Consider the following 565,408-nt stretch of genomic DNA (forward strand, 5'->3'; position numbering starts at 1 on the left):
TGGTGAGATCTGAGGGAGGGCAGGTGAAGGAGCCTCCCTGGGAGTGCTCAGTCTCCTGCAGCTGCAGCAATTCCCCTTTCAGGGGTGCCCTGCCACCCCCACCATGTGAGAGATGAATTTGTAGAGAAACCACTGCTCCACCAGAGCAGGGGGAGAGGCTTTTAACGAGGCTAGGCTGCAGCTGCTCCTCCTCAACAAGGCTGGGATGGGGCAGGGAGAGGAGCTTGGAGCTGCCATCAGCAGGGAGAAGGATCCCAAATGCCCAGGAATAAAAGGCAAGACAGAGGTTTTGAGGCAAAAAGCCTTTTCCCAGCAAAGCTTTCAGCGGGTGAAGGTACAGAGCACCTGCCAGCTCCCCAGAGGTGGTGGCTCCACTGCCAGAGCTGGGAGCAGGGCTGGAAATAGCCCATGCTGGGCTGGAGCAGGGCTGTTCTGCTGCAAACCAGGCTCCTGTCCTGCTCCTGCCTCCTCCTCCTCACTGCAAACTTCCCTGTGATTTGAGAGTTGCAGCCCTGAGCCCTGCCACAGCCTGATGGTGCTGTGGGATGGGCTCAGAAGGGAGCCCCAGCTCCCAGCCAGCCAGGACGGGGGTTTGGCCAGGGAAATTCATGGATTTGGATGCTGTAAATGGTTGTGAGACCCCTCCTCTTGCCCAGGCTGGCTCTGGGTGCAGGGTTCGTGCAGGAGGCACTGGTGTCTGCAGGTGCTCCAGCTATCCAGGGAGGCCACAATGATAACCAATTATTATAAACAACCTGCAGGTGGTGTTTTTCTAATATCTGTTTTCTTGTTATTCTCATAAGGTTGTTTACAAATGGGTGTCCTGTTTATTAGCCAATCAGGTGAAATGTATTGATTAAATCACCAATCAGGTCCACCTGTATTGATCAGGGTGCAAAAGAAGCAGCTTGGATAAAGCTGGGTCCTTGTGCCACTCAGCCTTCTGATGACTCTGTGTCATTTCTCATTAAACAGTGACATCACCTCGTGTTGCTCACAGCTGGGATGGCATCAGAAGCAAATACCAGCCCATAAATGCAGCTTTATTTGTCGTTTGGAAAAGTAAAATCCTTGTCTCTGTAGCCAGAGACGCCAGAAGTGCTGACTTTGCTCCCGATGCGAACAAGCTCCTCTCCAGTTAACTTCAGAAATAACAACGACAGAGCTCCTGACCACTCCCAGGAGATCAGTGCAGGTTCTCACTTTTCCCTGCACCTTTGTCCCTCTGTGCAGGCCAGGCAGAGGAGGTGACATGAGCTGGCTGTAGTGACACAGCTGTGGTGGCAGGAGGTGCCTGGTTCCAAGGCTGCTGTGGGTGATGCTTTCCCCATCCTTGCTGTTTGCTGCCCAAGCCCCCTGATCTGCTCAGCTCTCACCATCCCTCCTGCCCAGGAGGAGCAGCTCAGGCTGTCCCAGCCTCGGGTCTCTGCTGTGCTGCAGACACAGGGGAAGGGGAGCTGCCGAGTTTGTGGGCAGGCTGCAGCAGCCCGAGGCGCTCTGCTCCGCCCTGCTCTGCCCCGCGGGGTCCTGCTCCTCCTGTGAGTGCTTGTACTGCCTGAAAGGTGCCTCAGGGCTGCTGAGCTCTGCCTCGCTGTGCTCTGCTTGAGCAATGCCAGCGAGGCTCAGCTCTGATGGCAGTGAGCCTCACTGTGCACTCCCTGTGCAGAGGGGCCATCCAGGGGGCCCTGCAGCCACCCCCAACCCAGTTTGTGCGGCTTGAGATGCTGCAAAAGCCTCCTCTCCTTATGAGCACCTCAGAGATGCTCTGCAGAGCCCCAGTGCCTCCCTGGTGACCCTGGACCAGCTCTGGAGGAGCCACCTGCTCCTGCTGGAGAGGGGTTCCATGGACAGGCAGCTCAGAGCATTTTCCTGCAGCCCCAGGGCACTTGGCACTGCCCACCGTGGCATCCTGGGTTCTGCAGCATCCAGGGGAGCACAACAGTCCCTGGCAGCTTTAAGGATCCATGAGCCCTCCCCATGCCTCAGGGAGCCCAGGCTGAGACAGGAGGAAGGGTCAGTGGATGTAAATTATTGGGAGCTCTGCTGGCTCCCTTCTGTGGCACAGAAACCCCTTGGCTCAGTGCTTCCCCCAGCACTGGTTCTGCTCCAGGCCATGCTGGTGGGGAAGGAAAGTCTGGGAAGTGTCCGTGCAGAAACATCTCCATGGCTGTGTGCAAGCTGATATATGGATCCAGATATGTGTGTTTATAAAAATGTCCTTCAGAAGCCAATATTTGATCCAGCACAACCTCCAAGTGTTAATCATAATAAATGGCAAAGGGAAATAAATGGAAATAAATGGGAAGTGGCTGTTAATGAAGAGGTGTTGTGGTGCTGGTGGGATGAAAGGTAGTGAGCAGATCCCCACTCTCAAGCCCCCTTCTCCACCCTTTCCTGAGGCCACTGCAGCCCTTGCAAGGCCCCCATTCCCCAGTTCTGCCCAGGCTGGGGGGGATGTGCCCCCAGCCCTCCCTGTGGACACTGCAGACATCCCACTCCATTGGCAGGGAGTGATTTTAGGACTTCTTAGTGTTCCCCACTAATGCAGCACAACCAGCACCTTTCACTCTTTCCCCTTTCAGCCCATGAAACAGGTGCTGACAGAATTATTGGGCAGGCTGGGGGAGGCAGCCCAGGGCTGGCTGGGTGGCCCCATGATGCTGGGCTGTGCTGCCACGTGTCCCTCACAGCCCCACAATGCCCGACTGTCCCAGCCCATGACCCTGACAGCTCCCCTGTGATGGAGCACAAGGAGTGGGGGCCTTGCTCTGGCACAGAGGGATGTGTGATTTTATCACCCTTTACAGCATTTTGCCCTGGCAGCTTGTCACCAGCCAGGCTGTTAAAATCCCCTTGAGAAATGAGGGATTCATGGCACATTACTGTTTATAGGATGGAGCTTTAACCCCAGACCCAGCCCAGCCCCACACGGACACTCACTCCTTGTGTCTGGGCTATCCTTGGGCTGGGAAAGGGACAAGGATGGGGCTGGGGCCAGCAAAAGGGAAATTCAGACCACCTGTGCCACACCTTACTGGTGCCAAGTGCCAGCAGGAGCCGTGTGTCTGTCCTACCCCTTCCCCAGAGCTTTTGGGGGAGCAAGAACAGGGATGGAGGGTGGGAGCTGCAGGAATTGCAGTGCCTTTCCCTGGCTCTTCCCTTACATCCCCTCCCACCGTCAAGGAGGGGCAGCAGCCAGGCAGCTCAGTGGAATGGATCAGAAGGGGAGGGCAGCCCTCGGAGATGTTGAAGCAAGTCAGGAATGAGGAGGCACTTGAGGAAATCCAGCGTGTCTGCTTCGTATATTTGACCACACCAATTCCTAACAAAAGAAAACCCGAGCTCATTACACAGAAACATCAAACCAGCCAAGATAATTATCTCTAATTAGTGCTAATTTAAAAGCGAGGTCTGTTCTAGAGCTGAATTGTTGCATATTTCATTAGTTCATTAGATGCTGAGCAGACAATGCAGATAAGAGGATCAGTTCACTGGGATGATATAAATTTCATCCTCCCTTCACTGCAAAGACCTTGGGGGTCCATGTTCACAGCACACAGCATGTGAGGGGCCACGGAGCCCAGACAGCCCCCCCAGATCACTCTGAGCTTCATCTGCTGGGGAAGGCCCCTGGAATGCTGCATTAACTGCAGAAATTAAAGAGACACAGAGAGAAACGAGCAGTTTGTCAGTCAGTGTTGTCATCTCACTGTCTCCAAATATCAGTCAAATCATTCTGGGTCTCCTTCGGGGCCTGGGTGGGGAGGAAAAATGTTGGGCCCTTCAGAGAAATGTTGGGCCCTTCAGATTCACCCCAGGACAAGGAGAAGCCTCCCAGGTGGGGAGGGGATTCCAGTGAGGGTGTGCTCTGGGCTGTCCCATCCTCCCTCAGGCACAGAGAGGGGGCAGAGTGATAACTCAGGGTGAAGTATGCCCCTGTCACCTTCAGTGAACTGTCACCCCCTTTCCCATCTCTTCTCCATCCTTTTTTTTCTCTTTTCCACACTGTTTTCCATCCCTTCTTCATCCCCTTTCCACCTCTTCTCTGCCTCCTCTCCCATTTCTTCTCCGTGCCTTTTCCTCTCTCCTCCCTCCCGCAGAGCACTGGAGGTTCCTGGGCAGCAGCTGTCCATGCTCTGGTGTCACACCAGGAATCCTGGCTGTCCCCTGAAGAACCCCTGCAGCAGCCAGTGCCAGGATGCTGCTGTGGCCATCTGCCCCCTCCAGCTCCAGCAGCCACATGCCCAGCCCAGCTCCCATCCCTGCCCCCTTTCCCTCCTGCCACAGCCCTGCCTGGCCCTGGGCAGCCACTGCTGATGAGATCAAGAGCAAAACTGGGCACTTGAGTGGTGATGTGTGAGCAGGAATGAAGGATTTGGCTTTCAGATCCACTCCAAGATTGCAGGAAAGTAACCCTTGCATAGGCAGGATCCTTGGGAGACTGGAAAACAGCCCCTCTCTGCACACTGCAGGGTTTTAGTCAGATTAACCCAAATTTATGGCTCCTTCAGCTGTAACTGCCAGTGGGGCCTGGGCCTGGCTCAGAGCAAGATTTTGTCAAGTGAAAGGCAGAAGAAGTTTTAATCCTCGAGAAGTTCCTGAGCAGAATCCTGGTAATTGAAGGAAGTTACTGCAGGTGTTTGAAGCTATAATTAATCTCTGAGAAAGAGAGGAAAGCTTTGAGTCCTTTGAAGGAGCAAACCTGGGAGCTTTAGAGCATTTCAGAAGGGAAAATTGAACAGGGATGAGCTATGCAAAGGAAGGAACAGTTACTGGTGTCAGCTTTGGGGAATGAGAAGCTGGAATGGGGGGGACAGTGGGAACCTCCTGGCAGGACCTGGGTGAGGGAGCCCAGAGCAGGAGTACAGGGGGGAAAGGGGAGGCAATGAGGGCACCTGGATCACCCCAAAGTACTGGGATCCCATTCCAGGCATTAGACCCGAATCCCAGACCTGGTTAGTGAGGTTCCTGATGCTGAAATGCCCCTTGTTTTCCAAATGATGCTGCAGAGGCTGGAGATAGCCAGGGGAGGAGAGAGCAGGGTGTCAGTGGGAGCAGCACCAAAGAGCCTGGGTACAGCACCCAGAAGAATCTATTAGCTCATGGCTGCTTTTCCAGATGGGAATGGTGATTTAATGAGCACAAAACTGATTTATTGATGACTCAGGAAGCTCACCTTTCTAAGGAGACAGCTCATTGCTGCCTGGTCCCTGCTCTCCCTCACTGCCAGCTGGGCCAAAGGGCAGGAATTTGGGGAGCAGGAGCTCGGGGAACTGGCACAGGAACAGGCTTGCTCATGTCTGAGCATCCTCTGAGTCCCATTTCTACAACACCACCCTGAAATCTGCCTTGTTTCTTCTGCTTTAACCATGTGTGTGCTGAGGATGGAGTTGGAGATGCTGCACTCTGAGAAACCGCCACTGGTGAAAAGGTGCTGAGGTTTGGGATGAGATTTTGGGGAGGTTCTTTGCACAGGCCACTCTCCCAAACCATTCTCCAGCAGCATCCTCTGGCCTCACCTGACCCAGATTCAGGAGAGCTCGAGGTGGGGCTGGGAAGTGACCACACAACCTCCTGGCCAGGCGAGGTGGTCTGTGGTGCACATATTAGTGAGAGCTCTCTCTGACCATCCCTCACTGGTGGGTTCCTGCTGCCTCCACAGGACACAGGCAGCACAGCTCAGGTGGCAGAGCCCTGGGCATGATGTTTGTAATACAAACATCAACATCATCAAACCCTAATCCAAAAAAACAACATCAAAACAGCTCAAAATGTTGGTTGGTTGGTGCTGTGCCCTACCTGCAGCCCCCCCTGCTCTGAGTCTCCCTGGCCCCCTTGGTCCTCCTCTCCCCCAGGGAATGGTAGAGGCTCCTCCGTTATCCCTCATTGTGTCTCCCTCAGCTGCCACCAGAAGGAATGTTTGGATTTCATGCTCAATATTCTGGATGCAAGCTGAACATCAAAACCTCAGCAGGGTGCCTGGGAGCATCTGAGGGAGAATATCAGAGGAATCTGTTTCTACAAAGGAAAGGAAACCAACAAAGCCTCTGTTTGGGGATGGTCTTTTCATCCTTGCCTGTACATACAAGTAATAACTTTAGACATAGGGGTTTTTTTATTATTATCACCCTTCCTGATATCAATCTCTCTTTTTCATTATAATAAATATTGATTTGTGCTGCTGGAAAATGACTTCCCCAATCAGCTGCTGATCCTCCCACAGGCACAAGGATGGGATGGGGACAGTGGGATCACAGTGGAATCACCATCCCCAGGAACAAACATCCTGCTTGTGCCCCCTCCCTGCCAGCAGCACTGGGGATGCAGCTCAGGGGCAAAGGGGACCATGAGTGGTGACATTTGGGCTCCTCTGGGTGGAGGTGGCTGTGACCTGCTGTGGTGGGAGATGGCTAAAACAGCCCCCCCAAATCCCACTTCTCCCTTCTCTCTCCTGCCACAAGGCAGGACCAACACCTTCATAAACCACTAATGACAGCTTTTCTTGTCAGTGAACATTTTCTTACTCCCAGGCATCTTCAGGGCTCTGGCCTCATTCCTCTGCCATGTGTGTATCATTCCCAGCACAGCTCTGGGGCCACATTAATTCTCTTCCACGTGGAATTTGTTTTGTGCCTGCAGAAATGTGCTTGGGCTGGTGTAAGAACTGAAATAAAAATAGCTGCTTTCCCCAGAAGAGCTCTCTGGTTATCCAAGATGGATCAAACCCTGGAGCAAAGGGAAAGGTAACACCAGGGGCTGGATTGCAGAGTCAGCCCTCCCTGAGCATCCCAGTTCAGCTGTAACTCAGGATGGATTTGGAAATGGGGACAGTCAGGGAAGCCAGGGAGAGGAGCATTGCTCGGGAAGAAAGCACCAGGCAGCTGGGAGGAGGAGGAACAAGAGGAGGAGGAACAAGAGGAGGAGGGGATGCAGGCAGTTGGAGCAGGGTATCACTGAGCACTGGGCTTGATCTGTGCCCTGTTCAGATGGGAGAGCCACAGCATTGTGAAATCCCAGATTCATTTGCAAAAGGTTGGAAAAGCCCACGGAGTCCAAATGTTCCCCAGAGTGCCAAAGCCACCACTGTCCCATGTCCCAGGTGCCACATCCACGTCTGTTAAAGCCCTCCAGGGATGGGGACTCCACCACTGCCCTGTGCCAGGGCTGGGCCACCCTTTCCATAAAGGATGTGTTCCTATTATCCAGCTAAAGCTCCCTGGCTCAGCTTGAGGCCATTCCCAGCACCACACACCCACGGAGCTGGGGGGACTCTGCAAATGACAGCCCTGTCACAGGAGGGGGCACAGGAGAGTCCAGCCCCATCTTCCAGGCCAAGCCCTGGCTGGGATATGAGTGGGAAAATGCAATTTTCCAGCCCAGCAAGCCCTGCACCACCTTTGCCTGAGGCTGGGGAGGAGGGAGAGTGAGGAGGGGGTTTGGCAACCCCAACATTTCCAGTCTCTGCTTGGTAAAAGAGCAGGCTTTGCCCTCAGATGTCAGAGCTCCCAGCCTGAACCATGAGTGCAGCCAAAATCATTTTCATGAGATATCAACAGGATCTACAGGAATAAAGGATAACAGTGTTTGCTTCTAATGCAGGGAGCCCATTTGAGAGCCAGAGCCTCGGCTTGGAGCACCTGCCAGCCCTGGAGCAAACCACAGGCAATTTCTGCCAGGGAACAAACCCACAACCTTCTTGTTTCACACCCTCCCTGTGCCCTCAGGCCCTCCCAAGCAACGCCTGAGCCTGGGGGGCCACGGGGAGGGAGGGAAAACAATCGTGTTGCATTTTAAGAAGTGATTTTTATCAGAAAGCTGCTATTTATCAGTTTTATTAAAGTGCCATCTCCCAGACTCCGGGGTCATGAGTTAATCTCGGCTTTCATTAACTAAAAACACACGTTTCTCACAGTGGGAGCTGAGAAGTTGGCTGAAGTGAGGAGAACCTGGCAATGATTTCTGCTTCCCAGGACCCTGTTTGGGGGAGAAAGTGGCTCTGGAGGCTTTGCAGCTGATGGAACAACATTGGGCAATCAGCTGGAGCTCCCAAAAAAACCTTTGGGGTGCTGTGCCTGGTGCGGATGCCTGCCTTTCCTGCACACCCAAAGGGACATCAGCCTGTCCCCTGGCCCGGGGGCAGTGCCAGCTCTCTGGGCAGAGCCACCCAGCTGTGAACAGCTCCACCGGGGCAGTTTTGGCCCTGCGAGGATCCCTGCAGCATCCCGGCGGGAAGGCGGCCCCATCCCCGGCCCCCATCCCGGCTCCCCTGCAGGATTTGCAGGCTGCTGACACGGACATCCTGCGTGGGTGAGGGAGGCTCTGCCGTGGAGCAGAGCCCTCCAGCAGCCGCTTTCACTCACAGATTTATTGGTGCTGTGAGGAAAACGAAACCATGTGGAGCCTCTGTGCGGAGCCGGGCGAGGAGCTCGCGGAGCAGACGGAAATTTCCTGAAAGGTGAATATGGCAGAGCATTAAAAGACAAATAAATACAAAAGCTTTGCTTTATTCCTCTGTCTCAGCTGTGCTCCAGCTTGCCCCAAAGCCCAGGGAGTAGAAGAGCCCAAGACTTCACAGTGGATGAAAAGCCAAACCAGAGCTCCCTGCACCCCAAACACCCCAATGTCCCCCAGTGCCCACAGCCAGAGGCACATCCCATAAAGGACATTGATAGGACGGCCTGTCCAGGTGGGATAATCCTACCCAGCCCCAGGGAGTCTGGGGATGCCTTAGGAGTGGAGGGGGGAAGGTTTCTCTGCCCCGTATTTGTCTCCTGGCAGCAGCAGGAGATTCCTGGTGGATCCGGAGCACAGCTCTTCCTGAGCACTGTCATGGCATTTATCTCCAAGGTGTTCTCTCCTGGAAGTCACTGGGAAGCCAAATCTCTCCTCCCTGCAGCAAGTCAGGGATCCTTGGCCACAGATCCCCTGTTCCACAGAGCCCCTGGCACTGCCAGGAGGGTGGGCATGTCCTGGCCCTGGCCCAGCCTGGCACAGGGCGAGCTGCCCCATGGATCCCATGCAGGGACGGTGTTTTTCCTGCACATACCTCTCCCTGAGCCCATCCCCACTCTCCAGCCTCTCCCCTGCCTGCCACGTTGAGCCCAGATGTCTCCTTTAAAGGGGAACAGCAAAGTTTTGTTTAAAATAACACTATTTAAAAAAAAAAATACAGCCCTTCCAAGATGGCCAGCAATTAATCAACTCTCCGTGCAGGCTCCGAGCTTGCACACGCATTTGAAAGCAAAGCCCGTGGAGCTGAGCTCCCTGCTCACCTGCCAGCCCCCACCTGGGATTTCAGGTGTCCCCTGCCAGGATCTGATGGAGCCTTGCTGATCCAGACCTGGGTCCTGGCCCAGGCACAGCTCCAGGAGATGCAGAGGGAGAATTCCAAGGCTGGAGCTACCCTGCTCCTGCATTCCTTGTGCACAGAGCTGTAGATGCTTAACTGGGAAAGCAGGGAGAGCTGGATGCCCTGCTTGCACATTCCCCCCGTGCTCCACTGCAGCAGGAATTTTAGGTCAGAAAAAATGAGATTTGTGTCTTTTTCCCTTATGCATCCCTGTGTGCCTCTCCTGTGACACCCTAAACCAGCCCTGCACAGGCTCTGGTGTGGGAGGCAGCAGAGACCAGGTCCTGCAGGGCTGTCCCAGCTCCTCATCCCCAAGGGGGCAGGCCCATGGCCCCATCTCAGCCCGGGACAGCTTCCCAAGCCCCAAATCTCTAAACAACTCCCCTCCCCCATGACCTGCTCCCTGTCCCCCCACCCGAGGTTTTCATTTATCAGGAGAATTATTAAAACAGCCATTTCTCAGCTGTCTAACGTTTCAAACCCCGCTCCCATTCATCTGATAAATATTTACAGAGCTTGACATTGTCTTCAGCTCATTCCCTTCTGCAGCAAACAATCCCAAACTCCAGCTTCCCTTCTCCTGGGGCTCACAGAGCAGCACTGCCCACCCCAGCATGGCCAGGCCTGTGTGCCCCCTCTGCTGCCCTGCTCAGGGGTATGGGGGGGAATTGCCACCCTCCTCTGCTGTGCCTCTGCACAGTGCCAGAGCTGCAGGGGTGCCCAGCTGGCACTGGCCACCCTGAGCCCATCCAGCCCCCTCAGTGTCACCAACTCCTGCCCACCATCCCAGAGCCACCACCCTGACCCTGGCAGATATCCCAGGTGGCTCCAAACCCCATCCAGCCTTGCCTGGGACACTTCCAGGCATGGAGCAGCTTCTCTGGGCACCCTGTGCCAGGGCCTCTCCACCCTGGCTCAGCCGTTTCCCCTCTCAGAGCCCATTTTCTGTGGGGCACAGAGGTTTTGTACCTTCCCAGCTACTTCTGCCACCCAATATCTGATCATTCTGCAGGCAAAGGAGGAGGCACAAGAAGCTGGAGAGATCATTTGTTAGACATCGTGTAGAAACCAAAATCCACCAGGTTTATCTGGTGAACTGTGACACAGCTGAACCCAGCCATGACCACAAGGAGCCCCCTGGGATCCCTTCACAGCCCTGATCTTGACCAGGCATCACCCAGGAGCCCACCCCAACCTGTCCTTGCAGCTCCACGGGCATCACCTCCATCCAACCCCAGCTGCTGCCACCCCCCATGGTCATTAACTCCAGACAACGCCCCCTTACCCTCCCAGCCTGCTCAGCCCGTGAGTGACAACAAACACGGCCACGGTGGCAGCAAAGCCATCGAGTGACACAGCTTTAGCTGCAGCTGGGGCTTTGCAGCACTGAAGTGATGTCTCACTGCTCTGCTGCGCTGATCCTGTTAAACGCCAATTGAAACCCTGAGCACAAAAGAGCCCAGCCCGACATTCCAGCCCGAGGAGCGATGGATGGCAGGGAGGGAAGGGAGATCTGCAGCCTGCCCTTCACTGCAGTGCCTGGAGAGCAGTGAAAGGGGCCTTTTTATCTCTCACCTCCTCTGCCCAGGCCAATACAGGCCCTGCATTAACCTCCAGGGCTTCCCCAGCCTAAATTCAAACAGCTCAAGGTTTCCAGCACTCCCTTTAGGATACTGCTCTGCAGCCTATGGAGCTGCTCTGCTCTGTGCAGTTTCCCTGGGAGTCAGCCTAAATACATCATTTCTCCCCCCTTTGTCCTAATTAGAGCTAGCAAAGTAATGAGAACATTATTTACAAATTATTTGAAGCTGAGGTTTGCAGACAGGATCCCAAGCAGCCAGAACACGTTTGCAGGAAGCACGTGTGCCACCCTCGGAGTGTGGCATCCAGTTATCACCCACCTGGACCTGCTCAAGCTCATTGCCCAAGGACCTTCCCAAGCCAGTGGGTGCTCACAGCCTCCCAGCACTCAGGCAAACCCTCAGAAACTTCTTTTCCACCCTCTGGAGGCCAAAACATCAAGCGGAGCATGGGGGAACAATGCAGGGTGCCCCTGTCCCACAGGGTGCTGCCCCAGGATACAGGGGCTCCTTGCCATGCACTGAGCATGGGGTTTTTTGGGAGCTGCTCTGTCCTAGGATGAGTCTGGAGCTACATCTCCTCTCTCCCTGGTCCCTTGATGCTCCCCCCAGCCAAACTCTGCCAGAGGAAGGGTCCCTGCCTGCCTGGAGCCATCTCCAGCAGGACACAGAGAGCAGAGCAGGGGTACACTGTCCCTGTCACAGAAAAAAGCCTTCAGAAGAGGCCGAGCAGGATATGAACACATTGCAATCCCCCATGTGCTGCCCTTGAGAGGAGAGGGTCTGTGGAGACTCCAGTTTTAAGCCCCCCTTTCAAAGGCTTTTATTACAGACTTAGTCATAAAACTCTGCCTGGGGCGGATTTGGCACTCGGGGCCTCGGCCCGGAAGCCAAACCCTTTTCATTTTTTAATAACATTTCATGAAAATCCATTTGGCCCTTTGTAACTCGGACAGGTGGGAAAACAATAGAGGTTTCTACTCCCAGCCAGCTCAGCCTGGGGGCTGCTCCCTCCCCCAGGACCCTGGGGGACCCCACAGCCACAGCCAAGGGTGGGACAGGGCTGGCTGTGGTGACAGGGACCCTTTGGCAAAGCCTTGAATTATTGAGGGGGGTGTGAGAGCTGCACATCCATCCCTGTCTCCAGGTCCATCCCTGTCTCCAGGTCCATCCCAGTCTCCTGGTCCATCCCTGTCTCCAGGTCCATCCCAGTCTCCAGGTCCATCCCAGTCTCCTGGTCCATCTGCTGGAGGCTGGGGATGTTTTATCCACCCTAGAGCTGAGGTGAGGGGATGCTGTTGCCCCCCATTGCTTTGCCCAGGATGGGAGCCCCTGGCAGTGCCAGCACCAGGCAAGCCCTGTGCCCTGTGCCTGTCCCCACATGTCCCCACAGCCCTTCCTCCAGCCAGGATCTGGATACTCCAGCTGCCCACCACGCCAGAGCCACTGTCACCCTAAAGCCAGCATCACTCAGAGCCACTGTCACAAAGGCTGGAGATGCTGTTCGGGGGAGGGAGGTGAAACCTGAGCCCTGGAGGGCGACATCAGCCTCGGAGCCCTGTGCGAGGGGCTCCTGGCGTCGGGCTCTATTTGTACAGCTTGTACCTTAATGCTCCCGAAGTTTAGACAATCCGGAGGGAGCAGCAGCTCTGCAGGGAAGAACGGGCCGGGTTTAGCACAGCCGGTGTGAGCTGAGCCCTCGGGGAGGACAAAAGCCCAGGTGCTCCCAGCGCAGCACAGCAGAGTCCCCGGCGGGTGGGCACAGCCTGGGGACCAGGGGACAAGCTGTGCCTGCTGCCTGCACCTGGAACAGGGATGCTGCAGCCCTGGGAAGGGCTGGCAAGAGGGGTCTGGGGGCACAGGAGTGCCCATGCACCCCGTGCAGAGGAGCAGTGGCCCCAGGCAGGCAGAGGGAGCAGCCCCCCAGCATCAGCCCCATGATGCTCCCCCTGCCCTGGGTCACTGGAGTCCCCTCCTTGGAGGGCTGCAGGGGCAGTTTAACACCAGATCTGTGTTTGAAAGGTTGGAATTATGAGTCTGTCAGCATTTCCATTATGAGCCCTGATTAATTTGGGGGTACAGGGTAGGGTTAGGAGTTGTCATTCCAGATGTGAATTTTTGCTTTAATTCCCCTTAAAAAAAAATGGAGGGGGGGGGGGGTGGGTGGTTTGAGGGTGTTTAAATCCTTTAACTTTGTGTTTTCCCTTTCAAAGGAAGGAAAATATGTGCCGTCTGGGTCTGCTTTGTTTTTGCTGCAGAGCTCCAAATGCTGTTTGCCAGGTTCATGGCCATGAGGGATTTCACTCCAGCCGGGATCCCCTCTGTCCTTTATGGAATCACCACATTTTTATCAGGGAATCCTAACTGGGTGATCTCCCTGGAAACAGCCCAGAAGTATGGGAAGGGACCCCTGAGCCTCTTGGTGTGATGCTGAGGCAGTGCAGTGAGTACCTGCTCCCAGAGAACAAGCTGCAGCTGGAAGAGGTGGGTTTAGATGGGATATTGGGAAAAAAATCCCTCCCTGTGAGGGTGGTGAGACCCTAGCACAGGCTGCTTAGAAAAGCTGTGACTGCCCCACCTCTGGAATTATTCAAAGCCAGGTTGGACAGGGCTTGAGCAAGTGTCACCATGGCAGGGGTGTGGAGCTTTAAGGTCCCTTCCAGCCCAGATTTTTCTGGGATTTGGTGATTCCCACCGTTGGATGGAAGCAGTGTGCTGGCAGCTGAGAGCATGCTCTGGCATTACAGCCAAGGCAGAGCTTTCCATTCACCAGGCACAGTCCAAACCCTGTGGAGGGGGCTCTCCCCAGACTGCTCCATTGCCCCTGGCTCTCGTGCACGTCGGATCCTGCTCCCAGCCACGTGCAGCAGCAGCAGCAGCACTGCAGGAAGCTGCCATCCCTCCCACCTCTGCTGCTTGGAAACAGCACTGAGAGCTGGTGGGCTCAGGATGCAAGAAATGGGCCCAGAGACAAGCACAGCACACCAGGACTGGCTGCAGCTGCGTGGGGAGGTGGGGGCTGTGCTATGGCCAGGGCCCTTTTATTGCCATCTTTTCACTGGAGAATCTGCCTGGCAGCTTTTCAGCTCCTTGCAGAGACATGGTTGCTGTTGTTGCTGTTGTTGCTGCTGCTGCTGCCAGGAGAAGACTCACAAATAAGCTCCCCATTAATGCTGCCTTGTATCAAAGTTGGGATCAGCGTTTTGCAGTGAGGGCTGAAGGAGCTGCATCTGCTCACACGGCCTTGGGGGCTCTGGGGCTGGCAGGGAGCTCAGGGCTGCCAGCACCAGCCCAGCCAGCCCCTGCTTCCCTTGTTCCACTCCCTCTCTCTGTGACAGGGAGGGGAGAGGAGTCAGAGGCAAACCAGAGCTGGAGAACCAGGGTATCCCAAGGAATACAGAGCTGGGAGCGAGGGCAGCTGGCAGCAGACCCTAAAACTCCTCAGTCTGTAGGGGCCATTTAACAAATAGCTCTAAAACCAATGGCACTGTAAGGTGTGTGACCATGCAGGGTCCTGCATCCCTAAAAACCTGCAGTATCATTGTCCCCAGTCATAACCTCCATCCCACAGGCAGTGTCTGTGCTTGTGGGGACCCTCCCTGCCACCAACCCCTCACATCCCATATGTGCTCCTGCCCCCTTCACGTGTGACACAACCCATTTACTTTCTTCCCAGGGAAATTCATGTTTCCTCATGAGGGACAATAGATTAATTGCTGACATGAAGAAAAGCTGCAGGAAGAGCAGAGTTAAAAACCCAAGAGTGATCAAGGGAAAGGAAACCCTGTGCAAACACAGGGTATCTCTGGCAGATCTGGTGCTTCCCCTGCACTTCAGCCTCTGTTTGCTGCAGGTCCCAGCAGCAGCAGCAGGAGCCCATGTTCCAGGAGGGAATGCTGATGGATAGGGGGCTGCCAAGTGGAGAAAGGAGGGAGAGGGGAACTCACCTTGCCCTGGGGACATGAGCATGCCAGGGCCCACATCCACGTGCTGCTGTGCCACAGGGGCTGTTCCCCACTTCACCCCAATCCCTGACCCCTGTTCCCAGCCCCTATCCATGTCCCTGACCCCTGTTCCAGCCCCAGTCTTGGGTACTCTTCTGTCCCCTTCCCCTGCAGGTGTTCAGCAGCCAAAACCCCAATATTCCAGCTCTGCACCCTCCCAAGTGCCAAAGCAACTCACAGGATGATCCCCACAGCTTCAGAAAATCATTCCTTTGGTCTCTATGACCTGATATGATTTAGGAGCCTGGCTGGGAGAATGAAAGTTCCATGTACCCATCGTCCCCAGCTCCAGGCCACAGGATCCAGCTACAGATGATGCCACAGGCAGGAGTGCCTGGAGGAGGAGTCCAGTGGAGAAGTGGGAATGGCTCTTGGGATCAGCACAGGGAGTGCAGGGAGCACTGGGCCAGAGGGTGCTCGTTCTGCACTCTGGAAATGAATACCTGTGCTCCTCATGGGGGAACAGGGATGGGATCAGCTCACCTCCTTGCTTGGGGGGAAGCCACAGAGAAAAGGGGGTGAGGTAACTGGACACTGAGGGCTGATGGGGCTCCCTGACCTCCATCCTCCCCCAGCATCAGGGCATGAGCACAGACCCACATGGAATGTTCTGATCAGGTCCTGGAGAACCTGCCTGGAAGGCAGTGCTGGGTGCAGTGGCAGTCTGCTGCCTTTTCCCATCTTTTCTTCCTCTTTTCCGCTGTTTTTCCATGTTTTTGCTGTCACAGCTCGGAGTGTGGGGAACAGATGGAGGTGGTAAAGGGTGAAGGGGAGGGGGCTTCTCGGTGCAGATGAAATTAGTCATGAAAACACAGTCAGCATGTGCCTTTGCACGTCAGCCCGCAGTAAGTGTGTGGGGGTTTATGCTTCCCAAATGAGGTTGGGAAGTGGACAAATAATTGTTTCAGGGTTTGGTTTAGTTAATTGATTTCTTCTTTTTTTTTTTTTTTCCCAGTGAATTCTCACAATGTGGGAAGCTGGAGCAGTGGCCAGATGAAAGAACCCTCAGTGAGAGCAGCACTGCAGCCCAAGGTGGGAGAAACCCACACCAGGCTCTTGTGTGAGCCCATCCCTCCTCCACTGCCAAGCTCCCACAGCATGGGCAGCACAGGGCAGTGCCCCTGCCACCCCAGCGATGTCCCAGGGCTTGTGGCATGTCCTGGTGTGAGCAGGACCATCTGTCAGCCCCGGCTCCCTGGGATGTAGTTGTGACTGCCCAGAGAAGCCCATTAATTAGCGGGCAGGCCGGGCAGGAGGAGGCACCAGGCAGGCAGAGAAAAGGGGTCATTTTTCAAAGTGATGAATGGGAGGAAAAGAAAGTGGAAAGGCGGACAAGGGGAAGAGAAGGGAACTGATTTCCAGATAAAGTTTTCAGGACACTTAAATAAACATCTCAGCCGGCAGAGCAGGGGTGGGGGAGCGGGGGATGTGTGCGAGCTGGGCAGCTCAGGGAGCACTTCAGCAGGACACTTCAAATAAACAGCATTTTAAACCCTGTGTGCTCTCCCTCCAGGGGTTTACCTCCGAGATTATCTCTCTGCAATTCCCACTGTATCTTCAGCTTGGCCCAAAGCTTGACAGCATTTCTAGTGCTACTTTGCCCCCTCAGCAAGGCAGGGGGACCCTTGCCACGGCTGAGAGGTCTCTCCTTGCTCCCAGCCCTCCTCTCTGATGCGGAGAAGAGTGGCTGTGGATCCCTGGGGATCCACATTCCTGGAGGAGAAGGAGTGGAGGAGGCAAAGCCATCATGCCCATCACACTCCACTGTGTTCTGCTGCCTCCTCTTCCTCCCATCAAGAACAAAAGAGTGAAGGAGGGAGAGCAGGAGTTGCTGAGCCATTAAAATCAAAAATGAAAGCCCATCAATGAATTAATACAGCATTAAATGTTAATAATTAGGGGATCATAAACGTTTATGGGAACAGATTAAAGCCAAGTTCTGCTCCATTAAGCTGCTCATGTGGTCTCTGCCTCCCACCCACCTCAAGAGAGGAAGAGCCACAACAGGAGAGGAGCCCTGGAGGTGCTCAGTGCTCCGGGGGTCCCAGCAGCTCCAGCTGCCCCAGGGGCATCCCTGGGAGCAGGGAGGGTGGATCCCATGAGCTCTTTGGTGGGATTAGCTCCGAGAAGCAGATCTGTGTGTGCTGGGAGCACGGCGGGATGTGGCGAGCACCCCGAGATGGGGATGTTCACCATGGAAATTACATGGACTGAACATCTGAGGGGTGATGGCACCACGATTAATCATCCACACTGAGCCCAGTGCTGTTCATTGGGCTTATTTAGGAAGCATTTGGAGTCAGGAGAGTGGGGATGAGGTTGTGAAACACCAAACATAGGCAGAGTATCCCCATGGCTACATGTGCCTCCGAGCCCTTCTGCTGTGTGTCCCTGTCGGAGTTAAAGAGATTGGAGATTTCTACTCCACAGAGAAAATAGATGTTTTATTTTTATCCTTTGAGTCTTTGTTTCTTGGGGAAAATTTTTTTCACTGGCAGGATCTTTAAGGACCACTTTTTTTCCTAATCATTTTTTTAATACCAAACCTTTTCTGAAAATACAGTTTTTCAAGCGGTTTCATTTACCAGAAGACCCACTGAAATTTTTGTCAACAGCCAAAAAAAGAATTTATTTTTCAGTAAAATACTCTTGAAATAAAGGAATGTCAGTAGCTCCAAGGTCTCTGTGGGGCTGCCTCTGCCAGATCTGATTTACCTACCAAAATAACCACTTCCAAGCTTGTGGTGGGATCACAGGAGGAGCAGGAGGGATCTGTCAGCCATCAGAACACCTCCTGGTGATTCCAATCAGAGCTGGCAGTGAGAGTATCCCTGGCTCTGTGATGTTTGGGGGGGAGCAGGGCAGCTCTGTCAGAATTCCAGCCATGGGGCAGCAACTGGGGAAGGAGGAAGGTTCCCCACACTGACACAGCTGGAAAACATCCCAGCTTTGGACTGAGGCCACGCTGGTGGGAAGCTGGAGCAGCCAGACTCCGGGCTGCTGGAGATGGGCAGCTTTGCTGGGGCTGTCCCTGTCCTGGCAGGGATTGGAGTGGGCAGCCAGAGGAGCCCTTTGCTTCATCCCTTGGGAAAAGCCCCATGCAGGGCTGCGTGTCCACGGGCAGGGAACACATCTGGGCCCCCCAGAGCCCATCCCAGCGGGATGATGTTGTTGTTGGCTGTGCTGGGGGCTGGGGCTGGGGGTCCACGGCAGCGGGGGCCCTTTGCAATCGAAAGCTTCCTGCTGGGGACCCTTCAAGGGCAGCCCTTGTAGCAGATCTAATTATACAAACAATTTTGTTCTGCTTCTCCAAATAAACACAGTGAGGTCTGCGGGACACGGCACGACGGGAAATTAGAACGGAGAACACTTGCTAATGGGCTCCTTAGCTGCAGGGGTAAACAGATTATTTGAAAAGGCCCCAGCCCCTCCGACAGATCCACTCACTCTGCTCCCCTCTCCTCCCACCCCTTGTTCCCCCCTCCCCGTCGCACCAAATATTAACCAAGCTTGCAATTTAATCAGATCTCTGAACTGTGAAAGGAGACTTCTGGAGATTCGATTTCAAGGCTTTTCCCTGTTAAGATTTGCATTGAGAAAATTAGATTAAAATCCTGCATGGAAAAGGAAAAAGGGTCTGGAGGCGGGGAGCGGGCATGGAGGGAAGCAGGGAGGTGGAGAGGGGGCACAGAGGGGACCTCAAGTCTGGCTGAGGAGTCAGGAGATGACTGGATGCCCTTCCCCACCCCAGTACCCAAAATTTGGGGCACAACCCTCCCACTGCTCCCCTGTACTCCCAGCTGGGAGATGCTCCAGATCACCTCATACAGAAAAGTAGCTTATTTTGAGCTGGGAATGGGTGATGCCAGGAATGAGGCTTGGGAATGGGGGACACCACTGGCATCCAAGGATGAGAATCCCTCAGTGCCAGTGAAATGGGAGAACATGATCTCATCCCAGCACAGCTGCTCCCAGAGCTCCCAGAACAGCCATGCCCTCGGGATCTGCAGCACTACCAGATCCTGGTGCTGGGGTGTTGTGGATGAGCCAGGGGTCCTGGCGTGGTCCCCAGTGGTGGCAGTGGCACAGGATGTCTGTGTCCCTCCTGCTGTGTGCACACTTTATTGGGGTCTATCAACACCCACCACCCCAGCACCTGATGGGAGCCAGAGCCCTGCGAGGGCGCCTTGGCAGGAGCAGCTCTTGGCCCAGACTTTGCTTTCATTCCTGCTCCATGGAGTTTCTCATTTTATCAAAGAGCTGATTGCTGTGCCCACCCCAGCCCTGCCAGAACCACCACACAGGAGGGCTGCTCCCATCCTGGGCTGTGGGACAGAGCATGGGCAGGGCAGAGCCAAGCACTCCCCTGGGATCAGGGCTGCCACAGCCCCAGAGCTGCCACTGGAGCCTCCACAATGGGAAATCATCCCGTTGTGTACAAATCTCCTTGGGCAGCTACTCCAATTCTGCTCTTTCCGCCTTCATTTCAGTCACACTGAGATCTTGAAATTAAATTTTCTTTTTCCCAGATTAGGAACCTCCCTTTGACATTTCGACAATGGAATGTGTTGATTTTGCTCTCCAAAACCCCTCACTTTTTTAAAACACCCTTCAATCCTACTTTTTAAAAAACAGTGCTTCAGAACAAACCAAATGTTTCCCTGCGACCAAAATGTAACATTTTATTAAATTTGGATCAATTCCTTTTTCTTTTTTTCATTCCCTAAGGCCGAGTTTTTCCCAGCAGCAGCTCTGACCGAGTCCCTCTGCTCTGCCTGAATCACCCCAGCACAGGAAGCTCCAGGAGCAAAATGTGTTAGGGACACCCAGGCCAGCAAAATTCAGTGAGAAAGGGGGGGAAAAAGGAGGGGAAATGGGCTGAGGGAGGGAAACAGGAGCTGGTAAGGGAAGCCCAATATTCCAAGCACACGAGGGCAGGCACTGGACCTTCTGCTTCTCGGGCGGTTGAATCCCAGAGCTGAGTGGTTTCCTCTCCACCTCACCAGGGAGCAGCTTTTATGTTGCACTGAAAAGGTATCCTGCTCAGACAGGCAGAGGCATAATGGGAGAGATCCATTAACCGGGAGGAAACGAGGGCATGTTAAACATGAAATATGCATGGGGGCTCTCGCCAGCTTGTTAATGCATTTGTGTTTGCAAAATACCTCTGGCTGGGGAAGCGGGGAGGGAGAGAGGGATGAGGCAGGTCGGGGGCACCCTGGGCACGGCGTGGACAGGAGGAGGGTGTGGAGAGCAGGCTGGAGCAGGGACAAAGGCAATTTGTGCCTGTGGGAGAGCAGTTTGGCCATGAAGACCTGCTCGATTCTGCAGAGGGAAATAAGGGCAGCTGCCTCAGCCTAGCTCTGTCACAGGGGTCCCTGGTGCTGGGGTTTGGGGGAGCAGGCACTGCTTTCCCTTCTCTTCACACCCTTGAGCCCCAGCATTTGTACAGGGACCTCAGTGTTCCCACAAAACGCACTTCCACACATTTACTGGGATGTTATGAGACAGTATCAATAATTAAAAATAAGCTGCAGCTGTCGAAAGGGGCAATCCCAGCGCATGAGGTGATGGATGACCCCGGCTGGGGGACAGGACTCGCTGAGCCACAGATTTCATTACCTCACCCTGGGTCCCCCAGTCATTCACTGCAGATTAGGGAAGCTCAGTTATTATTCCAGTTGTTATTATTGTTCTCTAACACAGTCCCCTGGGTGAGTATCACTTGCCAGAGATGCTTCCCTCTCCAGGGAACAGATGCAGCAGAGTGTTCTCAGGAACAGGGACAAGCCCCAGCAGCACCAGCCTTGGAGCATCTCTGAGCACTGCAGAAAGCTCTGGAATGGGAATTTGCCTCTTCCCAGCTTGGGCAGATTTTCCAGGTCTCAGACCACAGCTGTTCATCCTTTCTCTTGTATTGCCATCCTTCCATCCTTTCTTTCCAGGATGTTCTTGCCAGTGTCAGTGCTTGGCAAAGCTCCCCAGAGGATTCTGTCCCTGTTGTGGGAGGCTGCACCCCCCTCCTGCCACCAGTTTTGGTGACAGGTTTGGAGGTTTGGAGGTCAATCCCATGTCCCCTGTGGCTCCTCTGTGGGAAGAGGAGCTGGGGAGAGGGGAGAAGGGAGGAGGGACCCAAAGGGGCTCTACACAGAGCAAAGTAATGGGAGCAACGGCAGATGAGAAGGGCAGAAGAGACAAATTGATAAAGAACCAGTTTTAATGGTTGTTATTTTCCTTTCCAAATTAGTGAAAGCAGGTTTGGGATGCAAAAGCAGGAGCAGGGCAGAGTGGACTGAAGTGGCTTTGTCACTGATGTCACTGAAAGCAGCTGGTGGCTCCCAGCCCATGGACCTGGGCTGAGAGGAGTGGAAAAACCAGCATGAGACAGAGCTGTAAACATGCTGGTTGTGCTGCTCTTTCACTCAGAGTAGGAGGCTGGGGAGGGCAAGGGTTCCACTGGACAGCCAGAAGGCTGAGAGTCCCCAGGCCACTGGCAGGGACCCACAGACCAGGTGACAAACCCTTCATAGGCTGAGCTTCTCACACCTCGAGACCTGGGAAATGGGACCAAAGTGTAAAGGGGAAAATGTTGATACAGATCAGGTTAATGCTGTGCAAATACATCCTTGCACTGGTATTTGGGAAATGCAATCCCAGCCATGGCCAAGGAGGGATTAGCAGCAGGTTCAGAGGCAGCTCAGGCTGAATATTTGATCAGAAATTGTCTGTTTCTGCCTGCTTGGCTTTGCTCCCTAGCCCCTGAGAGTGGGAGTCCACCTGAGCCCAAGGCCATGCTCTTCCCAGGCTCATACTGAGGTACATTCTGCCAAAATCCAACTGGAATAAAAGCCAGAGGGATAGAAATGGCCTGTAGGGCCCTGAGGGGCCAAGAGCAGCCCCTGTCCCAGCAGGGGACACCACATGTCCAGCCATGCTGCAGCTCCAGCTGGCCACAGAGCTCGTGAAGACCCCAAATCCATCCCCAAGGGTTTCCAGCCAAGCTGAACCTCAAATGCTGCTCACAAGCCTGGCCTCTTCTTCAGACACAACCACATGCTTGGCCCAACACAAACTTCTGAGCTATCAATTCATCTCCCCATTGCAAACTTCCCAGGGATTTGCTTTGTGAAGGGGAAGTGAGCTGATCATTCCAAACTGATGTTTGGGTTCACCAGCCGAGCTCCTTCCCACAGACAGGAACTCCAACCAGCTCCTGCTCACTCCATGGTCTGAGCTCCCACCAGTCCTTAGAGCTCTGACATCCCCAGGATGCAGTGGGATCCCTGCACCATCCCGTGCAAACAAAAACTTGATGGAACATTTATCCAAAATTTCTCTCCCTTTTTGATTCCAAAGTTCAGGGCAATGAACTCAGTAGCTGCTTGGAGCAGACCCCAGCTGAAGGCATTAACAGTGACTGGGGAGTGGGCAGGGAGCTGCAGGCAGAGCAGGGAGGATGGATGCCTCCACCCACAGAATATGAGGATCAGGACTGGGAGTGCAGCAGAGGATGGGCAGGATGTGGTGACCCTGCATCAGGACAAGCCTCTGGGCCATCCCTGAGCCTGAGTCTCTGCTGAGCCCTCCTATCACTCCAGTGTCCCCATCCAGCCCAAGGCATGTCCCAGTCCCCTCCTGGAAGAGGCACCACCCTGAGGCCTGGTGTGCCTGGACACCCCTGCTTGGACCTCAGATGGGGCTCGCTGGGAAGAGCAGCTCCAGATGTACCTTCAGATCTCACCCCAATTCCACCCAGGCCCAGTTATTTACCGCAGGGCTTATACTTCTTTTTTTTTCTTTTTTTTTTTTTTTTTTTTTCCTTCTTTTTCTTTTCTTCCACTGGCATTAAGAGCCTAAAAATAGCCTAAAAATAGCCAGGCTTCCCAGTGCAGCCAGCAACACAAAACCAGGTTACCAGTGCTGCACAACAGCAGCCAGCTCGTTTGCTCTGAAATCAAATTTGTTAAGGCATTAGTCTCCTGTTCCCTCTCTCCTCCTGCTCTCCCTCATCACAGCCAGCCCAAGCTTCCCTGCAACCACTGCCACGGCTGGCTCTGGGCACAGGGGGGATGTCATGGACTCAGAGAGAGAGACAGCCACTGCCAGGGGCTCAGCATGTCCACCCATGGGCACCTCAGGAACCTCACTGCTGGCCATGCCCCATCAGAGCTCACCCCTCAGCTCTGGGAGCAGCCTGGGACCCAGGGATGGATGGAAAAGGGTGCTTCTCCCTCAGGCTGCAGCAGGGAAAGGGTGAGCAGCAGTGCCCAGCAGGACAGCTTGGGCTGGGGGCTCCTGCCAGCCCCACTCAGGACACAAGGAGGAAACGGCTCCAAGGGGAGTGACCCTCAGGATGGGCAGGGCAGAAGGGAGCTGGGCAGGGCAGAAGGCAGCAGGGCAGGGCAGAAGGCAGCTGGAGCCTCTGGGGCTGGGAGAGGCTGTGGACAAGGCTCTCGGTGTGCTCTGACCGCAGGTCGTTACAGACCAGTGGGATCCTTCATGAATTATGAGCCGATATCGATCGTCTTTGCCAGTAAACACAGAGTGACCTTTATTAAAAATACACGAAAAACTCACTTAGGGAAACTCACCGACTTCTTGCTGCTGACAGATTTACACAAAAAGCAGATTTGTCCCACAACAGGAAATGTGGTGAATGAGGCAGGAGGGGGGAGCAAGGCTCCAGCACAGCAAGCACCACATCCCTGGCAGCTCCTGCACACCAGGACCAGCTGCCTGCTCATCTGGCACAGCTGCCCACCTGAGCACCACCAGGGCAAGGGTGCAGGTCTCTGCCCTGGGGGAAGATACCAGTCCCTGATGGATGCAATTATTTGGGACAAGAGAGGGACAGTATAAATCTGGGAATTTGCTGGGAGCTGCCCATCATTGGTCAGGTCTCTTGGGGTTAGAAGAATTAATTTTGTGCAGTACAATAGCACAACCATTCCTCCTGGCCAAGGTTAAACATCCCAGTGCTGCAGAACAGGCTTTGTGTTTGCCCAACATAAACCCCTCGCACTCCCTCAGGAATGCTGCTACTCCTGATGTCCTGTCCATGGATTAGAGAAAGGAACAGCTGTGCTCAGAACTGGATGGAGATGAAGAGCTCCTCACCCTTCAGCCACTGCTTAAGCTGTGAGTGACCCCTTGGACCCACCTGTGGGCAAATCACTCAGGATCCACAAGGATCACCAAGTCCAATTCCTGGCCCTGCACACAACAGCTCCAAAATCCTTCCATGTGCCTGAGAGCACTGTCCAAATGCTCTGTGAACTCTTGGGGCCATGACCATTTCCCTGGGGAGCCTGTTCCCATGTCCAGCCACTCCCTGTGCTGCTGAGGGTCAGAACTGCCTCATCTCCAACCAGTAGATCCCACCAGCCAGGGAGCCCACAACAGCCACAAGTGCATTTGAGATCTAATTAATTTATAAATTGGAACACATGGCACCACCAGCTCAATGGTCTTGGAGGTCTTTTCCAACCAAAATGATTCTGTGGTCCTGTGATCCTACCCAGAGCATCTTCAGGATGATGCCTCAGGAGCTCTCAGCATCCTGGCTCAGGAGTGGGAACCACAAACTGACCTGCAGGTTTCCCCCATCTTTTTTTGTAATTCTCTTTTCTAGACATCAGCAAGAATCTGGCTTTTAAGGCTTGTGGGTATTTTTCAGACAGATAAATAGAAACCAATTGGTAAATGCACACAATGATCAATCAATCAATGGCTCAATTTGCACTTGTTTTTTACCCAGGAGAGCTGAGTGTAATAAATATGTACGGAAATGGAAATGATGGATCTGTTCCCAAACCAGCTCAGGTGTTTGGTTTGGGAAGCTGTGAATACCTGGGGCCATGTTTGCTCCTCACCTCCATGACCTGTGCTGTGCTGGGATCCAAGCCAGAGGGACAGGATTTGCATTTTGAGCAAATTTCCCAACTTTGCAAGTTGACTGTGCTCAGCTTCCTGCAGACACCTCTTGGCAGAAGGGCTTTCTGGCAGACAAACCCCCCCCCCTCTCTAGAATCCTCAAAATATTCCATTTTGGAGCAGCCAGAGCAGATGATGGAGGAGAACAGACTCTCCAATCAGTGCCGGGGCAGGAGGGCTGGGAGCGAGCGGATGCGACACGGAATGGGATGTGCAGTGGGATGAGATAAACTCCCCAGCTTGTTTGGGCCCATTATGGCACATTATTCATCAAAACACTCAGCTGAAATCAGCCAGCTCCGGGGTTTGTTAATTTGCTCTGTTTCAAAAAAACCTCAGGCTTCGGAGGAAAAAAGTGCCCAAAATATCTCTTTAGCAGACTGCAGCCAAGTGGTCCCAGAGAGGAGCCCATCATCCCCAGTTATTGACTTGCCTATATGACTGACTTCCATCCCTGTGGAAATTTGGGAATGGTTTCTCTGAGCCGAGAGGGGAGGTGAGGAGCTGGATAACTCTCTGCCTTGTTAAAACATTCAGGATATTTTCCTGCATGGGAAGAGGCTGCCAGGATTAAGTCATCCCAGGCAGTGTTATTGCAGCACGCCTGGGTGAATTCCTTGCACAGACAAAGGTGATCCCTGTGTCCCATGGGAGGGGGGCCCTCCCTCTGCCCTGATGCTGCTGGTCAGAGATAAATGAACCAAGAGAGAAAACCTGGGGGCTCATGAGCAAATCTGGGGTCTGTGAGCATACCTGGGGTGTCTCTAAGCACATCAAGGGCAACTCTAAGCATATCTGGGGGGTCTCTAACCACATCTGGGTGGCTGCACCCACTGTCTCCCTGCCTGGAGAGCAGGGATGCTTTCCCAGGGAGGGAAGGCAGGGAACAAGCTGGGGTCCTGCACCAGCCTCCTCCCTTACCCCCCAGTCCTGTTACTGTCCCATCAGGGGCAGAGGGACAGTGCCAGGTGAGATGGTGCCTCTGATTTCCAAGTGCTGGTGGTTTTGGGTAGGTTGGACCTTGCTGGAGTTCCTTAGCAACACGAATGCTGACGCTTTCCCTGCCCAGGAACTGCAGAGGCAAACAAAGCCCTTCCATCAGCCCCTCCATGGCATCCACACCGGGACCCTCAGGAATGGCGTGGGACCCCCACCATGCCTCAGCAGTGACTCAGAGGGTCCCACTGCAATCCCCCCAATCTGTAGCTCCTCCTGCTACATTAAAGGGCAGTCTGCCATGGCTGGAGGGTTTTATCCTGTTGCCCTCCTCCCTCCATCCCTGGGGGCAGATGAGCTCCCTTGGGGACCCCATCAGAGTCCCCTGGACATCCAGAACCTTCCTCGAGGCTCAGTCCCAAATCCAGGTTTGTGAACCAAGAACAAATCTTTGTTCAGACTTTCCAGCCCTAGCAACAAGTGTGTGGCAGCACTTGCCAGCTGCTGACATCATTGAGCCCCTGTGTGAACCTCTCTTGTCTCTGCTTGGCTCACCAGGGCTGATTTCCACCAGCATGGAATCTCCAGGCTTTGCAGCATTTCCAGGAGAAACCCAGTGTTGTCCTTGCACTCTCTCAGTCCAGGGATGCTCCAGTGCCAGATTTCCCTATGCCACCACACAAAGATAAGGGATCCCAGGTTTGGATGGTTTTACTTATGAACTCACCGTGGAACAGTTTCGGTTGTAACCTTTAGGATGAACCTGGGCTGGGACTGCATGAGAACCATGAGGGCTCCAAGGAGCCCCTCCAGATGCAGGCAGTGCCTGATCCACCTTCTTAAAAACATGTGTCCACCTTGTGAGTGTGGGCAAGGCTGGTGGGAAGGTGGCCAGGGCCTCTCCTGTGTCCCCCTCGCCGCTCCCCTCGCAGCTCCCAGGGGCTGCTGGACGTGCCGAACCCGCGGCAGCAGCGGCTGCAAGATGGAGCTGGTGATCTGGTTTCAATAAAATCAGCAGATTGTTTCATGGCTGGATGGGAAAGTTGTGAGGCTCCAGGATTTGCTCCTCTGGCAGCTGGATCCTGTTTGTCCATCGCTGCAGCTCCCACCCCACATGTCCGGAACAGGCTTCCCTGGGAGGGGGTCAGTGTCCCAAGCCTGTCAGGGTGTCAGAGGCATTTGGACACTGTCCTTAAAGTGCTTCAGCTTCTGGTGATTTCTGAAAGTATCAGGTGGTTGAAACGGTTATTTTGTCAGTCCCTTCCAGCTGAAAATATAATATTCTATCTTAATCTTAGTCATAGTCTTAGTCTCTTATTTTTATTTTTATTATTATTATTATCCTTATTCTTATTTCTTATTCTAATTCTTATTCTATTTTCATTTTTATTATTATTATCCTTATTCTTATTCTATTCTAATTTTTATTATATTCTATTTTATTCTACTCTATTCTGTTTCATTCTGTTCCATCCCATTCCATCTATCCCACTCTGGGTGCTGTGCTGCTCAGAACACAGTGCCTGCCTTCAGTCCAGGTGGAGGCAGCGCTTCAAAATATTGCTGTTTTCTAGGTTTTCTCTATATCTTTAAATTCCAAAAGCACTGTGACTTCTAAGGGAAACCCAAGCCTTTAAAGCTGTAAACAGCTGGTTTCCCTCTTCCTATATAAGAGCAATCTTTAAAAAAAACACTAAAAATTTAACAACCTTATTGTTTTTTGAAGTACTTTGTGAAGCTAGGCCATTCCTGGGCTCAGTCTGTTGTCCAGGTGAACTGGCTAACAGCAGGACATATCCAGGACAGCATCCCCAAGAGCCAGCCTGGCCTTTCTCCTTTGCCTGGCTCTATTGCAGTCCCCAGACCGGCCCAACAGGAATTTCTGCTCCACATTGAAATGAACTTGAGGCAGTAAAGTGTAAAGAGACAGGTGAGCACTCTGTCAGCTTGGTGCAGTGGAACTCCTTCACTTACAGCCCCTTTATCTCCTGAGTTCTGGCAGTGGCAGAGGCACTGACTCAGTCCCAGAGCCCCCATCCTGCAGCGCCGTGAATCCCAAACCCGCGGCTGCACTCTCAGCGTTCTGCTCCTGCCAGGACAGAAAAAGCGCAGAGCAGGACAGAGCAGCTGCGTTTCGCGCCCCATCAGCTAAATTTCGATGAAATCATTTTGATGAATTGTTTAGGAAGGGAAAAAGCCCCATTAACTGTACATTTGCTGTTAATTAATAGGCTGCTTTTTCCTCCTCTGGCACAGCACTTCTGAGCTGCCTCACGCTCCGCTCTGAGCGCAGCATCCTGGGGGGCACAGGGAGCTGGGGAGGGGGATCCGGGCAGGGTGGGACCTGCAGCAGCCTGACCCCGGGGACAATGGCTGTTCCCAGCTCCATGCCCTGCTCCAATCATCACACATGAGGATGGGAAAGCAAACAGCCCCATTCTTCTCCCAAACCTCTGCAGGGCTGCCCCATCCCAGTCCATGGGCAGCCCCCCGGGTACTGTGCAATACCAGCAGGGCAGGCGAGGAGTTCCATGGCTTCTCAGATTTATTATTTTTAGTAAATTCTCTTTTTGTGTATTTATTTTATGTATGTATCTTGTAAACATCTCTGGAATGCTATTCCAGGGAAATGTTGGGTGATATCCCCCAGGAACCAGATGCTGATGCTGCCTCAGGGCACTGGGTACCCAGGGTTTGCACCAGCCACAGGCACAGCAGGGAGCTGGGATGGGTGAAAAGTCCTGGAAAAATCATTTTCATTCACAACCATTCTGTCAAAATGCCCACAGGATGCCAAAACACAGGGGAGAGGAGGGAGCAGTCACACCTGTCCATGTCCCACACAGGCTCTGGCAGCATGGGCCAGGGGACATCCACAGTGTCCCCAGCACAGGCAGAGCTCCAGCAAAGAGTTCAGGCTGGGAGAGCTGGGGGTGTTCACCTGGAGAAGAGAAGGCTCCAGGGAGACCTCAGAGCCCCTTCCAGTGCCTACAGGGACTTCAAGAGAGCTGGAGAGGGACTTTGGACAATGGATGGAGGGACAGGACATAGAATTACTTCCTTCCACCCCAACACACAAGGAGAAAGGTCAGGTGGGAATTCTTCCCTGTGTGGTGATGCCTTGGCACAGGGGGCCCAGAGAAGCTGTGGAAGTTCCCTGGAAGTGTTCAAGGCTGTGCCACTTGCTTCACTACCCAGGCCAGAGAGAGAAGCCCTGCAATTTCTGGTCCCAATTAAAGATGGTTTGTTTTGAGATGCAAATAGTTTGTAATCAGAGGGGGAAAGGTGGAAATAGCCACAACTTAATTTCTACAGTCTAAACTGAATCAGGCATCTGTGGGTTTTTTTAAAATATGTATTTCTTTTAATAGGGTGAGTAACTTTTGTGTGGGCTGAATTAGCTCTAAATGAAAGCAAACAAGGCATAATTAGAAACTGGTTCACTTTTTTCCTGGTTTCTTCCCCTCTGGAAGGGCAGCAAGGTGTGCATCCAAGGTGTGCATCTGAAGGGATGGACGAGCTCAGCAGCAGGGTCCAGCTGGGGGGAGGTGAGGAGGGGGCAGCAGGAGCTCCCAGCATGGGAGCTGGGCACACACTGGGGACCATCCAGTGGCTTCAAAGCTTCTGGAGGTGCAGGATGAGGCCCCCTCCCAGCTGCCAGCCCCACCAGTGGCCATGGCACTGTGGCTCCCTGTCCCCACAGCCAGACATCCCTGCTGTGGGAACCTGCCTCTGCCCAGCAGCTTTGCAAAGGCAGCTCCACGTGTAAATCTGGGAAGCTCCCACTTGGGAAGTACATGAGTTTCTCATTTAACATGGTACCACACTGCATTCTTTCTTTATAAAGAGCCCTCATTTAACTTTAGGCGTGTTTGTATATCTAATTTAAAATGGGTCATGTTTAATTGATTTCATATATCACTGCTGCTGCCGCCAGCACAGCCCAGTGATGGTGGCAGTGCTGCATCCCTGGAACAGGCACATGGCTGGGTCCCAGATGTTCCTTCCGCTCTGCCCTCGTTCCATTGGCATGGCCACAATGCCAAGTGCCACCATCCCCAGGGAGATGCCCCTGGCCAGAGGAGCACCAGGCTGAGCAGGGCAGGGAGAGCCTCTCTGGCTGTTCCGTGGCTTCCCTCCAGCTCCATGGTGCCCACACACAACCTCCGTGGGCTGGTGGTTTCCAGATCCTCGGGCTGGGCTGGAGGACACTGCTCTCAGGGCAAGGCAGGAGCTGGAGAGCTCTCTCCTTGTCCTGCCACCCCTGCATGCATGGGTGCTGGGGCTGAGCTGGGGTTGTGGCACTGCCTGTGCTTCCCATCACCCTGTGCTCGATGTCGCCAGTGTCCCTGCTGTAGCACCATGGCAAGGGACACACCAGCTCCTCGGGGCAGGAGCCTCTCCAGAACACAGGGACAACAGGACAGCAGAGAGGGGGACAGCACTGGGGGACAGGGAGCATCACTGGGGAGCCCAAGCCTCACAGGACATGAGCCCAGTGTGTTTGCCCAGTGCCTGTGCCCACCCTGCCAGCCCCAGAGCTGCAGCAGTGACAGGCACCGCTCATCCTGCTCCTGTCACAGCTCTCCTGGGGAACTGAATCCAAATGTCAGCAAAGAGGGGATGATGAGTCAGCTCCCACCAAAGGCTACACTGTTACCTAGCAGCTTAATAATGAAAACTGTCATCATTCCTGCAATAAGGAAAGATAAATAAGTTATTAAAAGAAGAGCCTGCCACCCTGCCTGGGCAGGGCACTGTGCCAGAGGGATATTAACTGCTGGCCACAGCCTGTCTGTTTGGGGAACAGAGAGGGATACCCTGAGTGCTTTGAGGAAGAGCTCTTTCCCCTCCAGCTGGCTTGGAGAGAGCTCGTGTGCCTGGCACAGCAAGAGCCACCACTCCTGCTCCAACCACCACTCCTGCTCCAGCCACCAGTCCTGCTATAGCCACCACTCCTGCTCCAACCACCACTCCTGCTCCCATTCCTACTCCTCCTCAAAGCCACAAAGACAAATACAGCCCCAGGAAGGGAGATGGAGCTGGAAGGGAGGACTGAGGGTGAGGAGGAGCCAGAGCAGGCTCTGAAGATCTGCTCACCCCCAATGCAGAGCAAGGAGTGCATTAATGAGAGCTTTGCTGAGCACTGTCAGTGGGACCCTCTGCTGCAAGAGCACCAAGGGACCACCCACCAGAGCATCCCTGTGGCAGTCCCTGCAGCTGATGCTGTGCAGAGAAGGGGCAGGTGCAGGTTCCACACTGGATTCTGCTCAGCTTCATAACCAAAACCACTTTCCCCTCCCTACCAAGCTCCCCTGCTTGGGCCTCAACTTTAGCACCTGTCAATATGTGACACAGCAAAAGGCAGCTCTGATGGGGTGAGAGAAAGGTGTGAAACAGTAAAGGAAGGAGGAAAGTGACCTTCCTTGCCCAGCTGTATTTTACTGGGAGAACATCCATGAGCTGCTCCATCTCTGGCAAGGAATGGTGGGGCCCTGGCTGCTCTGCAGAGCTGAACAGAATAAATGACCTTCATAACACTTTCTCTCTGAAATCCTCCAACTTTCCACTAATAAACAATATGGTTGTCAGGGCAGTCCAGTCACTTTATCTGAAAATTGCTCCTTCCTTCCTCCCTGAACAGTCAGAGAATCTTCCCTGGACCCTACAGCAACATATTCTCCTCCCTGCTGTCTTTTGGGGGTGTCATCCCCAGACCTCCACGCCCTCCCACATGTGTCTGTCACCTCCTGGGGGCTCAAAAAAATAGAACAGCTATTGTGGCACCCCCCTGTCTCTCTGGGCTACCTCAGTGCCATTTTTAGCCTGAGCACAGCCCCTGGAACCGCATTTTTTAATCGCTGTGTTTACATGCATCTTCTGCAGCAGCTGAAGTGTCCTGACAAGCCTCTGGAATCAAAGGCTTGGAGCTGCCCCAGGGGCAGGGAGCAAAGAGAAAGAATCACCTGGGCTGCCATGGAGATGGCCCAGGAAGGGCTGCAGGAACACGCCTGGCATGGATAGGTGGGCATGGCCCGGGAAGGGCTGCAGGAACACCCCTGGCACGGATCAGGGGGGATGGCCCGGGAAGGGCTGCAGGAACACCCCTGGCATGGACAGGGAGGGGGATGGCCCGGGAAGGGCTGCAGGAGCACGCCTGGCATGGACAGGGAGGGGGATGGCCCGGGAAGGGCTGCAGGAACACGCCTGGCATGGACAGGGAGGGGGATGGCCCAGGAAGGGCTGCAGGAACACGCCTGGCATGGACAGGGAGGGGGATGGCCCGGGAAGGGCTGCAGGAACACCCCTGGCACGGATCAGGGGGGATGGCCTGGGAAGGGCTGCAGGAACACCCCTGGCACAGACCCGGGTGAGCTCTGGGCCACAGCCCTGCCACCCACAGTGGCGGCGCAGGCCCCAGCACGCCGCGCTCCGGCAGCACGGCCTGCAGACACCACAGGGATCCACAGGCAGGTTTCCACTCTGGGCCAGGAAAGAGCCCGTAAAGTTAGTGAACATCTTACAAATTAAGAATCTAATGAGGCCCATGGTGCAGCCAAAGGCCGGGTGCCAGCTGGGCGCTGGCTCCACACCGGGCCCTGCCTGTCCCACAGCATGAATGCCACAGTGTGGGGCTGTGGGGACAGGCCCAGGACACGGCCACTGTTTAAATGGCCCGGGGACACTGAATTCTCTCACCAAAGCCCTTTGCTCTTCCACTCCCAGAAACATTTCACTTCCTGAAAACCCATTTTCAGGTCTTGGTGCCACTGGTTCATGTTCCCTCAGCCACCAAGGGGTGGCTGTCTGGGAAAGGTCAGTCTCCTGTGCCCTCAGGTTGAAGCCAAGGGTTTGTCTGCGGTGCCATCACCCTGATGCCATGGTGCCATCTCCTCTGTGCCATGGTGCCATCTCGTCCATGCTGTGCATCCTCCCTCCCAGAGCTGTGCAGCAGCACTCCCACCCGTGGCCATCTCAGAGGGATCTGAGGGCTGGGCAGAGGGCAATTTGTCAGAGCTTTTTTTCCCCATCCCTCTGTGCTTTTCTGGCTGTGAATAACACAGCACCCAGTATGTGGATGAGAAAGCCCTTGGATGCCTCAGCTCTTGCTGTAGGAGGGGACAGCCTCATCCCAGCCCATGGTACAGGATTTCCTCTCACATCCCACAGGGCAAAGCTGACCAGGGTCATGCCCCCTCTCCAGCCACCCCTCCCTGCCCCTGCTCTGCTCTGGCCATGCTGAACCAGACCCATCCCTCCTCCAGGTGCTGCTACCTCTGCCCCAGCCCAGATCCTGCTTCCAGGGCACTTGCCCACCTTGGTGCTCCTCTGGAGACTCTTTCCCCCAGCCTCCCTCCTCCTGGCCAGCCTCCTGCCATCCCTGCCTTCTACTGCTCTCCTGCCACCCATAAAAATATATAGAATATAGAACATTATTTTATGATGTACTATAAAAAAAAAAAAACAACCTGGAACTAGGAGACACGTGCCAAACCTCAGCAGCACATGCAGGAATGCCTTTGTCCCAGCTGTTGCTGGATTGCCTGAGTCTGAAGGCTTTTCAGGACAGGAACTTTGTTTTTCTTAATTTATTGATTTTTTTCCTGGCACTGGGCAGCAATGGTGGCTGTGCACGGTCAGTGATGCCATCTGTCCTTTGGGTCCCATCTCATGAGGCTCTGCCCAAGGCTCCCCAAACCAGAGCTGGGAGGGTGGGGATCAGTGGAGCTGCAAAGTGTAAGGAGGGGCAGGAGCAGGGGCCTCCCCTTGTCCCGAGGATGCTGCTGCAGTTATTGCTCCTCAGCTCCTGTACCTGTCAGAGCCCTCTCCCTCCTTCCTCATGGCTGAGCCTGTGCCCATCTGGGACCCCTCAGCTTTTCCTGGGCTTTCACTGAGCTCCTGGTTCATGCACATTTGGGGCACCCATGAGCAGGGAACTGCTTGTCTTTCCTATCAGGGCTGACGTCAGACCCTACACAATCAAGGGATTCCATCCCACACCCTGAGGTGCCAGCCCCACTCCCTGAGGTGCCAGCTCCTGGTCCTCCCTATTTCCTTCCCCTCCTGGGCTGGTGAACTCTCCTGCAGCCCTTTCCTTCAGCCCCAGCTCCATAAAGCTCCCGATTCATTCCGCAGATATTTCCTGCGCTGGGGCTTTCCGCAGCATCTGCTGGTTTGAAGTGCTCCATTTATTCGTCCTGGGGGCACCATTACTTTCTGCTTTAGCAGTTCTGCCTGCTCTGAAGTCTCTGCCAGGCTCCATCCACAGGAGAGAAAATTGATGAAAGAATAATAATGATGATTGTTATAAATATATATTTCATTGCGGTGGCCCTTGGTGCACGTGTTCGTCACTGATGAGGAGACCAGAGGGTGAGGGGGTGCTCAGTTCCCAACAGGCTCCCAGCAGCAGATGTGTGTCTTCACCCTGCTGCCCTCCTCCTCCTCCCCTTCCTCTTCCTCCTCCTCCTCCTCCTCCCAAGGCACCCCTGTCTGTTCTCCCCAGAGGGTCTTGAGCCAGTCTGGTGGCCAGAAGAGCTGAACATCTCCAGAGACAGGATTCTGGTGGTGCCTGTGGGACATGTTCTGGGCAGGCTGGAGCCATTTCCAAGCACATCCATCCATTGGGATGGCAGGAACAGGGATCAGGGGAGAGCAGCTGAGCTGGGAATAGAGACTTGCAAAGTGGGGCATGGGGAAGAGATGCCCAGCCAATTCTCCTGGCCTGTACCTCCATTTCTACATGGACTTCTGCCCTCATCCAGCTCACTGGAAACATAAATCACCAAAAACTTCACTCATAAATGATCCCCATCGGCACCAGCAGCACATTGGCCCTCTCCTCAGGGGACTATCCAGCCAGGGATTCTGTGAGTGACTGCAGAGAATCTTTCCCCTTCTGTTAAAGGAAACCTTTTTCCTTTGTTTCACCAGCTGTGGATAATCCCTTTCCCTCCACATCCTCAGCCACAGCAGACTGAGGATGCTCTGGGCCAGTGTCCCGGCCCTCACGGCCACTCAACCTCCTCCACTTCCATTTCCTGCTGCACAGAGTTTCAGGTATTTCCTGTAGACACTTTAAAATTCCTCAAGGGCTTCTCCGTTTCACCCACAGTGGGATGGGCTGGAAGCAGGACAGCAGGAGCTGCATGGAGTGGGGTACCTGGGAAGGCTTTGTACAGATCAGCATTCCTTGGCTCATTTTCCTGCTGGTCTTCCCACTCAGAGCAGCCCTCCCCTCCCTGCAGATCAGTCCAGAGAGTTGTACATGGGCCCTCCTGGGTCTGAATATCAGTAAATGCAATTCCATCTGCAGCAAGGATAAGGTTACCACTGCTGGCTCATCCCTGCTGCCATCTGCGTGCTGGGGGCTGTGCTGGGGACACACACGGATGCACAGAGAGCACCAGCCCAGGGGGGTACTGTTACCTACAGATGGAAATTCATCTCCAAGGTACTTGATCTCCCCTAAACTCCTTTGCTGTAACTCTTCCAGAGGACATCTGTTAAATCTCTCCAGGGATGGAGACTGCCACTGCCCTGGGGAGCCTCTCTCAGGGCCTCATCATCCTTCTGGGGAAGAAATTATCCCTAATATCCAACTGAGCCTCCCCTGGCACAGCTTGAGGCCATTTCCTCTTGTCCTGTCCCTGTTCTCTGGGAGCAGAGCCTGATCCTGACCTGGCTGCACCCTCCTGTCAGGGAATTGTGCAGAGCAAGAAGGTCCCCCCTGAGCCTCCTTTTCTCTGAGCCCCTCCCAGCCCCCTCAGCCACTCCTGGTGCTCCCAACCCTTCCCTAGCTTTATTCCCTTCCCTGGACATGCTTCAGCCCCTCAGCATCTTCCTTGTCTTTCCAATCTACATCTTGCAGCCCAGGAAGGTGGGAAAAAGAGATGGAAATACATCAATCTCCAGAGCTTGCACAAATGTAGATGCAAAATCTGGAATTTTTTTATTCCTTATCTGCTGTTAGACCAGTCATAACCTCTGCTGGAGCCCTCTCCCAGCATGGTCAGAGGCAGCAGAGCTCTCCTGTGCCCTCAGGGTCACCATCTCCTTCCCCATCCTGCAGAAGGGAGCAGCTCCGTGCAGAGCCCCTGCTGTGGCCATCCCAGCCTCATGATTGCAGCAGATCCTTCCCAAACACTCTGAGATCCAAATGTAAACAGGCAATTCCTTGGAAAACCCACAGCTCAGCTCAAGCAGCAGGTCAGGGTTGTTGGCTGTTTCAGAGCCCAGTGAGACCATGCAGCCCAGAGTGTCTCAGCTTCCCTTGTTTGCTCCCGAGGAAGTTGGTTCTTATGGCAATTTGTGCTTCAATAAACGTGAAATAAAATCCATTCTGCCCTTTCCCTGCTGGCGTCATCCCCATTTCCCTCTGTTTATCACATCACATCCATTGCCCCGGCAACCACGGCAGCCCAGGCAGGGATGGTGGTGGCAGGTGGGGCCTGTGCCAGCCCCACACCCTGGCACGAGGATCCCAGTGTCACACGGGTGTCTCCAGTGGGACACAGCTCTGGGAGGGAGGGGGGCTGGAAACAAACCCAAGATGGGAGAAAACAGCCCCAGAAGAGGATGCTCTTGGCAACAAACCCAAGATGGGAGAAAACAGCCCCAGAAGAGGATGCTCTTGGCAGGAGCAGGTGCTGGCCCCAGGCAGCACCCCCGGGAGTGACTCTGGAGGTGTTTGCCTGTGGGATCTGCAGGTGTGGACATCCACCCCCACGGCTCTGCCTCCAGGACGGACAAAAACAGAACCCCCAGCTCAGACAGAGTCCGGGAGCACTCTGGGGCCTTGCTCCCAGTGCAGGTCCCTCTCTGCACTCACTCGTGCCCTCACACCTCTCGGGGCCACCCTCTGCCTGTCCCTGCCCTGTCACCCTGCAGGTTCACCCCTTCGCCCCTGCAGTGTGGAGCCCATTCCCGGTGGATTTGTTCCCTTTAGCCCTGCGTCGGTTCGGATTCACAGCTCCTTGTCCCACCGCTCCCAGGGGAGCTTGCGGACCCCACTGAGGGCAGCGCAGCCCGCGGGGTTCCCCGTGCTCCAGGCTTCGCTTCCATCCAGGAGATGTTCCCGTAGCAGCGACAGCCCGGCCGGCCCCACGCTCCTCCCGCGGTCTCCGCCTGCCCCCGCGCGGCGGCTCCGGGCACGGACCCGCACCCACGGACAGACACAGGGACAGACACACGGACAGACCCGCACCCACGGACAGACACAGGGACAGACACACGGACAGACACAGGGACGGAACCGCACCCACGGACAGACCCACACCCACGGGCAGACACACGGACAGACACACGGACAGACCAAGGGACGGACCTGCACCCACAGACAGACACAGGGACAGACCACGGACAGACCCGCACCCACGGACAGACCACGGACCCGCACCCACGGACAGACCCACACCCACGCTGACAGAGGGACACGCACCCACCAGGGAGCCGTGCCCAGACACACGGACAGACCCGCAGCAGCGTGAGACAGACAAGGGTCACCGGGAAGGATGGGAAGGATGGGAGGGAAATGCTCAGACACAGGGAGATGTACTCAAGAGAGAAGACTGAGAGTATTCAGAGGGTGGGGAGGCCCTGGCACAGGTTGCCCAGAGAAGCTGTGGCTGCCCCTGGACCCCTGGAAGTGTCCCAGGCCAGGTTGGACAGGGCTTGGAGCATCCTGGGCTAGTGGAAGTTGTCCCTTAAGGTTCTCGTGCCAGTGGGGATGGGATGGGTCCAATCTGTCCTGGAAATGGAACCTCCTGGAGTCTCCAGAGGCAGCCCCATCTGGATTGACCCTACAGGCAGCTCTCATGTCTCCCTGCCCCACACCCTCTGTGGGCACCAGAACCTCACTGCCACTGCCCAGGAGGGACACAAGGACTGTCCAGCAGCCAAGGGATGAATGCTGGGGTCACCATGCCTTGTGCAAAGCTCCACTGGCAGAGTCAGTGAATGAAGATTAACCAGCCACAGGGAGTTGCTTCACCTCTTATCAAAAAGCTGCTCTCCCCTCCCCTGCAGTGACTCATGCTCTGCTGAGCCCTTCCCACCTCATCTGGGACGTGTTACAGCCCTGGACCATACTCCCTTTCCATACAGATTGAGATTCTCATGGAATGTCTGCCTCTTCCTCCTCCTCCTCTCCAGTGTTTCTGCTTCTCAAGTGTTCCCTGCCCAGGTAACACAGCCTGTCCCCTAAGCAGGGCTCCCTTTGGTCCCCAGTCTGGAGCAAGCCCTGGCAAGGGGATGCTCCCCAAAGGCTCCCTCATTCCAGAAGCTGTTCATACCCGTTTCTGCCTGCTTGGTTGGCTGCCAATCCTCCCCCAGGCCAGTGTGACTCTGCCTTGCACGGGGAAGGAGGCAGACACCCAGATTCCAGGGAGGGAACCCAGATCCTGCTGATGAGCTGCCAGCTGACAGTTCTGAGGAGCTGAGCACGTGCCCCTTGGTTGGGTGAGGTTTAATTGAACCATCTCAGAAGCACACACGTCTTTCAGAGCCAGGGACGGTGGTGACTTGAGGAGGGAACAGAGCTAAATCAGATGTCAAACGCTGATTCCTCCACACATCTCCAGGGACTGACAGCTGGAGTCACTCTCACCATCTGTCTTCCCGCTGAAGCCCCCAGAGAAGACACACTCTGTTAGCTGTTCCTCCAGCTAACAATGGAGACAGAGAGAGAACAAATGTGCTCATTTCCAGGCCTATGGATTTTCCATTCAGGGATTTCAGGAACACGCAGCGTTGGGAAATGTGCTCTGTTCCCAGTAGCAGGGCACAGCTCCTGTGCTGTTACAGGGACACTGATGAACTGTCTCTTCCCCATCCCCTGCCCAGGCCACCCTCTGGGCAGGTGTGTCTGGGCTTTCTGATTCTCAGAGGAAAAACTGTCTGAAAGTTTCTATTTATTGCTCCTCTTGCTCTCGTCCTCACTCCAGGCAAGCTTGGAGACCAAAGGGGTTGGCCAGAATCTTGGGACACATGATAAAAGCATTTTGTCTCTAGATAGGACACATCTTCTTGGGAATGAGTCCAGGATTAATAAACCATCTTCCAGCTGCCAAGTGCATTGTGTTAACTCAGAAGTAATGAGGTTGTGGGGAATCACCAGGAGGCTGGGACACGGGGGGAGAAACCAGCTTGGAAAAACACTGGATTGGACCAAACCTGGATGCAAACCCTGCTTCTTTCTTCAGACTGAAACCACTTTACAGTTTGTGTTCCTGTCACGGCAAGCTCCCAGGAAAGCAGAAGGGGAAAGCCCCAGGTACCACAGGAACCAACCCGGCCCAGGGGATGCAGTAGCTGGCGAAGGCTGGGGGGCTCAGGAAGGTCTGGCCTCTGTCCCCCCAGGAAAGGCCCCCTCGGGGATGCCAGAGCTCTGCCCTGGCCCTGCAGGGACCTGTCCCCACCCTGCCCATGGCCAGGGCTGTGGGTGGTGCTGCTGGGCTGGATGAACCGGGAGGGAGGGAGGGCTGCAGGCTCTGCCAGCCCAATGCATCCTAGGGAGCAGGAGGAGGAGGAGGAGAAGGCTGAGGGCACCCTCCTGCTCTCTCGAGTTGTCCCCCTCCACAGCAGCTGTTCCCAAAGGGTTCCTGATCCTTGGTGGCAGTGCACTCACAAAATGTGAGCAGAGCATCTCTTTGCAGAAGTTTTCCAGGTCACAGGTGTCTGGGGCTTTGGGAAAATGGCTCTGTGGTGAGGTGACATCCAAATCAGGGTTCTCACATTGAAAAGAGTGGGACAAACCCTTCTTCCTAGCTTTGCATATTCATTAATTATGATTTACAGGCTAATCCTGAGCCCCTCCCTGTGCCGTGACAGCCTCAGCACCCACCCATACCTGAATCACCTTTTTCCCCTGCAGACTCTGGCTTAGACCACCCACGGGACAGCCAAGGCCTCCTACCTCTGCCCTCAGTGTCTCAGGGGAGCCACCTCCCTCTGAGAGTCACCCAAGGGTGTGGAAAGCAGCTGGGAGCAAACCCCAGCTCCGAACATTCCTGTGCATGGGGGCTCAGCCTCAAACCCCAACCATGGTCCAGCTGGAACTGGTGTCTGCTCTGCAGTGTCTCTGCCACACTCTTCCCTACTCCTTCTTCCCATGCTTGTGTTCCGGCAGGTTTTCCTCATCTTGCCCATCCAGTCACTCCAGATGTCTCTTCCTTAGCCCCTACAGAGGTGCAAGAAGGTCTCTGCACAGGCACGGTGATGCCTTGTCACCACATTTCTCTTCACAGAGAAAAGCAAGGCACAATTCTTCCCAAGAATATTTCTGGGTTTCACATTCTCGGAACCTCAAAGAAAGAAAAAAACAATTCTTATCTCATTTACTGCTCCTGTGTTGTTCACAAGTGGGATGCATCGTGGAAGATTGTTTACCTGAAGGGAATTGATAGTTGGATTCTGGTGTGAGTGTTTTGATTCACTGACCAATCGGATCCAGGGGTGTGTGTGTCAGGACTGGGGACTGACAGTCATGAGATTCTGTGCAGTGGAGTACAGTGGAGTGCTTGGCAGATTCAGTTTAGGTGTAATTTAATATAATATAGCATAGAATAATATAGTATAATAAAGTAATTCATTAGCCTTCTGATAAGATGGAGTCTTCCTCATCATTTCTCCCTTTGTTGGGGCATTCCCTGCAAATACAATAAGGCCTCATCTTCCTCCTGTCCTCCATATGGATCCCTGACCCACATTCCCACTCCCACCCCAGTATTTAGCTGTGCCATCCATCCATGAATCCCTCAGGCACTGCCTGCAGCAGGGGCCTCATTCCAGGGCTGGTGAAACTCCCAGAGGCTGCTGGACAGAGGGTTCCTGCCCTCACTCCTCAGGAACCCTCTGCCTTTGCTCTGGAAATGCTCTTGTGCAATCCCAACACCATGGAGATTAATCCAGGTTCTTGTGCATGAAAACCAAGCCAGAAGAAGGAATATTTCAGCTCTTCAAGCTGCAAGAGACAGCAAACCCAACAGACCAAGGGTTCAGCCATGCCCCACTCGGAGCAGTGATATTTTAATCAGCACTGATTTGCAGATCTTTGCATTCACAACAATATTGAAACAAGTCTGGTTTCCAACAATGGCAAAACCAGGCTTGGGAGAGACAGGAGGGAGCTCATCCTCTCTGGCAGCTCAGCTCCCTCAGCATTTCACACTAGAGCAGGGAACAATTCTGCAAACCATGAGCTGAAAAGTGACATATCGCTCTCCTTTGCTTTCTCATCCATCAGCTCAAATTTTCCTCATCCCCAGTTCCTGGAAGGAAGGCTCTCTTTGTAATTAACTTCCAGGAACACGTGAGCCCCCCCGTGCTGTGAGTTCCTCAGCAGCACAGGCAGCTGAGCAGGACAAGCCATGGGAAGCTGCTGAGCCTGGTGCTGCCCTCAGCCCGAGGTGTCCCTGGATGTGGGGACAGGATGGGCTCTCCAGGGAGGGCAGAGCCTGAGCACACCCCAGCCCCCGGGGGCTCCTCCTGCGTCAGCCCTGGCGGCTCCTCCAGCCCAGGGATTTCGTTCAATCCAGGTGCACTTTTTATTGGATTTTGTTAAATTAAACATGTGATCCCATTTTATCTGACCCGACTCTGAAGTCTCCCAGGCCCAGGCAAACTCTGCTGCCTCAGCTTTTCATTTCCATGTTTATTTACTGCCTTTCAGATCGCCTGGGCTGCACAGTGCAGCCTCTGATGAATAAATAACTGCTGCCCTTCCAGGCCAGATTGATTAGATGGATTTAATTAACGAGCCCAGCTCCCCTTGAGGACTATCCCAACTAAAATACTGGAACCAGCCAGTGTGTTACAGCGCCAGGACCTATTGATTTACGGGAATATGAACAAGGGATCATTTAGTGACTTCATCGATGCCATAACAAGAGGCTGTGAGGGGTTGGGTCACAGCTGGTTCATCACAGGGAGATTGTTCCCTCCCACTGCTCAGCCAAGTAGTGCCTGCAAATATCTGTCTGTCCATCCATCCATCCATCCGTCCGTCCGTCCGTCTGTCCATCCATCCATCCATCCATCCATCCTTCCCAGCCCGGCTGGACCTGTGTGCCCAGGGGAACAGGGAACTGGAGCAGCCGACTCAGTCTCAGTGGGATTGAGCACACACGGGCGCTGGAAAACACAGGAGGAAAAGGCAAAATCCTCAGGAGAGCACAGCGGGGGTGTCTCCACACCAAGGTGTAACCTGGAGCTTTGCCAGGAAGAGGGATCAGGGCAGGAACACAGAACCCACGCTGGGCTGGGGTGAAGGGAGCTGCCAGCACCAGCCTGAGCCCCCGTGTGCCCAGGCCCGTCCCTCTGAAGGGCACAGCCGTGTGACAGGGCACTCAGCCCAGCTGTCCCCTCCCCAGCTCCGTGGCAGACGGCAGCTCCTGCACAGACCTCACCCTGGAGAAGGTGCCACATGGGTTTATTAATTAGTCCATTAAATTATCACAGAAGTAATTGAGACCCCGCGTTCCTGCTGCAGGTCCCTCCCTGCCAGCCGTGGCACGGGCAGGAGCCGTGACACGGGAGCGGATAATGAGCTGCCGTGGGGAGCATCCAGTGCCACCTGCCCTGTCCCTGTCCCTGTCCCCGTGCCGCCTGCCAGCCTCGTCGCGGTGACAATCGTCAGGTTTTAATTAGTCTCCAACACGACTCCTGTCACAAACACTCTGCTGGGGGTTGTTTGTTTTAATTTGATCAGGGACAGGCACAGAGAGGGGGGGAAGAAGGAAGGTAATTAAATTTGACTAAAAATCTTGGAATGCCATTAAAGCGGATGTCCTCATTTGCATAATCCGCTCCCCGCCGTGCCCTAAACTGCCACCAGTTTGTTGTGACTCTCCCGAGGTGCTCCACGGCAGCCGGGTGGGGATGACCGAGTCCCAGCCAAGGGACAGGGGAACACCGCGGTGCAGGACACCAGGGGCACGGTGACAAGGCAAATATCCAGCTGTGCCTCCAGATCCCAGCCTCGGGAATGCTCCTGGAGCTGTGGGTTCAGGCCCCTGCACAAGGCCAGCCAAGCAGGAGGTGGTGTAGGGTCAGAGCAGGTGTCTCTCCACATTTTGTAGCCTTACACAACAACTTTTGCCCTTTGCTTCTCTTTCCCTACTTGTGTTTCCCTGTTTAACATGGAGAAAATGGTGTTCCCTGCTTGGCTGTCCATAGAGCAATTACCTGTAATTATTTCTGCTCATTGGCAAGCTGTTACTAATGATGTTTGCTAAAGGTTTGATTATTATTGCAAACGGTGCTTCTGCATCTGGAGTTGGGGCTGGGATGCTGGGGAAGTTTCTGGGAAAAGCAGGTTTTCCAGGAAGGGAGATATCTTTATGGAGATATCTTAGTTGGAATCAGAGATCGTGATGCTGTTGGGGTGGGGTTGTTTGGTTGGGGAGGTTTTTGTTATCTTGATAAAATAACAAGTGTGATAAACTCACAGCCGGTGACAAACAGGAGTTTGATGAGAGACAGTAAAAATCCTGCATAGTTTGGGAAGAAACATGAAATGCCACCAGCTCCTGGCAGGGCTGCAGAGGCAGGGAAAACACCCAGGGTGGAACTGCCTTTTCTAGAGGCACTGAGGGAGCAGTGAGAGCAGGGCAGGGCAGCAGGAGCCACACCTGCCAGCTGAACCACAGCACACAACTGCAGCAGCTGATGTGATGTGCTCCTGCCCTAGAAAGCCTCTCATAGCCCCCAGCAGAAACAGGATGTCATGAGAATGATCAGCACTTGGGAGCAGGATCAGTCTGTTGTTACCATGGATGTGCCCTGGGAGTGCCTCGATGCTGCCCCAGCTCTGGCTGCAGCAGCACTGAGGATGAACCAGCTGGGGGAGGATGGGGTCCCCTCCTGACCTCTGCAACCACAACAAGGGATCTGCAGGGTGTCCTCATTCCAGCTAAAAACCATGGGACTGGCACAGTGACTGCCACTAAAAGGACAGCTGGAGCATCCTCTGAGCACCTTACCCAAATATCCTTCCATCCTGTTTTGTAGCTGTGTCACTAAACCATCCCTGCTTCTAAGAAAGACTTGGTCTCCTGCTTCCTTCAGCACCTGGGTCTTCCCCTTGCCACCAGGACTGTCTGACCTCACTTACCTTCAGGCTCTAGTCAGATTTGTGCAATCTGTTTCCAGCATGACTCTGCCTGTGTTGCTTTTTAAACTTTCAAAGTCCCAGTTAAAGCAGTGTTATCTCCCATTTGCCCACTTCCATCTCTTTTCTGACTGAGGACAGAAAAGGAATGCAGAGCCCAGTGAGGTGCCTTGGGCTGGGAGCTGCAGATGGACAATCTGTGTTCTGAAGTGGGCTGAGCCCTGGGGATTCCTGCTGGGACCACTCACCATCCCACAGGACTCATGGCAGGCCCTTCTCCAAGCTCATTGTGTGATCCCAACAGGAGCTGTGTCTGTCAGGGTGCCACTGCAGTGCTGGCAGGGCCAGGAGCACTGCACAGGTTCACAGACATTTTTTTTTTTTTTATGTAAAGATGAATGATTTTGTCCCAAATCTCTGTCAGTGGAGTCAGGCAGGGAGGATGCCTGAATTCCCATCTTGTCCATGACCAGACAATGTCTGTTCTGCAGGAATGCTGAAATCAGAGTGCCTGTTTGTGTGACTGCCAGGCAGGGAAAGTGGTGTGGTCTTCATCCAGAGATGGGAAAAAGCTCCAGGGAAGCCAGGCCTGAGTGAGAACTGAGGGCTCATCCCAGTGGCAAACAAAGCAAGAGGAAAAGCTGGCTTGGTTTGCTCAAACACAAAGTTATCCTGGTGGGAAGGGGCCTGCATGGCTGTGCTGCACTGCCTGGGACATGACTGCAGAGCTCTGCCACGGAGGTCACACCTTTGCAATCCCAGGATATAAATCTGTGCCATGAGGTTGCACAAGGCTCCCCCAAGCCCCTCAGGGTCTGCTTTGTAATATTTGCTGGGCTGCACGACCCAGAGGCTGAACCCGTGGTGGGAGGTGTCCAACTGCCCTACATCACCCCAGGCTTGGGAGGAGATGCAGTCCCAGGAGCTGGACCAGGACTGCTGCCAAAGGGTGGGAAATTCTTGGACCACTAACAAAACTCATGTTGAGAAACACAGCCAGAGTGTAAAGATGCTGTGACAGCAGGGGGAGGGTGACTGGACTGGGCATCACTTGCTTCTCCTGGTTTTATTTCTCTCTCTTCATTAACATTATAATTTTTTTATATTAATTGCTAAGCTGTTCTTATCTCAACCCACAGTTTCCCTTTTCTTTCCCATTGTCATCCCCACATGGGGGGTGGTGGGAGTGAGTGGCTGTGGTGCTGAGCTGCTGCCTGGGGTTAAAAAGCCCAATCTGAGTGCGGGAAGAGAAACCACCTCACTCCTATCCCCTGAGAAAGTTAATCCAGCCCACTGGCAGCCCCCCAGCATGAAGATACTGCTTAAATCCCCTGGGACAAGAGGGTGTCTCCTGGCTGGGGCTGATTTAGGGCAAGGGGAACATTCTGCTCATGGAGACAGAGAAGCTGCAGAGCCACAGGGGCCCTGTCCTGGCACAGAGTGAGATGAATTTGAGAAGGGCAGGTGGGGGTGGGGGGAAGGTAGGTGCTGGGTAGGTGGGGGGTGAGGCAGGTAGACTCCAGCACCAGGTGCTACCTGAGCACTGAGAGCTGTGGTTGAGCCTTTAAACCCTTCTGCCAGGGCTGAGGTAACAGCCCAAAGATCCCAGGGATGGGCAGATGGTCAGGCTGGACAAGCACCACTCCTGTGCTGGGGATGGCCCACACAGCCAGCTGGGATGGCTGCAGCTTCTCAGAATCATTATTAATTTTCCCCAGATGCATATTTTCAAGTACCTGTAATGAAAGACAACTGTGCATGTTCCTCCCTGTAATTGGGCTGTTTGCACTCTAAATACAGTACAGCTTCTACCTGACTGGCTAATAAGGAATGATTTCCTCTCCTTTTATCTCTAATTAAGCCAAACTGAGCCTGGCATTGCTGCTCTGCAATCATTTCCCAATGCAGGGGTTTGTTAAGTTGTAGGAATTGGCTTTTATAAGGTTTGAAAAGATTAATCTGTAATAATGTGCATGGAGAAAACATAAATCTCTGTTAATGAAACTTGGAGGATTTCAGGAAGAAATTGATTTTGCATGTTAGTGTCTGCAAAGCAGGCGTTGGAGGAAAGCAGTTTTGGACTGATCAGCTGATGGTGGTGAGGGGAGTTGGACTTGGGAGCATGGCTGGGGTAAGCCCAAGAGCCCTGGGATGGCTCCAGCCAGCTTTGGGGAGCTTTGGGGTGTTATTCAGTGTTTGCACCCAGCACAGCATCGTGCAGAGGGTGGGGAACCTCTTCATTCAATGTGCTGGGGACTTGGGACCCGGGGATGGGGACGATGGGAGGCAGGACAGGGGTCCCTGTGGGAGTGGGGGTCCCTGTGAGCTCACCCCTCCAGCAGTGGGTGCCTGGGTGGCTCTGTGGTGTGCTGCCAGCCTGCTGGGACCCTGGAAGAAGAGATGCCAGCTTGGCCTCCATCCCAGGGTGGGGAGGGAACCCTCTCCATCCCAGTGCTGGAGCCCTGGCCTTGGGTGGATCTGGGATGAGCCAGGGCTGCCCCAATACTCCTGCCCATTAGTGCTAAAAGCCAGAGCAGTCCTGCTGCTGCCAATCCCAAGCTCAGAGAGGGATTCCTTCCTCTCCAGGCTTTAATCTTGCAGCCTTCATCACCATCATCTTCATCTACTCCAGCATGTTCCACGCCATTCCCATCAGTACTCCAGAACAGCAGCCAGAGGTGTCTGCTCCAGGGAATTCAACAGCACAATGTGATTCTTCTTCATCAGCAGCACTGCTGCTGGATGCTCATCTTCCTCCTCGAGGGCTCTCCCTGCTGCAGCTGGCAATGCCAGGAGAGCCCCAAACCCTGTCAAGGCCCTGGAGCACAGCTGGATGTGGAAAATGCCGGGTTTGAGTCTCTTCACCCATGCAGGGGCTGCCCCAAGGCCACACATTGCTCAGCACGGGGCTGCTCCAGTGCTGGAGAAGCCCTGAACATGGAGGTTTCCTCATCAGCCAGCAGACCTTGTTAGTACTTTATTAATTGCATGGATGGGAAGAGCAGCCCCAATCCAAGTCAAACAACTGCTGCACTTTCATATAATACAAAACAAAAGTCCCTTAAATACAAAATACCAGCTGTAAGTGAGCATCACCTGATCTGAGCTCTGACACCAGAGTTATATATTAATATTCCACCTGTACAAGTATTTATAGATTAAAAAAAAGAAACACTTTAAAAAAATATCAGGAGAAAATTCACTCCCCCACATGTTAGTTGTATTTTTATATATATATATAAAATACATATATATAAAAACACAGACTAGAGGCTGACTTGTGCTTTTCTTTTTGCCAAAAGACAGACAGTTATGGCCAAACTGCCACTGGGGGTCCCCAGCTCATGGGTCGTGTTGCCTTCCAGTTGGAACGACGTCTGGGAATTTGGGTCCCTGCCTGAATGGAGAAACCAGGTCATCTCCTGGGTGCTGACAGCTCCAGTGAACAGTTTCTTCATGAAGGGAAGGAAGGGGTGGAAAGGGGAACGGATGTCTGTGCAGGGAGTAGGTGGGCATGGGCCATGTGTAGCTGCCCAAAGAGGGGTGAATCCCAAACAACTCCCCCTCCTGCCATCCCTCCTCCCTCTCCAGGTATGGCCCTCAACACTGAGGGCAGCACAAAGGGGGAGCTGGTCTGGGGAGTCTCTCCCCTCTTCGATGCCTCTTTCCAGGCATTGCCCCTTCCCAGCCAGGCACAGCTGCTCCAGGGCTCCAGCAGTGTCCTGCCCCATGCAAATAACAGGTCAGCTGGTTGAGGATGGCCTTGGCTTGGAACATGGTCTATCCACCCCTCCTCTCAGTGACACCCAGTGCAGAGAGAGGGCTTTTAGCCAAGGAAGAGCAAGGCACAGGAGTACAGGGCTGCTTCTTCCATGCATTCAGCACCAATGCTGCAACAGGTTCCATCTGCCCCTCGACAGGGGCTGGCACCCATGTATCTATAGGCAGCTCTCTCCTCCTAGAACAGCAGCCTCTTCCAGTACCACACAGTGACTCCCTGGCTGTCCCCACCGGGTGACACCACACACACAGTCCCCCCCTCACTGCCCACCCTCCACTTCCCACCCCTGCACTGCGACCTGCGGACACGGCCCCGCTTTCCCCGCTCGCTCCTCCCGCCTCACTCCACGCTCCTTCAGCCCTGCTGTTGCTCCTGGCTTGTGTGGGGGCCCCAGCTCCTGCCACAGGCTGCATTCAGGGGTCACCCCATGGCCACTCCTTCCCTCTGCTCCCCCACTTCTCCTGTGGGACGCCACGGCTTTTCCTCTGTGGCCACCCTGCCCCGCAGCCCCTCGGCTGTGGCACGGGACTGCCCAGCCCGGGGTGAAAGGGTGTTTACAAATATGTGCCTCTGTCTCCCTTCACAGGCACTGCACCACACCGTGCTTCCCGCTGAGAGCCCCAGTCCGGATCCAATGGCAAGTCCACGTCTGAAAGGACAGAGCTTCTTCCTGGTGCCTCAAATCTTTGTCTCGGGGCCGACGGGACTCAGGGCTGGGAAAGAGTCTCGGATCCTCACCAGCTCCATGGCACAGAGGTGGCCAAAGACCCTGTTATACCACTCAGGAGATCGACCCCTGGAGAAGAGAAGAGAAGAGGCAAGAGGGGGTGAGTGGGCAGGAGAGGCCCTGGCAGTACCATGGAGCAGCACATCCTGCTCCACACCCTCCCCGGAGAGTCCCGTTACCTGAGGTCAGCCCTGCAGATGTGGGTGACCCGGGAGCGGCCCATGGCGCCGGGCTCGATGAGGTACTGGGACGTCAGCACGATGGCCTTGACACCTCCCTCCACGGGCACCTTGTCGTGCTCCACCGAGAGGGAGCTGAGCAGGCAGGCTCCCCGCGGCAGGTCCGTGCGCCAGCGCCTGCGACACAGCAGCCGTCACTGCCCGCCCGCCGCAGGATCACACAGTGGGGACCCCACAGAGCCCAGGAAAGGAGGAGGAGATGGGGCTGGAGCAGAGGGGTGTAGGACCATGTCTGAATGGGCTGTTTGGGTCCACTCTGGCTAGCTATTGACCCCAGCCCACACGGTCTTACATAGACAAAAGGAAAAGATTGAAAGCGCTCTTTTCCACGTGGGGATGGATGTCCTCTGTTTGTTGACTTGCTAGGAGACACCTCAGGCTCTGGTGACTCCCCAGGTGAGAAAGAGGGCGTGGCCTGATGGTGGGAGACTTTTATACCGAGGGGAAATGAAGGGCAGAGGAGGAGGAGGACCACAACCAGTGGGATACCAGTCAGGAATGGTGAGGGGAGGGGTAACCCAGGAAGAGACCCCCAGGAGGTACTGGGGTGGGTGAGAGAAAGACCATGTGATGGGGGAAGAACAAACCATGTGATATAACATCAACTATTCAGTGCAATATAAGGACCACTCAGTGCAAACAACAACTAAATAAACTGTTTGGTGCAGTACAACAGAGGGGATGTGCCCCAGTGAGCCCAAGCCCCCTCACCGGAGCACCATGCAGTCCCTGCGCGGGTGTGGGGCCATGCTGTCTGTCACGTAGTGGTACACCTCCATGTCCTTGTCCAGAGCCTCCACCACCCTGCTCTGCAGCAGGTCCTCGTCCCACAGGTGACGCTCCCGCAGCAGCCGGTGCAGCACCGTGGCAGGAGGGGCCTCGACATCCGTGGAGACCTTCCACAGGCGCAGAGGGTTCCCGTCCCCAACCTGAGGGGATGAGGGGAGGGTCACACAGACTGTCCCACAGGACCCCCAGTGCTAACCCCTGAGCAGCTTCACTGATGGCTCCCACTGCCATAGAGCACCACAGTCCCATCTGCTGGCTAGTGAGGGATGGGGTGGGACCTGCTGTGGCTGCTGGAGAGGTCACCCCATACACATTTCCCTATATATGTTCTCAAGCCCCTCCACAAAAATTTACCTTTTTGCAAGACAGCTCCGTGTTCAGGGGCCCCGGCGTGCTCAGCCATCCTTTGAATTTCTCTGACGACTCTTTGAGCAGGTTCTGGACACTCTGCTCAAAGTAGGAGTGTAAATCCTTGCTCTCCCCCTGGCACACCAAGTCAGCCAGGGGGTGGGGATAAGCATCTGCAGCCATATAGGAGCTGCTCAGCTGCAGCAAGATGTCATGGGAGACCTGCAAGTCGAAAGCACACAGATGTTCAGTGAGGCAGCGAGATCTTGTGGGGACTTTGTGAGTGGTTCTGGACACACAGAGAACCATAACTCATTCCCCAGGGAGTGGGGAGGATGGACATACAGCCTGCATCACCTCCTGCCCAGGACATAGCTGGGCTTGGCTTCAGGGCGAATGGCTGGTGGCTGCTGTCCCACTGAGGGAAGGATGCCCTCAGCTTGCTCTAGGACAAGCACCTGCCAGCAAGGTCACATCTCCCACGGGCAGCGCTGGGCTGGGACCCCATTGCCACCCACCTGGAAGAGCTTCTTGCAGTCGCTGATCATGTGGGAGAGCCCCTGCGTGGCAGCCATGTTCTCATTGAGATCCTTCTGGTCCGGCTTCCCCATGGTGCCCCTCTTGTGTATGGCCCTGTGGGGGATCAGGTAGTGCTGGCACCAGCGGGCACCCCCTCATTTGTGTCACAGAGCAGAGCCAAGAGCCCCCCTGTGTCTCACCATTCCCCCTCCCACGGCAGGCAGGGAAGGAGCACTGGGCAGCTGGGGCTCAGCCAGCCCTTACCTGGGCGATGTGCTTTCCTTCTTGGACACATTGAGGTGGAAGATGGAGGGGGCCAGGCACACAGCCAGGTTCCCAGCTGTCATCTGGTTCTCCTCAGCCGAGGCGATGTCGCTCAGGAAGTAGAGCAGGGTCTGCAGCACCTCCCTGTTCTCGTCCGGCATGAGGATGATGGCGGCCTGCACCGCCTGCAGCCGCTGCTCCTTGGACACGACTGCGGGCACGGGGCGGCGTCAGCGGGGCGTCCCCACGGCCACCACCCATCCCCTGCATCCAAACAGAGGGACCCCTCCTCCCCGAGGTGCCCCCAGCCTGGCCCTTACACTGGTAGATCTGCAGGAAGGTGTCGGTCAGCTTGCTGGTGAAGATGGGCTCGGGCAGGTCGCGGAAGTATTGCTTCAGCAGGTCGGCCACGTCGTACGCTGACTGCCCCGAGTAGTCCACGTGGTCAGGGCTGGTCTCGTTCATGTGCCGGAGCGCCTGGATCCGGGACTTCACCCCGGACTTGCGGAAAATGCCAACCTGCCAGAGCAGAGCGGGGATCAGCGGGCACTGGCCTGGCTGGGCACCTGTGGGACAGGCAAAGACTCCCTCCCCAAAGGGATCATCCTGAACTCAGAGGAGACGCTGAGTGAGGGATGGCCACGGGGATGTTGCTGGGTTCCCATGGCCAATCCCACCCTCCTGCCTCAGCACACACCACAAGAGGTGAACAAAGGACCCCTAAAGCTGTTTTTTCCCCCAAATCCCAGCAGCCACAGCCTCACCTGGTCCAGGCACTGGCTGCGCAAGTAGCGCATGGCCTGCTGGATGCTCTGGGGCAGGGGCTGCCCCGTCCGCTGCACGTTGACGATGGGTGGCACACCAAAAACCATCTTGTCCCTGTAGTCAGGGACTTTACTCCGCTTCATGAACTTGGGGACAGTCCTGCAGAGTGGGACAGAGAGACATCAGTGCAATGATCACTGCCCTCAGCACCTCCCCTCACAGAGGGAGCAGGATCCTGGGAACACACACACAAAAACACATTTCTGCAGTATTTGGAATACAAGCAAGGCAGCTTCCCATCAGGAATGGCAGCACCTTTTATTAAGCTAAAATAATTTTGATACTTGGCTATGTAAAGAAACCACTGTCCTACTCTCTTATGTTGCTGCAGCACTTTTAATGCCCCATCAACACCTGCAGCCCCCACATTAGCAGATGATGCCAGGAGCCCCTCTGGAAGCCAGGGCGATGCCAGGAGCCTGGGGCTCAGCTCTGGCTCGCACTTGCCAGAGCAGACAGCCCTTGGTTTAGCTTTTCCCCCTCCACACCCTGAAGCTGCCCCAGGCTGGGGACACAGCATGAGCTGCAGCCCATGGGCCCCATCCTGGTCCCCCTCGCCCCAGCTCACCACGTCCAGGCCTGCTTGTGGGGCACAGAGTACTTCTCCATGATGGCCGTGAGCCGGAGCAGGGAGCACTTCTGGAGCAGGTTGAGCTGGGCCGATGACTGGCGGTTGATCTCCAGCGAGGCCGAGTTCAGGCTGGGCCGGTGTGAGTTCTGGAAGCTGTGCCAACGCAGCTTTCTGGGGACACAAGGGACATTCCCAGCTGAGGAAACCCCCACTGCTCTCCACTCCTTCATGGTTACTGCCACACCACCCTCCAGCACAGCCAAACTGGGTGAGCAAAGCCAGAGAGCTCGGCAGCAGCCATAGCTCTGCTGGGGAGAGCCCCAGGGAATACTGGCACAGGGGAGGCACGTACCCGCTGCGTTTACACTCGTTATTAATTAATGAAAAACCTTTTAATCGCGGGTCTGTGCAGGCAGACAGGGCCGGCAGCGGTGGCAGTGCTGAAGTGCTGGCAGCGGTGGCAGCGGTGTCCTGCGGCCACCAGAGCGCACCCGCGCCCCGCGCTGCGCTGCCCGCACCGTGCGGCTCCGGCTGCGCTCCCCTCGCCTCCCGCTCCTGCCTCCCGGCGATCATCCAGCCGCCGAGGACGGGATCGGCCGCTGCTCCCCAGACCCACGGGCTGTGCACCCCTCCCTGCTGCAGCAGCCCCGACCCTGGGAGTGTTCACGGCCAGGTTGGACAGGGTTTGGAGCAATACGGTCTAGTGGAAAGTGTCCCTGCCCATTGCAGAGGGGCAGAACGAGATGGTCTCTATGGTCCCTTCCCACCCAAACCACCTCGGGATTCTGTGGTACCTGCAGGGTCTCGTGAGGGATGCTCCTACCCCCGAATCCCGGCGCTCCCGCGTCTCGATCTCTTCAGCCTCGTTGAGGGAGTTCCCAGTGCTATCAAAGTCACTGGCAGAGGTGCCGACATCCGACATGGACTGTTCTTCAAAATGCAGGTTGGAGGGTTCCCCTCCCGAGTCCGACTCCTCCTCATCCTCCTCTTCGTCGCCCCCTTCCTCTCCATCGAGGCCAGGGGAGACGGCTTTACACCAGAGCTCCACCTTCTTCTGCAGCACCCCGACATCATGCAGGATGTCGTCGAGGTTCTTGAAGCTGACCTCCCCGTCCTTGCAGAAATCCTCGCTGCTGCCGAAGTCCGGCACGTTGTCGTAGACGCTGACGCGGCTGCCCAGGGAGCTGCAGGAGCCGCGGCGCCGGCGGGCGAAGCCCCTCGGGGAGGACGAGCCCTCCACGCTGCTGCTGCTGCCGCCCCCGCCCAGCCCCACAGCAGCGCTCCCGGCGCCCCAGTGCGGCAGGGAGCTGCCGGCCAGGGGACACAAGCTCTCGATGGACAGGGATTTGGGGAAGGTGCCGGGCTTGTGGTCACAGGGGATATAGACCAGGCAATCGCCATGGCGAGCCCGGCGCGGGCACTCGGCAGCAGCCCAAGCACCGCCGGCGGCAGGGGCTGTGTCTGTGTCGTAATCCTCCAAATAAACTCCACCGCGTTTGGGGTCAGAGCTGCCCTTGGTGCCCCCGGGGCCGAGCAGGCGGTTAGTCCTGTATGATACCGAGAAGAAGTGTTTTTTGCTGTGGAAAGGGGCAGGTGTCCCTCTTTTAGAGGCGTTGGTCCTGGTGGCTGCAAGGTCCCCATCATCCTTCAGAGAGCCCCATCCTGGCGGGAGAGTGGCGCTGCTGTGCGGAGCCACCCTCCTGTCTGGGCTGGGCTTCTCCTTGTCCTTCCTCCGAAGGGACTCGATCCTCTTCAGGAAGCTTCGAGACCGTCGCTTCTTCAGCTTCTCCTTAGAGGCCTCTCCCTGGCCCGGGGGCTGCTCCGGAGCAGAGCCCTCGCTCTGGCTGCAGCTGGAGGCGGTGGCAGCGGCACGGAGGGGGGACAGGGGCTGGGATGGCACAGCTGCAGTGCCCAGCGTGCCACCCGTGCCACCCACGCTGCCCACACTGCCCGTGCTGTGCAGGGACGTGGCCTCGGGGTTGGTGCTGAGGTCTGTGAGGACGCTCTCCCGGCTGGACACCGGGCGCATGGTGCAGCTCAGGGCCTCCGAGCCCTGGGACACGACATCGGCGGACCCCACCCGTGACCACCTTTTGCTGTCCCTCTGGTAGGACCACCGGCTGCTGATGGCAAAGTTGACTTCCTCCTCAGAGTCTTCATTCTGTGGGCAGTTGAGAAAAGAGGATGATCAATCGGTTGGAGCCATTGGGGGTCAGCATATCCCCCATCTCAGAGGGGCACCAGCATGGCCCCAGGTGGGGAGGAGAGCAGCATGGTCACCCCCTAAACCAGGACCCCTTTGGCCTCCAGAAGCCACTCTGTGCCCAGGACAGTCCCAGAGCTCACCAGGACACTGCCCCACATCGAGCACATGATCCCCTGCACCCCTCAGCCCCTCACCAGCCTCGAGCATGCAGGACTTACCTGTTTACGCTGAAAGTGAACATCCAGCTTCATGGAGGCACAGGTGTTCAGGGTCATCAGCCTCCTGCAAGAAACAGAGTGGCTTTACCCTGGCCCCAGCCCTTGCCCCAGCCCTGCTGCTGTCACAGGGATGGCTTTGGCTTCTTTTGACTTTCCTGCCTTAGAGCCTTGGCTGTGCCTGTCACCTGCTGCTTCGAGTCCACAGTCAGAGGGACACCTGACTAACAAGGGGACGATGCCAGCAGATGGTAGCCCAGGCCAGGCAATGCCCATGCCAGCTGCTGTGGCAAGTGGGCAGGGGTGGTCTGCTCCAGGCTACTAAAGCAAAATCACCTCAGAAGCTCCTGTGCCCCAGACAGGGAATGACTAAAGGACCTGAAAGCTCAGAGAGGGAGGGACAGGCAGAGACCTCCCATCACCTCCTGCCTCACTGCACCCAGGAAATGGCACAGGGATCCCCTCCTGCCCAGCACAGCAGCCTCTCTGCTGGGAAACAAATAGGAAACAGACCCTGTTCCTGCCTCCTCTCTGTTCTGGGTGGGAGGGACAGCATGGAGCCAGCACAGGGACATGGCTGTGATGACCTGTCCGAGAGGCAAGGCAGGGCTGAGTCACAGCACCGAGTGACACACGGCCCATCCAGGCTGACCATGGGTCAGTGCCCTGCTGTGGGTGCCAGCTCTGGCTCGCTCTGAGTCCCCCCCACGCTGCTCCCTGCACTCCAGCCCTGCACAGCTCCCAAACCTGCAGCTGAAGCAGCACCGTGCCCAGGTGGAAACCAACAATGTTGGTTTCCAACACCAGCAATGTTCCCTGATCTGAACAACTGAGTTCTCGCTGCAGAGGGAGTGACAGTGCTGGAGCAGGCCCAGCCAAGATCAAGGCAGGCACCCTACTAAGCCCACCTCCACATCAGGCACCCCCTGAGCCCACCACCCCATCATCCTGGGCCGCTGTCCTTGTCTGTGCCACATCCCCCTGCTGATTCCATGTGACAGGGGGCAAGAGAGGGTTACCTGCACAGGGATTTGAGGGAATCCTGGTCCAGGAAGCTGTGGTCCTTCTTCACAGCACTGATGTCAAGAGGGAATGACGACTCTGGGGAAGGAAGTGACATCAGTGGCAGATCCCAAGCCAGCTGCTCCGTCAGGGACAAAGGGCAGCAGTGGGCATGGGAAGAGGAGGAAAGGCCGAAGTGGCTGGAGATGACCTGGAGGTGGGGCATGCCCAGGGTCCCTGGGCACAGCTCTTCCCAGGTGAGGGTGATAAGGTGCCCAAGGGTCTCCAATCAGTTCCCTGCTCATCCCTGAGCACGGACAGCTCTGCTGGGATCGTGCATGTGGGAGCTGGACCTTCAGCCCCAAGGGTCTCAATCCATCTGTCCATGAAGCCATGGAGTGTGATCACCACGGGAAGGGAAACAGAGGGAAACACTTGGAGGATGTGGGAAGTTCTGTGGCCAGAGGCTGGAGAAGGGTTGGTTGATTCAAAGACTGCAGCACCAGCACCGCTCCTCACTGCCCAGCTGTGAGCACTGTCTGGGGCCAGCACCTGGGGCTGGGTATCCCGGCAGGAACACGTGTGGCCTGCCCCCCAAAATAGGCCCTGGCAGCAAACGGGCTGCTCATGAAGCCATCACCGGGGATGTGCTGCAGGGGGCGGGGGAAGTGCCCGGCCGAACAATGGCCCCGGCTGCGGCCGCCCGAGCCGCGCTTCCCGCTATTGTCCGGCAGGACGGGGCCGCCGCTGCTCGCAGCGCCCGGACCAGCATCCCCCCGGGGCTTCCAAACACACCCAGCTGAGCTGTGTGAGCCACCACCACAGCCACCCTGCCACCGCCCCGGGCGCCTGGCACAGGAGCTGGGAGTAGGAACATGGTGTGATCCAGGCTGAGCGCTCAGGACAGGCTGGAGCAGGGCAGGGCTTGTGGGAGTGGGGAGGGATGGAAGGAGGGAGAACATGCTCGCTCTCCACATTACCTACACTGGCTGCCCCTACGCTCCCACCCACGGCAAACACTCCCTGAATCACTTGAGAGCTGATGGCTCTCCAAAGCTTGGCTGCCCTTGGCCAAAGCAGCCGCCCCAGGATTCCTCAGAGCCCTGCCTGAAGGGGAAAAGTTCAGGAATGCAGGGAAGTTAACTGGCTGGTTCTCCAGGCCGTGGCCAAGGGCTCCAAGTGTAACAATCATATAATCAGTGAGCAATCCCTTCTGTCCCCTCCTCTCCCTGGAGCTGTGGGCGCTGTCCCTGCAGCCCCCCTTGGAATCTGGATGGGATGGAGGCTCTGGGCAGGTACAGAGCAGGGTCAGGGCAGGAGGCAGCTCTCACCTTCGTAGAGCTGGGCATACTGGGGGAACCCCGCTGCCCGCAGCCAGTCACACGCTTTCTTGGCTTCAATTTCTGTAAGAAAGCAAAGAACCAGCCTGAGCATCCTGCCAGCAGCAGCAACGCCCTGAGAACACAGCCCACACCCCCAGAGCCCTGACCCCAAGCCCGTGTTCCATGTGCACAGAGCAGAGGAGATGCATGGCTGCAGAGCCAGGGGTCCTGGGCAGACAGAGCTCAGCTGCAGCTCTCTGCCAGCACTGGGCAAAGAGCAGGAGGTGACAGTGATGCCACCTGAATGACAGGGCCACAAGATGCAGTTTTAACCTTCTGATGAAACGTTTTGTTTCTGAGCCCTCCAAACCAAACACAGTTCTTGGCCAGGCAGGAGAGGAAGATCTTTCTTTGTAATCATCAGTTCAGAGCTTGTCAAAGCTCAGTGCTGATCACTTCTGCAAACATCCCTGAGCAAAGCTGCCAAAGGAGCTCTTCCTCCCCACCTCCTTCCCACCACCCAGCCTTCCCCACCTCTCCTTTCAAGCTGGTGTTCATCCCAGTCAGCACCAAGTCCCTGGTGGGGTTCTCACCCCTCGCCCAGCTGGCTCCCACCCCTCACACAGGGATCAGCCCTCGCCCAGATGAGCCCATTCAGCAGCCAGCAGTATTTCCTGGGAAATTCCTCCAGTTTAGAGAAACTGAGGGAAAACAGCCCAGAGTTCCTGCAGCCACAGCAAGGCATTGCCAAGTGTCAGCACCCATTGGCCCGATGACATTTCTGCTGCTGAGGGTGACAACATCTGACCTCAGGGGTAGAAAATGCCTTGGCAGCCTCAGGGTCTGATCTGTCCCTGCTGGAAGCACTCAGTGGGCTGAGGCCAGACCCACCCAGCACTGGAATACCCTGATTCCATCCCCATCCACTCACTGCCTCAGCCCAAAGCTCTGGCTACAGTTTGCATTCCCAATTCCAAACTTACAGAAGCAAAAAAAAAAAAAAAAAAAAAAAGCTCCAAATAAGCAGCTCAGTTCAGGACAGGACTAAGCCAAAGCCCTGGACTCAAATACTTGCCAAGTTTTGGGAAGAAGTTTTGGAATGAGCATCTGGATCCAGGTCCAAACCACACAGCTGTCATTAACCATGACCTGAGTCCTGCCAAAACCCAGGGATGACCCCTCCTGCCCCCAACAGGGCTCTGACCCAGCAATCCCAGTGGAGAACTCAACCCCGGAGCTATCCTGGGTCAGCTGGTCCATGTGGAGCACCACATCCCTCCCAAAGAACCCAACACCCCACGAGGAGAGCACCCCATGGCTGCCTCTGTCCAGCAGGAGGACACCAAGACTGGTGGTCCCTGGGAATGCTCTCTGGCCATGCCAGCTCTGGAAGCAGATCCCTCCCACATTCCTGGAGTGGGCAGGACCCAGGGACAGCCACTTCCCACAGCCCCTGCCAAGGGACCTGCCAGTTCCCACTCCTGCCCGACTCTGCTCCCAGTGGGAATTCCACGGGGCCAATCCCAGCCAGCAACTGCAGCTCCATGTGCCCCAAGCCACGAGCAAAACCAGCAATGTCCCACCTGTGCCATGGATGCTGCCCCAGGGATGGGTCTGGCGGAGGACAGCAGGAGCAGGGCCGTGGCTGAGCTTACTCCGGCCTGCAGCAGGGCTCAGCTGGTACCAGAGCATGGCCAGGGCCACACCAGAGCCTGGGGACACCCAGTGTGACCCCAGCCCGAGCCCAGGGCTGCAGCAGGATGCTCTCTCTGTGCAGGACTGGGCTCAGCCTCCCATCACGGGGTGGAAATGCGGAGTCAGAGCACGACATTTCCTTCCCTCCGCCGCCTCCCCACGCAGGGCTGGCGGGGGGCCAGGGCCCTAAACCTCCTCCACCCCTCCTCTCCTCTCCTCTCCAGCAGCCAGCTCCCAGGCTCTGCCTGCTCTGGCAAGTCCTGCATCCCCCCAGAGCCCTTCCAACAGGGAGAAGCCCCCTAGAGCAGGGGGATGTTTGACCAGCCCAGGCTGAGCCCTGCTGATGTACAAAGTGCTGTCACAGAAAAGGTTTCCAAGTGTCCTGTCCCAGAGGGAGCCAGCAGCCAGCTTCCTCCTCTTCCCGCCCTTCCCATGGACGTGCTTTCCCAGGGAAGTGCAGGAAAGGCCGGGCAGGCAAACACTCCTGCCGTGGGACGCTGGGCACAGGGTCACCCATTCCAGCCGGGTTCCCAGCCCTCCCTGTCACCTCTCAGGAGCCTCACTGCTGGGCAGGGTGATGGGACCTGAGCACAGCACACATCCCTGGCTGCAGCCTCCACTGGGAATCCACCCTGAGCCCAGGGATTGCTGCCCAGAGACCCTCCAGCCTCCACCCTGCTCAGCCTGAGCCCCAGGCAGCAGTGGCAGAGATGGGTCCCCAACACCCCCAGATGCCAGGATTCCCTGATGTCCAATGCAGGCTCATAAAACACACCACCCACCCTCAGCAGGGCACAAAGGAGGTCTCCTTGCCTCCACTGGTCAGAAAACAATTTCCACGAGCTTATAGCAACACAATATCTTTGAGATCTGTGGTTTAAATGGTGCAGAAATCATCCCACTCCAGTTGTATAGCAGGAGGAGCAGGCAGAGGGTACAGGCAGAGTCCATGCATCCCTGACAAAGAAGGGATAAATCCCACCAGCTTCCTGACTGCAGGCAGGGAAGGCAGACCAGCAGCCCCATTATGTCTCATGCTCCAGAGGAAGCGCTCCATGGGAGATGAGCCCTCAGGAAATGCCTGGAAAACCCCATGGGGGAACCAGCACCAACACCTTCAGTGGAAAAAGCTCCCAGTGGTGCACAATCCTGTGAGCCACCCGAGAATCCTCCCCCAGCAAAGCCTCTGCCCTTGTCCAGCAGCTGCTGAGGCTGGATGGTGTTTCCCAAGGAAAAGGTTTCCACAGTAGCTGTCCCATGCACCCAGCAAGGGGCAGAGCCTGTAACCCCAGGGCCACCATGGTCCGTCAGAAATGCCCTGAGTGGGTCCAGCCCCCCCAGCCTGACCTCCCAACACCCCCAGGAAGGGGTGGAAATCAAAAATGAAGGAAGAGAAGATGTTCCCATTGTTCCAGAAGAAAAGGATGAAAACCGACACTGAAGTGGAGAAAAAAAGACGAAGTTCCCCAATCTCCTTCTTGCAGTGACCCCACTGTGGCATTTCCCTGGGGCAACCACTGGTGACTCCAGCAGGAATGGCTTCTGGCTGTGAGTGTCTGGAGCCTGATATTTCTCTCTCAAGTGCTTTTGGTGCTCCATCCACCCACTCTGGAACAGGCGTGAACCAGGGAAAAAAGGGAAAAGCCCAGGACATTCTATAAAAGCTCTAAAATAAGCAACCTGGAACACTGGAGGCCAGCAGAATTACAGGCAGGAAAGCCACTTCCCAGAACCCCAGCTCTGCACTTTCACTTTAACAATCAAAACTGACAAGAAGTCCCAGGCCAGGCTCTCAGCTTCCCACAGCAAGGTTCCAAATCCCCATAAAATGTCCCACACAGCCAATTAGCGTGTGAGGAGAAAACCCCACCACAAAATTGCTCACATGTTACCTCATGGAAAGCTGGAAGCAGCTGCCTGGCACTGCGGGGGAAGCTTCAGCCCCAGCACCAAGGGGAGAAAATTGCTCTTTTTCCTTTCATGTTGGTGTGATTTCTTTCCATCCTGCCTGAAAGTAAAACTGCCTACGACAGGGACTTTCCTTCCCAGCTATAAGCAGAAGTTTCTTGCCTGCTTTTTATAGGAATGACAGAAAGTCCCAACTCCTCTCCTGAACCAGGGGGATGTGCCTTCACTGCTTGAGAACGTGAGGAGCTGAAGCAGGTGTCCCATGGAAAAGGTGTATCCTACTCATGCCAAAGGGACAAGAGGGACTGACTCTGCCTGCAGAAATCAGAGCTGCCTTCCTGAGCAGGGCATCTCTCCCACAGCAGCCAAGGGCCAACCCCAGACCCTCCCAGGGGGGTTTGGAGGAAGCCCCCAGAGTGCCCTCCCAGCACTGGGCACAGCTGGAACTCACTGCCCACCCAGCTGGGCTCTCGGGGCAGGGGGCACACAGAGCTCCACACAGCCACGGGCACCTCCTGCTTCCAGCTGCCAGCTCCACTCAGCAGAGGGCAGAGATTCTGGAGCTGCCAGCACAGACATGGACAGGGCACATGGACAGGAATGAGGAATGCTCTTGGATGTCCTCCCAGACACGGCGCGTTTCCATAATTAACCTTCACACAGTAAATGGGTCCCACAAGCTTTGGGAACTGCTCCTTGCTATGTCACCAATCAGGAATTGCTCAAATGCCTCCTTCACCTCCAGCCCTGAAATGTCTGCTCCAAGGGCATTGCTCCCTGGGGATGGCACCTGGCAGGAGGGGATGGCAGCAGAGCCCTCTGCCACCCCACTCCTGTCCCAGACAGATGCTGGGAACACAAACACGAGGGACATCCAGGGGTAAAAATGATCCTAGAGGTTGCAGGGGAATTGCTGGATGGTGTCTGCAAGTACTGGCTGGTACAACACACACAGGAACCCCTCTGACCACCACAGGGCAGGGAGATTGTGGCTGTTGGGTGTCTGGATCAGATCTGGATCATAATCCCTGCAGGGTGGGCACAGCGTGCCCCAGCAGCACCATCAGAGCCCCCCAGAGCTCCCCCCACCTTATCTGTGCCCACTCATCCCTCCGCTGGGCTCCAGGGCTGTGTGTAACCACCCTTATCAGCTGAATGTGGTAGCTCTATTTCCTCCCCTCAAACGAACCCAACAGCAGCCTCGGGTCTGGTTTGTTCTGTTCTAAAACCCCAGCAGCCCTTCACGCCTACGGCGTGCAGAGCTTTGTGCTGCACCACGCAGGAGTGCGGGCACCAGGAAACCGAGGCGACGCTGCAGCACCCGTCCACACGAAAGGAGGCACCTGGGAGAGGGGCCCAACCTGCTCAGAGAACACCTCTGCTTCCTCAAACAACACCCAGAACAACCTAAATTCAGGTTTGCAGCCAGTGCTGTCTTCAGTAAGGATGAGAATGAAGCGCTGAAGCAGACATACCAGCCACAAGAAATGACGCTAGGATTATGGAGTCATGGAATGGTTTAAGCTGGGAAAGCTTTCAGATCATTGAGTCCAGCACTGCCAAGGACACCACTAAGCCAAGTCCCTTCTTCACACCAAAACATCTTCACAGACTCCACAGGGCAGGGCTGAACACGGGATGCACCAGAAGGACTGAGTGCTCTGGGACATGCCATCCGATGGACGCTGGCAGCAGGACACGGTGGGGTGGCAGAGACCAAGTCAGTGTCCCCTGGCACTGCTGTGATGGCTATGGGAGTGTCCTACAGCACATTACAGATTCCTGCTCCTCCAGGCAGCTTCTCAGAGTCTTGTAGCCCCTTGAGCCTACAGAACCTTGAGCCTACACCTCCTCCCAGCAACTCCAGAGCACTCGGGAGCAGGAGCTCTGCGGCAGCTCGGGGCTGCACGTCCCACTGCTCAGGCTGCAGCTGCAGAGCAGATGTCTGGGGGGAGCAAGGGATGGAAAAAGAGAGGAACAGAAACAAAGGGCCAGGAAGGTGAGGACCCTGATCCATCCTTGCCTCTCCCACCTGCATTTCTGCAGCTGCTCTGACCCCAGAGGAACAACAGAGAGGGCAGGACTGTCCCACTGTGCTGGGAGCACACAGCAGCAGCCCCACCATGTCTGAGGGCAAGCCCAGCATGGAGGGAACCTGGGGTTCCATCTCTGAAAAGGCAAAGCAAGCTCAGAGCAGAGAGGATCTCTGGCTCCAGCCCACCCTGTGCAGAAGGTCTATCAGTGCCAGCACAGCCACCAGTCACCTCTGTTGGATCCAGGCTTGGGGTGAAGTTTCTTCCTTCTCTTTGGTGTTTGCTGAAGCCAGAAAGAAAAATCCAGAAGAGAATCCCAGAATAGTTTGGGTTGGAAGGGACCTTGGTGATGATCTCATTCTGGCCCTCTGCCATGGGCAGGGACACCTTCTACAACCCCAGGTTGCTCTAAGCCCTGTCCAACCTGGCCTAGAACAGCCATGAGGCATCCACAAGGAGCCAGATGAGAACAGCTACTCGGATGCTGAAGAAAATCAATCTGTCTTGCCCATCCTGTAGTCCACCCTTTCTAAAACTGCACCGTTTTCCTGCTGGCCATCCCATGGACCTCACACGCACTTTGTTTGGACAAACGGACGCCGTCACTCCGAGGGCAGCCAGCGGTGCCAGAGCTTTGACATCCATCACCCGCCACAGGTACCAGCCAGGCTGCACCTCCCGATGAGGAGCTATCACATCTCACTTTTCTTTACATGGACAACAGCAAAAGTTTTCCAGTTTTTCAGTTTTCCCCACCTGGAAGAGCGTTAAACCCAGCATGGACTGAGGTCAGCGTCCGGAGTACTGCACAAGACCCAACACCAGCCACCACCAAAGGCCAAGGAAGGCCAAGCCAAAGGAAAACACCAACAGTTCTGCTAAAAAAAACAGAACCAGCAGCAGCTCTGGCTCTGCAGGGAGCTCTCAGCTCCAATCACCCATTGGAGCATTGCTATCTCCCATGGATGTGACCTGCTGCAGCTGCTCTCCTGCTTCCCACGCCGAGAAACAACCTCCAGCTCCTGCTGCTAAATCCAGGCACTGAAGAACAGTTATTTCCTTAATACACGAGGGAATGCCCTCCTACTTTTATGCATTTATTTAGCATAAACACGTGTGTTACCAGAGGAACCCACGGAGCAGAATTCCCTTGTGGTCTTGCTGCAGCTTTTTCCATGTTGTACAGAATCACAAACCCACCCCGCTGCTGGCTGAAGAATGCTCAGGCTCCAGCAGCTTTGGTGGGAGCCCTACCTGTCCCCAGGGACAGGGAGCCCAAACCATGGCTGTCACACCCAGCCATGGCCACTGCCGCAGCCCTAGCATGGGCACAAGCCCTTGCAAGAAGGAACAAGCAGTGAATTCCCAGCAGAGGCATGAATGGTTACTTTAGGGCTCTCTCCTCTTTTGCAATACAAAAATAACCCCAAATCAAGTATTTCCCAGCTCAGCACATGATCCTTCCTCCTTCCCCACCAGACCCAGCTTTGGTTTATCAACTGATCCCTGCTGCCCAGGGGAAGTACAGGTGCCTGCATGTGCTCCTGAAATCCCATCCCACACCAGAAAGATCTGCAAAATTCAGGAGTTTAACCCCAAGGAGTCCTGGATGTGCAGCCGAGCACAAGGTCCCCCTCAGCCCACGGGGTGCAGGCTTAGAACCCCTGTCCATGCAGGGATCCCTCCAGGCACATGAAGGCATAACTCAAACTCCAAAAATGCAGCCAAGGGACATTTCTCAGGGGAACACAGGTCTGTGTGCCAGGGGGAGGACTGCCACCAGCTCACAGGTCTGTGTGCCCAGGGAAGGACTGCCACCAGCTCACAGGTCTGTGTGTGCCCAGGGGAAGGACTGCCACCAGCTCACAGGTCTGTGTGTGCCCAGGGGAAGGACTGCCACCAGCTCACAGGTCTGTGTGCCAGGGAAGGACTGCCACCAGCTCACAGGTCTGTGTGTGCCCAGGGAAGGACTGCCACCAGCTCACAGGTCTCTCCCATCAGGAGCCCCTTCTGCTGCACCCCACACCCACGGGCAGCACTTGGGGTATTTCCACCTCCACCCCACAGCTCCAAACTCCGCTCTTTCCTCATTCCTTCTTCTGAAACTTCTTTTAAATCAGTGAATTGGTGTCAGCAGGGGATGCCACATCCCAGAGCATGGCTGGCACCAGCACCATCGCACCCCTGGCCATACCTGCCAGGGCCAGGGGGGTTCGGGCTCACAGAAAGGATTTTGGCTCAGGAAACAACCGGAGATCAGGAGGAGCTGGCCCGCAGCACTCGCACCGGCTTGGCTGGCTCTGGCAGAAATAAACCCAAATATTGCCGGGGCTGCAGCTCCAGTGGGGAGCAGAGCAGGGAAGCAGAAGCTCTGGCGGTGTGACTGGGGCCAGCCCGTGCTCTGTCACCGCCACCGCCCCGCTCATCCCCGGTCCCAGCAGGGCACAGGGCTCCTGCACATCCCCGCTCCGGGCACGGCAAAAATGGTGAAGGAAATTCTGGTTTTCGAGAAAAGATTAAAAAAAAAAAAAAGCCCTCCCCAGCAATTTTAACAACAACACAAGCGTCACCTCTGAACCCTGCGCTCGCCCCCGCTGTGTGAAAGCCGGAGCAAAGCGCCCTGCTGCACAGGAAACGCTGCTTCCAAGAAATCTCTAACAAGAAAAAAAGGTCATTTTAGAGCCTTTCCCACCTCCCCCGAGAGCGTTTGCTGGCTGGAGCCTCCGAATCCAAACACAGAGCCGGGACACGAGCAGACTCACCATGGCAGGAGCTGTTAATCCCGGCTTTGTTCATTGGAACCCGTGGATTAAACGCAGAAAAAAATACCAGCATGACCCCCCAGCCTCCTTCACGCCCTCCTCGGCCACCCAGCACCGTCCAGCGGCGGCAAGAGACCTTCCATGGCAGAGCTGCAGGGCTGTGCCGAGCCGAGCCGAGCCGTGCCGAGCGTCCCCGGCGAACAGGACATCCCGGCCCCGCAGGGCTGAGCGCCACGGCGGGGGTGGGAGCGCCGGGAGGGCTCCATCCGGTACCGCTCCCAGCCCCGCCGCCCTGCCCAGCCCAGCACGGACCCGGCCTGCCCAGCTCGGCACCCCGGGGCCGCCAGGTGAGCCGCAGCTTCCCGTGGCAACCCGAGAAATAAAGGGTTAAGGGCGAAGCGTCCCGCATGGTGCCGGCTGCAGGCGCTGGGAGAGGGGCCCGTGGGGAGTCTGTCCTGTCTGGCAGGACACCGGGATGGAGGAGAGGGATGGACACCCCAAAACCCCCCCCTCGTGATCACACTGACCACCCTCATCATCATCAAAGCGCAGGCTGTGAGCCGCAGCGGGGGCTCCTCTCGGAGCAGGACAGCAGGAGCTGCCAGCAGGTTCTGTGTGCCAGGGACGGGAAAAGTGACAGCCAAAGCTGGATCACCATAAATTTCCCAGTACCTCAAGATATTAAAGAGGGGGGAAAAGCTCAAAAAGATGGTTCAGGGACAAGAACAGCAGTTCTTGAGTTCTTTGCAACGTGAGATATCCAGACTAAATCACCCAATTCCCTACAAAATTCCAGTTTGTTCTGAGCCCAGTATGCCCCACCTGCCCTGGGAATGTTTCTTCTCCATGCAGCAGGAGTCTGCTCACCTCTCAGCCCACAGCAGAGGGGTCAGCACAGTCCAAACAACAAGCTGTGGCTGACACAGGATTAGTCTCTGCAATGCAAACCACGTTCCCTGTGCCTGCACTTCCCAAACCAGAGCTTTGGGCACAAATCATTCCAGAATGAGCTAAACATCATCTCCACTTGCTTCTGATTCCCAGTGAGAAACACCATAGGTCTCTCATCCCTATCCAGGAATACAGCACTGGGAAACATCCCACCCACCCTCAGCTCACACCTGGCAGGTCAGACCCTGCAGACCCAGACAGGCTGTGACAATGATGGAAACTCAGGTGACAGGCCCAATATCATCCCAAAAACATGGGGGGCAGTGAAACCTGCAGACAGGAGTGGAAACACAGCAGGGACATCAGGTTTAGGGAGGTCCCTCAGTCAAACAGGGGCACATGGTCTACACCTCTTTCTTTGTCCCCCTTTCTGGAAGGAGATGATGTTGGGGCTGGAGTTGAAACTCAAGGCTGCACATTCTTTATGGTGCTAGCAGGAGGTTCCAGGACAGCAGGACAATGGCATTTTGAAGAAGTCTTAAAGGATGTCACAGTTTTCCAAAGAGACGAAGGAACATTTCAAAAAAATACAGAAGTCTCCTTGCCAGGAATGTGGGGAATGTCAGGGAATATTATAAAACAGGATGAAAAACCTGGCCTCAAGCAATATTAGAGACTCTTACACTGGTCTGACAGGCAAGATGCTGAATCCCAATGGAAGACCAATCATGGGAATGGCAGAGTCAGCTTACATGGTCCCATCCATCTGCCTCCCACCAGAGAATCCAGCACAGGTCTGCCTGTGCCCCTTCCCACAGCCAAGCCCACCCTGCACCCAGGCATAGACTAAAACAGGGCCCTCTATGTAAAAAACAGCATTTCTGAGGAGCCAAGGCAAACAAAGCCTTGTGGGACACAGAGGAGAGCCATGGATCGGGAAGGATCCCAGGATGCACAAAGGGATCTGGGCTGCTCCGTGGCTAAAAGACAATCCCAAATCCAAGATCTTTGCTGTAAGTCAGGAGGAACACTTCCCAGACATGGTTCAAACAACTCTTCTTCCATTTGGTTAATTAACCAAGCACTTCCCAGCCTTCTGAGGGATTTCCAGGCACAGGAGCTCACACCCTGGCACAGCCATTCCGGCTCACGGGAAGTTATGACGCCGAGCACACCGGAGCCGGAGCGGTGGCTGCCAACAGCAGGGTCAGGAGCAGAGGAACAGCTCCTGGGGTCAGGAGAAGGAGAAGCCCAGGGGTCAACAGGCAGCAGGAAGCCCCAATTCCACACATCAACCACTTGCAGTAGGAAGCAGAGGCGAGTTACTGGCAGAGCAGCGCCTTTGGCAGGAACGGGCATGTTTGTTCCAGCTTCCCTTCCATGTGAAAGCCCCTCTGTAAGGAAAAGATTTGTCACAGCAAGGCCCACTTGGGGTTTTTTGTCTGGGCCTGACTGCACAACGGCCTCGCTGGTGCTCACAGCTGGGCATGGTGAGGATGGGGCTGCTCGTGGGTGACAGGTCCCCTCCTGATGGTGGGCTGATGCCAGGGCTGGCAAATGCTCCAGCCTGTTCAGAGCTTCCCAGGGATGATATAAAGAACACTTTGGTCTCAAGACAGTCGTTCTGGAATAGCCACTGCTTTCACACAGGGAGAAGCCTCCCCAGCCAAACCCCCACCACAGCAGCTGTGCATGGCAGGGGAGCCATCCCCAGCAGTCAGGGCTGTGTCTTTCAGAGCAACACTCTAAAATGCTTGTCTTTCCCCAAGCAAATGTTCCTTTCCAGTCCCAGCAGTGTGCAGCAGTTGCCCCACTGGTGTTTCTGAGGAAGCCTTTAGCTGAGCAAAGCTCTCCCCCAGTCCTGCTGGCTGACATGTTTGTGGTCAATCAATCAGCTCAAAACCCTTCTAGAACTTTATCCATCTAATTTTATGACTAATTTTTGACTCAATTGCGAGTTTTCAGAAAGGACCCGAAGCCCCAGCACACCTGAGCATCTTTGGGGACGAGCAGCACCTGCCCCCAGCCCCATCCAAGACAGCTGGTGCCTTGATTTGTGCAAAATCCCAGTGCCTGGACGTGTGGCTGCTCACCCAGCACTGCCTGACTGAGCCACAGCCATGCACACAAGGCCAGCCACGCTCCAGTGCCCTGCCTGGCATGTGACAGGTGACACTGGGCCGTGACCACCGCTCGCAAGGACGCGCTGCTCTTCCTGCCAGCTGCTCAGCCAGTGCTTCATCCATCCCCACCTGCCCACAGCACTGTGGGGTGGCACAAGGCCCCTGCAGCCTGAGAGCACCAGCAGGGCTGTAGGAGCTGTCTTTGCTCTCCTCAGTCTCCAGAGCATTCCCAGAGAGACAGGTGGGATGTGGCATCTCCTGCCCCTTCCACAGAACACCCTGTGCCCATCCCCACCCAGGAGCTCAGCAGAGCTGGAGATGAGCTGAAGGGGGGCAGTGCTGGAAAAACAGGGAAGCACTGACAAAGCCACCACTGCATCACTCTGTGCCACGATGAGCTGAGGAGCCTGGCTAAAAAACACAAATGCTCAATAATCCATGGAACCCAGTCTTACACAAACATCCTCCATGCTGCCAGGAGCCCTTCACGGCTCAGTCCCTGCTCAAGGAGCAGCATGAGAGCAGGTAAATCCCAGGTGAAGCAGCTGGGCAGGTGAGTGGCTCTGCCAGAACAGCCAGAGAACAGCCCAGGAACAGCCAAGATCTCTGTGGGTGCTGGCAGCAAGGAGAGAATGGGATCTCTGAGGATTTCAGTTCCATTCCCAGCCAGCACTGAGCACTCAGGGGGATGTGGCCCTGCCAAGACAGATGTTCTTAACTCACAGTTTCCTTCTGTCCTCAGAGACCACTGATAAAATATCAGTGAACCTTATCAAACACCAATCATTAAGACTCCTGACCTTGCTATCTCTGTCTTCTCCAACTGCTGTGGCCAAAGAAACAGAGACACAAGACTCAGAACCCTGCCTGGGGGACCCCAGCCCAACCCTCAAAGCAAAAACTGACACCCAAAGCAGGGAGGGAGCAGGGGCTGAGGTGGGGGCGGCCACGAAGTGACTTTGCTTTGCTGAGAAGGGCAGGAAGGAAAAGCGTCAACCTACGAGCTCAGCCAAGGGTCCAGCACTGCTTCCTGCCACGGTTCTGCAGAGAACCTCATTAATGAGCCAACAGCTGCAGCTCCCCAGCCCCTAACAGTGTTCACAGAAACAAAAAAATAATTCAAAAACAATCCCTGCTGCTCGAGCAGGTGGGAAGGCTGTGGAGAGCAGGAGAAGAGAGGCACCCTCACAGTGTGGCTGCAGCACAGCAGCCGTGCCTGAGCTCCGGGGACAGCGTGATCCCCACCAGGCTTCCTCAGTGAGAGGAAGAGCTTTGGGCACACCCAGCTCCTCTCAAAGCGGCTCTGCCGGTGGGGAAGGACATCCACCCAAAACTCACCAGGCCCCAGCCTGCTCCTGCTGCACCTCCCTGTGCCTGGGATCCTGCAGTAGCCAGAGCTGGCTGGAGCTGCAGGACACTCACCCAAGGTCAGGCTGGCAGTGCCCAGGGGGAACACGGGGCACAAAACTGCAGCTCACCAGCAAATCTGACTGTTACCATGCTTCAGTCACAGAGAGCCACAGGGATCACAGAATCATTGACTAAAGGATGGTTTAGTTTGGAAGGGAGTTTTCAGCTCATCCAGTTCCAACCCCTGCCATAGGCAGGGACACCTTCCACCAGACCAGGTTACTCCAAACCTCATTCAACCTGGCCTTGGACACTTCCATGGTTGGGGCAGCCACAGCTTCTCTGGGCAACCTGTGCCAGGGCCTCCACACCCTCACAGGGAAGAATTTCTTCCCAGTGCCTCAGCAGCACCTGAGGGTCACCTCTGAACCCTCTCTTTGCATTTAAACACTAAAAAAAAAAAAAAAAAAAAAAAAAAAAAAAAAAAAAAAAAAAATTAAAAATGTGTGCTGCTTCTTTTGTGCTGGGAAGTGTCCTCACCACACCAACCAGCACCACCTCTTTCATTTACCCCCTCTTTGCTGCCTCCTGCCATGCACACACCATCCATCAGTGCCACCTCTGTGCCTGGCCCAGCACACAACAACCCCAGTTTGCAGGTGATGTTTGCAGCCAACCAAACCAGCACTCTGCCAGCTCCCTGCCCTTAACCTGGGGCAGCCCCAGGTGCTTTCAGAGGCTGCCTACAGAGCACCAGTGCTCCCAGTCCAGCCCTGGGACCACCACTCCTGTGGCTGCTGGAGCAGAGCGACACCCCAGCGCTGCGGGGCCGGGAGCCAAGGCAAAACAATGGGAGCCATTTACAGGGCAGGAAGCTGCATCTGCTGCATGAAACGCTATCTTCAAACAAGACGTGTTTGGATAACTCCAGTTTCATAACTCGCCTCTTCCGATGTTAGGAAATCACAGTAATAAAAAGAAAACAAAATGGGGCAGAAGAAAATTGGCACAGGGAACATCAGGGGGCAGCTGGAGCCTGGGGGAGCCCAGCCTGGGGCATCAGGGTCTGGCTGCAGCCCCTGGCCCAGGATCTGATCAAATATCCTCGGGGAAAGAGTTAAATCTGCACTACCCACCCCAGGGGCACAGTGAATGCTGATGATCTGCTGCATTTCCACCTTGGCTTCTTGGACTTTTTCAGTGGCAATCAAAGCCATCCTGGGGGAGGGAAGACAGCCACACCAAGCACAGGATAACAGGGATTCAGCAGCTCTTATCTTCATCATCTTAAAGATAATGGAAGGGATGGCCTGAAAGCAGCCTCGTGGGTGCCAGCTCAGCCTCAGCACAGTGACACACAGCAGCACTGCCGGGGCACAGGGGACCCTGCAGGACCCTGCTCCTCACCCTGCTGTGACAGGAGAGACCCCAAAGGACCCTGCTGTGGCACCAGGGACCCCACAGGACCCTGCTGTGACAGGAGGGACCCCACAGGACCCTGCTCTCACCCTGCTGTGACAGGAGGGACCCCACAGGATCCTGCTCCTCACCCTGCTGTGACAGGAGGGACCTGCAGGACCCTGCTCTCACCCTGCTGTGACAGCCAGCCCAGCCAGCGCCTCCCGCAGCTGCCACCTCCACAATTGGGGACAAGGAGCCAAAGCTGAGGTCACCCGGCTCGGCTGCAGACCCTCCCCAGCACCCACCTCCTCTCCCCACCCTCCCCAGGCCAAATATAAATTTGCTTACAGGAAATGCCTTAAAGAAAAGGCACCTCCCTGCGTCCCGAAGAATGCCCAGAAAATAAACTGTCTCTGGACAAGAAGGAAATGGCTTTTTTTTTTTTTTTTTTTAAATCACATTGCAAAGCAGCTTTAACCCTTTCAGTCCCTGCTGCAAATGTTCCCTGTGTGCCTCAGGGAATCTCAAGGTGTCTGGAGTCTGCATTGGTGATGTGAGAAGAGCCTATCTGTGGCATCGCCAGGTCCTGGAAAAAATGCCACAAAACCCAGAATCCAAACACAAACTCTACCTGGCAAGGAAAGCACGGGATTCCCGAAAGGAATAGCTGGGGACCACTCTTGACTTCACAAAAGCTCTGGCTCCATTCCCAGAGGCACTGGGCAGAACTTGCCCAGCTGTTGGCATTGCTGGAGGTCCTGCACTGCACCAGGGGGCTGCACCTGTGCCCCCCTCCCCAGCCAGACCCTTTCCACAAGGGCCCTGAGTGGGCTGTGCTGGGATCTCCAGCAGATGGAAATGTGGCTCCTGAGCCTGCTGTGGAGGGCAGGGATGGGGTACCCGGGCCCCTGCAGCCCCCCCAGCCCTGCACTGCAGCTGCTCCAGCCCAGCAGGGACGCACGTGGAGGCTTAGGAAGCACAAACGCTGCCTTCACACCAACCTCCTGACACAAGGCACAAGAAAGCAAAAAGAGAAGAAATACAGGAAATCCAGGAGGTGGAGAAGCAGCTGCCTCCAGCAGTCAGTCAAGGAGAGAGCAAAGCCAACAGCCCTGAGGGGAGAGCAGAGAGCTCGCTCTCCTGGGCCCTCCAGCACGGGGCAGCACAATAAATAAAACAATAAATAAGCTCAGTGCCAGGATCTGGCAGTGTTCCCGTGTACTCACAGGTCACAGCCACAGAGAGGGTGATTCCATTCCCTCTGTACAGCAGAGGACACCAAAGCAAGGCCAAGGGCACAGCCAAAGCACTCCCTGTGTCACCAGCCCCCTGAACGTCCCTGAATAAGCAGGCACTTGGTGCTCTCAGGCCCAGAGTGGTTTGATCCAGCTCAGCTGCTGCTGCAGAACGCCTCCATGCCTGCTGGGGTTGGGAATTTCTCAGCAGAGCTGGAAAAGCTGTGGAGGTGTGAGGCCAGGCGTGGGAAAGGGAAGCATGGGGTCAGCTGCCACTTGGCTGGGAAGCAAATGTCTGTCCAGAGAGCAGCCAGGGCTCGGGGTTCAGCAGCAGAGAGATCACCTGCCTGGAGAAGAGAGGCAATCTCTGCCTTCTCCCTGATTTTGCACTTTGTGTATGTCCATTATCTTTAGATGGGAGAGAACCACTGCATCCTACATCCTTGCTGCTACCAAGAAAGCAGCACCACAGCTCCCAGGACTTCATACCAGGAGAATTCACACAGCCACAACCCATGTGTGCCCCCAGTGTGTCTGTCCCCAGGAGGCTCATGCCAGTGGCTCTCTCCATGCAACAGCCATCCTGGGATTTGCTCAGGAAGGTGTCTGGAGGCCGTGGGGCAACCCTCTGCCTGGAAAAACAGAGCTGGAGCACCAGCCCTGGCTGCCCAGACATCCTGCTCTTGCCCAATGACACTGATGACACGAGGTCAGGTGCCCTGTGCGTCACTGCTGTGGGCACTGTCGTGCAGCCTTGTGACACTCCCGCCCAGGGTCAGTTCCAGTTTCAGCAGGAGCAGCAGAGGCCAGCAGCCAGCCCTCTGAAACCCCACAGAGCAAACCCCACCTGCAGCCTCAGAACCACCCCTGCTCCAGCCCAGCCTTCAGCACTGCCAGCAGAGCCTCGTCCTCTTCACTCCTTTTCCGTTTTTCTTCCTTTTCCCTTTAAATGCCAGCTTTCTTGTCCTTTCCCCCTGCACCCGCAGGGCAGGAGATCCCCCAGGCTGGGGCACACAGGACCCCTCAGGTTCAGCACCAGGACACCCTGGGAGAAGCCACCAGCTCCTGCTCTCACTTAAGCAACAGGACCAAGCCTTGGCTGCAGCACCCATGGAAATCCAGATGTTCATCCCAGGACCACGCCAGAAGCCAAATGTTCCAGGGCTCATCCTGACCACCCCACCAGCCTATCTCCCCTGTGGACCCCCAGGCTTGGACACTGCAGCCCTGCTGGGATTCCATGTGCAGTGGGAGAGGAAGTGGCTGAGCCCTGGGGAAGGTCCCTGAGCTGCTGAAGCTGTTCCCAGCCCTGCCGTTAACGTTTGCTCTGCCCGTAACTGGCACGGGTGACAAGTGCCCCGTGCTGATAAGGGTTCTGCAAACAGCCAGGCCAGTGCCCACGTGGCACGGGGACCTGTCAATGATTAACCCAGCAGCTGCAGGGGACAGCAGCAGGCTGGGGACACAGCCACCCATGGGTGTCACAGCACCCAGAGGTAGGGGGCACACGGAGACCCACGAAAAGCCACATCCTGTGGGATCAGGGTCACACCTGCATTATCAGGGAGAGGGTGATGAGCCTGGAATGGGCAGCACAGCTCCACACCAACAATGCTCCTCCTGCAGGACATGCAGGTAACACACGCAGTGAATCACAAGGCAAACAGGTAACAAAAATCCAGAGGCCATCAGCAGAAGAGCACAAAAAAAGCATCCTCTTACTGGAAATGTAGGGACAGACCCTGTCTCTTTAAATCCCCAGCAGCCTGGAAAGGTTCCCATGTTGCCGAGGTGCCTCTGCAAATGGCAGGAGCCAAAGGGCCAGAGCAGCTCAATCATTAACCTGCCGAGACCCCCGGCCTCGCTGGAATGTGCCAGTCCCCTCCAGAGCTCTGCTCCAAGGTTCACAGCAGCTCCTCTGCCCTGGCCACCAGCCCCTGGAGGCTCCAGCCACTTTCCAGCACAGCTTTCCTCCAGGGCTAAACCCCCCCAGACACTCTGTCACACGTCCCTGCAGGGGTGGAACACCACATGCAAAAAGGGAAGTTGAGAAATAAGAAACCCCAAGTTCCAGGGAGACATTCCCATGCTCAGCAAACGTGTGACATGGTTTGGGGAGCTGTAACTCCCCGTGGCTCCTCTTGCCTTGGAGTACCATTGCTGCTGCAGCAGGACCAGCATGGACACACTGTGGGATGGGAAGACTGGCAGACCAGCAGCATCTCAGCTTTTACAGCCCCCATGCCACTTCTAAAGCTTTTTACATGCACAAAACTAGCTCAGCTTTCATCCCTGGGCTCTGGTAATCCTTGTCACCAAATCCAGTGGGCAGAAGGGATGGAGCAACATCTCTGCTATGGGGCTGGGGGGAGGAAAGGAGACCCCCGTGTTAGGGAATGCTCTGACCCCTGGTCCCACCACACCACAGGACCCCTCAGCTCCCCATGCATCAAGGCCACAGCAACTACTCCAGAGGCATTCCCTTCCCTGCAGACCCTGCCTGAATTTGGGGATTAAAATCCCACAGACACCAAATGCAAAAGCCTTTGCAAAGCCACACTGAGGGCAAAGGCAAATCCCAAACCCCTGCAACAGGCAAACTGTCCCAGGCTTTACACGGGGTGATCACTTAAAGGAAGGAGATTTCATTCTTCTCTCTACTGGCAGTGATTTATCCTCAGCACTGCCTGCACCCTTCAGTGCCAGCCAACTTCCAGGCTTGGTCCTTCTGCCCAAAGTCACGCAGCAGCCTCAGCATGCCCTCGGGGAAAGGGTGACCTTTCGTTCTCCCACTCACTTCAATTGACTTTGAGAACCCTCAAATCTTTTTGAAATTAGTAAGGGAAGTACTGACGTGCCCTTGGGCACAACCACATTTTGTTCTCTTACGAAACTGAAGCACTGGCAGCCTGTCCTGTGAACACACACTGGGGTTTGGGCACTGGAGGCGATGCAGACAAGGAATTCTCAACAGAAGCACGGCTGGATTTATGCACTCAGTCTTTTATCAGGAAAAGATTTCTTGGAGGAAGTGCGAGCACATGGCAGGAACGTGAGCTGCTCCTCAGAAGGAGCGTTGATACCTGCTCCGTGCTGGAACTTTGTGTTTTGCCACACACAGAAAATGCTGTCAGGATAAGGGTGGGAGCTGATTTTTTCCCCTGCAAGAATAGAGGGAGACTGATGGGATGTGAGCTGAGCCGTGGCCCCTGCTCCTGTTGGCACACACATGCCAAGAGCAGCAAGGGGTGGCTGCACAGCCACCTCCTCAGCTGGGCTTTGGTGAGAGTGCAAACAGAAAAAGGCACAGCCATTGATAACAGTTCACGTATGCAAGAGGAAAAGAGTGTGGATTTCTGCCAAAAATTCACAATATGCACTCCAACACCCAGGGACTGTACAAAGGTCTTTAAGTAGAAGAGGCTCTGCTGCCCTCGGCACACAGAGCATTTCAGAACACAAACCACAAATCCAAACACACAAAGAGCTGGTGTTTGAGCTCGGCACATCAAAGAGCCCCAGAGGAAGCAGCCTCTCACCTTGGCAGCACGCTTCCCCAGAGCACTGCTGGGTCACAGTGTGACAAATGACACAGGCACAGCAAACCCACCCCTCCCTACAACGACAAAGGGCTCCAAAGGAGCCAACCTGCCACAAACGTGCCCAGGCACTGAAAGCCAGGACTCAGAGCCCAGCCTCCAAAGGAACCAACGTGCCACAAACGTGCCCATGGCACTGAAAACCAGGACTCAGAGCCCAGCCTCCCCCGCTGCAGTGAGAGGGCCTGATGTGGAGTCCCCTGACAGATGGCAAATCCATGCCTTCCCAGCCACCAGGCTGCGTGCACTTATCCCAGGCAGAGGAGGTGAGGAGGAGCCCTGGGGAAAGGCGGGTGGCCCAAACCCCCATCCCTCCTGAGCCCTGCCAGCCGTGTGTGGGTCAGCATTGCTGAGCCGGAGCCGAACGTGCCGAACCCAAACCGGCTGATCCAGAGGCAGCCGCGGATTCTCGCCCCACACACGGCCGTGACTCAGCCCGGGAGGACAGAGGGGGATCCAGTTACTGCACGAGGCTGTCAGGAGCTGCACACCAGCTCCAAACTCCTCATCCTCCCTGCCTGCAGCACAGCCACCTCCTCCAGGCACCGAGTCCGTCCAGACAGGGACACTGGTGCCAGAGCACGCCCATCCCACCTGGGGCATCCCGGTGCTGCTGGAGCCACAGGTGAATCACAGAATCTCATTCGGGTTAGAAAACCCACTGTGACCACCGAGCCCAGCACTGCCAAGGCCACCACTAATCCATATCCTCAAGTGCCACAGCTGCACAGCTGTTAAACCCCTCCAGGGACAGTGACACCACCACTGCCTCGGGCAGCCTGTGTCACGGCTGGACAGTCCTTTCAGAGAAAAAATTGTTCCTAATAGCCAACTAAACCTCCCCGGCACAACTTGAGGCCACTGTATCTCTCCGTCACTCCCTGTCGACTCACTCCACTACACACAGAGCTGGAAGTGATTTCAGGAAGGGATTCTGCCATGCTTGTGCAACAATCGGAGCACAGCCCAAAGACAGCAGATTGCTGGGTGCTTTCCCCCAAAACCCACCTCCTCCTCCTCTGCACTGACCCCCCGCACCCATCCCCAGGTTCCCCATTTACCTCGTGGCTGTGCCCCGTCCGGCCGCGCTCTCGGGGGACCTGTCGAGGGATGGGGAGGACAGCGGGCTCTGGAGGAGATGGGAGGCGCAGGGGGGGCCCGGTGGCCGGGCCCGGCAGTGCCAGCCGGCGCTCCGGCTGTTGTCGGTGTGAGCGGCAGGTGCGGGGCTGTGCCGCGGGACCGCCCGGGATCCGCCTCCCCATCGCCGCGATCCGGCCCCCATCCCTGGGATCCGCCTCCCCATGCCCTGCACCGCCCGCCCCGGGATCCGCCCGCCGCCCCCGGGACCGCCCCGGCCCCGGCCCCGGGCTGGAGAGGCGGGGGCTCCCCGGTGCCTCATCGGCCGCTGCCGGGGAAGGGGGACATGGAGATGGAACCTGGAACCTCCTGGAACCCCTCTGCCATGGAGCCAGGCAGGGAGACCTTGGAGACCCTTCCAGTGCCTAAAGGGGCTCCAGGAGAGCTTGGGACAAGGGATAGAGGGACAGAACAAGGGGGAATGGCCTCTCACTGAAAAAGAGAAGGGTTAGTTGGGGTGAAATTCCTCCCTGTGGGGGCGAGGAGGCCCTGGCACAGGTTGCCCAGAGAAGCTGTGGCTGCTCCATCCCTGGAAGTGTCCAAGGCCAGGTTGGATGGGACTTGGAGCAATGGGATAATGGAAGGTGTCCCTGCCCATGGCAGAGGAGGGAATGAGATAAACTTTAAGGTCCCTTCCCACCCAAACCATTCTGTGATTCTGTGCCACACGTGGAACCCAGTGGAACCCCAAGCCCTGTCCATGTCCCGCAGTGCCCCAGGCCCCTGTGTCCCCCCAGCACATCCATCCCTCCCCCTCCACTCCCAGACTGGCAGCAGCAACTGCAGGGCCTGGCCTGGCCCGTGGGGCTGCAGGATGGGGACACCAACAGCTGCCACCTCCCCGCAGGGCTGAGCACACACAGGGATCCCTCAGGCTGTTCCCCCCACAAACAGGAGCCCCAGGACAATTTCTGGACACACCTGGCTGTCCCCAGCTCTCCCTGTGGTCAGAGCCAGCAGATGGAACAGCTGGAGTGGAAGCCACAGGGAGGCATTGAGAGGAGCAGTGGGGCTGCTCGCAGGGACTCATGTCCCCAAAAATCCCCTTGCACTGCTCTGTAGTTATTACTGTCCCCAAAAATCCCCTTGCACTGCTCTGTAGTTAGTATTCCAACAGCACAGAGTGAGGAGGACCTTCTTCATGGCACACACCTCTCACAACCTGGCTCTGGACCACACACTCCTGTCACACCAGAGGGGCACAGCCACAGGTGATTTGCAAGAGGGAAAAACGGTGCTTAAAATGGAGTTGAAGGATGAAATTTTTGTGAGTAATGAGAGGTGAAAGGGCTGGGGGCCAGGAAGCACCAGCCCAAGCAAGGAGGGAGAGGCAGAGGAGGCAGAGGGTGAGATGGAGACAGGCAGTGATCTGGGATGGGATGACCAGAAAAGCAGGAGACCAGGTACATTGCAAGGATGCCAGAAACCACCTTTCCTCTGGAAATCACTGCTTGGAGGGACGCCCAAGCTCCCAACACGGGAGAATCAAGTTAAAAAACAGGATTTTTCCCCATTGTTTTCATAGTCTGAGAGGCACATCTCCTTCCTTCCTTCCCAAGCTCCTGACTCTCCTCCCACCAACCTCTGCCCCGCCACAGCCCCCCCTGCCCTGGCTCTCCCCGCGGAGGGAAGGGACTCGGCACAGGCTGCTCAATGCGCCCCTTGTTGGCTGCAAACTCCTCCCGCAGCTTTGTGCGTGAGAGCCCCTCGCCAGCTGGACCCGAGGGGCGGCCAGGGGGTGGCAGGGGGTGACAGCAGGCAGCCGGTGCCCCCCGGGGTCAGCCCCAGCGCAGGGACAAGCTCTTGATCGGGGGGGGATCGCTGGGAGGTCATTTAGGCTGTGAGCACCCCGGGCAGAGGAGGGGTCAGGGGGATCCGGGTGTCAGGACCCAGGCGAGCCTTGACCCCCCACAAGTCCCAGCCTCACCACAGTCCGGCTCCTTGGCTCATGGGGAGGGGACAAAAAGGGACAGAGGGCGAGCAGAGGTTCTGGAAACGCAGAGCCTTGGAGTGCTGGCTGACCCCCAAAGGCAGCACCCCGGCACAGCCGGGATGGTTGTTTCACCCGGGTGGCCCCACACGGTGACGGCCACTGGAAAAGCTCCGGGATCAGAGGTTTCAGGCATTTTTGCGCTCGTTCCTTGCGTGAAGCAGGAACAAGGGAGGGTGTGGAGGCAAGAGCAGGAAATCTCGCGGAGACGCTGAGCTGGAAAGCGGCGGCGGGGGCAGCGGGGGCGGCCGCTGCCAGGCGGGGCCCGGGGGTGCCAAAGCGCGACCCCCTCACACCCTGAGGGACACGGATCCCTCTGCTGCCCCCGGTTCATGAAAGCCCCGGAAGAGTCACAGCAAGGAAACGGCGGAAAGGGACAAAAACCCACTCAGAATCCACGGGAAGAGCACATTTGCTCCAGCTGGGAACCCCCCGCAGAAGGGGAACGCAGGCACCCCCCGGACACAGCCTGCTCCAGCACATAACAGCCTTTTCACTGCTGATCTTTCCAACAACTCAAATAAACTGGGGGGAGAAAAAGCTTACAGTTTTCTTTCAGGCATATAAATACAAACAGAGCCCCAAAAGGCACCCATAGGCGATGGGGGTCTGGGCCATGTGTGTCACATCCAGCTGCCAGAGGACTCCTACCCTGCTAATGCATTATCCATGGCTCCTGTTTTTCCACTGCTGTAGACGGAGAACGGGAGAAACTCATGTTATTTTCTCATGAAGGGTGCCACCCCCTGGCAGAGCTGGCCCAGCCTGTACTGGCATCCCTGCCCACCTTGGGATGCCCTATTTATCTCTGTCCAGCCACCCTGGTGCAGAACACCTTTTGGCTTTTCCCAATCCCCAGCCCTAAAAGCATCACCCAGGTCCTGCCACTTCAGCCCTTCCAACCACAGGGTACCCAGCAAATCCCACAGGGAGCCCCAGGCCCACAGGGCATCCCTAACACCTCTGAAAACAATGAATCTGCAGCACAGAGCCCAGAAACCACCTTTGCCCATCCACCTGGAGCTTCCAGGACCACAGGGATGTTCCAGTGCTGGCCTCACACCAGCAGGAAGGGAGCAAACCAGCTCCAGCCAAGAGGAGGATGGCTTCAATGTCCTTCATGAGAGGGAAATCAGGGGAAAGAGGTCGACTGGCACACCCGAAATGGCAGCTGGAGCTGTGCTGCCAGCTGCATGAACACAGCAGGCAGGATCTCAGCAGTGCTGAATTCCCCGGCTTCCAAAGGAGGAGGGCGAGAGGGAGGAAAAGAGAAGCTCAGAGACACACACAACAGCATCATTCATGGAGCTGGGTTTGTGCAACAAGGGTCCTGTGTCTGCCTTGGAGCTCCAGGCAATTAAAACAGCAGCCACAGATCTGGGAGAAACAGCAGGAATTTACCCGAGGAATCTGGATTATGTGGCCACTGCTGGAGCAGAGCAGAAAGCCCCCAGCTCCTGGAAGGCAAAATGCTGGCAAGTGATGAGCAACCAGCTCCATTATCCCACTGTTCCTGCCTCACCCACCCGAGTCAGAGCTTCCTCTCATCACAGCAGGGGTGGGGGGATTACTGCTGCTGCTCCTGCCTCCAGACAGGCCCACCAAGGGGCACAAGGGGCTGCAGGGCTGCTCGGGGGACACACGGCAAGGCAAGTGGGCTGTGGTCCCAAAGATAAAGGTAGTGCTTTGCAAGTCAAAGAATGTGGTTTTCCATTCTGGTCCATCCTTGGAAGCATGCACGGGGTTACCAGCATGTGTGGAAAGAGACAGGATGCCAAGCAATCTTGTGAAAGTCTTCCTGGCAGGGCTGGCTCCTGGGAGCAACCACAGACCCTCCAGGAGACCCCAGAGAGGATCTGTGCTCCCTGCTCTCATGTGGATGATCCCAAAATGATCTCCTGTCCCCTACAGGAGATCCTGTCCCCCCTGATCCATGGGGCAAACAGCCCCTGGCTACAACTTGCCACAAGTGCCAGGTCTGAGCCAGGCAATGTCACTGGCACGGGGTCTGGAAGTGGGAGATCTTTAGAGAACTCCACTTCCCCCTCGCCTACAACAAATTAAGCTTATCTTCTCATCCCTGAGGAATAGCCCCTGTCCACCCTGCGTGATTTGGGCCATTCCTGAAGGGATCATTTATCAGCAGAAAGAATGAATCTCCAGGTGTGAGGTGGAATTGTTCACTAAGCATCACAGCCGATGGAGAAAGCAGGCAGCAGCAGTTCCTCCTTCACGGAACCCAAAATAAATGGCTTTCAAGATCATTACCCACACCCTGTTATCACAGGCATCTTTACAAGCCACATCAAACCAGTTTTAGCACCCGAGTTCCAAATGAACAAGAACTCCTTAAGCATTTTCACAGCCTCGACAAAATGACTGATACAAGCAACATTAAAACGTTATCAAATACAAAATAATGCTCTTTCTTTGATGAAAAGTGGAAGTTCTTTTCACCTGACCGACCCTCGAGAGGATCATTTGCTTTACCTGTCGGCTCAGAACAGTCCCCGCCTCGGCTTTGTGACCGGCATCACTCAGACACGACAGACAGCCGGGCACGGCCCAGAACACCACCAAAACCGCTCGGGTTTGGACGGAAAGCAGAGCCCGCGCCCCTCAGTGAGCTTCATCCCCTGTCTGTGATCTGCCCTTTGCGCCCACCGCACTGACCCGCACGGAGCCCACCCTGCGCCAGCCCCGTCCCTCGCCCGCCGCACAGCGAACGGGCCGGCCCCGCTGCCGCCGCTGCCCGGCACCGGGCTGGCCCCGCAGCCCCGGGCTGATCGCAGCCCCGCACCGGGCTGGCCCCTGCAGCCCCTGCAGCCCCAGGCTCGGCCCCGCAGCCCCGGCCCCGCACTCACCTGCCCGCCCGCGCCGTCTCCCCCCGCACGGAGCCGCGGCCGCGGCGCGGCGGAGCCGCAGCCCCAGGGAGCGCCCGGAGCCCCGGCGCGGAGCCGCGACCCCAGCCCCGTCCCGGCGACCCATCGCTGCTCCGGCGGGACGGGCGAGCTGCGGCTCCTCACCCGCAGGGATGCGGGCACGGCACCAGGGCCGCTCCCGGGGAACGCCCGCTCCCCTTCCGCCCGTTCCCCGCAGCCCCGGCGGAGCCCCCCCGGCCGCGCCTCCGGCCGAGGAAAGAGCTCGCCCCGGTTGGTCCCGCAGCATCCCCGGGACCTGGGATTCCGCTCAGCCCCGTCCCCAAGGCTCGGGCATCACCAGGGGCCGAGGTGAAGCTGATGCTGAGCCACGTGTTCCACCTGCACCCCCCCAAAACTGAGTCACCCCCGCTCCGCTGCCGCCTCCGCTCCCGGGGGCGGGCGGATGTTTCAAAGCCCTGCGGACGCGCCGGGCAGGGCTCAGGGGTTCTTCATTAAGAATGGAAGGAATTAACGTGATCAGACTGGCCTGCCAACACCTCACACTGCTTTTTCCCCATCTGACCTCTCGGCTTTGAAAACAAACTCCGGTGAGCATCACACAGCCCCAGGAGGCTCCCCCAGACCCATGCCTGCCCCCTTTGCACCAGCTTTCCCCAGAAGGACTGAGGGGCTACTTCAGGCACAAGGATTACCTTCCTGTGCATGTTAAGGCAGTTTGCATGTCCAAGTTCTGACCAAAGAAAAACCATTGCCCAGCCAAACCTTTCCACCAGTTTTCGGTGTATTTTCTCATGGTAATTTCAGTAATTTCAAATGACCACACTCAGAACTTCCCTCTCGCTACTTTCAGTCTCATGCAAACCACCCGAGGATGCAGATAGAAATGTACTTTCCTGCCTGCAGTTACTTTCCAGTCAGTCTCAGTCGCTCCTTGCTGCCATGGGAAAAACTTGGCGACACTCCGGGCATGAGGTGGCTAAAGGAGCCTTTTCCCAGCTCATTCCCTGCACTTCCCACGTGCTCTGAAGCTCACCAACACAGAAAAACGTCCTCTCTAACCCAGGCTCTTCCTTTCTGGCCTTCAAAGAAAATCCCCCAACCTGTGAGCGGATCCTGCTGTCCAGAGGGGGGAATCTGTATTTTGTTAGCTACAGGAAATGGGAAAACTTCCAGCCCTGGAATTAAAGCCCAGAAGGAAGGAGCTGAGCTGGGGGAGGGGTCTCTGTCACTGCAGCAGTCATCAGGGGGTCAGAGCTACACAAATTTTATAGGCAGAGGGACACAAGAATGAGAACTGGTGATTCACCAGCCAAGCCTGAACCCAGGAGGGCAGGGAAGAGGAAGAGGAAGGAGCAGCACAGAATCCCCTCATCACATGTCCCACCAAAACCACAAATAATCACATTCGGTTCAGCTTTTCTACTTCCCAGAGCTCTGACCCACACCCAGCCCCATGACTGCCTTTTCCACCATGTAAGAGCAGCAGTTTCTCAAGGAGTCCCAGAAGTGCCCAGAATGGGTCCCTGCTGCTCCATCCAGCGTCCCACTCACTCCATGGGTCCCCTCTGATGCCACAGCCAGAGCATGGCCCCAGTGCTAAGAGCTGCAGCCCCTGCACACCCACAGACCCCAGGGCCTGCCAGCCCCAGCCCCTTTCCCTTCCAACACATTCAGACAATGACAAAATCAGATCCCAGTCTCTGCCTCTGTCCCCAAACCCAGGGAACCACAGTCATGGGATCAGGTCAGGTGAGGGACGGGGCCTTGTGCTCAGCCACAAACCCACCAAGCCAGTGCAAGAGATTTTTGTGCAAGGAGAGAAGAACAGCTCAGCTGTGACAACACATCAACAACAGCTAAATTTAGCAGGTTATTTTCGGTGATCCAGATGCTGAGTAAATACAACCTTATTATTTCATGCAGGGGCAAAAGTTCAGCCGAGTCCCTTGCGCTGCTTTTCCCTATTAGTTCACCACATCCAGCCACAGGAGCCCACCCTGAAATGCTGCAATGTCACCACTGTGACACCACTGTCTGGCTGTGCTGGCAGGAGCCACCAGCTCTGTCCCTGTCCTTGAGCAGCAAGAGGAGCCACTGCTCTGTGACATGGGCAGAGCACCTCCCAATCCCTTTTGGAGGGGCCTGCTGCTGCTGTTGGTAGGAATTTATTCTGAGGATGCAGTTTTCAGGTGCATGGCCAGGCTGTGAGCCTTTCCTTTCTTCAAGCTTTTCCTTTCTGCTCAGTCCAGAACAATACATGGGAAGTGAATGCTGGAGAGGAAACAGAGGGTTAGGAAATCCATGGAAACCTGACCCAGCTGGGATTGTTCCAGTGGTTTAGTCTGGGGCTGTGCAGGGGCTCTGAGTCCCATGCATCCGAGGGGACTGCAGGGTGGGCCAGGGAGGGCTTTGATGCAAAGCAGGGCAGCAGGAGGGAGAGCAGGGACACAGGAGTCCCCATGTGCTCCACGGCTGAAACATCACCTCCAAGAGGGCAGATGAAATCCAAGTTGTTTTCCACCGTCACTGTAGGAGCTGCCATGGCATACCCAGGTGTTCTAATGACCTCATCCAGCCAATGTTCAGGGAAGGGGCTGTGGCAGCACAACCACAGCTCCAAAGAGGGGCTGGGAGTGGGTCTGTCCATGCCTGGAAAACAGCCCAGGGAGTCAGCCAGGTGTGCTGGGAGAGCAGCAGTGCTGCAGGGGGAAAGTCAGAGGCAAGCTCTGGGAATTGATGGAAGAGACACTTCACCAAGAGCTGCTGGGATAAAGCAGAACCATCTCCACCCTGCCTCATGTACTGTGTTGGGAGTCCTCGTGCCACCCATCCAAAGTGACTGAAAATCATCATAAGGGAAGGGAATGGTATCCCCAAGCCCACAGCCTGAATGCCCCCTTTGTTTGAGCATCATCTGGGGACAATGAGTGAAGAGGACAGAAGGACCTGCCCTGGCCCCTTCCCAGTGGAGGGCACAACCCCCCTGCAGGCTGGTCCAGTGTAATCCATGGGAAAGGGAGAACCCCAGCCTGCCCCAGGCATTGTGCTGCTGCAGGTCACAGTGACACCAGGAGCTGCTATGGCTCCATCATCACATCAAGTCACAGGTGACAAATCCCACAGTGAGAAACTCTGCAGCTGCTCAGGACACGAGGCTCCCGCTCCTCCTGCCCCCAGAGCCCATGGCCACCCAGCATCCCTCCAGCAGCCAGAGCTGGGACAGGGACATGTGACAGGCAGGTGTCAGCTGGGGTCATGTGAGTGTCACTGAGCCTTCATCAGGACAGACCTGGATTCTACAGGCAGTTTTAACCAAGGGGAAAAAAACCCTAAAAACATTTTTTGCCCCAAAATCCCAGTCACAGTGTGATCCATAGGAGCCTTCCCTACCCCTTCCCTTCCACAGGGCTCTTTAACTCTTGACTTTTATGTTCTTAATCTCTCCCGTGCAAGGGCCAGAGACCACCCAAGATACCTCTGGGGCTCTCTCACAAAGCACCTTTTGTTACCCAGAGCTCTCCTGTGCTCTGGGCTCTCACCAGCCAGACTCAGAGCTCACTTCACCCCTATGTGCCTGAAAACAAGAGGCCCTCAGTGCACCACCCTTCGGGCAGGGAACTGCCTGGAGATCCCCAGGCACATCCCATGGGCTCCCTGTACAGTGGGTTCCCTTTCCATGGTGCCAGGGCTCCAGAGAGCAGTGTGGGCAGCCCCACTGCACCCACCTCCAACACCAGAGCCATCCACAGGGCATGTCCTGAGCCCTGTGCCCAAAGCAACAGAGCCACCCCAGCTCCAGGTACCTCCACTTCCAGGGCCACCAGAGCCATGTGACACCCTGTATAGGATGGGACAGGTTTGACTCTGGGGGTGTCCCTGCACAAAGACCCCCAAGGCACCAACAGTGGGATGAGGAAAGGCTCTTCTGCCCCCCTGCCACAGCCCCGTCCCCATCCCCATCCCTGCTTCCTGGTGCTGCTGGCACACACACCCTCCCCCTCCTCCTCCTCCTCCTCTTGCTCCCAGAGACCCCCACCAGCCTCCCCAGCCCCACAAACCCCTCATGGCAGGGCAGCCCCATCCTCAGCCTGTGCCCCCACCTTGGCAGAGTTCTGATCAGGGCGGCAGCAGCTGTGCACAACCCCCAGGATCAGCCTGCAGCTGCACTGCCAGTCCCTCCTGCCCCACAGTCATGGCTGAGACACCCAGGCACACAAAGCTGGGGTGTCCGAGCCAGGGGTGCCCTTCCTGCCCATGGCACTGCAGTGCCAAGGCTCTGGAGCTCCCCATGGCATTGTCTGCTGAGCACAAAGCTGCTCACCACAAAGACAAGAGGACCTGAAAAGTAACCAAGGTCTCTTTGCAAATATATTCTCTTGAAAATAACAGTTTTGGGGAGAAATCACACTGCTGGCAGAAGAACCCAGCAAGGGGACATTGTTCTTCCCATGATCCCTGCTCACCTGCCCTTGTTTAACAGCAAGGGCACTCCTGCCCCAAAGATTATTGCTGCAGCTTACCTGCATCTTTTTTATCTTCTAACAACGTGAATTTCTGTGAAAAGAAAGAAAGAAAAAAAACCAAAAATAATTTTTTAAATCATTTTAATTCTCACATTTGTGGAATGCTGCCCCTCATATCTGGGCTTGGTCCCTGCTCCCTGCTCCAGCCTCCCTGTGCCCAGAAGTGACCTGAGACCAGCAGTGCTGGCCCAGAGCTGGAACAAGCAATGATGCTTGGGGCCCTGGCAAAGGCTTCTCCCAAGGGCAACACCCCACTGGTTGTAAAACACCACTGGCACTCCCAAGGGCCCTGAGCACCAGGCAAAGATGGAGTGCCCAGCTGGCACCCACCAACCCGGCTCCCGAGGGAAGCCACAAGAAACGGGATTCAGAGCAGCAGGGCAGCACTTGGGACACAGCAGCACTTTGCAGAGTGGAGGAGCAGCAGAAGGTCCCCATTCCTGGTCCCAAGGTGAGCCCAGAGCCCAGGAGGGTCCCCAGTCCCTGTCTGGGTGCAGACTGAGCCCCTCCAGTGCTGCTGCCCCGCGGGATCACCGCAGGAATGCGCCGCAGGACGAGCCCGGCTTTCCCACGGACCCCAGGACCCCTCTTCCTGCCGGGGCAGCAGGGCTGAGCTGGCCCAGGAAAGCCAGGCTTAACCACGTCCCTGCTGCTGTGCTTCCCCAGCCCTGCCTGCCCGAGGGGTGCCATCACCAGGGCTGGGTCATTGCTGGATCTCACAGCATGCCCCTGTCCACAGCGGGGGTCACCCAGCTCCTCTGGATCCTTTGGCATTGCCCAATCTGTTCCCTCACCTTCCTTTTCCCATGAAATCTTCCACCAGCCACAGATCCACCTCATTTAGCCTGGAAAACTTTAATCCCACAGACAGAGCCCAGCACGTTTCTCCCTGTTTAAGAAATTCCTCAGCAAGGAAGGTGAGAATTCCTCGCCTGTTGGTGGTGAGCAGCTGAGCAGCGCTGGCATGGGGAGGAGAGCGGGTCCAGGCTGAAGCAGAAGGCTCAGCCCTACAGGAGGCCACTGAAGGCAACCAGGAGGGTGGTGCCCTGGCCAGCTGGGCCACCAGACCCCACGCTGGGCCAAAGACACGGGCTGAAGGCAGGGGACTGCTGGGTGCTTGGGACTGAAACCCATGGGCACTAGAATCTGTGCAGGCCAGGCTGGAGCCATCCCAAGCTGCAGCTGTGCCAGTGGCCATGCAAGACCCGGTGTCACTGTCCCTGCCACCACCAGTACGATGGCAATGCCAACAGGCAGCACACAGGGACAAACAGGGTTAATGAGGACAGCTAAGCTCTCTAGAGACAGCGGGGATGAGACAGCAGGGACAAGACAGCCACTAATATTACCAATGAATTTCACAAATGTCATTTTTAGACTCAACTATTTTAAGCATTGCACACTGAAAGCCCGGGGGGACAGCGTGCATTCCACATTCATTTCACCACAGCAGATCCACTCACCCAGCACAGCCCGGTGTACAGCACTGTCTGAAAAGGGATTTTAACACTTTTCCCAATTCTGAAGCTCCTGAAATTCACACTAACTATAACTCCACAATCTCTCCAGCTCACCTCCCACCACACTGCATAGGCTGGGACACAATAAACCAACAGTGATCAGGAAGAGGCAGGGAGAGTTGTTTGTTATTAAGGTGACAGATGAATTAAACGCTAAAGAAAAATCTCAGATGTCACCCCATGAGAACTGCTGCTGCAGGAAATGAAAAGCTGGGAGCCCTTGGCCTTGTTGCTCCTTTGTCATCCTGCTCAGAGCTGCCCTGATCCTCCAGGTTGGCCACGGTCCCACAGCCACGGCACGGGTGACCTGAGCCTCTGGGCTGGGAAGGATGTCCCAGCCCGGCCACACCATGCAGGCAGGCACGGCAGGACCCTCCTGGCATGGGCTGACCACCTCGGGGGGCTGAGGGTGGGCACACGCACACAAAAACACAGACAGACAGACACACAGAGAGCGCAGCTCGCCGGGCACAGCCCCCTGCCCGCCCAGGGCTGTCGCTGCCGGGACACGGTGACCCAGGAAAGGGCAGCGGAGAGCTCAGGGCACAGGGACCAGCGCACCTACACACGGCCCAGCCAAAATTAAACCCTCTCGCGGGCACGACACCCCCGGAGCAGACGCCGACACCGCCGGGGAGCGTCCCCAGCGCCCCTTGCCGAGGCTTCGCAAAGCGGAGCGTGTCAGCGACGGACAGAGCGCTCCCCTACCTTGGCTCTTTTGAAGCAAGCCCAGAAGAAGTCCAGCAATGGCATGATGTGCCGGGGGGCCCGGCAGACCCCCCTAGAGCGCGGGGAGAGCCCCCCGCGGCACCCCCATGGCAGCGCAGCGGCGGCGGAGCCGGCAGAGCCCGGTGCGGGCGGCGCCGAGGGAGGAGCGGCCGGCGGCGGCGGAGGCGGGCCAGCATTCAAACCCTGCACCGTTATTCAGTTGGTTGGGAACGGGCTTGGACGCCATTGAAATTCCCTGAAGATTGCGAGTTTTAAACAGCTCCAGGCTTTCCTTCCTGCCTGGAACGCACCCGAGCTGCTCCCATTCGCAGGCAGTGGGAAGGGGCGAGGGGTGACCGGCACTCCAGAGCGGGAGAAGAGGGGTTTGGGCTGTCAAAGGCACATGTAGGACGTTAGAAACCCAAATCTGGACGGTTCAGATTGTCACTCCGGTCCTGCCTGAGCTGGCTGGCAGCTCCTGGCGCTCTCCTCTGCAGGCACAAGGTGTACCCAGCCGTGGTGCCATCCCTGGTGCTCAGGTGCTGCTGAGCCACGGGCACAGCAGAGCAGCATCACCCAGGGCCATCCTGCTGGGGGCAAACAACACAGGGGAACCCTCCCAGCCATCAAATATATCTGAGCCCTTCACTGCAGCTATTCACAGCTCCTTATCTGCCTTCTGCAAACATCATCACAAGTGCCACAATAACAGATCAAGTCACAAACATTTGTGCCAGCCCCCTACTCGCAGCCCTCCGGGCCAGGATTCTTCCTGCAGGCACACAAGAACACCCCACAAACTGGTGATTTGTGTCAGGAGTTCAGAGGGAGCAAGAGCAAGCAGATCCACAGTGATGCCTGGGCTCGGCCCTGCTCCCAAGGACCCTTGGTGGCTGTCATCCACCCTGGACTGGCATCAGGCTCTCCAGTGGGATTGTTCCTGCCTGCTGCCCATCTCGGGCTGGTGTCAGCTCCACTCTGACAGGACCTGCAGGAGGAACACAAGCCAGAGCACAATGGTTCTGCTCAGGATGTGACACGTCTGTACCCAACCCCCAGCAGCTGGTGCCTGTGGCAGCTGTGTCCAGTGCCACGTGTCAGGGCAGGCCAGGACGGGGTGTGGGGCCCCAAAGCATGAGGATAAGGGAGACAAGGCAAGCACAAAAAGCAGGAAGGCCACGGCATAACCATGTCAGGTGTAGCTGCCTGGAGAGGACGGCGTGAGGCACTGCCAGCATCCAGCATCCAGCAGACCCGAGCAGCACCAGGGCCCTGGACTGGCAGCAGTGCCCTGGTGGCACTGGCACAGCCCTGCCATGGCCCCAGCAGCCATGGAGCTCACAGGCAGCAGCAGTCCCGGCGCCGGCTCCAGCTGCCTCCTTCCATCTCCCTCTCACTCATTCCTCAGCGGGCTCTGGCACCGCTCCCAGCCTTGGCACCAGCTGCAGCTCCTCACCCTGTCCCCTGCATTGCTGGTGTAACTGGGCCACTAATGTCCCCAGCAGGGCTGGGGACACCAAGGCAGCACAAGCTTTGTACACCAATCTCTTTTCTCCTCCCTCAAAATCCCAGGGCTGGGCAGACAGTATCACCTCTGTGGCACGCTGCCCACCAGGGTCACCTCTCCTAGTAGGGATTTTCCCCACGGGACTTAAAGCCCAACGCTGCTGCCCACCCTCAGTAACTCACCCACCACTGCCTCAAGAGCTGCAGTTTTACCCCAAGGACTTGCAAATAGTCCCCTGCAGGGATGAAGGCAGCTGGGGCACTGCTCACTGCCAGACATCCCCATCCAGCTCTCTGGGCACTGCTGTCCTGGGGCTGAGGCTGCCAGGGCACCACCACCGTGGCCAGGACATGGAAGGGCACTGCCAGCACAGGGTCCTGTGAAAGGCTCTGCCATCATCATTCCAAGGAGTCCAAGGAGACTCTTCAGTGATTCCACAGGCTCTGGGACATCTGGGCCTGGGTGAGGCTGAAGGCAGCTGTCACAGGAGGGACTGTCCCTTCAGAGAGGCAGGCACTGCCAGGCCTGGTGGCACTGGGCTCCTGTTCCCATCAGGGACTCACCCTTCAGCACCGTGCATTGTTCTGGATCAGGACAGGCCCTGCTGCTTCAGCCATAACCCTGCCAGGGCCCAGAGAATTGCCCCTGCTGGCTCCAGCAGCATCGGGTCCTTCTCCCACTTCCTCCAGAAGCTAAAAAAGCCGAGCTAGCACAAATAGAAGCAGGCTGTCTCCTTCCCAGGCCTGGGAGACAAACCACAGCGGTTTCTGCATGCTTGTGTAGCTTCTTCCTACCCGGTCATCCCAAAAGCATTCCAGTAATGCTACATCTTGGATCCTTCCTCAGCGTGCCAGGACACTATCCTCGGCAGGAATAGCTCCTGGGGACTGGACCCATGGGGAAGTGGCAGGAGCTGTGCACACCAAATGGGTATTTCTGCTGAGTGGACAGGGGACTGACCCTATTGCTGCATTTGGCTCATCCCAAAATTCCTGATGTACCCACTGTGCAGACGAGCTTACAGGACAAGCAAAAGCAATATCCATTCATTCTATAAATAAATATGTGTGTGCGTGTGTGTGTGTGTCAGTATCCTCCTCAGACCCACATGAGAACCCATTTTAAAACTGAGTTAATTTTAAGAAGCTGATTCCAAGGAGAATGTCACCCTGTAGACATTCCCTAAGAGCTGCCTACAGTGCCCAGGACACCAGGATGTCACCACCAGCCCCAGCACCGCCACATACATCCCGCCTTCTCCGAAAGTCACGGGACAGGGCCGGAATTTCGGAGGGCAGGTACAGCCTCTTCCCACAGCAGATCATTCCCTGGAAGGAGGATCCCGTGTCCAGGGCTATTTCTGAGTGCCGATGAGCTGTTGCTGTGGCGGCTGTCACCCAGGATCAGAGCCAGCCCAGGCCGGGTCCCCGCAGCCACAGAGGCCGCACTGGCACCGCGGGCTGTGAGCGGGGCCTCCCCCGGGCCGGCCCAGCCCCGAGCCCGCGGCACACGGGGATTTTCGGGGATTTTCCACTTTCCGCCGGGCACAGGCATTTCCCGAGGCTGGAAGGGCACAGCTCCCGCCGAGCTGGCGTTTCCCCATTAGCACAGCGGGAACAGGGACCCTTTTCTTCTCCCGAGGCTGGACACGGGGCGGGTGCTGGCGGTGCTGGGGCTGTGACACCATGAGGGCGGTGAGACAGGGACGGGGGAGGGAGAACACGGGGAACTGCAGCCCCCAGGAGCACAACTGGGGAGGCAGAGAGGGCGAGGACAGGACTGAACCCCTCAGTGTGCCCCCGAGCAAGGGCTGTGCCGGGGAAATGCCAGCACACAGAACCCTATGGCACCCCATGGCATCCCACAGCTCCCCAGGGCTGGGGCTGCACTGTGGGGCCAGCCCTGCTCAGAGCTCCGTGCCCAGCTCCAGCCCAAGAGGACAAATGTCTCTGATGCCACCAAAGAGGCACCACCACGAGCAGAGCACAAGAAGGCAGCTGAGAGATGGCCAAGGGCAGCAGAAGACACTGCCCAGCTCCCGGCAGTCCCACAGCTGCCCCACACCACCTGTGAGCCCCCTGCCCCACTTGCCACTGCTGCTTCTCCATTAAAAAGCTCCTCATTTAAAATAATCCTGATGTGCTCCGGTCTCCAGTGGCTCAGGGGTGGGTTGTGCTGGGCATGGACACACTGGGAGGGTTCAGGACACACAGGGATTGCCACACAAACCACAGGCTGCAGCGGAGCTCCAGCCCTGAGGGAAAGCTTCTCTCTGGGACGGGCAATTAGGCAATTACTTAATCCCCACGTGCAGCTCCTGTGGCAGAAGGAAACGCTCGGGTGAGCAGGGCAGTACCCTGGAGAGCCTCCCGGGGCCAAAGGCATCGATCCCCCATCCCACAGGGATGGAGCAGCCAGCCAGGCCCATGGCATCCCCTCAGAATGCCCTTCCCGAGGGCTGGGGCAGCGCAGGGGGATGTCCCCTCTCCCAGCACTGGTGTCCTGCTGAAGTGTCACCTTCCAAAGCCAGTGATACTTTTGCTTAGCCCAGGTGTGCACTGGACTCCCAGAGACAAGCCAAGGGCTGCAGGAAGCCTCCTGTACTCCCTGTCCCCAGAGGGTCCTGGCACAGACGGCTCTGTGCATTTCCCCACACAGGATGCCCAGTTTGCAAACACCAGTGAGAGAATTCACAAACACCAACTGATTTAGCACATACACAAAACCAAACAAACTTTGCAGCTGACTAATCCTCACAGACTGGCAGAACCTCCCAGTTTCACTGAAAAAAAACCCAGTCCAGGACAGTTCTGGGGAATTTCTGCTGCACCAGCTGGGGGGTGTTCCTGCCCCAATTCCCAGAGCCAGAAAGATTGGGAAGCTCAACAGGGGCCTGGGGCTGTGCTCAGCATGGGGCTATTTAAATGCACTTAAAAGAGCATAACTGAAGTGGTGACATTTTTGAGATACTGTAGACAAGATACACAAATTACTAATAAACACAAGCAATATAGAAGGAAACAGATTTTTTGAGAACCATATTCCCATTCAATTTTAACTCCATTTGTATTCAAGCACCCAAGAGTTATTGTCTGGGTGTGTTTACAGAAACTCCCATGCAGGACAGAACTCCAGCAAAAACTGCTGCTACTGCTCTCTAGTTCTCTTCAAGATGCCTTTGTGGAAACAAGAAATATAAATCAGGCTGCATTTTGAAGTACAAAAGGGGACATAAGCAGAATGCTCACCAGGCAGTTTTTCCTACCCCTGGGAATAGCACTGAGCTGCTGGAGCCTGGCTGGGACATTAATCCTGGGACATTAATCCCCTGCCTGCAAGGCAGGCACCAGAGCAGCCCGAGGAATTGCAGCAGCTCTTATTATTAGCAGGAGCAGGGAGGCTCCTGTGGTGGCACGGGGAGGGCTGGCAGCACAAGTGTGCACTCACACTCACACTCAGCCCTGGTACCTGCCACTCACAGCACACTCAGCAGCTAAAAAACAACCACAGGTGACAGGGACATCTCCTCCTCTGGCTGGCACCATGAAATGCCATTTAATAAACTGAGCTCCTTGGGTATTTTTGCACATAGTTCTGGTGACAGCTGCTGTCTGGGGAGGATCCCAGCCCTAATTCTGGCCAAGGGTTGGGATTAACTCCCAGGACAGAGGAATCTTGTCAGGTGCTGTGCTGGCTCCCTCAAGGGCAGGTGTCTGCAAGCTGAATTTCTGGCATGAATTCACATCTCCCCTCACTTGTGGAGGGTTGGGCCATTCATGTACCAACTTTCCCACACCCAAATCCAGAGGTAAACCCTGTCCAGTGCAGCTTCTTGGGCAGAGCTGGGGACATGGCATCAGAACTGGGACACAGGATGGGGGACTCCACAGCTCCTGGGTGCCAACAATCAAAATCAAATCCCCTGATCTCCAAGCATGCAGCCCCAGAGCAGGTGGGAGCATGGAGGTGACAGACCCAGGGGTTTTTGCAATCCCACCAGTGCCCAGTTTGTCACACTGCAGCACTCTGGGGTGTCCAGAGGATTGCCACCATGACCCACTGCCTGGATCCACCACAGTGCAGAGCCCAGTGGTAGGAGACACTCCCCAGGTGCCCTCAGAGCCTGGAGTTGCTGTCAAACCCCACCAGAGCCAGGCTGGTCTTGTGAGCAGTCCAAGAGCAGAGCTGAGGGGGCTCAGAGCACAGGCAGGCAGCAGCAGTGGGGGCTGGCAGAGACGTGGTGCTCCTCTCTGAAAGGAGCATCAGAGCAGGATTTACAGCAAACAGCATCAGGCACATCTTCCTTGACACCTGTTCAGTCAAAACCACTGCCCAAAGATGAGCTTTCCTTCAGGCATGGACAAGGAGAGACATTCCTTGCTCAGGGACACCAAGTGCCCATCCCATGCCCATCCCGTGCCCCCGGGCACCACACCCCAGGATATTTCCAGGCTGGACAGGAGCCACGTGCCACTGCCAGGCTTCTTTGGGGACGCCAGGAAAGGCTCTGAGGCAGCCTCAGAAAACCCTTTATGCCAACCCTCACACACACAAAGCCCCATTATGTGACAGTGAATTCCTTTCGCCCCCTGTGGCCGCAAGGGCTGCCAGGCTGGTCCTGGAGAGAGATCCTGCTCCCAGCGCCGTGCCACAGGGCTGAGCTGCAGCCACCCCAAAGGGAACCAAGAGGTAGAAGAGGTTTTTTGGGGACAGATCCTGGCTGCAGGCAGGGTGCAGAGCAGGCTGTCCCCACACCCTGTGCTGGGCTGTCTCAGGCTCCTGTTCCTGCTGCTGGGAAGAATTCCAAAGCCCTGAGAAAGAAGAGGCAGCAGCCCCAGCCCAGACCTCAGCCCCGTGGGTTTTGCTAAGGGGGGGCTGAGTTATGGGGAGAGGAAGGATTTAAATCAGTGCCCAGGATAAATAATTGCATGTTCTGTTTATGATCCTGAGACAGTGACACAAAACACAAGAAAAAGACTTGAAAAGAACCAGAAAACAATCCTGGTGAATTCCAGCAGTTCTTGCTGAGCTCTGAAATTCACCCTTTGCCTTTCTCCTGTTGATATCAATGAGCTTATCAGGCTCCTGCCTTGCAGCAGCTGTGGGAAGCACAAGAACAGAGATAGGGATGGGGAAGGAGAACACCATGGGAACAAGGCTGCTCCAATGGCTCCACTGGCCCCACAGCTGCTCTGCTCCAGGGCTCTGGAGCCTGGAGCTCTCTGCAGCCCAAATAACCAGGACCAGATGTCTTGAGGGGCACTATGCTCACATGAGTTTCTTGTAAGCACAGGCACTCAAAGGGGTACAGATATGTCATTGGGACCTGACAGACAAACAGGCTGCCCAAGGAGCACAGACACTGCAGTGAGGGAGCCCAGCCAGGAGCCTCTGGGCCCACAGGCACAGGAGGAGCTGAGAGAAAAGCCCACAGTGCCCAGACCAAACATAGAGGAAAACAGCCAGTGCCAGTTCCCCTGGCCAGGGAGGCTTTTCCTCCCTGCAGGGCCTTGGGGGAACATATTCTGCCCTGAACCCCTGGCATACTCCCTGCTCTCCTTGGCCACCACCCCAGGATGAACAGAAATCCAGCTCCCATTTGGGCAGAAACTCCTCAGGGTAGTAAGACCAACTGTTAAAGGATACAAAGGCAACTTAACACAGTGGATTTGAACTGCACATCACCAGCTTAAAGCAGGAGTTTAGAGGAAAAGAGAAGACAAAGCATCCATGTCTGCCAGAGCATCCCGACCTCAGGACCAGCTGGGCACCTCTAGGGAGCAGGAAATGGGGCACAGGGAACAGGCACCCACAGCCACCATGTGGAACACTTACCAGATGTCCAGGACATGTCTTCACTTCCCCAGGAGACACAGGGAAGGCATTAACCTCATCTTCCTTGCAATCCAGGGCGATGTGGGCTCTCCCCAGGTCTGCCCTGAGCAGCCCCACCTGCTCTGTTTCATTGTGCCTGAGCATGTGCCCAGGCTTTGTCTGGGAATGTTCACCAAAGGCCACCACTTCACTGCTGCCGAAAAATTTATTGTGGCCTGTAGCATCCCTGCTGTGCCCTGCAGGTCCCTGCAGGGGGCTGACAAGTCTTGGTTGCTGCCTCCTGCCTTTCCTGGGAAAAGATCCCCAAAGGAAGAGCGAGGATTTGTCAGGGATCAGCTCACAACCAGGCTCATCCTCAGCATTGCACTTGCTGCTCCTTGGACAGAGGAAGCCATAGACAGCTTCCTCATCTTCAGCTGATGAGGAAGAGCATGGGGTCAGGGGCTCATCCTGCTGGCCTGGGGACACTGGTGGCTTTGCTTGGTGCCCAGTGCTCCTCGGCTCCATCGTCCGTGGGTGAAACCCTCACCACCACTGGCAGAGCTGGCAAGGCAAAACCAAAACTCATTAGCAAGAGCCACACAGGAGACTACATTTATTTTGCTTTTCCTCATTTTCCTTTCGATTTCATTTGATTAGAAAGGGTTGTTATGGCGCTCACTCCAGGAACCTCCATGCTCTCCTCACCAGAGCATGCAGACCCACAGTTACAACTCGACCAGCTGGGTTTGTACTCTTCATTTCTCTCTTAAAATACCAAACTCCCCCTATACTTTCAGAGGAAGGTGTGCTTTCCCTCATGCCCTTTTCACTGCTGGCAATGCTGCACTGGGGGAAGAGAGAGGGTTTGGAGGGGGCTCGTTGGGATGGATTTCAGGCTGTCTGAGGTGTGTGTCAGGCTCCTGGGAGGAGCTGCACAGGCTGGGGAAGTTTGGCTGAGGCAGAGAATCACTCCATCTCCTCCCACCTGGGCATAGCTGGGAAGAACAGAGTTCCAGGTGGGAGGACCCTGCCTGCCCACGTGCCCACTGTCCCCAAGGCTCTGACAATGCTCCCTTGCTTCCACCATCAGCATGAGCAGCAGCTGCTCCCACACAGAGGGCTCAGAGCACAGATGTGACAAGGCACCAGGCATGAGGAAAGCTGTGGCACTCAAGAAGACTTGCCCTGTTCCCCTCCCTGAAACGTGGGCAGAGGGGACAAGGTTCAGAGAGAGTAACTGGGGCAGAAACACCAAACCTGTCCTTCCTGCATCAGGAAGTGTACTTATTATTGGTGTTTACTCCAACTAGGACTCAGAATAAATAGAGCAAACCTTCACTCTTGTCTCCCAGAGACCCTGAGCCCCCCAGCACAGGCATTGCCCCAGACAGCAGAGGTGACAGCAGAGCAATGCAGTGACCCTTGTGTCTGTCCCAGCAGCTGCCCCCATGCTGGGCTGTCACATCTGCCCTCGGTGACGCTCCCCTGACATCTCCACTGAGGAACCCCCCGTGCTGGACACAGCCTGTCCCATCCCCCTGGCACTGCCCTTGCATTCAGTACCTGCAGTGTGGAGATTCAGCAGCCTCCAGCCTGCCTTCCAGCTCGTGCAGCCATGTCACCTGCTTGCCCTGCCAACAAAGACAAAGGTCGGGAATCAGGTTCACAGTCCCAGCTGTCAACAGCAGCACTCAGTGGCTAATACTTCCTGATTTTACTGATTTTACTGTGAAAATCCGTCCTTCCACTGTCACCTGCCCCATTTGTTTGCTCTAGGGTATAATTCAGCATGCAGAATATTTGCCTTAAAAGATTCACTTGGGGGAGAAAGATGCTAAATTTGAGCTTTATCTAGACAAAGTGTAACTACAAAGCCCAGAGCTGCACTTGGGAACACCTCTTTTCAGTGGAACAGGGACATTTCCAGGACTGGTAAATTGTCTTAAAAAAAAAAAACAAACACACACACACAAAAAACCACTGCTTGTGGAATTAAAGTGTTTTCTTGCCCATCACTGAGCAGGCAGAAACTCTGCAGCGGGGCCAGGTGAGGCACCACCGAGCTGGTGGCTGGTGCTCACCTGCCGGGGCTACCCGCCAGCCCGGTCCTGGCTGCGGCCCCGAGCACCGGGCTGCGCTCCCCGGAGCTCCCGGGAGCCACGGTTGTCCCTTGGAGGTGACAACCAAGCCGCAGAAAGCTGCCAGGGACAGCGCGGTCCTGCCGCCCTCTGGTGACCGCTGGCCCACGGTGCCTGTCCCCAGCCCCGCAGCCCGTGCTCCGCACAAGGTGTCCCTGCTGCCACCAGCTCGGAGTGTGGCTTCCTGGCCAGGATGGTGTCATGGATGTCCTCCTTGTCAGCAAGAGTGTGGACAAACCCTGGCCACTGCCTCAAACCTTGCTGTGGCTCAGGGATGGGTTTAATTGCCATTGGTTCATTAGCCAGTCAGGGATGGGCCTTAATATCCACTGACCCATCAGGTCCCCTCCTACCAACTGTCCCCAGTGGTCCCTGGCCAGCACCACTGAGGCACACGCAGGTCCCCTGGGGGGCTCCTGAGACCTCCCAGCCCTGAAGCCACTGGAACCCCGATTTTGGGGTACAGCAGCACCACTGCTCCTTCCCTGAGCAGGGTGTGAGCACCAGCAGGATCCCAGCCTGGCTAGGGCCATGTCCTGGCTCAGCCTCAGGGGCTCTGGCACGAGTGGCACACGTGTCCTGCTCTCTGTGGGGACAGGGGACACCAGGGTAGGGACTGGGGAGCTTCCCCCTCCTGCCCCAGCCAGGCCAGGTGCCACAGGTACAGAGAGCACAGAGCTTCCATCCATCCACAACTCACAGTGCCCATGTGACTTTCAGCCTGTTTGAATTTTTCAAGTTAAAACAAAAAAAATTATTTTCCTTTTTATTGGTATTAAATAGATCAAAATTAAACATATATAACAACTTCTGCTGATAAACAGTATTTAAAAAATCCTAGTAGGAAAGAAAGCCTGGTTTGTGCATTGGAAATCAGCCATTTCTGTGCAGAACAGTTCAAACACCCCATTATAGGCAACACAGCTGCTGCTCCTTGTCACCCATCCCCAGCAGCTTTAAACAAGAAGGAAAAGCCTTTCCCCTTGGAAAGCACAACAGTTCTTACCACAGACATTTCCAGCACAAATGAAACCTCTGTTGTGACAGGGATCAGTCCCCTGCAGGGCCCTTGGGAGGGATGTGCTGGACAGGATGAGGGACATTCAGGGAGCACTCACAGGTGACACCAGCACTTTCAAGTGCTGCATTAATCAACCAGCTGCATTAATTCCAGCATCTGCAAATATCAAACAAGCTCAAGGCATTTTGCTTCCCTGAACCAAAATGGTTTGGTTGTGTTTAAAGTGCCCATGTGGTTCTGTCACAGCAGGGGCTCTGCAGGACCTCCAGGGTGGCTGAGGAACAAACCCCAGTTTGGGCTTTTTGACTTTCTGAAGAAATGTAAAAAAATTTCAAAATATTACTGGATCAATTAAATGCTACTCAAATTATCCTTGAGAAAGAACAGCAGCTCAAGTCACAAGACCCAGAGAGAATCCAAGGATTTCTTTGAAAGTGTGGTTAAATTCTTGTACGACAGAAAGATTTGGCTCAAGGAATCCCACCATAGCCATCAACAGCTTTACCATCCATTTCCCTTGAATATTTCTTTCCAGCTTCAAAAAGCTGAACTCACATTTAATTGAACAAAAAACTGCACACTTAAAAGAAAAACCACATTCCATACCAGCAATAATTTAATGGAAGCTTAAAAATTCCCCTTTCCATGGTTCCCATGTCTGCCAACCACAACAGCTCCCCTCCAGCCCCTTGGTGCCACAGCCAGGCCCTGCCACACACAGCAGCTCATTATCCACTAATGCAAAAATGCACTTTTAATCTGAAATTCAGCAATTTCCATCTCAACTCCCACCCACTGCCAGTGTTTACAGCACAGACTGCTCTTGCACATAGAAGTAGAAATTAGGCACATTCACACCTCAGCAGAACCCACAGACCTCAGTTTCAGTCTGTCTGCACAAATGTAAGGAAAAGGACATTTTACAGCAGCTTTTTCACCCCAGATATTTCATGGATTGCTGAATGAGAACAGACAACAGGAATCATTTCTGTAGTTTCCAAAGTAAGTCCCAGCTCCTAATGTCTGTGCCAAAATGCACCTGACTCTTGCACACTGTACCCAGGAGAGGTACACAATGAACCTGCAGTGACTGGTGGAGCCCCCTCCCTTTTATTAAAGTATTAAGCAAAATTAAAACCCCACAAAACAACCCACAGAACAGTGTCTGATATCTCCTGGGAAGTACAAGGGAACAAAATGCACATTTGCACATATTTCTTTGCTGTCCCCATGAACAACCAAAGGAGCAGTCCCACAGAGGCAGGTGAGAGCAGAATTCACATCCTGCTTCAGAGCAACCAACACCTCTAGTACCATTTACTTTCCTTCCTTCAAGCTGTTTTAACACTTTGGGGCCCAAGCCCTGGTATGGTTTTTATGACCCAAACAGCCTGTGCAGCAAAACTTCAACTTTCTGCACAGAACCCCTTGTTTTTATCATAGATACACATTCATGGTACTTCCCAAGGAATTTTCACTTCCCAAATGCAGGGTGAGAGCCCAGACTTTGCTACAAAGCAGTCTCAGCATTTCTGCAGGACTCTGAGCTTTGTTCCCTCTGGTCACAGGTCTGCAGCTTGCAGTGAGCCCACAGTCCCCTCACAGAGGCAGTGCTGAAGGCACCAAGCTGGAACCTTCTTTCCTGCCACATGAAAGGATGGACACACACAACATCTGGATATGGGCAAAAGCAACTCCCTGCCACCAGCTCCAATTCCCTGCAAAACTGAGTTTTGACTGAACTCTCCTTTCCAGGGAAAGCCCCAGTCCCACAATGCCTGGGTGCACATCCCACCACTCTAGAAGGGAATGAAAAGGAGTCAGACACATCTCTTTCCTCTCCACATATCATTGCAGTGAAGTTCTATGGTTTGATAAGGCATTTTTATCTTCAGTGAGAATCCAAGCACGGGCAGGAAATCTGCCAAGTCGTGCAAAAACTTCATCTCCCAGAGCTTGAAAATCCAGGATTTCCCACTCTCTCCTCAGATGGAACAATTCCTGTCCCAGTGGGCATTGTTTATTTAACACCAGTACAGAACAGGGCTAAATAAACCCCTCAGCAGCTGGACCTCAGCATCTTTCACAAAGAGTGACACACAAATGAGCACTTTTTGCAGCCCTCTGGCTTTATCCCACAACCTGCCTTTTTACAGTATCCCTATATATAAATTAGAAAGAGATAAAGCCAAGGATTCACTGCAGCGTCCATGAGAAAGTCCAGTCAGTGTAGCAGTCCCTTGGGATGGTGCTCACTGCGGGGTGAAGGTCAGGATCATCCAGCTGATGACGAAGTAGAAGAGGAAGATGGGGTACACGACCAGGGCCTTGCGGTTGGGGGGCTGGCTGTCTGCCAGGAACGCCGTGGATGCTGCAGAGACACAAAACCTGTGAAGCACGAGCAGCACAAGCGTCACAGCCCCCTCACAGCCAGGATCTGCACTGCACTTGTGCTGAAAATAAAACCACTGCTCAAAGCAACGGGCTGTAATCACCAAGTGCAACTTCCTCTGTTGTACAGAATGAGAGGTCATAGAATTATGGAATCACAGCACGGTTTGGCTTGGAAGGGATATCCAGTTCCACCTCCTGCCACAGGCAGGGACACCTTCCACCAGCCCAGGCTGCTCCAAGCCCCAACCAGCCTGGCCATAAACGCTGATTAACACTGTAAAATGAGAGCCAGACTTACAGATAAAGAACAGGAGAAATCGTGCAAATGCATCTCTATAAAATCAGCATTTTCTAATAGTATTTCTAACTTAATCATAGAATAAACCACCAAACAGTCTCACAGAATTTAATACTAAATCATCATCGTGCCACCCAAGGCAATTTGCATATGACCATGGAAATCACCAGGAGCAGAGACAGAGGCTGAATCTCTGCCAGCTTAAGGATTGGAAGAACTATTTCTACAGCCCTTCAGCTTCAGATTGGAAGAACTACTTCTACAGCCCTTCCAACAGTCCAAGGCCACCTCAGACTAGAGCACCCTTGGTTCTGCCCGAGGGAATGCACAGGGATCAAGCTGCCCAGGCCCAGGGAGGACTCACCCAGGGTGGACCAGGCGAACATGGCCCCCACCACGATGAGGCGGATGATGAAGCTGACGGTGCCCGCGCCCGCCAGCAGCACCAGCCTGCACACCAGCATGGCCACGGTCAGCGGCATCACGCAGTAACCCAGCACACACAGGCTCTGGAAGAAGGAGCTGCACAGGGAGACAGCATCAGGGAAACAGCAGTGAGGCCAGGCAGGGCAGAGCTCCGTGCACTGGAGTGAGTGAAGCTCTACAGAACAAACCCACACTCACATGGTGCCTCCCAGGAGCTTCGAGTTGAGCGTGATGACAACGGCCCCGAACCAGATGATGACAAAGACCTCGGCAAACTGAGGCCCCCCGTCATCCTTGCTGTCTGCAGAGCCACCCTGCAGCATCCTGGAGTGGGGAACAGGGAGAAACAGCTGCACTGGGGAACAGACAGATGAGTTTTCCCAGACTGGAGCAGGTGCCAGAGCAGGAGCCCCAGCACTGATCCCAGTTATGCTGCAGGCCCCATAGTTTGTCATCCATTTTATATTTTCATCATATCCTCAGTTTTGCACAGGAAAGGAAAATGGTTGTGGCTCAACTGAAGTGATTTCAGTCCATTTGTTTCCCTGTTTTAGGGCTGTGAAAGCATTCAGAAGGGAATCAAGCCATGGACAACAGGCTTGATTCCCTTCTGAGATGGAAATTAAAGTACCAAAGTTTTGGTACCTCTCAAGGCAGCAGAGTAGTGTGTGATTGAACAAGCCAGCCTCAGAGAAACCCTGGAATAACTACAGGATGCAGGCATACAGCTGAATCAGGACAACTTGAGACATCTTCAGTAAAACCATTCCTAGGCCAGGGGACCAGGAAGAGTTCATCCCTAAATCCTAAATTTAGGGACAGGAGGTACTAATGGGCTTGAAGCGTCACAAACACATTTTATAAGAGAACCCAACCAAGCAGTGCTTGCACAAGACAGAGAGGGATCAGATGAAATTGATCTTAACACATTAATTAGTAATTTTTAACATCTCATTTCCCTCATGCACCGGGCTACAAAACCCCAAATTTCCCCCAGAATACTCACAGAGCCAGGGAGACACACAGCACCAATGGGCCCCACAGATCCCCTGCAGGGAGAGGGAAAACACATCACAAAAAACACAGAACCATCTCAGTTACACTCTCCTGGGAGTGGCAGAGCCCCTTGCCCAACTCCCAAGGTGCCATTTGCCACATCTCACTGCTTTACAATTCTCTTATTCAGCATCTTACCCCATGATCTATAATAAAATCCACTCTAGACCCAGCAGCTGCTGCAGCTCCCAGTTGCACCCATCGTGGCCCAGGCCACCCTGCCCCAGAGCCCTGGTGACACCCCAGCTGCCAGCTCTGCTGCTCAGGGTGTTCAGCCCCCCTGAATCCCCATCCCCTGCAGGCTGGAAGGGCCCCAGCACGTACAGTCCCTGAGGAGGGCACTGCTCTTCCTGGGATACATGACATGGACAAACTTCTTCCCAACGGCCTTCAGGTCCCTCATCTGAAACAAACACAAAAACACTTTCATTTATCCCCTAACAAAAATTACAGCTCCCAGCTAAAGCAAAGAGACACAAATAAAGGAACATGAATGTTCATGTTCAAATCAAGAAAGGATCCAATCCAACAAGTTCTGTAGCACCCTCTGCAGCAAACAATGACTGCTTTTCCTGCACTCCTTAACAACTACAGCATCACATCCTTTTCTTCAACAACCACAATATTGTACTTTTTAATAACACCAGAATATAACCAACAACTTGCTTGCTCCTCTAGGAAAAGAGAATAAATGAAAAACACCTTCAGTCAATAGAGTTTCTCACAAGCTCCCACTGAGGTCTCTGCCCTCACACTGATTTCAGGATCACAGAGAAACTTTGGACCACAATTCAGACACTTTTTGGCCCACAGGTATTTGTTTTATGTTTTGAGTTCAGCTGCCAAACAGCTGCCAAAACCACCAGAAAACCTGAGTTTTACCCCAGCCACGGGCTCAGACTCACAATTGTGTCCTTGACTGGCTCATCCAGCGTGGAGAAATCCTCATCAGGAGAGTGAGATCCCACAGGGACAGTGATCTCCCCTTCCACTGGAATGTCCTGGGATATGGACACATCTGCCAGACCTGGGAACTGAATGGGCACAAACCTTTAGGAATAAACACAAACATGCTCGTGTGCACTTCAGATGGGTTGGGGATGGACAGAGCTGCTCAGAATTCAGGGATACAACAAAGAAAAGGTTCTGCAGCAGGGCCAGGCTGATGCTGCCTGATGTGAGCAGTGACAGAAGAGCTGAGCAGGTGTGTGTGAGCCTGTCCCCTGCCACTCCCAGAGCCCACCCTCTGTGCTCTGTTCCGGCAGTAACTGAAATAAGTAAAAAGCCGTGTTTTAAGGGAGGTGATGCCTGAGGGCTGCACAGCCGCACCACCCCCGAGTACCCGCATTTAAGATTAACATTAACACGGACACCCCCAGCCCGGGCACACACCGAGGCTGCTCAGGGACCAGTTTAACGGGGTTGAAGCCCTCCCTGCCTGCGGGCGAGCAAAGCTCCAGGGTGCCCGGAGGCGAAGGCAAACAGGGCACGGCCCGACCGGTTCTGCGGGAGGCGCTGGGCAGGCGGGGCACGGAGGGCACGGAGGAGACCGGCAGCCCCCGGCCCTGCGCCCACCCTGTCCCCTTTCCTGTCTTCTTTCCCTGTCGCCTTCCTCGCCCCCGTCCCCGCCCTTCGGATGAGCCGCCGCCCGCCCGGGCCTCCAGACCCCGCTGCGCCTTTGCCCGGCACCTGACCGGCTGCCTGGCCCTGCTCACGGACAGAGGGAGGCCCAAACGTCCCCGGCTCGCCCGCAGTCCTGCCTCCCCGGTTCTCCCCGGTTCTCCCCGGTTCTCCCCGGTTCTCCCCGACTCCCCCCGGCTCCCCCCGGCCGCCCTCACCAGGGTCTCCCCGGCCCCGCTCCCCTCCGCGGCCGCCATCTTGGCCGCCTGGGCGACGTGGAGGCTACTTCGACGTCATCACCGCGCGCCGCCGCGTCACGCGCCGCCGCCGGGGCGTCCATGGCAACGCGTGCGGGCGGCACCGCCCCCGCCCCGCCGGCAGGGGGCGCGCTGGGAGCGGCCGGGGGGCGGCGGCAGCGCCCGGCCCGGATCGGGCTCCGCGGAGCAGAGCGGAGCGGCCGAACCGAACCGAACCGAACCGGGCCGGGCCGGGCCGGGCCGGCGGGCGGGCGGCGGCCCTGGGCGGCTCATCCCGGACTACACCTCCCGGCGGCAGCGGCGCGGCCGGAAGCTCAGCGGGCGGGCGGGCGGGCGGGGGTCGCTCGGGCGAGGCGCGGCAGCGGGAGCGGGCGGGGAGCGGCGGGCGGGGCCGGCGGGCGGGGCGGGCCCGCGGGATGCCGGCGGCGCGGGGCGCCCGGGGCGGCGGCAGCGGCAGCGCTCGGTAGGCGCAGCGCGGCGGAGCCGGGCCGAGCCGCGGCCATGGGGCACCCGCCGCTGGAGTTCAGCGACTGCTACCTGGACAGCCCCGACTTCCGAGAGCGCCTCAAGTGCTACGAGCAGGAGCTGGAGCGGACCAACAAGTTCATCAAGGAGGTGATCAAGGACGGCAACGCGCTCATCGCCGCCATCCGCGGTGAGCGGGAGGGGCGGGGGTCGGGGCAGGGCTCGGGGTGTCCCGTTCCCTGGGCAGGGCTCGGTGTGTCCCGGCTGGAGCCGCTTTGGGGCCGTGCCCTGCATTGCACCGGGCAGGGCTGCCCTTCTCCGGGTGGCAGCCGCCACCCCCGGCGTGTCCCTGTCCCCGCAGTGCCACCGCCGGGGCCACCGCTGCTGTCCCCAGGCAGGGCCGGGCCGGGCCGGATCCCCCGTGCCGCTGGGCTGACACCGGCCGAGCCTTGGCAGCATGGATGTGCGGGTTTGGGGCCGGTGATCCCCGCTCGGGGAAGCTGCTCCGTTATTCCGCATCTCCCGGGCGCGGGGGGAACGGGGCGCGTCCGTCCCCGGCCATCCCGACACCCTGCGGGACCCCCGTGAGAGGGAGAGGGGCCCTGCTGGAAATCCTCCCATTGTTGTCGGCGTTCTGTCATCCTTCAAATCGCGGTGAGCGTTTTTCCCAATGAAATGTCGATCTCAGTGTTGACTTTGCGGGAGTCGCCTGTTCAGAAGTGCTGACAGATCAGCAGAGCACCTGGGCCAGGTTGTGTCACCTGAAACCGCCGAGTCCCACGTGTTTGACACTGTCCTTCTGGCTGCTTGGATTTGTTTTCCCTCCCCACAGCTGTGGATCCACCTTCATACACACCGTCCCTGTGTCGTCTCCCTGGACTCCATGATCTTAAATTTTCCAATCCAGATGATTCCATGGTTCTCTGCTGTTATCCGTGCAGTAGAATCCAGGCCAGCAGAGCATCCATGGGGGCAGTGCAGGGACACAGACAATCCACGCTGGTCACACACGGTTTTCCTGCCAGCTGGTTGGTTTCAGTTGGTATTAATAGGTTTAGCTGCTGCCCTTTTGTTCAGAATAATTCAGAGCTTCCTTGTTATCGAGGCTGTGGCTGGAATAGCCCGTGTTTGCCCATCTGGAAGCAGCAGAAACAAAAGCTGGTGTGACTGAAACTGCCAACGTCACAGGGCTGTGAGACCTAACGTGAGTACAAAAACTCAAATCTCTGCACTGTCCAGGGCAAAGAAAAACCCCCAACAAAATGGAAATCAGAGGGATTAAAACAAACCCACTTGCTAATGGAAATGCTTTTCTTCGTCACTTTGTTCAAAACCATTTCCCTTTTCAGTGTTTGTAGTGCACAGGGATGTGAGGGATTTCGCTGGGTCAGCAGACCCGGCCCAGGGAGACTGGCCAGGGAGGAAGGGCAGAAGCAGAAGAAAGCAGAGCACACCCAGACAGCACTGAGAACCCCCAGGGATGAGCATTTCTTGCCTGAAGTGCTGTGGGGTGTTTTTGTAGCTGATCCAGCAAGCTGCCAGGGAGGTGCTGGGGCCAATCCTGCCTGGGCTTCCATCAGCTCCCTGTGTTTTGTTAACAAATAACTTACAAAAAATAGATATATCTCTGAATCCTACCCATGTGGAGCTGTGGGTGGGAACTTGGGGTACTCACTGGGCATGGCCTCACCAGGGCCAGCTGGCAGATCCCAATGTCCAGTGGCACAGCCACGGCTGACAGCCCCTCTGTGCCCGCTGACAGGGTGGGGAGGAGGTGCCCTCAGCTGCTGGGATGCTAAAGTGGTGGTGGTGCCATCAGGAGAGTGAGATCCAATGAGGAGAGAGGGTGAAGTACCTGAAGGGGCCTGCAAGAAAGGTGGGGAGGGGCTCTGGGCAAGGGATGGAGTGACAGGACAATGGGGAATGGCTTCACACTGACAGAGAGCAGAGTTAGATGGGATAATGGGGAGAAATTCTTCCCTGTGAGGGTGGAGAGGCCCTGGCAGAGGTGACCTACAGAAGCTATAGCTGCCCCATCCCTGGAAGTGTCCAAGGCCAGGTTATCTGAATGAGGGGGGCTCTTTAGGGGGCTTTAAATTCATTTGGCCTTCCATGGATTAAGGGAAACTGGTTCCATTCCCTCCACCCAACTGATGTGTCACCAGCTGGAACAAATAAAATTCCAGGGGTGGAGCTCCAACAGGGGCCTGCAGCCCACCATGTCCTGGGGAGGGTCATCCTGCAGCCACAGCCCCACCAGTGCTGCCTTTGAGTGTGGTATTGACACCCCCCCAGCAGCTGAGTAGTCACAAATACACAGGACAACACCACAAGGGGACAAAGTATTCAGTATTGCCAAGTGGGGAATTAAGCTGACTAAAGCAGAGAATAATATTGTTCATTTGTAACATTCTTGGGTGTGAAAGCCAATGATAGAAAATAATGCTTTAAGTCAGAAATGGAAATTATTTTGGTGTAAAGTTGGCTGCATCCCTTGTTTTCTGTGCCAGCACTATGGAGCGTCACTGGCAGTGCCAAGTGCTGGTCCCACACGTTGTCCTGGCAGTGCTGAGACACCCTGGCCTGTCCCTGGTCAGGCAGGGAGAAGTTCTGGGAGGTGTCTGTCCCATCCCCTTGGGCTGGCCAGGATCAGGACCTGCTGTGGGCACTGGGGATTCAGCTCTTGTCCATGGCCAGCACTGGTGGGACAGAGGAGCCTTGCTCAGGGCTCTAGGGTGTCAGAAGTTGTGGCTCCATGGCATCACTGTGGCTGTAAGAATGGCTGCTTTACAGCATTTATTTCTGTGCTTCAGTGTGGGTTTCTTTAATCTCTCCTGCTCACTGTGCTCAGCTGTGTGTATGATAATGCAAAACCACCTATTTCCCCTGGTCTTTGATCTTCTCTCCCAATTAAATATCAAATGGAGTTGGAGAAATGTCAGATGGAGACTTTTCTCATTAGTACCTGTGAGTGCTGTGATGGTGAAAATTGTCCTTTGAAGCTTGAAGAGCTGTGAGCTCTCATGCAAATGTTGTGTATGTGGTTTTGCACTTGATTTCTGTCCAGCCTGGAGCTCTGCAGAGTGCCTGGGACTGTGCTGGCACTTCCCAGCCTCCCCAGGTACTGTGAGCACTTCATCCTGAAGGATAAAGTGACAAAGGAATGTGCAGGGACTGTGTGAGCTTTTCCCCTTGAATGGGGTTCCTTGGAAAGATCCCTCCATCATCATCATCATCATCATCAATCATCATCATCATCATCACCATCACCCCTGCAGGTGCTGCTGTGCTGTGTGTGGGAACTGGCGTGTCCCCTCAGGGAGCTCTGGTGTCCCCCAGCATGGCAGACCTGTTCTGGACAGGTTTCTGTGCTCTTGTTGGATGTGGTGCCTGGGGGTTTGATGCTGTGGTGTGTGGGAAGCAGCGTGGCATTGGAACAGGTTATTTTAATGGGGTTGAAGCATTGGAACAGGTTATTTTAATGGGGTTGAAGCATTGGAACAGGTTATTTTAATGGGATTGAAGCCACCCAGAGTGGCCTGTCTGCCCAGTTCCCCAGAGCCCCATGTCCTGGTTCATGGGAAGGCTGTGGGGCAGTGGAATCTGTTCCTGCAGCATGGCACAGCCAGATCCTGGGAACTGTGTCCAAACAACCCTAAAGCTCCACTAGCAAATGGGGAAGAGGAAGGAGTTTGTCCCACACCAGGAGAGGCTGCAGCTCTCCAGGCAAGCATCAGCTTTGCTGGGAGGCACAGCTGCAGTGACAATGTCCTGTCCCACAAAGACAGCTCAGCCATGAGGCAGTGAGGAGCAGGGGGAAAATGACCTGCTGGAAAACACATCACTCTCTTCCAGCAATAATGTGCTCTCCTCTTGGCTCCTTGCTGGTCTTCCCCATCCCCACTGGGGATTTCAGTCAGTAAGGGCACCAGTAACTTGCTGGTAAATTGTAAAATTGTCTCCTGACTTCCCAGCTCTGTTTTAAATCCCACCCATAGCCAGAGCCCAGCTGTCCCTGGGAGCCTCTGCACCCTGCAGGCACCCTCAGCTCAGCTGGGCACAGGGCACCTCTGCAGCCAACAGCTGCTGATGGAGCAGCTCCTGCTCCTGAGCTCCCAGCTCTGAGCACAGGACCAGGGCCCCACTTGGTGCAAATCTAAACCAGACAGGCTTTAACCAGACACTAAAACACAATAGCAGCAAAAGAACAAAAACCCTCCCAAAAGCCAACTCACCCCCAGCGCCAGAGCTGATCCTCAGTGCAGGCAGGAGCAGTGAGGGGCCAGCACAGGCTCTACCAGACCCAGCTGTGAGGCAGATCCCAGCCCTTGTTCTGGGGCTCAGGAGGTGTTTGCTGGGGTTTGCTCCCCCTGGAGCAGCTCTGGCTGGGCAGGCTGGGTTTGCTTTGCCCCTGGCTGTGCCATGATGTTCCCAGGCCTGGCTCCTTGTTCCTTGCTCCCTCCCTGCTGCAGTCCTGAGCTCCTGAGCCTCCCCCCTGGCTCCTGCTGGTTCCAGCTGCTCCATCCATGCCCAAATGTACCCAGGGCTTGGTTTGTTTCAGGAAGCCCAGGACAGGGGTGGCTGGCAGCAGCACCAAGGCAGCCCTGTCCCTGCCAGCTCAGGGGCTGGTGGGAGGGCTATGGACCAGCCTTGGCCCAGCTTACACCAACCAATGTGCAATATTTTGTGATGGCTTTTTCCAGCCCAGATATGCTTCCCAAGGACTCGCCTGCCTACAGCAGCACAAGGGGCCAGGACAAGAGGCAAAATCGTTTTCATGTGTTTAAGGATATTTTTTTCTTGTGCTGCACATGAGCATGCAGGGAGCTTTTCTGCTCCATCCATCTTCTACTGGCTTTTCTGGCTCCTTCCCTGGGAGGATGTGGGTGTTATCCATGTTCTGTGTGTCTCACAGCCCACGGCTCACAGCAGCCCTGCTGCTGACCTAAGAGTTTCCTCTTGAGTCACTGTATGAGGACTCAGCTTTTCTGGCTTTTTGCTTGAGCTATTGTTGGAATATTTTATTCCTGATAACTACAGATGTGACATCTCATGCTTGCCCCCAGGCTTTTCTGTCCTGCTGGGTGCCAGCCTGGCTCTGTGGGGTGACAGTGCTGTGTCTGCTCTGTTCTGCCAGACACCTGTGGCACATCCTGGCCATGCTGCATCCTCCTGCCCACACAACGTGGCTTTGGCACTGATCCCTGGCTGCCCAGCCATGGATCTGGGCTGCAGGGAGAGCCTGCAGTGCCAGCTTGGGCCATTCTCCAGGGACAGAGGGGCAGGTGCTGCCGTGGGGGCTGTGAGGCACTGCCTGGCAGGAACACAGAGGTTTGGAGAACTGTGGGTTTATAGAGAAAAACTCTGGTGAGCAGTCAGCACTATTTACAGGTACTGAGCACCAAAATGCCGCAGCTTTGGAACTGCTGGAGAAGTTCAGGAGGCAGCAGTTATTTTTCCTTACTCAGCATTAAATGAGTCTTCCAAACACATAAAGCTTCTGTCTGAGGTTCTGACACATGTGAATCAGAAAGCTTCTGGAACCTTGTTGTTTCTGTTCTGTGCATTGTCCACACTGGCCTGTGTTGTGTCTCACAGCTGCTGCATGGGAGCAGTGATCCCAGGCCAGGCTGTTTTCTCCTGGGGCACATTCAAACACGGTCTCTGTGCCCCTTGTCCTTTCCTGTCACCGAATTCTCCGTGCAGGTGAACATGCAGTCATGAGTTGTTCAAGTGATGATAAGAGCAGCAGAATAGCCTGAGATAAAGTCTATAAATATAAGTGCAGCCCAGAAGTCAGTTGCTCTCTCAGTCTGATCTCGCTCCTTGTTAGCCTGTTCCCTCAGCCAAGCCTGATTTTGAAGAGCCTGGGAATGTTTAAAACAAGAATAGATTTTTTAATGTTACTAAACCTTGTAGCTGTGAGAATGGACAAGGAACACTTGTGGACACTTCAAGAATGAACTGGTGACTTGCAGAGCATTGGGGGGGACCCTTTGATGTGGAAATCCAGACCCCCAAGTCCTTGCAAAGTGCCCAGAGTGGGGGTAGCTCTTGGCAAAGCCCCCCTCAGTGTGCAGGTCAGGCTGCCCCAGGGTTGGTCAGGCTGACAGTGCCAAGGAGCCTCCCAGGAGGTGCCAGCTGCTGCAGGACAGGCTGGCATCATTCCCCAGCCTGGATCCGGAGGGATGAACATTCCCAGCCTGGATCCGGAGGGATGTGCATTCCCAGCCTGGATCCGGAGGGATGTGCATTCCCAGCCTGGATCCGGAGGGATGAACATTCCCAGCCTGGATCCGGAGGGATGCACATGCTCAGCCTGGATCCGGAGGATGCCCATTCCCAGCCTGGATCCAGAGGGATGCACATTCTCAGCCTGGATCCGGAGGGATGCACATTCCTAGCCTGGATCCGGAGGGATGCACATTCCCAGCCTGGATCCGGAGGGATGCCCATTCCCAGCCTGGATCCAGAGGGATGAGCATTCCCAGCCTGGATCCAGAGGGATGCCCATTCCCAGCCTGGATCAGGAGGGATGAGCATTCCCAGCCTGGATCAGGAGGGATGAGCATTCCCAGCCTGGATCCAGAGGGATGCCCATTCCCAGCCTGGATCCGGAGGGATGCGCGTTCCCAGCCTGGATCCGGAGGGATGCGCGTCCCTCCCCGCCCCGATTCGCTGCTGAGCCGCCCTGGTGGCTCAGGGATCTTTCCCTCCCTGGCTGTGCTGTGTGACTCAGCTGGCCCTTGCCCAGCCCCGCTGCGCCCTTATCGAGGGAAACTCTGAAATCATCGGGGCTTGGAGCGAGCGAGCGCCCGCCGGAGCCTGCCCTGCCCGCGAAGGGGGGCTGCAGGGAGATGCGGATCATGAGACGTCTCCGTGGGGATTGCTCGTGCTCTGCCCCGGATAAGAGTCCGTTGTTTTCATGTTTGTTTTCCCCGTGTCCGTCCTGCCTGTGCAGCGGGGGAGCCGCGGATTTGGAGCACACCCTCTCTGCTGCTCACGCCAGAGCTCCGTGCCAGGAGCCTGCTCGGGGAGCTGGGGCTCTGGGTGGTGTGGCTGTGCTCACAGGGGTCCCAGGACGAGGGAAGAGACGTTGACTCCATGTTTCAAAAGGCTGATTTATTATTTTATGATATATATTAATATATATTAAGAAAATTATATATTAAAACTATGTATTATATTAAAATTATATATATTAAATTATATGCATATTAAAATTATATATTAAAAGTATACTAAAAGAATAGAAGAAAGGATTTCACTAGAAAGCTAGAAAAATAGAAAGAATAGAATAGAATAATAGAATAGAATAGAAAAGAATAGAATAAAATGAATAACAAAAGCTCGTGACTCTCAGAGAGTCTGAGCCAGCTAACTGTGATTTGCCATTAATTAGAAACAACCAACATAAACCGATCAAAGATGCACCTGTTGCATTCCACAGCAGCAGATAATTATTGTTTTTTTTTTTCTTCTGAAGCTTCTCAAGAGAAAAATCCTGTCAAGGGATTTTTCAGAAAATATCATAGTGACAGCCTGGAGCACTGCAGGGATCCCTGCTGCTCCTCTGATGCCCTGGGAAAGCAGCTGCTGCCCCTCCCTGACAGCTCACTCCTCCCAAGGGAGGGCAAAATCCATTTGTTTTCCCTGGCTCAGCTTCGTGTATTTTTATTTTTATATTTCAAAGAGCCTGTTCTTCATTCCCCAGCCCGAGGACCTGTCCCCAGGCTGGCATTCTGAAGGTGCCTTCTATGAGACAGTGATGTCCCACATCAGGTGTATACATAGGTGCAGCAGCCAGAGCCACCTGCCAGCCTCACCCTGCTTCCAGCTGGCTGCCTGCTTGGCTTCCAGCCCCAAAGTGTCACCCGGTGCTGCCATCCCCAGGGCTCACCTGGCAGCACCATCCCCACCCAGCACTCACCTGGCCATCCCTGCTGCACCCAGCAGCCTCTGTGTTGGGAGTCCTCAGGAAAGCTGAGAGTGCTGCCACCCTTGGAGCCTCCCATGCGGGGTTTGGGAGCTGCTGACTGCCCAGCTCAGGAGCTGCCACCACTTCCACCGGGCACTGTCCCCCAGGTGTGGCTGTCCCTCCTACACCCGGGTTCACTGTGCCCCAGGGCAGTGCTGGGCAATCCCCTGCTGTGCTGACACTCGGATTGGGACACCAGCTCGTCTGAAATTCCTGCAGGTGTGGCAGCACCAGCCCCGTGGTTGGGCTTGGTCTGTGGTGAACCAAACAACTGTGACACTGTTTTTTCCTTTGTGACTCTTCTCTGCCTCTGCAACCCCAGGAGCGTTTGTTTAAAAAACAGTTGCATTATTTCTTACTGCACTTTTGCTGATTTCTAAGGCAGCTCATCTTTTCTTAACTTCCATTTCAGTTGGCCACGTGTTCTGGGCTGGCTGCCCTGTGTCTCTTCCCAGTTTTGCTGAAGCAACTCCTCCAGCTTTGCAGGGCTGCAAGGTTGATTTGAAAGGCCAGCAAAATGGCAAAGGGGAAAAAACTAATCTCTGAGAAGCTCAGGCTTCCAAAGTGCAGTTTCACCCATGGCTCATCCTGAGGAGCACTAAGGGAAGTGCTGATGCCAGCAGGAGTTTTTGCTGCTGTGGGAAGAGCAGGGGTGCCCTGGCTGAGCTGGGCCAGGCTGTGCTGGAGGCTGTGCTGCAGCGTCCTGTGCTGCCCTTGTGTTGCAGAAGCAAAAATCATTGAAAAAAAATTCATCCAGCACACTGTCCCTTATAAAAATATTAAACATACAGCCTGAAGTGCTGCTCTCTGGGAAACCAGTACAAGCCAGTGAGTGTCACTTGGAGAATGCTGTGCTCTGTGTTTTTCTTTGAAATTCTGAAGGCATCATCTGCTGCATGATTCTCTTCCTGATGAATGGATCTGTCACTGTGGAGGTCTTGGGAAGAAGATGCAGGATAATTTAATCCAAGGGAAGGTGAGAGTGCATCCTTATCCCAGAAGCTGTATCCCACATCACCCCCTCCCAGTTTTCTCCAAAACAGACCAATATGCCCCAAAACTTTGTTGCCCTTCCAGTCTTGCTTGGTTGCTTTGTGTTTTGGTTGGGGTTTTGGGCTGATATGTTGCCAAACTTCCAAGGTATGGGTGAGGAGACCCATGATCTCCTTGTGCTCCAGGCATCCAGGAAAGAGCCCCTCTGTGTGTTTAACTGCCTTGAGCTTCGAGGTGTAGCCTCATAACCTTTGCCAGCTCATCTGAAGCATGGCAGGTTCTGCAGAGCCGGTTTCCTTCAGGCAATAAGGGAGATAAAGCAGGCGTGAGAATTATGTGATGAGCGTGAACTCTTGCTGTCTGGGTCCTTGGGTGTTTAATTCAACAGTAAATAAGAAAATAAGCTTGTCAAGCTCGTTTGGGCACTTCCCACAAGGCTGGCTGGGCAAGGAGAAGAATTTATGAGAATAAAAGATTGAAGTTTAGGACAGGAAACAGAAGCTGTGGAGAGTGGGAGGGGGATTGAAGATTGAAGATTGAAGATTGAAGTTTAGGACAGGAAACAGAAACTGTGAGTGGAGGTGATGGTCCAGAGGGCAGGTAACCAACTAGCAGAGCAAAAGGTCAGGGAGAGATACTGAGAAATGTCCTTTTACTGGGAGTACAGCCCTGCTCTAATGCCTGGAGCCTGGGCTGCACTGGCTGTGTAAGGGAAGCAGCAGCTTATGAACAGCTCAGTCAGTGAAGGGAGAGGTAAATGTGTGACAGTGTGAGACATCCAGTCAATTCCTTCACAAGAGATTTGTAAAGCACAGCTAAATATAGCAAGTTATTTTTAGCACTTCATGCTAGCCACTTACTCCTGGCAAGTGGAAAACCCGTGTCAGTGTGGGAAAAATGGCCTTTGTCCAACGTGTCAGGATTTCTGAGTCCCCACAGAGCCTTCAGGGGCACTGGCGGACGGCTGGCCCTGGGTCACTGCCAGGCACTGCCTGGCCTGGGCCACTCTGTGATCCCTGCTGGTGAGCATCTCTCCTCTGGGCTGCATTCCTTCCTTGCAGGATCCTGTGTGGATTTGGGACTACCTAAAAGGCTAACTGGAAGGTTATATTTGTATCCTCATCTGAGAAAATTAGCATGTTTCTGTGTTTGAGCAGCTGTGGAGTGTTTGGGAGTGTTCCATGAGTCAGGGCTCCTTACTCCTGATCCTGATGGTACATCTGGGCTCAGAGGGGGAGCTCATGGCTTTCCAGGCTGAGGGGCTTTTTTGTGGGACAGAGACTGGGGGGCTTCATGCAGGTGGTACACACAGTGTAAATCCAACACCTTGGAGCAGAGTCTGGCCCCTTGGCCACTTTCTTTGTGTGCTGGCTCCTAAAACTCTGCTGCAAGGACAGAGAATTCCCTGGAAGCAGTGGGTTGGGTATTGTGTCCAGAACCTCCTCCTCAGGTGATGGTGATCAGCTCTCTCTCTTTAGTGATGCAACTCCCTGGGGAATTCTTTGCAGGGAGTTGGTAACAATGGGCACATTATTGTCTCCTTAGGAATCACAGCCATCTCTCTGCATGCTGGGAAAAGTGGAATTTCTCATGCTGTATGTGTGCTGTGCACAGCTCTCCACCAAGGAGGAGAAAATCATCCGTAGGGACCATTGGTAGGAGATGTAGGTGTGACCTCAGCTGCTGTGTGTCAGGGTCTTGCAACGATTCCCTGACAAAAATGTATTTCCAGGGGTGAGATCCCAACCCAAAAATTTCCATGTCTTAAAATGCCCTTGTTTAAGGGCAGAGTGAACTTTTATTGTCTTTTGTTTGCTTGTTTGAAAGGAAAGTGTGTGGCCAGCTTTGATAGTTTTGTTTTCAAGCTGGAGAAGAAGAAAGCAAAATGCAAAGATGGAGCTCCTGCTTAGCTTTGCTCTGGTTATTTGCACTGCCACGATCAAACCCAGGCTGTGTTTTTCCTGTTGATTCCATATGGGTTTTATTCATGGCTTGCTGAAGCTGTGACTGGCACTGCAATCTGTGGGTTGGGCACATGCAGAACCTCAGGAATTGCCTTTCCCCCCATGGAAATCTCTGCTGGCTGCTCTTCCCCGAGCTGTCCATGCGTAGGTGCAGGCAGGGAGGACCAGTGAAAGTCACTTCCCACCTTCCAGTGTGGGCTGGGACATCCTGTCCCTTCCTAGGAACAGGGCAGGGATGCTGCAGCCCCACCACTGCTCAGCTGTTCCTGCCTTCAGCTGGATCAGATTAAACTCAGGACTGCCTTTGCACTGAAAGTGTCATGGCCAATGATTGCAAAGATGATGAGCTTGAGGGGCAGTGTTTTTATTTTGTTTTTTCCTCCTTAATTTGCTCCCTGGGAGCAGCGTGTGGGGATGGGGATTAGCCAAAGGGCTGCTGAGCCCACTGCTTGCTCTGCCCCTGAGCTTCTGGAGGAGCAGCAATTCCCACCTGGCTGTTTCCTAGGAAGAAGCAGAGTGGTGCTGTGTACCAGCTGCTGCACAGAGTGTCATCTAAACAAGGGCTATTGGGGTGTGGGTGACAGGGGTGAGGGTGCTGGCAGCCTGGCCCTGGCCAATGTGATGTGTACCCTCCACACCCACTCTCCTGCACAGCTGGAGATGTCCTGTTGGTTTTCAAAGTGTTTATTTCTAAAAATCAGGCTGTTTTTTGCCCCTGTATCACACCCAATGTCCCATTGTGTCCCTGTGGTGTTAAATGAGGCAGCCCAGGCAGGGCCCTCCTGTCCTGGCTCAGGATCCTGCTGGTCCCCATAGCTGTCACTGCTTGGTTGTCACAGCCACTTCCATTTCCATGTGCTCAGGGGCATGGTTTCCTCTCTTGGGAACAGAGGACCATTGCAGTCACACAGGCTGTGACCTGGGTTGCAATTAGTAAAGCTAATTAAGGATGTGCACCTGTGACACCTTGAGCATTGCAGACCCTCAAGCAGCACCTTTGTGCCCCATTCTCTGTCTGTGTCTGCTCACCCTGTTCCCCCAGGGTTCTTTTCTGTGGTGATGGTTTCCTTCTGGTTTAAATTCTAAGCATTGGAGGAAGAAGCAGCAGCACAGCCTGGTTTGGGGCTCTGCTTGTGTTTGTGTTTTGTCAGAAACCTGTGGCTTTTGCAGTGGTAGCAGCGCATTTTTCTTTGTGGTTTTTGGTTACCTGTGGTTGCTGTCAAAGGTTGAAGTGACAATCATAGGTCCTTACTGAGCAAGCTGTGAGGCACATCCTTCCAGAGCTGCTGGCTCTGCAGGTGTGTTTATTCACACATAAATACAGCCCTGAGCTCTGTGTGTGCCTCCTGAGGCTGGCATGGCTGGCACTGCTGCTCCCTGCTCCTGCCCTGCAGCCCTGCTGGGGCCACTCTGTGCAGGGATGGAACTTCATTTTGACTAGGAGAGTAAATGATTGTAACCACAAATGGTGATATTTGGCATTGCTTCCTGATGCTGGAAGGGAGAGGAGTCCTTGAGGACTCCTGATGAAATTCATTTTGGTGTGTTTCCATGGAAACAGGCTGAGCAGGCAGGGTCTGTGGGGTAGTGCTGGGCCTTGGTGTGCTGTTTGCAGGGATATTCCAGCTTGGAGCATGGCACTGTTCCTTGATCCTTGGGTCTGGTGCTGGGGGAGCAGGACAGGCCCTGCAGCTGCCTCTCCCTCCTGCCAGGCTCTGGGGGTGCAGGGCAGCAGCCTTTGGCAACTGAGTGCTTGTACTGGGGGGAAAACATTTCCAACAGTTAAAACAAGGGAGAATACAGACTTATCTCTCCCAGCGTGGGATGGAGCCCCGTTTTTCCACAGCAAATCTTTTCCTGCTGGCTCCTTCCTGTGGTCAAGCCTCTTTCCTGTGGCTGTGGCTTATCCCTTTCTCCCCAGCCCCCCTGCCCTGCCTGATGAGGTGTCACCACTGTCACCACTGCCATTTGAGTGCCACCGAGGGAAGGGGCAACGTCCCACCGAGTGTCTCTGAGCACTGACACCAATTCTCTGCCTCAGGGACTGGTGATGAGCCCTGCAGGGACACAGCCCCCATCCTCTGGTTCCCATGGTCAGTGAGCCCTGTGCTGTGTCCTGTCACCCCCATGGCTGTGGCAGTGCCAGCAGTCAGTGAGCCCCGTGCTGTGTCCCTGTCACCCCCATGGCTGTGGCAGTGCCAGCAGTCAGTGAGCCTGTGCTGTGTCCCTGTCACATCCCATGGCTGTGGCAGTGCCAGCAGTCACTGAGCCTGTGCTGTGTCCCTGTCACATCCCATGGCTGTGGCAGTGCCAGCAGTCACTGAGCCTGTGCTGTGTCCCTGTCACACCCCATGGCTGTGGCAGTGCCAGCAGTCACTGAGCCCTGTGCTGTGTCCCACTCACACCCCAGGGCTGTGGCAGTGCCAGCAGTCAGTGAGCCTGTGCTGTGTCCCTGTCACCCCCATGGCTGTGGCAGTGCCAGCAGTCAGTGAGCCTGTGCTGTGTCCCTGTCACACCCCATGGCTGTGGCAGTGCCAGCAGTCACTGAGCCTGTGCTGTGTCCCTGTCACCCCCATGGCTGTGGCAGTGCCAGCAGTCACTGAGCCTGTGCTGTGTCCCACTCACACCCCAGGGCTGTGGCAGTGCCAGCAGTCAGTGAGCCCTGTGCTGTGTCCCTGTCACCCCCATGGCTGTGGCAGTGCCAGCAGTCACTGAGCCTGTGCTGTGTCCCTGTCACCCCCATGGCTGTGGCAGTGCCAGCAGTCACTGAGCCTGTGCTGTGTCCCACTCACACCCCATGGCTGTGGCAGTGCCAGCAGTCACTGAGCCTGTGCTGTGTCCCTGTCACCCCCATGGCTGTGGCAGTGCCAGCAGTCACTGAGCCTGTGCTGTGTCCCTGTCACCCCCATGGCTGTGGCAGTGCCAGCAGTCAGTGAGCCCTGTGCTGTGTCCCACTCACACCCCAGGGCTGTGGCAGTGCCAGCAGTCAGTGAGCCCTGTGCTGTGTCCCACTCACACCCCAGGGCTGTGGCAGCAGTGCTGCCCTGTGCATGCACACATGAGCTCTGTCAGGAGCCAATGTTCAGCCAAGGCTCACTACGTGTGGGAGTGGAGCTGGGTTGGTCTGGAGAAGCCTGGTTTCCATTAGGAGCTGCTCCAGAGCCTGCCAAGCACGCAGGGTACGGGCTCACAGCCCCCTCCCTCTCTCCCTCCTTCCCCCCTGGGCTGACAGGGACACACAGCACATGCAGACCCTCTGTCCCTGCCAGGTACCACCCCTGGGGACCTGTGTGTGCTGCAGGGGACACTGGAGCTGTGGTGCCTTGTCACCTGCCCCCAGCCAGCACCCATGGAGGGGACAGACAGACAGACAGAGAGATGGGGGTGCTGCTGCTTTCAGAGGGGCTCAAGGACACACACTGGGCTGGGAGGGGTGTTGGGAGGGAGGGATTGAAGATCACATGTGAGCAGCAGCACGGGAGGGGCTGGATGGGGCCACAGCAGCGTCAGGGACAGTGATGGTGACAGGGATTTGCAGGGCATGAACAAAGATTCCCCTGAGCAAGGGCTGAATGAGCCTCCAGCCTGGCCTGAGTGAGCACTGGGGCACTGAGGGGGAATTATTTGCTGAGGTTTTCCATGAAGTCAATGACATCGTTCTGTAAGAGTTCACCCATTTACGTGCTCCAGCCCCTGGCAGCTGGGGCTAAATAGCGACATTCAGGCCTGAATCTGCCCATTCAGGAGCCAAGGTTTGACCCATCGAGGGAGCTGCTGAACGAGGCCTTTGAGGGAGAAGCAGGGACTGCACTCTGAGCCTGCACTGGGGACCCGGCAGTGCCCCCACCCCTGCCTGCCCAGGGACCTTGGGGAGGGTCAGGAGCTCCTGACCTGGGGACAGGGGAAGCAGGGCAGTCTGGGGACCTGACAGGGTCCAGACCACTTCATTTCTTTTCCTCAGCATTCATTTCAATGTTGTCCAATTTTTCTCTCCCCTTCACAGCAGCATTTCAGAGTGTCCCATGATTGCCACCACAGTAGTAAGTTTTATTTTCAAATCAAAAAAACCCATCCATGTGCACCAAGTTCCTGTATACAGCAATCATGGTGCTGGCTTGGCAAAGCAGTGGTAGGAGCTGGTTGCCCATAACCAGCTGTCTGTGCTGTCACATCTTCCCCACTTGTAATTTCATGAATTTCTGAAAGTGCCATCTCTGTGCACTGCCACAAAGGAGTCCAGCCTGGGACTGTGCCCATAGCTGGAGTCCCAAATTAGGGGAAGCAGCAATGTAAATCACAGGCTAACATTATTCCTTTGCTTTTCGTTTTGTTGCCTGCACGCTCCTCTCTGAGGTCAGGCAAGTGCAGCCTCCTTCTGTTTGTATCTCAGGAATTGTTGTAGCTTTGTGCAGGATGATGTGGCCGATGCAGTGAGTGTGCTGTCCCTGCTGGCCCTGGGTCAGGCTCTGTGCTGGTGTCACTGTCACGTCCCAGGGCCCCTCTGCCAATGCCAGCAGACGCCGTCCAGACACGTCCTGCAGCCACACAGGGTGCAAAGAAACAAAGCATCCTTTGGGCCAGAAACCTCTCTGGAAGGTCCAAAAATAATTTGGACTGAGCCACAGGAAACATCAGGCAATTTCTTTGCTTCCAGCCCCGACTGTTCCTCACCAGCAGGAGCAGCAGGTCCCAGGGCCATCTGTGGGTGCCCCTGGCTCAGCTGTGTGCTCTGTGGCACTGTCCTTCCCTCAGGGACTGTCTGTGTCCATGACCCCACAGAGGAACAGTTATTTTTAGTCCTGCCTTTTCCCTCACATTTATTTTCTGACTCTACAGATTTTTCTCTCATATTATGAAACAATTTCTGTGAACAGTGGCCAGCCTGTCCAACAGCCCCTGTGCTCCAAGGGGCTGTGCTGGTGCACACAGAGCCCTGGAGTATCTCCTGAAGGTTTTCCTGCAGGGAAGTGTCCCTTCCTGTCTGTAGCTGGACACAAGGCCATTGATCAGTTGTTGTACTGTGTGGTGCATCCATTAGTGCTGCAGAAGCTTTTTCAGAGGGAGAAAAAACCCAAATCCAATTCTCTCTGCAGCCTCTGAGGGTTATTAATGCTGCAGCATTTTCTGCAGTGCTGAAATTGCCTGTGGATTTTCATAACCACCCTCCTCTGGTCTTGTTCCATTCAGGATAAATTCCTAGGACATGCAGCCTCTGTAGAACAATTGCAGAAACCCACAGCTGATTGCTCTGTCCTTTTCCAGGATACTCCTCAGCAGTGCAGAAGTTCTCCCAGACTCTGCAGTCCTTCCAGTTCGACTTCATTGGTGACACACTGACGGATGATGAGATCAATATTGGTGAGTTCTCTGCTTTTTGAAGCTGACTTCCAGTAATTGGAACAGTCTCCCTCTCTAGGAATTAGCCTGCCTGATGGTTTTTAAGCAGCCTCAGGAGCCGGGTTCCAGGCAGCTCTTCCACAGCTTATTTTCTGAAGTTGAACAGTCACGGGTCGAGTTTCACATTCCCAATTCAGCGGATAATTTGCAGAGGTTTTCCATGGCTCCAGGCCTGCTCCATGCTTCCAGGTACTGGGGAGGATGCAGTGTGGTGCTGACCTCCCAGCCAGCCCCTCTTCTCAGAGCTCTGGGAGCCCAGCTCTGGGTGCTGCTCCCAGAGCTGCCTTTGCTGTGCTGGAACAAACTGCCCCACGCTGCCCTGCAAGGGCACCAGGCTGCAAACTGCTGGGAAAAAGGGCTGCTGGATGTGTCTCAAATGGAAAACAATGGCCATCTGTGCCCTGGGCAGCCTTGCAGGGCTGCTGCCTGCACATCTGCTTGGGGATTAGTGATCCTGGAGCTGGGTTACATCCCTGCCCTCCCCCAGCTCAGCTCTGGGAGTCACTCAGCATCCACAGCCCAGGGACCTTAATGCCCCAAACCCTGCACGTTTCACATGAATGGTGAGTGGACTCCGTGGGGGTGACAGAGGGCTGCAGGAGGGACAGCAGAGCATCCTCAGCCCCCAAGGTTCTCACCCTGCCCCATCAGACAAAACACTTGGGCCACCTGCCTGGGCTGAGGAGCTGGGGCTGCCCATGGGCTCACAGGGCATTTTCCAGGCAGGAGAATTCACAGGGCATTCATGGGGTGGGGCACAAGGCACAGGGTCTTTTCCAGGCTGCTCCCAAGGGCTGCACATAGGGGAAAAAAAGAAAACCAGCTTTTGTCAGGCAGTGGTTGCAGAGTGGCAGCAGTGTGACATTGCTGGTGTCAGATCTCTCAGCTGCTGTCAGAAGGGGAAGGAAGTAGAGCCTGTTCCTTGGGCTGTTGTATTTAAAGCCACGTTAAGCAGACTGCAGCCTGCCCCTCCAAGGCTTGTTTCCTTTATGGAAAGTCTCTGGGTGAAACCCACTGGAAATGAGTCAGCCTCCAAATGTAATGGCAGCAGAGGTCTGAGCTTCCAAACACACACAGGTCAGGGAGGGGGGAACTCTGCCATGTAGATGCCCCTCCTGGGAGCTGAGGGGTCTGAGGCAAACAGCCATGCAAGGAAAGGAGTGTCTCTCCTCTTGGCTGGAAGGAACAAAGCTCCAACAACCAAGCAAGGCTGCTGGGAATGACAGAGGTTGAATAAAGGGAGTGTGGGATGGGGGAGAGCAAGAGAGCAGATGTAAAACACTCCATGGTGAAAGGAGCGTGTTTCCTTTCAGTTTTGCTGGGGAGTATTTGTTTTGCTTTTTCAAGAAGAGATCCCCAGCTTGCCTGTGAAGAAGCCTGGGCTGTGTTCCTCCTCTCACCCAGGCCCTGGTGTGCCTGCAGGGGTTGAGGCTTCCTTATTCCTGACACAGCACTGGGGCGTTGACGTCTCCGTAGCAGCTTCCATCTGCCAGGGTGCCAGGGGTCTGCGTGGGAGTGCAGAGCTCATTTCATGTGCAGGCTATGGGAGTGGAGCAGAACACTTACAGGCACTTCTTAGGCACTGCAAGAGAACATGTTTGGGTTGTAAATAGAGCTAAAGTCACACTGCTCTCTCCTTGTGTGGGCACAGAGCAGCCAGGCACGCGAGCGGGTGGCAGCGGGGACACTGCAGGTGGCAGTCAGGACACTGGGCTGATGTTGTCTGTTGTGAGCAGCACTTTCCCCATGGGATGTGAAAGGCCATGGATGCACCTGTGTCACCCCACAGCTGCAGCCCCTCCTGTGCCCCCTCCTGCAGCTCCTCCACTGTCACCTCACAGGACCCAAATCAGCAGCTCCTGCAGAGATGGAGGGGGCAGTGAGATGGGGTGGCATGTTCTTCCCTCCCAGGCACAGGAACCTGCAATCCTGTAAGGACCTTCCTGGAATGCTGCTGGCTGCTCAGCAGAGTCACTCTGGCATTTCCAGATGTCAGTTCCCAGCTGTGGCTGGGCAGGCTGTACTGCTGGTGTCCCCCCTGCTCCACACTGCCCTGATGGGCTGGCAAATTCTGACCCAGGCCAGTAGCACAGATCCACCCCAGGCACTGCTAGGCTGGCAGCAGGATCTGAGCCTTGTGTGTGGTACAGGGTCAGCAGTGGGCTGTTCTGTGACTGGAGCCAGGAAACATGTTCCTGGGCTCTTCCTGTAGATCAAAAGGAAAAAATGGCTGGGGAACATTTTAGGCACTGACATATTTCCCTGTAAGTTTGGGGCTGGATTTTTAATCCCTGTGATAATTCTTTTCCTGGCTCAGGCCCCTGGTGTGCATACACTCCACCATCCTGGGGAGCCACAGTGACAGCCACGTGTGGCCCTGGGTGTGAGCACCATGAGCTGTAGAGCCATTGCATTGCTGGGTGCTGGAGCCCTCAGTGCAGGAGAGCTCAGAAGCTCCTGACTCATCAGGAAGATCTGTTGTGCCACTGCAGCTGAGGGCCCATGGCACAAGGCTGCAGTTTTTCCCTTCTGTGTGTCTCAGCAGCTGCAGAATGAATCCTTACACTGGATTTTAGGACAGGTACCTCTCCCAAGGTGCTGCTGTGATTGAGGGGAGAGGACTCTCAGCTTGCACAGGGAGCACAGGAGCAGCTTCTTCCTGACCTGTGGGACAAGCTAATCCTGTGCCTGCATTGCTGTACAGCTGCTGTGCCCCCTCGTGTGCTGCCCTGCCCAGCCCAGCAGGGAGGGAGGGTCTGAACTGCAGAGCTCTGGGGTCTGACAGAGCCACTCTGGGATGTTCCCACCAGGACAAGAGGGAGCCTGGGACCCACCAGACCTGTCCCACGCTGTGCTGAGCAGGCTGGAGCTGTGGGAAACTTTCCCAGCTAACTCCCAGGTAGTTCCCAGGTGCACTGGGGTGATCAGGTTGTTCCCCCAGGCAGCCAGCACACAGCCACAGTACCTGCATGGGCAGGTGTTTGCCCAGCCTTGCCTTGCAGCCCAGAGAGAGGGGAGTTTGGCTTGGCACTGTCAGTGCTCTGCTGCTGAGGGCTTTCCTCCCCTGGAACAAATTCAGCCCCTTCCCAAGTTCTCCTTTGATGGGCAGGGAGACGGGCTGCACGTTCCCCCTTGGTGTGGGGTCAGCTGCTCCCACCTAGTCTTTTATCTCCCCAGGTTGAATTATTCTTATTTCAGTTTGTTAAAGGAAAGGTTTAATGCTATTTTTATTGTAGTTGGACTCCAACTGTTTATCAATGAGATCTTTTTGTTTCACTGCTGGCATTTTGGGGAGTGGTGTCAGTGTCTGTGACCATGTCTACACCTGCTGCTTTTCCTCCTGTACATAGACTTTGTGCCTCCTGGTGAAGTACGTCATCTTTGTCATTCCAGGCCATTTTTATTTGACACACTTGTCCTGGTCCTGGCAAGCCCCTGCAGCTCTTCCTGGGACAGAGGTGGCACCTACAGCTCATCCTGGTGCTGATGGCAGCTGTCTGGGCAGGCCAGGCACCCCTGTCCTGCCCAAAGTGGCAGGGCCTGTCCTGCTGCAGGCCCTGGGGATGGCAGCTCCCCTTGCCCCTGTTTGGCTTTCCCTGCATTTGCCCCTTCTCTGCCACCTGTATTGCCACCTCTATAACACAGTTCCTAATAAAAGCTAATTAACATCCTCTTATCTTCCCAGGGACTTCACTCCTTCATTGCCTGGGCAGGAGACCCTCCTGTCCCTTGCATACATAAATACCCCTCAAGGCCAGCCTGCACCTGCCATTGCCTCACTCAGTTTCTGCCAAAAGGAGCCTCCTCTTCTTGGTTTATTGTCAGCCTTTAGATGACCATGCTGGGGGTGCAGCCACATTGGGGTGTCCTGACATGTGTCACACAGGGTGTGACAGTGCCACATCCAGTGCCTCATCCCAGCTCCCCTGACCAGCCTCTTCTTTTCTTACAGCCGAGTCCTTTAAGGAGTTTGCAGAGCTGCTGCAAGAAGTGGAGCTGGAGAGGTCCATGATGGTAAGGAGATGGGAGCTGGGCTCTGTCATTCCTGAATGCCAAATCACAGCCACAGCACCATGTGCCTCTGTGTTAGCCTTCTCAGCAGAGGGAAGCTGGGAGCACTGGGAACGTGCTCTGTACTCGTCTGTCCATGGTCCCTGAGCATGGGCAGGCACAGCAATAGGACTGGGGGGCTGTGGCTCTCCCAGGCAGCTCAGGCAGGCACAGAGCCTCAGGCCCTGCAGCTGGAGGGGCTGCTCACTGTGGGGAAACCAAGGGTTAAAGAATCAGGAATGTTTTTGCTCAGTTTTTGTTGGGTGCAGGAAGGCAGGTGTCCCTGAGCCCATCAGTGCTGGTGCAGCTCCTGCAGTACAATGCACTGCCATCAGCTTCCTGCTGCCATGTGCCCTCAGCTCTCCAGGCTCCTCCAGAGCCAGTGCTGGCTTCCCATTTCACTCCTAATTCCAGGAAAAACATGAAGGTTAGGCTCGGTGGAGAGCGTGCAGCACGCCAGGAATGTGCTGCTTGGCTCTGCCTTCCCCTGCCTCGTGCAGCAGCAGGAGCTCCTGCCAGGCTGGGCCAGAGGGTCCCTGGGCAGGCAAGGAACAGCAGGAAACCAGGGAAGCACTGAGATACTTCTTTATTATGAATGACATCCCAGGTACAGTGGCTCCTTTGGCAGTGGGGGGAGCATGGGAAGGTGTTTCAGGGGTTATGGGCACTGTCCAATTTTCAAAGTTGGGGTTTTTTCCCCTCTACTTGCAGGATCAATTCTGTTTTACAGCAGCTCCCTCAGGAGGTTTCACACTCACTCACTCACTGTGTTCATCAGATTTAACTTCCCTGAGGGGCTGTGCTGTGTGGTGTCCTGTCCCCTGCTGTCCCCCTCTCCCTTCTCTGGAGCTTGGGGCAGAGCCTGTCAGGGAGGTGGGGATGGGAGCAGACAGCAGGCTGGTCCCAGTGCCAGGCTGGAGCTGGAGCCAGTGATACAAACTGGGATGAGCTCACTTTCACGTGGATTCATGGTAAAGGTGGGCAGAGCACCATCCAGGGAAGATCTCTGAGACCTGAGACAGGAGTGGAAGAGACACAGGCAGGCTTTCCCTTTTCCCTAGCTGTTCTGTGACAGATAACCTGCTGGCTGAATCTTGAGACAAGGGAACCCCATCCTTTATTTGAGGTGGGGGACACTCCCTGTGACCCACAGGATGTCCCCAAAGCCTCCTGGGATGTGGCTGGGGTTTGCAGTGTGTCACCCATGAGGAAGAGCAGGTACAGATGGTTTAAGTGAATTCACGTACAGAAAGAGAAGAAGTTTCCAGTCAAAAACATTAAAATCTCAGAGCTCTTGGCTTCTAGCCCTGTTCAGCCTCTGTTTAGGAGAAAATTGATCAGCACCCTGCAATTAAAATGCTTTTTCTTTGCACTGTAGGTGCAGAATGCAAGTGATTTGCTGATCAAACCTTTGGAAAACTTCCGGAAGGAGCAGATAGGATTCACCAAGGTAAGGTTTGTTTGTTTGTTTTCAGTGTAAACAGATTTGTTTTCTGTTACTCTCTTTGAATTCAAATTTTTCTCCTGTTGTTGTTAACAAGCAGTTGCTCTACTGCATTCTGACTTCAGGCACTCAGAAACTCCCTGTTCAATGCTGGCTTTCAGCTGCTGGCTGAGGGTTCGTGCTGTGACTTTTAGTCTGATTTTTCAATCTTAAGAGTCTCCAAAATCTTTTCCTGAATTCTCTGGGTTTTCTCCTGGCCTGATTCCAGCACTGCCTCTGTCCTGGGCAAGGAGTGCTTGTTTCAGCCAGGAGATCCTCCTTGCTGCTTTACCCCCTCTCTCCTTTGTTCAGTCAGTGCTATTGAAAAGAAAATACTTTCTGCAGAGAAGTGTGTGGTGGAGTGGGAGGGAGGAAGGGAAGGAGGGAAAACAGGAGAGGCCAGCAAGCAGAACCTGATTATAGTCATAGGGCTTTTGTTATGAAATATTTACATAAAGCATCTAATGAGTCTTTCAGATGGACCAAACTTTTAAAGAAACAAGCTATAAAAAGCAAATTCTGCACATGTGGAGCGCAAAAGATCATTTTTCCCTTGTCTGCTATCAAGAAATCCAGGTTCCATGTTACTCAGCGGCAGCTTAAAATGGGGCTGGCTCTGGCCCAGCTCTGAAATGGAGATGTTTTGGAGAACACTTGAGGCTTGGATTCAGCCCAGCCCATCTGGAGGCTTTGACTTTTAATAAATACAGGGTTTGAGAAGAGATACTTGATGGCCCTCCTGCCCTCTGCCATGCCCTGAGGGCTGGTGTGTGGAGCCCTCTGAAGAGCTGCAGCCATGAGCATGGCACAGGTGCTGCCCACAGCCCCTGCCCTCGTGTCCTTCAGGCTGGTTTTGTCCCAGAGAGCCCTTAAGGTGTGTAAGGGCCATTCTGCCCCCAGCCCAGAGCGTGCTGTGCCCCGAGAGCTGAGCTGGCTGCACCCACAGGCCTGTGCCCGTGTCCTGCTCCCTTTCTTGATGGCAGGCACAGGTCTCAGCAGGGCTGGTGCCACAGCCCCAGCACTGACACGGGCTCACCTGGCAGCCTGCAGCCCCTCCTCAGCCCCTGTGCATGGGCAGGGCACTCTGTGTGGAAGCACAGGGTGGTGACAGTGGCAGGACACTGCTCAGAGCAGCTAGAGAGGTGGCAGAGGGCAGGGGGGTGTTGCAGGTGGCTCAGCCATTGGAGTTTGGTTTGGGGTTTTGTTTCTTGTGAGGAGCATGAGCTGCAGAGGTGCCAGGGCACTGTGGTGGGAAGAGGGCTGTGCTGTGGCTCCATGCAGGGGCTCACAGGGCTTACTTCCCTGACAGCAGCCTATGCCACACTGCACCCTCAGGTGTCACCCTGGGCACAGAGCCTTCCTTCACCTGCCAGCCTGACCCACAGCATCTCTGGGTCATCCCCACCCAGCAGCAGGAGGGCGGAAGCACCAGTGAGGCTCCTCATTTGTGCTCTGTCAGTGTGGGTTCCTCCCATCACTGCTGGGCCTGCCATCACCCCATGGACCCTTTCTGATCTGCACCAGGGCCAGAGGCCCAGGCCAGGCTGTGGAGCAGCCTGGAGACATGACACAGGGAATTTGTGCCCTCTGCTCAGTTTCCGTATTTTGGCAGCGTCGCCTTCTGTGAGATGTTTTCTGTTCCCTTTGCGAGCTGCTGCAGCCAAATAGGAAGAGCCCTTGAATCGAGGCTTTGTGATGCCTCTGGCTGGAGCACAGCCAGTCTGAGCAGCACATCTGAGTGTGCATTCAGCCGGGAGCAGGGGAGTCTCCTCTGTGCTCGCACACGGGGCAGCCCCGGCTGCGCCGGGACCCCTCCAGCTGCTGCCTCCCGCCACAGCCCCAGGGTCGCTGCTGTCAGTGGGAGTGACCTGCCCCAGCACAGATAAAAGGGAGGCTCTGGGACCCCCTGAGCTGACCCATTTCTGGCACTCAGGGCAGGGGGTGAGTTTGGGAAGGAGCTGGTGCACATGGAGGTCCCATCCCTCCCTCTCCATAGCCCCGGGGCTTGGATCCACGCTGTGGGGCTGGGACCCTTGGGGAAGAAGCTGGCCACACTTACTGAGCTGAGGAGGATTTGAATAGGAAAGTTTAATTCCAGTTTCACTTGGAAGGAGACAGCTTTTTTTAAAAAAAAACACAAAGTCAACCAAAAAAATCAGAGAGAAAAGCTTGCTGGGATGTACTGTAAGGGCAGGAGGAATGCTGAATAGCTGCAGTGTTTGTCAAAATTTCTTCCATAGGAGATAATGTATTCCTAAAAGGTCTTAGTAAATTCTGTTATTAATTTCATTAATTATAATTTTTAAAGAAAGGGAGGTTAATAACTTCTACCTGCTCTCATCTCTGGGGGAGCAGGGCCTAAGGAGCATTTGAGGGAAAGCAGTGGGTGAGGGAAAACACCAGGATGAACTGAGTGTGCTTTGGCAGAACTGCTCTTTCTACGCCCCTCAACTTTTTAGAAATCTGTTTTTGAATTAACTGCAGATGCCTTATAAAACTGAACTGTGATGATCCTGCATCCACTGTTCTTGCACCCAGACCCCTCAGATGTGCATGGAGGTGGGGGCTCCCAGCAGGAAAAGTGTGTTTAATTCCTTAGGGAGAGGAAAAGTGGCCTGTGAGCTGGGCTTCTCACCTGCCACTCACCCCACCTCCCTGAAAATGGGAATTTCAGAGGATCCTAATTAGTAACTAATGATTAAGGGGGAGTTTTGGCCAGTCTGTTTGCCCTTTTTCCCCGATGAGCTGGACCTGAAGCTGCCAAGGGGCTCCAATGTCACCCCAGTGCTGGTGGCAGTTGGGGTGTGGGAAGGCCTTGGCACACACAGAGCAGCCAGAGCTGCTGCTGCATCACCTGCCTCAGCAGGCAGGCAGTGCTGTCCCAGGGGCTGTGCCATTCCTGGGCACAGCAGTGCCTGCCAGAGCCCCCATCATGGGCTGTGCCATTCCTGGGCACAGCAGTGCCTGCCAGAGCTCCCAGCATGGGCTGTGCCATTCCTGGGCACAGCAGTGCCTGCCAGAGCTCCCAACATGGGCTGTGCCATTCCTGGGCACAGCAGTGCCTGCCAGAGCCCCCATCATGGGCTGTGCCATTCCTGGGCACAGCAGTGCCTGCCAGAGCTCCCAACATGGGCTGTGCCATTCCTGGGCACAGCAGTGCCTGCCAGAGCTCCCAACATAGGGCTGTGCCATTCCTGGGCACAGCAGTGCCTGCCAGAGCTCCCACCATGGGCTGTGCCATTCCTGGGCACAGCAGTGCCTGCCAGAGCTCCCAGCACAGGCTGGGCTGTGCCATTCCTGGGCACAGCAATGCCTGCCAGAGCTGCCAGGGTGTTTCAGAGCCCCCTCCTGCCTGCCCTCAGTAGGATCTGCTCAGTGTCTCCCAGTGAGCGATAAACAGAAGGTGGGTGGTGCCTCTTGGCAAACCTTAATGCAAACGTGGTGCTGCCCTTTGATGAATATTCATGAGGAACTAATTTGTGCTCATGTTTCCAGATTGTGCTTCAGTCTGGGTGATTTTTTTGTGTTGTTTTTTTTTTCTGTCTTGGCTTGCTCTGGTCAGCAGCCAACTCAGAAGGATTTGTAGGTCATCCTTCTGCTGTTCAGTTATATGCTAATTACCAGGGTGGGAATGATTGGCCAGCTCCCTCTTAGTGGCCCAGAATGCCACGCTGCACTGTGGTCCTGTCACACGTGGGTCCATCCTGGACATCATTCCCAGTCCCTTCAATCCCCAGAAAGAGCTCAGTGCTCCATGTCCCCAGTGTGCCCCTGCCTGCCTTGGGTGCTGCCAGAGGAGGAGGCACTCCCCAGAGCAGTTCCTGTCTGGCTGCCCAGCTCCTGCTGCAGAAGGAGCTCCACTGCTCTCCCAGGCTCTTCCTTTCTCTTCACCAGTCTTTCCTTGAGCAGAGGCGCCCCCTCTTCCTCAGAACCCACCAGGGAGCTGCCCACAAGCTGGTGACCAAGCTGCTGCCTGGTGGTTTGTGGTCTCCCTGTGGCTGCAGGCTGTGGCCTCCTGTGGCCATCTGTGTGGGCACCACAGCCACACACAGCTCGTGGCCTCCTGGCCACGTGCACGGGCCCCACAGCCTCCCACAGCAATGTCATCTCCCCTTGGGGACAAGCCAGGGGCCACGTGCTCCCAGGCTGCTGCATCCAGAGGCACATCCCCCTGCCCACAGGCTCTGCCGTGCCCTGCTGTGGTAGCACCAGGCTCTGGTGGTTCCCTTGCCCTGTGCTTCCCACAGCTCCTGGCTGTGACCGTGTTCACAGGGGTCCAAGGATGAGGGAAGAGACGAGGATCTGACCCCATGTTTCAGAAGGCTGATTTATTATTTTATCATATATATTATATTAAAACTATACTAAAAGAATAGAAGAAAGGATTCCATCAGTAGGCTAGCTAAGAATAGAGAAAGAAGGAATCATAACAAAGGCTTGTGTCTTGGACAGAGTCCGAGCCAGCTGGACTGTGATTGGCCATTAATTAGAAACAACCACATGAGACCAATCACAGATGCACCTGCTGCATTCCACAGCAGCAGATAATTATTGTTTACATTTTGTTCCTGAGGTCTCTCAGCTTCTCAGGAGGAAAAATCTTAAGGAAAAGATTTTTCAGAAAATATGGCTACACCTGGTACAGGTGAGCAGCCTCCCTGATGGAGAGCAGGAGAGGTTGGTCCCAGCTCTGGCCTGCAGTGTGGCTGTCTTCCCTGGTGGCCTCTCCACAGGGTGGGGACAGCTGAGTCACCCTGTGTGTGCTGCTTGCTGGTGGTGAGAGGTGGGAGAGAACTCCTGGAGTGGGCTCCAGCCCCATTGCTGCTGCTGAGGAATGGGCATGGCACCATCCCAGTGCTGCCACCACCTCTGCACACCACCTTGCTGGAGACAGTGGAGCCCTTGGTTGGGTTTGGAGCTAGCTTTCCATGGCAGCACCTGCTTTTCTATCTCAGGACCTGCTGCTGGCACAGCCATCTCCTCTGGGATGTGAGGAGGTGGCATCAGGAGCCTGCAGCCCCACAGCTCTGCTTCCCTGCACTTCTGTGGCCTTGGAGGCTCTCACTGAGGAAATGGAAACAAGAAAAGTTCCTGGCTGCATTAGACAGGGCATTGATGGCACAGACAGCCCAGGACTTTGACCTTACAGACACAGGAACTGCTGCTCCTCAAACGCTTTTGCTGCTCTGGGTTTGGAGTTGCTGATCAGGGCCTTAGTCACGAGGGTGCTGGTTTGTTTTCATCATCCTTCCTGGCCTCAGCCCCACAGTTGCTGCACTGCTTAAATTAGGATTCACCCTTGGAGGGCTCTCTCTTCCTCTGGATTTGATGTAGACCTCTCTGTTCTGGTGTGTGAGGCTGCTAACACAGAGTCACAGTACCTGATACTGCAGGGGGTGATTGCAGAGGATGCACTTCCCTTCAGGTGTCCTGTAATCCCAGGCTCTGCACAGCAGGATATGCAATTGCTGAGGTGAAAAGGTTTGCTGGGCTAAGCCTGCCCTGCTCCAGACACTTAGACATAAGCAGGGTTGGTGCCACTTCCTCATGGTAATTGTGCTTTCACTACAGCCATGGCAGGACTCGTGGGGAGAGAATCCTCTTCCCTGGAAGGCAGCTGCTAGGAAGGTTTGGTACTATTGTTGGGAGCCACCTGTGCTGAGCCCACTTGGGGGGGAGTTTTGGGAAACTCCCAGGGGTTTTGGGAGCCCCCAGGCATCCTGCTGCAGGGCATCCTGACAGACAGATGGAATAGGCTGTGCAACTGCAACAGGGAAGCAAAACCTCAGGCAGGGGAAGCTGTGGTCACTGCTGAATTCATGAGGAAAGTTCCTAATACCCAGCAGTCTGGCAGAGCCCATCTGCTCTGGCTGTGGTACTGGTGTATGCTTGCTTATCCAGGCCATGCATTTGTGAGTGGGGGCAAGAGAACAGGATTTCAGGGCTTGCAGGGGATAGATGTTGAAAGATACCAGTAATTCCCCAGGAAGCTGGAACTGCCTTCCACTTTCTTGAGCTTTCAAAAGCCAGACAGAAGATCTGGGCATCCCATACACACCTGCACTGTGTGTACACCAGCTCTCAACTGCTTGGACCTGGCACTGAGGCTGCTGCCAGGCTGGAATTTCCTGATTTCAGTAATTTAGTTGCCTCCCAGGAATCCCTGATATGTCAGATACCATCTAAAGTGGATATTTGTCAACCTGGCCCCTACTCTGGTTGTTTTGTGATTTCCAATGTCAGAGTCAGTGCAGGCAGGAGCCAAGAGCCTGGTGCTCAGTCCTGCTGCTCCCTGCCTGCTCTCAGGGGCTCCTTCTTGAGTTCCTTCTCTGTTTGCTGCTCTTGTTCATTTGTGCTCTCTTTGCAGCACTGCTGAGGGCAGATGAGGATTTCCTGCCTGCCTGATGACCTGCCAGGCTTCTGCTTTCCTTCTGGTACTCTCAGAAACAAATGATAAACTCTTTAGAGCAGAAAGTTGCCAAAATCTAATGAACCTTTTCTCGACCTTGCTGTGCCTCTGACATTGCAGTGTTTGCCCAGTTGTTTCTGGGCTGTGTGAACAGCATGTCAGGAAGTGGTGAACAGGTTTTTGATGTATGAGCACATCTTCAGTTTACTGGATATTGAAGAGATTGAGAGTGGGGCTTCTGCCATGATGTTGGCATGAAAAAATACTTCTTGTATTGCTAGACTGGGTCTTGAGGTGTAATTGCATCCAAGGTAGGCAAGGGGCTGTGAAATCAGAGCAAATGGGAAGCGGCCTTCTGTTCTCTGGCTGGGTTGACCAAAATTTGTCCATGGGAATACAGAATTGCACAAAGAATCTCAGTGTTGATGCATGTTCTTATCTGGAAAATTACAGTAACTGGTTCTGCTTCAACCTCTTTTCATCTACAGGAAAGAAAGAAAAAGTTTGAGAAGGATGGTGAGAAGTTTTACTCTATGCTGGATCGCCACTTGCATTTGTCTTCCAAAAAGAAGGAATCTCAGTTACAGGAGGTGTGTATAGAATTTTTCTCAGAGTTAGGTCCAGAATCAACAGCACCAACTGCTCTAGTTCTTAAAAAAAGGGAGAGGAATCATCCCTTCAAGTAACTAATTGAAACTGATAATCAATTAAATCTACCCAAGGCCTGACTTCTCTGTGAGACCAGGGAAATCAAGCTCAGTTCTCCTGTGTCTGCTGGATGCTGGTAGTGGCTTCAGACATTGTCATTGCTTGTTGTCACCTTGATGGTGAAGGGCAGTGACCAGTGGCACTGGCACAGCTGGGGGCTGGCCACCCTTTCACCTGGGGAAGTGCTCTGGCTGAAAATAACCAGCTATTATTCCTTTTGCTGGCCTGGTATCCTGCCAGAAGCTGGTGCTTCTGGGTGGCTGTGGGGGCAGGCAGAGGAAGGGGATTCCTTCCAGCTGGTGCTGCTGCAGGCATGTTGCAGCAAGGAAGGAAAGGCAGCTGGATCTGGTCAGATCTGTCAGACCAGTTGTCACATCAACCTACGAGCTTCTCTGCAAGGCAGACTGTGTGTGAGCTCATTGTGTGCTCCTGCCACTGCTGCAGCTCCAGAACTGCTGGTTCTGGGACACAGATGGAGCCAGGCAAGAGGGTGGAGATGGTGGCCTTGTCAGGAGAAGAGGTTTGTGCTAAAGTAATAAACGAGCTTTGGGAAAGCCTTTTCCTTGCAGAGTGAGAAGAGGTTTTGGATCCTTGAATGAAAGGGAGCCAGAAATGGGCAGACTTAAAAGAATATCCAATGTTAGAGCTCACAGCTGGGCTGGACACCAGGCAGGATTTCAGTGAGGACAGAACTATGTGTGGGCTGACAGACAAAAGTGAGTCCAATATTTTCAAACTACAGATGATGTATTTTCTTTTTCCACCTTTCCCTCTTTCTTCTAGGCTGACCTTCAGGTGGACAAAGAAAGACACAATTTCTTTGAGTCCTCCCTTGAGTATGTGTACCAGATCCAGGAAGTACAAGAAAGCAAGAAATTCAGTATTGTGGAGCCGGTAGGAGCCTCCTTTGCTCTCAGTCTCATTGGTTGGTGCTCAGATGTGCTGGCAAGGGATGAGCTGCCAGGTTGGATTAGGTCCTGTGGGGCAGAAGCACTGTGAAACCCCAGTCCTGTTTCTTCTGGCTATCTGTGGATCCTGAGGGACAGGCTGGACACTGTACAGAGCTACAGGTCTTGTTATGACTTGCCCCCCTGGGTTTGGTAAGAGCTGTCTGTCTGCAGAGTGACAGAGGTGTTACCTGCCCTGCTCCCCTGTCCCAGCCTGGCCTGCAGAGTCCCCGACTGTGGCTGAGTGCAGGGACCCTGCCCTGGGTGCTGGCTCTGCCCCAGTGCCAGCTGCAGTGGGGTGTGGGATCCTGTGGGTATCTCTGCAGATCTGCTCTGGGTCTCCCTGCAGGGTCTTTCATTCTGGGTGTTTTATTCAGACAGATATGGGTGGTAGCTTGGGCTTTAGGGACACTGTGGCGGATAAGCCACGCCAAGGCTGGCATTCCAAAGTTGTGAGGAAAAAATAATTGCATATTAATTTCTGAAACCCCACACTCTGTCCATCTTTCCTTCCATTACAAACACAGAAGTTCAGCATGTCCCTTCCCTCCATTGCAGGTGCTGGCATTTCTCCACAGCCTCTTCACTTACAACAACCTGACAGTGGAGCTGACACAGGATTTCCTCCCATACAAGCAGCAGCTCCAGCTCAGCCTGCAGAATGTGAGTCCCTGCCCAGCTGAAGGACTTTTCTGTGTGACTTCTGTTCTCATTTGTATTTACACACCTCTGATGGCAAGGTCTTTCCACCCAAGCAGTCTGGCCATGTTTGCATTGTTGCAGATACAGTTGTTTCCTTCTCAGTTCACATGGGTTTTCCCCTCTCTTCATGGGACAGTTCACAGGTCTATGAAATTGTTTTCTCTGGAAGGGGCTACTGCAGTTGCATCATTTAACCTGGTGCATAAACAATCAGGAGATTGAAATTGTACTCTAAGAAGGCCTCTAACCTTGATCTTAATGGTACTGGCTTCCTGCAGGCTTGCTGCATGCTTTGGTAAGCTCCTCTGCTGGCCAAGTGTGCTCATGGGGTAGAATATCTGAGTCCTGTTTCCTTTATCTTCAGTCTCTCCTGACTGACCTTCATTTCTGTGGAACAGCAGCCATAAATCTGAGCCAGGATGGTTTTGCTGCTGGCTCATTAATTGGTCCAAGTAGTATTCCATCAAAATGCCTGGATTTTGTACCCCCTGTTGATGTGACTCTTTCATGATAAGCACTGTAGCATGATCAACACCTTTGGGAGGAGAATACACCTGAGCAATGGGAGCTCCTCTGCTCCAGCCAGCCTTGAAATGTGCTCAAGTTCCTTAACTAAGGGAACAAGTGGCCTCCCAGCTGTGTCACTCAGCACCATCTCTGCACATGATGTGTCTCTTCAGTCATCCCTTAGAGCTCAGTGGTTCTTATAGCCAGTTTCCAGTGGATTTGTGGAGTGGTTTCCATGTTTTGTACCTTGGGAACAGATTCATTTCTGCTACAGCACCTCAGATTTATCCAGGAATAAATAACCTGCAGCTCACTTTTTGCTCATATTCAAATATGCTTCTGTTTGTTGTCTGTTCCCAGACAAGGAATCACTTTTCCAGCACGCGGGAGGAGCTGGAAGATCTGAAGAAGAGGATGAAGGAAGCACCCCTGACCTGCAAGCTGCCTGGGCAGCCCACCATCGAGGGCTACCTGTACACCCAGGAGAAATGTAATTAATGGCTCTGGGATGCAGCTGGATGTAATAGGGAATGGGGCTGCACTGGGTGTCACCCCAGGCAGGCACAGCAAGCCCAGGGTGTCACCTTCTGCCACTGCCTGAGCTGTCACAGCCTGCAGTGCCCGGGGAAGCACTGGCAGCCTCAGCTGGCAGCACTGGCAGCAGTGGCACAGAGCTCTGTCCAAGTGACATATCTGTGACAGCACAGGGATAATTGCCCTGCACTCTGACGAGATGGGATTTATGACTCCAGAGCCTGGAGCTCTGGCAGGCTCTGTCTTGGCTGTGTTTTACCAGGATGAATCTGGTGTCCTGCCCAGCCTCCCCCTGGCAGCCTCTGTGAGCAGCTGAGCACAGCCAAGGTGGAACCAGTGCTGAGTTAAGCTGCTGAGAGCAAAACTTGTAATTCTGAGCAGAATAAAATCAGACCAAATACAGCCTTTTCCAAAACCTGGCTGCAGCTCTCCATGGCCATGCAGCAGGAATGCTCAGAGGACATAAGTCTGTGCAAACTGTGACCTCTGGGGCTACAGACAACTTTGTAAGCATTCATTCTTAATCCTACCTAGAAATCTATTTATACATAGATTTTTATGTCTGTTTATCTTGCTTTTAAAAGAAAGCACACTCAGTAATTTTAGATCCTAAATGTGGCATGTTCCTGCAGGCCAGTGGCTATTTTCTGCCTCTGTTTATGCTTCCCTATGAATCAAGTATGAAAAGTTGTTCTTCCTGACAACTGCAACTTAACAAATTATAGAAAAAACACCAGTTGAATTATTTCCTATAAATGGGTTCAGGTAAGAAAATAGAGGAAAGTGACTATGAATCTGGAAATAGGAACTTCAGAGTATTTCAAAGCTGCTGTTGTCTTCATTATTGAGTTTTCACCCACAGGAAAAAGTAGTGGGGTTTGTGAAACAGACATTCAGGACATGTAGGATCCTGCCCAGTGTAGGTCTTGGCTGGGCTTGGCCAAACCAGCCTGGCTTGTGGTCAGAGTCCCACAAATGCCCTTTCACCAGCTGTGAGTTGGGAGAGTGCTGGAGGCAGCTGCTGCCCTGTGCTCCTCTCCTCCTCCCCTCCTCCTGTTTCTCCTCTCCTCCTGCTTCTCTCTTCATCTCCTCCCCTTTCTCTCTTCCTCCTCCTCTCCTCCTCTTCTCCTCCTGACTCTTGGAGACACCTGCAAGGTTGATGTCCCCAGGGCTGTCAGTGTCCATCCCCAGAGAAGGGAGGACACGTGGGCAGCACTGACCATGCCTTGCTGGCTGCACCCAGCTACAGCCCTGTCCCTGATTCCAGCCTCTCCTGTGTTCTGCAGGGGCCCTGGGCATCTCCTGGGTGAAGTATTACTGCCAGTATGAAAAAGAGGCCAAAACCTTACGGATGACACCCATAGACCAGAAGCCTGGAGCTAAGCAGGTGAGTTTTGGATGTCTGCAAACATTGGCCCAACCACTGGGCCCACCTTCCACCCATGTGTGGCCTCCCTTCCTGTGACAGCTGACCCTGCAGGTGCCACAGAGCAGGGGAGTGGGCTCTGTCCCCTTCCTGCCCACACAGGGCAGTTTGGTGTCACCTGGAAGAGGCATCCCCATGAGGAGAGGTCTCACTCCACTGTGTCCCTGGGAGCCCAGGCCCTGCAGGCTTTGGCAGCAGACGTGGGTCGTGTGACATGAGAGATACCAGACAGTGCTGGCCCATGAGTTCAGTCTGGGGTGAAACTTGTGCTTCTCTGGGCCAGCTGATGTTGATCCTTCCCCGTGCACAGGGGCTGGAAGCCACAAGAACTGTGGCAGCCACTGAAGGGCCTGAATGACTCAAGTTACTACAGGAGTTCCTGCTTCCAAATGCAGCATTTCCTCACAGCACTGCATGCTCACAGTGGTTTGTGGTTTGATTTCTGCTCTCAGCACTGGTTCTTCGGGACTGGGACAGTGTGGGAAGAGAAGAGGGGTAACAGTGCAGCTCCAAACTGCACTAAGGCAGCACTTTGAGTAACTGCTTCTTTCAGAAAGTGCTTTGGCTTACCAAAGGCTGGGAGTTCCCTCAGTCCCTCCTCGTGACAGGGGAGGGGTGGGAGGATGGAGCTCAGCCAGTGCCTCCAGCTGAATCCCCCGCCCTCCTCTGCCATGGAGTGGTCCCCGGGGCCTTCCCAGCCAGGCGTGTGTGCTCCAGTGTGTGAGCTCATGCTCTGCTTTTGGCAGGGCTCTGCACACTGCAGCAGGAAAATAAAATAGATGTTTTGCAACCCCTTGGCAGAGAGCTGGGCAAAGAAATAGCCAAACTATTGTATGGAGAGATTTGTTGTCATTTATGCTATAAGCATGTCTAGTAAGGCCCATTACTGCAGGAAGGAGCTGGGAAAACTTAGTGTCTTTCCCAAACACTGGTAGCCTGCACCATCAGGTCACAGCTGGCCACAAACCCACAATTGAGTTATGAATTAACTCTGCTGTGGAGTGCAGGGACACAAACACCCAGGGCCAGAGCTGAGCCTCTCCAGAGCATGTCTGCTCTCTCTGGGGTGGGGAAATGTACCTCCCTTGGCCCCACAGTGTTTGTGTAAAGCCATTTGGTTTATTGGTGGTGTGGGTAACTGGTACTGATGACCAGCCCTGGTAAAAATTAGACCCCAGCTGTGTCAGAGCATGGGTGAGCGTGGTCCTGGCCTCAGAGACAGGGAGTGCCTCTCTGGGTTGGTTGGAGAGGTGTTCCAGCCCTGCAGGGGCAGAGTGCTGCTGTGTGGGGTAGTGCTGTTGAGTCCAGAACATTCTCTGGCTGGGAGCAAGCCTGGAACTCAGAGCCTCATCTGCCTGTGATGATGGTGGGAGGAACACCTGTGCCCTGGTACCAGTGCCATTGGAATGTCAGCACAGGAGCCATGGGCAGTGCTGTGCTGGGCCTGGGGAGCCCAAAATCTCCCATGTTTCTGTCCTCTCACCTTGCCTTTCATGTTCTGTCCTAGGGTACCTTGGACTTGACCCTGAAATCCTGTGTAAGGAGAAAGACTGACTCCATAGACAAAAGGTTTTGTTTTGACATTGAAACTAATGAAAGGTGAGAGGCTTTGTGTCTGGTGGCCTCAAACCCCAGGCCTGCAGCAAATCCCTCTTTGCTGTCTATTAAAACCAACTTTTTTTCCTTTCCCTGCCTGTCCCTGGGGGAATTCGGCGCAGATCCGGGACCATCACGCTGCAGGCGCTGTCAGAAGCCAACCGAAGGCTGTGGATGGAGGCCATGGACGGGAAGGAGCCGGTGAGTGTCCCTGGAGCCGTTCCCAGCTGGAATGCGCTGCCCAGCAGTGTCCTCTGCCGGCGGCCGCTGCTCGGGATCACTGCTGCACCCTCACCACGGGCTCCCTGCCCTTCCCTCAGCTCCCGCTGGGGATTTTGGGCTTTCCCCCGGAATCTCGGGGTGTTTCCTGCTGTGCCAGACCCCAGCCTTTCCGGGGCTGGTTCCCTCCTGCTCCTCACTGCCTGCTGGAGATGATTGGTCTGCCCCTGCTCTTAGCAGCTCTTTTCAGAGGGGTCACTGCCCACCCTGCACCCACGTTCTCCCACCTTTCTGTGCCTACTGGTGTCCCCTTCCTTCAGTCTGAGCAGAGCTCAGAACCCTGTGGTTTGCCTACAGAACAGAGAATTTCCCCAGCAATAGGTGCCCCACTGAAACACAGGGGGGCAGCAGAAACCCTTGATTGTGCAGATAATGGGTTCTTGCCTAATTATAAAATGAGATTTCTATGGGACATTGTTTTTTTGGCTGTGATTGCCTCTGGGTAATTTAGGGGTGATTTATGGGATGCTGCATTTTCTTTTAGAAATAATGCTGATAATATTTTTGCTTCTCCCTCCCCCATTCCTGCCCTTTTTTCAGATTTATCACAGTCCCATCACGAAGCAGGAAGAAAGTGAGTCACTTCTGTTGCTGTTCTTTGGGCTCTCACAGCCTCGAGGCCAGGCAGAATTTTCCTTGCAGATACACTCATCCTCAAATCCTGCTGAGTAGCACTGTCCCTGCTCCGTGACAGCAGTGTCACTGCTGTTCTCACACCTCAGTGCCTGGCACCGAGCCCAGATGAGAACGAGTTGCACAGAACTGCAGTGAGCAGTTCTTATTTAGCCAGGAGTGGTGGGATGTGAGGTTCAGTTTGCACCTCCAAAGCTCAGTGAGAGATTCTGAGGATGTAACAAAGGTTGTAATGGGGCAATAGAGGTGGCATTGAGTTCCCTGGATCTCCCACCCACCACCATGTCCTGTGTCCCCCCTGTCAGCAGTGGGGTGTATCCTGCAGAGCCCTGGAACCCCTCTGGGGCTCTATCAGCTGGTGAAACCTGCATTCTGTCCCAGAGCTCACTTCATCAGCACTGTAACTAGCTGGCTCTAATGAGCACGGGGGGAGCACTCCCAGAAGCATGAGCACAAACCTGCTCTGTGGCCATGTTCACATCACACGCTGGGAGGAATGTGAATTAGGGTTCCACTGAATAAACATTCTCTATTTGTCATAGATTAAAGCTGGTAAGAAAAATTCCAGTGGTATCATAGCTCTCAGTATCAAGCACCAGGTGGTTCTGTGCTTATTCATGGGGCAGGGCTAAGAGATATCTGAGTTTGATGTTGCTGTTGCTCAGAGCAGACAGAATCAGTATAAACAACCTGCTGAAAATGCAGGGATCCCATAGGATTAACCTTCCTCCACTGAAGGATCCCATAGGATTACCCAGCTCAGTGGGATTACCCTGTGCTCATTTTCCTCAGCACATCAAGCTGGATTGGTTTTGCTTTTTAATCCTACTGATGTAGATAAGCAGAAATTACAGTCCCATGATGAGGAATAACTTTAACTACAGATTTTGCTCTGGAGAGTATTATTTAAGTCTTTATCAGACACAATCCAAATAATTTACACTATTATTATTAAATACCTTAATTATTAAAGACAGAGAAGGGGTAGGGAGCAGTGCTGCAACTCAAAATAAATTTGAGGAAAAATGGGAGAACATGCAGAACTAAAAACTCCTTGTCAAGGTGTCCAGAACACCAGTGTTTCCTGAGGGGGTGTGGGTGCAGGTGTGAGCACTCTGTGCTGGGGCACTGAGGCTCTGGGTGCCAAGAAAAGCTGGGGCTGGGGCTGGGGCTGGGGCTGGGGGGTCCCAGGGGTCTCCAGGAGGGCTCAGGCAGCTAACACAGCTTCCTTGTCCAAAACAGTGGAGCTGAACGAGGTGGGCTTCAAGTTTGTCCGGAAGTGCATCAATGCAGTGGAGACCAAAGGTGAGGAGCTCACCCAGCCTGGCTGTGCCTCCCATGGCCTCGAGTCACACCATGGTTCCTGCACTACAGGGTTTGCCCCTGGCACAGAACTGCAGCTTTCAGCTGAGGAATGGGTGCTCTTCAGTTAAATGCATGTTCTTTGGGAGCAGAAATCCCACCTGCTTCAGAATGTTGTACCAAGGCTGTTTGGGTTGAACTTCCACCTTTATGCTGTTTTCACTTGTGGTTTTCTCAGTTTTGGCCCTGAGCACACCCAGTGTTGGGCAGGAGAACAGCTCTGGCAGCAGGGGTGGCTACAGGCTGCTTCAGCCCCAGTCTGTGAAGCAGCAGGAGCAGGTGAAAGGGTGGCAGCTCATCCTCTGGGCTGTCACATATCCAGCCTGCACCAGTGAACATTACCAGTGTGGGATGGGGCTGTGGATTCATCTCCAGATGTGGGGTTGGGGCTGCTGGGGCTGTGGCAGCCAAGGCCCACTGGAGTGGGGAGCAGCAGGGGCACAAAGACCCTGCTGGCAGAGCTAGGAAAGAGAGTGATTCCCTGCACTGACCACTGTTTTCAGATTCTACTTCAATGCCTTTGTCTTCTGTGGGGGTTTGAGCAAATCCATGATAAAGCAGCACCCACGGAAATGGGGTGTGTGGGCTGGTGTGTCCCACACCCTGGCTGTGCTCACCCGTCTGTGACATGGTGACCACGGTGGTGCTGGTGGCCTTGGCTGCTGGGGTGAGCAGAGACCCTGCCTGCAGAGCCTGGGGAATGGGACAGGGTTTGGGATATGGGACAGAACCCAGTGTGTGGGACAGAACCTGGGATATGGGACAGAACCCGGGGTGTGGGACAAGACCCAGGATATGGGACAGAACCCAGATAGTGGGACAAGACCCAGGATATGGGACAGAAGCCGGGATACGGGACAGAAGCCGGGGTGTGGGACAGAGCCCAGCAGCAGGAGAACATTTCCACTAGATGGGGCTTGTGGATCACCAGCAGGAAACCTCGGCTAACGCTCTTGGCTTTGTCCTCTCAGGAATCACTACGGAGGGCGTGTACCGGACTGTTGGCAGCAATATCCAGGTGCAGAAGTTACTGAATGCCTTTTTTGGTAAGAATTGATTATTCTGTGCAATGACACTGTCCTGTTCTTGAATTGTTTGTGATGGACAGAGAGGATCGGGTTCCACAGTGAGAAATGTCCAGCATGGGTTTTGGTCCCTGTGACCTCTCTGAGGCTCACCTTCCCCTTCTCTCCTGGGATAACAGAATGAGCTGGACTGGGAGGGTGGCCTTTGCAGGGAGCCCTCCAGCCTGGTGTAAGGTTTTTCTCTGGAAGCATGGGGACACCTCACTGTGTGCAGTGTGTACCATAAGGAGCCAATGTATGTTAAGAAGTCAGTGGATCCATTCCTGCTGTGAGCCTTCCTGTGGCTGCATCTGTCTGTCATACAAGCTTGGCAGCTGGGGAAGTGTTTACAGTCTGAGCAGGTTTAGGGGCTCAGCAGCACTGCTTTGTGCAAGGACAGCCCTTCTGGGCTGGGCCCTGGCTGAGGCCATTGTACCCTCACCTCGTGGTCACCTGTGAGCCTCTTAGGGACCCTCTGGGGCTGATCCCCACCTACCAAGGCCAAACCTTTCTCCCCAGCCCTGCCTGGAGCTGGAGCACAGGGCAGGGATTGCATTCACCTCCCTCAGGCGTGCCTCGGGCTCAAGCCAGCTCAGACATCTGATACTAATGCAGCATTCAAGGGCTTTGGCTGTTTCCTATTGCTTCTACTCTGGATGTTGTTTACTAAAACCTTGGTTCATAGTGGTGTCTGGCTATGCCCAGTTCTCACAGAGCCATGACTTCGGGCATCTGCCCAGCTCTGCTGGCCCATGATTCATTGCTAAGCCTCAGGTTCTATTGCTGCTTGATTCTCACCCTCCCTGTGAGCAGCTCTGTGGTTTTCTCCTCTGACTCCCACCAGTGAGTGCCTTTTTGTTTTGTTTATCTGCATGGGTCTGGGTAACCACTTGCCACCCCACTGCATATGAAAGCATAATGGAAAGTCCAGCACCACAGAAATAACTGCTGCAGCAGGATTTCATCTTTAACCACTCAAAGGAGATAATTTATTTTTTTTTTAGTCTCTAGTCCTATTTATTTTCAAAAACAAGTCCTGCTGTTTATTTCTGTAGTCCAGCTTCCCCCATCCTACAACTACATCCTTCACTTTGTGGCGCCACAGACATGATGTGGTTTGTTGGGGGGGGAGGCAGGAGCAAATTGTATTTCCATGCTGCTGGGCCTCCCCTGAGCTCCCTCCTCTCTGTGCAGCAAGAGGGAATGCTTCCAGAACAATCTTCAGGGGAGTAGCTGCAAGTGAGAGATTTGAGCTGGCATTCAGATTACTTTGGATGTCAGAAAGCTTGTCTTGGACCTGTTGAAATCGGTTGTTTCTGCCAGCCTTGGGAAAAAATAAACTATAGAGAATATGCTCTCAGTGGCTTCTCAGCACTGCTTAATTTTTACCTTGTGTTTCCCCCTTTGTCCTCATTAGCACCACTCCCCAGCCTCTCCAAAACCCTGACACTGGTGCTGTTTTTCTGCTTTTCCAAGCCATGAGAATTAGGAGCTTTCTTTGTGTGCTGCTGTGGCTTCATGTGTCTCAAGGGGAATCCCCCACCCCAAGCAGACTGTTTGTTAGTAACCTCTAAATGAACTTTATTCTTAAACTTGTTCATTCTCCTTCCAGATCCAAAATGCCCTGGGGATGTGGATCTCCAGAGTGGAGACTGGGACATCAAGACCATTACCAGCTCACTGAAGTTCTATCTCAGGTAGCACTGCAGGTCACACCTGCCCCAGGGAGGCAAAGGGGACTGGGACTGACCCAGATGAAAGCTGAAATGAGCTGCCAGATACTCACATCTGGCTGTTGAAAAGGGCAAAGTGACAAAGGCTTTGGGAAGAAGGATGATAAACGTGGATGTTGCAGAATCCCTCAGTCCCATGGGGAGGGCTCTTCCGCTGATATTGACTGCAGAAGGAAATGCCACTGGGACTTGGTGGCCCTGAGGGATGAGCCACTTTGCCCATTGGTCCAAGATGGGTCACAAGTGGGTCACAGTGCCCTGCAGAGCTGAGTTTTCTTTCTGGTTGTTGCAGGAACCTGTCTGAACCCGTCATGACGTACAAGCTCCACAAAGAGCTGGTCCTGGCTGCCAGTAAGTCCCACAGCTTCCCCACTGATGGTCCCTGGCCCTGCTCTCCCCAGCCAAGGTCCATCAAAGTCACTTGGCAGAGCTCTGCCAGCCCAGCTCTGTGGTGTCCCACTGCTTCAGCTGTAGAGAGAACAGTGCTCTCTTCTCCAAGTGTTTTTCTGTGCAGGGGATGTGGTGCTGGATGTTCCCTTCTCTCCTTTGCTCCTCCCCTCAGACAGGGTCTGTGGTCTCAGGGGGTCTGGAGAGCCAGAGGCTATCACTTACTTGAAAGCAGCCACAAGAATTGTCTCCCTCTAGTATTGATATATTTATTTTAAAACCTGTGAGGGAATGGGATGTGCTGTTGCCCCCCAGATAAGTAGGTATTCCCTTTAGGTTGTGAAATGTGTCCTGGGATGTTGAAAACAGTCCATGGAAGGCATTTCTCTGCTGTAGCTGTTGGGATTGAGTCACAGCTGGGACTAACAGAGGTCAGCCAAGAAGCTGCTCTGTGGCTGTCACCTCGTTGTGGCCACTGCAGATAAGCTGTGACAGCTGTGAGCCAGTGCCATGTGAGGGAAACAGGGATGCAGAGAGCATGATGAGGGTCATCACCCTCAGCATGGGAGTGCTGGCATTTGGAAATGTGTGGGATTAGAGCATCCCTCATCCCACTGTGCCTCCAGAAGTCACAGGAGACTGGGAGGGATGCCCACTTCTTCTTCATTTGTCCCTGTGGAGAATGAATAACACCCATTTTTCTTGGAAAGGGAAATGTTCCACCTCTTGCTGAAGGTAGTCAAGCCCAGATTTTATTAGTTTCAGAACTGGTTAAGCCCATGATGGCTGGGGGTGACAGGACATTTATCCTTCCCTGCCCTCCCTCAGAAACTTGCACCATTGAGCTTCCCAGCCACCCAGACCCCACACTATTCTTTTCACACAGAGTATTTTATTGTTTCCTGATTATTTATTCTTCTAAGGGTGACCTCTTTGGGTCAGGGACTCAGGTTTATTCCCTGTAGGATATTTTTAGGTGCTGTTCAGTGTCAGAGCTCTCTGAGCTCATAGACTCCCAGAGGGAAGCTGTGTGCTGCCAGGTGTGTGGAACAAGGATGTGAAGGGGAGGACCTGCCCATGCCCAGCCTCTTTTAGAGTGTGTCTTTGGGCTCCCTTTCAAGCTCCATTTCTTCCTCTTTCCACTTCATATTGTTTCTCACAGTATTCATCCTGTTGCTGTGAAATCTCACTTCCCTCTGCTCCCTTTTGCTCCCATGCTGCACAGGGAAACAGCTTCCACAGGTTTCCTTTGGCTTTATATTTCTCTGGTGTATTTAGTTTGAAAGTGTTGGGTACAAATTCTTCTTTGTGTTGCTGCTTTCCAGAGTCCGAGAACCTGGATTACAGGCTGGGAGCCATTCATGCACTGGTCTATAAACTGCCTGACAAGAATAGGGAGATGTTAGAACTCCTCATCCAGCACCTTGTCAAGTAAGCAGATGTTTCCTCTAAAACTAAAGAAAGGGGAATAATGGAATCAGCAGAATGAGCCTTTTTGGGAGGTCGGGTTTGCAAAATTTTACCCACTGTAGTCCCCTTGTGAATTTCCATGTGGATTGCACAAAGGGGGTGACTGTCCTTGCTGCCCTCTGCATGGAGTGATGCTTCTCTTTCTGGTCGTTCCTTCCATCCCCTTTCAGATATGCACAGAGCAGCCAATTATTAAAAAATAAAAATACTCTCTGAGAGCAGGGGCTGTAAATTGTCACCCCTCAGAAATGTATTGGAAACCACCATAATGTGCTCCCTAAATTCAGTTGTCTTCCTTCAGAAGGAAAGAAAATTAAAGCCAGAAGTCAGTTGTGGATAAAAAGGATATAGGATTTAAATGATTCCTTTTGTGCATATGTTGTGCAGATGACTTTTGATTGCAGAGTTAAAGAGGATCTGGGAGTGGGAAGAGATCAAATGAAGATGCTGTCAGCACATTGCTCTCTCCAGCATCTGTCCGAGCCAAATGTGTGTGTCAGACCTAGAGCCATGTTTGTCACTGCTGGGAAACAAATTCTAAAACACAATGAAGAAAATTGAATTGATTCTTAGTGTATCCTGGGTTTTGTTGTTTTGTTTTGTTTTGTTTTTTCCCTTGGAATAAGATCTGTTTGGGAAAAAACAAACCAAACCAAACTCTGTTCCTCCTTCCCCTGCCCTCTGCAGCGTGTGCGAGCACAGCCGGGAGAATCTGATGTCACCGTCCAACATGGGGGTGATCTTCGGGCCCACCCTCATGCGAGCACAGGAGGACACCGTGGCAGCCATGATGAACATCAAGTTCCAAAACATCGTGGTCGAGATCCTGATCGAGCACTTTGGGAAGGTACGGGGCAGTCCCGGAGCAGCCCCGGCTGCTCCCGCCTGCTCCTGCAGACTGTTGCTGTGGCAACACGGCAGCTCCGGCTCCTTCGGGAGTCTCCTTGGGCTGGCTTTATGTAACACTCTGCTCTGAAAGGCTTCAGGAGGAAGCAAAGAGTAGCAGGTGTGTGTTCCTCAATGTTGCTGTTATCTGGTCCCAGAGGAAACAGCAAGTCTGGGCATTTTTGCCTTTTCTTTTTAAACAAGGGAAAGCTTTATTGAAAAAAACCTATTGTATGACTGCTCATTACAGGGCTTCACTCTTTCCTTTGCTAGACAGGAGCTAGGCCAGAGGAGAATTGGTTTTAATGGGCAGAGTCCAAGATGAGACACTGCACAACTCTTAAATCAGTGGAAAAAAAACTAGAGCAGACGAGTGTTGAATGGTTGATGAAGGTAATTCAGGTGTGGTTGCATTCAGATACAGACACAGGGATGGTGTGGAGATGGAATGGGGAGTCTGAGGGAGCTGCTGCCTGGGGTGGAGCCTTCAGAGGAGCTGAGGCTGGTGCCCATGTCCCTGGGCCATGCTCTCACAGGACAGAGAGCCCTGGAGAGCCTCCAGTCTCATCTGCCCTCCATGAGTGTGTGCTGGGTATTCATATTTCAGCCTGAGCATTGCCCGTGTGCCCAGCCAGGCTCTGGTTGCTGGGGTGGTGCTGAAGATGCACGTGCAGACAGCAGCTTTGTCATGTGGAGTTCTGCCTTTGGGGAGCAGAATGTTCCACTGTGTCTGTGCTCACACTTGCTCTCAGATACCCAACACCGGCTCAGGGGTGTCGGGTGGCTGGGGATGACAGGAGCTGGGTGTTAATATTGAAAGCTGGAGCAGCCTTTGCATCCAGAGCAGCAGATCCTGAACAGGGAGCAGATTCCTGCCCTGGGAACAGCCCTGGGTTCCAAGAAGGGAGTGTGGTCCTCCAGCTTTCCACAGCAGAGTACACAGTGTCCAAACCTCTCTCGTGGAGCCGTTCATTCAGGGATGCTGTTTGCTGTGAGGGGCTGGGGCAGCTCCCAGCATACAGGGCAGCAGGTGGGCAGGGGGAAAGCTCCCTTTGGAAAGGGAAGAGGCAGCCAAAGCTGGAACAGCAAGGTTCTTGCAACAGGGATGTGGAGCTAGAGCAACCAGGTGGGGACCACATGGGGGTGTAGGACCAGATGAGGGCGTGGGAGTTGGCTGCAATGCCAAGGATTGAAATGGGATGGAAGAGCTCAGACAGGCTTCTGAGTACCCAGAGCAGAAGCTCATGGAAACACCAGCCAATTCCTTTGTAGGTCTCTATGAACACTTGTAATAAGTTCCCACAGAAAAGCAGGGACTGGTTTTTGTCTGGGATCTCACACGCTCGCTCCAGAGATGATGCTCTGTGCTCCCCTCCTTACAGCCTGCAGCACAGTCTGAATCAACACACCCTGCCACCTCTGAGAGCTGGCATGACACCTTTAATTAAGTCAGATGTCCTTTTGCTTGCTTTTAATTTCTCCAGCAATAAAGTTAAGTTAGTCACATTTATTGGATTGAGTGTATAAGTTTGGTGTTGGAGCTGACAGAGTCTTCAGCTCACACATGAGCAAACAGCTCAGATGAGACTTGGAGGAAGAGGGGATGTGGGTTATATGGTGCAATCTGAAGACTCTGAGGACAGAGTAACTATTCATGAAGTGTTTGTGGATAATTGCTGTTTCCACAGCTCATGTTTCAATGCTGTGGTTAAATTAAATAGGTTGATTGTTCTGGAAACACCTTCTTCCCTGTACAGACCTCCTTAAGGTGAGGGTCTGTCAATATCTTTGTACATTTATGTTATTTAACTTGATTTTCAATTAGAAGTATATCAGAGCCTGCACCCACCTCTTAAACACAGTCATTTGTGGTTGGTTTAGCTTGGGTTTCAGGTGTTGAAAGCAGTATTCTTTGGTACCTGTATAAGTGTCCATGGGGAGCTTAATGTTTCTTTTAAAAGAGGATTGGATTCTGTTCAGGATAGAGGAATGAGAAAAAATTTCCCTCCTACAGGAAATCCTCTGTTGATTTAATAATACACAAGCTGCTTTTAATTCACATGCTGCTATGTCACAGCAAGAGAGTACTTCAGTACTCCAGACCTTTTTTGGAGCAGGGAATGTGTCTTGCCCCTGCCCAGGGCAGAGCCCAGCAGGCAGTGAGCCAGCACCCACCTGTGTCACCAAACCCTGAATGTGGGATTTTTTTTCCAGAGTGGGTGTGTAATCTTCCCTCACTGGAGATATTCCAGAACTGTCTGGACACAATCCTGTGCCATTTGCTCCTTAGGGAAACCCTGCTTGAGCAGGGAGGATGGACCAGATGACCCACTGTGGGCCCTTCCAGCCTGAACCTTTCTGTGATTCTGTGTTGTTTCTCCTCTCCTCGTGCAGATTGGGCCAGGCTGTTGGGAGCAAAGCCTGGTTCTGGCACATGGATTTATCCAAAATCAGCCAGGCTGGGCCAGAGCATCCTGACCGTGGTGTGTGGGGAGCTGTCTGCCACTGCCAGCCCCCCCAGGCACACACTTGGGACCAGGAAATTTAAACCAGGGACATGTTTTCCTCTCCCATCCCCCATCTTGGTCTCCTAGCCCTGCTCTTTGGCCTGAAGAAGAAGGAATATATTTTTGGTTTGAATTACCAAAATGAGACATTTAATCAAAGCAGAATGTTAGACTTCTTCATGGTAAGATTTTTCTGGGTGATGCAATTAGGCTGTTTTTCCATATTGAAGTGTGTCCCAAGGGTGTGGTGACCCATCATGCCAGTGGGGCTGGCACAGCTCTCCTCCTCTGGGCTGGAACCAGGAAGGGTCCAGCTCCACATCTCCCAGGACAGGCAGGGCAGCCTCTGGGTTCAGCAGCTCAGGCCACCTCTCCGTAGTAGCTCAGGCTTTAAAGCCTGATAAAACTTCAATTAACATCCCTGGGAAGAACACAGGAGCAGCTGCTTTGGATCTTGATGGGGTGTATCAGCTCTTCAGATGTATTTCTTTTTCAGCTCTTAAAAAAAGCCCTGACATAAATGAGAACCTCTCAATTAATCCTAACTAAATAGGTGCCACATTACCAGTGAGAAAAGGAGATGAAACTTCTCAGTAGCGTTGCTTTTATGCCAGTATTTCATCCCAGGTAATTTCCTGGTACCAAATGTGTCATTGTAAACAAAGAGCTGAAGGGTTTTAGTGTTAGATCTGGAACAATGCAGGGTTGGTTTGGATGATTTGGGGATTGTATCTCTGTGACAATGGGAATCCTGCTGTTGGTCAGGAGCTGTCAGCTCCAAAGCCTCCCTCATCTGCTCCAGGGGAATTTGCTTCTACAAATGTCTGTGTTTGTGATCTTCCTGCTGAGCTGCAGGGACAGTGTCTGTGGTGGGAATGGTGTCAGTGGTGGGGACAGTGTCAGTGGTGGCTACCATCACTCTCTGTGCTGGGCAGGGGCACCTGCAGGGGGAGGTGAGGCAGCAGCCCCTTTGTGTTGGGTCACCTGAATGTGTCTCTCTTTACAGATCTACTCTGGCCCCCCAGAAGACACCACAGCCCCCCCAGTGCCCCCACCCAGGGTGGCTGCCCGGCGGCACAAGCCCATCACCATCTCCAAGCGTCCCCTGAGGGAAAGACCTGTCTTCTTCAATGCCTCTCTGGAGGAGAGTGGAGGTCAGTCCAGCTGTTCCCTGATGCCTTACCTGCTTCTCACCCCTCCTGCTTCCTGTAACACCTTTCCAGGAGCAATGGAGGTAACAGCAGCAGGGCTGCACTTTCCAGGTCCTGGACATGGCAGGCAGTGAGGGCTGCTCAGAGAGAAAGGAAAGCCAAAAACACTCATACATTATTTGCATCATGTCACAAGTCAGACTTTGTGGGGTTTGGGTTTTTCTGCTACCTGCTGCATGCTCCATTAGCTAAACTAAGGATGGTTCTTGGCACAGGAGAGACCCAGAGGAGAGGTTTTGTGGCATCAGAGGCAAAAAAACCTGCATGGAGTGTTGGTGGGATGGTAGCCAGGGAGGGGTGTGCTGCAGGAGGCCCAAGGAGGTCTCAAGCTGGCAGTTCCACATCCAGAGAAGAACTCCAAAGAATTTTTTCAGGATGCAGTGAAGGTATTTCCTAGACCAAGTTCTACTCTGACCTTACCATAATAGCTTCAGCATTTCCTTACAGTCAGCTGGATTAACAGCAAAGGACACATCACCTTAAAATCATATTTCTGCACCTGATTTGCTCTAGTTGTCACTGCAGGCTGTGCCCTGACTCCACAGTCACCAAAGAGATGAAAAGTCTCTTTCTCCATTAGTTTTCAGAGCTCTGATGATGTTTAGGTATAAAGTGCACTTTGTGACACTGGCAGAACATGACTGATTCACATTGCTCTTTAAAACTCCCAGACTGCTAATGGAGTTGGGGCTGGCCTTGCATTTCAATGCTTCCTCGACCTGTGAGCAGAAGCATTTGTTCACCTTGGCCTGCCCCGAGGCTGCAGGGAGCAGTCAGGTTCATAGCAGAGCTCCTGCTTGCTCCTGGTTCTGCAGCACAGCAACAGGGCTGGGATGAGTGGCTTTTGGAGGCACATCAAGTGCAGTGCACACCTAACCCCACGGCTCTCTGCCCTCTTGTCTCCACAGCAGAGAGGCTCAGCCAGACCCCCAACGGCGGCGGCGTGGAGGCCCCCAAGCCCCTGCACCGCAGCCGCCTGCCCGCGCCCCGGCCAGGGGGGGACGAGCCGGGGCGTCCCCCTGCCGAGAGCCGGCCCCAGCCCCGTGCCGAGCCCGAGCTGGGCAAGCTGGGGAAAGGGCTCCAGGATGGAGGGGCCAAGCCACCTGGCAGGGCAGCCAACGGCGTGGTGACCAGCCCTGCCCTGAGGACCGCTACACTGCAGGCCAGGAGGCCAGCACCCCGGCCGGGCATCTGTGGCAGAGAGGGTGAGTGTGCCTGGGGCCTGGCCAGAGCCAAGCAAGTGCTCAAGTCAGCCCTCCCTGGGCACGTGGTGGCCTCTCCCCTTGAGTCCTCTCGATGTAGTTCAGCAGGAGTGGCTGGGAGACCAGAACAGCCTAAGGTGTGGGCACAGGTAAAGTCTGACACTCATTCCTTGTTGACTTGAATCTTAAAGAATTTGAAGGGTTAAGTGAGTAGTAAGGTTGGCTGGATCCTGGGGAAGAAAAGAAGCCGAGGAGAGGACAGGTAGTGTCACTGTCCAGGATGAAAGCTCAGCTGCAGGAATCACCAGTTTGTGCTGTTCCTCTCCCATTCACAGAGCAGCGTCGCACAGGGTTTGGTTAAGAACACTTGTGATTCCCAGGAAGTATCAGCTTCACAGTCAGCAACTGCATTGAGTTTATCCTTGCAGGTCCAGCTCCAGCCCCTGTTACCAGTGCCAGGAAAGCTTTTCTGGGACAGGTAGTGTGGGAACTTCCTTTCCCTGGACTCTGTCCCTCTATTCTGGCTATTGGCCATTGTCAGTGAGGAAGTGTTGAGGCAGAGGGGCAGAACTAAACCCATGGACCTGTTCAGTGACCCTTCATAAATATCTGGTCTCTGCCAGAGCTTCGTGCTCAGTGTTTGTTATCTCCATCCCTGCAGGTGACTGTGATGGTGTCCCTAAGCCACGTTCCCATGGAGATAAGCCTGTGATAACACGTCCCCCTGTGAGACCTCCAGATCCACCGTGCCGGACTCCCATCCCTCCAAAGCTGGAACAGAGGCCAGATCTGATAGCAGGGACAGCAGAGGAGATGCCCTCATCTGTGTAAGCCAGCAGCCCGTGGAGGGTGCTTGGTGCTGGTGGGGACACTCAGGGGCTCAGTGGCTGGAGCCTGTGGATGTTCCCTTGGCACTGGTGCAAGTGGAGGTTTGAATGTCACTTGGAAAGCTGAGCAGAGGGCATGGCCAGGGAGGGCAGTGGGGCCACAGTGAAGGCAAACACAAAGCTTTGGAGCTGCTCAAGCACAGCCCAGGGCTGAGCCTTGCCCCATCCCCTTCCCTGCTGTTCCTGGGTCGGTGGAGCTGAGCCCCTCCCTGCCTGCCTCCAGCAAACCTCTCAAACGAGACATTTTCTGGGGCAGGACAAGATCCATCTTCAGTCTTAAGGAAACTGGATGGACTTCAGCTTCATCTTATCCTCAGATTTCTTTCAGATTTTAAGAGTCAGAAACCCTGCTGGCTTTAGTGGGAATTAACCTAAAGAAAACAAAAGGTGCCATGAGGGTCAGCTCTGTGCCAGAACTGCCTTAATTCCTTCTCTGGGATAATGTAATTTCTCTTTCTTGAGCATGGGTGGGAGCACATGAACACTGAAGGAAAGACCATAAAGGGTATGGATGCACATAGGATTATAGGCAAGAGAACAGAAATAATGACTGGATGTGGCACGTGGTGCTATGTTTTAGTTGGTGTGGTGGTGTCTGGTCAAAGGTTAGACTCCATGATCTTGGAGATGTTTCCCAGCCTAAATGATTCCATGATCCCATGGTTCTGTACGCAGCCCAGCCAAAGCACTGGCAGGTGGTGTGTGGGTGGAGCGAGCACAGAAGGAGCCCGGCTATGCCTTGGCACAAGAATTGTCAATTGAAGGTGATCTCTGCAGTGCTGCCAATGCTGCAGCTCATTTCCTGGCACAGAGCAGATCTCATTAGCAAATTGCCAGGTCGAATCAGGAGAGACTTCTCCTGTTTTCTTTGCAGGGTGGCCTCTAGGACCAAGTTCTTTGAGACAGCGTCCCGAAGAACAGGCAGGTAAGGCTGGCACGGGGAAGGTTCCATGTGGAGAGCAGCAGCCCTGCAGCACAGGGTGCTCCCTCTGAGGCAGAGCCAGCACAGACAGCCCCAGCCCCAGGCCTGCCTTGTCTTGTACTCACAAACAGCAGATGGGGCTCAGCTAAAATGCTGAAACTAAACAAAGAGCACAAAGCATAAAATGTGAGTCCAGATACAGACTTGATAAATTAAATCCGCCAAGCGAGAAACATCCCTGTGGATCCCTGTTACCAGGTGTGTGGATCTGTGTGATGTAGTGCCCATTGTACTCAGGCCTTGTGGGAAGATCAGGTCATGGGTGAGGTGATGAGGGCTGGTTAGGTCCCAGCAGCTGCCAAGAGAGCATGGCTGGTCCAGCCCAGGGGATGTGCAGACAGGGAGCTAGGGGGTTATGGGGACAGTGTGGGCAGAGCCCTCAGCTCTGAGTGGCAGCAGGTGCCATTTGTGATAATATTTGTCCAAATAACCCTCAGCTTCCTGCTTTGAAAAGCTGCCAATCCCTGCCCAAGAGAGAGCAGATTTGTGTGTAAGTCTGAGAACTGCTGCTGCAGGTACTGAGAGAAAACATTTGTGCTATTGCAAAACAGACCCCTCCCTGCCCATTACCCAGCCTCGAGGAGCTTGTGGAGCTGAGTTGGAGCTTGCTCCTTGCACTCATTTTTCTCTATTCTTCTACTTCCTTTTACGCAGTTCTTCATCACCACAAGGCAGGATCCCAAGTGATGAGAGCTGAGGCTAAAGGTACGTGTTTATGACAACAAACTGAAATAAACTGCTTTAATAAACTGAAAGCAGACTTGTAAGACACATCAGCATTTATGGGGTTTGTGGAGGGAACAAACAAATTATGTGGGATTCCAGTGGTTCTGCCATTACTGGTTGATTTGCATTGCTGCACAGAACATGGACCTTGTTTTCTTCTTCCAGGTTTTGTAAGCACACCTCAGCCCAGCTGGACCCAGGAGACTTTCTGTGCTTGTGACCCAGGAGTCAGAGCTGAGCCTTGCCAGCCCCAGTGCCCTGGAGAGCAGCTATCTTACTGGACGATGATTTCCAAGCCACAAGTGGCTCAAGAAATTAGGAGAGGGGGACCACGATGGAGAGCAGGTCCTGCCCACACATCTGTGTTGAACTGTTCCCTGCCCTCCCACCTCTCCTCCCTCTCCTCTCCCGTGTGTGCCATGCAGGTGATGGCAGCATGGGGAGGCCTGGGGGACACGGACCGTCTGTGGAAGGGACAGTGGAGCCCCTGTTCACCTGCACACTTTTGGGAAACACACCTTGAAAAGGGTGTTTGTACAGCACAAGGGCTGAGTCCCTCTGTTTGGATGCAAGGGCAAAACAGCTGCAGTCCCCCCTTGCCCTGCTTGCCCTGAGAAGCTCCTTCCTTTGTGCTTGTGTCCCTCACTTGGTGAGTGTCATTGTGTGGGACTGCTGTGCCTGCCAGCACTGCCCATCGTGACAAAAGATTGGCAGGGATGGAGCAATCACTGTGCCCAGCTCTGTGGGATGTCTCCTCATCTCCTCCTGGACATCCCTGGCATGGGACACTACACTGACAGACAGGCTTGGCCAGGGGCTTGGCCTGAGCCATGGCCACAGCCTTGCCTGGGATCAGCTCTCAGGCAGCACCCTCGGGTCAGCAGCCTCCAAGGGTGCAGCTGAGGGAAGGGGGCAGCAGGTGCTCCTCCTCTTCCTCCACTGCCTCCTCTTCCATGAGCCACACTCCCACCAGATCCACTTCTCAGAGGCCCACCAAGAAGTCTCCATCCTGGGTGATTGTGGTGGCCAGCACAGAGATGCTGAGGATCTGACACTCACTGTTTGTGGGTCAAACCCATTGTCTTGGTTTTTTTTTTAAGAATGGCCCAGTTTGTTGTTTGCTTGTTTATTCATTTCCAGTACAAGATGGCCAGCCTGTCCCTCAGCCATGGCCCTGTGGATGATGCCCAGGAGGTGTCCCTGGCCAGGACCTCTGTAGCAGCAGAGGCTTGTCTGTTGCTCCAGCTGCCACCAGGGCCCAGCTCCAGGGCTGTGCATGGCAGAGAGCTACTTCCCTGCTTCCTCCATCTGCCCAAAGATGACTCCCTCCTTTTGAATGGTTTTCTTTAGGTGCTGAGAGCATTTGCAAACCAGTGGCCAAACATTCCCACAGCTGCTTCCCAGGTGCTCCATTCCCTTGAGCAATGGTGTCCTGCCTGGTGCAGGTCCTTCCCACCTCCTGGCACTTTGCCTCTGTGTGACCTTGTGTCTCTTATTGCTGAATGGCACACAGCTCACGTGTGTCATGTCCATGGTGCTCTCACTCCCTTGGCTTCAGCAGTGCCCCAGCTGCTCCCTCTTTTAGGCCTGGCGCACAAAAGTGGCTTTAAAACCAATCCAGCCCTGTGCTGTGGCAGTTGAGGCTGTGCCACATGCACTGGCAGCCCCTGGGGCTGTGCTGGGCCCCTCCTACTGCAGCCCCTCACCAGGGGCTCAAGGACAAGGCACAGGTGTTCTGATCAGGGATCTCTGAACAGGAATGGAGCTGAAGCTGGAGCCAGCTGCTCTGACCAGCCTGGCAGTAGGGCCACCTGACTGCAGCACATCACCCCCTGGCCCTGTTGGGGTACTGGGCCTGTGGCCCCCACACAAAAGGCCAGCATTTCCCTACTGTCTTTCTTGCTTTGGGACACTGTCTGGGGACACCTCGAGCCTGTCAGTTTGGGAAGCTCCTTGGGTTGTGCTGATGCACGTGGCACTGGAGGTGACATTCTGTGGGAGCAGTGGCAGTCACATCCTCATCCTGCTCATGCCCACTGCCCAGCACAGACCTCAGGACAGAGCTGGGCTCCATGGGTAGGGAGAATCCAAGGGTGGCTGGGTTTCAGTCTGACAATGTGAGCAGTGGGGAGAGGCAGCTTCTTGCAGACTATTTCATGGTGTCCTTTTAAAGTTCTTTGTCACTTGTATGTCTGTGCTGATTTTTCCTGCACCTGTGGGGGCAGCTGAACACTGGGGACCAGCAGTTGGAGCGGTGGGGATGCTGGTTGTTCTGTCAGGGGGCTGTGGGGTCCAATTCCTGCTACTGTGGGGCCCAATCCCTTCTGCTGTGAGCACAGTCCCTGCTGCCAGTGGCCCAGGAGTGACAGCTGGGAATCACCCTGTACAGCATGGCAGCCCCCAGCATCAGCCCTGGAGCCATTGTGATGTGTACAAGCTTAGGTTACTGCAAGTGTTTATAAAGTTTCCATGAAGTGAAACAACCCTGTCCTTGTGTTTTGTTCCTCTTCACCCCAGGCCCAAGTGCTGCCCCCACTGTGCCCCCTCTGCAGGCAGGCCCTGCTGTGGGGGCCCAGCTCTGTGCCCCAGGGAGGCCACACAGAGCTGTGTCCATGGGATTGGGAGTGCCCTGGGCTCTGCCATAGCCCCACTGTGGGTTTGCAGTGCCCAAAGCTGGTTTTCTGCATTTTTTTGACTGGAGAAGCTGCCCTGCCAAGGCTGAATATTCCTGCACTGACGCAGTGCCTGGACAGCGTCCTGTGCCATGGGTCACCGAGACTCCGCTTTTCCTGTGACCACCAATGGCTTCTTTCTATTGATCCAACACTCTTTTCCCCTCCTCGCATCTGTTTTCCCCCTCCTTTTGACCCTGACATTGCACACCAGTGTTTGCTTTTCAGGCCTCTTGCTTTTCTTTAGCAGTGAGCCCTGTCCCAGGAGAGAACAGCTTCTCTCTCTGACATGAGAATCTTGCAGCCAGCTTTGGAGCCCGGATTTCTGGAGAAGCCTGATGGAGGTGACCACTCCAGAGGGTGTTCCTGGGGGCATAGGGGCAGCCAAGCTGCCCCCACAGCCACGAGGGTTCCTAGTTGGAGAAGGGGAGCATTCCCACCCACACCCTGCTCAAGGCTGCTCCATGTTTTTGGGATCCTCCTGCAATTATTTTGTGCGGGCCCAGCCCCTGCCCACAGGCCCTTGGTGCAGCACAGGCCAGGTTTGCCAGGCCAGGTTTGCCAAGCCAGGTTTGCCAAGCCAGGTTTGCCAGGCCAGGTTTGCCAGGCCAGGTTTGCCAGCTCCGAGAGGTCTGTGCCAGGCCAGGTTTGCCAGGCCAGGTTTGCCAAGCCAGGTTTGCCAAGCCAGGTTTGCCAGCTCCGAGAGGTCTGTGCCAAGCCAGGTTTGCCGGGCCAGGTTTGCCGGGCCAGGTTTGCCAGCTCCGAGAGGTCTGTGCCAAGCCAGGTTTGCCGGGCCAGGTTTGCCGGGCCAGGTTTGTCAGGCCAGATTTGCCAGGCCAGGTTTGCCAGGCCAGGTTTGCCAGCTCCGAGAGGTCTGTGCCAGGCCAGGTTTGCCAGGCCAGGTTTGCCAAGCCAGGTTTGCCAAGCCAGGTTTGCCAGGCCAGGTTTGCCATCTCCAAGAGCTCTGTGCTGTGCCCTGGCTCCAGGCCCAAGCAGCCGGAGAGCTCCCGAGGCGGGCATGGACACGATGCACCAGGAGCAGCAGCTGGAGGGTTTTCTGCTTGTTTTTTCTGGCTTCTTGTTTCTCTCAAAAGTTTCTTTGTGGGTCTGTAACTTTTCCAGGGCTGGATGCATTCAAAACAGCGGCGTTTGGGGAACTAAACTGTTTCCTTTTCTCTCTAGGCCTTGTATGAAGTGATTGTGGACTGGAACAAGCATTGAGGCACTGCCCCAATAATCCTTGTGTGCCAACCCACAGGTGCCTGGCTTGCTTTCTTACAGAAAACATTTGGATTTAATATGAGCAAGAAAATTATTTTCCAGCACAAGTAAAACCTTTCAGGTTTTTACAGAGACAAGATAACAAAACAAGCAGTTCCAAAGCTTGAGCCTGAGCCTCAGTGAGTTCTTCCCAGAGGAAGATTTGAAGAGGCCAAAGATTCTGCAGCAGACAAATTTGTGTGATAAATTTAGAATTGAAATATACTTAGTGGAGCACTGACATCTGAAATTTATGTGCTACACAGAGACCCATGAAGGCGCTGGAATCCACCCACGTGGGATTCCTTGGAGGATCAGAGCCATAGTTTTCAGCTCTGTAGTTCTCCCTGACCCATCCCACTGCACCATTACCCATCTGGATGCTCCGAGCTGGGAGCAGCTCCCTGTGCTGGGCGGGTTCCTGGCAGCCCTTAGCAGGTTTCTTGGCCCGTACACATGGCTGTAAATCAGGTCAGGCCTCCAAAAAATCCTATGATTGGCTTAAACAATCAGGAGACACTTTGAACCACTAAAGGCCATAATGTTTTCCATTCTCTGTGTTTTCAGAAGTTTAAGAAGTGCTTTAACAGCCTCTGCCAGTGTCTCTAAGAGCTCCCACAAGGCAGAACTTCTGAAGATTCTTGAAATCCTATATAAAATGGGCCATGACCATGAAGGCTCAGAGGGGCAAGTCCCCACAAGCTCCATCCTCCCACAGCTCCATCCTTCCTCACTCTGTGTGCTGCACATCCCAGCTCCCTTCAGTACCTTGGCCCCTCAGGCTCTCCTGGTGGCTACCACACCATGCTGCCACACTGTGCCACTGTGCCCACCCTGCTCCTATGGGCTGGGACACAGGGCATGCCAAGCAGGCCCTGTTTGCCCTCCCCTTGGCACCTGCCCACCGCTGGCAGAGGGAGGCAGCAGCAGTTTTGGGTGAGGAGCAAACCCCAGCGTTGGCTGGTGTCCCTCATGTCAGGGCACTCGAGTCAGGGTGACCCCACTGAGGCCTGTGGCTGCCACTGGCCCGTCCTGGGAGCACAGGCACAGCCCTGACACCATGGCAGGCACACAGGGCTGGCTGCCAGCACAGCAGGGTCACAGTGCTGGCATTCCCAGACCCCCAGGGAGGGGAACTGATGAAAGGGCTTTTTGACAACTCGTCAGTATTTTTGGAAACAGAACTTCTGTCTGTTTTAAAAACATCCCGCTTTCTGCTATGAGAACAAGAACAAATAAATGACCTTAAAGCATGAGGCCATTTTTGGGTTTTCACAATGATTCCATGTTTTCAGTTGACTTCTTCATGGTAACTGGACTTTTTCCTGTGAGCTTGGCGTGCTCTTCTGCTGGGGAGCCAAGGCATCTCTAAGGGCAGCTCTGGAGCCTGCTGGCATGCTGCTCACCCCCAGTGCTGGCATGGTGGCTGTCACCCTGCTGCCAGGCCCTATAGCTACAGGAATGGTCAGGGAGGTCAGCAGCTTCCCTGTGACCTGTAGGTCCTGTGAGCTGTGCAGGAAAGATGCAGGGTGTGGGATGTGGGATTCAGGATGTGCAGCAGAGGTGGCTGGAGCATAGCGAGGCAGAAGGAGTTGAGTGAGGTGAATTTGTCCTTCAGCTTCAGTTCTGACCCAGTAGCCCCTAAGTGGTTAATTAATAATTAATAATAAGAGGCCTCACTGTCCTCCCACAGACACTATTCAAGCCACACGAGTTTGGGGCTACTGGAAACTGAGGCCAGTGTAAGCCCAGGAAGTGTAGCCACTGAGGGACCAAGTCTCTCAACCCATGAGACACTGGACCAGTGGCTCCTGAATGTCCCTGGTGTCCAAGTGGCCATTTGGCAGGTGACACTGGGACTGACATGCTGGCAGGTACCCAATCTGCCACACCAGCCCCGAGGAGCTGAGGCCTGCTCAGTGTCCATAAAGGGTGAATTTTGAAAATAACACAATAATTTTTCACTGTGACTCAGAGCAAGGGATGGGATCAGGTTCCTTGTGGATGACGAACCCAAGGGTTTTTAATCTCTTGGCACACTGTTCTTCAGCTCACAGGGCACACTGTGTGGACTGCTGCTGTGCAATTACACACCAGGCATTGCCAGCTATTTGTGGCCCAGCGAGCTTTTTTTTTTTCCCCAAGCTCTTTGCTTTGTCTCACTGAATCAAATCTTGGCCCTGGGAAGGATTCACATCTGTGCCTTGAATTAACAAGTGGCTGATAAGCGTATTCTTTATTACTTGGAGAGCATAGGTCAATTTTATAAAGACGTTGCAGAAGAATGGATTTACAACTGTTCATAAAGATACCAAAAACAATGACAAGAGCAGGAGGACACTGGCCTTTATTAGCTCCTTGCTTTGAGAAATACATTAATCAACTGAAATTTAATTTAAAAGATCCAAAGAGGAATATATGAAAGGATTAGCCAATTGATATGTAATTGAATTATGAGTTCAGACGTGATTCAAAGTGAAATCTGAGTGTGAAAGAAAGCCTGCAATGATCCAATGTACAGCCTCATCTACTGCCAAATGACCCACTGATTCCCAGCGCCTTTGCTTGCTGGCAGCCATCACACCCACAGCGATTTCATGCACAAAATCGACACAAAAGCCAAATGCAGGCAGAGGGTAGAGCTCCAGCAAACCGGATTCTGCATTTATTGGACTCAGAACAACAGCGGATTTTCAGGTTACAAAAAGAACTGAACACCAAGCGTGAGGGGCCACCCTGTGGCATGGCTGGGGGCTCACGTGGGCCCCAGGCATGGCTGAAAGAGAAAGGAGAATTTTCATTTACCTCCAGCACGGTTTCTTTACCTGGGTGCCAGGCAGGCCCCTCTCTTTGGTTACACATATAAACGTCCTTCAGTCCCACATGGGGACTTGTGAATTGCAGTTGTTCCCAGGGCATCCTGCACTGCACCCCATTGGCCCCAGCAGCATCTGTCACCACAGTCCAGTCCTACCAAAACACTCTGGGGCTCTCTCTTCCTTATCCAATGCATTCAGTTCCAAAAAAAAAAAAAAAAAAAGAAAAAAAAGAAAAACCCAGAAAAACCAGCTGTGTCAGCAATCCATCTAATTCCTTCTCTGGGATAATTTACCCTCAGGTCATGCTATAATTTGGGCAAAGCACTGCAATTCCAAACTGGGCCAGACCAGGCTGTGTGCTCTGCACCTGCATCATATGGTTTGTGGGGTCTCCAGGGTCACAGCCCCATGGAAATGGGGCCAAGGCGTGCCCAGTATCATGGTCAGCCCTCACCTTGGAGCCAGGCCCCAGGAAAGAACCAGCATCATACCCCAAAGTCTCTCGGCCATTCCAAGGCTCTTTTTTTTCTGGCAATGCTGTGGCATTGGCTTCTGTCCTTCCCTCAGCTCTGGTGGAAGGAGCAATTGCAGACTGGCCTTTGTTACTCCCAAGAACACAGCTGTGGGCTGGGAGCCCCCCCCAGGCAAAAAGGCACCAGCAATGAGCTTTTTGGCTTATTACAAAGAAAGTAAAATATATCAAATAGAGAACTCTTATTATTACAGAGACATGTTAACAAAGAGAAACAGCATAAAATTGCCACAGAACACCAAATATCCGGCACAGAGAGCAGCTTTTATCCACTTGCTAAGGGTTTATGTGGGTGCAGAGATTTACTCTGTGAGTCACAAGCACAGCATCCCTCTGCTGCTGAAGGGAAGGAGCTCAGGGAGCAGGCACCAGTGGCAGGGGAGGCTCTGACCCACCCGAAGGGGCTGGGACACCCTGCCTGCCCACAGCCACCCCCAGAGCCCACAGCCAGCCCTGGGCCTGCACACAGGTGGAACACAGACACTCTCTGTGACCCCAGCATTCTGCCCAAATGTGTGAGGACACTTGGTGCAAGTCAAAGAGGGAAGAAACAAGGGACACTCCATTGTTCCCCAATGCAAACATTGTCCCTGTCTAACCTCAAGAAGACACAGGAAGGCTGGAGAAGGTGATGCTGACCCCAGCCTATGCTAGTGTGTGCTCTGTGCATGCCACAAAAAGGGGGACCTTTGCAAACTGGGCAGCACCCAGCCAGAAAAATAATTAAAAGTCTCCATTAAATTGGCACGTTCTGACTCGTCCTGCAGAGCATCCAGTACCTCAGTGTGCAACCAGAGAGGATTCTTAGAGCATGTCACTAAATAGATATCTTTAGCAATAGAAAATGGGCCATGCCTTTATTTTATACAGAGATAGATAATTTTAGCATACATTATGTTATTGAAACATCCAGGGCAAGAGCTCAGCAAGGGAAGGGACACCACAGGGACTGCAGGGCTGGCCAGTGCTGGGAGGTGACTGAGGGCAGCAGCTCTCGGGCTGGCTGGGAGGCAGGTGACACCTTGGGTACCCTCAGCATTCCCTACAGACCACAGGGACAACTCCATGGCCCAGAGCAAGGAGTGGTACTGCAGGGAGGGTCCTGGCCCAGCTTCACTTCCCTCACTGAGCACCCCATTCCCTGAGCCAAGCACAAAGGGCCATTATAGCAGTGGCATGTGGATGCTGCCAGTTCTCCAGACTCAACCACAGCCTCTCCAAGCAGAGCTGCTGTCCTGGTTCCTGCTCCTGCTGAGGCAGGGGGTGCTGGCAGGAGCCTGTCAGGCTCAGGTGGGCACAGGTCGGTGATACCTGCCCTGGGAATGCTGCATGCCATTGCACCATTTGATCTGTCTCACTGCTTCTGGCATGACACAGGGCTGAAGAAGTGTCCCTCCTGCCCTCACAGACACCCTCTGTTATGGAATGGTGCCCATCCATGGACAAACACTGCTCCCAGGGAGATGCCAAGGTCTGTATCCCTTGTCCTCCATCTGCTGCCTTGGGCAGGAGCTGATGGGCTGAGCCAGACCCAGCTCAGAACCCCCCACACCTCTGAGATGAGCCAGAGCAGAGTCAGGGAATCCACAGGGGAACACGGAGATGGTTGACTTCAGCTGTGACACCCAGGGAGTCCCAACTCCAGGGCTCAGCCCAAGGAGAGCCTCAGGGACAGCTTCTTTGGGACTGTGAACACGGTGAAATCCTCCTTGCTTTATTAAAGCAAAAGTAGACAAGAAAATGCAAAAGAAAACAAAAAGCATAAAGATAAATGGCAGGAGTTGGACTTTGGTATTTCTTAAAGCTTCTTCTTCCCCAGTTCCTGCAGCAGCTCATGAAAATCCACATGGAAACAGCATTAATTCCCCCAGCAAATACACACACAGGTGCTGTGAGTCCTGGCTCCCACATTTCCTGGTAATCATATTGTAAAAACCCAACTTTTGAATTAACAAGTTGCAGAAGTTTACTGTGATAGTGAAGAGACAGAGAACATGACCTCAATGCCCCTGACTGCCCCTCTGTCCTGGGCTGGGGGTGCTCCCCATGAGCTCCTGCCTCGCTCAGCACTCGCTGTGCTGGCTGACACACACGGGGCACAGGCAGAATCCTTTCCCTGCTCCCCCACTTCTCATTCACATGGTGCTTCCACCAGCAAAGCAGGGTGGGCAAATCCCTGTTAGGTTTGGCCTCTTTTCAGTCTCCCAGCAGATGAACACCCAGCAGGACACTCATTAACCAACCAAACCTTCACTGACATGAGCCTGTGTGAAGCATGAAGCTCTCCCAAATTGCTGTTCCAACTGCTTGGAGCCTGAGCTGATAACAGGGACTGGGAATCACCACTCATCTGCTCACTGAGCTCTGCTGTGAAGAGCCAGGGAAATTTCCAGAAGACAGGGATGCACCAGCTGGAATTTTTTACTGGTTCATTTGCAAATATCTGTAGCTCACAGCAGCACTGAAAATGCCAGCAGCCCCCTGGCATGGAGGGGCCTCTGAGAGCAGCAACCTGCTGGCTGCCAGCCAGAAAGTTCACCTATGGATTCTGTTCCTGTCTCCATGAGAGGACTTCAGGAGGAGGAGCAGGATCAGAGCCCTATCTAGCAGAAGAAGGAAAATCATTGCAAAGAAAGATCCTCTCCTTCCATAGGGCTTTTTCCCCACTCCTTCTTATAATGAAAATCCCATCAAAAGGTTGGAAAGCATCAGGGAAATTGTTTGTTTTACTCCAAGAGTGTAAAGGAGCAGCGGCACCATGATGGCATTTCCTGGAGAGCTGGGCACAGGGTGGGCACAGGGCTCTGGGTGGGCACAGGGCTCTGGGTGTGCTCACTGCCCTGGGAGGGCGCAGAGTTTGCTGTTTGTCTGTGCTGGCACAAGAATCCCTCGTAGATGTCTGGGTTGGTAATGCCAGGCCATGTCACAGCCCATGATGGCATGTGTGACCCTGGCACCAGCCTGTGTGTGTGTGTGCAGTCACTGACAGCCTGTCTGGGTCTGGGCAGGTGGTTTTGATGTACTCAGGATGTGCAGGAAGAGGGCAACTAAAACACCACAGAGCACAGAGGCTTGGCTGCTGTGTGTGTGCTGGGGACAGGCTGGGTGTGTGGGGCAGTTCACATGGTATGGGGTGTGGGTGGTGTGTAAGGGATGGTGTGTGGGTGGTGTGGTGCATACAGGACCAAGTATATGGGACAGTGAGTGCACAGTGGTGTCCTCCTGGGCTGCAATCAGCCACTGCCATCAGCAGCAGCTGAGTGTGCTGTTTCCAAGAGCAGGGGATCTCTTGGTGCTTCCCTTGCAGCCCCCCAAAGAGCCCTGGTGGCAGCAGCCAGTTCCCACAGCCACCTCTCCATGGGCAGGATTCAGAGAGGAGTCCCATGGTCCCACAGGTCCCGTAGACCCTGGCCTTGGTCTTGGCTCCAGAACACTCATCTGCTGGCATTGGAAAAAAATAGTTGGGACAAAATATTTGGGACAAATGAAGGGAAAGAGCATAGCTGGAATCCCAGGTCTGCAGAGCCATGACAGGAGCAGAGCAGGTGTGGGGGCAGGGGCTGCAGGTGCCCAGGGGAGCCAGGCAGGTGTGAGGTCCGAGGGCATCAGGCACTTTCAGAGGTGGGTTCAGCTTTGTCAGGGAGCAGCAGCTGGCAAGGACAGGAATGTGACTGCTGAGCACCCAGGGGTCTGCAGGGCAGACCAAGACTCAGCAGGACAGGCCATAGGAAAAACATCCCAGGTGGAAAACAGGAGGCAGCCATCGTTGGGGGATTTCCAAGGTGATCTTCCTTGGGAGGCCTTGTGCTGCAGCCTGTCCTCTGCATCGCTCGTGTCTCGGCAGCGCAGGCCAGTCCCAGGACTGAGCTGACCACAGCAGATCCCACAGTGGCTGCAGGGCCCGTGAACTCCTCAGCCACAAACTTGCCTTGTCCCCCAGCTCTGCTCTGCTTCTCTTCTGCAATGTTTGAACTTATCTGCTTCCCAGCACCATAGTGCAAACAAAACATCCAGAAGGAGGCTGGCGACATAACCCACACCCAAACGCGGAGCTGCAACCTGCTTTGTGTAGTATTCTTTTTATAAAAATCACCCCAAACCCACCAACCACTGGCACTTCTTCTGCTGTCCCGTGGCCCTGGGCTGCTGGAGTCACAGTGACAAACAGAGGAGAACACTCAGACATGGTGCCACTGCCCCCACCAGTCCCTGTCCATCACCGTCAGCAGCTGGTGCCAGGCAGAGGTCGGCGCCAGGGATTCAGTTCAGAGGTACCTCAGGAAAATAGTAATCTCAGGAATCCCAGCAGGTCTGTCACTGCCTGTCCCCTTGGCCACCGCCACAGAGGGATTCCCCAAGGCACTGCAGGACAGTAGTGCAGAAGTAACAGGCAGGAGATGGCTGGAATGGGGGTGGCAGCACGGGGGTCCCTCTGAAAGATCACTGTGCGTGGAAGTAGATAGGCTTGACTTTTCCAGACAGGATCTTGGGAACCTGCACAGAGATGATCTCGGCCATCATTTCTGGGTAGTCCACGCTCACCATGTGTGCCTTGATTAGGAGATCAAACGTAAACTGATGCAGGTCCTTGGCAATCTGGGAAAGGAAGAGAGCTGGTTAAACAAGTCCCTGGGCACTGCTTTCTCTGGGAAGATACATGACAGAGGTCCCACCTTCCCTGGGAAAGGGAAACTGGATGAGACTATTCAGTGCTTTCTTCAATTGCATCTGAACTCCTCCCATGATGGGGAGGTTGCTCCAGGGAATGATCATTTTCTCTGTGAGAAGTTTCTTTTTTATTTTGTTTCTTATGCTTTTAGATGGACATTATGTGTACAGATGGACGTTTTCCTGTCCTCTCTTACCGGATGCACGGAATCCAGGACCTTGGTGAGCTGGTAAAACCTCCGGGAGCAGGAGGTGGGGTTCTTCCTCTTGCAGGCAATGATACGGTCAAGTTCCTTGATGTAATTCATGCGGAGCTCATCAAAGAGCTTCTGGTTCTTCAGGCCATCCACTGGAACTGGGTGGGAGGAGAAGGAAACGGTGAGAGGAGTCCAGAGAGTGACAACAATAGGAGAGCAGGAGGAAGGCTGAAGCAGGAGACATCCCCAGCCTCCTCCTGGGAAGTGAAAGTCCAGGCACAGGAAAAGCACCAGATGCCTCAAGGCGCTGGAGCTCTGTGGAGGGAATGGTGTGGATACTTACTAATACTGAAGAAGAGGAGAGCCTTCATACAGAGGAACTCCTGGGGTGTGATCTGAAGCCACCCAAATTCCTGGGAGAGGTGCCGCATCCTGATGCACTGGCTGTACATCCTGGATTTGTGCATGCGGTACCTGGCAGGGTGAGACGGGCACAGATGGCACCGAGCCCAACGTGCACGTGTGTGACAGGGAGGACACTCCCTGACCCAGCAAATGCCCCTGCCTGGCACAGCCTGCTGCCAAGGGCCTGAGTTCTGCCACATGCAGGAGTGGAGCATTTTCCAGAATGCCTGTGTGTGATCCTCACTGGACACAGATGGCTACAAGGGACTTGCAGCGTTTGTCTGAAGAGCGACTGCAATGATTTCCCAAACATTTCTGTCTGTGAGGGATATGAGGATGAGTTGGAGCTCCCAGGCAGGTGGGAATTTGCTGCTGCTGTGTTTGGTTATTGGGTTCAAGCTCCTCAATCTGTCTGCCAGTAAACCCTCCCCAGCTCTAAACTGATGGCACATAAGGAGAGCCCACCAGGACCTTACAGTACATTTTATCTCTATCTCTGCTCACCCCAGCTACCCAACAGAGCTGGAATTCAAACCCCATAGCACAAAGGCAGAAATGGAGCACTCCCTCACCCAGCTTCTGCTGCTGCCCTGGCGGGCATCAGCCCACGGCAAGGCTGAGGGAGCAGGCAGAAGGACCCAGAGAGTCATCATAATGCTCTCACTGCTCTTGGAGGTCACCATGGGTGGTGGCAGTGGGGAGCAGGATGGGCACAGCCAGGGTGGGCTGTGCTGGGCAGCTCAGTGTAACTGCCCTAAGTGTAGCTTGTCACCTGGGCTGACCCAAAGCCCAGAGTTAGGCTGTTGTTGTTTCACACTTACTCATTGAAGACCAGGTCTGGAGCGAAGTAAAGCATCCTGGAATTGACGTTGGTGAAGGATCTCCACCCCATAGCAAACACCATCAGGCCCATCCAAGAGTATTGGATTATTGACATCTGGTCATCCACATGCAGGTTGCGAAATCCTAATAAACAATGAGGGAGGGATGTTACAAATTACTATGGGCTTCCTGCAGTTTCCAGGGCAGTTTCTAGGCAGACTCCAGCTCTCCTGCAGCGCTCCTCTTAGGACAAGGTGGTCAGTCCACAGCCCAAGCTCAGCCAGCTCGTGTCTCAGGACATGAGTCATGACATGGAGCTCCCACCTTGAGTGGGAATCAAGGATAGACAAGCACAAACCTGCCCCTGGAAGGGAAGAAAGGGAACTTCAGAGACAAAGAGGGGAGAAAGTTCCATTAGGACTGCACCAATTTAGGTAACTGGACTTTAATGTGATGCTCAGAGGCAGCAGACAGCCCCTAGGCCTCCCACCATTGTTACAGGTGCTCTGGTTTCTGCCCCATACACACTGCATGGATCTCTTGACTGTGGGAATGAGCACGGAAACCTCAGCTACACTGCAAGAGAAACGAAAATAGCAACTAAATTCAAATTACCATTCCCAGATGGCAGCCCAGAGTTAAACCGCAGGCATGCTTACACCACCTCCAATGCTGTTTTTTTCAACATACTTGTAAATAGGCAAATATAATTGAGTTTCAAGGCAATCATACATTATTTCAATCAAATATTAAAGCAATTTAACAGCTCCAGAGTATAATTACAACCCATTGAGGCAAGGATCTCTGTGCTTTGGAGAGCTCTTCAAGGCAAACAAGCTGGAGAATGAACCTTGCCCAGATGCCACCCTGGCACAGTCAGCGCTGGCCCCAGGGGCAGCAGGGCAGCAGCTGACACTGCTACACACTGAGGGGTCGGGCATCAGGTGCAGTTCAGGAGAGTAAAACCCTCTGATAAAGGGCTGGTTATGATAGAAAACATTTCCCACAGCACTCTCCCTTTCCATCAGCACTACTTCAGTGGTAGAGCCTCAGCCCTGGATGCCAGGTGGCTTTGGTGGTGTCTCTGTGGATCCTGATGTCTGGTGTAGACAAGCCAAAGAAGAAGCAAGATTTGTCCCTGGTTTTACAAGCCAAGTGACTCAAGAATAGCAGAAACAGAATGGGCTACTCTACATTTAAGGGTATGCAGACCAATATCTCATTGGGAGCACCAGTCTAGGGGGCTGCTAAACTCCTGGGAATGTCAGACACCTGACCACAGCTCATCACCAGGGTTTGGCAGAGAGTGGCAAACTTGCTGTGCCTCAGTCTCCTCCTCCTCTCGCTGTATCACCCCACACATACAAGGAGTGGGGTTCCTCCTTTCTCTGGTGTCCCCTGAGGAATGGGGCCAGAAAGGAGAAAGCAGCAGGACCTGGCCCCACGCCCCAGTTTCCAGGATGCTGGGAGGTGAGCAGGGTGATGCTGTGCCCAGACTGAGCTCAGCCCTCTGCAATCCCACTCACCCAGTTCCAGGATTACAAGGTGGAACAGGCAGCATGTCACCAACCTTGCAGAGATGCCTTGCAAATCCAGCTCAATGAACACATCATTCACCAGGATGCTCCATTTACTACACCTGCCGACCAGAATCTGGAAAATTCCTGATCCCTATTACTTCTCTGAAGGCATCACAAATATATCACACCAGGCCATCACATGGACAACCTGAGTGACTGCCAGGAAAAGCCTTTTGGGATTCTGCAATGCTCTTCTGCCATGTTGTTGCTATTTACCCTTTTCATCACTTCAGGGGTGTTCTGGGACAGGGCTGATCCTTGTCTAGAGGGCACTTCTGCAGGGCTGGCAGACACAGCTTGGAAGTGGAGCAAAACCTCCATGGAAAGAGGGGGAGAAGAGCAGGATCCAGAGCCCAGACCAGCTGCAGCCCTGCCATGGGGGAAAGTGCCCTGTGCCCACATGGTATCACTGACCAGGGGCTGTGTGAACTCAGAGTATAATTACAACACATTCCATCACACCTCAGTTCCTTCTCCCATCATCAGCCCCTCTAGAGACAAGTCCCACGCTGCTACAGGCAGGGGACACACACACTGTCCATGGAGATGGTCCCCCAGGAGCTGTGTGATGGGACAGGGGCTGCAGACCACCCCCTCTGCACCTGCCCCCAGCAGTGCAGATGGGCTTTGGAGCTGCAGGGGATTTGTTTGCTTTCCTTCTCACCTGGCAGAGCTTTTGCCCATTTGACCACGTAGACCAGCTGCCTCTCCCCAAGCTCGTTCAGGCTGGTCAGCAGGTTGGAGAAGGAGTCAGGCTGGCTGTTGTCATGGCCAGCACACACCACCCCAGGCTCGATGGCCTCCAGGACATTGAGGAAGATGGGCTGGCACTCGTAGCCATCAATTCGTGTCATCACCAGCTTGGGAGCTTGCTCCTCTGTTGGGCTGGACGAGCTGGCTCCATCCATGTCATCCTGGGCCTTCAGGTTACCCAGTTTCTTCAGCTTGCGGGCTGTGGGAAAGATGCAGTTTAGTGTGATATTTAAAAACATGTTAAAAACATGTCAGGGCTTCTTGTTGTAGTTATGAAGAAAGGAAAAGTGATGACCAGCAGCAGCTCCTCCCTCAGTGGTCACTGCCCAAGGAGTGACCATGGCATTGCAGCTCTCACCTAAGAGGAGAACACACTGTGTGACAAAATCCATTTTGTTGTTAATCTGACATGGAAAAAAACCAACATCATTTACATCCCCTGCAACGATTTGTTTCTAACTCCCACTTAGAAACAGAGAGGAAGATCCAGGGAAGAGAGAGAAGAGATTTTGACTCAACTCAAACTACTGCTCATATGCAATCAAAAAGAGGAGCAACACGAGATGATAAACTCAGCATACAGTCATGTTCCAGGGAGAAAAAACATTGCACTTGCATGCCCAAGTGGGATTGTGCCATCCCAGAGCAGGGCAGAAGCAGGATGCATCTGAGATAAAAGCCTCCTCCCTGCAATGCCTGCTGCCCCACAGCCAGGCTCTCCCAAACACGCTGCACACATGTTACACAAAACACATCTCAGAAGCCAGCAGGGGGTTCCAGGGCTGTTTTCCTGGAGTCTCCACCCAGCAGGAGTGGACCCAAGCCAGGTGGTCTCACTCTGCTGTGCAGCCTCACGAGCCCCATCAGCAGAGCAGGCAGCTGGCAGGGGGACCAAAGCAGCAGGTGACTGTGCCTGTGCCTGTGCCCAACATGAAAAGGTGTTTTCCCCACACACCTGGCTCTTAACCACAGCTGCAGCACTCCAGAGGTGTGATACCAGAGGTCTTGGAGAGTCCATGTTCCCCTCATTGATACCAGCACGACATTGCTCAGCACAGGTGGCCTGCTCCTGCCACCCCTCATCAAATCCAAACCCCAACTAATTAGAGAACAAAAGCCCATGGCTTCAGCAGGTAATACAACATCAAACCAGTTGTCCTTGGGGTTTTGGCTCCTTCATTATATGATACTTATCTCGAATTTCCTTTCAGCTGTAATTAGAAAAATAAGCAATAAAACATAAAAATGTCAAGTCAAAGTGCAGCTCTGTAAATTAACTCCAAATGCTGATTTTTTTTTTTGTACTCTGTATGATCTGCTGTATGGGCAATGAAAACAGGCCTCTCTGTAAAAAGGGAGGAGAAAGGATTAATACAAATAAAGGAGAGCAAGAGGAAAACAGTGCTGCAGCACAGTGTGATGGCCTCTGGCCATCAGCCACTCGTTTGATACAGCCTCCTCTCCCTTGCCTCCAAAGTCACAGCTCTGCCAAGGCCACCACTAACCCAAATCCCCAAGTGACACAGCCACAAATCTGTTAAATCCCCCCAGGGATGCTGACTCCACTTGGGCAGCCTGTGACAGAGTTTGGGTTTAGAAATAACCACTGCCCCAGGTCATGTGTGTGAGCTAAGCTCACATGTACAAAACACACATTTGGTTTAAATGCTTGGGTTTTTTCCCTTAATATTTAATTATCTAGTATGAAAAGATCCTGACTGAAGTGAGAAGACAGCAAATACCTACTGCATTGGCTCTGAAACTGCAGCCACAAACCAGACTCCTCTGTGACAATGGGTGTTAGCTGTGCTATCAGACAAGCCTTGGGTTTGTGCATTCCAGGAGCACTGAAATACTGACATTACCAGGTGGAGAAAACCTTCAGAGGTAAAGACTGGCTTCTACTCAGTCACCTGTGCCAAACTCCTTTGTGGTGGTGGCTCCTACTCGGCAGGTAATATAAACAAAAATTTAAAAATTGGAATTATAGACATCTGTAATGCTTTTACTCTAGGATGAGCTAAGCTGGGTAGAAGTCTACATTGCACTTCTTCAAACCAAGGTGGGAGAAACCTTAGGATATGTGATTAATATTGGGATGTTCCTGCTTGGCTGTCAGCAGGGACAAGGGGCCCAGAGGGCCTCAAGGTACAGCTGCAGCACAGCACTGCCCCAAGCCCTGCAAGCTGGCCTGGGGGTCTCTGGGGAACTATTGGATGGATTTGAAAAAAAGCTTAAAGGACACAATTATATATCACAATAAAATATTCAGCAGTGCACGAACCCCCGGGAGCACACTCAGAGTGATGGCCAAAGTGATGCACATTTTAAGCATCTCCCTTACAGGCCTTTCTAAAGCTCTGAGGAAGGAGCACTCTGGGCTCCAGCACCAATTTTCATGATGCCAGGACTTAGGGAAGATACAGAGACCTGGAAGAAGCTGCTCTTGCACTGGCTACAATGGAGAGATCCTGCAGCACACGTCGAGCTCAGCTGCCAGTGGGACAGCGAGGAGCAGAACAGGACTTGTTTGAGAACTTGCTGCCCTTTGCTGTTTTTATGAACTTCACACCAGGCTTGCCAAAAGCAGAACCCGTCAAGCTATCAATCTTGTCTGGCACAACAATTTCAGTTGATAATAATAAAATTACTGGTTGTGGCAGACACATTTAAGAGATCTGAGTCAATCAGGTCTACATGACTGGAAAGAACTTGAAGGATGTAATAGTAGATAGTGCTGCTGAATTATTGCAAATTCCCTAGTGATACATCTCAAGGCAATTACTGTGTTGAAACAACATCAGACAGGTTTGTTTCTTACAAGGGTGGCTCATTCACCCCAAAACCAGACTTAACCATTTTCACTCAACCAGCCCATATGGCAATGTATGGATGGGAAAATGGGCATGAACATTAAGAACAGATGGACTGAGGTCAGCAGACAAGGGCTGATAGGTGTTGGCAAGCTGCAGAAGCCATGAGGACACTGAAGATTTGACAACACATCTTGGGGCAAGGAGGTAAGGAATGTCACTTTGGTGGCTGTGTACGAGGCAAAAGGGTTATTGAGTCACAGGTGATAAATACCCACTGCAGGGACAGAAAATCAATAAAATTAGGGGTTTTAATCAAGCAAACCAAGTTGTAATAAAGATCCAACTGCTGTAAATCAAGGGCAGACCAGATGAAAAATCAGGTACAGCCTGATTGTAACACTGATTGTAACTGCTGCAATGGCTCTGCAAAAATTGTGTCAAATTCCCCCTGGCTGGAATCAATACCCACTGTGTGGTGAGACAGCAGCTCTGCTCTGCCCCCAGCAGCTGCACCTGAATTAGGACTGAATTAACACACCTATGCCTCAAGCCTGGACTTTCACAAGCTTTTGGCTGTTACTACAGAAGATTTCTAGCCCTACTCTAAACAAAATGAAAGGAATTACACATGTTTTGTGTTTTTGCTCCAGCCAGGACCCACATGGTTGCAGCATGGGTGGCTGCCAGCTCTGGCTGCAGGCACAGGAGCTTGGAGTGCCCACAGGAATAGCCCCTGGCACCTCTCATGCTCCCTGGGCTCAGGACTGGCAAGATCCCTGCAGCTCTGCCCATTCCAGGACATTTCCTGAGCTCAGGGCTGGCAAGATCCCTGCAGCTGTGCCCATTCCAGGACATTTCCTGGGCTCAGGGCTGGCAGGATCCCTGCAGCTCTGCCCATTCCAGGACATTTCCTGAGCTCAGGACTGGCAGGATCCCTGCAGCTCTGCCCATTCCAGGACATTTCCTGAGCTCAGGGCTGGCAGGATCCCTGCAGCTGTGCCCATTCCAGGACATTTCCTGGGCTCAGGGCTGGCAGGATCCCTGCAGCTGTGCCCATTCCAGGACATTTCCTGAGCTCAGGGCTGGGAGAATCCCTGCAGCTGTGCCCATTCCAGGACATTTCCTGGGCTCAGGGCTGGCAGGATCCCTGCAGCATCTTCCCCAGCAGCAGGCACAGGTGCAGTGGGATGGTGGGCACAGGCCAGCACACCACTAGGACCCAATACACTAAAACAGCATTATCACTGGCTTTTTGCTCTTTTTTTTTTTCCTTTTCCCTCTCTACAGTATCTTTTCCCTCTCTATAGAGAGAAGATCCTACTTAGTGGATACCAGCTTGCAGGTCACTGTGATCTCAATCAATAATGAAGTGCTTCAACACATTGCCATCCTGTTCCAGAGCAGAGCCTGCAGAAGGCATTCAGTGTGCCACCTCCCCCTTCTCCTCCTTCTCCTCCTCCTCCTCCCCCACCAGAGCACCAGGGATGTACCCCATCAGTGACTGTAATTAACCACCAGTTAAAAGCAACTGGTTGGAGCCTGGGAGTGATTTCAAACGCCCTGCCTCCGCTGTGGGAGAGGTTACTGTGGGCAACCACAAGCTTGCCTGTTTGTAACAATTGCCTTTACACCGACATCCAAACCAAATCTAAAATAGACCAGGCAGAACAGGTCAGGGTGACCCAAAGAGCTGAAGAAAAAAAGAAGGGAGCGGGGTATCCGTATTAGCATTAATTTTGTCAGTGTGTCCTGCAGAAGAGGGTTACACTGATGTATGTCTTCTCCTACTTATGGAAACTTCACCAGAAAAAAGCACTTAAAATAAGCTAAGGAAAGGGAGGGAGGACTGCACTGCCTTTTGGGATCTTTGGGGAGAAATCAAACGAAAGCCTCTGCTCCTTGGTGAGTCACAAATCAGAGCCACTTCAGGAACAAGTCCTTCAAGACAGTGTTGTTGCAGCCCAGCAGCTCTGGAGGCTCAGCCCATCCCAGCAATGGGGTCAGGATTTAACCCAAAAATGCTGACACACCCAAGCAGTCTGGGCTCCCTCTGTCCCCCTGTGCTGTGCCTGGCACTGCCAGGGCTCCCCTCTGCAGCCCCAGAAGCCCCCTCAATCCAGGGCTTCCCAGCCGGGGCAGGTCTTTCAGTGCCCTTTTCCAGGATTTTTTCCTCCTCACAGAATCACAGTGTGATTTAGGTTTGGAAGGGACCTTAAAGATCATCCAGTTCCACCCCCTGCCATGGGCAGTGACCCCTTCCACTATCCCAGCTTGCTCCAAGCCCTGTCCAAGTTTACAAGGCCTTGGGGACTTCCAGGGATGGGGCAGCCACAGCTTCCCTGGGCACCCTGTGCCAGGGCCTCACCACACAGGGAAGAATTTCATCAAATGTACTCAACAAGGAGACACCCAGTGATCAACACTAGCTTATAGACTATGAGCAGAAAACCTCAGATTTTGGATATCAGCACCCTGTTAGTTTTAGTAGGGCTACAGGTTTGGGAACAGAGAAAAATTGTAACAAGGAACAGGGACACAGGAGCAGCTTCCATCCTGCAAAAGAAAACACTGAGCTTGTAATTTCACCAAGAAATTGCTCCTTTCTGCCTTGGAATAATCCCATCAAAAGAGGGGAGTGCTCTGCTCTGAGGCTCCAGGAGCCAGAACCAACTCACCCTGCTGTTAAACTCTTTTAGATTCACAAGGTTTGAAATGAGGGAAAAATAACTTTTCCTGAAACACAAACAAAAGCTATTGAAATTCCCCATTTTGCTAGTACAACCCTGAAAACGTTTGCTGAGGGTGTATCCATCAGCCTCATTTTCCAGCCCCTTACTGATGACTGTTCATCCCCCAGGTGACACAGAGGGCCCCAGGGGGGACCCTGGCCGTACCTCCGAGCGTCATCCCGGCCTCGTAGCACTTGCGCAGGCGGCACGAGGGGCAGTTTTTCCGCCGGAACTTGTCGATGGTGCAGTCGTTGCGGCTGGCACAGAGGTACTTCTGTTTACCTAAAACACCAGAGAGACACAGCATGGGTGCTGGGTGCCAGCAGAGAGACAGGCTGGGCTCTTTTGGGATCACCAAGGGCAGCCTGGAGAGTTTGGTTCTTGTTTTTTAAATGTCATCCATCTATCCGTGTCATCCATCCATCCAATGTCACCCATCCATCCAATGTCATCCAATGTCACCCATCCATCCAATGTCATCCAATGTCATCCATCCATCCAATGTCATCCAACGTCACCCATCCATCCAATGTCATCCAATGTCACCCATCCATCCAATGTCATCCAACGTCACCCATCCATCCAATGTCATCCAACGTCACCCATCCATCCAATGTCATCCAACGTCACCCATCCATCCAATGTCATCCAATGTCACCCATCCATCCAATGTCATCCAATGTCACCCATCCATCCAATGTCATCCAACGTCACCCACCCATCAGCCATTGCATGGCTTTTGGGGGTTTTCTCCCAGAACAAACCCCACAGTTTGATCCTTCTGCCACAATACTCACCTATCAGTCCCCTCAGAACCACGATGCTCTACAGATTTTTTTGGGGCTGAATTATTTTTTGTGCAACCCATTGGTACCAGTTGGGTCTGTTGTATCTACAGATATTGGGGTTGGGGAGCTGCTGCTCCACAGGTGAGTCTGATGCCACCCTGTCCCCTGGGATGTATCTGCAGTCAGCCTGGAGGGAACTGGGACCAGCAACTCCCCATACAGAGGACCTTGTGCAGCTGTGGGTTTTGGGGAGGTGCAGGAAATTCAGAAGTTCCTTATGGTGAGAGTCAGCCATACCTCAGACTCAGCCTGCACTTGCTCAGAGAGCAGCTCGTGCAGCTCCAGGCCACAGCTTTTTTTCACTGCCCCATTTGCCAGACAAGCCAAGAATCATCGCTTTTCTTGTCAAGTTTGAACACATTTACTGGATCAGGATTTATCTGATGTTCTTCAGGCTGCTCCAAACCAAACTGGACTCAGCACACCACAGAGAGGTGCAGCTTATAGACCCAGAAACAGCCCACAGGGGTTAATAAATAAAGGCCAATGACCTTTATTTATTATCCTGCAAGGGGTTACTTTCTGCATTCCTGTAGGAACAGCCCTCAGGAGTCATCAGAAGTCTATGAATAAGGTGAGGCTGAATCCAACCTATTAATGTGCCAGTTTTGACATGAGATGCACCAATTTTGGTACACAGATTTTACAACCCCCACACCCCCCCCATTGCTGCCCTCACTGCCACTGCCTGAGGCTTTCACTGGGGCTCCTGGGTCCCCCAACTCGTCCCTGGCCACAGTTTTGGCAGGACCAGCTGCCACTGTCACCCCCACAGACCCCCCTGGCAGGGCTCAGCACCCAGCCCACTCCTCCCACAGCACTCAGGGGCTGCACAAACACCCCATGTTTGACCTTCTCAGAACTGCCCTCTTCAAAGTGGATCATCACACACCCCTGTGCCTCAGCCATCACCTGCATTACTCACCACATCTCACACCTGTTAAATCATTTTAACACTGTCCTCAGAACAGCTCTTCTCACCTTCTCCCTGGCTCATTTCCCATGGGAGGGATACTGAGGCAAGCCTGGATGACACCTAAATCGCTAAGGACCCTAAGGGGAGTGCAAACACCATCCTCCCTTTCAGCAGCTCATTGAGGAGGAGGATGAGTAACAAAGAACTTCAGCTGAAACTGGGTTACTTGCAGTTATTTTTGTGCCAGGGGCACTGAGAGCTGAGGCCACACTCGCTCCACTCAACCTTCTTAGGTACTCACAAACGGGTGCCCTACTTTCTGGGAATGGAGAGCTGGAAGCAGATCTGGCTGCCTGAGCCCCCCAAGAGTGTTCCACGATCAGGCACAGCTGTGTCAGGAGCAGCACCCCACAGCCCCAGGCTCACCCCCAGGATCTGGACAGACCCCAACATGTGGGCTCATCCCCACCCTGCTCTGTCCCCAGGGGAGGGAGCACACATGAGGTTTGGTAGTGGAGTCCAAGCCTTGCTCCACTGTGCTGTTTCCCATCTGCTCCTCAGCAGCACCTCCCAGCTCCAGAACTGCTGAGCAGGGACATGGAGAGGGAGCCTCTCCCACGAGCCACGAGCAGGCAGAGGGGCCCAGAGGACAAACAGGGCGTGCTGGAGGAGGCTGCAGGATGGCAGTGCCACCCCAGAGAGAGCAGCACAGGCTGTGAGCTGCAGCCACAGCTCTCCCCACGGTCACGGTACAGTGAGACTGCTGACATGGCCAGGCCAGCTTCATGGTTCATGGACAGGCTCTCTGGGGCAGGAACCTGCTCTCTGTTGTCTGGGCCTGCACAAGTGAGCCCTGTTTACTTTATGCTGTTCTCCAGTAACAAAAAGAGAACCCAACAGCCACAGCAGGTCATGGTGCTGCTGCTGCTGGGCGTGAGAATGAGCTGAGCTCACCTCACCCTAATTCCTGGGGATGCAGAGATTTCCCCTAAACCACCAGGAGAGGAACCACCAGCTCTAAAAGGCAGGAGAACAGGGAAGGGTGGCTGGTAAGCAGATGAGTTCCTTCCCTCTGAAGTGGAGGGAAGTTCCTTCCCTTCTCACACACAGAGACCTGTTTCTAATTTCAGGGTAATTCACTCTCTTCATTCCAGAGCAAGGTGAGATATTTGCAATCAGCTGCTCTTTATTTAAAGATAAATGTGCTGGTTTTTCCTTCTCTAGAGTTTAACACTGAAACTACTTCTTTGTTTTCTTTTCTCCCCTGCAAACAACAGAGGTGTTTTCTCCTGCCACTGCAAGGCAGAGGCTCTTGCTTTGCAAACCTGTACATACAGGTCCAAACCTCACACCCACTCTGCTCCCCAGCATTCCCACTCTTTGCAAGGCCCATCACCCAGCCTGTCCTTCCCCTATAGACCACTGCCCAGCCGAGGACACTGCAGATGTCACCCAGAGAAGCCCCACATCCCCCCCTGCCCCCAGGTCCTGTCTGACATGTGCACAGGTGAGGGGGGAAGTCACACCCAGCACTCTCTGCCTTCCAGACCAGCACAGGCACCCCAAGAGAGCATCTTTGCAGCAGCCCCCACCATGAACACACTGCAGTGCTTGTGTCCCCTCTGCTTGGAACGTCCCCCCCCCTTGGGCCCCTCCTGGGCCCCCTCACACCAGGCAGAAGGACTCTTCCACCACCTCTGAGCCCTGCCACTCATCTCCTGGGACCACAGCACACACTGGGAGCCAAGGGGAAGAGCTGCTCTCCAGGTCTTCTTGATAAAAATAATGATTTATGGAGGTGAGTTGCTCAATCCAGAGGAATCATCTAACAGCCTGTTGCCACATGAGCTGTTGTGCCCAGACTAACTTTCTCCTCCAGAGAACAAAGTAATCTCTGCAAACATCTGGAGCAAGATATACGACCGTAAATGTGACAAACCAGTAAATGCCTTTTGGAAGACAGAGATCCTCATATTTCAGGACATAAACTGAATTTTAACAGCTGGGGGATAAGGCCAAGCTTTCTGCGAAAGCAATTCCCCTGGGTCTCATGGAACCAGGGAGGCTCCAGAGCTCCCCTGGAAAGCCTCTGCTCCTTGGGGCTGTCACCAGCAGGGCCATGCCCAGAGCTGAGCCTGGGGGTTTGGTGCTGGCACCTTCCCACATGATGCTCCTATTAATAACTCAGGAGGGCTCAGCCACAAAGCTCCCAGGAGCCAGCACTGAGCCATTCTGAGGAAGTACCTTTGCAAAGTTGTTTCCTGAATAGCCCTCTGTATTTACCAGTGAGCATAGGGAAAGCACACAGAGCTTTCCCTGTGCTCTGGTCGTCCCATCTTTTGCTCTCCCCATGACATTTTAAGGCAAATAACACCCAAACAGTCATGAGAAACCCACCACTGGAGCATCGTGATGCTGCAGCACCACTGAATCTTCTGCAGACTCAATTTCTTTGCATGTCACATCAGCCTGGGAAGGAGGAGAGAGTTTTTTATACCATGGCAAGGATCTTTGCAAACGTTTACTTTAACTTGGTGTCATCTTTAAATCTGGCAAGAAACTGTTGAGTTGGCCCAGAGACATCTCTCTGGTGTAAGGCTAATCCTCAGCAGGTCAGAACATAGAACACTAATCCATATGGAGAATGATGGAGGCACTCAGAGCAGTCTGCACAGCAGCCTGGCTGGGTGCCTGCTAGGAAAATTGCCAAATACTGTGTTATTTTTTTCATTTAGCTCTCTGCTATTTAAAGACAGCCCCATCAGGAGCACAGCCCAAAGCATCCCAGTCCTACACTGCCAGGAATGTTGTGTGGGCAGCTCTGGGCTGGCTAAAGTCACCAGCAGATCTCAGAAACCTCAGAGGGACAAGGAAGGTCTGCAAGGAAGGATGATCCCCCTCCTGGACAGAATGGGAGAGCAGGAACCCCTGGGCTGCTCACTGACACAGGAGCTGCCTTGTTTGAAGCATTTTTCTGTTTCAGGGACCAGGGTGGCATCACAAGGACTGAACTCCCATGTCTTCAACCCACCCCAGCCATGCTCACCACACCCAGAGGTGTCCTGCCTGAAGGGAAAAACAACACCTGTGCTGAGCTGGATGAACTTTTTGCTCAGCAGATGAGGAGGGGGAGCCCTCCTTTGTGGCAGCAGGGGAGCAGCACCCTGGTGCCAGGGCAGCCTCCCAGCCCTCTGGACTCTCCCTGCTGGGGCTCTGGGGCTGGTGACTGCAAGGGAGAGCTGGGCTTGGTCACCAATCGAGGCTGGTGACCCTGCAGGTGAGGCAGTCCCCACCAGTCTGTGGGGTGTGCTTCAGGGCTGGCCTGGACACAGCCTGGACATCTTGAGAGAGTCTGTGAATCACAAGAGCCAGCAAAACGAGACAAGACAACATTCCTGCCTTTTCTATTAACTCTTCAGCATCTTTCTGGGAAAAGCAGTTGAAACTGAACTTGTGAAGCCCCTCAAATCTGTCAAATATTCCATTAAAGCAGGGGTGACCTGCTCCTGCCCATAAAACTCTCAGTGTGTCCAAAGGGAAGAAGAATCAGTGTCACAACCTTTTTTTTTAATCTTTTTTCCTTTCTCACTCCTTAGAAGCCAGTGCATGTCCATAAAACCTCCTTAAATACCCCGGAATCCCTGCCAGATAAGTTCACTACTATCTCAGAAGAATATAATAAAAAGGAAATGATGTGCCCAGCTATTTCCCTCCCCTCCAAGATGCTGTTTGTGCTGCTCCAGTCACAGCCTCTGCTGCTCCCTCCACTGAAGGCTGTGGCTTGACACCAGCACCAGGAAGGTAACAGGTTTCTTTTCTCATGGGGAAGCATTTTGATCTACTGCTGTAAAGTCTCCAAGGGCGAGACTTGGAGGTTTTCTGAGAGGCATTTTATGGACTTTAAAACATGAGAACGTGCTGAAATATCAGCTTTCAGTAATGCTGCTCAGCTTGAAGAAGGAAGAGATCTGTCTGGAAACTCACCAAAAGTTAGAACAGAAATCACCACCTGCCATCTCTGCATTCAGTACCTATAAAGGAGCACAATTTATTGTCACTTCCCTAAAATAAAGACTTAGCCATGTACCTCAGGGTAGCATAAGATGAAGCCTGACAATTTGGCAGCCCCCTGCACACACATATGGCTCCTCAGGAAAGACAAAGGGCTGCTGCCCAATCCCAACACGACCAAAATTAACATTTAAATCAATGATATAACACCACCAGGAGAGGAAACAGCTCCACAGCACATGCCTCAGAGCAGCCCAGGCTGCCCCTCTGCCCGTGGGCACCTCTGGTCCCTGTGACCCACCCTGGTGCCAGGGGAGCACAGCTCCCACAGACACCCGCAGACACAGGCACTCCAGCAGCACCTCATCTGACTGAGAGCCAAGCCTCCACTTACTATAAATCAACAATAACTTGCTGACTTAAACAAGCATCTGTTATTTACTCTGGCTGCACAAGCCAACCCACTTGGCTTGACACAGAGCTGGTGTGCAGCAGAGACAGATCTGCAAATGATTTACTTGGGAGAAATATGCAAAATTTGTTAACTATTTGTTAATTGTTTGACTGCTCTTTTTGGCAACACTGATGTCCCCTGTGGCACAGCCCCTATTCTTCCCTGAACCAGCACTGACAAGTTGGCTCCTGGCACAGGGGAATGAGGGAAACACGACTCCAACAAGAGGCAGGATAATGCTAATTGATCTAATTGATGTAGAAGCAACATTCTGACAACAGCAGGTGAGCACCCTAGGCTGGGACCTCTGCTCATGGGCAGGAGAGGTTGGGTACAGGGGAAGGCCATGGTGAGACAGAAACTCCGTCCTCTTTCTGCTGCCTGCCCTCTCCAGAGGACGCCACAGCCAGTGACAACAGCTGCCCACATAAATTGTATCAGCAAGAAGGAAAGATGATGGCTTGTGTTGGCTCATCTCTCCTGACAGCAAGGCTGATGAGTGACCACAGGCACGTTACACTGCTGGACAGTTCATCTTCCACACCAGAGGCTCTCCCTGCTGCCCAAGAACCACAACTCTGAACTGCAGGTAGGAACCAGCCACTGCTGAGGCACAGCCTCAGGAAACAGCTGGGCTGGGAGCTTCTGCTTGTTCATTCCCCAGGAAAGGTGTTGCAAAGACCTTGCTGTTGAGAGGGAACATTTGGGCTCACATTTATCCCTGGAGACCCTGACACTGTGGAGCTGGACATGAAGGAGGAGTTGCTTTCTCATGGGCTGGGGAGAAGGATCACAGACCCCAAGGTCAGAGCAGGGCTCCTGGTGGACACAGGGTTGTGCTGTTTTGTGGGCACTCACAGAAGGGACCCTCTGGAAGGGCTGCAGGAGAGGAAAAGCCTCCCCTGTGCATCTGAGACCATAGGTGGGCTGATGGGAGCTTAAAGCACTCTGGGGAGTCAACAAGAGCAGCAGGAACTGACTGCTCCAGGCTCTCACCAGGTCACTAAGATAATCATGGAATCACAGAAACATTTGGGTTGGAAGGGACCCTAAAGACCATCTTGGGCCACATCCCTGCCATGGCAGAGACACCTTCTCAGAGATGAGGTTGCTCAATGCCACTGGAAAGAATTATATTTTGGCAAACTGGTTTGGCTACTTTTTGAGAACAATCTGTAAAATGAAATTACAAACGCCAGAGAGGAAAATCAATTTATCTTTGATTTTTCTCCCTTCCTGGTTTAAGAAATCTTAGAATGCCACCACAGTGGGGCAGTGACCTTCCCTTTCCTGTCCCCATTACCTTCAGCTGCCCGTTTGAAGAACACTTTGCAGCTCCCACACGTCAGGGCTCCGTAGTGGCACCCAGATGCTTCATCTCCACAGATCAGACAGGTCTTCTGAGGTGGGAAGTAATAATCAATGGGCAGGACATGGTCACGGCCCGGCTCCAACCTGCAGCATAAGGCAGAGAGGACAAGAGAAGGGTCAGCAAATGTGCTCAGGGCAAGCTGAGGGGAGCAGGGTCATGGCAGAACTGCAGGGATGGATCAGCCAAGCACTGAGCAGCAAGAGGGTGAGCAAAGCAACAACTGAGCCAAGCCTGGCCCTGACCATGCAGAGACCCTGCCCACTGCGTGCAGTGTGTGACAAAGTGTGACAAAGTACAGTGACAGTGACCCACAGTGACAGCACAGCCTAGGCACAGAAGGTGACTGAGACTGGCTGTTGCAGTGCTCATGGAATTTTGGCTTCAGTAATGAAGCTCATGCACCAAACAAGGCAGAGCACGACACTGCCAACCACTCGATGCCACGTTAACCACCATGCCAAAATGTCCCAGCACTGCACTCCCCTTCTCCAACACCTCACCATTCCACACACCCAGATTCTCCTCTCTCAGCTGGTACTGTCCCCTCCCCAGCCTGATCTGATCTGTTTGATCAGATCCTTGGAGAAACTGCTTTTCCAGAGGGCATGGTAGGAGGAGAGGGGCTTATCCAAATCAGGAGCCAACATGTCCAGGCAGTTTGGGAAGCACCAGCACGTTGAGTTAATTACCAGAACTCATTTATCTGCAACCACTGAATGAGGCAATTAGCTTTTAACAGTCTCCAAGTCACAGCAACTTTTTCATAAAATTAGATCTCCTTTCATTTTTGGCATTGTTTATTGCTTGTAGGTGAGCTCTGAGAAATCAGGTTACATCAACAGTGTGACAAAGATGGGACTTCTTGAAAAAACCTTTACATCCAGAAAAGCCCCACTGTCCTCGCCTGTCCCTCACCTGGGAGCTGTGCAGATCCCACCTCAATAACTGGAACAGCAATTTAATCCTCAGTTCTTATGGTAGAAACCTTCTGAGTGATTTCTCATCTCTTTAACAGGAGCAATCAGTGACTTATGTGTAGATGCAGCTCAACCAGCCTTCCCCAGCCGTCTCCATTTCCAAGGCTTTTCTGGAATTACTGATTAAATGGAGGAGACACAGTTGGCTGCACCGTGCCTGCCATAGTCAAATCCTGTTGCAAAAAACACGTTCCTTTCTTGTCTTACATGGCATCCCACCTGCCCTCCTGGTGCTCCCACATCCCCCCATGTGCTCCAGAGCCCTGGCACTGGGTGAGAGGGGCTGCTGGAGAGCAGGCCCTGCTGAGGAATACCAGCAGCATATAGAAAAGCCTGGCTAAAAATGTCTTATTTATCCAGTGTGTTTTAGGTTCACACATAACAGGCTTTCCTGCTAATGGCCCAACACCTCTTTTCTCCTCTCTGTGCAGTCAGAAATCCAGCAGTGCTCATTTCCCTGTTTCCATCAGGCTTCCCCTGTGTCTCCCCCACGCTCAGCACTGTGTGCCATGAGCAGCAGGTGTCGTGACAATAGACATGGGACTCCCAGAGGACCCTGGGGTGTTTTTGAGGATTAATTATCTGAAACTGCAAAGCAGGTTTGCAATTGAGTGGCTTCTGAAACAGCTTTTAAAGAGCTGCTCATGTATGGAGAGATTTGTGCAAGTGCAGAAATACCTTCCAGCAGGTGTGCATCCAGAATACTCCATGCATGTGCCCCTGACAGGGACGGGGCTGGGCAGGGCTGCCTGCACACCCCTCCATGCTCAGCCACCCTTGTCCCCACTGCCACCAACAGATGGAGACTGCAGGACACTGGCTGACACGGAAGGTGAGTCCTGGCCGTGGGACAGGCTCCTCCTGGGGCAAGGCTTGGCAGGGTGTGCACAGCCCCACACCCCAAGGGGCAGGAGATGGTGTTTAGGCAGGTGGAGAGTGGTTCTACCACAGGCCCTGCAGCACCAACAGGGTTCCCTGCCAGCAGCCACTGCCCAGAGCCAAAGCATCTGCCCAGGAATGCCCTTGACTTCAAAACAGCACCAGTTTGCCTTTTCTTTTTTATTTTTAGAGAGAGAATTGCAAGAAAAACATAATGTGAAAATGTTCTAGCAACTCAGAATGAGCTATGCTAATGGTTCCCTTTACAATCCATTTCCCAGTTTCCTAGGGACATTTACAGGGTGTTCTCAAAACGTGAAGGTAATACACAACACAGGCCAATGAGCCAAAGAGGTGCCTGGAGAAGCTGCAGGGCTGGCAGCACTCTGGGCAAAGCCCCAGGTGCCACCTGCCCCAAGGTGCCAGTGCACAGCAGTGCCACAGCCTCTCGCCACCACTGAGGGCACAGGAGGGACTCTGGCTGGAAGTTTGTACTCTGTGGGGCTGTGCTGGCCCTCAGAGCCACAAGAGTGCTCAGGTCAGACCAAAACAACTGCAGGGGGTTCGCAGTTGGCACAAAGTGTGGCAAGTGTCAGCCCTGGTGCAGAGCCCCAAGCAGGGCGATAGCGGCCGGAGCAGACACAACTGGGACGGCGACGGCGACGACGGAGACAGAGCTGCCCCCAAGGCCAAGGTCGTGGCTGCCACAGAGCAGCTTGGTGGCTTTTGGGGGCAGGGAAAAACAACCTTGGTATCTCTTCTACAGCTCTAAGATGAGTTTTACTCTCGTTTCAGAAGGGTTCTGTAAGGAAATGGAGGATTTGCTGAGCTCCCCGCACACGCAAATATTTCTGGGGAGTAGGAACTATCATGTGATGAAGCATTTGTTTGTCATTAGTTAAATTTCACCAAACAGACACATTTCACAACATCCCCAGAAAGCCAAGAGAAGGCACTGGTGAAAGAGGAGCCAACCACTTCTCCCTGTCCACAAAGGAAGTTTCCATCTCAGAAAAAGCTGGCACAGGCTGCTTGAAAGGAGCCATGGCGCAACTGCCCTAAGGCAGACCAGGACACAATGATGGCAGCTGCCACACACCCCCAGCTCATCCCACACAGGTGCCCCAGAGCTCTGGTCCCTCACTCCCTGAAGAAAGGGGGTTTGCACCTTCATGATGCTCTGTCCAAAATCGGCACGTCTGTGACGCTCAGGAGGGTGTTGAGACCAGAACTGAGCCAGCACTCACAGGTGACACAGAACCCTCCCCAGCCATTTCAAGTATTGTCATTTCTGAGACCTTCTGATGTTATCAGGGGGGATCTCTGCCTTTAAAACAGCATTACCTGTGCATGACATTTTCTAATGCAATATTAAGTTTAATTGGCTTCCCCTCAGTGCAGCTGTGGTGCTCCAGCCCGGATGAAGTTCTGTGACTCCCACCAAAAGGCCAGACCCATGCTCAGCAAAGGGCACGACTGCCCACTTTGGGCGCATCCTCGTGTCCCCTTGCACTGTCATTTGGCTGCTGCTGGTTCCAGCCAGAGCTGAGCCAAGCCTGCATTCACAGCCACCAGACCACACTCATCCAGATAAAAAGACCTGCATAGAAACTTTAAAGCATTCATCTGTTAAAATGCTTTCAGCCATTTAATCTATAAACATGCAGCTTTGTACACTGAATTCATGTCCTTTCTGCTAAATAGCCTTGAGTATTTTCCAGTCTGCTCATGCCTTGTTTTTGTGTGCAATGGCAGCAGAGGCATGACAGCATCTGAGAGCAGAGCAGGATGCAGCATGAGCCCCAGGCCTGGTAAACACACACAGGAACAGGATCCTCACGGATTTAAATAATTATTAGCAGATGACAATGGGTTTTCCAAGCATCCCAGCAGGGCAGGCTGGCAGGAGGAGCAGACCTCAGAGAAAGCAAATGTCCTCCCACCAGCAACTCACAGGAGCAGGCTTGGCTCTCCAGCCCTGGCACTGCCTCCGGGCCCAAGGGGCACAAATAGCTTCCACAGGCACAGCTGCACAAATCCCTTCTCAAATCCCTAAATTAAACTCTGGGTTTTTGTTTTCAAACACTCTGTTTCCTTGTTTTGACAGTTTATTTTTCATACAGCGCATCCCCCCTGCAGCTGAAGTTCCACCGCTCCCAGCCCTTTTCTCTCCTGTGCTCCTCTGTGGTGCATGAAGGAGCTGCATGGACACAGCCACTGCTTGTCCCTGCACTCAGGGGACAGCCCCAGCCTGCCACCTGACCGGCTGAGGCAGCGCACATAACCCAGGCTGCCAGGGAGTCTCCTCATTTAATGGCCATCCTGGGCTCCCACCTTTCAATCTTCCACAAGGAAGAAGCAGAAAATAAGCTTGCAAAGGTGAAAGGTAGCAGGTTTGCTACACCTGGAATGCAAAGCCTGGGAGAAGCCACCCTGCAGCCTTTGCACCTCACCAGTGGCCACAGCAGAGGCTGCTGCCCACATTTGGTGCAGCTCACACCAAAACTTCTGCCTCAGAGCCTGATGTCCATCCAGAGGCTCAGGGAGCAGTTAAATAAATCAGCTCAGAGAAGATGGAACACTTGATCCCCCAGACAGAGCAGGTACCTATGAAAAGAGATGGCACGAGGACAGTGCAAGGTCCCTTCAGATGGGAACTCACCTGATTATGAAGCCAAAAGGGGACAAAAAAGCAAACAAGGAGCAGCAAGGCTGCAGGCAGGCCGCAGCCCTGAGGAGCACTCCCGAGGTCATCAGAGCCCTACACTGTGTCCTCCTGGTGACTGCAGAACCACCTGGAGTCACCAAGGACAGGACCTTGGCATCCTTGTTGCACAGAGAACCCTACTTATTTTCCAAGGAAACACTTTGTCCTCACTGATATTTATGCAGTTAGTTTAAGCTACACCATAATCTTCCGTTTTTCAAATCCATCTCTTCTGCTCACAAAAAGAAAATGTGCCTGTAAAGAAAATCACAAATAATGAGATAGTTGATACATATATTTCATGCTCCAAGAGACACTGCTATCATGCCATATGCAGGTACAGGCTTACAGCTCCCAGGAAAGCATCCAGGGTACAGACTTGTGGTGCCACATACCAACATCTTCACCTACAGGAGAACGTCCACCTTTCCCTCTTCCAAAATCAAGTGCGCTGATGCTTACAAAATGCTCTGGAAGAGGGGATGTGAGTTCTCAGTGCCTTTTCTCACAGCTGGTGTGCCAGGCAGATCTCCAGAGGAACAGAACACAGTACCAGTGTCCAGCCATGGGGCACAGCACCTCAGCTGAACTGGCCATGTGGCCCCCAAGGCCACCATGGTCCCCCAGCACCCCAGCTAACCACAGATTCTGGTACAGGGCTACCAAGAGAAACCCCAGGCAGAAGGATTCCAATCAGTCTCACAGAACTCCAAATGAATTTGGGATTTAATTTGGCAACAAGGATCAACTTGTGCTGATGGCCTGAGGTCAGTGGTCAGCTCCCAGCTGGGCTGCTGAGGGATGCCAGGATTCATTCCCAGACTCAGATATTTAAAACACAAAATATTTTCCCCTTTTCCTTTGGCAGTGGAATTATTGCTAAGGAAACCAATGCTGCAAATTCTGCATTTTTATTTCTCCACTGTAGGAAGCACAAGGCAAAACCAGTCAGCAAGAAGGGCGGGACCCGGCATGGAAACACGAGGAGACCGCAAATACCACGAATTTGGCATCCAGCTGGGGAGGCACAAGGCCCGAGCCAGCACCCTCCCCCGGGCACAGCATGGAGCCCTGGCATGGACGGGCACAGCAGCAATCAGCAGAGCTCCCCACCTCGGGGAGCAGCCCCCTGCACCCCTCCTGCAGTGGGGATCACTGCAGCAGCACTGCAGCGCTGGTCCCACCACCCACCAGCAGCACCGGGTTATTTTTAGGCACATTTCTATCAAGACCAAACCTTTGCAGAGACACAACTGCAGAGGCATAAAAATCCTTTGCCTTATTATGTCTGGGAGTGGATACAAGCGCTATCTGCAGAACTTCCCTTCAGCTCTGCTGGCAAAGCAGAGTTTCTAGAGGAGACTTCACGACTTGTGCAACACTATCATCCTCCCGCCGCGTCCTCCAAGCGGATCGTGCTGTGACTCATCCCCGACATAAACACACTAATTATAAATGAAGGTTTCACATATTTAGTGCCAGGTCTCCCTGCAGCTCTTAGCCCCAGTCTCAGCAGAACAGGCAACAGAGAAGCAAATTCCCCAGCAACTCACAGCCATTGGCTGACACCCACCAATCCCTCCTGCTCCCCATCCCGGCCTTCGTGGCATGCCCGCTGCTCACAGCTGCCCACACCTGCACATGGATTGGGGCAGGAGCAGGGCAGGACTGGGACAGGAGCAGGGAAGGATGGTGGGGATGGGTGGATGGATGGATGGATGGATGGATGGATGGATGGATGGATGGAGGATGGATGGATGGATGCATGGATGATGGATGGATGGATGGATGATGGATTGATGATGGATGGATGGATGGATGGATGGATGGATGAATGGATGGATGGATGGATGATGGATGAATGGAGGATGGATGGAAGATGGATGGATGGATGGATGGAGGATGGATGGATGGATGGATGAATGGATGGATGGATGGATGATGGATGAATGGAGGATGGATGGAAGATGGATGGATGGATGGATGGATGGATGGATGGATGGATGGATGGCTGCACCAGTACCAACTCCAGCAGCACATACCTACAACCCACTGTATCTAGACAGGCATGGGCTGGGAAACAGTGCTTTGATGCCAGTTTGCACTTTTAGTGACATATGGCAGGGGCAGCCACACCTGCTGTTTTGGAGGCTGAGAGCATTCCCAGGAAAACACGGAGAGCAGAGCCCTGCAGCCCTGCACCCGGCTGCCTCCAGGACCTGTGGGCATGGGTGGTCCTCCTGCTATCAGGGATCCATGCTGGAGCTTTGACTGGCCCTGCTGGACAGCCATGTCCAGAGAAAGCCATGGCACACCAGGGACCAAAGCCCTGCCCACTACCCCTTGCCCGTGCTCTTCCAAGAAGGCGAGGAATGAAAGCAGCCAAAAATCATTTTCTTTCAAGCCCGCCTGCAAACCAAAACACAGATGCCACATCTAATTTTAGGCCTCCCAGCCTTGAGAGTGTTCTCCTGAGTCTGTGTGAGCGAGCAGTGAGATAGTCATCTCAGGACACGCCGCAGCCGCGGTGGCTGCGCACCCGCCTTGACCCAGCTCTGCACAGGGGGGCAAGGGCAGAGCAGGAGGGCACAGTATGGCCTGGAGTTAACAGATCCCCACAGGGGATCCTGCACGACATACTGAGCCCCCTCCACTAACTGCAGTCGAGGGCAGAGGGACTGGCCAGCCACCCTGCTAACCCCGGGCTGCCACTTTCTTCCTGATGGACATGACAACTGCTTCAACTCAGGCCGCAATCCAAGGTTTTAAGCACCCACGTGGCAAAAGGGAAGGAGAACTGAACAAGAAGAGGACAGCTGAACCCTGGAACCCTAGCTCCCATCTCAGCTCAGCTCTGCCGAGCCCTCAGCACAGCCCCAGTGGGATTTCTGTCCTGCAGGCTTCCCAGCACTGTGCTCTGCTCCCTTTTCAAACCACCCCCAACACAGCCCCGAATCAAGGACCCGGCACTTGGCACAGGCTGTGCTGTAAACAAGAAAGGGGAAAAGTCTCTCTCCTGCTATTGTTTTTCTAAGCATTTAAAGATGCTCCAGGGGACTGGGGAGCAGACGGGGAAGTAATAGATTTCTTTGTAAGGGGAAGATCCTATTATCAGGGAAAAGACTTTTTAACCACAGGGAACACGTGAAAACAAAGCCAATTACGGAGAGCCAGAAAAACGAAATCCATGTGAACAGGCTGAGTTCATCAGGACGATGTCACATGTTCTGGAGCACAGAAGCATGCACAGGGACAATGCCCAGAGCCAGCCCACGGGGATCACAGTCCCCACTGGACCCATGGTCCCAGACACGTCCCCCAGCCCTGCCCTGCTCCCAGGGCACTGCCAGGCAGCAGGAGAGGGAGTGGGGCTGAGCTGGGGGCTGGTTCTCAGTGTCTGAGCAGGGAGAAGCAGCAATGCCGATCCCACACCAAGCCCTGCGCTGCCTGCAGAGGCTCCCAGGGCTCCAGCCACCTCTCCTTCCTGCGGGCAGCACATGGCACAGTGCCTGCCCTCCAGGGACATGTGCGCAGAGGGAACGCTGCAGGCTCCAGGGTGAGGGGTGGGGATGCTCCTCACAGCACAGAGAACACACACATAATCTGTGTGTGGTGTTCACGGGAAGATTATGAACATCCACGATGTGCACAGGCACACACACACACGATTCAATAGAAACAGTAAATCACCCCAGCATTCTTTGCAGGGGGATTTCATTTTCCAGTTGACGCACCCCATTGCTTCCCAGATGAAAGCTATCAACCCAATCAGCACAAGAATTCCTTCTCTGTATTTCTCCTTCAAGAGGAAAGTGGAGCTGCCGAGATATCCCGTCCCAGCCCTCCCAGGAGCAGGTCGGGAGATGTGCGGGATCGGCGCGAGGGGGAGGAGGCAGGAGCCTTCACCAGGAAATTTGTGATACAGAAACTTGTGCCTGGGCTCTGTTCTCAGCACACAGGCCAAGGTCAAAGCGGTTTTTTTTCTGCCATTTCTAACCAGCAAAGAAGCAAACACAGCTAAAATCTGTAACAGCAGCCAAAATGCTGAGGGCTGGTGAAAGCAGCAGAGACAGAAGTGTCGTGTCATTTTGGGAGAGACAAGAATCCCCCTCCATCCACCCCCAGGCACAGAGAGCACAAGGGGGAGGAAGCAAACCCTGGGGTTTTCCCACCTCATCCCAGGGACTGAACACATCCTCTGTAAAATGTATTCTGGAGATCTGCAGCCTCCCCTCTGGCATTTGTAGGGATTGTTCCTGCTGGCAGCAATTCCAGAAGCTGTCCGTGGGATGGGGGTCTGGAAGGTGAAGATGCAGCTGTAACACAGAAGGATTTGCCCCGAGGTTCTTCCCAAAGCCACTGGCTACAGCCAGCCCATGTCCAGTCCCTGCTGGAGCATATTGGTGCAGAGGGAGAGGTCACCCACAGAATGCACCACCCATCCTTAGGTGACAAAGCCAGGTAGGACACGACTTGGAGCAACATGGTCTAGGGGAGATGTCCCTGCCACAGAGGGAGTGCAGTGAAATGGGCTTTAATGCCTCTTCCAAAAAACCCATTCCCTGAGTCTATGACCAGACTCTGCAGGCTCCAGCAGGAGCTGGATCAGGCAGCCAGCAGCCAGGACATCCCCCCAGCAGTGCCTGTCACAGACACCTGGCTGCAGACATGAAAGGTAAATCCTCATGGCTGCTGCCATGCCCAGTGCATGAGGGGTGGCTGGAGCTCTGCATGGAGCTCTCAAACAGCTCTCCTGCTTTGCACAGCCCAAGCAGGGCTCTGCCAGCCCAGGCACACCTCAAGTGTGTCTCAGGAGCACACAGATCTCAGGACAGACACACCAAATGGTAAACGTTCCTGTGCCCAGCTGCTTGCCCCAGCTAAGGCTGCTCACAGCACTCCCTCCCCACACCAAGGGTGTCCCAGGCCAGCCCTGTCATTGTCCCAGCATTGGTGGCTCTGCACTGACTCTCCCATCCTGAGTTAAGCCATCTCTTTCGCCCCTAGAGTTGTTTGGGAAGTGATAGCTGCCTTGCCAAGCACCACGACAGACTGGCCCCCTCAGCAGAAACAGGGGCTCAGCCCAGGAATCATTATTTACTTATTAGGATGGGCTCTCTTCTCCTTTGGATGGCACAGGGAAGGCACCAGGACACCTGTGGAAAGCATGGGTGTAATCCAGCCCTGTGGACACCCGAGCTGCCTGGGGCCGGGTGGCCTGGGAAAAGGGCAGAAGCTATAAATACCTGGGGAACTGGCATGTACTTTTCAGATTATTTCTATTACTGCAAATCACTTAATCTGAGGTCCACGTCCCTACAGACCAATCCCACCACTCCTGAGGACGTGTCAGCACCTGACTTCTCTGTCACTATTTGCAGCGGCATCCCCGGGCGGGGGCTGGGGAGCTCCGAGCCAGGGCGCAGCGGGTGACCTTGCTCTTCCTGGCCTCTGCTCAGCCTGAGCGGGGAGCGAGCGGCGCCCTGAGAGCAGCTGAGCCAAGCTGACCCCAGGCAAACCGAGCCTGCCCCGTTCCGCACAGGTCCCCGGGGAGCGGCGGCTCCTGCGCGATGCTGCACTCCCGTAACCCGGCTCCTGCAAACACCGCCCCGGAGCTGCACAGGGACACCGGGGCCAGCGGAGGTGAGCGGGCCCCTGCAGGGGTGCAAGGTCCAGCAGGCTGCGGCAGGACGGTCCCCAGGAGCCGGCACAAAGCCAGCACAGCCCCCCGGGACCCCAGCGCTGAGCCAGGGCTGCGGCACTCACACACCTGGGGCTGCTGTCGGACCTCAGCCCCCAGGAAAGGGACAATTCCCATGTCCACGGCTGCCTGGAGGCTGAATGAATCGCTGCTCCTGAGCGCTTCAGCAGTGAAGTTCTACTGCTGGGAGTGTTTTTATTACTGTTAGAGGATACTTTGAATCTCACCTGAAAACGCTGGTGAGAAGAATGGGGGTGCAATGGCTGGATTTAAAGCAGAACAAAGCACAGGCACTTCCCACTGCAGGTACCTGGCCAGGGTGAGCCGGACTCCCTCCACCGGGAGGTTTCCCCAGAGAGGCTCATCCCTCCCTCTGCCCCTCACCTGGAGCAGGCAGGGGATTAAGGGTGATTGGACGTGGATGAGCAGCACAGGCAGATCAGGGAAGGCAAGCAGCACTGGTAACAGCGAGAGAATATGGATGGAGAACCTCCGTCACAAGTCTTTGCCATGACAACTGGGCCAGTTCCTTTTCATTTCAATGAGCTCCCTCATAGCACTGTTAACAAACAGGGCTGGCTCTGGTCCCCACAGTGTGCAGCAACGCTCGATACCAGGGCCACCAGCCACTGCCAGGGCCACCACTGGGCATGCCTGCACAGCCACCCACTAAGGGCTGATGTGACCAAATCTGCCTCCTAATTGTTTACCAGGCATAAAAGCTCTGCTACAACAGGAGATGGGAGATCTGCCTCCTGTGCATGCTGGATCTCTGGAGGAAAAGAAAGAGCTGCAAAGGATCCAGTACCCCCACAGGAAGTGTTGCCATCGCTGTTTTCCTATGAACATGGTGCAGAGCTGGGGTCATCCAAGGTGAGAGCAGATCACCCTGGTCAATGCCCATGTGTGACCCAATGATGACCCCAACAGGACCTGCCTGTGCCCCCTGTGCCACATCACTACGTGCATGTGGTGGCACCAAGCCACCCTCCCCAGCTGGCCCAGGCTGTCCGTGATGGCTTTGTGGCACTTGCTTTGCGTCAGTCTGAGGTGCAGACGTGCCTTTTGCAGAAAATCTTCCAAAAAGAAAATTAACTTGCACACAGTAATGAGGCTGAGGAGCTGTGCAAGGAGGATTCTTCATTTTTCCTATATATTTTCAATGTTCCAGAGCCATCCACAGCTGCACAGATCTCTGGGATCTACCGGGGCAGCTCTCAGAAACAAACAGTTTTTACTAGAAGTCATAGAAAGTCTCCCACTGAATAGTTTTCTTTCAGCAAACACTCATTTGATAAATTTTAAATGTTCACAGGATGATAAAATAAATACAATTTCTTTCTTTTGTAATTTTAGTCCACAATCACTAGCAGAAAGTATCCACTGCAAACGCCAACCCAGCAGGCTCCAGTGAGTGCTCCAAGTCTAGACAGCAACTGGCAATGGAGAACTGGCAAACTGGGACAGCCACCTTCAAACAGCAATTTATAAAATATGAATGAAGGTCCGTGCCAAGAGTGGAATTCATAGGAATGACAGAAAAACACAAAGAACTGAGCTACTGCTCTCTACTACAAATTGTTCTCAACGCCGTCTAATGAAATTGTTTTCATTACACCAAAACATGACTATGAGATTTCCAATATTTTAGGGAATTTTGTGATTTCTTCCTGCAATATATGGCAGTGTTTCCAGCTTTCCTCCCAGCTCAGGAGCATGCCCCCCTCGCCATGCAGAGACTGACTCCTGACCTGAGCCCGTTCCTGCCCCTGCCCATGGGCAATGTGCGCCCGCGGGGACCCGGAGGTGACGCCTGGCACGGACACAGAGCGGGCTCTTGTCTCTGCTGGAGCCAGCGTGGCCTTGCAGGGTCCTGCTGCTGCGGGGGGAGAGCTGGCCTCGCCCCTGGGACACCGCTCACATCGGCTGCCTCGCTACAGTGTTTCTGCTCTCATTCTTCCCGGGACTGTCCCACACCTTCCTCGCTCTGAGAAACCGCACAGAGGCAGCGACTTCCAGGAATTGTGGGCTCTGTGCCTCGGGGACACGATCCCAACTCCAACTGATGCCCGGCCCCTGGGGCTGGTACCTGTGCCCATGGTAGGGATCCTGTCCTGGGGGAAAAACCCATTTCTGCGGAGGGAATCCTGACTCCTGTCCCCCAGGCTACAAAACACACTCTCCTGTTCCAAATCAATACTTTGACATGCTCTTCTGTCCTCAGAAGCAGCACCAAAGCGCTTCCCATAGTTAACTGGCTCTCAGTCTGGAATGAAGTTCTCCCATGAGGAAAACCAATGGTTATGCCAGACTGGCTCCAGGAGTGGTGCTCATCTGTTCAATGGATAAACACTTGTGCAATAGGGAATCTGTAAACAGCAGGAAGAATGTAAAAGCTGCATAAGCAGAAGAGCTGCCATGAGCAGATCCTGTGCAGCTCCCAGCCCTGAAGCCTCGGGAAAACACACAAAATACCTGTGTGACTGCGACCCACCAACACTCTGAAAGCTTTTTGTGGATTGTTTCTTTGGCAAAATTTTCTGATTTGCAGCTGCTGCTTCCAATACCAAGTGCCACATAAAGCCTGTCCTTCCACTGCAACCGGCACTTGAGAGGAACCAGGGTGGAATACTCACTGCCGATACCAAGCACAAGACTGTGGAAGCAGCTTCCAGAGGGTGTAAGAGCTCAAAAGCTCAAGACATCTGGAAAATAGGATGGGAAAGCTTAGAGGAGGATGGGGCAAAGTCTGCCTTTGAGCAGTGAAGAGGCAAAGAGATGCTGTGTACGCTCAGAGCAGCTGGGCAGGGACACCCTACATGTCTGCCCTCCACAGCCCAGCCCCTGACAGGTGATCCATCTCCTCTTCCCAGCAGTAAGGGAGAGCTGGAGCCCAGGCGAGCAGGGGAGAGAGGGACAGACAGACAGAGGAGGGAGGGGAAAATGAGGAGACCATTTTATGAGATTTGATATTTGCTCAGGAGTGAGAAAAAGGAGACACCAGTGCTGTGCTCCAGGTCAGTGCCCAGTCCTTGGCTGCTCCCCCAGTCCTGAGGGGTTCTCCATGCTGAGCACAGCTCCAACATCCCTGCAGCTCCAGTTACCCAGCCCCAGAGTATCACCTATTTCACAACCTCAGCTCCAGCCACGACAGACATGCACCCTGCACAGCCTGCTATCATTCACCAAGCCCTGAGTTCTCTATTCCAGCTCCAGCTGGATTATCATAGTTGTCCTGTGAGCAAGGAAAGGGTGAGAGGTGCTGAGCAAGAAATTTGTTTATCTTTTCTCTTCCCCATTTATCAGGAACTGACAGCAAGCTTTAGCACACCCCCAACTCCCCTGGCCACCAGAGGCTCCCTGTCCATAGGGGCCGAAAGGACTGGCTGCTCACGTGATGTTCTGCCATGCTCCTCTTGTCTTCAAAGACATATTTGCATCCTATGGCCAATTGCCAGAGCAGAAAGGTCACACTGACAGCAGCAGACAGGAGGGTCAGCCCTTCCCAAGGGCTTTGGAGTTCTGCCAGTGCAGTGCTGGGGGTCCCCAGAGCCCTCCTGGGGCTGGGATGCCAGAGCAGCTGCTGCCGGGCACAGCCTGGGAGTGAGAGCAACCCTGAGAACGACCTCCTGCCTCATTCCATCTCTCCGTGTAACAGCTGCCCTTCACTCCTTCATCTCTTTGCCAGTCTTATCTCCTCCCTCCATAGGAAGGAATTACTGCAGGTTTTATCTGTAAGCCTATCACAATTACAGAGCAGAAACAATTACAGAGCCATCGAGCCAGGTGATGAATGAACACGTGGCACTGGCCCAAACTGACCACAGCCAGACTAGGGAAGGGAACCAAAGGCAGATGTAAGCAGCAAACACCAGGATTCCAACCAGTATCAGCACCAGGTAACAGCAGTGATAGCAAATGCCACTTAAAAACGTCTGAAGCTACGTGGACAGCAGATCTTCCTGAGCCAAAAGCCCCTTAAATCCTTTTCTCCCCTTTGATTCCATTGCTTCAGTAACAGCTCCTTCTCTGATTCCATTTCGTTTTAAACTGGAGGCCACCCCCTCCAATCCACCACTGTAATTTGTCTTCTGATGGCAGAGCCTTGGATTTACTCTGACAATGCTCCATTTTGCTCCTGAAACAGGTTATTTTGTCACCTCAAATACTGCTGGTAGTAATGATGCAACAACCGGAGCAAAAAGATAAACAGCTCCAAGTCCAGAGTAACAAAACATCCAATTAATTTGCTAATTACATGCAAGCCTGACTGGCACAGTCAGGGACACTCTACCAAAAGCTTTAAATTAAACCCAATTGTGTTAGTAACCACATTGTGGTTCTTAATTGTGTTTCTGAGATGTGCCAGCACCTCCTAACCCTGTCACTTCCTCAAATATTAAAAACTGCTCATGCTTTAGTGTTGTATGAAGGGTGTTTAACTCAAAAAATACCTACCTATACCTGATCCCAACTGCAGCAGGGTAGAACTGGGGCTTGGGAGAGCTCCATCTGTGAGGGAAGAGCCATGATCCTGCTGGCAGACAGCAGGACCATCCAGAGGGGAAAGAAAGTAGGAGCAGCACACCTTGAAATGCTCCTTATTCTCCAAAGCAGGAGGGCCTGTGTGTGCCTCTGCTCCCAGCAGCACCCTGAGGGACAGGGCTCTGAGGTGCCCATTGCTCCTCTACAGCCCCAGAAGTGCCCTCACTGTCCCCACAGAATGCTGAGGCTGCATCCTCTGAGGGTACAAGGGGAAAACTTTATGTGCAAGGTCAAGTAGGGCAGGAGATCAGACCTTGCACCAGACAGCACAGGGTGCAGGTCCAAATGCCAGTCATCCTTCCATCAGGGAATTTTACTACAGAGCCTCTCAGCTCCCACAAACCTTTCTTCCCCCCGGCCCTGCTGTCTGGGATGCTGGTACACGATCCCCCCGCTCCAGAGCAGCAGAGGCTGATCCTGTGCTAGCACCCACAGAGCCAGGAGAAAATGCAAAGCTGCAGGAATGGGCCAGCAGCACGCTGTAAAGCTAATGGAGACTTTGCTAGGATAAAATGTAAACCTGGCAGCGATTAACACACATGGCTTGAGCCAGACCACGCCGAGCGTTCCGCTTTCCTCACGGCGTTTGGAAATTGCATCTGAGCACAGAGAGACAATGTCCCTCCATTACACCTTTGCAGCAGCAGGGCAGTGCTGTGCAAGCCTTGGAGTTCAAAGGACAAGACACTGGTGCTGTAAAGGTTGCTGTGCCAGCTCCAACCCTGCTGATCCCACAGAAGTCTGCTAAGGCACAGCACACCCAACACAGCTGCAAGGAAAAGGAGTACACAGCACTTCCCACAGGAATGAGGGAGATGTTGCTTATCTCTAAGGCAAGACCCGGGCAAAATGTACCTGCTGCTGCCTAGTCCAGCCTCCAAGACTGCCTGCAGACCTGCATGGGAGCCACACCTGCTCTCCTCAGTGTGACATTCCCTGTCTGTGCAGGACCCCCCTGCTCCGCAGGCAGAGCGGCCGCACGGAGCAAACCTGCACCGCCATCAGCAGCACCCCAATGCTGAACTTTCCCAACTTGATTCCTCCCTGCCTCCTCTGCACTGATTCCAGCAGAGATTTATGCAGACTCCAGAGACACACCCAGAGCTTGCATAGCTCCTGCCACGTACGAAGCTCACAGCTGGATGATGCTCACAGCTGCACTCTTCCTGACCTGTCATTACTTTTATTCTTTTTTCTTTTGCCAAGCCCTTGACATCTCTGTACAATCCCCCAGTAAATCAGTGTATGGATGGAAATTGCCCCGGTACCCAAATGAAGCTCTGGGTATTTAAAACAGAAACAAGCCCAGAGGCAGTGGACTCGCCTGGTGCTAATTTAGAGGTAAAATCTAATTGTTCATTTCAGCCTTTGCTCCCAGCATCCCAAGCATCACAGGGTGAGTGTGTGGATGCAGGACTCCCACAATGCAAACCCCAGCTGAGGCCCCACATACTCCTGGATGGGGCTGCCTCCGAGCCAGCAGAAAATCCCTTGGGAAGCCCTTTCTCCCTCCCATTTCCATCATTTTGGCCATGTTCTGTTGTGCTGACACGTGAGAATGCAGGTGCCCACTGCTTTAAATGCTGTACAGGTATTTTACAGAGATGGCTCATGTACTTTTTTTTCAAGTTAATCCACCAAGAAAAATTATTCTTGATTGAATCCTACTTCTCAAAAAAAAAAAAAAAAAACTCCTCTCCCCTGGTTTGTTCCCTGTTCTAGCTCTACTTTAAAACACATTTTCTACCTGTACTTAAAACAGCCCCGAAGCACAGGTGATGTTTCTCTGCCACTACATTCGGGGTTTCCTGCTCTGCACAGTGCATTCCCGGCAGGCAGCTCTCGGCGGGACAAGTTGCTGGGAGGATTTTAACTCGATGTCAACATCCGTCCGTGCTTCGGGGCTCAGCGTCCCGATCTCGCCCGCTCCCAGCGGCAGGAGCAGCGGGATAACAGATGCGTGAGGAAACGAGATAAACACAACGGCCTCACAGGACGGCGGGGACACCAGGCGTGCACCGCGGCGTTCCTGGCGCGATCTCGCCTAGTCAGTCCCAAAGGAGAGCATCGTGGCAAAAGGGAAGATTCGGCAGCGGAGACCAAAGCGGGAACAGCCAGGACATAGCGGGTGGGACCCGCGGTGAGCGCGGCGGGGAGGCTGGGGCGGCGCGGGGTGCAGAAGGTGGCAGAGGGATGCGGGCACGGGATGCCGGTACTGGCGGGATGCAGGATGCCGGCGGGAAGCACGGTGCAGGGTGCGCTTGCCGGTGGGCTGCGGGACGCGGGTACTCACCGGAGATCGCCGTAAGCGCCGGCGTAGCCCTCGACCCAGGGCTCCAGCTCGCTCTTGATGCCGGGGGCGGGGGCGGCGAAAGGCGCCCGGCCCGGTGGGTACCAGGCATCGGCAGGGCAGTCGGCGGGCCCGGCGGGCGGCTCGGGGCACGGCCCGTAGAGCTGCCCCTCCTCGGCGAAGAAGGTGGGCCAGGGGGGCGCGGGGCCCGGCGGGACCAGCTCGGCCCCGAAGCGACACGGGCCGCCCCAGCCGCCTCCCGGGGCCGGCCCCGCCGCGCTCTCCAGCTTGACGCGGCCGAAGCCGCGGGGCAGCCCCGGCCCGGCGGGCGGCTCTGCGGCCAGGGCGGCCTCGAAGACGGGAGAGGGGTCGCGGGCAGGCGGGCGCGGGGCGCGGGGCGGCCCGGCGGGCACGGCGAACATGCAGTCCTCGCGGGGCAGCTGCTCGGCCGGAGTCTCCAGCGCCTCCAGCGCCAGCCCCATGGAGGCGGACACGGCGCGGCACAGCTGCCGGGCACTGTCGCCCAGCGGATCTTCCTTGTCCGCCGGCTCGGTCTCGGGCGGCGGCAGCATCGGAATCGCACCCGCCTCGCCCAGCAGCTCCCTCAGCTCTCCGGCGCAGGGGAAGGACGAGCCCATGGCGGGGCCGGCGGGCGGCAGCGCCTTACCGGGGGCGCGGGGCTCGGGGGGCGGCAGGCAGCTCGGCGGGGGCGGCAGGCAGGCGGGGGAGTCCGGCGGCGCTCGGGGACTCGGCGGGCAGGGCGCGCTTGGCGGCGGCTGCCCGGCGCCGCCCGGTTCCTCTCGCGGCGGCTGGAAAGCGTCGCAGACGCTCTGGAAGAAGCTCTGAAAAGCCCCGCGGAAGGTCCTGCCCGCCGGTCGCGGGTAGACGCGACCGACCCCCAGCTGCACCTCCATGCTCGCCGAGCTCGGGGCAGCGATCGCTGCGGCGGCGGAGCGAGGCGAGGGCGGAGAGCCTTGGCAGCGCTCCCGGCCCGACCCCCGCGGGCCGCCTACCCGTGGCGCTGCTCCGCGGCGCCCATGGCAGTGCCCGCCGGGCTCGGAGCTCGGTGCGCGCAACAGGCAGGGAAAGTTGTCGGCGGGGGCGCGGGCAGGTGCGGCGGCGGAGCGAGGGGCGGGCGGGGACGGCCGCGGGGAGGGAGGCGTGGCGGAGAGACCGCCCCGCTCCAGGCTCCGCCGCGATTAACTCTGTGACCGCCGCGGCGGCAGCGGCGCCCGGCCGGCCCCGGGCTCGGCGCGGCCCCAGCGGCGGCCCCGGAGCAGCGCGGACGCCGAGCCGCAGCCCCGCCGCAGTGTCCGGGCTTGGCGCCTCGGCGGGCGGCTCGGAGCTGGATGAGCGTGCCCGGCCCGGCCCGGCTCGCTGGGGACATCGCCCGGCACCGCGGCCCCGGGTGAGCGCCCGCCCGGCCCCCGCGCCCCGGCTGGGCGGGACGGGGCGGGGATGGGGGCGGCGGCCGCCCGGGCTCCCGGCTGAGCTGCCGATGGAGCGGGTGCGTGCGAGCCACCCGCCCCAGGCCGGCTCGGCTGCTCCCCCGCTCTCCCCCCGGCTGACAGCTGGCGCAGCTGGGCGGACTTGGTCAGAAAAATGCTCCTTTTGGCGCTCAGCAGCTCCCCACCCTCGGCTGGGCCCGAGGCGATCCCCGCACCTCTTGGTTCGGTTCCTGCGTGAGGACCGGCCGCCCGCTTCCACCTCCCAGTGCCCCGCGTCGTGCCACAGCCCCCGCCTGGCAAAGCACGAACCGTCCCGGGGGCATCCCCGCCCGGGTCACGCACTGGGATGAAAAACACCTCGCTAGCAGAGAGAATTAGTGCGGGACCTACCGTAAACAAGGCTTGAGCTCCCCTTGCTGGTCCTGGAATAGCAATCCTAAAGCAACTTCTGGGAGGCACCATCCCCAGGAAACCTGGGAATGGAATCATTTCCATTCGAGGGAGCTTAAAACAAGCCCGTTACTTTGAGCCCCTTTGAAGACAAAGGGAAAAAAGTCATAAATAAGCGGAGCCTGTGGGGAAAACAGAGAGACATATCCCATCTTTTAAAAGCCTTTTTACAAGCTGCGGAAGATAAAAATAAAAATCGAAGTCCAGCCAAGCAAAATTTGGCAATGTCCTCCATCCTGCCTGCGGGATCGGAGCAGCCGGGGGAGGAGGAGGAGGGATGTGCGCCGTGGGGACGGGGTCACTGCCGGTGCCTGCTGCAGCCCAGCACGGCTGCGGGCAGGGGCTGCCACTCCCCGGGCCGTGGGGAGCCCAGGACTGTGCCCTGCTCTCCCTGGCCCCCAGTGAGGAAGAGCATTTGCAGAGAAACCTCATCAGCTCTGGCACATGGGTGAAACACCAGGCTGGGCTCTGCTGCCAAGTCCCACAGCCCCTAAAGCACTGAAGGCAGCTCAGCTAACGCCTGAGATGGTAAAAACCAAGGGAGATGCTGTAAGATATCTGCTGCCCGGTGGATGTGGGTTCCAGTGGTTTTGTTGTTCCAGCCTCTCAGAGTTGACAGGCTCCTGGAGTGAAACATACAGACTGTGGAAAACACCCAGGAAAACACCTACAGGACAATTCTCACTGTCAGCCTCAAGAACTGTGTTGAGAAGGGCTGAGGGCTGGGGCTGCAGCATGGGATCACTGCAGGAACGAGGGCCTCTATGCCTCAAATGAGACATGGGTTGTGACCAGAGAGCTTTGCTTGACCCCACTGTTCCCACGAGGAGGAAACATCCTCAGCTTGTACACCCTGAAACACCACAACCTGCAAAGACCTCAGCACCACAGTTCAGACTTTTGATGTTCAAACAACCATCCTGTCTGGGATGGGACCTGTTGGGGCCTCAGCTCCTGGCCTGGAGCTTTGGCTGTGGTGCTGTTTGTGTTGCCTTGCCCTTTCCCCTCTCTGCAGCATCCAGGGCCCTGGATTTTCCCCTGCCTGAATGTTGCTGTGGGGTTTTTGGAATGTTGATCACTGCAGAGGTGCAGAAAGCGAGACTGCAAAATGGTTTGTGTACTTCAGCCTGCAGAGCCAACACTTCAGTTCTGACTGATGATCTGTGGTAAAGATGTTTTTAATTTATTTCTTGAACAGGCATGTTCCAAGATTTTTTTTTAACTTGGTCCTCACGTTTCATTTAAAATTGATGAAATGTTAGTGGATTTTCTGGCTGTATATGTGCACGACTGCATATGCTAGGCTTAAAGGCTCTGTGAATTTTAATCTTTGTACTTGGTTGCCAAAGTCATCACACAGTGTTCTAGAGATGTCCTTTTCTCAGCTTGAATTTGATATGGATTTCAATTATACTTTCCCATTCTCCCAGCAACACATATTCAGGTAATTTATATCTGTAAATATGATTTTGTGTTATTGTGAAATGTGAAAATGTGTTATTAAAGTGTGAATTTAATATCCCATACAGGTAATAAGACTTTCTGCACAGGCTGAGGTTTGAGCTGTGTATGTCACCAACAGTTTGGTCTTTCAGTTCAAAGTCAATTTAAATGCACGAGGAGTTAAAAAAATCAAAAATGGTGGACTCGACTGCATGTCACAGAACAGGCACTTTGCCTGGCCTCATAGAAAGCAGAGTGAGCTCCAGCTTGGGCAGGGGGAGATGCTGAGGAAACCCAATCCAGCGAAACACTTTGACACATCTTTGTCTTGAAGTGTATAAATAGTCCCAATGAAATCTAGGAAATACTCCTGTGCTTAAGGTTAAGGATTCCCTTAAGTGCTTTGCTGGATCAGTACCAAGGTGATTATTTACAAAGTGCTGTCAAAAACATTGGACACCGAGAAAAAACTTTTTCTGATAAAATCCTTTGGCTCAGAATGTCCTGTGTGACTGCTCAGAACTGCAGCAAACAACGTTTTTCAGAGATAGGGACCATTCCATGAAAAATTTCCCTCTAGACCCAAGAGTAACAGGTGGTCCTTTGTTTTGTTGCCTGAAAAAACATTTAAAACCAGATGATTCTCTAGGAACTCAAATCTACAGCCACAGAGAGCTCAAATGTTATCAGGACAGTTCCACAGAACTTGCCAGGAACAGAATCAATCATTTTTCACCATTAATCTTTAGTAAAATGAGGCCAGTAACACAGAGTCTGACAGTTTTGCTTCCATTCCTTGAAGCCAGTTGCAGGCATAACCCATTAGCCATCACTTACTGAATTACTCTGATTACACTCCTCCTTTTGTACCATCCCAGCTGTGAGCAGATGTCAACAGCTGTGAACCTGTCTCTGAACCTGCCCTGCCAACATCCCCTAAATGGTGAACTCATGGAGTTTTTTCCAGCTGCATAAAAAAGGAGGAATCGTTTCTGTGGAGCATTGAAAATAATGGCAGAGATTCAGAAAGCATCACAAGCACGAGTGCTGTATCCCACTCCCACCAGGGCAGAGGCAGCTGGATGAGCCAGAGGCACTCTGAGCCTCAGTGGTGCCCGTGCAGGTTGGGATGTGCTTTCATTAATTGCCTCTCAGCATGGGAGCCACAGTGATTTAGGGGAAAGCAGCACAAACAGGTGAGGGAGACTGGCTTGTACTCCCCTGGATGCTGTGGCCAGGGTGGGAGCCCATTAGGGCTGCAGGAGCAGCCAGCCCAGCTTTCCACCACCCACACCTGAGGACAGCAACCAGGCAGGAGCCTGCAGAACACCAGGCTCATTAATGCTGCCTCCCACACCTTTCCTCATTATCTGTGCACTCTATTATTCTTAAGCTGCTTAGAGCTATACAACAATACAGTTTTCTTAAGACTTTAAATAGTTTAGCCATTTGTGTCAATGCTGGACTGCTGACTGCCTTGTCTCATCAGACAGGTGTGTGAGTTCACATGGCTGGGTTAAGAGTCTTTAAAATTTGCCCTTGCATGAAGGTGCAGACAATGTTTTCACTTTCATCGATTTTAATTCTGAACATTAATAATGCCTCACATCTCTCATAGCTTGCACCTTTCTGATTTAGGGCACAGGTTGCCTTAACTCTTCCTTGAACCTGTCCTAAGTGGCCAACACTGATGCTGCTTTTACCCAACAAAGCCCAAAGCTCAGGTGCCCCTGGAGCAGGAATCATCTGCCCCTCACTGCTGCCCTCAGTGAGTTTTGATCAAGCATTTGGGACAGATCAGTGAGAGGATCCTGCTGTGCTGTGCTCGTGTCACCCTGCAAGCCTTCTCTCAGCAGGGGGGGTTGATTGAGCATTGTCACCTCTCAAAACCCAGGAGCAGAAGAGTTTGACAAAGACCTGGCTCCCAGCAGGACTCCCTGGCTGGACCCTGCCCAGGGGTGGCACCAGCCCAGCAGCATCAGAGGGAGGCAGACCTGCACAGTGCCTCTCAAACGCTTTTGTTTGCATCTTGGAAAAAATCCTGCTTTAAATACAGGGCTAAGCAATGTCTTAGGTAATGCTTCTGGAACAGTTACAGTCACCTGAAGTGTTTTTCTTCTCTTTGCCCAAATTCATCCCTGTCACCTCCACAGAATCACTAGCATGTTTTCCTTCTCTGACAGCTTGGAGGCTGATTTTCAGAACAGCCTGTTCATGCACCTTAGTGAGATGACTGAAGTGCTTGGTCCAGTTGATCAATCCTTGCAGTGCTGAGAACAAGACAAATCTTCACTCCTAATGAAACACACATTTGAACTGTTTCCCATGTCTTACACAATTGCCTTTTGGGCAGAGTTTGGAGTTTCTCAGGAGCCAGGGAGGTGATACACAAGTTTGTGATGAGTTCCAGTATGAAATCTGGTCCAAGGCAACAACAGTGGCAGATCCATTTTCCCAGCCTGCAGCTGGGAGAAGCCTGGGATAAGCCCACTTCCATTGCTTGGCAGGGATGCCCACCTAAAGTAGATGCCAGAGGCTGATGAAGGTTCAGTGGCTTCACTGAAGCCTGTGGGCACTTTGGGCTGCCCTCAGCAGGTCAGAATTCATGCAAGCTTCAGTGTGGAGCTGTGTTTGGTTGTTGCTGTGTGTTTGAATACCCTGAGGGCTTCAAGAAGTGTCAGAATGTTTTCCTTTATCTACAGTTCCAAATGCTGCTGTGCTCACCAGGCACAGCCCTTCCCCAGCACACCTCAGAGGTCACTGTACACTCCAGTTTCCAACACTGCTGTTTAAACACATCTAAAGAATATCAGAGAGGAAAGGTGTGTGCCAGGGTTCAGCTGAGAGGGACTGAGAGGTTGAGGTTGTGTTGATGTTGTGTTGATCAAATGTAAAAGCTGCTGTGGGAGGGAAATTGCCCATTGGAAACTTCAATAAAACAACACACCTCTTTCATGTTGCTACAGCACAGCTCACAAAAACTCTGATGCAATGTCCTAGAAGTGAAACACTGCATAATTTACTTCATAGGCATATTTTTACTGGTATTTGGATTCTGAGGTGTCCATTCTTTCATCAGGAAAACATCCCATGCCTTTTTAACTCATCCCTCTTGTACCTTGACTTCTGTCTGCATTCTCCCCATCTGCTGACTCTGAACTCCTTGCCTCCCTCCACTGAGCATGGAGCTCTTCCTGCATGGGCTGGTGTGACAAGCATTTTATAGCCTTTAGAGCCAGCCAAGCTTCTGAAAGGGGGAGTTTCCATGTTCTCCTCTCTATGTGGCTCCTTTCCTGCACAACACACACACTGGGGCACTCACCAGGAGGCAGGTCCTGAGATGCTGCCACTGCTTTCCCCACTGGAGACTGCACAGCACCCCGGGATAACCTGCAAGATGGATCAGGGGTGTCCTTGGGCTCACCCCTGGAGAGGTAAATCCAGGCCTGGCTGGTGTTCACTGCTTCTTGCACTTTCTGAAGCACTTCCCTGCCCCTCTGGTACAAGGAGGAAGTGTGCTTGGTAGTAAATTAAAGGAAAAACTAGAATAGTGCATCCCCAAGGGAGCCAGTAGAGATGAAGCATTCATCACAGCATGCCTCTCTTAGATGACCTGGAAAAAGTCATAAATATGGGTAGTGTAGTGTCTCCAAAGTGCCTCCAGTGATTCAAAACAAATAAACCTTTAAGCACAGGAGTCTGAAGTCACCAGGACAGCTCCAACACATAGGTGAGAATAATTTACAGAGAACCCAGAGAGGCCAAATGGGTTTGTGTTCCCCACGTGTTCTCCTGCAGCACAAAATTAACCTGCTGGTGGAACAGGTTCTCAGTGATTTATCTCCTGCTGCCTTTCAATTAGTACTGAAAATTTTTGACTTATAGTGTAAAAACCTGTTAGTGACATCATTCTAGGGCCTGAGAGGCCATAGAGGCTCCCAGCCCTCTGCACCTTGGGCAGAGGTTTAATTTCTGTAATGCTGCTGCTGTGGGCAGTGACATGGGGGGTTCATTCCTTAGGTTTTACCTTTGCTGCTCCAATTTCAGCCTCAGCAGCACACACAGAAGAGCGTGCACACACCTCAGTCTGGTCCCATACTGGGAACAGAGTTTACACCAGTGCTTGCAACCCTTCTCTGCCACTTCAGGGCACTGGACAGAGACCAGACATGCTCCCAAACTGAGTGTTGGTCTGGGCCTTGCTCAACCAATAACTTACATGTGTTGACTTTAAAAATTTTAATTTGTATCTGGAACCCTATTGCCCAAAGCTTCCTTTGTAGAGCTCGTTATTGTTTTTCATGCAATGCTCTCTGGGTACTTCCATAAACTGTTGTTGCTTGTTTCCTTGGGAAGTCTCCGTGGCTGTAAATCATCAGCAGATGTCTCATCAAGAAACTGGCAGCTTTACTAACAGAAAAATAAGGGAGAACATTTTTCTTGTTGTTACGTAGCTCCCTGTTAATCACAGAGGTCTGCAATTCCTGTGCATATTTGTATTTTATTGTTTAGCCTTGCCCCCAAGGAATCCATCCCCCTGATATCCAGCCCTATTTTGAAACAGACACTAGAAATGCCATTTCTGTGCTGTCAGGTTTTGCAATCCTGACAGATCCCCAGGCTGGCCTGGTGTCCATCCTGCCCAGAAAGCCCAGCTCGTTACCAGGTCACTAATTGCCCCCGCTGTGATCCCCCAGGCACTTTGCTGTCCCTCTCCCTGCAGATGCAGAGAGCTGCTGGCTCCTTCCTGCCTGAGGGAGGCCTGAGGGATGGCTGCATGTGTCTCTGCAGCTGGAAGCCAAGCACCACATCTCATTCCTGGTCTCCTCTCCTGAGCCTGAGACCACATCAGCCACAGCTGGCAGGAAAAGGAGGGGAGTTAAGCCATGCCTCAGTCAGTTCCTGCACAGCTTTATTTTGCTTGTTTTGATGAATTTTATTTCTTTTCTTTTCTTTTTTCAATTCCATTTAGACACAGTTGTAACCCTGCAAAAACAGCCTGGTGCAGCATCAGGTTCTAACCTGGAGCCAGCCCAAAGCATCAACTTTCTGGGCTTGCTGGCACCAAACAGGCATCTGCCACTGAGAATATAAACCACTGTTGGATGGTGTTCTGTGCTGCAGCACAGCCCAGGTGGATTACAGAGCTGGCCCAGCACATCCACACACACCCAGCATTTCCCTCAGGCTGGCACATCCTGTGGTCCCTTAAGGACACGCTCTGCAGTGCCCATCACTTCTGCAAAGGCAGGAGGCTTCTGGCTGTGATAAAATGTGAACTGTCTCCCTGGATTTAGAAAGGGGAGAAGGATTTCTCTCTTGTCTGCTGGGGTATGAGCACTGTGTTTGTAAATCTGCAGCAAAACCTGGCAAAATCATCTGAGCTAGAGAGAGCACAGCCTGAAATGGCATTCCCTTGCATCGCAGTCTCTGTGAGGTGTCTGCCAACCTTGTTTAGCCCATTTTCTGCCAAGCCAAGGGTTTCAACCAATTATTTAGTGCTTCATTCCTCTTTACTAGTGCTGCTCACACCAACTCATATCAGCTCATCATTTCTGTGCTATTAGACAAAGTCTTGTTTGATGTTACCAAAACAAAGGCAAACAAATCTTGAGCAGTCTATTTCAAATCCACTGCCACTGCTTGGGTCCTGCCTCACAATAGATCTTTGGGCACCTTAAATCTCTTCTGTCTGCTGAACAGGACCTGAGCTGAGCTGCTTTTCACCTGAAAAACCACAACAGCAACAACAACAACCACCCATCCAAAATGGTTTTAGCATTTCAGCCCAAGAAAAACAAGTTTAGAAGAAATGCAAAATGTGCATGTCCCAAAGACCACAGTAGAGCCAAGAAATAATTTCTCCATTAATATTCATGAATTGACCACAGGGCAAGGGAAAGGCAAAGGCTGTAGAAATGTTGGCAGCTAAAGAACAATGAGTTAGACCATCAGGAGAGGATTCTCTGCCTCCTTCTTTTCGTGGCAGTTGATCCTTCCTTTCCCTTTTTGATCTTCCTACAGCTCTGCAGTAGGACAGCCACCCCTCAATACCTCTGTGGTTTTTTTAAGCCCAGTGAGTCCTGCAGAGCTCTCCTGGTGCCAGCAGCCCAGCTGCTGTCCCTGTCTCACACGTGGCAGGTGCCTTTGTCCCCAGCCACAGACGTGCATCATCCTCTGCTGCGTCCAGTGGGGCTTGGAAGATCCTCCAGTCCTGGGACTGGGTTGTCTGTCATAGGTCAACAATGCAATGAGAAAACTGATTTGAACAAACAAGAATGGGTCTGGTTTATGTATAAATAATTCTGTTAGACCTGGAACACAAACACATTGAGCATTGGGTCAGTAAGCCACAAGGCAAACAGCAAGGAAATGTGAATTGGCTGTTTCACACCCCAGTGTAACCAGAGAGGCCACAGAGGCCAGGGAGGGGATCTGAGAATGGGATTTCTGCATGTGGTTGAGATCCACGACCTTTTGGGCCCTGATGTTAATGCAGAATCCAAGATATCTGCAGTTTTTGGTGGAATCTAACAAGGGATGAGGAATTCCAGAAGAATCAGAGAACTGATTCAAAGGAGAGAACAGACTGTGTTGCAATGCTGCAGAGAGGGTTGGAATCTTATTCATAATCTTCTTGGAAAAAATATTTAAGAACTCAGAAAAACAGTAACGTGAAAGGAATCTGTTTTTACCAGTGCAAGAGCAAATATTTAAAGTTCTATTGAAAAGCTCCAGAGTGTCTCAGAGGTGTGGAGTGGGCCAATTGATTGTATTTCCAATTTGTCCTTTTCTCTGCGGAGAAAGGGACTTTCAACAGATTCTCTGCTCTGGTTCCAGCCCTCAGCAATTTCAGTGCTGCCCTTTGGGTAGCTGGGATGTGCTGCCCCTGTGCTGCCTTATCTGCCTGTCCATCTGCAAGAGGGTGCCAGGTCCTGCCTTGTGTTTACTGAGTGATTGCTGCCTGCATTGTGTTGACTAATTTGGCAAAGTGAAATACAGTTCCTTATCCAGCTCTATCTTCTTCTCAGCTATGAAAGAAGGTTTTGCATGCAATCAGTCTCATGGAATGCTTCCAGTCACTTTAAGGGTGGGACCTTACTGCTTTTGGAAGAATTGTCAATTTTGAGGGGAAAATGGAGGACCAGCAGCTGCACAGGCTACTATATAATGGTAAATAAAGTAAAAAGATGTTGAGGAAAGAATCACCTTTCATGTCAACTCTCCCTTTCCTTAGGATGGTTCATGGGCTGCTCTATTGGAAAAGCTGTTTTTCAAGGAGGAAGAAAACTCCTTTTCCTCTGTGTAAGGCTCCTGGCATGAAAGAGAGAATTCCCTCTGTGAATCTGTCCCTCTGTGTGGGCCAGCCCTTCCCCATGCCTCAGCTTTGTTCAATGCTGCTTTATGTATTTGTTTATTCTTTTACTCCTCCAATCACTTCTGCGCTGCTGCTGGAACGGGAGGGCATCCATGGCTTTCCTTGCTCATCCATTTCCCATTTCCCACGTGTGGGAGCAGCTCACAGGCCATGTGCAGCCATGGTGAGGAAACAAGGTAAGATATATTTTTGCAGATTGTGTTCAATAAAAACACCCCTAAACACATTTGTTGGGTCTGTTGGGTTCCCTGAAAGAGAGGGTTTGAAAAGCCACATTTGAACTGATCTCACAGGAAGGAAGTTTTGGGAACAGCAAAGGGGCATATTAAGCTTAATCATTATTAGGATTGGGTATAAAGCAAGAATGGTGCTCTTAGGGCACTCAGATAAGGAAAAAGTCCAAGGCAAACCAGTTTGGTCTCTGATTCCTTCCAGGGTTTTGCCATCATTCCAACTCACCTGTGAGAGGTGCAGCGTGTGCTGGACCCTCCTGTGCTGCTGCAGGGACCCAGCACAGCTCTTGGTCAGGACTCCCAGCATGGTCCCAGGCAGGTCTGTGCCTCTGCACAACCTTCAGGCCACTGCAGGCATCTTGCACTGATGGAGCAAAGGAATCTGAGCGTGATGTGCATGGGAAAGGGAAAAGGACAGGACTCTTCTGCTTCCTCCACCCTCTGATCCCCATCAGGGATCACAACTTAGGAACCTGATAGGATCTGAGCAACCTCTGTTTCAGAAGAATTCCAGGAAGGGTTAGCATAAACCAGCTGAGGAGTTCCTCATTCTGTATGTGACTCCGTGACTCCAGTATCTATCCCGTGCCACTGTGTATGAGGCTACTTTCATTATCCAGTTTGTTTTCTTACCCAAACATCCATTCAGTGACTGCTTCCGAGGACCACTGGCTTGACGTCAGTCTTATTCTCATCCTTCACTCCTCCCTGAGGCATAATCCAGGTCATTCCCTGCTGCTCAGTTTCAATCCAGATTCCAGGATTGGGCAGTGGCTGCCCAGTGTCCTTGAGAGTCCATTTGGTAATTGCCTGTCACCCTCAGGAATTCTCACTCTCCATGGTGGAAGTGAGTCAAGGCTCTCACTGCTCGACAGCCTCATGGCCTGAGAGATGGTATTTGATTGGTTTTCTGCACCATTCCCGTTCCTTTCCTGTATCTGAACCATTCCTGTTGCTCCCACTGAATTTGTACAAACATTTTAAAGCATTCTCAGTTTATCTGGGGCCATTTGTAAATGTTACCAGCTGTATGTCCTGGCACATTTCACATGCAGAGCACTAGGAAATACACCCTAATTAACCTGCCAAACTTCCTTGTAAGGTGGCTGAGCTTTCTGATCCTCCATCTCTCCATGCTGAAGTCCTCTGGTTTCTCCAATCTGGTGAAGCAGCCAAATCCAGAACCGAGGTTAAACCCAGAAATCCTCAGCTCCTGTTGCTGGATCTGACCTTGCTGCTCCCACGGAAACCTCCCCATTCAGTTTGCAGCTGGCACATTGCACATTGCAATCCATCCCTGCCCACATCACACTGCCAGGAGACTTTAACCCCTTCCTGCCCCCGCCACAGGAAAGGCTGCAGGTTTAATAGACCTGCAGAAAGGCTGCAGGTGGTGCAGGGATGGGTACAGACACATCCTCCTGCCTGAGAACAGTTCAGGGACTTTCCTTCAAAATGTCAGAGGGAGCCTTTCAGCTTAGTGTGAGATCCATGTTCGATTTTACATGCTCTGGACTGGGCATCTCCTTTCTGCATTAAAAGTCACAGTAATTACTCTCCTTGTAAACAGAGAGTTTAATAAGCTATGGGGAATTCACTTAACTGAAGCCATGGCAGATTTATAGTTATTAAATGGAATGCCAGGAGGTTGTTAGCACTTTGGGAATCCTGCTTTGTTATTTCATAATCACATATTTATGGTTCCCACAGCACATTGTTTTTGCCTTGCCGTTCATTTATGGCAGGTCTATTAAAGTGCCACAGGTCCTGGGCTGTAACTCTCTCCAGCACTGCTGTGATTGCACTTTCATTCTTCTGGGGCTGCTTTGCTGGAGATCAATACCAGAACCCTGGAGAATATAGAGGGAGCATGTTCTGCCTTATGAAGCAGGCATAAAATGAAGCTTGTGAATGATCTATCATCCCAGGAACACACTCCTTACAAGAAGGATTTGTTACCTGCAAGCCCAGGTGCTGGCTCAGAGTGAGTGTGGGTAACTGAGCCCCCAGCCTGGGTGTGCTGCTGGGCCCTGAGGGGAGGGAGCAGCCCCTCACCCCTGAAACTTCACAGGCTCTCCTGCCCAACCCTGCCAGCACGTGTCCACACCCATCCCTCTTCCTTCTCCAGGTCTTTGGAGGTTTTTCAGTAAACTTGCAAGCCTCAGTTGTTCTCATTTTTCTGCTGTTAATTTATCTATCTCTGATCTGCTCTGCTCCTCTCCTCCCTCTCCATTTCCATCAAGGCTTGGGGTGTTTGTGAAACTTTGCCAGAACACCCAACCCCATGACATTTGTCACATTTATGGAGGAAAAGGACTAGAGCCCAACAGTGCTACTCAAAAATTAGGAAATCAGGTGAATTTCAGCAAGAATTTTTTTCACAGAAAGGGCTGAAAAATATTGGAAAGGGCTTTCCAGGGAGCTGGTTCCCATCCCTGGAGGTGTCCAAGGAGTGCCTGGTCATGGCACTGAGCTGGTGACAAGGTGGGGATGGGGCACAGGTTGGCTTGGATCACCTTGGAGATCTTTCCCAGCCTTGGTGATTCTGTGATTCTGTGAAATGAGATGCATTTGTAAAGAGCTGGTATTTTAAGGGGCCTTAGAGAGGTAGTCTTATCACAGATGCAATTCTAGTTCTGGAATTCTCTCAAAGAATTCAGACCACCAATGTGCAACTGCCCATCAGTGAGGACAGTGTTTAGGGCAGAGCCTGAGTCTGCTGCACCACAAAGAATTCATCCTCCCAACAGAGTTTTTTCCTTCACTTTTTCTTTTGTACTGAACAATTCAGATGATGCACTGAAAATCCTTGTCTAAATATCAAATTATTTAGTTGACTCATTCTTACTCAGGGAATAACCTGAAGAGTGCTCTTTTGTTTTCCTCCATCATACCTCTGCCTCTTCTTTAGAAAAACATAAATTTTAAGTTAATGAATAATTTAGAATGCTACAGATTTTCAGTCAAGTTTTAAAAGCACATACCAAAATAAACCCAAAGTTTCCGCTTTGTACCCAAAACAGTAAAAAAAAAAAAAAAAAGCAAAGCAGTACATGAGGGTTTTAATTCAGCAGCCAAATCACTGACTGCATGTTCCCATGGACAAACAGGCATCACTGAGCCTGTGGGAGCTGTGGGAGCAGCTCCCAGGGACCCTCGAGCTCAGGGAATCTGTGGCAATAAAAGATCATAACTGTGGCAAAGTAAAATACTAAAAGGCATATAATGAAACTTGGGAGTCATTTGGATCATTTAAAAAATGGAGAATTAGCCAAAGTAGCAGAAAATAGAGCAAGGAGGAGTCTGAGGTTTATTCAATTGTTACTGAAGAGAATTCCTGAACAGCAGCAGAACCAGGGCCAGAATCCTGGGCCCTGTGAACTCAGCTGTGCTCCTGTCCTTGAGACTATCAACAGGATTTGTTTTCTCTCCAAGTCTTGCATCCATTTCTAGGAAAAGAAGTCAGCAGGAACAGTGGGAGCTGTTCCCTTTTACGTATAACCAGCAAGGTTTGTACCTAAGCTCTGCTGTGGTCCTCTCTTCCAGGCTTGATGCCCCCAGGTTGGGAAATAATTAAAGGATATTAGTCATGAGGCCAGTAATGGTGGAATAAGGCAAGTGCCATCAGTGTCCTGCCCAGAGCACACACTTTCACTGGGGTGAGGTGTCAGTCAGCAGAACCAGCACCACTGGCAGCAGCTCAGACATTGACACAGATGCTGTTTGAATTTCAGTTCTGCAGTGCCTCAGCTCCCTGGTCTGGGTCAGTTTTTCCCAGAACCAAACTCCCACATTTTCAAAAGAGCTTTCAGTTCAAATGAGGATTCATCCTAGTTGGAAGGGAGCTGAGAGAGGTGGAACTTTCCCCTCCTTAGACTGCAGGATCTGCACGAAGCATCTGCTGCCTGCCCATATTTTGGCTGGGCTGGAGGGGGTGACCCTGGTGCACAGACAGAGGCAGAGCAGGGGGGGCTCAGCCTCCCCAGCACTGCTGCAGCAGCAATTCTCATTCCTCACAGCCTGTGGTGGGTGGCTTTGGCTTTTATGGCTGGCATCCAGCAGACAGCAAGGATATCAGCTCTTGTTATTCCAGCTCGTTTCCGTCTGCCTTCTGGCTCCTTTGTGGTGTGAATGCAGAAACTGCTGTGTGTGTGTAAAACACAACATTCAGACACTTACAAAAAGGTTTAAAACTATTTTTTTTTCTTTTGGTGCTTAAAAAATTAGCAGATGCAACTGAAATTCTGCTCAAGGACACAAGCGAATGGAGGAAGCAGTGAGTGTTGTGTTTGTATGGAGGGAGGGTAACGAATACCAGAGTGGTTAGCAATTATCTGCTTCCATTTTCAATAGTTTTAGGTTTTATCCACTCTGGAAGTTTCTCTGTGAGACCTGGATATTCTAAAGAGACTTTTCTGTGCAGCAAATCAGCATTACCAGTGCTGCCCACTGTACCTGTCCCTCACCATGCTGTGACTGGGATCTTTTCTATCTGACACCACTAGATGGGAAGTTCTCATAGGTGTTCCAGCATCAAGCAAAGCATTTCCTACTGATGCTGGTCAGCTCTGGGCTATCATTAGAGTGGCTTGGCCTTGTCCCAGCCCTCCTGCAGGGCCTAGGCCAGCCCCAGGCTGTGCCAGTGTGTGCTGGGGTGGCTGCAGTGCTCCTGGCAGGCGACACAGCCTGACCAGCCCCATCTCTGGCTGAATGTGCTTCAGCTCCTTCCTCTCCAAAAACCACCCTTGCCAAGGCCTTTCACAAAGCTGCCCCTCACCAAGAACAAAGGGTGTCCCTGGGAGCTCCCACAACCCCTGCTCACCTCCTGTCAGCCAGCTGGAGCAGCTGGAGCTGGGGGTGCCCAGGTCAGGGCTGCGCTGGAGTGTGCAGCTGATGGATTTGTTATTTCAGCCAGCTCACACACTGCTGGCCCCCAGACAGCTCATCCCTGTCCTCAGCAGCCTCACCTGCCACAGGGATCCAGTGTGATCCAGTCAGCACTGAAGATCAGAGTAAGGAAAGCACCTGGAATGCAGAGGTACAAGGGCACCTGGGACGGAGTGCTGCTCATTGGCAGGAAATGTCCTCCAACCACCCTGCCAGGGCACAGGGGCTCCTCCTCTCCCTCCCTGCACACTGACAGGCTCCCAGCTGGGCAGGCTGCTTGTACTCAATCCATCTGCATGGAATTTGCTTGACTGAACTGCTGACTAATTTATTAAGAATCATTTTTTGCACAGCTATCACCAAATGTAGTTCTAGATTTAGAAGAGCATTTTTGAGGTCCAGCAATCACAGTGTGTCTGGAAACAGGGCACACACACTGAAGTCAGTGTTGTTAGAAGACAGAACTGACAATCTCACACAGAATCACAAAATCGTGGGATCATCCAGGCTGGAAAAGATCTTTAAGATCACAAAGCCCAACCATCAACCCAGCACCACCACCATGTTCTCCAGTAAATCCTATCCTCAGGTGCCACATCCACGGGGATGAATCAGGATGCTGAATGCAAACTTCATCTTTCAGCAGAGTCTATGCTATGGGATAAAATATAAATGTGAAGTGTTCCAATTATTTAGACATTAAAATATTTCAAGTTTTTGAACAGGCCCATAGGTTCTCACAGGTTCACTGAGTGGGGTCAGTTCTGAAGCAGAATAAGAGATAAAGAGACACTGAGTCATATCCCAAAGTGTAGTCAGCCCTCAGTAAATAACCACCCAGCATGTCACATGCATCAATTTAAGAGCATTTAAAAGCAAAAATCATGTGCATAATCAGTCCAACCACTATGTCACAGCAAAGCTAATGGTAAAAACTGTTCTTGGACTTTGACTTTTGCCTGCAGCTGAGAAAATTTTCTATTTCAGGGGGGTCCCAGCTCCGTGATGTGTTGTGATTGTACAAGTGTAACTTTGCCCCTCAGTGATGTGGGCACTCATGTTTATGGATTGCCTGGGATGGATTTGTGTCTCATCAATCACACCAGCACAGCAGGAAGGCTGATTCTGCCAGGGATATTTAAAAATTCCACCTCAGGCAAGGTGCAAGGGTGCAGACATTTCACCAGGGAGGCTGGAAGTGGTGATGCTGCAATTCTACCCCATGATTCAGATCCTGCTCCAGAGTCAGGAATTACTTGTCTACTGCAAAATATCTCTCTTGAGCACATAAAAATCTGAAATAGGCAGCATCATCAGCAACATTAGTTGGCTGATTAAAATCCTTTTCTGACCAAATCCATCTCTTCTGTCTGAGGCTGCCATTTCCCACCTCCCTGAAAAATTTGGTGAGCCACAGAGGACTGTCACAGCACCCAAACAAGAACATTGCCTGATTTATCTGGTTGAAAGCCCATGAAATCCACTTTAAGTAGATGTTGACCTCTTTTACAATAACTGGTATTTTTAAACATCCATATTTGTCAAGACCTTTCTGAACTGATGAAATATTCATCCAAATCCCTCTGCATGGGGAAATGAACTTGATACTTGTGCTCAGACCCTTCTCCTGCCCTGGCTCATCAGCTTGCACAGCCCACACAGGGGGGCAGGATCACAATTTAAATTCTGTTTTCAGTTAAAATAAATACATGTTCTGTTATGCACACTTTGGTTCATATCTCAGCTCCTTGTGTTAGGCTTGACACCCAGCATGAAAATGTTACCAATATGTACAGAATTTGCTTATATTAAACCCAGGTCAATATATTATGCCCGATTAATATAAATTTAGAAAATATTGTTAGTTTGACAGAAGCCAGAGCTCTGTCCCGGGCTTTGTCACTGGCCTGGGAAAATCTGCTTTCTGTTGCTCTCTAATCTCCAGTTCATGACCTTTCCTGTGCTTGGGTGCCAGCTCTTCTGGATAAATGCTGTCTGCAGGTACAGTGCTGGGGGCTGACCTGGGTGAGGCTCTTCTTGAGCCCTAACACACTGCTCAGTGCCACCCCACCTGTGCTGCAGCCTCCTGTGCTCTGGTGCATGGTGAAGGGAGGAAAAACCCTACCCACAGTTTCTTTGCAGCTGCTCAGGGAAGGAGTGACTTGGGATTTCTGAGGCAGTCACTGCCCTGACTATCTTGGTAGCAGGGATTGTCCCCAGTGGTTGACATGCTTAAATTTAAAGCAGAAAAATCCTTCTTGTGCGCTACAGTGCTGAATTATTCAGAAGTTCCTGTTTTCCTTGTAAAAAGCTGAGAGAAGACGCTAAACAAGGTAGGAATATCAAAGGTCCTTTCCCCTGAGCACCCCATGTGGGGTGCAGCAGTTGTTTTATGATCTCTCCATTCCTACAAGAGAATTCAGAAAGCAGAAACCTTGTCTAAATAAAGACAACCTTGGCAAGGCACACAGCTCCAGCCAGAGATTTCTGTCAAGGCAGCGCGCGGTCACCGCAAGGCCACGGGGCAGGAACGGCGAGCGGAGGAGCAGGAGAGGCATTTCTGTGGAAACAAACTAGAGAAGGAGCTGATGGTGAGAGATGCATGTGAGTGCAGGGGCTGCCTTTCTGCTGCCCAAGGGAGCACTCCAGGAATGGCTATTTCCTGACAGGCTCTCTCCAGAGCAGGGTTCCCAGCCTTTGCACCCCAGGAGCAAAGCAGCACAAGTGCTTGTAAACACACTGCACACATCACAGAGCTTAGGATGCCACATGTGTGTGTTAACCCCAACCCTACCTCTATGTTAATTTATTATAGGGTCTGAATTTCCCTTGGAAAGATGGTATTCCTTCAGGAACTCAGAAGAAATGGGATTTCAGCTTCATGGAGCTCAGGGAGAACAGAGTGAGCACAGACAGGGATTTCCTCCAGAGGTGGTTTGGGTCAGCAGCAGCTTCTCACAATGTGAGTTCTGCCAGTGATGACAGACCAGGCACATGAGCCTTCTCCCTAGTCCAGCCAGGGGCTGCACACAGACCTGAGACTAATTTACTTTAAATCAGAACCTTGAAAGTAGAACCCCTATGCAGAAATGTCCCTGCTGTTTAATAGAGACTCTATTTAATACAGTAAATATACCTTACATCAACTATAACTGCCATTCAATCAGCGTGGAACTCATGATAGTTGGGATGAAAATGGGATTGGCAGGAAATGTTCTGAGATACTCTCAGCAGAAACTGGAAATAAAAGAGTGAAGAGCTGAGCAGATCCTTTCATACTTTGGCAGGAGCTTACAGGAGTAGGAGCCAGGAGAAGGCAGAAAAGTTTATCAGATATTTGGATGTTCATGGTTTCTCCTACCTACATCAAGGGAACAGAACTGTAAGTGAGGTGGTCCCAGCTGACCCCACCAGTCCCTGCAGGAGACAGAACCCTGTGAGAGCTCCTGTCCTGTCTCGCATGCTACACAAAAATGTGATTATGGATTTTTTTTTTCTTCTTCCTCTGTTGTCTTTTTGCTGAAGAAATTAAGTTAATGTATCTCTAAGGCCACGTTTCTTTGCAAAGGTTGTGTGTTGCAAAATCCTCCCGACTCTGGAGCATTTCTAAAACTCTCTGCTGTCCTGCAGTTTTGCTGATCTCAGAGCTGGTGACACACTCATGAATTCTTACAGAAGCACGTGGCTTGTGACAAACCAACAATACAGTGTGGATCAAACAGGCCTTCTACTCCCTCCACCATCATGACTTCTGTATCACACAGATGCTCTGAAGACAAAACCCTCAGGTTTTTGATCCTCAGAAGCCTGACCCAGAACTGGAATTAAAATGCTGACCATAAAAGCAAGGTACCTAGGTCATGTACTGCACGCTGTCCTGTCAGGAGTCAGAACACAGTTCCCCAGGGTCCTGTGAGGTACATGCAATTACAGAGGAAAATAGAAGCCCTTTCTGCTCAGACAGGATTTATGGCTGTTGTCCTTAAATGAAAAATACCAGTGTGGTCAGGAAGATGACATATAATCTAATTTTGTACTGGATTCCCACTTAAACTTCTGGAAGAAACAGCAGAAAATATCCATCCCAAGGTCGGGAATGCAGACAAATAAATAAATAAATAAATAAATATGTAAATACTGTAATTTGGGTTGCAGTCACTGCAAAATGGCCACTAAATTCAAAAGGGTGAGTAAAACTTTACAGTTTGGTTGTTATTTTGCAACACTGACAACTGATATCATCTTGCAAAGAAGAGTGATTCATCCAAGGGCTTAGAGGATGGGAGCCCGGGACAGGTTCTGAGGCTGATGACCAACATAAACAGGCTGTAAATTCAGGAGGTAATAGTGCAAGTCAAAGGAAAAGAGAGAGAGAAAGTAGAACATATGGCAAGAGTTGGAGAAGTAGATAAAAGTTTGAGCAGTGAAAACAAATCCAGAAATTCAGGCAGGGAAATATTTGCTCCTGCCCGAGCGCTTGCAGCAAATCCTGCTGAGGAGATTGTGTGGGACATCATTCACAGAGCCTCAAATGGAAACTGAGCTCAGACTCCTCTGAACTAATGGCATCTGCAAAGCCTCATCCATAGTGAGGACCAAGCAGGCCCTTGACTTGAACTCTGGAGGAGTCCAATTACAGATTCTGTGCCTCTGACCCTCTCTAACAAACACCTCCTCCAGGCTGCTCTGCAGCAGCTCCACTGCCTGGTGATGGCTGACACAGCTCAGGGACTGCACACAGACTTTAAAATGGGAATTGAAGGATTTTGTTCGAGAGCTTGACCAACACTGAGGCATAAAGGAGGTTGTGAAGCAATGTAGAGACAGGAGTGGTGTTCCCCCAGAGGTGGCAGTGGCTGGAACTGTGTACAGGTGGCTTCAAGATGGCTTCAAACCATTTTATTGATTGCATGTTACATGGTGAGCAGTGACTTCCCTGCAGAGGAGTTTGCACATCAATATAATTTATTTTTGGCCTTGACAACTCCTAACTTCTGTGATGAGTGAGAGCACTTGTCAAAACCCACTCAGATTTAGGTAAAGATATCACTCTTTATGGCTGAACATACCAGCACTAGTAACTAATTTCAGTTATCTTTGAGATCTCATGATAAAAATAATTATGTGTGAGAGAGTATTGTTGCCACAGACCTCCACAGCCCAGGGCAGGTTGTGCACCATGACACAGGTTTCTCTGTGCAAAATGCACAGCACTGAGAGCTGTGTCCTCTCAGGGAAGAACTTACTGAGGAAATTGGAGTGCTGACCCTGCACAGTGAGGATGTGTCTTGTGCATCACCACACCTCCAGTTTGTGTCCCTTGCCTTTCAGGAGTGACACTGGAGACTCTCTCCAACCAGAGCATGCCCAGCACTCATTGCAAGCCGGGAGGGGCTGGGGCTGCTGGGACCAGAAGGAAGAGACTTGCTGCATTCCTTCACATGCTGCCCCAGCCCTGGCTCCTCAGGCAGCACATGAAACCTCCCAGAGATGCTGAAAGGAAGGAACCGGGCTGGATCTGCAAACCCTCCTGGGCATGGAGGTAAAGAAGGGTTGAATGCACCACAGGGATGTACCAACAGCTAAACCCCAGGTGGGCAGAGGAGAGGTAGAGGCTGGAATTTGGGAGAGAACTGATGCTGGCAGAAGATAAGAAGGTATCAGAGAAGTGAATTCAGCCTGGAGTAAGTTTTTCTTGGGAAGAACTATCTGTGTTTGCCAGCACAGTGTGTATTGACAGTCTGCAGCTGTGGACAACAGCTGAGTGTGGATTTACCTCCTGTCTGAGCAGAAATCATGGGCTGGGAAAGTACTTGTTCTGGCAAGCAAGGGTAGAGAGCTTACATTGGAGAGCTGGGTGACACAGGCACAAATACAACTCAGAACCCATAGTTAATTGTTGGTGAAGATTTACCCTTTGTCCTTATTAACTTGCCTTTAAACAGACATGATAAATGCTGTTCATTACTCAAATGTATTCTGAAGGAGTCTAAACTTCCCCAGCTCACCCTTTAATCATCCTCTGGCTTACACATTTGTCTTTCCTTCCAAGATGCTGGTAATAAATAAATGCTGTTTAAATGGTCACAGTGCTGTAGCAAGCCTGCAAGCTCATACATCTTGTCTTTGGGTGGTTGGTGTTTTTTAACTGCCTCTATATTTCTTAATTCAAAGACTTGAGGAGTTCAGTACTTGTTGCCTGCCTCGAGATGTCTGGTGAAATGTCTGCTGACATCTTGTCTCTAGTGTTAGTGCCAATGGCAGGTGAATAAGCAAAATGAGAGAGCAGCTGCCTGGAGCCTGGGCCACAGCACAGGGATAAGGGAGAAGTGCTGCTCATTTGTCTCCTTCGTGTCCTCCATGTCTGGGCATGAAGAGAAGGTGTGAGCTTATAGCTGATGTACATTTACACCTAATTAAAAGCTTTTTTACTCTAAGGATGATCAAACACTGGAACAACTTGACATAAGAGGCTGTGGAGGCTCCATCCTTGGAGATATTATGGCCTTTGTATTAAAAAGAGAATCAACAAGACTGAATATTCTCTCTGCTGCAAAGCAAGAAACTCTGCTGGCATCAAAACCATCTCACTGCTGGACTGAAAGAGGAGCTGATGTCTCAGCAACAACACTCATCTATCTCCAAGATTTTTGCCAGTTTGGAAAACTGGAGGCTGGAAACATGGCCAGAATAATCTAGGATAATCTCAGGCAAAGTACAGAACAAATTAATTAATAACTTGTTTCTGGAAGCTCTGGAATGATGGATCTGTGGCTGATTAATTGTGGTGGTGTGTTCCCCAGGACTGATCATGTCAGCTGTGCTGCTTTCCATGGAGGGAGTTCAATCACTGACTTGGGAAAGTGTTGGTAGAGAAGTTCTATGATGAGAGGAAATTTGAGCTTTTAAGATATTTGGATCATTAAGAAAGAGTTATTATGTGCAGCATTGATTCATCAACTTGTGCTTTTAAGTTAATGAGCTCTGTTTGGCATTTGCAATCTCTCCTTTTTCTGGACTGCAAGCAGTAATCAATCAAAACCCAGCTCTGAAGTGACTGGAGAAGTACCAACAGCAAACTGTGCCCTTGGCAGGGGTCTGGATATTCACTGGAACCTGCAAAGGGCTCTGGCTGTCTAAAGAACCTTCCCATCTTACACACTGCTGAATCACCAGCCTGGGGTTGCTCTGGGACAGGCAACAAGAGTGGAGAGAGCTTTACCTGTCAGGGAGCTGTCAAGCACTGAAGAGAAAGGAATTCCTTTGTTGGGACTTTTCTGGCAAAAAGCTCAAGGTCCTCACCAGTTCTTGGACAGGTCTTCACATGAATTGCAAATCCAAAAGCAGAGACCTGCAAGGTCCCAGTATATACTCTGTTTATTTTCCAAGCACTCTCCAGAGTTAAAACTTTCCATGCAGTTTCTCCACAGTCTCCTTGGTCCAGCTGTAAATCAGGGATAAAATTTGCTCAATGACTCCTAGACAAATGAATGGAAGCATCACAGCTATTCCACATGATTGCAGTTCTCCAGGTCCTGGAGCTGAGTTCCTGTGGTCTGTTCCTACCTGGCAGAATATTTCCATGAGCACTAAAAGCTGCACTCAGACACCATTTATCTATCAAATCAGAAAATATTTTAATTTTTCAAAGAAAAATACCACTACCACACCACCCCATAGTCTTACAGGAGAACTTGCTGGAATTCCTTAGGAATGGAAAGAAGCCTCAATAACTAACATTTGTTGATTTCTTCTTGAGGCTGGGAAAAGAGAATATTGAATGAAGAAAAATGTTAGTTTGACTGAAAACAAAAGCAAAACTTGTTCTAAAGCCAGGACTGAGCTGGAATTTCTTTCTAGTGTTTGCAAAGGATGATAAAATTAAGCACCAGGAAAATATCACATCTCACAATGATGAATGTGATTACATCAGACTTTCTAAATACAGCTTGATGAATATGTGCAATAAATACAGAAGTAAACACAGGGGAAAAAATCAGAAGTCATTTGACTTTACGTAGTACAACTCTAAAAACCATTTGTGTTGTGCATCAACTCTTCTGCAGGGTTTTTCCAACCAGAATTACAAAGTACTTCACAAACTTGGATCAGCTCCTCATGCTTTGAATCATTTGGGGAAATATTTCCCTTTGAATGTGGGAGATAACTGAGCCATGGAAATCAGCAGAGGTGAAGGAGTGATCCAGGGGCACAGGCAGGGAAAGCCTCCTCTCCTTCCCTCTCAGCATGGAGGTGCTTGGGCATCAGACAGCAGCACAGCACCTGTGAGCCAGTGCTTGGATCTGCTGCAGCCACTGGCCAACCTGACAAACCAAATTTTCCTTAGTAAAAAGGCAAAGCTTTAGTAATAAAATTAGCATTAGTAAAATGCTTTATTCGGGTCAGCACTATTGCTCAGGAAAGATACACAGCACAGGTGTGAGAACCTGTGAATGTGAATTTCAGATGCTTCACTGGCATGTTTTAGGGTGCTGTGAACCTCTGCCTCCAGTGCAAGAGATGCTGGGTCTTCCCCCCAGAGCAGCAAGGGCTGAAATCCTGAGGTCAGAAAGGAATTCCTGGGAGCATCCCCAGTTTGACTGCCCTGGACTCCTGCAAACATTCCTCATTCTCAGGGAAGGACACAGAAATCACGTACACAATTAGAGCTCATGCTGAATTCACTCTGTCTTAGCCCCTGTCATGGCTGAGGAAGTGCTTTCTAACACATTTTCCAGAGGATAATGTTGTTAGCAACTCTATGGTATTATTTAATTTGATTTTACTCTGCTAATAAGCCACAAAACATCGTCAGACACTCTCTTGATGCTACTCATAGCTGACCTCCTTTCTGTGGGATGTGCAAATATCCATCCACATCACCCCAAAACAACAGGGCCTGCTGCTCTTGACTGCAATACCTGTCCCAGCCTACCTGGCTTCTGCTGCTTTTGGCTCTGTCTTCTCTCCCTGTGGATCCCTGCAGCTGTTCTGGAGCAATTTTAGTTATCAAGAGACAGCTCAAGTTCCAAGAACACAAAGTAAATAAACCATTAATGGTGTCTGTACCAAATTAAAACCTCTCTAATCTTTGTACTTCTATCTTTATTTATTCTACTAATTTCATGGCTGGAACAAGTCTAAATATAAACAAAACGTTCTCCACTATCCATCCACACAGCCCAGAGTCTTGGCTCCAAGGAAATGTGCTGACACAGTTAAAGGAAACCCACAGTAGCAAAATCCAGCAGTTTTCACCCTTTCCTAAATGACCACTTAAATGCTGTGAACTGGGATGAACCCAGGAATCTTCAGCCCATTAAATAACATAGAAAATGGAGCATGTTCATTATTCTCTGATGAGTCTTCCTACCTCTGAGGGCTTCTCCAGAGCCTCTCTCAGGGCAAGAACAAAGGCATTCAGATCTGAAATTGCTGTGCACTGAAATTACCCAGTGGATGGAAGATGAATTTCTTCTCTTCTAGACAAGACTGTCAAGATGGAATATCTAGAAACTCTTCATAGCAATGTGTTTTTAAGAGAGTGGAGTTATCTCTTATTGAAAGTGGTTGAAAAATCTATGCAGCAACCTTTCAGAAGTGAACATTACCATGTTGTGTATGCACGGGCAGATGGAGGAATGGATGGTTTCACGTGTTCTTTTTATTTCCAAATGCTGTAACTCTGCTGCTTTCCTTTCCCCTGTCCAACATCAGCCAGCCCACACTCTGAACACAACCACAGAGGAAATGCATCAAGGCAGGAGTTCTTAATAGTCACTAAAAATGATTCTAAAAATGGATAAATGTTTGCAGTGATCTAGGCAGTAAAACACTGCAAAATACTTTTTTTTCTGCTTGTACCAAAGTTTTTGAGAATGACTAATACACTATTTCCACTGGCTCCAAAACATGCAGGTACAAATTATTGCTTGAGAGAAGGGAAACATCTGTTCTTCCCCAGCCTGTTGCCTTATGACTGTGAGGTTTGAAATCCTCCATTTCTAAATCTTAATGACCCATGTGTGGGGTTGGTTGACCAACCATGCATGGCCACAGAGAGGAGAGTTTCTGTTGAGAAGTTTCTTTCTTCTAACACAGCATGAAGAAATTTCAGTCACCTGGGTCATCATGGTCCTCTGAGGCTCCTCAGAGTCATCAAATTCAGTCTCCTTAGCAAACAGTAAAACACAAGGTAAATGTCATTAAAATGGTGGGGCTTGTGCAAAAAGCATTGTGGAAAGGAATATTTTAACATCCTGCCATTATAATTTTCTGTGTCTATGACACTGTAAGCTGCTTCCACACTGCCTAATTAACACAGTCATTAATATCCTGTTACAGGAACCAGAATGTGTTGGGAGTGTTCCACGGGGTTTTGCTGACTGGCTTTATTTATTCACACAGCTATGGTGAATTCATTATCACATTCCCTGAATGTGCCCCATCATTGTGGCAAAGATCTGTCTGTGGTAAGAGGATGGTCCTTGGCTAAACAAGCAGCTTTTTGCATCTTGCCTCTCCCACACCCCTCCTGTATCCTCCAAGGCTAAGGGAGGCCACTGCCAGGTTCTAGTTTGATCCCTGAAACACAATCCATGGCAATTTTGCCCAGTAACACCTGCACTGAATGATATTAGCATGCAGGCTGCCTTGCTGTGCAAATAAACTCTCTTCAAGTTTGACAACTGCTCATGGAAGTAGAAATCTTTCATAAAATCTTCCAGACCTAATTAACTTATGTGAAGTGCTGTAAAATTTATAGCCTTTCTCTGGAGAGCCCATTGCATTGGCTGCCCACCCCACCTTTAAAATCCTGTGTTTTGTTCCTTGATTGCAGTTTTGGGACTCGAGGCTTCAGCCCTGGCATTTCATTATGCCTCCACTGGGCATCAGGGATGGAACAGGCTGTTCTCCCAGGGTTCTCTCCAGCAATGTGGCTCTGAGAGAGGAGTTTTGGTTGCCTGAAGCCAAGCTGCAGCTTGGTATCAGTCCCCCTTTGACTGATATGGCCAACTGGCCAGAAGAATTCAGTAGTCCCTCATTGTCACCTCCTTGTGCCACTGCAAAAATTTTTACCTTGTACAGCTGCAAAAACTAGCAAGAGTTGTGTGGGGGAAAGGAATACCTGGGTGAATGTGGCAGGGAAATGATAGTTCTTGCTCTCAGAGAGCCTTGTGACCCTCTGAGCATGTCAGGAGATGGAGCCCTCTGACATTCTGGCTTCAGTCTCTGAGTGTAATGCAAGAGATAGCACAAATCATTAGGAACAGCTCTTTGCAATTCCCACCACCAGCTCATACAAGCCCAGTAAAATCCATCACAGAAAAGGACTGGGTTGTTTTCTCCCCTCCTCTCTATTCCTACTGGAAGAGGCACAGGGCACGTTTCTAAACAAAGGAGTTTCTTTCTTTCAGCCCTCAAGCCACTGAGTTCAAAGCTGACTCAGATACCTCTGGCCCATGTGGCAGCCTGTGCTTTGGGTACAGCTCTGTTGTCTGACCTCCCTGACATCCCAAGATTCTTTCTCAACACCTGCTCCAGTTTGAATTTTGTTTCCTAAATCTACTTTGAAGACAAACACGTTGAATCCATGGCCTGAGACAGAGCTATGACACCATTTAATGCCATTTCTAATCTCTCTTCTTATACAAGTCAGTATTCCTTAACACCCACTAAGAAATTCTCACATGGAGCATACTAAAGTCAAACCTCCCAATTACAAGAAAGAGCCACTGTGGGTAAAATCCCCCAAAGCAGAACCCAGATAAGCCATCTACCTTTTCCTCCTTGGCTTCTAGGGCTGCAAAGTTATCAGTTCCCATCAGACCTCACCAAACAAACCCATCCAGTCTGAGGCTGTAACATTGCTTTCTGCTGAGACCACAGGGGCAAGCAAAAGCTTTGATCAACTAACCACTGCAAACTTTTATTTATTTTTAATTTCCTTTTTACGTAGCAGACATGGCTTGCAACAAAAGGTCATTTGAAAAAAGGGATTTGGCCAGTGCACAGAGCAGCAATGTTTTCCACAGCACACTCAGCTCAGCTGTGCCAGGGCTAGGAGAGCCTGTCCTAGGGCTACCAGCGGGTTTTGGTCATTATTTTCATCCAGATTTTTGGCCACTCTGATTTTTATTCAGTTTTTGGAATGGGATAGGTTGACACAGAATAAACCTCTGCCTGGGAAGTCTGGTAGATGCCTTTGAGATGTTTTCTTGGTGCCTGTTTCACTGGCCACGTAACTCATTCTGTCCCATTTCTTACATAACTGGTAAATTTTCAATTTCAAATCCATGACTAACCAAGAGATACAAATTCCTAGGGACAGTGGAAGAAAACAGAGAGAGCTGGTGCAGCTGTGATTGCAGAGAGGTCTGGCACAGGTTTCTATCCAAGCCAGTACCACAGCACCTGGATTAACCCCATGGCCTAACTTTTCCTCTTTTTTTTTCTTCCACATTTTAACAGTGCTCTGTTATGCACCTCCATTCTTGTGCTGCTGATCTGCCTCACTGGCTTCTTTGAAGGGAAATAAGGACGTGACTTTCCTCTGTCCTGGCCAGCAAACCCAAGGGATCAGAGATTAAGGTGAGCTGTCCCTGGGTGTGCACATCCCTCAGTACTGCAGCCAAGAGACTGAGGCAAAACCAGCTGATTATTTCCCCAAAAGCAGCTTCCATCTGGTGAGAATGAATATTCCATCATCATCATCATCATCATCAGGAACAAACCTGTACAGGTCCAGCCAGTCTGTACTGACTGCATCACACAACAGCCCCTGACAAAGTTTTTTAGGGTGACCCTAAGAAATGAGTAACAAGCAGGAAAATCACAGGAAATGCTCTGCCAGCACTGCTGCACAGAGGGAGTGGGATTTAGGATTTCAAAGGATATGAAAACCCTGACAAGAAAAGGAATAATGACATTTGCCAGCAATTGCAGATAAAGGAAAAATCATGCATGATTTTGGGGTTTCATAGAAATATCGATGGTATTCTATTTCTGTTGGGTCTGGAACATCTTACACATGAGATCCTTGATGACTTCATTGCAAATTCCTCAGGCTCCATTCTCATGCAGTTTGTAAACAATGAAAATTCACCCTTGGCAGGATTTTCTGCGCCACAGTGCTTTGAAGAGTGAGTTCACACTTTTTGCTGGGCCTCCTGCAGCACACCAAGAGCACAGGACACAGGACTGCACTCCTGGAAGATAACAGCTTCACAGAAAGCAGAGGGACCTCAGAGAACAGGTAATCCATCTTTTTACCACGAACCAAGTCTAATCAAAACCAAGCACTCCTGACGTGTTCTTAAAGACCTTCAGGAACAGACCTCACCACGTCCCCAGACAATCAATTCCAAGGCTTGCATTGTCCTTTGCCAATACTTCTTTTTGTTTTATGTCTCCCTTTAATCATTCTCACTGCAGTTTACACACATTATTTCTTGTCTTACCCAGTATGAGCTCACAGAACAGATTATTCCCTTCTGTGCAGCAGCACGGCCTGGATTTGCCACAGTTCTCTGTCTTTGTAGGTTATGGAGGCAAGTTAAAGGATGTCTGATGAGCTCTGTTACTCTGCCTGCAGGCTCTGCAGCCAGTTTGTGTTTCCCTTGAGGAGCAGCCCCAAATACAGTGATGTATGCAAGATGAGAATGATCAGCAAGGGGCTCAAGCCACTCATTGGTAGACTGAAATGTGATGGAGCTCCCATTGATCTCATCCAGGTATGTGCTAGGACCAAACTCTTCAGATCTTTTGAATGTGAAATGGAATCTACAGCCTAATTCCTTTTGGCAAGAAAAAAGACCTGAAACTCTCTAGGAATCAGCAAATGAGCTCCTGAATTTAATTGCATGACTACTCTATGCCATCTTTCACATGATGAAACAAAGGTATCATGATTGCATTGTCCTAACCAAGATAATGTTCTTTTTCTCTCATGTCTTTTTTTAAAAATCTGAATTGATACTTGGCTTGGGATGAAATGCTGCTCATACTGAACAGACAAAAATTGTCAGAAAGTTCAAGGACTTATTTGAAATTCATGCTACTGAACTACCCAGAGTGTGTTGGGAAAATTTTCCCTTAGGGTGTTATTGGGATCTCAGTTTCCAAGAAGACTTCCAGACTTGTTTAGTTTCAGCCAAGCTAATAATCTCCCTCTGTGGCATTTGGTTCTTTTCCTTCTATTCCTTATCAGGAATTTTAAGATACGTGTGAGAATAGAGAAAGCATAAAGTGACTAAATATAGTCAGCACCAGGCTGGACATCTCCAAAATCATCAGCAAAGAGCTAATTTTGACTGGAGGATAATTTTCTGGTTGGGGACTTGTCTATGGTCAGTGGCTGACTCAGGAAATCTGAGAAAAAAAAAATCTATTTTTTCATTTGGGATTTAACTCAAAGATGGGATAAACCTGCCCTGTCCAAACTGGTCAGGGAGGATCAGAGCCACTGAATCTGATGCTCCTCACTGAGCTCACTGAGCTCACTGAGCTGTGCTCACCACCCAACTTACAAATCCTGTACTTTAAAAGTCATTCTCTAATACCTGAATCTTTGACTCTGCCTGGGAAACAGGGGCATGTTCCTTCTAGCTCAACCAATGGGTGAATTTTCTTTGGGGTAGGTTAAAAGCAAAATAATAAGGAAAAGGAAAAAAAAAAGAAGTCACAGAATGCAGCCAGTTCCCACTGCAGAGCTCTCTTATTTGCTGAACTTCAATGGACACCTTTGAGCACCTCTCCTTAAAAAACAATGGAAAAATAAATTTTAAAAAAACACAACAATTTCTACTTCTAGGAATGCTTTTAGCAACCCTTCAGTGGTCCTAATTTTAGACCATTTTTCATTTAAATTTAGCAATTTCTAAAGATTAATTACAGAGTTATTTTTATTTTTATTGCTATCGTTCAGCCTGATAGCAAATTATTTCTTTGAGATTTCATTTTCAGTGTACACTGGAGCATCTTTCTGGAAATGCTGCCCTTGATTTGAACACCCTTCCAAGGGAGATGTGCACAAAAAAAAAAAAATCCACATCCAGCAGTCACATAAGCAGTGTGTGCCTAATTTGTATGGCTAAAGCTAAAGATCAGAAATGTTGCAGATGAACATTATGGCTACACACTGTCTCATCTTTTCCTTTTGGGAGCAATGAAGGAAGCATTTAGCTAAAGCACTTGCATAGGTAATGTTGCCATCTTGCTTTCCTTCTGAGCTGGCAGCTGTCTGCAATTTATGCATGAAATATGGAGCATAAATACTGCTCCACCAAGGGGAAATATGGTGATGTAGAATTCAAAAAAGAAGTGGGGACTAAAGGGCCATTAAGTTTTTTATTAGCACTACCTCACAAAATATTCCAGCATGCTGATGGACTTCTCTCACCACAAACTCTCAGTGCAGACTCTAGGGCTGCCCAAGGGGGATGGAGCAGGATGCCAATATTTGGAAAGACTGGAGAAAATTAGACAGAAATTGAAGAAAAAAGAGTTAAACCTTAGGCCTGTTTGTTCCACTCTCAACAAACGGAGGCATGTCAGAGGAGGGCACAGGCCTGACTTCAAACTGCTATGGAGGACTTGAGAATTGGTGAAGATCTGGCATATGAGAAGTTCTGGTCACTTTGCTCACTGTGTCCATGAGTGTTCCACACAGATCACACAGCATTAGCACAAAGCACTGGGTGATCACCTTAGTTTGGCTCAGCTTCCACCCTCCCAGTCTCTCACCCTGCTATTCCCACAGCTCTCACATTCCCACACCTGTGTGCACCACAGCAAACTCTGCCAGTGGTTAAATGAGTTCCAGTGGGCCTGAGCTGGGCTGAAGGGGGAGGCTGGGCTGAACTTGTGGACCTGAGAACAGTTCAGCACTTCTCATCTCAAAATACCTTAAAAAAGTGCTTAAAATATCTTCAATTCTCCTTGAATTAAATCCTTCTTCATTTTTTCTTCCTTTTGTTGTTTTTCCTACCTTTGCCATTCTGCAACAAAGCAAAGACTAGCAGAACCCTCCAGATTTCTTTGCTTCTACTTTTTGAGGACCTTCTCACAAAGCCACATCCCTGATCCCATTTCCTGCATTCCCTTCACCGTGGAAGTGTTGTGCTTTCATTATTGAGACATCATATTTCCCTGCTTTAAATCCTCTGCAACTCTGTGAAACTTGAAGTGACAATCAAAGCTAGACACTACTTGAGGAAATGGTGGTTTGTTTTGTGGTGCCACCAGAAGATCATGGCTCTGGGGACTCAAAGTTCCACAGGATTTCATAACCCCACTCAGCACCTTGGTCACCAGTGTCTCCCTGCCCAGCCTGTGCTGGAACAATTCCTTACCCTCTGTTTACTCCACACACCCTCCTCCTTCCCCGCTCCTTAGGCAGTCTTACATTCTCCCCACATTTTTTTCGCTGCCCAGATGCTTTTCTAGAACAAAAAGAGGCCAGGATGGCTTTTCCATGGCACGAGCCTCTGTCTGTCCCTTTGCACACTCACCCCCCCACACTTCCCAGCTCTCCTCAGGGTGATCAGGAATTCACACCATCCTCTGGGGTTCCTTTCTTTGCTGCCCTCCCCAGAGGCTCCATCCTGCCCCTGTGATGCTGCCTGAGCCCAGTGGGTGCTGCAGACTCCCCTGGTGCCCCCTGACGTGCCTGGCCCTGCTCATGTCCTGGCAGCCTCTGAGCAGAGCAGCCCAGGGCTGGCCTGGCTCACCTGAGCAGGAGCCTGCCTGTGCTGCAAAACCTCCTCTCTTGCCTTAGGCAGGATTTAATTGACCACTTGGAGGATTCAGGGATTAGGGAGGATTGGCACAGGGCTGCTCACCTCTGCTCCTTGCAGAATTCCCTCTGCCTGTGGTGGAGCTGAGCCGCCTCCAGAGGAGGCAGGGGTTCAGTGCAGCACGTCCAGCAGCCCCTGCTCCACTCCAGCTCCAAGAGCTTCAGGCCTTTCCCATCCCTGCTGCGAGTTCTGAAGGGAGGCAGCCAGCCCCAGGCATAAATCCACAGTGATTTATGTGCCACTGGCAGGCTGTTGGTTTAATCTGTACAGGTTCAGGTGTATGAGATCCATATAAAGGCTTTAGCTACAAAAAAAATACAATTTTATGTTCTATGTCCCTGATTGCCTTGGCATGTGCTGGACTTTGCTTAGAACTTTGAGAAGGAAATCTGTAGCAAGTCCTGCTGCTTCCAGCTCCTCAGATCTGGTTCTTCTCCTTCCCCATGTCCATAACACAACCCTCTGCTACCCTCTTTACCTTCTGCTCTTCTGCCACTGACAGATGCTTGTCCTCTTTGGGTTTTACTTTCCATTGGGTTTACATTTGAGCTTTATTTTGTCATGAATTCTACTCTAAAGTAAGGATATCTATTATCTATGATTCATGCATGTGCATGTTCCAACATGTAACTCAGCTACAGGGCAAGGTAAAGATCCTTTTTTGGAAAATAAATCCTTTTCTCACTGCATGTTTCTCCAGGTGTGTAACTGTGATGGGTGTCTCCCACTGAACAATGAACCTCTTTTGTGCAGAATGGTAGAAATCACAATATAAGTCTGGAAAAGGAGGCAGTGACCAAACAATAGTAATGATGGCTAATGAACACCCATGAGGTGCTGGGAACCAAAGATCCTGCTCAGGCCAACGGGAGGTGGTGCCTGACAAACCAAAGGCACCTCTGAGCTCTCCTGTGACAACAGCAGGAACAGAAGACACTGTTGCCCGAGGTGAAATGTTGCTTTACAAGAACTAAACAAGAAATAACTGTGCCAAACCCAGACATTTCCCTAAGAAATTCCCTGCCAGTGCTCGTGGGGCATTGTGGTTTTACCTGAGTTCATGGAAGAAGGCAGCTGGAAAGCCTCAAAACTCACTGGAGGAGAGAACAAAAAGGGCTTCAGGGCACAGAACTGGCTCGGAAAGTGTCTTTGAAAGCTGCCAGCATGGAAACTGCTAGCTATTGCTGACCTTTCCCATGTTTACAGAAGCCAAACTTTCAACACCTGTAACTGGGAGGGAATGAGCCGAAGAAAGATCTGACTCACATCATCATTTTCACCTCCTAAGAGAAACAATTCTGCAAGGCTTCAAGCGCTCACCATGCCAGCCACAAGGCAGTGTCCCTGGAGAACGAGCTGTCTCTGAGCTCTGCCACCCCATTTCATGGCTGGCGTTCATTCCACATCCCTCTGCAGCATCCTGACCCCACACTCTGCCTGTTCACTGCTGCTGCCCCACGCCCTTGCCTCCCTCCCGTGCTCCTGCCTGCCAGCCTGGCTGGAGCCAGGGCAGATCCTGCCTGAGCTCACCCTCAGCTCTGCTCTCCATGAGGGGCTCCATGAGGTCTCTCTCCTCTCTCAATGGCACCACGGGCAGTGCAGGGCTTGGGCAGAGCAGGCTCCTGGCAGACCCTTCTCGCTGAGCTGAGTGATGCTGCCCAGGCTCAGGGGGGACAGGGCAGAGCAGCACCCTGGGGCCAGGCTCCTTCCCTTGGGATGCAGGTGAGAAAGGGATTCTGTGGATGCAGGCACTGCTGGGATGGGTAAGAGCCTGAATGAGAGGTGCTGGACTCCAGGCAGATCTTCAAAAAGCAGTTTATCACATCCAGGAGTTAGAGCAGTGCAGGGTGGTGGGTGACAGAGCTGTGCCCACAGCTGTCAGCTCCAGCTGCAGGCAGCCTGGAGACCCTTTGGTTTTGGTTACATTGCATTATAGACTGTTCTTTGCTGAGCATCTTAACACAGTAGAACCAATCTATACCTTAACTGTTATCTATGGCCTATCATAACTACTGTAATTATCATATCCATTACAGTTTAAGCTAGAAGCTGTTTTTCAGTTTTCTTGCAGTGGAAAATCCTGAGACCTTTTTTCTACTTGCAACATTGGCAGGCTTTTTTGCCTGTGCTCTCTTTCTGCTTGGAAAAAACATCTTCATGTTGGAGGTGGGTTTATCCTTTGCTCTAAGCCATAAAAACCCCTTCTAACTAACACACCCTTTGCCTCCTTGGTTATCCAGTAAGACTGGCTCAGCAACTCTTTTCTATCAAAACTTGCTTCCATCTCTATTCCTTCTTCAGACTCTACATTCAAAATTCTTTCTGCTAAGCACACATATCTGTGAGACTTTCTTGTCAAACTTTCATCCTTCCCAACAGGGATGTTCTTGCAGGGAGAATAAAGAGTGAAACTGTTGCTTCTGACAGCCTGTCAGAGTCCTCAGGGAGACACTGAAATGCTGGAAGACAGGACAGATATAATAATATCTCATTATTCAGATTTCTGAAAAAAGCTCAGTGGAAAAAAAGCAATTCACTGGTGTTGAGCTTCTGGATCATTTTTTGGTTATCCTGAGTAATTGGGAGATTTAAATTTCTGCTTTCCCAAAAACAAACCAGTGAGACTGAGGTTGGGATGTGGTCATCTGGCACCCGTGGCTGAGACTCAAATCTGCACATTGTATAATTAGTGATGAAATTCCATGTGTTGGCAATGCCAGTGACAATCCAGCTGCAGCACAAGGCTCGTGCAGTTGTCTCCATGTGCTTCTCCTGTTTCTTGAAGGAACTCAATATTTCATCTTCCTGCAAAATATTTAACCAATTCCTTTCTCTGTACAAGGCAATTTGTGACACAGGGTAAGGAGAAAGTTCATTGGAAATAACCCAGGGGGATTTTCATTAATATCTCACTGCTACCAGAATATGGATTTGGGTTCTTTCCCCTTCTTTAAAGTTTATTTTATACCAAGTTTATAACTGTGACTGAATTATTTTTCCTGCCTATAAAATACCAAGAAAATGGAACTAAAATCTGTGGAATGGCAATAATGTACTTTTCTTTTTTCAGTCTGAGGTAGATTTATTTATCTCTATTAATGCTAGACAGGCATATTTTAGAGATTCATGGCTGGATCCATGTAAAGCCAGGCACAACAGGGAGAAATATAGGCATGGTATTTTTTTGTTAGTGCAGTTTAAATGAGCAAATGAAAAAGAGCAATCCTTTTCATGCTCTTCTCCTGCAAGAGCAATTCCGTGATTATTGATTGTTACTAGAAATAACTGTCTAATATTGAAATAGCTGTTTCAGGCACAGGATGCACAATGTTCATGCTGCTTGAGCTTTTTATTTCAAAGTGTTATCAGTACTCATAAATCAGAGTTTCACCCGATTTCCTTCCATAAGATGAGATTTAATTACAAGATTCAATTATTTCTGTAATCAAGATTGATTTCTGGAGAAAGAAGTGATAGAGAAGAGGGACACAGAAGGGTGATGCAGAACCAATCACAGTTACACGTGCATCCCCAGGCCTACAAGCCAAGACATTCCCATTTCATCATTCACAGAAATAAATTATCTCAGCAGTGTGAACATTGCTAATTTTTTTCCTGGGTGTTTAAATGATGTTAACAAATTTTATCTCATTATCCAGTTCTGTGGTGTTCTCACATAGGGCTTAAATCTGACTTGTCCCAGCTGTTGGGGTCACAGTCCCAGTTCCCCAAAGTACAGATGGGGAGGGAATGGGACAGACCTGAGAACTGCAGCAGTGCCAAAGCTGCAAGAGGAATGCCTCATTTTCCCTCACAGCTTCACAGCATGCCCAGACAGGCTCTTTTGAACTAAATGCACATAGATAGGTGTGGGAAATCTCTCCATAGATATTTTAATGGTTTTTTTCTTCATCGTGCACTGCCTAGGTTAACCCTTATGGTACATAGCAACCGTCCTTTAAGAAAAATAATTTTCTCAGCGAGGCTTTCTAGAAAAGACCCTCAGTGCTGTGTTGTGGAGCAGCTCTGTGTTCTGAGGGAGCCCTGCTGAGGGTGGAGGAGAGGCAGAGGCAGGGACACCCAGCCCTGCAGGTGTGCCAGTGCCATGGATGATGCCACTTTCCCTCTCCTTGGGAACATGGCCTCTCTCTCCCTCTGTCTGCTCAGCACAGCTCTCAGCCCGAGCCAGTCGTGCCTTTGTGACCCCTGGAAGCTCTGAGTGCTCAGTGCCTTGGGGTGGGCAGGGCTGGGATCCCAGCCCCAGGGGAGTCACGGGGGCAGGGGCACAACCTCAGTCCCTTTGATCAGTGTGGCTGGCAGGAGCCCTGGCACAGGGTGTGCAGAGGCATCCTGTGCTCAGTCTGCTGTCAGCTCTGAGTGTGGCATTCCCTGAACGCCTACGAGTTACCCTGCAGCTTTGATCACCTCAGTTTGTTGGGAAACAGAGATTATGTGATACCACTGTGCTGAGCTTCTTGGAATCACAGATTCCAAGAATCTGCAGGCAAAGGTAATGCACAAGGTTTGGCCCACAGAAAGTATTTTCTTGTATTTCTGTAGGATAATAATCACCACATTCTTTTACTGCTCTCAGGAAAACACAAACTTGGTTTGGTGTGCATCTTGAACAAAACAAGGAGAGCCTTCTCACACTGCCCCTTTGCCCTCCTCTGCTCTGGGAGACACTCACTGCTGTGCCTGCAGCTGTGGGGAAGCTGGCAGTGTGCAGAGCTGCCCTTTAAGAATGTTCCCTATTCCACTGGGACAGAGGAGCACCACAAAAAGCACAGGGATTATTTTGTAATGGACCTGATTTGCTGCACCTGTGTTTCCCTGGGTCAGCTGCCAGGGTGCAGGCCTGGTGCACAAGTTTTGGCAGTGTTTGGTAACAAAGAATGGCAGTGCCATGCCCAGCCTGCTCCAGGAATGCCAGTGATCCTGGAAGCACAGCCACAGTAATTAACACATTTGCACCTGCTGCAGGCTGTGACAGGCTCAGCACTGTGGGGACCTTCTGTTCACCACAGGCAGCTCTGCAGCACCTCCACATCCTCAGTGAATCATTCCTTCAGTGAGGCAATGATTTTGCATGTTGGCTGACTCTTTGCACAGGGAAAAAATGCCACAGAAGCAGAGAAGGGTTTGGTTTGGAAGGAGCCTGATGGATCAGCTGGTTCCACCCCTCTGGCACAGGCAGGGGCAGCTGCCACCATCCCTGGCTGCTCCAAGCCCCGTCCAAGCTGGCCCTGGACTCTTGGAGCCCAATCCTGTCCCAAACAGCCATCTTGACTCTTGGCTGCTGAGAGCACATGTCCCAGGGTCTGTGGGCTGGGAGGGTCTGTGATTTGCTTTATCTGTGCACACACACACAGATGAAGTTTCAGGAGGAGCCATTTCTGGGGTTTTACTGGCACCAGGTGTCTCCTCTGTTGTGGTGTTTGCTTTGCAGATTTGTGCCATCCCCAGGTCCCTGCCTTGGTCAGTGACTGCCACAGGAACTGTCAGTGCAGGTGTTCATTCATCCTGTGATGGGATGAGTGAAAATCCCTGCTACTCATCCCTCCCCTGGGCATGTCCCTTCCCAGGCCTTGTTGGGCTGTTTGGATGCACCCCCTTTCAAAAGGAGCCTCCAGGAGCCCCTTCCCAGAGGAGGGGAAGGGGCTGTGTGAGCACTCTGCTCCCAGCTGGGTCACAGATACAAACATTCCTTGTAATGTTTGGAACTCGTATTTCTCATTGGGCCAGACATACTGAGGAGGAAAAAAAAATGTATTTAACTATTACAGTTTGTTGAAGTTCCAGTTAAGCTTGAAGTTAGGCAAAAAGGAAAACAGAGCTAGGGAATACAATATTTTTTCATCAGTGACTCAAGATAAAAGATTCAGTGAGAGGCACCCTCTGAAGTGCTAAACTGATGAGTTCTGAAGACATAGATCTCTGTTCTGACAGGACCAAATACTACATAAAAGATATTTTTCAAGAAACAGTGCTTTAAACATTTACTGCTCAGAGACAAGACTCTTAATGAGTACATTTATGCAAAATATAAACCACAATATTAACCTTTACTGAGAGCAGATAAACATGCTGTGCATTGCTTGGAAGGCATTAAAAATGTCATTTCAAGCATCCTGATTTTCTTCTGCCTCTTCTTTTTTATCACACAGTGGGAATAGTGTGCAGGATCATTGCAGGTTGTGCAGGACTGCAGCTTGCACTTGCTGCCTGTGGTACAGAGGCACTCAGCTCCCATGGCTTGGCAAGGAGAGTCCCAGCTCTGAACAAGCTCAGGACACTCCAGAATTTTGCTGCTCTCTTCACCCACGCAGCACATGCAGCAATGTGGGCATCAGGGTGCTGTTCCCAAGCTGCTGGAGCCTGGGCAGTGGGCTCACACTTCTCCTTGTGCTATGGCTCAGGAGCAGCTCCACTCCATCCTGAGCATTCTCCTGCAGCCACCTGCCTGCACCAGCCTTCCCTGCTGCTCCAAGCTAGGCTGGCATCTGTACCAGGGGAGAATTGGCGACTGAGTGCTGTTCTGAGGAAGCTGATGGCATTTTCTGGATGCCAAGGGGTTTATCAATTGCTTTAGTTACTGAGTAAGACACACCCAGTCCAGTGAGAACCCAGGTTCCACATCCTCTCTTAGAAAGGGCCAGCAGCATGCCTCAGTGCCCTGGCCCATGGGAATCAGCCTTTGCTTTACCCAGACAATGAGAGCCTTTGTTCCATGGGAAGAAGGCACCTGACTGAAGCAGGTGACACCCATTTGATTCTGGGACCTGGGGAGGTTAAAACTCCCTGACACTTTGTGATGTAGTGCCTGCAGAGGAATGGTCCCCTCCAAGACACCCTGCTCCGGCTGGCTGGGCTGTTTGCTGATGCTGTTATCACTCTGCTATCAGTGGTGCTATCAACCCCTCTCCATGCTTGGTGAGTTTCCCTTTGCTGTCATCCAGGCCACAAGGTGATCCCTCAGCTGTGGTCCCCATGATGAGCTCCACTGAAGCCAGACTTTGTTTGCTTCCCTGGGATTTCACAGGTGCAGCCCGTCACGGAGTTCAGGCACGTGTTCCTCTGAAGGGACAAAAACAAAATTCCTGATCAACCTAGAGATGTTGCTGTGAAACATTTGCTGTGAAACATCAGCCAAGTCAGTGAGGGAACAGGGAGGAAGAGCACAGGTCTGCTGGGGAGTGGCTGAGGGGGCTGGGGGTGCTCAGCCTGGAGAAAAGGCGGCTCAGGAGCTCCCTGGCAGGAGGCTGTGGCCAGGTCGGGGTCAGTCTCTTTTCTCAGGTAACAGGACAAGGGAAAATAGCCTCAAATTGCACCAGGGGAAGTTTAGGTTGGACATTGGGAACATTTCTCTCCAGAAAGGACTGTCCAGCCCTGCCCTGGCACAGCTGCCCAGGGTAGTGGTGGAGTCCCCATCCCTGGAGGGGTTTAACAGGCTCATGGATGTGGCACCTGGGGACATGGGACAGTGGTGGCCTTTGCAGTGCTGAGGGAGCAGCTGGACTCTGTGATCTCAGGGTGCTGTTCCAGCCTCAATGCTGTTGTGATTCTGTGTCTAAGGAGGAAGTGGAGAAGAAGAAAAAGGGACAGAAACTGGTGTGGAAGTTAGCTGGCTCAGTCCACCAGGAGTGCATTCTGTGCCAATCATTCACATGAACATGCTGAGATATGGTTAGCTTTGACTTCTCTGATACTTATCTGCATAATTTGTTCTATGTTTTCACTTATCTCCTCTTCAATAAGGAAAACATGCCAATAACAGAATGCGTGGGTCAAGTTCTATTTATCAATTTTATTTGTTTTGGCTACAAGGTGGAGATTAGAACATGCAAGTGGGAGGGAAATAGGCTGAATATGAAAGCAGGTGATCTGAATGCACAGCCAGAAACCTGGGCCTGGACCATCCACTGCAAACCCCCTGCCTGGGTCAGTAACACTTTCCTGTAAAAGAGAACTGGTGTAGTCAGGTTCAAACTTGCCTCTGGTGAGCCAAAAGGATCTGCTCTTTAAATATGAACAGGTATCTCAGCCCCCCCATTCTGGATTATCCTAAACAAGATTTTTTTTTTTTTAATTTGGTAGTAAATGCAGCTGAAAATCACTTTTCTTTTTGCAACTGCAGGTATTGTACAGCTGTCACACGGCCAGAGTGCTTTGATGAGAGGATTTAAGGGAAGGTGCTCTCTGCTCAGCTGAAGAACAGAAATTCAAAGGAGAAGCAGACCTTCCCTGGTACTCACATCTTGCCCCTGGGTGGAAAGGGCAGTGGGTGTTGGACACCTCCATGGGTGTCAGAGTAAGGGACTATTACAGAGACAGCAGTTCATCCTGCAGGCAATCCAGGTACACACTCTAAGCAAAGAGATGTTTCCTACAAGACAATCAGTAATGGAAAGAGAATGTAAGAAAGAGTGGTATTTAATGTGATGTGAGAGAGGTAGTAATTCATGGCAGATGATGGTGACAGCTGGGGAATCACAGTGTCAAACTCCACAGAGTGATGGAGAGGAGTTCCTGGTTGTACACACAGGGAATTGCTCCTTTCCCCTGAATAAAACATCCTTTGCTTTCACACATACTCGCTGCTGTGGCAGGAAGGACAGGGCAAAGGATAAAGGATAATTTCACTAAAGGCCTTCTAGGAAGGAAATGTTGTTTTGTTGGGTTTCTTATTTTGCAGAGTAACCTTATTTTTGAATCCAACCCTCCCTGCTCTCAGCAGAAGGCAGCTGGAACTGAACCCTCACACAATCTAGGGTAATATTGTGTGTGTGAGCACTGGGGTCATGGTTAGACTTGGTGACCTTAAAGGTCTTTTCCAGCCTAAATAGGACTGTGAGTCAGTGGAAATCCCAACTAGCTAGGGTAACAACTGGGACAGACCAGAAAGGACTGTCTGCTTTTCCTTGGCTCAAAATACAGACTATGATACCTGGGAATGCTTCTCCTTGGACAGGAGCCTGATCAGGGCTGGCTCTTTTTGCCATGGGGTTTTGCAGAGAGGGCTCAGGAGTGTCCATTGCCAGAGCAGGCATCACACAGGGATTCCCTGCTGTGCCCAGGCTCAAACCAAGCTGGGAAATCTTGAGTTGAAGCTGAGCCAGACCCAAGGGACGCTCACCCTGCTGGCTCCTGGCTGGGTCCTGGCAGCCCAGCCCACCTCGCCTCTGCTGCCAGCAGTGACAGCATGAGGGATCTCTCCCCAGACCAGAGGGGGTCACCCATCAGGAGAGCAACTCTGTGTTTATTACCTGCTCTACCTTCTCCCTGGAGCCAGGAATGTTGCAAGTGAGCGAGCAGCTACAAAAGAACCATCTAATTTTTATGACCTCAAGTCATAAATCTGTGATAGTTTGTTTTCACTGTGGCTTTATTTGCTACCTGCCTCAAAAAAGATCAAGAGAGTCAAGGGCAGAGCAGGCTGTAAGGAATGAAGGGATGGCTTTGTCCTCTGTCTCCTCCTGCACCAGCAGGGCCCAGTGGGGCACAAGCAGATGTGGGCAGCCCTCCTCTCCACCCTGAGGAAACAAACCAGGCACGAGGGGTCTGTGGGCTCATCAGACACTCCTCACACTGCTCACAGTGCTCATCAGACACTCCTCACACTGCTCATCAGACACTCCTCACACTGCTCACACTGCTCATCAGACACTCCTCACACTGCTCACACTGCTCATCAGACACTACTCACACTGCTCACAGTGCTCATCAGACACTCCTCACACTGCTCATCAGACACTCCTCACACTGCTCACACTGCTCATCAGACACTACTCACACTGCTCACAGTGCTCATCAGACACTCCTCACACTCCTCACACTGCTCACACTGCTCACACTCCTCACACACCTCACACTGCTCATCAGACACTCCTCACACTCCTCACAGTGCTCATCAGACACTCCTCACACTGCTCATCAGACACTCCTCACACTCCTCACACTGCTCACACTGCTCACACTCCTCACACTGCTCACACTGCTCATCAGACACTCCTCACTGCTCACACTGCTCACACTCCTCACACTGCTCACACTGCTCATCAGACACTCCTCACTGCTCACACTTCTCACACTTCTCACACTGCTCACACTGCTCACACACCTCACACTCCTCACACTGCTCATCAGACACTCCTCACACTCCTCACACTGCTCACCAGACACTCCTCACACTGCCCACAGGGCTCTGCTGAGCTGAGCCTCACGAGTCTCCCTGTTCTGGGGAGTCTTTGGGCTTGCTCTTGCCCATGGACAGACCTCCCCCTCTGGAGAAAACAGGGGATTTGGAAAAGCTGAGGTGAGCAAAGAAGGAAAACTTCTGTCCAAAGTGTTCAGATCAAAGTCAGACAGGGAAGATGCTGGAGGCAGGAGGGAAAAAAGTAATCTGGTTTGCTTTTATCTTCCAAAAGAAAATGAGCCTGGGAAGAAGCACACCAGAGTGACAGGGCCTGGATTTCTGAGCAACTTTCCTGGGCACTCCAAGAGCTTGGGCTAAGAAATATTTGAAGCTGTGAGTGCTCTGGGTCCTTCAGAGCAGACTGACACAATGACAGCTTCCTCCACGCTGTGCACCAAGAGGAATGATGGCCTGGCCCCTCTTTAAGCAGTTTCTACCTCTGCAGCCCCACATGCCAAGCTGGCAGTGCTGGAGCTGCCTGCCCTGTGCCCGTGATCACTGTGCTGTGAAAATGACCTGGAACAGGCTCATGGACATGGCTGCTCGTGTATAACACAGCAGAAAAAGTCATTGTCACTGCCAAGGAAAGACAAAAGGCCACCAAACAATAACCCAGCTGTAAATGAAGGCTATAAATATGGAGATAGGTGGGAGGTATCTACAGGCTTCCTCTCACACCGGGTTGGAAAGTGTCCTTCAGCTCAAGATGCTGTGTGTGCCATGAGCAGCTTTTTCTGATCAGGAATTTTTCAGTGGGGAAAAAAAAATTTGCTTTTCTTACTTTCCATAGGTCAACAATTGGATGCAAGGTCAGAGCTCAACTTTAGGTGGAAAACAGGGATAAGTGATGCCTGTGGCCCCTGGACACCCTGTGTCTCATGCAGAAGGAGCTCCTGCAAGGATTTGAAAGTAAGTTTGAAAAATCAATTCAAAAATATGATTGATTGCACAGAATGAAGCTGTGGGGACAAGTGAGAGCAAAAGATTGCACAAAGATCATGGTGCATTGAAAAATCACACTGATTGCAGCTGTCTTCATGCTGTGACTGCCCCCCTGAAACTGTTCTCTGCAAGATTCATTGGGCAAGGGCTGAAATGTTATTTAGTTGTGCAGTAATGCCATAGCTGTGCCACAGCCATAGTTGTTGCCAGGTGGATGAGATTTGCATTTGATTTGCATTAAATCCTGAGGACATACTTCAGGCAGCAGTTTGCTCCTGCATTGCTGGGTTTCAGCCCAATTCCTGATCCCAGATGCAGGTCTGGCAGAGGATGTACACACACATTTAGGGCTGGATTCATGTTGGATGGATTGTGTGTGTGCTGGGCACATCACAGGAGCAGGAGAGGAGAGGAGCAGGAGAGGAGAGGAGAGGAGAGGAGAGGAGAGGACGAGTGAAACTGGGTGCAACAGCAGAAGGAGAGGAAAGGACCAGGCACAGCTGGATCTGTGACCTCCGTACACGAAGCTTGGGAAGCTGCTGATGCTCCTCGGCTCGGGCAGGCTCCCGGCGATCTCCCAGTGCCCTCTGCTGACACCAGACCGGAGCAGCCTCTGCAGAAGCCCGAGCGGCATCCACCGAGTTGCTCAACAGAGATCCCGAGCTCTTCATTCCTCTGGCAGCACAAAACCACAACAATTCCCCTCTGGGAAAACGCTGGAGCGGCGCTGGCCTGTCCCTTCCCGCAGCTCCTGCGGGGATGCCCCGTGTCCTGCCCGTGCCTGCCCGCCCACGGAAACAGCCGGGATTGATTCAGCCTTGCAGGATGCTGTGGAGAAGCACTCCGGGGAGACTGACTGCTGCACCACACCGTGTGTTGGGGGGATGATCCTCCTGTGCCGATAGAGGGTGTTTCCATGTCCGTGTGTCCACGTGTCCGTGTGCCCGTATGTCCGTGTGCGGGGGTGCTCACAATCTGCTTCGCCTCCCCAGCTGATTCCTGCCTGGTCTCGGTGCCCTCTAGTGTTGTGAATGCTCCAGTATGTAAAAAAAAAAAAAAAAACAACGGTAAAACTGGTGTCTGCTTCAAATTTCCTGGTTTTGCTAACTCTCAACAAACGAATTCTGTTAATTATGCAGCACAGTTACAACTGAAGGGAGACAATGTGACCCTGAGCATATCGGATGATCACAACACCAGACACCTGAGAGCACAGTGCTGTAAGCTGAAGCTCACATCTCTAGGGCCTCAGCCTGCAAAACACATCCAAATCTGCAGCACTCTACCTACACAGCCACCCCTGCATCTGGGAATAGCAGCTCTCCCAGATGTTACCCTGGCTGTGGCTGCCAGGTGCTGATTGAGCAGGGAAATAACCCACCTCAGTACATCCAGTCCAACAAAAGGGAACTGGGATTAGGCAGGACTGCCTGGTTTGGTCTCAGACCCAGAGCTGGTGGGTTCAGGCTGATCGGAGCAGTGTGGCTGCACAGCACCTCAGTGAGGACCACCACAAACCATCACTAACTACCACTAACCACCACTAACTAACCACAAACCATCACTAACCACCACAAACCATTACTAACTACCACTAACCACCACTAACTAACCACAAACCATCACTAACCACCACAAACCATCACTAACCACCACTAACTAACCACAAACCACCACTAACCACCACTAACCACCACTAACCACCCACAAATCACCACAACCTATCATTAACCACCACTAACCAATCACAAACCATCACTAACTACCACTAACAACCACAAACCACCACTAACCAACTACAAACTACCACAAACTACCACTAACCACCCACAAACCACTACTAACCACAAACCACCACAACCTATCATTAACCACCACTAACCAACTACAAACTACCACTAACCACCACTAACCACTACTAACCACCACTAACTAACCACAAACCATCACTAACCACCACTAACCACCACAAACCACCACTAGCCAACTACAAACTACCACAAACTACCACTAACCACCCACAAACCACCACAACCTATCATTAACCACCACTAACCAATCACAAACCACCACTAACTACCACTAACAACCACAAACCACCACAAACTACTACTAACTAACGACAAATCACCACAAACTACCACTAACCAACCACAAACCACCACAAACTACTGCTAACCAACCACAAACCACCACAAACTATCACTAACCACCACTAACCAACCACAAACCAGCACTAACCAACCACAAACCACCACTAACCGGCCTCAAACCAGCCCCAGCCCCGCAGACAGGCACCCGCATCCCGCTCCGGGCAGCTCTGCCCGTGCCCGCCCAGGGCGAATCCTGCGCTGCTGCAATCGGCTCCCAGCAGAACCGAACCCATCCTGCCGGTGACCTCTGCCGACGGCACCGCTCCGTGACAGCTCCCGCGGGCGTTTCTGTGCCCCACGGACCCCCCCGTGCCGTGGGTGATGCAATGGGGCGATTGCATCAGGCGCGGCCCCGCGGAGCCGCCCGCCCGTGCGAGCGCTGAAATCATCCAAATCATCCAAATCATCCAAACCTTCCCCCCCCGCCCCGAGCGGCTCCTCCGAGCTCCCCTCGCTGCGAGCTGGCGGCAGTGACCGGCTGAAACACCGGGTGAGAAATGCCACCAGTTAGGGAGGGACAGGGGGAGAGAGAGCGGGTCCCACTGCGGGGGCTCAGCCTGGGGAAAAGGAGGCTCGGGGGGCCCTCGGGGCTCTGCACAGCTCCTGACAGGAGGGGACAGCCGGGAGGGTCGGGCTCTGCTCCCAGGAAACAGCAACGCGAGGAGAGGTAACGGCCCCAAGCTGCATCAGGGGAGGTTCAGGTTGGATATGAGGGAAAACTTCCCTAAAAAGTGGCCAGGCACAGGTTGCCCAAGGCACTGATGGAATCACCTTCCCTGGAGGTGTGGGGTGGCACCTGGGGGCATTGTTTAGTGGTGAATACGGTGCGTGCTGGGGTAACTTTTGGACTCGATGTTCTAAAAGGCCTTTTCCAACCATGATAATTTTGTGAAGTTGACTGCTCAAGAGAATTTCATTAAATCCTTTCAGTTATTCCTACTTGACAGTCTGGCTTCTATCGAAGCTACTCCACAGTGACAGTGGGCAGCAGAGGAGAGATCTCAAAAAGGCATTGCTTGGAAAGACAGCGCCTGAAGTTTGAAAGGAAAGAGAGAGAAATGGGGACCATTCCCCAAAATCACCGGTTTAAACCCAAATACTGTTCGGGTACTCATCCTGGCACAGCAACCAGTACGGCCCAGGGCACAGAAACGAGCAGCACTGAGTGCCCATCCTGCCCTTCCCGGAGGTTGGGACGGCAGCAGGGCTCTGTCCTGGGTCTGGGTCAGGACTGAGGGGCAGCAGTTCGGGGACAGCGCACTGAATGGAGAGCACCAAGGGCTGTCACTGGGAAATTGAACTGCCCCTGCACAAGGAGGTTCAGGTCCACACACCGGTGAGTTTGGTTCACACCGTGGTAGAGTCGGTCATTGCACGGCACTCCTGGGATAACTCTGAGACTCTCCAGAACTACCCTGAGACCGCGGGTGAGTCACGGCAAGTCCCGGGAGATGCGAATGCGGATCCTGGGAGAAGCCCTCTGCTCCGGGGCCGGCCGTGCCTGGTGTGCGCTGCCCCCACAAACCAAACACACACTGCCCACCCTCACAGGGTACACACACCGTGCGTGGCACTCGGAACCCGGAGTTTATTCCTTCCTGGTGTTCCCCCGCGGCCGGCTCGGGGCTCATTCAGCCTCCAGCCCGCACCTGAGGCGCCGGACAGCCTCGGGTCTTGGGGAACACGGTCCCGCACACGCGGGGGTTCTCTAGTGTCGCACCCCGGCCGGTGACAGCGGGACACCCCGGCGCTGCTGTGCCCGGACTCCCCTCGGCGCGGAGCTCCGGCCCCGCCGCCCCCCGGTGCCGGTGCCGCTCCCCGGCCGCCCCCGCCGGCGCCGCTCCCCGCCATGGCCCCGCCCCGGCGGCGCCGCCGCCAATGGAGCTGCGGGGCGGGGCGCGGGGCACTCCCGGTGCCCGGGACGGGACGGGCTCCGACCCGCGCCGCTCCACGCGGGGCCGCCGAGTCGCTGCCGGTGCCGGTCCGGCTCCGCGCCGTCTCTCCTGTTCCCGCCAGTCCCGGTCCGGTCCGTGCCGTGCTGCTAGCACCGAGTCAGGTAACCCGGGGGGTCGCGCACCTGCCCGCCCGCCCGCCCGCCCGCTCGGCGGTCCCGACCCTCCCCGGTGCCGGTGTCGCCGCCGGGCGGAGGCGGTTGCGGGGTCGGGGGGACCGGCGGGATCCGCGGCGGGTTCCGCTCCCGGCAGCGCAGCGGCAGCGATACACGTGGGCTGTAGCCGGTTCCGTGCTCCCCGCTGAACGCCGGCGGTACCGGGCCGGGCGGCACCGGCCCGAGGGGTGCGGGCAGCGGGAGATGCGGAGCCGGCGCCGGGGTCCCGGGGGTGCCGGGCGGGCGATGCGGGGCGGCCGTGCCGCGGCGGAGCCCCTGGCCGGGACGTGCCCGGGCAAATCCCGGCGCGCTGCCGCCTTCCCGAGCGGGCGGCGGGGGGCGCCGGCGGGGTCTGGGTCTGGCTGGGCTGCGGGGGCAGTGGGCGAGCCGGGCTGAGCCGGGCCGGGCTGAGCCGGGCCGGGATGGGCCGGGCTGGGGCGCGCCCACGGCCGGCACCCGCGTGGGCGCAGCGCGCTGCCCCCGCAGCCGTCCCGTCTCGCCTCGGCTGCTTTTCCAGACAGGAGCAGCTGCCAGATGCGGGGGTCGGGAGGTTTATTTAGGTTGTATATTAGGAACAAGTTTTTCCCCCCAAAAAAATTCATGCCCTGCCACAGGCAGGGGTGAAGTCACTATTTGGGGAGATTTCGTGGACGCGGGGATGTGGCACTTGGGGACGTGGGTTACTGGTGGGGGAACAGTTGGACTCCATGGTCTCAGAGAGCTTTTTCGGCTACCGTGGTTTTCTGATTATTGCCGGAAGATAGTGAAAGTTATTAAGAATTAGATGAGGAGCAAAAACCAGATGGAAATCCAAAGTTTTATGCAAATTGATAGGAGCTTTGGAGGTGTTACTTGAGATACCTGGTAAGGCAGCGTGTGGGTTTCCGAGGTGGGGCAGCCCTAACTTGGCAAAAATCACTGGGAAGTGGGCATTGTGCCCTGGGGACTACTGCTGTGCGCTAAGAGGGGTGAGAGCAGCCCGGGGCACTTCCTCCCCACCCCACGCACGGTGCTTTCGCTTAAAGCAAACACAAGTCCCCAGCCACTCCAGATAAAACACTTAGTGGGCAGCTGTGTGTGTAGAATCTCCAGTCTGAGATACCTGCTGATTTCCAAGCCACGTGGAAAGCCTCAGATTCCACCTTTTTTTCTTCTGTGAGACACCCATTTCCCAGAGGAGTCCCACTGCTGTAAAGGTTCTCCCAGCACAGTTTGTGGCACAGGGAGGTGAGGAGACACTGTCTGGACCAGAGTGAGGGAATGGCTGAGCAGGAGACTGGAGCTGACTGTGGCCAGCCATGAGGCATGCACTCATACTTTCCAGATAGCATTTTTCCCCCTGCTTTTCACTTGCAGCTCTTATTTAGGATTTCAGCTCTTTGTTCTTGGGTTCCAGTGTATCCAAGTGTCTCATCTTGAGGCATGGTGCTGCCTGTCTGTGCCAGTCAGTCCTGCAGCAGAGTAGAAATCTCCTGTAATGTGTGTGCTGGCTCATGTGCTGATGTGGAAGAGCCACTGCTGGTGGGTGCCTGAGCCCCTGAGGGTGGGTCTGGGCACCTCCTGTCCCAGGCAAGCAGAGCCCCATGGCTGGAGGGCACAGGGTCTGTGGCTGAGATGGGAAGCAGCCCCCACCCCATCTCCTCCTGTCCTGCCAGCTCTCCCGCTCCAGTCCCTGCTGGGCAGATGGGGAGAATCAGCAGCACTGAGGGTTTCACTGATGGCTTTCATTTTGTACCTTTTCACTTACTGTTTTCCTCACCCTTGTTTTCCTCCCATAATCCTTTAGCTGCACACAAAAGAAATAGATTGGATTCCAATACAGCCTAATATTTTTTTGAAAATTACACTTTCACAGAGAAAAGACAATGGCTGAGCTGTAGTGCTGTCACAGGGTGGATGAACTGCAGCTCATGCTGTGGCTCTGCTGGAACCATTTCATCTCACGCAGTGAAACTCATTCAGCAGCTCATGGCTTTGGTATCTCAAGGGCTGATGCAGTGGGGAGCCCATTCTGCTCTCCTGCTCAGGCAGGATGTCTCTTGAAGGCAATAAAAGAGTTCTTTAACAAATTAGAGATGTTTTCCAGTTAGATCTCATCTGGGACTGATGGCAGGAGGTTCTTCTTCCCCTCGACCTCTAGGTACATCGATACTGTGCCCCATGTATGCTCATTGTTACTGTGTCACCTTTATATTCCCCTGTGGCAGATAAAATGTGCAGCCCTGGAAGTGTCAGGGAGACTCCATGTGGCTCCCAAAGAGGTGGGAGTTGTTGGTTTTGGCTTTTCCTTGGCTTTTCCAGTTGTTTCAGTCAAACATTAGGTGATCCAAGGTTGCTGCCATACCAGAGCAGCACCAGGTGGTTTAGATGTGTCCTCCATGTACAAATCAAATGTCTTGGGTCTGGTGGTGTTGAAATAAGAATTACAAAGATCTCCCAGCTTTGAATTTCATGCCTGATACTCAACCAAGTGTTGGTTCCCTGTATTGTCACACTTGAGCAGCAGCAGACCTGCCCTGTGCCCAGTATCCTGCTGGCACGTTGGGTAGGGCTGTCTGCTCCATCTTGAGTGATTCCATCATCCTGGCAGAGGTCCTTGTGCTTGGAGCAGCTCTGACACAGGATTCCTTTGGCCTGTGTAACTTTCTGTATTTGGCAAACTGCTTTAAACGGGGTTCTTGTGGGGAGGGGGCTTTGAGGGCATTGTCTCAGCTGCAGACCCTTTGAAAGGCTGGGAAATTCTGTAAATATATGAGAAAAAGTGGCAAAGTTGTGTTCGCAGGACAGTTTCACCAAAAACCCTGCTGGTTTGGGGCTTTTTATTTTGTTGAGGGTTTTTTTCACCAGTGCTTTTTTCCTTGCATTACAGCACTTTGGAGAGCAGGTAAAAATCAGCCCCTTGCTGTCCCTGCTCTGGTGTCAGGGTTCCTTTCCTGTTGCCTGCAGTTCTGTTTCATTCATCTTGTGCTGTTATTAGGAGCAAAAGCCTGAACCAAACTCCTTGCCCCTGGCATGCTGCCCTCCCAGAACAGTTGGGTGACACCTGCCCAGTGTGCCAGCCCCCCGGAGGAGCTGTGTGTCATTCCTCTGGGACCTGGCTCCTTGCTTTTTATTTTCCCTCCTGTATTCAACCTGTAGCTGAACCCTGACACCCAACCCTGTGCTTGAGGCAGAGACACTGGGATCACCACCTTCTGAGATGGTGACAAATCTTCTTTTATTCAGTGGTGTCAGGAGCCTTTATGCTAGTTACAAGCTGTGCCCGTGCCCCTCCCAAGTCCCTTCAGCCCCTGCTGGCCTGTCCCCATGGACTTGGCTGCTGATCCTGGATCAGCCCACGTGCTGTGAGCAGGAGGGAGGGTGACTCATGCTCTGTGCTCGTCTGGGCAGACCTCATCTCCCATGAATCTCGGCCCTCCAGAGCAGGGGGAGCCCAGCCAAGTGTCCTTTTCCAAAAGGCACCGGCAAGGGAGTGGTGGGATTAGGCAGAAAAAGCCTGCAGAGGAATGCTGCTGTGGGAGGGGAAGGAGCTGTGGCAGGAGGTGTGGGGGCTCTGTAGATGATCCCCCCTCTTACTGCAAGAGCCTTGCAGGGGCCAGACATCTGGCCAAGCTTCCCTCTCAGAGGACAGCTCTGGTTCTCCAGGCTCTTCAGGCTGGTGTCCTCCAAAAGGTGTTCACCATTCCTGATGGGTGTGGAAAACTTGGTCCCAAGGCAGGTTGAACAGTTTCTCTCTTGATTTTCTGCATGAGGTAATAGGAAAAGCAAAGTGGAGATTGGTCTAGTGAAAGTGGGTTTTATTCCCTGTCTGTTTTCATGGGAAGAACCCACCTAGAATCTGCAGAAATAATCAGGCAGCCCCAAAACTCCAAGTAAATTGCTCAGTTTTGCAGCTTCAGTCTGAACTGCTTGCTCTGATTGAGATGCTGGTCCTGGGCTGGTTCTGTTGTTACCTTCTGCTGAGCCATTAATGCACCTCAGGAAGGCTCTGGAGGGTTTTCCAGAGGGAGGTGGGAGCTTGTTCTGCTGCTCCTCTGAGTTTGCTGTGAGTGACACCATGCAGAGATGAAACGTGCATGGGGCAAGAGCCTGAGCGACTGCACAGCTCCAGGCTTTTTATTTATGCTGAGTCTTTGCTGGGGCCAAGCTCTCTCCTGATTGTCTCTGGTACCCAGAGCCATGGCTGGGTCTGGCAGAATGCCCTGGTGACCTGAGCAGTTAGTGGTCAGTACTTCAATACTGTGACTGAAATTTCATTTGCTGCATTGTGAGGCTGTGAGACAGCAACAGAATGGGGCAGCCCATGGCCAGCCTGGGACTGATGGAGCCATGTGGAGGGAGCCAGGAGTCACCTCCTGCCCAAGTCCCTCCCACAGTGCTCAGCAGTGCTGGCTGCTGTCCTGGCCAGGTGGAGATGTCTACCCAGACATGGGCACACTGCTCATCCCAGATGTGTTAGGGCTGGCTCTGATCCCTCTGCCTTCTCTTCCTGTCGTCCCCAAGCTCCCCTCTCCTCTTCAGCACAATGGCCTGCCAAGAGAGTGAGTACCTGGATGACCAGAAGAAATGTGTCCCCTGCAGGAAGTGCATGCCTGGGCAGGAGCTTTCCAAGGTAAATTGACTTCTCTGCAAGGAGCAGAAATTATCATGTGTGGCACAGCTGGGTTAATCTGCCAGCCTCCCTTCAGAAAGGTGATCTTGGGTCCCAGCATGTTGGGAAGAGCTGAGACTTGGCAGGATGGGATGCTGGCTTGTTTGACTTACCCTGGTAGAAGGGTGAGACAATGGAAGCAGGAGGTGATGAGGGATTTAAGGCAGCACAAGGAGCAACCTGATTTCCTTTTTTTGCTGGTGGAAGTCTAAATTTCCTCTGGTCCGTAGCCCCGAGCAAGGTCACACTGCGTGGCTGGGCTGCACCTGGGTGTGTGAGAGCAGGACACTGCTGCAAAGGGTCCAGGGGGTCTCAGAGGGGGGAGGCTGGGGTTGGTGGGAGGCTTGGGTTGGTGGGAGGCAGCAGGGTTCACCTGGTGGTGCTGCTGGAGCTTTCCAACACCCAGAGCACACCAGCGGGCCCCAGCTGGCAGCAGGCACGGTCCCCGAGTGTCTCCTGGGAGCTGCACTGGCAGTGGCTGCTCTCAGCTGGGTTCTGAGGACCCTCCATGAACAGTGGCCTTTTGCCCTCAAAGAAGGGACACTCAGTACCCTTTGGAGCCCGTGGTGGCCCCTCACCACATGTCCCCAGTATTGTGTCCCCTCCCCTTGCAGGACTGCGGCGATGGCAGCGGCGGGGACGCGCAGTGCGTGGCCTGCCCTCCCAGGAAGTTCAAGGACCGCTGGGGACACCACGGCTGCAAGCCCTGCCTGTCCTGTGCCCTCATCAACCGCCTGCAGAAATCCAACTGCACAGCCACGGCCGACGCTGTCTGCGGGGAGTGCCTGCCGGGGTGAGCGGGGCCAGCACAGCACAGCCAGCCCTGGGCAGGAGGGAGGGGCTGGGCACAGGGTCCCACACGGCACCTAAGAGGAGCCTGGTGACACAGGGGTGTCCCTGTGAGGACACTGCTAATGGCATGGAAGTCAGACCCCTCTAGTGGGTCCCTAGAGAAGGAAACCTGAAGGCTCACGTAAATGAGCTGTGAAAGAAAACTTCCAGACTCTCATTGTTCTGTAGACACCAGGGTGGCTGAGCCCTGGAAGATGAAGTGTTGCAGACCACTATGGTTAGTAGTCCCCAAAGAGGGGGTTTAAGGGGTTACTGAAGTGAAATGGCTGCATACAGACAGCCTGTGCTGCAGACACCACTAGCCAGCAGTGGGCTCCAGTGTAGGAGTCTCTTCTCAGACAGAGCCATAGCTGGGCTGTTCCCAGCCCTGTAGAGAGCTATTAACCATTAAAATCCACTTCAGCAGACATGATGGGGGCGGGGAGTGGGGGCTGTTGGAAAGATGTTGCTTCTTGACAAATGGCTAGACATGAACAAGTAGGTGTGGTGTGGCTCCAGCCAGCGATGAGAGCCCTGTTGCCAGCCAGGCAGGAGTGCAGGACAGGTGTCCCCCTGTGCTGTGGGGTGGGTGGCACAGCTCCCTGGCTGCACAGCAGGGTGGTGGCAGCCCGGGGGGCCAGGCTGAGCTGGGCCTGTGTGCTCTGTTCCGGCAGGTTCTACAGGAAGGCGCGGATCAGCGGGCAGCTGGAGTGGGAGTGCATTCCCTGCACCAAGCAGACGCCGTCCTCCGAGCCACAGTGTAGGTGTCCCACCCTGCTGGGGTCAGGGCAGGGGACGTGGGCACAAGGGAGCCACAGCCCTGCTGGGGGAGGCACAGCCATGGCCTGTGATGAGGGATGGGCAGGGAAGGGGTGGTCCAAGCCTTGGGGTTTGGCTCCAATGCTGTGTGGATGTTTGCAGGTCGCTCCAGAACAAACCTGGTGAAGGTCGCTGTCCCTACTGTGCCACCACAGGACACAGCCCTTCTTGCACTGACCAGCAGTGCCCTGGTCATCATTGTCCTGGTGCTTCTGGCACTTTCCATCATCTACTGCAAGCGATTCTGGAAAAGCCAGTGCCAGAGAGGTGAGTTGGTGCTCTCCTCCCCGCTGTGCCACTCACCTGTGCCCGTGGCCCCTTCTTGCTGTGTAGAGCATTGCTGAATTCACAGCACAGTGACCCAGCTGTTCCTCAGCTCACACAGAATAGACACCTCATCCTGCTTCTCATGCCTGCAGGGCCTCTCTGTGTGTGCTTTACCTGCTCAGTGACACAGAGGAGCCTCCCTCCTTTTCTTAGGGCCATCAGGAGGAGGAGGCCATTTCACTGTCAGGACTAGCAATCCTCCCTTCTGAGGTTTTTCTGCTTGGGTGGCTCTTTGCTGCAGAATGAAGAGGGCTGTAGGTGTGGTGGCCAGGGTTGGGGCAGGATGGCATCCAGCAGCGTGCCAGGGAGCTGCTGGGCTCTCAGCTCCTTGCTGGCAGACATACCACAGGGCTGAGCACATGCTAGGGAAGCCAGCCAAGCCTTTGCTCAGGCTGTTTCTCCTCTACCCTCAAAGTCTTCCTGAGGACTCAGAACTTCTCGGGCCAGCGAGCAACGTTCCCAACTGCAGCAGCACCCGGCAGGTTCCTGTGTGAGGAGCAGATGTCTGGACCCTGCTGCCTGGGTGTGAAGAATTTGAGCCCTTGCTACAGGCAGGCAGAAGGTACCTGCTCTTGTTCTTTCCCTGGGGAAGGGTGGGTGGTGCTGGGCTCCAGCTCACATGGTCCCAAGATGAGATGCCCTGAGGCAGGAAGGATGGAGCTGGATGCTGAGCTTCACTGATGAGTGCTGGTTTCTGGTTCCAGGCCCCGTGGAAGCAGTGCAGTTCATTTCTGATGGGGAGGCCGTGGGTCTCCAGCTCCCCTCTCTCCAGCCAGAGATGGACTTGCCCCCAGCCATTGCAGCCAGCACTGCCTCCAAGGCCCAGCTGGGCAGGAGCCTCCTGGAAAGCCAGCCCCTGATCCGGGCCTCAGGCCATGGTGACTGCCTGGAGGGGGTCCTGCCGCCCCCCACCCCCAGGCAGGGCACGGTGGAGGCCCTGGCCCCCCTCTCCTCCTGTGCCTCTGAGATGCAGCACAAGTGGCCCCATGCCCCCGTGGAGTGCACTGAGCTGGACCTCCAGAAGTTCTCCAGCCAGGCGGAGTTTGTGGGTGGTGAGCGGCTGGAGGACGCGGCTGGCCGGGCTGTGAAGAGGATTCCAGCAGAGAGCAGTGCTGGGGTGCAGGAGAGGGCTCATCACCTGCCCACAGCTGAAATCCCACCCGGGGAGCAGCCGGTGAGTTCCTCCTGCCTTGCACTGCTCAGAGCTGCTGCCAGCTGCCCAAGGCTCGGGCACAGGGGCTGGGCTCCACACAGGGGTAGGAATATGGACTGAGTTATGTTAATATGGGGTGGAAAGGCTGGAGAAGAATTCCCTGAGCCCCTGTGCAAGCCCTGGGAGCAGAGCCAGGCTTTGCTGTTCTCAGCAGACTGACACCAACCTTGGGGTCTTTGTCTTGCCAGGTGGATGATGCCCAGACCCTGGTGACTCAGATCAGCAGCACGGCCAGTGGTAAGTGGCCTTTCAGTCTCACCTTTGTACTCCAAGTACGGGCATATCAGAGGAAGGCTCTTGGGAGGAAGCTCCTCCAGAAGCCCACCAGGGACTCACCTGACTTGTGGCCTTTGGTGCTGGTCCACAGGGTATATTTTCTGTGATGCTGCCTCAAGTGGCCTGTGGGCAGGTGGCCCAGCTGTCACCAGTTAGCAGCTTCCCCAGGACTGAGCCAGCTCCATGTTGCTGAGCTCTAAAAGTGATTTTGGAGGAGATCCCTGCCCTGGCAGGGTGGCCTTTCACCTGCTCAGCAGGGCCTGAGGCTGGAGGCTGGCTGTTCTCTTTGCCCTTTTCCTGTTTGGCTGGGATGTGTCCTAACCCACCCTCGCTGTGTTGCCGTCCCCAGGTCTCCCAATAGCAGAGCTGCCCCATTCCTTGGTGCAGTCTCTGGCCTTCCTGTTGGACCCTTCCTTGAGCGGTGTGAAGAACTTCAGCCACGTGGCTCTGGAGCTGGGGCTGATGCCGCAGCTGCTGGGGCGGATTTCGGGCTTTGAGCAGCTGGTGGCACACTTCACCTCTGCGGGAGCTGCGGTCACTGTCCCTCTGCTGGCGCGGGCGCTGCAGCGGCTCCAGCGCTTCGACGCCCTCCTCCTGCTCTGCGACCACTTCACGCTCAGCCCCGCGCCCGACCGCCAGCGCTAGGGCACGCCCAGGGACAGGGGAAGCTCCATGCGCTGCTGAAACAGCGGCCTGCAGTCACAGAACCTCCCTGGGGTGCGTGGCAGGAGGACATGGAGATGGTTTTTGTGTCGTGGAATGGACGTGACGGGTGTCTCTGCACAGGGGTTCAGAAAGCACAGCCGTGCCTTTTCCCTGCTCTGTGGGGGAGGGCTTGCTCAGGCCCCTCCAGAGGCTGTTTTTTGTCTAGTTGTGACACCCTTCCCTGTTGGTTGATGTGCTGCCCATACTGCGGTGCTCTGGCTCTGCAGTGAGCCCTGTCCTCCCCCACTGTTGCCATGGGGTTCCTCAGCCATTGGGCTCACTGTCAATGGGCAGTGCCCTCCTATGAGCCCAGCCATCTCCTCCCTTCCATTCCAGCTTTCCCATCCTTCCTCTGGCCCGTGCTCTCTTTTCCTGGGTGCCAGTTGCCACTTTCTCAGTTTACTTTTCAGTTGCTTCTCTTCCTCTGTGCTGCGATTTCCTTGGCAGAGGACCTACGGTGGCTGATGTGCCAGGGCCACCAGCCTTTGTCCCTCTGTGCCACCCTGGCACCTTCCTCTTCCTGTGCCCATTTGTGGTGCAGTGTAGCATCCTGGCACGAGTTTCAGGCTGACTCTCGTGAGGAGCTGATGTAAGCCCTCGTTGGGCTGTGGCTGTTGGCCATGGGCAGGTGCTGGCTCACCCCAGCCCCGTGGCTGTTCACTGCCCATTGCTTCCAAGGCTTCACAAACTGCCTGTGGTGGCACAGAGTGTCAGGGGCAGGGACACTGCCCCACAGGTGGCAGCTGAGGGCTGAAGCTGTGGCTGTGGTCACAGGCAGCAGTGACATTCCCGTGCCAGCCACAGCAGGAGCTCCTGCAGAAGCTCCTCCTCTTTTAAAACAACATTTTTCCTTTTTTTTTCCTGCCTAAAAATGGCCTGATTTCTCATTCCTGGGAGTTGCTACTGGGAAGGGGGAGCACCCTTCTGCTTGGTATGTCACCCTGGGGGATTTGTCATGACTTGCCATGGTCTTGCTGTCACCCTGATTTCAGTGTTGTGCCTGAGCCTGGGGGCTGCAGGCAGCTGGGCTGTTCCTGGTGTGCCGTGACCACGGGGCTGTGCTGGTGGCCCTGGACAGCAGTGGGGGCTGCAGGACACGTTCCTGAGCAGGGCAGAGCAGTGTGGGGGCGGCTGGGCATGCTGGGGGTCAGGGGCAGGGCAGCTGCCAGCAGGGCTGGGGCTGTGGCTCAGCTCCCAGCAGAGCCTGCTGCTGGTAACACCAGGGCTGAGGGCTCAGTCCCTCTGTGGGCCATTCACTTCAGAGTTGTGCTCTGTGATCTTTGTGGTCCCTTCCAACTCGGGCTGTTCTGTGATGTGGTGTCACCGGAGCCATCCCAAGGCTCGCAGACAGCATCGCTGGGGCTGAGCTGGTGACCTTGCTTTGTCCTCACTGTGTGGCTGGGGCTGCTCTCTGCTGTCCTGCCTGTCACCGGGGTCTCAGCAGGAGCCGGTGCTGTGGTGGTCACCAGCAAGTGGCACTGTTACCCCACTGCCTGCTGCCCCCTCCCAGACCCCACAGAATTCTCCTTTATCTGACCACGGTACCTCAAAGAAGCCAGTGCCCTTCTAGGAAGGCAGATCTCCCCCACACCCCAGGGAGCAATAGCTGCTGCTGTTTTCTTTCCCTGTTTAAAGATGTTGGGGCTTGAACACACCCAGGATGTGCTCAGATAAACAAAGGCATGGGCAGTTGGAGCTGGACCTGGCACTTTCCCTCACTGCTTGTTTCTTCAACAGTCAAGGTCGTTTTATTGCTCTTTGCTGCCCAAGACCTACAGCGTTGAACTTTGAGCCATGTGGGGCCAGGATTAGTCAGACTCTTGCTGCACTCTTGGACTGTTGGGGAGTGTTGCTATAGCACACACAGCCTGGGGCCAGGGATTTCCTGTTTGAGGCTTTTCTGTGGCAGGGAGAGTGCTGGGTTTAATCACCTCGCAAAATCCAATAAATATTTAATCCCTCTGTGGACATAGTCACTTCCAGTGGGAAGGAAAATAACTTCACCCACTGCCTCTGAGTAAGAGCCTCCCTGCAGCTCAGCTTGCTGGCCCTGGCTTTGAAGTTGGAACTGGACTGTGCAGCTTGTCCTGTGTGCTCTGTGTCACCAGTGCCACCAGCGTGTGGTCACTTGGAGTGCACAGAGCAGTGGCAGCCAGGCAGGATGGCAGAGCTCCTGTCACATGGCAGTGTGAGGAGCAGGAGATGGGTGGGAAGGGCTGTTAAATTAGAGCTGTGGATGATGGGGACATGCCACAGGTGTGTGCTGCAAATCTCTTCACGTGCTGGGCAGCTCCATTAGTGTGCCACAGTGGGGCTCTGGGCCAAGCAAATGAAGTGAGGATTTAGTTCATTTGTTTAGGGGTTTTTCTCACTTTTTATAAAGAAATCAACCTCATTTTCTTCATAGCTTTTAAGGTAAACTTATTTTTCAATTGTTTGACGTCTGAGCAATATTACTTGTACTCAAAACTCACCCCCTGGCTTGAGGGTGCAGCACAGAGGGTGTGAGCTGTGCTGGCTGTGGGTATGGGCCATGCCCCAGCCCCTGCCCCACTGGTGCTGCCCCTCAGGCCCTGGCTGTGCCACAGGGTGTGCTGTCCCAGCACAGGCTGGCAGGACTGGTTTTCTGTGTGTTTGAACTGTTCTGGGTTCCCCCTCAGAGCCTCACCTGTGGTGTCAGTGCAAGTCTCACTGGCTGGTGCTCCAGCAGGGCTGGACACTGCACAGGAGCCCTGCAGGACGTGGCTTTTCAGCAGTGAGGCTCCCCCAGCTCCCAGCCAAAGGCTGCTCCCCACTCTCACTGTGCTCTTGGCAGGCACCTTCCTTCAGCTGCGGTGACAAAACCAGCTGTGTTTACAAGGGCCAAAAGTTCAACAGGTAGCCTCTAGCCCACCCTAAAACCACTTGGCCAGGCTGCCTCGAGCCCAGCCAGAGCCCTCAGGGAACCATGAGAGCCTTGAAAAGAGGGAAATGCTGTGACTCAGTCATCAGAAGAACAGTGATCCCTGAGCAGGGAACTGCTTCACTGGGGAACCAATGGACTTGATACTTGACTTTTGCTTTTTAATAGTATTTTCAACATAGTACATAGAATGTAAGGTAGGGAAATTCCTGTAGTGCTGGATCTCACGTCACAGCCTCAGGAAGCCATTTGTGCCAAGCTGGCATGGCTCACAGAGAGGTGAAAGAAATCAAATAACTCTGAAATCTGTGCAAACTTGAGCTAGGACTGAACAGTGGAAGCACTCCAGTGCAGTGGGGTTATTTTTTCACAAGTGATTGGTTTCCACACCAGTCTTGCCTGGAAGTCTGATTTGCAGAGGAATTTGTATGATAAGTTTAAATCTAGCCCTGTTCTGGGAAGCTCTTAAGCATAGACTTAAAATAGGCACATACTTCACTGTTGTTAAAGTGTTTATTCTGGTGAACAATTGGTGAACATCCCTCGGGTGCTGTTCCTGAACAGGGGGCTCATGAGAGCTCTCCCTCCAATGTGCTTTTACAGAAATAGCAATACTGAAGAAAACTTGGTGTTACTGATCTGGGCACTCTTGTTGGAAGAGTCTGCAAGTGTTGGGGGGAGATACCCCCTCTGTGTTGGATTATTTAATACTTCAGACTCTGGTGCTTTTCAAAAAAAAACAAATCACTACATTTCTGTAGCCATGGTTTACCCAAGGGAATATGTGTTGTTTTTTATGGTAGATGTTATTTTTCTTTAAGGTTACGAATAGGTTATTTATATTTTTGTAAATTCTGTGCCATTACCGTTGTAATTCTGCTGTAGCATTATTTCTGTTGGGTTTGGGGTGTTGTCTGTGTTCAAATCAAGCAGAAGCTGAAGCTCCTGCCCTCTGTTAGTGGCAGGGGGTTGGTCCCTCACATTCCTCCAGACCTGGTGCTCTTGAGTGATGTGTGTTTGTAGTTCAATAAATTTTGGAGCCAGACACGGTGACGCTTGGTGAGTTTTGATTTCTCTCAGCATTGCTGTGGGCCCCCTGCCCACCTGCTGGTGGGGGCTGAAGCTGAGGGGCTGGGAGGGGGCTGGCCCTGTCTGGCAGGGCAGGCAGGGCTGCTCAGAGATGCTGCAGCAGCCGAGGGCATCAGCCTCAGCCCCAGAGTGGGAAGGGGCAGGAGGGGCTGCAGCGGGTGGTGCTGGGTGGGGTGGCCATGGTTCTGTGCCTGCTCCCACCACGGGCATCAGTTTTACTTTTTCCATGGGTTTCACGTTCCCCAGAGTGGCCAGGTCTCAGGTGTTGCTCACTGCATGGCCTGGGGTCAGGGGGAGCAGAGACCCCTCAACGATGCCCAAGGAATTCCCATTCCCAAAGCTTCACTGAGGAACAGCTGCTGTTTAACCTTGGTAATTACAGAGCTCGTTAAGCCTATTCATGGTCTTCTACTTGTATGTTTAAAACAATTATTAGCATCGAGGGTGTTTTCTGTTCTAATGAAAGCTGTGATATTTGTCCAAACTCTGGCAGGCTCCCTGAGTGCCTGCAGCTCATCCTGCCCGTGAGGATCCCCATGCAGTGCCCTGGCTGCCTCTGTCGTGCCACAGCTATGGACAGCACAGCCTCTGCAGTCAGGGCCCCCAAGAACCACTCATCCACCACCAAACACAAAGCCATGGCAGAGGTGGAGGTACTCAGCAGCCACAGTTTCCAAAGAAGCCTTTTCTGAGCAGGGTGTGGTGCCTGGAGCCTGCTGGCACAGGGGCTGTTCACGGTGCAGCCCAGGTGTTCCCAGGGTGCCCAATCTCACCACAGTCTGCCAGGGTTTCCTTTGGGCTGAGATGACCTGGGTTAAGAGCAATGTTTTGCTAAAACACTGATTGAAATTCTGTAGTTACAGGGAGAGGATGGCTGCCCTTTTCTGTGCAGGAGAGGGTAAGCACACAGTCCTCAGGGGAGTGGGAGCTGCAGCATTCAGCGAGAAAAGGGCAGGAATGAGACTGACAGCTCTGGAGTGGTCTGGTAAACAGCTTCCCTGCTTTCACCCTTCATTTCCTTGCCTAACCATAACCAGGAGGCTCACCAGTAAAGAAACCTTAAACACCTGCCCTCCATGTGCCCCCTGGCCCCTGCACAGGGGCTGGGGGACAGGCAGATAAAATTCCATTGCTAAAATTGAAGACTGAAATCCATTAGAGAGACATGAATTTCCATACCCAGGTTCCTTTCCTTCTCCACTTTCCTTCCCCACAGGTGGTGTTTGCACTGTTTCTTCTCTGATTCTCTCATTCCGTATTTCCCCCAGGCTTCCCCTGCACACTCAGTTCTTACCTCATTGTGTCTCTGCAGGACACGAGGGCAATCACAAGCAAAGGAAAACACACATTTCACAGCACATTATTGAAGTGGATGTGTTTGCCAGGAGGCAGAAATCTGTTGTTCTTCTGTCTTCCACATTCACCTTCCCAACCTGTCAGTTCCCTCACAGGGGCTTTCAGAAGGCAGCTGAAAAGCTGCACAGTGCAGGACTGGGGCACAGCTCCAGGCTGCTGGGTGCCTGTGCAGGGAGTGCCACCATCACCCTCGGTGGGCAAAACAGCCACCAGACCCGGAGGAACTGGGCAGGATGCTTGGGGGAACATTAATGAGAGCAAACCATCTCATCTAGGACCAAACTGTGAGCAACATCCACCACGAAACAAAACAAAACAAAAAAGGCCTTATTCTTTTTATTGGCAGCAGATGTTCATTTCTAAGGGGAAACAAATCCAGCTCCAATGCCAGAGCTGTGCTGGAGGCAAAAAACCACTGTCTTTGGGGACAACCTGATGCCAATAATTATTATTATCCTTCAAAAATACATTATCATCCCAAATGAAATTGCTGTATTCCTGCCCCGAGCCCTGGTGGTAAATGAGGTTTTTGAGCCTGGCCAGACTGTTTCTCCATGACAATTAATGGGAGCTCAAAGCCTGGGTGCTGGGCTGGTTTGCCTTCCAATGCAGCAGCAATAGGGATGGAATTTTAGCAAAAGAATAAAGTGTTTTTACAACCCCTTAAATACCTCTTCACACTCCCCCTCATTCTCCTCAGAGCTGGCCTGAAGGAACTACAGGCTTACAAATAAATACCCCAAACAAGTACAATAACAACAGAGCCAATGTCCATCATTCCCTACCTCCTACAGTTCATATTCACATGCAAGGAGCACACAATGCCCCAGGTCTGTGCCCTGGCCACCTCCACGGTCAGACCCCAGGCTGGGGCTCCCATCTTGCCCCAGCCCCAGGACATCTCCAGTGAGAGCAGGTGGGCTGGGAGCTGCTCTGCTCCATGGTTTTATGCTGGTCCTGTCCAGAGGGTCTTGCCAAAGATCTGCCCTGGGCACCAACAGGGCTGTGCTGCTGCCCCGTGGCACCTGTGCCATGGAAAGGCATTAGAAATGGCAGCTGGGCTTGCAGAGTGTGTGTGTGGACACAAACACATCAATACAGACAGAAATGGAATGGGGGAAAGGCTCCTGTCCCCACTTTGTGCAGGGAGGGGGAGCAGAGAATGGGTTAGCAATGCTCAACACTGTAGACAGGAAAATGGACCCTCGTCCTACCTTCCCCCTCAATCCCTCCTTCCTTCACAGTGACCAGGAGAAACAAAGGCAAAACAAACAATTTGACAGCTTGGTTTCACAAAGAAGCTGAGAATTAGTCAAGTGGTGAAGATGTTCCCATTTATAGCTAAAATGCCTGAACATGTTGCTAAATATTCATGGTCTTTATTACTTCTGCTAATCATAACAGTTCTCCTGGAGAATGAGTATCCCTACATCCTGCCCTGCAAGCTGTGCAAGACAGCAAAATACTTATATTCTCCTGAATATTACTATTAATACTTATATTCTCCTGCCTTTTATAAAGGCAAAGGAAGGCAAGTTAGTGTAATTCTGTTAAATAAAACACAGAGTGTGTCAAATTTAATGAAGGGAGAAAAATTCATATCCTGCCATAGAAACATGAAAATAAAGAGGAAAGGGGCACTGCAATAACAACTTTATTTGGAGTGCAGCCATTGCCATCTCCATGAGGGAACAGTCAGCATCAGTCACTGTTCCTCAACACGAGCAACTGGTGGGTTTAATTCCAGAACAGGGTGGGAAATGGAGACAAACACTTCAATAACTGAACTGTGAAGAAGAGTTCAGGAATGACAATGTACTGTGAAAATAAAACTGTAATGCTAAAAACTAAAATTCAATTCCTTTCCAGCCTTCAGGAGAGACTTGGTTTATTAACCTGAATGTGAAAGGTCGGAGCAGCGTATCACAGTTCAGAAGCAAATTAAACTGTCCAAAACAGCCCAGAGCCACCCAGCCTACTGCAACTCCCCACTGATGGAACTGTGGTAAATCCATCATGGAAATGATCCAGGCACTCCTTGTGTTCTGAATTCTGCCATCTTTGGCATGTATTACCAGTAAAAGGTCAAAATAAGCTGTGGAAGGAGCAGGAAGCTGCAAAATGTTAAGGCCATTGATTAATTGATTGCTTAATTCCTGTGGAAAACTGCCTGAGGCAGGATGTAGCTGCAAAAAAACATTGTCTGTCTCAAAAATAGGAACAAAATCTGCTGCTCTGAAACTTGCTGCCATCATTTTTGTAAGGTATCATAAATTATCTCCTAACAGTACACACAGTCTGGGCACCTGGAGTCACACTGATGGTGGTGTTCAGCTGGGCTCCAAGTGTGGGCTTGAAACGGAATTGACTTCTGCAGTGCTGTAGGAGCAGCAAGAAATGGTCCAAGTGAGGCTTTGAAAATCCCCGTTGTTGCTGTCAGCTACACCAACTGCAGGTCTCTGCAAAGTGGAAATCCTGGAGACCACCAAGGTCCCACAGCCTGCAGGACACAGCATGGATGGGATGCAGATGTATGCAATGCAAGCACGTGGGAATGATATAGAGGATATAAACCTTTATGCTCTGAAGCCCCATTAATCATGAAGGAATGAGCAGGAATTCCATTAATGGGGACACTCCCTGTACTTGCCCCTGACAGTGTCCCATAAAGCAATTGGGTTTGTCTCCAGCAGATGCATTAGATGCTCCATTCATCTGATTTTATAAAGCAATTAGTCTGGTCTCATCTGCCAAGGAGACTTTTATGGGCCTGTCACAGAGAAGTCTCTTCAAGTGACAGACTATTGTGTTGTACAAGCAGACCTGGTTCCTGCAGAGCTCAGCCTGTGGCTTTTGGGGTGTTTATTACTATTTTTGCCCTCTCACGTCTGGCTAAGTGACAGCTGCTCTCCACTTCTACAATTTGGCACTACTGAACTGAGCAGCATCAGCCAGTGTGGGCTGCTGGGGGAGTGAAACATCAATCAAGGACCAAGTGCATTAATTCAGCCCTTTTTACCAGGGCAAACAACAAAACACCAGGGATGGGGAGCAGGGCAAGAGGTGCTTTTGATCTGCTGCCTGTGGAGCCTCCATGTGAGCTCCCGAGGGAGGGCTGGCTCCAGCTCAGCCCCAGGCACAGCACCCACACCTCTGCCTGCTCTGGCTGCTCCCTCCCAGCACTGCTCAGAGCAGCCTTGGGTACCTGCTGCTGGCCCCCTGCCCCATCCCATCAGGGACCCCAAAGAACATCAGCCCTGCTGCAGTGCAGAAACCCAGCATCTGCAGCACATCTGGGCAAGGAGACACCTCCAACGTACCTGCTCAGCTCAGACTGGGCTGAGCCAAGCTCTGGGAGTGCTCTGGTATCACCTCAGGGGAGCAGTTTGGGAGCAGACCCTGGAACTGGGGTGGGGATCCCTGCTGAGCACCGGTGGGACGGGGCAGCTTGTGAAATGCCATTAGTCTGCAAACCAAGGCTGTCTGCAGCCCATGCCTGGTGCTAAACCTGTCCTCACTTGCTGCTATTCCTGCCTGGGCTCCTGCAAAGCCTGGGAGATCAGACACGTTCCTCTGCCCACCGCAGAGCAGGGGTGGTGCGGGAGGAGGCAGCGGGGGAGAGCCGGCGGGGTCTGTGGGGACAGGTGAGTCCTCTGGGGGGCAGGTGGGCTCTGTGGGGGCTGGTGGCATCCTTGGGGGGCAGGCAGGTTGTCTCCACAGTCAGTGAGAGAGCAGAGCTGTGTTCCTGGCTCCAGGGAGAGCCTTTGCTGCTGCCTGGGGCACAGGGCGGCTGCACATCCTCTCCCACGCGGGAATTCGGGGTGTGCCTTCACATCCAGTCTCCCAGGTAAGGGCCAGGCTCCTTCCTCCCTCTTCCTCCCCTGCTCTGTGATTGACTTAAGATGCTCTCAGTGCAGGATGATGGTTTGACACTGGCCCACCTACACCCCAACATCCAGGGCTTAAGCCGGATTTAACTGAGGACATTCCCCCTTATCCCTGCAGCGTGCTTTGGCCAGCCCCTCCGCGCTGTTTTCCACTTGAAGAGCTAAGTGATGATAATTGTATTCTGTTTCTCCTTCCTGAGCTAATTTTCTGACTCATTGTGGGGGTTTTTCTGCTAGCTTTTTGTTAATCTAGTTGGCATGTTGTGGTTTCTTTGTTCATTATGTGGTGGGGCTATATAAGAGGATTTGTCTCTGGAATTCAGGTATCCCCTGCGCTGCGTTCCCTGTTATCGTCTTCATCAGCAACTCTGCTGAAGGCACTCTGCTGCATTTGGCATGAGCTAACCTTAATAAATTCGGGCTGTTAATCACTCAGACATGTCTCGCTGGATCTTTGCACGCTGATTTGTGTGTGCTCAAATAGTTTTCCCGGGAGTAGACTTGTGGTGACTCAGTGTTTCAGTCATTTGCCCTCCAAACTCTCCCTCGTGGTTCTGCCTCCCGGGGGGCTTTGCCTGCTGAGGGCACCGATGGGGAGGGGTGTCCTGATGGCAGAGGATTCTCCTGGCACCCTGCACTCCCGCGGGGTCCCAGGCTGGTGTCTGCAGGCAGCAGAGTGCTCTGTGCTGCTGCGGCTGCCCCAGCAGCCCTGTCCAGCCAGGGCTGAGCACAGCCTGGCTCCTGTCCCTGGGAGCTCTCCTGGGATCCCGGCGCTGCTCAGGATGACATTTCCACAGGTGCCCGGCGGGATGGAGACAGATTGAGGAATGTTTATAAGGAATGTTTAAGCAGCTATTTACGTGCTGAGTTGACTCAGACCCAGCAGAAGCTGAATTTCAGAGATTCCCTTTTCCAGAGCTTGGCTTGGAGTCCAGCAGAGATGCAGGCTCCTGCCCTCCAGGCACTGATCAAACAACACTCAAGTTACACTTTTTTATATATATATTGTGCATTCTATGTTTGCCTGAGAGCTGCTGGGAGCCAGGGCATCCTCAAGTGATACAACAGGAACCTTGAGGCACTGGATGAAGTGTGTGAAGCTCTGAATCTCACTCAGGCATTGATAATTATCAGTCCAGAGAGCTGAGCCATTACAGAGATTCGATACAGTCAGCTCGTACATCCTGCCCATTTAGGGGAGAAAAATTCAGCAACGAGGAGATGCTGCGATTGATAGATCCAAGGAAAACCAGCCAGGTTATTTCTGACAGCAAGAGATAGATAACTACAGGGATTAGCAGAAGATCAAGGGAGTGTGGAGAGACCCCTTCTTTGGAGTAAGGGCTTGGACTCCTCCAGAAAAAGGTTATTCAGCCATTTAAAGAAAGAAAGCAAGGAAAACAAACCTAATAAATAGTAAAGACAATACATGGCAGTTTGAGAGCTGCTCACCAAAAGCTAGTGAGGAATGAGGAACAGTAAGAAAAGATAGCTTCTTTTACTAATTAAATGAGGCGATGCTTATTAATTAGAGATTATCTTAATGTTTTGAGAAACTCACAGTGATGTTTTTTGACTGAAAACAAACCCTTCTGTACACTGAGGGAGCACAGCGCTGGCAACCAGCACAGACAGCTTTGAATTCCCATGTTCAATAATTGTGAGCTCCAAGCAAAGTGCCTCAGGGATGAAGTATTCACCCACTCCTGCTGCCACTCCTCGTGTTCTGCTGTTTTCTTCTGGTGCAGGCACTGCAGTGCACACCCAAAGTGCCCAGCTGGGGTCAAGTGGCCTGAAGCAAGGATCCCCCTCCTTTCTGTCCTTTTCCTTCCCACTGCAAAAATGGAAAATAACAAAAAAGCCCCATAAAAATCAGTCCTTAGTTTCCCTTCTTTGGCCTGGTTTATTCTCCCCTGGGAAGGTGCTGGGAGTGTGTCCTTATTCCCTCAAGCCACCCAGGTCTCCACTGCCTCTCTGGGCTGCAGATCTGTCTGGGCCATCACCGGGGCAGTCCAGGAGCAGACACAGCTGCCCTTGGGCTACTGAAATCCATCACCTGGTTTGCACCAACGAGACAGCCCCAGAGTCCTTGGTTGCTCCTCACAGGACATCCCTTCTGGCCCTTTCTTGCCCTCCTGTTGTTTAAATGAGACTTTTACAGCAACTAGCAACAATGCAGAATGATTCCATTCTTCAGTGAGTGAATGCTACAGCCCTGATGAAATATTTTGTGGCCTTTTATAAAGTGCTAGTGTAGCTCTCTTAACTGAATTAATATATTTATAATAAAAAGAACTTCTCAGTGGACTACATTCATCTGTCATTGTGCCATCTGAGCCTGCAGCCATGGCTCCTGGGGTGCATCCCTGCTCCCCTTGTCTGGGGCTGGCTTCCAGCTGCTGTGGGTGGGACAGAGACAGGGCAGGAGGAGCAGCAGAATCTGAGAGAAAATTGCTGTCAACAATCCTTACCTCTGCTGGAGGCTTTGCTATACACTAACTGGTGAGGCTCCCTGTGGATGGAGTTCATCTGCATGTCCAAGTCCTTCCTTCAGACACCAGTGTCATCATGGATTTGTTTCTGCTGCCGTGCAGAGCCCCACGTTATGGCACATATTACAGCCAGTGACAGAAACCTGGGTCCACTCCCTCTGATAGCAATAAATGGGAAAACCTGAAAGCAGATCATGATGTCTGAGAAGCTCCATGTCCCCTGTACATATTTCTGCCCCTGGGCCAGCTGCAGTGTGGGTTTTACTGGTGCTGGAGAGCTTGTGTGCCCACCATGCCAAGCAGAGGAGGGGCTATAGTAAGACAAGCCAAAAAATCAGCAGTAAAACAACAGAGCAGCAATGCTGGCTCCTGGGGAGAGCCTGGGAGATGCCCTTTGGTGCCTCCCACAACCAGGTAACTCCCCTCAGCTCACAGGTCCGTGCTGGCCATCGGGAGGTTCCTGGTGGAGCAGCTGGCCTGGGGGGCCAGTCCCTTCCTGCACCTGGCCTGCTCCAGCCACGCCTCACGGCAGGACATGGCCCTGGGTGGCAGTGCCCGCTCCCGAGGCTGTGGCACCCTCTGGCAGACGCAGAGCAGGGAGCGCAGCCCCGCGCGGAAGCTCTCGTTCAGCCAGCAGTAGATGAAGGGGTTGTAGCAGGTGCTGCTCATGGCGAACCAGTGCAGCGTGAAGTAGAGCGAGTTCTTGGTCCTGATGCCCAGACTGGAGATCAGCACCACGTAGCAGTTCAGGGGGAACCAGCAGACTGCAAAGACCACCACCACCAGCATCAGCATCTTGATGCTCTTCTTCTTGTTCCTGAGGTGGGTGACATACTGCTGCATGGTGACGTCCCCGATGGCATTGCGCAGCCACAGCTTCTTGGCCAGGCGCATGTAGGTGACAGTGATGATCAGCAGGGGCAGGAGGTAAAGAAGGAGGAAGGTAGACAGGTCCAGATACTTCCAGACCAACTCTGCAGGCTCGGGGAAGTCAGGGAGGCACAGACTCCGGACGGTGGCTTCCCTTGAAAACAGGAAATACAGATATGGCACGTGGCCACTGCTGTCCCATGGGTGCTGCTGGCTCGGCAAACCACACTGCCCACAGCCACCTGCTCAGAGGTTCAGTGTGGACAGAGGGAGGACACAGAGCCACAGCTCTGGCCTGTCTCTCTCAGGCTGGACCTGCAGCCCCTGCCTTCCACGGCAGCACCCACCCTCCTGTGTCCCCCAGCAGCCAGGACCCCTTGCCCTGCCACAGCCCCCAGCACAGGATCCCTCAGCCAGAGCCACTGCAGCAGCTCTAAGCCAAAGCTGTTCTAGAGGGGAGGGAAGGGCTGGAGGCTGTGAGAAAGCCTCAAAGGCATGACAAGCCCACCTCACTTCCCTTCCCTACCTACCATTCCCTTGCCATCAGCTCCTACAACCTTCCTGCTACCTCTTAAAACTGGTGTGATGATTATTCACTTGGCTCCAGTTGAACCACTGACAATGAACTAACAAAAGAAAGTGTAACTATACACAACAGCTCATTTTAACAACCTCTCACACCTGTCCCATCCCATCCAGCCCCAGGATCCGGGTGTGTTCCACTGCCTGGCCAGCACTGGCTCTCATCCCATCACCCTTCACTGCACCGTGTGTCCCCTCCACACCCTGCAGCTGGTGTAATGGAATTTATTTCCAGTGGATGTTTTCTCCCTTTCTTTCTTTTCCCCTTTCTTTTTCTTTCTCATATTCCATTTTACTCTTCTCTCTTCATCCCTTGTTCTCCTCTATTCAGCGCAGATTTTAGCTCCCATCAAGCTGTACTATTCACTGCAGTATTGATTAATATCTTTAATATCCTGTTTTCAACTGCTGGAGCTGCCTTTTGTGCCACAAATAGGAGGTTGCTGAGAACAGGCAGCTGGAGCAGGGGATGAGGTCAGAGCAGTGACAATGGGTCCACTGAGTACGGAGGACCTGGAGATGCCACTCGAGATGGGAACTGACGCAGAAGGGAGAATCGTCTTTTCTGAACTGCAGTCTTGGCTTTTCTTCCCCTGGATCTGGGGGACCTCACCACTGGCACAGGGGAGCTGCCTAAGGGGATCTGACAGGACAGTGTTTTGGTGAATTCTGATATGACCAGGGACTCAGGTGGCTGCTGTGCAGTGCAGCCAGAGATGGATGTTGGTGGAGCCCCTGTTTCCCATCCCAGAACCCAAACCTGGTAGCAATCCCAGGAGCCCTGACCCTGCAGGAGCTATTACAAGCAATATTACAACTGTGATTTTTTTTTTTTTCAATGGAAAGCAGGGACAGGAATAGCATGTCCTGGAAGTCCTTATATTGCTGAGCTGCCTCATGCCAGCACAGGGCTCAGTTTCCTCTGGCCATGCCAAAGGATGAGCAGAGACAGGTGCCCCGAAACAAATCGTAGGGTTCCTTCATTCATGAGCAATTCACTCCCTAATCCCCAAGCACAGCTGCAGAGCAACGCAAGCACAGAGTAGCCCTGCCCTGTGTTTACAGTCTGCACAGCTATGGGTATGATATCCCCTGGCTATGTCAGCCACATCAGGCACAAGCACAGGGCTGTGAAGCCCCCATCCCACTTCCAGCTCTCGCAGCCCCTCAGACACCAAAACAGTGACAGCCTAGGCAGGCACTCACACCCCCCTGCCTCATCAACAGGAGGGATCTGGCTGGGCTGCAGGAAATCAGATTTGTCCTTTCTACAAAAGGTCAATGTCTACAATAGAAATCTCATTCCTGCTGCCTGTCAGTGTCTTCTTGCCCCACTCCCTGGGATGCTGATCTCAGCCTGAAAATACAGGTCATGGTAAGATTATCCCCTTGGCCTCAAGGCTGGCATTCCTGCGAAGGGCAGCACCAGCAGCATGACACCTGCCACAAAAATCCCACTTGGGTACTGTTACAGACTGTTTTCTAGACAAGAGAGGTCACAGCAATGCCACAGGCTGGTGGGGACAGGAGGGACAGAACAGGTTGGGTACCACAGAGGAAAGGACTGCAAGGGAAAAGAGCCCCAGACTTTGGGTTCTGTATTTCTCCCTGGCAGAGGGTGACAGCAGAGACGAGTGCCATTGCTGGGCCTTTTGTGAGGAGATAAATTTCTGCTTTTAATTTTTTTTCTTTTTCTTTCTTTCCCTCTACATTAGAACTTTCTCTTTTTTTCTGGTATTTCACTCCTTATGTTGATGTGAAACTTCACTTCCTCTGCAGTCATTGTGTTCAGCCAAGCCAAGAGTTCCCTTTCCTGAGGAGAGGCACCATGGCACACCAGGACAGCTCAGCTTCCTGCCAAAGCACTGGTCCCTCACCTCTCCCACACTGGTCCCCCACAGCCCTGCTTCATGAAGAATGTATGTTCTCTATGTTTTCCTCATTAGTGTAACACTGGACAGAAAAACCTCAAGCTTCAGGGAAGGCTGGTCCTGCTTTGTAAATCCACATGGATGAAATACAGGGAAGTCACAACCTGAGACTCAATGTAGGAAATCCTGGGGAAGAGGGATCAGTAAACCAGGGTGGTCCCCTGCTCCTGCTCCCTGCAGAGCCTTGGTGATGTCAGCACAGGTATTCCCAACAGGAAGTTTATTTTCTTTCTTTTTGAAACTGCAGTTTGACTCTCTCTCTCCTCCCTGCCTGGGTGAGTTGGATGGGCTTGGTCTTGCTGGGTCTGAGGAGCTGAGCAGGCAAAAGGAGGGAAGAGGAAAGTCCCTCAGGAGAAAGTTGCCTTCTCAGGACAGAGCCTCTCCTGGCAAGGCCATGGCACTGGAGGAGGTGTGTGTTGCCAGCAGCTGTGCCCCAGCCAGGCTGTGCCTGGGACTGCCCCAGCACGTGGCTGGGAGTGGGACCCAGAGCCTCATCTGGGCACGCAGGAGGTGGTGAGAGCAAACCCTGACAGCAGGCCAGGCACAGTGCAGGCCAGGCAGCTCTTCCACAGCCCCAGCCTCTGCTGGCAGAACTGGGATGTCACCCATACAGCAACTGCCTCTCATGCCACATCAGCCATCCCGTGCCTGGGACGCTCAGGTGTCCTCCCTGCTGAGCAAGGCGCTGCACAAGGGCTGCCAGACCTCCACACGCTCCCTGGGAAGGGGAGATCACTCACCTGTAGTTATACTGGAAAAGCTTTTGATAGACAGCATGGGGCAGGGAGAAACAGGTTGCCATCAGCCAGATGACAGAGATGCTCAGAGCTCCCTTTGTCAGGGACATCCTCTGCTTCAGTGGGTTCAGGATGACCTGCAACAGAGACTCATCATGACTCCTCCCACAGGAGGAAGCAAAAGCCCTCACAGCCCACAAGAGGAGTGGGCAGTTTGTGACATAACCTAACACAGCTAATGATAGGAAAATGACAGCCATGATTAGGAAAATGTCCTGTTCATTAGAGTGACCTGGAAAATGGGAAACGTTGAACTTCTCAGCCTGCTCAGAAGAGCTTTCAAACTTTATCCTCAATCTTGTTATGTGAGAACTGTTTTCCTTAAGCTGGAGGTTACATTAGGTCAAAAAAAACCAAAGGAAGATATCTACCCAAGTGTCTTCACTCAAGACTATGTTTTTTTATTCTATATGAACTACATAAGAAACGTCTCTTGTTCCAGCTGGGCCTGTGAAGCTGAGCTGTCCTCCCCTCTGCTGAGGCAGAAATTCACCTCTCATGAAATTTTCTTTGTTAGATCTTCAAGCTGATAAAATCTGATAGTCTGGAACTTACTATTTGACAATAGCACATGAAAGGGGAGTGATTTCTGGGGACAAGCACAAGGCCTGGGCTGTCCTTGCTGCCCTGCACTGGACACAGAGCCAGCATTTGTCATGGCCAGGGACAGAAAAACTTATCATAGCTCAAGACTCCTCCCAGAGCCTCGGAGGAAGAGGGGGGGGCAGGCAGTGTCACCTGGTGCCTGTCGAGGGCGATGGCTGTCAGGGTCAGTGTGGACACGTGGAGGGAGCAGTACTGCACAAAGCGGCTGATGTGGCACATGGCCTTCCCAAAAATCCACGTGCTGTTCACAAAGCGGACCTGAGGGAAACAACAGCTCATCAGCCAGAAAATGTGCTGAAAACAAATCCATAGGGGTCTGGTTTGTTTTCCAATAACTCCTGCAGCTGGAACCTGAGCTGGCTCAGGGGGTCTGGCTGGTTGGGCAGCTTCACCTGGAACTTACAGAAAGATCAGCTATCCTGGTCTCTGCAACACCTTCACAGAAGAGTTTATAGGGTCAAGCCCCACTGATTATGAAGTGGTGATGCCACAGCTCTCCTGGCCAGTTCTACAGACATTGTGAACAGTGGTAAAAACTTTTTATTACACTAACAACTATATTCAGAAAAGGTGGACCAAGGTTTGATATCAACCCCACTGTCAGATTTGGAGAGCTTTCATTGAAGCCTTTATCCAGCTGGCATCTCTGAAATGCTTGACTGTTTTCTTCCAGTCACCCAGTATGACTGGCATTCAGACTGTTGTGACCCACTAAGGGACTCTCTAGTGCTCTGCTGCATGAACATTAAAAACACAGGAACTTGTTCTCATTCCCCAAGAAGCTCTTGCTGGGATTTGTTAGCACACACTGTGATAGACTTTGGAGTTTCTAGGAGTTACAGAGTCTAACAGAGCAACAGAGAGCCCACAGGTTGCTCAACAGTGTTTTACTTGCCTGGCAGAGTTATCAGTTAGGCTTGGTGGTGTTGGGTTCCCACCTCAGCCCTAGGAGAGAGTGCATGGAAAGCCTATGACCACCAGGCAGAGCTCTGGTGGGTGGGAGACTCCTGTCCTGCTTGAAGGGACAGCAAGACCAGCTACTTACCAAGGTGAAAGGTGTGTTGAGCAGCGTGATCATGATGTCTGACACTGCCAGGTTGACGATGAAGAGGCTGGTGGCTGAGTGCATCTTCTTGTTCTTCAGCACCACGTGGCACACCAGCATGTTCCCAAAGAGAGACATGATGATAATGACCGAGTAGGCCACGATTAGCAGCGCTTTCACTGTTGGCTTCTGGGACTCTGGCTCATATTTAGCCAGCTCAGCAAATTTCTCCCACTCAACAATGCGGCTCTCTGTCCAGTTGAAGATGCTCCTGTTCCTTGCGTGGTAGATGGACATGAGTTTGGCCAGGGAAGAGTAATGGTCAAACTCCTCAAGAAACCCTGTCCCCTGTGACCTGGATGGCTGGAGCAGTGAGTGAGGCATGCTAGGTCAGCCCCAGTCTTCCCTGCTGGGGCACAGAACCAGTGGTGTGTCAGAAAGGGGCTGGTTTGGGACCACACACTCTCTCACACAGCAGGAAGAGCAAGAACTTCAAGGTGAGCTCCGGGCTCAAGCAGGCTGCCTGACCTTCCCATGCTGCTGTCGCAGGAACTTCTTCCCAATGCAGAAACGTTCACCTTCTGCTCTAAACAAATCCAAAGACGTCTTTCCAGCAACGATCTGAATTCTGAATAGAAACCAGCACTTCACTTCCTGGATCAGACAGGTCTGTATGTGACACTGCATACATCACAGCATGATTACACCCCAGCCACAAGGAGAAACCAAACTGCCCACCCTTACCCCCCTCCCTAACTCCTACCCTTACCCCCTCTCACTTACCTCGCACTGCCCGACCCTGTTTGTTCCCGACTGTGCCCGGTCCCGAGGGGCAGCAGCGGCTCCTCCGGCTCCTGCGCTGGACACTCCGCACCGCACACCCTGCACCGCACACACTCCACTCTGAACACACCCTGCACCGCACACACGCCACTCTGAACACACCCTGCACCGCACACCCTGCACCGCACACACGCCACTCTCAACACACCCCGCACCGCACACCCCGCACCGCACACACTCCACTCTGAACACACCCCGCACCGCACACACTCCACTCTGAACACACCCCGCACCGCACACACTCCACTCTGAACACACCCTGCACCGCACACACGCCACTCTGAACACACCCTGCACCGCACACACGCCACTCTGAACACACCCTGCACCGCACACCCCGCACCGCACACACGCCACTCTCAACACACCCCGCACCGCACACACGCCACTCTGAACACACACCCCGCACCGCACACTCTGCAGTCACCGCCGCACACCTTCCGCACCGCACCCCGCACCGCACACACCCCGCGCACCTTGCACACCCCTGTCACCCTCTCACCGCGCACTCTCCGCCCCGCACCGCGCACCCCCGGCCCTCCCGCACGTGCCGCCGGCGGGGCCGGAGCCGCCGCTCGGGGCGGGACTCGGGGGCGGAGCTGCTCCATTCATAAATCGGCACGGGCGGGGCCCCGGGAGCCGTTACCGGGGCCAATCCGTGCCGCCGGTCCCCGCGCGCACCCGCACCCGCACCCGCCGGTGCCTCGGTACGCACAGGGGCTGCTGCAGGGATGGGGCGCAGGGCAGCGCCCACCACGGTGGCGAGCGGGCACGGAGCATCCTTCTCCCTGCCTTAACGGGAAAAGGGGAAAAGCATCCTCACAAACCTCTCCCGGCCCCAGTCTTTGCGGAAAGGCTCCCGCTGGAGTTTCAGCGCTCGTTTTTTGATAAGTGTTTTTCTCACGGCACTCTCGACAGGTGCTGACACAGAAGACAGTTTAGGTTTCAAAGACTTTAGGCAACATATTTTTAAACGAGATAGTATCATATTTCTCATTTTGCATTCCATATGTGTCACTTATTCCTTATATATATATATATATATATATATATATATATCTAAAGGGGTTTTTTCCCCCCGCCCATTTCCAGTCACCTGCATGATCTCCTTCCTCTGTCCATGTCCATGCTGTGGCCAGGCCATGCAAGGACTAAGGTAGGGCAGTAGCAACAGGATGGGGAAAACATGGGAGGGACATGGGACACAGGACATAGAGAATGCACCTCTTGCCAGACTCCAAATTCTGCTTCTGAGTAAAAAGGTCCCATGCTGACATGAGGAGCCAAGAATTCACTTTCAATGTCAGTGTGGGGTTTAACAGCCCAGTGCAGTTCAATAAACAGCTATCCTGTGTGTTCTAATGATAAGAACACTTATATTTTCCAAATTATCTATTTTTTCCTGATTCCAGTTAATAATGCATTTTAAAATGTTGTTCACAAGCCTGATGTCTCTCCTGGTACCTGGCATTTGTAACCTCTATCAGGGCATATAAACCACGATGACAGGTACAATATTAGATTTTTCCTAGTTTTGGGGGCTATTTGCCATGGAGCAAACTGAGCATTCCAGCTTGCACTGTGTCAGCCATAGGCTCTTGGAGAGACTAATGAAGATCTTCCTGGCAAATAGTAGAAAAATAGTCCAGATGAAGAGAGGAGGAAAGATTTGTATATTTGGTGTGTATTTCCAAATGTGTTCTTTGCTCAGAATTTTGTATTTATGGATTCACAGGTCTAAGAGATGCAGCAGTTCCTGACTGTGACAGAGCTCCAGCTGCTTTCAGCAGAAGCAGAATGAGCTTTGCAGTTGCTCTCTGGAGTTGCTTTCTTGCCTGAGGGCTACAGAAAAGACACACTGGATGTTTATTACCACTATAGCAAGATGATCTGGGAGGTTTCTGCTATTTTCTAGTCCCCCTGAAGCCATTCTCACTGTGGCTGTGAAGTTCTTGTGCATCCAAAGAGCAGTTTCATTATCCTCCCATGCTGTTCTTGCTGGCACACATTGTCACTGGCTTTAGAGCTGCAAGCTCAGTAGAGGAGAGCTGTGAGTTTAGTCTAATCATATTTCCAGCAAAATCCCAGGCAGGTTAGCTTTCCCCAGGTGCAAATTATCAAACTAGAGTATGTGCTACAGCCTCCTGAAACAGTCAGGCCCTCACTGGTGAAGGAGTTAAGATTTGATCCCTTACAGAGCAATAATCCCAACCAGCCTCTTGTGCCTTGGACCCCTGATGGAGCTGCCAGCCCCATGTGTTCCATGTCATTAGACAAGTCTCTGGTTGATGTTCCTCTGGTTCTTATCTGTCAGAAAACACTTCAGGAGCAGGAATGGTTGTGTTGTAGAATAAAATTGTTAGACTTTTCTCCTTGTCCTTCTTGAGCAAAATTCCAGTTACCTGCCTGTCTCTGAGGAGGCTGAATGCAGGAGGTATTAAAGGCATTCAATGCCTTTCATTCTTGTGTCTTACTCTTAAATGTCAGAAGGTCCTTTTGTTTTGTGGAGGGCTGGATTCCCTCTGGACAGAAAAATAATAAAAGTGCAGATACACAGGCACCAGAGGCTTTGGAACTGAGGAGCTGCAGAACTCCTCCTTTTGCCCTCAGACATTGATGTCTGTTAAATTTTAGGTCAGAGAAAGTGTAGCTGACCCCCTGAAATATTAATTACCAAGCTTTACATTGCATGTGCTACCAATGTGCACAGCCCAGACATGTGTTACAACCCAGCTCGGGTTCACAGGAGGTGGCAGCAGGGTGAGAGCTTTGGGACCAGGCACTTCCACCTGAGCCTGCCTCTCTGAGAGCTTCTGGAACCTTCCTCCCACCAGAGCTTTCAGCAGCCCCACAGGCTCCTCTCACCTGGCATGAACACACCAGATTTCTAAACAATGGACATTGCACATCTAAAACAGAAACTGCAACCAAATTTTAAACTCATATTCCAACTTAAATCAAATTCAGGAGGCAGGAACTGGGACGCACAAATAGTCGTCCATGATAACCAAAGCTGAATTTCCCCAGGGTCAGAGTGTGATCTGGCATCAATTGCCACTGACATGGGAACAGTGCTTCCATGTGCATTAGGTCAGGCCAGAGCCTGCCTTTATCATGGGCTCTGACTGGCTCTGAGATTCAGCACAGGCGAGTGGGTGGAGGGGCACCTTGTACAAAATGGGCTTCAAAAGGAGAAATAAGAAAAGAGCAACAATGGAAATTGATGTCCTGTGAACAGTTACAATTTAGAATTCATTATTCAAAATACAAATGGCAATTGCATAATAGCTACTAATAATGCAGCTTCAGGGTAGTTAGAAAAGAAAAGCTTTATCATAGATTTGATAGTCCTTGAGGTTCAGCTGTAAGGTTTGGGTGACAGAACAAAGAGAACTACCATTGTATCTGTCTATTACAATCTACCATTGTAACTGTGCCCCCTCCCCGCTCTGATGGCCTTTGTCTAGCGGCCCACTGGGGCTGGATCTTCAGACTTTTTTTTCTTCTCCTTGGAAAATCATCATACAGAATGACTGATAGCACACCCAATTCCTGTCTGATTGCTGGCCCCCTGATTTTCCATGGGATGTGAAACCCTAGCAGGTAATAGTAACAGCCAGCTCCTACCTGTGCTGTCCTACCAGCTCTGAGTGCTCCAGCCTGGCCATGGCTTGGGCCATCAAAGTCTGCCCTTTGGTTTGGTGCAGCCCATCTGTGTGGGAATGCAACCCATCAGTTTCATTGTCCTTTGCTGGGGTGAACCCTCAGCTTCAGAACCCTCTGAGCCTTGAACACTCTGTAGGGTGTTTTCTTTTTAGGAGGTGGTTCCCCTCCCTCTGTGTGGTAGTCAAGACAGAAAAACAAATAAACAAACAAACAAAACCCAATAAAATCCTGTTTTTCTTAACAGAAAACTCTTTGGTAATGAAGGGGTCTTGACAAAGAGTGGGAGGGGTAAGTCACTCTCTGTGTGTGGTGTGCATGGGGGCTGTTGTCAGGGATATTCATTCCCTCATCCCTGCCTGCAGCTCACTCTGCAGGGGCACTAGGCAGAGCTTCTTTGAGGTATGGGAACAGTGAGCAGAGGTACAGGAACAGTGACAGGGACACCCCCACATCCAGGTGGGACCACGTGCACCCACACTCACACCCCCCCTGCACTGACCTCACAAGGAGCCTTCTCACTTTGATGAACAGTTCAGAACTCACACAAATCTCCCAGGGTCTCAGCCCAGCCCCTGTGTGAGCACAGCACTGGTTTGAGGCCAGAGAGCTGCAGCTCTGCAAGCAGGGCTTTGTCAGAGCAGCTTCCCTTCAGAGGTGTCTGGAGTGGAGGCCAGCAGCTGTCAGACACTGCACAGACCCTGTCACAAGCTCAGGAAAGAGCTGGATATGTTTGACAAGGTGAGGAAGACTCAGGAGGCACCCTCCCCTGTGCTGTACATCCCCTGGCTTTTAAGAAATGCTGTCCTGGAATGGCTCATTATCTCTGTCCCCTTCCAAGACCAAATTAATTTAAAGCACGATAGGTTTGCTGGGATGACTCACACACCAAAGGAAGGGAGGAATGAAGACAGGACTTTAAAAGTATTGGTACAATATATATTTACTTCAAAACTCTGTCCTTTGTACAGCTCTGACCAAAGGAAGAGATTGACCAAGGCTGAAATTGCCTGATCCAGCAAGGGCCAGTCATGCAGAGGCTGATGGCAGCTGTAGCATCCTGCTGAGAGATTCTATCTGGGGACAAATCCAGATATGTTCTATCTGGGGACAAGTCACACACCAGGGCCCTGATTCAGGGACATCACTGTGTAGCAAATATCCGTGTGTAGCTGTTGAGGGATGTGTCAGCTCAGAAAGCCCCTGAGCTGTGGAGCTCTGGTGAAAGCTCCATCCCTCCCTGAGCTGGAAGGATCCCTCATGGATCCCAGGAAGGATCCCCCAGGATCCATGTGTTTGCCCAGTTTCTGGGTTTGGGAGGAATGGTTCAGCCAGCAGCAGCATTGGTGACAGGCACCTTCCTGTGTCACCCCCTGGGTGCCCCAGCTCTGCCACACAGCCCAGGGCAGCCAGGACTCAGGAGCAGCTCAGCCAGAGCATGGAGGGTGCTGAGGCTCTGCCCGATTCCTCAGCAGCAGAACAACCACGGGCACCAGCAGCTGATGGTGAGGGGCACTGTGGGCAGGACTCTCTGCAAAGCTGAGCTGCAGGGTCCCAGCAGGCTGCCAAAGTCCATCACTCTGGGTTTGCAAATGTGTGGAAGAAGGAGCACAAACAGCCAGGAAAGGAGGGGCAGTTCTGACAGACACTTGTGCTGAAGCATTTAAAACTTAATTTTCAGCTCATTCAGTTAAAAGAGGTTGTGAAATTACAGCAATAAAATCTGAAGAGCATAATCCAATTGGCACTTTCCCGGGAGGTCTAAAGAGTTCAAACACAAAAGTAGTGATTATCTTGCTCTTAAATTATAAGCTAAACTACTTTACCACCAAAGGAACAAAAGATGGCCAGTAGGGCATCTTTCTTGAAAGGGGCTCCAGGGGCAATCCTGGTTATTTTACATCCAAATTCCCTTCCAAGCAGCCTGGAAAAAAATACATACTGGAAAAATGTGATTTATTGGAGCATGCAGACACATACATGTCAGAGAAATGACCCCCTTGCTGGAAGGAGGCACCTTGGATAAAGAGGACCTCTCCTTTTGGATCCCTAGGAGCATTTCCACTGGTTCCCCCTGCAAAAGCTCTTGAAGAGGCTGATGTGGCTGGGAGGGTGGGCACAGGGCAGCCTTGAGGATGGACAAACCCAGCAGAGAGTGACTGGCTGCCTCTCTGCCTGCAAAGGACACACAGATGGCTACAGGACAACTTCAGGGAACTGCAACAAAGAGGAATGGCTGGACAGGTTTAGAATGAAAGGGGCATTTCTCACTGCTGTGAAAAACTGGGGAGTGCTGGGATTGCTCAGGCAGCTCCCTGTGCAGCCCCACGCTGCCCCTCTGCCCCTGGAGCAGCCAGACAGCACGGGGGTGACTCACCAAAGTCTGGTACTGCAGATAATTGGAGCCTCCAAATTCAGTGTCAGGAGCTCGACAAGAGCACTGAGCACTGAGCTCTGGCCCTAGGATCAAGCAGCACAAAGATTTCCAGGGCCACTCAGAGACTTAGATTTCTGTAACAACTGTAGACAAGGCAGTAATTTTCCATTTCTTTACTTACTGGTGCAGAATTCTAAACAACCCAGGCAAGAAATGAACACACAAACCAGCCAGCCAGCATATGGCTGCAGAACACTGCCAGCCAGCATCTCTGCTCCCAGCTGCAATTATCCAGCAAAACACGTTACCTGTGCCAGCTCTGGCTGGTTTATCTGCAGAATTTTGATCAACTTAAATGGAAACAGGCCCACAGGGTGAAGTCAAGGCCCCTCAATGTACATTTCACTGCTGGGTAAAGTCGAGGCAGGTTTTTTCCACTTCACCCTAGTAATGCACTATTTCTATCAAAAACTTTTGTATTAAATCATCTGGAACTGTGACTGCAGAACAAGTTCAGGAATCAGCAGAATCAGAAAGGACATACCTGAAGGTATGTGTCTTCTTCTTATCACTTCCTTTGGTTTCCAGCCACCAGCATCACTTGGCCCCTAGCCACTGGAACCTCTCCTGCAGCAAAGAGACCAGGCAAGGAGTGATGGGCAGGCATCTGCAGGGAGCCAGCCCAGCTCAGGGGAAAAACGTTATTTATTAAACCAGAAGATTAGGTTTTCACAAAACCAAACCACAAACTAACAAACAAACAAACAAACACAAAAATAACTAACTTACTACCAGAGAGTTCAGCTAATAAAGCCTCCCAGGCTGTGACACTGGCAGTGAGGTCACATCTCAGCCCCTCAGCTGGTGCTGGGCAGGAGCTGCTTGCTGCAGCCCAGTTACTGCCCCTTGGATTTGGGTTCTGCAGGGGCTGGGCCCCTCCCCAGCCATGGCAGGAAATATTCTCCTTGCCAAAATGAAGCTTGGCTATATTTTGAAATTCCTGGGCTTCTCCTGGATTCAGGGACCTCTGCTCAGGGTTCAACACCTGTCAGAACAGAGGAGGGATTGTTCCTCTTCTCCAGAGCTAAGGTACCTCAGGTACCAGGAGAGGTTTCAGAAATGCTGATTTCTTGCTTCTGCTCAGCTTTCTTGCTCCAGGGACTGATCTAAATCACAGTCTTGCGGGGTTCCTCCCTTTCCAGGTGTAAGAGGAAAAGTTACAAAACCTCTTCTTGCTTTTGAGAAGTTCAGCAATGATAGGAGGCCCAAACCCCCCCAGGCTGCTGCTGGGGCAGGGACCACTGGGTCAGGGCTGGAAGAAACAGGGATGGGGAGAGAATGCTGGCAGGGGCTGCCCTTGCTTCCTGCCTGCCCTCCCCAACACCTGCCCAGTGCCCAGCACATCTCCAAATCCCTGAAACCCTGAAGCTCTGATCATGAGGTTGCAGAGCCTTCGGTAGCACAGAGACCCAGACGTGGCAGGGGCTCCTGCTGGGAAAAAGTGTGGAGACCAAGGGAAATGCTGCTGCTGCTGCTGCTGCTGCTGCTGCTGCTGCTGCTGCTGCTGCTGCTGCTGCTGCTGCTGCTGCTGAGGCTTTTCCCAGGAGGAAACACAGAGAAGGATCTCAAAGCCTTTGTTTGGTTCAATGCCATCCCCCTTGGGACCTCCAGCAAGCCTGCCCGGATCCTCCCTGGATTTCTCTGGTTCACAATGCTTAATTACACTGGGTGATTCATTAATTTCTGTATTTGGGGCTTATCCAATCTGGGACTCAGGTGGCTCTCATTTTTTTCTTCCAGTTTCTTCCTGCCCTAGATGATAACTCATTCAGGAAGCTTCACCTCAAAGAAGCCCCTTCTGTTAGATTTTCCCAACCGAGGCCCTCGAGGCTGTGGGCATCAGGTGGATGTATCTGCCAAATATTTTTTCTATTTTCTTAAGACTTTAGAGTGCCTGGGATTTAAATGCACTAATGTTCTGTGTTTTCTGTTTCCTTGACTAGTCTGGCAAGCACAGAAGCTAAACCTTTCCCAGAGGCACATGAATGGCTGCAAAGAAGGAGAACCAGGAGCCTGTCTTTGTTCACTTAAGAATTTGGGAACAAAAAACTGAAAGGAAACTCAGGAGACAGGCATTTCCTTTTTGTATAGAGAATTCAATGCCAAGTGCTGGGCTCAAAGAGGCATTTTCCACTTTCTATTCAGCTCATTTGTGCTAATCAACAGGGGTATAATCTAAGTGAAACTAGTAAGTGCAGGTCAGTGGCCCTGATGTGGTTTGCTGGGATGGAGGGACAGCTGGCTTAGACCAGCCTAAACTGATTTGTGGACCTGAACCCTAAAATTCTCCTGTGAAGAAAACAACCTGTTGACAGCACTGAAGACCTCATTTGAGAGGGGAGGTTCTCCACAGGTCTTGGGCTGGCTCCTTATTTTGGCAGTCTAAGTCCTCCCATTCTGATTCAGGAGAAAATCCTGAATTCCCTGGGAAGAGGGAAAGAACAGAACTCAGTGTTGCAGTTGTGTGGCAGCTGTGAACAAAAATGAGCTGATGTGATTCTGCTTTGCTTGCAGCTCAGGTGACAATAAAATGACAGATTCCCCATGTAGCAGAAGCTCACTGATGTGGTAAAACTCAGTGTGGCTTTGGAGGCAGCCACAGTCCCACATCCCTGACCACCAGCCTGTGTTTTGTACTCCAGGCAGTCAGCACTGACACGGGGCACTGGAAGGCCCCAGTGCCTTTGTTGCTGGGACAAGGAGGGACCTTCAGCAGTGAGGTTCTTTGCCAGGCTGCTCAGTGAGCAATCTTCTCTCTTCCCTCCTTAGCATGTGATTGGGCTCAAACACACCAACAGCTTGAAGAAAGGCTTAAAACAGAAAACTCTGTTGTGTGTATGCGTGGGGAAATAGGAACAGCACAATAACAGCACCCTGTAACAGAAACCATGCCCTCAGTCCAGAGGGTTCCAGCTGTAGGTGTTGCAGGAGCAGGGGCGGCTCAGGCTCCTGCAGCACAGCAAACAGGTACCACAGGCTCAGAGCGTCCTCTCCCAGCTCAGGATTGTCCCAGATTCACCTGCAATTGTAGCCATGGGCAGGTGCCTCAGCAGAGCCCTCACCAAGGCTCAGAGCCAGAGCAGCACTAATGGATATGACCAGAGTGAAGATCTCTTGAGCAACATGACCCCTGATTGAGCACATGTCTGATGACAGCCTGCTCTTGCAGTTCTCCTTCAGGACTTCTGTTTCTTCTCCAGGACTGAATAATTCTTATTCAATGAGCCCTTCATCAATATGCAGCTACATTCTGAAGATGAGCTGCCAGGACACGACAGACACTTTCTGCTGGATGATATTCAAATTTCTCACACAGGCATTTTGATTCAAATGAATCTAATTCTCTAATAAAAGCTTTGAATCAGCCTGTAGCTCTCATACTCGAAACACTGGAGTGGTCTGGAGATGAACAATGAATATTCAGAACCCCAAATCTAGACACAACAATGTTTTTTCTCCATGTTTGCTCCCACCTCCTTTCTAGGGGTCAGTGCATTAAAGGAAAAGGTGTGCAGTGTAATTGTCCTCCTGGTGCCTCTCTCTGTGCTGTCCATCACCTGCTGGGGCTGCTGGGGGTCACCAGTCAAGCAGGTTCATGTTCTCCAGTAATATGATGGCTTTCAGCAATCTGCTCCCTCTCTCAAAAGCTGCCTGCTACACCAGGAGAGCACAACATGGGCTTTGATGCTGCTATCTGCCTTTGCTCCCCTGTTTATCAAACACTTTGAAATATGTGACACTCCTTCTGCAGGCACTCCAACCCATCCAAGCACTCCCTTTCCACAGGGCTCAGCAATTAACACAAATCCCTGGCAATGAGAACATAAGAGGAACCAGAAGACAAGGGGCAGCTCTTCACAGGCTGGGAATGTGCCTTTAGAATTGCCTCAAGAAAACTCCTCCTGGATACTCAGGCAGTTTATCCCTGGGTGAGGACAGAGATTTCCTAGAACCTCTTCAGATAGCTTGCAGGATTTGTTCCATTAAGATGCCAGAAAACAGCATCCCCACTCCTATGCCCTTGTGCACTGGATTTCTTCCCCAACCAGGAAAGACAGAGAAAACTTTTCTTGAGAAATTTATTGAGATGCAAAAGTTTGCAAGGATGGCCAGAGGGGACAGCTCCTGGTGCCAACCTCCTGAGCAGAGTGACACAGGGAGGGAGGGAGGAGGCACCTCTGGGGGTGGCTGTGCTGCTCCTTCCATCCCCTCTGCCCAGCACAGCCTCATTCTCTTTGTGATCTTTAACACCCCCTGGCCTCCATGGGTTTGTTTTTCCATATCTGAGCACATGCTTGGCTTAATGCTCCCTCAGCATGAAAAACTGCACACAGACAGGGATGATCATGATCTCAGAAACAAAAAGTGAAGGTAACTGCAGCTGAGCTAATCCTTCATCAAAATGCTGTTCAAAGTGCAAAAGGGGTGGAGGGCAAACCCTCAGGAGTTCTGAAATTTCAGGAGTTCTGAACTGGCATTTCCAAGCATCACAAAATGGTGTCTTTCCTGCATCCTTCCTGCAGATCATTTGGACTATGAGAGGCAAAATGGGCAGAATAATCAGATGCCATTGAACTCTCACAGGACTGCAGTGACACTCAGGGAAAGGAGAGCTGTGGATCAGCCTGACCAGCAGCAGAGGAGAGAGAGATGCAGAAGGATTTATTGGAGGGAGAAATCACTTCACAACTCTGAAAAGCAGACAAGAATAGGCAATTATACTGCTATGGCAGCAAATCAGGCTTTTAGGTGCAAAGTGAAGCCTAAACTTCTCCTGAAATCCCTAAGTATTTCAAGATCTGGGAAATGGAACTTCAACCACATCCCTGTGAGGAGCAGAGCCCCTGGCCAGTGTGGGTACCAAGCTGGAGGCGGCCAGAAACACAGGGCAGATACAATCAGCCCCTGATGTGTCCCCCAGCTCCCCACAGCCCAGAGAAATCAGCCCTGGACACAGACCCACCAGACCCCTGCACTCACAGAGCCAGAACCTTCCCAAACCTCCTGGGCTTGGGTGCCCAAACCACCACTCCAAGGGCAATTCTGCAGGTTTATTAAATTCCCAAGCTCATGCACAAACAGCTCATGCACAAACCCCAGCACAGCCAGTGCAGCCAGGAGCACACAAGGATTTGCTGCCCCTCAGATATCATTTTCCAGTGGTACAAATAAGATCCACTGAGCTCCGGCTTCTTCATTTATGCTTCTCCTGAAGTTGGAGCTCACTGAAGATGTGGATGAATCTCTAGTCTGTACCATATCATGCAGCACAAACCTGCTCACAGATTCTAAGGCGGTGAAGAATTATCTGACCCTCAGAAAATGCTGTACAGTCTGTCCTATCCTGATTTTCTTGCTCCTCCAGCAAATCACTCTGCAATTTCCTGCTGTACAGTGCTAAAATAGAAGGGAAATTGTTTCCTTATGAATCAGCACAACCAGCATTTTTTGCTTGTTTTATCTGGCTGAGTAATTTTCTCTTAGGAGAGAGAAAATAGTGCCCATGATCCTGTGAAACATCCATGGTCAAACACCTGTACATCCCAGGGAAAGTGAGTGACTCTGGACTTGAGAAATATTGAGAGTCTAGATTTATTTTTTCACCTGCCATTGAGGGGACCCTGTGGGCTCTGCTGGGGTGCACAGGCAGCATCTCCCTGGTCCAGGGGAGTGAAGCAGAGAGCACCACTGAGGCAGCACCGTGCCAGTTTGCCACCCACGCTGCTCTGCACGCTCCCACTCTGGGAAGGGGGCCAGTGGGTGACACAGCCAGGACAGCCCAAGAGTTCATGCATTGCAGACACACCATCACTGCTCTGCTCCGTGTTTGGGAAGTTTGGAGTTGCTGTGGAGACACAGAACAGGATGTGACATGACAACTCCTCTGCCTACGACCTTAAAAAAGGATTTATTTTTATTAACAAGGAATGCACGCAGACAAATATTCCTCTGCTGCTGGCAGGCGTCTGTGTGGCTTGGCAGGAGTCACATCCCAGGCAGTGGGAGGGCAGGGGGATGGACAGAGCTCAGCTGGGTCACAGCTGCCCCCTGATACAGAGCACAGACACTCCTGCTCCCTGTGCCAGCTGGAGGTCGGTGGAGCTGCCTCGGGAGGAGCACCAAGGGGACACTCCTGTGTGGGGCTGGGTGCCCTCCTGGTGTCAGAGCCAGGTTCTCCCCCTGCAGCAGCTTCCCCAAAAGAGCCCTCAGACAGAGCATGATGGAGGATCCCACAGATCCCTGCTCAGGATAAAGCTTTTCCTTTCATTCTCTGCACAGCAGCTCAGCGTTATAAAGCCTGAGATGGAGCATCCTCAGCCCTGATGAGGGCCCACCTGCATCTGTCCCTGCAGAGCCAGGTTTGGAGTTCTGTGCCAGTCTCACACCAGGCACTTTGCTTCTGAATTCGTGTCGCTTGCAGTTGCAGCAATCCACGAGGAATCGTGACTTCCATAAGAGTGATGGAAAACTCCTCTTTCTGAGCAAACACGACTTGACACAAGCTTAAAGAGCTTTTAAAAACTGATCAAGAAGAAGCTGTAATTCATTACTGGAAGCTGGAATTAATTGCTGCTGATAATCACATTAACCAGAGAATGCACATTCTTTGCAGGGAGTGATGAGGAGTGCTGACAGGTAAAACAGTTAAGCTCAAGAGCAGGGAATTACCCTTTTCTTCAGGAAGGCCAGAGACAGAGGAGAAACACATTCATCTGAAGCTCCTCATGCCCTTTAGTTTTCTGTTCCCCCTTCAGGACATCCCCAGTTTCTTCCCTCTCTCCAAAGCTGGCCATGCTGAACCATGCTGTCACTCTCACCTGGATCCCTGGGATCCCATCCAAATGAGCTCAGGCTCTCTGCAGTGCTATTTGAAAGGTCAGGATCTGAGTCATGACTCCAGTATGGTGATATTTTTGGCACTGCTTTAATCATTTTCTCCTGTATGTCTCATGCACCGCCTGCCAGAACCCCTTGTCTTCCCAATTATGGTGAAAATAGATAATTAGTAATAGCCTAATTCAGGCACTACTTGGAATTATTGACGAACAGGTTCTAGTCCAACAATATGAATTCTTCATTTATCTTTTCCACTTCAGTGCTGGCACAGGGATAAATGCTGGACCAGGCTTTCCAAGGGAGATGCTTGTCAGCTGCTGGGAATGTTTATGTTAGAATCCTGACGTGTAATGCTAACCTGCTGGTGCAAAAAGGGAGATGAAGCCCATCACCAGGATCCCTGCTGTTCCCTTGGGGTCTCCTCTGGACTCCCAGTGACAGAACTCTTTTCTGTGCTCTGCAGAAAACCAGTACCCTGCTCTCCAAACCTTGTGCTCTCACCACACCAGCCACAGGCATTCCAGATCACATGAACTCACAAATATTTCTGACATTAATTTGTGTTCCTCAGTCTAGACTCATCATGTCCAGCTATTTCATTCCTGAGATCCCAAAAATTTCAAAACTGCATTTCCTCTGCTGAAGTTTCATTCCACATAAATATTTGTTTTTAATGTCTCATATTATTTGACAAATATTAATTCATACCAGCCCTCCTGTGAAGCAGAGAAATTGCTATCATTAACCTCCCTTTAGAAAAGGAAAGGAAAGAGAAGAGAAATTATTTGCTGATGGCAAATTAATGTGGGAGTGAGAGCTCAAAGGCTCCATCTCTGAGCCACCCCTCTCCTCAGCAGAGCAGTGCCAGGCATCCTTTTTTGGGTGGCCAGCAGAGACGTGCATGGCTTCTTCATTTATGCTTCATTCCCATCTGCTCTTCTGTTTCATTCCACACAACCTGCTCAATAAACACCAGGGTTGCCCAGGCACTAGAACAACAAGGGAAGCCACCCTGCCTTCCCTCCCTTGCCTGCCCTGCAGAGCCCCTGCACTCAGAGCCCCTTTTCCTCAGCCTCAAGAAGGCACCAAGGCCCTGCAGAGGGAGAAGCCCCCTGGCCCTCACCTGGGACTGGTCACTGGACTTTATCCTCACACTGCTGCCACTGCAGGGCAGCTGGGGCACATTTGACAGCCTGGGCACCAACACATTTACCATAGGCACCATGGGCACTGCCACACACCATGGACACACTGCTGTGTGCCATGGGCACTGCCACACACCATGGACACACTGCTGTGTGCCACGGGCACTGCCACACACCATGGGCATCACAAGGGCACTGCCACACACCATGGGCACACTGCTGTGTGCCATGGGCACTGCCACACACCATGGACACACTGCTGTGTGCCATGGGCACTGCCACACACTGTGGGCACACTGCTGTGTGCCATGGGCACTGCCACACACTGTGGGCACACTGCTCTGTGCCATGGGCACTCCTGCACACTCCTGGGCATCACAGGGGCACTGCCATGTCTCTGGAACACACTGGCACAAACCCTGCACATCTCACCAGGGTGAAACTCTAACCCTGCCCCTGACAGCATCCTGGCTGTGACAGGGGAGCAGACCTGGCTGTGCCCTGAAGGCAGGGCTTTCTCAGCTGCCTTTATTTTTACCAAGGGACACATCTGACCCACACAGGGGTGATCTAGTCCCAGCTGTTGCATGGCTGAGCTGCAGCAAACGTGCCAACAGCACTTGACCCTGGCACAAAACAGCCTTCCCCCTTTTTAATGGTACATGTACTGGAAACTCCTATCTCAGCTAGCAGAATCCCAGACTGCCCAACACTCCATCTCAGCATGGGGAGGTGTTAGGAAAGATATTTTTGAAGTTCTGGTCAAGCTCAGTCAGTGAAGTGCAATTACTACGAAAAGCTCTTTGTGTAGAAGATAAATTTTGCTGTGCACACAGGATCCTGCACTCCCCAGACAGAACCAAGAGATAAATCAGAGCACACATTCAGGGAACACGCTTTCCTGATACTAATACCTCAGTTATTTCCTGAGGCTTGGGAGAAGGGACAGCTATCTGACTGAGACTGTATTTTCCTTTTCTCTTTATCTTCCTTGAAAAATGCACATGGGTTTTATGGAAGGACAGGAAACTGGCATTATTAGAAGTCACCACCAAGGCACCTCTGATGGTTGGAGATTTTTATTTTGGAGGAGACTACTTCTCTACTGCAGTTTTCCTGGTCTTCTGAATACGTGTTGAATTTTCCAATAAATGTGTCCATTAAAAGAATTATTTTGTCTGTAGCCCAAAATATGACTTTATCACCAAAAATTCCTCTGCCAAAAGCCCTTGTCAGCTGCCTGACTCATTGCTGAAGGCTAAGCACAATTAATGAGACCGCCAATATTCGGAATTCCTGCATGACCAGGGCAAGAGGAAGTATTCAAGACATAAAATGCTTTTTCCACTCAAGAGGTGAAAGTTAAAATAGCATTAATAATAGCAGAATGGGGTTGCAACAGTCTTCCATTCCTGGGCTACCAAGAAACCCAAACATATAATTCATAGCAGTTTTGGGATCATTTTAAAACACTTTAATTTGTGTCAAGCAATTTGCAGAAAACTGGGTAAGACTCCAAGAAAGACAGGCTTTCCTGATTGTTCTTTGATTGTTTTAAGATTTTTTCCATGTTTGAACGGCAGCACACAGAAGCACTCAGGCTGTTGGTGGTCCTGGGGACACCTGACTGGAGTACAGAGAGGGGACACAGGCCAGGGTGCCAGCACAGGCTGAAGAGCATTGCCCTGCATTGGGAACCCTGCTCCTCCACATGCTTTCCCTGCAGGTGGCTCTGCCTGGAGACAGCAAAGGCTGAACACTGGATGCAGGGCAGAGTCCAGGCTCCCATTTTACCAAACACAAATTGTGTCACTGCCAAACCTGCCAGATGTCCCTCTCCCTGGATAAGTGCCCATGAAGCTGGGACAGGCAGGAGAGGAACTCTGGGCTTAGAAAGGCAAGTTTTGATCCTTGCCAAGGTCTCAGGCATGTGGTACCATGTGAAAGACTGAAGCATTTCTCAGTGCTCCCTGTGTCCCTCAGTGCCTCCTGTGGGGTTGTGAGTCCCTGCTCAGCCCCACTTGCAGCTGATGCATCTCCCCCTACTTTGGTGATGGTGGTGAAGCGAGCTGAGCAGTTCCCTACTGAACTGCAGAGGAACTAATCATTGTTTTGGGTGATTTTTTAACTTACACACCACTGAAGTAGAACAGCTTCTGCAGGAAGGCCTGTGCTTCAAACAGTCTTTCCATGTGGGTGACTGCTGGAGGCAAAGGTGTTCTTGGAGGATGGAGGTAAACTGGCCACAGCCCCAGCTCAGGAGGAGTTTTTCCCACCAAGAAGGAAGTCTTCCACTTGCTGGGCAAGGATTTAATTGCATGGTTTCAAGACATGCATAGCTGTGAGGATGATTCCAGTTCTGTGTCTGGCATTGCCTCTGAGAGTCTGCCTGACCACGTCCCTCAAACACACTGGTGGGAGAATCTATTTTCTGTGTCCTATCCAGTTACTGGCTTCCCAAGCACACTGCCTCTTTCTAAAGCACATGGCTACTATGTGAAAACAGAGGGGGTTATTGGGAGCAATTGGAGAGGCAGCTTTTGATGGCTGGAGCTTTTAGAGATTGCTCCTGTGGTTGTAATGTTCCCTCAAACTGGATGGTGACACATACCTAAGGGTATCAGCCAGCCCTGCTCCTGGTCCCTTAAACCCTGGTCTGAAATGCAACACTTTAGAAATATGATGGTTTAGACAACTTTAGTCAGTGAGTCAGTTCTGGATTATCAGCCCACAGAGGGAGGATACTGACTATCCCTCAAAAATTAGCAACCAGCAGGCTCTTGCCTTTGATGAATGTTATTTTAAAGAGTCAGCTCACTTCTTTGCTCCAAGAACACTTCCCATTAATCACTGCACAGGAACATTGTGACCTCCTCCCCCAGTGGCTTTATGCCCAGGATGACTAGTTCAGCATCATCAGGAAAGAAGAAAGGGAGAGGAGCTGGAGAAGATTTGGTCCCACCAAAGATGCGGGGAAGTAGATGCCTCTATGGGAAAGTCACTTCAGGGGATGGGATAGATAGGAAGCAAGTGCTCACAAGACTTCCAGACCTAAAAGTATTAAAAAACAACTAAACCTTTGCCTGCTTCAGGAAAAAAAAAAAAAAAAAAAAAAATAGAGAGTGGGAAAGGACTGCCAAGACATGAGCAGTTCAGAGCCTGGCTGAGCAGGCTCCTGTTGCCTCATCTGAGAGATCTCCCTGGCTGCCACACACCCTCCCAGTTTCCAATGAGCTGTGCTTATTGCTATGACCACTGCTGTCTCACCAGTACCCAGCCCCTGCAGTGCTGCAGTGAGTGCCTCAGTTCAGGGCCTCTGCTGTTCTCCACCAGCTGGGATTTACCCAGGATGAGCACCAGGTAAACAGATCAGGACAGTAGATAAAGCTGCTGAGGAAAAAGATCCTTCATATGGCTTGGACTTCACATCTCAGTTTCTAGAAACTGGGAGAGTCTGTGATTACTCTTAAGATAAAGTTAGTGATACCAGAGAAGAGCCTCTGGGTATGACTGAGCAAGGGAAAATGCCCAGAAGCATCAATTCAGTGAATATTTACTCTAATTTGCAAGGCCCCATGAAAGGGTGGTACCTGCAAGCCCTGATCAGCCTAGAGCTGATTGCAATTTGCTCCAATAGTCTTTAAAACCACAGAAGACAGAACCAAGTAGTAACAGGCTGTGGGGATCCTCCCATTGAACTTCCAGGCCTAGCAAAACCCCACCACTAGTTTTACAATTCTTTCTTCCCATTGTATATATGGGAAGAAAGAATTGATGAAAGAAACTGTGAAAATATATTTCACATTCCAGACTTTTCTGTGGCTTACACTGTATTACCAAGTGCTCCCTGAGCAATTAAGAGGAGACTCACTCACACTCTTACAGGTTGTCAGGATCATCAGTGAAGGCATAAAGACCAAGCTTGAATGTTTTAAAACTACTAAAAACCCATTGTGGCACATCCAGCACCTTTAACACTGTCCAGGCCATGGGGAGGATGGGGCAAGCCCCAGCCAGGGTGCTCAGGCAGTCCTGGGGAAGCAGCTTCTCAGGGGACAGCTCTGCTGAGCAGGGACATGGTCTGGTCAGGAGCAGGCACAGGGAAGGGTCTTTCTCCAGGGACTCCTCAGCTTAATGAGGAAACCTTTGAACCAAGGTCAGTGGGGTAGGTGATGTGAGCCTGCAGGTGGATCTAGACACAGAGCCCTGGGCAGCAGCAGCCTGAGCACACACAGTTGGAATGGAAACAAAGAAAATACTGGCTCATTTTTGTTCCCCTGCTTTGATGTCCATGCCCCAGTGACAGAAATACACCAGCCAGCCCTGTGCCAGCAACAGGAGGAGATTTCCATACAAAAACATGCAAACAGAAAGTTGTCTGCAATAGGCAAATATTGCAAAAGGTATACTTCTTAACTTGCTACTGGAAAATATTTTCACCCCAGATTTTTCCAATTTCAGATCAATAGTGCTAGCTTGTATTTTAAGCTAAAACATTTTGATATTCCAATGGCAATTGGCAAATCCTTTTGCTGGCTGGATCTCCTGTGAAACTGGCCTTTTCCATCAAACATTTTGGAAGTCTTGTGTGACTGATAGCTGTCATACTGGCATCACAGACTCTCTTCTTTTATCCCTGTCATCTGCTTCCTTGTCTCTGAATTATCTCAGGGATTTGGGGAAACTGGTTAAAAGCTCCCAGCAGAGGAGCAGCAGAACCCTTGGGATCCCTTCCTTCACCCCACGTGGTGGTTTTAGATGGTGATCACCTCCAGCAGACAGTGCTGAAATGACAGTCTGCTGAAGGGAACAGGTTCTCTTTTCAACCACGGCCTCTGGGGGCTCTGCTCTGTGGTGTGTTTGCTTGGGTTTCAGGCTGGTAAAGAATTCACAAAAAAATTTACACTTGGAATCTTTCTTTTGTCCAGAGGCAGAAGTTTATGTTTTCCACTTAATGTTTCTAGAAATAGCAGGAACAGCTGCTAAAGAAAGTGAGAAAAAGAGAGAAACCCTTAATTTCAGATTTGAAATGATTTTTGCTTTGTTTAAACACACCTGCCAAGTTCTAGCTTTCCTTTCTTTTCAACTTCATTAAAAAAATTGTCATACAGGGAACAAAAAACAGAGCTCTTTCCATTTTGAATGCCAGACTTTTGAAGTCTCCAGCAGTTCAGGGTGAAAATTGCCAAGGAAAAGAGGGCAAAAAATGTTTTAACAGACAGATAGACATTTGCTATCAGAGGAAAGAATGAGGTAATTTAGTTCATCTAAAACACCTAGATCACACGGAAAATTGAGCTGACATTTATACACACACACACTAATTAACGAGACATAGCACATCAGAGGAGTTCCCTAGGCTGAAGATGTCACAAACTGCCTGTCCTGGGTACCTGACTTTGGGCACTGCTGCCCAAGAGATCCACTAAAGAAAAGCTGTGTTTCAGCTAAGAGTGACTGAGTCACAGCCAGGACTCAAACAGCAAAGGCTAAAACAGACTGAAAATAACTCACAGGAATAAATATTCTGGGGCAAGACTGAAGGGGGATTCTGCTCAAAAGAAGCATGACAATTTGACAATTAAAGCAAAATTATCAGGTTACCTTCCAGCCCCAGCAGCAGCCCCTGGGATGGCAGCCAGCTCTCCTCAGCTGGAAGCAAAACACCAAAGCACATCCCTAATCCCAGGAAGAGGCTCCTAGAACATGGCCAAGCCTCGTTCTTGAGGACAGGGGGGAAGACAAACGGTCCTTGACTTTCTCTTAGCCAGTTGTACCTGGACTCACACCTGGCAGTGTCTGGGTAACATGCTGTAGGCAGTAACACAGCCAATAAATAACCTTGAGTTCACAGCCAGGGCTACTCAGTGCACGATGCTCTACAGGATTAGGTTAAAACTGCCTCAGACTGAGTGACACTTGCTGCTCTGTCTGGGTGCTCAGGTGCCTGATCCCACCAGGCTGACCTGCTGTGTGAGGCTCTGGGGCATCTCCAGGAAACATGTGCTTGGCTGCAGTACCACTGTCTCAATGAACTCACTTACACAGCCAAGGAAAGGTTTTATTGCTTCCCTGAAAGCCATGGAAACAAGTAATGATTTGTAGTGGTTTATTGATGGTCTGATTCTGCTACCTCAGGAGAAGAGTGAACAAAAGACAGGATGCTGACTCACGAGCAGAAATGGAGAAAAAAGATGACATGTTGTTCAAACCAGCCTTCAAAGCAGTGATGATATTCTGGAAGAGATTAATGACTGGGAGAAGTATCTGTGGGATTGACCTGTTTGTTTTAAGTTTCCCAGGGCAAGTGTTTTTTAGCTGTGGGCTTTCATGTATATTAGGCGCAATATTATTACTCACAAATCATCAGCTGGAAAGGAGAGACATTATGTCAGAGGACAAAAACTGACACCCTCAACATTTGGTTCAGCTTCACTGGAAATCTGTCACCTCCCTGGTCTTTTTTGAAAGAGTCTGAAGATTTAAGTTCAATGTATCAGAGGTATTTGGCTACTTTGCTCTGGCTGACCACTGCAAGGCGTCAAGACCTATTTTTAGACACATGAATAACGAAGGGTTTTGGAGTGGATCCTGAAACGTCCTGAGCTTCAACAGGAATGTGGCAGTGGCACTCAAAGGGGCTTGTTTGCAAGTGTTTGATTTGTTCATCAGCTCTGAGCTCTCCATCCCAGTGTGTGCTATGAGTCACATCTCCTCTGCCCCCAGCCTCCCCATGGAAGTGGTTCCTACTGGGGGGGGTCTGTGCTTACTTGGGGCTCAGCCAGGGTCTGGGCAGTTCCACCTTCTACCGATGTGGCTGTGAGAGTCACAGCCCTGGCACGGTCCCCCTGCAGCCCCCCAGCCCCCTGCCAGGCTGGCAGCTGGGGACACAACTGCTGCCCTTCCTTGGCCGGTCTGTGCTGCCACTCTCGGCAGCCCAGGGACCAGGGCAGTGACTGGAGCTTCAGCTCAGGCTGCCTTGTCTCGTTTGTTTGCCTGTGTCCTGTCAGCTGAGACACCAAACTCCTTGGCCATTGCTGTGTCCGAGGCTCAGGGGGTCCCTGCCAAGGCACCAGGACAGCTCCAGACCACCAGCATCAGTACAAGCAGTGTCACTGCAGCACATCCCAAGAGAGCAGGGTGCAGTGTCCCCGGGCCACATCCCAAACAAGCAGGGTGCCACATCCCAACCGAGCAGGGTGCAGTGTCACTGTGCCACATCCTGCAGTGTCCCTGTGCCACATCCCAACCAAGCAGGGTGCCTGGTTTGTCGCACCTGGAGCCTCTCGAACAGCAGGTGAACCTCCAGGGAAAGCGGGCACATGGACACACTTTTTATCACATATCACATTCTTCTCTCCTGCAGCAGATGCCTGAGAAGCTCAGACCGGTGCCCAAGTCTGTATGGTGTTTCTCAAACCCTGAATTACATTTTGATATGATTTTTCAAATTCTCAGAGGAACCCCCGCTCACTCGGAGCACGCCGGCACTGCCGAGCTCGGCAGTCAGTGAGGCCTGGGTGCTCTCTGGGCGAGCGGTTGAGGACGAAACCGGCGGCCCTCCCCGGGCCCTCCCCGGCTCACGGGCACCCCTGGCGGGCCCTCCCCGGCTCACGGGCACCTTCGCGGGCCCTCCCCGCCCGGTCCCGGCGGTCCCGGGGCCTTTTCCCCCTCGGAGCGCGGGGCCGAGCAGGGCGGGAACCGCGGGCCGCCAGCGGGCGCTGCGGGACCGTGTGGGAGCCCTGACGGCGGGCGGTGACACAGCGCCCCCTGCTGGCTCCCGCCGCCGGTCCCGAGCTCCCGGTGCCTTCTCGCTCCCGCCGCCGGTCCCGAGCTCCCGGTGCCTTCTCCTCGCTCCCGCCGCCGTTCCCGAGCTCCCGGTGCCCTCTCCCGCCGTTCCCGCTCCCCCCGTGCCCCCTCTCCGCTCATTTTCTCCATTGAACGACGCTGCCGTGGCCGTTCCCGGTGGGTCTCGGCGGCACCGGTCATTAGATAGCGGCACTTCAGCCCTCGGCTCCCCGGACCACAGTGGCCATGAGACCCGTGCGGATTTTCCTGCTCATTGAACTCAAAACTTCCTTTGGCACAGGAGCAGCCGAGCGAGCTGGAATGTGCGGGGGAAAACCCACAGGGTATGTCCCGGTTTGAGTGGTGTTTGAGTGGGCAGAGGCGGGGGCACTTTCTCCACACCTCACATTCTGGAACACAGCAAAGCAAACCTCCAGGAATAAAATAAAAATAAAAATAAAAATAAAAATAAAAATAAAAATAAAAATAAAAATAAAAATAAAAATAAAAATTGATGTCACTGGTGACATCGATTCCTGCATTTCACAGACAGGCAGAGGTGAAGCAGCTGAGCCAGCCCAGGTGTATGAAGTACCTGTATAAAGCCCTGTTGGCAATGCAGATCTTATAAAGAGTCATAAGGCCTTCAGCAATGACAGGACCTCAGTGTGACACATTCCAGCTGAAAAATACTCTGCTCTTCCTGGCCTTTGGTGATTCTCACCCTTCCTTCCTGGGTGAGAATTGGGACAGGACACAGCCTGTGTCATGAGCCACCCTTCGGGTCCTCAGCCTTCCCAAAAGCTGCCAGCAGCTCGGTCCCTCCGTGCTCCATCGTGCTCCTGCAGTGTCCCTGTGCTTGAAGGCTCTCTCCCATCTTTGCGGCAGCCACCCATGCCCAGCCCCTTGCCCACACACATCCTGGGAGACACTTTACACCAGCTTTCTGCGAGGTGAATGTCAAGACAAACCCCACTTACTCTTGTCCACATAGTGACAGAGGAATATTAAAGATAAAAATGAATTCAGGATCATTTACAGATCAATGCAGATGCCACAGAAGAGGATGTTCCACTTGAGAAAGTTGATTTTTGTCCTCCTGTGAAAAAAAAAAAAAAGAGTGGCTTCTCATTTTGACGTGTAAAAGACCAGGGCCACTCTTCTTCACCTGAGATACCAGTCTCGGTGCAAACAATTGAACTGTGTGAGTTAACACTTCTCTTGTATGGAAAAATCATCAAGAAGAAGCAATTCCTGTACCTGAGTCAGGGATAAAAAAATTTTTAAATGACCAAAGTCCACAGTAGCAGTAAAGCGTCAGACCAAATAACTCGGTTTTACCAGCTTAATAGTTATTCAGTTAGCTAATAATTACTCCACTGGCAAGCTTAACTCCTGCGCAATGAGCACTGGGCTCTTTGACAATAGCAGCAATCCCAAACTGAGTATCAGCTCAGGTGACCCCTCTGGTGTGTTCAACACTGTGTTTTGGGGGGTAGAGCACCCTATGAGAAGACTCTCAGATGTCTTCTTACCACAGTTAAAGCCAAAGAGAGAGGAACCCTCCATGGAGGGATGTCTCTCCCATTCCTCTGACTTACACATTCCTATTCCTGCATCTCCCTGTTTTTCAAACTAAAGTCATTTGGTCTGGATTTGGAGGGTGCCAGAGTGCTTTGGGCAATGCTGAAGTGAACCCATTTAGCAGCTTTCTTTTTAATCACTCAGAAGTGACTCAAAAAGGCTGTGAGCCCTCTGTGGAGCTGCACAAGCTCATCAGGGCTGGTTAAATGATTCACAGTGTAGGTTCATTATTCTGCTTGGGAAGTTTCTTCAAAAGAAGAGATAAGAAACAGCTCTTCAGAGAGGGCAATAAAAATAGTCTCTTCTTTTGGTGCAATCACCCAATTTTAACACTTTGAATGCTAAAGGGTTATTTTGATGTAGCTGCAGGGCTCTGTATTTGGCATATGGCTGTTTTTCAGTAGATGTATAGCTGGAAATCGATGCATCATCTTTGGTGACCAGTTACCTGCCCCAGCTCTTGCTGCCCTACTTGCAGCTTTCCCAGTGAGCCTGAGGCTGGCACAGTCACAGCACACATGTTGTTACTGAGCAGCCCCTTCCAAACAAATCTGAATTTGATGATCAGTTTTCATGTGTGGCAGAGCTGTAGCAGACTTGCTGTGCAGGGTTCCTGCCCTCTTTGCTTGCATTCGTTGAGGGAGAGCACGAGCTCCCCAGCAAGGGGAGGGGAGTGTCCTGGGGATGGCTGAGCATCCCAGCAGGAGAAATGCACAAGGAATTGATCAGGCTGTGCTTCTCTTCATGGAAGTGTTTATTGGAGAATAACAATTAAATTCAAGGAGATCTCAAAGTATCCTGTGCTCCTGCCTGTACCAACGTGCCAGGCAAAAAGTGCTGCTGGGACCAGCCACAGACTGCCTGAGCTGCAGGGAAGCACATGGCAATGAAAGAGCATTTGCAGTCAGGGCACATCCATGGCTGACTCCTCACCTGGGTAACCACAGCACTTCTTTGTGCAAAGGACTTTTCATGCTGAAAGAAGTCAAGACACGTGGAGACAAAAGTTTTGATCGTGTGTTTATGTCTGCCACGAGCAGCAGTCTTGGCTTTTTTGCTAATCCTCTTGTAAGAGGGAATATCATCTCCTTTTCATGACTTGAAAGTTGCACAAAACCCAGAGGAGAGCAAGGGTGCTGAACCAGTATTTTATTTGACTGTTAGCCCCCAAAGAACATTGGTGGATCAAATCTTACTCTATTACAACCACACAGATATTTTAACAGAGCGCGTATTAAAGCAAGAGCATCCGGTGGGAGGGTGTGTGTAATCAGAAGGAGGTTTGCCAGACTTTTACAGAAACAATCACCTCAAAGAAATGATGTTTTTTAAGGCAGCTCAACACTGCCAGACTGCAAACTCCTAATGGGGAAAGCACTGCTGTGCAAGGATCAGCATGGGATGGATGTGCTCTGAAGAAACAATGTCAGCTTTTCATCTGGGAGCAAACCCTCCCTTGGAGAGCTGTTGCCAGGTGAGGGATGATGTTTCCAGGTGAGGGATGATGTTGCCACGTGAGGGATGATGTTGCCAGGTGAGGGATGATGTCTCCCTGCTGCCAAGGGCAGATGGGCAGCCCATGGCTTTGACCTTGGCCTGCACCATCCGTCCATCCACACAAGGCTGAGGGATGCTGAGCCAGCATGCTGACCTGCTGAAGGATGGGGGGCAAGAACAGACTCTGATTTATTTAGCCCAGAGTAAGGAGTTTGACAGTTCTCTGGGAGTGGGTGGGGATATACATGCAAGCTGCGTTATTTATTCTCATTGATTTTTTTCCTATGTAAAGAGAAGAGCATTTGAATAAGTTTTACTAAGTTACAGTAACAATGTTTATTTGCATTTGTGATTGGTTTGTTTTTTTAAGAAGAGACATCTTGTTTATAGAAACCTCCAGACAGTAATAGTAGGGAAATGCCATTTGCAGTGTCATGGATTCCCAGTTTTCCAGACAGTAAAACACCCAGTTAGGAGTGATGTCTGGTTAATGCTGTAATTTACTTGTAACACAGAATTAAAGGTTTTGGTACTCCCTCTGTGGTGCCAGCTCCAGCAGGACTCCACTCCAGTGGAACCAAATCAAAAGTTCACCTGGTCAGAGCCAATACTTGAGCCCTGGGTATTTGCTCTTTGAGGAGATGTTTCTAATTCCATTTCCTCCCCATAGCAAATCCTCTGCAAAGTAATTCCTGCAGATGTGAAGGAAAAGAGATCATTGTGCCTCAGATGGGAGCCCAGACTTGGTACTGTCAATGCCACTGGGATTTGCAGTGTCCCAAGCCGTGCCGGGTCCCCGTCCCAGCTGTAGTTGTCCTCCTCCTTCCCACAATAACTTAGGAAAAAGCAAGATTACTGTTACTCTTACTCCTTCCTCCCCTTCGCAGTTTCTTTTTGAAATACAAATACATTCTCAGGTCACATATTTTTGTACCTATCAAAGCATCTTGATTTCCAAATTGAAACAGCCTTTCACGCAGGCCTGCAGCTGTGACATACTGCCAGTCTGGGTGGAAATGCTCAGCTATAGAGGTGTAATTTAGAGTATTTTGCATGGGAAGACTGAAGCTCATTTCCTTTTCACTGTCTTTTGAAGCTCAACCCTTTACCAACAAAAGGGCTGAGCCAGTGCAGAATGGACAGAAAGAAACTGGTAATTCTTTCTGAGAAAGAGGAGAACACAACTTTGGTGGCTTTTCATAGCCATAGGCTGAAGCTGGCCATGTGCTCTCATCTCTTTCTAGTGACCCAAACCCAGCTCTGAAATGTGGTGGCTGGCTCCACTGTGAGCCCCCAGAGCAGCAGCTGCTGGTGCCAGCTGTCAGGCACACACATCCCCAGGAATCCCAGCTATCTCTTGAATTCCAGAGACACTGTTTGGACCAGGACCATCACTGGTGTGCCCTGCCACCAGCAATGTAGCTGCAACACAAGGATCTGTGCTTGAGGTGAATGCTGTGGCACATTGTCAGATGCTCAGTTTAACTGAGCAGGGAATACATGACTCTTTACATGTCACAGGTAAAACTTCTTCCATCTCCTGCCTTTTGGGTTGAAAACCTGCAGGTCTGGTTTGCTGGTTCCATCTCAGACAAAGGCAGAACCCCCAATTCCATAGCTGCTTAAAGGTTGCTGCTGCCCACAGGATAACTACAGGACAGGGAGACAGGCTGACCCAGAGGGGAAGGGCTGCCAGGCTGGCAGGGAATCCACAAAGAACACAGTTCTTGAGGACTGGTAAAAAATAAAATATTATTGAAAGTGAAAATTATTTAGATTTTATGCCGAGAAATGTCAATTCACAAAGTTAAAGCCCTAACAGCTTTACATCAAGCCACAGTGTGTAGCTGGCGTGTGTATAACCAGTGTAGCTTCCCCATGTTTGCTTAGACCATGAAAGGCTTTGTGTGCTGTTAAATAATTCTTTTCATTTTTGCTGACTGTTCTAATGAAAAATTCACTCAACACCCCTCATTCTGGAGCCCACAAGTGGGCAATTCATCCCTAGAGAATTGTGATACCTGAGAGAACAAGGTCCTGAATGACCCAGTCAAAGGTTGAAGTTTGCATGCTGTAGGTTGAGTTGATGGTCTCCAGAGCCCTTTCCCAACCCATTTTCCCCATGGTTTTGCAATCCCTGTGTGATGCTGCCCAGCTGTCAGATGAAAGGTTCAGCTTTCTGCCACGATCGGCTGCACGCTGGAAATGTCCGTCCTTGCAGAGTTCCTCTGGGAGGGGGTCTGTGCCTTCTGGCACGTGCTGCTCCTTTTGCAGGGGCAGTTCTCAGGCTTGGCCCGGCGGAACAGGGGGGAGATGGGCTGCAGAGCGTGGCCCTGAGCCGTGCTCCTGCGGCGGCACACGCACAGCAGGCAGCGCAGCTCCGCGCGGAAGCTCTCGTTCAGCCAGCAGTAGATGAAGGGGTTGTAGCAGGTGCTGCTCATGGCGAACCAGTGGAAAGCAAAGTACAGAGCGTTGCTGCTGTGGATGGCCCTGCAGGAGATCAGCACCACGTAGCAGTTCAGGGGGAACCAGCACACGGCAAACACAACCACCACCACCATCAGCATCTTCAGCGTCATCTTCTTCTTCCTCTGGTGGGCATAGTATTGCTCCATGGTGAGGTCCCCGATGGCGTTCCTCAGCCAGAGCTTCTTGGCCACTATGGTGTATGTGATGGAGATCACAAGCAAGGGCAGGACGTACAAGAGAACAAACGTAGTCAGGTCCAAGTACTTCCAGAAAAGATCAGCAGGAGGAGGGAAGCTGGGGAGGCAGACCATTCGGATGGTTCTGTTTCTGAAGATCAAAGAGAAAGAGCTCTCAGTTCCACTACCAGCTGCACATCTGAGGACAAACAGTCCAGACATTTAGACAAGTTTCAGTACAGGTACAGGTAGCAGAACTCATTTGATGTCATAGGAAGGTGCCACTTGCAATGGAAAATTTTACTCTAGGTTTGACCTTTGGCTCCAGTGAAGGTTATCTTAAACACATCCCCAGGAAAAGAAAGAAATCATCCATATTGGCATCTGTATCCTCTGCTGACAAGGAGGCTTTCTCCCCTGTGCCTGCCCCAAATTACACGGTTGAACCTCTGAGCCCAAAACAACTAATGAACCAACCTGGAAACAATTCCATCGATTGTCATTGTCCCTTTGTGACAGACACAGCAGCCATGTGAAGGAAACTAAAACTTCTCTGTTTCACCTAATATCTAATATCTAATATCATGGATGGAGGGGTGTGGCCTTGGCTTATCTGGGGCTTTGCAAATATCATGCAACAAAAAATATGTAAATGTCTTACCCAATATAAAACTTTGTCAGAGTCTGATAAATGGCGTGGGGCAGTGAGAAGCAGCTGGCCATAACCCAGATGATGATGATGCAAATCCCTCCTTTCACCATGGACATGCGTGGCTTGAGAGGGTGCATGATCACCTGCAGAGAACAACAACTCCTGAGGATTTACAGCGTCTTGGTCACTCTTTAAGCCCCATGTTGCATGTGACATGCAGCAGCAGCTCCACATCTCCACATCTCTCCACAGCAGAGAGACTCACTTTACAGGACTTCAGGGAGCACAAGGGCTGGGAAATGCATGAAGTTGTGTGTGTATTGGATGTTACTGCTGGCCCAGAGCCTGAGCAGAGAAACACATTCTGTATGACCCATCAGCAGGATGCCAGAGACCACGGTAGTGAGCTCTCTGTTGAGCTATAAGCACTGTGGAGGATTACCTTAGGCAATGAAACAGTAATTAAAAATAGACCTATCATGCCATCCAGATGATCTCTTGGCTGATGAGGTCTTCGGTATTTTATGCATGTCATTTCTAGTACCATTATAAATACCTACTTAATCAAGTTGTACAGCTCCCCCAGAGTATCTGTCTGCTGTGGTATTTCTCAGGATTAGCAATATTTATAGAGGCAAGTGTTGGTTTCTCTTTAGTCCAGGACATCTCTTCACTTCTGTCTTTATCTCCTTGGGCCATACTAGTTCATTCCAGCCCTGAGGAACCTCCTCCACTGAATTAAAGGGCATGTATTTTTTGCCCTTAATTAAACACTTCTTGATACCTAGCCATGCCTTGCCATCAACTCAGAATCTACTGATTAAAATGAATCATTGTCAAAGTGCTTTGATTTCAGGAGCTGTAATAGTGCACATGAAATGGGCAGACTGTCAAACTCTTTGTGGTAAAAAGGACAGAAGTGGCTGATTTGTGGTTCAGCAGACCCCGTGATTCTCTGACACCAGGTGGAGCCAGTTCCTGGTTTGAAGTTCATCCAGCCTCGGCATTTATCACCTGAAGTTGCTTTTCTGTGACTCCAGGACTGCAAGAAATCCAATCTGCCTGAGAGCTCACCTTGCTGGATGTGGCCTCCCAGCACTCAGCGCTCATCAGCTAAAGAACAAATTACAAACTCTGTTTCACTTAAGGAAACCCTTCAGTCTGTACTGATTGCTTGACTTGAAAGGTTTTCCTGGCTGGTAAGTATCACAGGGCTGGAGTAGGAGAGAATTTCTGACCTTGAACTGGATGAGTTAACATCGTTCTTACTGTTTCCAGCCTAAGGCAAGGAATGAGGCAAGCGTCGGAACAGACAGACTCTCTTAAATCTGTGTGCAGAGATCGTGTGGGCTGGCTGATGTTTGAATTCAGCACTCATTCCCTGTGCTCTGAGGCAGGGCTGAGGAGGGCAGGGAGCCCATGAGCCCAATGGCTCAGGCAGAGCAGGGCTGGACCAGGCTGTCTGGCACTGATCTCCCGAGCTTTTCAGTACCTCCAGGAACAGAGACTGTCACAAACCACAACCTCTCTGGACAGCCCATTGCAGTATTTCTCCACCCTCACTGTAAAAAACATGGGTGTTTTGTCCACAGCTGGAGTTCTCCCCTCTGTTCCCTGAGTCTCAAAACAGTGCAGGTTTCAGGTACTGGGATTTGAGGAGGAAACAAATATGTATTTAGCACATTATTTTCTAGCAAGCACAGGAGTGGTGTCTTCAACATACCTGGTGCCGGTCCAGTGCGATGGCAGCGAGGGTGAGCACAGACACGTGGACAGAGCAGTACTGAACAAAGCGGCTGATGTGACACATCAGCTTTCCAAAAACCCAGGTGCTGCTCACAAACCTCACCTGGAGGACAGACAACATCAGATTAAGAGGGGCAGTACCCAAAGAGAAGCAAATTGGCTTCCCAGGTGCTTTAATACAGCTTCCTGAGGCTTTGGAGGTGCTTTATCCTCATTTTTTCCTAGAGAAAGAGTGACTGCAAGAGGGTCTCAAAGTGAGGTGAGACTTACTGCACTGTGCAAACCAATGGCTTGAGCAGTGCTCTGTGCATGGTGTGTACATGTGTACACTTGTAAATTTACCATGGCCCTTCTAGAACACATGAAATCTTAGCTCTGAGGCTAAGGCTCTGCAGGGAACACTAGTTGCCTCCAGAAAACATTATACCTTTGGATGCTGAAAGCTGCACAGTCTCCAAACTTAGTGAGAGAAATCCATGGAATCCATCTCACCTGTTCCCAGAGAGGTCTTACTGATGATGGCTTTTCTGCAGAGGAGAATGTGCCAAATTGCCTCATTCCCTTGTTATTCCTGACTGTGTAATATTAATTACAAATTAATGTCACTCATTTTTCTGCAGATTAAGCTAATTTGAAGTAAAGTATATTTACTACAAAGCATCTGTCCACAGAAAATTGGACTAGCTAATCTGTTTTCAATTAGTCTAATTAATTTCCCTGTAGGGGTGACTCTTGCAGCATTGACTGTCACTGAACTGGAGCAGTGTGCTGGATCTCTGGAGCTGGTGCAAAGCTCGTTCCTGAGAGAGCTGATAGAAATTTAATTACACGTGCCCAGTGTGCGGCTGTTTGTGTGTGAACACACAAGAGGGCACCAGGCTCTCCCTGAACAAATTATAGGATGCAAATCCCATCAGAGCAAGGCAGGGAAGTCCCACCAAAGAAACAGCATCAATTTAAGAAAGGGTGAATTCCAATAACTAATTCAAAATCTGCTTTTGGAAGGCTGAAGAGCGCTCTGGGCAGGGATGAAGCAGGAGAATTTTGAACAGGAGTGCTGGGTTAAATCCAGGAGCAGAGTCCTGTGTACATGGCATGTATAGTCTGTGACAGTGGGGCAAGAAATTAATCTTTCATTTTCCCCACCTCATTCATTTAATAGTATTTTATATCATATATATTTCTAGTCTCTGAAAATAAAAAAGGACCATTAACCCCAGGAAGCACCGTCTGTAGTGGCCGAGGGAGGGACACGCCACCGACACTGTTCAGTGCAGCCTGAACACTTCCCTGAGATGTTGCACAGGGACTGACCTGGTTCATGTTGTTTCCATAGGAAACCAGCCATTAGCTGGATTTTCTCGTGTCAAACTTGTCCCCACTTCCTTCCCCATCTACAGGCAAAAAGGGCTCCCAGACCTGTGCCTTGCCCAGGCAGAGGGGGAAGCTGCAGCAGAGGGACCCCTGCAATGGATTGTGAGGAGGGGGTGTGAGCCCCCAGCTCCACTTGCTCAGGGGGTGTTTGGGATGGGGGCCATGACTGCACCCTCTCCAGGAGGCAAAAGGGGTGGGGGGCAAAAGAAAGTCTGGATCCCAGCCTGGTCCCAGCCCTTCAATCCCAGTGCACACAGCTGACAGGCACACACAGACACCGGCAGGCACGGCTGGACGGGGCTCACCAGTGTGAAGGGGGTGTTCAGGGTGGTGATCATCACATCAGCAACAGCCAGGTTTACGATGAAGAGGTTGGTGGCAGAGTGCATCCTCTTGTTCTTGATGACCACGTGGCACACCAGGATGTTGCCAAAGAGAGAGATGCAGATGATCACAGAGTAGGCAATGATCAGCAGCGCCTGCACTGTCCGGCTCTGGGACTCGCCCTCGTACTTGGCTCCGCTATCAAAGTCCCCCAGGTCCTCCAGGTTCAAGTCACTGTGGAAGAAGGACTGGTTAGGGAAGCCGTACAGTGCAGAGAAGAAGCTGGTGGTGTTGTGGTTCTCTGCTCTCCAGAAGGGCTTGGGCATGTACTGCAAGGGGAACCAGGTGTGCTGTCTCATGGCTGGGGCAGCAGAGCCCGGTCCAGCCACACTCGTCAGCGCCTTCTGCCAGCTCAGCTGCTAAAGCCAGTGGTTGCAGGAGGGAACACACACACTTGCCTTTCAAAAATCTGCCCCATGGTTGCGAGTTAGAGAAAAGGATTGATAAATGGGTCCTTCTGCCTGTGCTGGGGACACATCAGCTTCACCTCAGAGGCTCCCTGTCGGCTGTCCTTAAGTCCCATATGTCCCCCTCAGAGATGCTGATTCAGAGGCTGAAATATCAGAGATCCCCAAACACTTTCTCTCTGCACCAAGGAATAAATCTTAGTGAATAATTCCTTTTGGGACTGTTCTTCTTCAATCTGCAACTTATCCTCGGAAATCTGCTTTACTGGTTCTCCACACAGTCCTTAATCCATCAGGTTTCCATTTCCCAAGAGTTTTCAGAGCTTGGCAGAAGCAAAAAATCAAGGGCTGCCTTTCGCTTTGCTATTCCCCCTCCAAGTATCTCTGACAACTCAGTGAAGCAGCTTTGTTCATCAGCAGAATGGTCCCTGTGTTCCCTGTGATATACACAGCTGCCAGATGACACACTGCACAGGAAGGAGCCAATGGCAGATCTCTTCCCAGTTTTTCCTGAGGTGTATCACAACCCACACGTGGGCAACAGCGCAGCCTGACATGTGCAGATCCAGAGAGCAGCAAAACACAGATGGAGGGTGGATGTGCTATGATCTCCCCTGTCTGCTCTCTGCTCTTCTCTGGACACCCAGCACAGCTGCTGCATGGGGGTGAAGCATCTTCACTACTTTGTGGCACTTCTCTTTCTCTTCATCCCAGAGTTTTAGCAGAGAACATCTGAGGCCCTTGTGCTCGGCCCCAGCCCCTTCCTGCTCTCATGTGGTGCAGAGGATAGAGTGACAAGTGAAATGCAATCTGACAGCAGGAGCAGCAGCCCTGCATGCACGGGGGGCACCCAGGATGGCCACTCTCTGCATCCTGGCTGGGCTGGGGTCTGTGCTGAGCCCCAGGGCACTCAGGCACCTCTGGCATCTCTGCAGCAGCCTGGCAGAGGCTGCAGGAACACACAGGGCTCCATCCCTGGGCTCCTTTGCTGTATATGGCTCCAACAGGCCCCTTTGCCATTTCCCTGCCTTTTCCCTGCTGTGCATCAGGAGGGAGAGGGGGCACAGCAGCATTTGTGTTTTGTCCACTGCCACGAAAGCTGGAGTTCTCCCCTCTGCTCCCTGAGTCTCAAAACAGTGCAGGTTTCAGGTACTGGGATTTGAGGGGGAAACATGCACATGCATGACCCCAACAGCAGTGAGATGTCCCAGGTGCCAGAGGGGGGTGACTCTCATCCCATATTCCTGCAGAACAGATTTATTCTCTTGCAGGTACAAACACTTCAGCAATCACATGCTGGTTTGCTGCAGTTATTATTCACTTGCAAACATTCTGAGCTGCTCAAAGCAGGATTTGGGGCTCATCATGCATTGGTGCTGGCTCCTCTCAGGCAGACAGACAAAGCATAGGATAAATGCACTTTTGCCAAGCCACCCAGGTGATTGTGCCACCCTTTGTTTCTGTAGAAGATTTTTGACTTTCACATGTTGACACTACTTGAGACAGAAATTATTGGAAATTTTCATTTTTTGTGAGATTATTTAGCATTCTCCTTGTTAATGCTCTTTTGAAAAGAAATGTCAGATTGCTGAAATGTCACTTGAGATGCATATCCACCTTCTGAGCAGATCTAATGTGATCTAATGTAATCTCATCAGCAGATCAATGTTGATGAGGACCAGAGAAATCAGAGCTATACTATAAAAATTCAGATCCTTGGGAACATGAAAACACCAGATTTCAAACATTTTCACAGGACATTGCCATGGTTCATTGCCTTTGCCCATGGAGGCCAAGGGGCTGTTGGGAACAAGTCCCTGAGCTCAGTGGGTTCATGGAATCTTTCCTGTACTTCCCTCCAAGGAGTTGTTCCTGCCTGACAGAGAGAAGTGAGATAATTCAGCAGTCACACTCATTGTACAGCATGTAAAAGCATCCAGGGTCGAGGCTGCTTGCACTTGCACCTGAATTTAAGCTTATTTTAAGGAAATTAATTCTAAAGACATGATTCATCTCCACTACTGGACAAAATTTAATGATGAGGCAAATCATAATAGCAGTGGAGATTTTCTCTGCTGGCTGTTACTATAGGCTCAGTGGGTACCTGCATTCAAATGCTTGTCCCTGTCTGCTCCCACGAAGATGTACAGAAAATGCTGTCATCACTGGAGTATTGAGCTCAAAAACTGAATAAAATTGTCCCCACAGGTCCCTGCAGATTGTTATGTTTCATATTTATGAGGTATGTAAAAACTTCACAAGAAGGCAGATGAGAAATCCTGTGAACCTGAGGCCACTGCATTAAAACTTTTCCTAATGCAGATATTCCCATCATGTTCCAGCTGTGGATTCTTTGGTTTCTTGCCTTGGTCTTCTTCATCCATCCTTCCCTGAGCTGCACTCCTGATGCTGAGTGTGGGCTTCCCATGTCATCAGGAAAGGAGGTGAGAGCTGCTGGAGATAAAGGGCCACTCTGCTTTGGGTCTGCACTCAGGACACCCAGAGCTGATGCCCAGAGCACCCACCAGGAGTGTCCAGCCCCGGAGAGAATCCCCTCTCCTGCCAGCTGGGAGCAGGGATCCTGGCAAAGCCTAAACCAAGGTCTGCTGGTGCAATAATCAGATTTCTGGGTTGAAAAAGAAAGTGTCTCTGCCCTGCCATTCAAAGCTGAAAGCAGCTGGAAGCAGACAGGAAGTTTCAGTGCCTGAGCCTCATCCAAAGGGAGAAAATTCAACAGCTGAAATTGTCAAGTCCGAATGAGGAAAATTCAATTCAATGTGTTTGCTGCACCATGCAACTTCTTGCAAGATTTCTCTGCCCTAGAGAGTTTCATAGTTTACTCTTTTCTACGTGAAATAAAAGTTTGATAAATAACAGAAACAACAAGAGCTATAGAACAACCCCTGAAGTTTTATCTCACTCAAAAGGTGTGTTAGAAATAAAGGTCTGGACATTCCTTACATACCACGAATCTGCAACATTTTCTCTTTTTATATTTGCTTTGATGCACTTGGGACATTGTATTCTTCTCCGTTTGCAATGATTATTCCTGCTCTTGTGACTCAGAAAACGTGGGACGAACAGGCACAGGAATTTTACAGGACATTTCATGGACTTGATCATAATAAATAACCCACATTCGGTGATGACAGAGTGAATACCCCAGTAATACATTAAATAAAGCAGCTCTGTAATTCAGACAGGTGCTAACAATTCAAAAAAAAACAATTTCTGTGCAGGTGAGCCAGGGTTTGGCTCCTGGGGAGGGAAAGATCTGCTCAGCTCACAGCAGCACAAGGGTGACCTGTGTGTTCCTCCATCCCACCCACATCAATCACTGTGTGCTCCCTCCTGAAACATGAGAGCCATTTCAGCTATAATCCAGCTTTTACAAAACATTTTCACTTAATGAGGGCAGACTTTTGGGCAAAATCATAACATTTACCACTCCTAATGTGGTAAATTTACCAGTCCCAATGGCTTTTGTTTTTTCCCTGAGAAAAATCCCTGTTTGGGGGAAAAATGTGGAAGGAAGGCACTAGGCACAAACTGTCTCTGCCAGATACTGAATTGCATCCCCTTGAAAGAAGATTTGAGCTTTTATTCTGAGAGCTTTCTTGGAGGCAGTGTAATTGGATTCTCATGCTGCAGACAGACAGAGGGAACAAACAATGGAGGACACGTGTGGGATACCAGGGTGCTGATGCTTGCCTTAGGAGCTGGAAATAACTCCTTCAAATATGCTAGACCAGCCTTTCTGCAGTGAAGCCTGACATCTGAATTATTCACAGTGATCTGGAGCACTGGGGAGGAGCTGCATGGCCTTGGAGCCAACTGCTCACTGTAATGGACCATGTCCTTTCCTAGGGAGCAGCCTGGGTTAGCTGAGTGTCCCTCAGCTGGGGAGGAGGAACTCCCCAGGGCCAGAGGAAGAGTCAGCTCTAGCACAAAACACTGTACCTGACAGGTTTACCATGACTTCTCTACTGTAGCTACAATTATTTCTAATTCCATGTGCCAGACGCCCAGAGAGGAGCAGCACACACAGCAAAGCACTTGAGGAGGGCAGAGGCAAGCTGTTCTCAGCTGAAAGGACAGAGTTCTAGTCTAAACCTTCAGTTCATTCCCTATGACTATCCAATGGCTGTGAAGTAAAGCCCAGGGAGTCTCTGTTGGCTCAGGACAGGGAATTTGACATGCACTAATGCAGAAGATTGGCCCTTGGCAAGGAAGGCTCAGCAGATCCAGAGGGGACAGGATGTACAGGGCAGCTGACGTGGCTGCTGTCACTCATGGTCCCTCAGGAGACAGAAGTGTGCACTGCCACGTTCAGGTAATGTTGGGAATTTTCACTTTCTAGAGGGTTCAATAACAGGAGAAAAAGCCAGGTGGGCTGTTCCAGAGCTGGCTGACACTGGCAAAGGGTGGGGAGTTGCTCCTGAAGCCTCGGTCAAGCCTTTTTTCTTTAGTTTGAAGCAAACTCCTCTGGAAGGAAAACTACTTTGAAGCTTTGAAAAATAACAACAACAACAAAAAAGTCTGACTATATAGCAGCTACAAATGTTCAGACAGAAATCAAGAGCCAGGGTTCTTGAATAAGTGATGCAGAAAATAAAGCATGATTTGAAAGGAACATTTCTGAAGCTAGGGAGGCCATGAGCACTGAACATACAGTCCCAAAACCTACCCACGAGCAGCAGCTTTCTTTTTCAGAGAGTAACTGGAGAATAGGTGGTGTTCTGCAGGTTGTATTCTGAAAATGCTGTTTTTCACTGAAAATCTGAATGAAAGCCAGGACATAAATGCCATCACCAACCATCTGAAGTTTTAGCTATGGACAATATATTTTACTTCATTCAATTAAAAAAAAAAATAAAAATACTTTGCTATACTTCAGAAGCAAATACTTCTCTAAAATAATAAAATTTCCAACTTCAGTCTCTCAGCCCAGAGTTCAGTTGCTGAGTTTGGGGTCTTGGTACAGAGCTGGAGGAGGCCAATGCCTCCAGGGGCCGTGGCCCTGTGCAGGGGTCCCTCCCTGAGGGCAGTGGTGCTCCATGACAGTGAGAAGCAGAAAGTGGCCTTGTCTCAGATGTGGGGAGGTTGGCTCTGCAAGCAGCTCAGCCAAGAGCTCACCCCTCACCCCCACCAGCCAGCACTCATCCACTCCACAGTGCCCTTCACATCCTTGCCAGTCTGGGCATCTCCCACTGGGATTCTTTTGCCCTTAAAGCATTCACAGCCTTTTTCAGTGCTTCTTGTTCCCTCTTGGATTTTCTTTTTTCTTTTTTATTTCTTCAGATATTTCAGGGGCTAAGTTTTGGAAGCACTGATGACAATTCCAGCTTGGGTTAGCTTGCATTCCTAGTATGAAAAGCATTTCTTGCATTCATTCCCTTCTTCTTTTCAACTGCCCTTTATCTGACTGCTCCAGGAAAAGCAGAATTATCCACTGCTCTGTTTTCTCTCCTTACAGCCCCAGCTGCACTCACTACAATTCCTGGCTTGCAAGGGGGAAAAAAAATGTACATGTACTTTTTCCTTTAGATGCCAGATGCCACATTCCCAGATGATCTGTGAATGCCCAAATCTCTTCTCAACATCCAGAATTTCAGGAGCAGAGGCACCACACACCCCAAAGACAAACCTCTGTCTGGCACACCAGCACATTGGTGCCCCTCCTCAGAGCTCTCCTGATTCCCTGGGCCCCCAAAGGCTCCCTGGCAAGCTGCAGGAGTGATGTCAGTGCTCAGAAGTGAGCTCCAAACAAGGGCTGTGCTGGAGGAAAGCTTGGCAGGATTCTGCTCAGCGCTGCTTGCTGTGCAGCAGGGGCACAGCTGGAGTTAAAGGGGCTTTGACCATTTCCCAGCCAAACCCTGTGCCTCAGCACCTCCTGACAGAGATGGAAAGCAAGGGCAGGGCTCAGTGAAATGCACAGCTCCACTGCTGCCCTGGTGGAAGGGTGATGGCCCTCACAGCTCCTTCCTCTCACTGACCCATTTCTGAGCACAGACCAACTGCAGCTCCATCAGGAGCACAAAACCAGCTGCTATTATGGCACAATCAGCTGAAACGTCCCAAAATTGTGCTGTTATGTAAAATCACACAGCTGCTACCCTCTCTCCATAACATCCCAGCCTCTCTTCTCTTTGCCTGTTTGCTGGTGCTGGGGGAAGCCAGGTGGGTGGTATCAGCCCTCAGTTCAGGGAAACAGAGAGCCTTGGGAGGAGCACAAATCAGAGCCCACACTGCTGTGCCTGGGGTTTGGCTTTGGGTAATGGAGCAGGAGGTGGTCCCAGAGCAGTTCTTCCCAGCTGAGAGCAGAAGCTGGGGCAGGTGCCAGAAACCACCCCCCACTCTCCTGCTGTGGTCCCACAGCTCCCACCTGGCAGCTCCATCCTGAAGTGAGCACAGAGCAGGTGGCAGCAGCTTGGTCTTGAGGGACTCCATGTAACACTTGGATCTGAAGGAAAACTGGCAAGAAAAGAAGCTGAATGTGTATCCAGGAAGAGATGTTTGTTTGAGCTGGTCCTAAAGATAAAGAGATATTAGAAAAACCACAAAATCCCTTGGAAGAATCCTTTTTCCTGTTCAGTCTGAGGCTTCTGGTCTCAGTGTGTCTCCTGCTGTAGAGGTCTGATGCTGGCACCAGGATACAGGGCTGGGGCACCATCCCCTGCCCTGGCAGAGCCCCCTGCATGGGGAGACTGCACTTTTTTCAAAGTACCACCAGTAATTTGATGAGGTGACTTGGCAAAGGTGTGGGGGATTACAGGGGGTGTTTATAAAAATTACTGTGTAGAAGTATTTTTAAGACAGAAAAGTGAACATCCAGGTTGAGCCCTGCTCTCTGCCCACCACCTGCCCAGGGCAGCCAGGGGAGCTTGGGGCACCACAGCCTGACCTGACCACTCCTCTCCTGGGCATCTGGGAGCCAAGGGCAGCAGGACACTTCCAAGGAATGGGGTGCACTGACCCCTCCTGCAGCTCAGCCTGGGCTCATGGCCAGCACATCCTCCCTGCTGCTGCCCCCAGCATGGAGCCCAGCACTGCTCTGCTGACCCTCGGCTCAGTGACAGCACCAGGCACCTCTGCAGTCCCAGCACCATCACCCCATCAGTCTCAAACTCTTCTCCAGTCAATCACTTTCTCCTTTAAAACCTTTCCTGAAACTTTTTTAGTTTCCAAGTTACTGGTATTTTAAAGTTCTTGTCCATACTGTAAATTGACAGTGATCAGCAGAGTAGAAATCATCTGGTCTTGTTTTCCCCCCAGCACACAACAGTCCACATTACAGAAACACAAACACATTCCAGATGAATTGCTTGGCAGTGAAAGTGTAATGAGACAGCCTTTGTTCTTCTTTATTTCTCTGTAACATGACTGACAGGAGTAGGGGGGGAAAAAAGAAAAAAAAAAAAAAAGAAAAAAAAAGAAGAAAAAAAGTCAACCTCACCCAGCTAAAATAAGCAAGAGACAAGAACATCTTCATGTGTTCCCTGTTAAGCTGAAGGAACACAGCTCAGCCAGACCCACTGGCAAGTGCTGAACTATTCACTGTCCTGGAACTAACAATAAAGGAAAAAAACATTCTGAAGGACAGATAAAGCCATTCCAAAGGACTGAATCACTGAGAATGGGAGTTCCTTGGTGCAGGGAACTAGGGAAAGAAAAAGGTGTCTGAGTCAAACTACCCTAAAGGCTTTTCTTGATGAATCAGGCTGATGAGACCTCACCTGCTTCCAGAATATATTTTTTAAGGCAATGTCATTCATTTCTTTCATACTGGAGAATGTGAAGGAGGAACAATGACACCAGGGCTGCAGTCATCATCATAACTATTTTCCTTCAGAGACTACCATTGTATCTGGGCTCTCAGCTTGGAAGAAATGCCTGAAAGGAGATAACTGAAAATGAGAAAGAAATGAAGTTTGAGACTGTATTACCTCTTTTCTAACAGTCAGAACTTGAAAAGAAATACAGAAGTCTATGAGAAGGTTTCCTGTGTGAGAGGTTTTCAACACAGACTACAAATTCCTTCTTTTTTTTTTTTTTCTGCTGCTGTTTACTTTAGTTAAGGACCTTCTCCTTAGGCTGGACAGACTTGGGCATCAATCAAACAGGCAGCTTCTCTGAGGGCTCCCATCTCCTCTGGTCATCAATAGATCATGGCTGCAATTGCAGCTGTCCTGAAATCAGTTGTGGGGGAAGAGGGGGAAGATGCAATTTGGGAGCCAAATAATCTAATTTAGAAACGTTTCTCTCCTATCACTTCTTAGCGATTTGGTTTGGGTGATTACACATCACTCTGGAATGGGTACACTGCGTAACAAGGGAGAAATACAGGAGGAAAAGAAAGAAACAAGGGAGAAAAAAACCCCTGACATCCCAGCAGCTCCCAAGGTGCTGAGGACTGACCCAAAACACAGGGAAATGCACTTAATTTTATAAAAGTAGCTTAGAAGTTTACACAGCTATTCCTGTCTTTAGCTCTAATCCTGATCCCTTTGAAATGAATGGTATTGTTATTGTTTGTGTTTTCCTAAAATTTCCCAGAACTTAGCCCCATGAATGTTCAAAAATAATAAGCTGTTTGGGAACAGGCTGTCTCCTTTCAGCACCTCCAACATCGGCCAAAAAGGTTTTATGAACCTGTGTACCTGATTTGCACATAAATCTGACCTCCAGAAGGTATTATGAAATTTTAATTATAGTCCATCTGAAGCAAAGTGGTCCTGAATTACATCCAAACTTCTCCCATGCTGAGCAGAGGATTTTGTGCCTGGCAATCTTACAAACCTGTTCTGCTGCCAACTTAACAGGATAACACTCAAAAACCTTGAGAGCCCTGAGTGGAAGTTGCTATTAATTACAAAGGTTCAATTATCAACAACAGCACCTGAATTGCTGAAGCTCAGACCCAGCACAGCAGGTCTCCATAACCAAATATCGTCTCTTTCTGAATCACTGGAACATTTGCATGAGTCAACCTGAAGCAAAACAAGCAGCCCTGCACACAAAGAATGCCTTTGTGTCCTCTGATCCATAGTTCTGCTTTGACCCATGCTGGGCAGGGACTTCTGGAGCCACTGCAGAGCAGCTGGAGCTGCTGCAGGGTGAAGCAGTTGTAAGCATAAGCAGCCAGCCAAATTTGCAAGAACACTGAAAACATCCCCATGTGCGTGAAACAAAAATCAAACAAACAACTTCTGCACAAGCATTTGGTTTAGGATGTTTTGTTTGTTGTAGTGTCTTTTTGCCACAGAAAAGCAGGCAAAAGCAGCCCTGAACCTCTGGCCACCACCTTGCTCCATCTGTTACTAATCAGCATCTAGGACAATATGACTTTTTTCTTGTTTTCTGTGCAGCCAAATTCCCAGAGCTCACACACAGGGCATGGAAGGTGTGCTAATGTCTGTGCTAAAAGCTCTGACAGCAATGAAAACATCTCAGGCTTTTGTGAGGAGCATCAGCACAAACACAGATGTTTTGAGAGTGCACGGGCAAGGGCTGGGGGTGGTGACCCAGGCCTGGAATCCACAGTCCTGGGCTGGGGCCACTGGCCACAAACCCCAGATAAGCAGAGGAGGTCGAGCCACGCACACAAACTGCAATTCACATTTCTGAGGCTCCTTCGGGACCCTCCTTCCTTGCAAGGCTCTGATTCCCTCAATCAATTCTCACATTCCCTCTCTGTGCTGTGCTCCAGTCTGGGCTGATCACGTTTCCACAGCCAATATCACTGTGACACACAGCCAGGAGCCAGCGAGGGGCTCACTCAGTAGGAGCAGAACAAATCACTTCTGTCTTCACACAGGTTTGGCATCGAAATGTCACATGGAGCAGGTAGACAACCTGCTGAAAAGATTCTTTCTTATCACACAAAACAAACCAGGATGTCAGAAAAGCCCAGCTGAGTTCTGTCCTGTGTGGGGTTGTGCCCTGCAGTCAGGAATTTGTTGTGCTAGGTATGAATCCAGTTAAGGTTTATTGCCCTTCCAGTCCACACTGTGACATTTATTTGCCATCACCTTAAGACATCCAGGGGTTCACTGACTTTCCTCCATTTGGTTTAGTAATTTATGTATCTTTAACCTACAGAAAGCTGGGTCATGACTGTCAACTGGCAGGACAAGGACAGACCCAGAAAGGTGCAGGACATGTTCAGAATGTGCTTTACAACTTATTGCCATTCCATCAAAATTCTCATCTGCTCCCTGATCCCAGACTCTCAGTTACAGGACGTACCTGTACAGTCCAGGTACAAACAGGCACAAGATCCAGATGTGGCATTGCCATGGCAACACTCTTGTAAAATGAATTTGCTGTTCTTCTGAGACTCACCATTTAGGGAGAAGCAGCAGTAAAGCTGGGTGCTGCAGGAGACTCAAAGAACTGCTCAATGGAGTGTGTAGAGCAGCACCAGGACACCCTGGGAGAGGGGGGCAGTGGGACAAATCCTGGTGGGGAGGCAGGGATGGAACCCATAAAGCAGCTGCTGTCATGAAGCACTAATGAGGCAGTGAGGTTATGGAAGGGTGTAGCCATGATATTTTCTGAAAAATCCTTTCCTTGGGATATTTTCTCCTGAGAAGCTGAGACCCCTCAGGAACAAAATGTAGACAATAATTATCTGCTGCTGTGGAATGCAACAGGTGGATCTGTGATTGGTCCATGTTGGTTGTTTCTAATTAATGGCCAATCACAGCCCAGCTGTCCAGACTGTCTCGGTCAGTCACAAGCCTTTGTTATCATTCTTTTTCTATTCTTAGCTAGCCTTCTGATGAAATCCTTTCTTCTATTCTTTTAGTATAGTTTTAACATAATATATATTATAAAATAATAAATCAGCCTTCTGAAAGATGGAGTCAGATCCTCGTCTCTTCCCTCATCCTCGGACCCCTGTGAACACCACCACAGAAGGGCAGATAAATGAAGCAGCACAAAGCAGCCTAGGGAAAAGGATCCACAGGAAAGCCCTAACAGAGCATGACTGGGTAGCTAAAGAGCTGTCAGAGGTTACAGATCAAGTGCAGGAGCCATGTGGCTCAGGACACAAGAAATGGATGATATTGATTAAATATGGGCAAAGTCTGTGGAGGTGCTTGGTTTCATTGGGCAAAATTTGGGCAAACTGAAATGAGAAGAATTTTAAATCTTGGTTCCATTTCACTTGACTATTAAAATCCCACAAATTAGGATATAGTTTGTGTTTCAGCAATACTGATATCCCCCTGGGCAAAGAATGAAATTGCTGTCTGAAGCATGGGATGAAATACCAACATCACCTACTGCTATTCAGATTCTTAGAAAATTAAGGAGCAGCAGCAATTTACTCCCAAAGCCTTTTGAGATGCCAGCTGCTTCCTAACAGACCCTGAGGTCACAGCATGTAGGCACCAGCCATTATGCTAAGTGATGCCCCTGGGCATTTCAAGCACTGTGTTACTGTGGCTCAGCTTGATGATTCCAGATCCTTCCCCACAGCCTCTCCACTTGTAACCAGTCTTCAGGCTCTCAACTTGACTGAAGATGATAACTTACCCTGACAGTGATTTATCTGAGTTTCTCAAAGCATTAAAAGCTGTGGCCCAGTCTCCCATCCTCTATCACTGCAGACAGTAATTTGATGCTCTGGTGGATGGTCAGCCTTTTGGGAATTTGCTGGCTAATGAAACACTGCTATCAGTTTTATCAAATCTTTGTAGAGCTTCACCCAAGGGAAATCACATAACTCAGCCACAGCACCAGCAATCCATTTCCCAGGAGGGTCCTCATAAAGCAACTGTGAAACCTGGTATTTTTACACCTAAAATTTGCAGTTCTGCCTTAAGTCTGTGGGTTCCACTCACTGAGGATCAGAACAGGACACGAGAGGATCCATTTCTGAGCTATGCATCTGTAATATTAACAAAGGCATAAAGGCCATGGTTCCTCATCCACTGGGCTTCTCAGACTGGCAATTAGCAATGCCAGGAGATCCTGGTCAGTTCTTCCAGGCTAACCCACAGAACACCCCCAAACTAAAAATCTCTAAAGGCTGCAGAGAGAGAACCGTGAGCCACAATCCATTGTGACACAAGACCTGCAGCCAGACCTTCAGAGGGAGCAAGGGTGGGCAGGGAGGTGCAGGGAGGAGCTCACAAGGAAAGGGCAGCTTGGACTTGGGTGGCAGCTTCACTTAAGGACCATCTTTGGCCCTTCCCAGGCAGCTGCCTTGGGTCTGTGCTAATGACTGGAGAAAGGGACAAACTCAAACTTCAGTTACTGCAGGCTCTAGCCCCAACCTAAAAGGTCAATATATTTTTTTTAACAGTTTCAGTCATAGCTTGTGAAAATCAAATTAATCATTCTGGTCACATCAAAACAGCTTTGTGAACTGAAAGGATAATTTCCATTTTCCATTGTGAAGACTGTTCGAAAGAAATGGGGTAGTTGTGACATAAATCTCCCTCAGATATTCCAAAAGTAGAGCTGGAATGCCTGTTCCAGCTTTAATGAAGCAAAATCTTTCAGTTAGGAAATGTGCATTGACATTTTTGTGAAACAAGAGATTACAGCTTAAAGGCATGACATGCTTTCAGCAGTGGGAAATGGTTTTAAATGCTCAGCTTTGCAAGGAGCTCCATGTTTAAGAGTGTGGCCAGATCCTGGTACAGGACAGGAGCCAGGCAAGGGCTCCAGGGCTGGCAGTGGGCAGCAGGGCCCTCCTGTGCAGCTGTACAACCTATGAGGCCCCTCCCTTGTGGCTGCACAGCCCTTGGAATAAGGTATTGTACACTGGGCTGGTGCAAAAATCCAGGTGCATGTATGCAGGAACATCTGCAGGCATGTTTATAGCAGCATGAGCTCGAACATCTGGGCCATTGAGCAGATAAATCAAACAGCAGCTCTTCCCAAGAAAAATTCTTTCTTTTGCATTGAGAAAATGAAGCAGAAGGGAAGTTTTCTGGGGCCACATGCCAGCTGTAACCTACTGAGTTGTATATTCACAGGGCATTGATGAAAGGAGGTTGAGGATTGTTTCAGCTCTAACAAGCTCTTGTGGCCCTGCTGGAGCACTGCAGTGCCCACCAGCTGAACAGCCACCTCCTCACTCCCATGCTGCTCTCACTCCTTGGCTTCTTTTGATGTTTAACAAACTGAGAGTCTGCAAATTGGACTAGTCACAACTCTCATGTTCAGCCTTGTACGAGAGGCTCAGTTTTGATAAGCCCATCCAAATCTGGCTGTACACCCCTTACCTCACTGGCTCCAAAGCACAACAACCTGGAAGTTTTCAAAAGGATGGGAGGAAACACCAAACCTGGAGGGACTGACACTCCAAAAGCACCCACGTCAGTGGCCCCTCCCACATGTTATGTTTTGCTTTAGACCTTCCTGCATTTGGCAGTAACATGGGGAATAGAACTGTCTCACTGGCAAGCCCATTCCCTCACACAGTCCCAGCACAGCCCCAGCAGCAGGAGCCCATGGGCAGGCAGGGACACACTGTGCTCACTTCCACCCTCAGCTTTGCTTTGGGCTTGTTTGCTTCTCACCAAGCAGGTCAGCCTGACCCAAAGAGGATGGCTGCTCTTTACTTGCCTCTAAAAAGGAAGCATTTCCTTGGAAGAAAAAAACCCCTAAACATAAAAAATAAGGATCCAGTAAGAAGGTCCTACAGGCTGGGTTTCTGTCAGCTCCTTACAGTGACAGACTGCAAAGTTCCCCATATTGACATACACAAAGTAAGACAACTTCTTTGTTATACTTGACACTGAATAACAGAGTATTTCTCTTTCCTAAGCCTACCAAACATGCAGAGCATGCACTGAACTGTCTCTTACACAGCAAGTTCCCTGCCCACACCTTCTCCCAACACCCTGAACTCCTCCTTTACTGTTTGTTTGCTTGTGTCTCCTCAGGGATAGATGACTGTTTCATCTCACCCATCCTTCCCACAGTTAAAGAATGCAGAATGAAACCTGTCTCTCAAGAACACCAAAGGATATTACATTTACAAAGCACCTGGTGAGCAACATATCTACTTCCCCAAAATAAAAGCAAATTAACAAACAAATTGATTCCAAGACAGGCTGGCTTTGATTTTTAACACTATAAATGCTAATTTCAGCAACAGCTGTTTGATCAATCACATGCCCAGTCCTGCTCTTCTCACATCCCAGAACAGTCTGTGACTGAATTTATTGATTGTTTCCAAGATGAGTGCTGCAGCAGGTCTGGAACCTCGTGTGAGCACATTGCCTAATTCCTACATCCCATATCCCAGACTCCACACATGAATACACCAGATGCAGCTTTCTCTTCTGCTCAGATCCATCCTCTGATTTTACCTTGCAGATCCCCTTGTTTTGGCAGCTGTTGTGCCAAAATTCCTCTCCCCAGGCAGTCTGTGAGCACATCACTCCAGACTTGCCATCACTCCAGACTTGCCATCACTCCTATAATTTGCTATGCCAACAAAATTGCAAACAGGCTGCATGGCAGTCTGGATCACCAAGCAATTTATGATCTGTTTCTGTTTTGTCCAAAGCTTTCCCTTGAGTTTTCTCAGTCTGGTAGGAATTGGTGCTCACAGGACACAGCCCTCACATCACAGGCTTCTCCAGAGCCTGCCCCCAGTGCTCCTCAAGCCCTGCTGGAGAGGAGACCTCTGCCACTGATGCTCCACTTGGCCCATAAAACATTACACTGGAGGAATTTTGGAAGCCTGCTGTTTATGGAACGTGCATAATCCAGCTCCTAACCCTCTGCTGCCCTGCTTGGGGCCAGCACCCAAAGCCCAGGCTGAGCCCAGGCTGCAGAGCTGCAGGAAGGGCAATCTCCCTGTTCTGCTGCCCTGAAGCAAGGGAATACATTCAAACTCACTCCTTTGTATCAGTGCAGGCCCAAAACATTTTTGATCTATTTTTTAACAAGTCAAGGGGGAAAAAATAAAATAAAGGCTTCTTTCTTCATTCTTGTTTCTCATGTCATAGCTTCTAAAATTCCCTGCAACTGATGGGTTTGGAAATCTCTGGTTTGCAGTAGCAACTGAACCAGCCTTGAATCTGAGCAAAGTTCATCCATATTCAGAGTATTCAACAGCCCTCCAGCCCCTCACCAGACTTAATGAAGTATAATGAAAGAAAAAGAATGAGCTTTGTCCTTACTGCCAAAGGAAAAGGCAGCTGGAAATATGCAGGGGCTTGATATGAATTGAACATGATTATGTATGTGATAACCACTGTTCTGAAGAAAATGGTGCTGTTATACCTAAGGAGCCCTCAGCAGGCCCTTGTAATTAGAGCCACTTAGCTGCTTTAATTGCCTCTGAAAGCCACCCAGAACAGATTGCTTTTATGCTCTTTCCATTTTAAAACCAGGCACAGAAACATGGAAGCACTAACCTGCATCCATTTGGGTAATGGGGATTCAGGGGAGGGAGCTGGACAGGTATTTCACAGGGAAGGGCTCAGTACTGGACCCGCAGGGCAGTGGGACTGTGGGAGGTGTGGGCACACACAGGAGGATGTTATGGTGATGTGTGGGCACACTGATGCTGGAAGATCAGTGCCACTGCCCACAGGTGAGCTACAGAACTCTGGTCCCACCACCCACCCCCAGCAAAGAGCAGAAGGATGTGTCACAGCAAGGCTGACAGTGAGGCACAGCTCACCATGGTCCTTGATGGGGTTCTCACAGTGGTATGCAGTGCCCTGAATTTGTGTCTGCCCACTCACTCATCAAAAACAGCAATCCAACTCTAAATTAACAATCTTTTTTCTGTATTCTTCATTGAATCACAAAACTGAAAATATTATCTTTCTCTCCTTCAAATTAATTACATTAATGGTTCACAGTTTCTTGGAAGATAAATCCCAACTCAGTTCTGGCAATGGAGTGAGACTGGAATCTGGTCTAAGCTATTCTGCAAGGAAAGACCAATTGGAGCTGTTCTGGAGATAAGAAAATGTCCCCTCTCTTCCTTGGGGAAGGAGAGTATTCCAGAAGGAGCTTTTTTAAACATTATTTGTCTTCAGTCAGTTCAAAGAGTCCTTGGATCTCTCCTGGATTTTCCTTACAGAGAGCTGAGGAGAATATGTGAAGAGGTCAGGGCTCCAGCTTTCCCTCCTCAGCTTCTAGAAGTACAGTGCACAATTGAAATGATGCCCCAAAATCTTTGCTGTGGACAAGGATCCAGCCCCAGCTCCAAGCACACAGCCCAAGGTTTGTACATGGCTTTCAGAGACCAGAATTCTTTTGAGACATGAGTTTGAACCCATCGTCCAGGATGGATCTCCGATTGCGCCGCAGCCTCCTTTGCCTCTCCAGATGGATGACTGCTCCCAGGAGCACAGCAGCAGCCAGGAGCAGCAGCACTCCTACAACAGCCAGGGAGATGACTGTGGCCTCTATCTGCTCTTGGGTTACCTTAGATCCAAAAAGCATCACCTTCTGGGACTCATCCTCATCCTCAAGTGCCAACCCTGAGAGACAAACAGAAAGGTACTTGCAACAACAGCAATACCAGAACTGAAAGGTTGCAAGAAATGCAACAAAGGAGCATTAAGAAAAACATGATACAAAGTAGTGGAATCACCAACCCTGGAAATGTTCAAAAGATGTGTAGATCTGGAGCATAGAGACATGTTTCAGTGGTAGACATGACAGTGCTGAGTTCATGGCTGTACTCCATGATTTTGGAGGTCTTTTCCAATCTTAATGATTCAAAGGAGCCATCCATCATCAGATCCTCATCCCTGAGCCCACACAGACATTTGAGATGGATGGTTCCTTCCCTAACCTGCTCCACCCCAGAACCTGACAGTGTCTCACAGGTGTCCAGGCCCAGTCAGCCACTGCAGTGCCCAGCCCAGAGATGAGAACACGTGTCCAGGCTGGGGCTGCTGCAAGTTGCCCCAGTGCAGGCTCCCTGTGCCCATGGCTGCTGTCCTACACACCACAGAGTGCACTCACACAGCCATGCCCATGGTGAGTCACCTGAGCTTGCTTGTGCCTCCACACAGAGGCAGCAGCCACTTCCTGAGAAAAGGAGCTTTCTGCTCAGGCAATGACTGTTGGCCAAGGTTTCTGCCTGGTGAGCACACACAAGCTGATATCTGCATATGGTATGAAACCAAATTATTTAATATATGGCCACCATTGCTCTCACATATTTCCTACTCCTCTTGTGCTTTGTCCATTTTGAGTGAAGAAAACATTGGGGAGAAAATGACTGAAATAACAGTGGAGAAAGTCTGCTGAGTTGTAGGTAAGTGGCTGCATTTGCAGCTGGCCTGAACTGGCTCTCAAATCAGCTCAGCTGAATTTCCTCACAGCAGCTGAAAAATGGAGTTGTGAAGAAAGACGAAAAATCAGGAAAATAAACCACCAGTGAACATTATTCAGACTTCTACCACAGAAAATTTCAAGGGCATCATATCTACCACTCCCCTTCTCCCTGTGCTGCTCAACCAAATGCCTTCTCATATCTGTTCTTTACAATGCCTAAAAAGCTCCAGGCACGTGCCTCGGCTCTTTTTTCAGGGGAACATCAGAGCAGAAGGCAGATGTGCTTGTTTGCATGCTGACTCCATCCCTTCAGCTTGTAGAGATGATTGTGAAACCTCCCTAAACCACAGGGTCACTGACAGTCCAAAGAGGGAGGACAACCCATCCCAGGCACCCTGCTCCAAATCTCTGCCAGTACCTAAGCTAAGACTCTGAATCCATACATAGCAGGCACAACAGGGTGTGAGATCACCAATCTTTTCCACCTAACACAGGCAAACAAACCCAACCAGCCCAAATTCCTTATTTCTATCACCAGAGGACAGACTGGTGCCCTCCCTGTTATCTACTGAAGCAAGGCCTCACACCAAGGACCTGCCAGGCTGGCAGAGTAGAGGCAGTGGGTGCTGTGTGCTCCTCCCTCCCCTTACACTGACCCAAACCTCTGTGTTGCTCAGGGATCTGCCCTCTCCCCTTCCCACAGACAGGGTTTGGCAGTGCTGTACACACCATACCTGGGGTGGCAGTCAAGTCTTCCAGCTCTGACTCTGAAAGGAAACAAAAGGAGGGTGAGAAGGTGTTGGGCTAAGCAGGCAAAGCCCAGAACAAGGCACATCTGGCAAGGGTCAGCTCCAGATGCAGCAGGCTGTCCTTTGTCCTGTCCATATTTTCCCTCTCTACATGACATGAGAGTTTTTGTATCACCTGCTTCAGAGGCAGCCCCAGTTCCAGTGCACAACCCTTTCCATCCTTCAGAAGGAAAAGTGCTGAGGGAGAAACAGAGATGGCCCTGACACTGGGCAGGCACTGGTCACCCACAGCTGAAACACTGAGGCATTCACTGTTTTGGTAACACATCTAAAACCACATCACCATGTGGGCTCCAGGACTGAGGGTCACTCACCTCTGAGCACCTTCCAGTTCTCAGTAAAAGCAATTACTGGCTGAGAGCTGAACATAGCAATTCAGACACAAACTACAAATCAAACTCAGAATAACAACACAGGTAATGTAAACTCCAGAAAACAATTTACTCTAGGCATTACCATATTTAAAGGGAATATCATAATTTAATAACACTTAGGTAATTATCTGCTCCATTAACTGGCTTTTTAAAGTATGTGAGAGAGTTGAGACACACTCAGAATTCCACAGCAGTAGCAGAAGTGCTGCTGGATGTTTCACAGTGACAGCTCCCTACCTCCTCTAGGCAGGACAGTGAAGAGGATCTCCATGCCAGCATGGATATGGTCAGACACATGACAGTGAAGCAGCCATGTCCCAGGGTTCCCAACCAGCATCTCCACCATTTCAAAGGTCCCAGGGAACAGATCCACAACATCTGCTCTGTAGCTTTTGCCATTCTGTCAGAAAAAGGAGGCCATTAGCTGCACTGCTCAATGCATCTTCTCAGGAAGAAAATTCTGCCAGTGTTGCTGGGGACTTCAGCTTTTTAATGCTCAAAAAACCCCAAAGCTTTCAAAAAGCAGCTCCAGTCCTGCAGCTTGGAAAGCAAACAGTCTGGTAATGCCTAACCCTAACAAGGATCAAACTGGACATCTCAGGACAACACAGGCTCAGGGAGTCAGACTGGGATGTGTAAAACCACATCCTTTTCCTAGCTGGGTGCAGCTTCTGCAGAGTCATAAAAAACATTCAAACACAGAGTCAAGTAGAAGTGCTGGTATCAGTGGTCAGTATCTGCTTTACCATCAGCAGATATTCTTACCTTGTATATGAAGGTCTCAGCATGAAAATGGACTGTGTGAACATCAACCTCGTGACCCATTCCGAGCAGGTACCAGTTCACCCTCTCTCCCTCATGCATGGTCAGCCCAGGCAAGGTGGCATAGAGCCTGCCATTGATTGCTGTGCAGGGAATACACAGAGGGGAAAAGGCTGTCAGCTGTCAGTGAAATTGTATGGGTGCTGCACAAATTAGAGGCTACAAAGCTCATACAGCACCCAGTGTATCAGCACTCAGTGTCCCCCAGCTCAGCTACTTATCCTCTCTGCTCACACAAGTCACTTGCACTCAAGGCCATGCTGTAGCTCAGCTCAAATAAATCTCAAAAACTACCTTTGCTGAAAACCTGCAGTCAGCCAGCATTGGTTGCTTCTAGAAGTCAAAATGCATAAAAATGGCATTTCAGCCCAATGATGAAGAAACATGTATATACCTACATACACATAAATGTCTGAGCCATTTCCTTGATGAACATTGACAAGGGGTAAATCCTGCCAGTGGGTAGGATTTACCTACTTTCTCAAGTAGCACAGCTGGAAGGAATCCTGCTGTGACTGCACATATAGGAAAGGGATCAAAACAGTGAGTGAACTGACTGCTGTGGCACACACATGGAGACTTTCGTGCTCAGATAACAACAGAGGGAATAAGATGGAAAGAGGCAGGATCTGAGGGCAGAGCACCAGGTTTTTACTCCCAGGTCTGCCCTGGGCAATTTGTGTAGCCTAAAACAAGTATCCAAGTTCAGCATGGTGGTTCTGCTAGCTGTAATACAGGGTTAACAATTACACCTTCATGGACATTTATCTGGAGAATCTTTATCTCACCCATACAAAACCAGCAGTAATGACAGTACACAAAATGCAACTCCTCAGTATTCTTATTTCCACAACTGTCAAAGGACCTGTTTTGCTGAGGCTATCTTAGATATAATATGGAGAGAGACTAACATAAACAACATGTTAATTTAAACAAATGTGTTCATCCTTCTATGGTAGAAATAACCTAAAACAGCTAAAACAACCGAGCCACATTTTGCAGCCACACAGCTCAGAAAATTAATTTGAAGCCTAACAGACTCTGATGGTCCCTGAGACAAACAGAATTAAATTTGTCTGACAAGTTAATTTCATGTTTGATTTTATTTCCTTTTCTGAGTCACTCAGACACATCAGAGATTAACCTCTCTGGCTTGGATGTTGCTATTCCTCCTTACAGGGACTGCCACAACGATCAGCCTTCACTGCAGATCAAAGATAAGGGCTGTAGGTGTGCTGCAATATTGAGAACAGACAGTTTAGTTCTGTCTGTGCCACTGATAATGGGAAAGGATGAGGACATTCACCACAAGTCAGGCTCCCTACTTAGAGACATTGCAGAATCAACACCAACATTACCGTGCATTTTGTTGCTTTCCACAAATTTCTCATCCAGCAGGTTGATCTTGTGATTTCCCTTACTGAAACGTTCCACATTCTCCTCCAAGTACCAGGACTGATTTTCATCAAAAACCAGGAAGAGCAGAGCAAACTCCCTCTTCACATCCTTCCTGCTCCCACTGGACCGCAGGGCCCCTCTCCGGCAGACCTTCAGGGGCCCGATCAGCCCACTGTACATGTCCTGAGCAGAAGGAAGGAGAGCTGAGGCAGGGACCTTATCACCCTCTTTTATGCAGTTCTTTGCCTTTCAGCAATTGTTTTCTATTCCCCCATCAGCCCACTGTACATATCCTGAGCAGAAGGAAGGAGAGCTCTGAGGCAGGGACCTTCTCACCCTCTTTTATGCAGTTCTTTGCCTTTCAGCAATTGTTTTCTATTCCCCCATCACCCCACTGTACATGTCCTGAGCAGAAGGAAGGAGAGCTCAGAGGCAGGGACCTTCTCACCCTCTTTTATGCAGTTCTTTGCCTTTCAGCAATTGTTTTCTATTCTCCCATCACCCCACTTAAAACAAGCAGTGCTGCTGTACAACTATTCTTGTTGGAGAGCACCAGCCACTGAAGCACAGGAACTGTACGTGCTCTTATAAATGCAAATCCAAAAGTCATAAATATGGATGGTATCAAAGTATTTTCCACTTGGTGACTGCAAAAACATCTGCAACTTGAGATAAAAAGGCCATTATTTCTGGGTTGAATGTGATGGTTTACTGCAGGATCTTCCAGGTTGTTGCCCTGTGAAATTAATGCTATGACACTTCTAGCAATGGTCAAACCTGCCTGCTTTATTCATGAGGTTTATTTTGGACAATTTCTGCCTTTTGTAGATTAGCCCTATGGCTCTCACCAGTACAAACCATGATCAACTGGGAGATGTTCTAAAAGCCTACAGATAACTGGAGGGAGGTTAGTAGCAAGGAGAGATGATGGAATTGTTTTATGAAGGTTTGTTAGGAAAAAATAAGGACAGACATCAGGAAAATTCAGAGGATTTCCTCTCCATAGAGAAGGCTGGACATGTTACCAGGTGATTCTTCCACCTCTTAGCTGGTCCAATCTCTAAATTGTACCCAACTCACATTGTTTTCTAAGTGGGGTAAAAAATTAGCCTAATTATGCTTTTCTGGTTATAACTTCTATTTTACCTTTACTGGGTCCACTGCAGAGTAGTAGATCCAAGGAACACAGGCTGAATCATTTGGCCCCGGCCCAGATCTCTCAGGAACTTCCCACCGGTATGTCACAATGTCACCTGAGGGACAGAGCAGCACCACACACCCCGTGACACACCCACTCACCAAGCAGCAGCAAAACCAAATGGAGGAAGAAAATCCTGTCTCCAAAGCCCAAATTCAATTCTGTATTTGCCAGATATTGCATCTGCCTTACCCAAACACAAAGCAGGGTGGAAGCTCCCCCTCAGAGCAAGACTGAGGGGGTCATAGGATGTAAACACTGTCTGGCACCAGCACAATGCAGGTTTATATGCTGCTTTTGAGACTGGACCTGACCATGGAAATGACCATGGAAGCTCCTTCAGATGGAGCTTAAGAAAATCTTTCTTCTCTTTGAAATGAATTTATGATGCTGATTCAAATTGGGGTTTAAAATCAATCTTTTTTCAGGATCTGGCTGACAGCCTGACTGCAGCTTGGACAGTTTGGGCAAGCTGGAGGGGACCAAAAATTAAATACACAGGTATCTGGATCATGAGACAAAGTGGCCATTTCAGTCAGATCCCAGCAAGCAATTGTGCATTTCTCCCACTTCATACTATTTTCATACTTTTGTGCTCATGCATCCTAAAGAAGTCTCCCCATCCCAGGACTGGCTGAGCTGTCATATGCCATCATTCTCCCTTTCCCACAGAGAGACCCCACTCAGTGTGGGGGGATAAGGCTGCACACAGAAGAATGTCCTACACATGTCCCAGAGGGCTGCCATCCCCACACAAATGGTACCACTGAAACTGTGCTGGACCTGAAAAACCAGTTCCTGTCCAGTCCCAGCACTCTACTGTAACAAAACCAGGACATCTGAGGCTGCTGAAGGAAACCAGTGTGGCTCTGGGATAAAATCAGCTGTGTGAGTGAGCCCACACAGGAATGCAGCTAGAGACAGGGACCTACCAGGGTTTGCCACCTGGGGATGTCCAGCCTGCTGCTCCAGCACCCCGTGTGCATGGATGGAGTAGGGTCGTGAGGCGTTGTTCTTGAACACGACGTTGAGAATATCGCCCACCTCCGCCCACAGAAAAGGGCCTTGAGACAGGAAGAGTGAGCTCTGAGACCAGCAAAATCCATCAGCACATCTCCTGGGATATTCCCAGCCCTCTCTCAACATCTTCTTCCCAGAAATGTTACCTTATAATATTTATCATGTTCCCCTTCCTCTTCACTACCTCCCAAAAAGAGAATTGGATGTCAGTCCCAATTCAAGTCTTAGGAAACCAGACTGATTTTACAACAGGACAATAAAGGTGGTTACACATCTTAACTGGGGCCAGCACAGCTAAAGCTTGATTTCTGAATACTGCGATGGTAAATATCCCATGTTGATCACCCCTTGCTATCAGTTTCAAAAAATGTGGTAATATTCAACTGAACCTGACAGTGTTCAATCAAAGCTGCAGCCTATTTTGAGCGGCAGATGCTGGCCTGACACCACTTACAGCCTTGGGTTCATAACACAGAGTTCTGTCTCCACAGGCCTCCACTAGTCAGTGCAAAATGCTCCTCCACTTCCCAAGGCTGCCTGCTCTTGCCCCAGAAGCATTTTTCACAGCTACAGATTTCCCCCTCTATTTCTCAGACCCCTGTCCAGAAGTCAGTGGTTGTTTCTGTCCCATAGTCAGACACATGCAGCTATGAAACATGCTTTGTCCAAGCCATGACAGAACACTGGTGCAAAGGCAAGTGGAAAAGCCCAGACTTTCCTACAAGCTGTGCACAGGACTCTTCTAACTGCTGTCTCCAAGGTGGCAGATATGAGTAGCAGACAGTCCCAATTTCTCTGCACTGACCCAGCAGATGCCTAAATATCCAGTGAGCCTTCAGATTACAGCTGTGAGCCACTGCAGCTTTAGAGCCCCAGTCTCATTTCTGTGTGAGAGGAAGGTGAACCCAGTGCACACATCCTTACCCAGTATCCCTAGGTGCTCGTCACCACTTAGCCTGGCCTTGGGGGTTTGGAAAGTGCCATCTGTGTACTCCCTGTAAACTGCTTTCTTGTACCTGGAGCCGAGCAGTCCATTCTCGTTGCTCAGAAACACATCAGCATAGCTGGGAAATGCAAAACAAGCACTGAGATAAACCAAAACCTCATGGGGAACAAACAACTAACTCGTGTCAGGGGGTTCACAAGCTGAAGGGGCTTCCCAGAGCCAGCCTGGGCTGCAAAGGAGAGCACAATGGCACAGAGGGCTGTGCTCCCACCAGCAGCACCACCAGCACGTGCACCAGGTCACAGGGTGGCCAAGACACCCAACAGGCTCCACCAGGGTCTGCTGGGCCTTCCCCAGAGGGTGGGCTCTACCTCTGTGCAGAGTGGTTGTGGCGCTCCCTCTCCCAGCTGCGGTCGGGGGCGTAGTCCCAGAGCAGCTCCTCGGCCGCGATGTAGAACGTCCTCACTCCCCTGTAGTGATGGGCAGAGCCCGTCCTGCCACACCTGGAAACGCTGTACCTCTGCCTCATCCCAGACTGGTAGTGATTGCTCGTCTGGCAGTAGATCTCAAAAGTCCCTGGGGAAGGCAGGACGAACAAGGAAATCAGTTGCTTTTGAAGATTCCAGGAGACCGGTGTCAGTATGTGCTTGGTGTAGCTCTGTGGTGCTTAGGGAGCTTGGTTGCCACAGGCCAAGGTTAAAAGGAGTCATTGGAGAAATCAAGCAGGAATAGCACCACAAAGTCCTACAAATACATCATCTCAGGAAGCTTTCTTACACAATAAGCACCCGTAGCACAGCTCACCCCGTAAGAGTTCATACCACTCTAGAGAATCTGCCACAGGAGCAAACACCACAATGGAAGACTCTTCCATCTGCCCAGGCAGCTGTGCAGGCACTCACCACTGTGATCAGGCTGCATGAAAGCAGTGGCAAATGTGTGTGGGAACAGATTGGCTGAATCCCTCCGCATGCCGTTGATCTGCAGGGTGTTTCCCTGGAACACAGCTCCATGGACGTCTGCCTCGCTGCCCAAGCCCAGGAGGTGCCAGGACACTCTGTCTCCTTCACACATGTCCAGCCCAGGCAAGTTACCAAACATAAGTCCATTGATGGCTGGAAAGGAGAAAGCAATTTACTCTCTGCAAGCAGGTGTCAGCCAGGAGATTTTGAGCATACACCTTGTAGGACAGGCCTGCCAGTCAGAAGAAGGGTAACTTGTTTGTAATTCACCCCTGGATACACTGAGAGCACACCTCTCCAGAGAGCTGTGCTGCTTGTCCATGTCTCTCCTGGTGCCTCCAGCCTGGCTTGATTCCAGGCCAACACCACACAGCCCTTCCAGCCCCCAGATCAGCCTTTGGGTGAACATCAGCCCGTGCTTTGCAGGTTCATCCCTGCTGTCAGAGAGCAGCATCCAACCATACCATGCATCCTGTTGGATTCCTCAAAGTCACCATCCTTTTCCACAGATGTCTCTTCCATCCTCAGATAGTACTTTATGTTGGCATTTAAATACCAGCTGAGGTTCTCGTCAAACACGTTGAAGAGAAGATAAAATTCTTTGTCGATCCCTTTCTACAATTACAATGATGGTTGTTAACTTTTAAAATGCAACAATTAAGTATCCTTAGAGTTAAATCTCTTTTACTTGGGTCTTGTATTCCCCTTTATTTTAAAACTTGGTTTATTGATGGACAGGACTCTGTCCCTTACTCATGTTGAACATTCATCTTTTATTTCACAAAAGGCACCACTTGTGCATTTTCCATTATATTTCACATTAATAAAATGAACAAAACTCAGCCAAGGCCATGAAGTCAGTGCCCCCTTCTTCCCCTACACCTAAGATGTCTGTCCAAACCAGACCCAAGACCAGAGCCCAGACACAATGCAGGCTGATGACCACACCACACCCCTCCTGCCTCCTATCACAGGCCTGGATTGGGGATTTTTTAATTACCCAAAATCCTTCAGAGCGTTAATTCTCCTAAGAAATGCACTCCAAATCATGGTGTTTCCCCACTAAAAGAACATTGCCATGGTGTCCAGACTCTCCTGCTGGTGTCACTGTCCCCATCAGCACACAGGCAGCCAGCCTGCTGAGGAGGTGAGCCACTCCCAGGCTGCAGCACATGGGTACAGCAGAGTGGCCATGCACCTTCCACAATTCATTAAAGGTTTGCCTGAGATTGTGGAGCCAGAATTGCCACCCCAGGTGATTTCTCTGTCTTACATTCACAAAGGTCTGTCTCTTTTGCTTACATGCTTGCAATACTTGCCTGTGTTTATCATTATCACAGCTCCTTCACCTCAAGGGCTGTTTGTATTCCCAGTCCTCTTTGCTCAGCAGATCCACATTTCCACCCTGGGTGCACATTGATTTCTCTGCACTCCTGATTTAGTCACAAGGTGCCCCCATTGACTGTGAGCTCCCCCAGGAAGGTTCTGAGGACAGCAGTCCCCAGATCTGTCACCACTCCTGAGCCACACTGCAGGACAGCAACTGGGGTTTGATTTGCCATCTGCTGTCTTTTACAACAAGGCTCTGCTCCTCTGTCTGGTGCCTCCCCAGGGATATCAATTTACTGTCTTCCCTAGATTTACTGCCAGGAGTAGACTACTTCTGAGTGAAATTCCAAGAGGAAGTTCTGGCTGCCTTCAGGTTTCACCTCTCCATCAAAAGCATAAGACTGACATGGATTTTCACATGCTTTTTTGTAGCCAGCTCTGCTTGAAAATTAACTTCTCTGGCAGAATAAATGAGGCTCACCCAAACCTCAAAGCATTGTATCACCCAAGCAGAACACCTGTAAGCAAAAATGTCTTTTCAGCGTTTCTGGGACTGCAAGGACTACTCCATGTGCCTCTCTGAAAGCAGTCTGCTACACAAGCCTCAGGATAAGAGATAAAGTAACTGTTCCAAGACATAGCTGTTCAGCCAAGTTGATCTGTGAATTAAAAGCAGAGCTCAGGAACTGTTTTGAGGGCAGCTCTTGAGAGCCCAGAACACTACTGGCCTTTCCCAGAACACTACTTGCCTGGAAAAAGCTGATACCAGCTGTACCAGCATCGACTTGGCCAACAGCAAGGCTTTGATTTGACTGTCCTGGACTCACACTACTGCACATTTGTTTTTAATATGCTCTGTAATGTTTTGCTGATGCTTCCATTCTCTACATGAAAGCAAAAACCTGGTAGGAACAGGGCAGGAAAGCCCCTTTACCTGCTTGTTGTTGTCATCCAGAGTGCCTGCCTTGCAGATGAGCAGAGGCCCCACTAAGCCTGAGCTGGAGTCTTTGACAGGGTTTGCAGCTGAGCTGTACATCCAGGTGAGGCAGGGAGGGTCACTGGATGTGGGCCCCACGTGCCTTGGCACAGTCCAGTGGTAGGTGAAGTTGTGCAGTGGTGCCACAGAAACCCCACTCTGGGACAGGCCTTTAAAACAGGGATTACAGGATTATTCCCAAGTCCCTGCACAAACTCTGTCACACCTTCTCACCAGGTACTTTCAGAGCAGACTCTACTTCATTCGTGCCAACCAAACACCCAGCACCTCTGAAGGGTGATGGGGGGGTACTCAAGAAAAGGGATCCACCAACCATCATGGTACCACATCCCTTCTGATGCCTTCCCATAGGACACTCCATGTGGATGGATGCTGAAGGGCCACGAGGCTTTGTTAAAAAACGTCACCAGGATGGTGTCTCCAACTTCAGCTTTGATCACTGGACCTAGAATAGAGCAGGGAGAGCACATCAGCAACAGAGCACTTCCCCAGGCCATCAGGCAAACCAAAGCAGGCAGAGCACCTTCCTCCAAGCTGCAGGGCCAAAAATGAGAGGTAACAGATGGTCTGGCTTTGCTGCTGCTGAAGGCAGCTCAATGGGAGCAGGGGCCGGCAAGGATTGTCTGAAAGCAGTTTGGGTGCACAGGAGAACTCGGACAGGCATCACACCTTCACCCAGGGAAGTAACAGAACAGGCAGATGTGCTGGAATGCCCTCAGGATCAGTCCATGCCTCTCCTCCACCTATGTAAAGCCTCCTCAGCCATCCAAAACATGTGCCTCAGAGGTGTGAGAGGCTCCAAGCCCAGCAGAGTCTGTAAGCTCACAACCCAGCCAGCCAGAGAGGAGCTATGAGCCTTCACCATGCCTGTTCCCAAGCACCCATCCAGGAGAGAAAGCTCTCTGTGAGAACATGGCTTTGCAGCATGCCTTGAAGGGGCTCAGTCAAAAACACATAACCAGGAGCTACTGCTGTGATCTGTTTAGCTCTAGTCCCACATACTGTACTGTATCCCTCACTCTTACCTCTGGAACACCTTCAGAATGACCCCTGAAGTGATTCTGTACATTCTACCACCCTGCACCTTGGCTTGTTCAGATGTGACTGTTGTGAAGCAGCTCTTGTGCCCCTCCCTGCCCCCCAAAATGAGCAGGCAGGTTCAGCCACCTGGCACTCCCAGCATCAGCACCCTTCTCATAGACACTGACAGAGGATTTGTGTTTCTGGATGATTCTCACCAAGTATTCCAAGGTGTTTCTCTTCTTCTGATTGCTGCTTTTCCTCACGAAAGCTCTCATCAGTGTATTCCACATACTTTGCCTTCCAATAGACGCCGCCAATGCGGTACGGGCTATGCTTGAAATACTGCTCAGCAGGACTAAATGCAAAAAGCAAATGTCAGGTCATGTCACAGAAAAATGAGCCCTGTTCCCCTGCTCCCACAGGCAAGGCCATCAGTATCTCCAAATCAAGCAGTATTTCAGACAAGGACAGCATCCCTAGTTTGGAACAAGCACAGCTTTGACTCTACAAAGCTTTTTTGCCCTTACAGACTCATCACCTGTGTGTGTGCTCAAGGAGCACCTGTAGCACAAAGCCCTATCCCAGGTGAGCCTGCCAGGTGAGATCAACATCACTACACAAGATGTGTGAAGGAATGAACAAAACTGCAGTGCAGTCAGTGGGAAGGCAGTGCTAGAACTCCAACCTCTTCAGAAGCTGGGGACAGCCCCATTCCCAACAAAAATAAACAGCTGTAAAGGTATTTATTTCCTCCACTACCACCCTCACCAAATATAAGTAACAAGCCTTGCAGGAGAGGCAGTGCAGTTACAAGGCCAGCTCACAGGTCTAAGGTCTGCAAGGTTTGCTGCATGACATTGGGTAAATAATTAACCACTCTACATTTCCTCTTCTCCATCTGAATAAGGAACAGATTACTAGGGAAGGGACGTCATCTCTGTGGAAGGAGAAGAATCTCTTTCAGTTAGCCAAAGACTGAACAGGAAGTCTCTCAACTGCCATCCCTGATCATGGGATGAAGGGCTGCCACCCAAGTGCAGGCATCTGATTTCCTAGAAATTGCATCTTGCAGCAACGCCAGCCTGAGGCCCATCTGCAGGCCAGCAATGCCACCCTGTGTCTGCTGCACCAGGGGTGTTTTGAATCATTTCTTAAATAGATCAATCTGTTCCTAGGTTAGGCACAGCAAGCAGAAATGAAGCCCAGAGACAAATGTGGCAGCTCATGTTGTACATCTGCTGGGACTTCTGCTGCTTGTGAGTACAGCTGTGCCACACAGCCCTCTCATGGGAAGGCCCCAAGGTACCTGTACTGCTCACAGTGCAGTCCAGCTACAGCAGTCTTCTTTTCTAGATGGGCTGATGACCTTCCCAGGAAATGCACCTCACGTGAGCAGCAGGCATGAATTTTGAAAAGAAAGAAATTCTACATTTTCCTGAGCAGCGCTCCTGATGCAGGCCAGACTCCCCAAACCCTGCCCAAGCCCAGCAGGCTCTCACTCACCTGTCAGGGTCAGTGAGCTGCTTCCCAGTGAGCTGGTCGAGGGCTGAGGGGCCGTAGTCCCACTGCACCTCCTTGGCAGCTATGAAGTATCTCCGAACTCTCCCTCCCAGGCTGGGGGCTGCAGCTTGCCGAGAGCAGGGCCGGACCTCATAGATTGCCCCCATCCCAGCTGCCCAAAACATGAAGGGGGACACTCACTTAGCCCCTCCAGCCAGCCTGATGGGCAGTCCCACCTCCCCTCTGCTGTCCCAAAAGGCACAGGGATGGGAGAAGGCGAGTAACTCCACAGCAAGGAGTTCTGTGAGCAGAACTTCCAACCTTAGACATTGGATGCTATGGAAGTATGGACCTAGAGTGACTAGAGTCTTCTGCTGCCCTCAGATCTATCATGCAAGTGCCTCTTACAGAGACCAGAGCTCTTATGCTACTGCCTCATCTCAGCTTTCAGCTGTACCCAACATCAAACATCACACCATGGTACAAGTCACCCCCACCAAAGCTGCCCTGCATATTAGTAACCAACCCACTCCAATTTTACAAGACAGAATCACAGAATCACACAGAATAATGAGGTTGGAAGAGACCTCTAAGATCACTGAGTCCAAGGCATCACCCACTCATTTGTGGGTGATAGGGAAAAATGTTAAAAGGACATTTTTCCACACCCAAGACACTGTTCCCTACCACACTGTACATCACATACATCAAAACCAGAGGACACAGAGTCCACGACATATTCCACCCCCTGCCTTACCTTGTATGTGATCATTGACCTGGCAGCTCAGCAGCCATCTCCCAGGGTTCCTGGGAATCATATCTGCTGTAACAAAAGTGGCTGGGAAGAGGCTGGCCACGTCTGTCCTGTGGCCCCGGATTTTGAGTGTCTCTCCATGGAAGTAGGCTGTGTGAACATCAATCTCATTGCCCATCCCAAAGAGGTACCATGAAACAGAATCCCCAGAACACATCTTCAGCTCAGGGAGGTTGCCAAACACATAACCATTAATAGCTGCAAAAAGAAGCAAGTCAAAATTAGAGAGCAGAAAAGGACCCTTCAGAGCTCCTGCCAGTGGGTGACAGCACAGACACAACAGGAGGATGGACCTAAGCAGAACTCCTCCTCCTCTTCTGCTTTGGAGAGCCCAGCTCCACAGCTCATTCCTAAAACAAAAGGTATAAAAGCTCACTCAAGCCAAAGATAAAACCAAAACAATACTTCAATTTTCTGGAGTTGTTGCCCTGTCCCTGAGATATTATTTGCTAAGCACATGACCTCAGAGCAGATCCTGAGCAGATCCTGGAGCTCTGACACTCCTGAGTGTCTTGGCAGACACAGTGGCCTCACAGAGGTGACACTGACCGTGCATTTTGTTGCTCTCCTGAAATTCCTCATCTTCTTTGTCCACAGAGCCAGGATCTGTGCAGAATGATGCAATGTTCTCATCCAGGTACCAGCTTAGGTTCTCATCCACCACACTAAACATCAGAAAAAAGTCAACATCCACATCTGAGCGTCTTTGAGAGCTGCCAGTCAGCGTTCCTGAGGTGAAAGGAGAGAGGAATGAATGCAGAAAATCACTCATGCAGAAAATCACACATCAGGCAAGAGATGAGAACCACAGCAGCAGAGAGAGTCTTGTCACATCAGTTGGAGACAGATGCTTTCCCACCATCCTCACAGCTCACCCTTTTCCAATATATCCCTGCCAATACAGCTCTCTCTCCCAAGCAACTCTGCCACTGGACACTTCAACTACAACACCTGCAGTCTTCTCACTCCTGCTGGAACCAACCAGTCACCATGATTTTCAAACACAAACTAGATCTTGGACAAGAGTCTTGCTTTTAACATGGATTCAAGCAGCTCTCTTGGATCAAGAGGCCTGCAAGCTCGCCTGCCCAATCACTATGGGATAAGGAGAATGCAATGACCAGAATGCAGCCAGAGCCCAGGTGCTGTCCTCTCTAACCAAGCTGCATTTCCCCCTGAGGCTGGGAGCTGCACAGAGTATCTTCACATCCTATCCTTATTCATGTCACCACAGACCTTTACATTATGGAACTGCAGGCCTCAGCTGCTTTCTCCTGGTGTTTTTACCTGTTTTACATGTAAGTAAAGGCCCAATTAATCCAGATGCAATGTCCCTTGGTGCATCAATATGAGAGTGGTAGATCCAGGTCAAGCAGTTTGGGTCATCATCAGTTGGACTGTGATCTTCAGGGACAGTCCAAGTGTAGGTGTAATTCCTTCCTGGGAAAACAGCATCATCCTTCTTCTGATCCTGGGGGGACATATCAGGATACAGGGATCCTAGAACAATTGAGCAATCACAACATCCATTCAAGAAGAGACAAGATGCCCACACATGTCACCTTATACTGAGCTGAGAGTCACCATCCCAAGGCTGAAAGTGTTTAATCATCACTTCCTCAAAGAGGCACTGAGGCACAGAGCCACTGTAAGGCAACCTGCCCAGTAAACAGGTCAGCAGAGAGTCAGCAGGATTATTTCCATTCTGCCTAGTGCTGCTTTGCCTTCAATTTTGCACTCTGCCCCCACAGTCAGTCTCTCTACAATCTCTAGAGCTGATCAGTGTTTTGGAGGTTCTAAAATCAGGAAACCTGGGCCCAGGTCAGGACTCCAGCCCCATGACCCTACTAACCCAACACTTGGTGTCTTCACCAAGCACCCAAATGCAGTTGTCTTCCAGCTGGGGCTTTCTGAGCAGTTCTCCTCCATGCATACTCCTAAGTTCCCATTGAGAAAAATCTGTCTCCATGATGGCAGTAGCTCATTTACCTTCAGAGTCCTTTTTGTAGAAAACACCATGAGGATGGACTGTATATGGTCGAGTAGCAAAATTTTTTAGGTGTACTTGAATGGTATCCCCCACTTCTGCTCGGATGACAGGTCCCAGGAACCCCAGCCAGACAGGCTTGGGGATCTCAGTGGTGTACGTGGAGTCAGTGTACTGCTTGTAGACAGCTTTCTTGTAGGTGCTTCCCACCCTGTCCTTCCCAGACTGCAGGAATGCTGAGGCCTGGCTGTTGAATTCAAAGGGAAAGGCACCATGAGTCATCATCATACACAACAGCTGGTCAATACTGCAGCACAGTGAAGGTGACACTCCACTCTCTGGGGTACAGCCAAAAGCTTTGGCATTAGAGGACCCTGGGATGCTCTAAGCCACCCATGCATGGCCACAACCTCAACCCCAGCTCTTCACCAACAGACACAAAATGCTCCCTGAACTGTGCCCTGCAAACAAGGCATGGGAAGGACAGTGCTTCCCAGACAATCCCATGTGGGTGTCACAGGGAGAGCCCTTCTCACGCTTCCTTCAGCCTTCACTGGGCTCTTCAAAATTCACTTTGATTCCTCTGTGGCATTTCCAGCTAAATCACAAGGCAGGTAGAGTCCTGAGCTCTCTGGCCAAAATTTGAAGTCTGAAAGATGATTTTCTATTTAACAGTTTCCAAATTCCTTCCAGAGTGGCAGAGGAGTCAGGCAGGTACATACCCAGCACGTAACCAGCTTCCAGACTTAAAACTTCCTACAGGCACTAAAGTTTAACTCACAAGCATATTTGCTCATTATGGGTAATTCTTAATAGATAAGAGATGAATCACAGTCCAGGTATTACTGGAACCAGCCTAACTGAGAGACAAGGTCACTCCCCTCACTTCCCCCTTGGGATTGATCACCCATAGCATGAGCAGCCCTGGAAGGGAGCTAAACCCTAATGCAAATCTCAGAGAATGAACAACGGAGATCCAAATACTAAACATTGGCTTCATAGTTCAAAAACAGGCTGGGCTTGGCTCTGGCTATACAATCCAGAGTTCAGCCCTTTGCCAAGCCATCCCTGCAGCCATTATCAGCAAAGAGTTTAAGATGTTTTACAGATGTGCCTCTTTCTCCACACAGTCCATTTCTTCCGAACAAAAAAAACCTCCTTGAAATAATTTGCTACCTCTATCAATCATCTCAACATCTCATCCCTTTCTAATTGCCAGTTTTATTTCTGCAATCATTGTACAAATAGGTCCCATTAACTAATTGTTTGCAGTGACAAGAGTTTTTAAATTGCTTTTAAGTTCAATGGCCCTGAATTTAATTTCCTTCTCTTCATTTATTATGAGAGAAACCAAACAAAATCCACTGCATTCATTACCACTTTAGGAGTCAGCAGTAACATCTTTATTAACCCTGAATTTTGGGGTGTTTCCTGGGAACTTATTTACATCTACACAGCATCTCCAGAGAACAGAGACTTTTCCATGCTACACTGACAGACCTTGATGTTTCTGTGCACCCTTCCTGTTCCTGTTGTGCTGTTTCTGAAGGAGGTGTCTTAACCTGAGTGTTAGTTATTTTGGAGGGATAAAGGACTGAGAGAAGGTCAAAAAATACCAGCTATTTGCCACAGAAAATGGGAGCAAGGAAAAAAAGTACAAATGCCTTTAAAATAGTATGGAAACCTTTAAAAAAAAACAAACCACATACACAAAAAAACACCAACCAAATAAAAAGTCTTGATGTTTTGAAAGCTAAACCCAAAACACTGTGCAGTAACTTGAACCAGTTATTGCAGTTTCCAGATTTACTTTCGCAAGAGAAACAAAAATGTTTTTCAAACAGCCCCTAAAATCCCATGCAGGAAGTCCCATTAAGTCTAAGGCTCGAAATCCCACTGAAACAAAAACAAGCTGCCTCTGTGAAGTCATTTATATAAAGATGAAAAGTCACCATGCTTCAGGATAAACAAGCTGATCACCAGCTGGAACTAAGCAAAATGAAACTTGAGGGTAGAGCATTGCAAAATCCGGGCGATTTGAGAACAATCTGTTCTGCATCTGCTCCATTTTCTGTTCCGTGTTTGTTTTCCATACCCTTCTCTCCAGCATATGGGCTCTGGACTCTCCAGAATAACCATCCCTTTTCCCACTGACACAGGTTTTACCACTGGAGCATAAAACAAGTTAAACATTAAGCTCATAAAGATCAGAATCTACGGGAGTGTGTCTCTTGCTTGCTCAGATGCCCCACAATACTTGCATTAAATTACACATCAAAAGACAGCTCAAAGCCAGCCCCAGACTAAATTCTACTCAAAGGGAACATACCTGTTACGTGCAACACTCTGGTTAGCAAGCACATTCCTCCCTGTTGGAGCATAGTTCCAGTGCACCTCGTGGATCCCCAGGTAATAAACTCGGATCACACCCCCAGCAGATGTGGGTGACAGCATGGGGATGCAGAGCAGCAGCCACCAGACTGAGCCCATCTCAGCCTGAAGGGAAGGTGGTTTTGGAAGCTACACCTATTTGGGAAAGACAAAAAGAACGAAACAGGATATGACCATTTGGTTTGAAGGTGCTGGACATTTTGAGAGGGCATGAAGAAATCAGGTGTAAATATTATTGGGATCATTACTCAAACATTGAAAAAGGAAATCACTCTGTAACAAAATTGACACACAAGGTGGATGGAGATCATGCCTTGGTAATGAGTCGCCAATACCAAATGTGCTGCTCTCATAATAGTTTAATAAACCCTTTTTTCACTACTGCTCATATTCCAAATCATCTTCTGGGTCCACATACAAATCTCAACAAAACAGTCCTGGCATATGTACATTTTAAACTGTCACCAAGATCTCTCTATTTTAAGTCACTTGAGGAAGTACAGTTTAGTCACTATGAAGTAATTTTAAATTTTAACTTCTTTAAAGATGGCTCTTAGGGAGCACCTGTCTGTAATCCAGGAGTATATCTCAAATAGACTGCACAAAGTTTTTCCTTTCTGTTCCATTATTTTCCCCATCATTTTGATCAGTAAGTAGCTTACTCATAAAACTTCCAATTCACACCAAGCTTGTTGGCACTAAGCATCAGAAGTACTCTAAAGAGAGTTGGGAAAACTGTCTGAAATCATCAAAATACAGTTGAATAAAGACTCAAAGAACCTTGTGAATAAAGGCTCAAAGAACCGCCTGTATGAAGGAGAACCTGATGCAATATGGGCAGTAGAATTACACCAAAAGATAAGGAAGGATTAAACTGCATTTAAAAATCACATGAAAATGACTACAAAAGTTCTCACACAATGATATCCTTAACAAAACTGGATGTAGCCAGCAAACAAACCCCACCTAAATGAGCTGTTGAGATACAGCTCCTGAGACATGCAACAGCAACTCAGAATTGCAGAGAGAAACAGAAAGCAACAGAATGAGAAACGTGACCTAGCAAGAGAACTCAGAAGAATCCTTTTTCCTTTTCATACAGAAAGGGACGGTGACACAGCACCATGGCAAAGGTTTTTCATAAAGAGATTATCATTACTTATTCTTACTGTCTCTGTAACAGCAACGTGAATGTATAAGGTTTGTCTGAAGCAAAGCTGGATGTTCTGTAAGCTGTCAGTGAGCACAGCATCACACAGAGCTGCTTTGAAACATCTTCTAACATCTGATACCCAACAGACATGATTCAACCCCAGCACATGGCAATGGACTAAGCACCTTCAAAGCTTCACTTCTTGATTTTCAAACATGCTGTGCTATTCTCAGAAGGTAATGATAATCAAGAATTGCTATTTCCAAATAGTCAATAAATTGGACAAAGAGACACCTTCTTTGCCTCCTTTCTCAGAAGGCAGCAGTAGGGATCTCTAAACCTGAGATGCTTTGGATCCATCAACACATTATAGCTCTGCTCCAGTGGCTCCACCAGCCAGAGCCCTTCAGCAGCTCCTGGTCATACACCTGATAAAACTCAGATACAGAACAGAGCAGCTTCAGCAGTGTGGGAACAACAGCAGCACAGCAGCTCGTGCCCACCCCACACATCACTCAGCTTATTCCCTGCTGCTGTTCACAGGGAGCTAAAACACCTTTTATTACTCACTCAACGCCAACGTGGACTCAAAGGAAGGAGTCTGGAAAGCCATAGCTGTGCTGTTTCTCACCGCAGAAGACCAGAAAAAAGCAATGGTGACAACAATACGGAAAGAAACAGCAGCAGCAGCCCTCAGCCTGCAACCCTGCCTCCACCCAGCCCGAGGGAAGGGCAGCGGGATGCTCCTGACTCAGCCCAAGCTGCGGCCTTCGTGTCAACTCAGGGCAAAGTTCGCGGGAGCTCCGGGCGCCTGGGGCGGCCTCCTCAAGGCCCAGCAGCCGGGGCAGCGGGGACAGGCCGGTGTCTGTGGCGGCAGCCGGGGCAGGCCACGGCACGGCAGGGCAGAGGCTCTCCAGGCTGGGAGGGAAAGCTGCCCACGAACACAAACCTGCCTGCTGACCGCCCCGAACCCCGCACGGCGCCCATCGGGCTCACGCACGGCCACCAGCCTGCCCTGAGCGCTCCGTGCCGTGCCCTGCCATGGGCGAGTCAAGGACAGGTCTTTGGCACAGCCTTCCCAAGGCTTTACAAGAGTCCCACCTGGACTCTGCTTAGAGTTTGACCAACATCGCGCACACCTCTGGGGTAATTCTAGAGAACAGCAAAAAATATCGCTGAATGGAGAGGGAGCAGATGTCACAAAGTCGGTGCTCTCATAGCCTTCACAGTAACTAATCACCATTTATTTACGTGACTAGCGCCACGTCAAAGTAACTAAATTAGTTTCAAAAGTTTTTGGTTTCAATTTTTCATTGATATTAATATTTGCCTTGATTAAGGAAAGAAAAAGAAATAAAACCAAAACCAACTCAAGTTTTATACTACATCCATCCCTGAATCTTGTACTTTACAGCAGAATCCTCCCCCAGGACTGCCCTTTACCGGGTCCCCGACAGCACAGGAATCGCGAATGAACGGAAATCAGATTTCAGGCGGGTTGGTGGGATCCAACTCCCATTTGATCGAGGCGGACGATGCAGGGATATTCCCTGACACCTGACTGCAGGGAAACTACAGCCCGACAGAGAGAAGAAAGCACAGAAGGAAGGCAGGAGGACGGACGGCTCATCCCTTACGTGCGGAGCGGGAGGCGGCGCGGCGGGGCTGCGGAGCGGGACGCAGGAGCGCCGGCGGGGACCAGCCCGGGAGGGACAAAAGGGCTCTGCCTCCGCGGGCTGCCCGAGCCCGGCCCCGCAGCGCCGACCGCGCCCGCTCCCGCCCACAGGGCGGGCCGGGCTGCTCCGCCCCGCACCTGCGGGAGCGCCTCTGCCGGGCCGGGCCGCGCCCCGGCCGCGCCCCAGCCGCGCACGCGGAGCCCGGTCCGCGGCGTGCACCTGCCCGCCCCGCCCTGCCCAGGGTTCGGCCCCATTGCGGGGAGCCCCGGGAAGGCGGGCGGGAGCGCGGGCGGAGCTGCGGCCAGCGGCACCCACCTGCTGGGCAGGACCGGCAGCGGCGACACCGGGCAAGCGCTCCCCGGGGACCTCCCGGGGAAGCGGCGACGGCGGCTGCGGCCCCTTTAAATGCCTGCGGTGACGTCACGCGGCCGCGCGCTCCCCCGGGAGCACAACAAGAGTCACGCTCGCGGCCGCCGGGGCGAGGGGTGGGGTCTGGTGGCTCCCGCCAATCAGCGGCCGCTCCGCGCGCCGGTCCCGCCCCTCGGTGCGTCGCGCGGCGGCGCGCGGCCCGTCCCCGCTGGCGCGGCCCGTCGCGGTCCGAGGATGCGGGAGGCGCCCGCGCTGCCCCGCGGCCCCGCCGCCCCCGGCGCGCCCGGCCCCGGCGCCGTGCCCGGCTTCCTGGCCAAGCTCTGGGCCTTGCTGGAGGATCCGGACAGCGACGACGTCATCTGCTGGAGCAGGGTGAGGCGGCCGCTCGGGCCCGGCCCGGGGAGGCCCGCGCGAAGGACTCGAGGGTGGTGGGGGCGCCGGGCCGGGGCTGCGGAGCCCGGCGGGCAGTGGCGGAGGGTCCCCGGCTGCCCGGAGCGTGCCCAGCCCGCCTCCCCGCCCTCCTCGCGGGGGTGCGGGCGGACCGGCGTGCGCGGGGCCGTGCCCGGGCCCTCCCCCGTTGGCCGGGCCCCCCCGCGTGCGGCCCGCGGTGGCGGCGGGGCTGGCGCAGCGGGACATCCCCGGGGACAGCCCCGAATCCCCGCTCAGCGGCTCCGGGCGCGGCAAGGACGCTGTCAGGAGCCATTAACTGTCCGCTTTCCTTCCGGAGCGGGGACGGACGTGCCCCGCGGGCACAGGGCACGGACACACTGACCAGGCACCCCGACGCGCACTGTGTTTAGTTTTGTTCCCTGTCATTTTTAAATCCTTAGGGTTTTTCTCCACTTTTTTTCCAGCCGTTTGCCCTTTACAAAGACAAAGATGAAAAGAAACGCAGTATTTTTGTCCTCTTCATGAACAATACAAAAGTGATGCAAAAAGCTCTTCCTGTTTCCAGGAAGTTTGGTCTTGAGCATATTAAAAATCTGGCACTGCTGGTGTCACACTTACCCCTGGTCACCACTGGGTTGTGTTGTCTGAACTTTCGGTAACTGAGCAACGTTACGTGGTTATTTTTAGTGATGACATAGCATGTACAATGGAAGAATCTTGTCAGGAGCTGGGCAGGCTGATGAAAGGAGATGCAATCTCTTTAGTGGCGTGAATTCCATTGGGCTTGTGCAATGCTTATGTTTATTGGGGACAAAGGGAGCGGGCTTTTAGAAAAGTTTTGCTTCAGATTAAGATGAGTGTGTCAGGGCTTTAAGAAAATTCCCTGTTCAATGTAAGTGTTCTATGTAATTGTGTCTTTGAACTCAAACTTTTTAGTCCAGTCCCAAGTGTTCCCACAGACAGTTCATTTGGTGAAGTCTTTTGCTTTTCTCTGCTGTCAAAACAGTCTTTGCTGATTTATGATCTTCACTAAAGAGCAGCACCTTAGAAAAGCTGTGCTTATTCACTAACTGTTACTTCTGCTTGTTTCCTAGAATGGCGAGAATTTCTGCATTCTGGATGAGCAGAGGTTTGCCAAGGAGCTGCTCCCCAAGTACTTCAAACACAACAATATCTCCAGCTTCATACGGCAGCTCAACATGTGTAAGCATCAGCGCTTCCTCTGCACTCTGTCTGCCCAGTTCATGGCTAATGGGCTTTGGTTTGCATTTCTTTAAACAAGCAAACGGACTTGGCAACTTTTTCATCCCTAAAAACTTGAGCCCTGGCCTTAACTTTGCTTTGCAGAAGAAAAGATTGATGGTGGAGCGTGGTTTAGTGTTGGGTTTTTGTGTTTTAATTCCAAGTCCTTTTGAGTAACAGCTGAAGTAAGAACATGTGCTGGTGCCTAAAGGTAGCGTGAGGTTCCCTGAGCTCCAGCATGGCTCTTGCAGCAAACAGGTAAACAGGTGTGTACCCATGGGAGGGGAGGCTGTGTGTGCACCCTTACACCTAAATGTGAAAAAAAATTGACTGGATATTGGGGCTGCCACTGCTGTTGCCTGCTTTGCTGTGTGGGAACCAGAGCAGTCCTGCACTACATTTCTCATTATGTTTTCTCTGCTCAACTTGGGAGCATCGTGTGGCAGCATTGCACAGCACGTGTGCAGTGTGGCCAGGCAGAGGGGTGCAGTGAGGGTGGCTCAAGGGCCCAGTGCAGCATGCAGGGCTGCAGCAACCAACAGGAATAACTGCAGAAGCTTCAGGAACCAGTGGAGGGAGGAGAAACAGCACGGGAGGTGCTGCCTTAGAATTTCAGACTGAGAGGGAGGAGCTCTCTGTCCTTGCCCAGTAGGTTTGCCTGATCTCTCTAGCTGATGCCTGTGTAGGTTTTGTAACCTGTAGCACATCTGTTTAGTCTCTGGATAGAGGGTAGATGCTTCTGTTCGTGTCCTGTGCTTGTGTTTGTAAGATCCATCACTGAGTGACAGAGGATAATCCAAAGAAACAATCACCTCTTCCCTTGTAGCCAGGATAAATTAAAAAAAAAGCAAATATTCCAATGTAGCTATACAATGTAGTGGCAGCCTCCTTTTCCTGCTGGATCTATCCTGGCTTTCTAATAATGGTTGGAGTGCATTAATTGTGTTAAAATCTTGACTGAGGAGAGACGTGGACTGGCCTGTCAGCTGAATCATGCATCTCTACCCTGTGGTGTTTGAGCAGTGATGGAAATAGAACTGGCAATACCTTACTTTGTGCAGGCAGTCTAGTATGAAGAAGGTGCTCTGCTGCAGGTGTTTGCATAGGCAGGCAAGGAATTAACTTCTCTGCCTTGCTTTATTCTGTAGACCATGGTTGTCAGGGATAAAAGGGAAAGTGTACCACTCCTCTGCATCCACTGGGACATGATTCTGTTCAAGATGTCATAATAAATCTAATTTCTAACTAACTGTTATGAAGGCTTTTACGTGGCTGTGATGGTTTGGTCATGGCTGGCCTCTGCTGTGCAGCTGCATGTGCAGCCTGCCAGGGGCAGACAGTGGACATATTCTCCAGCTGTGAAAATCAGAGCAATGAAATCATTGAGCACCAGGAAAGGCCACCTTGGCTATTTTTCATGGTTTCTGCCCCCAGGAACTGTAGTGCAGTGGGTGTTTTGGTAGCACTGGACTTTTCTTAAACTGTATGTATTCCAAGTCAGCTTTCAACTGGAAGAAATGATTTGATTTGTTGATTTCCTCTCCACAGATGGTTTCAGGAAGGTGATTGCTCTGGAGAATGGTATCATTACAGCAGAGAAAAGCTCAGTCATTGAGTTCCAGCACCCTTTCTTCAAGCAAGGGAAGGCACACTTACTGGAGAACATCAAGCGCAAGGTACAGTCTAAGCACATATTTACTTCACTTAGTTACAAAAAGTGGCTTATCAGGTGTTCATATGGGTGTTCCAAACACAGCCAGCAAATACCATGGGAACCAAGGCAGCTCCCTCACCATGCCAGGCCAGTGCTTGGCTGGGCCTCCTTGTGGCAGTGCTTAGACAAAACCTGCTCTGCTCTTGGTTCTGAACTGAGGTAGGAGCATCAAACCACAGCCCTTCTCCACACAGTTCATATCTCTGATTGCAGCTTAGCATGGTCTGCAGGTCTGTCAGCATCTCCAGCTCTGAGAAAGGCACAAAGTAAAAAAAGCAAAAAAAAAAAAAATTCCCATTTGTAGCTCATTAAAAATTAGCAAAGACATCAGTAACCAGTTCATTTGGATGAGTTTGCTTAAAGGATATTGCTCCTCCAAAACTGTGTTGCCACTAAGCTACATCCTTATGAGCACTTTCTGCTTTTCTTTTGTCCGTTCAGGCCTTGTGTGACCTGTTTCTGCACAGATACTTATCCTCTATTGGCACATTACAGCCCATAATATCCTGAGGAAGAGAGTATCATGATACATCACGTTGACATTTGAACAGCAGGATCTTTTCTTTAGGCTCTTGTCAGGTGTGGCTGCATTGCCCGGGGCGATAAAAGCCCAGCATAGGCTGGAGAGGCACAATGATGTTTGGATTGATTCCTCACTGAGCTGCCCCTGCTGGGAGCCAGGATCGATGGAGTGGCACTGCCTGGGGCCTATCCCCCCCTGCTGCTGTGCCCAGCATGTCCCAGCCTGCACGCCTGGCAGGGCAGGTGCACCCTGACGTCAGGTGTGGCACCATGTGTCCCAGGGGTGGTGCACTGGGTGGAGTGTTCTAGATGGAAAGACAAAAGCTCTGCTCAGTGCCAAGGATATTCGTGTGAAGTGTTGAATAGGTTGGTGAGAGAGATTCTTTGTTGCACAGGAAATGTTAGTGATTTTTTTTGTAAAGACGTCATTAATTTCCTCGCTCTTCTACTGCCTGGAATGGGGCCATATTCCAGTATTGGCTCTAAACTGTATTTCAAGCCTCTGTCTGGAATGCTGGTTTGAATGCAGGACTTGCTTTACTTCCTCCCTTTCACTTTTAGCTCTGCTGGTGTTCAGACACCCTATCAGTCTTCACAGAATACCAGACTGGCTTGAGTTGGCACCTTGGAGCTCATCTCATTCTACCCAGTGCCATGGGCAGGGACACCTCACACCAGGGTGCTCCAAGCCCCATCCAGCCAGGGATGGGAATGGGACAGCCAAGTTTTCCTGGACAGCCTGTGACAGTGCCTCAGCACCCAAGGACTGGACACCCTGATTAGCCAGTTGGGGATTCTGAAGAGCAGTTCCTTGTACTTGGGCAGAATTTATATTGGCTCTTGTTTTTTTGGAGGCTAGCTGGCTGCATTTGGAATTTCCACCCACTTCCTACAACTTTTGGTTGTCTTCCCACAGAGAGGTGATGTGAAGAGAAATCAGACAGCCTTGAATTCTATTTGGGATGCACCCTGTGTACATTAGCATAATTTATTAACTGCAGCAAACAGCAGAGCCTCTGCTGCAGACAGGAGGAGAACTGTCAGACCCTTCAGTGCATCCTTTGCATCATGGCATTGTGTCAAGAAAGTAGTTAGTCATGTCTGAGAAGTGATTGCACAACAGCTGTGTTCTGTTCCAGCACAAAGGGATGGGATGTTGGTTTATAACACCATTGGTTCATTTCTGACCATTCCACTCCCCTTTGGAAGACAAGATGTGTGAGCCAACCTGCACAGAAGTTACCTCACACCTCAGCAGGCCAATACCACATTGGTGCTTTTATCTCCCCCATGGAATCCACATGAGAGGCTTTCACATCCTCCTTGGAATTTAGCAGAGTAACAAGAAAACTCCCAGCAGGCTGTAGGTTGGGAGGGACATCTGGTATGACTCCATGTGGCTCAATTATAGTCAGTATTTGGCAAAATGATGTTCAAAATTATGTCCACAAAAAAGTCCCAAATTGTGTTGCGGCCAGCAATGCTTCTGCTGCAGAGAGAATTGCTGAAGGAACTGGAAAATGTTTAATACAGAAGTGCAGGAAGGAGATGGTGAACTTTTTGCTCTTTGATGGCTTTTCCACCATCGTTTGAAGCAGCAGCAGCATTCACAGATTGTGCTGTGAGCAGAAGAGCTGTTTGGACTCTTCCTTTTGCAGACAAGTCTCCATAACTTTGGAGTGTCACTGAGCAGAGAGGTAGCAGAGGAAACACCAATAGGGGACTCTGCAATTCAACTGGTGTGGGATAAATTTTCGGATTGAGTAGGATGCATCTAACTAGACACCTTCATCTCCTGGTCACTTACTGGAAATTGGTTACTCCTTTGCTGGCACATTTACCCACACCTAGAAGGAATATGATCATCTTGTTCTTCCACTATCAGGTGTGGGGTTTTTTTGGCTGGTGTTCACTCTGTGACACTAGAGGGCAAACTGTCACCAGGCCTGGCAGGGAACCCCCAGGGAATGCCCTTTGCAGTCAGTGGTTTTTATTGTGAATTACAGCCACGAATCTGCTGTCTCCAGGTACAAAGTGCTAATCTCACGTTTTCATTGTCATCTTGTTTTGTTCATACAGTGCAGCCTGTCCTAAGGATTGGCACCTGTAGCAGTTGTGGTGTTTTGTGCCATGTAAGAATTGCAGTCTTAGCTGGTCTTGTATGGGGCTTGGTCCTGCCCTGCAGACTGGCTGCACTCTCCCTGCACCAAGGAGCATGCACTGTTTGTAGTAAAGTGTGTGTACCTATTCCAGGTGTCTGCAGTGAGAACTGAGGATCTCAAGGTCTGCACAGAGGATTTGCACAAAGTCCTGTCTGAGGTGCAGGAGATGAGAGAGCAGCAGAACAACATGGATGTCAGGCTGGCTAACATGAAGAGGTAGACTCGGCTGTTTCGGGGCGCTTATGCATTGAATGTTGCTTATATCTGATGGAGATTGGCTAAATATGGGTTTCATTTGAACTGGAAACAGGTGAAGCTGTATTTTTTCCTAAGAGTGCCCATTCCACCCCACACAACATTCTGAATCTTGTTTGGTTTTGTACTTCAGTTACAGACTGGAGATTTAGACTGGGTGTTTGTTGGCTGCCTTGAGATTTCACTCTGGTTGCCAGCACCTGTAGTAGTTTTCAGTTTTCATTTTTTGAATACAAACAGGGTTTGATGCAGTGAGGGACAATTGGTGTTTTGTTTTCTTTCTAACTGGAAGTGGACTTTGCACATCCTATCTCTGTTCTCTCAGATCCCCTTCGTATAGGTACTGGTAATTCATTCAGGTCATTGGTATGCCAGCATATATCAACCAGAGTCCAGGACATACCTTTCTCTCTCTCTGTTCCTTAAAAAAAAAAATAGCCAAGCCCTTTGAACACCACCTTTAGATCTGTCCTAAGGCTATCAGTGTTTGGAAACAGGCTGAGTGTAACACTAAGTCCTTATTCAGCAGCTTTGAGGCTTTGAAGGAATACCTCAGATCAAGATTATTGGTGGAGCAGCAGAGGATGAGGGTGTCCTTCTTAAGTGAGAGTTTCATGCTGCTGATGGAAAATGGAGTTAAGTTAACCCAGAGTTTGTTAGTGAATCGAATTAACTGAGGGTTAGTTATCCACAGAGGGAATGTTGCCATTGGTTCTGCAAGGTACTCTAAAAGTTTGAAAGCTGTAAAACTAGAGCATATAAAGTAAACTCTGTTCATCCTCTGTCTTCTGATTTATTCTGCATTGCAGAGAAAATAAGGCCCTGTGGAAAGAAGTGGCAGTTCTAAGGCAGAAGCACAGTCAACAACAGAAGCTGCTGTCTAAGGTACCATTGCAGCATCTTCAGTGCTACCATCCTTATTCCTGCCTCTGTGATACTTCATGGCATTCTTTGCTTATGTAGAATGACAAATGACACAGAGCTGAACAGGCTGTATTAATACAGCATAAAGAAAATGGTCACAGTTCCTGAGTGTCCCAGAAGTAGCACAGTAAAGAACCACGAGCAAAGCACTAAGGAAAAGTCATAGTAGGATGTCAGTGTGTGGAGACAGTGCATGGTAACAGGAGCCCAGAACTTGAGAGATTGCAGGCACATGGAACGGAGTCTGTGAAAGATCTTGGACCAGGATACACTTAGACCACTTGAGAAGTGAACTTGGAACGCAGAAACTGTAGGAGTTTGCACGCTGGAAAAAATTTTCTCTGGTTTATTCCTCAGCTGTTTCTGGTCTGGAATCCTCTAGTGACTTGTGCTGCTATATTGCATTTCAAAAAAAAAGCCAACTGTGCAAAGTGAGCTAATTTTTCTATGCAGTTTTTAACTCTTGCTTTATTCTTTAAAATACAATTGTAAATGTTTTTTTAAAATACCTGTTAATTTCTGTCATGTAACTATATCATTTTATAGTAAAATCTGAATTAAGAATTAATTATTAGGATTGCTAATTGACCATTTGGTTTTGGTTTTCTTTTGTCTTTCCTTTTAGATTCTTCAATTTATACTAAGTTTGATGCGAGGAAATTATATTGTTGGGGTCAAAAGAAAAAGGTAATTACTTGATAGGTCCCAGACCAGTGTCAGATGTGAATTGTAGGGATAAATCAGTTTCTATTCTGTTACAGGTATTTTTATCACTTGTATATTCAAACTTGAGAAAGCTGATGGAAGTTCAGTCAAGCACAATATAAGTATTTCCTCCTTATCACTAAAATAGGTGGGAAGGGAATATTCTATACATTTTCAATTCCAAAGGGCATAATTATCAGAAATTGTAAATCTCAAAATGTGTGCCCACGACTGACTTCTTCCACACCACAGTGTGTGTGTAGGACAGGCTGCCTGCAGTACCCTGCCCATCACACATTCCCAAAAGCCAGGCTGTTTGGGAGGCAGGAGTAACAACCATTACTGCCTGTCCTTGGCACTGCTGCAGCTCTTCCCTGTGGCAGGCAGGATGAACTAAAGCTCTGCTCTGTCCCAGGTCTCTCACGGATGCTGCGGGTGCTTCACCCTCCAAGTACAGTCGTCAGTATGTCCGCATCCCTGTGGAGAGTGGCCAAGCTGTAAGTCTCCCCAGGGACACAGGCAGTGGGTTGGACAGGATGATATACAGTGATATCAGTCTTCCTCATAGCTACAAATACCCTACCTTGGTAATCAAATGCTCTCCCTTTTGTAATGGGCAGCTTTAGAGCAACACTCTGGCTGTAAAATCATGCAAATCAGTGCAACTGGTCACAGATAAATTGTGAACTGGAAAGAGAAGCTGCAAGGAGAATGGGGCTTCAGTATGAGAAAAGAAAAGGTCAGAGCCTGTGGTTTACTCATTTTGTGCTGTATCTGCAGATGGCTTTTTCTGAACATAGTGCAGCTGAAGAGGATGGAAATGGTACAGGTCTGATAATCCGAGATATCACTGACACCCTGGAAAATGCCACCAATGGCCTCCTTGCTGTGGCACACACAAGTGGCAGAGCCAGGTATGTCCAAAATATATGAAGTATTTATGCCTGGGTTGATAACTGGGTAGTTCTGTCAATGTTGATGATCTATCTGGATTCTGGGAAACAGAATGTCTCTCTGAATGTCCATTTGTGCATGACAGGCCTGTTGTAGGCTTTCCTTCTGCAGCACGTAGCATTGGTCATTGTCAGAGCTCATGTCTCTTCAGGAGTCCCTGCAGGCCTGTGAGGCTGATGGGCATTGCAGGCTTAATTTGCTGAGGCTTTTCTGTCTGTTCAACAAATGAACACATACTTGACTTTTCAACTGAACAGGGACCTGAATGCATATATAGGTTTCTAATAATCCAAAATGTATATAGATTGCTTACAAATCAAGATGTATAGTTTTAACTCCAGTTTCAATATTGTTCTCATATCCTAGGGAAGGCATTCTCTGCGTGGCAAGAGATTTTACTGAAAACTATTTAGTTGTTAATGCCCAGAGTAAAATATGGAATCTGATTTGGAATCTTTTTCTTTCTAGAGTCTGTCTGTTAGGAGTTTCCCTCCTACCTAATTCCTATATACTATATTGCTGCTTTTTGCCTGGGAAAAAGAGATGTTTTGCTCTGATAGATTCTTCATCTGCCACTTTGCTGCTTTTTCAGTTTGTTACTTGAATCCTTGACTGGCCTAATCTTATTTAGATTTGAGATACTAAGCCTGAAATTAATAATAATGTGGTTGATAACTTCTGTGTGTTGTTTCTGTTTGGGTCACATTTTAGAGAGCCACAGGCAGCTCTAGATCCTGGCTTACCTCTTTGTCAACTATCACAGCCAAGTGAGTTAAGTTGTGCAGAACCTGTCCCATCAGTTCCTGTAAACGATGTCAGCAAACCCAGTGAAATAGGCACGGCTGCTGTGGAGCTCCACACTGCACAGCCAAATGCTCCAGAGGACCCTGTGTCAGTAATTGACTCCATCTTGAATGAGAGCAGCTCTGGAAACCAAAATGATCCTTTGCTGGACAGGTATGAACTTGTTTCTGAAAAGTGTTATGCTGTTGTCACCTTGTGGGATGCTGTCAGAGTTCTGAAGGGTGTGTTGTTTGGCACAACATAGGGAATTAGCTTTTGAATTGTCACTGACAAAGTGAATTCTCTACACCTTTGTTACCAGGGTTTGAAAAAGCCAAGTGTTGGCGCCACACATTGAGAAAGGAAAAGTGTCTTTGTCACCTTCATGGTGACATGTGCCTGACTGCTGGTGTGTGCATCAGCGTGTCCTGTCAGCCCACTGCTGTCACTGCCAGGTGCTGCCAAGCAGCAGGTGCAGGGCACTGATCTCAGGCTGGCATTGTGGGCACTTAGTTCCTGGTGGTGGATTGTCCTGGTGGTCATCTCACTGTACCTTTCCTTCTCTGCCCCTCATTTGTACAAAGCTGTTTCCCATGTGCCCTGTCAGATCACACAGATCAGGGGTGCAGGCTGTGGGTTCCTGCCCCACTGTGGCTGCAGGAGAGCTGTATCAAGGACAGAGCTTTTACCCTTGCTCCTGCAGCTCTTCTGCTGTGGTCAGCAGAGGTTGGAGGGTCTGGGGTGATGTCCCAGCACTCATGTCTGAAGGCCCTGCTCTACCTTCCCTCCTGGGCACTGCAGGATGTGGAGCAGTGCCTTGGAACAGCCCATTCCTCATGCAGGAAATTCAGTACAGGAGCACTTCATGGCACAGCAAGACATGCAGTGTGGGCACTGTGCCTGCAGCTGCCTTCTCAGGTTCTTCACTGTCCCTCATGTCCTTCCCACTGTCCCTGGAAACATGTCCAGTTTGGCAACAAGCCGATGTTTCAAAGTGGGTGGAATTCCTTCAGGCCCAGATTATTTCCAGCCCTTTGCTTTTCATTTATTGTCCCAGGGCAAAGCCATCAGACCTTTATTTAAACACAGATACCAGGGTACAGGCTGGGACCTGAGAACATTCACCAGACACTCAAATGAGGGAGGAAGTAGGTATGGAAGGAGGAACTGCTTTTTGACCTGGTAGCTGTAGCTGTGCTTGCTGTTCAGGAAGCCTTCCCTTGTACCTGTAGCTCAAAGAGCTGGAGTGACAGGTGATATGGGAATGTGATTTCATCCATTTGGCTATTCTGGATTGTAGGCAACCTTCCCTGTGGAGCCAGAGAAGGCCCTGCCTGCCAGCTGTGCCTTACAGTGCTATGTAATTCTGTCTTTTTAGAGAGGAAATTCAGGATTTTCTGAACTGCATCGATGCCAGCCTTGAAGAGCTCCAAGCAATGCTGTCAGGGAAGCAGTACAACTTCGGTGCCGAAGCGTTCAGCGACGTGAGTGCCTTCTCTCTGTTCCTGAGAAATACTGCTCAGGTGTGCTATGAAATGCTGCTAGTTTAGTTCATGTTGAAATGGGTAAGAGTCAGGAACATCTTGAAAAGCAAATAGTTACAAATAGAATTATTTGTAGGTATTCACAGTGTACAAGGTAATACTGGGAGTCTTTCCAGGTCATACAGGATTCCTGTTTTACAGAACTGAAGGGAGGGGAAAAAAAGGAAAAAAATTGCCTCATTTTCCCTTCTCAAGCCTAATCACATACCATCACATCCTGACATACATCTTTGTATTTGATCCATCTGGATGATATGGAGTGAAACTTAGCTGTCCTCCTGGAATCACTGGGAAATAGGGTGGCCTTTTCTCTTCCTGTGACCTCAGTTTACTGCCATAGCTTGAAGCTCTCAGCTGAAGGCCCATGGAGGTGCCACTGTCCCTGTGCCTCAGTGGAAGGAGCAGCTCACTGGGTCCTGCCTGCAGTGCTTTCAGGAGCTCTCTTCAGTTTTATTTCAAGAACTTCATTGGTTGACATATGATCTGATTTTATTTTCAGACATTTAATCCGGAGCTGCCAGCCCTGGATATGAACTTGATGGAAACTCCCCCTGGTATTGAAAATGTAAGAGTAAGATTGACTTCTGTGGTGGGGAGGACAAATGTGATGCTGGGAATTGAATCTTGCTTGATGCAGCTCAAGGGTGGGAACAGGGTTGATGGCACAGGGTGACACTGCTGGTTCATCTCATCCAGCTGACTCCAGCGTTTCAATTATCAGTGTTGGTTTGTTGGAATTTAGGAGGGATCTCAAGATAATTTCCAGTCCTACATTCCTAGTGCAGTCATACACTTGGAATGCCTGTCTAAAGGAAGACTAAAGGAAAAGTACTAAATGAAAACTGTAATGCAATATACTGTAGCTGTTCTGAACATAGCTCTGTGGGATTTCCTCAGAAGATACACAGAAGTTCAGCACAAACTTACTTCTCTAGGTCCAGTTCCTAAAATTGATTCATACTATTTAAAAAAAATCCTCGCAAGTGTTATTTTTGTTGTAGTCCTGAAATAATATTTAAACTAGTCAGAAGAGCTTTGACTACAACTGATATAAAATGCAGCTGTGTTTAAGCAGTGCCTGCAGAATTCAATTACATGATGAAATCATGTTTAACTGTTATCCCAACAAGACCCATTATAAAACTTCTGGTTTGGAAGGTAGAACAAATATTTGCTAGTCAAAAGCTTGTTTTGTTTAGTAAATTAAGTTTGTCTGTATTTTACTGTGCCTCCTGAGAGCTGCTGTGTGCAGGCTTTTGTGTGCAATGACAGGCTCACTGCTCAGTTTCTCCATCTCTCTTTCCTCCTCCTTTCACATCTAATTCTGTTAACCAGTGAGTAAAGATTTCCATTTTGTTGTTAAACATTCTGTCACAACTCTTTGTCTGCTTTGTTTCAGATGGCAAACTTGGCAGAGAGCACTGAAGGTCTGGGAGCAAGTGAGAGGGAAACAGCAGGAAGCAAAGGTGGGCAGGATGGAACACTGAGCTCTGTGGCAGCTCCAGTCTATTTGAAAACTGTATGTTGAAATTGAATTGTTGTAGCCTATAATAGCTCCCTCTTTGGTTTGGGCTTAAGCTTCTTGTGAAGACTCTGATGTTTCACTGATCTTGAAGCTGTGCCTCAGTCTTTAAAGGCCCATCCAGTGCCCTGAGGTTTTTCACACAGAAAACATGGATCCCACCTGTGTCCCTTTTCACACGAGTGCCACAGTGGGGAGCAGATCTGCAGATGCCCTTATGGCAGTATCTCCTGCACAGGCTGTGATCCCCCAGAGGCAGAGCTGCTCAGGTTTCCACTGCAGGGCTGCCATTGCATGCTGGGAGAGTCATGGGCTTGGAGTGGCCTTCAGGCACTGATGTTTCCAGGCACAGGGGCATTGGCTTCACTCTGACAGCCCTGGGGTGTGGGGTTTGTTCCAGCCCAGCTTGGGCTTTCCTGTAGTGCAACAAATCTGAAGCAACCTCTCCAGGTTTCCTTGCCTTGAGTAAGAGCCTTCAGTTGGTGAAACACTTTGAACTGTTTGTTTTTCCTCAGATATGCAGCTGATCCAGTACAGGGCCAACCCTCTGCTTTCCTTATTTGAAGAGCTGCCTTCAGGTGAAGCTGCAGGGAAGGCAGAGGATCCGAAAGACTTTCTGCTGCCTCCCCTGGAGGAGAAACCTGCTCTCCAGCCTCCATCAGCCAGTGGAACTGTGGTGCCACTTGCAGCTCCAGCAAGCCAGGCCGAGCCTCTGGACACTCTGGGAGTGGGTGATCCACCTCTCCTCCCAGAGGATGGGAATGGAGAGTATAAACTATTTCCACTCCTGCTTCTCAGTCCTGTTGCTAACTTCATAGATGAGGCCTCTGAGATAGAAATTTCCTGAACTCATAGAACATCTGTAACCAGCTTAATGCTATGGAATAACCACCAAAGGAGTGGAGCAGCAACAAGTGTGAGCTGGGTCCTCACCTGCTTCCTGGGGACCCTGCTCTGCACAGACAAATGGAAGTTCTCTTGCTGCAAGCAGGGAGCACATCTGGGAGAACTGAACACAAGCTCAGCAACAACAAGAGCTGGTGGAGTGAAGGCACCAGACAGAGGGGAAGAACAACAACCCTGTAAACATACCACAGTGTATTCCATAACTTTTTATCCAATATTCTTATTGCAAGAGGAAATCTGTTTGTATCCTGTTTGTAAAGTTTGGCTGGGTTTTTTTGTTGGGGGGTGGTGTTTGTTTTTATTAGCTGGATAGTAATGTGGTGTGTAATATTTTAAACCTGGGTTTTACTCTTTTTGGAGAGCCTGCTTCAATAGGTGGCTTGCCTACTGTTTGAAATTAAGTTGTTTTTAAATTTTGTTTTTAATTTGAGATTTCTTTTTTTTGATAGTTACTGGCTACGATTGTTTGCATCTGCTTAGATTACTTTCGTACTCCTAGATTTGCTCCTAGGTTTAGGGAACATTTTTCCTATGGAAAATGACATTTAACTGTGGAGTATTATTTTTTAACATGCTAGCACACATCCATTGCCCTGGATTGTAGGAGTTGTGGTAGGAAGTGCTTGCCCTCCTGTGTAGTGCTGATTTCTCATGCACATTGCATGGCAGTTCCGGGGTAACCTGCCCCCAGTTCACAGGTTGTGTGTCCTTGGAGATAGTCACTAGGACTGATTCACGTTTAGCAAAGGCCAGCAGCTGTCCCTGAAATGAGAAGGGGAGCCCTGGGGTGCCTTGCACTGACTCACATTAAGGTGTCTCTGCTGGTAGCAGCTTTTGTTCCCTGCCCCTGTATGGACTCAGGTTTCACGCTGCAGTTTCTGCCCGTGGAATCTTAAAGCCAAATCAACCAGATGCATCTGAGTCTTTTGACAATGATTTACATAAACTAGTGTCCACTTCACCAAAAAGTCATTCCCCCAAGTTTCTTTTGGCACTGTTTCCCAAGTTCTCTGAGCAGCTGCACTGTGGAGCCCAGCCCCAGTGTCAGTGGAGCAGCAGGGTGTGTGCTGGTACCAAGCATGTCACAGCTCCACCAGCCCACACAAACCTGCTCTGTGCTGAAGTGACAGCAAACTGCTGGGGCTGCAAGAGGCCTGGATGCAGGTAGAAACCCCCTTGGATAATATCACCTGCCAGCACAATTACTTTAAATTTTTTCCAGTTTTAGGAATTCAGACTACTTGCAGGCTTTGTTCTCTCTAATGTTCCTGATCTAATAAGTGCTGAGCTCTTCTATATTCAAGAATCCAAGGTAGATATTCTGAAGCCTGCTAGATAATGCATGTTACCTGTGCTGGCCCAACTTCATTGGATTTGTGCTTCACTGTCAAATCTGAGTTGCAAAGGAAGGTCCTGCTCCTGAGTGTGTAACACCTTCAGTGTCATTTCATTTCTGTGCTTCTGTACCTGTTCTTACCTCGTGACCCTTCTCATTTCCATCTTTTGAATTGCCTTTCGTCAAGTTTGTCTTATTCAAGCCTTCAGAGTCTTTCTTTCACTGACTTGTTGAGGTCAAGGGCTGAATAGTCTCAAGTTTTCAGGAGCTGAAGGGAGAGGGGGAGGTGAGCATGTTGTATCTGTCCCAGGTCAGGTTTGGTTTGTTAATTCCTTCCCAAAGGCCAGAGTTTTGCCAAGAGTGAATTAGTGAAAACGAGGCTTTTCTGGTGTGACAGCACCATGCAGACAACAGAGTTCTTTGGGAGGTTGATCTGTGCCTCTGACTCCCTGCACTGGTTGGACTGTAATTTCTGTGATGGATTAGTGTCCTGTTCCTCTGTCTCAGAGTCATCTCCCCTCAGCGCAGCTCACTGTCAGGTATTGGGTCTGAGTGCATCATGGGGTTTTAATACACTTTCTCTCTTAAGAAGCTAAGAAACCAAGGCTTACAAAAATTGCAAAAAGAAAAAAAAAGTTTGTAAATCTATGTGTCTGGTTTATGTACAGGTCCGGAAAAGTATTTGTGCAACTTTCCTAAGAAAGATTGCAATGGAAAGGGGAAGACTGAATGACAAAAAAAACCACATGCTGAAGTAATTAAACTCAAGAATTGCAAAAAGATCACTGTGTTTCTTGTACATTCTTTTATTTGTGTTCCTGTTTGTGCCAATGTTTCTCAAACCGGTTTACTGATTTCTCCAGAATTAAGACCTTTCATGCTCCTGGGTCATGGTCTCATGATGCAGCTGTTGCTGGTTCAGGATGAGGAAAAGGTGATGAGGAAAGCCTGGTGTCTGTTTCCAGAGCGTGGGAGAACAGCATCTGGGACTGGGTTTTTAAAAGGGTTGATGTGAAAGCTCAAAATACCGTGTGTGCTGAAAAATACACCAGATGTAGGGCACACCTGCACATATTCTCCACAGACCCCAGTAGGAAAGGCCCTCAGCTCCATAAGGTATGGATTAAAATATTCATTGCAGATAGTGAATGGAAATGGAACAGAAGGAAATGGAACAGCCCAGATCATCTGTAGCATCAGGCAGACCCCAGATCTGGCACCCCTGTGCAGACTCTGCCCAGGGTAACTAGCACCACAGGCATTACAGGTTTTGTGGGATTTTCCTTGAAGTAAGGAACTGTTGATCATTTCCACTGCCAAGAAAAGGGATCTTTATACAGAACATGCTGCTCTTCAGGATAAGGACAAGGACACAGCAGTGGAGTTGGCATGTGGAGCTATGGACAGACTCCTCTGCTGTGACAAGCTGGCTGAATCTGCAGCCCAGTGCGCCTCCAGCCCAGCCTGTGCCCAAGGGCCATGGCCAGGAACTGGGTCAGCAGCCCCCCTGTGCCAGCCCGGGTGGGGCCCTGCCCCCCTGCAGCCTGAGGTGTCCCCAGTTTGTCACCCCAGTTTGTCACCCCAGTTTGTCACCCGTGACCACAGGGGCCTCGCTGCAGCAGCCGCTTCCTTCCTTCTCCAGCATCAGTGCTCATGGCTGCTGCCTGGCTCCTTGGCTCTATCTCTGTGTCTGGGGAGGAAAGATTGCTCTCCCTTATCATTCACGTGCTGAGAATCCACAGAACACTCCCAGGCGTGGTGGGTGCAGACTGAGAAAGTGCCAGGTTCCTCTTGCATGCTCCTTTCAGATCTACTTTTGCACTGTTCTGACCCAGCCCTGCCCACACTGACCGTGGGAGCCTTGCCATCAGCTCACATCTCCTGTGTGCTTGCTAACAGCTTTCCAGAATACAAGAAAAACTGATTTTGCTCTGTCTCTTATGGGCTGTGTGATGCCACCTCATCCATCCATGCTCAGAATGTTTTGCTGCCTCCTAAAACAAGATTCTTGTTTTAGATGCCCAAAGCAGAAGGCAAGGGTTGCTGCCACAGTCACCTTAGCTACAGGAGCCTGGTGCTGCATTTTATAAAGGATAAAACTTTTCTTGCCACTGTTCCCCCCAGCCAACAGGGTAAATGTAAATACATGAAAAAATGTATTTACAGAAATATGTCCAGATCCTGCTGGTGATACACTTCTGTTGTGTTTTTACCCCAGCCAGCAATCAAGCCCCACACAGCCACTCGCTCACTCTCCCACCAGTGGGATTGTGGAGAGAACTGGAAAGGTAAAAGCTGGAAGACACCTGGGTTGAGATAAAGACAGATTAATAGTGAAAGCAAAAGCTGGCACACAAGCAAGGAAAAACAAAGGATTCATTCACAGCTTCCCAGGGCAGGCAGGTGTTCAGACACCTCCAGGAGAGCAGAGCCCCATCACGTGTAATGGTGACTTGGGAAGACAAACACCATCACTCCGTGTGTCCCCCCTCCTTCCTCCCCTCAGCTTTCTATGCTGTGATGTCCTGTGGCAGGGTCAGCTGGGGTCACCTGTCCTGGCTGTGTCCCCTCCCATCTCCCCTGTGTCCCCTCACCAGCATGGCCATACAAAAAGCAGAAGAGGCCTTGGCTCTGTGTAAACGCTGATCAGCAATAACAAAAAATCTCTATATTGTCAGCCTTGTGTTCAGCACAAATGCAAAACATAACCCCATCTTAGCCACTGTGAAGACAATTAATTCTACCCCAGCCAAACCACTGTCTTTGGCTTAGTTCAAGTCAATGGAGGCTTCTACCCTCCTCCAGCAAGCTGTTCCCTGCAAAGAACTTCCAATGATTTGACCTTAACGTGGTCTTTTCCTTCCTTGAACAAGTACATGACCACTGCAGCCCATGGCAGCTTTTCCTGCTTCTCCCTGTCCCAGTGGCTGCAGGCTGCTGTGGCATCTCATGGCAGATTCTGATGGGGGAATACAGGGCCACAAGGGAGGACCCCCTGTGCCACTGCAGAGCCAAACCATGTCCCACTAGCACTACAGGAGTGTTCACACCAGGGGCTGGGACTTGGTTGGCTGTATTAAATTAGTCTGATTACTTGTATTTGAGGATGTTGAATTTGGGTGTAACAACAGCAAAGGCTCATTTCAGTTCAGCTGAATGCAAAGAGGCAGAAGAGATTATTTTACTGGAGCAGAAGAAAAATTGAGAGCTGTAGAAAACAGCAAAAGGCAGTGAAATCCCTTGAAAGGGATAGTTCAGTAGAAAACAGTTATCTTAGACAGGGCTAGTACTCAATTACTGAATTATAGAGAGTAACTATAACATTTAATGAATAGTAATATATCATTACAGTAAAGAAACCATTATTTCATGGTCTCAAAGATTTTCAACTGGGACAAGTTCCTCTTTTTCTCTCTGGGCATCTCCATGTTCACCTGCTTCCCAAGTAGTCTGAAAGCACTGGAGGGATGTATGGCCCCAATCAAGACTTGTAATTGAAAACAATTAACCAATTAAACCAAGCAGCTAAATTGCTCTGTGAGAAGGGAGGATCCATCTGTGAGATGCAGTGGGATTGGTGGCTCTGATGTCTGCAGCTCTTGGGAAATCTTTGGTTTTAGATTTGTATACCTGAATTCATCCTCTCTTAAATGTGGTAGAGTGATATAGAGTATTTCAGCTGAAAGTGGCCTACAATAATCATCTGTCTTGCACTGGTAATATAAAGATTTAAGGGGTTTCATGAACCTTAACTTAAAGCATAGTAGTGGGTGTCACAGAAGCTGGTGAGAAAGTGAATTGTGAGGACTTAGATGATTCAGCTCCCTATGGGTTCTCTATCTGACCTCTGTGTGTGTAACTGTGTGTTAAAGCTCATTTGTCAGCAAGGAACACAAGGAGGAAAAGAGGAAGAAATGGTTACCTGGGAATCAAAAGAAGTAAAGGAAAAAAATTAAAAAACGGAAGAGGTCAGCAGAAAATACAAAAAAAACGTAGACGTAATTTTTAAACTTTCTTCTTCGCACCCTTCCTCAGGGTTTCCGCTCTGCCCACGCCTCTGGTGGTTACTGAGACACTTTTCTGATAAAGAGGAAGGAAGAACCAGCAACTGTTGTCCTGGATGCTCGGTGACAGAGTGAGCCCAGGCAGGGAAGTGTTCCTGATTTACCCCAGCCTGGGAAAGGCAAACCAGCCTGGCAGGAGAGGGAGCAGCCCTGAAGGAAGGATGGGAATGGTGCTGCGAGCAGCTGTGCTCCTGAGCTCCCTTCTCCACTGCAGCGGTGAGTCTGGGCTGGGCACGGGACCCTGCCCTGGGTGTGCTTGGCAGGGGCAGCTCTGTTTTGGGAAGAGCTCAGATTCAGTCCTCAGAGCGAGAGAAATGTCCTGAGACAAAGGCAATGGTCTGCTTTTTTACAGCAAAAAGAGTTGTAGGTTTCTTTACCCAGTGGTTTAAGTTTCTCGTGTTTGGCTCAGGCTGAGAGAATGGTGTGTTTCAGAAATGCAAATAGGCAGTGGAGAAGGAAAGTCTTTGCTGTTCCTCAGAAGCCCCAAGGGTGATGTTGGGGGCAGACACTGTCTGAGACCAGAGAGCTGCAACTTGGACTTCAGACCAACTCCTTCCCTCAAGCCTGAGTTATTGGATAACTCTGAGCCTGTGCTCCACTCAGTGCTGGTGGTGGCAGGAAAGCACCAGGCAGAGCAGGAGAGCCAGGCTGCACCCATGGCAGGAGTCAGTGCCCCGGCCATCAGCCACTTCCCATCTGTCTCATGCCACAATGATTTTTGGTTAACCCACCCCTGAGCAGCCCAACCCTCACCCTCCCCACTGCCTGCTGCTGTTTCTCATCTGGTGGGTTCTCTTTGCCAATGCTCTTGCCAGGGCTTCACCACCTCGGAGCTGCCTTCACCCGGGCTGCTCTGTGGCTTCATTTTCGTCTTCCTTTCTTCCTGCAGCTTTTCTGGAGCTGAGTGGCCCCAGTGAGATCAAAGGGGTCTGGAAGGACTCTGTCACTCTGCCTTGTGCCTATGTGCCTGTGGAGGACCTTGTGCAGCAAACCCTCACCTGGACTGTGGTGCATGACAAGGGTTCAGGTGCCATCATTCGGAGGGATGACTCCGGGGACCAGGTTCTCCTGTCTGAGTACAGGGACAGAGTCAGAATCCCAAAGGCTGCCCCAGGAAACGTGTCTCTCCTCATCCTGAGCCTGGAGATCTCTGACAAAGGAACCTACACTTGCCAGGTCACCTGGAGAGACAGCAACAACAGCCTGATAGCAAAGGAGATCACCACCACTTTGGAGGTTGTTAAAGGTAAATCCAAGAAGGATGCTGTTCAGGAGGGAAAGGCTTGGCTCAGGAAGGCTTTTGGGAATTAGAGCAGGTAGGCAGTGACTGTGTGTTTGCATGCAGAAGCACTTTGCTGATCAGTGTCAGCCTCAAGCAAGAAACAGCAAATAGATCAGAGAGAAATTCTGCCCAGGACACAGCATGCTGCAGCTCAGGGAGGACCTGTGGCTCCTCAAGGACCAGCTCAGCCCTGGCTCTATCTGTAGCCAATGGCTCAATGTTTCCCAGTGGAATGCAGCAGTGGGGAAGCCCTGGGGATGCTGTATTGCTGTTCTTTCACTAAAGTTCACCAGCATGTGCTTGCCCTCCCTCTGCCCAGTGTGGGGGGTTTATAGAGGCACAGGGCTGCAGACACTCGTGCAGTGTGGTGGTGTTTGCAGGGATCTTAGGATGAGGGAAGAGATGGGAATGTTGACACCATGTTTCAGAAGGCTTGATTTACTATTTAATGATATATATTATATTAAAATTATACTAAAAGAATAGAAGAAAGTATTTCATCAGAAGGCTAGCTAAGAATAGAAAAAGAATGATAACAAAGGCTTGTGACTGACTGAGACAGTCTGGAAAGCTGGACTGTGATTGGCGGTTAATTAGAAACAACCACATGAGACTAATCACAGATCCACCTGTTGCATTCCACAGCAGCAGATAATCATTGTTTACATTTTGTTCCTGAGGCCTCGCAGCTTCTCAGGAGAAAAAATCCTAAGGAAAGAATTTCTCAGAAAATATCATGGCTACAGTGCAGCATAGCTGAGCTCATCCTGTGCAGGGAGGCGATGCTAAAGCCGAGCTAAACCCTTCCTCCTGGGAAGCGAGAGCTGCTGCGGCAGGGGGACCGTGCCCAGCCCAGGCAGGGCTCCGTGACCCGGGCCCCTGTGCTCTGTGTTGCAGTGGCAGCCACCAAGCCCATCATCAGAGCAGCGGAGCCGGGGCTGACGCTGCCGGCCGGAGCCAGCACCAGCCTGAGCTGCGAGGCCGGCGGCTCCCCTCCCATCAGCTACCGCTGGTTCCGCCGCGGCCCGGCGGGCACGGCCGAGCCCCTGAGCAGCGGGGCCGAGCTGGCCTGGCCCAGCCTGCGGCCCTCGGACAGCGGCACGTACTTCTGCGAGGCGCACAACAGGGCCGGGGCCGGCGCCGTGCAGCGCAGCGATGCCGTGCGCCTGACGGTCACAGGTGAGTGCCGGGCAGCGCAAACCCTCTGCACAGGGGCCCGGGAACCGCATCCTCCTGCCCTGCCCGGCAAGGAGGAAATGCCGAACGCCTTCGGCACCCTGACACAGCCCTGCCCGCTGCCTCCAGCCTGCGTCCTTCTGCATTTCCTCGCTTCAATTTCCTCCTCTTTGAGGAACTGCTCTTTTCTGATGCAAAACCAGATTTCTACTTCAAACATTCATTTATTTATTCCTCTGTGGGTTTTTTGAAGTTCTCCCTGGCTCTGTAATGCTGCCCATTGCAATTCAGCAAGTTTAGACAAGGAGTCGGGGCTTTATTTGGAGAAGCAGGAACAAGGGAGTGGTAACTCAGTGGCAGAGCAAACCAAGCTGGCCTTTGCTCCCATCACCAGCTGCGTGTCTCAGGCAGACACACTGCACTTCATTCCAGGCTCTGGCACCTCCAGGCTCTGCAGGACAGAGTGTGACAGCTTGGACCCAGGGCTGCAGAGGCCTTTTTCAGTCTAATCAATTCCATGATGGGTGCCTGGTGCAAAACCTGCAGCTCTCCTTGGCTGGTGACTGGATCAGCAGAGCTGTGAAGCCCCTGAGGGCAGAGCCAAGCACAGGCACCTCCCAGTGGCCTGGGAAAGAGGCAGAGCCTGCTGAGCTCCCGGGCACCGAGCTCTGGCTGAAGCCCTGGGTGCTTTCCCCAGCAGTCCCAGCCTGGAGGGAGCAGCACAGGAACGGGCTCAGTGCTGCAGCTGCTGCCCCACGCTGCTGGCACAGCATCCCCCTCCTGTCAGCTGGGACGGGGCTGCTTCCTCCTGCTCCCGCCCGTGGGGAATTCTGTACCACAGCAGCATCACCATGGTGGTCAGGCCCCTGTGTAAGACTCTCCTCCCCCTCACCTTGCAGATGTGCCCACCACAACAGCAGCCCTGCAGAGGGATGTGGGAACCACGGGGGGACACCACTCAACCACCGGTCAGGGTGAGAGCAGTGACAGCTGCTGGCCGGGCTGGGGTGTTGGGGCAGTGTCTCACCAGTGCTTGGATGTGGTTTTATTGCTGGGGAACAGAGTCTTGGCACTACTGAACTTCAGTCCATATGCCTCAGGTTTTAACTCAGATGTTTCTGAAAGTAGATCTTCTTCCCTCAGTTTCCAATCTTTGCAGGGCTAATACGTCTCTCCTTTGTAGGAGAGACTGAACGTGCCTTAGGACAGCTAAAAATGCCTTTTCCTAAGCTGCAGATCATATGGAATGGGATGTTCTGCGTTTGGTTCTTTTCTAAAGGGTTTTTTTGCTGGTTATCTGATCCTGAATAGAAGCTGCTCAGGGGAGGCAGGTCTGGTGTCTCCAGTGGCAGACACAAGGAATGCAAAAGCTTCCTCTGACCCAACTGAAACCACGTACTTGACCAGGGACAGCTGTTTGAGGGAGGCTTGTGGTTTCCCATTTGTTTTTGTGGCATGTAGGAATTTTTGCCTGGACTAGAGCAGGCCTGCTTGTTGGATTATGTTTCATTTGCATTTATGGTGCATTTATGGTGTTGGATTTATGCTTGTTGGATTATGTTTCATTTACATTTATGGTGCCCCAGCAATCATGTGGGGATTGTGGAAGCTGGGGGAAGATGTTGGCAGGTGTTTATTGTTCTTGCAGAAAAACCTCAAACAGAGCTGGTGTCTGGAGGTACCTCAGCAATCTCCTGGACTCCATGGGGCTCTACCACTACTGCAGGTGTGTGTGTACAGACATGCAAATGCACACAGGTACCTGGTGTGTGTCTATGCAGTTTGGTTATACATAAATATGTATATATACTATATATAGTATCCATCTAGTGACCATATGGTACTCCAGGTACTCTCTCTATAGTGTAGAGTACACATAGTGCTCATTTCTGCAGTGTGCCTGCTTTCACTGCCTTGTAAAGGGGCTGGAGGCATTCACTTCTGGTCCTACAGCTCGAATCCCAGATCTCCTGGTGCTAAAATGAGGGCTGGAAATGCACAGTCAGACTTTAACTCATGTTTGTTTTCCAGATCTGCCCATAACAGCAACAACTTCTGAGAATGGTGTGGGATATCCAGGGAAGAATGAAACAATTCATGGTAAGAGCAAAACCAAGCTGAGAAGAAGATTAAGGACCCAAACCAGATGCTCTGTAGTCAAAATTAATATTCTGCCTTTTTAGCTGCAAATTGCATTAACAGCTGTTCTCAAAGGACCCTGATAATTTATGGTGGCTCTTTTAAAGATTCTGGATGTTTTTATGGAAGAATAAGAAAAAAAAGTTGACATGTGGGGCACACAGAGTTGTTGCTGTGTTGCTGTGCTCCTGAGCAGTCAGTCCATTTTTTATCTTGGACTGTCAAAGCTGAAACAGCAGAAAAACTTCAACGTGTGCCTCGAGCCAGACCTACACATCCTCCAGCTTTTGCAGCATTGTGAATGGTTTAGACACTTCCCAAACAGAACTGAACAGCATCCTCGAATGGCAAGCTTTATTTCATGATATGCAGTGCAATTATCCTGCCCAGCTCACATTCCTTGTGACCTCAGCATGAGCTGGACACTGTCTGTACAGCTGGAGTCCCTTGCTGAGGTGTACACAGTGCTGGGACACACAACTCCCACTCAGAGCCACAGCACCAAGGCTCTGTGGGGACACAGCCCCATGTGCTCAGGCAGGGCTGGCTCTTGGGGACATGGTAATGTCATGTCCCTGCTGCTGCTGTCACCCAGGAGGGCTCCCCTCTCTGAAATTCCTCTGTTGTGTTGCTTTAGGGTTCCAGAGGAATGGCTTGTCCCTGTACCTGGTCATCCTGATTGCTGTGGTGTGTGGTGCTGTGGTTTTCCTTATCATCTCTCTTATCACTTGTGTTAGAAGGCCCAAAGAAGGTGAGTAGAATGTTCTGGAAAACCTGAATGTTTTACTCATGCCCAGCATGGCTTTACCTCTGATGGGTTTTGGGGCCTGGAGCAGAGCGTGCAGCCACCAGCAGGCAGGAGATGACACAGATGGTGGGAGACCCAAAGAGGCAGAGAAGTCCTTGCAGCCAGGAGGGTCTTCCAGGCTCCAGCTGTGGGGCTGGGGCAGCAGCAGCCCTGGTGCTCCTGAGCTGCTCCCTCCATCCCTGCCCTGCAGCCCATCCCAAGGTGAGTGTGTGGCTCTCTGCCACAGAGCCTTGGGATGGGTGTTTCCCACTGCTCCTCACAGACATCCCAGGGCTCAGACTCACCTGCCTGGCCAGGTTCACAGTTCCAAATCTTTCAAGTCTCTGGCAGAGGGTTCATCCTGTCGTGCTGCTGGGAAGAGCCTTTGGCAGCAGCTGCTGCTCAGCAGTTCCTGTAGTTGGCACCCAGAGGGAAGAGGTCACAGTCAGTTCTCCCTGTTCCATGTGAATTTGTTTCCTCTCTGGTCTTTAGTCACTGGATCCATTCACTGAATGCTCTGTCTCTCCTGCACTGCCACCAGAAATCCCCTTGACCAAATGTTCCTTGAGCCCCCTCCTCACCAGCTGTGCAGGGAGCACACAGATGTGCTTTGGGCTTTGAGATCCCACAGACTTCATTTCCTCCTTTGTTTTGCGAATGATCTTCCTGTGACTCCATGCTACCAATTAATAATAAAATTGTCAGATATTTCTTTTACCATTTTCCTTATTTTTCTTTCCTTTTTTTTTTTTTTAAGGAATCCAGAATTGCTACTTTCAAAACTGTTCTTTATTGATTTCTAATGAATAGAGAAACTGGGGAAACCTGTGGAGTTCTGGTTTCTAACCTCAACTTTATCTTTGACGTTGGGTCAAAATAACCCAGTAGTGTGATAGCTGGGTTGGTTTTGTTTTCTTGGACTGAATCCTGGGAAACTGAGTCATCACCCACTTGACATGATAACCAAGGCTGTTATTTTTGTTCTGTCTTGAGAAGTCATTTTCTTAAACCAAGAAGTTAAACAAAGGAATTCTTTTTTAAGGAATGTAAATGCAAATTATTGACACAAATTCTGATTTTTTTCTTTTCCAGCTCAAGTCTATGATGTAAAATTGTGAGTATAACCCTTTATCTGGCACATAGATGAGTCCTGGGGGGAGGTATCAGAGCAGAAACAAAAAGCACTGCTATTAGCTGTCATAATGAAAACCCCCTTAAGCAGTCTGGGTGAAGAGGTTCACAGTTAGCTCAACAGCACATTGCAGAATGGCTTGTGGGCTTTCCACAGCAACAAAGAATGTGGGAAGAAAGAGCTTTTTCATGGCAATATCAGAATTGTAGAAGTGAGCAAGAGCTGCTTGTTGACTCCTAAGCCCAGGGAGGGCTACTGAAGATGATTGCCAAGGCTGAATTCTCTGTGTTTTTCCAAGGCTAAATTCCCAGTGTTTTTTCAAATGCAAAGGAAAGGAACTCCCCTTCTAGAGACCACTGGTTATACTCTGATTTATCCTGAAAACATCCCTGGCTGAATTTTTCTTCTTCTAACCATAGCTAGGAAGGAAGTTGTAGCTATTTCTAAATGCAGGTTTCACATCCTGATCTACTTGTAACCAGTGGAAGTTTTACTGAAAAGCCTGATAATAGAAGGAGAACCATTTCTCTAGGTATAAAGTGCTGCTGACCTGAGTATTACAGTGGGAAGTGCCAGCATCCCAGTGCTAGGCTTCCCCAGCAGTGTGTAAGGCAGAAGTTTAAGTAACATTTGAACCCTGAGCAATGGAACAAATGCTGTGATGACATTTGTTCTCAGGGGTTCTATCTTAATTTTAAAAATATTAGGTACCATAAGCCAGACAGTGGATGTGGGCTGTTTTCAGTTCTCAATTTACACTTCCTCCAGTTTTTTTTATAAATATTTATTTCTTTTCAGCAATTATCTGATTGTGCAAGAAATGGTGGTAATCCTCTCATTGCTTGCACGCCCTTTGCTGTCTCTCCCTGGAAACTTTCTCAGGGTTGGAAGCAATGCTGCTACAATGCCAAAGGTTTTTCTGCCACCAGAAAGCAAAGGACAAAATTCTCTCCTTCAGAAAATTGCCATAGCCCAGTGGCCCAAGGTTACATGGGTTTGAGTCAGACCATAGTACTGCTAAAATCCTGATGGTTGGAGATGCTTTGTTCACTCTGGTTGCTATTCTTTTTGCTTTTTGATTTCAGCCACAACTCGAGAGCAGCAGCTTCTTCCAGCACAGGTCTCTATGAGGAACCCATCTCTGCCACTGAAAACCACTATGTGATGGAGCTTGGGGAAAACAAAGTCTCTGAAGAAGTAAATAAGAATGTGTCTGGCTGTGTTGCAAACCCCCAGGAATCTGAGTATGAAGTAGGGGACACTTCCTGAGAACCAACAATGCTCTGCAGATACCAGTCCTGAGGAGCACCTTCACCCAGACAAAATACATATTTATTTTCCCGTCTGCCCCTGATAAATAGGTTGGACAAGCAGTGGTTGCTCTCCCTTTACAGTTTCTGCAGTGAAAATGCAGGAACTTCAGTTACAGACTGCTGTACAGAATTTCTGATTTTGTTTTCCTTGATTCCCGTTCACACCTCTATCCACTAAAGCCCTTTGAATGCTGCACCAGGCAGGTCCCAGACTAGGAGCACTGTGCTGAGCTTCCTGCTGTATCTGGCCAAAAGGACCAGTGTTTCCAGCCTTTGTGTGGTGGCAGGAGAGCCAGCACTGAGGGCTGCTCAGCATTCCCCTCCCCGTGGGTGAGCAGGGCAGGATTGAGGCTGGCTTGGGAATTGATGGCTCTTCTCCTGCCCACCTGATGCTGCACAGATTTAATATAAGAGATATTTTATAGAAACAATGGAAGGCAGACTAAAGCCAAGAGAAACTCAGGAACCTGCCACACCAGGAGAAGCAGTGCAGGAAGCAGGAATGTGCCCTGCTGTCCTTGTGCTGCCCTTGATCCCCTGCACAGCACTGCAGGGAGGTCCAATGTGGTTAAACAGCAGTGTTATCCTGGCTGGACAGCCAGCACCAGGATCTGATGATATTAAATACAGCTGTTGTAAGGCTAACTCATTAAACTGAAAATAATCCCATGAATTCTGGTCTCCATGTCTTTTGTGTCTGCATGCACTGTGGGACAGCTGGACAAGGTCCAGGTCCTGACTTGGTCTGGGATGTAGCTGGGCAGAAGAGCAGCTGCTGTGCACCCTGGGCAGTGGCAGAGGATGAGCTGAAGTCACAGTAGCTCATCTCTGTGGTGGTGTTCACAGGGGTCCCAGGATGAGGGAAGAGATGAGAATCTTGACTCCATGTTTCAGAAGGCTGATTTATTATTTTATGATATATATTATAGTAAAAGAAAATTATATATTAGAACTACACTAAAAGAATAGAAGAAAGGATTACATCAGAAGGCTTGCAAGGAAAGGAAAAGAATGGAATGATAATAAAATCGTGTGACTGACCAGAGTCTGAGACAGCTGGACTGTGATTGGCCATTAATTAAAAACAACCACATGAGACCAATCAAAGATCCACCTGTTGCATTCCACAGCAGCAGATAATCATTGTTTACATTTCGTTTCTGAGGCCCCTCAGCTTCTCAGGAGAAAAGATCCTGACAAAAAGATTTTTCATAAAATGTGTCTGTGACACATCCCAGAGCAGCAGATTTGTTTAGCAAACCCAGAGCTCAGCCGGCCTCTGCAGAGCACTGGGAGGAGGAGCTGGGCAGCCTGAAACAAGCCAGCATCAGATGGTGCTGAGTGAGAGTGCAGAGAGCACCAGCAGTGGTGTGTGGTGACTGCAGGTAAGGGACAGCTGTGATGGCTGGGGGGGTGCAGCCCACCTGCAGCATCCGGAAAGAAACGAGAACTCGGAGGACATCGAACACATGGGGCACTTTCTTGGAATCAGGAGCTGTTTACAAGGATTTGGCCAAGCTAAAAGCAACCCAGATCTAATGTCATTGACCTGGGAAGGGAAGTGAATTTTTCAGAGAGAGCACTTGTACATCACGTTTCTTCAGTCACACAAGCTTTGAGGGGAAATGCTAATTTACACCAATTTCTGTTTCCTGAAGTGGAACAAGGTTATGTTTTGACGACTGACTGTATGATTATCTGATGTGACAGAACTGTGCTGTGAATGTCTGGGGGAGATCACACAATCAGCTTCTGAGGGACATCCAAAAAGTACTTAGCAAAATACACTCTGTTGAGTCAGATCCATGAGTTAGCTATGGCTGGACCAAACAAGAAAGTCTCAAGCAAAAATTGCTTCTTTTTTGAGTGCATATGGTTGGAAAAGAGTACTTTAAGACCCCTCTTCTTGGTTATCTACTTTTTGGTGATTTGCTCATAGTTGGGTACTGAATTTCATCTCCTTGAACAGGAAGGATCTTATCTATCACCAGAAAAATGATAGCAAACGTCTCTGGCCACTGGCAAACTTTGTCAGAAGATGAATGTAAGTTGTAGGCACAGCAGAGCTGGTCCCTATGAACAGGGTCTGAGTGACCATGGGGGGACATGGGGACTTTACTGTGTCACCTGCAGATAGCCCAAGATGAGTAGCAGAAATGACAGAACATGCCTGAGCTGTGGTTCTTGAAGAAATGACACTTGAGAGAGTGTCCTGTCCTGTGTGGGGGAGGAAGGTGGGTACCTGGGTGTGACTGTGGTCACAAGGGTTTTCAGGATGAAGAAGAGACGAGAATGTTGACTCCATGATCAGAAGGCTTGATTTATTATTTTATGATATATGTTACATTAGGACTATACTAAAAAGCAATAGAAAGGAAAGGTTTCTTCAGCAGCTAGCTAAGCTAAGAATAGACAAGAATGAATAACAAAGATCTGTGTCTCAGACAGAGCAAGAGCCAGCTCTGCCATGAGTGGTCAAGAAATCTAAACACCCACAGGAGACCAATCACGGGTCCACCTGTTGCATTCTACAGCAGCAGATAACCATTGGTTACTTTGGTTGCTGAAAACTGCAGCTTCTCACAAGGAAAAATCCTAAGAAAGGATTTTTCATGAAGGATGTCTGCGACACCTGGGGGGACAGGCTGCAGTGCCTCACCCGCAGCACTGCGTGGGAGAGAGCAGCAAGTTCAGCCCAGAGCAGAGACACTGGAATAAAATACTGCATCTCAATAAACCAGGTAGCTAGCCAGCATGTCTGAGACATTGAAGGCTTTTCTGCTTGTGCTCAGATACAAAACTCTGAGGAGTCCTTTCAGTAAGGAAGAAATGGGCTGACTGTGTGACTCAGGGAGCTATGTCTGTGTCCAGGGAGAGAAAGATGTCATGTACATCACATTTGGGGAACTACAGTTATTCATCTCTGCTTTAGTTAAATAGCCTTTTTTTTTTAATCCTGCATAATTAGAGCCTCAGGAAGTCTTGCATGTCCTGTTCAAAAAATAATCCTATCAGCAGTTTTAGCTTGGGTTTTCAACTTCTTTCAGGGCGTGTTCCCAAAAACCCAGCTTCCCTTAAACTGTTCTGTGGAGGAGACTGTTTGTCTGGAACAAGGCTCTACTGCTAGTTATGCATCAGGGTGTGGAAAGATTTGAGTCTTAATCATCTCTGTGAAAGTTGACACATTTCCCTCTTTGAGTGACACAGCTAGCAACTTTAACAAGTGGTTTTTTGTTTGTTTGCTTGCTTTTAGGGAGGACTCAAACATTGCTAAAATCTTCTCAGGGGCAGCATGGGCAGATGGATCCAGGCCACGTGCACTGGTACCCACTGGCAGCTGCAGCAAAGATGTAAAGAAGAAAAATCAGCAAAAATGAAGTTGCAATGTCTTACATAGACATGTTCTGCAAGAACGGGTGTGGCTGCCCCCATCTTCTTCCTCAGCAGGATGGCAGCTGGTGGTGGCTCTCAGAGCCCTGGATGAATTTGCCCCACCAGGTCTTGCAGCACAACATTTGGCTTTTTGCTCCAGACAAGTTCCACCACAGAGAGCAGCAGGGTGGAACTTGGAATCACACTCAGCAAGGGTCCCACGGGTGGGCGTGCCTCTGCCTGGGACTGAAATGAGATCCACCCAGCTCTCATTACCCTACTGACTCTGGGAAAATGAAGATCGTCTCCAGCTCTCATCACCCTAGCAGAGAGGGAATAAGCTGGCACTGACATGGAGCAGCACTTCCAGAGATGGCTTCAGCTGCAAGGTGAATGTTTCAGCCCCAGCAGACAGGTATTTGTTGTGATGGGATGAGGCTGTAGCAAAACCATCCCATTTACCTTCTCTCCCAGCTCCAGTAGAAAACAGCTCCCTGTCCCTCAGACACATCTGCCTCCTGCTCAAAGATACTGTTTTCCTGATGCAGCTGTTAGAACCATCTGCTAAGGCATGGCTATTGAATAAATCCCAAAAAGCTCCTCTACTGACTATTAAACACCTATTACAGAATTCACTAGGTCACTAGATTTGCTTTTATACATGTTTCCTATCTTTCTGTAACTCCTTCTGGTAATAATTAGTAAGCACAGATCAATCCTGTGTATCACACCTATATAATTCTTGGAAGTCCTTTTAAAGATACCCTACAGAGCACACTCAGAATGTCCCCTTGGCTGCCACTCAGAAGTCACCTCCTTGGCAAACACAGTGTGTGCTTTCAGAACACGACTTTTGCCCATGAACTGGACTATTGCAGCAGAAATGTGAGCTGAGAGAGTCTATGATGCTCAGCATGACCTGTCAATGGGCACTTGCAGCTCAGAAAGGCAGCTGGGTCCTGGTGCATCAAGAGAAGATGATGGGGACAGGGAATGGGACTGGAAAGATCCACAGAGCCTTTCTCCTTCCTTCACCCTTCACCTAACTCAGATGGACTCGTGATGTTTCAGAAAGAGGATCCTAGATGAAAAAGAACAGAATAAAGGGAAGTGTTCTTCACTTGCAGTCTGGTCCCTGGAGGGTGGGAGTCTCTTGGGGAAAGGAGGACAGACCTGCACTTCTGGGAGAATGGGAGAAGTTGGATGGATTGTGGTGTTTGTGATGACTTTCATCAGCTGCAACGGTGAGTAAATGCTTCCATGTATAAGAAAAAAAATCAGAGTACTAAGAGGATAGCAAAAATCTTTTGAATTATAGCTTTTTTTTTTTTAATTGACAAGTCAATTAGGAAGTCTTTAGCTTATTGTATTAACCACAGAGCCCTGAGAATTCATGAGAGTCTCCTTTGGCATCAGATACAATGAGGTGCTTTCAAGAGTGTAGCAAATGGGGCAGTATTGGGCAAGTCAGCTTCCCTGCCCCAAGGCAAGAGCAAAAACAGCTTTTTGAGACCTTTAGCAGGGACCCACTCTGGTGTCCAGCTCTCAAAATAGTCTTGGTGAAGCTGGAATATGCATTCTAAATTTAATAACTCATCCTCATTGCTCTGTTAGCATGGCCCTGGGAAGAAGAAGAGCTGTGAGACCAGGTGCTGGCACATTTGATTCCCCTTGGTCTCTCCTGCCTAATGACTCTCTGGTTGCATCAGGAAAGCTGGGACTGGGACCTTGGCTTCAGTTCCTATTCCCCTGACTGAATATATCCTTTCTCAGGGCATGTATGACACTGGCAGCAGCAGAAGAATAGTTTTGGGAAATGGGAGAAAAGTGCTCTTACACATTGTATACAAAAGCATAGGCTTGCTCCTGACATTTAGAAAATTGGGTTGAAATATAGTCCCTATTTCTTCATAAAAAACCCAGCTTTGCACATTACTGGGATCTGCCTCTCAACCAACTTCTAGAGAGCTAAAGCTGTTGAATTTAACCAATGTCTTTTCCGGGAGGGGAAAGAGGAGAAGAATAAGGGGTATTGGGAGACATGAGCCAAGTCAAAGGAAATTCGGGTGATTTGCTACTTACAAGAGGCACGTCCCAGAGATGTGGGATCCATGGACAGGCAGCTGGAGAAACTGGGAGAATGTGTGGAGAAAATCTGCCTACTCTTCTCCTGTGCCTACCTGAACACTTGGCAGGGTGCTGATCTAGGTCAGGTCTGAAGTTTTCCAAGGCTAAAGCAAAAGGATAGGTTTTGGTCCACCATTCCTATTCCAGGCTCAGTACTGCAGGGAATACCCCTAAATGTTCCTGCCCACAAGGAGACTGTCTGTACCGAGAAAGAATTAAGAATTGGCAAGTGCCCAGAGAGAAACTCAATAAAAATAGCCATGAGGTCAAGGCAGATGTTCACTTCCCCATGTCTGATGACGTGGGCTGGCTGTGTGCTGTGGTGTACAGCACATCTGAGACCTAGCCAAGTGCTGGCACTACTGCCCGGTGAGTCCTGTCTCTCCGGAGGACGTTTCCCTCCTCTGCTGCATTCTCATTTCTTCCCTTCCACTGCTGTTCCTTGCAGCCTTCCTGGATCTGTCTAGTGTCCACCAGGTCACGGGCACATGGATGGCATCCACCACTCTACCATGTACCTATGTGCCCACAGAAGATTTCACCCAGCAAACGCTCAGCTGGAGCGTGGAGCAGGACTCCAGCACCTCCACCATCTTCCGAAGGGACAACACTGGTGACCACGTCCTGCTCTCCAAATTCCGAGGCCGAGTCAGCGTCCCAAAGCACAACCCAGGGGATGCCTCACTGCTCATTCAGAACCTTGAAATGCCTGACAGTGGACACTACACTTGTCAAATCATCTGGAGGTCCAGAGATGACAAATTGATAACAAGAGAGGTGACCACTATAGTTAAAGTTGTCAAAGGTAAATCCAGCAGTAGAATCCTGCTCTTGTGCAGGCAGGTTAAACCAAAAGAAGGTAGGGGAACCAGCATTGGTATGAATAGTCTTTCACACCACACAGGGTTGGGGGTTGAAGCATCTGCCTCCCTTGCTGTGTTGGTTAACCTTCCCAACACATGGAGGTGTAGGAATGAACTGGGGAAGAGAGCCAGTCAGTGTACAGGCCAAGCTGGATCTATTGATGGGCCAGTTGAGCCCATAATGTCTGAGATAATATCCAGGTCTGGTTCTGTGCAGGCAGCCAATATCTCTGTGGCTCTTGTAGCAGGTGGGTGTTGTGTGAGCCAAGTCTGCCCTCTCCCCTTCCCGAGCATCCTCAAGGTGTGCTAGAAAAATCTCTTTCTGCAAGGGGGCCACCCACCCCAGAGAGCAGGACTTTGTGAAAGGGCAGCAGCAATGGTGGCACTGTGATGGTGTTTACAGGGGTCTCAGGTTGAGGGAAGAGACGAGGATTTGAGTCTATGTTTTAGAAGGTTTGATTTATTATTTTATTATATATATTAGATTAAAACTATAATAAAAGAATAGAAGAAAGGCTATCATCAGAAGGCTAGTTAAGAATAGAATAGGAAGGAATGATAACAAAGGCTCTGTCTCGGACTCTCTGTCTGAGCTATCTGGGCTGTGATTTGCCATTAATTAGAAACATCGAACATAAGCAAATCAAAGATCTACTTGTTGCATACCACAGCAGCAGAAAATCAATGTTTACATTTTGTTCTTGAGGCCTCTCAGCTTCTCAAGAGGAAAAATCCTAAAAAAATGATTTTTCATAAAAGATGTCTGTGACAGTGGCACAGCTGGTGTAACCTGGATTAACAAACAGGTTACCTGAGCTCATCCTGTGCAGGGAGGTGATGCTAAAGCCGAGCTAAACCCTTCCTCCTGGGAAGCGAGAGCTGCTGCGGCAGGGGGACCGTGCCCAGCCCAGGCAGGGCTCCGTGACCCGGGCCCCTGTGCTCTGTGTTGCAGTGGCAGCCACCAAGCCCATCATCAGAGCAGCGGAGCCGGGGCTGACGCTGCCGGCCGGAGCCAGCACCAGCCTGAGCTGCGAGGCCGGCGGCTCCCCTCCCATCAGCTACCGCTGGTTCCGCCGCGGCCCGGCGGGCACGGCCGAGCCCCTGAGCAGCGGGGCCGAGCTGGCCTGGCCCAGCCTGCGGCCCTCGGACAGCGGCACGTACTTCTGCGAGGCGCACAACAGGGCCGGGGCCGGCGCCGTGCAGCGCAGCGATGCCGTGCGCCTGACGGTCACAGGTGAGTGCCGGGCAGCGCAAACCCTCTGCACAGGGGCCCGGGAACCGCATCCTCCTGCCCTGCCCGGCAAGGAGGAAATGCCGAACGCCTTCGGCACCCTGACACAGCCCTGCCCGCTGCCTCCAGCCTGCGTCCTTCTGCATTTCCTCGCTTCAATTTCCTCCTCTTTGAGGAACTGCTCTTTTCTGATGCAAAACCAGATTTCTACTTCAAACATTCATTTATTTATTCCTCTGTGGGTTTTTTGAAGTTCTCCCTGGCTCTGTAATGCTGCCCAATGCAATTCAGCAAGTTTAGACAAGGAGTCGGGGCTTTATTTGGAGAAGCAGGAACAAGGGAGTGGTAACTCAGTGGCAGAGCAAACCAAGCTGGCCTTTGCTCCCCATCACCAGCTGCGTGTCTCAGGCAGACACACTGCACTTCATTCCAGGCTCTGGCACCTCCAGGCTCTGCAGGACAGAGTGTGACAGCTTGGACCCAGGGCTGCAGAGGCCTTTTTCGATCCAATCAATTCCATGATGGGTGCCTGGTGCAAAACCTGCAGCTCTCCTTGGCTGGTGACTGGATCAGCAGAGCTGTGAAGCCCCTGAGGGCAGAGCCAAGCACAGGCACCTCCCAGTGGCCCGGGAAAGAGGCAGAGCCTGCTGAGCTCCCGGGCACCGAGCTCTGGCTGAAGCCCTGGGTGCTTTCCCCAGCAGTCCCAGCCTGGAGGGAGCAGCACAGGAACGGGCTCAGTGCTGCAGCTGCTGCCCCACGCTGCTGGCACAGCATCCCCCTCCTGTCAGCTGGGACGGGGCTGCTTCCTCCTGCTCCCCGCGTGGGGAATTCTGTACCACAGCAGCATCACCATGGTGGTCAGGCCCCTGTGTAAGACTCTCCTCCCCCTCACCTTGCAGATGTGCCCACAACAACAGCAGCCCTGCAGAGGGATGTGGGAACCACGGGGGGACACCACTCAACCACCGGTCAGGAAGACAATAGTGACATGGAGCACACAGTGACAGGTGAGTGCCCAGGCCTGGGTTATTCACCTCTGTGTCAGGAGAAGACCAAGGCAGGGAGTTTGCTCTTCCACAGCCAGAGCAGACACCTATACTGAGTTTGAATTGTGTCTTGATTGTTACCCGGAGAGGCACCACCAGAGGCTGGCACTCCTACTTGAGAATGTGCCTGATGATGGGAGGGGACAAGAAAATGATTTCTGTGTCCCTCTGGGACCAGAACTGTTGAGGCTGCAGAGCTTCTGAAGGAGGTCACCTGGGGCAAGAGACTTGGCTCAGGCCTCTACACCTCAGGAACTTTATGGTGCAGCTGATGGCAAAGCGCCCCAGGCCAGCCAGGGAGTCACCATAGGAGAGAGAGAGTGAAGGTGTCCTCTGGGAATCTGGGGAAGTGCCAGCAGGGCAAAGCCAAAGCATTCCCAGGCCATGCTGCAGCCAGGCATGATGCATCATATCCACCAGGGCTGCCAGGAACCTGTGGGGCAAAGTTCAGGGAGGGGGAGATGAGTGCCAAATGCTGCCCCAGGCCTGCTGGCAAAGGATAACAGGTGAATCTAGGCTGGCAGAGCAGACCCCATTTTCCTGATGCCCAGTGGGGCTGCAATGCATCCACCATTCTCCACTGACAGATCCAGTCCCAACCACACGGGTCTCCAGGATGGATGCTGCTCCAGTGGGGCCTTTCACAGACATAGGTGAGTGGAGTCTCATGCTGGAAAACACCAGATTTGCACTGGCAAGGGCAGGGTGGCAAACATCATCCCAGACCAGCTCCACATCTGGCTGCTGTGCTTGTGGCAGATACAAACACAGCTGACAAGGATTTTTGCAGGGCTCAATGCAAAAATCCAAGCAGACAAGGGAGACACAGAGCAATAATTTCAATTACTAACAAAATTAACAATCTAGTCTTCAACAAGGCTTTGAGTTACTCAATGATGGTCTAGCTCTTGAAAAAACTATTTAGTTATTTCTATCTGTCATCTACTTGTGATTGACTCTCTTTTTTAAATTTGCAATGCTTTTGTAGATTGATTCACTGTGATCTGATAAATTAAAGCAACACATACTTTTAAAATTTTGGCATCTATGAGAGATAACAATAAGAAATCTATAGTTGCTTTGTTTTGCATGTCTAATGCTGTTTACATCTAGCAGTAACTTACTTAAAGCCACCGACTGCAGGGAACAAACCCTGGCATGCCAAATGCCAGGCATTATCCAGGCAGGAGCTGCACTCCTGACTCCCGCCCACACGCCTGTTGGTTGGTGGGGGTGTCTGCAGCCTGAAGTTGGCTGTTTGTTTTCACGCAGGGATGCCCCATCCCTGGAAGTGTCCAAGGCCGGGTTAGACGGAGCTTGGAGCAACCTGGTTGGTGGTTGTCCCTGCCCACGGCAGGGTGTGGAACGAGATGATCCCTTTAAGATCCCTTCCAAACGGAACCATCCCGGCATTCGGTGACTGCCGGCAAGTGGCTGAACCCGCAGGTGGCGTCGGCCCCTTCTCGGTTAGGATTTAAAGGCCAAAGCAGGGGGGCAGTGGCGGCTGCCGGCCCCCGTGTCCCCCGGCCGCGGTGACAGCGCTGTCCCCCCGTTAGGAAAGTTAATCCACAAACACCAGAGGTTTATGTCCAAAAAGGAGACAGGGGAGTCCTTTTACTTTATTCGAATAAAGGGAGAGGCCATGGGGCTTTCCCCTGGGATCTCTCAGATTTTTGGAGGATGCAGCCTCCTTTTTATCCCAATTTCCCGGCCACATTTCCCTTCTCTCTTTCCCCATTGGCTGCGGTACTTGAGAGGTACAGACTGCCCCATACGCCTGATACTAAAGATTCCCCTCTGATGTATAACCCTCCCTTTTAATTTTTAATTCTTATGGAACTTAGGGTTTTTTCTTCCCCATTGTTTCTTTCATCTTTCAACGTCTAATTTCATTTATCAGCAAACCTACAGTTTATTAGTAAAAGCAAATATCATTTTCCATTCATCAATCAGCGGAATCCTTCCCATTGTTTCTTCTATCTCCCAGTGCTGCTTTTATCCACCAGCAGACCCACGGCTTGTTTGTAAAGACAAACCCGCTCTTCCCCCGTCCCGCAGGTTCCCCGCGGCTCGCACCGTCCCCGCTGCTGTACGGGCTGCCGGCCGCGCTGGGCGGCGCCGCGCTGGGCGCGCTGCTGGCGGCGGCGCTGGGCTGCTGGCGGCGGCGGCGGAGGAAGGACGGTGAGCAGCGACAAACACAGCCAGGCCGGGCGGTGGGGACAGCCCCGGAGGAGGGGATGGGTGGGCAGTGGAGGGCCCGGTCCGAGGTGACGGATGGGAGGGACTGTCCCATCCCCATTGCTCCCATCCCCATCACTCCCATCCCCGTCTCTCCCATCCCCGGTTGATCCCTTCCAGAGAGAAGCCTATGGGAGGGTTATTCCCAAAAACGTTTTGTTCTATGACACATAAAACAAGTTGATGCATATCTTAAATTCTTTTTTTTTTTTTTTTCAGAACCTCTCTATGAAGTTGCTTTGTGAGTACAATTTTCTACTTGGGGCATTAAGACTGAGGGCACTGTACTGGTATCTGTTCCTAAAAAGCCTGTTTGCTCAGGGAAAAGCAAAGATTTTTTTATCTTACAGGGGGAGGATCTGAAGACCTTGGCAGTTTAGTTAGCAACATGAGGACTTAACACATGGTCACAGGAGATACTCAGACTGTTCTTTAATATGGTAGAAAAACTGAAAGATACTCTGGGTGCTTTGCTGTGCCTGTCACATGCCATGGGAAAGCTGTTCTCTGTGGGAAGTTCTTGCCATTATTTAGGAAAGCAAAAGACATAAATTTTCAGCTCTTCCTTTAAGTTCCCTCTACACTTGCCTTTCTCTATAAGAAACATGTCCTAGTGCTTGGCCAAGTATTACTTTGCAGAGTTCCTGTTAGCATATGATTATACAAACACATCTTCTGCCCTGTCCTCATCTCAGTCTTCAACACCTTCATACTGCTTTCCTACTCAGACACACACCATAGCCATCTGTAGCAATTTTTCCCAAATAATCCTGGTATTTATTTTCCAAAGGCTGGACTGTCTGCTGGTAACTTTAGAGTATAACATGATAATGCCACGAGAGTTTATAGTACCACTATTAACCAGTGCTTCTTTTTGTGTAATTCTTTTAACATCACTTTCTAGTGTCTTTCAGAGCCCCCCAGACCCTCAATAGAATAGTATGAATTTTGCTGATCCACAGATTATGTGGTAGATCTTGTCTCCAAGGTGTAAATGAAGTGCCATCTGCTTTAGTTGTCCCTCTCACTCGTGTCTCTCTGTCCCAGCCGCAGAACTGCAGATGTCGCCCTGCTGCACCCTGAGGTGGAAGTCCCTGTTAAGTGCCTACAGGAGGAAACGCACTCTAGCCCTGAAAAGACCACCATGAAAGGCAGGAAAAGCCCTGAGTATGAGAACCTTGTGACTGCAATGGAATCTCAATATGAAACAGAAGGAATTTTGTAAAGTGCCAGCTTTTCCACATAAGCAGCCATGCAGGGCTGCAGGTACTGAATAGTGAACTCAGCAGAAGGAAACTCTTCCTCCTGTTGTCCCTCTGTTCTGCTCTCACTGTTTGCTTTAACCCAGAGGAGCTGCATAACCTTTTGGTCTTTGGCAGACCAGGCCCTGCCTGAAGGAGCAGAAACCCCCAGCCAACTCTTTGCCTACCCACTTCTATAGAGCAAGTTGTTTCTGAGCAACCTGAAGGACCCAGGGCAGGAAGAAAGGATCTAAAGGAGTGAGAACATGAAATTCTTTAGCCTGTAAATCCAGGAGTAGTTGGTGCAATGCTGCCAGTCAGTAACACTAGCAAGGTGTACTCTCCAATGTGTGTTCCTGTTAAGACATCCCAGGCTGCAAGGAACCAGGATTGTGCTGGAAATGGAGATCCTCTGGCTTTTGCAGTTCAGCAAATACTGGTTGTACATTACATCCTGCCTGTTGCCTGTGCTTGAGTCTTTTTTTTTTTTTTTCCAGCATGGTAAAGGGACCACAGAGGGGAGGCTGATGTCCCAGGAATGCCATTTTTGCTATCAGACTGGAGCTCAGTGCTCAGAGAGAGAGGGAATGAGTCTCTGAACTGTCACCCACTAGTTTTCTCCTGGAAAACAAGAACTGATGTTGAAGGAAATGCTGGCATTTAATTTTTACAGTATGGGGGCCAGAGGCATGATAAAATAGAAATTTGAGGCATTTGGATAATGATTAAGGGATCTCTCTGAATACAACAGGCTGACACCAGTTTACTCTGGGGGATGTAAGTCAATCTGTAGGATTACTAATGCTGACCTGTTGTGCAACATGGATGCAAATCCTGCCTTCAGCTGCAGTGCATTCCCTACAGTACACTGTCACTCAGCAGCCTGATTTGCCTTGTCACTGTTAATTGTTTGCATCTTGCCTGGATGGCAGTGCTGCTGTCAGTTCTGTCCTCTCTGTCTGTGCCTCCAGCCAGCATCCCTTTGTCCTCCAGGGACTTGGCAGGGAGGAGGAATGCCTCCTGGCTTTAGCAAACCAAGTTTGTAAGAATTACTGGCTTTTTTATATCAGTGGGTGCAGCAAGGAAAGCATGGGGAAGCAGCTGAGCTCAAGTCACACACACCCTCCTGCTTGGCCCTGACTTCACCCACAAGGCTCATCTCTGCTGCCATGAATCATCTCTGTTTGGGTCAGCAGCCTAACAGCAGGGTCACTTTGCTGTTTGTGGCCTAAGTGCTGTGTAGAGCCACACTTTGACCTTTACAGTTCTGAACTGCAGGATGTGAACTGGGAAAGATCAGAGAAAAAAAATCTCCTGCCTATATTGTGAGGGCTTCACAAGCATGGTGACAGCCATGCAGGGAGGGCTGTGCTGGCTGTCAGGCTGCACTCCAGGGAGGCAGACAGGATCCAGTCTGTCCCTGTGGGACTCATGGCAGCCAGCCCTGAAGACCTCATGCTGCAGAAGCTGCTGGCATCAGCAGTTCCAGGGGTGGTGCAGAACAAAGGAGTTGAGGGGAATGGAGAGCTGCAGCCATGCTCATGCAGGGCAGTAGCATATGGTGCAAGGTCAATACTGGGTGAGAAGGGAACTGAAAATTTCTCAGCTTCCCCATCCTTACCTCAGCAAATCTAGGCCCAAAACACATGACATGGCACTCTCCTTCCTCCCCCCAAATATCATCCTCATTCATTTTCAATTAGCTTGGTATTCTGTGCAAGTTTTCCTGCTGTTTAAAGCTCTGAGCTCCAGGTTCACTCATTGACTATGTAACACCATGGTTTTTTCCATCTTGTGATTCCTCCCAGCACTGATCTGCTCTGACAAGGTCTAGATAAGGTCTAGATACCTTCCTCAGAGGACATGAAGCCTGGGAGAAGATACAGGGGAAGAGGGCAACAGGAGTTAAGAAAAGGGGAACAGATGGACCCAGATGGACCAGCCCCCATGTACTCCATGCTGTCACTCCTCTAGTTAGAGCAGCGACAGGACTTTGGTCACAAGTAGCAGAAGAGTGGGAACATTAGAAGCCTGTCTCCAGTGCTGAGGTGTTTTTCCCTGGATAAAAAGTGTGTGATTATTTCTGTATTTTACTTTTTGCATGTTTTCCATGTTTCTAATAAAACCTGTTGGCAATAGAACATTTTTCTTCTGAAAGCCACAGGGAGTTCTGCAGAAAACTTCTCCTTTCCTTGCACTGTGCTCATCTGCTGAGCTCTGCTCCAGAACGGAAGGAAAAGCTCAACTTCTGCCCTGTAAGGACGCTGCCCCCCAAAAACACTAACACAAGTGTCCAGCACAGTGTCATGAGACTTGCAGTTCCCCTTGCAGTGCTTGTTCCATGGAGGGGACCCGTTGGCTTTTACAGCTGCTGGGTTTGTACCATACTTCAGAGCAGGGAGGTGGAAGATGAAGTCACAGAGAAATTTGTACCACTGTAATTGGATGCTTGTTCTTGTAAAAGAGGAAGGGGTTTACTTTCTTCCCCTTCACCCCAGTCATCTGGAAGGATCTGGGAGCTGAAGGGAAGAATTATCTAAAAAGCAGAGGGTAAACTACTGGAAGCAAATATTGCAAATCTATGAGAAAACAAGAATGAAGGGCATAAACAAACCCTTGGCCAGCTGTGGTGCAAAGGAGGTTGAGTCTGTTGACATCTTAAGGTTTGAATGACAGCAGGACTTGGGGCTGACATGGCTGTGTGCTTCATGGAGGAGTCACTGGGGACAAAGCAAAGCCTGAAATCTTAGACCTTGCTCTCTTTTGAAGCTAACCTCAGTGATAAAGATCAGAGTGATGTCTGTGAGTCATGAGGAGGTGCTTGAGAGTGACCATGGGAGTGTGAGTCACAAGGAGTAGGGCCATTTCTGACCACTTGTGGACCATGTTTGTCCAGAAGTGCACAAGCTATTCAAAAAGCAGAACACAATTTGCTTAGGCAATTATATATTCATAGGTTCCAGCTTAGTACAAACTCCGGCTTCTTCAAAATATTTACTAAGGAATAGTCGCAATAAAAAGCCCAAAAGCTTAGTATTCAAGTTTATTAATACTCTCAAATATTGCAAATTTTTTCTGGTGGTACTGTCCTAAAACTAGTCAGTAGAGTCTTGGGATTTTATTTTATTCTTGAGTTTTCCTTGTCAAATGCTTTCAGAGAGTTTGATCTGTCAAATTGGGCTGGATGCTGCCCCTGTCATTCCCCCACCGTGACATATCTAAAATGCTACAAGTCAGTTACTGAAAACACTTAGCAAACGTTACATCTTCAAGTGGGATGATTTGGAGGGAATTACTTTAATTAAATAGCAGATAGGCAACCTTGCTGCAAGTGCTGACTAGGAATAACCATGCAAAAACAAGAAGTCTTCTCCAAACAGCAAGGCTCCCAGGAGGGGCAATGGACTCCATGGCCTAATTTAAAACAGCTTGAACCAACATGCATTTTTCACAGGCTAATGGGCCAGAGGGAAGTTAATGAGCAGCCTCATTAGTTTGTACTCCATATAAAATGATTACTACATGTGCAAAGGCAAGATTCTTTATTATGGATAATGCTGCCTTTAGCCATGATGTTGTGATTATAGTTGCCAGGATCCTTGTTAACTGAGCTTAATTTACAGCTGGCTAGTTAATGCTGTGTAAGAGAACAGCATTGTATTTGGATGCAAATAACAATGACCCGGGGCACAACTCCCTGTCTTCACCGTGCAGAGAAGTTGCACCAGCACCACTTCTGCTCTGATTTACTCTTGGGAGGGATACCCCAACAGATACTTCCAAAACCGGGGTGGAAGGGAAACCTGGCCGCACAGGATCCTTCAGGTGTTCTGGAACAATGAGATGGGCTGCTCAGTACCTCGGTGGCTTTCTGGAGAAGTGCCGAGCCTGGAGAGGAAGGCTCCTGCCAGAGCAGGAGGGAAGGGCTGCACCCTCGGCCTCGCGTTGCTCAGCAGTGCCTCACTTGGGGTATTTGACAAACTGACACTCTGCACACTGAGTGTCGGACTCAGCTTGTCAAATACACGCAGTGCCACACTGCAGCTCCCGGGGTCACGGTGGCCTCGCCGGATGCCAGCCTGGTCACACAGAGGGAAGAGAAGCACAGCAGCTGTTGTTAACTTCACAGGCTTTTTCCAGTTAGCAAAAAAGCATCGTCTATCCTCCTATATTTCCCCCCCCTGCACTCTTTTTGGGTGAGAGAGAATCACACCAGCAGACACTTCTGCTGCTAAGGAAAATATCCACTCTATTAATTCAGAAGTCAGAAGTACAACTCTGCTCCTGGGCATGCACATAGGGGTTAATCACTGACTCTGTTGGAGGCTCCTCCATTTGGCAGAATACTATAAAGATTATGATGCTGAAAGAAAACCAAGCTCCACAAAGGGAAACAATGAACTTCTTCAGAAGTGAAGTGAAACTTTCTCTTCCGTTGACAAACGAGCCCCCTTCTGCTTTATTTCTAGCGAACACAGAAAGCCTTTCCTGCAATAAGTGGAGCCTTCCACCTCCAAACACTGGCATAATCCAGCCTTTAAGGGTGAACATCATATTCACACACACACACGCACACTTCTTGCACAAATATACTGTTATTCCCTTGTTATTTTACCAGGAGTGTGCAGGAAATGCAGAAATGCACCTAAAGAAAACTAAATAACAAAACATACACAAGAGAATATGTTGCACAGTATTACTCTGTTCTGTGTCCTTCTCAGATGCTGACTGTTTGGAAAATCAGTCTAAAAAGAGATTTGAAATTCTGATACTATACAACTCTCCCAGAAAAATCCATACTGGCTCCTAAGTCTCACACCCATTCAGCACAATGCTGTTTATGTCATTCATACTTTTTGTGGACATGTCCAGATATAGCTGAGTTTTTAGCATGGTGTTTTAGCTTCCTTACAGTCCAGAGATTTTAATTTCACATGACCAGTATCACCAGTTTGTGAGAAAGTAGTCATGCTATTTTTAGTATCAAAATAAAGACTAAAATATTTGTAATTATATTTTTAAGGTAGATCATTAAAGACACTAAAGTAGAATTAGATTAAGTATATTAACAGTGTCATGCAGTGGGCAATTCATCAACCATTTCCACCTTCTGTGACTCTATTTTACACAGATGATCATAGGATTCCATCTAATATCACATACAGAAACAAACCTGGAAAGGAAAAGGTTTTTTCAGGTGAAAGCATAGCAAATACATGTTCTTCAAAACCAAAAGAGAGCGGAGTAAGACTTAAGAGCAAGAAAACAGCAACAGCTTTAAAGGTAAAATCTGTTTCTAGACTGAGTCACTATCCAGGCTTTGCAATTCTGGCATTCCCTGTCTCCACCTTTGCCTTGGGTGAATGCAGATAGTGACCAGTTCTGTGCTCTGCCTCCTCATTCCAAATGCAGTTCAGCCACGGCAGATAAAACTATGTGGCAATGGATAAAATCAGCATATGCACTTCATGAAGATAAGAAAACTATGTTAATGAGCTGATTTAAGATCAGCCTACTGGAGTACATGTGAACCTGTGATTCCCCAAAGGACTCTATCCATACCAAAATGTGGGGAAGCCACTAGAGAAAGACTAAGCAGGCTCTTCCACGGGTATCAGTGACCAGATTGCCTTCATCTCAGTGCTGATGTCTAACAGGGGCAAATATGGCCTTGGAGGGGGAAGAAGAAAACAAGGCAGCACTGCTTCTGCAATTGAAGCTTAAAATAATCCCCCGCTGTGGCTTTCTGAGGGGAAAAACAGCCACTTAAAATGTTGCTGTGAGGGACAGATAAGGGGTGGGGACACAATGGAGATAATTCTATCAGCAGGTGGGAATGGAACTTGCAACTCTACCCGTAGAGATCATATCTGATGTGAATGGATTTGTCATTGTCAGAGCTTCTGGTTTCAAGCTAAAGTGGGTATTCCCCAGTAAAAGTTCAGTGTTATAAAACTGAGTAATCTACTGCATACTCTGAAGGCCAAAGAGAAAGAATTTTTCTTCCCGCATTCTTAAGTCAGTCCCTTACCAAATTCACAAAATGTCCCCTCCAGGCTGCACATCATCACTCAGGTATTTTTGCAGGGCTGTCAGACTGTTCTGGAACTTGTAATGAAAATAAATGAAAAATAAGATTACTGGATAGATTCAACTCTAAACCTAATAACAGCGTGCATGGAAGTTTCACATGCTGAGTAGCAGAGCCCTAGGATGCAGGCTGAAGCCATTTCAAGGCATGCATTTATTTTGCAGGATTTGAACTGGAATAAAGGTCATCTCTGTTCTCCCCTTGGTGAAACACAAATCACAGCCTGAATTGAAAGCAAGAATCCCCACAGATCTGTGGCAACAGAGTCTGGTGAACCCCTGGCCAGCTGAAACCTTGGGTTGTGCTTCTCCTAGGAGCTGGAAGCCTTTGTCATAACTGAGACAAATAAGGCTTTGCTCATGGCAGGCTTCCACTGGATGTTGTCCTGCTCCATATATGACCTTCCTATGCCCCCAGCCCTGCAGTGGACACTGCAAGGAGCTTTGCCAGACAAATGCTGGTTGGCTTCAAAGCCCTCAGGAAGGGCCTGATAATCCCCCATTACCCTCAGGTCACCCTCACACGCTCCCACAGCCCCTGCACTCCCCTGAGCCCCACAGCCCCAGTCCCTGCACACTGGACTCTGTCCCCATCCCCAGATACCCAAAGAGGGGAAGAGGGTAAGTGCAGTAAACTTTCATCTGCTCTACTGAAACCATGGGGACAGTGAGAAATGGAGCTGAAGAGCACACTTGCACACGGCTGGGACAGGGTCTCCCCCTGCTTACACCCTCCTCCATCCCACACCCTCCCGTGCTCACTGTGAGCTGCCTCATCTATGACTAATTTAGATCAACATCTCCCACTGCCAGCAGCTCACAGGCAGCATGTTTGTGAGTTGAGGGAGCACAGACACATGTACCCAGCTGCTGAGGAGGGCTACAGATCACTGCTAATCATAATTTATCTTCATCAAGGAGCCAGGGCACAGTGCTCCTTGGCTGGGATCAGTGGCATTCCATCCCTGAGCCTGCCCTCCCCAAGCACACCCAGCCAAATGCTACCTCATCCCTCAAAGGAGCCACCAAAAAGCCCCTCTGGCTTAGGCAGACACAGCCCCAGAACCGAAGGGAAGCAGCCCAAACCCAAGCAGGATTAAGACCCCTCAAAGTTCAAGGTGTAACACAGGGTGGGAGGACAGCTTTCTTCACTGCCAGGAACATGGACACCCCACACCTTTCGGTGTCCCAACACCCACGGGCCTTTGGGATGAAGCCCAAAGGACACATCCTCCCCTGTCCCCAGCCCCCCTTCTGTGGGCAGGACGGGGACCTGGCACCTACCGTGGTGGGGCCGTGCAGAGCCGCGTCAGGCCGGGCTGGCAGCGCGGGCTCAGCGGGGGTCGTGCAGGAGCGCGCTGGGGGCTCAGCCCAGGCACACAGCTCGGTTTTGAAGGGGCTGCTCCTCCTTCAAGAGGAAGCTGCGAATGGGGAAGATAAGGCTGAGGTTAGATAACAGGAAATGTCTGGATGTGAGTGACAACACATCCAGGTTGTGAAAGCAGCTCTCCCCATCCTGCACGAGGCTCACGAGCGGGGTGAGGGCGAGTGCTGCGGCCTTTGCCCAGTGCAGCCATGATGCTTCAGGGGCCGGGCACACAGGGCCTGCAGCACACAGCCACCGGCAGGGCAAGGACGGGCACCAGGGAAGCTGGGAGCAGCCACACCGACTGTCCCCAGTGCAGCCACCTCCATCTCACAGTGGGCAGGCTCCGCTGCCCTGGCTGCTGAGGAACCATGCAGGGGCTGTGAAGGCACAAACAGCCAGAAGGGCTCTGGTTCGGGACACAGGCTCATGCCCAGGGGTGGATCTCTCACCCTGAGAGGAGTCTGAGTGAGGTGCAGGGAAGCAGAGTTCTGTCCTCAGGGCTCCAGCCATTGCAGGAGGTTTTGTTCCCAAAGCTGCCCCTCAAGGCTCACCTCGCTTTTGAACTCATGGCCATGCCTCAGCTCTTCTGTTCCCTCACACTCACATGAGCAGACAGGATTTGCTTTCCCAATTCCAGCACCCAACCAAGGAGCTGGCCCTGCCTCTGTGCCCCTGCTGGTCCCTCCACACACCTTCTGGTGACCACTGAGGTCCCTGTCCTGGAGCATCCACAATGCCGGCACAGAAAAGTAAACACCAGTGGATAGTTCAGAGCTGTAACCAAAGCAAGTCCCACAGTTTCTCCTCTCCTGTCTTGTCCCTGTACCACCCTCAGTATGAGGCAGTCTCAGGTGGCACCTAGAATCAGTGCTGTTTTCATCCACCCTGGCCAGAACCTCAGCTGGTCAGCACAGCTGTGGGGACAGAGACCAGCAAGCTGCATTTGCCCAGGCCAGCAGCACAGTCTGGCCATGCAAGACCACAATGACTTCAAGCAAACCCAGGAATTTTAGAGGCATTCCTCATCTTTCTAGGCCAGTATGATACACAGTATATTTTGTAAGACCTTGATTCATTAAACATATATTTCTCTGCGTCTGCACCATCCCAAGCATGTTTGCCATCAGCTAGCCCTGATGGTGTGATGGACACTTGAGGGATATCCCTCTTGTAGGATTGGTTTTCCCACTCCCAGCATTCATCTGCAGCCCTTCCTTTCCAGTTTTGCCTCCCCACTGCTGTCTGGCTCTTCAACCAAACCACACAGACACCCTCCAGTGCTGGTGGCTGGGGCCTGCCCTAGTCTAGCAGCTTTCAGTTACATTATCAGCGTGCCAGGACTGCAACCACAGACTTTATGTTTCTGCAGCTTTGACCAAACCCTTAATCTGGAAAGCACTTATTTATGCCTCCAAGTAACTGAGCCCCCTGGGAGCACCCGTGAGGTACTCCTGAGACTCTGTGCAGACACAGTAAGAGCAGCCTGCCAACAGTCAAACCCATTCCCTGTGCCTGAGGAAAAGTCAGATAATGAGGAATACAGTTACTGTCCAGTTCCTCTTTCATTTGCCTGTGTTTTAAAATATACAGTAAAAGAGGAATGGACAGGTCTGGGTGGTTTTGTTCTGTTTTTACTTTGGTTTTAACTGGCTGCAAGGAGTAGGGCTGTTCATGTAGTCTCTGTAGTTTTTTATGCAAGCCAGCATGAGCTTGAGTCCATGAAGGCTTTCTAGCCAGCATGCCACCAGAAACCTGAGACTCAGCAGCTGGGGCAGTGGGAGATCAAGCATCCTCCCCCAGCCAGGACACTGCCTTGCCTGAACCTGACCCCAGCCCAGTCCTGTGGGCCCACAGTAACATCCAAGGTGGAAGGCTCTCAGGAAAGCTGATTTCCTCTATACTTTGCAGATGTCACCACACTGCCCTACTCTGTGCAACAGCCTTGAAATCACACTCAGCATTTCCCAATGAAGGGACTGTTTTCAGTGCCCTTGCAGTGCATGCAGCTCTTAGCTTGCTCTGGGAAGAGGAAGAAAGGAGGTAGAGAAGCTGTGGGCATCACAGACTGGCATCAAATAATGTTTCAGTGGCTTCTGCATACTGCTCCCCAAATTTTCTTGGAAAATCACATGAAAAAAAGTGCATCCATTTGATTAGTGTGCAGCAAATTCTCTCACACTGCAGTCTCAAATTCTTGTACTTTTTACCTGCCATAAAGCAGGACATGAAGGATTAGCAAGTTTGTACTGGACATGTTAAAACTGGGACTCATTTAATACCTATGTTGCTCTGTGCAGATCAATCCACACAGACATGAAACAAAAAAGGACATGGAACTCTTGGAGCAAGTGCAGAGCAGATCCACAAAGTTGATAAGAGGACTGGAGCACCTCCCTGACAAAAACAGGGAAAACAGTTGAGGCTGCTCAGCCTGGAGAAGAAAAGAGTGTGTAGAGAGACCTTTCAGCAACTTTAGTATTTGAAGGACCTACAGATACTGGAAGCTGGAGAGGGATTCTTCATCAGGAACTGTAGTGACAGGACAAGGAGTAATGGGTGCAAATTGAAAGAGAGGAAATTTAGGCGGGATATTAGGAAGAAATTATTTACTGTAAATGTGGGGAAATACTGGAACAAATTGCCCAGGGAAGTTGTGAAAGGCCCAACCCTGTCACAGTTCAAGGCCAGGCTGGATAAGGCCTCAAGCAAGCTGGAAGGTGTCCCTGCTCATGGCAGGGGGAGTTGGGACTAGATGATCTTTAAGGTTCCTTCCAACCCTTAACTTTCAATGTTTCTGTAATCCAAACTGACTTAGCCAAGGCCAGGTGATTGCAGAATCTGGCCCTTGGTCAGCTTCTCTTCACAGCACACCAGGAGATTTTACATTGGGATGGCTCCTTGCACAAACATCTTCAAAGCCAATATACTTGTTTTGATGAAGGAATTAAAGCTGTGTGTTACCAAGTCAGGCCCAACTCCAGTCATCAATGACTGTCTTCCATTTCACTTTGCTCAGTCAATCTAGTTCTGCCATCCAGCAGCATCCAGAATTAAGCCCATCAGTTTTAAAGCCACCATAAGAAAGGATGGAAAGACAAATTATTCATACATTTAATTCAAAAATACCAAACCGCTCTTCTGAAGTTTCTCCTCCCAGGTGAAGAATACTATTATTTACTCATGCACTGGCTAACTGTTCAAATTGTTTTCCTTCATCCTTAGTTCTTGGAGAGCTTTCAGACTAAATCTCGGAGAGCCAGTTGCTACCAGACTTTCTCCTGAGCTATCTGTGAGAACAGCAGGCACTGCCTTGCACTGCAGTGAGGTGGTAATGGCCAGGGTCTAACAAAGCCAGCAGTGACCCCTCCAGCAGTCAGCTATAACACCACCCTTTTCAGTTTGTCCAGATGTGAGTGAGCTTTGACACTTGTCAGCATTACAGGTGCTGCTTGGAAGAAGCTGTGAGGCCCAGTGAGAGCCCAACATGAATGCACATGGGGGAAAGGGTGAAAAGAAGGGTGTTTATGTGAGCAACCATAGTGACCATGTGAACGAGGAGAGGAGGAAAAGGGAGACCAGGAGCAGCCCTGAGCTGCCACTGCAGCGCTTCCCCCCTGTGCCACTGGAAGCACTCATGGTGCTGGATTCTCCGGGGAGCAAGATGGGGTGAGTGTTTCCAGAGTTCCTTCCCTCCAGAGGATGGCTAATTATGACAGCTTAGCTCCAGGCACTAAAACAACTTGCAATAGTGCAGGAAAATATCACAAGTATTCCTTGAAGGCCAAGCTGTGCATGATGGAGGAACTCCCTTGGGAAGTCTTTCATCCCTACATCTGGGCAGGGATCTCTTCAGCCAGCAAGGTTAGAGGCATTTCATCCTCACCACAAGCCTGCCTCTAGGAACAAGACTTCTCAACTGCCACGTCTTGTCAGAAAAACTCACTGAGCTGAGCCCTGCCTCACTGGCCAGCCTGAGCTTTGAGTTGTGTGAACATCTTGTTCCCATTTCCATTCTTCACCTCGTTCAGAAAGAAAAACAAATCAACACACCACGTGGACCTCCAAGTTTTGCTGTCAGTGCCATCCTCCCTTCCTGCCCTCTTTTCTGGCAGGTGCACAGCAACAAGAGTCAGAGGCTGGGCTCCAGCAAACAGCGGATATTTCTGTTCATGGCTGATTATGTGTTTGGCACACTTGTTTTAGACCTCTGGTTAAGGGGGGGAGAAATGAGAAAGAGAGACAGAGAGAGAGGGAAAAAAAAAAGGCAGACACCAACCAAGAGGTTCAAAGCTGGTTTTCAGATGGACAGTGAGAGATAAGAAAACCCCACTAACTGTCACAGCTACTGAGTGACCCAGAAGACATCCTGTACCTCATACACTGTTAAGAATAGCATTCAGGGAACAACAGTAGTGTTGATATTTAATCCTAAAGACGTAGCAAAATAGCACCAGCCAGAGGTCAAGTAAGTTCACGTAGCTTTGACTTATTCTTACTTAATTTTAATGAGTACACTTGGATTTTTATATGAGTGGAGGAAAACCAGACTTCCTTTTTTCCCCAGGTCTGGCATACCTGTTCAGTTGAGACCAGTTCTCTGTTCAGAGGTGCTAAGTAACCTTGTCTAGAGATTTTGCTTCAAAATAAAGTTGTATTGCAGTCACCTTAATTCCTTAATTTCCTTAATTCTAATGCATCATTGAAAAATAAAGCTACATTTTCCATATTTGCTCCATCAAAGGTCTATCTTTTTTCTTGCAGTAATCTTATTACATGGCTAGACAAAGAGTAAAGTCTTACTCTAGGTCTTGATAGACATTATCTCTTAAAGAAATCATGAGCTATGGAGCTGCTTTATTCACTGCTGGTATCAATACAGTTACTTCTGAAAACAGAATCCAACCCTAGAATTCTAAAAAGACAATTGTGGATTCATATATCTATTGGGTTTTTTCATTAAAAAAATTTAACAAGCATTTAAGTTGTCAAAGACAGGATTGTGCCAATTCTTTTTCACAGACAATGAAGGCAGAGAGCAACTGTGCTTCTGACACTCATCACTGAACATGCAGTAACTAATTTTTTTTCTCTGCATATTACTTTCAGAAACCACACATCAGCCAAGTTTCTCTGCTGCCACTTTCTGGAGATCCTACCAAATGAATATCCTGGGTTCAGAGCACTGGTGATGGCTACAAGGCATGGCAGGAAAAGGCCTGTGGTGAACCTGCACACTCCTGCTCTGCAGCTACAGTCTCTCTGCCATGCCAGGCTCTCTCCCACGTGGGAATACAACAGGAAAAGCAGCTCTGCAGTGATGCCCTCAGGCTACCCTCCCATTGCTCAAGGGGCCAGTGCTAGAAAAAGCAATTGGCAGTCAGGAAAGAAAACCACATCAGGCCTTTCATGTTTGGAGATACCACTTCTAAAGGCTCCTAAGTCACAGATAGCTGGAAACCAGGACTGCAGCTAGAGAGATACCAGTTGCCCAATCTTTTCATTCTCCCTTTAGCATCTGTGCTGGTGAGCCCCAAGTGATAGAGTGCTGGGTCAGCCAGCCCCGAGTCTGACCCCGGGCAGATGTTCCAGATGTTCTGCTCTTCGGTTAAGCCTCAGAACTGACTGCAGGAACAGCATGGAACCAACACACCAGGAACACCTAAACTCCAAGTTGGTGTTTTATCAGTCCTGCACTCCACAAGCAACTGCTGCAGTGTCACAGAGACATCCCTCAGCACTGACCACTGTCAGACCCTTCACTCTGGGCTTCTGGGAGGAGGCAGATGTGCAGTTATGTTTCCCCCCCAAATAGAACACAGAGGGCATTTCAACACCACTGCCTCTGCTTGCAGAGTCACTGTCAAAGGGAAGTCCATGACCGCGGGGCTCTGGCTCGCAGCTCGCCCGCTGTGTTGCTCAACAGTGACAGTTGGGTTTACATCAGCCACCTTTCTCTGTGGCAATGAAGTGCTTCCCAAAGACCATCATAACAGAACAGAAGGGGGTTTCTGTATAACACATCTCTCTCTCTCAGTACATGAAGTATCATGCTGTGAGGCCACCTCACAGTCATTACATCAAACCTCCCCTTTTGGGACACAGAAGTTGTTCAGAGACATTGTGAAAAAACATCTGTCACAGCAGGATGACCTGCTTCATCACACCTCTTCAGAGTGCCACAAGAAAAGCCAAAACAGAATTGTGTGGGTTGGTACAACTGCCAACGAGTTTGCAAAAGTGGGAACTCTGATTTTCATAAGCATTGCTTGGCTGCTGCAAGGCTTCTCACCCTCCCCAAGAGGAAAACTGTACTTTGAGAGAAGGCCACAGCCCTCATAACTTGGGCAGCCTTTTCTTTTCTTTTGGACTCTTAAGAGATTATTCATTAAGTCTTATGCCTTCACACTATAGCTGAACTGGGCAAGAGCATGAAAATACATGGAAGGAAAGAGGTTATATTGACCCTCATGGCTTAATCTTATCCCAGGATGTGAATGAACTTTTTGAAAAGTTCAAATGTAGACACAAATGTCTCTTTCCAAAGCAGTTTATGGAATATTGCACAAATCCAATACGGCACATAAAGGTCTATTTTAAGCAGAACCCCAGCCTTATCCAGTCAGTGAACTTACACTTGGCACCAAGAAAGACAAGAAATTGTCCATCAGAGCACATGGCCTGAGTGAGGAGTTAGTGTTACAGCTCTGATTATCCGCTGAAATGCCCACAGGCAAAGAGTCGGGCCATCCATCTGCCTGCAGGGCTGCTCCGAAGGGCTGGCAGGGACACAGCTCTTCTCGTGGCTTTTTTCTGTAAAAGGCTGAGCAAATGCGAATGTTGAATCTTAAACCTGGAGCAGACCGGGTACCTCGAGGCAGGGCCACTTCTCTGAGCAGGTAAATACCCAGCCCGATGGGCAGGCTGGGCAGGGACACGGCTGTTCCAGCAGTGTCCAGTCGGGAGAGCCTCAGCCGGGATTTGGGCAGGCCACAGAGGCAAGTGTTTAAAAACTGTTCTGCTGTGTATCAGAGGTATGTGTTATATTAACCATTTAAAACTTTTCGGCAGATACAAAGTCAAATTTAGCGTGACTGGTGCAAGGAAGTGGGGAGAGACACAGAGGGGGAGACGCTCCCAAAGTCACCGGCCCACCGGGGAGAGCGGCGCTGTCTCCGGAGGTTGCAGGGGAGACTGAGCTGCCCCGGCTTCGCAGAGCCGCCTCTCGGGACCACATCGGGCCCGGCTCCCCCCAGCCCAGAGCGGCTATTGCTCGGGGCAGGGCCCGGAGCTGCGGCGGGGCCCGGCCGAGCCGGGGCTGGGGTGGAGCGGAACGACCAACGCCGCCCGCGCTGCCGCCCGCGGCCGTCAGGTGTCGCTGCCGCGCCGCTCTCCGCCCGACCCGGCTCCAGCCCCCGGCCGGGCCCCGCTCCAGCCGCGGGCGCTCCTCGGCTCCAGCCCCGGGCCCTCCGCTGCAGCCCCAGGTCCTCCTCGGCTTCAGCCCCGGGCCTGGCCCGGTCCGGCCCCTCGCTGCGGCCGCCAGGAGCGCCCGGAGGAACCCGCTGCCCGGCTGGGCCGGCGGCCGGCAGAGCCCCGCGTTCCGCGGCGGGTGGTGCCGGGGAGGCTGCGTGGGAACATTCTTGGCGGTCCTGGGCTCGCGGCCTCTCTAGGGAGAGGACTGCTGGTCAGAAAGGGACAAGGACGACTTTCAGGCGGGGGTAGGGGGGGCCGGTTTTATTTTTAAAATCCATGTAAAAATACTGCAAATAAAGCCCGAGTCGGCTGACGGGCCCGGAGGCTCATTCGCAGTCAGCGCAGGGCAGTCCCGCTCAATTACTGCACAAAGCCGCAGCACCGAGGAAATCCTTCTGCTGGGAATTGCCTTCCTGACAGCCCCGCTGTGGCCCTCGATATCGCTGTGTCAGCCACAGCTTGCTCCTGGGACCCGGTTGGAAAAAACTTCTGCAGGGCGTGCCATTGTCAGTAATGGCAAGAACCTGGTTCTTGTCAGCCCCAGACCATATCCAGACTCCCACTGCTCTGCCTGCCATCTCCATCCCTGTCCCAGCAGTGCTGCCAAGCTCAGGGACTGTCCCTAAGTGTTTCTGGGTACTGTGTGCACAAAGCTGATGGCAAACACCTGCCATGGACCTGATTCCTGGGCACCACATGCCTCTGCACAGGATCACAGTGACCATCTTTCCCCCACTGGTCTAACTTTGCTTCCTTCAGCCTGACCCAGCCAAGTTCTTCCTGGCTATCTGGCAGTAACAGTCTCTCAGGTTTTGCAGGTGTTTCCAGTTGGGGTGAGCACTGTAATGAGTTTCACGCTGCTAATGCCTTGAGACAGGAAACTTGAGGAACAAAAAGGATGGGTGAGTGACAGACTGCATCACACAGCCAGCACCGGGGGTGTGGATGTGGCATTGGTCAGGCTGCAAGTGAGTACTCACCACTGGAATGTCCTACAGGAAAGGGGCCTGTGCCAGCCCTGGGAGGATGCAAAATGAGGTGAGGAACTGGGCTGACCCACAGGCAGGTCACATCCTGAGGAAGGGGAACCCAGGGAGAGCAGGGACAGCAGGTTTGCCTGGGCTGGGAAGAGTGATGGCAGTTGCAAAGCACAGTAGAGCAAGGGCAAAAAGAGAGACATTATTGCTCTTCAAGAACACCCGAGTTGAATCATCAGGAGTACCTGCACTTTGCAGTGGGAGTTGGAGTTCCTGTAACCATGTGATGGGGAGAGCCAAGGCTGGTGCAGACAAAATATCAGTGCCTGCTCTCTAGCTGTGTGGCCATGCCAGTGTCCCTCACTCCTGCAGCAGAGCCAGAGCTCCCTGTGCATCTCTGCCGGGCTCTGGCTCCTACCCCTGGGGTCCCACAAGTGTTCCTGCTCACAGCTACACAGAGGTTGTTCATCCCCTTTGAGCAGCTCACAAGTCACACTGTTACTGGTGCAATTTGTTGATGAAGATGTGGTTTGAAATGCCATTTTCTTAGGGAATGAAACATTTTGTTTCTTTACTCAGGGACACATTTTTTTTTTCTTTAATCAGTTTTGGGGAGATAAATAAAAGTATATATGCATACTGAGTGTGGCATGTTCCTTCTCAGATTTCCTTTCATTTACTTGATGAAGTGAGAGGGCTCTCCAGTTTCTTTACATATATTACATTTTTCACTTGCAAAAACATGGGAAGAATAAAGTAAATGCATATTTCGGATACTTTTTCCTTTCAGCCCTTGGTTCTTAACCTTTTGCATCATGTGCCCATGGGAAAGATAAAAAGTATTTCTTACTTCATGTGACCTGAGAATTTGGGGTTTTCTGTCTCTTCAACCTTTTCTCAGTTTACACAGACACACACAACACTTCCCTGCATGTACAGTGTGACAATAGCTTGAAAGCAAGTTTGTCTTCCTCAATTTTTTTTTTAGCTCACATAAAAAAGATTGTGAGCATTTCACTTCTCACAAAGTCCTGGCTTTAGCCTCTCTTGAGCTTGCCCCACACTGACAGCATTTGGTTGGACTGTGCTTGTCCCAGACCTTGCTAGCAGTGGCACCAGGCAAGCTGCCTGTCCTGTGAGAAGAGAGGTCCTGGTGGGTCACTGCAGTGAAAACTCTCTCAGGAAGAACTTGAAAGACACAAACCCCTAAAACTTTCTGCATTTCAGCTCTATACCAATTTAAATACATTTGCAACAAAGTTCGACAAGGTCCAGTAAAGGCTAAACTGGCACAGTGGGACTTCTTCTCATTTTCTTTCATTCCTGTCTTTAAAGGAGGTTTTTTCTTCCAAGAGAAAAGCTTCTTCCCTCCTAACCTGCAGCCCACAGCATGGCACAGCCTTGCCCTGAGGAGCCTGGATCACAGAGTCAGTCAGCCCGCCTGGTGCCCTGCCTTGGCCATGGTCCAGCCAGTGCCACCCAGCACAAACAAGGGGCAGGTGATGTGGGGATGTGCCCTCATCCTGCCCAGCAGCTGGAGAAGAGGAGGGAGGGCAGTGGGATGAAACCCAGGTCCTGTGGGGAGCAGCCAGTTCTGCCCAACCCTCTGAACAGAACAGAACAGAACAGGCCATTGCTGAGCCCCAGGATCAAACAGCATGAGTTTGCTTGTGCCCACATTACAAAGCCCTTGAATCCACATGTGGAGCCTTTGTGTTCATAAAGAATAAGCCTCAATTTTTCATGTAGTTTTTTTTTCAGTTGAAAGCATATGGAAAAAACCATATCCCATGCTGCAGTTCATCTGAGCAGTGTTTGCATAACATGGAACTGTAAGCTTGCCCATGCTGCCTATTGGCAATTGTTCCTGATTTATGATATTGTCCAAACAGTGTTCAGGCATCATTTAGGAGAGTATTATTAGCAAAGGCTAAAATAGTGCCAGGGTGTGAGCTAATAATTAAGTAGGATAGACAATCACTGGTCCAGTGCTGAAGCTTTTAAGCTGAGAATGTTTTGTTTACACCATAGCTACAGCCTGGGAATCAGTGGAAACTGGAGGGATGTGATTTGGGAGATATGCAGTTTATACACTGCTCTGCCAAGTGGGATATCCCATAGCATCAGGAAACCTTGGTCCTTCCAACACTGCCCTGCTTCTTCTTTTTCAGTGACCATCAGCTGCCATAACATAATTCAAGCACTGTAATTTTTATATTCTTATATAAATAATCACAAAATCAGTTCTTCTACGAAGGTTGTTTTGGTTCAAAAGAGGAACACGAAGTGTTGCACACTGTGTAGGGCTTCAGGCATGAATGGGATGCAGTGGATGTGCTGGGTCTGTAGCAAGCAGAGGACTGGCACCTGGAGAGCAGGAGGAGGCTTTTCTCCAAGGACTGTAACAGCATCACAGGGAGCATTGTGGTGCCATTCTTAGAGATTGTGGATACTAAAGCAACTGGGATCAGGGCTGCATGCACTGATAATACAGTTTTGAAGGGCTGCCTTGGTTATTCTTCAAATGCCCAGGAAGCTTCTTTGCTCCTGCTATTTGTACAGAATACAAATACTATGGGAGCAGTATTGGGATCAGGAAGGGATCAATGTGGATTATTCCTAAAATCAGGGTGGTCCACATTTCCATGGAAAAGTAGTCAAAAACATCTCAAGGTCGTTAAATTAAAACAAAAGCATTTGAGAATAAAGACTTTTCATGTGGTTGGAAGTACATTAAAATCTCTTAAACAGCTAATTTTCTTCTCTTGAGCACAGCAGAAATTGCTCATAGTCAGTAATTGATCCAATACACTTCACCCTCTGCAAGTTTTCTGTTCTGACACTCCTCCCCACCATTTTCTTTATTTACTCACTGTTTAAAACTATTTGTGTTTCCAGTCTGAGATTACATCCTCTGCCACAGGCAGCTCCCAGCTGGGGAGCACAAATCAGCACCTGACCTTCCTAGTGAATACACCTGGCTCAGCTAGGGTGAGACTGCCAAGGGTCTGCCTTTTCTGCTGTCCTTCCCTAAATTATTATTTGTTCTCAGCAAGCTTTACAAGATTTCTTAGATGTTTCTACCTGTCAGTTATTCCAGGGACTTTTAGTGAAAAGCGAGGGTAGAAGAAAATCAAACTGGAAGACTTCAAGGAGATGCCTTTACTCCATGGCACCTCTTCCAAGCCTCGCATCTGAAGTGGGAATATTCATATGCATGGAAGGTACTTTGGCCTAGCAGAAGTTGGTTCCCTGCAGCACATTCCTGAGCTGCAGACTGAGCCCAGACTAACATGATTTAAGTGGCAGGGCTTCCATCCCCTCACACTGGGAAATGCTGCCAAGGTTTTACAAATCTTGCTGTTAGGGCATTTTTCTTACTAGGTTTCAATCTTAAGTATCCTTTTGCACCATTGCATCCCACTAGTTTCAGATACAAGCTAAAATGAAGAAGAATGACCTGAAATGAAGCCAAGGGAAATGCATGAAGTGATGTTTGCAGAGTACATTGATAGAAGGGGACAAAATGTCCTTGGGGGAACAAAGAAGTTGATTGTTAATAACACATTTCATGATGCAGACACCAAAGTTTTATAACTGCTGTGAAGTCCCTATGTATTAACTCCATAGTGCAGACCTGCAAAGTGCTCAGGGGAGCTGAGGGCAGGGGATTGCAGGGTGGGCATTTGGATCTCGTGGGTTATCAAGCAGCCCTGTGCCTGCCCCCACCCAGCTGGGCCATCTCCAGTGCTGGGCATCCATCCCCACAGGGATCTTCTGGACCTGCTGGCTTGGGGAGTGCACAGACAAGTGGGGAGCTTCTAGGAGCAAGGCTCAAACTCAAGAAAAGTGCATTAATCTGACTCTAAGTGCCTGACAAACTTTATTTGATTGTATGAGAGCTGAACAGCACAGAAGGAATTTTAGTGATGCTGCACTGGAAATGGATTGCTAGCCTAAACCCTGAGCAGAAGATCCAAGCCCAGCAACATCTGACAGTAGCTGTGATTGGTCCACATATATTTGGCAAACAAAAAAGAGTTCTAAACTGATTTAATCTTTCCAGCTTATTCTAATAATCAGGTTAAGATGAGAGCCATGCTGTGGACGGAAGGAAGGTCAGCAGAACCCCAGTGTCTGTCAGGTGAGAGAATTAAGTGAAGAAGATGGATAAAGAGGAGATATTTGGTGAGGGTGATGGGAAAGAGGACAAAAAAAAGTTAATAACAAAACTCAATAATGACAAATTGAATGAAGTGAGGATTTCTTAGTGAGTGGAGCAGCACCAAAACAAAGTCTGAACATGCTGGGGAATGGACTGGTCCTGAAACCTAAACCATCCAAATCACTGCCAGCAGTTTTCTTTTGAAATCTTCAGCTACCAGGGGGAAAGAACTGGGCAGAATTGCAGAGGAGGAGATCCAGAGAACCTCACAAGCAGGTACAGCACAGATGGCTGTGGGCTCTGTATCTTTTAGGTGATGTATTGGAGTTCTAATGGCAGCAACATGTATAACAAATGAGGTCACCAGACTAATGTTATTACAGCAAGTTCCACATGAATTAATCATGTTTGAGCCATGATAACAGAGGGTTGCTTAGTGTATTATCTCTGAGGCTCCCATCTCTCTGGCACTTGCTCTTAAGCCAGATGCCTTGGGATGGGGCATGGCTGTTTTTTTCAAAAGAAAGCAAGCATTTCTTTCAAAAGCAGACTCATTTATTCTGTTTTATTCTTGGGTAGGTCAAGCTTTGGTAGCAGAAGCAATCCCAAAACTGCAGTATGATATTTTTTGTAAGGTTTTATGTTGGGTTTTTTCCCCTCTTTTCTGTGGAAGATACTGAAAGGACCCTGGGAAATTTTCCCCCACCAGCCTTCTGGTTTTGAGATAAATATAATCTCTTTATAAAAACACACTCTCACATAGCTTACAGCAGCCTTGTGCTGGATGTGGTGTTCACCATAAATCACACCACCTCACTGCCGAACCAAGTCTAAAACAAAGTTAAACTTCTTAGTGAATGTCCAGCTTTATTTCTGTCCTCAAGAGCAGGAAACTCATGTGAAAGGTTTTTAGTAGTCCTTGCACAAAAAAAAAAAAAAGGTTTGAGAGATCTCCAGATAAAGGTTTTCCTGAATTAATACACACATAGGTTAGCATACATCAATAAATAGAAACTCTTGTGACCGTGACAGGGAAAAGCCATGCAGGAGTGGAGCTGCTTGGGTGCCTCCTGTGTGTGACATTGATAGGTCTGGTCACAGCACTGGCTTCCAGGGTGACCATCCTCCCTGATGCTGGAGGGCTGCCAGGCTGCTACCAAAGGAATGAGAAAATAAAGAGAATGAGAACTTTGACCAAACCCCTGGTAACCAGAGAAGTTGTTAATTGACTTGCACATCACAACAAAAGTTGAAGTCAGGTTAATGGCAGTGGCTTATCCATGGGCTGTTTTTCTCAATCTGGTCATCCCAGAATCACTGCTGTGCTTTACTTTGCAGTACAAAAGATGCCTCTGTGGCTCACATGTAGCAAGCAGGAAACCAGCAGGAAAGAGTGAAGATTCCACAAAAATTCCACCTTTTCCTGTATTACTGACTGTGCTGATGCTTTCTCTGTTCAGTTCTTGTTTGGCTCCTGGGCACTCACCCAGACTCACCCTCTGGCAGAGACAAAAAGTGCCATTCATGGACTGAAAATTGGAGCTTTGGTTCTGGGTAACCATTTGGCTGACAGATGTTTCTGCTTGCCTGTCTCCATCAACGCTTTTTCTCCAACTAATTCCTGTCCTAGGAAGTGTTTGGCACTAGTGCAAAGAAGGATTGGGGGAAACCCACAAAAAATTAAAAACATTTTCAAAGCCTGGGGGTGTGAATTTCCAACCTGTTGGCTGATGATGTGGGAGGGTGTGCCTGCACCTCCAGGTATGGGTGGGAGCCTGGCTGCAGGGGATCTTTCATGTAAGTCAAAGGCACAAGTTACAAAACATCTCCCAGCTCTTGTTTCACAGGTCAGGAAGTGCCAGCAGTCCAAGGGTTCAGAGAAATGCTGTCTGACAAAATGTGCAGAGTTGAGCCCTGGTCCTACAAGGATGAGGGACAAGCTACCTGCAGTTAATTTGGAAAAAAAGAAGAGAAATAGAAAAAGAAACATACAAGAGATTGCTTTTGTTTGCTTTTAACTGTTTGGTTTGTTTTCATTTTGTTTAATTTCTGAAATGTTTTGACCATTGTGCAGAAAAGTAAGAAAACAGAAAGAATTATGTTATTTTCTGTGTTAATTTGTCATGAGAGTCACAAAAATCCATTTCTGAGATTGTTTTATTCCTAACTTATGTCTGTTAACTGTAGAGTGTCTCACAATGATCCCATAAAATCCTTGGGAACACGGACAGCAGAAGAGCTGCTCATTCTGCCCAAATGCCAGTGTGACAAGGGAGGGTGTCACAAGACTGTCACATCACCAGCTCTGTGACTGGCTCAGAGCCTCTGACCCATCTCATGCACACAACTTGTGCCTCACTCTGTCCCAGGGCTCACACAACAATGGGGTTTTTTTCCCATCAGTGAGGCTGATGGGCCTCACTGTTCAAGGAGGGATGATGGCAAAGTTTTGTATATGGGCATTGCTGCATCTTAATAGAAATATTTTGAGGATTTCTGACTTCCTGGAGAGGTCTCTAAGCTGCTCCACCTTTGGAAGCACAGGACAATGGTGTTAGAGAGTAAGATTAAAATCTTGGAACTTTTACATGCATTTTTTCAGAAGGAGTGAGGTCACAGGAAAATTACTAAGTTGTTGGAAGGAGACTGGGACTGTTTCTAAACATTTGTCATTTTCCTACAAGGGATTTTTGCCACCTCGATAAGCAGCTGTCCAAGGCAGGAGGCAGTTGAGGGGAACACTTTGATGACACTTTGGCTGATCTGGTCCTGCTGATGCTTCTAAGGGCGAGACGGTTTTGCAAAGCTCCTCCACCCAATTCAGAGCCCTGTGAGTAACTCCCCTGCATAGAGCCCATTTCCTCAGAGCAGCAATCACAGGCTGCAGACAGCAGCCTGGTCCTGCCCCAGTACAGCCAGCACAGTCCAGCATGTCTGAGGGAGCCTTAACATGGGTGTGATACCCAGCCCAGGAATTCCAGTGTCACGAAGTAATTATTTGTAATAACTCAGAGTAACAATTTCCATATGTAGGACTCAAAAACAAGAACTACAGGTTAGGAGATAGATACAGCTTGTTAGATGAGAGCAGGATTTCCATGTCCTTTAAAATAAGATCTGTCCTGTTTTCTGTTTTGGTCTCCCCACCAAAATAAAATCAGCTGCAAACAGATGTGTCAGTGAGCAGAGGCGGAATTATTGCCAGAGGTGTGAGGTGGGGAGGGTTTGACATGGACTGAACTCTCAACACCATGATCATACTTTACTGATTAAAGAGCCTGAACAGATGCATCTTTCACTTCCAGTTTAGATTAAAACCTTGCCTATCTCCTCCAGGTTTGCAGGTTTGGTGTTCAGGCTCTTTCAGGACTGTTCAGAATGTGGAAATTAATAGAGTGAGACAGACACAAACTGAGGTGTCCCTAAAAACTTCCATGCAAAGAAGCCTGTGTGTGCTTCCCTGCGTGGAGGGATGGGATCTTCCTTTGCTCATCCCTCAGAGAGTTCCTTTGTCCAGCTGGGCAGAAAAAGCCAGGAAGGTGAAGGTTAATGCCAAGGACGTTATTTAGCTTGAATGGTGGCTTTTTTCCTCCTCCACCCCCCATTCCAACACACACACACACAAACACACACACAGGGTCTGGCACACACACATCCTGGAGCAAGGAAAGGAATTCCCTGCAGGACAGCAGGACACAGGCCAGGACCTCAGATGATACCTGCAGCTGGTGAGTCCTTGCCCTCACCCCACAGCACCTTCAGCCCTCCCCAGTGCTCAGAGCTGGGTCAGCAGCCCCACACACAGACCTTGCTCTGTTCCTGGGCACAGCATCCCCCTGGCTGTGGCCAGCACGAATCCTCTGGCCCCCAGCCAGCCCACAGGGTTTCTTTCCCCCTTTCTCTGCCAAAGCAAATTGACTTGTGACACCTTCCCTGATGTTTTCATCCTTTAAAGGGTGGAAAGCTGAAAGCCTGGCTTCACTGCCTTCACTTCCATGGCTCCTTTGTGCTCTCCCACCTAGATGTTAAATGAGCTCTTTCAGGGAGCACTGGCCATTGGAGTCACTGTGGGCAGGCAGGGGCACACGTGTGCTGCAGCCCCTGCCAGGCACAGCCCAGGGGGAACAGGGGTGTAGCATGCCAGTGCTACCCCAGCAGTGCATCCTGGCTCCTCGTGCTCCCACTCTCCAGCATTTCAGCTCCCTGGGCCTTAGCCATCCTGCTGTTTTCATTTCAGAAAATTATATAACCTAGTTCATGCCTTCTCTGATATAAAACACATTGCAGGTTTTGACTGAAAGATAAATAAGGATTTTTGTGCCCTGTAGATCATGGATCTTATGGTCATCTAAAAAAATAATTTATAACTTCACAATCTCAGATAAGACCTTATTCTGACAAGTGGATACCTTCTTCTACTTCCTGCACTTTAGCAGAAATCTAGTCCACATATACACTACAAGCTCACCTTCTCAATCATACATGGTTTGCAGCATTCTTCCCAAACAGAATGAGAAAAGGCATGTCCATGAGTGAACTCCTACTCTTCTACTCCTGACTCTTCTATTGACTCTTCTACTCCTCTCCTTGCATGAGACTATGAAGGACCACCTTGAGACTTGTGCTTATGTGGAATATAACACTGAGGTATTATAACAATCCAGTCAATAATAAACTGTTTAATAATAAAGGTGATGCCAAAACCAGGTGGGATCACCTGAGCATTTGTGTTGCTAACAGAGGCACAAAGGACCAAGTCCAAAGCCCAGTGGAAGGCACCTGTGCACTTAGATGCAGTGCAGTGAACTTGGGTGTGGCCAGCAAATCCATCCCCTGTGCTGTGACAGTGGCCAAGGTGCACGGCACCAGATCTCTGCACAGGTGATGAGAACAGCGCCCTCTGCCCAGATCAGTGCAAGGAAAGTGCCTTGCCAGGGTCTCCTCTGCCTTTTTTTCAGAGCAACTTGCCCTGTTTCCACAGTGGTTACCCATAGGAACTTCCTTAGCTGCACAGTGCCCTGGTGAGAGCATCTCAGCTCTGTTTATAACAAATTCAGAGCCTAGAGGTAAAAGAGCCACAAGACACCAGAATGTGTCATCTGGCTTTGGAAACTGGGAAACAAAGAGCTTCTAAATATGCAAGGACCTCCCTGTGTTCCTGGGACCACATAGCAAGAAGACAGAAAAGCCCAAACATATACAGAGAGGAATGTCTGCCCTCCTCCCTTTCCATGTGCTTCAGCCAGGATGTTTGTGCAAGAAGAAAGCCAGTTGAACAATAAAACCCACATGTCAGATGGGGAAGTCTGGAATCCAGCACACCAAAAGAAAAGATTGACATGAGTTCATCCTCATGGTAAGGTTCCCCTCTCTAATGAGGATGCACATCACAGCATCTGTGATAGGGGGCCAAACTGATAATTGCAGCAGTGTGGTACTTGGCACTTTGAAATTTTCACCCAAGAATTGTGAAGCACTTTACAATTAAACTTAAATATATCTTTATATGAGATGGGAGGGGCAGTAAAGAGATAGCTTTGCTTATTTTGAGTGTGAAAAACACATAATTCCATCACAAAACAAACCAGAAGTCTCTAATTCACCTGGACATGGTGTTTTTAATGAATTTTAATGCCCAGTCAGACTACAAAGCCAGAGGACTTGCATGTCTTCATGCTTAGTAAGTGTTCTTATGACCTTTTGTCATAAGAACATACATTTTTAGTAGTAGAAATTATATAAAACAATGGAACACAAGAGTCCTCACTTTAATAAGCATTACTAACACCTCAAAACATGGAGTGGGAAGGAAAGTATTGTGAACCAAGTCTGGCAAACCATAAGATGAAGTGAGGTCTGGGCACTGGGAGGTTTTACATCTGAGTACTTGCAAATTTTCACCACATTTTCATCAGATTCATTAGTTTTGGTTGGAAGAATGTTTGCGTCTCATCTGTCTGTGTGGCAAAAGTCCTTGCTAGGGTTTCCTTTTACATATAACACCAAAGTAATTAAGCTCCTAATTAGTTAAACTTTGAACAAAGTTCTGGCAATGTCTTCTCTGGCAAGGCGAATCAGTAGCTCTTACTGGACTGGGGCTGTCAGGCATTTCCAGACAGCAGCACTGAGCACCTCTCAAAGCCTACAACTACTCCTCCTGCTCCAGGCAGCTGACAGAGATGTCAATGTCCCAGAAGTGATCCCAATGCAAGGTTTCTCTATTAAAACCATCTCCAGGGCAATCAGGTTTGCCACATGCCCATGGTCCTCACCAGTCTCAGACAGCCATGGTGTACCAAGGGTTAGGGCTGGTGGATTCAGTGCCCTTCACTCCTGCCACCGTCCCAGCTCAGGAAGGGCTGTACCAATATCCCTTGCCAAATGTCCCCAGCCAAATGAGGAGAGGAAGAGCTTAGAGATACAGATGTGGAGTCTTCAGGTTCTGTGGCTTCCCTGCTGTGTTTATTTGCTTCTGCATGTCTATAGCCAGCTTGAGTGAGGGACTGCTGCCCTGGCTGAGGAGTCAGCAGCTGGGGCTGTTACATTGCCAGCCCTGGCACTGACCACCACAATTTGGCTTCTGTCTGTCCTTTACTTTCAGATTCTCTTTAAATTGGCATGAGCTGGTTTCCCCAGCAGCAGCAGCAGCAGCAGCAGCAGCAGCAGCAGTGCTGACAGGGTTTGCGTGATGCTTGAAGATCTTATCCCAGCTTCATCCCAGAAAATGGCACATGTATTTCACCCAGCCAGCTCCCAGTGATTACCAGGGCCCCAGTTGTCCTTTCCATGCCAGAGTCTGATGACTTTGGGATCAGGCTGTGCCTCACTAACAGCTCCTGGCAGCACTGATTTCACTGGGTCCTTTGCCCTGTGTGGCATCACTGATCCTTCACCATCAAGGTGCACCCTGCTAGCAAAATACACCAACACTAAGAATAAAGCAAGGAGCAGGTGTCTTGTAACACATTCCTCTGGGCTCTGTATGGAGCTGGCAGAGCAGTGGCAGGGTCTGGGAATTCTGGAGATGAGGAGGAGTAAGGGAAAACTTAGATTTGCTGTGAAAGGGCTGAGAAGCTCTGTATTAAATACTGGTCTCCAGGCTATGTTTGGCCTCTCATGAGCAGACAGTGGTAGAGAGCCAAAAGTGTTCCCAGTTTATGACTGGCACAGAAGCTCCTTATGGGGAAGTCCTGAGGAAGCAGCTCAGAGACACTGCTGGAAATCTCCTCTAGTCCAGTGTGGTCCTGTAGGCTGCAGCTTATCACAATACAGAACTGCTCTGTGCCTCCAAAGTTGCTTTTCTAAGGGAGAAATTGATTATATGGGCAGGGTCCTGCTTATGCTCTTATTTCTGGTGGATTTTTTTTGTCACCTACTTCTACTAAGATTTACCTTTTGGGATCAGCTCCTTGGCATGCACAAGCTGGTGTTGTTTCTCTGTCTGCACTGAAGCTGTTCTGCCTGTGATTTGTGTAATACAGACTGATGGTCTCACATGGTCATCACTGGTCCTCTCCAGCCCTTTTGCCATCACCCTCAGCAAGGAGATCAAGTGCTTTAGCACCCATAAAGACATTGCCATGTCATTCTGATCTCCATCATGCCCATACATTTTTACAGACCAGGTGGATGTCCCAGGATCTGCTGGAGAACTCCTTGCTGAAGCTGCCTGTGCCAGGTTTGTTCTTGCAGAGCAGAGCACAGAGGTGCTTTGCAAACATTCTCACAGCCTTTGAGCAGCACAGGGCATCTTGCCACCACCTATTCCAAGCCTGAGTTAGCCTCTTCCTCTGGGACCACAGGCAGGAAGTAGTAGTGTACAAGTAGAAGCAATTTGGGGTGAAGACAGCTCTCCTGTGTTGTCTGTGTGCCTGCTCTGAGCAGGATTACTTCCACTCCAAATGTGTTACTGCAGGGAATAGACGGGAGCTGGGTGGGGCTGCAGGGGCTGCAGGGACAATAAAAGGAAATGCCTCTGCTCTGCACATGGTCTGGAGAGGGAGGGTGCTAGTGCCAGGCAGGAGGGGATGTTGTGCAACACAGGGTCCGGAGGGGAGGCAAAACCAGAGCAGAAGAAAGTATTTGAGAGAGAGTGGATGTGTGGGTGTGTGGGTGGTGTCAGGGGAGTGGGAAGGAGACAAAAGAGGCTGTGTATGGCTGTGTGTGAGAGGATTGCAAAGATGAGATGAGAGGCAGAATGTCTGTGGGTGGCATGGAGAAGGATGCAGCGCCTGCTCTGTGCTGCCAGACAGAACACTCCATCCCAGCTGCTCTGACCACCTTTTCAACCCGATCAGCCACACCCTTATTTTACCCTGTTAACCCTCTATATCCAATGTCCTTGTCTGAGGAAGAAAACCTGTGGTATAAGGGTCTGGGTAGGGTGCCAAGGTTCAGCAAGAGCTGTCCATCCCTTCAAGCAAACAAGCAGCATCTTTTCAAACTCCCTTGAGCACACAGAGATGCTTCAGAGTTGCTGTAGTGTTGAGTCTGGAGGTCATTAGAGAGCAACCTCTCCAGAAATGTTTCTGCTGATGTTTGAGTCACTGAGCCATCTTCTTACAAAAAATACTCACACATATCAGTGTTACCAGAGGGAAAACAAAAGCTTCATCCTTCATTGCAGTAGCCTTCCAACTACACTCCTCCCTATAATTTCCACATTTTGCAGTTCAAGTTTTTGCTTCTTCTGTTTAAAAAAAAAAAAAAAATTGGCTTGGTTTGGAGACTGCCTGACCCACATGGCTTAGACCAAGATGCAGCTGACCCCAACATCCTGAGGTGCTAGCAAGTGACATTTGAAATCAGACCTCTCTCTAAGCCAGGTTCCTGAAAAGCATGGGCCAAAGAGGTTGATAAATAAAATTAACAGGTTTGAAGACAAAGTAGAGGAAAGAAAAAATTAAGCTTGCTCATAAATATCCTTCAGAAAGTGAAAACATAGAAATAGTGACCTAATGGGAGGCTCTGCTCAGAATTCCAGAGGATCATGGTAATCTGATATGTACACTGACTTCATGAGTCTGGAGTCCTCCTGAAGAATCACACCACAGCCACACACACTTTGTCTTAGCCCCTGCATGCCATCTCCATGCCCTGCTCTTACAGCTCTGGCTTGTAAAGGCTTTCAGTTTGCTTTTTTGGTGGGCAGTAATTGCCCTGGATCAGCTTCAAATAGGAGAAAAAATTGTTAAAAAAAAAGACAAAAGGAGCCTTCAGAGGTCCTGAGCACTGTGCCTAGGTGGTGATCTCATGGCAGTAATGACCTCAGAGGTGTGTTTGGCTTGGTTCAGATTCACAGAACTGCCTCTTGCCAAGGATATTTTAAGTGGGCCAAAAACATCTGTAAACACACCCATCCAAAAACACACATGATGGGATTCATGTTAACTCACATGTGCTGCTCTTGGGAGATGCAGGGTCTGCAGCCACTGTCAGCCTGCTGGTGCTGTTTATCTCACAGCTCAGTTTACCTCAGTTTATCTCACACCTCAGTTTATCTCACAGCTCAGTTTACCTCAGTTTATCTCACACCTCAGTTTATCTCAGAGCTCAGGTACCCCAGCCCACAGCTCACAGACAGTGAACTCAGCCCATCAGTTGTAACCTGTGCCATGCAATACACATCTCCTGTGGAGTTTCTGATCCTGGATCCCACATTGGGGGACTATTCCCAGGTCTTATTTCTCTTATTTCAGGTTAAAATAATTTTTAGGTAAGTCATGTGAACTTTGCTGTGCTCCTCATAACTAATCCATTTGAAACAGGAAGGAAGGTGCTCCTGGGGGTCCAGTTTTCCAGGATGAGCACTGTGCTCCTCACAGCATGGCTGTTTGATGACTGCAATGACTGCAAAGAGCTGTGGGTTGCCCCTGCAGAGCCCTCAGAGCTCTGCCTGCTGACATTCTTGGTGCTCAACACATACACTGGATCATTTTCACAAGCTGCTGTGCATTCCTCTCCAAACACACGTGGGATGCACTGATTACCTCCTTCTCCAAAGGCTAAGTCATGTACACAGGACTAAGGCTGAAAGCTGGCAAGAAGAACAACCCTGTCTGCATAGGCAGAATGCTTCCATGGCAAAAACTCATACTCTCAAAAGCACATATTTTCCCATAAATGGCCAGTCACAAAGAACCAGCAACCACGAGCTGATGTGGGCATAGGGAGGAGCTCTAATGTCCATTACTGATGAGGAGCAGCTCTGTGACATGATTGAACTGCAGGATAAAATTGTGGGTGACTTCACAGCCAGTGCAATGCACACTGATGGTACTTGGGGCCCTCAGCCAGCACACAGGGCTTGGGACTTTCACCTGCCCCCAGCCCTTGGAGGACACAGAGCAACAAAAGCCCCTTTTTAGCACACTCATGTTTTCAGCAGCTGCTGAACATCCAGACCAAGCAGCACACAGCTCTGACTCCAGCCTCTCTTGGGCACTGACAGCATCTGATGGGATCTCCTGACCTGAACAAACTGCCTTTGAGGAGATAGAGTGTACTCTAACAACCACAGTGACTCCTTTTAAACTATTTCAGAAAATACACAGCCTTAATCACCTCTTTAAACTATATTTCAAAAACTTTGTCACATAGGGCCATAGAAAAGGCTCCCTGAGCCTGCCAAAATTTGGAATATTTTCTCTTGAAGTGACCCTGTTTCAGTGTGCTGTTACAGCAGATACCAGACACCACCAAGGCCAGGTCACGCTGTAACATTTGCTGTCATCCTGAGTTTGCTTCCACTGAGTATTTGACCTCATATTTCCCATGCTTGGTCCCTCTTAAGAAAGGTTGTTTTGTTGGTATGGAATCCCAATAGGTATTTTCAAGTTCAAGGAAAGTGAAAAGAAACAAGCCCTAGCCCCCACTGTGCAATCCTCCCCTCTGCACCAATCCTGGCTGTGCTTTTTTCAACAGGCCTCTATCAAGGAGGGATGAAAGGCAGAGTTCAGGACCAGGTCTGAAACCTGGACTTAATCCAACAGCACTAAATCTCCAGCTGCAATGATGTTACATTGCAGGAGACAGGAGGGTGGAACCTGGAGGGAAATTATTACCAGTGCTTGAAAGTTTCCCCTGAGTGCTTTGGGGCCTCTCTTAGAGTTTTGTAGTGGATCTTAGCAAGGCTTATTCTCCATCATTGCATGGGACAAGTCATTGCTGCTTCAGTGTTTCTGCTGGGTTGTTTTGCATGAAGAAGACTTCAACATGAGCTTCACAAAGCACAATTCTCAGGCAACCTGGCCTTTGTTCAGGAAAAAAGGAAGTCACAGGTCTGTCAGCATCCAGGGAACTCCTGCCTTTCAGCTGTCCCAACAGGACCCAGTGAATGAGAGCAGGGAGATGGGAAGGTGCTCTTTTCAGCTGGAATTTTCTGATCTTCTATTCAACCTGCGATTAAGCAGTCCCAATGCAAATAGACATTCCTGCCCTTTCAAACCAGCTTTGTGTCAAGATATTTCCAGGCAGGCAATGACAAGAACAGGCAGGGGAAGAGAGCCTTCCTCATGCCATTGCTATTAAAGATCTAAAGACCTGTTCTCCAGCTCTTTCCTTTTCCAGTCCCTCCCACATCTCTGCAAAACTGTTTGGAAAATACAGCTTTGGTAATCCAGAGGCTTTCTCCTCTCTCCTCTGAGTCTGCAGGACCTGAAACAGAAGCAAGACAAAACCTAATTATCACATTGATTAAATCATGGCCCTGTCTAACTGGGTTTACTCATGTGATTAAAGTTCCATTGAAATAGAACAGGGGGCAACCAAGGAGTTATCCCATCAATTTCAGTGGACTGTGGATTTTTGCATGGTTATTTACAACTAACTGATGATTTAACCCTGATGGAACTGGCTGGTCTTGTGTGCATGGAAATGCAAAAGATGAGATCACAAAAGCAGCAACCCCTTGGCCGAATAACCTTGGCCAAAACAGGAGTGAGGTGTTTTCCAACCCTGCAGCAAGACACGCTGTGTGTTTGTATTGCAAACAGGAGCACAGCCCTGAGCTGGGGGGAGAGGAAGGCTGTACCTCTGGGACAACCTGTGTCTGTTGTAAATACATTTTTTTGCCTGACCTAGCAGCAAAACTATGTGTCACCCCACTCTAACCAACACTAGGCAGGCAGTGAAGGAATATATTGCTAACTGAGAAAAAAGTCTTTCACGAAGCAGCAAGTCAGTCATGAGAGATCCTAAGGCTGAGGGTAAGGAAGGGCAAGCAGTGTCATGGGAAATACATACCTGATGTGGGGGTTCAGAGGACTGTGGCAAGAAATCCTGCTGTAAAACTGACTTTTTGCCCTGAAGGAGGAAAGAAAAAGGAGTATCTGCCATTTAGAAGCATATTCCTTGCAGTAGCCTTCATGCTCTTCAGACATGCCTGATCATTGTGTAGAAACCCTGACAGTATTTTCATCCCAGAATGAAGCTACAACACACAAAGGAACCAGGCAAACAGGATGCCAGCAAGCCTTGCTAAAGGAAACACCATGTAAATCAGGGAGAGGAGGTCACAATGACTATAGAATGTGTTACTTCTATAGAAGGGGCCAGCTCAACCTTTGGCTGGAGTAAGATTAAGCCTAGGCAACTGTGTTAAATGAAATTGTGTGGGCAGGATGTCATGGGCTGGCCTTCACTCATCAAAGGTTACCATCCAAGTCATGGCACAGGAACACATATTTCATTTTCTTTTTTTACAGATCTGACCCATGCCCCAGCTAACCCAGTCTCCTGCTCTCAGATGCAGCCCATGACTTAGTGCTTGAAGTGTTAGGGTTAGGGTATTAGGGTTAGAAAAGGAGGGTCCTCCCTGGTTTCAGCTCACTGACAGAGCAAGGCCAGACTTGATGAAGTGTCTCAGCTAGTTCCCACGTTTGTTCATCTAATTAGGGCCACTGGACATCACAGCATTTCATGCACAGGTAGCAGTGTCAGCAGCATGGCAAACCCTGAGTCACGCTATGTGTTTGCAGCACTGTAGTATGGAAAACAAACCTAGAAGCATGGTGGAAGGATTTGTTGATCCTGTGTGCTGGTAGACTCTTTCAAATATTTCTCTTCACTATCAAGTAATAAGTCCAAAAAATAAAGGATATTCCTATTGGTGGATGAATGTTTTCCTTCTGTCAGACAGAGAGCTCATCCCTGCTGCTCCCACAGCAGCGTCACGGAGATCTGACAGCAGCAAAGTTTCCAGCCCTGTCCCATAAACAAGCAGAGTTTTCCAAGCCCTTCCCTGCTTGCACTATGGTCTGAAACAAATCCATAACCAGCAAAGGAAACAATTGCATTGGAATGGAATCCCTGGGCTTATTCTTCATTTTCTAATGTGGATGGAGCCAGAGGTGTGGAATTGGGTTCCTCTCTGATGCCTCCCATGGGATAACGCATAGTTTGTGTTTCTCCAAAGCCAGTGATTTGGAATAACAGTTGTCAAGTAATTTATTTTTAATGCCCTTTTGAAAACAAATTCCAAACTGTTGGGGTTTTATTTTTTGGAGGGTGCTGAGTTCTTTCTTTAATAAAACTTTTTAACCCTAAGAGCTACAGTTGTAACAAATTGGTTTTGATCTGTTTACTAATGGGCTTACCTGCTAGAAAAGGCTGTTTCAGTGGAGCAGTGACATTCAGGGCCCCTTTGAAAGACACCAGGGACCTAAAGACCATTGATGCTGTCAGATTTCCAAGACTAAATTCCTCCCTATAATATCCAGGCTTGCAGCCAATTTAGCTGGCTTGGAGCAGTTGTAGCTTTAAAGCATGCTTGATGTGTATTCAGATTTCAAAAAGGAAAAAAAAACAAACAAACCCAGCACTGCAGTGATTCAGAAAGATACACAGATGATGGAGCAGAGCAACAAAGTCAAGCACAAGCAGGCAAAGCCAACACAAGCAGAGATGACCTTTCTAAATTCCACAGCCCTAATTCTGCTCCTTGGAAAGAGTGCCTGAGCATTTGTACCCCAGCCTGATACAACTATTTCCTTTCTCCATATCTGATTCCCTACATGGCTGCTGTGATACCATAAAAAATAACTTGAAAACAGAGTGGGCTATTTATGATTCTTTTTTTATGAAGGAAGACTCACTGTTCTTCAGAAACTGGTCATTCATGGATGTTTCTTGGGCAGGAGGCAAAGAGGAGGGAAGATGATTCTCTGTTTAAGTTTGCTAAAAAATTCAGGAGAAATGTTCCCATTGTTCCTGACACATTTTTCTGACCTATGGCACACAGATATCCTGAATCCCCTTTCCCATGCAGTGGAGATAAAGGAACACAGCTGAAGTCCACCCAGCTACCATAATAGGTTAGAGGTTCTACAGCATTTTTATCTAGTATAATAAGTGTTGTTAAACTCAGAATTCAGAGGAACTTACAGCTGCAGAGGAAATCTTTTCTGCTCATAGATTAGGAAAGAGGTACTTTGGAATGAAAAGATCAAGAAATTTTATCCGTGGGAATCCTTTGGAAAAGGCTGTGCCATTTAAATTATTTTATTGTTGCTACAACAGTAAGCAGAACCATATTGAGACTGTGGACACTAGACATGGAAAAATATGGATGAAAAGCACTAACAAGCACTGGTCTTGACTGCAGCCTTAAATTAGTCTGTCCCAGTGGTACCTTTTGCTTACAGGAAATGCCTCCTGAGGTATTTCCCAGGAGAATGAGAGCTGATGGGGAGGCACTGCATAGTTTGGAATAGTCCATGAATGTGTGTGAGGAGGCGAGGAGGGGCAGGGGGTAGGCGGGGAGGAGGAAGGGAAGGAGGGGACTGGCTGCTTTATTTTGTCTTTTTAAAGGCAAATCAGATTTATGGGGGGGAGGGGGCTACTCTTTCATTTTCTGAAAATGTCTTTATATATCCTTCATTCAAAAGTACTTGTAAGGGTTGTTTAGAGACAGAGGAGATGTCATTCCCAAAATTTCACTACTTGTCAAATCTTGTATGCAGAGAGAAAACAAAAATCAGACCACAGAGTACCAGATGGCAAATACAGTATCCTTCATATTTCTTCATAGTTTTTAAAAATCTTTTGACCTTCCAAGACAGTCTGTGTGACTGAGATGTGCTTCAGTCTCGTTTTCTAAAGATTTCCATTTATTTAACACTTTAAGTTGTTGTTTGCAGGACTGAAACCTGTGACGTGAAAGAGATCAAAATAGCTTAACATGGATTAGAGAACATTTTTCTCATGTAATATATCCCTTTCAGCACATCTCCAGAGAGGGTTTTATAGCACAAATATTTCTCAAAGTGACAGAACTGTGAAAGTGTGTGCCCTTGGTATGTGTTTACCTTGGAATAGCCTCTCAAGAGGCTTCTTTCTCAACACAGACTTCTTCACAGACACAAAATTTCCCTGCACTGCAGACAGAAAACTTTCTAAAGGAAACTTCCTACACAACAACGACTAAAACCCACAAATGGGTTTGGGGGTGGGACGAGGGGGCAGAAAAGGAATGCACTCGGGTCCCTATTGCTTTTCCTGCCTTCTCTGTGATAACTGGCGCTAGAAGCCGACATCGCAGACAGACTCCACTCTGGGCAGCACCAGACTGGAGCACAGCAGGAGCTCGGGCCCGTCTCTGAGGGCTGTTACACCCCACTCTGCTCTCTCTGGTATGGCAAAAATCCCCAGGAGAGGAGCCTTGAGAGTCCTAGAGTGGGAAACAGAGTGCTCAGGTGCTCTGGCGTGCAGGAGGAGTGGTCCTCCAGAACACACTGCCCGGCTGTCCCGGCTCCCGTCACTTCTTGGCTCTCCCACCGCGTTTGCCCAGAAAATCGGTCCCGATTTTCCAAAAGAGCGTCATTTTCTGGGTCGCTCTTTCTCCGTCCCAGCTCCGGGCTCCTGGGCAGCGCCCACCGTGCTCATCGCGCCCACCGCGAGCTGGGGCAGAGGCAGCTCCGGGGCGGTCTCAGAACCCCTCCCGTGCCCGGAGGGGCTCCCGGGGCTCGGCACTGCGGCCGTCGGGGCCGCGCTCGGGGCGGGGGCGCCGCGGCCCCGCCCGGCCCGGCCCGGTCCGGCCCCTCCCGGCCCCGCTCCGCCCTCCCCGCGCCCACTCGCCGCCGCCGCCGCTCGGGACCGAGCGCTGGGGCCGCCGGCAGCCACCGGCCAGCAGCCACCGGGCACCGGCCATGGGCCGCGCCGTGCCCCGGCCGCGGGCATGACAGCGCGGCCGCGCCCCGAGCTGCGCCCCGGGCTCCGCGCGGAGCCAGGCGAGTACCGGGAGGGAGCGGCACCGGGCGGGAGCGGCACCGGGCAGGAGAGACACCGGGCGGGAGCGGCACCGGGCGGGAGCGGCACCGGGCGGGAGCGGCACCGGGCAGGAGAGACACCGGGAGGAAGCGGCACCGGGCGGGAGCGGCACCGGGCGGGAGCGGCACCGGGCAGGAGAGACACCGGGCGGGAGAGACACCGGGCGGGAGCGGCACCGGGAGGAAGCGGCACCGGGAGGGAGCGGAGCGGGTCGGCACCGCCGGGTGGCTGCGCTGCGGGTGCCGGCAGGGCTCGTTCAGCTCCCGGTGCCGGGGCCTCGGGAGCCTCACCGGGCGGCGCTGGACGGGCGGGTGCGGTGCCGGTGGTCGGGACGGGAACCACGCGCGGCTCCGGCAGCCCCGGTGCGCTCGCGGGGTCGCCGCTGGTCGGGGGAGCTGTCGGGGCTGCGAGCCGTGCGCTCGTGTCGGGACAGAGGGACAGGCACGGGAATTGCCATCGCTGCCCCGTCCCTTCGCCTCCCGGCAGCAGCTGCTGAGCGAAGCTGGCGGCACCGGCTGCGGCCGGACAGGGGTGCCCGGGCTGCGCAGAACCGCAGCTGCCCTTAGTGATTTTTCAACTCAACAGAACAAGCAACAAAATGTGGTATTATCATAAGGTTAGCTTGAAATAATGGAAAATTAGAGGGAAAACTTTCCCAAAATGCCAGTTGGAAATTCTCAAACGAACCATCCAACACAAACAGTAGCAGAGTGGAACAATTTTCTTTGCAGGGAGTTTCCACTGGAATAAATAGCAAGTTCTGTTAAAAAAATATAAAAATAAGAATTTGCAGCTAGTTGTAATACTTGTGATGCTTGCCAGGGCTGGAATGTGCTCACAGAATCCTTATGATCCAGACTGATGGTTCATTGCAGCTTTTGCTGCCAGTTCTTTAGAGCCACGTGCAGGTTTTACCTATGAGCTCTACCTAAGACACAGGTGGCTGGATTTCCCTTTACCTTCTGATGGTCTTCCATATTTAGAACATTCCTTAACATTCATTTTCCTAAGCAGACCCCTGCCTATTGGTACCTCTGTGTCACCTGGAGTGTTGCTGTGATGTGGCAGCTCCACGTTATCTGCAGGTGATGGAAAATGAGGACCTTTAACAGAGTGCTCTTTGCCTCAGCATCCCAGCCAAGGTCTTGCTTGCACAGCCTCAGCAGCAGGGCCATGAACGCCTGTTTCTGCAGGAGCATGAGGCTCTGCATGGATTCTGTTCCCCAGATGCACCAAGCAGGACCAGGCACTCCACCTCAGCCTTCCACTGATGCCTTCAAGGACCTGGTCATCACTTTGTCCAGCATGGTTTTCAGCTCATTAAGCCCGTGGTACTTGATGGGTTATGTACAAATGGGAATGTTCTTGGTCATGACACAGCTGCCAATGCCTCACTGAGACCTGGCTCACCCCCAGCTCCTGGGTAAACTTCCTGGGCCCCTGGGCTGGTGCTCTCCAGTGAGCAGCTAAAGAGAAGTGAAGTATTATTGTGTGAACCAGAGAGAGGTGTTCAGGGGGCTGTTTTGGTAAGCACAGGCCTTTTAAAGCCACCCCCCGAGCCTGCAGCTGACCAGTTTTCTCCAAGATCTCACTGCCTGCGCAAGCAATAGCTTGGTTGTAGCCCAACTATTTATCGCCCTCTAGTGAGGTCCTAAAAATTAACATAGATTCTTTCCACGAGGAAAATAAATATTAGAGTTTGTCTGTTTAAAAAGATTTACGTTTTCCAAGAGTCAGTGGCTTCAGGGAATCCCCCTCAAGCCTCATACCACACTTTGGATGGTTGCATAGCCTGATTTTGGGTAGGCATGGGTACAGAATGATAGTGTGTGTCTCCCCTGCAGTCTCTGGGTGCTCAGTGAAAGTCTTTGCAACAACAGCACTGGACACAGTTCCTTTATTTTGAGCTGTCTTTAAGTGCTGGTGCACTTTAGGTTTTGGCTGAACCCACATGTAGATCACTTGACATGGCTCTGGTCTGGGTGATTGCTTCTGCTTCTTGTGCTCCACCTTCCTTAATTACAATTCAACTGGGCTGGCCCCAGACTTGGGAAGTGGCCTTGTCTTTGCAGAGGAGCTAGCTCCAGGGGCTGGAACTCTTTTAGGTTGTAACCAGGGGATGGGATGCAATCACCTGTGTAGTCAGACTGGTTTTACTTCACAGCTATGGGAGATGAGGAATGAACTGTGAATATGGTTTCTCTCAATTAACCTGAAGATGTAGCGGATGCTTGTTCCTCATGACCAGTGATGAGGGATCTCAGATCCCCTCCTGCTTGCAATGCAATGCATAAGATTCTGATTTGCAGCTCTGATACAGAGATCCTTGTGGATCCTTTCCTAGTCTCTCATGGACAGCATTACCTCAGCACACCATGCTCCATCTTCCTACCTGCCCCAGGCTCAGCACCCCTCTGTCACACCAGAACCCTCCAAAACACCCCCAGATTCCTGTGTTTGTTCTGTTTACCTTCATCCATACACTACCCACTCCTCCACTCTTGCCAGTGACACCATTCAGCTCTTGCTGGAGCAACAGCTCCCAGCAGATCTGGTTACCAACAGCTCTGAGAATGCCCAAGCAGCACTCAGCCCCTCAGGCTGTTTCTCACTGTGTCCTGCATCACCGGTGTGCAGTCACACCTTGATCACACTGCACCAGTCTCAAAGGAGCAGCCTGTGGAGCTCTGCTGAGGGGACACCCCACGGTGCCTGCCTGGAGCTGGCGTGCAGGGCTCCCCCAGGGGCCCTGCTGAAGTGTGATGCTGCTGATCTGTGTTACACTGATGGCTTCTCAGTCAGTCAGGAAAGCTGCCCTGGCAGCTCCCCATCCCTCTGTGTGCTGCTGGGGAGGGACTGACATCTCCTCAAGGCAGTGCCAGCACTGGGGGGGTTAATTCTAACAGAGCAAACAGAAAGTCTCCTCAAGGGCACCTTCTCCATTTCATCCAGGGGCTGGAAGTGTAACAGTCACTGTGGTTTAAAACAAAGCTAAAAACCAATAAACCCCACTCCTTCTATCTTCCACTTCCCTGCCTTTCCTCCTGAGATGTCTCAGAGCTGTGGGAAGAGGAGCTGGCACAGGGATGGGTGCTCAGAGCCCATGCTCTGGGGATCAGCCCTTCTCTGCTTGTGCACAGTGCTGCTCTCCTCATGTTCCCACAGAGCAAATGGCAGCACAGATAAGGACGTGAAAATTTCCAAAACCAGGCACCCATAGTTAGCCCCTTGGAAAACAGCTGGGGTGGAGCCCAGTTTGTGGCATGTGAGAGAGAAACTGAAGCAAAACAGGATGTTTTTGTGATTTAAAACTTATTTTTCATAATTCCTATTTAAAGGCTCGGTTTGGTTTTGAAGTTGTCTGCTATATTTATTGGGAAATTTATAACCCAGAGAGCTTTGTGTGTGTCTGATGTGTGTATGCAGATCTGTATGTACACATGTCCTTGTGCAGGCATTACTTGTGAAGAGGCTACTGCACAATCTGAGGAAAATTTTCCTCCTTAAAATTAGTAAAACTAGTAGGTACTAACAGCTAAGTAATGGCAAATATAAATTCTATGTAGCTCTTCTGTAAATCTTGCTGGATAATTGGGTTTTTGCTCTGAACACCTCAATATTGGAAAGATTATGTCAAATTATAAAGTGTTTACCAAGGACCCATGAAAATACTCATGACTGGAGGTATTAGTTTATGCATAAACATGTTAAGCCCAAGTAATGGGAAATGGGGCATAAAAGGGAGATCAGGAAGCCTTTGGGGTCATCTGTACCCCACAGGATATCCTGTATTTCGCCTAATTTCAGCTGATACTGTTTTCACACTGTTGATGTTAAGGCAAAAGTGAAAAAGAAATACTGTGAGAAATTAAAGCAGGGAATAATATATGAATAGAATAATTGTCTTTAAATTGAATGTTTCTTGGAGTTTTCCATTGCCTGCCCCTTCAGGCTGTACTGGAAATGGAGGCACAGAGAACAACATCTCCAAAAAGCCCCATGGCCACTCTCCAGGTGCTCCTGGGGGCAGGTGAACCTCCACACCTCTGATCCAACCCCCACAGCCCCAGCCTGTGCCCTTGCATGTGGCACGAGAGGTCATAACTCTGGTTTAGCCTTACTCTGATTGCCAGGGGATGATAACCCACTCTCAGCACCCCCATCCCCTGCAGAACACTGGCATTCTATTCCTGCCTTCCAGGGAACACCATTTTCTGCCTTTGTTGTTTCTTTTCCTTGGCTCATCTCTGAGTTTCTGCAGTGGCTTGCAGCAGTTGCTCCTGTGGAATAATTATAACAGCCTTGTGTAGGGAACTTTGTGTGCACAGTAGTGATTCCACTGCTGGTGTTTTTCCACCTCTCATGCCATCAAAGAATGGGACGTGTTCTTTAAGGCCACACAGCCTGACTTGCATTGGTTCATAGCATTCTTTTTAGTAAAGGAATGTGCACATCTCTTTGCTAGCCTTGGCAAACTCTCCCATGGCCTCCAGGTTATTTGATCTTCCAGCTCCTCATCATCTCTGATCAGCTTCTCTCCCTCCCTTTCTCAGCCCACTGGCAGCTCTTCAGGCTGTGTTTTCAAACCTCTCCTTTGCATCTTCTTTTTCACATGGGTTCGGTTGCTCCCTCCTGCCTTCCCTTTCTTGACCTTTTCTCAGCTGCTGAGCAATGTCTCTCTCTTGGCCTCTATCACTGCTCAACCCTTAATGCCTTCCTGCAACTCCAAAAACTGGCAAAAAAGTGCAATTGTTTAAGCCAAAATCTACTTTTATTTGCCCAGCTCATGTAACTTTAGACTCAAAGCTTCACTGAAATTCATGATTGGATCCTCATTTGAGGCTGGGATGTCTATTTTTCATTTCAATCAACTGCAGAATTCTGTGGAATTAAATCCTGCAATTCAGCACAAACCTATCCTGGGGTTTGAGAAGTAGTTTGACAGTAAATGCTACTATGAGTGTGCCCACACTGATGCTGACAGGCAGATGAGCGAGCAGCAGGAGGAAAATGCCTTTCATGGTGTGTGTGCTAGCAGAGATGCTGTTGATTAACCCATTTTTCAGGCAGCCAGCTCTGCAAATGCCATTTCACAACCACCAGCTCTGCAGAATGCTAACGGGATGCTTATAAGGCATAAAGGGATTAATGCTCAGCTCTAATGAAATCCAGATGCACAGAGCTGCCTCTTCTCAAAGTCCTTTCTCTGGCCAAGCTGCAAATGAAATGATTTAATCATTGTAAACAGATGAGAAGCACCATCACTCAACGTGAAGCAGCATTCACTGAGCTCACAGGCAGTGCTGCTGGAGGGGCTGTGTCACCCCTGTCCCCCTGCCTGCAGGGACATCAGCCCTGGGGGGAACCTGGGACCTTCCCTGGGGTGCACAATTCCTGCAAGTTTCCATCAGGGCCGGGGAGGCTGGCTTGGAAACAGCCTCCTTCTCTCCCTGAGCCAAGTGCAGGGCGGTTCTGAGGCTGGTGGGTCTCTGGTCACTGTCCCAGGGGTGCTGTGGGCACCTTGGTGGGGGTGTGGGAGAGGTGAGGATCTGAGCCAGAGTCATGTGGAGCTGCACTGTCTGCTCAGGACACCTGGAGCATTTCTGCCTTGTCAACTGTTTGTGGTTTGCACTTTCTCTTCCTTGGGCAGTTTATATTTTCCTTTGTCACACACCAGACCTGGGCAGTCTGCATGTCAAGCACTGGGAGTTAATCTGGGCCCTAGCAGGGTCTGGACCACCATACTCATGCTCAGAAGCCCTGCATGGAAAGGCTGAAGTAATTCTGCAGCTGAGCAGACCCAGCTGTCTATGAATTTTTAATTTTTAATATGGCAGGAGGAGGGGTTTTGAACAAAGAGGCAGGGGGAAAAGGAGATATTTTAAAGGCAGCAAGGAATGTGTTACATTTTTCTGTTCCTCTGGTTTGGCTGCTCTGCAAGTTTTTCATTTTGCCAAAGCTCAATTCAGTGGACTGTTTATTTGCATTTTTAAAGAAAGAACATGATTCTTCATTTACTTTGGCCTCATTGATGAATTTTTATACTGTGAAACCCAGCAAGTTCCCTTCCAATGTTATGTATATACAACTTCACAACAGAAACTTCTACCCCACAGTACCAACCTAAATTAAATGGTCTTTATAAGAGTGTTCCCCCTCTGATTTCCCATATGAGTAGAGTCTAAAGTCACCTTCTAACCACTGGTGTCATGCTCATCACCAGAGCAGGCCTCAGCTTAAGGCCAGAGACCATATAAGTGTGTAGAGCTGTGTAGAGGTTTTTTCAGAGCTATAGAGGCAAGAATTCCTTGTGAGATGTTCCTGGGGTGGCTTTCAGCATTGGTTCAAAGGAGGGAAAGGAATGAGGAAAGAGTCCTGATATAAATTTTTTATCAGAACATGTAGGGGTAATCTGTTGTGATGGGTTTTCACCATGGGATGGAGCACTTCAGGAAAATCCCAGCAGGTGCCAGTGTTCGGTCTAATCCATTGTCAACATATATTTCAAATTTACTTGGCCCTGGACATCAGAATTGTGACAAAACTGTCTGGACCTCCAAGAAAAGGTGAAGAAATTTTGCAAAACAAGGTTTTACATTTCTCACTGCTTTCTTTTAGCAGCTGTTCGTATCTTGCCAGGCCAAATGCTTAAAATTCAGAAGTATTTCTGAATCAACATCAATATTTATTGATCTCTTCAATTTCCATCAGTTAGTGATTTGCTGTGCTAGTGACACAGAAGAGATTTGAATTTGTGTTGTTCAAGGTTTTTCAAATTGATATTGATACAAAAAATACTTTGAGTGTATCCTTTGGATGTTCAGGGCCTGTTCCTGCTGCAGGTGATGACCAGGAATCATCCTCACCAGCAGTAAGCATTTTTTGTGCAATGCATTTTTTTTGTTGTCCCAGAAAACATAAACACCCCTCTCTTGCTGAACCTTAAGATTTGCAGAGAAAAGACCTCCTGTGGATGTTCTCAGCAGAGGCTGCCTGTAATTTTCAGAGATTCTGTCCACCAACACTATATCAGGGTTGAGGTTTGGAAATAGCAGGATATTTTTAATTCTTGTATGGTTTAATTTTCACCTCTCTGTCTGGTTCTGGGACCTCAGTGAGGGAGCACAGAGCACCGTGTGTTTTTCAGAGGCACAGCTGATGGATGAGAGCTGAGGTTTGCCTTCCTGCTTAAAGCTTTTGGGCCCCTTTTCAGGTGCCTGTCTTTGAGTGTCAGCTGAGGGTTTTGCTCTGTTTTGGGACCCTCAGCAGTGCCCTGTTATGGGATTGAACATTTGTGCTGTTCTCCAGGCATGGGCATTGCTGGTGGAGGACAAGGCAAGCCTGTGCTCAGTACCAGAAACACAGCCCCAAGCCATGATAACTTCCAAGTGTCCTTATTTGGGTTCCAGCCCAGAGCCATTTAAGAATATCCCCATGACACCAGCTGCTCAGAAAGACCTGCTTCAGGCAGGAGGACTGGTGCTCTGTGTGGTGACAGTCCCCTCCATCCTCCCTCACTGCCATCCACTGCTGGCATTGCTCCAGACCCCAAGGAAGGCACAAGGAATCCATGGGAGCAGGGAAAAAATGTGGCATGGAACAGATTTGTGTGAATTAAGCTGATCCCCAGGCACCTCTCTTTCCACCTCCAAGTGGAAAACCCACTTGGCCCTTGGCAGACAAGAACTGTTTCTCCCAGCCCTGCTTATATGGGAGACTTTAAAATAAACCAGCAGGGTTCCATTTCTTGGAAGGAAAAGGAAATATTTCAAAGTGTGTCCTTGCACTGATTTACAGCCACCAAGCTCTGCATATTTTAAGAAATGTTTTAGTTTGTTTGGAGCTGTGTATTAGCAGTAAGGAAGAGGGAAGCAGTTAGTGAAACATGACAGGAAGATGAAGTTGTGTAAAATGGCTCAGATAAATATTTACACCCAAGTTTCTTAGCTCTAAGTTCACATCAAACCATGGTTCATACAGAGCATGTTTTTTGTTGGGCCTGCTCCATTTTGGAGCCTTCTCCCTTCTCCCTGTTGGGTGATGCTGGCCTGCCTGGCTGGAAGGAAGCTGGTTAGCAATGCCTGGTCCTGACCACCATCATGGGAGCACTATCTCTGCTATATATGGCATCCTCACAGAATCACAGAATGGCTCAGGCTGGAAGGGACCACACTGGTCCATCCTCCCTGCTCAAGCAGAGTCATCCCAGAGCTCAATGCACAGCATTGTGAGCAGACAGTTCTGGAATGTTTCCAGAGAGGGAGACTCCACACTCTCCCTGGGCAACCTGTTCCAGTGTGCACAGAGCCTTCACAGTAAAGTTCTTCCTCCTGTTCAGATGGAGCTGCCTGTCTTCCAGTTTCTGCCCATTGCCTCCTGTCCTGCTCAGCACCACTGAGCAGAGCCTGGCTCCAGCCCTGACACCTCCCTTCAGATACTGATGGACATGGATGAGGTCACCTCTGGTCTCAGAGCTGAACAGCCCAGCTCCCTCAGCCAGTCCTTGTAAATGACGTGAGCCAATCTTCCCCTGGCTGAGAACGGTGAAAAGAGAGGGAAAACAGTGCAGAAAACAAATCACAGACCGGGCTTTTGTTTTGCTCCTAGAACTCCAATCACTCACCTTTAAGAGACACTTGGAGAAGAAGTGGAAGGTTTTTAATCTTATTCTGAGCTGGGCAGGAAACCAAGGCTGAGAAGAAAAGACACCTCTTCCAAGGAGCTGATGGCATGCTGTAGGAAGGAGTGGAGCTTTTCAGGGCACTATCAGCCAGGACCAGGCTGGCAGAGTGGCACAGCACCCTGGTGACAGACACTGCCCTGCCTCCCAGTGCGTGCCCTGGGATGGGTTTCCCATTTGAAGCAAGGGGGAATGGCTGCAAGGCAACAGCTGCTGGAGCCCCTGCTAAAACTGTTCCAGCTTGAGGGGTCACATTCACACTGTACAGTTTGCTGAGTGGCAGATGAAGTCTGGGAGCAGGGTGAGGGAGACAGCAGCTGTGTGAGTGCACTGTTCCCTAAACTCAATTTAAGTGTAAATCCACATACAATGGCAAGCCCGGGTTTTTTTCACATAACCTAATGCCTGATTTCCTTTTATGGACTGAACAATTTTCTCTTCTGCTTCATTATCTTTCTCTAATGGCATTTTCTAACTGGAAATGCAACAGCAGTGTGCCATGGGTACATGGTAGGAGCATGGACAGCACAGGAGGCAGCAGTGCCCACATTATCTCATTAAGAGGCTTTTGTAGGCATGCCTCTGCTAATGTAAACTCATTATTGGACAGGACAGCAGCAGTTGTTTTCACATGCATGGATCCAAGTCCAAGCAATGAATTGTTTCTCTACTCTTAACTGGATTCTTAAGTGTTTTTTAAATGTTGCCTGAGAACTAAGTGGCCATGTGCCACATTTGTACAGTAATGTTTGCCCTGGTCCAGCAGACCACTGAATTGCCCTGTTCCACTGACAGCTGTGCTCAGCTGATCAATAGCAGTGATCTGCTATCTGCTCTGACACCCCATGCTGAAATCATGAGGAGAATATTTGTAGGAAGATAACGTTTCACAACATCCATGCAAGAATAAGAATGACGTTGATGTTGTGGGCTCTGAACAATCTGTGATGCCCCAAATAATCAAAGACATTGTGGCCCATGTTTTGCTCTCTCTGACCATTAGCAACATAAGCCTCCCTGACAGATAAGAATACCAGCATGAAACGGACTCTGAATCCATGATTATAGAAATTAGGATGGTTTTTTTTTTGAAGAGTATATGATACCCTTTAATCATCTTTGCAGCTGGGAAGTGTACTGTTTGTCTAACGAGGGGAAAGTAACACTGACAGCTTAATGCTCCACATAGAGTAACAGAACCTGGCAGCTACGAGCACTGGGACCAGCAAATTTCCCTTGGAAGTGTGAGCTGGGTGCTGCAACCCCACCCTGAAACGCTGGGGTTGAAGAAAACACAATGTGGTTTCAAAGAAACAGTGTATCAATGTTTCTGAAACAAATATTTCAATTTATGTTTTACAGAAAAATAGCCCTGTTAAACATTTTTTTTTCATTTCTGAATGGCAACTAAACCAAACAGCATCATTCCAGTGCCACAGGCATTGCAAACTTTGACCCGCTGTTGTCAGAAGGAAAACCCACCCTGTGCTAAGCAGATGTCATTATTTTTCAGTTCCATCCCACCTTAACTATTTGGAGAATAACATTCAAGTGCAGAGGTCAGCAGGGAAAAAAAAAAACAACCAGTGCTGCTGGCCAGCTGAGCCGATAGCAGAGACCATACATGGATTTGGAATGAAGGGCATCAGACTCACAGCCCCCCTGGTGCCAAGAAATACACAGCTAAAATCAGCAGCTCACAGATGAGTAATGCACAAACATGGTCCAGAGTGTTAGAAGTGTTCAGGCACTTCCAGAGTGTGTTGGGTAAATGAGTCTCTGTTTCCATGGCACCAAAACAGCACAGAGATCACGCCATGTCCTTCGGCACTTCTGTGATTCCATGCCCAGTGAATGAGAGCAGAGCTGACCTCCAGGAAAAAGCACAGCCTGGCTCCAGTGTGGAGGAGCACAACGAGGTCCCCTCTTGCTGCAGCAGCAATGCTGTGGGCAAGGGCTGGGCAAGGCTGCTGGCAGCCAGGTGAGTCTGGCTGGGAGCCACCCTCAGAGCCCAGCCAGCTCTGCTCGAGCCCAGCCCTTGGGCAGGAGGGTCAGGGGGCTCCAGCATCACACAGGGCACTTGTAATGCTGCTGATGGGTAGTGAGATGGGAGGGGGTTTGTGCAAGAAAACCATGACACTGTAGAGCTTAGAAATATGCTGGATTCAGAGGGCATTTACATGGCACTGTGAGAACACTCAAGGTGTTAGGAGACTCTGCCCTGGTCCAGCAGTCTCTTAAGAAAATATCATTTACATGGGCTGGCCCATGCACAATCAAATTGTTTAAAATGAGATACACAGCTAGGTTCTCCCATGCAGAGAGGGAGTACATGAGCAACTGTTTTACTTTGTATGCCTACTGAAACCAAAGGCAGAACAATTTATTATTCCTCTATTAAATATGCAAATTAAGTATGTTAACCCTGAAATTTTGCCAATTAGCTGTGTGTCAAATTCCCTCAGTCAGATGATTGTTTTAGAGTGGCCAAAATGATTGCCTTACCTACAGTAAGGGGATTCCATAATGTCAGTGATGTCCTGCCAAAGGAACGGGACTGGCTAGGATCAAAGGAACTTTGGCTGAGGTCTTGGAAAGCAATTTTTTTGTTTGCCTAGAGTCTGTTTGGGGTCAGGCAGCTGGACCTCTGGACAGCTGATGATCTCAGCATTTTTTCCAGAGAGATGGGGAGTACCTTGTGTCCTGTAGTCACAGCATTCCACTGGAAAGTCCCAGTGTTGTCTCTGTTGGACTTCCAGGGGTAGCCCAGTGCCTGCTGGAGGTGGTGCTGTAGGACAGATCCTCAGACAAGGCTGCTTTGCTGTCACCATACAGGAACAGTCTGAAAGCCTTCCCAGTGGTCAGAAGAAGAAATCCACCAGTACCAACTCCCTGAAGTTTATTCTGGGATAAATGCCCTCCTACACTAAAATTCCATCAGGTCTGTCCTTAGCACCACTTGTACCCCAGAAGAGAGTGGCTTTGGAGTGGCCAAAATGATCGCCTTGCCTACAGCCAGGTATTGTTTGCCGTGGGATTCTTTGGCACAGGAGATCCTATCAAGGGTTTATTACAAAGCCTCTGAAGACATTGCTGCAATCTGCAGTGCCCCTGGCACAGAGGTGCCTCAGCTCACCCTGTCCTCATCAGTGACCTCTGCAGTGGCAGCTGCTGGCATCACCCATCCTCACTGCCCACCTTCAGATAATGCATGGCTGATGCTTTGCTGCATTATGTTTGTGGGAATGTTTTATCCTATTAAGGCACTTCCAGAAGCCAGATGTTCTGTTTTAGTAGGGGCTTCCTTTTTTTAAAACAAGCATTTGTGAGCTGATGTTATTTTTATTCAGTTCTCCCTGTGAAACTTCCAAAGACAGATTTTTGCTTGGCAATGTCACAGCAGGGTATGAGGGAGAAATTGCTGTCCATCTTCCTCTGCCTACATTTGTACATGTACCCAGGGAACCTACTTAGGGAGCACTAAGGATACTGCAAAGCTGAATATTCATCTATTAGGAAATTGATTTATTAAGTCACACTTGCAGGCCCACTCCAGCTTTAGTTATGTAATCATACATTCTTTTTCACAAGGTCATCTGTGCTTTGGAGGCCTCTGTTGGACCTGGTCAGGCATGGAGTCAGGAGTCTGTGTTGTGGAAAGCTCTAGGCTGTAGGATTCCCAGGTCCTTGGCTGCAGAAGTCAAAAGTCTTGTAAACTAAATGGGAGCTGAGGAGGGTGTCCCTTCCCTGGCAGCTGGACCCCATTCCAGCCTCTGCCATGGATTTCCTTTTTGAACAGCATTAAATCACTTCCCCCAATTTTTATTTTCTCACACAAACCCCTGGAGACAGACTTGCAGCCATGCTGAGCTCCTGTAGCTCCAGGGAGGGCAAACAGAAGGAAACCAGCCCCAGCCAGCCTTCCAGTTAGCTCTGAAAAACCTGACATAATGTGGTGAACACCAGTCACACAAATTGGCTGAAATGGTTCTGTCCTTTGCATTTCCATCCCTGATATGAGATAAAACCTTCCCCTGGCATCACAGGAATGGTAATGCAGTCATAAGGTGCTGAGCTGTAACAGCCTTGCATCCTCAGAGATGGGACCAGTGAGCTCCCATGCAATGAATGTTTTCACTGCTCAGCACAGACCTTGAAAAGTATACAGTTAACAAAAGCAACATCCTTTCCCCTTAGGAGCCCTCCCTCATCAACCAGCAATCTTGGTTTCTTTAATTCCTAGAATTTTTCATATTTTGTAACATTCAGAAGTCAAAAGATCAGTAAGTCTCAACATGCTCTGAACTCCCTGGCACTTAAAGCTCTAACATAGGCAAATGCTGAAATTAGAAATGAGCCACGGGACAGATTTTCCCATGCTTACTAATCAAGAGTCACTGATGTAAGGATTTCTCTCCCAGGCTAAAATCTCTCATCTTTCTCCAGCACAAAATTTACTTAGCAAATAAAAGGGGACCTGTGACCTCTGTATATGTTAGCTTGGATAGTTATAATTTCTAACTCTTAGGTCTCACCATTACAGTCACCCCAGTTCTGTGTTATACAAGACTTGGTGGCTGTGGCTGTTAAAAAAGACAGAAGTGTCTTGAGGTTAGGCTGCCTGGAGAGGGGCCTGGTAACAACCTGTTTGCTGAACTGGGAGTCATGGAAAACGAAAATAGAGAAAAATCTACCAAGGAACCTCATTCATTCCTCCAGCTGATAAAGTACAATTCCCTAAAGCATTATATGCTCTTCATATCTTGGTCTGGTCCAGTTTTAAATTGTATTTCTATACTTTTCCTTAACAAACTTTCATGGTATGAGTGTTTGGAAGTTTTCTTGAACTTCATCCTTTGATTTTTTTCCCTCTGTTTATTCATATAATTACTTTGAGATTTGGCTGTGAAAACATAAATGTGAGAGTTGACCAGTGTTTTAATGATCAGGAAGGGGAGGGAGGTGTCTGGGAGCACATGGGAGCACAGATCATGGCTTTCAGTGCTGAGCTTTCATGATTATTAGCTAGACAAAAAGAGAATTTGAAGAGTGCAATGAGCAGGTCTGCTCCCAGGGTGGCCAGGCTAACTTGAATGTCTTTTTGTCCTGCAGAAGATGAAGCCCATCGTCCAGAGAAGACGATCTACCTCATCTGCCATTACTAAAGCTCTTGGAAAATCAAAGTCCCATTCCAGGTAGAAAAAATATCTTTCTGACTCCTGTTTCCATCTTTCTGCCTGCACAGACTGAAATCAAATGGGTTTTCAAATTCATTTAAGCATGTTGAGGGCAATTTGGTCCTGTGGCAGGGGCAGGTGGGGGCAGGTGGGGGGGACAAGGCACCAGGCAGATGTGGTGGTTTGCAGGACATGGGCTGATGCAGATTTAGCACCCCTGAGGAGCATCCTGGGCTTCCATCTCAGAGTTTCCCTGCACAGCCACGCCCTGTGCAGCTCATCACTGCCAGAGCCCTCTGCAGCCCCTGCTCCATGTGTGCACTGCCACTGGGAGGGACAGTCCTGACAATTGCTTCTGCCTCAGCTGCAGGTACACCTGGGCAGGTGAGGGGGCTGGAGCTGCTTCTGGAGATGGAGGCAGTGGTGGGAGGCATGCCCAGGCCCTGAGAGCCCTGTGCAGGATGGCATCAGCTCAGGACACTTGTTGGAAGAGCTGCCAGACCCACACATGCTCCAGCCAGCCTGTCCCTGCCAGCTTGGGTAGTGGAGAGCTGCCCCCATCCTGTGCCTCCACTGATGCTCCTGCAGTGAGGAGTGTCAGCAGAGTCAGGGAGCCCCATGCCAGCCAGTCATGCACATTTTCTGCTGAAACACTGAGTGTTCTTACTCAGCCCTGAGCTGAGCACCTCAGCCCAGTGGGAGCTGAGTCCTCCTTGACCTCCTCCCCTCCTGCAGCACTGTGTCACTGCCAGAGACAGATAAGGGGATACCATGGTCCTTTCTGCCTTGCTCTGATAGCAGTCTTGTAAATAACATTTCCTGAGGGATTTGTTTAGTTTGATTTTTTTCTCTCTTTGTAAGAAGGAGAAGATAAAGCTGAACTGATTGATCTGGACCAGCCCTCTGGAGAATATCCCTTTTGTATCCCACCATTGGTGATGGATGCACAGTGCAGCCTGCTTCTCTGGAATGAGGGGGAGTGTCAGTCTCACAGGACATTTAATATGAAGGGCAGGACTGATTTTCATTTGGTTGTCATTTGAAAAAGTTATGTGACTTCTTTTTCCTTCCTCCCACCCCTTCTAAATTGCAGTAAGGAAAAAAAAAAGTGAGGAAGAGAAACAAATTCTTGCCTTTATTTGGCTGGAGAACATCCTTATGAGGGAGGGAAGCTTTAAGTGCTTATTGTGATGAATTGCTGTGGAGGGAGCTGGTCCAATGCCATCTTTGCTCAGGCCATGAAAGCATCACTGAGATTTTTTTGCTATCCTGCCATTGTGTTTATAAAGCTGGGTAATCCTCCAGCTTTAGGAAATCCACTGCTTGGGACTGTGAGATGCTGTGGCTCCCACTGCTCAGCTGAGGGACATGGAGAGTTTTAATATCATATCTGAAGGTGATGAAACTTCTCACTTTCAGCCCCAGAGCTGCATAAGTCAAGATTCACTTGGTGGTGGCTGTGGAGGAGGGAAGAGGGAATTTCTGTTTGCCAGAGTGCAGGTGTTCCTGTGACTGGGGGAGGATTTTAGTAAAGCAGCTACTGGCTGGTTTTAACCTCATTCCTGTGAAATCAAGTGAGTTCAGTTATGAGGCCAGTGGAAACGGAGTTAAGACCAACAACGTCAAAAATACTGCAATTACAGCTCGTGTGGGTTTTTATTTGTTTGTGTAGAGTGTCCTCAGACTAGAGGGTAGAGCAGTAGAGCAGCAGAGGGAGAGCAGAATTGCTGAGGGGTGAAGGGAAGGCAAGTATCCTTGCCTGCAAGCAAGATACACATTTTTCTCTATGTGTAGAGACAGGAGGATCTCTGTGAGGTTTTTTCTGTGTCAGTCTAAGGCCATGTCTCAGAGTTTTACTAATTAAGTCAGGCTCAGGCACACAAACACACAAGCAGGAACTCTTGCATGTTCATGCAGCACAGAAATGGCTGTGGGAGCTGCTGTGCCAGCTGCCCTGAGCCCAGAGCAGTGCTGAGGAGGTGCTCTGTGGGGTGCTGAGCTGCAGGCAAGGACACTGCACTTGGCAGAGCTCTTCCAGCTGGGGACAGCACAGGGAGAGGGTCTGGTTCAATCTCCATGCTGCCGTGTTGACTGAAGTCAACAGCAGAACCCCTCAGGGATTTTTGGAAATGGTGAGGACCTCTATGAATCTCAGTGGAAACAGCAAGCTGGATGGCTGCCAGGCAAGCCAGAATCAGATGTCTGGAATTAGATGAGTACATGCAGTTCATTTTCTTTTTGCTGCAACTCTTGTGCTGACAAATTGTTCAGGCTGGATGGAAAACATGCACAGAAAGGGCAGTGCCCCCACGCCCAGCTGAGCCACACCATGAGCCACAGGCTTTCCATGGTCAAGTCATAGCACATGTACAGGAAGTAAGTCTTTTACCTGAGTTGGAAATTACTCAAAAACTACTATTTCAGCAACTTAATCTCACAAGATTTGGTGTGGTCTTTTTAGGCAGTTTTCTGTCTGAGGCTGGTAAAGTTAATTGTGCAGGGGAATGTGGGTGATAATAGAGGGCAATAGGGGCTGGGAGAAGCACAGAGCTCTCAGGCTCCTCCAAAACAGAAAAGGAAAGCTTCTGACAAAGTCTTGTGATTTTTCTTACTCCTCCAGGGAAACTACTCTTTCCTCTTCCCATTCAGACAATGGGCTACCAAGTGGGGTGTTCAGCAGCCCAGGCTCCACCTTCATCCTGGATGAGCGAGTGCAGCTAACCGTGGGCCTGCAGACCCAGGAAAGACACCTGATTTTGTTGAGTGATGTGCTGGTCATTGCCAAGTCCAAGTAAGAGGAATTTCCTTTTCCCCAGTAGGTGCTGTTGAAGCTAGGCTCAGCATGTGGTGGGGCTTTTTGGCCTGTCCTGTGCAGAGCCAGGTGTTGGACTCAATGATCATGTGGGTACCTTCCAACTCACAAGATTTTATGAGGCTCTGATCTACTTGTGGAGCATTTAGCAGCCTCCAAAACAATGCTTCTTTGGAAATGTGGATCTAAAATGTGGCATTTCCCCCTTCCACCGTCACAAATTCTTCTTGGTATTAATGTTTCACTCCATTTGTCTGAAGAAAAATGTTGTCTAATCAGTTCTGCCCATTTCCTTATGAGGCTGCTTGAAGATCACCATGAGGGCAAGAGGCAGAAGGACAAAACTGACTTTCAGTCTGACTCCTTCTGTCACATATAAATTAAGAGCTCTACCTGCATCTGCATGACTTGAAAGGAGCATGATCAGACTCTGGAGGACTAAATATTATTCTCTGGCCTAAGGAATTAATAATTTCCATTGCAGATCCTCCTCCAGCCTGAAGCTGAAAAAGCAAGTGCATCTGAGTGAAGTGTGGACCGGCACCTGTCTCAGTGAAGTGACAGAGAAAAAGATGAGTCCTGAGAATTCATTTGTCATTGGCTGGCCCATCACCAACTATGTTGTCACCTTCAGGTACCTTATCAGACATCAGAGCTCCCTCTGCATCCCAGTAGCTACTCAGGTCTCCCTGTGTCAAGTGAGCAATGACTGAGGCTAAAGGGCCCATTTCCTTTTCCATTTCCTTACCCTGAAACCAGGTAACCTGTGCTGGCAGCAATAGTTATAGGAACAGCAGACTTTGGGAAGGAAATATTAGGAGAAAGAAAATAGCAATTAAAGGTCACTGCAAAAATAATGAGGGCCCACCAGATGAGTTAACTCCAACTTCACAGAAAGGGATTTTCCCTTATCTGAACACTCACCAGTCTGACAGGAAACCTGGTCCAGTTTGTTGCTGGGATTTTTTTGTTATTATTATTTTTGGTATTTGTTAAAATAGATCAGAAGAAGGAAAGGACTGTGCTTTTGTTCCAGGGCTTTGCAGGAAGCAGCTTTGACTTACAGCCATATATAAATGAAATTGGGTAGAGTTTCCAAAGGCTGTTACCCATTCAGCACTTGTTTGATGATCTGCCTCCCTTTTTGTCTTCAGCTCAGCTGATGTGAAGGAACGATGGCTGTCAGAGTTGCTGGGGTAAGTGACCCTCCTTTCATCCTCCTTCCAGGTGGTTCCTCTACAGGCCTTAGAGAAATCTGCCCTTCAAATTATGCTCTGATTTTCAGCATGTCAAGTGTCTAAGTGATGAATATTGATGCCCCTAGGAGAGTGCAAAATTGGTGCTAACAGCTGGGAAAAAAGGGGGTCCATCAGAAGATGATATTGATGGAGCATCCTTTTTCCTTTGGAGCTGGAGGTTGACTTTACTAATCACTGTGGAGCTGTCACAAATGTTACTGATTCTTCAGATGTTTTTTGATTTCAACTAAAATTTTTATTATGTTGCATCTAGAGGCTACAGTTTTTTCTTTTATGTTTTATATGTGGTTTCCACTAACACTCAGACAAAAGTGTTTATATAGAGACAAAGAGGGGGAAAAAATCTTCTGATTTGTGGAGAACAGTAGTGATCCTGAGGGAACACTGGAAGGTATTATACAGACACATCTACCTGCACTGAAGTACTGCATGTGGGGGATTGTTACTCTTTGTGCTCCAGGTAGATTAAGAAGTCAGTAAGAGCATGGGGCCTCACTATGAACATTGCATTCATGTATGTCATAATTAATCTGTATTTATTACAGTGCCAAGGAGGATGTCTCATCCAAATTTTAGGGTTCTTCTCAAATTTGGTTGGGAAATTACATCCCTTCCCCTTTTCTTTGACTTTCAGGCATATCAATGAGGTAAAACAAAATGAGTATCTGAAGAATCTGACCCTTCAGATCGTTGTGCTGGATGATGACAACTGTTCTTCTGTAAGTAAAACTAAGGACCTGCTTGTCAGATCAAGACTACACAGGGGTCTGTGGAGTAGGAGAGAATGCAGGGCTGTGCTGATATTCCAGCATCTGAGTATCTGCATCCTTGCCACTTGGAAGCCCACTTGGAGAGTTTTGGCTTGAGAAAGGAGTAGATAGCCAGGCCCTTATCAAACAGCACTTAAGATTATTCTTCACCTGACTTCTTTTCTCTTTTCCTTTTGCTTCACTTCAAAATTCATGCCAGTTTGTGGCTGAGTGCCACAGTCAATTCCTATTTCCAGTGCTATGAATTGAGGGTATTGATCTCAGAGTCATTGGTGTGTTGTCCTGAATTAATTTACTGGAATGTGTCCCAGTCTAGCATACATTTCTTGGCTTCGTGCCGAGCTTGGTGGGTCACATTTGCCTCCTGGGTATTCTTCCTTCAAAGAGTGACCCCTGACACTGGTTGATGAGCATTGCTGTGCTCCATGTTCACCCTTTTGAGTGACAGTGACATTATAATCAGACAAACATTGATGGGATCAAACACGGCATCTAAGCACCACCCACCTCCTGTGATTTCTGCTGTTTGAAATCTTTGGATGGTATTATAGACCTATGACAGAAGAAGGAGTGGAGAATAGCTTTCATTTTGTTTACCCATCATCCTTTCTGGTGTAGTTCAAATTTGTACAGCTCATCCAACCATGAACATTTAGTAAAGACAGTCCTTAGACACAGATGTGACATTTTCCCCAGATTTTGAAGCTACAAGAAAATGCAACCAGACTTCTCACCTTTGTCTTAGCTTCCTGTATTTTCTCTGTTTGCCTTTCTAGACTACTGAAGTCAAGGTGTCCAATGTGGAAACTGCAGAGAGTGTGATGAAGAAGACCCTTCTACAGCTTGGGCTCCCTGTAAGTGGCAGGTGACAGATCTTAGCTAAGGATTCTGGCAGCATCTGCTTCACAGGACAGAGTGGGTGTGGATAAGTGTAGATTTGCTGTCTGTTGCTTTCTGGGCCCTCACTCTGGCCCCTCTCAGCTAACATTTTTCTCTTCTCTGTTCCTCACCCAACAGGGCAGGACCAGTGAACACCACCTCTGGGTGGTCTCAGGAAAAGATGAGCCTGCTTATCCTCTCATTGGTAAGAGCCTTCCCATATTGAGCATGATTTTGTTGCTTAATTCTGGCACCAGAGGAAACAGTAATAAATTGTATTAGTGTATGTGGCAGAGAAACATCACAAACATTCCATCCTTCACTTAAAAAGCAATAGCAGGGACACTGTTCTTGATATAACATGTGACATCAAGTTGCTGTGAGATGTCACTTGGCTTTTATCATCTCAGCATCCACATTTAATCAAAGCATGGTGATATCTTTGAAAAACTTCACACTTACCTCCCTTTTCCAAGCAAATCTGTGCATTTTGGGGTGGGAGCCCATCACACTTTTCAGCAGATGCTCCAAATAAATGGGAGATCTTCAGGTGGCCCAAGAAATACCTTATTTGCAGCAGATGTGGTGCAGGGGTAGGACATGCCTCAAAGCCTAATTCAATCTGGCTGCTGGTATGAGCTTGCAGGGCTCCAGGTGTGGAGGCTGGTCCTGCTCTCCTGCTCAGCTAGGCAGGCATCTCCTCACAGGCAGAGCAGGAGGTCAGGGGCAGCCTCTGCCCACCTTCACTGTCTGTGACAGAGGTGTCCACTGACCTCTGTCAGACAGAGCATCTCCTGACACTTCCCAGGCCCTTTGCCTTTGGTCAGAACCAAACCAATTGCTGCAGTCAGGTGGGTATTCAGCAAGAGTGTTTTAGATCTAGAGGAAAGCACTTTGGCAACTGAAAGAAGCAGAATTTTTCCATGGCATATTGGTGACTTACAAGCTTCTAGTTAGGAAGCTAACATGTTTATCCTACTCTTTTGGTACTTACTTAGTTTTCATTGCATTTCAGTTCTCAAATAATGAAACTTCCACACAAAACATTGCATCATATTGAAAACCCAGTTTGTTGCATTTTGGTTGTTATCTTCTGAACTGCAGCCTTAATCCAGTACTAAACTGACATCACGGGCACATGTAGGCCACTTGCATCAATGCCTTCACAGGCTGTTTATTTGAAAGCTTTCCTTTCTAACAATTTGTGTTTAGCTTTTAGAAACTCCTCAGGCTTGACGGAGGGTAGGTGTGTATATGGGGGCCTTGAGGACAATCACAATGGTGCTTGAGTGCTATAGATCTGTAGGGGATGATCTGAGAAATAGAAGAAACATTTTAAAATAAACCACTGAATTTTGTCTGTTAAGTTCTAACCATTCACCATGGAGATCACCAAAGCTGGAATTTTCCAGTAACACTAAGAGTTTTTACCACAGCTCTGCATTTTTGCTTGCTCTTTACACAACTCTGCTCAACAGGGCACGAGTATCCCTTCAGCATTGCCTTGAGCTGTCTCCGAGACTCTGCTGACCAGCAACAAAGAACCAACAACAACACTCTCCTGGCTGATGGGACAGAGGCTTCCTTCCTTGCTCAGCTCCCAAAGGAAAAACAGTGTCAGTTTGTCCTGAAACCCAGACTCCAGGCTCCAATGCAGCTGAGGAGAGGTAGGGGCTGCAGGAGTGTGGTACAGCCAGATAGAGACTCTCCGCTGACCAGTGCAGTGCTGAGCTCTTCTGGCATCATACATGTATCCAGAGTTGCTCTCATACCTGAATGGAATGTGAAGAGGAAGAGACTGCAGAGAAGTGAAATTTCTCTGTGCAAATGTCTCGACTTAGCTTTCAGTCTTTCGTTAGTCTGCAACTGCAAGTCATTGTAATAGAATCATAGAAAATGCTGAGTTGGAAGAGAACCATCAGTATCATTGAGTCCTGGCCCTGTACCCAATAACGCCACCATCCACCTGAGAGCATTGTCCATAGGCTCCTTGAACTCAGACAGCCTTGATGCTGTGACTACTGCCCTGGAGAGTCTGTTCCAGTGCTGAGCCACCCTCTGGGTGAAAAACGTTTTCCTGAGATCTCACCTAAACCTCCCTTGACTCTGATTCATGCCATTTTCTCAAGGCCTATCACTGGTCACAAGGGTGAAGTGATTCTTGCACTGCAGAGACAGCAAGAGAAGAATGGTGATTGAGAATTTTGCTGATGGTTGAGAGATGAATAAGTGGTTTCATATATATACTGCTGTATATTGTCTAACCATCCCCATTAAGAGTGCAGTTAATAAACAGGTGAGGGTAGAAAGTGTTTGTTTTGCTGGGAACTCTGCCTCCACCGTACATCGCTCGCTGTCCAGCAGGAGGACAGGCAGGTGTGTAATGAAGGTGTGTGTTTGCTTTCAGAGTCACTGCAGAAGCACACCAAGAGGAAGAAGTCCTTGATTGACTGGGCCCTGCGCCGCAGCACCAGCACGCCCACGGGCAGCCCTCCCTCACAGTCCCCTACCACGCCCCGCAAGCTCTTCGGCCTGTCCCTGTCCTCTGTCTGTCCTGATGGAATCCTTCCCAAGCCAATCATGGTAAGCAGCAGCCTGGACTGCTTGTCTTGATGTAAATTTGATGTCTTTAGCCCAAAATTTAAAGCCACTTGCAGCACTGATGAGGATTGCAGGGGGAAGAGGATCATGGTTTACTTGTGATCCAGACTCAGCTCAGTAACAAGGGTGGGAACAACCCTCTCCTGGGTAGTCCCCATCTCTTCATTCACAGGCATCTGTCCTTTTCAGTGGGTGTCTCAAGGTCATCACCAGCTGACAAGGGGCAATGTCAGTGGATCCTGCCATGCTATGTAACCTAGAACTCACTCACTGCAAGAGTCCCCTGGGCTCACACTTGTCACAGGATAAGCGTGCCCACATGAACTGTATCTGCAGCTTGCCTGTCAGGTTTTCATCCCTGGTTAGATCAGGATAAATCTCCTGTGTTGTTTTCTTTCCATTACTGACTTGGTCATCTGCTAATTACATTGCAACACATGATGAATAATATACACAAACAAGAGGGTAAAGTGTTAGGCTCTAAAGTACAACTGGCTTTTCTCTTAGGATATGCTGCTCCTCTTGTACCATGAAGGTCCCTCTACTAGGGGCATTTTCAGACGTTCTGCCAATGCCAAGACTTGCAAGGAACTGAAAGAGAAGCTGAACTCTGGAGATGATGTTCAGGTGGATGGAGAGTCAGTCTTTGTGGCTGCAGCTGTCATCACGGTATGTGTGGCGGAGTAACTCAGCTGTCTGGGCCAATGGCACCTTCCTTCTTTAAGGAAGCAGTGAGTCTTTATGGGTAGGGAGGATTTCAGGGGAATAGAAAGCATTTTCCAGCAAGGAACATTTTCACCTGTTTGTGTGCACAGAGGTGATACAGTGGCCTGGTTTTCACATGCAGACATGTGCAGCCTTTCAGGATGGGGCTCCCTGTGGCACCTGCCCATACCAAACCACCCCCAGAAGGAAATACAGTGATGTCCACCTGCAAGGCAGCTGTGATGTCTGTACAGTGCCAAATAACATGGCAGATGCTGCACTGACATATGCATAAAACCCTTTGCTGACAGCAGCACAGATGTTCTTTGTCATTTCTGAATACAAGGAAGAGGCTGCAGAAGGTTTGGGAGGACTTGTGCCACTTGAGGGCAGCTGCTCTGCAACCCCCAAAACAGGAGCTGACCTGTGCTCTCTGGACCCCCAGCTTTCACCCTCTGATCAGCCAGAAAGCACAAGGGAAAGCAGCTGCTAAATCCAAGCAGAGGGGTTCTGGTGGGTGGGGGATGAAGCTTGTGATAAGACCCATGGTTCAGTAAGGAAAAGCTTGTATTTCATACTGGCAATTAAATCTGGTCAGAGTAATTTAGGCACCAAAGTATAAAAAAAAAATCCCTTTTTTTCTTGTTGGCCTGATATCCAGGCATTTTCCAAGACAAGACATACACTGAGTTGTTGAATAGTCCCCTGAGAAAAACCAGCAGTCCTCCTAGCTGAGAAATGTATCAGAGAGATCTGTGCAGAGCCCCAGGGCTGAGTCCTCTGCTGGACTGTTGGAAAAGGGACAGTCCTGCTCTGGAGAAGGGGCAAAACAGATGGGCTGCCTGTTCATCCTGCAGTGCTGCCACAAAAGAGCCTGAGGAAGACAGCTTGGTGGGCATGGGAGGGGAGAATAAACATGTTTGTGTAGTGTCTTGTTTTATCTTGTGCTTAATATGAATAAACAGTGACTATATGCATTGTGAAACTGAAACCAGGAATTCAAAACTGACCAGACTGCTCTGCATATATATATTTAATTCAGGATTTTCTCCGAAATATACCTGACAGTGTTCTATCCTCAGACATGCACGGACTGTGGATGGAAGCTGTGGACACAGAAAATCGGGCACATAAGATTGAAGCTATCAAAAGGTTTGTAAAAGCCTTTGTAAAAGTTTCTTTTGGTGGGAAAAGGGGGAATCATATGGGCCTAAGAATTGCCTTCATTTTCTGGGAGATTACTGGCAATGCTCCAGGCCACAGGGGAGGAGCTACTGCTGATTGCCAGTGTCATGGATCAGAAAATTTTATTTTCAATGGTCTTTTTTGAACATCCTCAACATTTCTGATCCCAAAAAAGTAATTTAAAAATTCTCTTCTGATGATTAGTTCAAATTACCAGAACAAGTAAACTGAAAAAGCATAACAATTCAGCCACCAGGAGTGCATCTATGGTAGCAGAATTAAATCTTTAATGACAGTAACTTTATTCTTATGTCCATGAAATGAGGCTGATCATCATATTGGCAGTTAGAATAAACAGCCCTGTCAAGGCAGAGATGTGGACCTTGAAAATGGCTTTACTGCCTTGAAACTGCTGCCCTGAGCATGAGCAGTTTATCAGCCTCCTGTTGGATATCCCATTTATTCAACCATGGCTCAGCTCAATTTTTGAACCTTACCATTTATCCTGGGCCTTCTTTATCCATGTTCCCCACAGCACATGACACAGCAGTGGTGTGGTCTGGAGTGCTGCTGGCCTGGAGCTGTCTCCTGTCTCCTCTGGGCATTCCCTGTTTAGTTAAGGCATTGTGGGTTCCCCCCACATGCTCTGAACCCAAGTCCCTTTGTCCGTCCAGCTCTGAGACCAGAGCAGGTGGGAAATTTGGATGCAGAGTTGTGGCTCTCACATGAGTTGGTGGAGGGGAGTGACACAGATTCACCTTATTATCAAATGTGGATGTCTCGGGCTGGGTACAAAGGGGCAGAAGGGGGAAAAAGCTTTGGGATGCAACTTCTGGAATCCAAAGAGCAGATGTTTGTGAACAGCACTGTTTTCCTTTTTTTCCTACTCTCTGAATAGTCTCGTCAACCAGCTTCCAGAGGCCAACCTCATCTTACTCAGACACCTCTTTGGAGTCCTGCATCATATTGAGCAGAATTCTGGAGTGAATCAGATGAATGCCTTTAACCTGGCTCTTTGCATAGCACCCAATATGCTGTGGCTACCGAGTCCCACTGGGCCTGAAGAGGAGAGCCGGTCTACAAAGAAGGTAATCTTCCATGGGTTTGGGAAAACCTCTGGTTTCCCCTTTCACTGCTTTTTATGGCACTGCCTTTTGTAGTCTAAAGGAAGGCACAGGGCCGGTGACAGTGCTGGATGAGTGGCACCCAGGCCCCATCCTTTCCTCTGTGCAGCTGTGCCCATGCTGGGAGGGGTTTAGCCCCTCAGGCTGTCCAGGGTGAAAAGGGAAGCAGTGATTGCTTCACCAGATGAGCTTCCTATATGGCCAAGCAAGCACAGGAAAACTGGAGCAGCTGAAGTTGGACACTGCCACCTCAGCTGGAACAAAATAAGCAATGAGCACAACAGTGCACCAGAAAGGAGGAATGCTGGCTTGGAGCTTATGAGGTGTAAGCAATAGTGAGGAAAACTGTAGAATGTGCTATACCTGGCTCACAGCACCAGTTCACATAGTTCATATTCTTGCCTCAGGTGTTCATACAGATGCACTGCCACATTATTAACAGCTTCTTAAGGAAATTACATCTGTAAAAAAAATGAGATGATCTGGGTATGGTTTTACTTGCTCTGTTTTCATGAAACTGAATCTGTGAATTCCTGTCTTTGCCAGGTGGCCTTGTTAGTGCAGTTTCTGATTGAAAACTCAGGAGAGATTTTTGGGGGTGATATTGCTTCCTTGTTCCAAAGAGCTGACATAAAGAAGTCCAAAAACTCAGCAGAATCTCTGGGTAAGTTGGTGGTAGTAAATCTTCCAGAAATATTTAAAATCTTTTAATAGGTAAAGTCCTCAGACAAAAGAGTTTGCTATACCTTCATGTTTCTTCTAAGGAATAGCATTGAAAACCAGCTGGGTTTGGTTTTCCCTTCGCCTGTCAAGCATAGGCAGGAAGAGATAACAAAGCAGAGTGCTGAGGTGCAGAAACTCCAATGTGACCCCAGGGGTAGTTGTCTTTCTCTGTGGCTGCTGTTAAACCTACTTTAGCCATCCCAAGAATTTAGTGTAGCCTTAGCACTGCCATGTCCCACATGGTTTGTATGGAAAGAGATGGAGTTGTCTCTGTTAGCTGTCCTATCAATACAAGCCAGTCGTGAAAACTGGTCTTCAAACCAGAATTTTTTTATTATTTCCTGTGAGAATAATGGATTATCTTTGTTTTTCCATGGGCTTCATATAATTTCCCTGCTTTGGTTGTTAGGTACTATATATATGGCAACAAATTAATTTGTGTCCTCTGCCCCAGACATAGGCTTGTCTCAGCATGATGATTCCTCTGATGAGCTGGAGTATTCCACTTGTGATCCAGAAGGGCCAAAGCACCACCTGGAATCTGATGATGCCATTTTTGAGATACCCAACAGCTTGTTACTCGACGAGGATCAGGAAGACTGGGACTTGTTCAGTGAGATCACAGCCTGCTACCAAAGCAAAGCGCAGACCAACGCCAGCGCAGACAGCTACGAGCTCCTGGAGGAGGACGGCTCCTTCTGCTCCATCGGCTCCATCCGCTCGCTCAGCCCGGCCCGGGACCGCTGCTCCTCCGAGCCCAGCGTCTGCCTCAGCTCCCAGCTGCCCCCTCAGAGCCACGAGCCCGTGGCCCGCCAGTCCAGCTGCGACGCCACCATCATGGGCAGCCACACTGACTACGTCCACAGGCTCAGGCAGCTGCAGATGGAGAGCCAGAAGCTCATTGATGAAGGCCTAAGCCCTGGGGTTAATAAGGCCAGGCAGAGCTTGTGGCAACCACCTCAGACCACCTCCAGGGTGAAGCAGCTCAGCCTTCAGAAATCCAGCCTGTCCAACAGGTCCAGCTTCTCCAGCCTGTCCTCTACCACCACCTCGCCATCTGCCTCCTCACTTAGCTCCTTAGACAGTGCTTTCTCCTACTGTTCAGAGTCATCAGCCATCAGTCCCACAGATGTCTCATCCCTGCCATTCATGTTTGGCACTTCTGCCAGGCTTCATGCTGTGTCTCCAACAGCTGCCAAGAGGTCCCAAAAAGAGTGGCACAAATCCTTCACATCTCCTTTACATCTGTGCAATCTGGACAGTTTTCACGAGGGTGAACCCAAGGCTGGAGAGACCAGTCATTGCTTTGGAGAGCAGAAAAGTTTTCCATGTGTCAGCAGAGCTGTCATGGGAAGCCCATTCACTGACATTGACTGGGAAGAGGAGGAGAGACAGCTGAGTTGTTCAGGGTGCCCTGGCCCAGCGCTCAGGAGCCAGGATTATACCAAAGAGTTTGAAGAAAGCCCTGAGCACCCAGCTGCCAGCCCATGCAGTGAGACATCCCCACAGGCCAGCCACCAGCAGCACAGGGAGAAGACAGTGAAGAACATAGAAATCAAAGGCATTGATGACTGCCCTCTGAGCCAGGAAAGCCTGAAGCGCACCAAGATAACTTTTTATGTGGCCCCAAATAAAGAAAGCTCTCGGGGGTCTCAAGTGGGAGAAGAGGAGAGATCTGTGACAAACACCAGCAGCAGAGACTCACCCAGCAGCATCAGTGAGCAGAGCCCATCTAAGAGCTTGCAGACTGTGAGAGTCCACATCCCCCAGACATTGTTCTATGGGCAGAACACCCCCCTTGTCCTGCAGTCCTTCTCCAGGCGCTACCACCACCAACCAACGGTCCCATCCCTGCAGGCCAAGCACAGAGAGAGCCCCCAAAGTGCCTCTGCTCCCGAGGAGCTGGAGAGACAACCAGGGGAAACGGCGCAGGCGCCAACCCAGAGCAAGGGCTCGGACACATTCAGCCACACCATCCGCATCATCCTCCCCGACTCCATCCGCAACACCATCAGGGACTATTTCAAGCAGGATGAAACTGAGCCCTGTCCCATGGCAGAGGTGGAAGCAGTGGAGAAGGAACTGCTCCGGAGCAGGGTGGAGTGGCTCAGGAGCCAGCCTCTGGCAGAGGTGGCCGCAGAGGAGCGTGACACAGCGGTGTTTGCAGAAGAGACTTTTGTCTGAGGCGATGGTTGTGGAGGAACTAAATATTTTTTTGTGTATGTGTAACAGAAAATGTTCTGTAATATATGATCAGGGTGTGAAGAATTTAGCAGGCTGCCTGGGGCAACAAGTGTAAAGTGACACTAATGTGTATGTAATACTCATTTTGGTGGGAGGTGGGGGGGGCTGCTCTTGTGTTTTATGCCCTTTTCTGATGAAAGAGACTTCACTGGCTGGGTGTGGAATGGAGTGAATACCACCAGACTCTCCCTGTCCTTGAATTAGCTGACCTGTACAGGGCCTGACTCCATTTTTTTTAATAGCAGGAAAAGAGAAACATTGCTTTATTTTCTCCAGTCAGCTGCTGATGTCGGTGCATGACTGGACAACAGGGACAGCTAATGCTTTTAATAATTAGTTAAAAATCTTTACACTTGCACAAAACCCACCGTTATTCACTGTTCATCACAACCAATCATCCAAAGGAAAATTCTTCACCTTAATTCCAGAAATCACCGCTGCTTCACTCTGCTCATCTGTTGTCTGCTCGGTCTAGCTCACAGCCCTCAACCATTATTGGTTGAGGCTGGGTTCCAAAATCAGCAGCTGGAGCCCAGAGTCCAAAGTCCATTCAATGACAGACAGCATGTGTAACATTTTAAGCCCAAGATTGCTTTTTTCTGGAATTAATTACACAGTGATTCTTTCTTCTCATACCTCCCCCAAAGTTAGCATTTGACAGAGACACAGTTGCCATAAAGGATTTTAGCACTCTCACTTTGACAGGGCTGTGAATGTTCTTCTGTGTCCTCTGGGAGTAGCTCAGTAGCTAGGAGTTTCAGTCCTAGCGAAAGTTGACAATCTTCTGTCAATGCTGATGCCCCTTTCTAGAAGCAGACTTGAGCAGGACTTGGTTTTAGCACGAGGTCAAGGAATTGTGGAAGTTGTCAGGAATGTTGTTGAGTAGATGCCGAAGCAAAGTCACATCTTGCCAGAAAGTTGTCAGTCCATGCACTGAAACTGTCCAGGCTTCATCACCGACGCTGGCTCAAAGAAACGAAACACTGAGTTCCCCCTCAGCAGAGAATGTGGCCCTGTGCACTCCAGCAGAATTAAGTCTGGGGAATTCCAGGCAGGGATGTGCTAAGCAGGCTGCTGGTAAAGACCACCAAAGAGATGCAACCAGTGGAGTCCTGAAGCATCCCTCAAAGCCATGCTCAGAAGTGCCACAGACTTAATGGGACTTGTTAGACGGTTGTGACACTGCCAGCTGAACTCTAAACAGATGCTGAGAGCACCACATTAGTTTGACAGGTCGTTTTAAGGAAACAATGGGAAAGGTCTCAAAGGTTGAAAGGTTTGGGATGGTTCATTTGAAAGTTACATGAGAGTTTTCTATGGTGGTATCTGTCAGAGAGACAATCCTTTTACTCAGTGAACAGTGAATGGGTGAAAGAAAAGAGAAATACATGAATCCTAATGACTGAAAAGTCCTGCTTGTGGAGTAAGTATCCCTGCAAGCTGCTGAGTGTCTGCAAATAGCCAGAGCTGGAGCTGCATGACAGCTGCCATGGTTCAGTCCTTGCATAGAGGGGAAAGCCACCTCTGTAAAATTATCTGGTGTCAGATCCCTCCACTCATCTGCCAGGTGCCTGTGAGGGTCAGTGACAGGAACCTGGCCCAGCACTCCAAATTCACATCATCAAATACTAGGGCAAGGGAACCAGGGGGAAGCCCAGAGCCCACTTTCCAAGGTGTATACAGTCTGTTTTGTTAGATGAAGGTTGTTTACCTCTCAAATGTGGCACTCTGTCCCAGATCACCTTTGTGGCCCTTGTATAATGAAAGGTGTATATAATCATAACACAACTCCACCACCAACATAATTTTCCTCACACGTGAACAGCAATAAAGCATCCACAGTCTTTTTTTCCAGAGCTAAAGTTGTAACTGTTTTAATAAAAGACACATAAGTTGTCACTGTGGTGTTGTCACCTTTTGTTCCCTTGCTCTTGCTCCCCTCTCCCCTGTGTCAGGGTGGTGGCATTTGCACTGAACTGCTGTCAAACACACTCACCTCCCAGCCCGGCTCTGCCAGGCTGGCCACGCTGGCAAGAAATCTTCTGCCAGCACAGCAGTCTAGGCATTCCTCCTGTCTTTTCAAGAAGGTGAAAGAGCAGTAAATATTATAAGAAAGGTCTGCCTATTCTTGGAAGAGAGATGATTCTGTATTCTAAACATACTAACAGATGTAAACTCAGCAGCTGGGCTCAGGTCAAACAGAGGGGACCTGAACCAAATGCAGAGTAAGAGCTCATAATTTGCATCACCTAAAAAGATCACAGGAAACTTAGGAAGAGATTAGTTTAGAGAAACACTGGGTTAAACAGGGAAAAACACACAATTTTCCTTGCCTCATCTTAGGCTCCCTAATGTGGGCACAGTTCTCTGGGTAGCTGCTCTAACCTAGCTCTGTATTATAACATTTTTTCTTTATTTTAAACAAAACAAAATCCTGCAAAACTTAACACAAACCAGAGTTCTGGGCTTGGAAATTCACAGCCCTCCATTTCTATGAGCCAGACAATAATGCAACTCAGAGACCAATCTTGAAAATGTTCCACAGCCCCCAGCTTGCTCGTAACAAGAAATAACAAATGCACAGACACTTGGTTGGCTTTCTGCTCCAGAAAGGCCACACTTTCCATTAATGTATGGCCCTGAGATGCAAACAGGTTTCCCTTCTTTCTCTGCCCTTTTTTAGATCATTTAGACCACACTGGCCTGTTACACACTGAAAGCCCTGCCCACTGCCCCACCAGATGCAGCTCTTGGGAAGTCGTGTTCCATGGTCACCACCCAGGAAGCGAGGAGCCTTCAGGGCCTGCTCCCAATTTAGATCAAGGCCAAACAAGTCCAGCTCATCTGCCTGGAAGAGAAATGACTCATGCAGCCTCATCTTATTTCTGTTCAGGATATATGATTTCTTTCCTTATCCTGCAGGCTGACAGAAACGTGACAGAAGTGCCTGAGGCAGCTGTAGTTTACTTTAAACTTTCCAATTCTATTTCTGATGTTTCAACTGTCAGGAAAGCCAGTCTTCCAAGACACACTCTCCCTCTTCCTTTGTAGCAGCTCCTTTGTGCAGGGGCCTCTCTGTTATACCAGGACACCTTCGAGGGACAGCCAGCCCCACCAGAGCAGCACGGGCTACTCTGACTCGCTGCATTTCCAAGCTAACAGTTTGTCCTAGAAACTCTTTCTTCAGAGGTCACCCACACTCTGAAGAGGAACACAGCAGTCATTCAACCCTTCCAACCCAGAAGCTGCTCCCTCTCTTGCTGTCCTGCCAGGATGTGTGCAGAGAGCTGACCTCTTCCAGCAGCAGCCTGGGCTCCAGCTTCCAGCCTACAACAAGGTGGGGACCGAGGAGTGGGACTGCAAAGCTCCAGATCACCTTGGCTTTGCAAGAGACTTGAAGTGCTACTGAAGGTGATGGCTTAGCTGCTTTCATTTAATCCATATTTGTTCTCTTTCTTTTTTTTACAGTAAACCTGGGACAAGTTGGAGGAGAAGATGTTTGGGAGAAACAGGCACGGCCTGGAAGATTTTTCTGATGTATGACAAAGCAAAGGGCTATCCTGCCACATGCCAGTCACAAGGCTGAAGCCTTAGTACATCACCACATCCATGGTCCCCAAACAGGGCTGGCACCCTGCAAAAACCCACCCTGCTGCCATCACCTCTTACAGCACGTGGTTCTGGCCCATGCCAGAAATCCTTCCTGCAGGTACCCTTCTGCTAAGGATAAATTTCTGGCAGGGATAAACATTTGTACCGATTTTTCCATGAAGGATCAGAGAGGAACACAAAGCCCATTGAGAGGAGTCACAGATCACTCATCACCTGTGCCCACAGGGACAGCAGGCCATGCCGGGCGCGGCAGGGCTGGGGTCCGCAGTAGGAAGGCATGGATGTGCACAGAGACCATTAGACACAAATGGCAGCTGTGGCTCCCCGAGACAGGCCCAGGCACCGCTCAGGGCGAGAAGAAGGAGAAGGGACGGGCACAGCTCAGCGGCCCCGCCGCCACCGCGGCCTCCCCCTCCTCATCCTCGTTCTCCTCGCAGCCGCCGCCGCCCCGCGCGCGCCCCCTGGCGGCAGAGCGCCGCCACAGCAGCCCCGCGGCCTAGGCCCCACGGTCGCGCTGGCATTCCGTAAATCACAGAACCGCAGAATATCCTGCGTTCAAGGGACCCTTCAGGATCATCGAGTCCGACTCCAGGCCCTGTGCAGGACGTGCCAAGAATGCCATAATGTGCCGAGGAGTATTGTCCAAACGATTCTTAGCTCAGGCTGCGTGCTGCTGCCCTGGGGAGTCTGTTCCAGGGCCCAGCCACCCTCTGGGTGAAGAACCTTTTCCTGAGACCCAACCTAAACTTCCCCTGACTCAGCTTTGTGCTATTTTCTCGAGTCCTGTCACTGGTCATGAGACTGAAGAGCTTGGTACCTGCCCCTCTGCTTCTCGTTGTGAAGATGTTGAAGAACACAATGAAGTCTCACCTTGGTCTCCTCTTGTCCAGGTTGAACAAACCAAGTCACCTCTACCACTCCTCATAAAGCTTCCCCTCCAGACTTTTCATCATTCTCATGGTCCTACTCTGGACCCTCTCGAACAGAATAGTCTTTTTTACATTTACTACCTGGAGTATCCCAGGTGAGGCCCCACCAGTGCTGAGTACAGCAGGACAATCACCTCCTTTGATCAGCTGGCAGTGCTGCATTTAATACAGACAACCAAATTTCATCCATCTCCTTCTGTTCCAGCCAGGCTCATGGTACCAGAACAGTGCATCTTGTTGGTCTAAAAGGCTCATTGTTAGAATTTTATTTGACAGGTGGGGTAGTACAGCAATGAGAAGATTTAACATTTGGAGAAAGTGGCTGCTCACAGCACAGAACAATTCAGGGACCCGAAACATCTCAAGTTCATAGAAGTGGTTCCTGCTTACAGGAACTGTCAGTACACAAATGTCCTCAGTATGTTCTTGCTGACCAAACTCAAGTCACCTACATCACCACGCCCATCAGTACACTGACTTGCAAACAGCAATCTCTTCTTAAGCTTCCCAAATTGGAAAAGTCTGCTCCACTTTTAAAGAGCCAAGCCTTGCAAAATTCTCAGCAGTTACTCAGAATAGCAGAATTCTTAAATTTCAAAGGAGAAAGCAAGTCACATACAGCAGAGATATTTACTGACACCCACCCAGGGAAATATAAAGCCTTACACTTTAATCCAGTTGGTTCAGCAAAGCATTTAAGCACTTAAAACACATACCAAAGACCCTATTAAGCATGCTGCCTTGTTCAAATAAGAGATTTGCCAAACACGCCTTTTATACTAAATCAGACCTTTATGGCCTACTGCGAGCCAGCCACAAAAAGCAATAGCATCAACCAAGAGCTAAGTACCCTGCCACTCCTAAATGAGGGTGTAAGCTGTGCAGCAGTCGTTTCCAGTCACTGTTTGCTTTGCTTTCCAACCTCCAGCTGCCTCCTCATGTCCGACACATCCATGGGGACCCTCACTGTCACACCATCCATCGACTTCTTAACGCACACCTGGCAGCCAAGGCGTGATCTGAGAAGAAAACATGAAGTGAGGCTCCTCTGTTCCCCAGGTAAAGGCAGAAATCCCCCACCCACACTGGGATGTCTGGTTCAGGATGGATTTTCACTAAAGCTCCTGTTAGAGATCTGCTGTCCCTCAAGAGAAAGCAGCTCTCAAGGCACAGCTGTAATACAGAACAAGCCCCATCCTCTTGGAAAGAGGTGTCACATGGTGAGAATCTGCCTCGGAGGCTTGAGGATCTGCTGTGATCAGCAGGGAGGCTTACGTGTCAGTGAGCCCATATGCCAAGTCCAGCATGTCTAGCTCTTCATCTGAGATGGCATCAAGCTTTTGGAAGGTGTCCTTGTCAAAGATGAGGTGACAGGTAGAGCAGGCTAATGTCCCTTCACAGGCACCTGGTGGAGAAGCAAGGAAAGGACAGCAAATCAGGAAAAATAAGGGGGTGAGAGAGACCATCTTTAGGAATAGTGTGAGAAAAGGCCGTTTAACAGATCTGGAGCATGTCAAAAGAGATGCCAGGAAACACAACAGATGGATGCAGTTTCCAGCCTGCCTCTTGTCTGGGAGAATCACCATCAGTTTTCAAATTTTTACATCAGCTCCATGCAACCAAAAGCACTGACAGAGGCTGCTGGAATGGCAGTGTGACAGTGTGAGGTTACATTGCCATCTCAGCATGGTGAGCCACCCAGCAAGCAGCTGGTGGGGAAGGGAAGCTTGTTCATGGTCTTGGCAGAGCACAGTGGCATATTGTTGCACTCTTCCTAAGTACCCACTGGCCCTAACAGCCCATGCACATATCCTGCTGCAGCACCTACCAAATCCATCAATGGCCAAGTTGTGATTGACTACCACTTCCAGCAAAGTCTCCCCTTCTTTGGCTGTGGTCGTTAGTCGCTCTCCATCCCGATTTATAAAATGCACTGTCACCTGATCCTCAGAGCTGTAAGACAAATTTGCAAAAATCAGAGGAGCCCATCCTTTTCTGCACATCCACAACTGAGGTCTTTTGGCTGAGTGCTAGAGACATGGCACTTAGAGGGAAATGTGCACACAAACACTTTCTCAAAGGATTGTGCCACGCATATGAGAAAAAATTCATATTATCAGTTCTCAGTGGCAGCCAAATCTGAGTTGCCCCAAAATATTTCCCATTTTATCAAACAGCCCACAGAATAAATGTCTATCTGTGCACAAACAAGTGCAGGTGCTCTTCACATGCTGCCCCTGCTTGGGCTGGCTGGCAGAGGGAGCATGGGTAGGCAGGCAGAGCATTTGCAGATCCCAGGTCTGGGCTGTTAATCCTGGGTAGAGCAATGCAATTACAAGCAAAGTGCTCAGGATCAGATACTAATACAGCAAGAAGGGCTGTTGTCATTCATGTTTTGCTTCCCCTTCCCTTTCCCAAGGGGATTACTTGATGATTGTTCCTTTTCTGCTGCTTTTTCTTCCATGAAAAGCCCACGCCTTTCCTTTACTCCATCACAGGGGCCTTCTTGTGGTGAGACATGCCCAGCCCCAGCTTTTACAGAGCTACTGGGCCGAGTAACTTCCTCTGAGCTGATGTGATCCATGCTCAAGAAAAATTGCTAATTATTTTGACAGCCTGCAAGATTTAATCTGGCCAAGAGTTAAGAACATAGCCATCAGCTTCTCTTAATGATAACTGCAGAAAGGGAATCTACAAATGAGAGGGAACCAGCATCTAGTTCATCTCGTCCTGACCAGGCTCTCACACCAATCTGGAGAAGGATCCTACCCTGACAGCAGCATTCAGGATTGCTCACCAAGACAAGTATATCTTGAGACTGTTATATTTGCTAGAGGAAGTACATGAGCAAACAGGTTTTTTTTCTTAGTGTCCATACCAAATGCTCACTTATATATAGATATATATATATCTATCACTTAGATATAGGAGGTTACCAAAAGGTCCCAGCTCCTGTGCTGAAAGAAGGCAGCACCCTGGAAGTGGTTGGGCCTTTTGTCCAGTAACTCTCAGTGTGGCACTGCCCAAGTGCCCATTATCCCAAAGCCCAGGGCATTCTCCAGTGGCAGAAGCTTCTCTTTCATCAGGTTGACAACATACATCAGTTTCCTTCATATAGAACCTACAGATATTTCTAAATATGCAATTTAAAGACTACTCCTCAAATGTCAAAACAAAACAAAACAATCCTCCTCATTTCTGAAGGATCAGACTAATTTATTCCATTTTTATGGCAAATAGGCATGTTTTTAGGCAATGTTTGGTTTATCTTTATGGGTGAAATAATTTGTTACAAAATAGAAATGGTAAAGTGATAGAATGCCACTTAGTGGTGCAACCAAATTGATTTTTTTAGCTGGATAATGGTCAGAAGTTTGGAAAGATCTTACCAGGATGTGATAAACTCAACACTGTAAATTCAGTGTATGCCAACTGATTATTTCCTTTTAAAAAAATAAAATCTCAAACTTTTTGTGACACAGCAAAGTGGTGAAGGAGGTTTCAAGAAATCAGTTCTTCCCCCGTCAATGTTTTCCCTAAAAGATACTTTCCAAGGCCATAGCAAGATGCCTACAAGTACTGCCAGAGATAATTTCATAAGCAACAAACCAATTAGAAAGAAATCCCATTGATAATGAGTCTTCATAAATCCCACCAAGTGGGGTTATCTGTGACTTTTCTCTAAGGTCAGATAGCAAAGTAGTTTATTGTATTTTCTGCAATGGTTGGATCTCTCTCTCAATGCCTAGCAGATTACAGTCTGACCCAGATCATACTAGTCTATGAGATCCACAAATTGCATTTATTTTACCTTCTCTTCCTGAACTATCCCTGAAGCAGAGAGAGGAAAGGCTGGCAAGGAACCTGCAGTAGTTCCTGCTGTGGAAAAGGGCCAAAGAACTCTTTGTCACCTTCATGAGATGGTTCCCAGCCACTGTCTGTGGTCCCCACAGCTCTGGAGGCAGGACCAGCACCTCTGACAGGTCCCCATAGCTCCAGGGATGGGAAGCAGCTCCTCTCAGGCTGGGTCCTGGCACCACCTTCCTCCCCATCAGCATCTGCTCCTCCAAACTGGAGGTTTCATCCTCCACCTCCCAGAGGCCACAGCTTGGCTGGTCTCTCTCCTCTTCCTGCCACAGGGCAAGGCAGAGGTGCCTCCATGCCTGTGGATGCAGCAAGGCAGCATTTGACCCACCTGGACTCCCCAGGGGCATCCTGGTGTGTGGAGCTGAAGCCTCTCTCTGCCCAGCCCCTTGCTGGGCTCTGGTGCTGCGCAGTCACAGCGCAGAGAAGAACCAGGCGAGTTCTGCTGGCGCTCAGTCTGCTCTGCAGGGGCCTCAGGAGCCCCAGGATGCCGTGAGCCATCCTGCTCCCTGTCCCCTGGGCTGTCCTCTGATGCAAGGACAGCTTGATTAGGCATTTATACATACAGCTGGGGAGGATGGGGGGAAGGAAAAAAAAATAAAACAGTAGGACAGCCTCCCTGGGGATGGAGGGAGGGAGGAGGGAGGGGAAGCAGGAAGGAAGGATGGACAAAGGGATTGTGCTTGGATCTTGCTGCAGTCCAGCCCAGCAGGGCATGGGAATTGGTGGAAGCACAGGAACATGTGAAACATCACCTCCACATGCCCATTTCGGAGCAATGCTCGCTTTTTTCTCTTTACAGACTTCCCTTTTAGGAGCCAGAACTAAATCAAATTTCAGGAGAAATATTATTTGTGATGCCTAATCATACAAGGAGTTGCAAGTTGAGGGCTGGAAGAGCAGAGAGGCAGGAGAGCCAATGTCTGCTGCCTTGAGGAGAGGGGGACACAGTTCCTACAGCAATGAAGACATGAATTCTGCTCTTGACAAGATGGCATCCAGCCACGTCACTGCCTTACCCAATACACCAGGCTCCCATCTCTAAAATGTGAATATTCACTTACTTCACATGATGGTGGTGAGAAGCAGCCACACTTAGCTGCTCATTTGCTAAACTCTCTGCTGAAAAGTACCATAAAGATGCAGATAACTATAGTTCATTTCATGCTGATAATCCACACTACTAAGCTTTGAAACCTTGTAGAAGAAAACTCTTAACTTATTCCCAGAAACAGTCACTGGTTTAGTCTACCCTCCTTTACAGGGTAAATCAATATGAATTTGAGGGCCAAAAATACAACAGCAAAGACAGTTTCAGTTCCTGGTTTCTGTGGAGTTAGAGAACAGCTCTCACCTCAAGAGCATGAATGGTTCCTTCCACCAAATTTACAGCTCACCATTTGGTAGGATGTCTGCTTTAATCAAGTTTTTTTTAATGCAATAACATATTGGTAGCCAGTATAAGCAAAAAAAAAACACGTTTATACTGGACTCTCTAAGCAATTTGTACAGGGGAAAAACCACAGCATAAGATAAAAAATGTCTGCCTCAACACAGAAACACACACAGAGCATTGGATTCATAGTTCTGAAGATGACCAAAAAGTTTTGGCTTTTTGCCCCAAAATGAAAGTTTTCCACCCAAAGCTTTCAGGTTGGAAGGGTTGGAAAGAGGTGCTTAGGCTTTCTGAAAAAACCATCGAAGACATTAAGGAATGCAAGTATTTTCCATAAGCCAGGAGGGAAATGTATTCTTCAGTTCAAAGGCAAGTGTTCAAGCTTTCAGACATACCTCTCAGACAGCTCCAGTGGAGGCAAATTCATGGGCAATGCATAAAGGATTAAAAAAAATAATAATAATTCTCAGGTCAACTTTTCCAGGTGGTTTGCTCTCTCCTACAAGCTGCCCCAAATGCTTGAGGCTTCAAATCCAAATTCTTGAGCTCCATCTCACCCCCAAACTTAAAACTACTCTGTGCAGCTTCTGCAGCTGAGAGACTCTGGCCAGTTCTGCCCTTGTTTTTCAGGCACTACAGAGATGCAGCAGACAGCCCAGTTCTGTCTCAGCCATTTCCATGGAAAGAAAGCAAGGCTGGCAAAGAGAGCTGCAAGGAGAGAGGCCACAGCACATACAAACCACAAAGCATCTTATCTCTCCAGCAAACCTTGAGCTGAGAGAGATACATTAGATATATGCACAGCAGTTTCCACTGCAAGGACATTTGTGTGTTTGTCTGGCACTGCCTCCTCTCCCTGCCAGGAACTCGGAGCACAGCAAGTGACAGGTCAATGTCACCTGATGGAAGAGAGGGCAGTGCAGAGAGGGAAGTCAGGGAGACATTGAGGTGCAGAAAAGGGGACAACTGCTCCCTGGTGAAAGCAAAACAATTCTGCTGGGGCAGGAGAGAATCAGGCCCTTGCAGATTTTGGCTAGTCTGTTTTAAGATCTTTGAAATACTGAGAAAGGGCAGAAGCAGGATCTCCTTTCTAGAGTAAATAATTGTTCATTTAGCCAAGGGCACAAAAATAGAAAGCTTTAACCACCTCTCCCAGCAAATAACCACCCCTCCCACAAAAAAAGAAAAAAGAAAAAAGAAAAAAGAAAAAAACCCAGCCAATAAAAAACCCAAACCAAACAACCAACTAAACCAATGTGGAAAAAATATCATTGCTTTGAAAAAAAAAAACCAAAACAAAAACCAGCTCAAAATTTTGCTTCACAGTTCAGCACATATTTTATAATAAGGCCAAAAGCAGCTGAAGAGAACCCTTAGCTCTGCTTCAAGTATGGTTTGGCAGAACCAACCTCCCAGCAGTCCACACAGGCACATTGCCCCCACTCCACTTCTGTGGTTTCTTGCCAGCAGGCCACACTCTGTCAGTGCAGTGGCTGTGCCCAAACATCCAGTCATGTGCTGGCACATGCTGGTAAGGAAGTGGTTTTCTAGCTTGAAATACATTGTCCAATATCTTCTGTAGCACACACCAAACAATGTGGTCCTCCCTCCCCCCAGTCTAGGCACTCTCATGCAAATATCCAAAACACCTGTGAGCTGTCTCAGCTCCACCTCAGCCCCAACTTCTGCACAAGGAAGTGAACACTGAAATCAGCACTGGCCTAACCCAACCAGAAGCTACACAATACCTTTGCAGCCCTCCACAGCACGAAGCATACTTGGATTTTTGAGATGGCAAACCCAGCTCCTCTGACCAGTGTTAGAGTTCCTTGCCAGCAGGCAGAGCTGCCCTGGCTCAGTCTCTGCCCATGCTGTTCATGTATAGAGGGAGATAAGCTCGTGCTGGTCCCATGGGAGAAGTCTCAGGGACTGTAGTCAGAGCAGCAGGCACACAGACCCAGGAATAATGAACATTTCCAGAAGGCAGCCTTCATTAATTGGAAAAGCAAGAACAGCTTACCCCTCCCCTCCTAACCAAGCCCACTGCCTCACAAATACTCCTGTAGGGAAGCAGATATGGGCTGCTTGCTGACACAGAACTAAAGCACTGAACACAACAAAAATTCACCTTTCCCATTGTCACTTTAAAAACCCATTAACCACCTTTCCTGTTCCAGAGCAAGTTGCTAATAAAAGCAAACAGAACAATCTGTACTGGTTTGACTTTTAGCAAGCCCACGAGCCCAGACAGAGTGCTTCTGCTGCCTCACAAGAGATGCACTGAGCATAGATCTGGGACAAAGTGCACAACCAAGGGAGCTCAAGTCACAGATACTGCCTCAGAGGCTGGGCCTTGGGGAGAATATAAATATGCCTCAATTTCTACATCTCTCAAACAAGGCTGTTTGTCCCATTCTAACCTTCCCTACGTGTTCAGCAACCTTCTGAGAATGACACAAACAAAGGAGCAGGAACCCTATTCTCACCACTGGAAGCAGGAGGGCAGACGTGCAATCAGAGATGAGCTGGCACTGCAACAAGAAAGCACAAGGAATTCACAGCAGGGCTTCTGGACAGCAGCCATGTCTGACAGTGCAGCTGCTCCTGGCTGGGTGAAGGCCACTAAAAAGTTACAGTGCCCCAGCCAAGACCTTCACTTGCACATGCTTCTCCTTCAAGCATCCAGTCAAGGATGCTTCAGAGATGGATGGGAGTGCAATACTGCTGCATGTGGGCTGTAGACAGCCTTGACCATAATCTTCCAGCTCAAGAGCAGCTTATTTCACACCCTCTTCAAACTTGTTGACTCCAGACCAACCCTGGCCTGTATTTTGTTAAAGGATGATGCACAACCACAGGCTACAGCAATCATGGGGGCTTGTAATTTTTAAATTACGTCTGCTCACCAGAAATATATGTATTAACACCTGCTCTGAGCAACTGTATTCTGACCATAAGCTGAAGGTACAGTCCCTTCCACGAGCACCCACTATTACTTTTGCAGTTTCAGCACTACTTTTTCCCTAATACCTCCTCATTCTTTCTTCCACTTTTCACTATACCCCTCATCTTGACACCTGTCTTGAAAATCTCCATCTTGGAATTGCTAATGATGTTTAGAGTCACATCACCTGGAGCTAGATACTCATTTAGGCATTGTTCAGACACAGGCACCTGCTTCCTTGCCTACAAACTGCACTTGGAACTGCAAACCTGCAAGACAAAAGCCAGCCTCAGCCTAACATTTCATACATTGAGGCCCAGACCTTTTCTTTACAGAATGCTTTGGGTTGGAAGGGATGAAGATCATCTGGTTCCAATCCCCTGACCGTGGGCAAGGTTGCCACCCACCAGACCAGACTGCTCAGGGCCTCATCCATCCTGGCATTGAACATTTCCAGGGATGGGGCATTTTTCTTACAGAAGTAATTTTTCTGCAAGGGAGACATCAACATCACATGTGGCCCAATTTGCATATGGGTATGCAACAGTTAGGACTTGGCATCAGTGACAGAGGAATTCTGTTCTCTGCCACTTGTCACATGCTCTGAGATTATATGCCCTGGTATAAGACATTTAAATTTTACAGCCAAGATTGAGATATGCACAGCTGCAAAGCTGGCAGGGAGCAGAGCAGCCATGCTGATGGTACAGGGCAAACAAGCCGTGCCTTGGGTGCTCTCTGCTTTCTCATTGCAGTCTGTCTTCATAGATGCTCAAGCAGCTGCCATATGGGTGCCTACAATTATCATACCTTACCCTGTACATTGCATTACCAAGCTTTGGATGCTGGAAAAAGCTTGTGCTTCCCTCCAAACGTTTTATCCTGAGCAAGAAACTAATAAGCATCTACCTAGAGAAATCCCTACAAGGCTTGTCTGCATCAAAACAAATCAGAATTTGGAGACCATGCCCCTGCAATTCCTTGCTTTAGAAAGAGCAAAGCAGAGAAGGAGAAAGCAATCAGTCTTATTTTCTGCAGTTCCTTTGTCCTACTTGGAGTCAGTGCATCTCAGGCCAAATGCATTAGTCTACCAAACAGATTGAACTCAATGAATATTTTACTCTGCAGAGTTACTTTGCCTTTTCTTTAGAGTTCTTAATAAATTGCACTGCTTAATAAAGCAACATTGCAGAACCTGTCAAAAGACAGTGTTTCTAGTCCTCCAGCCTTCTGAGAGCCTTTTATCCTCTAGTCTGCCCCTGTCCCACAGACAAAAGCATCTGGGCCCCAAACATATGTAGATATAGCCTAAACTGGATCTGAAACATCCCAGACAGACTAGCAAATCCAACAGAAGCTGTCTCCAAAAATTAGAGGTTAAATGCAAATTTCTGACCCTAAACTACAGAATGCCTTACAAGAAACTAGAAGAATAGGGTGATGTGGATTTTTTTAACATGGTCCTGTACAGAAGCAGTCTTCAGCCTTTAATGCTTTACACTTCCATTTCTTCAAAGACAAACTGAATATAGATAAACCTACAGGGAGAATTACCAAGTCTTAAGCCTGTAAGGTAAAGTCCATTGAGAAGCAAGGGCACTAGAAACAGCAAGAACAGGATCAACCTTTCCAGACCTGTGCAACCTTCAATTGAAGGCTGCTGTAGCATTAAAGGAGACATGCAATTCCCCCAGTGCTCAGGTTTTTAGAATCCTGGCAGGAAGGAACCAAAAAAAAAGACTTACCTGTAGAAACTGAATCCAAGCCATGCCTGGTGGGGATTGCAGAAGCCCCTGTTGCTCCACACTTCATGTTTAGTTTACAGAAAAGTCCAGGTCTCTTCCCCAGCACCAGGTCTGTGAGCACTAACATGTTCCAGTGAAATCTGCACCTTATTCTGCAGTGCAGCAACGATTAGGCAGAGGTTCTGTGAGGCCCCTCTTCACAACCACCAAGAAAGCAGCTGCAAATGAAGATCACACAGTTCCTTAGCAGAAAGGTGGCAGCAGCCACTCTTCCACTGCTGGAACCCATCCTGAGACCCTGGGAAACAGGCAGAGACAACCACAGCAAGGCAGCTGAGAAGCAAATTGTGCCCAAGTTCCCAGAACAGGCTGATGGCAGCACAGACTGGGCAGGGTGTCCATGCAAGCAGCAGCCCCAAGGCCCAGCCAGCCTCTCCTGGATGCACCCAGGCCAGGGCTGGGCCCAGCAGGAGCTCAGCCACAGCAGCTCCATCCTGTCCCTCTGGCCAGTCCATCTGCAAGTTGAATATTTGTACTCAGAGCCTCCTCAAAGAATTCCAGTACTGAGTCCAGCTGGGGGGCTGGGGAGGGGGAAAGGGCTGTTACTGAAGCTCTTCCCTTTCAGAGTGCCAGAAAGATCTCCCTGTTTGTGAGGGAGCTCCCAGGCTGACCTCTGGGCACCACAAGGCTGATCTGCCCAGCTACAGGACACAGCACTGGATTTAAAGCAAACCTTAAGTAACCAGCCAGACACAATCTGCTGAATTTCTCTCAACTTTATTGGCACTTCAGGAAGAACAAGGTATGGATTTTAACAACTCCTCTGAAAAGGAAAAACATGTCTTAGTCAAGGTTCTCTCTGCAGATAAGCACATGGACCCATTAATTACTCCAAAACCTTAAGGAATTGATGTTTTATTATAATCCAGTAAAACAACTGGTCAAAAACCTTCAACATAATTTACAGCAACAAAAAAATAAAACAAGAAAAAAATAAGCCAGGCAACATGTGATAAAGTACTTCCCTCCCCCCACCCCCAAGAGGAGTAGTTATCCAATTAAACTGGAACATGAAGAGGAAGAACAATTCACTGTATTCTAACAAATAAAAAATGTGTCTACAAATCTCACCATAATACTGAAAGCTTCTTACATTAGTTTTCTTGCAAAATATCATCTTTATAATACAGTATACAATTCCAAGGGGAGGACCATAAACATACCCTCCATCCCTTGACTAATATTTTCTAATTGTGCATAGCTAGAAATATTGAAATCAAATATCATTAGATACCACTGGAATATAATACTGGTTAAAAAGAAGGCAGGGCTGAAACAACTACAAAGAGTTAGGTGGACTCACTGGCACAAGCCGTTCTATTCCTTTATTGGACCATGTGGAATTAGAACGTTTAAAAAACCATATAAACAGAAGTCATGCCAACATCAGAATACATGAGAGCTCAGCAGTGTTGTGTGACCCATCAAAGCAGAAAATTACTGGTTTATTATTTGAACACATATTCCAGGCACCATACATCAGCTTGTTAGGAAATTATTAAAATATTAGATAGGATTTTTCTCCCCTCAAATGCATCAACAGTTGCCATGGACAGAGCAGAAGTGCTGAGAACCAGCTTTAAAGCACCAAAACAGAAGTTTAAAGGTTGTCTGTTCCCCAGTAACGAGACTCGTGCAGAGCCAATGCCAATCACCTTCAGTACACAAATATGCAAATACATTCTGACAAATTTAACTCCAATCTTTCATTTGTGACTTTCATGGTACTGAGGCATATTTTTCTTGGCCAACAAAAAGCTTGCCATGTCATGTGCTCCCCAAAAGCACTCTGTGTCCAGGGGAGAGAAGGGGGCTCCCACATGACACACCTGGAGGTTTAAGAGCATAGGTTGGCATGTTGCTTCTAACAGAGGTTGGCTGGTATTTGTAAGAATCCCTACACAGATTGCATTGCTTTCAAAAAATAAAGTAACACAGAACTGGTGAGGTTGTTTCCAGCCACCCAAGGAATTCTTGGGGAAATACTGCAGTTTGTTAACACTATCATGAACATTTATTTTTTGGCACAGTCTCCCTTTGCCCTTTTTCATACAGCAGAGAGCTGAAAATGCTCCAGTTTTCAGATGTTTTCCTTCTATCACCATTACCAGTAACATCATACAAAAGGAGAATCAACAAAACTGAGTAGGTCACAAAATTTGGAATTATGCTAGGCAAGAAAATAAATCCCAGGCTAACCCAATGACTTCCTATAGGGACAAACTAATCCAAGGAGGGCAAAACAAAGGAGGACTTCATTTTAGGTGGAACCCATTTTTAAGATGACTCTCCTGAAGGTTAACAGTTCCTTTTATGAGGATCAAGGCAACATCCAATTCAACCCTGAGCATACATGGCTATTTCCTCCACACAAATGGCAGGGAGGACTCTGGGTAGCTACAGCATGGGCAGCTTGGATGACAGGAGGTGATGGTTATTACAATACCTGGCACAAGCAGCTCTCAGGACCAGTCTCAGAACCATTTGTATCCCATTTCTAAGAGAAAGCCTTCTATTCTCAAAGCCACAAAAGGCCAAAGCATCCTTCTGGGGAAGGAAAAGCACTTGAGCCAGGGATGTGGCAGAGTGCTAGTGAGGATTAAAAAAGCAATTGGACAAGTGTCTCAGGATCCTCTCCCCTCAATTGCTGCTTGAAGCCAGGAAGACAGATGCAGTCTTGTACATGACCCAGATATGTGAGCAGTTTTTGGTCCCCAGCTGCTGATCACTTTTTATGATTGCATCTAGTTTAAACTAAAGGTATCTGAGCTACAGTAGATCTATACACAGTCATAAGGCACCAACAACTATGTGCTAAAAAGGCCTCTCATGGAAATCTTGTTCATGTAACTAGAAAAGTATCTGTTCAGCAAGGGAAAATACAGCTACACTAATTTTTAGTCTTTTACATTTCTACCTCCCACTTTAGGTTTTCATTGGCAAAACCAAAAAGGAAGGCAGTGTACTCTAGCTATCTCTGCCTCACTGGTTACATTGAAGTCAGACAAATGATAGTGAACAAAGCCATTGACCAGAGACAAAACCTCTGGAAAGCAGGGAATTCGAGGCTTCAAACCACACTGTATCAGTGGAATTATTCCAAAGGCCTCCTCATGATTAGAAAATTCAAAGCTCCACCATTAAACAACAAAATGTAACACCAGCAGGAACACCACAGAATCTGTTTGGTCTGCTTATTTTTGTAGGACAAAAGCTTTGGTCTTTTAGAGAGAAAGTCCATATTTTACCTTCGATCCTTCTTCCTAAGCTGCCCTTTTTAACTACATGATTCAGACTCTGGGTTAAGTCAGAAATTCAGACCCTGACTACTAAGCTTAATCCTGAAGCTTGCACAGGTTAGTAGGAAGGCAGAGTGTCAGACTGTCAGCTCTTGACTATTTAATGCAGTACAAGGATCTGCTGCTCTCCCCACACAACGGGAGAAGACAGCAACACAGCCACCTCAGTGGGCAAACCCAACACACTAAGACTTTACCCCAAGCCAAACAACTTCAGATTTGCCCTAATACACATTTGCTTCCCCAAGCCACCCCAGGCAGACATTATTTACTATTCCTTCTTCTGTCAATTAACTCCAGCATTTGCCCAAAACTTGATAAATAAGACCATGGTCACTCTTCTGTAGTGGTTCCAGCATAGCACGATTATGAGTGATGATGGGAGAGGATGGGAAAGAGGGGAGTAGAGAGTGCAGGGCAGCAGGTGCAGGGGGAGTTTACATGGACTCGAACTCGTCGATGCGCTGCTTGGTGTTCCCCTGCCGGATCTGGCGCAGGGTCTTGTACTTGTCTCGGCCCAGGCGCATGTTCTCAGCGTGGATCATGTCATTGGCTGTCTTCTTGGTCTCATCCCGAGCGTTTGCCAGCTCTGAGGAAAGAGCCTTTGGAGGAGGAGAAGCAGACAGCAGCAGGTTAGTACCAGAGACTCAGAGCTGGACAAGATTTCCTGCTGATCCTCCTAAAGATCCGGTGTCTATACAGACAGGAAACAGACAAGCCCCAGTGTATTCTTCTGGGCAACCTGCTCTAGCTGACCTTGCTTGAGCAAGGAAGTGGAATTAGATGATCTCATGGAGGCCCCTCCAACCTAAACAGATCTATGATTTTATGGAAGTTGTTCATATTTCTCCCTAACATTTGAAGGTATAAAACATCAGACAATCTGTCACACATTTATCTTCATCTAGCACAGTTAAGAAAGATTGTCTCCAATGCCTGTATTTTAAAAGAATGGCCATGTGGAGGGATCCCTGAAGACAGCAAGAACATCTTGCAGAATCTGAGGAATTACTAGCTTTCCACCAGAAAAGGAACTTGCTGCAGAAGATAAAATGCACCTCCAGCCCTCTGTGTGTAATTACCACAGTACAATGCACAATGAGCAAAGCCTGGTGCAAGTCAGGCAGCACAACTAAATGCTTGGAATTTAACACCAGAACACTGGAGTTCCTCACAAGAAGAGGGTGCAGTAGTGCTGTCTCTGTGCTGAGCCCTAGTGGGCTACTCCAGGGTTTTGCAATGCAGAGTTTTGCAATGCAACCCAGACTTGACAGTTAGAGACAGCTGCTGGATAGGAATCAGACAAAGTTCTTCAATTCCTTGCAGCCAGGGCTATGAACAGCTGTCAGGTGGTTGGCAATACTCACAGACAGCACACTACATCTGACAGACACTACTTGTTGGCATTGCTTCAAAATACTTCACTGCTTCCAGTAAAATGAAATTCAAGTGGCAGGAGACCAGATCTGCCTCTCTGCTCAATGGTTAAGCAGCTATCTGGCAAGATCATCTCCCTTCCCTGTGTCTCCCCTCATTTTTTAAATAACAGTAATACCTTCCAGCTGCAAGAAATGTTGAGAAAAGTAGAAGCAGCACCCCCACACACACATTCTGCTGCCAGCTTCTTACCTTCAAGTGTTTCTGGACCCTCTCATTCTTCTCTGCCTCAGTGGTGCGCTCCTCCTCGCTGCGGTCCTTGATGGTGGCCTCCGACCTCAGCTCAGCACTGGCCTCTGCTGCATTCTCATCCTGCTCATCATCATGCTCGTTCTCAGAGTGCATGGGTTCAGTGACATGAGGGGTGCTCATGGCAGTCTTCAACTCCTCTTTGGTCTTCTCTAGGTCCTCCTGCACCCTCTGTGCCTGCAGTAGGATATGCCACAGTGAGTCAGTCAGAATAATCCTGAGTGCCTGAGACTTCTCACAGAAGCACCACTCGGTGCTTGTTACAAGGAAACCTTGCACCTCTGAAGGGGTGTATTCCAAAGCTACTCAGCTACCATCATTTGCAAAATTTTCTGCTGGATAACACTTGAGAGATTTGAAGAATGGTTACTGTTAATGGAAAATGGGCTACGGGTCTAATTAGTCAAAAATTGCTACATGGAGTTAGAATAAGTTACCAGTTCCAAAGCTGTGTATTTACAACAGCCTCAATCTTGCAAGAATTGAGTTTAGCATGGAATCTAGTGCAGTAGTTTAGGTTACAACCCAGAACAAAGAGCAACTCCACAGAAAGGATGCCATTTGCTCAGATTCTGCTTTACCTTATACTGCCACTCCTGCGCCTCGCTCTCCTTCTTCTGCCTGGCCAGCTCCAGCTGTGTGATCCTAGCTGTGAGTTCTGCCATCTCAGCAGCCTGCAGAAGAAAGGCTTTTAATGGAAATAAAACCCAAGGTACTTGCTAAATCAAGCATTTAGTTCAAGTCCTGAGTGAAAACACATCTTTTCAGTGAGAAGAAAGCCTTCCTGTTAACTTCAGTTGCACCAATACCTCCATGATGAAAGAGGAAAGGAGGCCAAAAAAAATTTGCGTTTCATTGTGAGTTGGGTTTTTGTTTGGTTGTTGAGTTGGTTCTTTTTCATTCTCCTCAAAACAGAGCTACAAAACTTAGTTCTTTGAGTCTAAACCAGGGAAAGCAACACTTTATCACATATAAAAAAAAGGCAAAAAGCAATACAAATCTACTGCACAAATATATTTACGCATATGTTCACCTACTTGAGGATAAAAATTGAAGAACCTATGAATGTAGTGCTTCCACACTATATTCATAGCCTGGTTTGCTTCAAAAGTTTAGATGCTTCCCCTTTCACTATTTTCCCTACTTGATTGTCAGTTCACCAACTTACCAACTGTTCCTGGGTCTTTTGTTGATCATGGGATGCTCTCAATAGGGCCTCCTTGGCCTCTTCTGCTTCTCTACGTTCCTTAGCCAGTTTCTCTGCTTCCTCCTGAGCTCGTTTTCTCTCCTGTTCCAGCTCCAGAGCTCTGCGGGTCTGTTCTTCCAATTCTGAAAATAGGGGAGCACATTTCAAGTCAGATCAAGTAAAGAATGGCAGTAGAAGAGGAAAGTCTGTCTGGATAAGGGTCTTCCTTCAGAGGACAGGTAAAGGAGGGATGCAAGCAACTGTTCCCTGTTCTTTCCTTTACATTTTACCTGGAGCTGTAAAACTAAAAATTAGGCCCACCCCCAATGGATTTGTGGGGAAGCACCCAGCCCAAAATTACATACTTAAGGGCAGAGAAGCCTGCAGCATTTTGCTTGGGCAACACCACACTAACTCTAGCCAAGCAATTAGATAGTAAATCACCACAGCAATGGCTGGTGTGACCCCTGCTACACTCTGACTCCTTCCTCTACAGATATGCTGGGATAAAGCTTCCAGCCAGCACAGGAACAATGGCAAGGTACTTCTGCTGCCAAGAGAGAAATCTTGGCTGTTACCCATTTCTTTAATGCATATATTTTTTCAGCAACTGCATATGGAGGGCTTACATTTGGCTTCAGGAGGCTAAACCAGGGCCCTAACACCAGTTAGCACACAACACTGGAGAGACAAATTACTCAGAGATGCTCATAGCTTTACTATTTGAACCCTTCTCACTCAGACTATTCATCATCAAAGAAAACACTGAAAGATTTCCTATTACCTTGCTGAGCTTTCTTGGTTTGCTCCTCAATTTGCTTGAGTCTCTCCATCAGCTCCTCCTTCTCACGCTCAATCTTCTCCTTCTCCTTTTCTGCCAACTCCCTCTTCTTCTTCTCATTCTCCAGCAGGGCTCTGATGGAAGGAAGTCACAATGTAATTTCAAACCAACTTGGAGCACTTCCTAGTAAACACACAAAAAGAGCACACACAAGATGTGCCCTACAGCACTCAGATAATGAGCTTTACTCCCTTTATAGAAGTACAAAAATATAAAACTCTGCTGGCGTTCATCTCAATGACAAGTTCATAAGTCCAAGAAAGTAATGGGAAGTCACATTTGTGGTGAGTACCATTACTATCAACCCATCAGACCTACTGAAGCAGAAAGCAACCTGCTTTATTTTGGCTCAAGCAGATTAAGGTGCTGCCAGCCATTTATCTAGCACATGATGCTACTCATGCAGTGATTAGTCACACACTCAGGTTACTCAGAGCCCTACCAACCTCTCCATCTGTTTCTGGTGTTTCTCTTCCCGAGCCTGTGCCTTCATCTGCTGCACCTCGATGGTGTCTGGTTTACGTCTGCGCATGTAGAGCTCGTGGTTCCCCATGCAAAGCGCCAGGATTCGCTTGTTAATCCGTAACCGAGGGGCGTAGAATACAAAGTCCTTGGGACAAGGAAAAGGCAGCATTAGATTTGTTCTTTCAGCATAAGAAGCCCCTTGTGCTATGCACTATGTTCCTAAGACCCCGAGCATTTTAGAGCTGCCAGCCAGCTTTTCTTAATAATGTCTGTTTCATTGGTGGTGGCAGATAGACACTTATTTCTGGAATGGATTTCAACCTGACAAGCACACCCAGGGCAGGAGCACCCAATGTGTCATTCCAGTGCTCTGGGTTTCACTGTAACACACCCCTAGCACCAAGCACACAGCATCTTGCATCACCATTTCTTTACAAACACCAGCAGGGCTGCTTTACCAGGCACACCGAATTCCTGGCTTCTCCCACCTCCCTTCCCACTTCAATAATCTGTATAATAGCCTGGCCAGCCACTTAGAATGTAACGTCTTGGTTTATGCCAGAGGGGGTGTTAAATGTTACAATCAATGGATAAATAACTTTGTTCTGTTCAAAAGGAGCAACAGGGAAATGCTTTCAAGCAGCAATGGAACAAGAATGACCAGAAGAACAGAAGGTACTGGCTAGCACTGGAAATTATTAGGTGTTAAAGATTAAAACAATTACATTCAATATAAATTGGCAAGGAAAAAACTTCCAGCCTACCCTACAAAATGACTTAAAGCTTCTGCTTTAAGTAAGGTGAAAACCTGCAAAAGATCATCCCACACACTATTAAAGTCAACAGGGTGCAAAGGAAGCATTCACACTAACAGAGGTACCTCAGATCCCTAAATGAATTATCAGAGAATCTGAACAGTCTTAGGAGAATCAGAAACCCTAAGCAAAGAGCTACTCCCTGCCACTGATGTTAAAAGCTTAAGCTTATACTAAATTTCTACCCTCTTAGCCAAAAAAAAATCTTAACTATCACTTGACTGCCCTGAACAGGTTTCCCTGCTTACATCAGCATTCATGCTATTGATGAAAAGATTCAGTGCAGAAAACCCCAAAAAGCCCCCAAAACCAAACCCACAGAAATCATTCAGCTAAGAAGTTGAAAGTTTAATAGCTTATTATGAATCTTGCTTCTTACTGGTGCTTTCTTGTCAATAGGCTTAATAACAAATTTCTTGTCATTGAATGAGATATTTCTGATCTCACTCCAGGGGAATCCAATTTTCGGTGTTAGCCTGTAAAAATGGGAAGCAAAAAGAAATAAGAGATCCCAAAGTAATTTCAAATTCTTGACTTAGAATATAAAGCTTAAAATTATACCAAATCCACCCTCATATTTCAGTGCTCTTATGGTAGTTGAAATCAGCAGACAAAATTAGTCACACAGATGAAACAGAAATATAAGAAGCAGTTTTTCAATCCCACTTTTTTTTTTTTGTTTTTTAAATTAAAATCAGAACTGGAGAATGCATCTATAGCAGGAAGACTAGGGATAAAGTGAAACTATCTTGAAAAGATTTGCCAATTTCTTGTATTTGTTGGTCCAAAGAATCACATTTTATGGATTATTCTGGCAATGTCAAAAACACAGCCAAGAATGATATAGAAATGGTGGAGTTTAGTTAAAGATTTGAATTCCAGGAGAGAGTGATTTTAAATGACTTTATATTGGAAAGGAGCTGAAGGCAAAAATGAAGAGAGAGGGGTTAATTACCTATCATTCTGCTCATAAATGTTGAGTCCAAGAGCATCTACACCTAGCCAGAGCTCAGAGCCTTTCTTGTTCTTAATGCTGAAGTAGTTCACACCATACATTTCCAGATCCTGTGCAATTTTCAGGTACTCCAAGACAGCATCTTCTCTGCAGCATGTAAAAAGAAAACAGTTATTCTCTTTTGAGTCTTTAAGCCATTAAAGCAAGAAGGTTCTAACTTCCCATGTGGACAGAGCAGCAACAAGCTGGCAAAGGTTCTAAGCATCACTCTAGTAGATAATTACAAACTCTGCAAACTCAGTCATGTTTTACTAAGAACAGCCAGCTGATGTGGACCAGCAGAGGCATGTAAACTAGTTACTCTGAGCAAAATAACCTGAAGAATGCTAACTTATCCTGAAGCAAATCACAGATTTTTTTTTTATGTATTTGTACATTACACACTGACACTACTTGAAATACTGCATCAGTTTCACACTGCATCAGTTACCTAATCATTCCTCGATGTTCCTCATGCCACACCTGGATCCTCTCCTCCCACTGGTCCTTGTTAAGCTTGTGCTGCTCCAAAACCCTAGAAAGAGCATACATGGGATGTTTCAAACCAAGCACTACATATATGCACACACACAATCACATCACTCTATAATAATGCTTCATTAAATACTCCACGGGCATCAGAGTTCACCCACAAAAATATTCCAAGAAATACAGCTTCATTAAAAGGCTAGATAGAGTCAATGGTCAGTATTCAGACTTCTAATAAAGGACAAATTTTATTCAGTTTCTTTTTTTTGTAGTGTATTTTGTTTTGGAGCTTTTCTCACCACTTCTGATTAGATTTTCAGAATAGTAATAGGAAGTTTAAGGTTAAAGCTCTTTACTAATTGAATACTAATCTAAATGCCCAAAGTGGCACAAGGCTATACTTTATTCTGGGTATTGCAATCAAAACATCCCCTACATTTAAAAAAAAAATTAAAAATCACAAACCCTTTAAGAAAGAGAATGGCTAAGACTATGCAGGTTCACTTGCCTTTGTGGGAGCAGTTTATCACTAGCAAGGTAGCCAGACTTGTGCACGTCTTTGTTGAAGTCTCCGTACTTGGACTGGACGGCGTAGGAAGCCAGCAGGACAGCTGTTTCTGGGGGACAGTAAATGTCATCGTTCAGGATTGCCTCCTTCACTTGCAGGAAGAACAGGCGCTGTGTGATGTCCTGGATCAGCTCTTCTGCCACATCTTCTGGGTAGAACTTGGCACGGAATTTGAAAAGCAGGGGCGTTTCTTTACGTACATCCTGTGCTGTTACCTGCAACAGAGTCAGCAGATTTTATAGTCCATATACAAGTGAAAGGGAGCAGTTTACAAACAGGAAAACAAGCGTGCACTAGACAAAAAAATTCTCCTTTCCAATGCAGAAAAGAGTATGCAGAAAAGCAAGGATTTTCAATTACTTACTGCTAAATACCTCATCACTTCTCCCCACTGAACTTACACAAGCCAGTATTTATGGCCAGTGGTAGTTACTTTCCAGGTTGCTCCTCAACCAAGATGCTCACTTGAGCACATCATCAACATTTTACCAGGAAGGGTAACAAATCTGGCCTGGTTAACAGAGCTAGATGCAGGACCAGGTCAGACACCACAACTCCTCATACCCTGGGGAGGGAGTGTGTGCACACCACAGCACCAATCACTGATCTTGCAGTACTTGAAGTGCATGGACAGGCAAGAACAGATCCCTGACAGAAGTATGGAGACTGAATTTGCCCCTGCACTCTCAGAAGGGAACAAGGACAGCAAAATTTTGGAGCAAACATACCTTTTTGTTCAATTTTAGCCATGTTGAGAAACCCTTGGTGTCTTGATACTGAAGTCCAAAAAACCAGACCTCTCGCAAACCAATTGTCTTGACAACCTGAAAGAAAGGTGATTATTAGCAAGATTCCCAGATGGACTGAACTCAGCAGTGGCTGAGAACATGTTAGAGGTAAGTTCAGACAGCGTCCTGACCACCTGCTTCTCCTGCTGCAGTGCACAGAAAGATGACGGAGCATCTAAGAGGTCTTAAGTGGATGGGTGTGATATTCTTTGTTCTCCTTCAGGTTTTTAAGGCTTGTTGCTATTTATAAACAACAGCTGGGATGTTATTTTTTTTCAGCTACTTATAAGCCAACTTGTACAGCCAAAACACAACACAGCAGCTCTGACAGGTCTAGTAACTTCCAGGAATGAGGAACACAGCTCCATTTTCAGGTATATCCCACTCTTATCATGCAAATGTACTATTCCTGGGCAAGTCATGTGCTACTTTAAGATTTGTTTCTACTCCACTCATAGCTATAGACAGGCCTTTCATACAGCTCTTTACTGAGCAGCAGCATTCAGAGGAAGTGCAGAGGCTAAATCCATATGCTATCCCCTGTGCCAGCACAAAGCCACCACAGACATTAACTACACCACTATGTGAGCTCTCTCTGTAGTTACTTCCCTAGCACACCAGGCATGTAAATAGGAATTAAGAAGGCTTTACAGACATGTTGAGACAGGAGACAAGAGCTTCATGGTGGGGCAGCAAGACTACTGCAGTACAGGGCCACTGTTGGTTAAAAAGAGGGGGAAGTTTCTCCAAAGCCTGATTGCTATCAAGACATCCCCCTTTGTGCCCTGAAAAGCCTGGGACATGCCACAGGGTGCAGCAAGGGGCTAACATTGGTGCAGAGACTGAGACTTGCCCTGTGAAAACCAGCTGCCAGGTCAGTTAATATAATTTTGTACTGCCCAAAGGTGCACTCTGTTCCCTTCTCTACTTTGGCAAGATACAACACCAAAGACATAGGTTCCCCACAAGCACATCACTAATTAGATTGTTTAGGGCTTGGATCAGACATTTTATCTGGCCTTTCAGAAGAGCATTAGGGCCTTTGTTCCTTTCAGAAAAACCAAATGCAGTTTTCAGCAGAGGCATGCCATTGATGGCACACACAGAGACAAAACCTACACTAGGGCATGTAGTCCATGTACATCATCCCACTGGGGTTCCTGAAATTATTCAGCCTGTCCTTGCTTGAACATGAACAGGAGAGCTGGGCTAGAGCCCCTGCAGATTCAGGGGGATGCAAATCATTTGTGCATCACACAGCTGATGAGGCTTTTGGAGAAGAAGCAGGGTTTGCTATATACATGAAGTTTTGGTCACTTCAATATAAGAAAGATATTAATCTCTAATATTAAAATATTAGAGAGGCTCTACAGGGGGCAATGAAGATGAAGGGCTTTGAGGGGAAGCTGTATGAGGAAAAGCTGAGGGCACTTGGTCCATTCAGCCTGGAGAAGACTGAGGGGGGACCTCATCACAATCTACAACTTCCTCATGAGGGGAAGAGGAGGGGCAGGCACTGATCACTTCCCTTTGTGACCAGTGACCAAACCCAGGGGAATGGCCTGAAATTGTCAGGGAAGGCTTAGGTTGGACACCAGAATAAAAGATTCTTCACCCTGAAGGTGGTTGGGCCCTGAACTGGCTCCCCAGGGAAGTGGTCACAGCCCCAAGCTTGACAGTTTAAGAAACATTTGGACAATGCTGTCAGGCACATGGTGTGATTCTTGAGGATGGTCCTGTGCAGGGCCAAGAGTTGGACTCAGTGATCTTTGTGGGTCCCTTCCAAGCCAGCACATTCTGTGATTGGAAGCAGATGGTTCAAGGAGGGGAAGAAAGGCTGTCCTAGAGCTCTGTTCTTGGAAGCATTAACATATGAATGGGATGGAAGCTCCTCACTCGGCTGCATGGGTCTGCTTTCCTCTCTTCCACTTGACAGCAGCTTATGCCTGGGAATTGAACAGGCTGGGCTGCCAGCAAGGAGCTGAAAGGCTCCACACTGTGGTCCCACACAAAAGGACTTTTATTCCACAGCAGAAGCCTGCACAGCAATGGCAGAGACAAGAACGAGCTGGGGGCAGAGAAGAGGGGACACAGCACAGCACTCACCATCACAGTCCCAAGCTGCCACTGAACTAAGGCAGGGAGGATAGTCCTCCTCCCTGCTCAGCTTTAGCAGGCTATTTAGTTCCATTTAGCAAGGAGAAAAGCATGAGGAAGAAACAGCTTTCTACAGCTGCAAGGAATCTGGCTGGCAGCAGCATAATTATGTCTGGGGGTGTACAGCATTCAGAGCCCTAATGAACTGTGAGATGTTCCAAAAAGCAAACAGCTACTGGCAGTGGCTAGGGATGGAGAAGGGCTGGCACAAAGGATGGGAGAATAGACAGTCTGTTTAACACAGACCACAATACTTAAATACCTAAAATCTGCACTCTCATTTGGAGAGCAGCATCTTTTCTTCATTCCAGGGGGAGCATTAAGTCAGTCCCTGGGTCTTGTTTAGCCTGCTGGGTAAAGCTCAGTTTACAATGGACAACAGATTGGATGCAGCCTTAAAATCCAGCTGTCCCATGGTACCTTGACCAGCTACTACAAACCTTTAATTGAGTACTACTTTTAGCTTAAAATTCTATTCAGTAAGCCACACTGATGTAGGGAAAAAGGTGCCTTTCTGGTGACTCACTTCATCCTCTGCAGAAAGTCTAAGCACACATTAGTAGGGGTTTTTTACTTATGTTCAGAGAAGAAACATAAGATCTTTCAGGTAGCCTTTTCTCTCATTCCTTCTTACTCCATGTTTTCTAGGTGTGTATGACAATTCCTGTCCTTCCCCTCAGCACTCACCCAGCTCCCTCTGAACTATGTTCCTGCTGTTGGGTGCTGCTCCACAGCTGAAGAGGGAGCCATAAGCAGCCTCTTAAATGTACACTTTAGCATCAAGATGATGATTGAAAATGGCTGGCATTCTCAGCCCAGGAAACACAACACCACACTGGCAAACAAGTACAGATCCTGATGAAAGCACTATTTACACACAGGCAAGAGCAAAGCATGCAAGCAGAGGAAAAGGCGTAGCACTTGGATCATGTTCCTGCATCAAAGGCCAAATCATCTCAGGCTATATCATGGGACAAGTGCCTTGAATGTTGCCCATGTTAAAGATGAGGTAGGTCTCTCTCCCTTTCTACAACAGGCATGTCAAGTATATCTGAGGGAAAACTGCCAGCTAACCTTATTGCTGGAGGAGCTCTGAACTGGTGCCACACCTGCAGTTTCATGTACCAGTCAAAAACAGCCTAGAATGGGGTCTTCCAGGTACCCTAACTTAGTACCCAGGTTAGGCTCCATTTACAGCCACAAATATCCAACTGTTCCCCCTCCATTTAGCTGGTGGACGCACTTCTAGTTTTCCCTTCCAAAGTGCTAAAATGCCAGAGTACTAAACTACAGGATCTTCAAGTTTTTGTACTTACTACAGTTTGCCATTGACATCTTTAGCAACAAGCAGTCCATTTTTGGTTGGAACTACTGCTTTTCTAAAAATCAAAGTTTCCACGTGTTCCTGTGAAATTTGAGACACATTTTCATACTGCTCAACCACACGCCTTCAGCACAGGGACAAGAGTTCTGGGGTTTGCTGGGGCAACCAGCCGCTATCCTGAGACTTGCTGCTTTCTACCATAAAACTACCATAGTGAGTTTTGGTTTCAGTGCTTTCACCTAGTGGATTAGGTGTTACAGAGCTATTTTATATGTGTCTAAACACTACTAGATAGGACCTAGTAGTAGCTAAAGATTTCTTACACTTTCCCTCCTCAAAAAGCTTAGTTTGCAGGCCATGAGACACCAACCACCTTTATTCCAAACACAGCTCAACTCAGATGGAGTCACTCAAAATTCAAGAGGGGTTTGATCAGCTTGTGCTGAAAGCTTAAGCAAACATGAAAGAAGTCTGACAAATTGGTACTCCACAAAACCAAACTGGTATTCTACAAAACCACTAAATCCACTGCAGCAGGTAAACAAGGAGGAAGCTGCTAAGCATCACCAAGGTTTCAAGCTGCACAACACCTTGGTGGCCATGGAGATAGAAAAGCAAGGCAAGACAAGCCAGGGCACACAAAATCAGAATCTCAGGAGATCTGGCTCTTAATGAAATCTGAAAGAACCTTAAGAATTAAAAAGAAAATGTATAATACTTAATGCTGAACATAAAATACAGCATCAGGGGCCAGGTTTAAAGTGTGCAGAGAGATGCTTATTGTTATCATTTTAACTCATAGATAAGTGCACATTTCTATTACAAGCTTAGTTTTGACCCCAAAAGCTCACAATAATGTGGAAAAGCATCTTTGGAACGTTAACCACATGCTTTTAAAGTTTGAAGTGATAACTACTGAAGTTTCTCATGTGACATTTTCTTTAACTTGTCTTCATGGCTCTTAATGGGACAGAAATCCCCTTTAAGGAGATTGGACACTCAATGATTCAAGCTACCTAGAAAAGGGAGGGGTTTTTAACGCCTTTTTTTTTTTCACCCAAAAAAAGGAAGTTTGAGAGGCAAAAGATTGAAGAGACAATTTGAAAGCCATTTACAGCAACAAGTAACTAAGAATTTTCACCAGACAACAGATTAATCTTTCTGTGTAGAAGACATCCAGTGCAAAGCACTGCTGTGGTTTACTGGCTGCTCTCCAGACCAATACAGAAAAGGGTCAAAGGAGGAAAACAAGCAGCTATCACTACTGCAGTGCCTGTGCTCTCCATCCCCAGGAAAGCAACATTTCAAGGGACCTGGGAGGTGATAAAGCCTATGGGATAAGCAGCATCCCTGACACACAGAGCCCATCCTTGAGCTCTTCTTTTAATCCATCACTGGCAGCTGAGCAATGGGAGCAAAGTTACAGCTCTTGCTATTGAGTCAGTAAGTGCTGGAGGTCAGCAGCTGATGTTAAAAGGTGCATCAGCAAAACTGCAGAAGACAAACAGTACAACCCCATCTCATTTAATCCAGGTTTTGTCCTTGCAGACAAGCCTAAGATATTTAAGCTAAAGCTGTACAATTACAAGATTAGGGAATAGGAAGAGCTCTAGAATACATCATGATGTCACTGAACATGTTTATCAGTTCAGTGGTATTTCTACAGCCAGCTACTTTGGGGCAGAAACCACTTCCTACAAAGCAGTGAGATATCTGCATTGTTCTGTCACTACAAAAATTCACTTTGAAATTTAACCAAACAGGAAAGAGGAAGACAGGAACATTTCTACCTCATGCCCATTCACATATTATTACTATGGAACTTTAGACTCAGATGCTTTTCTCCTCATTAGCCTAAAACCTAGCTACAAGCTTTCCAAAATTTTCTGAATCCTATTCAGAGTGGGCCAGAATCACGTGTGACATAAGGAATACATTTATCTACCTTTACACACAACAGGTGAAAATAAATACTGCCTAAATGTTACTGAGCAAAGCCAGCAGATTGCACTGAGGCAGCCATGCAGCTAAAAAGCCTGGTAATGCTTAGCAGCTTCCTTCTTGCTTAACTCAGAACTGACAGTTCAAAGTGAAAGGGCACCCCAGGGCAAAAAGATGCTGGATATCTTATTTTTTTTCTGTACAAGAGTCAAAAATCAGGTTTCACACCAGAAGTCAATGCCCTACAACAGGAAAACCACATGTCTGCTTTATAGAGGAGCTCTCCCTTCCCTCAAAAAAGCACTGATGAAAGCAGATCTTTTTTCAGAACCAGCATCATGCAGAAAACACTAGATTATCAAGTCCAGGGGCACAGCATGGCTTAAGGGAGCTAGAAAATAAACAGAAGTAACTTTGTTCTCACACACCCCATCATGGTCTATCTAACCTAAGGATAGAAACTGAGGCAGAGTGAACAATGTCCAGCCAGAGAGCAGCCACAGTGTCAGCAGGGACACAGCACTGGACTCTCCCTTTACAGGAACCAATACACAAAAACTGCTCACTCATGTGAAAAATACTGGATATGCAACAGCTGACAATACATTTAAAGGCCCATCCCTTTCCTACAGGGAGCAAGCTTTATGTCAACCAGACCTTTTAGAAATAACAAGTGTTTAAAACTAGCTTCAGACACTTTTTTTCCCTCCCTCATTTCCAGCTTCACCTACAATCCAATTTAGGTGGAGTAAGCACTGCCTCAACTTAGAAACTCAGTTCTGCAACAGCATTTGTTTCTCCCTTGGCAAAGTGTTTACTGTGGAAAAAGCAAAACACAATTCTGTTTAGACAGGTGCTGTGTGAAATACACTGAAGGGAGCAAAATGTGCAGCTGTCCAAGAGCATGACAAAGGAGTGAAATCAATTACTAGACATGAAGAGCTGCTATGTATTATATGGAAACATGGCTGGATGCTTCTCAGAGACAAACTGATGAAGCCCAAGTCTGCCACCAATGTCAGTTTGCAGCAGAAACCACAGATGACCTAGAGCTGACTGAAAATATCATGTGCAGATTAAAAATATTACTGACATGAGTAGTATTGCTTCTCAGCACTTGGTGCTTTGCTTGGATAGTAGCCGAAGCTAAATATTGAAAAATAATCATGGGAAGCATCCACATGAAGAACATCACCTTCAAAAAAATTTTAAAAAACCAAAAAAATACCAAAAAACAGTTCATTTTTTTAATGAGCCTGGGAACATGACACCTCAGCTTCATTAGCAAACACTCTCATGAACTAACTGTGGCAGAGTTCCATGTTGCACAGATGGATTCTGGATAGAACTTGGCTTTCATGTTTATAAATCCAAACCTGTCAGATCTGAGACCACACAGGGCTAAAATATGCAGGAGCTACTACACAGTAAGACATGGACAGCTGAGAACTACACTGCAATTCAGAACTTTTTCAAAAGCCTTTTTACTTTTTCCATTATGAAAGGATGCTCTTTCACTAAAGCTTTGGATCTCCCTCCATTTCAGGGCTGGGCTGCAAAGAGCAGTATATCATCTAGTGCTGAATCATCCAGCTGAGTACAAGAGAAAACAGTAGTTTGTGGTTAAAGATCTAAAAAAATATATAAAAATTGAAATTATATTTGCTGGCCCCAAATGAAATAGCTGACTTCAATGGGTGAATCAGCCCTTAATTTTCTCTCTTCCTTATGATAGGTACTATGTAGAGCTGACCCCAGAATGCTCAGCTCTACTGAACCACACCCAAATCTGACCTATCTGGTCTGGCAGTTCTCTCATCTTGTCATTACTCCAAGATTCAATTTGCATATCTTTGAGCTATGAATTTACTGTTCCCATTTCTCTCCAAGGAGCAAATCCATGGCCAATTACAGCAGATAAACACTGCTCTGGAGTCTGCAAAGTTTCACTCTCTGCAGCTGATAATGCCTGCCTTCTGCTGCTCCAGCTTTGGGCTGCACACACCTCCCTGTTTCTCCCTGTTTCTCCTGGGCCAGAGCAGCAGGAAATTTTCCTGCCCAGTGAAAGCTGGGGAAGGCTGAAGCACCCAATGCAGACAGCCCAATGAAGGGTGGTACAACCATCACTGCTCTTAGAGTTTCCCTCAGGGCCTGGTGGGAGTACAGAACATCACTTTACCTGCATTTAAAGGCCACAGCAGCATCTGAAACCCAGCTGAGCCTCTCCTGGTTTAGAGACCAACTACCCTTTGGAATCAATTGCACAATGCTTGCAGGTAAGTCAACCAAAAATAGCTTACTAGGTCCCCCATAAGACTTTTCTTACAAACTAAGACTGCAGATATCTACTGCTTTCCAATTACTGTTATTTTGAGCCATAGCACCAATTCAGTTCACTAGAAGTAATAGCTCCTAACACAATCTTGGAGGTTACAAAATGCAGTAGTTTTGGGAAAAAAGTACAATTTCTTACTGTGCTGAGTTCTCTTGAAGCTATTACATATAGTGACACTCAATCTTTGAAGTCCTTTAGAAATTATTTGCTGTTGCCTCAATAAAATTGCAATATCTTTATCAACTTTGAATCTTCTGCAGCTCCATCTCTTACCTGATCAAAGAGTTGCTTCCCTGTGGTGTTGGGCTGGATGGCAAACTCCAGCTCAGCATCCATGGTGGTGACACGCACACTGATCTGGAAGACAGAAAAATGCATCATTACAACTCCTGCTCTAAGTGATGCTACCCAAAAATGAAAACAAACACCTGCCCAGGAGCAGGATGCAGCTCTCAAGCCTCCAGGGACTTCACTGCCAGCAGGCACAGTCATCTCCTCTGCCAGCATGGCACTCACAGCTTTCCTGTAGAATATAACTTTCCTGTTTTGCAGTGTTTTTATCCTCTCTGGTCTTACAAATATTCACGTGTACTGACACACATGAGAGCCATTTACATCTTACAAAGTTTAATTTCCAGAGTAGAACATTCTGGTGTCTTTCACAAAAGCAGAGATGTTCCAAAACTTGGTGCACCCAAGAAGGCATCCAACCCTTTTGTTTGAAGGGTGAACATCAAGGAAGTTCCCAGAAGCATTAACAACTCAGTCTGCCACAGAAGGCTGGTCAATAATAACAATACACTTCCAGTTGCTGTGAGTATTTGGAGCAGTTGGAAGGCACAATCCCTGACATGCTCCAGGGGCTGTGGGTGTGAAGCAGACAGGATGCAAGGGTGCCCTCACAGCCTATGACAAAAAGGCTGCATGATGAACATGAGAACAATTCCCAAAGCAGTAGAGCTGCCAATGCTGCTTTCCAATTCTTTCAGGGAGATGAAAGACTTCTAAAAGCTGCAGAAATTGTTTAGGTGTTATTTAAAATTGTAACCAAGATTTCATGACTATACTAGCCTTAGATGCAAGATCATCAATGGTCTTCCAGAAGAAATGTTATATGATGCACTGTCTTGACAGGAATGTCTCACCATCACATTTTCACTTGTGGCATCAAAGTGGCAAGGAACTGCAGCAAGGGAGTTCACAGCTTCATCCCACAGAAGCAGGAAGAGACACACACACACACACATTTTTCACTTCTCATGAAGCCAGTTAAAACAGCAGAGGCATTTCAGGTCAAATGCTAGTGTAAAACACTGCTGATCCCATTCAAAACTCCTGATAATTACTGGGAAATATTATTTAAATGCTCGGGGCTAGACAGAAACTGTCCTGGCCTGAAAGCAGATGCCTTAATTTTAGGCCAGGGAAAGTGAGGTCTGTGAGTACACCAAGCTGCCTGAGAATCCAATTCTACTTGCATGCCTATCAACTGAAAAGGGTAAAGATATTTCACAGTTTTTGAGCACAAGCTGTACATATTACAACAGATTTATTTAAAATATTTTTCCATCAAAGCAGAGGTTCAAGGCTTGAAATTGTTCAGACAAGATATTCACAATGCACCAAACCCCAGCACACAAGTCTTGCATTAACAGTTCTCTCTCTAAGTCATTTACCTTAGATCAACAAATACTATTTTTGCTCTTCAGTGCAATCAATCCTATTAGTACACTCCACCAGGCTTCCAGTGGTGAAGGGTGGAGGGAATTGCACTGTGAACAGCTTTAAGAACAACTCCAAGTCATATTTGGACTATAAGCTCACTCCATGACACAGGATACCAAAAAAGCAAGAGTAAGCAGAGAAATATTCAAAGAACCACATAATACCAATATGATCACAGGCAGTTCTGATTCCTCTGTTTCTACCAAAAATATGTACAGATTTCACATCTTGTTTACTAAGAAACTAGACTGCAAGAGAACTAGAACCAGGGTTTTTTCCCCAATAAGCAAGAAATGTTCTGCTAGTTAATCTAGGTAAGTACCAAAAGAGATCAGTAACTATAACAAATACTTTTTGAGGTTTCCCAGAAAGCCTGCTTCAGACTAGTCACATCACTATTTTGTACTTGATAGCTGCTTGAGATAAATCTAAAGCTTTTCTTGTTTTAAGTTAAGCTAAAAATTCTGTAAGGTTCAAGGTAGGCTTAGCACAGCTAAGCTGAAGTACATGTTGAAGTTGTTGAAGTTCTGCCTGTTTCATGCAAAAGGAATGTTATTTAGACATTACTAGAACAAAGATATCATGTACAAGTATATCAGGAATAAGTTGGTTTTGAAGCCCTCTAAACCTTCTGACACAATGTCAAACTAAAGCAAAACTATCCCACAGAAGTAGCAAGGAAAGCACAAATGGCCTAAACTCCTAAGAACAAAGCTTTTTTTTTAATTAGCAGCTTTCAATAGCATGCAGATGCCTTAAATTCTCTCAGTGTACACCTTCCCAAAATTATTCTCTTTGAATCCTCAGCCTTGACAATGGGCTAATTTCATGGTGCTTTGGTGAAACAAAAATGTGGCCACTTCTTAGAAGGGCTGAATGGTCCCCAAAACAGCTTTGCTGCTTACACTTGGAAGCAGATTTCTGCTTCTCTCCTCTGTAAGCCTGATTCACCCAGCACAGCCACCAGTGAGAGCAAAGCTGTCCATGAGCTACATTCGGGTATAAGAAGGGTTACATTAAATGAGCCATTAAGTTACCCCTTGCATTTTGTTAGCTTTGAAGTATTTCCTGTTCACCTAAAGCATGAATGTATCAGCTACTATGAAAGAAAGGAGTCTTTGCTCCACTGTTTATGGACAAAGCACAGTAGCTACTCTTATCTGATATCATGTGCACGGGTGATTAAGGGCCAAATATCTGAGCACCAGAAAACTGAACTGAAACATCAGTGGCACCTCTTTGCAACTTGTGCCTAAATAGCTCTTAAGAGTTATTTAGAACAAATCACACCTCAGTATTTTAAACAAAGCTACTTCAGTAACCCCATAATTCATGCAGAATACTTATTAAAACTCACATCTTTGTTAGCACAGTAAAATAAGGTCCCAGCAAAATTCCCTCGCTGTCAGTCACTTATATGCCCTTAAGCTATGTGACCCAATATTATCCTTCAATTAGTACACTCAATAGGAAGCTTTACACATTTCCCCCACCACCCCCAGCAGCCCCCCGTGCTCAGGATGAGTAGCAACCTAAAGTCTTGAATGGGTCTGCACTTGCAGCTTCAGGCTGATCCGAGAGAGCAGAAGCTGAGATAGCACAGGAAACAGGCTCGTGCTTTGCAGAACCACACCCCGGTAGCGCCGTTTCCCCCGGCCGGACCGGGTTTAACGCGTTCAGCCGCGCACTGCTGGGAACTGCCAGCGCAGCCAGCCGGGGACACGGCACATCCTGCGCTGTGCCACTGACATCTTAACCATTAGCTAACTTTGAACCATCAGTGGCCATTTAATACTTGGCTGAGAAGCTAGTTTGCTGTAAAATTGAGCTTTGTTAAGGCTCATTGGTGTGAAAACAACAAACAAAGACATTTTTTCCCCATACCCTACCAAGCTAGAGTGGTTTTGGTTTTCCAGTTCACAACAACTGGCTCAGATGGAGGTTTATACCACTTCAGGTGGCATGAAGATCAGGAGGCACTGATCTTAATGCACTCTGCATGCAGTTTAAACAAGCTGCAAGAAGAGATCTACAGACTGCTATAATCTCTACCATACAAGTATGTGCCAGGCACTGCATGTTTACCTTCTTCCTCCTCGTTCATTTAAAGTCTCACTTTAGGTAAAACCACTTTATTAAGGTATTCATAGCTGAGTACCGACCAACACAAATGTTACACATAGGAATAAAAATGCTATAGCAAAACAAAGCGACACTATGCAGTCCCATAAAAATTTAGACTCATTTGCTTCATTCCTCGAGAGTTACTCTGCCAAAAAGCTCTTTTAAACCTTCTATCTAGTTTGCTACCAGTGCTTATTCTCAACCCTCAAGATTCATCACCATCAAGCTATTAGATTTTGTATTTCTAAGCCATCTAATAAGGTTTTCCTAGGTTTGAGGGATGGCATAAGCCTTGGGATATTTATAATTTGGGTTGTAAACAGAAAAAAGTCAATAAGGTATCTGACTTGGACTGCTGAGCATATCCAAATTTAGCTCTGTCAGTCCAGACAAGTAAGGTGCACACTGCTGGGAGATGTGCAAAAGAGACATTGCACACCAGTGATTCAATCACAAGGTCCAGTGGCAGCACTCATCCCCAAGTATACTGCCCTCCTATTCCCAATATTCTGTTACTAAACATCTATCAAACTTTCAACACTTAAGTGTTTTAAGAAGGTTTACTGGATTTCATCAACAGATTTATCAAAAATACTATCCCCTAAGGCAGTAATTTGTACTCAAACTCTGTTTAAAGCAATTAATTGAATTTATTCATCATAACATTAATAATATACCCACCATTAATAATATACCCGCAGCATGCAAATGTTTGCAACTCTCTAAATTCTACTTGGATCCTAAAGTCACAGAAGTTTATTCTAATAGGTGGTCTCTAAAGAGTCTTTTGTCTTTCCATCATTGTTTAATAGCCTCTCATACAAACAGCTACTAATTAAATGCTTCCAGACACCATTTTACACATTGCAAGAACATTCAACTATCACATTTCAACAGGCAAATTTATACTCACCAAATTTAAAAAACATGCCAAAAAAAGTGCTCATATTTAACTGATTCCTTTCATAACACCTACAGGAAAGAGATAGAAAACTAGCAACCCTTCCTCTTCTCTATTTGGGGAATTACCATAGTTCCACCAGCCTAAGCACTGCTAAAGCTTGCCAGTGCCAGAGCACATTAAAGAGCTTCCTGCTGCCAAGGACAGTATTGTCAAGACAGTATTGATAGGTCCTGCACAGACAGAAACTCTTGCATGGCAGAGATACTCTTCCAGCCCCAGAGCAGCTGCAGCCAAAGAAAGCTCCCTTTGACCAGCAAAAGCTTTCCAAAGGCCCATGCCACCATTACCCCCTCCTGCCATGGTGTTAAGCAATCTACAAGAGAGACACTTAAAAGACAGTGGTATCTACAGCCACCTATGTGCAGCATCTTTTCAGGTATTTTAATATTTCCAATATACCTTCAAGTCTCACTTTCTGCCCCACTGTGTTTCCAAATAAATTTTACTAGCAGCAGTAATTGTTAGGTTTCTGAATAAATCCTCCTAATAGTGTGCTATAAGAACTTCCTGAGATGAAAATGTGTAGCTGCATATGGCAGGACAAACAGGAAAGACTGATACTGTCACACTCAGCAACGGATGTATTGCCTGTGCTAATGCCCCAGTGCTTTGAGCAGCACGAGAGGTAGAAAAGACAATTCTGTTTGTCACAAGTTGGGACAGGAATAGAGTACTAGGAAATTCATGTCAGAATAATAAGTGGAGTCAGCACAACAGAGTATCGACCTCTACAAAACCCTGACCCTGAGCTAAAGCTTCTTTCCTCCCTGCATTTCCTGTATGCATGGAAGCTGCTGTACCCTGCTGGGCTGGAGGCTTCAAGATATTCCCTGCTTCCCAGCTTCAAGCCTCCAAGTGGACTATTTCTGGAGAAAGCATCATAAGGAAAATTTATACTTTATTGCAAATTTGACTGGTACAGAACAGAAGCAAGCTCAATTAAAAAGAAATTCCAGACCAACCTTTATAGCCTCTGCACTGAAAGGCACCAGTTTACCCAGCAGTTAGTCCATGTAAAAATACTAAACCAATACCATGCACCAGTTCCAACCTGGGAAGCACATCAAATCCAGCTGGAGCTGCAGGAACTAAGATCTCATAAAGCACCTTAATAAAAAAAGCTGCCCAGTTTTGGCTTTTTAGCAAGATCAGCAGCAATATGGTGAGTTTAACAAAAAGTGTCCCCATTTCTCAGACCGTGCAAGTGGAGCAGAGTGCTCTGCAGTGCTGCACTTCCCTTCCCACCACTGCTCAGCCTGCACAGCCCACTGCAAGGACAGCAGAGCTTTGCAATGCCTTGGAGGGGAACCAGAGGTGATGCCCCACACCTCAGCACCAGCCATACTCACAGACATCTGGCTCCTTCCTGAGTGCCAGCACCCTGCTGAAACAGCCCTGGCTCCTCTGTGTCAGGGTGAGGCTGGGATCGGGTCATGTGAAAGCGCTTGCAATTTCTCAAAGGATTACACTTAATTAACCAAGCCCCCTTCCAGCAGTCTTAAAGGGCCTTTTCATACCTCTAAGCTCATCAGGGAACAGAACAGCAGCAGGGACACCCCAGGCACCACACTGCAGACACCAGAGAGAGGTTAGCCCTCCTTCCCAGCTCTCTGCACCAGCCCCATCCTGCTCTGCTGGGGACACAGCACTTGTCATTTGGCTGGAGCACAGGCCATGCAGTAAGTCCACAGGAGGCATCCCAGCCCACCCCACTATTGAATGAAGCTACCACCCAAAGGAAAGCCTGCCATGGTACTTGTGGTACCAGTGAGCCAAAAGTAAAACTCACATCCTATGGAGTGTGTGGCTTTCTTTTGGTACCTAAATAGAGCCTATAGCAGGAATGCACCCTTTAAAGCATCCCTAATGACTTTAGCATGGAGCCTGAAGACACAGAGCAGTGAAGGGACAGCTCCTACTACACACAAATTTCTCTTGTGAGCAACAGAATTCAGGCTAAATCCAACTAGATTTGTGCTCATATGGTCTTATTCCTTCCTTGTGAAGGAGCAGGGCAGCAAGCCAGCTTGGGTTGAGAAGCTGCTGTGGAGCCACACCTGAGCACAGTCACACCAGAGCTGTGTCCCCACCACCAGCAGCTGCTCTTTGTCCCCAGCAAGACAAGATGGCTCATGTGGGCAACAAACCACAGCACCCACACAGCTTCAGGAGCCACGCTGCTGGGGACAGGAAGAGGAAGCAGGCCAGAGCACCAGCCTGCAAGATCAAGAAAGTTCACGACTTTGAGAAACCTGCTTGCAAAAATTGTATAGAGAAAGGCTGGAGGCACCAGCACCTAAGAAAGGGTGGAAGCAGCAGTGTCTGGGCAGACATGCTCTGTGTCATCTGTGGCATTTAATACCTCATTGAGACACCAAGGGATGCTGCCAGGGTTTGCCCATAGCTTCCAGCAAAACTCACCTTCATAGCACCAATTTAAAAACACTGGGTAGGGGGGAAACAGTTACATCACATCAGCCATAAAAAAGATAAGCTTTCCTATGTGGAGCTTGAAAGAGCAGAGGATTTCTGCTTTACCTAACAAATAAAGGGGTTCAAAATAAGCCAATTCTGTGCCCATTCCAACTGCATTTCCATAAATTTTCTGACAAGGTTTATAGCAGTCATTGCATCCAGTGGTTGACAACCTAACCCTATTTTTGAAAAGGGTAAAGACAAGCAACTGACTGAGGTGATTAATGAGATTAGCTCAGTTGGTTAGAGCATGGTGCTAATAACATCCAAAATTGCAGTTTCAATCCCCCTACACATCATACACATGAGAGTTAGACTTGATGATTGTGGGTCCCTTCAAACTCAGAATAGTCTCTGTGTGTGTATGTGTCTGTAACTAAAAATTTGCTACAATATATAATGCTAAAGGTCAGTTTCAAAAAAGGAAACCAAGTGATTTATTCTAATATAAACCCTGTCATGCTGTAGTGTCAGAGCCCTGGTATATTTGTTTGACTGTTAATCTCAAAATATTCCTGTGTTAATTTGTACTGCTTATCTCACAGTGATGAGAAGGAAAATAAAATTCTTCCATACAGCAAGTGGTAACCAGGAATGCTTCCATTAAAAAAAAAAAATTAAAAATTTGTTTCCTTGAAGGTGAAGGCAGTTGCTGCCATGAAAAGGCAATGCCTACAGAGCACAGCAACACTTTATTGCATATCTGGTTCTCAAGACCAAGCATGAGAAGCCACAGCTCCCTTCCTGTTTAAGTCCTCCTCTGCATGTGATTGATACCTGGCACTCAGAGAGGCCTGAGCAGAGGATCACTAAGCAGAGTTGGAGGGGATCATCCTTGCAGGACATGTTTATCAGTCCAGAGATCAGCTATTCACACCAAGGCAGGGAGTCTACTTCAGACACCCTTATAAAAACCAGGGATTCCATTCTTTTTTCTTCAAATGGTGGAGAGCAATTTGAAGATTCATTACCCTCAAGGACAGTTTCTCTTAAAAATGAGGTCTCCTTCAAACCATGTTCACAAAGTTCACAAAAAAACTTTAAAAAAGCCTGCTCCTCATGCAAAGGGTCTGTTGTCTGCAGTTGCCTTGCTTTAGATGCCTTCACTCACTCACCCTGCCCCAGCTTTGCAGCTTTCTCACAATCAATGTTGCCCTGCTCTGGAGACACTTTGCTCCATTAGCAGCAGCAAGCACACACTCATAGGTGCCCTGCACAAGCACTCAAAGCCAGGGCTGTGCCAATGCTGGCTCCATAGGGCTGGAGATCTCCACATCTGAGAATTCTGGAGGTACCATTCACCCAATTTAATCAGTGATCTGATTTGGGCAGGCAACTTTTTCAGGAAGAAGGTTCTACTTTACAAACACTACTACAAAGTTATTCATTCAAACCTATTATTAAAATTCCCCTACCGCCTACACATCACAGCTTCCAAAATCATTCATGATGTTTCCAGGTTTGGGAGTACTGAGCCAGTAGAAGCAGCCATGGGTGGATCCCCACCCATTTACAGTCAAGAACAGATACTTGTATGCCACTTATTACACTACTTACTCCCAACCTTGTGCAATGGATCAATTCCTCTATTTTTGCCATTTCCTTTTCCATAAATAGATTCTTCAAGCACCTCCCTTTGCTTTCCTGTAGCTGTTCCAAGTAATTAACATTGCCATTTTCTGTTTCTTTAGAGTCAGTTTGAAGAAGCCCTTGGAATAACTATTTTTGTACCTGCTGTTTGAGCTGCTTAGAGAGAACATCCTTTACTAGTCAAAACTAGGAAATTAAAATACCATAGGGAAAATCCCCAACCCTTTTTCCTCAACATCTGGATCAGCAGGTAAAACTTGAAGCAAAATCTAGCAATGTGCAGTTGCCATCATTCAACTTTTACAATCTGTGCAGCTTTGAGTCTTGTTTTGGGGAGGTTGCTTGTTTTGTAAACACCTTTTTTTGTGCCTGTTAGAAAAGCTTTTCCCTGGAGAAGCATGTACACCTATTATGGGCTCTGCACACTAATAGTAGGGTTGGCAGTTGTATTTCCCTTGTCAGACCTTAACCACATCCCTTACTAAAGCTCTTCAACCTGAAGGCAGTTAGCAGGCAGTGGGCATGTTTGAATGCCAGCCAAGTTATGGGTGACATTCCTCACACTGCTGTGTACTCCTCCCAGCAATCCTACTCACAGGTTACAAACAAGAGGTTTGTGCCACCCCCTTATGTTGTAGACCAAAGAAAGGTGTTATGATCCTGGCTGTGATTGCAGTCACTGGACCAGCAAAACAGTCCCTGCACTCCCTACCACCATCAGAGGCACTGCAGATGTTCTGAAAGGCTCTTAGGAAGCAATTTTCCCCCCAACCTCCCTTGTCCAGTTCTTCCCCTTCCATCCTGAAGCCAAGGGCAGGGAATTTCCCAGAACTGTTTAACACTTGCAAATACCCAGAGTGAGGGGCTGATCAGGCAAGACTGGGAGCCAGGATATGTTCCCAAAAAGTCAATGAGCTTTCCAAACATAGCATCCAGTGAACGTCTGCCAAAATCACAAGCACCTACTTTGCTGGAAGGAGCTCAAAACAAGATCAAGACAGGATGCTAACAAGACAAGTGTGACCTGCATTGAGGCATCTCATGTACTGTAAGCACTTGAGGTTCATGAGCTAATAGACTAAATACTCAGTTCCTATGTAAAGGTCTCTAAATTCATCTACAGTTAAGAATTGTTTCAGAGGTAACTTGGAATCAAGGGCAAATAAAATTGCTACACTCCAACTCTCTGCTAATCACTAAAGACACTTTCCACAGGGAAGAAAGCATGAAGATAACTGCTGTGGCCAAGCTCTTCCTTCTAAAGGACTCCCATTTAGATAAAAAGTCAGAGCAAGCTTATCTTGTTTCACGTGCTTCTCTCTGGCCTTCAACTGAGAGACTCCTAGCAGTTTAGCTCTGTTACAGGGAGGGGAGCTGAACACAGGGCTGCCTGTTCTAGACACCCAGAGCACAGCCTGGGTGTGGCACATCAAGTTCTTGGCCAGCTCACAGCCCTCACTGAACCTCTGAACAATGGCCAGACTTCTAGGAGCTAGAACACAGTCTTACTGTGGGATCTGACTGCCCAGACTATGAGCCATCCCTCCAAATTTAACTACATGCACAGTCAAGCATGAGCTAAAGCTGTTTCATCATCCTGTGATTTTCAGCTTTATCATTTCCAGCACGCTAGACAAATCCTGCAACTTCCTTTCAGTACAGGGTCTCATTTAGGCTGGCTAAATTTTCATATCTATTTAGGTCACAGTTCCCTAAAACACAGGATTTCCCCTAAATGGCTCAGTTCTACACTTCTTTTTAATATTCAGTTTCCCCACCCATATTTGCTTCCCTCACCAGCAACCTATTTTAGATTTTAAATAGTTCTGTTGGGACTGTCCACAGTTTATAAAAGATCAGCTTGTGATTGCTGAAGTAGTCTTTGTTATTTTAAGCTCCATCTAGTTAGGCATCTGAGCTTTCCTAATACAGAGGAGAGCAGCTACACCACACAGAACCCCATGTCCCAAAAGGTTCCTGAAGGGGCACAGGAGCTGAGGGAGCAGTGCCAGCACATACAGTGTCTGTATCCACCACCACAGGAAGCCATCCTGAACAACCTGCATCCTCCCAGTCACTTGTCTGGGTTCATTCTTGTACTCCACAGTTACACCATGAGTAGGAATTCAAAAGGGTAAATCAGGGTGGGAATAATTCTTCTGTTATTTTCTCCAACAGAATAATTTCATTGGTCCTGTTCACTACACTTACCCAGGGGCAGTGCTGCAGGCCATGGAACAGAACATTTTGGGTACAACTGGACAAGATGGACCAAGCTATTGAACCACTCTTATTCCTCACTTCCAGGCATACCTGCTTCATCCTTTGCAGCAGCTCTGATTCACAACCCCTTGGTGAGATTTACCATCAAGCCAGATATATATCTACATGCCATTAACCCCATTTTCTATTGGACTTCAGAACAGAACTGATGCAAAACTTTACAGTGGCAGCAAACCATCAAAGCTCTCAAGCAACCAACCAAGTTGATTTAGTTCATTCAAGGCTGCAATTAAATCCACACTCTTGGCTTCACAATCATACACTTTCTGAAATAAACTGTTTGAAATGGGGCTATTTCAGAAAGAAAGCCTGATAAACTTCAGCTAACATCTGAGACCTAGATGCATTGATGAAGACATTGCTGAATGCCCAGGACTGTCAGTGGTCAAGTAAGACTTATTAACATAAACAGACTTCTTGTATCAACTGGGCAAGAGTAATTTCCTTACATGAACAGCAATTTCAATATCTAGATCCTTGAGTCACCTCTACAGAGATGTTATGGACCATCTTTATACAGCCAGACATGCAGATAAGCCAAATTGGTAGTGGTCTTCCTAAAGCTGCAGGAGGTCAAAACTGGGAAACTCAACTGGGCAATAGGAAGAGAAATAGCCAGATGCTGAGTACATCTCCTGAATAGGTCAACGTACATGCAGATAAACCCTAAAAAAGCAAAGAGTAAAACTCACTAGACTAAGGAGAGGCAGGGAGCCTGAAAACCAGCCTCCTGTAAGACCACTCAGAAGTCATCTTGAGAGTTTAGCTCTTACCCAGACCTGCAGTATAGGGTTGCTTTATGTTTTCAGGTTTTTCCATATGCTAAGGTACAGCAGCATAGGGTTGGCAGACATGAGTTCAACTTTGATCAAAGTCAGGGCTCCTTCAATGCTCCTTCATGAATTATCTTACCCCTAACTGCACTTCACCAGAACACTGGGAGCTGTCAGAGCAGCTAACTACTCCTGCTTAGGCTTGCTGTAGAAATTGATAGATCCACATTAATGCATCTAATCACCCATCTCTATCTAAGGGAACGGCAGAGCAGCAAAATCACTTGGTTTATAAGACTGTCTGAATCCTCTCCGATCACAATTATGGTCAAATCCTTCCAAACACTGCCAAATCAAAGCTGTCATTTGAATATGGTAAAAGCATTTAATGGCAAAGCCTATGGATTAAATCTGTCAGAACTTGAAGCAGCAAAGGAGCAGTGCAGCCTTCTGTCAGATTTTTACTTGATTATTTTCCACTGTCAGAACAAACAGTAAGATAGCATTGTATTTCTGTGCATCATGCTGATGCAAGTGCTGTTCATATTGGTCTGATTTTTAGTGATTTGGAAGTTACTCAGTCATTCTCTTTGCTCTGTCTTTTTGTAGTTTCAAGATAACACTATTATACTGATATATACTGAAAATGCTGTAAGAAATAAAATAAAATGTAAAATGCTGACATGGACCCCTTTTAAAAAAAGATCTCTACCCTAAACTGCTGGATGTGTAAAAGGATATTCAAACTGAGCATAATACATTGCATTGCCTCTTGCAGTCACTCTTCAATCTGAGATGTTTGTAACAAACCACAGAGCAAGATAAAGGAAAAAAACCCCTGAGTTGGGGGTTTTTGAGAGTTGCACTTCTGTGTGTATGGCTGTCAACACAGAACTCCAGGCAAACAGTGCAGAAGACATTGGTGTCTACAGATTGCACAGAGCCTAAGACACAAGCAGCAGCAAGACTTACAAGTAGAGTAAGAAAATTAATTTTCAGGGACTTGCTGCTGCCCAGTTTGTCATGGCTGGGTCAGAATATTATCAATTTCAGGTACAGTTTAGTGTTTTAAGCAAACCAAAAATTTTAAGTCAATACTTGGGTTTTTTTCAATACCAATTTCAGATAAGAGGGGTTCCTTGATAGCTTTTGAAGTGAAGGACTAGCATAGCAACAAAGGAAGTATGTCACCTCAGTATTACAGCAAAGAATAAGTTACAGTCCAGCTTCTGTAACAAAATCAGCACAATGGAGCTGCAGGCTGGAGGACCAAGACAACACTTATCAAAATGTTTCCTTGGCTTAGTGATAAAGCATTTCATGGTCTTGAATAATAACACTTTTCAAGCCTTCCACAGTCCCAGCCATGGACTTGGAGCTTCCTGACATTTTTAGCAATACTAGTTTTTTCTGACCCCATTGTTCAAATTACCAGCAACCTGAGAGTTTTTGAGGCGGCTCACAAAATGAGCAGTCATGTCTAACAGTTCATACAGCAGCTTCTGGTTGTCTAGGGGATTGTGAAGAGTGAAGTGATAGAACATAATCATTTTACTGCTCTCTGCTTCCAGTACTTCACCAATGCAAACAAATTCACATGTTGAGTGTGCCTCAGTGAAAATTACAAATACTGCAACAAAAATCTAGCAGCTCAAACAGCACATTTTCAGTCATGAAGAAGAAGCCAGGTTTCTCTTTAGGAAGCTTAGATCCTGATTTTTCACTGTAGGAGGACAACTGTAGCTACAGAACACTGAATATGAACAGATACTGGATTCAGTACATCTCAGCTGAAGCCTTCATTGTCTATCCAAAAAAACAAATAAAGTTAATCACTTTTTCAAAAGCAGTTTTATGACTCCTTAATATTGAGATACACATAGGAACAAATGAAATAAACAGATGTTGGCAAAACAATTATTGATGCTTAAGGTTTCAATCTCATCTCACAGACCACAGACATTTCTTAACACTTGGATGCAACATACAGTAGTAACAAACAACACACTAGAGAAACAACACCCATGCCTGCTGTGCAGTGTCTCCATTAATGACTGCTGTCAAAACTTACAGGAACATATGAATACAATGAGTAATATAATCTAGTAACATTCCTAAATGATAACTTTGCTCATTTTAAAAACGAAACACACACAAACCATCCACCAAAGCAAACATGTCACAATGTATGTTTTTATTGCTTAAACACCAAGTATTCTAGTGTCTCAGGTGTGCTATAAGTGACAATATTTTTAATCCTTCCAGTTTTCCAGGCAATTTTGCTTTCTTGCAGATCTGTTTTAGAAGTCTGAGAGTAATTAGATTAACCAAGTTACTGGGTGCTACTGAAAGGCATTTAAAGGACATTAAAGTGTTTAAAAGACAATGCAGTCATCAGGCACAGCCAACGTGGGCTGTTGATATCCTTCTACAATAAGGCCACCCACTCAATGGATGAAGGAAAGGTGGTGGATGTAGTTTTTCAGTATTTTAGTAAAGCTTTTGATACTGTCTCTCACAGCATCCTTCTGGACAAATTGTTCAGCTGCAAGATAAGGAAGCTCAAATTGTGCTGGATGAAGAAGCAGTGGAGGCAGAGCTCAGAGGGCTGCAGGGAATGGGGCTGTGTCTGGCTGGCAACCAGTCAGCAGTGATGCTCCCCAGGTCTCCATAATGGGCCAGTGTGGCTCAGTATTTTTATCAAATGATGTGGTTTGCAGGAGCTGAATGCACCATTAGCAAAGGTCCTGACAATACCAGCACTGGCTGTACTGCTGACTCACTCAAGGGACACGAGGTCTTGAAAAGGCATCTAGATAACTCAGAGCATGATTGATCAGGGCATTAAATTTAAAAAGAACAAATGCCAGATTCTGCACGTGGAGCAGAGTAAAACCAGGCACAGTTCCAAAGTGGGAGAGGAGTGGGAGGAGAGCAGCCCTGCAGGAAGGGATCTGAGAACGCTGGTCAGCAGCAGGCTCAGGAGGAGCCAGCACTGTGCCCTTGGAGATGAGAGGGCAAAACACACCCTGGGGGGCATCAAACACAGCAAAACAACCAGTCCAAAGAGGTTATTGTTATTAAAGTGTCAACTTAATGATCTGTAAGCAAGTCCTTACTTCTAATACATATGTACAAGCCCCTCCTTCTCTATCATTTCTGACTAATAGGATTGTTTTCATATAAGATGTATTGGACCACCAAGTTCTGTGTGGGTTTTGCATTAAAACTTTTTACTGGGCAATCTGATATTGCTTGAATTTGTCAGCAGTGGAACTGCCTTGTTTCTTACAGTGTGCCTTAAGAACCATTTGCTGACATTCTGCAAGTCCTGTAGACTACAATTGTCAGGAAGATATCCAGTTCTGGATTTTAACAGAGAAAAAAAAAAAAATTATACACAACCAAAACCTTCTTGTCCATCCAGAAAACTGCCTGAAAAGACATTTAGCATATTGAGGAACTAATTTTTTTTTTTTTTTTTTGTCCTCTGAGTATACTGTTCTGGCAAAGTGAATTTAAAAAACAAAATCTATGCCATATTTACGTTCTTAGAGACATTATGAATGAAAAGCCACACCTCTGGGGGATGGAAGATATCAAGTATCCTGACACTTCATCCTAATCATTTCTCTGGCAGTTCAGTTTCTGCACTGTAACCAAGCACAATGGAATTCTGGGCTAACTTTTTCCTTGCCATAGCTTTTCAACTGTACTGTGCAGTTGAAAAGCTATGGCAAGGAAAAAGTTAGCCCAGAGTTCCAGAGTTAACCTAGAATGTTATGCTTTATTAGCCTATGCTATATAAAACCAAATACACTTATTAAATGTTGTGACTAAGTGGTTGATCAGATTGTAATAGCGGATTTTTCCTGTACTAAGTCACTTCACCACCATAACTAAATTCCCAATCAAGAGAGGAAAAATGCTCTCATAAGGGCCTACAAAGGAGAATAGTAAATATCAGTGATATACAGACAGAAAAGACTTGTTTCTGGCTGCAGAAAGTCATCAGTTTACAGCTGGACTCAAAGGTCTTTTCAATCCAAACTGATTCTATGATTCCACCTCAAAAGAAGGTAAACAATGGCAGAGTAACTGTTCTCCAATATGTTACATGCAAAATTCTCCAATATCAATTTAACAGCCACACTGCCCCACCAAAAAAAAAAAAAAAAAAAAAAAAGAAAGAAGACAATGAAAAATACAAAATACAACAAGAAAGTTTTTACAATATTCACCCTCCAGGATAGTAAAATTCTGCCCCCGAGAACCTTCCTCTAGGAAACAAGCTGACAAAGACAGCTAGAAATTTGCAAGAATACAGCTCAGTCTGGACCATGGCACTTGATTCACTGCTTCAGGTATTCTTTCTAACTCTTCTGAGATTTCCTTTTACTCTACACAGAATCACAGCTGGCAGAGAAAGGAGTGTCTCTTCCCTCTTCTAGTCTGTCATCTCATTCTTGCCTAATTACATGTTTCTCTACAGAGCTGATCAGGTTCAGAGCTTTTCATTCATTCCTCCTTCAGGGGCACTCCTCTGCCCTTTCCCATAGCTATTCATCAACCAGCAGCAGCCAAAGGGAAAGAGGCTTAGCATGGCCAAGTACTCCTCTACCTTAGCCTGGCAATCGGAGGAGAACTGATCCACGTTCTTTCCTCCACACTTTGTACCTTTCAATAGGTTCCTCAGCTACTACTGTAGCTTCAGAGATGTTAGAACTAGGAAAAAGCATTCTGCAGGAGCCATGCCTTTAAAAACATTTTCAAAGGATGTTTTTTCCTCATTTAAGTTCAACAAACTGCTATACAAAGTCGAGGAGTTTCTGACTGCCCCACTACTGCCCTGGAGGATCACACATTCAGAGAAGTGAATATATCCTTTCACAGCTGCACAGGAAGGAAGCAGCACTAGATCACCTACCTATTGATAGCCACAGTTGCTGCAGCCATAATTTTTTCTTGCCAATATAAGGCCCAAACTTCTGCAATTTCAGGTTCTAAACCCCTGAACAGTTGTAGATGAGCCTGTGGTCTTACAACCACCAAGCCTGCCAGTGACTGTCTCTCCCTCTCTCCTCGCCAAGTATTTGTTTTAAACACTACTCTAAGAGTCAGCATTAGCTACTGGACTCAGAAGGGTGAGGTTTATGCCCACAACTTCCAAAACACTTGAATGCTCCACCTAGAAACAGCCACAGGAACGTTACAGAGATGTGCTTGAAAGAGTGGCCTTCCATCAACCTAGAGACTTCAGCCTAATTTGGAAGTTTCAGATGGGATAAAAACAAACTTTTAACTCAATATTATTGGCTGCACTGTGCAAATACCTGCTGTTCCCAAATACCCCTAGGGAAAAAGCAAGCAATTAACTGGCTGCTTACTATTGCTCTTAATTTACATTAGTTAATTGCCCTGGATTATTCCTGGGTAGAGAGAGATTTCCTCTTTTCCAATAGTGTGACTACAGCAACAGAGAGCTGGTTTCTGGTATAATCACTGAGCAAACAGACAAAAGGGAAACGGGACACTGGAATGACAGAGATCCAAGGAGTTGAAATCTTGGAGCTCTTTTCAAACAAACCCCATTGTAGTTCTCAGAACAGTGATTAAGCACAGATAACAGCTTTATTGTGCAAATTCAGGGAGGCCCTCTTGCTGCACAGAAGGGAAAAAAAAAAAATAAAAACGAAGTCAGCCAAATAAGGTTGCTTGAGCTGCACCGAGCCAGGAAAGAGTCCAGGAGATGACGCAGGCAGAGGAAGCTTTTAGTCAGTTTCCTTCAGAGGCTGGAGCAGAGCCAGAGCCACCTCTGAGGAGGAAGAGGGGCTTCTCTCTGGAGCAGCCATTGACCAGCAGGGACGCGGCCGGGCCACAGCCCCAGCAGGGTGCGGTCCCCCCGCACATCCAGTGTCACAAGCAGAAGGTATTTGAATCCTTCCGTTTCAGTTCATCAGCTCTTTCAAGCTGCTACTAGGCACTTAGTGAGTTTTTGAGGAGAATTTCACTTCAGACTAGACATTATACATAAAACAACTGAACCAAGTTTCCTCTAGAGGCAGAGATGCCATTTCCTTTCAAAATAAATGAGTCCATATTAAGACATCTTATGAACAATCCTCATGACTAAAGCAAGAATTGTAACGAAACTTCAGGGGTGACTAATCACACAAGGTGGAATCACCCAAGGAAATGCCCTGAAGGTTTAAAAAAGATGCTGTTTGTAGTTGTTATGGTGACAGGATATTTGCAAGAATCAAGTGATGGTGAACCCCTGATAGGAGGCACCCTGTTCCCCATAGGATTCCTACAGCAGACCTAAAGCTCTGCTGGGGCCTCTTTTATTGGGTGCACCTCACCAACCTGCAGCTTGCTCAGCTGCCTCAGGCAACAAATCAAGAGGGCAAAAATTAAATAAAAGACAATAAAGACTCAACTAAGATGCTTAATCTTCTAAAACCTCTTGTATGATAAGCACTCTTATACGTAACATTGTCACCTTGAAGTTTTATGAACTGGATCATGACTACCAGTTCAGATCAGGCACTTGGAACAGTTCTTGCTCACAACAGTGTAAAACCACTATAACTGATGGGGTTTGCCCTGTCAGGGGTAGGGCTTGCCATAAGATGAGAAGGAAGATTTTACCAGTATGTAAAAACAAAGTGAATATTTGTTTCTCAACAATGGTGTACTTTAAATCCCTGTTTAACTTTAATATAGAAGGCCTAAAAGTACCAAACAGAAGCTTTTGCTCACTGTCAAGCTTAATTGCTTCACCTGACATGAAGTAAAACCTTGCTATTCTTGCAGAATCTAGGGACCAAGCTGTTGAATACAATACAAACTAGGGTGCAAAGGCCTTTCCTGTTTTGCAAAATCCCATGGTAGGTATAAAGCTACAGATAATTCACTGCTTCCCAGTTTCAGTGGTTTACCTGCTTCCACTGTAAACTCAGCATGTTTTAGCTATTGCTGCTTCTGAACGACAAGTCAATTGAAAATCACCAACAGGGGAAACACTTCTATGTAAAAAAGGTGTTTGGGAGCATTCAAACACACCTCTTTACAGCAAGTCATATATCTGATGGCATTAGAAGAAACATATAATGGATTGAGTTTGCCCAACAAGTGAGCACACATGTAAAACTTGGATTAGTGTCACCAAGCTTCCCAAGCTGTACTGAATGAGGAAAGGAAGAGACAGCACCAATGGGCCAGTCATGAAATAAGACAGAAAGCATCTGCAATGCTTCTGGAATTCCTTCATAGCACAACAGGATGAGGAGAGAAGTGCCCATCTATTAAAGTCACAGTTTTCATCACTATCCTTTTCCTCCTCAAGACATCAAGCAAATTCCACTAGAGGAAAAAAATGAAAAACAATCCAAACAACTGTAGCATTCTACTCATAGTTGCCATCTTGTTGCAGCATTTGGTAGCAAGTAGCCACAGACAAAAGAAACTAATTAACCAGAGGATTCTCCTGATACACACTGCAATCCATCAGTTACTTTTTTTCTAACCAGAACCTTGAAGCTCCAAAGAACAATGGAAAAAAACCTTCTAGGACCTTTTGAGTTTTGCTGGGAATTAGGACCATCAATTCAAACTACAGACAGGGTCCCCAAGGATCCTAATAACTATTGCTTAGCTTGAAGCTAAGCAATACTTATAATAACTCTAACACTTATAACAGCTAAGCAAGTTGTAACAGCACTCAGCTTCAAACTAAGGTATAATAAAGTCTGGACTGGTACCTTTTCCCTTATTACCTTCTAATATTTCTGCATTCACAAGACTCGCTTTGATTAAAGCCCTTTCTCTGCAATGTTACCTAAAACAGAACTGCCCAAGTGCTGGTGACTGGACTGTTGAGTGCACACCTCTCATGTGATGAATGCTCCTGTTTCACCTTCAATGGCCCATCCATTCACAGAGCAAGCACATGCACGGGCAAAACAGTCAGTGAATCCCAGAAACCTTGCACCCATCAGGCAGGGAGAGATCAGAGCCTACTCATGGCAAATAAACAGACTGCACACAAATGGAGGAGAGACTTCTCAGAGCTTGACAACAGCTCATTTTTAGGACTCAGCTACTTCCACCCTCTGCAATACAAAGCATGGGGGGAATTATATGCTCTTTTTGGTGTCTGCTTAACTGTTCACACTTCACAAACTTTGCAGAGCACAACATATTTAAACAGAGTTGTATCATTAGATTAAACAGGGAAGGTTTCCTGTTGAGAGTATGGCAAGATCAGCAGGCTGATGCATGATGGACTTTCCACACAGCCTACAAAGCCTCCAGCAACCAAACCCCCCCATTACATGTCACAACAGCAAATCATGTGCACTAGTTCAAAGGTTACCAGAGTTAATCTTGGATTCTTATTAATAGTGCTACACAGCCTAGTGTCACTCATAGCAAGCCTCCCATAACAAAATGGAAATCTCCAGCTACATGTGCTAACATTTAGCCTAGCTTGAGGAGGTGTAGAGACTCAGAACTCAACAGGTTTTGCTGCTTAAGCCATGCAGCAGCATGTTTCTGTAAGCCTGTTGAGATGAATGATAAGAGCTACCAACCAAGTGGTTTTGACACAAATGCTTTTCCTGCCCAGCCAGAACTGTTCCCTAGAACATTTCCTCCATCTGTCTTCTTCACAATGGATTTATTTTTGTGATGAAGCCCACATAAACCTACATCTAACTGCCCAGGTTTCACCCACATTTGACCTTGATTTTTTTTCCTTGACTAAGGAAAATCTCTTGCATTTTACTGTTTTGCTAATTAAGCAGCTGTTAACAAATCTTAAGCTAGCACAGTAGTAGTCATGTTTATTTCACATGAAGAACTGATTACACAGTTATGCCAGCATATCCTGTTCCTGCAAACCAAAGATCAAGAAATAATGTTTCAAATATTATTTCAGTTGGGTCTGTAACTAGAGGAGATGAGGCAGGAAACCAAAGGCTGATACAGCAGCAGGCCCTGCAGCTCTGTACTGCAACAGGCACAGACACTGAACTGCTCTCTTCAGTGTGCAACACAAAGCATTACACCAAAACACTTGCATTTCTCTATCTGCTCCAGTTTTTAAAAGCTCCGAAAGCAGAACTGCTCTGTCAAAACCAGAACTGCTCTGTCAAAACCAGAAGGCAGCAGACTGAGAAGGTGAATCCAGCCCAGGGTGTGTCTGGGAGGCTGAACGAGCACCTCGCAGCCAGCTCAGATTCAGCCTGGTGCTGGGAACTCCCCACCACAAGCCGCTCTTGTTCAGGATTTCTTGGCTGATCCACACTAAAAAAAGTCACTCATCATGACTGTAAACTCTATGGCTAAAAGGTCTCAAGCATAGAAGTCCCCTGACTTGTGCTATTTCTGTTAATCTTACTGAACTTGTTGCCTGTATGTTAGCTTTTTTAGTAAGCAAATCTTCACTAATCACTAATATTTGATGGAAGGCCTTTCTAAAGCTTAAGAAAATACTGTCTTAACCTTGAAGAGGCTGAGGTTTGATATCCTTTAATATCTTGATGTTTAATTAATAATAACCATCATCTAGCTATCCATGCTATCAGAAATGGCATTTAAGACACCAGGAAAAGTAGCTGTCAATCAAATAAGCATTCAATACCTAGAGTAAAAAAAGTAAACTATTAAAAGAAAATCACAGCAGATTTCATTTCAATTTCTATTTGCACAGAGGTGAGTTTTTGTTTGGATTTGTTTTTTTCCTGTCCTTTATGTAAACCACAGGCTCTTAGCTTAAACATTAGATTTTCTTAGGCCATTTGAGATCACTCCGGTACGGAAACATCCAGAGACTTCCAGCCTGCTCCTTCCTGTTTTATCAATGAAGGGCTGGGACTAATTCTTTCGCTCCAACCAGGAGAAATTAAATGGAAAAACCCCATGCTCCTCATTAGTCACCGAACTCCTGCTGCGAGGAGAGTCAAGTACGGACTTGACTAGACTTTCTAAAGTACCAAAATCTCCTCGGCCAAGAAATACCTCGAGTCAAGCTGGGACAAGGTTCCCTGGCAACCCAAACCGACTAAGCGCAAGTTGTGAAAACCCCAACTTCTCCTCTTCGGGGAGCGCACGAGGCGGCCATAGCAGCCGCCCGCTCCCTCCGGGCTCTCGGGAGCCTCGCCCCGCTGCCCCCCCGGCCCGGGCGCACACGCGGGCGGGCGGCGCCGCCGCCGAGCTCCGCCGGACATTTTAGGGCGGAGAGGCGGCCCCGCCGCGCCGAGACCCCGCGCTCCAGGCGCGGCCCCTCGGGCGGGGGAGCACAAGATGGAGGGGCCGGGCGGGAGGCTCCGCTCTCCGGGACTCCTCCGTGCCCCTCGCCGCTCCCTGCGGGGCGGCCGCCGCCGGCCGGGGCGCAGCCGAGCCCGGGCGGGAGGAGCCCCCAGGCCGCGCCCGCCCGGCCCCGCGCACCCGCCCGGAGCCCGCGGCGGGGCCTCCGAGCTGCCCCGCGCCGGCGGCACCCACCGTTTTCGGCATCTTCCCGGCGGGCTGGGCACGGCCGTCGCTCCTCCTGCGCCGGTGGGGATCCGCACGGGCTCCTCGCTGCTTCTAACGGGACTCCGCGCCTCTCCGCCCGGCCAGGCCCCGCCCGGCCCCGCCCGGCCGCCTCCGTGCGGGGCTGGAGCCGCGGCGCCCCCGCCCCGGGAAGGCCGAGCCGGGGCGGCGTGGGAGGGGCGCGGCCGCGGGGGCTGCGGGGGCTTCGGGGGCTGCGGCGCGCTCCCATCGGTGCTGGAGCCGAGGGCTTCCAGCGCCCATAGACAACCCCGGCCGCAGAAGTTTATGCGCGGATCATTGGGACTTCTGGTCCTTGATAAAAGCATTGTTTAAGAAAATAATGCTGTTTCGTCGGCGATTGCACTGTTCAAAGTAAGACCGCAGCACTGACCTGTGACCAGTGCTTCTGTCCCTTGTGAGCCAGAGCTGTGTGCACACAGGTGCAGCTCAGCCCCGGCTCCTCGGCCCGTGCTGTGGCCAGTCAGTGTGCTGTTCCGTGCAAAGTTTTCACAGCCATCTGTTTGACTAAAAAGTACACTTCCAGCTTGTACCGAAAATCACGCTGTGATAAGCCAGTCTCCGTAAAAGAGGCAGAGGAGTCCTGCAACTTTATTTGAATAAAGGGAGAGAGTCCACTGGCACACACACACATCCCCAGGGTTTTTTCTCTCCAGGTTCTGGAGAGCGCAGCCTCCTTTTATCCTGAACTCCCGGCCGCACGTTGCCCTCTTCCTTTCTCCATTGGCTGAGGTACCAGGAAGGCACAGCCTTCCCAAACTGCCTACCCCGTATTCCCCCTTGAACTTGTCATTTTATCCCAAAGTTCAGAAACTCAAACTTGGGCAGACCCACTTGATTGTTTCAGGAGCCAAGCTGCCTGGGATCTGCAACAAACCTACTGCCCAAAGTTAGTAGAGACACTAAGACCCATTTCAAAGACTTTAACATCCATGCCTTCACCCATCGAATTGTTTGTAAAGACATTAGCACACAGCTTCCCTCTCAAGTTCCAGATGCTTCAAAAGCCCAAGGGACTGTGGCTCCCTGAAGCTTGGCATGTAACGTCTGGTCCTCAAGGCTTCTCCAAGGCCACACCCACAATCACAGAATATAAATGATCAACCAAATTCAAGGATAAAAATAGCAGAGGACCAGTGGCAGGCCATCCACCAAAGCTTCTCTTGCCATCTCTGTTTTGCAACCACTGATGGAGGGAATCAAGGTTCAGCCTTTTCATGGGGATTTAAAGAAGCCATCTCATCTCATTTGGGACTTTGAATATAACTTTCATGCAGCAAACTAAAGCCTATTTTCTCCCAGGAAATTAGAAGTCATTCTTTTTAAAGTTAACAGTGTCCAGAAGACGGAAATTAAATAAATGTAATGTCTTGTTTTTAAAGAAAATAGGAACATACAATTTTTTTTTCTTGACTTTGTGTCTTCTTGAAAAATCTGTTAAACATTTTTGTCTGGCAACACGGTCCAGGCACTTTGTTTGCTTCAGCTGAATATGCAGGTTTCACTTAAAGTAGAATCTCTATGCTGTGCCTACATAGGAAAAATCATGAGTATAATTGGATTGATGTAAACTGGTGTAACTTTCCTGCACAGTAAGTCACAGGGTGCCTAAGAGGCTGTTTTACAAAGTTTTCTTGCTTCTCTGTCTCCTTTTTACATTGAGACTTTCTTAGACAAGGTCAAACAAGACTGGTTATACTTATTTCCTACAGAAATAGATACTGACAGAAGACATACAGAATAATAAAGTCACTTGCTTGTGATTTTTTTGCCAGGTTTGGATACAGAAATGTTAGGTACGAGCTTTCTCCCTAAATTCAAGACACTCTGTGGAGATTTCTTTTTATCCTAGCAACATATATGATGGGGAGAGCCCAGTTCTACTTCTATTGAAACTTCTATACTAACATTCCTTCATAAGACTTAAGTAATTGTTTGGAGAATTCCATTAATCTTTTTGTAAAGGTGATAAAATTTTGTGTGATAAAAGTCTAGCTATCTTTATCTCATTTGGCTATCCCTTGCCAAATTTAAGGGGCCATAGTTTAACATTCAGGGACCTAAGATTTTTCTTCACAGTGCTAATGACAGGGTGCTAATGAGACAAATTAAAGTAAAACAATCAGATCCAAAGCAACTGTATTCCCACTTACAGTGTGCCACGAATTGGTCATGTCCACAGAAAGTCATAAACCCCATATCAAACAGTCCCAAAGAGTCTGAAGGGCTGAGACAAAGCTTCAGCATAACATACACTTGTTTCTGACCCCAGCCACTTCTCTTGTCCTTCTTCCCTATTATTCTTATCAATAGCCAAACAAAATACCATTCATGCCACTTTGAAAGACAAGAGTATCCTGTGACAGGCACATGAGTCTCTACACCTCATTTCCTCTCCAGCTTCTTCTTTTCCCCTTCCCCTCCACTGTTGAGGTGGAGAACGAGACATCTGAAATTTGAACCTCATGGCACTCCAGCCACAGCTCCATGATGAATTCCTGTGGTGGAGGTGCTGCACCAAGACCTGACCTTCCCTGCAGATCTCTCCTTTAGCAGCTGCTGAGGAGCTATTGTGACATCCAGCTCAGCTTTTGCTGAGCCCTCCCTGCCTGGCCATGTGTGAGAACAACCATATCAGTGGATTCCTTGAGAATTGCAGATGGGTTACATCTCCCTCTGACTTCAGGATGAAATTCCAAGGGGTAAAAGTATCAGCCAATTAAAAGTCCTCCTTGCAGGAGGCTGAAGAAATGAGTAACATTACCCAGGGCCTCAAAAAGGTTGTTACTCCCATACTGCTCAGATCTCAAATAATATTAAAGTATTTGAGAATTAGATTAAACCAGGATGACATTAAGCATTCTCCTGGGAAGAGGTCTGGTATTTCACTGCTGATTTATTGTCTTGGTTTTATTTTCATCAAGCCTTTTGTAGTAGCTTCTTTTAAGCAGAAAGGACACATAAATTATTTGGTCTGACATACCAGAATTATTTAGCATGAGCACAAAAAAGGGCCTGTTTTAATAGCATATGGGTTTTTTGACTAATGAGGAATTACTTGAGCTCCCCTTTGCATTGCTTTGACAGAAGATAGAAGCCAAAAGTGTTTCATACTAGAGGTGTACTTCAGAGGGCTAAATTTAGCTTGATTCACATAACTAAAGGAAGGCACAAAATGAAATTGTTACTATAGTATGAGAACTGCACCTTCAACACACAGTAGTCCTGGACTCTATTTAAAATTAACCAGGTCTTGGAATTGCAGCTCAGCTTCATTCTCCTGCTCTTACTGCTTTCCTTCTGCTCAGACATTAATGCCTACAGGTTCACAATGAATTGCTGTCAGTGATGATCTTGGATGTTTTTAATGTTTAATTGTATTTAGGGGTAAAAAACGTCTTTCATCCCAAACAAACACTATCACTTCACTCACACCTTTATGTCTTGAGAATCAGGGTAATCTTTTGCAGGTAATCTCAAGCTGGAAGAGTGAGAGGAGTAAAGGGGAAAGCACTCCACATTCAGGAAGGCAGGATTTGAAAAAGCTGGAAATAATTCCATTCATATGCAGCTGCAGTGACAGGGCAGAAGCTGATGGGGCCACTGGATTTGTGAACCCATTTATCTGATCCCTTTTCCACCTCAAGAAAAGGAACTTATTGCAGTATAAGGTCCCAGCTCCTGCCTTGTCCACTCACCAGGGCAGAAATGACTGAAACTGCCTGGAAATCCCAGGGATTTGTGTCTGCCAGATGCTTTGTAAAGCCCGAGTTCCTCATTCCCTCCAGCATATAAATCCCCCACGGGCAGTGACAGCCCTGTGAGGAACATGGAGAAGGCTTTACGAGGAACAATGACTCACTGTATGGCCCACACCACTCATCTCTTCCTGTATGTCTGGGGATGTGCTGGGAATATGCTGTTTGTGCAGGGGGAGATTAAAGGGGAGGGATCCAAACCAGACAAAAGGTGTGCAATGAATGCAATGATCATATTAAAAAAAATGTAAGAATAACTCATCTGCTAGAATTGTCTCATCTTCATTTTTGCTCTGTTTTTACCATATGGGAGCAAATGCTCATGCTTTCTACATCTTGTACTGCCTGCAGCAATGTGGGAAATAAAGGGAAATCTAATGGATATTCGGGGACTTTACTCCAAGTATTTACAACCCAAATAGCAGATAACATCACTAGGAAGGACAAAAAAATTAATGGGACTATGTTTTGCCAGTTTGTGTGAAAGGTACCAATGTAGAAATGCCCTTAAATCTGTGCAGAATTGGAACAATGAGTTTGGAGACTGATGCCGGCACCTTCTCCTTAGAGCAAGGAGGTGGAGTAAATCCTATTGCTCTGTTCCACCTCAAACCAGTGAAGAAAAATTATTCCTCTGGGTGATGGGAAGAATCAAGGTAGGGCTTTCGGTTTTAGAAAAATGTATCTAATCTAAAATGTAACTCCAGTGGTATTTCTTCTGATAGGTTTGAGGGTGTGATGTGTTTCCAAAAGGAAACATGCTTACTCACATGTATTTCTCAGAGGCCATTAAGCATTACAGTAATCATGGCCAGCTAAAAACATACTGGAAGCAGCATGTAAAACACCTACATTACCCATTGCATTTTTTCCCCTTGAGGCATGTTAAGGAAATTTCCTTATCTGACCATTCAGCAGCCACTCTGGCAGTTACACTGACACCACCAGAGGCTTTAATGCTGGGACCAAAGCCCCTTCTCAAAAAGCAGCTCCGGGGCCCCACTTGACTCCTGACACACCCCACTCTCAGACAGTCAGATGAGTTTTCCCCCCTAGCTTGACCCCAGGGTTCCCATAGCAGAGTCTCAGGCCTCTGGTTGTTTTAAATAATTTTATCACAGTGCAGCAACAGAATCACAGTTTGTCCTGGTGCCTCCAGGGAGGGACTGTGAACAAAGGACTCCCTGCACTTTTACATCCTCACAGTCTGTGCTGGCATAGCCTGGGATTCTGAGTCATGGGCTCCTGCTGTGTCTCTGAGTGTCTGTCACCTGGCTGGCACCACAGACCCTCGTGTGCAAAGGACCCCTGCCAGTCCATGACCTCCTGTCCCTGAGCTCAATCCTCAGCCTGCACTGGGGTCTGCACACTGAGCTACCTGCACTAAATGTATTCCTCAACAGGCAGTCCACAACACCTGTGGGACATCCACCAGACCTGTCTTGACCAGCAAAGCCCCACTGTAACAAACCATGATGGAAAAAAAACCAATTAAATCTACAAAATCTGATGCTCTTCTCTTCATTCATCTTACTTTCCTTAACAGGACAATTCTGTTTGTAAACATAACATCTAGCAATTTTTTATTCAATAGGGCTCAGACTGCCAATAGTTTTCATGTAGTACTAAGAGGCTTTGCTGCAGAAAGGGAGGTGACTTGGATCTTCAGCCAAGATCTTCACAGTTTCAGTGCCCCAAAGAAACAGGCTCTGTGCGAGTTTTCTCCTCTCTTCCCCCTCTCTCCTGCTCTGCCTCCTCAGATGGCTGGTGTGGAGCCAAGATGATGGTACTGGTGTGATGACCATGTAGGGCCACTGCCTTTCTGACTCAGAGACTGGGAACTTGAAGGCTGTACCAAAGGCCACCAGGCTCTTCCTTCCATTCCTGCCAGAGAATGGGAGTGGCCAGTCCAACCTCAGGGGGTGAGAACCAGGCTCCAGATGTTCTGATACAGGTGACCACTGCATAGGAGTCTACATGGAAGGCATCCATTTACACTGGGCTTTTCTGAAGGTACCAATATTTAATAATCAGGAGTAATTGTATATAGAATCATTCCTAGATGGTGAAAAGGCCAAAGAATGACCAAACCAAGTGTTACTGAGCAAGAACCAGGGAGAAGCCACTTCTGAGAGGGATTTTCAGGTCATGCAGTTTCACTATTTAAAATTACACTGCCCCCAAAGGCACGTGGGTCACCAACACTCACAATGAGCTGTAATAGCAGGAAGCTTCAGCTGCAAAGAAAATCCAGTTATGACGGGATAGTGGAGGCAGTAGTGTCCTCTAGATTAGAAACAGAGACTAACAGATAGCTCTCCTTGGTCCTACAAGCTGTGTCAGTGGGTGACTGGATGGTTTTATACTCCTTTTGACTAGCTATCAAAGTAATATAATAAGATTGGCTGTCTCAGAGGGGACTGACAAAGTTGTCATCTTAAGGCTTCAGATAACAGTGCAAATTCTGTATGTTATGTTAATAGTTTATAAATAAATTCCTCTACATAAAATCTCAATTCTTAATTTAAGAGACTGATTTCCTGGATATTTTTTTGGAGCTACAAATGCAAAGAGTTTATTTTTCAAGCCTTCTGTGGTGCTACAGTTCAAGTACTTTAGAGCACTGCTAGTATCAGGAGCTAGACAGGCAGATAGCAGGACAAGAATAACAGCTGTTTTTCTTGTCCAGGCTCTATGATACATAAAAAGGGAAAAACTAAACAGAAGTGTGATCCAAATCCCACCAACTGCAAAGTTGTAGAACAGATGCAGATTAATATGGAGTCTCATTCTCTATATCTTAATGTTTTGTGTCCTCAGGCACAGTAATGGTGTAAAATATGCCCCTCCACTTGGAAAGTGTCCATGTCCATGCTGAATAGGTGTCGAGAACAGCTGGAAAGTCAGGGTCATGTATTTGACATTTTCACCCTGCACACATAGAAATACACCTGGTGCCAGTGTACAAATAGTTGTTCAAAAGTTTTCACACATCCCCATGATCACTATCCTCTGGGTCTCCTGGGGATTACCAGCTTCTCAGCCACCAACTGCATGAGAAAGTTACATTTACATTGGCTTTTTAATCCAGACCAGGAGCTTGGTTTTGAAGTTAATTTCCTAATTCAGTGCATTTTGTTTCCCATCATGGTGCAGTCTCATACCTGGTGAACTGAATTCCTTTTGGATGTGCTCCAGGAGTGTACCTATCATGCTGCAGCTGTTGGCAAGCATTCAGTTAATTGGACCAGAACAGAGCAACTCCAAAATCATCTCACTGTGAAGCACATTTAGTGTTAATGTTAGTCAGTACCAGCTCTTTTGTTTTCCGTATCTACTCTTATTACACCACACTCCTTGTTACTGTAGACATGTTTACCTGTCAAAATGATCCAGACTTGCTTGTGTGTCAATAGAACCTGTTCAAATATTTTTAGCAAGATAGATTTTAATCAGGGTGACAGAAGTAAGTTAGGAAGCAAGGAGATATGCAGATTTGCTGGCACCTCTGTGGGAACAGTAACCTCCAAGAAAGACAAAGTCTCAAATGCAGTCAGAATTGCACCTTCAGCCCAGGCCATGCCTGAGAGACATGGGTGGGTCTAGCATCAAACTGCAGTTTTAGAAATGGCTTCATTCTCCTTCTCCTCCAAAATTCTCCTTCTCCCCTCTACAAAATGCCCTAGGATCACCCATGCATTAAGGCTTCACTGATTCACATCAAATTCCTCCTGGAACAGAGGAGTGCACCTCCCCAGAGGTTTAACCCTCCAGTCAGCCCCTACTCCCACTCAGCTATCCCTGACCTTCCCTCTCACCTGACATTGTGATTTTAAAAACTTCTCTCACTCACACACAGAGCAACAGCTTCTAATCTAACTTTCTTCTGCTTCTCCAGGGCTCCAAGACTGACTCTGTGCTCCAGGAATTCCAGCTCCTACAGAGCAGAAGCAGAACAGGGGTGGGGTTCTCAGTCTCAACACTAAAACTAAGTCAGTTCTCTCCACTGTACTGAAACTTGGTCAAGTGAATCAATGCATTGGAAAATAGGGCTCAGAAAGCCATAAAAAGGGAAAAGAAATCTGGCCCATGTTTCCAGGTAGTGGCATGTAATGTGGAAGATGATCTCAGCACTAACCATTTCAGACAAATAATCCTTTACCAGTTCTTTCCATTTAAGCCTCAGCTCCATTCATTTTTGCCTGTGACTTAGATCTATTTTTGGAAACCTTAAAAATATACAGGGAGTTGCCAGCCATTTTTATTCCAATGCAGGAACATTTTATACTGATGGCATTACTCCTGGCTCTTGCTCAAATATCAGCTTTTTTTCAAGGTGAACACCAAGCCCTGACCCATGGCAATGTCCTCTAGGTAAGTGCTGCATGTTTCATTCTAGAACATGAAGGGGACTCAAACCCAGAACTTCACTGTGCAGAAGCTGCCTAGAGCAGGAGTCTAATCTGGGACTGCTGATGCTACCTCTGCCACTCAGCTGACACACTCACAAGGGAAGGGAATTCCCTCCCACCCTGGTAACATCACAGGGTGTGACATAGCCAGGGTTACATGACTGAGAGAGGTGTGCAGGCCTGGGCAAGCCTGACTCCACACACACTCTCTGCACCCAGCATTTTTTTCCCTACAATGGAACACAATGATGCACTACTCAGAACACACCACCCAGCCCAGATAGATGAAGGCATGAGAGATGACATCATTTATTTTTCTTAGGTTTTTGCTAAACACATGGTATCTCTGATGAAAAAAATGCAGAGAATTAAGGCATTCAAGGATATTTGTACAAGAAGAGTGAGTGGGTAAGAGGAATTACAGGTGGATAGATAGATAGATAGATAGATAGATAGATAGATAGATAGATAGATAGATGATAGAGATAGGTATAGATAGATTGACAGGTAGGCACATATACAGACATATAGATACATACTGTGTTCTTGGCTATTCTGTGTCACAGAATTTCCTGTCTTCAGCCACAGACACAAATAAGCAGGCACTCAGTCCCAATTATGCCTGTTTGGTTTCAGGAGAATTTTTCTGTTTTCAAAAGGAACATAGACCTCTACCTTTAAAATGCAGCCATGATCTTTTTCTTTTGTCTTACAATTTTTTTTCTCTCACTTAACCCATTTCTGTTTCTTCATTCTTAAGAAAAGAAAATCCTCTGAGTTAAAATGACAAGGAGCTACTAATGTCAAAATTAGTTTCTTAAGCCCAAACATATTTTGAGATCTCCAAGCCCAGGAGTTTTCCCCTTCCCAACCATACATATTCCCTGCATTTCCCTGATGACAGGACCTCAGCACAATGAGTTTGCTTGAGTTCCAGAGAGGTTTTCTGTCATACAGAGAAACTGGGACAGGCCCCATCCTGGACTGGGCACTCAGACCCTGTCACTACCACCAAAGGCAGGGGAAGACAGAATTAGAAACTGAACTCACTTTGCTATAGAGCTCTACTTGCTCATCTTAGTATTTAATTTCCTGCAGTGTGGTTGGCACTGTCAGAAAATATGAAGTTGGATAGTTAACTTTGCTTTAAAGACAGGAATATGTACTATGTGGTTTCTTGAAAGTCCATTCCTATTTTCTACTAACCCTATTACCTGATGCATTTGTAGGAGCTGAATGCTTCCAGAAGCATAATAAGTATAGAACAGGATGGTGTAAGGTAGGACAGAATAGCAAGGTAGAGCTTACCATAGAAGCAAACTTGTTCTTATCATTAGTCATCATGTCCTCAACTCATGGTTTACAATGACACAATTTATAGTACAAATAGAGAAAAATACAGTATAGTATAGAAAAGACAATGAGAATACAATTTATAGTAAAGATTTCAAGCAATGTCAATTAAGTAAATATTTCATTTCAGCAACACAGACAAGCTCTGCTTCCATATTAACCAAACATGGTCAGACACCACCTGCACAGCCTGCCAAGGTAACTTGAGCTTTCTTGGAACACAGTTTAAGCCTTGTATTGCCCCACTGCAACATAAAAAATGGTGAAATACATCACCAGACCACCACCAACCCATCTTGCTTATTGACTTCAGGGAACGTAAAAGGCCGAGTGTGAGGACAGAATATATGTCCAGATTACCTGAATCTATGCCAAACCATAGATGTGAACTCTGTCAGTTTCCCTTCAATTGAATTTTCCAACAATTTCCATTTAAAAAAACTTAGAAGAAGTAGACCAATGAAATACAAATAAGGTATTTATTTTCTTTTAGAAGATTTTTTTTCCCACACAAGCTGTATTTCTGTGAACACTAATACTGTATTCACACAGTTCTGTATTGCTGACAGTAAACTTTTTGTCTGAAGCAGACAGGACATTTCTGTCTGATTAGCTAGGGCATTTTGAGTTTTGCTGACTTCATGCTTTAATGCTCAAACACTTCAGCAGGGATGAGATTTGGTCTGGCATAAGTCTATAGGTACATGGACAGGTGATGTCTGATCTGTCTTCCTGAAACAAATAAATGTAGTAATGCTTTTTAATAAATTTGTACTGGTAGAAAGAGCCACCTCTGGACTGGCTCTTTGTATTACCAGACTGATTTGTTTCTGGTCTGATACTCAGTCCTAAGTCTGGCTTTACTGCCCTGGTGAATGATTGCTCTTCCACTTTCACTTTGATTTTGCCTACTTTCCTGGGTGATTTACCCTGGCAATAAGCAGAGATAATCCTGTACACAGTGGGAATCAAGAACACTTTGCTCCTCTCCCAAATATATAATAATCTAAACTTCCATAAGTTCTACTTCGTAATCTTTTCTGATCTTCCCTCTACATTATTTCATATTTGTCACAAGGGATTAAGAATTCTCATAAATCCCAATCATACCACATCACAGTACTATGTCATTTTTGTCTTGCTCAGATGCAGGAAGCATGGCATCACATCATGCCATAAAACCAAAATGGGAAACATTTAGCAGCAAAGACTACCTATATCAAAAATCACCTGAAGAAAACCTGCCATGCAGAGCACTGAACAGCCTGCAGTGTGTAAGCACCAAGTGAAAGCAGCCTCATAAGGAAAGTCATCCCTGTGCTGTGGGAATGAAATCAGGCTCAGCACAACCCAGATTTCCTCCTGCACAAACACAGATCAATATCCTAGAAGGACACACACCAGGATCTTTAATGAACACTCACACCTCACAAAGCTCCACAGGTACCTGTCCCCCACTCCAAAGCTGTGGCCACCCATCCTCTGCCAGGTGCAGCCCTGCTGCCATCTCCCTCTCAGTGTGCAGGCCACCAGTTTTCATACTCAGCAAAAATCCCAGAGCTGGGATAACTGCACAAAGGACCTGGCAAGTTCAGTGCTTAGAAGAAGAATCTCCTCTTCTGCCTTGCCAAGCCCACTCGATTACCTCAGCCCTCTACTGACACAAAACAATATAAGTAAATTCAAGTCCTCAACACCCCATAGCTCTCACAATGGTGCCTGAGCACTTGGTTGTCCTGGGGCCTTTCTTGCAGCACAGCTGGATGTAAGTCTGTAAGGTCCTGATGCTGTCATTAGAATATAGCACTTGACTTCATTGGATGCAGGGTCCTGGTACAGCTCTGCATAAATTCATTTCAGTTCCTAGTGCTGCACCCTGCAGCATTGGGAATGAAGAGCAAACTACTTAATGAGTGATAATCATCTTGTATATATAGCTTTGAAAAGAGCTCAGCATGGTGGAGAAGATCCGAGAGATCTTCTGGAGAATTGAACTTGGTTTTCCTATCCAAAAATAGCTCATGGGGAACAGCCCACTTTTGTATTCCACTAAGTCCAAGTGAAACCAAACCCAGCAAATTTATACATTATTTTACTTTTTGTCCAGTAAACTCTAAGACCATTCTGTTTCCTTTTAATTTCAGTCTCAGGTGTGCTTTATTTATTATACTTGTTTGTATTCTTCTCTAAGCTGACTCTCTTCAGAATTTCAAGTCTACTTTATGGTAAAACAAATCTAATATTCTGATACTATCCGGAGGCATAGGATTGGCTTAAACCCAGATGAAGACAATTCATTTTGTTCTGTAGAATACAGGTTAATTTAATCTTAGTGTCTCATTTTCCTTACATATAACATGAAAACACTGGCTTCTCATGTTTCAATCACAAAAAGTTACATTGCAATTACTGACATGTCAGGCAGTTGGCAGGTGTGCAAGGAAGGGTATGAGTCCAAATTATTACATATACAGTACTGTATTTATGAAGTTTTTAACCTTGTTTAGGAAAAAATCCCAGATTTTGCAGATATCCCTCTGTGGTCATGTGAAAATCTGCCCAAAGAGATTGCAGCTGAAGGATGTGCTGTGAAATCAGTCTAGTTATTGTCCTTCTCAAAAAAAGTTATGAGGGTCCATCTCACTGAACCTGATTCTGTTCGTCCCTACAGTGGTGCAGACTGAGTGATTAACAGTAACTGAGACAGAAATCTGACTTTTTGAGTCAAATTCTAGGATAGTTTGTGTAGCTAGACTCCACAGAGCCTGGCTCTTCACTTTCCAGGAATTTATTTAATGCTCAGAAATGGAGGAAGAACATTTCACTGACAATATCTGCTATATTGAGAGCTAGCTTAACCTTTCAAAATGATCAGATTAATTTCATTTTGTACTGTTTTATATAATCCACAGCTTTTGACTTAACTACCTTGTGTGTAGAGTGATTTGGAATGCAAGTGGGTATTATAAAAAAGTAGATGTCTAATAATGATAAACTGATGTGATTTTGGTGAGAGGTTTCCCTGTGTTTGCCCTCAGCTAAGAACATTTCATGTATTTCAGCTCTGCCTCTAAAGTAACTGTAGTTCAAGGCATTAATATTTCATGAGGTTCCCCTTTAGGAAAAGTAAAAGCAGTTTTTCCTGTTTGTGAAATTTCCACATTGCCAAGAACAAGAAAGCTTTCGAAACACTATCTTTGCTGCTTGCAGAGCTTCACTGCCTTATAGGGTCTGAATCCCCTGGATTCACGCTGGGGGCGGGCTGGGAATGCTGGCTTTTCCTCCTTCTGGGTGATTCTGGGAGGCCTGCAAATGATGTCATGGTACATTTTAGGCTACAATAACAGGAAATCATCAAGTGTTTACACTGGCAAACTGGGCTGTGATGTGATTTTCCTCCTCTTCCTCTCTGCCCCCCCCCACCCACCTCGCCCCTGCCATTGACTTCCTTGATATATCTGCTTCCTCTGATTAAAATACTACAAGGTGGCAACACTGAAGGAGGAAAAAGGGAAGTGGGGGAGGGAGACAGAAAGGCATATTTTAAAAAAAGGATGATTCCCCTCAAATCACTGACAGAGAGCACAGTCCTCCCTCCCTGGCCCAGCACATTCTGTGTTAGTGCAGGCTCAGAAACACGTCAGAAACTGGCCTGCTGAGGAACTGGAGGATGGACCGCTCCCAGCTGAGACATGAAAAAGAAACTCTCCCCTCCTAGAACAGATGAGTCACAGAAAAGATCTCCCTGGCAAGGTTTTCTTTGAATTTTCCTCCTGCACAGGCACATCTAAAAATATACACCATGGGTTGATGGATTTCAAGGAGAAGGCCACGTTTTCAGGGCTTGGGTCAGAGCAAGGAGGCAAGTGACTTTTACCCAGACTCTATCACAATCTGTAGCAAACATCAGTTTTCAGTTTCAGTTTCAGAGGCAAGGGAGGGTGCTAGGGTTCAGGTCCTGCTTGTACCAGTGATGCACAGCATGAATGTCAGACATTCCCAACCTGTGTCCTTCCCAACCTGTTAATACAAAGGCAAGGAGGAGGAAGGTGTAGGGTGGTATCCCAAAGACAAGGGATTCCAATGAGGTAAAACAGACTGATTGGGAGGGATTGTCCTGCTCTGCTCTGCACTGGCATTGGCCCCAGCTTGAATACTGTGAGAAGTTTTGAGCACCACAATATAAAAAAGACATTAATTTGTTAGAGAGGGTCCAAAGGACGACCACAGGATGGGCGGATCTGGAGGGGAAGCCTTATGAAGAGTGACTGAGGCCACTTGGTTTATTCAGCCTGGAGAAAAGGAGATTGAGGTCAGACCTCATTGTGGTCTTCAACATCTCCACAAAGGGAAGCAGAGGGGCAGGTGATGATCTCTTCACTCTTATGACCAGTGACAGGACACAAGGAAATGGCATGGACCTGAGTCAGGGGAGATCCAGGTTGGATATCAAGGAGAAGTTTTTCACCCAGAGTGTGGTTGAGCACTGGAACAGACTCCCCAGGGGAGTGGTCAGAGCACCAAGGCTGTCTGAGTTCAAGAATCATTTGAACAATGCTCTCAGGCATGTGGTGGGATTCTTGGGGATGGTCCTGTGCATGGCCAGGAGTTAGATTCAATGATCCTTCAGGGTCCCTTCCAACTCATCACACTCTATGATTCTATGACTCTGGAATAAGGTAGGAAGGGAGAGAGTAGCAAATAATTTTATTTCTATTGTCTATTTTTTCTCCATTTATGCAGTATCAGCAAGACTGGCAGTTTAAATTATGCTGAGAAGTCTCCCAAATGGGAGATGAGCCTGAGACACTCACTAAAGTAAAACTACCAGGGTATGGAAAGTCTTTCTGAGAGTACCATTTCTCTGTTCAGTGCAGTTAGAAATTGCAGGTTTTTAGTTCATAAAGCTCAAGAACAGGCAGACAGGAAACCTTTCAGAAAAAAATACAGTCAGAGGGACTTACACCTTGCATCTATGATGCAACTGTAAAGTGCAATTTACAGCAGTTGGCAGAAGGAACAGGAACCATGAAGATGTGATTTCACCACTCCAAGTTACTCAAACAGTTATCTATGGTCAGTGACAAGCTGATACAAACTGCATTAACACCACGGGTGCTTTGGCTTCATCATTATTACAATGATGTTATTACCTGAGGCCTCTAATCAGGGCTTTGAGACAAAGACCATCACAGCAACGCTCACACATTTATTATCTCCCAGCATGAGTCTAACCTGGTCCGGAATAAAGAGGAAGATTTTGGTCCAACCAGGTAGCTGGGATCTTAAGGCCACTTAAATAGGGACTTCACTCCCAGACACACTCAAAATGAAGCACAATCTCACATGCTTTGCTAAATGAGGGGTTGAGGATTTCCTCTCTTTAATAATCCCAAAGATAAATTGTAGGTGAGGTTCAGGCTGGATATCAGAAAAATGTTTTTCACCATGAAGTGTGCTTGCCCCACCTCGAGTACTCTGTGCTGTTTTGGGCACCGAAAGGAGGGCCGGGAGGAAGGGGAGAGGTCTGGAGGGGAAGCCTTAGGAGTGGCTGAGGTCACTTGGTTTGTTCAGCCTGGAGGAGACTGAGGTCAGACCTCATTGTGTTCTTCAACATCTTCACCAGGGGAAGTGCAGGGGCAGGTACCAAGCTCTTCACGCTCGTGACCAGTGACTCGAGGAAATGGCATGAACCTGAGTCAGGGGATGTTTAGGCTGGCTAAAAGAAAAGACTTTTCACCCAGAGGGTGGTTGGGCCCTGGAACAGAATCCCCAGGGAAGCGGTCAAAGCACCGAGGCTGACAAAGCTCAAGAAGCGTTTGGACAACATTATGGGGCACACGGTGTGGCTGCTGGGGACGGTCCTGTGCTTTCTCGCAAGGCTTCCCTCGCTCTGATTCAGGACACATCTCGCCGCCCCTCAGCTCTCCGCACGCACAAGGGGAAAACGCCCTGGCCCCCAGTCCTGGGGGCCGCAGAGGATGCAGGGCCAGCCCCGCCGCACCCCTGCGGCACCCGCGGGGCCGGGCTCGCCTCAGGCGGCCGCACCCAGGGCGGGCGGCGGGCGCGGGAAGCGGAAGCGGCGCGGGCAGGGCCGGCCGGGCCGGGCCGGGCAGGGCGGGCCGGGGAGGCGGAGCGAGGAGCGGCGCTGGCGGCATGGCGGCCCGCGCGGGCCCGGCCGGGCGCCGCGGCCAGCCCAGCTCGTCCCCGGCCCGCAAGCGGCTGAAGCCGCTGCGGACGGTGGTGGCGTGGAGGGGCCGGGCGGAGTGGGACCAGGTGATGGTGGGGCTGTACTGCGGGGACAGCCGGCTGCAGCAGGACGCGCTGGACCGCGTCTCGGCGTGGAAGAGCCGGTACGGGCCGCGCGCCGCGGGCGGGCAGCGATGCGGGGCTCGGGGCCGGCCCTGTGTCCCTGGAGCGGCCGCTCTGTGCCCTCGGCCCCGGCTGTGCCCGGCCCCCGCCGGAGCAGCTCCGCGGCCGGGGCTGTGGGGGCAGGCCGGCGGTGCAGCAGGGCTGGCGGCCCCGTCTTGCAGAGCTCCTTCATTGCGGGAGGCTCTGGGCACGCAGCTTATGCCGAGAGCACGGTGGTCCTGTGGGAGCAGGGTGGCAGAAGCCCTGCATGCCCGCAACTTCACGGGCTGATTTCTCTGGCAGTGGGCATATCCAAGGCCCTTAAATTGCCTCTGCTGCATCCGTACACAAGACCCGCCTAGGTAAAGCATCTTGTCTGTGTGCTTGGCGTATCAGTAAATATTCATTTACCGTGTGCTTAGGAGTAACCGTGTAACCACTCTGTTCCAATAGAACCCTTCTGGAAAGAGCCTTTGATGCTCTCTCAGCATACCATTTCTTAGGCTGTTATGTACCACAGAACACGAAATGTAGTGGAAAAGCTGCTCTTTTTACAGGGTGAGTGTATTTGTGTGAGCCTGCTCACCTGGTTTTCCTTGCCTCCAGGTACGGTCCAAAAATGCCTCTTGCAGTGGACTCCACGGCAGAACTGATTCGCTGTAAGGTCCTCGATTCATCTGGCAGATTGAAGTCACACGAGCTCATCCTGTCTTATGGGCTGGCCCTTGTAAGGTAAGGGCTCTCAAGGCCCTTGTGCTTTTGAGAGAAAGACCTGGACAGATGTCATTATTCCACTGTCTGAGTTCACTTTGCATCTCTGGGACCACAGGATTGTATAGTACACAGGGAGTTTGTCTCAGGAGTTCCAAGTTTCTCTGCAGCTCTTGATAGTAATTTATAGTATATATAGTAATTTATTTTTTCTGTAACCTCCATGCAGATTTGTCAACTTGATCACAGAAAGGAAACAGAAGTCGGTCAGCATTCCTCTGAGACAATTAGCGAGAGAGGTAACTATTGAATAGGAGTTGCTTGATAATTTACAGGTTATTAACAACACTAGTGAATGAAATTATGGGGGATCATTCTTTTGTAGCCAAAATAACAGATATAGATGCTTGTTTATTCTAGCTGCAAAGTTTTGCAGCTGGATACAAAATTTGTTCTTTGAAGTCACAATAAGAGTGACAAAGGCTGATGATCATTACAGGTTTTTGAATCACATGTGATCAAATGATTTGAATCACATATGATCAAATGTGTGTAGTCCCACTTGACATACTGTCACACGTTTTGCTTTCTTGGCGACTGAGGAAAAAGAGCTAAATCCGTGGTTTATAAATCCTAGTCTTTGACAAGCAAGGCTATTCATCACATTTGTAGGTATTTTCATCTCTTTTTTTTCAGGTGAGCTTTTCCACTCATGTGGAGGAGGAAGGGTTCAAACTGTAATTGTAGTAGCAGGACCAACTTGAGTCCTTTTACTGCCAGCTGCACTGAGCATCATACCTGGGACTGAACAAGTTTTGACAGTGAAGGACAGACAGTATTAGAGACTCTTCTGTATATGTTTGGACCCCTGTGTGGGAATGATGAATTGATTTTTTTTTTCCTGGGTTTTTGAGAAAAGTTCTGCTTCTCACTTTTTAAAACTGATCAAGCTTAAAAGCAAAGGTCCTGCATAGTTAAAGGTAGTTGTCCTCAGGAAAGCTGAAAAAAACTGCATGCAAATTATCGTGTAAATGTCAGTATTATATGTGATACTGTGTCTTTGATACATAGTTATCCAGAATGAGAAGCAATTAAACTGTATTTGAATGGATGAGACAGTTACATTAGATTACATGTAACACCTCTGTCTAAAAAGAAATCTCTTGTTGCATGTAACACTGAAGGACTTAAACTGTAAAATACAAGTTTGTATGAGTCCTAGCCCACAGGAGGAGTGGCCTCAGAGAGCTGGGGGATCTTGGCTCACTCCTGAAGTGGAACCAAGGGAACTACAGCGCAGCAGTGGCCAGGAAGGTGCTGTTCCCACCTGCTGGAGGCTCGGTGCAGCTGTGCAGGGCTGGTGCAGCTGTGCAGGGCTGGTGCAGCTGTGCAGGGCTGATGCAGCTGTGCAGGGCTGATGCAGTGGGGCAGAGGGGTCAGCTGCTGTTGTTGTTGCAGGTGGACATCCCCGTGTGGGTCGTGGATCTCCGTCACGAGCTGACGCACGGGAAGCTGCCGCGGCTGGCCCTGTGCCGCAAGGGTGAGTGAGTGAGTGAGTGAGTGAGTGCCACCAGCAGCTGCCACTGGCAGGGGTGGCCTGAGGCACATTGCCCGGGGTGGCAGTGCCAGAGCTGCAGGCCCTGAGGGGAGCACCCCTGCCTCCGTTTTGGGGTGCTGCAGGACAGGCAGGGAGAGTTGTGATATCAGACTCTGGGAGGATTTGCCACTGTCAGGATAGCTGAGCTGTGTCCTGTGGCTCCTCACAGGACAAATGTTCAGAGGCTTTCTCCTGTCCCTGAAAAAATGACTCAAAACAGCAACAGCTGGTTGCAACAGTTTGGTGCTTTTGCTTTTTTACAGCACAGGAAGTTCATCTTGGGGAAATAGGTAAAAGCTTTTTCTGATGGTATAGTGATACCTAAGACTCCTAAAAAATCCTATTTAGGGAGAAATTTGGATACTGCAAGCCTCAGTGAATGACCAGCTCATAGTATTTGAAGAGACTCCTGGAAATATTGGGTTAAGGCTTGAGAATCCAGTTAAATAATCTTCAGCATGGTCCTTAGATTGAATTGGGAAAATGCTGATTAAAGTAAAGGCATTTCCTTTCTATTCTATTTCATGTATGCATAGTGTAGTCCCTGCATAAAAAAAATCTGTTATTGTTGTAGATGCTGTGTTGACCATGGTGATACTAACATGGTGATACTAAAGTATTGACTAATTTTCTCATCTGAATGCCACTGCAGGGACCTAGCTGCTGCTTAAATTTGACCTAGCTTGAGCAAGGTGTAGTGCCATAGCAGTGTCCAATCATTTTTTTTCTCCCCCAAAAATATGATGGGTAGTTATCATGTCTGTGATACTGGATTGGGTTTTTTCTCTTCCTGGTTTCTTTCTGGAGGTTGGTTTTGGTTTGGTTTTGGGGGGTTTTGTTTGTTTGTTTGGGTTTTTTTAACTTGTTCACTTCATTCATTAATGGAGTATTTTGTGTTTTCAAGGTTCATAACTGGTTAATAGCATTTATTTTCATAATTCAAGTTAGCAATATACCACCTATTATTTTTTGCCATAACAAAGAAATCCTCCCTGAGATGTTTTCTGTTCTCTGTTAGGTTGTGATGTTGTGCTGGAGTGGCTGCGGAAGATGTATTGGAACCGTCAGCTGGGCAATAACTTGTGTGAGGAAGATGAGGATGAGGAAGAAGAGCAGGAAGAGGTGGAAGCAAATGCAGATTTGGATGGTGATGCATGGGAGATTCAAACCCCACAGCATGAGGCCTGTCAGAAACACAAGGAATTCCATGGTAGGTGTTCCTAGAACAACAGCAGATACAAGGATTGGATATGCTAAAGAAAGCAGATTAAATGTGTCATCTTCTAGCATAAAGATATACCTTCAGCTCAGGTTTTGGGATTCCTCTTTGAGTCTTGGTGGATTCCTGGTGTTGACTGACTGGTTTGGTAGTATTTCTCCAAATTTTTAGCACTTTGTGAATAGCTGTAGTGCTGCTGCAATTGATACAAAATGCAAGTGTATGGAATACAAATATGCATCAGAACATAAACTGCATATGGGAACAATTTCTTCCTGCACTGATCTAGGAATTTGGTTTTTAGCTGTCTGTGTTTATCCAACTTACCTGTCTTTGGCTACTGTTAGTGATAAAATATGGAAATTGTGGTTCAACCCCTCTTGAGAAAATTCATGTTGCTGGAAAAGTCTGGGAGTTCTGGGAGCCTTCAGTGTCTTGTCTCAACAGAATTGCTGCCTTTGTTTGGCTGATGCCTTCCTTGAGTGTAAATTTAGCAAAATTAAGCAGCTTCCTTAGATACAAAATCCCCTTACATAGTTGGTCTTCTGCTTAAATTATAAATTTATGTTTATTTCTAGAAAAAGTCAGAGATGTTCTGATATCTTACAAGAATGAGCAGTTCCGGGTAAGTGCACTCTGATGATCAGCACTTTGGTTCATTCTTTCTTCCTTCTTGGGCAATATGTTTTCTCTTCCTTGTTGCCTTAGTTAGTTCCTTGCTCAGGTCTGTCTGCTAGTGTTGTCATGCATGGCTTGCCAAAGGAAAACTTCACTACAGAAAACAAGCAATTTGAGCTCTGACAGTTCCTAATGTGGGCACTTTGTTCAGGTTTGTAAAGGTGATCTGTGGTTATTGGAGATTCCAAGAAAGGGGAACATTTGTGAACTTTTTCAGGTGCTGGTGATAAAGTACAGGTGGCACGTGCATCTTCTTGTCACAGCAATAATGTCTTTGTCATGGGAGTGTATTTTCTGTTCATGCTTGAATTTTGCCTTCACTCAGGTTATGCAGGCTATGCCGTCTCTTTCAAAGTCTCGAGAATTGTGGTCTGATTCCTCTTCAGAATTGGACTGGATTTTGGCTCAGATCAAAGACCTGATGCAGGAAAACAGGTATGTCTCTGCTAAAGAGCTGAGGTGAAAGGTATGGTGCTGAACTGGGCTGTAGACCTGTTTAATTGCCTTTTCATGGTAGCTGATCATGGAGAAAGCAATAAGTCAATGTCCTCAACGTCTTTGAGGGCTGAGTTGTTGATGTGTGCTAATGAGCAATGGTCTTTGTGCCAGGTGATACCAAGGTGTTCTCCCAGACTTAGTGATGCTGGCTCCAAGGCATGCAGCATCTTCAGTGTCTTCAAAAGCTCCCAACAAACCTGTAGAGATTTTGCTTTCACAGTAACCTTTGGAATTCTTCAAAACTGCAGAGCAATATTTGGCATTTTCTATATTTTTTATCTTTCTATTACTACAGAGCCTCTAGGACCTAGTGTCTTGAGGCTTCCTTATTAGCATATAAATTTGCATGGAGATTTTGACCTGCTTTGAGAAATCTAAATGGTGTAACTGCAGAGGGGAGAGAGTATCACGTTACAGATAAGAGCTGGAACTCCTGATATTTTGAATATAAATATATATGCCATACAAGAATAGCATTACCAGGTCTCTCAAACAAAAAATTCTCCATTCCCTCCTCACAGTTCCAGGTGTTTGTCAGTCAAACTTGTTTCAGAACTGGGGCAGGTGGTGTTTTGATACATGAAGGAATATAAGTTTATAAACTCTCTGCTCTAGGGCGACAGTGGCTGAAGCTCTTCTCAGTGATGGCTTTCTCATCCCAAAGATGGATTGTCTGAAGATGCTAAATATCAAATATGAAGGTGAGTGCTTTATGCATCACCCAAGTAGAAAATGCATAGCTAGTGTTATGACCAAGTCTGTTATTATTTTCTCATTATATTGAAATCTCTAATTGGCTGCATATTTTTTGTTTATCCAGGTCCTTAAATATCTTTTGCCCTGTTCTCCAGAACCCCTTATGGTCATGCTTAGCTACTGCTTTTGCATAAAACTCTTGGGATGGAAGGATAGCTCTTCAGCACTGAATATCTGGCCAAAATATCTTTCAAAGCTTGCATCTACCCTTTTCTGCAATAGTTGCTGATATCAGGAATGTTTCTCTTCTACACTGAAGATTTGAAACAAATCAAAATGGATGGGATTTTTTGAGCCTCATTCACCAGCTGCATCTTAGTTCCAAGCTGCTGCCCATATGTGTGGAGTTGCATTTATTGTTTGCAGGAGATCTAGGCACCTAGAGGGAATGAAGATAAATAAATTCCCTATTTCACAGCGAAAGAACTTTCCAAGAAACATTTTCAAATTTCCATCACTATATAACAGTAGAAAAATTTAAAAGCTTTTTCATTTTTTTGTTGCTTTGCTCAATAAACCTTCCTTTGCAGTATATTTTTTAAATAGAGTAGCTCTTAATTATATGTGAAATAAGCTGAAACTGGAAAGGGATTAGCAAAACAGATCTTTCTGTGTTAATAATTTCTTTGTGCTAATATCAAATTGCTACTTATTTTACTTGCTTAGCATAAGAAAAATAATAGTTTCAGCAAGGACTTCGGGAAATATCCTGGAATCAGTGATCTGAGAACAAACCTCTTTAGTTTGGAGCAAGTGTCACACCTGTATTTCACAAAAACATTACAAAGCACCAATTTTTGGCTTCTCTGATTCGTTTTTTTCTTCTCATTGCAGCAAATAAAGAGGTATGGCAATTCAAAATTCCCCCAGCATTTTACTGCTTTTGGCAGCCTTTGCTGTCAGGCCTCCTTTCACGAAGTTTTACACAGATCCTAATAGAGAAAATGTTTATAGAGCTGAAGGAATGTTCTGACTCTTCAGAACTCCGGCCTCAGTTCTTGATCAACTGGATTTCTGAGTTGCTGACTGGCATTGCCAGAGTAAATGCTGGTGAGTGTGTCTGCAATTTCTGTGTTTAAAAAAGCTCTGGTCTGCACAAAGATTTTGGCAGTATCTCAGGCAGTCATAGGTTAAGGTTTGGTGCTTTCAGTCAGTGCTGAGCATATCTATGATGTACCAAGATTCTGAATGCTGCTGGTTCCCAGCTGTTAAATCTACTGTTTGCAGAGCTATCTGGAATGATACTGGGTACCAGATGCAGTACACTGCATTTATTTGGGATAATATTGTTCAAACACATCTTGTGGCTTTCCTGTCTGTTGTGACAAGCACAGGGCCAGCTTGGGAATGTCTGTGCTGCTTTGTGCTCAGGTCTGGTGGAGCTACCTGAGCTGTCCATGTGTTTTCAAGTCCTTTATAACAACCTTGATGTTGTATTTGGTTGGTACATCTGGCTGTGCACTTGGGTTAAAATGACAGTTTATTTGAGGATGGGTTCCAGTAAAAATGCAGAGGGTTGAAGGGTTGAAGGGTATATTTTTGATGAATTTTGAGCACCCTATTGTTTTCATTATCTTCTTTGAAGGGAAGAAAAAACAACAGTGTAACAAGCAGGTGTCTGTGAAGGAGCTGTTCCTCCACAAAGTTCCTTTGCAGTGGATAAGACTGACTGACAGTTGCTTGCAAGCTCCCTGCTGGGCAACCCCACATCTTCTTCAGCTGTAAGTTTGATGCTGTGACCTAGAAAAGGGGCAGCAAAAAGTGCTCTGTAACAGCTTTGGGTCCCTACTGATATGCTGAGCTATAGCTGCATTCCCTTGCCTTTCTTTGCATCTTGTAGAAATTGTAACAGGTGCATATAAAGCCATGCTTGCTGCTATTCACCTCCCCACTGATTGCACACAAAGAGAAGGAAAAGGATTTTAAAGGATTGCACCTTCCAAATGAAAACAGAAGTTATCTGGGGAGGTATTTAAAGAAGCAGCCTGGTCAGGAGGAAAGTGACTTGGTAGAGATGTGACCTTATTGAGGTGATAGGAATTTACCACAGCTCCTAACTTGTATGCAAGAAAACAGTAAAGCAGTAATTCAGTTAGAAGTATCCTGAGTCCTTAATTTTAATCACAAAGATGGAGTATTCCAGCATCCACTGACCAGGGAATAATCAGATTTTGCCTGTTAGATGAGCTATGTGAGCCAGCTGTCCTGGAGAAAACAAACACTTAAAAGCAAAAAAGCCTCCAGATGAAGTTTTACCAACCCTTTTAAGACTTTTCCTTTGCCCTTTCTCCTCTCTAGGATCCTCACCATCATGAGGCCTCGCTTGCCACGTTCTTCTCGGAAGAACCTGCTCTACCTTGCTTCCATTTACACAGAAGGAGGGGCCCCTCTGTCCAGTCCAGGCCTCTCTTCAGATGGCAGTGAACAGCCAATTTATACTATAGAGAGCTTACAGTGGAGAGCCAGGCAAGAAAATCAGGTTAAAAATCAAGGGCAGACTGTAGAGAAACAAGAAGATGTGCCAGAGAGAGACAATGGTGTAGAGGAAGTGGAAGAGGAGGAAGAAGAGATGGTGACTGAAGCAAATGCTCTGGAAGGACTTGCTCATTCTGGTACCATGGTGGCCATTGCTGAGAAAAGGGCAGCACTGCAAGGGTCTGCCTGGCAGATCACTGCAGGTAAAAAGTGACTCTAAGACAGTCTTCATTACTGACAAGTGTTAATTGAAGTGCAAACACATCTCAGCCCTTTGGGGCCAAATTACTAAAAAATGTGGGTTTTCTAGTGTTTTGTTTATGTTCAGAAGTCATTTCACTTAAACTCATAAAACACTATGAATGTCTTTTCCAGGAGCATGCTATTACTGTCTTATTTATTTTTTTATGAAGTTTTTCCAAACTGTTTAAAATTTTGGTGTATCCAGCTGATGGGGCAGCATATATGTCAGCTGCTGAATGGTGAAGAAAATATGGATTCTTGGACTTGTGTTTGTCACACTTGGGGGTAATTGAAAGCAAAGTTTGTCTGTGAACCTAAGTTCTATGCTCTGGGAAAATGGTTGTTGTTACATGGTGGCAAACAAAAGAAAGGAGCAAGACAGGGTTTTAGAAGGAATAAACAGCATATCCAGTGTTTTGTTAGCTTTGTTACAGTAGCTGTATTTTCTCATTGGGGTTGGAGGTCTCTTTAGCTAAGAATTTCTGAGTCATGGAGGGACTCAGACACAGGAGGAGGAAGTTAGTGGAGAGGAGTTGGAGTCAAAATGACATTTAAAGGAAAAAAAAGCAGCCACTAGAAGACTGAACTCTTGTACTTCATTCACTGGGAAATTTTCTCAAGTAAAAAAAGAAAAAAAAGAGACATCTTAAATATGCTGATGTGGACAGCTTGTTAGAACTGGATGTTTTGAGAACAGAAGCAGAATTGTCCTCTGCTTGTGTGACATTGGTGCAGATCATTTGCTGAATGGCTGAGTTGCAGGGGGCAGTATTTGTGGACTGGGGGAAGGTGATGTTGTGTTTCAAAAATCTCTTTGGGAAACTCAAAATTCTTATTTTGTACTGTTTTTATCTAGATGAAGTACGATGGAAAGACTTTCCTCTTGGGAAACTCCCAGGTCAGACAGATGACCCTGATGGTCTCATGTTGGATAATTATTCTATGATGTCCCTGCTTGATCAGCCAGTGAGGGAGGAGTGGAAGCCTCTCAGTACAAAGTGAGTAATGGTGTGGGTGGGACTTTGCCCCTGAACCATGAAATGCATTTCTCTCTCTGTGCCTTTTACTACACCATGTGAAAAATTAGGGTTGAAATTTCCTTTTTACTTCTATTTAAATAGTTTGACCCAAATATCTACTATTGTCTCTAAACCTAACCTCAATGGTATCCTTTGAGCACACCATCTTCTAATATTGCTATCTTCACTCCTGCTGCTCTTTTTTAAAAGAAGCCATTCCAAGCATTATGAATACTGCTGTTTACAGGTATCAGCACAGCCCCAGCAGGCTTGAAAATTGTAGTTTCTATTAGCTGGGGCTTTGATCTTCAATATTGGCAGTGCCCAGTGACCTTTTAGAGCTGTAACTAGTAATTTAGAGCTGCAGATCTGACCTCAGGAAAGAAACACAGATTGTTCTGAAAATAACAGGGGCATTCTATAAAGCTTTAGTTCAGATCACCTTTGTTACTAAATGAAGCTCATTGGAAATGTTTTAATAGGGGCATTATTTCACACTTTGAAGTCAGAGGAACTTAAATGCTGCAAGCTGTCAAATCAGTTTCATCACACACATATAAACCCATATCCTATTATTTTAATCCAAGGAATGCTTCAGAATGTAAATGAATTTTAGTTATTTTCCTTAACACTCGATTGGACAACCTTCTAATCACTGATTCCTTTCTGTGGTTGGTGGACCCAATCTGGCAGCAATATGAAGGACTGAGAATCATGCAGCCTGGGATATACTTCACTGAAGAAATCTTGCACATGTTCATATTTTCACATATTAGAGTTGTGTTCAGATCCCAAGCTTCCAGTTTCAAATCTGAGAGGAGAAGGGCTTCCATTTTTCTCCATCCTCTTGGTCATCCTCCCTGGCATTAAATTATTGACCTTCCCTTATCAGTAACATCCTGTTCTTTTGGACAAAGATGCCCTAGACTGCATTTTGAAATATGATTTAGTAATGGTGAGGACTGATAGTATATTAATTCTAAAAAGCTACAAGCCAGATCTGTAAATTTCAGGCTGTGTTTTAAACAGTGTAATGTGTCATGCAACTGATATTACTAGAAAATGCTCATGTAGAAAATGAGAAAGCACCTACCAGGCCAAAAGTAACATGTGTTTGTTTCTGCACCTCCTTGTGTGGGGAAAGGGGCAGACAGTTTGTTCCACTCAGATTACAGCCTGGCAGGATGCCAAGGAAAAAAATCTTAGAAAGAAACACGAGGAAAACCTGTTGCTACCACAAATAGAAAGGAGCAGAACCTAATTTATTCCTGTAGCTGTGCCTGGAAACAATCCAGGTTTCATCAGGAGTGCTCCAATGGCAGCTTGTTCATTACTCTGATTTCCCTTCCATAGCAGCTCCTCCATTTGCCAAAGGACAGGTGGTGTTAGAAAGGTGGTCTGACTTGCCTGAGGCAGAAGGAAGATTTTCTTGACTGCTTACATTTTCTTCTGTGCAGAAACCAGCCCACTGCTAATGTGCTTTATTCTCTTCCTCACAGCTCTGCAGAATTGAATATTCCCATGACAGGAGGATTGTTATGGACCCAGAACGACTTCCATAAAATAAAAAGTGGCCTTCAACTTTTCTGAGACAGCAGCAGAGTGCTCTGTGATTTGTAGTATTGCACAAGTTAAGTGGCATGGAAGATCTAGTAATGATGGTGGGAAAACAGTCACTCCAGGAGAAGTTGTTGTTGCTGTGATTATTGATTTTTACCATGTAAAATCAATGTTTTATAAAGGTCTTGTGTTTTTAGTTGCATGTACAGTGACCATTGTCTTGCTTAACCGGTTGAAGTTTGCCAAATAGAGTAAAGTTTGGAATCCCTCCATGTTCCTTAACTTTTTCATAAATAAATACAACTGACTGGAGGCAAACCTTGCTCCTGGGTGCTGTTTCTCAGTTTTCACTCTGGAAAGTGTCCTCTGGCCCAACAGTGAGACTATTGATTGATCCATTCTTATTTCACTGATGCTGATACTGTCCTGGAGGAGTGATTGTGCCAGGATGAGATTGTGCTACAGTTTTCACCTCTCTAGGATTTCACATGAAGCTTCAGGGATCAATCCTAGCTAGAGCATGGCTGAATGTGATATGTAAATAACTTTGAAATGTTTTTGTCACGATGTTTTTTCAAGTGAGAGTCTTGAAGCCACTACTGTCTCTTTTTGATTGAAGTGTTTTGCTTCATGTTACTTCTGTTCATGATTTTGCTGATATTCATAACCAATACTGTGGTGTTTGCTGAGAGCTGGTGTGATCACTGCAGAAAAGGACTGAACAAGTAAATTGCTGCAAAGTTGTTGAGAAAAATGGCTTCCAGATAGTTTTTCCTAAATTCAGTTTTCTTTACCTGTATTATTGGAATTTAAGAGGCTTCTTCAGTTACCTGTCAAAACCCCCAGGAGTTTAAGTGTATATTTATTGCAGGATTCCTCAATAAGAACTTTTTAAAGTGCATCTGCTAGAGGGTAAACCAGAGAATTTCTCTGAGTCCATGCAGTAATTTTTGGGTTTTACTGAGCAGAAGGAATAACATATCAAGGAAGGGGATACCAAAAGGGGCATACAACTTCAGCAGCACATTGCATAGGGTTGAAATGCATTATTAGAACAGCAGCTTCACAGATGCTTTGCACTGGCTCTCAAGTAAAGGCTTAGCTAGATGGCCAGAATGTAAATATTATTTTGTTATTCCTTCTTCTCTAGATTTTTGTCATTCTGCTCTACTGCAGTTGGTTGTTACCACACATCCAAAAATGGAACATACATTGCATATTTCCTTCTATAAAAGCAAGCAGTGCCAATGCAAAAGGAAATAAGCTTTCTGTTTTGAGGGATTTTTCATGGAAGCTCTTCTCCTTTCAAGTATTTTTAGAAATGCTTCTTTTACCCAGTAGTTAATTAGGCTTATTTAGGAAATTCTGAGTGAAAGGGATTTGTTCCTTTATTACTGCATTTAGCTGAGTATGAAATTACTTAAATTACTGTATTTTCAATTGCAAACAAGCATAACAGTTCAAATAGGGATGTGCTGGCACATACTGTGCCATCTGTAATGTTTTTTTACTCATTGGAGAAAGTGCATTTGGTAAAATCATGTGCTGCTACCACGACTACTACAATACCTTGATCAGCTGTAGTTACTGCCTTGTGTATCTGCCATTACCGCACCTAAAGAATTTGGGAATTTTTCAGTCAATCAGCTAAATAAACCCCAAGAAATAACTCGGACAGACTGCAGCAGTTGTTTTGGGCAAAAAAGCTTTTTGGGGGTCTTGTCTAAAGAGGGTTGAAAAATAAAAAGCTAAAAACAAATAATCCAATGGCTCTCAGTTTTATTAAATAAGCAAAATTTTTTATATATATAAACTATAACATATTTCATATTATTAAATAATTGTGCAAAACATTTACATAGAGCAGGAGGGGAACAGGTGATAGCCTATACTTCTTTTAGATTCTTGTAATTCTTTTAATAAATTTACAAACTTTAAATACAGACCAAAATCAGCAATATTGTATAATGACTCTTGAAAGGCTAACCAAACACTGGCATAAGAATAATTTAAGTGATGGTGCAATTGTATTTTTCCAGTTGAAATATTGCAGAAATACACTTAATGAGGGCTCTGTCACACAAACAAGCGATAGGGACATCAGGAGTGTGAAAGCTGAATGCTCACCACAGAGGTAACTGTGACAGATGCTTCAGGTAAACTTTTGGCAAGTCAAGATCAAGTAATACTTCAACTTTGGAACAAAGTTTCACAGAAATGTTGCACGTTCCTTCCCCTTAGTGTGGAGTTTTAAAAATTACAATAATCCAATGTTCCTGTTTGTGGATTGATATAGATCAGGTATGCATAAAGGTCTTTTTACCAAGTATTTTAAACTTTATTATTTGAACAAAATGCCAAAATGCATAATTTGGGACGAACTGGCATTAGAAGTATGTAGGGGTAAACTCACCTACTTAGATGGTTTTGGTTTTGTTTGGTTTTTTCAATGAAGCTCCTTCTGCTTGTTCTAAGCAACCATACTCCACACCTATTTTTAACTTTACAGCTAAAGCGTTTTTACAAAAGCTAAACAGACTCATGCTAGTAAATAAATTACATGCTGCAGCAACTAGAGCAGTGCCCACTTACCACTACAGAGATTTAAGAATACCACATACTGGTTTAACATCCATTTTCACTCATTTTGTCATTAAGACTTACATTATATTTGGGTCAACCAAAAAAACCCAAAGAGATTTATAAAATTTTACAACAATTAAACAGTAATGCTTAATTCTACAAATGAATAAAGCCAACTACTGCAGCTCAATATGACAACAACAGGACTAACAGCAGTGAAATCATGTACAATTTACTATATTACTGACATGTAATTCTTACAAAAAACATGAAATAATTTAGACTGACATCCCATAAAGCATTTGGTTTTTGATTTATGAATTTAAAGTTACACACTTTTAAGTGACAAATTATGTGAAAGTAATATAGCTGAAGATGAAAGAGAAGTAAATCAGAACTCCCAGAGAATGCTCTGGCCCCAGTAAAGCACTAAAATCTACTGCTCAACTCTTATCAACTGCAGTAGTCCACGATTTTACCTTCACTTTTTCCCCCCACATCTAGAATTGTTTTTTCATGGATTTTATTAAAATATAGTTTCTAGAACTGTTCTTTTACAGTTTTAAAAACATTTAAATACCATGCTCTAAAAAAGAGCATTTATACAAAGTCTTATATTTACAATATAGACAGTTATGATCAGGTGTTAATAAGATCAACTCTTCCATGTAAGAAGAAATCCAAGCTTATGCGCTAAAGATTAATGAACGTGTCAGTGTCCTGAACTGTCTTGTAAACATAGCTGAAAACAGGTGTGGATGACCAAATTATCACTTAAAGTAGTTGATCAGGAAAGACTACATCACATAGAAAAGTTGCATTACCTCTAAGGAGGACTAAACAAGCACAAAATTTGCAGGTTATTTCCACAAGGCTGCACTGCCAATTCTGTAACATGAGAGATGCCAATAGCTTCTCAGAATAAGACAATTTGCCTCTGAAGTGCCTTAGGGAAATAGTATGCTGGGTTTGTGTTCTCACAGCATTCCCAATGTTTAAAAAGGAATTCTTCCATCAGTAAAACAAAGGTTAGTGAAAATTAAAATGACTGGACAAATCCAACAAAAATGGATATCTCCATAAGCCACCCAGCACTTCAGACAGAAATGTCTGTTGAGTTTTCCACATTAGAAAACATCAAAATCACCTACTGATCCTCTCTTAAAATAGCTTATCTTTATAAATGGAGAAAAATGGAACAAACATTTTTCTGCACACAAATATTTAATTCCATGCAAGATGGAAAACATGAGTGCACAATAAACTTCATCTCATACCTAAATAATTTATAAATTAATTGGTTAGAATAAAATAGGGTCTATAGCAATTACTGTTACATTTTAAACACATGCAGATGAGTTAACAGCAACATTTTTACATAAAGTTTAGTGCAAGAATGTATCTGCTTAATAAATAGACTGAAGATACCTATGTAATGCTTTGAGGTGTACACACAGTATTTGTGCACATAATAACCTGGTTCTCAAAAGTTGTCCCTGTTTGTCTATAAACTACAAGTGCCCATTTTAAATAAAAAAATCCATAATTATTCATGGGCTACTTCCCTGTGACACATGGTGTCACAAACGTTGTGGTGAAAATGTAATACTGAAGTTAATCTAGAGATTATTTTTTTTTTATACACAGTTTTTATACAATCAAGAAAAAGAGATACAATTTGTATCAACAAACAAAAGGTCATTTCTGGTTATTTGAGGCATTGCTCTCAGCTGCTTATATCATGCAAGAGAAGAGAATAAGAATTAATTGCAAATTAAAAATATGAAATGTTTTTGAAAACCGGTCAAGAGTTAAATCTGTTTTCCCCCAGCTGTTGTAAGTGTCTGGATCATTTTCCCCACTAACAGAGAGAATAACCAACTAATTGAAACTTAAGTTATTTGTAAGTACAGGATCACCTTCAAGTTACTTCATTTCAGATACATAATGACATAGTCATTATATACATCACCTGTACCAACACAAGAAAATTTATCCTGTGTGAAATGATACAGTTATCAAATGTCAGTAAATTAAATGTAGGTGCACCCATAATTGTGGTTTCTTCTTGGTTCATTTGGTGGGTTTTTTTATATGACAGGAACCTATTTTGCATGTGATAAAGAGCCCACAAGATATTCTGAATCAAACCAACCACTACAGTAACACAAGTGGAGGAAATGATAAACTTTGTTTCTCAGACAAACAGATAACTAGAAAGCAGCATGCAAGCCATTATCAAAACACCAGAAACAACCCTGACTGCAGCCTCACGTTCTGTGTGTTTCACAGTAAGAAACATTTAGGCAGTGTCACACCTTCTCATGAAGAAACAAAAGGCCATAAACCAGGCCTTCTCAACTTTCATGAAAAAAACTACAGTAGAAGTCAACAAGTCCTAGCTCGAGACATGTCGAGTTAGTCATGGTTCAAAATGTTGAAATATACAGTGGATTCAAAAAAGGGCGTACAGTCAGTGCAGCTTAAAAAAACCAATAAACGCCTCTTTTGGAGACATTTAGCTACAAAGGTTCCCACCCTGAGCAAGATACCAGTTGCGCAAACAATGCCACACAAAATTAGCTCACCTGTTGAAACAGGAACTCTAAAAGCCTTCACGAGGCAAATGCACACCTTAGCGTGGATGTGAAGAGCAAAAACCAGGACAGCTCTGCCACAAACCCAAACTGGAGCATCTCTTTTCAAGAAGCAGCCTTCCCCCTCCACCCTTTCTGAAGATGATCTTGTACAGCCCCCTTGAATGTCAGGCTCACTCAAACACCTTCCTTGCTCCCAGAGGAAGGGCTGCATTTACTGATGAACTTCCATGTTAATATCCAGTTTTTGCTGCTTCAAGTTGAGTAATCCAGTTTACATAATACTGACAATTTATTTTCAGCTTGTCTAGTTATTTGGGCCAGCAGCTGTTTACTGCACATTTGACAGGAGATTCTGGAGAGAAGCTACAGTTCAAGTTTCAGTTTACTGAATGGCACTCATGCCTTTACATTCCTTAATGTTTTGGTCCTAATTTAATAAAGTATTTGGCTTCTGTTGGGTTGAGCCAACATATTGAACAATGTAATAATAGTTATTCAAACTCTTGAGGGACAGTTCTGAAATTTAAGTATCAACAACCATGTTGACATTGAAAATCTGAAATCAGTTTTTCCTTTTATAAACAATTTTAATTTTTAGCAAATTTACTTTTTCTTCACTACTTAAGATGCCACTAGGCAGTGTCAAATGACAAAGCTGAAACCCTAAAAGTCATCTTGGTGTGTATAGAGCATACTTTTAGAGGCCGATTAGGTATTTATAAGCAAATTGTAAGTGTACACTAATACATGCAATATAATTGCTAACACTAATTTTGTAGTAACAGCTTTGAGACACTGATTGTGACATTATAGTTCTTAGTGAGCTATCCATGCAGCAAGGTATGCATTTCCTATAAAATACTATTAAAAATCCCTATATTTTAAAATCTTAAAATTTGCAATACAATCAACTTTTATATAGTGCCTCAGCATATATATGATTGCTACTGTGTACAGAACTTTATACTATCTTAGTAGAAAATATTTACAATAGATTGGCCTCTTCCTTCATGTAAGTTTTCCTCTGGGTCCTATGTGCTGTACAGGTTCATTTATCCAAAAGAGGCTGTACTGCTCTAACGCCCTGTTCTTAATTTGGCAACAATCATAGCTGCCAGCTGTTGTGCATCTGTCATGTGGGGATTCTTCTCCATCACAGAAAGGACAACGCTTGGAGGGAAAATATTGCAGAGGTTCTTGTATGTTTGATACTGATGTTCTGGGATGATATGAGGTTCCCGTGGCTCACCACATATCCCAATCCAGGGATTTCTCCAGAGCTGTTCCATCTTCTCAGGCATGCTTCTGACCATGACAGGTTCATAACATGGCTGCATGAGGTTGTTACTCAGTGGGTAGGAGTGGTAAGTGTAGGAGTCTGATGCACAGGGCAATGGATCCCAGCTGGCGTGCTGCTCCCGACACAGAGGTGGCCGTCTCTGCCTCGTGGGGTTACTCTCATAAAGCCGAGAGTCAGAAATGCTGTCCATTCTTGTCATCACCAAGGCACGGCTTGGTTGTGCAGTTGATGGATGAACGTTTTGAGGCACAGGGTATTCTCCTGGACAACTGGACCGTGCTCCAACAACTGGATGCTGGGCATGTAGGCCTAAGTGGGAAACTGACTGTTTGCGAAGGGATTGCTTAGGCTCTTCAGTTCCATAACTCTGACCTCTATTTAAGGCTTCATGGTAACCATGAGGGAAAGGCTGAAGACGATTTTTCGATGGCAGTCTGTGGCTCTTCACATTGTCTTCTGGACTGGCATCTGCTACACCCAGATACAAGTCATTGTAAGAGGAATAAGAATCATTACTTGTATGGCTTAAGCAATTGTCAGGACAGGGGCTTGAGTTTCTAGAATACATCCCCTGGTCCATATCAGCCCCGTAATAATCTGAGTTACGGATACTACTTATGCTTAAGTTGGAGAAATCACTGAGTAAGGAGTAATAGCCATGGTCCCCCAGTGACTCATATTTGGGATACTGGTCAATATAGCTAACTGAGGTGCCATGGCTATTGGTGACTAGTATAGGAGGATATTGCACACTGGACATATGTTCCAGTGAGGATTTCTGATGTACGAACTGTGAGGAACCTGGCACCGGACTGCTTGCAGAACGAGTATTTAATGCACCAGCTGCATGGCTTTTTGGTGGAGGGAGCGTTGGTACACTTAATGCAGAAACCAGAGACGGGACAGAGCTGGCCTCGGACTTCCGGGCTGCTGATAACTTTTCCTCAGGCTCCACAGCTACTGACCTAATGCTTGGATCTGACTGACGTTTTGGGGCAATGCGTTTCACTTCAGAACTGATTTCTCCTTTGGAGCTGGATGGCCCTGTGCCACATTTGGCCAAGGCTCCCTCACTCATAGTTTTCACAGCAGATAATTTGGCACTTATTCGAAGCTCATCCGCTACTGACCTTTGAGGCTGGTTTGCACGTTCTGGGTGGTAATATTTACATTTGTGCCCATAGGTGCACTTTTTACCTGAAAGAAAAGGGTTTTCAGGTTAAATAAATCAAAAAAACTCATTAATACCACCAGTTGCTATCTTTTTTCTTCATATCTTTCACCACTTTGCAATAGCAGTATTTATATAATAAACTTCTAAGGATAATGATGGATTTTATATATACAGGCAGTCACAGACTCTGCTTGCTGCCTGCATCCACGTCTATCTGCATCAAAGGCAAGATTTTTTTTTCCTAGTGGCTTATGATTTTAATCATGACAACATACACACAATGCTATATAAAACAAATCAGCTTTAACACAGTTTTATTAATTACAAATCTCCTCCCTCGAATACAAACCAGAATAGAATAGCAAAAAGCTGTATTATGCACAAGGTGTATCTTGTAATCCTCAATTTTCTGCTACACTGTTTTTATAAATATGTGCATGAGGGGTATAAAAGCGACATTGTGCTTGGATGGAAACATGAAAAGTGGTACATTTTGTTCTGATAATGACAAGATGTTAATTGCTAGTTTCACCTACCTTTAAATGCAACAAATCAATCTGACTTGGGCACTTACCATAAGGACACGGTTGTTTCTTATGTTCAGGAATAACTGGCCTTTTTCTCAAGAAATTTTCAAGGCTTGGACCATGACGTCCTAAAGGATCATCTGGAGGCATAAATCTAAAGGAAAAGAAATGAAACATGACCAGTTTTTCCTGAGAATGCTGAATTAGCAAATTTATTTACTTTTGAAGAAAAAACCCATACTTGTCATTCACAAAAGAATACATTAGCAGCCGCTCCTCTATGAACTTCTTCCATTCTGGTTTTTCATTCTGAAGATCCCGATAGTTATCATTGGACACAATGATGCCATCTGAGTCAAAGGCAAGTTTTACTATGAATCGATCATCATAGCAAACTACTCTTCTTCCCTGAACTCTTCGAGATGGGGTGAAAACAAGAATTTTTTCTTTCTCCAATTTACGTAAGATTTCTTGATCTGTAAAATAATTTTAGTTGAGCAGTTTTTAAAAACGTTTTAAAAGAAAGAAATGCAACCTTTGTATTATGAAAATTCTTGCCTTTTTTGTCTGACAAAGTATCTTGCAATTATATTCATACACAGACCTCGTTATGATTAAAAAACACCTCAATGTGGATTTTATTTCTGAGGTTTCAAAGCACTGAGTAAATATTCAATATTTGAACTTCATAACCACTCTGTAGCCATGTACCTTTACTCAGTCTTTCTGAACATGTCAGAAATTCAGGTGTTAGTGTATTACAATAGCCTTGTTAGGCAAGAGTAAAATGCAAGGTAAAAACACATGCTGCCTTTTCAGTGTTCAAGATAACCCTACTAACTGAGTCCCTGGCCTGTTACTACTTATTTCATACTCTCACCCAGCAAATAAAACTCAATTCCTGTATGCTCAACAACATTTGCGAATGGGAAAATTTCAACTGGTGCTTCTCAAAAATGTTGAAACCATCCAATAATGTTACAAAACCCACATCATTGTTAACACATGTAGATATTTAAATGCTTGTTTTGTAATCAATGAAACTGTTGTGTTTTCAAACAAACAGTTGAGTGCAACATCATCATCACCACATCCACAGCCCAGTACTAGGACCCATCAGAAACATGACAATATATTTTTTTTTCTTTTTAACCAAGGGGTCAAAGAAAATCTTGGTGTTACCTGTAATTGGTGCATCAGGTCGAGACTGTTCTTTTCTCCATGCAGGTACAAACACAGTGATATCTTTATGTCCTTTTTCCAGAAACCAATCAACAGCTAGTTGAATTCCCCGGCAGGAAAATCCTTCTTTGTTCCCATGGCTGAAGAACATGCAAGTTTTAGAAACAGCAAGGACAAAAGTTACATTTGGTTTTGGTTTTTGTTATGGTGGTTTGGTTGTTTTTTTCTTCTAAAGCTGCCATGGTCAAAGGATATAAGGAAAAAAAAGTCTGTAAAGTTTTATTAGGCCTCCTTGCATAATTGGAAAAAGACAACTGTACTGAGCTATTCAGCCATCAGATTACAGCAACCCTGCTACTTAAAAAGTCTATAAATTATGAAATTTTACTATCCCCAGAGCAAAAGCAAGTAAACATGAAGTTTTTCAGTTTTTTTTTTATTAGCTGACCTAATGAAAAATATCACTTTCCCTGACAAACTGAGTTCACCTTAAGTAGCACCATAAAATGCTACCACAAAAAGAGGAATAAACAATGCCGATTGCCATGGGTGATAAGTGCTTTTAAACATCTATATTAATAAAATACTTTCCTCTGATACTAAATGTTCTTCATTTTTATTAGAACTTCTTATAGGAAAGAAGTAATTGTGTAAAAGTTAAGTCCCATCCCCATCAAAAATTTGTTTTCTGAAACTCAAAGGAGTCTCTAAAACAGCACACAACTCCCTCATAAAAAATCACACTTACTCAATGATAAACAATGGCTAGCTGAACCCTGTACTCTACAGACATGTTCAAAAGTGGTATGGAACAGGTATCTCTTGGGTTAGTGTTAACCTAAGCAGCCAAGTGTACATAGAATATCCTGAGTCACAAGGGGCAAGCAGTGGTGTAGCTGTGCTGGTCAGCAGGTTTAGCTCATGTGTTATCTCTGTTCTGACACAGCTAAATTGCTCTGAATACTGAGCAGGCTCAATCATCAAGAGATCAAAAACCATGAATTCACTGCATTTCATTACCATCCACTGCATGCCACTTTAGAGAGAACCAAGTTTTCCTACCGTACTTGGTTACTTTCCTTTAATGTCCAGAAGCAATTTTCAGTATTGTTCAAGGACTTCAAAATACTAAACCTATCCACAGAAAAGCACACTACAAAGAGATTGCTTGAACAAAAGATTTGAGTTAAGAACTTGGATTTAAAATGAGGGCAGGGGAACTGGAATATGGATTACATATAAAGAACTAACAGCATAATTAAAAGCCTAGACTAAAGAGTCCATAAAATAGATGTATTATCAGTGTATTAGTCTACATGACTTAAAATGACTTTGCCATTAGTACTTTTTTTTTGATATTTTAGTGATTTATTATTTTCAAACATGGAGATAGGGACACCCACCTCATAGCGACATTGCTTCCATCAATGACAATTGGCCTCAAGTTATCACTGTTATCCACCACTTCATCTTCCAGTGACAATTCAGGGCTTGCTATTTCCTTTGGGCAAGGGCCTCTTGACACCAGAGTACCAGTGGTACTGCTGGCAGTGCTTTGTCCCTCTGATTCACTTTTGTTGCCAAGTCTCACAAGCTCTGCTAGAACATCATTGATGAGCGCATCCGCTCCCAACTTATTCAGTACAGCCTGGATCTGATCTCCTGCATACCCAAGCTTTAAAGCAAAATCCATTTTAGCTTGGTATTCCTTGTCCAAATTTGTTTTGCATTCATCTAGCTTCAAGTCTTGTGTGATACTGCTCTGTGAAAAACTTGGGCGATCCAGGCATGGGGACCGGCAGAGCGGCCGATGCGGTTTGGTGGAAACCTCCTTTTCTCTCCACTGAGCACTGCCTCTGAAGTATGGTTGCTCAGGCTCACTTTCTGAGCTCGTCCATTCCTCAGACTCAGCACTGCATTCCCCCGCGTCTTGCTCCACATTTCTGTCTTCTCTGGAGTGCCTCTTCTCCATTTTCAGCTTCCCTACCATAGACCAGGCCGTCATCACGTTCAGCTTCCAGCCAGAGCGCTCAGTTCTCGTTCATTTCCAAAGCCACCTGGAATTCATGCCCAATTGCATCATGTTGGCCAATTAAAAGTTTACACAAGGCTGGAGCTAATTTGCCTTGCTTACTATATTCTGGCATAAGCAACACCAACATGAAGTTCCTTAAAAAAAAAGAAAAAAAATTAAAGATTAGGTTTTGATCAATTCTGCAAAATATTCAACTACAATGATTTTGTTTACAAGTCAGTAGATGTCCCTAGTCATTCACATTTCTATGTAAACTGATTATAATAAAGCATATAATTACACTGTCTGTGTAATCACAAATAAGACTCTCTTTCCCTCCCTCAGTTACTCTACCTACAAAAAAAAGAACAATTCCCACACAATAAACATAGAACTGGAATGGATGATCTCAGTAATATTTAAAGATAATAACCCAGAAAAGGGTGAGACACCATTTCCACTAGAAACATGGCTTCTACTGCAAGAACAGCCTCTCTACACTAGGAACAACTGTGCAGTGTTCCAGTATGCATAAAATTTAACACAAACCATTTCAGCCTCTTTCAGTAAGGATTTACTATCAGAACCAACAAGTTTACCTAGCAAAAGTGTCTTCTGGAAAACAGAACAGACATTTAACAAAATAATACAAGCCACAAAAGAAAATTAAAAGCATCACCAATGTGCATATAAGTCAAAGCTTATTCATTTGAAGTTTTCATATCCTTTTGGTTTTAGGTAATAAGATGCAGAAAATCACAGCACCTAATATACCACTCACAGAATCATAGAACAGCCTCTTCACCATTTGTGAGAGGCCATCCCTAACTCCTTTTGGACAATTTACAGGTGTTTCCCTGCTGCTTCCTAGAGTGCTGGTGTTTCCTGGTTCCTCTCTGACACTCAGAAGCACATCCCTTCCACTGGTGAATCTAGTTCAAAGCTCTGCTAGTAAGTCTTAGAAAGTTTTCTTTCTTGACTGTTTCCCTGCATTAAATGGTGGAGTTCTGTTGTCTATGGGAATATTTCAGAGAACAACAGGTCTAGAAGAGTGATAAAATTTGATAAGCAAAACCATAAAAATGCCAAAGGATCTCTGAGACAGGTCCATATTGGCCTAACAACAACCAAACCCCCTAAAATTGTCTCAAAGTGAAACTGAGATTATTAACCTGCAAAACCTTTATATAGTAATATATAATAACCATAAACAGGCAAAACAGTAACATTCTACCAGACTGCACTCCAATTTATGCAAACAGAAATATACACACACAAAGAGACAGCTGCTCAAAAGCCTAATTTCCTTAGAAAAATGCTAATCACTCGTACCTAAAAAAAAACCCTAAAAGGTCAAGTTTTGAGTCAATCAACATCATTTTTTAATAAAGAATAACCATACTTTTTCATGATCCTGGAGGATTTCTTCCAACTTAAAGAATTCTGTGGTAGTTTAAGTCCTTTATGCCATATGAAATAAAAACACAATTGCGTTTGAATGGAAATTCCAATCTTGACTAGTTAGTTTTAAGTTAGACTTAAAAAACTTCTGTTCTTTCATGTTATTTATTCAAAGAGTATCCCTCTAAATACTTAGGTATTATTTTTACAGTATTCTCTATTTTAATTCCAAGTGATTATTCTCTCACATAGCACTAATAGCAGTATATTTACAACCCAAGTACTTGCCAGCTTAGATATATTAATAGCTTGACCTGGAATGGATTTTAAATAGGTCTCATACATAACCTTGTACCTTTCCAACATTAAAAAAAAAAAAAAGTATATAAAAAATTACCATAAAAGAAGGTTAAAATACAAGGTTATCAGCACACTGCACCCACAGCTTACAAAATATTGCAATGAAGGAATGCTGTACAATACATGTAGCAAGACTAATTTTTTTCAAATTATTGAGACTGTACTGCTTTGGCACTGGACAAAGAACAGCATGATTCTGTCCATCCAAGTTTAAAGAGCTTCATTCTTCTTTCCCAATTGTCATCTCTCTAAGCACAATGTCACAAGAATTTGGCTTCTGTTAAACTTATCATCTTGAAACCTCCATTCTCTCCCTGACCCTCACAATGCCTTTGATGCCTCCCCAGACTGTCCAAGCCATGTGCAATCACAGAACAGTTCTTCCTTGCATCCCCACTGTGTATCACACTCCCTCTGTCTGTGAGATGGCCCAGGCAGCCCCAGGCTCAGGGTGATGGGTGTCACCCTGACAGCACAGTTACATTCACCCCCAAAGACAGCCAAACATGAACACACACTTAAAGGAAAGCAAGCTACTACAAATATCTCATTTAAAGCTATTACAGAAATACAGACACTGCAGCTTTAAAATTTTAATCCTCATGATGCTCGCTGCTAAGCAACCAACCAAGTTTCCTTCCCAAACACCTCTTTCAGCACAGTCACGAGCAACTAGTAGAACTGATAATGTGATTCAGAAAAAAGAGTAAGACAAAATCATGTCTATTTTGTTCATAAGGGCCCAAACTGAAAGCATGTCTTCAACTTTGATGGTATTAAAACAGAAAGAAAATATCTGCACAGTAATAAAGTACTGTAATATAAATGAACACTTGCAAATTATTCAACAATTACTATTCAAATGACAATGACTATTTCGAGCTGGTGCTAGAAATACTCTATTCAAAGCCTGCTCATTTCAGCAGGACCAACAGAAGTTCAGGAAAAACAAAGGACTGAACAGCTTCTTCTGGTCCCTTATGGCACTGCCTTTACCCGGACTCCCGGGTAAAGTGACGGCCCCGTGACGGACGGAGGAGAAGAGCGGCTCTGACAGAGCCCAGGTGGCTCCTGCCACTGCCCCGGTAATGCCCACGAGATGGGGCGGGGGAGCGGTCCCGGCAAGCGGCCCGGGACCGGGGCTGCCGCTATTGCCGCTTCCCTGCTCCGCTGCGGGGCAGCCACGGCCCGGCTCGGCCGCCGCCCCGGGAACCGGGGGTGTGAAATCTGCGGACGGGAGCCGCACCCTGGGCCGCACCGAGCCGGGGGAAAAGGCAGAGCTGAGTCCCTCAAGGAAACTAAAGTCACCTTTATAGGCAGGAGTGACTCCATCGCAGTTTCAACAATAACGAGTTTTGTTTGAGAGACCCGAGGGCCGCTGCGAGCAGAGCCACGGCCCCCGGGCGGGGGTGGCCGCACTGCGCGTCTGTCCCCGGGCCGTGCGGCGGGCAGCGAGCGCCCGGTCTGTGTGAGAAGCACTCGAAAGGGAAACACCTATGTAAACTGATTACAATAAAACATATAATTGCTCTGAATACTGAGCAGGCTCAATCATCAAGAGCTCAAATACTATAAATTCACTGCATTTCATTACCATCCACTGCATGTCACTATAGAAAGAACCAAGTTGTCCTACCCTACCTTGGTTACTTTCCTTTTCCTGTCCAAAGAAAAAGAAGTTGTTTTTCAGGCTCCCTCAAACCAGGCTATAAGTAAGCAGAGTCCTGTGTTAACAAATACCTTAGAATGGAAACTGAGCCAAGACACTGTTAGTGCCTATGAAATGAGAACCTTTCTTCCAACCTTTAAAATATGAATCAGAAAAACGCTGGGTGATTTATCAGTTTCTATTTGCCAAAGGCATACTTTAAGATGCTTAAAATGAATACATGTTCAAAAAGTTCTTGTACTTTTTAATCTAATAAATTAGATATGGTCTAAAGAAGGATCTGAAACCAGATCCACAGCTCACTTAAACATTTAGAGACATGTATAATAGCATTCACAGAATATGTGCTAAGTCAAGCAGCATTTTTAACAGAAGTGTTAAAATGGCAGATCAGGCTTTTCAGTCCCTTGATAATTAGAGCCATATAAATGACAGCATTTTGATTCAGTTTAATGCATTTTTTTTCTTATCTTACTATGCAATGTCAGTCTCAACACATTCCTGGGAAGTCTCAACACTGTCATTTTGATGAACAGAGAAACCCTAAATTTACACAAATCAAAGGCCTAATACTGTATAGTCTTTTATCAAGTGAAACTCAGTACAATGTCAAGAAAAATATTTAACTTTTTCTACTTATTATGGCTCCTCTGAAATAAAACACTAATATACATTAAATCTAAAGTATTAGCTATTTACACCAGCAGTGAACACCTTGCCCTTAAAATTAATATTGAAACATCAATTGAAAAATAGCCTGCTAGCTATGATTAGTAATAAATTTTATTTAGAAGCTTCCTATTTTCTGAGTCAATTCAGATAAAGTATTTTAAAAGAAAAACAAATTTGCCATTTCTGTTTCTCCATCTGTCTCTCCCCCTCCCTTAACCATCTTTGGAGAACAATAAGGAATGTGACTTAGCACTCTTCTATTACAGAGGCAAAGGACAAAGGAAGGTTTTCAGTGTTGACTCACCAGTTAAGATAAATGTAATTGTTACCACCACCCAGCCCTGAAGGGGTTGTTCTTCTTTGACAAATGCTGATGGAACACTTGTAATAGTAGGAAAAGTTCAGTTGTGCAGAGGGGGCTGAATTTCAGGAATTCATACACCAGAATATAGAACTGGAAATTACTTCAGAAATACCACTAGGCTTTAGCTTTCTGATCTACAATCTATATTGTAGTTCTTGTATACACTGAACAATGATGGAAAAACCCACCCTAGGGACACACAAATAAATACAGATAGATAGATAAACCCATATATACATATACATGTAAATTCTAATTCTGTCAGTGTATCACTCGATAAATTCCATGGATCAGTTCAGAAAAGTGAAATAGAGCTATTGCTTCCCAAATGCTGCAAACACTTAAAAGTTTGGTAGTTCTCCTTCCTCACCAAGCTCCAGCCCACTATTCCTGAAATCCTTTTACCACAGCTGGCTCAGTTTAAGAAAGTTATGAATGCTGTTTGAGAACAATGGAAATGCAGAGTACTGCCAATGAAAGTAAATCAATAAAAGAATAAAGTAAGCCCCTGAGTCAGCAGATCAAACATTTTCAAACACCATGAGAATATCATTGAGTGGATATGAAAAACTAGATCCATGAAATCATGCCATGGACTCTTCACCAAAACACCTAATTAACTAGAGCCTACTCCTTCCTGACTCTCCTGAGAGTATGAAGAAGTTGATGGGCTCATCATGACAGTTGGAAAAGGGATTGGGTGGGAATTTTTTGAGGGAGGAATTTGTTTGTTTCTTAAACACAGATCAAGTTCACAGTGCACCTCAAAATTCTCACTTTCCTTTTCAACACTGCTGAATGCAAGTTATTGGTGTCTGGCTGGATTACTGATCAGGAATCAGGGAGTGACAGTATCCTTCAGCAATGACAAGACAGCTGAATTAGATTCAAGAGCCAGTCCTTACTCCCCTGACTGTGAAAAGTAATATGCACAACTCTGCCTTTAAATGGTCTTTTTATTTCAGGAAAATTAGATTAAATACTACATTTCTAGTGATCACGACTTTAAAAAATCCAACCCAAAAACCTTAAGAAGAACATTCCATATTTGCAACTGAGTTGCCATACGTTTCAAATTTAGATTTTTTTTTTTTTGGCTGACCTTGATGAAAACTTCCTCATTCAGATTATAAGAAATTGTACTGAGTTACTATGTTGTTGCTCAAACTCCCAATAACAAGCAAGAAACTAAATAGAAAAGCAGAGCACTTGGCTGCATCAGAAAAAAACCTCATAGAAGGTGCTCAGAACTTCATTTTACTTTTCTAGTTCTGCTCAAACTGTAGATTTGTACATCACAAACACTAGGTGTTTGTCCTGCAAGATTGAGGAGAGTATGACTAAACATTTGTGGCACCTTTTATAAAGGGTTCAGAAATTAACCTAGAGAACTTTTGGAAAATGCCAGGAACAGAAAAACATAAACCTACCAACAGACACCAGGGAAATGAGAACAAGCATTTTGATTAACTCTAAGTTGGAGAAATCATGGCTATTTCTGAAAACCCAAAATAAAATATATGAAATACTAGGGTCACAGTAGATTTGGAACATTAAATAAAGCAATGTTTTCCTTGCTGAGCAAATATGTGATTAATCCTTTGGCCCAAATCTACAGCTTTTACTAAATCTAAACTTGCCAAGAAGTCATTTTGTTTTCATGACTACACGATTTAACTCAAACCACAAGACAGAAACAACACCATAGAATAGAGAACTTGGTAGGAAAGTATCCATTTTTACTGCACTCTTATCATATTGTGAAGTTTTGTTAAACTGAAAAATTATTCTAAAAAACTACAGCAATACATCAATGTTTGAGGCACTTCCAATTTACTTCAGGAAATACTTTCAGTGATCACTGATACATGTATTGGAATATACATAAAAGCAAGCTGGGTCTAGCATATCACATAGAGAACCTGAAATTCCTTGTGAAGGAGTCAACAGGGGAAGTTCAGGTTGGATTTTAGGAAGAAGTTCTTCCCCTGAGGGTGGCTGGGCACTGGAACAGGCTCCCAGTGCAGTGGGGATGGTGCCAAGCCATGGCTCAAGGAGCCTTGGGATGATGCTTCAGGCACACGGTGGATTCTTGGGTGAAGGGCCAGGAGCTGGACTGTGATGATCCTTGTAGCTCCCTTCCAACTCAGGATATTCTATAATTCTGTGAACTACAAATCAAGTGTGAACTGAAGAGAAATGCAAAAGTAGTATAACATTTAAGCACCTTGCCTCAAACTTCATTGATTTTGTCATACTCATAAGTATGAATTCAAAAGGACAGGATAGACATAGCTGGAATTCTAAACAGAGGAAACAGCATTTTAGTTCTTTCTTAAATTACATGATTCCTGTTTGGAGTTAACCCAACCTAGAAAGAACAGGTAGTGCTGAGCACAAGACAAATAAAAAGTACAGGCCTTCTGAAGGGAAGAAAATGGAGTATTTCTGTTGCATTAGGTATTTAATCATTATTTCCTAAGACAGAAAAAAAAAAGGAAATAATTGTGCAATAAACACACACTTAAAAACAGTGTTCCAACAATTATATATAGTATCTTTTTCCTACCAATTTTCCCCTTTCTAATAATCTTAAGGAGCTACAGCTAGCATTATTGCCACTCAAAAGGTCTGTTGTCCCTACTAAGGCAATATTTACACTTCAGCTGACAACATGACATAAAATGAGAGCAGACATGTAACTCCTAAAGCTTATTTGTGGGCAGTTCCTTTAAACTGAGATGATTTATTTGGATCTATGACCAAAGGAATACACTAGCTCTCCTAATCCACATTCTGATAGGAGGCCATTTGGTACTACCTACTCTGCAGATATAAATGACTCATTATTGCTCTGTGAGGGAAAAAAAAAAGTTGTGATTGCAGCTAAGTCAAAGACACATCAAGGATGTGATGCATCTTATCTTAACTTACACCAATTCAATTTGTAATCGAATATTTAGAATACTACTCTGGCAGACTAAACCAAATATTCCTTTAAACAAAATTCTCATTCAAAAGCAGTCTCTGAGAAACCTGAAAAACAAAGGGTGTTGTTTCTAAAGACCTCAATATACTGGATGGACCCTCACATGCTATGCCATCCAGGAGGCAGGATGGACTCACCTGTTAGGATAGAAGCTTTCTGATAAACTGAAAAAATCACTTCAGAAACTACAAAAAAAAAAAGTCTGAAGCAGAGAGAGACACCTCACACAGTGAGTATCAAACAGTACCTTTATGGAAAGCAGCAAGGGGAGCTTGAAGGCATCTTGTGGCTTTATATTTTCACTCCAGTTACCTTGCTTTTGCAAAAACAAAGTCAGTACATGGCTAATTAAGTCTGCAATAAGGATAGTGTTGGACTAAGTGATCTCCTGAAAGAAGTCCAACACAAACTAATTCTTTTTTGCTAAGATTCCTTTATTCATATGATGGCAACACTGCTCATTTCCAAGGTGAAGAAGCTGCAAAACCATCATCAAGAAGACAAGACAAAAAGCCTACCACTCTGCTTTGAAAATGAAAATGGCAATCCCTATGCTCCAGCAACTTCATCACTCCCTTTCTAAAAGGAGATCTACCCATGGACAAGACCTGAGGGAGGAAGGTTTTCTGGTGTGATGGATTATTTTGTTTTAGGGGGTGGAGTTTTTGTTTGTATTTTAAATCAATGTATTTAAACCTAGAAATCAGAAAAGGTAGAGACTTGGCAAAGAGGTGGAAACTAGTATTTGATCTTACAAAAAAAGAAAAAGCATTGCCTCGGGGGGGCAATTGCAAGTGGTTTTAGGTTGAAATTGTCAGACTTAGTTTTAACTTTATATGATTTGGCTGATGTGTCTGTGGGCTCAATAAAGGAGTGCATACTTCTTGTGGATAACCTCACTAAACATAAGAGTCTAAACCTTTGGATTTAACCTAATGTTCATACTCTGCCCCATTACAGCATTCAATTAAAACTAAAAGCTGTGTCAGCTAATGAGAACAGATATTAATCTTGATGAGGGTCTCTCTCCAGATGGAACAAATGCAGAAAGGGGCTCTTAAATTCTGACTGTGTAACAAACAAGCACCTTGGCCTATGCTGGGATTTGTAAAACGCTTTAGTTCTACTCTACAATGATTTCCTAACAAAATTCTAGAAGAGGCCTACAACAAATGATGTAAAGCCTAGGTTTTATTTTGACATGGTGAATCAATCTGCTTTCTAGCAAGCCATGTCAAAAATAACCCATGAAAGAAAATTACAATAGGTACCTTTACAAGTCAAAGATACTTAGCTGAAGTACTTATTTAAATATAGAACATATATACTTGAATCAAAATTGCCAGCTAATGAAGATTTTTTTCTTATTATGACCATGAATAAATTGGTCACCTCAGAAGAAATGAAACTACATCTCAGGAGATGTTATACTGCTCAGCTCTGCACTTGCAAATGTGTTTCCTAACTCTGAAATATATCTAAGGCAATTCTACATATTATGGCATCAGACAGCCTGAATCTGTAAAGGTGGTCATGGTATTCTTATTTCCAGGTGAAATATCTGTGATACCATGAACACATCATATAAAATACAGCTTATCAACAAAAAGGGACAGTTCACAGGAAACTAAAAACACCCCACATTAACAGATGGCAAAGCATTTTAAAAATACCACTATTATGGCTCAAACAAGCTTTTCATTTACAATGTATAAAAATTAGCCTTTTACAATAAAATTACGCACAAAAAAAAAGTTGATATATTTAAAAGTATATAGTTATCCAGCCATGAAAACATGGCTCTCCAAAGCCCTTTATGCCTAGCAGATTCCATGATGCAAACAAGGACAGCATTCTCAGGTATGTGTAGCATTACAGCCATTTGGGTTTTTTAATTTCTTTTTTCCACATTATAAGATGGACAAATCAATATATCAAACTAATTTCAAATGTGGCAACACCTGGGAACTTCTTCCAAATTTATAAATTGCTTTTCTTCATCTTTCCAAGCCCTACTTTCATACCTGAAATTAGATGCTGCCTTCCTTATTCCCAAAAAGCCCCAGTGCTTCTGCTCTTGATTCAAACAGTAAAAAAGTGCAAGTGATAGAAGCAATTTGTTGTACTTCTACTATTCACAGATTTATAGTAGAATTATAAGTGTTCAAGAAAATAACATTTCAGTTGCAAACTGTACAGTGGCTAGGAAAGTCAAAACCAGCAGATGTCTACAATGGAATAATTTAAATTGGAAAAGGCTTCCAGAAAGATCAAAGAACAGAAAGCCAGAACTTACCTAATTTACAGCTGTTGACAGTAAGAATTTACTTTCTTACCAGTTCATCAGCATAAAATGGGTATCCCTTCATCCATCTTAACCCTTTTTCTTGTCATTCCTTCCAAATAGCGAGTTTGGGTTAGGTTTAGATTTAGCAGTTAGGTTTTCTTTTTTTAAAATAACTTTTATTGCAATCATTCAAATAAAATTGACTTAGGAAGCTTTATGGATTGCTTCTATTAAAACTCGCTAAACATTAGATTATTTTAGAAGGCAAACAGATCCAGAAAATGTCAACACTGACAGGACTGATATACAGAAAACATGTGACATTGGAGAAGAAATGACATATTCCAAAGGAATCTAAATTACTCTATATTTGAAGATGACCTTGAAATTTCCACTAACCCATTTTTCCATTAAGAGGCAAAAATAATTTTATCAGTGGCACTAGCCAAATTTGTGAAATATACCTTCCAGTCATACATACCATAGTTCAGTTACAACATTTGGCAAGCAGAAGATACATCTTATCAACAAAGGATCCTTCCTATGGAAAAAAGACTACTTGACAGGCTCTTCTATTTCAATAAACAAACATACCCAGCACAAGAGATCAGATGGACCTGAAATGCTGCATATTCCCAAGCACTCAGAACTAATGATCTGCATAATGGAAGTTCCTAAATGACCAGCATTTTAATATGCCTCCTATTCTTACTTCCCATTTATGGCAACACATGCTAATCACTGCAACACACTGCAAGACTAAAACAAAAAAAGTAAAACAATATCAGACATATCTCAATAAACTCAAATAATTTAGATTCACATCTATCAGAAGACACAATATAGCTTTTGCTTCAATTTTACTGTTTTGCTAGCCTGTGATGTAAACACCTCCTGTGAAATATAATATCCAAATGATTTAATGACAATTAGAAAAGCAGACAGCTATGAAAAAAATAACATTTTCAAATGAACTGATTAAAAAAGTATCTCAAACCTCAAGCCTACTGCATGAGTGAGCATTCCTTATTCACAGTTGCATTATAAAGCAAAATGGAAGGATACAAGTTGCAATCATCAGGTATCTTCTACAAAAGTAATTTCCTTATTTCACCACCTTTCTTCCTTAATGCAAGTTTCCTGCATTGTTCTTTTGTTCAGACACCGAACACCTTCTCAGACAGCGTGCTAACGCAGCCTTTGCAATCTCTCCTTGGAGCTTGCAATGACTAAATGACGGGGAATTTCCCGGCTCCGTGCCCCGGTGCCCAGGCCGCTCCACCTGCCCTGCCACAGCAGCCGGGGGCTCTGAGCGCGCTGCCGCAGCCTGGGCGAGGATGCTGCCATGGGTCCCCGCCAAGGCCTCGCGTCCCTCGCCCAGCGTGCGGCTGCTGCGGGCCAGGCGGCAGCGACCAAGGGCAGCGGCCCCGCAGCGCGGAGGGACGCGCCACAGCAGGCGGCCGCCGCTCCGGTGCGCGACGGGCGGCAGGGGCACCCCGGGCAGCGGCGGGAACAGCCCCGAGCAGCCCCGGGAGCAGCCCCGGGCGGCGGCGCTGCCCGCGCTGTCCCCCCCCGGTAGCGGAGCGCGGTCGGACGGCGGCCCAAGGCCGCGCCGCGGCTGCCGCCGGGCCCGGGCCGCGCCCGACGAGCGGCAGGGGGCGCCCCGCAGCCCCGCTCCCCCCGCCGCGCGGACCCCGGGGGAGGGGAGCGCTCCGCCGGGCTCCGCCGCTCCCCCGCTCCGAGCCGCCCTCGGCACCCCCCGCGCCCGCCCGGGGCCTCACCCGCTGCTGTCGCTATGGACACCGTCCGCGGCTCCCTGCGGGATCTGGCGGCGAAGAGGTGAAGGACGGCGGGGCTCGGCGCGGCCGCGGCACGGGCCCCACTCCGGCCGCTCCCGCCGCATGGAGGGGGAAGGGCTGGCCGGAGCGAGGGGAGATGAGGGGGCGTGGAGGAGCAGAGCCAGGACGGGACGGGATGGGGAGGGATGGGGGAAGTGCGGGCGCGGAGTTCAGCGCCGACGGGAGCGCGGGGGCCGCTGCCGCCGCCTCATCGCCGCCCGCGCCGCACCGGGCCCGCGCCGCCGCCGCCCGGCCGCCGTCGCCCGGCAACGCGCGCGCCCCCGCTGCCGCAGGCGCGCGGCTCCGCGCGGCGCCCCGCGCGCTCCCGACGCCAGCGCACGCGCAGCCTCGCGCGCGGCGGCGCGCGCCGGCCTCCCCTCCTCCTCCTTCTCCTCCTGACGGCAGGGGGCGCTGCAGGCGGGAACGGGAACGGGAATCGGGAACGGGATCGGGGAACAGGGACAGGAACGGGGAACGGGGAACGGGAATCGGGAATGGGATCGGGAGAAGGGATAGGGACGGGCACGGGGAAGGGGAACGGAGAACGAGGACAGGATCGGGAACGGGAACAGGGGACGGGAACGGGGGCAGGGACGGGCACGGGGAACGGGAACGGGGAACGGGAATGGGATCGGGGAACGGGGACGGGGATGAGAATGGGAACGGGAATGGGGACGAGGACAGGGGAACGGGAACCGGGGACGGGATCGGGGAACAGGGATGGAGAACGGGGACGGGAACGGGATCGGGGACGAGGACGGGAACGGGAATGGGGACGGGGACGGGGACGGGCACCGGCAGCAGCGGCTGCCCGCTGGGGAGCAGCGATCGCGGGGCCGAGCCACGGGGTGGCTGTAGGGTCGGGCTCCGGAAGGGAACGGGAGAAGGGAGATGTGTCCCTTGACGCTGTCCCTCCGCCATCCCATCCCCTGCCGAAAGAGCAGGAGGAGGCTCGGGAGGGCAGAGGGGTGCCGGGCTGTTTATTGCAATATCGTGTTCTCCCAGGTTTGCAGTCACGGGCTTGGAGGATGAAATAAAGGACATGACCAAACGCGGGTATATTTAGGCACACCTTTGGGATGGGCCAAGATTAACATGTGCTGGCACTTAAACCTTTACCTAGGTAGGATGCTCCGGCACAGGATTAATAAAATTTGCAAATACTTTAGGATTTGTGTAAAACATTGATATTTAAGGACCAGATGCTTTAAACATCTCGGGGCTAGCATGTAGTTGCTTCTGTCAGTTTCAGTGTTGCTGTACCTCCAGCTTCCCAAAGCATTCTGAAACCAATACCAGCTTTCCCTTAACTTATGAAATTGGGGTGACCACTCAGAGAAAAAAATCTGTAAAATGTGAAGAGTATGTTTTGCAAGCTCAAAACCCCAATGGGATACAGAAAGAATCTATTTCCAGTTCAGAAACTCAGTAATTCAAAGCAAATTTCATTACTTGGGATGCACCACTTTGACTCATCCGTTTTCTGATATTTAGGTTTGACAATATTGCTGCACATTCTGCTTATGGTGGTGACTTGTACCTAATCCAGCAGGATATTAACCCAAGTTCAGTTCTGTTGTGTGTTTTACTGGGGGCTCTTCTCCACCAGTCTTTAATATCTAATATTTCTTTAAATGCTATTTATTTCATAACACATGTTGCACTTTAAAAAAAATGCAGTTAGAATATTAATATTTAATAGTTCAGTTATAAGGGCCCTACATTGCATCACTACATCCAGACTTTTAGAATTAATTGCTGTAGCTGGGATAATTATCTAGGGAGGAAAAAAACATTTCCAGTTGGAATTGTTCTGAACTAGATTTGTTGTCATAATGCTAAAGTGTATGGACTGACATTAGACTGTTAAATGGAAGTAGCTGATATTTGCACAAAAATTCAGTCTGTGCTCAATGAAGTAGGGGAGTATTTTAACCTTGGTTTCATTCTGCATAATCCTGCAACTTGTTTTGAAATCTATTTGCCTGTTGGCTCTTGGTTTAAAAAGGATCAAACAACAACAAGAAGGTTGAATTTTCCAGGATCAGCTGAAATATTTTTTTCAGTGTCAGTTTAGTCCTAAGTACCTTAGCTTTCTTTAAAAAATCCAGTCCACATGCTGGGAAAAACTGATCATTATTTGCATCCCAAAATTTATCAAAGTTTGTAAATAGCACCAGAATAAATAATACATACCAGTGCAGTGATTTCAGATCATATAAAAAACTGTCAGACCCACTTTGTCTAAGAGAAAAACTGAAACACAGACGTTGAAACACCTGAACAAAGCCATGAAGCACAAGTTGAATGCTACCAATTTGTATGTGCTGGGACTGCAAGTGTCAAACTTTTTGACTGTTTTGAAGTGCTTTGAAATGTGAAGATGTAATATTTTCTCTCCTTTTTTAAAACATGGAGAGGAAAAATAACTGCTAAGGCTTGTGGGTGGGTTTACTTCCTAAGAACTTCCAACTGATTTACAACAGTTTGTGAAGTGGTTTTCTTAGTGTCATTCAAAGCAGAGTAAAGGAACAAGTTGAACTTGCATTTTCATTTTCAGCCCTCAACCTTTTAGATTAGCCTGTAAAAACAGGAATCAAAAAATAGGATAAGCAGTGCAAAAATAGGCTGGGATTCTCATCACTCCTGTTTGAGGGCATTTTCCTTCTCTCCCTCTTGTCCTCACCCTGCCTGCTCTCCCTCCCTCACTGTCTTAGCAACAAGATTCACTGGCTGACTGTAGCTAACTTGTCTTCTACCCCCTCAAACCAATTAGTTCATCTATTTAAATCATGCATCAAAGAAGCCTCTCCCCCTTTGAGCACACAGCTCACTTAGGGCTCAATCCTACAACCTTCAATTTTTATGGCAGTGAGAGTTGGCAATTGACTTAGATTACATGAGGATAAGACCTTATATGTTCTAATATCTTTACGAAATCTGTGGCGTGATGAAGAGGATGCTGATCCTGTCACTGTTTTCTTTCATCTACCTTTTTCTTTATTTGAAGAACACAACAATATAGGGAAAAGCCCTTAAGTTATGAAGAAAGCAAATAAAACATCTATTCATGTCGCCCTGATTTTTTTAAGATTTTCTAAGCCTTCTGATGTTTACATTCTTGTAACAAACTTTCTCACACACTTTCTGTAAATAACTTATTGTTTTGCATTCTTTTATGGAGGAGGAGAAATTTGATGGACTCTTGCTTTGTCCAGTGTCATTGGAGAGGTGGCACTTTCACCCTCCAATCCACTGTCACTTTTGGAAATCTATAAATATTGGAGTCAGAAAATAAACTTCCCCCTTTTTACCTCGAGAACAGCAGTGTGTGCGTGTTGTGTTATTTCGTGTCCTGTAGTGACATCCACATAACCTCTTCTATTCACAAATGCTGCTTATTCATTATCAGTTCCAGAAACTTGCAAAGGTTGGATTTGGTGAGCAATTAGAACATTCAGTAGAAAACTCAGAGCATCCAGGAGAAAACAGTATTGTAGTAGTCAATGCCTACAGCATCCCTTTTTGTCAAAGCTTTTAATCAAAATCACGAACCCATCAACAGTCTTTTAGTGCATATTTTAACGAAATACTAAACACTGCACAGATCTCAGAAGGAAGCCTCCTGCTCTTTTTGCACTCCTAACAACCTCTAGCATAATGAGGTGTGACAAATTGATTTAAAATGTAGTTGCAGGAAGAAGGGCAGGCGAGCTTTGCTCTGCCTTGTGGGTGTTGTAGTCGTTTTGCAGCTTCTCTGCCTGGGCAGCAATAGGAGCCCGGACTCGAAGTCCCACAGCTCCCGCTAGAGTCTGCCGCACAGGCTCAGAGCCCATATGCGAGCAGGGGGTGACTACATTGTGTCTATTGTATGGTTTTTTTGTTTTGGTTTGGTTTCGGTTTTTTTTTTTTCCCTCGGGCATTTTGCACGTTTCACGGGAGGTGTAAACCGGGAGTAAAAAGCATGGCAGATGAGCAAGAAATAATGTGCAAACTCGAGAGCATCAAGGAGATCAGGTATGTTTGCTTTGTGCCCCATCGGTTCCGTGAAGCAGCTTTTTCCTCGGGGGAGCGGACGAGTTGCATCGATCCGAAAGTAGCTATTGTGCTACTGAGGGAAAGAAAACTACCGCTGCCTTCACGACGAGAGCTCAAAATACATTTTTCTAAGCAGGGAGGGAGCATCTGCTGCTGGGAATCGCGGCTGGAATGCGTAGTGCAGGGCGGTAATGGTCGTGCATTTGCAGAGCGCAGCCCCGAGTGATGGCACGGAGAGAAGGCGGAGTGCGCGGGGGGAAGGACCGAGCGGCTGCGGGGGAGTGGTGTCGGGCCGCGGCTCTGGAGGGTTTCACTGTTGTTTGTTTGTTTGTTTTTAAGTCGTTTGAATTAGTATTTCATATTAATGAGCCTCTGAATCTGTTATTTTGCCCCACTCACTCCCAGGCAGGAGCCTTTTCGGGCTGAGAAGGAAGCGGGGATGGCAAGGACAGCAGAGTCTGACAGCCAAATCCAAGGGTGGACGTGCCTCGGGCAGGACAGGGCTGGGCAGCGCTACAGGCACCGGGGTGCAGGACAGCCATCTGTCCATCCATTTATCCGTCTGTCCGTCCGTCCGTCCCCCGCGGAGGGCGGCGGTAGGGCAGGGCCCTCCGGGGAGCGGTGGATCCGTGCGGGATGAGAGGGGAGCGGCTGAGCTTTGGCTCCTTCTCTGTCCCTGCCCTCCGTCCCCTTCGGCCAAAGGCGGGGAGCGACCGAGGGAGCCCCGCGGAGATGTCCCTGCCTGGTCCTGCGGCCGCCGCCCGGGGATGGGGACACACCGGCGATGGGGACACACACCGGGGATGGGGACACACACCGGCGATGGGGACACACACCGGCGATGGGGACACACCGGGCACACCGGGGATGGGGAGACACACTGGGGATGGGGACACACACCGGGGATGGGGAGACACCGGGCACACCGGGGAGGGGGACACACCGGACACACCGGGGCTTTTTCATCCGTGCCCTCCTGCCACAAGGCCCGAGGGCTGCGGCTCATGCCGTGCAGAACACCGGGAATTTGTTACAGCATCCTTTGTAGGCTGAGCTGCAGGATGCTGTGGGAGAGGGGGCTCATTGAAAGCCGGGCAGGGTACAGCACGTTCCTTCGAATGAGTAAACAGGTTTATTTACAGGTTCCTTCATCAGAAACCTTTTTCATAACTTTAGGCAGGGAGTTTCCACTCCTTGCTTTAGGGCACCGATTTCCAGCATTAGGCCTGAGCTCTGTTTGGTTGGAGCCAAAACACCTTAGAGAGAATGGTTTTGAATGCAGCTGGGAGGCGGAAGGCATGCTGACTGTGAAACCCCAGAGCCATGAGAAGTGTTTGGGACGTGACAGCCAGAGAGGGCTGGCAGAGAGAGAGGAGAGAGGGCTGGCAGAGAGGAATCCCAGCTGCCAGGTGATCACAGGCACTCGTGGCTGGTTACAGCATCTCGAAGGAGCACACTTTATCCGTGGAACAAGTGAATTTGGCAGCAGAGTATGGGCCTCAGCCTTCTTCACACAATACTACAGAGGTGAACAAAGATCAAGCAAAAGTATTTGTCTGTCTAGTATCCCCAAACTATTTGTAGAAGGAGATGTGACAGTGTAAGAACGATGATTTTGTACTCAACTGGTACACAGGCTCTGTTTTAGAAAACAGATCTAACTATGGCTTACTACAGTGTGTGGTCCAATTACTGTAACACTTAAATTAATTTTTCAGTGAGAGTAGTATCCTGTATTTGGAAATTTACAGTGCATTCAGTTTTCTGATCACATATTCAAAGGTGATGTATTAACTGCACTTGATGGATTTTTGCTATTATTTTGTGGTATAAGGTAGAGCAAAGGTGATGTTTAGCTTTAGTGTACAATGAAGTATCAAACAAGTTACTTGAGTGTATTTTAAATTTTAAAAAATCAGTGTCAAAAAGCCAGTCCTACTTGCAACATTGATGTCTATTTTGAGTCACCTTTAACAAAATCTGATGAAATAAACCTGTTTACGCATTCGAAGCTTGCATTCTGTGAAGAATTTCCTTCAAGATAAACATGAGATCTCCTTATGTTTACAGATTCACCTTTGATAGGTTTGGCAGACTTTATTTTAATTGGCATTTCATGAATTCTATGGACAGAGGGGAAAGAAGTCTTCATGAACAAAATCAAAGAACTTGCCCATTTTTATATTTGATCTCTATTATGTATTATGATACAGCTTAGCTGGGTTTTGAAGGGATGTGGGAATCTGATTTTGAATCTGGACTCTGATCTCTATATCCATATCTGTATCTATAGATAAATAAATATCATTTGTAGTCACGGGAATACTTCTTTCAGTAAACCCACTGGATGCCCACAATCCAAGCATATATGCACATGCTTATTTATATGCATGCCTATTTAAATACTTCCCCAGAAATAACCCACTCATAAAATTAGGTAAATACCTAAAGACTCAGTGTTCTGACTGGGAGGAGATACAAGAGAATAAGAGTGAATTTACTGATGAGAGATGCAGACACATGTCATAAATACAAGAGAGGAAACAGAAATTTTGTAATTGTTCTGTTTTAAATTTCCTTTGTTCATATTATCCCTGCCAGACCACCTGCTTCTGAATACATATTGTATGTAGAAGTTTTTTATGGTACTGTTTTTATCTCTTGCAGCTTTATAAACTCCTGAAATGAGAGAGGGAGGAAGCCAGGTCACATTACTAGCTATGGCACTTGGAATATGTAGCCATAATTAATTGTCCAAGTGACTGACCCTGCTTTCTGCCATGCTCTGTCAAAACCTGACAACATTCTATTAATTTCAAAATTCAGTACAAGGATTCTCTTACCACTGAAGAGCTCAGCAAAAGAGCTAGCATTGGAATTCAGTATTCTCCTTGTACCTCACCTTCTCTCAGACTCATTTAGTCTCATTCTTGTCTATTGCTGCTATTCTTTCATCTGTCTAATCCCATATAAACTGACACCTCACAAAAATGTGTCAATGACTTACTGATGTCTCTCTATTTTTAATTGTCACTGGGATTCAGGAATAAGACTTTGCAGATGGAAAAAATAAAGGCAAGACTGAAAGCAGAATTTGAAGCCCTGGAGTCTGAGGAGAGGCACCTGAAGGAATATAAACAAGAAATGGACCTGCTGCTGCAGGAGAAGATGGCTCACGTGGAGGAGCTGAGACTGATCCACGCTGACATTAACGTGGTAAGTGCCAGCCCAGCTCAGACACTGACTCAGACACAGCTGCATGTGAATCATCCCACAGCTTGTGGAATTGTGCACACGAGTGAAGCATCACTGGTTCAATAATGTGCACTTTACAACACCATCCTGGGATCCTACAGAGAGCACAAAGTAAATATACCTCAGGATAACTGCTTTTTCTCTTTGTAGGGCAGGATATTTTATAATGCTGCATAATAAGCTGTTGCACTGAGAGGATAGATAAGATAACCAAGGCTGTTGTGGCTATGACTTTGCCAGTAACCTCAGTGATACCACTCCAGCTGTCCCACAGAAAACAGTTCTTCCTGTTAGTCCTTTCTCATTTAGCATCCAGAAACAGAAACTTTGGCAGCTAGGTGGGACAAGGAGATTTTGAGAAAATACATAGTGTTTGTTAAATTCATAGTAAGAGCTGACCTTCATCCCAGAGTGGAATCACCAAACATCAAGAAGCACCAGCCTGAAGGGAATTAATACAAAAAAGAGACAAAACAATTTATAAACAGGGAAGATTAGCCAATTAGAGGGACTGAATAGGGAATATATTTTTAAATACATATTTTATGTCGTGTTAGGGCACTTACATGGGGTTTTTAGCTCTCAAGGTATCGATGTTGCACTGGAAGAAAAAAGCTCCAACAAGTGAAAAAAGTACAAGCTATGTACTGGATTTGCAGACTACATTTATTTATGATTTCAAATGTCTGCTCCCCATCCAGCTGCATAACCTCAACCCCTCTTTCATCCTCCTCTCTTTGTGCAATCAGATTGTCTTTTTCCCTGCTGCTTTTCCCACTTGCTGCAGTAAGGGAAGCAAAAACCTTTCCTTAGCTTGTTTGTTAACTTCTGCCAGTCAGTGTTCAGGTATCTTAGAAACACAGAAGATTAGTTTATGTTACTTTAAGCTCTTTTTTAGTGTCTCTTGAGAGTCTTCCATAGCTCCTCACTTGCCAGCTTTATTTGTAGCCTGTCTCTCTGCTTTTTCTGTTGTTCAGAAGGTCCTATAGGTTGAGTGCACTTTTTAAAAATGAAAATGCATCTCATATATCACTCTCTGTTGCTTTTCCTTTACCCATTTTTCATCCTCCCAATACCTTAAGTCTTTGCTTTACTATTGCATTGTCTCAAATCTCTTCCAACTTGAGTGAGAAAAATCTCCTCTTTCTGGCACAATCTGTTGCTCAGTCAGAGAGGAACAGTTCTTTAAAAGCGTGCCCAACCTGCTGTTTCAGATGGAGAACACTATCAAGCAGTCTGAGAACGATCTGAACAAGCTCTTGGAATCGACTCGCCGGCTCCACGAGGAGTACAAGCCCCTCAAGGAGCACGTGGATGCCCTGAGGATGACTCTGGGTCTGCAGAGGCTGCCAGACCTGTGTGAGGAGGAAGAGAAACTGTCCCTTGAGTAAGTCTCCAAAGCAAACATTATCTGGCTTTATGCTTTCTTTCAGTTCTACTGGTCATTTTCTCGTTTTAATTTTGTTGGTAGGTGGAAAAAAACAACCCAAGAGGTAGGCATGAAAAACAGAAGTTAACAAAAAAGGGATGTGGAGGACATGTGTTTGATAACATTCAGTCTGAATTTGTTTCAAGTTAGATTTAGGTTATTCCAAACTGCAAACCCTACATACCACATGCAAACATTTAAGGGTGGTTGTTGGCCTTCTAGGTTTCATACTATATGTTGCTTTTTCTATATTTTTATTTTTTCTTGAAAATTACTTCTTTAGCAAGCAATAGTAGGAGGCAATACATGAGAGGGATACAAACCAGGTATTCTTCAGTTGGGTTGTGCTGCTCCTAGTCAGAGTTTTACTTTTTGCTGCCTGCACATGGCAGTGGCTTTTAGCCAAATACCTGTGACTGTCAACAAGTTTCCCTGAGATGTGGAATGGATTTGGGTAATAAATCACAGTCTCATTTTTACATATAACCTAGGCAGAGCAGAGTGGCAGAATTAGCTACTATTCAAAGAAGAGTATCCTTTGTTTAACAGACTAGTTTTAAATGCAAGGGATGTTTTAATAAGCAAGTATTGCTCTTATTGCCCAGCACAATTAATATATATACTTTTACAATACTATACAGTATTAGTAAAATTACTATAGTACAATTACTATATACAATTAATATATATACTATATATTTATTTACACAGGCACACAGTTTTCAAGATTTCTCTTGTATTTCTATACAAATGTTGTTTAACAATCCAAACACCTTGACACTACAAAGAATGTTTA

The 565,408-nt window shown here is 49.4% G+C and overlaps 17 protein-coding genes and 2 long non-coding RNA genes across 36 annotated transcripts in view; 9 read left to right on the forward strand and 10 right to left on the reverse strand.

The window, feature by feature from the left end:
• Positions 1–46,873: 46,873 nt before the first annotated feature.
• Positions 46,874–97,761, reverse strand: STARD8 (StAR related lipid transfer domain containing 8). Of its 6 annotated transcripts, XM_071442239.1 has the most exons (16): positions 97,364–97,761; positions 95,819–96,361; positions 86,246–86,279; positions 56,729–56,800; positions 55,415–55,496; positions 54,399–54,462; positions 52,769–54,135; positions 51,972–52,145; positions 51,343–51,502; positions 50,899–51,097; positions 50,579–50,789; positions 50,314–50,428; positions 49,802–50,017; positions 49,370–49,587; positions 48,599–48,775; positions 46,874–48,488 (listed from the first exon to the last, which is right to left on the reverse strand). In XM_071442239.1, exons 2-16 carry the CDS (start codon positions 96,323–96,325, stop codon positions 48,371–48,373), a joined length of 3,714 nt encoding a protein of 1,237 aa, XP_071298340.1. In that variant the 5' UTR covers positions 96,326–96,361; positions 97,364–97,761; the 3' UTR covers positions 46,874–48,370. The 6 variants fall into 6 exon arrangements, with proteins under 6 accessions (XP_071298340.1, XP_071298344.1, XP_071298341.1 ...); XM_071442243.1 differs by lacking the exons at positions 95,819–96,361; positions 97,364–97,761 and adding an exon at positions 88,477–88,628; XM_071442240.1 differs by lacking the exons at positions 86,246–86,279; positions 95,819–96,361; positions 97,364–97,761 and adding an exon at positions 81,708–82,096.
• Positions 97,762–98,677: 916 nt separating this feature from the next.
• Positions 98,678–105,110, reverse strand: YIPF6 (Yip1 domain family member 6). Of its 2 annotated transcripts, none has more exons than XM_071442249.1 (7): positions 104,972–105,110; positions 104,039–104,167; positions 103,458–103,536; positions 103,084–103,126; positions 102,276–102,401; positions 102,016–102,173; positions 98,678–101,347 (listed from the first exon to the last, which is right to left on the reverse strand). In XM_071442249.1, the coding sequence occupies exons 1-7, from the start codon at positions 105,008–105,010 to the stop codon at positions 101,235–101,237; spliced, it is 687 nt and encodes a 228-aa protein (XP_071298350.1). In that variant the 5' UTR covers positions 105,011–105,110; the 3' UTR covers positions 98,678–101,234. The 2 variants fall into 2 exon arrangements, with proteins under 2 accessions (XP_071298350.1, XP_071298349.1); XM_071442248.1 differs by having other exon boundaries at positions 98,678–101,330; positions 104,972–105,109.
• Positions 105,111–105,388: 278 nt separating this feature from the next.
• On the forward strand, positions 105,389–157,980 carry OPHN1 (oligophrenin 1). Of its 2 annotated transcripts, none has more exons than XM_071442246.1 (24): positions 105,389–105,665; positions 121,673–121,768; positions 125,760–125,821; positions 127,236–127,307; positions 134,238–134,339; positions 135,241–135,351; positions 135,963–136,067; positions 136,974–137,103; positions 138,434–138,534; positions 140,081–140,172; positions 140,292–140,370; positions 140,989–141,022; positions 142,324–142,386; positions 143,415–143,489; positions 145,120–145,204; positions 145,533–145,591; positions 146,953–147,058; positions 147,785–147,944; positions 151,496–151,643; positions 152,609–152,905; positions 153,564–153,729; positions 154,664–154,714; positions 155,426–155,476; positions 155,663–157,980. In XM_071442246.1, the coding sequence occupies exons 1-23, from the start codon at positions 105,512–105,514 to the stop codon at positions 155,466–155,468; spliced, it is 2,391 nt and encodes a 796-aa protein (XP_071298347.1). In that variant the 5' UTR covers positions 105,389–105,511; the 3' UTR covers positions 155,469–155,476; positions 155,663–157,980. The 2 variants fall into 2 exon arrangements, with proteins under 2 accessions (XP_071298347.1, XP_071298348.1); XM_071442247.1 differs by having other exon boundaries at positions 152,612–152,905.
• Positions 157,981–161,758: 3,778 nt separating this feature from the next.
• Positions 161,759–202,576, reverse strand: AR (androgen receptor). The gene is made up of 8 exons (XM_071442250.1): positions 201,454–202,576; positions 184,283–184,434; positions 176,916–177,032; positions 171,117–171,404; positions 168,872–169,016; positions 167,989–168,119; positions 167,646–167,803; positions 161,759–167,376 (listed from the first exon to the last, which is right to left on the reverse strand). Exons 1-8 carry the CDS (start codon positions 202,362–202,364, stop codon positions 167,221–167,223), a joined length of 2,058 nt encoding a protein of 685 aa, XP_071298351.1. The 5' UTR covers positions 202,365–202,576; the 3' UTR covers positions 161,759–167,220.
• A 27,576-nt stretch (positions 202,577–230,152) lies between these two features.
• LOC139597520 (uncharacterized) lies at positions 230,153–236,303 on the forward strand. The gene is made up of 3 exons (XR_011681626.1): positions 230,153–230,544; positions 230,884–231,022; positions 234,786–236,303. It is a non-coding gene; the product is annotated as an uncharacterized lncRNA (long non-coding RNA).
• A 12,979-nt stretch (positions 236,304–249,282) lies between these two features.
• Positions 249,283–262,251, forward strand: EDA2R (ectodysplasin A2 receptor). Its single transcript, XM_071442252.1, has 9 exons — positions 249,283–249,431; positions 253,986–254,094; positions 254,748–254,926; positions 255,639–255,724; positions 255,886–256,050; positions 256,526–256,672; positions 256,815–257,284; positions 257,512–257,560; positions 257,949–262,251. The coding sequence occupies exons 2-9, from the start codon at positions 254,008–254,010 to the stop codon at positions 258,242–258,244; spliced, it is 1,479 nt and encodes a 492-aa protein (XP_071298353.1). The 5' UTR covers positions 249,283–249,431; positions 253,986–254,007; the 3' UTR covers positions 258,245–262,251.
• A 6,266-nt stretch (positions 262,252–268,517) lies between these two features.
• LOC139597208 (G-protein coupled receptor 83-like) lies at positions 268,518–277,350 on the reverse strand. 3 transcript variants are annotated; one of them, XM_071442253.1, is made up of 6 exons: positions 276,645–277,344; positions 275,862–276,489; positions 274,949–275,074; positions 274,154–274,287; positions 270,010–271,054; positions 268,518–269,372 (listed from the first exon to the last, which is right to left on the reverse strand). In XM_071442253.1, exons 2-5 carry the CDS (start codon positions 276,243–276,245, stop codon positions 270,460–270,462), a joined length of 1,239 nt encoding a protein of 412 aa, XP_071298354.1. In that variant the 5' UTR covers positions 276,246–276,489; positions 276,645–277,344; the 3' UTR covers positions 268,518–269,372; positions 270,010–270,459. The 3 variants fall into 3 exon arrangements, with proteins under 3 accessions (XP_071298354.1, XP_071298355.1, XP_071298356.1); XM_071442254.1 differs by having other exon boundaries at positions 275,862–276,542; XM_071442255.1 differs by lacking the exon at positions 274,949–275,074 and having other exon boundaries at positions 276,645–277,350.
• Positions 277,351–301,294: 23,944 nt separating this feature from the next.
• Positions 301,295–309,298, reverse strand: LOC139597209 (G-protein coupled receptor 83-like). Its single transcript, XM_071442257.1, has 4 exons — positions 308,378–309,298; positions 306,676–306,801; positions 304,962–305,095; positions 301,295–304,451 (listed from the first exon to the last, which is right to left on the reverse strand). The coding sequence occupies exons 1-4, from the start codon at positions 308,753–308,755 to the stop codon at positions 303,827–303,829; spliced, it is 1,263 nt and encodes a 420-aa protein (XP_071298358.1). The 5' UTR covers positions 308,756–309,298; the 3' UTR covers positions 301,295–303,826.
• Positions 309,299–324,610: 15,312 nt separating this feature from the next.
• HEPH (hephaestin) lies at positions 324,611–346,972 on the reverse strand. 3 transcript variants are annotated; one of them, XM_071442258.1, is made up of 21 exons: positions 346,855–346,972; positions 343,649–343,845; positions 341,322–341,566; positions 340,620–340,832; positions 339,882–340,061; positions 339,276–339,530; positions 338,522–338,690; positions 337,234–337,373; positions 336,309–336,440; positions 335,933–336,144; positions 334,134–334,284; positions 333,610–333,822; positions 333,079–333,283; positions 332,686–332,825; positions 331,674–331,805; positions 330,690–330,796; positions 329,504–329,726; positions 328,089–328,228; positions 327,561–327,723; positions 326,875–326,907; positions 324,611–325,335 (listed from the first exon to the last, which is right to left on the reverse strand). In XM_071442258.1, exons 2-21 carry the CDS (start codon positions 343,807–343,809, stop codon positions 325,091–325,093), a joined length of 3,459 nt encoding a protein of 1,152 aa, XP_071298359.1. In that variant the 5' UTR covers positions 343,810–343,845; positions 346,855–346,972; the 3' UTR covers positions 324,611–325,090. The 3 variants fall into 3 exon arrangements, with proteins under 3 accessions (XP_071298359.1, XP_071298360.1, XP_071298361.1); XM_071442259.1 differs by lacking the exon at positions 346,855–346,972 and adding an exon at positions 346,501–346,650; XM_071442260.1 differs by lacking the exons at positions 343,649–343,845; positions 346,855–346,972 and having other exon boundaries at positions 340,620–340,803; positions 341,322–341,501.
• Positions 346,973–347,074: 102 nt separating this feature from the next.
• Positions 347,075–362,649, forward strand: LOC139597211 (heat shock factor protein 3-like). Of its 3 annotated transcripts, none has more exons than XM_071442264.1 (13): positions 347,075–347,280; positions 348,393–348,501; positions 350,089–350,216; positions 353,030–353,154; positions 354,003–354,078; positions 354,743–354,804; positions 355,238–355,319; positions 355,603–355,736; positions 356,488–356,733; positions 357,938–358,082; positions 358,603–358,668; positions 359,503–359,622; positions 360,141–360,293. In XM_071442264.1, exons 1-13 carry the CDS (start codon positions 347,143–347,145, stop codon positions 360,150–360,152), a joined length of 1,443 nt encoding a protein of 480 aa, XP_071298365.1. In that variant the 5' UTR covers positions 347,075–347,142; the 3' UTR covers positions 360,153–360,293. The 3 variants fall into 3 exon arrangements, with proteins under 3 accessions (XP_071298365.1, XP_071298363.1, XP_071298364.1); XM_071442262.1 differs by having other exon boundaries at positions 347,076–347,280; positions 359,503–359,569; positions 360,141–362,649; XM_071442263.1 differs by having other exon boundaries at positions 347,078–347,280; positions 357,938–358,043; positions 359,503–359,569; positions 360,141–362,649.
• Positions 362,650–365,994: 3,345 nt separating this feature from the next.
• Positions 365,995–374,433, forward strand: LOC139597212 (V-set and immunoglobulin domain-containing protein 4-like). Of its 3 annotated transcripts, XM_071442265.1 has the most exons (9): positions 365,995–366,147; positions 366,821–367,177; positions 368,111–368,392; positions 369,289–369,363; positions 370,038–370,115; positions 370,421–370,489; positions 371,166–371,279; positions 372,408–372,429; positions 373,533–374,433. In XM_071442265.1, exons 1-9 carry the CDS (start codon positions 366,093–366,095, stop codon positions 373,714–373,716), a joined length of 1,236 nt encoding a protein of 411 aa, XP_071298366.1. In that variant the 5' UTR covers positions 365,995–366,092; the 3' UTR covers positions 373,717–374,433. The 3 variants fall into 3 exon arrangements, with proteins under 3 accessions (XP_071298366.1, XP_071298367.1, XP_071298368.1); XM_071442266.1 differs by lacking the exon at positions 369,289–369,363; XM_071442267.1 differs by lacking the exons at positions 369,289–369,363; positions 370,038–370,115.
• Positions 374,434–378,253: 3,820 nt separating this feature from the next.
• Positions 378,254–388,039, forward strand: LOC139597213 (V-set and immunoglobulin domain-containing protein 4-like). Its single transcript, XM_071442268.1, has 8 exons — positions 378,254–378,376; positions 379,708–380,064; positions 381,075–381,356; positions 382,253–382,360; positions 382,987–383,052; positions 384,458–384,580; positions 384,857–384,878; positions 385,685–388,039. Exons 1-8 carry the CDS (start codon positions 378,322–378,324, stop codon positions 385,860–385,862), a joined length of 1,191 nt encoding a protein of 396 aa, XP_071298369.1. The 5' UTR covers positions 378,254–378,321; the 3' UTR covers positions 385,863–388,039.
• Positions 388,040–388,908: 869 nt separating this feature from the next.
• Positions 388,909–393,383, reverse strand: LOC139597214 (uncharacterized). Its single transcript, XR_011681545.1, has 3 exons — positions 393,253–393,383; positions 391,910–391,986; positions 388,909–389,957 (listed from the first exon to the last, which is right to left on the reverse strand). It is a non-coding gene; the product is annotated as an uncharacterized lncRNA (long non-coding RNA).
• Positions 393,384–422,024: 28,641 nt separating this feature from the next.
• Positions 422,025–452,273, forward strand: LOC139597215 (rho GTPase-activating protein 20-like). Its single transcript, XM_071442269.1, has 15 exons — positions 422,025–422,175; positions 436,008–436,090; positions 438,693–438,863; positions 439,369–439,518; positions 440,039–440,080; positions 440,778–440,862; positions 441,690–441,767; positions 441,931–441,997; positions 443,271–443,459; positions 444,200–444,375; positions 444,901–445,062; positions 446,141–446,250; positions 447,182–447,371; positions 447,954–448,071; positions 448,585–452,273. Exons 2-15 carry the CDS (start codon positions 436,011–436,013, stop codon positions 450,312–450,314), a joined length of 3,348 nt encoding a protein of 1,115 aa, XP_071298370.1. The 5' UTR covers positions 422,025–422,175; positions 436,008–436,010; the 3' UTR covers positions 450,315–452,273.
• A 2,893-nt stretch (positions 452,274–455,166) lies between these two features.
• Positions 455,167–459,369, reverse strand: LOC139597521 (adrenodoxin-like). Its single transcript, XM_071442960.1, has 4 exons — positions 459,111–459,369; positions 456,744–456,868; positions 456,191–456,320; positions 455,167–455,934 (listed from the first exon to the last, which is right to left on the reverse strand). Exons 1-4 carry the CDS (start codon positions 459,341–459,343, stop codon positions 455,814–455,816), a joined length of 609 nt encoding a protein of 202 aa, XP_071299061.1. The 5' UTR covers positions 459,344–459,369; the 3' UTR covers positions 455,167–455,813.
• Positions 459,370–465,625: 6,256 nt separating this feature from the next.
• Positions 465,626–506,410, reverse strand: MSN (moesin). The gene is made up of 13 exons (XM_071442271.1): positions 506,253–506,410; positions 484,086–484,169; positions 475,996–476,091; positions 475,208–475,482; positions 474,662–474,745; positions 474,172–474,318; positions 473,596–473,692; positions 472,383–472,546; positions 471,880–472,010; positions 471,078–471,238; positions 470,491–470,583; positions 469,853–470,086; positions 465,626–468,825 (listed from the first exon to the last, which is right to left on the reverse strand). Exons 1-13 carry the CDS (start codon positions 506,262–506,264, stop codon positions 468,661–468,663), a joined length of 1,743 nt encoding a protein of 580 aa, XP_071298372.1. The 5' UTR covers positions 506,265–506,410; the 3' UTR covers positions 465,626–468,660.
• A 15,531-nt stretch (positions 506,411–521,941) lies between these two features.
• On the forward strand, positions 521,942–533,252 carry LAS1L (LAS1 like ribosome biogenesis factor). The gene is made up of 13 exons (XM_071442273.1): positions 521,942–522,176; positions 522,781–522,906; positions 523,115–523,184; positions 524,344–524,425; positions 525,501–525,692; positions 526,280–526,326; positions 526,705–526,814; positions 527,493–527,578; positions 528,468–528,683; positions 529,219–529,354; positions 529,932–530,311; positions 531,208–531,349; positions 532,870–533,252. Exons 1-13 carry the CDS (start codon positions 521,980–521,982, stop codon positions 532,958–532,960), a joined length of 1,875 nt encoding a protein of 624 aa, XP_071298374.1. The 5' UTR covers positions 521,942–521,979; the 3' UTR covers positions 532,961–533,252.
• Positions 533,253–534,692: 1,440 nt separating this feature from the next.
• Positions 534,693–556,175, reverse strand: ZC3H12B (zinc finger CCCH-type containing 12B). The gene is made up of 6 exons (XM_071442272.1): positions 555,834–556,175; positions 543,700–544,465; positions 542,297–542,436; positions 541,356–541,590; positions 541,162–541,268; positions 534,693–540,610 (listed from the first exon to the last, which is right to left on the reverse strand). Exons 2-6 carry the CDS (start codon positions 544,299–544,301, stop codon positions 539,190–539,192), a joined length of 2,505 nt encoding a protein of 834 aa, XP_071298373.1. The 5' UTR covers positions 544,302–544,465; positions 555,834–556,175; the 3' UTR covers positions 534,693–539,189.
• Positions 555,748–565,408, forward strand: part of ZC4H2 (zinc finger C4H2-type containing) — a 15,534-nt gene continuing 5,873 nt past the window's right edge. The window contains exons 1-3 of one of the 3 annotated variants that reach the window (XM_071442275.1): positions 555,748–555,891; positions 562,973–563,144; positions 564,398–564,570. In XM_071442275.1, coding sequence (XP_071298376.1) covers positions 555,848–555,891; positions 562,973–563,144; positions 564,398–564,570 — 389 coding nt within the window. In that variant the 5' untranslated portion in view covers positions 555,748–555,847. Of the gene's footprint in view, positions 555,892–559,635; positions 559,908–562,972; positions 563,145–564,397; positions 564,571–565,408 lie in introns of those variants that run through there. The other 2 variants (XM_071442276.1, XM_071442274.1) reach the window with 2 other exon arrangements.

This window comes from Agelaius tricolor, unplaced genomic scaffold (assembly GCF_023055355.1).
Source record: "Agelaius tricolor isolate 1412-34295 unplaced genomic scaffold, bAgeTri1.0.p SCAF_17, whole genome shotgun sequence".
In the NCBI taxonomy this organism is placed as follows: Eukaryota; Metazoa; Chordata; class Aves; order Passeriformes; family Icteridae; genus Agelaius; species Agelaius tricolor.

What these genes read in the sequence shown, in the direction of transcription:
- LAS1L (XM_071442273.1), top strand. Translation starts at nt 521,980, where the DNA reads ATGGCGGCCCGCGCGGGCCCGGCCGGGCGCCGCGGCCAGCCCAGCTCG. An exon ending in GCTGGCCCTGTGCCGCAAGG is followed by an intron (nt 524,426 to 525,500) that starts GTGAGTGAGTGA and finishes GTTCTCTGTTAG; the next exon opens with GTTGTGATGTTGTGCTGGAG. An exon ending in CATTGCCAGAGTAAATGCTG is followed by an intron (nt 528,684 to 529,218) that starts GTGAGTGTGTCT and finishes TCTTCTTTGAAG; the next exon opens with GGAAGAAAAAACAACAGTGT.
- LOC139597209 (XM_071442257.1), bottom strand. Translation starts at nt 308,755, where the DNA reads ATGAGACAGCACACCTGGTTCCCCTTGCAGTACATGCCCAAGCCCTTC. An exon ending in TGAACACCCCCTTCACACTG is followed by an intron (nt 306,802 to 308,377) that starts GTGAGCCCCGTC and finishes TCTGTCCTCCAG; the next exon opens with GTGAGGTTTGTGAGCAGCAC. An exon ending in TCGCACTGGACCGGCACCAG is followed by an intron (nt 305,096 to 306,675) that starts GTATGTTGAAGA and finishes TGTTCTCTGCAG; the next exon opens with GTGATCATGCACCCTCTCAA.
- AR (XM_071442250.1), bottom strand. Translation starts at nt 202,364, where the DNA reads ATGGAGGTGCAGCTGGGGGTCGGTCGCGTCTACCCGCGACCGGCGGGC. An exon ending in GGCCGGGATGACGCTCGGAG is followed by an intron (nt 171,405 to 176,915) that starts GTACGGCCAGGG and finishes TCTTTCCCACAG; the next exon opens with CCCGCAAGCTGAAGAAACTG. An exon ending in ATGGGCAAAAGCTCTGCCAG is followed by an intron (nt 169,017 to 171,116) that starts GTGAGAAGGAAA and finishes ATTGTTTATTAG; the next exon opens with GATTTCGCAACCTGCATGTG.
- HEPH (XM_071442258.1), bottom strand. Translation starts at nt 343,809, where the DNA reads ATGGGCTCAGTCTGGTGGCTGCTGCTCTGCATCCCCATGCTGTCACCC. An exon ending in CACAACCACTCTGCACAGAG is followed by an intron (nt 332,826 to 333,078) that starts GTAGAGCCCACC and finishes TGCATTTCCCAG; the next exon opens with CTATGCTGATGTGTTTCTGA. An exon ending in TCCCCAGGTGGCAAACCCTG is followed by an intron (nt 330,797 to 331,673) that starts GTAGGTCCCTGT and finishes TCTGTCCCTCAG; the next exon opens with GTGACATTGTGACATACCGG.
- YIPF6 (XM_071442248.1), bottom strand. Translation starts at nt 105,010, where the DNA reads ATGGCGGCCGCGGAGGGGAGCGGGGCCGGGGAGACCCTG. An exon ending in GCGGGGCCGGGGAGACCCTG is followed by an intron (nt 104,168 to 104,971) that starts GTGAGGGCGGCC and finishes GTGCCCATTCAG; the next exon opens with TTCCCAGGTCTGGCAGATGT. An exon ending in AAGCTCCTGGGAGGCACCAT is followed by an intron (nt 102,174 to 102,275) that starts GTGAGTGTGGGT and finishes CTCCCTGTGCAG; the next exon opens with CTCCTTCTTCCAGAGCCTGT.
- LOC139597212 (XM_071442265.1), top strand. Translation starts at nt 366,093, where the DNA reads ATGGGAATGGTGCTGCGAGCAGCTGTGCTCCTGAGCTCCCTTCTCCAC. An exon ending in GAAGAATGAAACAATTCATG is followed by an intron (nt 370,490 to 371,165) that starts GTAAGAGCAAAA and finishes GTGTTGCTTTAG; the next exon opens with GGTTCCAGAGGAATGGCTTG. An exon ending in TGTTAGAAGGCCCAAAGAAG is followed by an intron (nt 371,280 to 372,407) that starts GTGAGTAGAATG and finishes TTTCTTTTCCAG; the next exon opens with CTCAAGTCTATGATGTAAAA.
- EDA2R (XM_071442252.1), top strand. Translation starts at nt 254,008, where the DNA reads ATGGCCTGCCAAGAGAGTGAGTACCTGGATGACCAGAAGAAATGTGTC. An exon ending in CTGGGCAGGAGCTTTCCAAG is followed by an intron (nt 254,095 to 254,747) that starts GTAAATTGACTT and finishes CTCCCCTTGCAG; the next exon opens with GACTGCGGCGATGGCAGCGG. An exon ending in TGCGGGGAGTGCCTGCCGGG is followed by an intron (nt 254,927 to 255,638) that starts GTGAGCGGGGCC and finishes CTGTTCCGGCAG; the next exon opens with GTTCTACAGGAAGGCGCGGA.
- OPHN1 (XM_071442246.1), top strand. Translation starts at nt 105,512, where the DNA reads ATGGGGCACCCGCCGCTGGAGTTCAGCGACTGCTACCTGGACAGCCCC. An exon ending in CCATGGACGGGAAGGAGCCG is followed by an intron (nt 140,371 to 140,988) that starts GTGAGTGTCCCT and finishes CCCTTTTTTCAG; the next exon opens with ATTTATCACAGTCCCATCAC. An exon ending in AGAGCTGGTCCTGGCTGCCA is followed by an intron (nt 145,592 to 146,952) that starts GTAAGTCCCACA and finishes GCTGCTTTCCAG; the next exon opens with AGTCCGAGAACCTGGATTAC.
- LOC139597213 (XM_071442268.1), top strand. Translation starts at nt 378,322, where the DNA reads ATGGGAGAAGTTGGATGGATTGTGGTGTTTGTGATGACTTTCATCAGC. An exon ending in CATGGAGCACACAGTGACAG is followed by an intron (nt 382,361 to 382,986) that starts GTGAGTGCCCAG and finishes CTCCACTGACAG; the next exon opens with ATCCAGTCCCAACCACACGG. An exon ending in GCGGCGGCGGAGGAAGGACG is followed by an intron (nt 384,581 to 384,856) that starts GTGAGCAGCGAC and finishes TTTTTTTTTCAG; the next exon opens with AACCTCTCTATGAAGTTGCT.
- MSN (XM_071442271.1), bottom strand. An exon ending in GATAAACTGCTCCCACAAAG is followed by an intron (nt 474,746 to 475,207) that starts GCAAGTGAACCT and finishes TGCTCTTTCTAG; the next exon opens with GGTTTTGGAGCAGCACAAGC. An exon ending in AAAAGACCCAGGAACAGTTG is followed by an intron (nt 470,584 to 471,077) that starts GTAAGTTGGTGA and finishes TTTCTTCTGCAG; the next exon opens with GCTGCTGAGATGGCAGAACT.
- LOC139597521 (XM_071442960.1), bottom strand. Translation starts at nt 459,343, where the DNA reads ATGTATAAATGCCTAATCAAGCTGTCCTTGCATCAGAGGACAGCCCAG. An exon ending in CTTGGCCATTGATGGATTTG is followed by an intron (nt 456,321 to 456,743) that starts GTAGGTGCTGCA and finishes CTTCTCCACCAG; the next exon opens with GTGCCTGTGAAGGGACATTA. An exon ending in GCATATGGGCTCACTGACAC is followed by an intron (nt 455,935 to 456,190) that starts GTAAGCCTCCCT and finishes TTTTCTTCTCAG; the next exon opens with ATCACGCCTTGGCTGCCAGG.
- LOC139597208 (XM_071442253.1), bottom strand. Translation starts at nt 276,245, where the DNA reads ATGCCTCACTCACTGCTCCAGCCATCCAGGTCACAGGGGACAGGGTTT. An exon ending in TCAACACACCTTTCACCTTG is followed by an intron (nt 275,075 to 275,861) that starts GTAAGTAGCTGG and finishes TGTTTCCCTCAG; the next exon opens with GTCCGCTTTGTGAACAGCAC. An exon ending in CTTTTCCAGTATAACTACAG is followed by an intron (nt 271,055 to 274,153) that starts GTGAGTGATCTC and finishes CCTGTTTTCAAG; the next exon opens with GGAAGCCACCGTCCGGAGTC.
- ZC3H12B (XM_071442272.1), bottom strand. Translation starts at nt 544,301, where the DNA reads ATGACGGCCTGGTCTATGGTAGGGAAGCTGAAAATGGAGAAGAGGCAC. An exon ending in ACCTGATGCACCAATTACAG is followed by an intron (nt 541,591 to 542,296) that starts GTAACACCAAGA and finishes ATTATTTTACAG; the next exon opens with ATCAAGAAATCTTACGTAAA. An exon ending in TATTCTTTTGTGAATGACAA is followed by an intron (nt 541,269 to 541,355) that starts GTATGGGTTTTT and finishes CTTTTCCTTTAG; the next exon opens with ATTTATGCCTCCAGATGATC.
- STARD8 (XM_071442239.1), bottom strand. Translation starts at nt 96,325, where the DNA reads ATGGAGCCGAGGAGCACTGGGCACCAAGCAAAGCCACCAGTGTCCCCA. An exon ending in TTCACTTTCAGCGTAAACAG is followed by an intron (nt 54,136 to 54,398) that starts GTAAGTCCTGCA and finishes AACTGCCCACAG; the next exon opens with AATGAAGACTCTGAGGAGGA. An exon ending in CACAAGCAGGCCTGGACGTG is followed by an intron (nt 51,503 to 51,971) that starts GTGAGCTGGGGC and finishes CCCACTCTGCAG; the next exon opens with GACTGTCCCCAAGTTCATGA.
- LOC139597211 (XM_071442262.1), top strand. Translation starts at nt 347,143, where the DNA reads ATGCGGGAGGCGCCCGCGCTGCCCCGCGGCCCCGCCGCCCCCGGCGCG. An exon ending in ACGTCATCTGCTGGAGCAGG is followed by an intron (nt 347,281 to 348,392) that starts GTGAGGCGGCCG and finishes CTTGTTTCCTAG; the next exon opens with AATGGCGAGAATTTCTGCAT. An exon ending in GTTGGGGTCAAAAGAAAAAG is followed by an intron (nt 354,805 to 355,237) that starts GTAATTACTTGA and finishes GCTCTGTCCCAG; the next exon opens with GTCTCTCACGGATGCTGCGG.
- LOC139597215 (XM_071442269.1), top strand. Translation starts at nt 436,011, where the DNA reads ATGAAGCCCATCGTCCAGAGAAGACGATCTACCTCATCTGCCATTACT. An exon ending in TGGCTGTCAGAGTTGCTGGG is followed by an intron (nt 440,081 to 440,777) that starts GTAAGTGACCCT and finishes TTTGACTTTCAG; the next exon opens with GCATATCAATGAGGTAAAAC. An exon ending in TGGCTGCAGCTGTCATCACG is followed by an intron (nt 445,063 to 446,140) that starts GTATGTGTGGCG and finishes TATTTAATTCAG; the next exon opens with GATTTTCTCCGAAATATACC.